General features: G+C 46.1%; 18 protein-coding genes and 2 long non-coding RNA genes across 30 annotated transcripts; 8 read left to right on the top strand and 12 right to left on the bottom strand.

The window, feature by feature from the left end:
• The first annotated feature begins 9,596 nt into the window (after window positions 1-9,596).
• On the top strand, window positions 9,597-18,474 carry LOC140076606 (adenosine deaminase domain-containing protein 2-like). 5 transcript variants are annotated; one of them, XM_072123204.1, is made up of 9 exons: window positions 9,597-9,705; window positions 11,950-12,050; window positions 13,484-13,606; window positions 13,788-13,935; window positions 15,261-15,425; window positions 15,504-15,712; window positions 15,947-16,181; window positions 17,305-17,428; window positions 18,129-18,474. In XM_072123204.1, exons 2-9 carry the CDS (start codon window positions 11,963-11,965, stop codon window positions 18,294-18,296), a joined length of 1,260 nt encoding a protein of 419 aa, XP_071979305.1. In that variant the 5' UTR covers window positions 9,597-9,705; window positions 11,950-11,962; the 3' UTR covers window positions 18,297-18,474. The 5 variants fall into 5 exon arrangements, with proteins under 5 accessions (XP_071979305.1, XP_071979307.1, XP_071979304.1 ...); XM_072123206.1 differs by having other exon boundaries at window positions 9,600-9,705; window positions 11,950-12,029; XM_072123203.1 differs by lacking the exon at window positions 9,597-9,705 and adding an exon at window positions 9,741-9,920.
• Window positions 18,475-20,500: 2,026 nt separating this feature from the next.
• LOC140077211 (uncharacterized) lies at window positions 20,501-34,304 on the bottom strand. The gene is made up of 9 exons (XM_072124192.1): window positions 33,814-34,304; window positions 33,075-33,314; window positions 31,910-31,967; window positions 29,982-30,239; window positions 26,951-27,312; window positions 23,393-23,612; window positions 22,407-23,037; window positions 22,186-22,297; window positions 20,501-21,024 (listed from the first exon to the last, which is right to left on the bottom strand). Exons 1-9 carry the CDS (start codon window positions 33,862-33,864, stop codon window positions 21,019-21,021), a joined length of 1,938 nt encoding a protein of 645 aa, XP_071980293.1. The 5' UTR covers window positions 33,865-34,304; the 3' UTR covers window positions 20,501-21,018.
• A 24,692-nt stretch (window positions 34,305-58,996) lies between these two features.
• On the bottom strand, window positions 58,997-73,050 carry TIMM50 (translocase of inner mitochondrial membrane 50). Its single transcript, XM_072123731.1, has 11 exons — window positions 72,758-73,050; window positions 66,007-66,151; window positions 65,895-65,926; window positions 61,974-61,995; window positions 61,360-61,418; window positions 61,156-61,275; window positions 60,914-61,018; window positions 60,606-60,704; window positions 60,193-60,349; window positions 59,763-59,869; window positions 58,997-59,259 (listed from the first exon to the last, which is right to left on the bottom strand). The coding sequence occupies exons 1-11, from the start codon at window positions 72,908-72,910 to the stop codon at window positions 59,155-59,157; spliced, it is 1,104 nt and encodes a 367-aa protein (XP_071979832.1). The 5' UTR covers window positions 72,911-73,050; the 3' UTR covers window positions 58,997-59,154.
• A 2,555-nt stretch (window positions 73,051-75,605) lies between these two features.
• Window positions 75,606-77,948, bottom strand: LOC140076795 (interferon lambda-3-like). Its single transcript, XM_072123506.1, has 5 exons — window positions 77,762-77,948; window positions 77,115-77,192; window positions 76,858-77,001; window positions 76,671-76,751; window positions 75,606-75,719 (listed from the first exon to the last, which is right to left on the bottom strand). The coding sequence occupies exons 1-5, from the start codon at window positions 77,900-77,902 to the stop codon at window positions 75,630-75,632; spliced, it is 534 nt and encodes a 177-aa protein (XP_071979607.1). The 5' UTR covers window positions 77,903-77,948; the 3' UTR covers window positions 75,606-75,629.
• Window positions 77,949-85,345: 7,397 nt separating this feature from the next.
• Window positions 85,346-88,349, top strand: LOC140076794 (interferon lambda-2-like). Its single transcript, XM_072123505.1, has 6 exons — window positions 85,346-86,805; window positions 86,901-87,090; window positions 87,192-87,269; window positions 87,388-87,531; window positions 87,641-87,724; window positions 87,892-88,349. Exons 2-6 carry the CDS (start codon window positions 86,950-86,952, stop codon window positions 87,979-87,981), a joined length of 537 nt encoding a protein of 178 aa, XP_071979606.1. The 5' UTR covers window positions 85,346-86,805; window positions 86,901-86,949; the 3' UTR covers window positions 87,982-88,349.
• Window positions 88,350-97,328: 8,979 nt separating this feature from the next.
• Window positions 97,329-98,453, bottom strand: LOC140076796 (interferon lambda-3-like). The gene is made up of 5 exons (XM_072123507.1): window positions 98,319-98,453; window positions 98,090-98,167; window positions 97,833-97,976; window positions 97,646-97,726; window positions 97,329-97,425 (listed from the first exon to the last, which is right to left on the bottom strand). Exons 1-5 carry the CDS (start codon window positions 98,451-98,453, stop codon window positions 97,336-97,338), a joined length of 528 nt encoding a protein of 175 aa, XP_071979608.1. The 3' UTR covers window positions 97,329-97,335.
• A 6,111-nt stretch (window positions 98,454-104,564) lies between these two features.
• LOC140077459 (interferon lambda-2-like) lies at window positions 104,565-106,095 on the bottom strand. Its single transcript, XM_072124682.1, has 6 exons — window positions 106,007-106,095; window positions 105,709-105,898; window positions 105,529-105,607; window positions 105,268-105,410; window positions 105,078-105,158; window positions 104,565-104,865 (listed from the first exon to the last, which is right to left on the bottom strand). Exons 2-6 carry the CDS (start codon window positions 105,847-105,849, stop codon window positions 104,776-104,778), a joined length of 534 nt encoding a protein of 177 aa, XP_071980783.1. The 5' UTR covers window positions 105,850-105,898; window positions 106,007-106,095; the 3' UTR covers window positions 104,565-104,775.
• Window positions 106,096-114,514: 8,419 nt separating this feature from the next.
• LOC140077533 (interferon lambda-2-like) lies at window positions 114,515-115,791 on the bottom strand. Its single transcript, XM_072124786.1, has 5 exons — window positions 115,608-115,791; window positions 115,220-115,297; window positions 114,968-115,111; window positions 114,790-114,873; window positions 114,515-114,604 (listed from the first exon to the last, which is right to left on the bottom strand). The coding sequence occupies exons 1-5, from the start codon at window positions 115,746-115,748 to the stop codon at window positions 114,515-114,517; spliced, it is 537 nt and encodes a 178-aa protein (XP_071980887.1). The 5' UTR covers window positions 115,749-115,791.
• A 917-nt stretch (window positions 115,792-116,708) lies between these two features.
• On the top strand, window positions 116,709-117,898 carry LOC140077139 (interferon lambda-3-like). The gene is made up of 5 exons (XM_072124043.1): window positions 116,709-116,892; window positions 117,044-117,121; window positions 117,235-117,378; window positions 117,485-117,565; window positions 117,786-117,898. The coding sequence occupies exons 1-5, from the start codon at window positions 116,752-116,754 to the stop codon at window positions 117,873-117,875; spliced, it is 534 nt and encodes a 177-aa protein (XP_071980144.1). The 5' UTR covers window positions 116,709-116,751; the 3' UTR covers window positions 117,876-117,898.
• Window positions 117,899-125,305: 7,407 nt separating this feature from the next.
• LOC140077840 (interferon lambda-3-like) lies at window positions 125,306-126,692 on the bottom strand. Its single transcript, XM_072125377.1, has 5 exons — window positions 126,509-126,692; window positions 126,122-126,199; window positions 125,870-126,013; window positions 125,692-125,775; window positions 125,306-125,505 (listed from the first exon to the last, which is right to left on the bottom strand). The coding sequence occupies exons 1-5, from the start codon at window positions 126,647-126,649 to the stop codon at window positions 125,416-125,418; spliced, it is 537 nt and encodes a 178-aa protein (XP_071981478.1). The 5' UTR covers window positions 126,650-126,692; the 3' UTR covers window positions 125,306-125,415.
• Window positions 126,693-127,604: 912 nt separating this feature from the next.
• Window positions 127,605-128,899, top strand: LOC140077171 (interferon lambda-3-like). Its single transcript, XM_072124120.1, has 5 exons — window positions 127,605-127,796; window positions 127,948-128,025; window positions 128,139-128,282; window positions 128,389-128,469; window positions 128,690-128,899. The coding sequence occupies exons 1-5, from the start codon at window positions 127,656-127,658 to the stop codon at window positions 128,777-128,779; spliced, it is 534 nt and encodes a 177-aa protein (XP_071980221.1). The 5' UTR covers window positions 127,605-127,655; the 3' UTR covers window positions 128,780-128,899.
• Window positions 128,900-134,673: 5,774 nt separating this feature from the next.
• On the bottom strand, window positions 134,674-158,145 carry SUPT5H (SPT5 homolog, DSIF elongation factor subunit). 2 transcript variants are annotated; one of them, XM_072123301.1, is made up of 30 exons: window positions 158,018-158,145; window positions 153,512-153,608; window positions 153,075-153,240; window positions 152,924-152,989; window positions 150,979-150,993; window positions 149,856-149,925; window positions 149,690-149,758; window positions 149,539-149,604; window positions 149,294-149,324; window positions 148,280-148,348; window positions 147,860-148,111; window positions 147,642-147,731; window positions 147,483-147,553; window positions 147,293-147,398; window positions 147,107-147,200; window positions 143,996-144,132; window positions 141,413-141,568; window positions 140,999-141,145; window positions 140,745-140,891; window positions 140,529-140,654; window positions 140,027-140,111; window positions 139,808-139,930; window positions 139,458-139,560; window positions 138,922-139,049; window positions 138,718-138,823; window positions 138,216-138,374; window positions 137,908-138,076; window positions 137,624-137,827; window positions 136,502-136,597; window positions 134,674-135,163 (listed from the first exon to the last, which is right to left on the bottom strand). In XM_072123301.1, exons 2-30 carry the CDS (start codon window positions 153,590-153,592, stop codon window positions 135,023-135,025), a joined length of 3,273 nt encoding a protein of 1,090 aa, XP_071979402.1. In that variant the 5' UTR covers window positions 153,593-153,608; window positions 158,018-158,145; the 3' UTR covers window positions 134,674-135,022. The 2 variants fall into 2 exon arrangements, with proteins under 2 accessions (XP_071979402.1, XP_071979403.1); XM_072123302.1 differs by lacking the exon at window positions 150,979-150,993.
• A 132-nt stretch (window positions 158,146-158,277) lies between these two features.
• Window positions 158,278-298,707, top strand: LOC140076670 (uncharacterized). 2 transcript variants are annotated; one of them, XR_011849632.1, is made up of 4 exons: window positions 158,278-158,350; window positions 163,081-163,112; window positions 243,708-243,866; window positions 298,446-298,707. It is a non-coding gene; the product is annotated as an uncharacterized lncRNA (long non-coding RNA). The 2 variants fall into 2 exon arrangements; XR_011849633.1 differs by lacking the exon at window positions 158,278-158,350 and adding an exon at window positions 161,519-161,538.
• On the bottom strand, window positions 165,211-237,101 carry PLEKHG2 (pleckstrin homology and RhoGEF domain containing G2). Of its 2 annotated transcripts, XM_072123299.1 has the most exons (20): window positions 236,796-237,101; window positions 223,738-223,822; window positions 208,730-208,804; window positions 207,957-208,393; window positions 189,390-189,490; window positions 187,915-187,981; window positions 186,939-186,985; window positions 184,835-184,985; window positions 183,832-183,963; window positions 180,933-181,115; window positions 179,511-179,603; window positions 179,170-179,256; window positions 179,017-179,050; window positions 178,033-178,122; window positions 175,744-175,845; window positions 175,610-175,648; window positions 175,237-175,253; window positions 174,723-175,013; window positions 172,702-174,178; window positions 165,211-171,535 (listed from the first exon to the last, which is right to left on the bottom strand). In XM_072123299.1, exons 3-20 carry the CDS (start codon window positions 208,776-208,778, stop codon window positions 169,176-169,178), a joined length of 5,757 nt encoding a protein of 1,918 aa, XP_071979400.1. In that variant the 5' UTR covers window positions 208,779-208,804; window positions 223,738-223,822; window positions 236,796-237,101; the 3' UTR covers window positions 165,211-169,175. The 2 variants fall into 2 exon arrangements, with proteins under 2 accessions (XP_071979400.1, XP_071979401.1); XM_072123300.1 differs by lacking the exon at window positions 223,738-223,822.
• A 900-nt stretch (window positions 298,708-299,607) lies between the features above and the next one.
• On the top strand, window positions 299,608-512,607 carry GMFG (glia maturation factor gamma). Its single transcript, XM_072123303.1, has 7 exons — window positions 299,608-299,613; window positions 504,515-504,611; window positions 504,687-504,736; window positions 505,514-505,563; window positions 507,094-507,176; window positions 510,863-510,936; window positions 512,478-512,607. Exons 1-7 carry the CDS (start codon window positions 299,611-299,613, stop codon window positions 512,547-512,549), a joined length of 429 nt encoding a protein of 142 aa, XP_071979404.1. The 5' UTR covers window positions 299,608-299,610; the 3' UTR covers window positions 512,550-512,607.
• LOC140076872 (uncharacterized) lies at window positions 304,885-307,416 on the bottom strand. Its single transcript, XM_072123643.1, has 2 exons — window positions 307,298-307,416; window positions 304,885-306,137 (listed from the first exon to the last, which is right to left on the bottom strand). The coding sequence occupies exons 1-2, from the start codon at window positions 307,370-307,372 to the stop codon at window positions 305,151-305,153; spliced, it is 1,062 nt and encodes a 353-aa protein (XP_071979744.1). The 5' UTR covers window positions 307,373-307,416; the 3' UTR covers window positions 304,885-305,150.
• On the bottom strand, window positions 365,177-455,785 carry MED29 (mediator complex subunit 29). Of its 3 annotated transcripts, none has more exons than XM_072124239.1 (4): window positions 455,534-455,760; window positions 453,814-453,872; window positions 449,513-449,597; window positions 365,177-366,373 (listed from the first exon to the last, which is right to left on the bottom strand). In XM_072124239.1, exons 1-4 carry the CDS (start codon window positions 455,693-455,695, stop codon window positions 365,480-365,482), a joined length of 1,200 nt encoding a protein of 399 aa, XP_071980340.1. In that variant the 5' UTR covers window positions 455,696-455,760; the 3' UTR covers window positions 365,177-365,479. The 3 variants fall into 3 exon arrangements, with proteins under 3 accessions (XP_071980340.1, XP_071980342.1, XP_071980343.1); XM_072124242.1 differs by lacking the exon at window positions 365,177-366,373 and adding an exon at window positions 446,818-448,115 and having other exon boundaries at window positions 455,534-455,785; XM_072124241.1 differs by lacking the exons at window positions 449,513-449,597; window positions 453,814-453,872; window positions 455,534-455,760 and adding an exon at window positions 369,105-369,266.
• On the top strand, window positions 455,868-461,440 carry PAF1 (PAF1 homolog, Paf1/RNA polymerase II complex component). Its single transcript, XM_072124238.1, has 14 exons — window positions 455,868-456,055; window positions 456,855-456,884; window positions 456,993-457,085; window positions 457,165-457,286; window positions 457,370-457,436; window positions 458,135-458,236; window positions 458,334-458,439; window positions 458,524-458,592; window positions 458,674-458,777; window positions 458,860-458,976; window positions 459,192-459,320; window positions 460,419-460,524; window positions 460,663-460,747; window positions 460,972-461,440. Exons 1-14 carry the CDS (start codon window positions 456,009-456,011, stop codon window positions 461,361-461,363), a joined length of 1,569 nt encoding a protein of 522 aa, XP_071980339.1. The 5' UTR covers window positions 455,868-456,008; the 3' UTR covers window positions 461,364-461,440.
• On the top strand, window positions 465,970-472,964 carry LOC140077223 (uncharacterized). Its single transcript, XR_011849732.1, has 2 exons — window positions 465,970-466,095; window positions 472,289-472,964. It is a non-coding gene; the product is annotated as an uncharacterized lncRNA (long non-coding RNA).
• Window positions 476,860-490,970, bottom strand: SAMD4B (sterile alpha motif domain containing 4B). Of its 2 annotated transcripts, none has more exons than XM_072123121.1 (13): window positions 490,815-490,970; window positions 486,182-486,491; window positions 484,390-484,845; window positions 484,071-484,310; window positions 480,447-480,556; window positions 480,196-480,282; window positions 479,792-480,089; window positions 479,029-479,114; window positions 478,803-478,927; window positions 478,274-478,472; window positions 478,066-478,189; window positions 477,674-477,757; window positions 476,860-477,186 (listed from the first exon to the last, which is right to left on the bottom strand). In XM_072123121.1, exons 2-13 carry the CDS (start codon window positions 486,375-486,377, stop codon window positions 477,158-477,160), a joined length of 2,034 nt encoding a protein of 677 aa, XP_071979222.1. In that variant the 5' UTR covers window positions 486,378-486,491; window positions 490,815-490,970; the 3' UTR covers window positions 476,860-477,157. The 2 variants fall into 2 exon arrangements, with proteins under 2 accessions (XP_071979222.1, XP_071979223.1); XM_072123122.1 differs by having other exon boundaries at window positions 478,827-478,927.
• Window positions 512,608-571,822: the final 59,215 nt, after the last annotated feature.

The following is a 571,822-nucleotide window of genomic DNA, read 5'->3' as shown; positions in this document are numbered from 1 at the left end:
TAAAAGTTGATTTTAGAAGGCAGGAGGCCATGCATAACAAATATAAGAAGATACCACAGTCCCGGTGCCTGGATCTATGAGTTTTTCATGATGGACACCCTCCAAAAACACACTGGTAGGATGAGTAGATTGTGAGCCCCTTGGGGACAGGGATTTGGCAAGCTCTGTGCAGCTCTGTTGTCTATGAAAGTGACGGGGTTAATGGAGACATCTATGAGCAGCGTTCAGCTTCCTCTTCCTGTCCAGTATTGATTATAGATTACATACAGATCCGGGAGGGAGGGGGTCGGGGTGTCCCCGAGTTTCACCCCTGGCACCTAGCGTTCCTGTCATCCAGCGCCCTCTAATGGCCGGTCAGGACCCCCTACACGTGTATAAATGAGGGGTGTATTACGCTGTCGTTATATATACAGGATATCAGATGGGTCAGGCTGCCCACACCCTGTGATCCTATCATTCTTATCAGTTCTTCTTCCCCGGGGCGGTGGCTCGTCTGTCACCCTGGGCTCCCTCCATCCCAGGAATGTGCCGGGTGACGCATCTCCGGACGCTGTTCCAAAAAAACGTTTACTTAAAACGGTTCAGTTTACATTCAGCCAGAAACCAGAAAATCCGCTCTGATCTGCGGGATTAAAGGGGGATCTATAATGACACACAATCCGGTACTGACCCACACGGTCACTGGTCTCCCAGGGCTCGGACCACGACCCAGGCTTCAGATTTAGGCTGGATTCACACGACCGGTGCCCACCGTACCGTAGCACGGCGGGCACACAGCAGCGTGCGGGGAGAGGAGGAGGGGGAGAGCGCTGCTCACCCCCGCCCCTCTCCATAGGGATATATGGCACACGGCGCCGTATGCCCTGAAAAAATAGGACATGTCCTATTTTACCGTACCGCTCCCGTAGTGCGCCGCGCGCCCATTGCTGTCTATGGGGGACGTATATTGGCCGTATATACGTCCCCCTTGCGGTAGTGTGAATGCAGCCTTATGGCTCGTTTGTGGCCCCTACATACGGCCCCGAGGTGACACACCTCAAAGGTGTCAGGTATTGGCCATGGGGAGATGTGTAATCAGAGCTCTCTGTGTGTTGTTAGTAGCAGCAGGGCTGTACATCCCAGGATGGTGTTTCCCTAAGTGAAATAAGAGCATTTCACACTGCTGTGCTCTTAGTTCTCTGCACTGATCGACACTACAGCCCCAGTAAAGGTTTTAAGACACGTTCGGTATAATTCTACAAGGAGTGGAGGGTCACTGGTGCAGCACAGTGCACAGAGCACAGCAGTGTGAGGACCCCAGTTTTACCTGGAGGATCTGCAATCTTACTATGAAAATGAATTTGTCCCATTCATAATGCTCCAATATCAGTGCCTGTCACTGTGCCCCCTGCCAATGCCATGCCACAAAGTAATAGTGCCCCATAACAATGCCCGTCACAGTGCCCCATCAACAATGAACCAAACTTCAGGTTACAGTGCCAGTAGAGAGCTCAGCACAGCAGTGAGAGCATGGGGGCAGTATGCCTGGCACCGTTATAGGATAAGTGTGACTGGCACTCTAGGAGGCACTGTGACCAGCACTGTGATAGGGGCATTGTGACTGGTCTTGTTGTGGGGGCATAATGATTGTATGTGGCACTGTAACTGGCATTGTAACAGTGTTACAGTTTTATACTCCAGCGGTCACTTACAGCAGAGGGAATGGGCTCTGAGATCTAAGAGCACTGCAGTGTGAGGACATGCTCCCCGGGCACGTTCCTGGAATACACATGTTTATTCCACAGTGCTGTAAAAATTATGCTGATGAGCCTGAAGTTCTCTGGGAGTTGTTACCAGAGCCCCTTGGTGCTGCAGCTTCCAAGGCTGTTACACTGTCTCCTGCACTTCCCCCTCTCACTGAAACTTCCAGTGCTGCAGTGAGGCAGATGGAGGGGAAAGTGCTGAGCGAGCAGAGGGGGAAACAGTGTAACAGTTTGTGAATCTGCAACATAAGGTAGTCTGGTAAAACCCCCACGAGCACTTCATGTAGTTAGCAAAAATTTTAAAAGTTGATGTTAGAATGAAGGGGGCTATGGGTAATAAATATAAGATGATTACTACAGTCACGGTGCCTGGAGCTATGAGTAATGTCCCTGGTTTATCATGGAGGATGTTGAGGGTAGATTTCATTTAACCCCTTCCCGACATTTGACGTAATAGTACTGCATCGCGGGAGGTGCGTTCCCGCAAAATGCAGTACTATTACGTCAAGCTTATGGCCCCGGCTCCTGAACGGAGCCGGGGCCAGAAGCTGCGGGTGTCGGCTATATGTTATAGCTGACACCTGCCTCTAACACCCGCGATCGGAGATTTCTCCGATCGCGTGTGTTAACCCCTAACACGCCGCGGTCGCGCTGACCGCGGTGTGTTAGAGGCATTTAAAGTTATTTAAATGTGAATCGGACCCCCCCGCGGCGCTTACCGGGGGGGTCCGCTCCTCCGATCGCAGCCCCGGGACTGCCGGTGCCCGGGGCTGCGCGATCCTCCTCTCGGTGCCGGGTCCCTGCCTCCTGGCAGGACCCGGCTGTAAGACACTGGGCATGCGCAGCATGCTCAGTGTCTTACATTACACTGTGCAATACATCTGTATTGCACTGTGTAACCTGTAAAAAAGCTTGAACAAGTGATCAGAAGATCACTTGTTCAAGCTAAGATGTCAGTAAATGTAAAAAAAGTAAAAATAAATAAATAAAGGTTTTTTACAGTCAAAATAAATAATAAAAGAAAGTGAAAGTCCCCCCAAACACCACATTTCCCTTTACACAGGTAATAAAGTATAAAAAACACTAAATCACAAAAAAACCCCACTTATTTGATATCGCCGCGTCCGTAACAATCTGTACAATAAATCCTAATCATAATTGGACCCGCTCGGTGAACGTGGTAAAAAAAAAAAACCAAAAACTTGCCAAAAATTAAAACTTTTTATCAAATTGCTTTACAAAAAATGTTCTAAAAAGTGATCCGAAAAAGTTACAAGCACCAAAATGATACCAATAAAAAGAGCAACTTGTCACGCAAAAAATAAGCTTACAACCAGCTCCGTAAACCAAAAAATACTATAATTATGCTGCTATAAAAATGGCAATACTAAAACAAATGCAATTTTTTCTATTCTAGTTTTCCTTCAATAAAATTGGACAAATAAAAATAAAACTATATAAATGAGGTATCACCGTAATCGTAGTGATCCGTAGAATAAAGATAATATATTATTGTTATGCTACAGTGAACAACCCCCCAAAAAAATGCTAAAAATCCAAAACAAGAATTGATGATTTTATTTTCCTCCACACGTAAAAAGTTAATAAAATTTCTTCAATAAGCTAAAAACCCACTAAAATTAAGTTTTTTTACAGTGCATCTCGTCTCGCAAAAAATAAGCCCTTATTTGTCTAAATTGCTTAAAAAATAAATAAAGATTGTATAGCCTATTCCTAACGAGCGTTGTTATAGAACGGTGCGGCGGGTAGTGACTTTCCAACACCGGTCAGGGTAAGACGGCGGCTGTTCACTGATCGGGGTAAGACGGCGGCTGTTCCTGACAGCCATCCATCCTGCCCCATGGACTAGAAGGGTTACGTCCCCCCCACACACCCCCAGTTTATTATCGCTGCTACTGGCTCATCAATTCAGACGAGCCGATAGCAGCGAATTTACTTATGACGTCAGTAATACCGGTCACCATGTCTATAGACACGGTGATCGGGGCAGGGTGGCGGCTGTTCCTGACAGCCACCAATTTTGCCTTGCGGTCCAGAGGGGTTTTGTTGCCCCCCTCTGTCCATGTTTGCCGCTATTTGCTGGTCGATTTGGTCCAGCCAAAAGCAGCAATATTCGTCACAATGGGCATCGCTAGGGTGAATAAGAGCAACACTTGGTGATAATTTCCCTACTAAAACGAAGATTTGGTACAAAAGTGCGGGCCGTGTACATTGTACAGATTATGGTGTACAACTCTTACGAGCTGTTCCAATGTGCATGTCCTGCCGTATCATTTCTCCGTTTTCAAGAGGAAGATATTAGGAAACTAATATTGGGACAAGAAGGACGGGCCCCAGTACCTCTGGTTTAGATGTTCCTGTGTTTTGCCAGGACAGCATTTTCCCGGTGAATTCTGCTGCTTCTAATGGTAGGACTCAATAAAGAGTCTGTTCCAAAAGAGAAGTTAGGATGGACACTACATACTACTAAGAGACCTGCGACAACTCCAGAGTGACAAAAGTTTAGTTGGTCCCCTGGTATATTCTACCTCCTTATACACTAGACATTCACAATTCACGCCCAACCTATTGTGAATTAATTTCGGTAAAATGAATAATTGTAACAACTGTTATGTCACGTTGCTCCCTATACCCCTCCATTATTTCATAAGGGGCGCCACATAACGGGCACTGAACTTTCCAGAAATAATTGCAATTTCCATCTTGGACTCCGTTGCACATCATATTTGGAAACCACCTATATGTTCAAAATGCTCATTTCACCACCTGTATTACACTACACCACATATTACACCTTGCTATATTCCCCAAGGGGTGTACATTCAACAATTAGGGTCACTTTTCGGGTTTTCCTCTGTTTTGGTACCACTACGGCTCTCCAAATGTATCCTGACACATGTGAAGGATTTCTTACAAATTTGGCCTCTAAAAGACAAACATCCCTCTTTTCCTCTACTGTGCGCCCATAAAGCATTTTATATGCACATGTGGGGTACTTCTACACTCGGGAGAAATAGTTTTACACCTTTTTTGGGGTTATTTAATATATTATCCCTTGTGGCTTACATAAATTAGGGGTAAAATGACATTTATAGGAAAATTTTCACCTTTTTAATGATTCGGGCCTAATTGGATCATTCACCTGTAGGGGCAAATACATATATTACACATTGCAAAATTCTCTAAGGGGTGTGCATTCAAAGATTAGGGTCACTTTTCGGATTCTTATCTGTTTTATACCACTAGGGTTCTCCAAATGCATGTCAAACATTTCTGTCAAATTTGGCTTCTAAAAGGCAAATATTCCCCTTTCCTTTTACTGTGCGCCCATACAACATTTTATATACACATGTGGGGTACTTCTACACTCGAGAGAAATAGGTTTACACATTTTGAGGGGTTATTACATTTTTTTATCCCTTGTGGCTATATAAAATTAGGAGTAAAATGACCTTTATAAGAAAATGTTCACCTTTTATCTATTTAAGTCCTAATTAAATCAAACACCTTTACGGACAAATACACATATTACACCTTGCTAAATTCTATAAGGGGTGTGCTTTCCAAAATGGTGACACTTGTTGGGGTTCCGCTCTGTTTTGGTACCAGTACGGCTCTCTAAATGCATCCTGACACATGTAAAGGATGTCTGTCAAATTTGGCTTCTAAAAGGCCAACGCCCCTCTTTCCCTTCTGAGCTTCACTGCGTACCCATACAACATTTTATTTGCATGTGTGGGGCAATTTTATACTCGGGAGAAATGCTAGTACACATTTTTTGGGGTTGTTTCATCTTTAATGCCTTATGGGATACAAAAATTAGCCGTAAAAGTGACTTTTTTGGGAAAATGTTCACCTTTTTCCTTTTAGGGACCTAATTGAAGCAAACACCTGTAGGGGAAAATACACATATTACACCTTGCTAAATTCTCCAAAGGGTGCACTTTCCAAAATGGTGACACTTGTTGGGGTTCCCCTCTGTTTTGGTACCACTAGGGCTCTCCAAATGCATCCTGACACATGTAAAGGATGATTGTCAAATCTGGCTTCTAAAAGGCCAAAGCCCCACTTTCCCTTCTGAGCCCTACTGTGCACCCATACAACACTTTATATGCAAAAGTGGTGCAGTTCTGTGCTTAGGAGAAATAGTTTTACACATTTATGGGGTTGTTTCATCTTTTATCCCTTGTGGCTTACAAAAATTGGGGGTAAAAGTGACTTTTTTGAGAAAATTTTCACCTTTTTTCCCTTTTGGGGCCTAATTGAATCAAACACCTATTGGGGAAAATACACAAATTACACGTTGCTAAACTCTCCAAGGGGTGTACTTTCCAAAATGGTGTCTCATGTTGGGGCTTTCCTCTGTTTTGGTACCACTATGGCTCTCCAAATGCATCCTGACACATGTAAACTTTTTCAGCCATATTTGCCCTGCAAAAAAGAAAAAACACTCTTTCCATTCCAAGTGCCCCGCTGTGCCCGTACAGCAGGGTACAGTGACAAAATGGGTATTGGCATACTCAAGAGGAATTGCCCTCAACATTGTAAAATGCATTTTCCTTTTTAACCCATTGTGAAGGTGCAAATTTTAGTGTTAAATGAATCTATAGTAAGATAAAATTACATTTCTCTAATTTCACTTTCATTTATCTTTCACGCTCATGAAACGCTCAAAGGGTTAACAAAATTCCCAAAGGTTGTTTTGAATATTTTGAGGGGTGTAGTTTCTAAAATGGTGTCATTTGTGGGGGGTTTCTGTCATGTGGGCCTTATAAAGTCACTTCTAACTAAATTGACCCTCCAAAAGTAGGTTTTGATGATTTTCGTAAAAATCTGAAAAATTGCACCTAAAGTTATAAGCCTCCTAACATCCAAAATAAAGGAAAAGATGTTTGAAAAAAGATGCCAAGTTAAAGCAGACATATGGAAAATGTTATTATCAAGTTATTTTAGTGCTATGACCAACTTTCCAAAAAGTAGAAAATTTTGAATTTGGAAAACATTGTTTTTTTCAAAATTTTTGCCAAATTTCCATTTATTTCATAAATAAATACTAAATATATTTATTAAATTTCTCAACCAGCATGAAGTACAATGTGTCACGAAAAAACAATCTCAAAATCAACTGGATATGTTAAAGCGTTCCAAAGTTATAACCACTTAAATAGACACATGTCAGATTTTAAAAAATGGTCCGTGTCAGGAAGGTGAAAAGTGGCTTCAGCGTTAAGGGGTTAATACTGCATTTTTATATGATAATAAGTTGTGGTTTGTTATGGTGCGGCACCTTCCTTTCCCTGGTGTCCATACAATGCAGACAGATATAATCCGCTCATTCTGATCGGTGAGGGTGCAGCCCAGGGAGATATATTGTGCACGGGACGTCCTGCAGATAGACGTGGCTGCGCCTCGCTCTAGTTTGTCATTCAAGAAATGAGGTTTATTGTAGTGGCTTCTACCCCTCCTTACCCCTGGGCTACTCACCTCCTCACAGTCACACACCTCTGCTGCAGGCACTCGGACAGAGAGCTTCATCACACAGATTTTTCAGCATTTTTAAATATTTGAAATACTTGTTTTGGCAGCAATATTTTTTTTATTTGTCACATATAAATAATAATAAAGATGTAACTATAAGCTGCAGGACCCTGATACAATTGGGCACATTTACTAAGAACAGTGCAGTGTCCTTTGTAGTGTGCAGGGGGCGCCAGATTCATCAAAAGTGGTGTCCGTTCTTCATGAATTCTGGTGCCCCCTGCACTGCTCTGACACTTCTGCAACACACTACTGTCAGACTTTGCATGATAAATCTGGCACACGGGCTGACTGAGCACCGGAATGCCTCCTAATTTGTGCGCATGAAAACTAGTGCAGCCACACAAAAGGGTCACATGTGACACAAAAGTGTCTAGGACACTTCTTTAAGGGAACCTGTCACCAGGGACCTCATTTTCACTAAACTCAGGTTGCAGAAGCCCATCACAGCTGCAGTGCAAATCTGCCTTTCTGCTTTCTCTAAGCATTTGCATTACAATATAATTGTGTGTTATAACTTACCTTGTACCCTGACAGAATCCTCTGTGTAGTCCCAGAGGTTGGGCTTTGGTTTGGATGCATTTCAAAATACAACATGTGGCTGGTCTGTGCTGCAGACTCCTCAGCTCTCAGCCCCCACCTTTGTGCTCCTGTACAGCTCCTCCCTCCCCCACTGATGTCAGCTCACCAGGCTGTGATCTCTCTGATGGAGCAGGAGAGGAGCACAAAGGTGGGGGCTGAGAGCTGAGAAATGAGTAAAACAGACAAGTCACATGTTGTTTTTTGAAATGCATCCAAACCAAAGTCCAACATAATTTTTCCCCAGCTCACACCTGAGACCTGTTTCGTTACACCAGCACGGACCTTAACTCCTCCAGAGTTCGATTATAGTGGGAATTATATTGGGAAATGAATGGTGTACAGTATTTTCCTTTTAACCTAATGAAATAAACAAGATTTTATCGAGACTACAGCCTGTTCCTCATTCAGCTGCATGACTACCCCAGGATTTTGTCAGGCTGCAAGGTGAGTTATAACTCACAATTATATTGTAATGCAAATGCTTAGACAAGGCAGGGAGGCAGATTTGCACTGCTGGTTTGATGGGCTTCTACAACCTGTCTTTAGTGAAAGTGAAAAGTTTCCTTTAAATACCTGTGCAGGGAAAGTCTGACAGAAAACTGTACCAGGCCCTGTGAAACACTATATTATATACTAAGGCTCCTAAACGTGGCCCCTATAGGTAGCCCTCACATAAAATCATGCCTCCTCGCATTAACCCTTCTTATAAATAGTCATGACCCTTTTCTGCCCTACCCATTTAAAATGTCCCCTTCATGTAGACCCCCATATTCTGCGCCTTTCCCTGAAGCCCCCTGAACTTTTGCACTGCTTTCTGTAGCCCCCCCCCCCCCCCCCCAACTTGTGTGCCCTTTTCTGTAATCCCCAAACTTAGGCAACCTCATCCTGTAGCCCCCAATTTATGTGTCCTTTCCTGCAGCCCCCAACTTCTGTAACCCCCCCCCATCCTGCAGCCCCCCAATATGCACCCCTTCCTGTAGCCTTTGTATCTTATTCACCTCTTCCTATAGCCCCCCTAATTATGTGCCCCCTTCCTGTAGCCCAACTTGTGTACCCCCAACTTCCTGTATCCCCTCAATTTATGCCCCTTCCTATACCCCCCCCCCAATTATGCAAATTATGAAAAATTTAATGAAAATTTTGTTTTTTCTTCCTTTATGCAGATGAGCTTCTCTGTGCACCAGGGGCGGGGCCTCACCTGCGGGTGCACTGCTTTTTTTTCTCTCTACACTCTTCAGAGATTTCAAGAATTTCTACTTTCCCATAGTCCCTGACATATCTCATTACAAGAAGAAAAATGGTGCACAAAAAGGAAATAACCGTGAAGAATCTTTTCTGTAACCCAACAGCTAAAAGTGTGCCTGGCCATGAAAGGGTTAACACATTTACCTCTTATTTGTCTAAGTGCTGACTCTGCTTGTTGTCATTGAATGGAAACATTCAGGGCGGAAACCGAAGACTACTGTAGCCCATGGCAACCAATGATTGCTGCTGTTTTCCTTTTTCATTACAGTAAGCAGAGCTATTAAACATGGAGGTTATGTGGCTTATCCCTAAATATTGGGCTGTCTGACTACAAAATATGGTGAGAACCCTAAATTCTAGTGATTTTTGCAATGCAATCAGCCCTAGCAGTTGTGTTGTGTGGTGCTTTCCGGCTGTCGTAAAACTAACTAGTGATATATTGGCGTCAAGTTTCTACGTCACTGTTTGCAGGCTCCGCCTCTCCGCCAATCAAGAAGGGTGACAAGGCAGCTACTTGGAATCTCGGCAGAACTCGCCCCTGATTGGCTGCTGGCCGAGCATACTCACTTGTGATTGGGTAAAGGTAGAACTCGACTGTTGATTTTTGCTGTAGGAGGAACGTGAGCGCTGATTGGCTGCGCGCTGCTGCTGGTCACGTGCGCGAGGAGCGGAGTGAAGACGAGGAACGGCGGCGGAGGCGCCATGTACGTGCGGTGTTCCGGAGCTTCCCTTATACACCACAGCGCAGTGCATTCACATGGTTATAGATGACGTCACGAACGCCTCGTTAAGGTGTATTCACACATGGCGGTTTTTTTTCCCCCTTAACGGACAGGTGCTACTTTTGTAACCCAAAACCTGCAGGTGTGAAACTAGCTACAGAAATTACATTAGTGTGATGTCATTTATCACAACATGTGGACCCCAGATTCTGGGTCCAGCAAAGGTTATCAGGGTCACGTGACCGCTGCAGGATGAAATCATAGTAGCCTGATGAGGTCATCACTGTGATGGGTACAGATACAGAACACGTGAAGAGAGCGGCTTCTTTGCCCCAATAATTGGCAGCGAAATGTGCCCGCAAGTGTCTGCTGGACCTACTGTACCACCTGCAATATAGAAAGACCCCCCTCCAAATAGTACAAGACACATCGTACCCCATCATAGGGTGCACCGCCCCTAAACTGCCCCAGAGGATTAGTACCCCCTAATCACAGCACCCACTTATAGGGGTTTTAACCACAGGATAGGGCCTAACTTGCTGATCAGTGGGGGTCTCAGACCCCCACAGATCAAGAAAACGAGGGGTCCGATGGGGTCTCACGTACCTCCGTAGGACCCCTCATCGCTCCGTCAGACTAATGGAGCAGATGGCCGTGCATGACCATGCTCTCAGCATTACTCTGACGGAGCGATGAGGGGTCCTATGGAGGTACATGGGACCCCTCGTTTTCGTGATCTATGGGGGTCTCAGTGATGATCAGCAGGTTAGGCCGCATCCTGTGAATAGGGCCTAACTTTCCTTAATGGGAAAAACCCTTCCATCCTGATAAACCAGGGACACTTACCCATAGACCAGGCCCCGGGACTGTGGTATCTTCTCATATCTGTTATCCATGGCTTCCTTTCTTTTAATATCAGTTAAAAATTATGGTAATGAGCCACAAGGTCTCCTGGGGGCACTACCAGAGCTCCTCTATGCTGTAGCTTCACAGGCTTTTACACTGCCTCCTCTTCTACTCAGCAGTTCACTTTCCCTTTGCCCTGTCGCGGGGGGAATGTGCGCCTTCACAGTGTAAAAGCCTTTGAAGCTACAGCATGGAGAGGCTCTGGTAACCACCACCACCACCAGAGCCCTTAATCTCATTAGCATAATTGTAACAGTTGATTTTAGAAGGCTGGAGGCCACAGATAACAAATATAAGCATATTATCACAGTCATGGTGCCTGGATCTATGAGGAATGTCCCCTGGTTTATCAGGATGGTAGATTTCCTTTAAGCAGTGTCCGGAAGATAACTCTTAAACAGAGAGCATCCCTTTTTCTCACGAACTAAAGTTAGGCCCTATCCACTAGATAGGCCCTAACTTGTTGATCAGTGGGGGTCCCCGTGAGAACAAGGGGTCCGTCAGACCCCTCGCTGCTCGTCAGACTAATGGAGCCTACGGGCGTGCATGACTGTTGTGCTCCATTAATCTCTATGGAGCTGACGGAAATTGCTGAGCGCAGCGCTCACTGATCTCCAGCAGCTCCATAGAGATTAATGGAGCAGAACGGTCACACGCGGCCGTCTGCTCTATTAGTCTGACGGAGCGACGGACCCCTTGAGCAGTTTGCCTCCTAAATAAGTAGCATCCCTGACCCCAAAGACTTAGTACCACCCTAAACAGCCCCAGACAGATACTTCCCCCTACCCCAAACAGTGGCAGGTAGATAGTATTTCCAGAGAGCACCTCCCCCTCCTTCAAACAATGACCTGAGCAGTGCCCAGCATGTTACCCCCTGCACAGAGAGCGGACCTGACCCAATACACAGAGTGTATCCCATATCCAGTTTGGGAAATCTATGTGCTGCTCCGGTGGATTACCTACATGTGTCTATGATCCACACCGTGTGAACAAGGGCCAAGCAACTCCTCTGCTATTCATTGAGATAAAACAATTGACATATTACACGACATCCATATTCTCCCTCGTTCCACAATGTATCTGTGACTTTTATGACGTGGTTTGTCGAGTTCATCCCGTATCTGTCCATGTAATGTCGCGGTCCTGCCGGGTTGGAGGTATCTATGATCTTTATATCTACTGTTTGTCCACAGCCCATAAGACGCCATGATGGAGAGCCAGCCCCTCCTGCAGTATTACCCACAGGCAGAGGACGTGAAGCGACAAGGCGGCGGTGAGGCTTCTGGCTTTAAAGGTGTCATGTAACCTGTTATTAAAGGGGTTTGCGGTCATATCCATAGTTGACCCCCCACCCCAGGCTGTGTCCAGCGCCGTTCTCTGTGTAGTGGCTGACACCTCTCACTGCAGCTCGGCTTCCGTTATCTTGTATGGTATGGGAGATAAACTGCAGTTACATAGCAAGGCCACTGCACATAGAATGGCGCTATTTTACCGATGCTGGGATCTACTGATCTGCTATTGGTTATCGAGGCGCCGGGAAGATCATTACTATCAATATCGCTTTATGTTTATGTTGCAATTATTCTTTTGTCGTTGTGCGGGTTGCATTGTGTTTTCTTTATTGCTATAGACACTGACCCCCCAAGTTTGTTGATCTGTCATCAGCAATGTTGGTGCGGTTCCACACAGATATCTAATAGCAGGAGCCATGGGAGTATGTAATACACAATGTACAGTAGAGGGCTCCATACGCCATGTAGTGGCCAAACTGGGTTACTGCCGCTCAACTTCCAGTTACTTCAATGAGTACTGATCTACGATAACAAGGTACGACCACTACACGGAACTGTGGACATCCAACAAGTACAGCTCTATATCCAATGCTACTTTTAGATTCTTCACTTTTATTAACAACTAGATTGATAGGGGTCCCGAAATCTAACTTCATGATCATCCATAGCACTTACTCATAGATCCAGGCACCGTGACTGTGGTCATCTTCTTATATTTCAATTTACATTATCCATGGCCTAATTCCTTCTAAAAATCAACTTTTACAATTGTGCTAATGAGCCAGAAGGGCTCTAGGGGTTGTTACCAGAGCCCTTCCGTTCTGCAGCTTCAAGGGCTGTTGTAGTTTGCTGTAATGAGAAGCTGCTCAGGTTGGGAACCTTGCTGAATAGTGAAACAAATCTTATCAATTCTGTTAAAGGGGCTGTCTGAGATTTTAAAGGAACGGGGTTATGGACTGGAAATGGTAGAAAATTAACCATTAAAAGCCTGCTGCTCTGTTGGTCCCTTGTGATTTTGGAGCCACCTTGGGGACCTGGGGCTGGAATGATCTCGTGAATGATATACAGGCAGTCCTCAGGTTACGTACAAGATAGGTTCCATAGGTTTGTACTTAAGTTGAATTTGTACAGTCGAAACTGTATATTTTATAATTGTAGATCCAGTGACAATTGGAGTTTCAAAAAAAGATTATCAATAAAGCTTCATTACAGACACAGACTAAAGTAAAGCATTCAGAGAGGTCATAGAAGGCAGAGGGGTCCGTCTTTAACTAGGGGTCATCTGTAAGTCAAGTGTCCTTAAGTAAGGGACTGCCTGTACATGACGCCAATTCTAAAGGATAAGCGGTGACCACCGGACCGGCCCTGGTCTTTTCATGCACAATCTCTCAGTATAATCAGAAGAATTATAGATAGGATTTCATTATCCCCGCAGAGAACCTTATCACACATGAGCAGAGGTGCGCGGCGGTGGCCAATGACTTCTTCCACCGTCTGGTGGGCGGCACGGACTACTACAAGCACAGGACTAACCTGGCGGCGTTCATCCTGCAGAGAGGTGAGTGTCATTATCCTGTACAGAGAGCTTCACCAGAGGTCACAGGGGGCAGAGGGGTCTGTCTTTAACTATGGGTTGTCTGTAAGTCGGGTGTCCTTAAGTAGGGGACCGCCTGTATAGACTTGTTATCCACTGAGGATCTCCGGACACTAGTGACCATCATTGTCCGTCTCCCCTACAGATGTCCTGGGTAAAGAAGAAGCCGATGATGTCTATGAGGTGGTGGCACTAGGGACTGGCGCAACCTGGTATCAGGGATTGCAGGAGTACCACGGGCTACTGGTCCATGACTGCCATGCCTTGGTTGTGGCAAGACGGGCGCTCCTGAGGTGAGACGACGCGCTGATCACCAAGAACCTCCATCATGGTCAGATTTAATGAGAAGGGTATCACAGCCTGCATTTAGGGAAATTCATTATGACTTCTCTGCCATTTTTTCCCCCCTCCCGCCAGTTTCCTGGCTTCTCTGAATTGCACGCCATTTTGGGTCAGGCAGGGAGGGTCCAGCAAAAACTCTGCAAGTTCAGACCAGGTTTTAGGCCCAAACTGCAGGAGTTTTCACCCAATTTACTGAGAGGACAGAGCCCCAGTGTGCGCACCACACAATGACCAGGTGTGATGGACCACTAGGGGGCGCCATGATCTGTCTGCAATTTGTACATCCAATTCTTGGCCACCAATATGGTCGTGTGTATGGAGCCTAAGGGTGTGGCTGGCATGGGGCAACTGTGGCTTGTGCACAATGATATGGTGCCAGCTGGGACTTGTATATAGTGACTGGCACAGACTCCTTTAGGAGTATATCCCAGCCACAGGTGCCCATCATTCCTGGTACACAATGTTTGAGGGGATCATGTAATGGGGCACTTGTGGAAGCCTGGTATATTTGGGCAACTTGGCAGTATACAGATTAATGGAGAAGTGGGAGAACTTTCCCACTGTTGGACCTGGGCCAAGACCCCTTGGTGAAGGTATGTGGCATCACCCTCCTCTGTTGAAGCTGCAGACTCCCGTTCATTGACCTGCTGCAATGATAAGAAAGACGTAACACATACTACAAAGCCGGGAGGTGCATTACCTGTGTGACACAACATCTGTGTGCAGCCCAGTTGTTGTGACCCCTAAATATTCACTTGGTTCAGATGAGGAAAAAAAAGAACATCAGAGGTTTTCCCTGTAAATGAGCTGTCGTTCAATGGAAAAAAAACCATAAAAATGGAGGATTGAAAGGCTCCCTTAACTCTATAGAGTCAGCGTGTACGCCTTTAACACGTGACCGCACTTGCTCCGTGAATTCTGCGTGGCGACTGAACGGTGTCCTGGGGACTAGAGTCAAAGCATCATAGTTTCATATGATGCTGGGAGTCCCTGCTTTCCTGGAAGCAGTGTCTTGTCCCTGAAAGTGTCGGATCCATGAAATCCAGCCATCACATGGTCCAGCCACCCCTAGTGGAGCGCGGGCCAGGGTGCATTTCAATTTATTGTTCCAACTCCGAGTCCGGCCATGACATCAAGATGTGCTGCGGTTCTGGATAAGTTGCAGGTGTGTCTTACAGAAAGGATCTGCGACCGGGACACACGAGTGGAAATCTGATCTTGCCTTTTAACCCTTTGCATTTATTCGTTAATTGAACCATTTAATTTCTCTTTCTAGATATCTATACAAGGAGGTGGCCCTGTACTACAGTAAGCTTCCCGGGGCCAGCGAGTCGTCTATATTCTGCCCATCCCAGCAGACCCAGTCCCTGGTACTGAAACCAAACATTTTTCTGCATCTCTATTTAAGCTGCTTACCAGAGAGATCCGTGCAGGGCGGTCTGTGAGTATTATATTTCACGGCGCACAGGTATATTTCCACATTACGATGGGGACGCTCATGTCTTATTCTGTCTCCTAGCTCTTGGACAGAACGGAAGAGTTTACAGCTGAGTATTCACGCTAAAGGTGCCACGCTACCCGTGTCCGAGTGCCCCCCCAGTATACTGGCCTCACGCGTCTGCTGTATGTCCACTACTGACAAGCTGCTGAGGTGGAGGGTCCTCGGGGTCCAGGGGGCAGTGCTGAGTCAGTATGTGCAGCCTCTATACCTAACGAGCATCGTCGTAGGTAGGGGAGTTCCTATACAGAAACAGGAGATGGGAGTCTAAGGCTCCTTACACACTAGCCAATGTGATGCGCCCAACTTGCAGTATGTGCTGGCTGGAATGTCTGGCCCGAATGCTAAAGACCGGAACTGGACTCACAAGCAGTTCAGGTCCGGTTTCAGAACTTGGTCCGGACGTTCCACCCGGACGCATCACATTCACTCAAGGGCCTAATGCATCTGTATTGTTATCACAGGGACCACGAAGCAGCAGATGGAAGCGTTCTCTCAGGCTCTGATCGACCGCCTACAGCCTCCCATGGACTTGAAATTATTCCCTACTTATACTGTGCCCAAGCCGTACATGTTTATCGGACCGGAAGCCAATGACAAACTCCCTCCACCTGTTCACCCCTCTCATAGCATCAATTGGACTAAGGGGGACCAGTATGTGGAGATCATAGACGCCAACACTGGTCAAACAGTGGAAAGGTGAGTGGTAACTTGAGTCATGCCGATCCTCCCCAATTACATTACATCTCTACATTCACTCCCTTCTACTCACACTGTAGGGATGGTTTATGCCTACATCGTCTTTACCTCTTCAGCTTATGTTTCATTAACTGATTTAGAGTTTGCTACATAGATTGCATCAGACTAAAAAGGAAATTCTTTCCTTTACTCTATGGCAGTGATGTGAACCTTTTAGACACCGAGTGCCCAAACTACAACCAAAACCAACATATTTTTCGCAAAGTGCCAATGCGACAATTTAAGCAGTAACTTATTACTCCCTGCTCTTTCACAGGTTTAAGTTGTATAGGCACCTGAGGACACCAATACAGTAGAGAGAAGGAGAAGAAGTTTGGATTATCATTGTAGCTTCCTTCTAGGGTCCTGAGCTGCCTGGGACTGCAAGAGGCCTTGAGTCCTGTCTGGCAAACTCTACCCTGGGGTGATGGCAAGAGTGCCCATATAGAGGATAATAGTTCCTTATAATAATTCTTTATTTATATAGTGCACACCAAATATGCAGCGCTGCTCAGAGCTTGTCGGATCAGTCCCTGTCCCCAATGGGGCTCACAATCTAACCAACCTACCAGTATGTTTTGTAGTGTGGGAGGAAAACTGAGGACTCGGAGGAAACCCACGCAAATACAGAGAGAACATGCAAACTCTTTGCAGATGTTGACCTTGAACTAAGGACCCCAGCGCCGCAAGGCTGTAATGCTACCCACTAAGCCACCATGCTGCCAATGTAATCCAAGTGTAACATGTGACTTGGGGAAGGGGGATTTGGAGAGGTAGACACACCTGGCTCACCCTTGTGTGCTGTGTTGGACATATGGGGAAGACTTATGTCAGTTTCCCGCGTAGAAGCACTGAAATTATCAGAATTTTTTGCGCACTGCAAGAAATTGTGATTATTCTTGTGACTACGCAACCTCCAAACCATGTGGGCATGGAAAGGTGTGTGTCCTGATGTATCCACCGCGGGGGGTGTTCAGGGACTTATCGTACGCATGTAGCATCGGCTATGATAATTGTCCTCCTATGTCTTGGTTTGTCTTAAAACTATTTAATTTATATTTTGCTTTAATTTTTCCACTTTCAGCCATTTCAGTCTTCCGGCTTCTTCCTGGAGTCGGCTGTGCAAGGCGGCCATGCTTCTGTATTTCATAAGTGTCCAACGTGTCCTGGGGAAGCCACGGATTGAAGACTCCTATCACCACGCTAAGGTAGGTAGGATCGTGGTCACGGAGCCCTTGTCTGTCTGGATGTATACTGGATCAAAGTTGGGATAAGAAAGTCTAGCAGGGTAATAACAATTCCCTAATGGGGCCCCCCATGTAGCCCTTACTCTGGCAGGTATCTTCTATCATGACCGGACTTCTTCAAAGTCCCCTGGCTTGTTATTTCGCCATCTAGTGGGGAGTTCTTGAATTACACTGAACGGCCACGATTATTGAGAAAGAAATCCCAATGGTGCAAATCATGAGAACAGGGGTCCCAGATGAATAGAGCAGCTGGATGCATAAGGCATTCATCTGTGCCGCTCCATTCATTTGTTGTACAAAAGACCCTGGTGATCCGTTGGGGCCCCACATCTGGGACCCTCATTAATCATCAAGTGCATAGGGGAAAACCGCTGTGGAACTTTATGTGCGATCCTTTCGAGTCCAGTTTCAGGGTCTTCCAGGATGAGAAAAGGAAACCTGTACCTCTAGTGCTATCTTATAGGGGTCTCCCCACAATGGTCCCATATGGGATAAGTGTTTGATAACGGTGGAGGTCAAAGTGCAAATTACCCCACAGATGACCCCAATTTAGTTTTCAGCAGCCCTGTGATGCCGACTTCTTCAAGCTTGTCCTGAGCTATGACACCTATGGCATAGGGGGTCCATGTCATCTAAAGTTATGTGTGTGTTCTCTTGCCAGGCTTCCTCGGACCAGTACCAGCGCGTCAAGAGCCTCCTGTACTCCCAGCTGAACGCATACGGCTACGGGATGTGGCCGCGGAAGCTTTGCGTGGACAGGTTCAAAGCCTCAACATGGCCGGGGGCGGACAGAGAGTCTGCGGTTCGGTTTCATTGGGAGCTTCAATGATTGTTACTGGTTATGGCTGCAGGATTCTGGGTTTGCACTTTCATGTTTGGAAATAATCCCGGTTAAATAACAAGGGGAATGTTTTTTTTCTGTTTTCTGATACTAAATCTTTATTTCTATGGTGCCATCATGTTCCTCAGCGTTTCACGGATCATAATAAACAGTGATGGGCACCGGACCCCTGAGTGTTATTAGAAGCACATGGTTATAATGGTTTAGTCTATTGGCTGGGGGTCCAACCCCTGGAACCTGTCAGCATCTGAGTGATGTGGCCCCCGGGCCCCTTTCGTGGAAGGCTCCAGCTTCATTCACTTCTAGGAAATTTAAAAGGGAACCTGTCATGGCGATTTGGGTAACCAAACCACCCACAGGTCCTTATGATGTCCCAAATTGCCATGTTGTATTTTTATAATATCGTATTGTAAAATACTTTATACTCGCCTTGTTCCCTTTGGTGGCTGCGCGCTGCAGCAAGTGAAGGCGGCATAGTACACCCCGGATCTACTGCGGAAGTACAGCGCATACGCAGTGGAGCTGGGGCACTAACCCGGGTTAACTCGCCGCATTGTGACAGGAGCCGCCGATGCGGGGTCATATCATGTGAGTCTGATGTCCCTCATAGGACTAACATCTACACTCACCGGCCACTTTATTAGGTACACCTGTCGAACTGCTCGTTAACACTTAATTTCTAATCAGCCAATCACATGGCGGCAACTCAGTGCATTTAGGCATGTAGACATGGTCAAGACAATCTCCTGCAGTTCTCCCGAGCATCAGTATGGGGAAGAAAGGAGATTTGGTGCCTTTGAACGTGGCATGGTTGTTGGTGCCAGAAGGGCTGGTCTGAGTATTTCAGAAACTGCTGATCTACTGGGATTTTCACGCACAACCATCTCTAGGGTTTACAGAGAATGGTCAGAAAAAGAAAAAACATCCAGTGAGCGGCAGTTCTGTGGGCGGAAATGCCTTGTTGATGCCAGAGGTCAGAGGAGAATGGGCAGACTGGTTCGAGCTGATAGAAGGTAGGCAGAAGAGCATCTCTGAACGCACAGTACGTCCAACTTTGAGGCAGATGGGCTACAGCAGCAGAAGACCACACCGGGTGCCACTCCTTTCAGCTAAGAACAGGAAACTGAGGCTACAATTTGCACAAGCTCATCGAAATTGGACAGTAGAAGATTGGAAAAACGTTGCCTGGTCTGATGAGTCTCGATTTCTGCTGCGACATTCGGATGGTAGGGTCACAATTTGACGTCAACAACATGAAAGCGCGGATCCATCCTGCCTTGTATCAACGGTTCAGGCTGGTGGTGGTGGTGTCATGGATCCATCCTGCCTTGTATCAGCGGTTCAGGCTGGTGGTGGTGGTGTCATGGATCCATCCTGCCTTGTATCAGCGGCTCAGGCTGGTGGTGGTGGTGTCATGGTGTGGGGAATATTTTCTTGGCACTCTTTGGGCCCCTTGGTACAATGCCACAGCCTACCTGAGTATTGTTGCTGACCATGTCCATCCCTTTATGAGCACAATGTACCCTGTAACATCTGATGGCTACTTTCAGCAGGATAATGCGCCATGTCATAAAGCTGGAATCATCTCAGACTGGTTTCTTGAACATGACAATGAGGTCACTGGACACAAATGGCCTCCACAGTCACCAGATCTCAATCCAATAGAGCATCTTTGGGATGTGGTGGAACGGGAGATTCGCCTCATGGATGTGCAGCCGACAAATCTGCGGCAACTGTGTGATGCCATCATGTCACTATGGAGCAAAATCTCTGAGGAGCTTCCAGCACCTTGTTGTATCTATGCCACGAAGAATTGAGGCAGTTCTGAAGGCAAAAGGGGGTCCAACCCGTTACTAGCATGGTGTACCTAATAAAGTGGCCGGTGAGTGTAGGTGAGGATTTTTTATCTAGGCTTTAGGGTCCCAAATCTACCTGATAAGTCATCTTTAAAGGGGTTTTCCATGATAATGGGGCCTGGGTAACAAAAAAAAGCTATCTTGTCTTGGGTTCCCAAGCCGTACTTGGGTGACTACTTGATCCAATGAGTGGTCACTTCAGTTTTCCAAGGTACTTCACTGCCTCTCCTGTCCCCTGCCCCGAGGTGTGTCCTATCGCCCATCACATAGTGACACCCGCCTCCTCACACTGTATAAAGCAGGCACCAGAATCGGTCGCATTAAATATTTTGTTTATTAGGTAGGAGATAAGAAAGCTATAAACAGGAATATATATAATAATAAACAGTCTATAAATTAAATAAACGCTTTGGGTCGGAAGCGGGTCCAGGATCAGCTCCTGAATAAATAAAAGTCCATCAATGAGGTTTTTCTTCGGAAAAGAGTCACGCGAGGGTCTTGTATTTTTTTCGGTCGCCTCGTCGTGTCCTCTGAGAGACCTTCCCCTCCTCCAATATACTGCCCCCTCCCTGGGACACAACCCAGGTCACTACACAGTCCGGCAGATGGGGAGGGGGGGGGGTCACCAGAACCCGTCGGTTCTGAAGCCTTTGGCAAAGGATTGATAATTTTATTTTTTTTCTGCAGTCTTTTTTTTTTTATTTTTAGCAGCAGCGCAGATAATAAATATAAAAATATATACATCTATATAAATATGTACAAGGGGGAGGGGCGAGAGTTCAATAAATAACGCGAAGAAGGTAAAAGGTAGTATAAATGTTCATAGACGGTCTGAGTCTTGTGTCTGGAGTGGGTTACACCTATGGCAGGAGAACACAGGTTAATGATACAGCAAATACTGGAGACGAGGTGTGAACAGAGTCCTACACATTATACACGTTTAGCAGTTTGCGCTAAGGTCACCTGACTGCAGTCTCACTGTGACCCTAGTCTAAGCCTAACCCCATCCTATTCAGTGGGAAACTGGGCACTTTATGACCGACCCGGTGCAAAGTTAAGGTCTAGTCCTTACAATATCCCTTTAAAGGGACCCAAATTTTATCCCATTAAACTACCAGGCCCCCAGGTAGAGGATGAAACGTCCTTTCTATATTTCCCTCCTTCATGTGAAAACTTCGCCCATTTACCTATTAAAAATCTCATCCAAAGTCATGTGTAAGTAAGCAGAGAAGAGTCACTTTTTGCCTGAGTTGAGTCAAGTTTAGAGGCAGCAGGGAGAAATCTCCCTGTATTCATTCTATAGTCACTAGAAAATTGCTGTAGCTATATTAAAGCTAAAAATCTCTTCTTTTAGGTCGCACCAGGATCGCGGTTCTGTGTGCAACCTAAAAGATGAGATTCTTATGTTTAATGACACCAAAAGCACGTTTCTAGGTGATATATCAAGTCTGAAGTGACTCTCTTTGCAGCCTCTCATTTAACTCTTCTCTGCTCATTGTCACATGACTTTGGAGGAGATATGTTATAGGTAAACGGGTGAGATGTTACATAACAGATCGAATTGGGGTAAAATCTGGTTCCCTTTAAAGGAGGCGTCCTATCAGGAAAGGCCTGCTCTTGGTTCCCCTACTAATATCTATAGTACAAAATTTACATCCATGTCTGACTATGTACTAAGTCTTTACTATAGATATTAGTAGGGGAGCCCATATCAGCAGGGCTTTCTTGATAGGAGGCCTCCTTTAAAGGGAACCTGTCAACAGATTTTCTCCTTAATACCTATAGTAAAGACTTAGAACGACCACGTGTGACTATGTACTATATGGGATGTTCAGGTCAGCAGCTTTGCAGTGACGTCCTCTGGTTAGGTAACCACTAAGGATCGGCTTATCGTCGAGATTAAAGGGATTGCACAGAAGCTTTGTGTCTGTATCACACTGTTTTTTTGACTTCTTAAAGGGGCAGTCACATCTCAGGTGTTTATGGCCTATACATTACATATTATAAGGAAGGATTGTTACCTCGGTGGCGAACACACACTGCTCGGAGGAGCCGGGGAGCAGGTATATGGGATGGAATAGCGCGTCCTGGTGTTGCCCCATGGTATTGCAGTTTCTGAGGTCTGACTTTGCGCTGTAGGGAGAAGATAGGATTATTATAGGAGGTTGTATATATACGTGACCACTGATCGCCCCTTATATAGTCACCAGCCCCATCCATTAGTGGTGGAAGGGTTACTCACCGGCGCCCATCTCTCTCCTCTTCCATGTCCGATGCCGGGAGAAGCTTCTGCTTGCTCCGGGATTTCTCCCTAAGACAGTCCTGATTGGGCATCTTGAAGTGCGGAGGTGAGATAAGGAAGGGCTCCTTCTCCTTCAGGTTGTTCTTGTGCTCCAGGTCGTTGTTGACCATTCCCTTCTGGTTGATCAGTCCTTTCTTGAGACCTCTTACGAGGAGCAGCAGGCCGCACGCCAGCAGGCACAGGGTGATGACCCCCAAGCAGGCGGTCAGGGCCATGCTGGATGGGGGGTCGGCATAGTAAGTGGAAGACGTTGGTTCTTGCACCCTGAACTCGCAGCTGGAGCCCATGAAGCCGGAGGGGCATTGGCAGACGTGGCCGCTGAAGTGGGTGTAACAAGTGCCACCGTTTAGGCAGGGTCGGGAGCTGCAGGCGTCTACCCGCTGTGTACAGTCTTTCCCGCCGTAGCCCAGAGTGCAGGAGCAGGTGTAAGTGTTCAGCCCGTCTACGCAGGTACCGCCATTGGCGCAGGGGTTGCTGGCACAGTCGTCCACGTTGACTTCGCAACGGGGTCCTGAATAGCCCACGCGGCATTTGCAGACTGCGTTACGCCCGATGTCCAAGCAATGGCCGCCTGAGAAGAGAATGTAGAACATTTTCAGGAAGTGATACTTTGTTTTTGGGGAGGGGATAACTTTTTAAATTCTACATTTGCCCAATTCTCCGCTACTGGTGACCCTCTCCCTCGTCACTCTCAAAACTCAGCTTTTTATTGGACAAGGCAGGTCACAAGTGCAACTACGGATTGGCTGAGCAGTCATTTCCTGGGTGTGGTTAGGGGTACAGGAAGTAGAGAGCAGTGCCGGATTGGTAAAGTAACTATTTTGTAATTTTTTTTTTTAAACTATACAGCCCCTTTTTCTCAAAACGTAGCAAATTTTGGGGAAATTAGTGGATAATCGCAGTTGATCTGTAGAGTGGAGACTTACCGTTCAGACACGGGTTGTTGGTGCACCGATCGATCTTCTTCTCACAGTTGGATCCGTGGTAATTGATGGGGCAGCGGCAGATGTAACCACCCACAATGCTCTTCTCCACGCAGGTGCCGCCGTTAAAGCAGGGGCCGTCGGCACACGTCATGGCACTGATGTCACAGTTCTTGCCGTAGAAGCCGCGCGGGCACACGCATTTGTAGTCGTTTTCCAGGTCCTGAGAGGGCAGCGTAGTCAGACGAGGAGGGGAGGGGGGATAATGAGGGGCAGAAAGACATTCGGAGAGAGAGAGAGGTTTAGGTGGCAAAATAAGCAAAAATGGAAGGTTAGAGGAGGATGATGATGATGAAAGGAAAATGATATATGGAAGAGGAAGGAGGAGAGGATGTACAAGAGAAAAAAACGAGCCGTTAATAAGGATGTAGGTGACGATGAATGACTACAAACATTACATGGGGGGCGAATCATAAAACCTAGTGCAATGAGAAACCGGGAGCTGCTTTCTTCCTCCAAACAGTGCCACCCCTGTCCTCAGGCTGGCTGTGGTATTGCAGCTCAGCTCTTTCGCAGTGAATCAAGCTGAGCTGTAATACCGGTCACAACCCGTGGACACCCGTGGCACTGATTTTGGAACAAAGCAGCTACGTTTCCACTCTATTGGTATAAAATATATGGATATGTATAAGATTACATGTGGATTACAGGCAAATCAACCAGATCAGTGTAAAACTAAAATCTGTATCCTCATTGGTCCTAATTAGTTTTTTTGGTTGCACTAGTTTTTTTTCACGTTTCCCCAAAAATGAGTTAAAAGGCTTTTTTTTTTTTTTACTATATTCATTGTAAAATAGAAAGTTCTGCAAGTTTCTAATACACTTTGCTTTTCATTGTCTCCTAATTTTCAAGATCTCTGCTTGCTGTGAATGAATGGAATATCATTTTCTATCTCTCCAGCATGGATACACAGGGACAAGCTCTCCGTCTGTGTGAGCAGAACATTCTTTGGACAGATTTTTCAACCTCACGGAGGTTTCCAATCACTGACAGCAATCAGAGGTCTTTAAGTTTGTTAGAAATTTGCACTTTTTTACTTTACAATAATTAAGCTGATGGAAACCCCCTTTAAGGGCTGTGATGACGATGGGAAAGTATGGGCTGTAGATGATTTGTTAATGTATGGCAGCGTGTGCTCTACATCTATGTTAGGATGCAGGCGTGTCGTACATACGTACCTTACCGTGTGCGTATATTGTGTATATGTCATGTAGCGTTCTGTATGTTCCAGGATCCTAACAAAGTCCTATGGTCGGTTCTTAAAGGGCCCTTTAAAGGTGACATCCTCCACCGCCAACAATTTATTATTCCTTCCATACGTGGAAAATGTAAGCAACTTTGCGATTGGTCTGGATTATACATTTCCTACCGTTTGGCTTATACAGCTACAATGTGGAATGTGCATCTCCATGGTAACAGACTACAAACTCACTCAGTGTAGTCAGATCTTGTAGTCCTTCTCTTTTTTTTGTCTATCTTTCCTACTAAACTACCAGGTGTAGTCCAGTACAAGACAAGGGGCAAAGTATGAGACAACAGTACAGGAAGCCCCCTACTTAAGGACACCCGACTTACAGACGACTCCTAGTTAAAGACGAACCCCTCTGCTCCCTGTAACCTCTGGTGACCTCTCTGGATGTTACTATAGTCCCAGATTGCAATGATCAGCTGTAAGGTGTCTGTAATGAAGCTTTATTGATAATCCTTGGTCACATTACAGCAAAAAAATTTAATTTCCAATTGTCACTGGGGCAAAAAAATTTTTGTTGTCTGGAACTACAATTATAAAATATACAGTTTCGACTTACATACAAATTCAACTTAAGAACAAATCTATGGACCCTATCTAGTACATAACCCGGGGACTTCCTGTACTGGACTACACAGACTTGTAGTCTGTTACCAATGGAGACACATAGATTTGCATAGGAGCTGTAGAAAAGCGAAAATAGGAAATTATTCATCTCAGAAGTCACACAGATTTTGCTTTGTAGGCATCGGAGGAATAATTTCTGAAGGTGGATGTAGGTTTTGAGGGGTTTTCCCCCAAACGACACTGAGCCCCATAGATAGTCAATGGGGATCCCCCACCCCCCTAATCTGATATGTGTCTGATCACCGGGGGTCCATTAGTTTGGACCTTCAGTGATAAGACGCTTGTCCTTAAGGGATCAGTGTTGTTCACGGGACAACCCATCATAAGCCACGAGGGTCTCACTTGACGTGCAACTGCTGCAAAACAATATGGCGGCAAGTGCCAAACCCAATGGGGGACCCTTGATTTGGGCAGAATAAGAGACCACATGGTAGGATACACTATTGTGTGCAACTCTACATAAAGCCTGCTCAGGAGAAGGAAAAAAAAAAAAAGTCTGAAGATGTGAGAACAAAAACTGTACAGGTAGTGTGAACTGCGGCCAAGATTATTCTACAGGGTGTGTGACATGTGCTCTGTATGGCGGCCATATTGTATCACAGTCCTCTACGATGCTAAGAGCCCTGGGCTAGTCATTGTTCCTGGATAGGATGGTCGTCCTATGGGGAGACAGGGACTCCTAGCATCATAGATGAATAGTCCAGAATATTCTGTCGATACAACATGGACTGAATGGGGGAGAATTATCAGAAGTGTTTGAGGTACAAGTGTTCTAGTTGCCCATGGCGACCAATCAGAGCTCAGCTTTCATTTTATATACAGCTGTGGGAAAGTGAAAACTGAGTTCTGATTGGTCGCCATGGGCAACTAGAACAGTTCTGCTCCCAGACGCTTATATATGTTCATGCCTGTAGATCAATAATGATATTGGAGAGACAATACTGAGGGGGTGGTACATGACACAGAGGGTCCGTAGGTGACGATGTGGTGTCACCCTGTGCCCTGTATTAGGACATAACGTCCCTTTAAAAAAATGTTTTCCAATTTTTGGAAAAATACATCACATTTATTCAGGACAGTCATGTGCGGAGTGAATGTGACATTCGGTGCTGGTAAGATGGGGGGGCCTAAGTGTTTATTTATAGCACAATATTCCAAAAATAGGAAAACCCCCTTAAAGGTGCAGCACTAAGACCATAACTTATAGGGGGGTTTCCCACAACAAACAATCCAAAAAAAAGTGCATAGTGTAAAGTGGGTGATCTGAAGACCCCACAGCAGATGTATTTATATGGGGTGGGGTAGTCCGTGGTCTATGGTATGGATGGGGGGGAGATGTAATTAGTTTGTGACCCCTGCTCACTTCAAGTGGTGTAAACAGGGACCCCCATTCCCCTGAATGTGTTGGACCACCACTGATCACACATGTATCCTCTATCCGGGGGTCTAGGTGATGAATTCATGTTATAGGAGAGCCCCTTTAACAATTCAAAACTTTGGGGTGGGGGTGTGTGTTAAGGTTATTGTTACGTTGTAGACTTGGCTGCTGGATTGTATCATCATTGACACGATTCAGGTCAAGGTCATAGGTTATAAAATATAGTACAGTCAGTGATGTGACTTACGTTGCAGCTGCCTCCGTTCTTGCAGGGGTTGCTGGCGCATTCGTTGCTCTCTATCTCGCAGTTGGTTCCGGTGTATCCGGGTCGGCAGTTGCAGGAGTAGCTCCCCTGTCCGGTGTTGGTGCAGCTGGCTCCGTTTTGGCACGGTTTGTGGTTGGTGCAGTAGTTCAGGTCTTGATTGCAGAAGAGGCCACCCCAGCCTTCCTGACAGGTGCACTCGAAGGGCTGCGAGCAAGATCCGTGCAGGCAACCGGGGTATCGCACGCACTCGTCGCAGAGACGACCTTGCCAGCCCATACGACACTTGCATTCGCCGGGCACCTCGCAGAAACCGTGAGACTCGCTGCAGCCGGGCAAACAGATCGCTGCAAGAGAAGGAGCAGATGCTGTGAGCGGGTGTATTCATATATAGAACGCGCTGCCACGTGTTGCGTCAGTAGACCACTGCCGACTAATTTCATTGGTGAAGGTAAGTATCACATAGGACAGTGCCGACTAAGAACAATTGCATTGGTGCAGGTAAGTATCACATAGGACAGTGCAGACCTAGGACCATTGCATTGGTGAAGGTAAGTATCACATAGGACAGTGCCAACTAAGAACAATTGCATTTGTGCAGGTAAGTATCACATAGGAGAGTGCAGACCTAGGACCATTGCATTGGTGTAGGTAAGTATCACATAGGAGAGTGCAGACCTAGGACCATTGCATTGGTGCAGGTAAGTATCACATAGGAGAGTGCAGACCTAGGACCATTTCATTGGTGTAGGTAAGTATCACATAGGAGAGTGCAGACCTAGGACCATTGTATTGGTGCAGGTGAGTATCACATAGGACAGCGCAGACCTAGGACCATTGTATTGGTGCAGGTGAGTATCATCTAGGACAGTGGTGGCGAACCTATGGCACTGGTGCCAGAGGCGGCACTCGGAGCCCTCTCTGTGGGCACCCAGGCCATCACCCCAGCATGAAGTTCACCGGACAGCACTCAAAGAATCTTCCTGCAGAACCTTCCTACAATGATAGGTGAATTTGCCCTCTTCCTTTCAACTGTGTTGGTGTCTTTAGGAGGCTGAACAATTGAAAGTTGTCAAAGAACAAGGAGAAATAAATTACTGCTTAAATTGCTGTGCTGGCACTTTGCAATAAATAAGTGGCTTTTGGTTAAAGTTTGGGCACTCGGGCTCTAAAAGGTTCGCCATCACTGATCTAGGACATTGCAGACCTATGAACATTGTATTCGTGCAAGTAAGTATCACTAGTTAAGTGCAGACCAAGGACAATTTTATTGGTGCAGGTAAGTATCACATAGGACATTGCAGACCTAGGAACATTGCATTGATGCAGGTAAGTATCACGTAGGGCAGTGTGGACCATTATTAGTGTCGCCTAAGACAGTGTTACTCAAATCTTAGCCTTTAGACCCTCATAGTCTAAATTTGTTCAACCATATGATGGGCAGTGTGGTCAGTCCTTTTAGTTGACTGTGGAAAGCAGTCGATCACGGTAAAAGTTTAGCCCGATAATCACCAAGTCCCATACAAGCGGCCATTGTAGACTAAGACTTGTACCAAGAGAAGACTTCCTTCTAATGTGTACGAACGGCTACTGGTAGATGCAGCATTCAGATCCGTGTACTGTAGTATGTTGTTTTTTTGTTATTTTTTTTAATGATTTTCCCAAAATTTTGGATATACAATTTTGGAAACTTCTTTTTTTTTTCAGTGGCTTCTGACTTTATATAAATAATCGAGGACATGACACCAAGAAGTGAACTGGTGTATGTCAGTCCCGGGATTACACATGATTAGCATGTGCTAACAAGCCCTGGTAGCGTCGGTAGCCGCAGCTCTCATCAGTCCCTCATTGTATCGCACCGTCCCTCATCAGTCCCCTGTGTTATTAGATTTTTTTCCCTCTATGGCTGCTGAGTGGCAGACAGATGATATGTTGTAACCGCAGATATCAGCCCCATACACAAACAGCACCTGCCCGAGGGGGGATGGGGGGTGCTTAATGCACGCCGCCTGTCTCCATTGTGCGCAGAACAATTGGGGAGTGGGGATGTGTGAGGAGGGGGGCTATTAATCTGTCTTCGCTACTCACAATGAAATCTGGTTAAAACCACATGTCCCCAACCCCCTACACACTCCTATTTTACCTTGATGACCGTCTGGCAGGGTGCAAGGGGCTAGGCACGGCCCATAACCAGTCACCATATGCTGCTTTTAGGTCTTTGTGCTCAGACCCTGACTCCTTCTCCTTTTATCTACCCTGTCTAATGTGTTTAGCTTAGAAGAATATCATCTTGGAGAGATCGGCAGAAGAAGGAGGGATAAGCAAACTGTCCAGTTAATGGTTATAGGAAGATCTAGTTCCCCCGTATTTGTAGAACCCATCTATTGCGGATGACCACGAGGAGCACCGCAGGGCTTCATGTGATCCCTGTTTGCTTATTCAGGCCCGTAATAAGCCGGGCAGATAATTGGGACTCATTTTGCAGAGAAAAGTCAGTGTGAAAGGAGCAAGCGGGGCTCTAAGCTCAGGGCAATTATCCGAAGACACCATTTACATTCGGAGAAATCCTCCAGGTTCGGGGATGCACAGCTGGCAACGTGTAGGGCCTTTTGTGTCCGCAGCCCCTTGGATGTTATAGGATCTTCATCGTTTAGCTGTTTAGTGTCCGAATCAATCTTTGTAAGGTGATTATGGGGTTGTTTTTTGTGTCCCCTAATAATTTACCTAACACAAAATCCCATATAAAACCATATTCCTACAGCGGCTGTGTGTGTGTGAGAAAAGTGCAGCTATTAGGAACATCCAACAACTTGTACCCTTGACCGATGTCCTACAAGATTGATCTATTCTGTATGTGATTGGGAGCACCACCTTGTGTAGGCCAATACCTTTGGCCCTGGACCGTCTGTGGACTCATCATTGGACTGGAACCATCATGAAGACACCACCATAGTTAGGTGGCACTATTAGGTATGTAGACTATCGGTGTGAGAAGATATTATAAGGAGATACTCACGCTCAGCACAGTATTCTCCCTTCCAGCCGTCCAGACATAAGCGTTTTCCCTCTTGGTCACAGACGTAGTGGCCGAAGGTGTCGTCCCGTGGCCGGCAGTAGTCGGAGCAGCTATCCCCGTAGTAATGGTCATCACAGGTAACGTGGTAGGAGTAACGTAGTTCACTCTGCTGCCCGAGGTGTATGTCCTGAGACCAGTCCTCCCCGACAGACAGGCGTCTACGAGTGGCCAAGCGGCTCAGCATGTTGTTGGGGTTTTCTGCAAGATACAAAGAGAATATAACCTTAAAGTTAAAAGAACGCAGTAAAATATCTCCCTAGCCTCTTACCACTCTAAAGATTGCTTCTCCTAGGTTTCTTCACCCACCCGACAACTCTCATTGTTCTCTAAACCTTCTTGTTTTCCTTTTGTCCACCAGGACTTTTACGATGTTCTCCACTTTGTTCTTTGCTTCCTTCCCCTCCCCTTTTGTTTACTCCCTTTGACCTCCAAGTCTTTCAGTCTCTTATCTACTTGGCCTCCCTTGAAGTTTATAGACACCAACTCACAATCCTTTATCTCGCTTCGACAAGTCTGTAGACCTCAAGGTTCTTGAAGACCAACCTTGAACTAGGCCTTCATGGTCATCATTGAACTTCAGTCAATAAAGCCAATGAATAAAGCCTAAATTCACTGAAACTAACTTTGTGGCAGTGTATAGAAATCATCTAGGGGGGGGGTGAAGAGTTAAAGTAATTGGTCTTAAATTAAGAAAATTGGAGCAAATTTTATCTTTAGGGAATGAAGGTATTTGTGGTTTCCCGTTTTTGCCAATCCCAACTTAGAAGGCTCGATTGCACTGGCAGACAGCGTTGTGTTTGCCTGCAGCGCCTCCACAGGGCAAGATGAGAATTACACTATGTCTATATGATACTGTACAGGACGTGTCCTCCAGAGCAAGAGAAACTAGGGTGAATGCAATAGGGTTTTCTAAACTAGACAGGTGGACATGTGCGTGGGTGATTATTGGAGCCCTGGAAGAGAGAGCAATATCTTGAATGTTTAAGATTGTGCATTTTCTAATCCAACTTTCCTTGCTCCTCCTAATGCTATAAAGCCGGGAGACCCTTTCATATAATAGAGGGTCCCACTCAATAGGTCGCAGGTTAATAGGCCCAGCAGTGTCTGTGTATATGAGCAGATGTAAAGGCTCTGTGTATATAGGCAGAGAGGGAATGTAAACCAATGCTATAACAATGGGGGAGAGTGACGGACTCTTATCAGCAACACGGCAGATGTCTTCCTCGGGTTATAATGAATTTATGTGCTATACAGAAAAGTAAATATGTGACACGTGTACTGGTAACTATAGGAGAATTACAACTGCTATTATGATATATGTTGGAGGAAGGAACTTGTTGTACACCTAATTTGGTGTTAAGGGGAAAGAAGGATGGGGCATGTTGAATAATAACATGTCCGATCTTTTGTTCTCACTAATTGGCATTCCCTTCTTTCCATTGAGAACACATGCACATTTAGCCTGAGTCTGGAGTGAATGTGTATGTGGATATCAGGTTGTATGGACATAAGAAGAAATCTCATTACCCCTCAGTGATGTGAAGATGGCACAACAATGGTTCGGTCTAGATGTCCAAATTTTTTCATTAGTCAACCATACGAATCTCCATTTAAGGAGGCATTTGTTGGGCACTTAGTTGCCATTGCCCCCTACTCTGGCATGACGTGTGATTATAGAGCAACAGTATGTGATGTCCTACTGATCGACTGTGAAAAATGCCTCAAAATTGATGAACCCTAAACACGTCCCTCTGCAAAACGTCCTAAAATCTAAAAACCTCGTCCTTGAATGGTCTACTTCAGTGGCACATGTGGAAGCCATACTTGCACAGGAAGGGCTGGGTATTTATGGTCTATATGGCACTTACCTGTAGACTTTTCTGCCGTGTGAGTGCTCCAGGATTCAATAATAAGTGAGAAAATGCCCTGCAATAAAAGAAGGTTTCAGGTCAGTATAACATGGAGATGAGAGACCTGCAAGACATAAAATGAAGACTGTCCTTGCGAGGCGGCTCGCAAAACTGAGAAGGAGTTAACGCTTTTAATGTGGCTATTGTAATGTAGACCAGATGACATCTGAGCACCTAGTAAGGAGGTCTTCCTCAATAAAATTGGTCACGTTCCACAATCTGTCAATGTGGAGTCTCAAAGAACCACCGTAAAACAAGATAAAGAGGGGCAAAGAGGTCAAGAAGATAGATATGAAACCTGCAGAGCAAAAGATTGGATCAAAAGTTGGACATTTTGGGAAATTTTGAGTGGACTGTGTCCAATATCATAAAATCTGGTTGAACTGATAAATGTTGGCATGACCAAATGATCATCGACCACAAACATGGTCAAGAACTTTGGATTTACTCCAAGATGTCCAAGAACAGTAACAATCTCATGTCTCACCAAAAAGTGGCTTGATTTTTATGTAAGGTTCGAACTGCCAGACCTCAACTCTGGCACATGAGCCTTAACCTACAAAATAATACCCATTTCCAAGAGGTTAGATCCACCATGTGTGGACATAACGGGACAATCTACCATCTACCATCAGTATTCTAGGGTAATGAGGACTATGTGAAGAGCAAGAGCAGAAAATGTATGTTTTCACATGGCCAACTCTAGATTATTATGAATTTTCTTGAGAATTGGATATTTGGCAGATGGTGAAACTTTTGGATGACCCTGATCCACGGGTTAGATCCTAGTTGAGGGTAGATAACTAGAAGGCACTACAATAGAACCACTTTGTCATTTTCTAAAATTTATTTAAAGTTCCCCATTTTTTAAGTGAGTAGCTCATGTCAAATATCACTTTGCAGGCTACAAACTAAATCTATATTACACTTGTCCTTAAAGACTTTCTGTGGGTCAGAGTTCAGCCTTTATTTTGTCAGCAGCTGCCAGTTCTACAACCAGCTGTCAACTAAGGAACAAAACAGTAGAGATACCACCTGGCTGAGTCAATGTCGCTGCCTCCTGGCCTTGAAACGGGACATTACAAGAAGTATCACAATACCCAACAGCTGGACTCTTACTCACCGGCCACTTGAAATGAAAGGGGACTCGAACGGGGATGCTTGCAGCTATGGCTCCCGAATCCACAGCCATCAAGTCGCTCAAGGCTGTCCCGAAGGTGCAAGGGGGATCTGGAGACACCACTGGTTGGGCATGTTTCAGACATACTCGGAAGAAGATGTGGCAGGATCGTCCAGCTACACACATACTTCGAGGGCTGCTGAAGGAGTGGACCTTTAGTTCAAACACTCCGGCTGCCTTCACCTGGAAATATGGAGAGAATAATTGGGATATGAAGCAAATTACAAAAATATTTAAGGGTGGTTCCTTCAGATGAGGAACTTAGAAGATTAAGAGCAAAAGTCCAAAATAGTAGAACATATCCTAGAAATATCAGTAATAATACAATGCAACGATAACATACACCAAACCATAGATGATCCTGACATTGGCACATATAGAGTAGATATAATTAGGTCCATCTAAGACTAGACTTCACCAAAATGGTAAATGTCAACTACAACGGACAATAAATTTAACCATCTTCTGGAACTACGTATAAAATTTGTGTCCGATAGGTGGAAAAAAATTAGGCTCCTACAAAGAATCAATGACACTTCCCAAAATGATTGTTCACCCTTCACTTGGTGGCATTGAACTCTACTGACTACATCTGCAAAAGGATTCGTCCCCGATGGGTTGTTCTTACAAAGATTGCTAAACCATCAACGTATGGCCACCGAAGAAGTTAGTTGGTACTCACCATTGGCACGCACAGGAGCACCACCACAAGAAGTGGAAACGTTGCTGTCATGATCTTGCCTTTCACTTGTAAATCTCGAAAGGTGAAGTCAAACACAGTCTTACTGGAAGAGTCGGATTACAGAATTAGGAACTCAAGGAAGGTATCTCCCCAGATCGAGAAGTGAAGAAGAGATGAAAAAGTTTTTTGAGTAGATGCTTGGTAGGACTAGGTTTTGGAAGTATCCAAGCTGGTGTTTATATACCCAGGCAGGCTTGTAGAGTTTGTTAAAATGTATCAGCTAGGCAGACTTTTCTTGGTAGAGTCAGTAGGATCCCATCAGGCGGCGTTCTTTCAGAAGTGATGAGTCGGGATCAGGCAGGCATCACTGATGGGTGCGCTCTCTATTGAATCCTGTGTGGTCTTTTGTCCTCAGAGCTTGTCTGCCTTGGCTGTGACTAAAGTTCTTCTAAGTCAATCCCGGGCTTTATACAGAGCCTCCTGGTGTTACACAGCCCCCTCCCTCACTCCCCCCCCCACACACACCCTTCCAAATTCAACCCCCCCTTCCCCTCCCTCCTTTCCATCCCTTCCTCCCCACATCACACTTTCTTTGATCAGCTTTCCGAAAACCATGAAGAAAACAAATTAAAGTCTTATCCCAAACAACAGGACCGGACCTCAGGTCCTGAGGATGTTTATTTGATGAAGATCCAAAGTCAAACGTGGACTAAAACTAAAAGTAGATCCTTCAAATCAACCAGATAGCAACACACCTAATACAATATTATAATGATGCTTAGAACATCACAATGACAATCACAATTTGAATTGTTTTTTTTATGCAAATACATGTTCGGAACCCATATTTGTAATCACTGTGGGTTCTTGGAGTCGGACAGGTCCACATGGAACCCCATATTTGTGATCAAACTTGTATCTCCTTACAAGGATAATTCACTTCTTCATGGCACAGGGGTCCTGTAATAGATTTTGATAGGTTCTGCACATTTTGGCTCTGGGCCACATCCTATAATTGAATAATAAAGCAGAATCTGAAGCGTCAGCCATATATACGGCATAGGATGAGGGTATCGGATAATGCGCCCTTCCAGGGTATCACCTAACCCTGTGCCATCCGTTGTGTATTATCTATACGGCGTATGTCAGATACCATCCATAATACATAAGGGGCCGCACCTATCGTGTTACCTACACAATGGGCACACTTCCCCCTGACGTGTGTCGCCCTCACCTCGCCATTATGAAGGTGTGTGTGTTGGTTAATGAGGTGTGTGTATGAAGGGGGGACTCTTTGTAATGGAGAGAACTTGTTATGGTTGGCTGGGGGTCTTTTGTTATGGCCGGTGAATAGGATGAGAGGGGTGGGGGTGGGGGTGTCAGCTGTATGCTAATAGCAGGCACCTGTCCCTCTCACCCCAGCACACTTCTTGTGTCTCACCTCACTTTCTCCAGAATCCTGCTTCCTTCTGTCTCTTTTGTCTTTGTCCCGGCCTCTACAAATCTTGCGGGCCCCTTTTGTTCCCTTATTACAGGGTTCAGGGCCCCCTAGAACTTCGGCTGAACATGAACTTCTAAGCTCTGACCCCAAATACATAAAAAAGCTGGAGCTGCTGCCAGTCCGCAGCAAACATCAGCAACCCCCCACCACCAACGTATCCTAACATCTGCAATAGGATGCAGGGAGCCCCTTATAGTATAAATCACACCCCAATATTACAATTCTCCAAAAATACTAAAAAGAGCTATAATTTCCAGACCAAATCACTAATGATAATTACCCAGACGTGATGGGGGATGGAAAAGTCATATACATACCCCCCCCCCCCCCACCTTAATCATCTATATCTTGAAGATCCCCTTCCCCCCTACGTAATTTATTTGCATATAAATGACATATTATTCCTGCTCTCTATATGACGAGGTCTGGGATTATATTCCACAATGTTGTCTAATTGTGCCAGAAGATCTGATATATTCCACTTATCGTGATGAATTTGTTTGCTCTGAATACCTCAAAATCATGAATATTTCACCCTATAGGGGTGTAAAATGTAAGACTAGAGATACATGGCCTGTATTGTCTTGTACCCAGTGCAATATTGTGGTTTTTTAGCATAGGTTAAAGTTGCATGAGGGCCGTATTGAATATAAAGTTGCATGAGGGCCGTATTGAATATAAAGTTGCATAAGGGTGAATTTTTGAAGGGGATTCCCTTTTTATGAAGTGATGGTACAGCAGTACAGGAAAAAACGTAGCCATAAAGATTAAAGGGATGTTTATACGTGAATTGGCGCCACCAGGGAGATCCTTTTGCTGACTGAATTGCATATTTTGTCCCATTACCAAATATTTGCCCCTGCAGTGTTATACCATGGCAAGTGGGGTGCAGTAAAATGACCCCTTAGTTAAATCAGCCTCTATTATGAAGGAACATAAGCACTTAAAGGGGTTCTCCATTGAAGTAAAGTCTTAAATCTTTTGTAAATGGATATAAGGGGTCCTTTATTTTCATGCGGTAACGTCCCATTAACATTTTGGGGTGATATAGGATCATTTGTTATAGGAATAGCTGTGGATATGATGAATAATCAGTGTAATTGCCCATAAATTGTCACATAATTGCGTGATTGGATTGGATCTGATCGTCCGTGCGCCATAGACGTAAGATGTAAGTAATGGCTGGTTGTGTATGTATCATGTAATAAGCAGTTTTGGGCTTCCTCCCCCCCCCCCCCCCCCTTCCATGTAGCAGGAGGTGAGGGTGCAGGAGGGGGGTGCTGCCAGCTTTTGTCTGTCCCTGTGTGAGGGAGGAGGGGGTTATTGATGTCCCCCTGGGCCACATGGCTGCTGCTATAGCGCTGACACATGGCGGGGAGGGGGCAGATTGACAAACTGTTGTTCTTCTCAAGTCCCCATTGTAATGGTAATGACAGGGACGCGTGTCTCAGCTGCGGCCTCCTCCACCCGCTTCACAACAAAGGCCAGCGGCTCAGGCCGGCATCTGGACCCGGGCAGCAGCAGGCCGCTCAGGTTACCCGGCAACACGTGTCCACCACCAGAGAGGGGGACACTACACAGATCACTGAGGAGATATTATACAGATATTATCACTGAGGAGGATATTGTACAGATATTATCACAGAGGAGAATATTATATAGATATTATCACTGAGGAGGATATTATACAGATATTATCACTGAGGAGGATATTATACAGATATTATCACTGAGGAGGATATTGTACAGATATTATCACAGAGGAGGATATTATACAGATATTATCACTGAGGAGGATATTATACAGATATTATCACTGAGGAGGATATTGTACAGATATTATCACAGAGGAGGATATTATACAGATATTATCACTGAGGAGATATTATACAGATATTATCACTGAGGAGAATATTATATAGATATTATCACTGAGGAGATATTATACAGATATTATCACTGAGGAGGATATTATACAGATATTATCACAGAGGAGGAGATTATACAGATATTATCACAGAGGAGGATATTATACAGATATTATCACTGAGGAGGATATTATACAGATATTATCACAGAGGAGGATATTATACAGATATTATCACTGAGGAGAATATTATACAGATATTATCACTGAGGAGGATATTATATTATCACTGAGGAGGATATTATACAGATATTATCACTGAGGAGGATATTATACAGATATTATCACTAAGGAGGATATTATACAGATATTATCACTGAGGAGATATTATACAGATATTATCACTGAGTGGGATATTATACAGATATTATCACTGAGGAGGATATTATACAGATATTATCACTGAGGAGAATATTATACAGATATTATCACTGAGGAGGATATTATATTATCACTGAGGAGGATATTATACAGATATTATCACTGAGGAGGATATTATACAGATATTATCACTGAGGAGGATATTATACAGATATTATCACTGAGGAGATATTATACAGATATTATCACTGAGTGGGATATTATACAGATATTATCACTGAGGAGGATATTATACAGATATTATCACTGAGGAGAATATTATATAGATATTATCACTGAGGAGATATTATACAGATATTATCACTGAGGAGGATATTATACAGATATTATCACAGAGGAGGATATTATACAGATATTATCACTGAGGAGGATATTATACAGATATTATCACAGAGGAGGATATTATACAGATATTATCACAGAGGAGGATATTATACAGATATTATCACAGAGGGGGATATTATACAGATATTATCACTGAGGGGGATATTATACAGATATTATCACTGAGGAGATATTATACAGTTATTATCACTGAGGGGGATATTATACAGATATTATCACTGAGGAGGATATTATATTATCACAGAGGAGGATATTATACAGATATTATCACTGAGGGGGATATTATACAGATATTATCACTGAGGAGATATTATACAGTTATTATCACTGAGGGGGATATTATACAGATATTATCACTGAGGAGGATATTATATTATCACAGAGGAGGATATTATACAGATATTATCACTGAGGAGGATATTATACAGATATTATCACAGAGGAGGATATTATACAGATATTATCACTGAGGAGGAGATATTATACAGTTATTATCACTGAGGGGGATATTATATTATCACTGAGGAGGATATTATACAGATATTATCACTGAGGAGGATATTATACAGATATTATCACAGAGGAGGATATTATACAGATATTATCACTGAGGAGGAGATATTATACAGTTATTATCACTGAGGGGGATATTATACAGATATTATCACTGAGGGGGATATTATATTATCACTGAGGAGGATATTATACAGATATTATCACTGAGGAGGATATTATACAGATATTATCACTGAGGGGGATATTATACAGATATTATCACTGAGGGGGATATTATACAGATATTATCACTGAGGAGGATATTATACAGATATTATCACTGAGGAGGATATTATACAGATATTATCACAGAGGAGGATATTATACAGATATTATCACTGAGGAGGATATTATACAGATATTATCACTGAGGGGGATATTATACAGATATTATCACTGAGGGGGATATTATACAGATATTATCACAGAGGAGGATATTATACAGATATTATCACAGAGGAGGATATTATACAGATATTATCACTGAGGAGGATATTATACAGATATTATCACTGAGCGGGATATTATACAGATATTATCACTGAGGAGGATATTATACAGATATTATCACTGAGCGGGATATTATACAGATATTATCACTGAGGAGGATATTATACAGATATTATCACTGAGCGGGATATTATACAGATATTATCACTGAGGAGGATATTATACAGATATTATCACTGAGGAGGATATTATACAGATATTATCACTGAGGAGAAGATATTATACAGATATTATCACTGAGGAGAAGATATTATACAGATATTATCACTGAGGGGGATATTATACAGATATTATCACTGAGGAGGATATTATACAGATATTATCACTGAGGAGGATATTATACAGATATTATCACTGAGGAGGATATTATACAGATATTATCACTGAGGAGAAGATATTATACAGATATTATCACTGAGGAGGATATTATACAGATATTATCACTGAGGAGGAGGATATTATACAGATATTATCACTGAGTGGGATATTATACAGATATTATCACAGAGGAGGATATTATACAGATATTATCACAGAGGAGGATATTATACAGATATTATCACTGAGGAGAAGATATTATACAGATATTATCACTGAGGAGGATATTATACAGATATTATCACTGAGGAGGATATTATACAGATATTATCACTGAGGAGAAGATATTATACAGATATTATCACTGAGGAGGATATTATACAGATATTATCACTGAGGAGAATATTATACAGATATTATCACTGAGGAGAAGATATTATACAGATATTATCACTGAGGAGGATATTATACAGATATTATCACTGAGGAGGATATTATACAGATATTATCACAGAGGAGGATATTATACAGATATTATCACTGAGGAGGATATTATACAGATATTATCACTGAGGGGGATATTATACAGATATTATCACAGAGAAGGATATTATACAGATATTATCACTGAGGAGGATATTATACAGATATTATCACAGAGGAGGATATTATACAGATATTATCACAGAGGAGGATATTATATTATCACTGAGCGGGATATTATACAGATATTATCATTGAGGAGGATATTATACAGATATTATCACAGAGGAGGATATTATACAGATATTATCACTGAGGAGGATATTATATTATCACTGAGCGGGATATTATACAGATATTATCACTGAGGGGGATATTATACAGATATTATCACTGAGGAGGATATTATACAGATATTATCATTGAGGAGGATATTATACAGATATTATCACTGAGGAGGATATTATACAGATATTATCATTGAGGAGGATATTATACAGATATTATCACAGAGGAGGATATTATACAGATATTATCACTGAGGAGGATATTATACAGATATTATCACTGAGGAGGATATTATACAGATATTATCACTGAGGAGAATATTATACAGATATTATCTTTGAGGAGGATATTATACAGATATTATCACAGAGGAGGATATTATACAGATATTATCACTGAGGAGGATATTATACAGATATTATCACTGAGGAGAATATTATACAGATATTATCTTTGAGGAGGATATTATACAGATATTATCACTGAGGAGGATATTATACAGATATTATCACAGAGGAGGATATTATACAGATATTATCACTGAGGAGGATATTATACAGATATTATCACTGAGGAGGGTATTATACAGATATTATCACTGAGGGGGATATTATACAGATATTATCACTGAGGAGGATATTATATTATCACTGAGGAGGATATTATACAGATATTATCACTGAGGAGGATATTATACAGATATTATCACTGAGGAGGATATTATATTATCACTGAGGAGGATATTATACAGATATTATCACTGAGGAGGATATTATATTATCACTGAGGGGGATATTATACAGATATTATCACTGAGGAGGATATTATACAGATATTATCACTGAGGAGATATTATACAGATATTATCACTGAGGAGGATATTATACAGATATTATCACTGAGGGGGATATTATACAGATATTATCACTGAGGAGATATTATACAGATATTATCACTGAGGAGGATATTATACAGATATTATCACAGAGGAGGATATTATACAGATATTATCACTGAGGAGGATATTATACAGATATTATCACAGAGGAGGATATTATACAGATATTATCACTGAGGAGAATATTATACAGATATTATCACAGAGGAGGATATTATACAGATATTATCACTGAGGAGAATATTATACAGATATTATCACAGAGGAGGATATTATACAGATATTATCACTGAGGAGAATATTATACAGATATTATCACAGAGGAGGATATTATACAGATATTATCACTGAGGGGGATATTATACAGATATTATCACTGAGGGGGATATTATACAGATATTATCACTGAGGAGGATATTATACAGATATTATCACTGAGGAGAATATTATACAGATATTATCACAGAGGAGGATATTATACAGATATTATCACTGAGGAGAATATTATACAGATATTATCACTGAGGAGAATATTATACAGATATTATCACAGAGGAGGATATTATACAGATATTATCACAGAGGAGGATATTATACAGATATTATCACTGAGGAGAATATTATACAGATATTATCACTGAGGAGGATATTATACAGATATTATCACTGAGGGGGATATTATACAGATATTATCACTGAGGGGAATATTATACAGATATTATCACTGAGGAGGATATTATACAGATATTATCATTGAGGAGGATATTATACAGATATTATCACTGAGGAGGATATTATACAGATATTATCACAGAGGAGGATATTATACAGATATTATCACTGAGGAGGATAATATACAGATATTATCACTGAGGGGGATATTATACAGATATTATCACTGAGGGGAATATTATACAGATATTATCACTGAGGAGGAGATTATACAGATATTATCACTGAGGGGGATATTATACAGATATTATCACTGAGGAGGAGATTATACAGATATTATCACTGAGGAGGATATTATACAGATATTATCACTGAGGAGGATATTATACAGATATTATCACTGAGGAGGATATTATACAGTTATTATCACTGAGGAGGATATTATATTATCACTGAGGAGGATATTATACAGATATTATCACTGAGGATATTATACAGATATTATCACTGAGGAGGATATTATACAGATATTATCACTGAGGATATTATACAGATATTATCACTGAGGAGATATTATACAGATATTATCACTGAGGAGGATATTATACAGATATTATCATTGAGGAGGATATTATACAGATATTATCACAGAGGATATTATACAGATATTATCACTGAGGAGGATATTATACAGATATTATCACTGAGGATATTATACAGATATTATCACTGAGGAGATATTATACAGATATTATCACTGAGGAGGATATTATACAGATATTATCATTGAGGGGGATATTATACAGATATTATCACAGAGGATATTATACAGATATTATCACAGAGGAGGATATTATATTATCACTGAGCGGGATATTATACAGATATTATCATTGAGGAGGATATTATACAGATATTATCACAGAGGAGGATATTATACAGATATTATCACTGAGGAGGATATTATATTATCACTGAGCGGGATATTATACAGATATTATCACTGAGGGGGATATTATACAGATATTATCACTGAGGAGGATATTATACAGATATTATCATTGAGGAGGATATTATACAGATATTATCACTGAGGAGGATATTATACAGATATTATCATTGAGGAGGATATTATACAGATATTATCACAGAGAAGGATATTATACAGATATTATCACTGAGGAGGATATTATACAGATATTATCACTAAGGAGGATATTATACAGATATTATCACTGAGGAGGATATTATACAGATATTATCACTGAGGAGGATATTATATTATCACTGAGCGGGATATTATACAGATATTATTACTGAGGAGGATATTATACAGATATTATCACTGAGGAGGATATTATACAGATATTATCACTGAGGAGGATATTATACAGATATTATCACTGAGGAGGATATTATATTATCACTGAGCGGGATATTATACAGATATTATCACTGAGGAGAATATTATACAGATATTATCACAGAGGAGGATATTATACAGATATTATCACAGAGGAGAATATTATACAGATATTATCACAGAGGAGAATATTATACAGATATTATCACTGAGGAGGATATTATACAGATATTATCACTGAGGAGAATATTATACAGATATTATCACTGAGGGGGATATTATACAGATATTATCACTGAGGGGGATATTATACAGATATTATCACTGAGGAGGATATTATACAGATATTATCACTGAGGAGGATATTATACAGATATTATCACTGAGGAGGATATTATACAGATATTATCACTGAGGAGGATATTATACAGATATTATCACTGAGGAGGATATTATATTATCACTGAGGAGGATATTATACAGATATTATCACTGAGGAGGATATTATATTATCACTGAGCGGGATATTATACAGATATTATCACTGAGGAGGATATTATACAGATATTATCACTGAGGAGGATATTATACAGATATTATCACTGAGGAGGATATTATACAGATATTATCACTGAGGGGGATATTATACAGATATTATAACTGAGGAGGATATTATACAGATATTATCACTGAGGAGGATATTATACAGATATTATCACTGAGGGGGATATTATACAGATATTATCACTGAGGAGGATATTATACAGATATTATCACAGAGGAGGATATTATACAGATATTATCACTGAGGGGGATATTATATTATCACTGAGCGGGATATTATACAGATATTATCACAGAGGAGGATATTATACAGATACTATCACTGAGGGGGATATTATACAGATATTATCACTGAGGAGGATATTATACAGATATTATCACTGAGGAGGATATTATACAGATATTATCATTGAGGAGGATATTATACAGATATTATCACTGAGGAGGATATTATACAGATATTATTACTGAGGAGGATATTATATTATCACTGAGCGGGATATTATACAGATATTATCACTGAGGAGGATATTATACAGATATTATCACTGAGGAGGATATTATATAGATATTATCACAGAGGAGGATATTATACAGATATTATCACTGAGGGGGATATTATACAGATATTATCACTGAGGAGGATATTATACAGATATTATCACAGAGGAGGATATTATACAGATATTATCACTGAGGAGGATATTATACAGATATTATCACTGAAGAGAATATTATACAGATATTATCACTGAGGGGGATATTATATAGATATTATCACTGAGGATATTATACAGATATTATCACAGAGGAGGATATTATACAGATATTATCACTGAGGGGGATATTATACAGATATTATCACTGAGGGGGATATTATACAGATATTATCACTGAGGAGGATATTATACAGATATTATCATTGAGGAGGATATTATACAGATATTATCACTGAGGAGGATATTATACAGATATTATCACTGAGGAGGATATTATACAGATATTATCACTGAGGGGGATATTATACAGATATTATCACTGAGGAGGATATTATACAGATATTATCACTGAGGAGGATATTATACAGATATTATCACTGAGGGGGATATTATACAGATATTATCACTGAGGAGGATATTATACAGATATTATCACTGAGGAGGATAATATACAGATATTATCACTGAGGAGGATATTATACAGATATTATCACAGAGGAGGATATTATACAGATATTATCACAGAGGAGGATATTATACAGATATTATCACTGAGGAGGATAATATACAGATATTATCACTGAGGGGGATATTATACAGATATTATCACTGAGGAGATATTATACAGATATTATCACTGAGGAGGATATTATACAGATATTATCACTGAGGAGAATATTATACAGATATTATCACTGAGCGGGATATTATACAGATATTATCACTGAGGAGGATATTATACAGATATTATCACAGAGGAGGATATTATACAGATATTATCACAGAGGAGGATATTATACAGATATTATCACTGAGGAGGATAATATACAGATATTATCACTGAGGGGGATATTATACAGATATTATCACTGAGGAGATATTATACAGATATTATCACTGAGGAGGATATTATACAGATATTATCACTGAGGAGGATATTATACAGATATTATCACTGAGGGGGATATTATACAGATATTATCACTGAGGAGGATATTATACAGATATTATAACTGAGGAGGATATTATACAGATATTATCACTGAGGATATTATACAGATATTATCACTGAGGAGGATATTATACAGATATTATCACTGAGGATATTATACAGATATTATCACTGAGGAGATATTATACAGATATTATCACTGAGGAGGATCTATCTATTTATCATAGAATAGGATTTGAACCATCTTAGCAAGTACAAACCCCCATGTAATTCAATAAAAAATAACAGATTGGCAGCTCTCCAAAGGGTATGTGAAAAAATGCTTTGGAATAAATCCAATAGATTTTTTCACATATCCTTTGGAGAGCTGCCATATCTATCTATGTATCTATCTATCTATCTATCTCATATCTATCTATCTATCTATCTATCTATCTATCTATCTATCTATCTCCTATCTATCTATCTATCTATCTATCTATCTATCTCATATCTATCTATCTATCTCCTATCTATCTATCTATCTATCTATCTATCTATCTATCTATATCATATCTATCTATCTATCTATCTATCTAACTCCTATCTATCTATCTATCATCTATCTATCTATCTATCTATCTATCTATCTAATATCTATCTATCTATCTATCTATCTATCTATCTATCTATATCATATCTATCTATCTATCTATCTCCTATCTATCTATCATCTATCTATCTATCTATCTATCTATCTATCTATCTATCCCATATCTATCTATCTATCTATCTATCTCATATCTATCTATCTATCTATCTATCTATCTATCTATCTATCTATCTATCATCTATCTCATATCTATCTATCTATCTATCTATCTATCTATCTATCTATCTATCTCCTATCTATCTATCTATCTATCTCATATCTATCTATCTATCTATCTATCTATCTATCTATCTCATATCTATCTATCTATCTATCTATCTATCTATCTATCTATCTATCTCATATCTATCTATCTATCTATCTATCTATCATCTATCTCATATCTATCTATCTATCTATCTATCTATCTATCTATCTATCTATCTATCTATCTATCATCTATCTCATATCTATCTATCTATCTATCTATCTATCTATCTATCTCATATCTATCTATCTCATATCTATCTATCTATCTATCTATCTATCTATCTCCTATCTATCTAATCTATCTATCTATCTCATATCTATCTATCTATCTATCTATCTATCTATCATCTATCTCATATCTATCTATCTCATATCTATCTATCTCATATCTATCTATCTATCTCCTATCTATCTATCTATCTATCTCCTATCTATCTATCTATCTATCTCATATCTATCTAGAAAAAGAAAGTCCAAGAGGCTTGAAAAAGGCTCCTTGGAGCCGAAACGTCGCTGTTTTGTTGCTGAACATGGAATAAAAAATCTACACTTTTTTTATCACTATTTGGAGTGCTGCCCGCTTTCTTGCATATATCTATCTATCTCATATCTATCTATCTATCTCATATCTATCTATCTATCTCATATCTATCTCATATCTATCTATCTCATATCTATCTATCTATCTCATATGTATCTATCTATCTCCTATCTATCTATCTCATATCTATCTATCTATCTATCTATCTCCTATCTATCTATCTATCTATCTATCTATCTATCTATATATCTATCTATCTCCTATCTATCTATCTCATATCTATCTATCTATCTATCTATCTATCTATCTATCTATCTCCTATCTATCTCCTATCTATCTATCTCATATCTATCTATCTATCTATCTATCTATCTATCTACCTATCCATCCAATATCTATCTACACAATGGGGGATATTTATCATACGCTGGCGCTCGTGCGCCAGCGTATGATAGCCCCGCCGCTGCAAATTCGCAGCCCGATACATGAAGAGGCTTCTGCCTCTTGATGTATCGGGCTGCCAGTTGCGCAGAGCTTTTCCTACGCCAGGCAGGGCCTGGCGTAGAAAAACACGCAACCGGGGACTTATCACGTATGAAAAGTCGCCGGCAGCAGCGAGTGCCCACTCGGCCGGCCGCGCCCCCCCTTCACGCCCCTTCACGCCCCACTGGCGTGAAGGTGGCGGATTGTGAAAAATAATAAGCTAGCATTTGCGATTATTTCAGGGCCTCTGCGCCACTGGCGGTGCGCAGAGGTCCTGATAAATATCCCCCAATATCTCTGTATCTATCCTTCCATGTATCTATCCCATTCATTTGCCGCTTGTTCACGTCCCCATTTGCCAGTCCTGCTGGGGTGACACCGCACATCCTGGGAAGTTTGTCACAGCCGGGGCTGAGTGTTGTGGAGGCGTTGGATGTCACGCGCTCCCTTACTGCTGAGTGCACACTTCACACCCCAGCACACACTTCACACCCGGACACACTGTTTCCCACCAGGACACACTGCCGCCTGCACATGAATGGGGGGAATTATGCGCCACCCTTCTAACAGTTTGGTGGTGGTGATGGGGGGCACTGGCCATGGCTATTGATATGCCACGCATACTTCATTATCACTCTTACCATTATAACGCCCTATTAAGGGGGTGAGACAAACCCGGTACGGGAGTTGGTGGGGCCTTTTGGCCTAGATATTGGATTGCGACCAGTCAATCTACCTCGGGCCAAGATGTTTATAAATTATTTGCCCCCCATTATTGGGGTTTATCAGTGATGACATTTATTCTCCATTCACAGGAAAGGGAACAGATGTTTTTATCGGACTCCAACCACAGGGGCCCCATTAAATCATGACAATGGGGGCCCAAAAGTGCAGCAGCGTATGCTCAGCCACCGCTATGTTCCCTTCTATAGGACTGCACAGGACAACAGTCCCTGAGATCCAATACAAGTGAATGAAGCAGCGGCGGAGCATCCACACTTGCGGACCCCTCTTGTCCTCATCGCTGGGGATCTTATCAGCAACGCCACCACGTAAACGTGAAATGGATAGACAGATACATAGACATACAGATAAAAATGTATGAGATAGACCAGGGGTAGGGAACCTATGGCTCGGGAGCCAGATATGGCTCTTTTGTTGGCTGCATCTGGCTCTCAGGCAGATCTTTAATAAATATTGATGGGTGATATGTGTCTCTTAGACTTATTACTGGACACAGGCAGCGATGTTACCGCTGCCTACATCCTTTGTACGGCCCAGGTGCCATTGCCGCTATCGTCTAAGCCTGGGTCAAAGATAAGAGCGTGGGAGCAATGGGGAGCTGGCTGCAGGGAGCGCTGGGAAGTGAATATTCATTTTTTATTACCGTACCTATCTACTGGGGGTATATCCTGGGGCTATCTATCTACTGGGAGGCATGTGCTGTGGCTACCTATTTACTTCGGGGCATGTGCTGTGGGGCTACCTATTTACTGGGGGTATGTGCTGGGGCTACCTATCTACTTGGAGGCAAGTGCTGGGACTACCTATCTACTGCGAGGCATGTGGTGGGTGTCAGGATTTGGAGTAGTGAACCCCCTGGACCCCCATGGACGATGATGTAAGCAGACACCTTGGACCGGAATCTAAGTGGCACCTGGTCTTCACCAGAGCCCGCCGCAAAGTAGGATGGTCTTGCTGCAGTAAGGTACCACCTGGTCGTTCCACAGGCACGACTTGTCTGCGGTGGCAGCCAAGGTTGAGGTACAGGATCACTAGAAAGTCTTGTGTTCAGGAACAGGCAGGCAGTCAAGGCAGGTGGCAATGATGTGAGGTAAGGGACGGAGCAAGAGGTCAGGGCTGGCAGATCAAGAACAGGTCCGGGGTCAACAGAAGCTTCCTCATATCCATGAAGAACTAAGATCCAGCGGGGAACCAAGAAAGTGGGTAGCGCCAATCAGCAGCGCGCTGGCCAGTTAAATCTGTGCACGCGCAGCCAGTACGGGAGCAGTCACATGGAGACGTGAGTGAGCTCTGAAAGGGGCGTCGCCACAGAGAGGGGCACGGGTGTGCCTGCGATCTGAGACGTAGATCGCAGGGGCACCCATGACACTGAGACTACCTATCTCCTCGGGGGCATGTGCATATTGTACGGCTCTTCCGGAATAACATTTTAAAATATGTGGCGTTCATGGCTCTCTCAGCCAAAAAGGTTCCTGACCCCTGAGATAGACTATAGATAGATATACATACAAGATAGGTTCTGTAGGTTTGTTCTTAAGTTGAATTTGTATGTAAGTCGGAACTGTATACTTTATAATTGTAACCCCAGACAAATTTTATTTTTTGGTCTCTATGACTATTGGGTTTCTAAAATGTTGGGTTGTCATAAGAACCAGGATTATCAATAAATCTTAATTCCAGGCACCTGTGATAACTGCTAGAGCTGTTTATTTTAGGCTGGGACTAAAGTACAGTAAATTACCAACATCCAGAGGTCCGTTTGTAACTAGGGGTCGTCTGTAAGTCAGGTGTTCTTAAATAGGGGACCGCCTGTATTGGCAATATAGATACATGAGACATACAGATAGATACTGTAGATATCTCTTATTTATCTACCTATTGATGTAATTATGATAGAGCCATTAGTCGGATGGATATTGGATAGGGAGATAGATAACGAGATCACGTAGATATATGGACAATTATATAGAATAAATAGATAGATGGGAAGTATATGAGATCATTAAATAGAGATAGATATATCAACAGATAAACAGATGTAGGTGCTTAGACCTAATATAAATGAGATGCATATAAAGTAGGGAAATACACGATTCGCAAAAAGTTAGGGACCTTGTACGTGTAATTTGCAATCTAAAGCTTTTACAGTCAACACTTTTGACTACAAATCCAACTGTTCAATGTTTTTTTACTTTTACACAACGAGGAGGTAAACAGCAAAATCCACAAAAGTTGTTTGATCCATTAATTGCCTAATAAATATCATGGTTCAATTAGAATTTATTGTTAGACAGTCCTCCTCATCATGCTGCTCACATCCCGAGACCAAGACAAGACCTAACCATTGATACATAGTATCACAGTATTGCGAGGCTTCAGGCAGATGTTCTAAGACGGACGTGGCCACTGAGCTTAGAGAGTCACAGAGAGTCAGCAGTAGGTTGTAGCAGAGATACAGAGAGACTAGAAGAGTCACAGAGAGACATCAGTAGGTTGTAGCAGAGATACCGAGAGACTAGAAGAGTCACAGAGAGACATCAGTAGGTTGTAGCAGAGATACAGAGAGACTAGAAGAGTCACAGAGAGACATCAGCAGGTTGTACCAGAGATACAGAGAGACTAGAAGAGTCACAGAGAGTCATCAGTAGGTTGTACCAGAGATACAGAGAGACTAGAAGAGTCACAGACTGTGTATATATGTATATACTCTGTATATATGCTTATACTATGTATATACTGTGTATATAGATGCAAATACTGTATTTATACATGCATATATTTATATAAGTATATATATGTGTATATAGATAGATAGATAGAGGGGAAAACCGGTAGAATCCAGGAGGCAGGACCCCCTTTCCGGATGGCGTTCCTGCCCACCACTGGCTTTTTGTCTCATTATTTTGTCCGTTATTTGCTTTTACGTAAATACCCGACTTTCATGATGTAACGTCACTGCAAAATAAACTTTTTACGTTTTGCACAAACTTCACCTAAAACCCAAATTTTGCATATTATGTAGAGAGAAAGGATGGAGACATCAATATGGAAAGATTATACATTTTATCTAGCGTCTGGATCCAGCTCCTATTATAACTGGTGGACGATGTTGTGGCTGGACAATTCTACACCAGGAATAACCTTGTGCCAACAACTGGCACTGGCTATAGTGAATGCACTGGGCACCACTACCCACTCCACGGCCCGGTCCAGCCCACTACACGTCCAGTTGGCACACAGGTGGCAGAGATAGTTGCAATTCCTGGCAATGCGGCAGGAATTGCGATTTTACTAAGGCTTATATGCGAGTACAACCCTTGATAAGTCTACCGATGAATAGATAGATTTATTGGGCAGGTTGGTAGGTAGGTAGGTAGGTAGATAGATAGATAGATAGATAGATAGATAGATAGATAGATAGATAGATAGATAGATAGATAGATAGATAGATAGATAGATAGATAGATAGATAGATAGATAGATAAATAGATAGATAGATAGATAGATAGATAGATAGATAGATAGATAGATAGATAGATAGAAAGATAGATAGAGAGATATGAGATAGATAGATAGATAGATAGATAGATACATAGATAGATACATAGATAGATAGGAGATAGATAGATAGATAGATAGATATGAGATAGATAGATAGATAGATAGATAGATACATAGATAGATAGGAGATAGATAGATATGAGACAGATAGATAGATACATAGATAGATAGGAGATAGATAGATAGATAGATAGATAGGAGATAGATAGATAGATATGAGATAGATAGATAGGAGATAGATAGATAGATAGATAGATAGGAGATAGATAGATAGATAGATAGATAGATAGATAGATAGATAGGAGATAGATAGATAGATATGAGATAGATAGATAGGAGATAGATAGATAGATAGATAGATAGATAGATAGATAGATAGATAGGAGATAGATAGATAGATAGGAGATAGATAGATAGATAGATAGATAGATAGATAGGAGATAGATAGATAGATAGATAGATAGATAGATAGATAGATAGGAGATAGATAGGAGATAGATAGATAGATAGATAGATAGGAGATAGATAGGAGATAGATAGATAGATAGATAGATAGATATGGTAAATAATGAAAGTTATGAGATAGATATATAGATAATGACAGATATGAGATAGACTAAAAGGAGTTTATCCAGAAAACAGGTTAGGCCCGATCCTCATTGATGAGAGCCCCACAGATCATGAGAGCGGTGGTTCCGATGTACCCCCGTCACTCCCAGGGATGAGTCGTGCATGGCCGGGCTGCCCTGTTCATCTTTATGGAGCTGACGAAGATTGCCGAGTGCAGTTCTCCTCCAATTCCACCTGCTGCGCATCTCGGTGGTGCTCCGAGGGGTGCGGCAGGGGTACATCGAAACCCTCGTTCTCATGATCTGTGGGGGTCTCATCACCGAGACCCCCACCGATCACCAAGTTAGCCCCAATCCTTCAGATAGGGTCCAACTTGCTTAGTGGGAAAACTACTTAAATTATAATAAAACAGCAAATCGAGTCTCATCAGTGTAATATCTGTGCGCCGGTCATGGCCAAATTTAGATATTCCTACAGATTCTGGAATATACCTCTGGTTGGGTTGTATCCAGAGCTTATATCATTACATAGGTTGGACCTTTTTCCAAACTTATCTACTACGATTTGTAAAATTTGGTAGATAAGAGTACCCACATCTATTTGGACATGTTTGTGTTTTTTGGGATATTTAGTAGGAGTCTTAGGTAACCAAGATATATAATTGATCCAATGTAGAGCAGATTATTCTGACATATTTTGCATCCCCTCCCATCCACTGGAGGGCGCAGTTACAGGGGGAGGTGTTGGGGTCACGGCCGCCATCAGGGGGTTTTAGTGTGACTGTGTTCAGGGGGCCCCAAGTCCTCTCTTCCCAGGTGCAGGTAACTCACTGTGAACTCTGTGGGAGCCCACAAAATGTGACAGTCAGGGGCCCCAAACTTCTGAGTGGTGGCCCTGGTTGGGGTAGAAATAGGGGCCGCACTGATGCTTCTGCTAGAGAAGGACTTTCGGTTCCTCTTCTGGATTAAAGGACACCAGAAACATAATGGCCACGTCACGTGGTTCCAGGAGTGAGATGTGTTATCTATATACAGGGAGCGGTTATAGATATTGGATGGACGGGCTGATACATAGCAGATAATAGAAAGATCTAGTCCAAGAAACTGCAGCTCACCGGGGGGTGAAATCATTGCAGGTGAAATTTTATTCCATCATCTAAGGCCCTGCGTTGCAGATCACGTCAGAGTCTGATCAGGGAGCGATCAGGGTTTGGTCAGTGAAAAACGCATCATTTTGCATCAGAGTTCAATCAGTTTCCGGTCAGAGTTTCTTCAGTGTCTCAGTTTTTCATGCGCGTTTTCAATGCAATTTCAATGCGTTTTTCACGCGCAGATAATGCGCGTGAAATGGACTCAGGACTGAGCTCTATCTTTACTATGGCAATTGATGTGTGAAAAACGCATTGCACTTGCATGTGTCTCAGAGTGCAATGCGTTTTTGATGCATCTCCATAGACTTATATGGTGCGCTTTTCACGCGCGTGACTTGCAAAAGTAGAGCATGCAGAGATTTACACGCGCGGAAAACGCGCATGAAAAACGCAAGTGTGAAAGGGGCCTAAGGGACGTCTCAGATCAGAGAAATTTATATGAGATGTATAGATGTGAGACAGAACAATAGTTATTGTACAGATAGAGGTCAGAACTATACATTAGACGTATAGACACGAGACAGAATATAGATATTATACAGATGGAGGATATATATGAAATAGATAAAGAGATAGAAGATAGATATATATGACAGAGAGGTATGAGATATGCGATAGATATGAGATAGAGGTCAGAACTATACATGAGACGTATAGACATGAGATAGATAGGAGATAGATAGATAGATACATAGATAGATAGATAGATGAGATAGATAGAAGATAGATAGGAGATAGATAGATAGATACATAGATAGATAGATAGATAGATAGATAGATAGATAGGAGATAGGAGATAGATAGGAGATAGATAGATAGATAGATAGATAGATAGATAGATAGATAGATAGATAGATAGATAGATAGATAGATAGGAGATAGGAGATAGATAGGAGATAGATAGATAGATAGATATGAGATAGATAGATAGATGAGATAGATAGAAGATAGATAGATAGGAGATAGATAGATAGATAGGAGATAGATAGATAGATATGAGATAGATGATAGATATGAGATATATAGATAGATAGATAGATGATAGATAGATATGAGATAGATAGATAGATAGATAGATAGATAGATAGATAGATAGATAGATGATAGATAGATATGAGATAGATAGATAGATAGATAGATATGAGATATATAGATAGATAGATAGATACATAGATAGATAGATATACATAAGATAGAAATATATGATATAGATAGAGGTCAGAGAACTATACATGAGACATATAGATAGTAGATAGATAGATAGATAGATAGATAGAAAGATAGAGGTCAGAGAACTATACATGAGACATATAGATGTGAGAGACAGAATATAGATATTAATAGAGGATACATTTGAGATACTGTAGATAAGAGATAGACATGGGTTAGACAGAGATATAGATATAATTAGACTGATGGATACATATGATGATGGATATGAGCACAATAGATGTATTTGAGCTGGAACAAAAGACTGAAATAAAGATGAGCTCCATGGACAGACAGATACATATGAGGTGATAGATGAGCTCAATAGATAGAAGTGGGATAGATAAGGATAGAGATAGACACCTGTGTAAGACAGATACATATGAAGTGCGATAGATATGGATAGAGATAGACACCTGTGTAAGACAGATACATAGATAGATATGAAAGCTTCTAGATCTCTGTGCAGGATGAGTAGGTAGATCTGTGTAGATAATTGCAGGTGCAGTAGGAGCCCCTCCGGGACCTCTGGGGACGTGGCCCCTCTCCCTATGTCAGGCCTCACACACAGGGAGCCGGCTCCAGCTGTCGGCACACACTGACCCTCAGCCCCGCATCAATAGAGGGACAGCTGTTACCACTGACTCCCAAATTTATTCTGACCACAGAGACCTATAAAGCCAGCGGCTCCTCAGCGCTCACTCACTTTTCTCTTCTTTTCTTTTTGTACCTAATGAAATAAATGAGAGCGTAACAGCTGGATCCAGGGGAGGTCACAGCGAGAAAAACACCGGAAAAATACTGGAAAAACACAGCAATTCTTAGCGCCAATCACATTTTTACATTATTTTTTATTTTAATTCTTTTTTTTCCGTTTTTTTTTTTTTTTTTGCAACTTTAGCAAAGTTTTAGTAAGATTAGAAGTAGTGGATTTTTTTTCTTCCATGACCAAATCATCAGCAGTAAGACTTTTTAGAGGGATAATCCAGGCAAAAAAAAAAATGATAAGGATCTATTGCAAGGATAGACCCTCAATATCAGATTGGTGGTGGTCCAACACCCCAGTGCACTCACAGATCAAGTGATAGAGAAACTGAAATAAAAGACAGCGCCGTTCTCTGTGTAGTGGTCAGAGCAGGGAACTACGGATCAGCCTCCAGTCACGTGAATAGGAGTTCAGCTGCAGTGACTCAGTTCAGCCACTGGACAGAGAACGGCGCCCACAGCAGATGATAAACAGAGAAGCAGACAGCGCCGTTCTCTGTGTAGTGGTCAGAGCAGGGAACTGCGGATCAGCCTCCATTCACTTGAATAGGAGTTCAGCTGCAGTGACTCAGTTCAGCCACTACACTGAGAACGGCGCCAACAGCTGCTGATAGAGAATGCAGCAAGCAGACAGCGCCGTTCTCAGTGTAGTGGCCAAACCGAGTCACTGCAGCTTAGCTCCTGCTAAATGAATGGAATCTGATCTGCCGTAACCTGGTCTGACCACTACACTCAGAATGGCACTGTCTCCCTCCTGTCCCATTCTCTGTTGATGACTTGATCTATAAGGGGGTGCTGGACCCCCAGCAATCTGATATTAGGGAACTATTCTGTGAATAGGGTAAACTCCTATTCACAGATATATGCAATATATCAATATATATATGCAATATATGCAATTTTTAAAAAAACTTTTTCTTTAAATTGTAATTGCTAAAAATTTCGGACTAACGGAATCAAGTTCTGAGAGTTTCCTTTCATCCTGGAGTTCAGTTCCCATAGATTCCCCCAGGGGTCAGGTGGGAAATCAGTCCCCGACTATTGACTCTTCCAGACCCGTGGGTCCCAGGCTCCACACCCCCTCGGATAATCCCAATTTTTTTATTATTTGGAACAAGTCGGGGGGGGGGGGGGGCGATCCCAGGAGAACACATTGTTTCCCACAATCCACTAGAAATCTATAACCGCCTCCCTCTTGTAGCTCCGCCTACTGAAACATTTTGTATTAAACAATGCGAAACAATTGTTTCAAAAACGACCAAAAATTAGCAAATACAAGAGTGAGAAGAGAGGGAGTAATAAAGGTCCGGGGAGGACGACTACAGGGTCACTATGTAAATGGCACAGATGGTTTATAACCCCCGGACATCCAGCAATCAATATGATATTTACATATGATAGGACACAAAACGGAACGTTACCCCCCAAACTGGAGACATGTGCCTGTTCCTTTGTGTGAACACGGGTTATATATACACATAGGAGTATAGATGTATAGATATATGTGAGACAGATAACTAGATAAGATAGATATGAGAGAGATAGATGTGACAGATGAATAAGGGATAGATAGCAGATAGATGATAGATAAATAGAAATATATATACAGGCAGTCCCTGGGTTACATACATGATAGGGTTCATAGGTTTGTTCATAAGTTGAATTTGTATGCAAGTTGAAACTGGGACCAAGGATTATCAAAAAATCTTCATTACATACACATTACAGCTGATCCCTGCAGCCTGGGACTATAGTAACATCCAGAGAGGTCACAGGGGGCAGAGGGGTCCGTCTTTAACTAGGGGTCGTCTGTAAGTCGGTTGTTCTTAAGTAGGGGACCGCCTGTATATATAAAATAATTATACAGGCAGTCCCCGGGTTATGTACAGGATAGGGTCTGTAGGTTTGTTCTTAAGCTGAATTTGTATGTAAGTCGGAACTGTATATTTTATAATTGTAGCTCCAGACAAATTTTTTTTGGTCTCTGTGACACTTGGATTTTAAAAATGTTGGGTTGTCATAAGAATCAGGATTAACGATAAATCTTCATTGCAGACGCCTGTGATAACTGTTACAGCTGATTATTGTAGCCTAACTAGGGGTCGTCTGTAAGTCGAGTGTTCTTAAGCAGGGGACCGCCTGTAATTCCTTTAGTTATATAGCGCACACAGATTACACAGCTCTGCACAAAATTTGCCAAATCAGTCGCTGTCCCCAATCTAATCAATCTACCAGTATGGTTTTGCAGTGTGGGAGGAAAACGGGGGACCCAGAGGAAACCCACACAAACACGGAGAGAACACACAAACTCTTTGCAGATGTTGACCTTGCAGTAGAACCCAGCGCTGCAAGGCTGCAATGCTAACCTCTGAGCCACAGTGAGATATATGAGTTCGATAGATATGATTTCAATCGATAGAAATAAGAGATGAGATGTATATCTATGGATATGGGATAGATATGTAACTAGAACCATAGATGGGAATAGACATGAGCTTTGATAGAGGATAAGTAGATATATAGTAAGATATTAGGTCAAACAATAGAAAAGAGTATGAGATGGATGAATAAATATCGGAGCTTTAGCGCAGTAGATAAATATGAGATCAATGGATACAAATGTGATGTATGATAATGTGATGGAATTATACAGATACACAGTGACAGCGACAGGGGCGTAACTACAGTGGTAGCAGCCATAGCAGCCGCTAAGGGGCCCACAGTGTCAGGGGGCCCAGTCATCCGACCTGACACTAAGCAATGAAGAATGTGCACCATTATATACATATTACACTGCACATTGTGGTATATATATTGTTTAAGTGTGTGTATCTGTGATGTGTATATGCTGTATGGTGTGTATATATACAGTACGTTATGTGTGTATGTAAGCTGTATGTCTGTATATGGCACTGTAGGTGTGTATATGTGAGGTGTATATGCTGTATGTGTATATGGTGTATGGTGTGTATAAATACAGTACCTTATGTGTGTATGTAAGCTGTATGTCTGTATGTGGCACTGCATGTGTGTATATGTGATGTGTATATTCTCTATATGTGTGTAACAGTGTATAAATGTGTATGTATGAGTGATGAACTGTATGTTTATGTATATAGGAATGTAATATGTATATATTTAAGCCGCCAGGGGGTCTCCATCAGAAGTCTGCTATGGGGCCCTGCCTCTTCTAGTTACGCCACTGTGCAGAGGATCCTCAGTCCTGGTGCCGGGTTAGGGGGGTCTCAGAGTTGGGCCTACTATAATCCGGGTTTGCAGCTCAGGTTCCATAGAAGTCTAATGGGTTGTGAAAAAAACGGATTGCACGCGGTTGGTTTTCTGGCTGGTTGCAGGGAAACAATCACATGACCTGATGGGCGGGGCCTAGCTCAATCACGGATTACACAAGAGGCAACTTTGCAAACACAGCTCGGCCTGTCGGGGGTAACGGGAGGATAATATCCAGTACCACCGGAAAATCCCCTTAAATGCACACATGTGCAGGATCTGTGGAGTCCTAGTGGTGGGACTCCTATAAGTAGGGGGATAATACAGATACAGCAAAAAAAAAACAAAAAAAAACACATAACAGGGGGACCGCCAGAGCACGTGGCACCCCAAGGGGATCAGCGGGGACATGACAACACACAACAGGGCACGTGATGCTACTGGGGAACCACCAGGAGACTGGAGGAACACCAGGGGAGGCCTGACATCACTGGTGGCCCAGTAGGGGATGTGACATCAGTGACTTGTAGTAATTAATGCACGTGACAAAATAAGTCTACAAAAAGTTTTATTCATATATCCACACGATGCCGCACACACATGTCCGACCCAAGGACTAGGTCCCCTCTATATGTACACAGGGATGGCGGGGGGGGTCGCCTCGTACTCCTCAGTCTTCGCGTGGCCAGTAGGGGGGGGGGGGGCTGCGGTGGTCACTGCTGTTTAGAGCGAGGCCAGAAGCGTCCGGCGATAGATCCTAATGACATGGGCTGCCTTTTACTGAGCTGCGATAGTTCTGCTAATCTCTGCTGCTCCTCCTGCGGGGGAAGAGGAAAGTGATGACAGTAATACACAGGACACAGAAACCAGGTGATATATATCATATGTGTGTCCTCACACTGCTGTGCTCTATGCCTTTTCAGAGTTGATAGTGGATTATCCGGCTGCAGTCTTCACTCGGAGTCGCGGCGTTGTGCAGCAGCTCAATGCACAGAGCACGGAGCACAGCAATGCTCCGCTGTACCAACCCGTGTAATTCTCGTGACAAACATTGATAAACTATCCACTTACTAAGCTGCTTTACATCTCCTCCTCTCCCTGATTTAGCTGGTTCTGATCAAACACTAAAGCGGCCTCTGAGATGAAGAGGAGGAGTGCAGAGAGCCAAGAGCACAGCAGTGTGAGGACACGGATCACCCCCAGAAATACAAGTCATGCACATAAAACCTTGTTCCCATCACATCCAATCTGTTGTATAATAACCTCTGAGCCTTGGTCAATGTGGGACCCCCCTCCCCAGATATATAACACGACTCTGTACCTGCTCCAGCTGGGTCTGTCTGCGTTTAAAGGCCTCTAATGGGTCCTCCTCCAGGGAGTAGTTCTCAAGGACTGTGCGGACATCGCTGACGCCGCTCGTTGCTATAGCTGTGACGGACGAGAGAAGATTTTAAGAAGTGATAGGATGATCCTTGATACCATAGGACATCAGCAGATGAAATGACACACTGTTCCGTAACCCCAGCTCTGAGCACTAAACCAATCAGGGCTGGGCTACTGCTTGATCATAGGGGGTTAAAGCAGTGGGAACAGGGGTGCCCTTCCTCCCCTATGATAGCATACACCCTTCTCTCCCCATCACTGTCTATGGGACAGTACAAATCCAGTCATCACTAGAGGGAACAGGACCCTCAGTCACGTGAGCACCGGGGGTCTCAGCAGTCGTATCCCCACCGACGCAGCACACTCACTCTTCAGGAAGGTGGTGAGGTCATAGAGCGCCCGGTCTTCGGAGTTCCCGTCCCAAGCTTTTATCGCCAGGCCGTTGTATGGTTGCAGCTTGAACGCTTCTCGGTTACAATCTACGATCACTACCCGCTCCGGGTCCCTGTTCAGACACGAGATATCCTGGAAAAATAAAAACGGAAGAGATGAGCGTGCACGGGATCTGCTTCACCAGAGAGCAGATGAAAGTCGAGCCGGAGGCTGTCCGAGTATCGGGCGAGTACTCTAGATTTTAAAAAATATTTTACTTTGACACTAGGATGTAAAATGGAGTTCCCCTTTAAGACCAGGATGTTGGAGCACATATGGAGGACATAGGGCAAGTCACAGGCAGCAGTATAGGCATGAAACGAAGTCCAATAACCAAGCTGAGGATTACCTTGACGTGGTGTCCATCTGAATAACGCGTGGCGTCTCGGAATAGGCGGTACGATACAAAGCCGTGCGGGTCCAGGCCGTCGATGAGGGGGAATGCGGTCTGCAGAACAAAGCACGTTGTGTTAGATGTGTTGGGTGTCTACACATGTAGGAAGCGGGGTCCCCAATGGCAAAAGAAGGGGCTGACGTGACAGGTGTGGACATGTTAATGAGTTGTTCCATTATAGGCCATCAGTGGGCTCATGTATTATAAAGGAGGCCCCTCCATATGACAAGGGGCAGCCAGTAGGGGGCGCAGCTTGTACCTACCATGCCAGTTTCTGAGGTAAAGATAACGATTTCATACAGAGGTGCCAGCTGCTGGAAGAGGTTGTCGATGCCGGCCCGCTTCTTGAACCTCCATCCTGTTTCTAACTGAGAGCAGAGAACAACATGAGACACAAAGTGCCACCCAAGTCCACAGGCGGCATCTTGTACTGCACCACACACCATCAGAAGTAATAGCAGCTGGCCGACAAAGGACAAACGAGGACGTCGTGACCCCGACTTACCGACCACTCGGGGTGCAGCAGGACGTTCTTCAGCTCCAGGACCAGGGTGTACGGCGGCTGGTAGTACGGCTCCTTCAGGGGATCCGGAAGCAATTTGGGGCTTGTAGGTTCTATGATCATCTAGAGAATGGAAGGATGGGGGAACAGGTGAGCAAGTGCGGCACACCTGAGGGCAGGAGGGGGGTACAGGCAGAGGTAACTCACCTGCCGATAGTCCTTGAAATATTTATACGTCCTTTTAATCTGTTGCGCGACTGGAGGATCTGCAAGAAGGAAGGCGACTGGTTAACAGATTGTAGAAAAATCATGAAGTGTGTAGTGTCCTGCACTTATGGAAGCAGCGCCACGCTCGTGTACTGGCTGCGTGTGGTATTGCAGCTCAGATAAAGCTCGTGCAGAGGAGAAGACAGAGCGATGGAGTCGGCTTATGGTAGATCAGTAACGATCAGGTAGCGACAAGGAAACTGACAATATCAAAGGAAAATATATGTGGGTGCTTATTTCAGTCATTAGGTGCTGCACCCCTAAGTGGCAGCCACTGAAAATGAGGAGCAGGGAGAAGACAAACCCTTTAACCAACATAGCAGCAGCGCCATGGAGGCAACAGGTCACTCTGGAACTGTTGGAAGCCTCCAAAACTCCATCATTGGACTATCCTACAGATCCTTGTAGATTGTAAGCTCCTGGGAACAGGGCCCTCATTACTATTGTTTGATGTAATTACTGTGTTATATCCCCAATGACCTGTACTGCGCTGCAGACTATGATGGCGCCATATAAAGCATTATAATTATTTATAGGACCGTCCTTGCACTCACCATTGTCAAACTCATCAGGGATCTGGAAGAGATGAGAGAAGACATTAAACATCGGACCACAGCAAGCAGAGATCCAAAACGTTTCACATTTAAACGGACTGAAAAATATCCTATAAACGGAGATGAGCAGACCCGATTTTCACGTTCGAGTTTAGGGTTCATGTTTGGGACATATTGCTGGATTGGTGGTGGTGTCGCCCCTGGTCAATCACAGCCGTGGCTAGTAGCATGGATATTATTAGGATCCCATAGGATTCATAGGTAGGGATGAGCGGAACCAATGTTTGGCCCATCTCAAGCGATCCAGACATATTGCCAGATTGGTGGCTGAACAGGTCCGGGTTGCACGGCCTAACCAGAACATTGGGGCCGCTCATCTCTAAACATAAATCCTAATACTATGGGGGCCCACTGTGTGATCCCCAATCCACCATGCTGAATAGTGGGGGGGGTCCAGGCAATGAGGGATCACCCCTATAAAAGAGACTGTGTAGTGCTGCAAGGTTTGGGTCCTCCAGGACATGACTTGTATACAGGTTTGTATATTATATGGGAAGGTAATGTGTGTCCATATGGCCCCCGGATGTGTGCGGAGAGCTCACACTCTATAGGAGCGGCACAATTATGTAAAAGACGTGAGAGTGGGAACACAATGGAGAAGTGTGCTGCTAAACACACAGTAACCATCAAAGCGCGCAGACACCTAGGAGTGTGCCCGGCCGGGGTGACAAGTGTGGCCGTCACAGCAAGGTGATACCCGGCGCATATCAAAGGCCGGGAGAGGAAGCCCAGGCGTCAACAGGAAGCTAAAGATTAAAGGGACGGGACAGACACCACCGCCAATACCTGCCATGTGTCAGGGAATGACAGGGGCTGCTGTTCCCACAGACATTATACCCAGTCATGTGCTGCTTTCTTCATTCTTATCAGGTTCTGGGAAAGCTGGGTGACTACCAAGCTGCTATTACCACCTTGTTAGATTAGTAACCAATGGAAAAGTTGGGTCCTACGGCCTCTAGACACAGATAGGACTTGAATGTTCATAGAAGGTGTCACCTCACTGATATAGAAGGGACCTATGGAGTTTAGGGGAGTCATCGGATCATGGGGGGCTCTACAGCTATTAGTGTAATACAGGCTTCAAAGCGTGGGAAAGATGCTCCGGGCTTCCTCTTCACATACCCCTCCTAATAACAGTAAAAGTGGCTTCATACCTTCTGTCCCACATCAAAGAGGAGCGAGAGGAAGCTGCGGGCCGGCGGGCGGCACAAGTCCCCATCACTTCAGGGAGGGACACACTTGTCACCGGACTGTGAAGTGGGCACCATTATACCCCACGTGTGATATTCCCAGCACATTAAAGCCCAGACCAGGCCGTGGGAACTATTCTCACACAGACCGGGAAATAAAAAGGGGCCTGTATCACTTTAATAAGGTCCTACATGTAATGTATCACATACAATCCCCCCACCATGAGATAATGCGGGAGGAAGACGCAGGACCGGTAACTATTACACTGCAGCAGGGAAATGGAGCGTCGCATTGTGTCCGTGAAGACAATGGGCGATACGGGTCAGGCCACTCCGTGGAAAATGTAATGTGGACAGGCCGGAGGTCAACGGGGCAAAGGCTGGGACTCCGAGCGTCGCAGTTATATAGGATTAGGGTCAGGGATGTTAAGTGGGGAAGCAGGGACCCCTTTCTCTTATCACTATGGATAGTCAGTGACATCTGGCCGGCGCACTACAACTCCCAGCCTGCCATGTCTCCCCTGTAGTTCTGCATGTTTTTGGCTTGTATAAATAATGATACACACAGTCCTTTTTTCCAAGGACCAACCACATTTGTGTGCAGGATGATGGGAGTCATCCATCCACTACACTATATGCAAGGAGACTACAGACCGTCATTGTATCTGACCGAGATTGTGATGATCTCCCAAGGTTTTGCGCTGTTTGAAGAAGGCGACGCATAAATAAATGACCCAAAAACCTACATACATTTACACCACCATAACCTACAGATACATTATAATTCATTACAGGAACTCTACCATTGATATCCATCCTGATAAACCAGGGGCACTTACCCCCTTCCACTTTATGAGTTTACATATGGCAAAGGAAGGGGAAACTGCCAAGGGGAGACCGTGTAACAGCCTCGGAAGCGACAGCATGGAGGGGCTCTGGTAACGTCCTGCAGAGCTCTTCAGATTCATTAGCATACTTTTAAACATTGATTTATGAAGGACTGAGGCCATGGATACCAGATATAAAGAGATCCCATAGCCCTGGTGCCTGGATCTAGGAGTAAATGTCCCTGGTTTATCAGGATGGATTGTGATAGGAGATTTCCTTAGAAAAGCCCTGTGGTCTATTCACAGTGCCATACATTATATAGTGGCTGTTCTTGGTATTGCAGCTTAGCTCTACAGACCCCAAAGCAAAGGAGATATATATCTCTATACAGGCAGTCCCCGGGTTACATACAGGGTTTGTAGGTTTGTTCTTAAATTGAATTTGTATGTAAGTCGGAACTGTATATTTTATCATTGTAATCCCAGCCAGAACTTTTTTGGTCTCTGTGACAATTGGATTTTAAAAATGTTGGGTTGTAATAAGAACCAGGACTAACAATAAAGCTTCATTACAGACGCCTGTGATAACTGTTACAGCTGATTATTGTATCCTAAGGCTAAAATATAGTAAATTACCAACATCCAGAGGTCCGTTTGTAACTAGGGGTCGTATGTAAGTCGAGTGTTCTTAAGTAGGGGACCGCCTGTATGTCCTATACAGACAGTCCCCAGGCGAAGTACAAGATAGGTTCCATAGCCTTGTTCTTAAGTTGAATTTGTATGTAAGTAGAAACTGTATATTTTATAATTGTAGATCCAGACAACATTTTTTTTTGCCCCAATGAGAATTGTAGTTTCAAAATTTTTGCTGTAATGGGACCAAGGATTATCAATAAAGCTTCATTACAGACACCTTACAGCTGATCATTGCAGCCTGAGACTATAGTAACATCCAGAGAGGTCACCAGAGGTCACAGGGGGCAGAGGGGTCCGTCTGTAACTAGGGGTCGTCTGTAAGTCGGGTGTCCTTAAGTAGGGGGCCGCCTGTACATTGCTTCCCGACACGTGAGTATTTGTTCCATATAGAGACGAGACTTCATGTGTAGCTGCTGGAGACACTGAGCCTATACAGTACAATGATGAGAGCAGCACCGCCCCCTAGTGGTGTATTATCAGTACTGAAGTCATTATTTATACAAGCCAAAAACATGCAGAACTACAGGGGAGAAATGGCATGCTGGGAGTTGTAGTGCGCATGCCAGATTTCACGGACCGTCCACAACGCCGGAGATGTTGATAAGAGTTAGGAGTCGCTGCTTCCTCGCTCAAGTGTACATTGCTGTATCAGTGCGGACACTGTAATCATGTATAACCATGATGCTAGGAGTCCCATTCTCTGCCCATTGACTTCACCGATACATTGTGACGCACCATTTCCCTGCTGCAGTGTAATGGGAACCGGCTGCTGTGTTTCTCCTGAATTATCGATCATATTATCATGGGGAGGATTGTGATGGGCACCACTGGTCAACCCCTTAAGGACCCCTATTCATCCTCAGACCCTCTGAGCAGCCAACTTGTATGACTGGGGGGCAGGTAATAGAGCCGGTGACAGGTGGGGTCTTCCTTTGCCTGATCTCTCATAGTGAGAGGGAAAAGTGTAACAGCCTCTGAAGCTGCATAATTTTACAAGTTGATTTTAGAAGGAAGGAGGCCATGAATAACGAATATATAAGAAGATACCACAGTCCCGGTGCCTGGATCTATGGGTAATGTCCCTGGTTTATCAAGATGGGTTTCCGTTAGGTGTATACAGCAGGTTGGGGACCCCCGGAGCCTCTTACCTTATTTCCCTCCTCGTCCAATGCGCTGCTCCCTGCATCCAGAAGAGAGAAGATGTCAGAGGGCAATGAATGAGACGTGTCACCCCCTTCCCCATCCCCCCCGGGCCCTCACCGAATGTATAGACCATAAAGCCGCTCCCCACCAGGCCCAGCACCCCGGCCGTCCGCAGGAGGAACTTCTTAGCCCGGGCTTTGTTTTCCTTCTGCTTCCTCTGCTGTTCCTCGGATTCGGGGTTACCCTGTGCGTCCTCCGAGGTCTGCGGGAGGGAGAGAAAGGAGGAAAAGGGCATCAATTCCAACTACAACCTGCCCCCAGCCGACAAGAGCGACGACTCCGGAAAATATCCAGGATCTCTGTACACGCTGGAGGAAACGCCATTCACTGACAGCAGCAGAGATCCGGATATAGAGAGGAGATCAGAACCGAACCAGAAAGTGAGGGGTAAGCAGGGAGGGGGCTGACAAAGGGGCGCACAGCAGCTTGGGTAGTAGTGAATAATGATGGAGGAGGGGTCACATCACTACAGGGAAAGTACAGGGTACATCATTATGGGGGCAGCTACAGGGAGGGTACAGGGTACATCATTATGGGGGCAGCTACAGGGAGGGTACAGGGTACATCATTATGGGGCAGCTACAGGGAGGATACAGGGTACATCATTATGGGGGCAGCTACAGGGAGGGTACAGGGTACATCATTATGGGGGCAGCTACAGGGAGGGTACACGGTACATCATTGTGGGGGCAGCTACAGGGAGGGTACAGGGTACATCATTGTGGGAGCAGCTACAGGGAGGATACAGGGTACATCATTATGGGGGCAGCTACAGGGAGGGTACAGGGTACATCATTATGGGGGCAGCTACAGGGAGGGTACAGGGTACATCATTATGGGGGCAGCTACAGGGAGGGTACAGGGTACATCATTATGGGGCAGCTACAGGGAGGATACAGGGTACATCATTATGGGGGCAGCTACAGGGAGGGTACAGGGTACATCATTATGGGGGCAGCTACAGGGAGGGTACACGGTACATCATTGTGGGGGCAGCTACAGGGAGGGTACAGGGTACATCATTATGGGAGCAGCTACAGGGAGGATACAGGGTACATCATTATGGGGGCACCTACAGGGAGGGTACAGGGTACATCATTATGGGGGCAGCTACAGGGAGGGTACAGGGTACATCATTATGGGGGCAGCTACAGGGAGAGTACAGGGTACATCATTATGGGGGCAGCTACAGGGAGGATACAGGGTACATCATTATGGGGGCAGCTACAGGGAGGGTACATGGTACATCATTATGGGGGCAGCTACAGGGAGGGTACAGGGTACATCATTATGGGGGCAGCTACAGGGAGGGTACAGGGTACATCATTGTGGGGGCAGCTACAGGGAGGGTACAGGGTACATCATTATGGGGGCAGCTACAGGGAGGGTACAGGATACATCATTATGGGGGCAGCTACAGGGAGGGTACAGGGTACATCATTATGGGGGCAGCTACAGGGAGGGTACAGGGTACATCATTATGGGGGCAGCTACAGGGAGGGTACAGGGTACATCATTATGGGGGCAGCTACAGGGAGGGTACAGGGTACATCATTATGGGGGCAGCTACAGGGAGGATACACGGTACATCATTATGGGGGCAGCTACAGGGAGGGTACAGGGTACATCATTATGGGGGCAGCTACAGGGAGGGTACAGGGTACATCATTATGGGGGCAGCTACAGGGAGGATACAGGGTACATCATTATGGGGGGCAGCTACAGGGAGGGTACAGGGTACATCATTATGGGGGCAGCTACAGGGAGGGTACAGGGTACATCATTATGGGGGCAGCTACAGGGAGGGTACAGGGTACATCACTATGGGGGCAGCTACAGGGAGAGTACAGGGTACATCATTATGGGGGCAGCTACAGGGAGGGTACAGGGTACATCATTATGGGGGCAGCTACAGGGAGGGTACAGGGTACATCATTATGGGGGCAGCTACAGGGAGGGTACAGGGTACATCATTATGGGGGCAGCTACAGGGAGGGTACAGGGTACATCATTATGGGGGCAGCTACAGGGAGAGTACAGGGTACATCATTATGGGGGCAGCTACAGGGAGGGTACAGGGTACATCATTATGGGGGCAGCTACAGGGAGGGTACAGGGTACATCATTATGGGGGCAGCTACAGGGAGGGTACAGGGTACATCATTATGGGGGCAGCTACAGGGAGGGTACAGGGTACATCATTATGGGGGCAGCTACAGGGAGGGTACAGGGTACATCATTATGGGGGCAGCTACAGGGAGGGTACAGGGTACATCATTATGGGGGCAGCTACAGGCAGGGTACAGGGTACATCATTATGGGGGCAGCTACAGGGAGGATACAGGGTACATCATTATGGGGGCAGCTACAGGGAGGGTACAGGGTACATCATTATGGGGGCAGCTACAGGGTGGGTACAGGGTACATCATTATGGGGGCAGCTACAGGGAGGGTACAGGGTACATCATTATGGGGGCAGCTACAGGGAGGATACAGGGTACATCATTATGGGGGCAGCTACAGGGAGGATACAGGGTACATCATTATGGGGGCAGCTACAGGGAGGGTACAGGGTACATCATTATGGGGGCAGCTACAGGGAGGGTACAGGGTACATCATTATGGGGGCAGCTACAGGGAGGGTACAGGGTACATCATTATAGGGGCAGCTACAGGGAGGGTACATGGTACATCATTATGGGGGCAGCTACAGGGAGGATACAGGGTACATCATTATGGGGGCAGCTACAGGGAGGGTACATGGTACATCATTATAGGGGCAGCTACAGGGAGGGTACATGGTACATCATCATGTGGGCAGCTACAGGGAGGGTACAGGGTACATCATTATGGGAGCAGCTACAGGGAGGGTACATCATTATGGGGGCAGCTACAGGGAGGGTACAGGGTACATCATCATGGGGGCAGCTACAGGGAGGGTACAGGGTACATCATCATGGGGGCAGCTACAGGGAGGGTACAGGGTACATCATTATGGGGGCAGCTACAGGGAGGATACAGGGTACATCATTATGGGGGCAGCTACAGGGAGGGTACAGGGTACATCATTATGGGAGCAGCTACAGGGTGGGTACAGGATACATCATTATGGGGGCAGCTACAGGGAGGGTACAGGGTACATCATTATGGGGGCAGCTACAGGGAGGGTACAGGGTACATCATTATGGGAGCAGCTACAGGGTGGGTACAGGGTACATCATTATGGGGGGAGCTACAGGGAGGATACAGGGTACATCATTATGGGGGCAGCTACAGGGAGGATACAGGGTACATCATCGTGGGGGCAGCTACAGGGAGGGTACAGGGTACATCATCGTGGGGGAAGCTACAGGGAGGGTACAGGGTACATCATTATGGGGGGAGCTACAGGGAGGATACAGGGTACATCATTATGGGGGCAGCTACAGGGAGGGTACAGGGTACATCATCATGGGGGCAGCTACAGGGAGGGTACAGGGTACATCATCATGGGGGAAGCTACAGGGAGGGTACAGGGTACATCATTATGGGGGCAGCTACAGGGAGTGTACAGGGTACATCATTATGGGGGCAGCTACAGGGAGGGTACAGGGTACATCATTATGGGGGCAGCTACAGGGAGGGTACAGGGTACATCATTATGGGGGCAGCTACAGGGAGGGTACAGGGTACATCATTATGGGGGCAGCTACAGGGAGGGTACAGGGTACATCATTATGGGGGCAGCTACAGGGAGAGTACAGGGTACATCATTATGGGGGCAGCTACAGGGAGGGTACAGGGTAAATCATTATGGGGGCAGCTACAGGGAGAGTACAGGGTACATCATTATGGGGGCAGCTACAGGGAGGGTACAGGGTACATCATTATGGGGGCAGCTACAGGGAGGGTACAGGGTACATCATTATGGGGGCAGCTACAGGGAGGGTACAGGGTACATCATTATGGGGGCAGCTACAGGGAGGGTACAGGGTACATCATTATGGGGGCAGCTACAGGGAGGGTACAGGGTACATCATTATGGGGGCAGCTACAGGGAGGGTACAGGGTACATCATTATGGGGGCAGCTACAGGGAGGGTACAGGGTACATCATTATGGGGGCAGCTACAGGGAGGATACAGGGTACATCATTATGGGGGCAGCTACAGGGAGGGTACAGGGTACATCATTATGGGGGCAGCTACAGGGAGGGTACAGGGTACATCATTATGGGGGCAGCTACAGGGAGGGTACAGGGTACATCATTATGGGGGCAGCTACAGGGAGGGTACAGGGTACATCATTATGGGGGCAGCTACAGGGAGAGTACAGGGTACATCATTATGGGGGCAGCTACAGGGAGGGTACAGGGTACATCATTATGGGGGCAGCTACAGGGAGGGTACAGGGTACATCATTATGGGGGCAGCTACAGGGAGGATACAGGGTACATCATTATGGGGGCAGCTACAGGGAGGGTACAGGGTACATCATTATGGGGGCAGCTACAGGGAGGGTACAGGGTACATCATTATGGGGGCAGCTACAGGGTGGGTACAGGGTACATCATTATGGGGGCAGCTACAGGGAGGGTACAGGGTACATCATTATGGGGGCAGCTACAGGGAGGGTACAGGGTACATCATTATGGGGGCAGCTACAGGGAGGATACAGGGTACATCATTATGGGGGGCAGCTACAGGGAGGGTACAGGGTACATCATTATGGGGGCAGCTACAGGGAGGGTACAGGGTACATCATTATGGGGGCAGCTACAGGGAGGGTACAGGGTACATCATTATGGGGGCAGCTACTGGGAGGGTACAGGGTACATCATTATGGGGGCAGCTACAGGGAGGGTACAGGGTACATCATTATAGGGGCAGCTACAGGGAGGGTACATGGTACATCATTATGGGGGCAGCTACAGGGAGGGTACAGGGTACATCATTATGGGGGCAGCTACAGGGAGGGTACAGGGTACATCGTTATGGGGGCAGCTACACGGAGGGCACAGGGTACATCATTATGGGGACAGCTACAGGGAGGGTACAGGGTACATCATTATGGGGGCAGCTACAGGGAGGGTACAGGGTACATCGTTATGGGGGCAGCTACAGGGAGGGTACAGGGTACATCGTTATGGGGGCAGCTACAGGGAGTGTACATGGTACATCATTATGGGGGAAGCTACAGGGAGTGTACAGGGTACATCATCATGGGGGCAGCTACAGGGAGGGTACAGGGTACATCATTATGGGAGCAGCTACAGGGAGGGTACATCACTATGGGGGCAGCTACAGGGAGGGTACATCATTATGGGGGCAGCTACAGGGAGGGTACATCATTATGGGGGCAGCTACAGGGAGGGTACATCATTATGGGGGCAGCTACAGGGAGGGTACATCATTATGGGGGCAGCTACAGGGAGGGTACAGGGTACATCATCATGGGGGCAGCTACAGGGAGGGTACAGGGTACATCATTATGGGGGCAGCTACAGGGAGGATACAGGGTACATCATTATGGGGGCAGCTACAGGGAGGGTACAGGGTACATCATTATGGGGGCAGATACAGGGAGGGTACAGGGTACATCATTATGGGAGCAGCTACAGGGTGGGTACAGGGTACATCATCATGGGGGCAGCTACAGGGAGGGTACAGGGTACATCATTATGGGGGCAGCTACAGGGAGGGTACAGGGTACATCATTATGGGGGCAGCTACAGGGAGGGTACAGGGTACATCATTATGGGGGCAGCTACAGGGAGGGTACAGGGTACATCATTATGGGGGCAGCTACAGGGAGGGTACAGGGTACATCATTATGGGGGGAGCTACAGGGAGTGTACAGGGTACATCATTATGGGGGCAGCAACAGGGAGGGTACAGGGTACATCATTATGGGGGGAGCTACAGGGAGGATACAGGGTACATCATTATGGGGGCAGCTACAGGGAGGGTACAGGGTACATCATCATGGGGGAAGCTACAGGGAGGGTACAGGGTACATCATTATGGGGGCAGCTACAGGGAGGGTACAGGGTACATCATTATGGGGGCAGCTACAGGGAGGGTACAGGGTACATCCTTATGGGGGCAGCTACAGGGAGGGTACAGGGTACATCATTATGGGGGCAGCTACAGGGAGGGTACAGGGTACATCATTATGGGGGCAGCTACAGGGAGGGTACAGGGTACATCATTATGGGGGCAGCTACAGGGAGGGTACAGGGTACATCATTATGGGGGGCAGCTACAGGGAGGGTACAGGGTACATCATTATGGGGGCAGCTACAGGGAGGGTACAGGGTACATCATTATGGGGGCAGCTACAGGGAGGGTACAGGGTACATCATTATGGGGGCAGCTACAGGGAGGGTACAGGGTACATCATTATGGGGGCAGCTACAGGGAGGGTACAGGGTACATCATTATGGGGGCAGCTACAGGGAGGATACAGGGTACATCATTATGGGGGCAGCTACAGGGAGGGTACAGGGTACATCATTATGGGGGGCAGCTACAGGGAGGGTACACGGTACATCATTATGGGGGCAGCTACAGGGAGGATACAGGGTACATCATTGTGGGGGGCAGCTACAGGGAGGGTACAGGGTACATCATTATGGGGGCAGCTACAGGGAGGGTACAGGGTACATCATTATGGGGGCAGCTACAGGGAGGATACAGGGTACATCATTGTGGGGGCAGATACATGGGGCAAATCCAGATACACACGTCTGGAGACCTGAGATCACGTGTCACTGTCGCGCAGGTCAGGGGGAGGTCAGGGGGTGACAGGTCAGTGACTCCATGTCTCACCTCCTTCTGCTGGCTCCGCAGCTTGTCGTGCAGCACGGCTCCGGTCAGACTGTCCCCGGGCCCGGAGCTCAGCTGCCGGCACCCCAGCACCCCCCGGCTGGAGAGCAGTAACCGCACCGACCTCCCGCACGCAGGCACCAGCGAGGCCGCCATCTTTCTGGCACTGCAAAAGGACAACCAATCCCAGAGAAACCGGGAGCTGAGGAAACCAATCAGAACCGCGGACGCGATTGTCCAATCAAAAGCCGACAGACAACAGCCAATGGGGGAAGAGAATCCTAGTCAGCGAGCAGAACGCTGTCAATGTCAGGGCGCGGCGGCCATGTTGTGTGTGGCAGAGCGGGGGCTGTCAGAGGCGACTACACGTGCTGGGGGAGGGGCTGATTATCTAATGAGGACGAGCATCTGCCTAATTATAATAAATACTACAGAAGTCTAATGGTTCGGAAATCCTAATAATCCGGAATGTTCTCCCAGCTGAGAAATAGGATTTATTCAGGACACTGACAACAGGGAAAACACAGCAAATAGATATTTTCCCCCAGTTTTTTTCTGCAGATTTATCACATTTTTCTAGTTCGAGAGGAGCTAAAACTTTGTTTATTTTCCCAAAGTAGAAATAAACACGTAAAATAACAAAAAACCTGTGTGTTACCCGGACTGACCCCGATGTGCGTTACCCTGTTTAGACTGCGTTCACACACGGCGTTATCTGCAAAGGCTGTTTTGAGGAGTTAATGTAAACGCCACATGTGAACGCAGCCTTAACGTTGTGTACACAGCTCATAACTCCGCCTTGACCTCTCGGTGTACGGACACAAATCCCAAAGGGCACTTGATGAGTGTCAAAAGTGACCTGGAAAACAACACTACAGATGGGACAAGTTACCAAACCAATTTTATTCTTTCATTTATTCTCACAGCGGTGATCGAAGCATCACAGACCAATGACCGTGAGACCTCGGACCTTGGCCGGAATGTCAGGGAATGGCCTGGGTTCTCATCACTGCGACCTTGTAGTATAATCGATGTAAAAAAAACCCACTGTATCACTGTGCAGCCGAATGACATTCTTTGGGTCAGAACAATGTGTCGTTTCCAGTTTTGTTCTACACGGTCCAACTTTTGCAGGAGAGAAAGAGGGACTAAAGATTGTGCCCCCCCCCCCCAGCAGCTCATCCACGAATTGTGCCCCCATTAATTTTGTTCCCCCCAGACGCTCCCCCTTTATTTTGTTCCCCTTCCCGCAGGAGCTTCCCCTCTTGTTTCGCCCCCTCAGCATTTCCTTTTGTTTTGCCCCCTCAGGTAATCAGCTCTTTTGGTGTCCGGAGGATGCTGATGTCCCGGCACATAATTCCCGCCGAGCGCGGCAGAGCCTTAAAAAGAGGACTGCCCCACTGGATCCGGAACAGATGGGAGGTATGCTTAAAGGAAACCTAACACCATGGATCTACCTTATTAAGATCCAATGGTAGGTCGCTGCTGTAATCCACCCCCCCCCCCCGCCCCCCATGGTCATGTGGTCAGGGCAGGGTCGTATTAAGACCACCATGGGTCCTGGGCTGTATGAATATTATAGCCCCTACAGTTCTGGAATCACCTCCTACATCTGGTGCTACAATCAGCTTCTTGGGAATGGAGGATGTGTCCCTTCTGCTGCTTTCAATCTGCGGTTTCAGGACCTTTGGAGGACCTTGAAAGGCCCTGAAATGGCTCTTGTGTACTTGTGTATTGAGAGCAGGTAGAGATGAGTATTCATGGGTGAAGATCCTTCTCAGTATAAAATTTGGTGGGTGGTTTGGGTGGCCATCGGCCCCCTAGAAGGCTTGAGTCCCGGGCTACTGCCCAAACCACCTATATTAAAATCCACTACTGGGTCAGGGCCATGAGAGTTATTGGGGGTCATTTACTAAGGGCCCGATTCGCGGTTTCCCGACGTGTTACCCGAATATTTCCGATTTGCGCCGATTTTCCCTGTATTGCCCCGGGATTTTGGCGAATGCGATCGGATTGTGGCGCATCGGCGCCGGCATGCATGCGACGGAAATCGGGGAGCGTGGCTGAAGGAAAACCCGACGGATTCGGAAAAACCGCCGCATTTAAAAAAAAAAAAAAGTGTTGCGGGACTCGCGCTTACCTTCACCAGGAATAGGCCGGTGATCTTCAGGGCATTCCAGCGGGCCTCGGGGAACTTCAGCGCAGCAGCGCCACCTGATGGACGTCAGAGGAACTACCGTAGTGAATCCCGGACGGACCCGAATCCACCGCAGAGAATGCGCTGCTGGATCGCGAATGGACCGGGTAAGTAAATCTGCCCCATTGTGTAATCTCAAAACTGTTTACAGCTATGAGGAGCAGGTGTGTGTAGGTGGGTCTGGCTGGGTTCTGAGCTGGCCCAGGATACCTTACACAGGTACACAACAATATGATAATAAATGCAGGTAGATATATACGTAGTTGTAAATGTAATTTTATCTTTTTATTTGTTTCTTTTTATATCAAGGATTCAAATACAAAAAATAATTAACCACCAAGGAGCGACACATAATTAAATAAATTTTAATAAATTATTAAATATTAATAAATAGTACTATTTTAAGATAATCCAAAAAAAGTTTAAACTCGGCCGCAAAGGATCAGAAATCACTGATGACCATGAGGATGTTCTAGAGAAGCTTCTTCCTTCTGCATGGACTGAGGCCGGACATCTGGGAACATTGTGACGGTAATTTCTTGGCGTTTCCATTGTCAGAGATTAAAATATAACCTGGTGATGTCCAGAAGTGCATGTTCTTCAGCTGAGTTTGGAAAGTGAAGATCATCCTTTAGACTTGTGGATCTTCTGTGAATCTTCTGTGAAGCCTCTATGGAGTCACTTCCCGTGAGCCCAACACCCAACATCTTCCACCAGTACCGGGATGAGGCTGAGTAACACCGCGTCCTGGAGACAATCTGGAGATGCCTACAAGGTCATTACATGATGAGAATTTAGTCTATATTTTGAAGGTCAACATCAAGACTAGCGTCCTTTAGATGGGGCCCTGAGATGGCAGAGGCACTTTAAGCCCCTTGGTTTAACTGACCATGTGACTAAGTGGCTTGCCCACAAAAACAACTTTATGCGCAAGACCACGAATCCCGTTGAAACACTAGTGATCAGAAGAAGTTGTGTTCCTTGAACCATTGTCTTCATGGAACCCAATACTCTGATGTCCTAAAACTAGAAAGTTCTTCAACCCAATATGATGAGGTCACAGGAGTCCTCCTGGCAACTCCAACTTTTGTATGACGTATCCCATGATAACAGATAACTAAGCAAGCTACAAATGACTATTGAAGAACATCTCCTCTGGTGTCTGCTATACAATAAATCTTTCTATAGCTTAGCTAAGAATACAGTAGAACAACATGCTCTTCACTGGATGCCGTCTTCTTCAAATGTTGGTCTCCATCTTGCCCCTAGATATTGGTGGTCATTTACTAAGGGCCCGAATCGCTATTTTTCATAGGTTTTCCAGAAAATTACCGGTTTGCGCCGAATTGTCCTGGGTTTGTGGCGCACGCAATCAGATTGTGGCACATCGGCACCGGCATGCATGCAACGGAAATTGGGGGTCGTGGCTGTCGGAAAACCCGACAGATTCGGAAAAACCACGGAATTTAAAAAAAAAATGTGTCACTTGACACGTGCTTACAAGCACCCAGGATAGGATGGTGAACTCCGGCGGACTTCAGCGCAGCAGCGACACCTGGTGGACATCAGGCGCACTACCTTAGTGAATCACCGGAAGACTGAGAACGGGCCGCTGGATCGCGAATGGACCGGGTAAGTAAATCTGCCCCACTGGGTCTGAGTGATAAGATCTTCTATTCATTTCACTAATATTGAGGAGCACTTCCACATTTTACTTACCGTGTCCAAAAAAATCTGGAGATGTTTGAGCCATGGCTTCAGCTGCTCTGAGGGAAATTCGCTTATTCCAGATGACTCTTTCTGTCAGATGTGATATACAGTAATTAATAATAACGACGAGTGATGGACATATAAAATCAAAGAGTGGAACTTACAAAAACTGGATGTAAGGAACATAGAAACTTACACAGGTCAAGAGATCATCTTTTAATTTAAGGAAAATCAGGAGGGACTTAAATCCGGGATCTGAAACATCAGATGTGGAGACGTTCTCCAGAAATTCAACTACTACTGACACTCGCTCCAAAGTCAAGATCAGACGGTCATTGGGCTTTTATAAAGAACAATGGGGAGGAATAAGGATACACGTGGTTAATATGGGGGGAGGTTTAGGTCTGTGATTGCTATAAAAGTTGTCAGTAAGAGAGAACAGTAAGTACTTACCTCTAGATCACATCCCGATGGCTTGTGTCTCACCATTCTCCTGTAGCATTTTATGGCATTGGGCGACATGTTCTTCTCCTGTGAAGGGGGGAAAGATTTATAATTTGTCTAGAATGAATTGAGATAAGTTTAGGTGTCCATGTCTCTTATTTCACCAGAGTCAAAGTTCTGTGACACATCCGGGCAGATTTACTTACCCGGTCCATTCGCGATCCAGCGGCGCATTCTCTGCGGTGGATTTGGGTCCGGCCGGGATTCACTAAGGCAGTTCCACCGGCAGTCCACTGCTGCGCTGAAGTCCGCCGGAGTTCACGATCCATTGCTGAGTGCAGGTAAGCGCGACACTTTCTTTTTTTTCCGAATCCGTTGGGTTTTCTTTCGGCCACGCCCCCCGATTTCCGTCGCGTGCAACCCGGCGTCGATGCGCCACAATCCAAAAAACAGGGCAATTCAGGGAAAATCGGTGCAAAACGGAAAAATTCGGGTAACCCGCCGTAAAGCCGCGATTCGGGCCCTTAGTAAATGACCCCCATCACCTCATCATGTAATGGATGTGGTTGTCTATTGGATTTTGTTTGGTTTTTGAATTTTGGCTCAATTTGCCTCAATTCAAACTCATCTAATTAGAAGACGATTGTCCTCCTTACATGGTCATTCTGCAGTTGTCTGATCACGGTGATGTCCTCGGTAGATAGTGACTTATATCTGGACATCGGGCAGCGTCTCCTGTGTGGATGTCCGCTCACTGCCACCAGCACAATACTGAGGACCACCAGTCTGATGTCCATGGCTGGAGGATCGCTGCCGATCTGGAGACTTTCTTCTCTTCCTATGAACCTGTGGAGAAGATAATAACACATATTCCATGGTGATTGTCCATAAATCCATCATGTAAATGTCCACAGCTCTGATATCCTGGAGAAGATGCTCACCTGCTCAGGTGTCTTGTGAGATTCTGCTGTCTGTCTCAGCAATGTCTCAAGTCTTTCCATGTTTCTCCTTTTATACTTCTATCTCCTGAAGAAAAATCCCTCCATTTTCAGGATGTGGAGAATCTTCTCCCTACGATAAGAATACAAGTGACATTCCTCCTGTCACCTGTAATAATGAAAAAGGTCTCCTCCCATTTACCTGGAGTTACCTACTTAGGTCTCCTCCTAGTTTCCTAACGTCTTCCTCACATCTGTATGCTAAGGAAACTGAAAGTTGTAAGAATCTTCCTAGAGCGCTCGTACTAGAATTATCATCATAGTGAGAAGATATCTACAGATCCTGAAAATAGGGGCATATTTGTACAGGAGACTAAATCATGGAAAGACTTGAGATACAACTGAGACAAGCAGCAGAGAGACACAAGACACCTGAGCAGGTGAGCCTCCTCTCCAGGATATCAGAGCTGTGGACATTTACATGATGGATTTATGGACAATCACCATGGAATATGTGTTATTATCTTCTCCACAGGTTCATAGGAAGAGAAGAAAGTCTCCAGATCGGCAGCGATCCTCCAGCCATGGACATGAGACTGGTGGTCCTCAGTATTGTGCTGGTGGCAGTGAGCGGACATCCACACAGGAGACGCTGCCCGATGTCCAGATATAAGTCACTATCTACCGAGGACATCACCGTGATCAGACAACTGCAGAATCACCATGTAAGGAGGACAATCGTCTCATACCAAGGACTACTGGGACAATATGGCAGGACTAAGCATAAACTAACTTTATAGATACACCCATTGGACTAACACATGATGAGATTTAGCAAATCAATGTATAATACTTGATTTTTTCACTTGTACTATAGGAGACACCCTCTAGTACAGTGATTTTCAACCTGTGTGCCGTGGGGAAAGTTCCCAGAACTACGCTGCCCCTGTGTAGAGCTGCCCCGTATTTCTGCCCCATACTTACCTCCAAGCCCCGCGTTGGCGATCCGCCCATCTTCTGTAGCTCCTGCACCGCGCGGCCCATGTCACGTGACCAGAGGCGCGCGGTGCAGGAGCTACAGAAGGGGGGCGGATCGCCATTAGGAGAGAAGTTACGTGGAAGAAGACATCAAGGGTAAGTATATAGGGTTATTATTTGTATAGGGAAGGCAGCTAGGGTCTTTTTATTTTATTAGTAAAGGTAGGCTGGGGCTTTTTATTTAGAAAAGGGAGGCCTCTGGGGTCTTTTAACTAGAAAAGAGAGGCCGCTACGGGCTCTTAATTTGTAAAGGGGGGCCGCTAGGGGCTCTTAATTAGTAAAGGGAGGCCGCTAGGGTCTTTTTATTAGTAAAGGGAGGCCGCTAGGGGCTTTTTATTAGTAAAGGGAGGCCGCTAGGGGCTTTTTATTAGTAAAGGGAGGCCGCCAGGGGCTTTTTATTAGTAAAGGGAGTCCGCTAGGGGCTTTTTATTAGTAAAGTGAGGCCGCAAGGGGTTTTTTATTAGTAAAGGGAGGCTGCTAGGGTCTTTTTATTAGTAAAGGGAGGCCGCTAGGGGCTTTTTATTAGTAAAGGGAGGCCGCTAGGGGCTTTTTATTAGTAAAGGGAGTCCGCTAGGGGCTTTTTATTAGTAAAGGGAGGCCTCTAGGGGCTTTTTATTAGTAAAGGGAGGCCTCTAGGGCCTTTTTATTAGTAAAGGGGGGCATCTAGGGGCTCTTGATTAGTAAAGGGAGGCCGCCAGGGGCTTTTTATTAGTAAAGGGAGGCAGCTAGGGCCTTTTTATTAGTAAAGGGAGGCTGCTAGGGGCTCTTGATTAGTAAAGGGAGGCCGCCAGGGGCTTTTTATTAGTAAAGGGAGGCAGCTAGGGGCTTTTTATTAGTAAAGGGAGGCAGCTAGGGCCTTTTTATTAGTAAAGAGAGGCCGCTAGGGCCTTTTTATTAGTAAAGGGAGGCAGCTAGGGCCTTTTTATTAGTAAAGGGAGGCCGCTAGGGCCTTTTTATTAGTAAAGGGAGGCAGCTAGGGCCTTTTTATTAGTAAAGGGAGACAGCTAGGGCCTTTTTATTAGTAAAGGGAGGCCTCTAGGGCCTTTTTATTAGTAAAGGGAGGCAGCTAGGGCCTTTTTATTAGTAAAGGGAGGCAGCTAGGGGCTCTTGATTAGTAAAGGGAGGCCTCTAGGGCCTTTTTATTAGTAAAGGGAGGCCGCTAGGGGCTTTTTATTAGTAAAGGGAGGCCGCTAGGGGCTTTTTATTAGTAAAGGGAGGCAGCTAGGGACTTTTTATTAGTAAAGGGAGGTCGCTAGGGGCTTTTTATTAGCAAAGGGAGGCCTCTAGGGCCTTTTTATTAGTAAAGGGAGGCAGCTAGGGGCTTTTTATTAGTAAAGGGAGGCAGCTAGGGGCTTTTTATTAGTAAAGAGAGGCCGCTAGGGGCTTTTTATTAGTAAAGGGAGGCCGCTAGGGGCTTTTTATTAGTAAAGGGAGTCCGTTAGAGATTTTTATTAGTAAAGGGAGGCAGCTAGGGGCTTTTTATTAGTAAAGGGAGGCAGCTAGGGGCTTTTTATTAGTAAAGGGAGGCCGCTAGGGCCTTTTTATTAGTAAAGGGAGGCCGCTAGGGGCTTTTGATTAGTAAAGGGAGGCCTCTAGGGGCTTTTTATTAGTAAAGGGAGGCCTCTAGGGCCTTTTTATTAGTAAAGGGAGGCCGCTAGGGGCTTTTGATTAGTAAAGAGAGGCCGCTAGGGGCTTTTTATTAGTAAAGGGAGGCCGCTAGGGCCTTTTTATTAGTGAAGGGAGGCAGCTAGGGCCTTTTTATTAGTAAAGGGAGGCCGCTAGGGCCTTTTTATTAGTAAAGGGAGGCTGCTAGGGACTTTTTATTAGTAAAGGGAGGCCGCCAGGGGCTTTTTATTAGTAAAGGGAGGCAGCTAGGGGCTTTTTATTAGTAAAGGGAGGCCGCTAGGGCCTTTTTATTAGTAAAGGGAGTCCGTTAGAGATTTTTATTAGTAAAGGGAGGCAGCTAGGGGCTTTTTATTAGTAAAGGGAGGCCGCTAGGGGCTTTTTATTAGTAAAGGGAGGCCGCTAGGGCCTTTTTATTAGTAAAGGGAGGCCGCTAGGGGCTTTTGATTAGTAAAGGGAGGCCTCTAGGGGCTTTTTATTAGTAAAGGGAGGCCTCTAGGGGCTTTTTATTAGTAAAGGGAGGCCGCTAGGGCCTTTTTATTAGTAAAGGGAGGCAGCTAGGGCCTTTTTATTAGTAAAGGGAGGCCGCTAGGGGCTTTTTATTAGTAAATGGAGGCCGCTAGGGGCTTTTGATTAGTAAAGGGAGGCCGCTAGGGGCTTTTTATTAGTAAAGGGAGGCCGCTAGGGCCTTTTTATTAGTAAAGGGAGGCCGCTAGGGCCTTTTTATTAGTAAAGGGAGGCCGCTAGGGCCTTTTTATTAGTAAAGGGAGGCTGCTAGGGACTTTTTATTAGTAAAGGGAGGCCGCCAGGGGCTTTTTATTAGTAAAGGGAGGCCGCTAGGGGCTCTTAATTAGTAAAGGGAGGCTGCTAGGGCTTTTTATTAGTAAAGGGAGGCCGCCAGGGGCTTTTTATTAGTAAAGGGAGGCCGCTAGGGGTTTTTTATTAGTAAAGGGAGGTCGCTAGGGGCTTTTTATTAGTAAAGGGAGGTCGCTAGGGGCTCTTAATTAGTAAAGGGAGGCCGCTAGGGGCTTTTTATTTGTAAAGGGAGGTCGCTAGGGGCTCTTAATTAGTAAAGGGAGGCCGCTAGGGGCTTTTTATTAGTAAAGGGAGGTCGCTAGGGGCTCTTAATTAGTAAAGGGAGGCCGCTAGGGGCTTTTTATTAGTAAAGGGAGGCCGCTAGGGGCTCTTAATTAGTAAAGGGAGGCCGCTAGGGTCTTTTAATTAGTAAAGGGAGGCCGCTAGAGGTTTTTATTAGTAAAGGGAGGCCGCTAGGGGCTTTTTATTAGTAAAGGGAGGCCGCAAGGGGTTTTTTATTAGTAAAGGGAGGCCGCAAGGGGTTTTTTATTAGTAAAGGGAGGCCTTTTATGACTGTTTTAGTGTAATTTTGTGCTATTTTGGTTGGTGGTGTGCCCCAGGATTTTCTAAGTATAAAAAGTGTGCCGCGGCTCAAAAAAGGTTGAAAATCACTGCTCTAGTAGCAGTCACCCTCCCTCTTCTAGAACATATTCTTCATGTAGTTATGTATATAGCATGTATAATGCTCACTATGTGATGTTAAGATCCAATAAATCCTTCTCTATCCACCACAGGCAAAGAACATGTCCTCCAGTGCTGAAGGATGAGCAGATACGGACAGAGTAGAAGACGTTTTACTGAGTACTGGAGGGGTTAACAAAAGAATAAATTGTCAATTATCTTTTTATATATTATTTTGAAAGGCAGCTCCACAATGGGGTTCATTTACTTACCGGGTCCTGTGGCAATCCAGCGGTGCCTTCTCCAACGCGGATTCGGGTCTTCCGGCGATTCACTAAGGTTGTGCGATTCACTGAGGTCCACCGAGGTCCGCCGGAGTTCACCATCCTATTCGTGGTGCATGTAAGTGCGTGTCAAGCAACACTTTTTTTTTTCAATAGCGCGATTTTTCCGAATCCTTCGGGTTTTCCGATGGCCACGCCCCCCCGTTTTTCGTCGCATGCAAGCCTGCGCGATGCGACACAATCCGATTGTGTGCGCTAAAAACATGGAGCAATTCACCACAAAACGGTAAAATACGGAAAACCTGGCGGAAAAACATGATTCGAACCCTTAGTAAATGTGCCCCAATGTCTCCAGGACGCCGTATTACTTAACCTCATCACGTTACTGGTGGAGGATTTTGGGCTCATGGGAAGTTACTACACGGAATATCTTATCTAAAGTCTTGATGTTGCTCTTTAGGAACCTCTTCCATGGACTTCACCAATAAGTCATCTTCTCCTTTTCCTATTACCAACGGTCATTATGGAAAGGATATGAAAAATACATGATTATCCCAATATCTAATTGAGAGAGATGAGAAATGGATCTTCAGTCTCTTAGCATGGAAGATGACATACAAGATGTGGTCTTCAAAAATGTGAAAACTATCCCTCAGTGAAGCTACTGGAAGTTTTAATATTTAGAAATATTTTTTATATTTTTTTTATTATGTATATTTATTCTATACTTTATTCTTCTATTTATAATAAAAAATAAAACTTTTGTACAATTAATAACGTGTTCTCCAACTCTCAACTCCTGGACTGGAGCTTGATCAGAGGTAGCTTTGAGTTAAAGAGACCCTGTCACCCTCAAAAACAGCACCAGGAGCTACTTACTAAAGATACACAGATACAGCAGTGTTACACTGCTAGCGTTATTGGAAACCTCCGATAATGCTAACAAACACTGATGCCCTGTATACTACAAACGACGGACCGCTCTCAAAGCGGTCTGGCGTATTCATGAGGGGTTGGGATTAGGGGCGGTGACTGCCGCCTGACACGTAGCACTGGCCTATTGAGAGGGCGGGGCGGTTTTGGGGAGAGGCGGCACCTTGGACTTGGACTGCCCCCTGATGAATACACCGGACCACTTTGAGAGTGGTCCGGTGTTTCCAGTGTATAGCGCGGCAGTGTTTGTTAGTGTTATCGGAGGTTATCGGAGGTAACACTTCTGCGTTTGTTTTAGCACTAGGAGCTGCTTACTGTAGTAACAGCTCCTAGTGCCATTTTTGAGGGTGACAGGTCCTCTTTAAGGCCACAATCAAAATAGAGGGGAGAGACCACAAAACCGGAGGCCAGGAGTTAGAAACTGATGAGAACCGGGAACATGGTAGCCAGGAAGCAAGTTATAGAAGATTCCTGGAGTAGATTGGTTAGTACCAGGATGAACAGGATCAAATAATCATAATCCAGGAGCAGCCCAGGTCGCTAACAAGAGAATAAAGCACAGGAAAAATTAAGATCAAGGTCAGGAATCAAGGAGCCAGATGTCAAGACAAGAAAGAGATGCAGGCCCTTAACTAACCCACAACCTCGGTCCCTGCCTACTTGCCTGGCTCTGCACTAACCCACAGGCAACAACTGGTTGACGTTTCCTACTCTGAGTGTTTGCTCAGAACAGATAACAAACAAACAAAGAGAGACAGACAGACGCAAGCGTAGACAAGATAACCGGGTCAGAAACAAGATGGCGGCAAAGTACAGAATTGAGAGGCAATAAATAGTCAAGAATGTAACAAGTATGAGATAACATAGCAATAGCAATAGAGAGAACTACAACAAGTATCTGGAGGCCAGTATAACCAGCACTGAAAGAAATCATAGGATAGAAGAGAAACCAATCTTCACCGTTATGAACACTAACACTGGCACCAATGAATGGCAACACCTTTATTTAAACATAGCCATATACGACCAAACACTATACCGCAATTAAACACTTTGTTTGTTACGTAAAAATAATAAACAGGACAATGGGAACACGCACTTGGACCAAGAACTTCGTCAGGTTCTGAGAAAGAAGGGAGGAGTGAGTCTAAATGCAGTTCCAGGAACTGACTGATCCGACTTTCCAGCTCTCCAACAACACCTGAGACACACCCTCAGCCCAGAAACAAAGACGTAATCACCCAGCTTTCCACAGAATATTGACCCAGCTCAGCCAAAGGAACTAAATCTGCCGATCAAGTTGCCAATCATAGCCCCAAGCAGCCCTCGGTGTGGTTCACAAGCCCAGAACGCTGCAGCAAGAACCAGAGTCCAGGAACAAGGAGCTAGAAACAAGGTGCCCACCAAGGATTGGAACAGGAACTGTGTGACGAGGTGCCATGTTGACAAGAAAGAAAAGAGCGTAGCGCCAAAGAAAATCATTATCCGATCAGTAGTAATAACAGACAACGCCATGTTACAATTTACTGAAATGTAAATAACTTTATTAAGAAAATCCCGAACATTCACCCGAGACAAATAAATGAAATATTTGAACAGATAATTTTTCATATTTAGTCAGAACCTTCCTTGTCTTTCCAAAAATGCTCAGACAACATTGTTGCATGTGATGACATTGTCAAGGGGGTCAAGGGTGCTCCTGCGACTCATATCACGGGTTCACCCATACCCCTCCATGTTCGCAGGCATGGCGCTTGCTCTGCTCACCTCTCCCCGCTCCTGATTCCTATCCGTGGTCCATGCGCACGTGTCCCCATTTCCTAGGGCGCACGCACGCCAGCTTCAGGACATATAAAGGGCCAGCGCACCGTTAATTGGCCATTTCCCAGAAATTTATTTAAACCTGCCTCTCCCATCACACCCTGCCGGATATTTGTGCCTTGTGCCTTAGAGAAAGCTTTGTTTGATGCCCTGCGCTGTGATTGTGATTTGTGTGGTGACTCTGGTTCCGTTCCTGACTACGTTCCTCCGCTGCCTGCCTTGACCTATTGCTACGTCCCCGACTCTGATCCGGTGCTGCCCGTCCTGACCTCCTGTCTGTCCCCGACTACGAGATTGCCTGCCGTTCCTGTACCTCGACCTTGGCTGCCACCGCGGACAAGTCACACCTGTGGTACAACCTGGTGGTACCATGTCGCGGCGAGTCCATCCTGCTTTGCAGAGGGCTCTGGTGAAGACCAGGTGCCACTTAGACTCCGGTCCCGGTCTTGGCTTGTGTCATCATCCGCGGTGGTTCAGAGGATCCACTACCTACGATCTTGACAGTCATTTTGTAGGATCTTCTGCTTCTTCTGTGTAGTCTTTATTATTTTGACGTAGAAATAACCATTAGTTATGGAAAACATGGGACTTCTCGGAAGTATATTTGTTCTCGCATTTCCATGAGACCAACACCCAATGTCCTCCAGTCTTATCTATGTGAAGAAGCTGAGTGACGCAGTGTCCTGGAGATGCCTGCGAAATAGGATGTAAAATGTTACAAACTACGTTGTGGACTCCACATTCTGTGAAATCATCTTCATATCTAATGAGGTTCCAGTTCAGAAGAACATCATTTGCTCTACGTAATCTTTGGGCAAGACATGGGGAGAGCTCCAATGTCTCCTGCTCTTCAATTACACGTCGTAAATTAACTACACACCCTAATAACTCATTCAGATAATGAATCCAATGCCCAGATTAGTCTTTAGATTTGTCTATTGCTTTACTAAGACTTCCGACGGGTTCTCCACCGGTCCCTTGCTATCTTCAAGCCAAAATATTTGGACTTCTTCTCTTCTCTTGATGTATCAATGTGTTGGAATTAAAGCATTACCTTAACTTACTGAAATAGTGAAGAGAACTCTACGGGACCCACAGAGCACAGAGAGTATCACATACTCATCCCTATATACACTATTTCCTGATCCTACATGTGCTTTTCCAAAGAGTTGAACATATTCCCACTCCACCTATTCTAAACTATTCTAAACTTGAGACCCCCAAGTAGATTCCTTCTACAGTAATAACTGTGTAGCCTAATAAACTAGTAACTACCTCCTAATATCTCTGTGGATTCCTCATGTTACCTGCAGTAGGGGTGGAGTCTCCTGTCAGTTACTTGCCGTCACCTTCTCACCTGTACAGGTCTCCTCCTTGTTTCCTGACATCTACTCATTACCTGCATAGTAAGGAAACTGAAAACCGTACGGAATTCCTACTCGAATTGTGAACGTAAAAAGAAGATATCTCCACATCATGAAAATGAAGGATTTTTTCTTTTGGAGACTGCACTATATAAAGAGAGACATGGGAGGATATAAGACAGAGTTGAGACAAGCAGCAGAGAGAAACAAGACACCTGCACAGGTGAGCCTCTTCTCCAGGATATCAGAGCTGTGGACATTTACATGATGGATTTATGGACAATCACCATGGAATATGTGTTATTATCTTCTCCACAGGTTCATAGGAAGAGAAGAAAGTCCCCAGATCGGCAGCGATCCTCCAGCCATGGACATCAGACTGGTGGTCCTCAGTATTGTGCTGGTGGCAGTGAGCGGACATCCACACAGGAGACGCTGCCCCATGTCCAGATATAAGTCACTATCTACCGAGGACATCACCGTGATCAGACAACTGCAGAATGACCATGTAAGGAGGACAATCGTCTTCTATTCAGGAGTCTGGATGTTATTCTAGAGTTTTAAAAACTTATTCAAAGATCCAATAAATTCTTCTGTTATCCTCCACAGACACAGAACATGTCCTCCAGTGCACTGAGATGCTACAGAAGGATGATAAGACACAAGCCGTCTGTATGTGACCTTAAGGTAAGGACATACCTGGCTCTGCTCTACTGCTTAGCACTTTCTTCCATTATTGTCTTCTACACAAACTGAAGAACCATCTTACACTCCTGTCGTGTTTCCTACTTCTTCCCTTCTACAGTCCAGTGACCGTCTGATAATGACCTTGAAGAGAATCACAATCACTACAGAAGTTCTGGCTAATCTGTCCACATCTGCTGTGCCCGACCCTGTATCACAGTCTCTCATGATGCTCCTCAAAATCAAAGATGATCTTCTGATCTGTGTAAGTCCATGAGATCCTCCTGATTATTGTTATCATTGTTCAAGGCTTTGCTGAAATATGGAAATATTGAGCCACAACTTATCATCAACTTGTATGTTTTCATCCTCAGAGGGGATCACCAGGACAGGACGGTGGAACAACTTCTGAGCAGCTGAAGCCATGGCTGCACCATCTCCAGCACTTTGTGGAAGAGGTAAGTGTCCTACATTACAGAGTTACAGAACCTCATAGATTCCTGTCCTCCATGGTGGTTCATTTGATATAAGTGGAAAACCATAGATTGAGCGGATGACGTACAAGGTCAGGGAGAACTTATAGTTGTCTCCACAATATCTTACAGTTTACATTTTTCTTCTGCAGGCATCTCCACAATGTCTCCAAGATGCTGTGATACTCGGCCTCATCCCGTTACTAGTGGAAGATGTTGGGTGTTGGGCTCATGGGAAGTAACACAACTACTAGAAGATCCCAGAATCTCAAGCATGATCGACAATTTCCAAGTGAAGGATTTTGGAGCTTTTGGAGCATCTCTGATGGAAATCACAAGTCTGTTATCTTGTTTTCTACAGTCCATATTTAACTTTGATAAAAAACAAAACAAAAGAAAATTACTGTCTATGGAAAGGAATCCTCCATGAAGAAGACAGAGAAAATCCTCAAACTTTTTTATCATAATTATCATGATAATTTCTTTGGCCTTTGAATATGAAGGACATTAACCTTCACATTTCTTACATAAGAGAATATTAATATGTTATATTTATTTATATTTTATGTATTTATATAATTTATTTTCTTATATTTTTGCTGATTAATTTATATATTATTATATTTTGTGTTTTTTTATTGTGTATTGCTCTTTTTGTGACTATTTTTAATAATTTCGGTAAAATGTTAAAATAAAATTTTCCATCATTAAGAGCAGTCATCTCTAAATATTATTACGTTTGCTGTGTTACATTTTCTCCGTTGATGACCTATGAAATGTTCTTTCACAATATTGCTCAACGTATTATAAAATCGGAGCCTCGGTAAGGCCTAAGTAGTCTCTTTTTAGGACCTTGTGAGCATGGTTGAAGTAGATTTTCAGGATGAAGTGCGTGGCCTTAACCCATCCTTCAGAACCCATTGCCCATCCTTACGACCACATCTCTTCCAATAAACAAGACAACGGAGTTTCCCAGAAACTTTTCTGCAGCCCAGGACTTGCTTTGTCCCAAAGACGAGTGGAAGTTTGGGAACAGAGGTGGCGGAGTCTTTAATTTTTGTAGAAAATCTGTTATTGACCAGGTTATACAGGAGGGAAATACTATTGAGCATCAGAAAAGAAGAAGCCAACCTGAGGCAAAATGTAACCATGTACAATGGATTTACAGAAAATGGCCCAACGAGACAAAACTTTTTAACCAATATTTTTGTAAATAACCAAATTCTATCCTCTGGAGCAGTTTTGTGACATGGACTTCAATGTTTGTCTGCAATCATCTTGGCCTATAAATCTTGGTTCAGATACCTTGACCGTATGACAGTAAGGAGTTCATACATGTAGGAATGGGGGACGCTGGTTAAATTGACCTCTGTTATTCTGATGGCCAGTGGCCCCCATTACTACCTGTAACCCTCATCCTTTATGAGTATAAGCTCCTTATTTCCATATTCCTATACCAGCTATCTGATGAAGGTCACAATGTAAAAGATCGAAGCTCGAAAAGTCAAAAGTCATTTAAAGATGATTATAATTTTTGGAAAAGTAAACTGTTGACTAAACATCGTACACACTTCAAGTGCCGGATTCTTGTGTCTATATTGACCATTATGATGATCCTGTCCAACGAAAGGCAGCCAAGATGATATTTCTGAACACATTCAACCCAAAGTAATAGCCAAGTCAACAAAGGACCTGATTGATCAGCCCAACCACTACTCTGAGTCTGGTATCTCTGAATTTATAGGATATCTCCAAACTCTTATACAAAATTGTTCACAACTTGTAAACAGATTCTTTTCCATGGAGGCAATGTGACAAAGGATGCTATGGGGGTGGTGACCACAACCATCAGGATGCAAAACCCTGAGCTGAAAACAATGGGTCAGATTTACTTACCCGGTCCAGTCGCAATCCCGCGGTGCATTGTCCGACGAAGATTCGGGTCTGCCGGGATTCACTAAGGTCGTGCACCCGATATCCACCAGGTGTCGCTGCTGCGCCCAGGTCCGTCGGAGTTCACCTTCTTCTTCCCGGTGCATGTAAGTGCTTGATCTTGCGACACGTTTTTTTATATTTCACGTTTTTTCAGAATCTGTCGGGTTGTCCAACGGCCACGCCCCCGATTTCTGTCGCGTGAAAGCTGGCGCGATTGCCCCGAAATCTGAACACGTGCGCCAAAATCCAGGCGGAATTCGGCGCCAAAATCCAGGCGGAATTCGGCGCAAAACGGAAAAATTCGGGAAACCTGACGAAAGTGCGGCCATGGAGCCCTTCGTAAATGAGCCCCAGTGTTCCTTGGAAGTTCTGAAATATAGCCAGGCAAAAAACATCTCAGTTGAAGTCACTTCTCTCCTAAATAAGTAATTCCACCTGGACTCAAGGCTTAGTAGAATTGCTTGGACAATGTTCAACAAGTAATAAAATCTCAAGGAATCTCCTTCAAATCAGGGAGATGGTGAACAATGAAGCAGAGGGGTCCATGCAGAAGACTCTGAGCTGCTACAGTGGAAGGATACTGTCATAATTGCCATCCAAGAATTTGGGGATTGGTCTAGGTGCTCCTCCAGTTCATGAAAACCTGAAGGCAGATCAATCGTTGAATCCATGGTCTAGTTGTACTATGACGGTCACATAAAGGATTTGTAATTATTAATCTGCCTGTGGTCTGGTACATCCCAGGTCACCCTGACATGAAACTGTAGAGGAAGTATCTATATGTCCAGAAATGGATATCCACCAAATGAATGGGCATCGTACCAATCATCCCCAATCATTGACCTCAATGTTTGTATTAACCAATGACTTCTTACTATACCGATAGCATCAACATATTGTCCTAACTCCTAACCATTCATCCACCTTAGATGCTGCTATAGTAGGAGATAACAAGCAGCGGACAGTTAGTTCCATCAATAATGTATGGGCCAGATGTGAATGAGGTCTGCTACTGCTGTTGCCGCCATCGCTCCCCCACAACTACTAATGACCTGAGCAAAGTTATAGAAGAAAGTCTCTTGAAAACCCCTTCATTCACACTCCGGCCGCTACTCATTAGCTGTGACAGAAGCTTCAGATGCTGAAAACTAGAGGGAGCGAGATGCACAGGGCCACATCCACTCTATTGGTGGCCTGGAATCATCCATAGGACCTGATCAGTGTAGGGTTAGGATGTCGGACACCACCAATCACATACTGATGACCTATCCTGAGGGTAAGTATCAAAAATGTGTAAGTGGCCAGACAACCCCTCTTAGTTTTTGGAAAGGTTGTAGATATTATTTAGTATCTGGTCTCACATATTTCTATTACATTTTAAATGTGTCTTTCTCTAAGATCCTGTATTATGCCCCAATACACATTCACATTCAATGACAAACATGGAGGAGCAGATTTTGATTGGTTTTTGGTTTTTGGGAAATTCTTTCTTTGTAACGTAATATTTCTGTACATAGTCGGGATTCCTCCTGTTACCTGTAGAAGAGGTGGATTCTTCTCTCAGCTCCGTGCTGTCACCGTCTCACCTGTACGAGGCTCCTCCCACTTACCTGACGTCTCCTTCTCACCTGTATAGTGAGGAAACTGAAAGTTGTGTAAAGTTCCCTTGTCTGCTGTCACTTATCTTCTGACACTAGAATTCTGATCGTAGGGAGAAGATTCTCCACATCCAGAAAATGGAGGAATTTTTCTTTTGGAAACTGAAGTATAAAAGGCAAAGAATGGAAAGACTCAAGACATTGCTGAGACAAGAAGAGAGACACAAGACACCTGAGCAGGTCAGCATCTTCTGCTGGGTGTATGTCCAGGATATCAGAGCTGTGGACATTTACATGATGGATTTATGGACAATCACCATGGAATATGTATTAATATCTTCTCCACAGGTTCATAGGAAGAGAAGAAAGTCTCCAGATCGGCAGCGATCCTCCAGCCATGGACATGAGACTGGTGGTCCTCAGTATTGTGCTGGTGGCAGTGAGCGGACATCCACACAGGAGACGCTGCCCGATGTCCAGATATAAGTCACTATCTACCGAGGACATCACCGTGATCAGACAACTGCAGAATGACCATGTAAGGAGGACATAGTCTTCTATTCAGGAGTCTGGATGTTATTCTAGAGTTTTAAAACCTTATTCAAAGATCCAATAAATTCTTCTGTTATCCTCCACAGACACAGAACATGTCCTCCAGTGCATTGAGATGCTACAGAAGGATGATAAGACACAAACCATCTGTATGTGACCTTAAGGTAAGGACACACCTGGCTCTGCTCTACTGCTTAGCACTTTCTTCCATTATTGTCTTCTACACAAACTGAAGAACCATCTTACACTCCTGTGATGTTTCCTACTTCTTCCCTTCTACAGTCCAGTGACCGTCTGACAATGACCTTGAAGAGAATCACAATCACTACAGAAGTTCTGGCTAATCTGTCCACATCCTCTGTGCCCGACCCTGTATCACAGTCACTCATGATGCTCCTCAAAATCAAAGATGATCTTCTGATCTGTGTAAGTCCATGAGATCCTCCTGATTATTGTTATCATTGTTCAAGGCTTTGCTGAAATATGGAAATATTGAGCCACAACTTATCATCAACTTGTATGTTTTCATCCTCAGAGGGGATCACCAGGACAGGACGGTGGAAGACCTTCTGACCAGCTGAAGCCATGGCTGCTCCATCTCCAGCACTTTGTGGATGAGGTAAGTGTCTTACATTACAGAGTTACAGAACCTCATAGATTCCTGTCCTCCATGGTGGTTCATGTCCTACAATCATTTGATATAAGCAGAATACCATAGATTGAGCGGATGACATATAAGATCAGGGAGAACTTATAGTTGTGTCCACAATATCTTACAGTTTACATTTTCCTCTGCAGGCATCTCCACAATGTCTCCAAGATGCTGTGATCCTCAGCCTCATCTTGTTACTAGTGGAAGATGTTGGGTGTTGGGCTCATGGGAAGTAACACAACTACTAGAAGATCCCAGAATCTCAAGAATGATTTACAATTTCCAAGTCAACTGCAGGTTTATAACTTTTGGAGCATATTCAACCTTCATGATGAAAGCAGAAGAAAATCACTGTCTATGGATTTGAATCCTCTATGAAGAAGACGGAGAAGCTCCTCAAGGATTTCATCCCAATTCTCATGATTATATCATTGGCTTTTTTTAATCTTAAGGACATTAACTTTTACATTTCTTTTAAAAAAGAAGATGAATATTTTAGAATTATTTATACTTTATGTATTTATATAATTTGGTTTTGTTATATTTATGCTGATTAATTTATATTATTGTATTATTTATCTTTTAAGAAACATTGTATTTATATTTTTTTATATATTTATAATTTATAAATTGTTTCTTATAAATTTATAAGATAAGATTTCTTTTAAATATTTGTGAGCAAAATGTTAAAATAAAATTGTCTTTAAGTCCAATCTTCTTAAAATGCTGATTATTTTGTGGTTATGGTGTCACGTTTCCATTGTTAATGACCTATGAAAGGTTCTTTCGTAAAGTTTCACTATATCATGCAGCTATTTGTACCTCCATGCAGCAGAACATGCAGTAGGGCATCAGGATTCTCTTCTGAGGATAGCTGGAATGTAATTTCACGATGAGCTACGTAGCCTTAACCTCTCCTTCAGAACTGACTGTCCATGCTTATTACCATGATTCTTCCATAAATAAGGAATGAAAGATTTTTCCATTAACTTTCCTACAGTCCACAACTTGATCAGACTCAAAATTCACTGAAGATTTGGAGAATGAGTTGAGGGTCGAATCAATTTTAAAATGCAGAAGGATGCAGAAGGGATACATGGGAATTTTTGAGGTTCTGGAAAGAAAACGTCAACATCAGACATATTGGGGCACATTTCCTTGCCCGGCTTAGTTGCAATCCTGCGGCGCGTTCTCCGGTGAGGATTCTGGTTCTGCCGGGATTCACTAAGGTCTGTGCGCCTGATATCCACCAGGTGTCGCTGCTGCGCCGAGGTCCGCCGGAGTTCACCTGCTTCTTCCTGGTGCACGTAAGTACTGATCTTGCAGCACAAATTCTTTTTTAAATTCTGCGGTTCTTCCGAATACATCGGGCTGTCCGACGGCCACGCCCCCCGATTTATGTCGCGTGAAAGCCGGCGTCGATGCGCCAAAATCCGATCGCGTGCGCCAAAATCCCGGGGCAATTCGTCGCACATCAGAAATCATCGGGAATCCCGAGGAAGGTCGCGATTTGGACCCTTAGTAAATGAGCCCCAATGAAATGTTACAATTAGTTGGTTGAAATAACAATCAAATTCTTTGCTCTGGAGCAGTTTTGCACTTACCTTCACTCGGAATAGGCCGGTGATCTTGAGTACATTTCGGCGGGCCTCGGGGAACTTCAGCGCAGCAGCGCCACCTGGTGGACAGCGGAGGAACTACCTTAGTGAATCCCGGCCGGACCCGAATCCGCCGCAAATGGACCGGGTAAGTAAATCTGCCCCATTGTGTCGCTCCACCTCATTCCGTTACTGGTGGAAGATGCTCGGTGTTGGGCTTATGGGAAGTAGCGTTATAAGATTCATAGTGAATAGTTATAAGATTCACAATGAAGAAGTTCTCTAGATAAGGATCTGCCCGGCAAAGTTCATGATAAAAAAATACCTGGACCGAATGAAAGACCTTTGAGAAATATACAATATATAGGAAAATTTTTATACTTTTTATTAAGGTTTCTTTCAGAATTCTCTTGTTATCTCCATTGATAAGGCAGGTTTCTGGAAGCCGTGATCAGTCCAAGGGATGTGACCCTTATGTCACCTATATAGACTTGAATGAACACTGTGTCACATTACATCCATCTATAACCATCTATGGTGCTGGGGACTCATGACACAGGACTACAGCTTTTATCTGACGTCATGAGTATAATACAGAACATGATTCGTGTAGCGAGGGCAGTGACTCCGAGCGTCATAGGAGAATATATAAGGACTATATTCCATGGATTTACCCGGGTCATTTAAAATCCTAAGCTTAATAAAACTATCACAATTTGAATTCCCATCCATTCTGTTCCCAACCCAACAAGATCAGAGGATCTATTTCCCCAATTAATGGGTCAGGAGATCCACTTTACATCCTGTCATTAAATTGGAATCCTGGAAAATCGAAGCTTGACACTCGGTTATATGTTGGACCTGGTGCTCTAGGTCAATAGACAAGTCATTATGAGCTCCGGAGGCCAAAATGCCCAATAAAACAATAGTTTTTAATGACCAGAGATTTGCACATTGACCAATAAAATCTTTACTCTACACTGAGCATCTAGTAATAGGTCCCAATACATTGTAAGAGACAATGATCGAAGGATTTCTGATCTTCAGTGACACGTCAGATGGAGACAATCACAAAATGTATCAAAATAAGGGTACATTCACACAGCGGTATGCCCGCTGTGCGGACATACCGCCGTGTGCTGGAGAGGAGGAGGAGGTGACCCCTCCTCCCTCCATAGAGAATAGAGGCGCACGGCCGCACACACGCCAAAAGATAGAGCATGCTCTATCTTTTTGCGGTGTGTGGCCCGGATCCCCGCCGTGCCGCTATTGCCGTCTATGGGGACCTACGTCCCCGCAGACAGCCGTGTGAATGAGCCCTAAAAGCAAAGGGAGAACATCTGGAGGACAATTCATGGGCCATAGGAATTGGAAATGAGCAACTGTCCGTGCCGGCGTGCCTACCGCATGCCCTGACCTGGACTCACCTGTCCACGAGCCCACTTCCCGATCTGCCAGGCCAATCAGGAGGACGCTGGCCCTACAGACCAGGGACGCATATGCCAGCTCTTCAGGATTTTATGGGCCAGCGTCCTCCTGATTGCCGCTGGCATTTCTGGCTCTGCTATGTAATCCGGCGGCTCCCAGCATTCCATGCCGGATCTTCAAGTCATTCCCCCTGAGGTGTAAGCTCCCTGTGTGTCTCCAGTGTGTACCCTGCATTCCAGGTCGTGTATCCTGTGGTCGGTATCCTGTGGCCTGTTCCTGTGTATCCTGTGGTCCGTTCCTGTACTCCTGCCATCCTGTGCTCCTGCTGTGCCTTCCAGGGTTCCAGCCCAGTGGTGACTTCAGTCCGCACCAGCGTTACCAGTGTTCCTCTGTGTTCCTGCTGTCATCCCAGGCTCTCACTGTTTCCTGCATTTGTTACCTTGGCTGCCACTGCGGGTCTCATACCAACCCTGCGGTGGTCCAGCGGGTCCACAGACTCTTCCTAAAGTAACTTTCCACACTCCTGAGTGTGACAGTAAGATCCAGCCATGCACCCCGCCAAGGAACTTTCCGACGTGGTCGCACAGCAGTCTGAGCAGATCGCATCTAGGAAAAGTTGATGCCACTCTTCAACGGATGATTGACGCCCAGCAGCAGGCTTCTGCCACTACTCCTGCTGCTGCTCCAGACACTCTGGTATGTTCCCCGGCAGCCAAATCAAGACTTTCTATGCCTGATAAATTTGATAGCAACCCCAAATTGTGCCAGAGTTTTCTTCGGGGAGCTGTCATATGCTGTCAAGTTCCGCACCATACCTTCTGAGCTCTCCTGGAATGATGCGGCCTTGTCAGCAGCTTTCAAGAAAGGACTCTCTTCCCAGGTTAAAGACGCACTGGCTGCCTATGATCTGCCGGCTACTCTGAGTGGTCTCATCACCCTAGCCTCTCGGATAGACGTGTAGTTTACGGAGCGTGCTGTAGAATTGCTCTGCAAACAACCTCAGGTCAGGCTTCCACGCCTGTCTCGCCTGGCTCCGGTGTTCCAAAAGCCTCTTCAGTCTCTGGGCATGTTTCCGGTCGCTAGGGCGCATTCCCTGCCGGATCTTCAAGTCATTCCCCCTGAAGTGAAAGCCTCCTGTGTGTCTCCAGCGTGTTTCCATATACCCTGCGTTCCAGGTCGTGTATCCTGTGGTCCGTTCCCATGTATCCTGTGGTCTGTATCCTGTGGTCTGTTCCTGTGTATCCTGTGGTCCGTTCCCGTGTTCCTGTACTCCTGCCAGCCTGTGCTCCTGCTGTGCCTTCCAGGGTTCCAGCCCAGCTGACTACCAACGTTACCAGTGTTCCTCTGTGTTCCTGCTATCATCCCAGGCTCTCACTGTTTCCTGCATTTGTTACCATGGCTGCCATTGCGGGTCTCATGCCAACCCCCCCGGTGGTCTAGATGGTCCACAGACTCTTCCCAAAAAGACTTTCCACACTCCTGAGTGTGACAGCAACAAGACGCCAATAATAGTCACCATAACAGAGGATCAGCAGCAATGATGGACAATTTTATTGGAAAATCTTTAAAACTTTTGTAAATCCAAAAATTAAAAAGGAACAATAACTAAAAAAACATAATAAATAAATACAACTGATCAGATAAATTATTAAATAAATTATATAAAATAGAAATAAATACAACAGATTATCAACATTTCTGTAGTGAAGGGAAATTTCCGAAGGGATCCAGTTGGTTCTCCTGTGGAGACGGATGCTGTAGATCCATGGACACTGAGGTTCCTCTTTCTGGTTTTGGATTTCCCCTTAGATTTTTCTTGATGATTGTTTGTAGTTACTTCCCATGAACCCAACATCCAACATCTTCCACCAGTAACGGGATGAGGCTGAGTATCACAGCGTCCTGGAGACATTGTGGAGATGCCTACAACACAGGATGTAACGTGATTAGAAACAACCATCTGCAAGGAAAAAACTGACAAAAATCAGTATGAAGCCTCTGGACTTTAGAAGAGCATCATGTGTGGAGCCTCATGTCCAAATAAAAGAGATTTCTACAAGTGGCATTTAAGGAGAAACCCAAAAAAAGAGGCAAAATGGAGAAATTTGGGGTTGAATGAAGGGAGCCAGTCATGTTACCTTACCAGATCCATAAAATGCTGGAGATGGTGGAGCCACGGCTTTAGCTGCTCAGATGGAGTCTCACTGATTCCTTGTGACTCTTTCTGTTAGATGGAAGAAGATGTTGGAAAAGTGACGGATAAATATCTACATAAATATAATGCAGTCAAAGAGTTGACAAGACAAAAGTGGAGGAACATAGAAACCTACACAGATCATGAGAACATCCCGTAACTGGAGGAAGATCATGAGGGATTTTGATCCAGAGTCTGAAACATCAGACATGGAGATATTCTCCAGAACATCAACTGTGACTGACACTCGCTCCAGGGTAAGGATCAGACGGTCACTGGGCTGTCGAAGGGAACAATGGAGAAGATATGGGTGCACATGATTAATATCTGGGGGTGGTTTAGTTTTCTGGTTGGTGTGAAGGTTGTCAGTAAGAGAGAACAGTAAGTAATTACCTCTAGATCACATCCCGATGGCTTGTGTCTCACCATTCTCCTGTAGCATTTGATGGCACTGGGGGACATGTTCTTCTCCTGTGGAGAGGGTAGAGCTTAATTATATGTATATTATAGACATTTTATGTGATCAGAACAAATTTCTTTATTCAAAGTGGTTCCTGACATGATGCCACCTGCATATCCCAGAACCAAACTCCTCTGAATAGAAGACGATTGTCCTCCTTACATGGTCATTCTGCAGTTGTCTGATCACGGTGATGTCCTCGGTAGATAGTGACTTATATCTGGACATCGGGCAGCGTCTCCTGTGTGGATGTCCGCTCCCTGCCACCAGCACAATACTGAGGACCACCAGTCTCATGTCCATGGCTGGAGGATCGCTGCCGATCTGGAGACTTTCTTCTCTTCCTATGAACCTGTGGAGAAGATAATAACACATATTCCATGGTGATTGTCCATAAATCCATCATGTAAATGTTCACAGCTCTGATATCCTGGACATACACCCAGCAGAAGATGCTGACCTGCTCAGGTGTCTTGTGTCTCTCTTCTTGTCTCAGCAATGTCTTAAGTCTTTCCATTCTTTGCCTTTTATACTTTGGTTTCCAGTAGAAAAATTCCTCCATTTTCTGGATGTGGAGAATCTTCTCCCTACGATCAGAATTCAAGTGACAAGAGATAAGTGACGGCGGCCGAGGGGATATAACTTACCGCAACTTTCAGTTTCCTCACTATACAGGTGAGAAGAAGACGTCAGGTAACTGGGAGGAGCCTCGTACAGGTGAGAAGGTGACAGCAGGTAACTTGGAGGAGACTCCACCTCTACTACAGGTAACAGGAGGAATCACGGCTATATACAGAGATACTACCGGCCACAGGACAATACAGATACACCCACAGTCTGTGGTCTTTGAGGACCCTCCTGTTATTCAGTGACTGCCTCCATATTGTTACATGTAACATACAATCTGTAGCAGGAGTTCCTCCTGTCACCTGTAGCACTAGAGGAGTCTCCTCCCAGTAACCTGGAGGCTGCTTCTTACCTGTACAGTAAGGAAACTGAAAGCCGTGAAAAGTTCCCACGACTTCTGTCACTTGTATTATTATCGTAGGGAGAAGATTCTCCACATCCTGAAAATGAAGGAATTTTTCTGCTGGACCCTGAAATATAAAAGGAGAAACATGGAAAGACTTGAGATACAACTGAGACAAGCAGCAGAGAGACACAAGACACCTGAGCAGGTGAGCATCTTCTACTGGGTGTATGTCCAGGATATCAGAGCTGTGGACATTTACATGATGGATTTATGGACAATCACCATGGAATATGTGTTATTATCTTCTCCACAGGTTCATAGGAAGAGAAGAAAGTCTCCAGATCGGCAGCGATCCTCCAGCCATGGACATGAGACTGGTGGTCCTCAGTATTGTGCTGGTGGCAGTGAGCGGACATCCACACAGGAGACGCTGCCCGATGTCCAGATATAAGTCACTATCTACCGAGGACATCACCGTGATCAGACAACTGCAGAATGACCATGTAAGGAGGACAATCGTCTTATATTTGGAAAGTGTCTGATCCATCGTTATGCGGGTGGTGTCAGGAGTCAGGAACTACCCCAAATCTTTCTGTTATGGTTTATATTATACTGTGGATTTCAGAATGGTCAAATCTTAAAGACAAGTCATCTTTCTACTATCAGTCACTGATCTGATACATGATCAGAACTTTAAAGATCTTTGGTTCCTCTCATGTTCTACAGGAACTTATGGTGAATGCTGAGGTTTCCAGTATTTATTCTGTGTATTATGTGATGTTACGCTTCATCCAATCCTTCTCTAACGTCTACAGGCAAAGAACATGTCCTCCAGTGCAATGAGATGCTACAGAAGGATGATAAGACACAAGCCGTCTGTGTGTGACCTAAAGGTGAGGACATGTCTGTCATCTATCGCTGACCACTTCTTCTACAAAATAATCCACTAAAGTTTATCCCACGCCAATAATTTAGTCTTCTCTACATCTTCCCTTCTACAGTCCAGTGACCGTCTGATAATGATCTCCAAGAGAGTTACAATAACCACAGAAGTTCTGGCAAATCTGTCCACATCCTCTGTGCCCGACCCTGTATCACAGTCTCTCATGATCTTCCTCAAAATCAAAGATGATCTTCTGATCTGTGTAAGTCCTTTGGGTCCTCATGTTCATTGTCATAAGGGTTGAGCTGATTTGGGAAATATTGAACTTGAATTCAACATGAATTTCCTATTTTTAGAGGGGATCACCAGGACAGGACAGTGACACATCTTCTGACCAGCTGAAGCCATGGCTCCACCATCTCCAGCACTTTGTGGAAGAGGTAAGTGTCCTACAATGTCCTAAAAAGAGGAATAGAAGTATCGTCAACGGAGGTCCCAATTATTTAAGGGTCTAAACAATATAAAAAAAGGCAAAAGCAAGAAACAAAACCAACAGTGGTAGAGAGAGGAGATGACACCATGACAAAGGGATCCTATAATAAAAACCTTAAACCTCTTCTTGTAGGCATCTCCACAATGTCTCCAGGACGCTGTGATCCTCAGCCTCGTCCCGTTACTGGTGGAAGATGTTGGATGTTGGGCTCATGGGAAGTAACTACAAAGAAGCCTCACAGAAGGTCCACAAGTCTAGAAGATGGTCTTCAAAGTCTCTAGGAAAAGATCTACATAGTCACCTGATGATTATATGGACATCATCGCTTGTCATCATCGGGTCACATTTCCAAAACAGATGATATTTTTATAGGAATTTTTTTGATATTTTGCAAAAAAAAATATTTATTTTAATTTATTTTATAATTTATTTAAGAATATATTTATTAGTGAATGTGAAGATATTTATTGAAGTCTTCTGAAATCATAAGTTTTTATAAAATAAAATTCTTTTCAGCGCCCATTCTATTGTTACCGATTCCATTCTTTTTCTTCTTTCTTTTATATTTTCTTAAAGGGGTTGAACATTTTAAGCTACTAATTGATATCTTTTGCATAATGAAAAGTTTTACAATTTTCCAATATACTTTCTTTATCAATTCCTTGTGGGTTTTCTAGATCTCTGCTTGCTGTCATTCTATGGGAAGCGTCAATCTTTACTTCCTGTGGATAAACACCAGTCCCTGGTCAGGTGGACAGATCGTTATATATCTCTAGTCATGTGATGTTACACAGGTGCACAGCATGTTATATCACATAGCTTTAAATACTCTCTGTGATACTAACGCGCCGGGCACCTGTGTAACATCACATGACCAAGAATATAACGAGCGGTGCACCTGTGTGATATCACATGACCAGGGTTATAACAGCCGTGCACTTGTGTGACATCACATGGCCAGGGATATAATAAGCATGCACCTGTGTGACATCACATGACCAGGAATATATCGAGCTGTGCTCCTGTGTGACATCACATGACCAGGAATATATCGAGCTGTGCACCTGTGTGACATCACATGAACAGGGATATAACGAGCTATGAACCTGTGTGACATCACATGGCCAGGGATATAACGAGCCGTGCATCTGTGTGACATCACATGAACAGGGATATAATGAGCTGTGCACCTGTGTGACATCACATGACCAGGGATATAACCAGCTATGCACCTGTGTGCCATCACATGGCCAGGGATATAACCAGCTATGCACCTGTGTGCCATCACATGACCAGGAATATATCGAGTTGTGCATTTGTGTGACATCACATGACCAGGGATATAATAAGCCATGTACCTGTGTGACATCACATGACCAGGGATATAATAAGCCATGTACCTGTGTGACATCGCATGACCAGGGATATAATAAGCCATGTACCTGTGTGACATCACATGACCAGGGATATAATAAGCCATGTACCTGTGTGACATCACATGACCAGGGATATAATAAGCCATGTACCTGTGTGACATCACATGACCAGGGATATAATGAGCTGTGCACCTGTGTGACATCACATGACCAGGGATATAATAAGCCATGTACCTGTGTGACATCACATAGCAGAAAGATCCAGCAGGGGTCACAGGAAGAGATTGAGCATTTGAAGGTTGTCAGGTGACCAGCGGCGGCCGGCGCCACTCGCCCTAGGAGGCGGGGAACCGTGCCCTGAAGCGAGGAGACTTTCGCTGGAGCACGGCTAGGTAAGTGAGACTGCCGACGAGAGGGGGCACACGGAAACATGGAAACATGGGTTGCGGGAGCACCGTGACACATGGATTCAACTATTTCTCTTTAGATATTCATGAACTGGATGAGAACCTAGCCCAATCTCCAAAATCTTGGATGCCATTTGGAAATCCAACTGCAGCAGTATCCTTCCACCATAACCACTTGGAGTCTTCTGCTTTGTTGTTCACCATCTCCGTGATCTGAATGACATTCAAAGACCCATTGTGGTTTCATTTTTCATTGAACTTTGTCCTTTGAATTCTTTAAAAGCCTAGGTTAAGGTGGCATTACTTATCTAGGAGAGTTGTGTCTTCTACTTAGGGTTTTCTGCCTGGCTACATTTCAGAGGGTCATCAAGGAAACTTTGCATCTACTAAGGATTTATCATCTTGGCGGTGGTAGGTCATGTTTCAAATATTCCCCATTTTGATGCACTCTATACATTACTCTCTGCTTCTCAGTAGGGTTAGACCTTCATCAATAGAATCTTCTGTCCCTGTAGTGTCCTTGGTCACATTGTCACAACTATTAAGAACAATTTGTTTCTAGGTTCTGCACAGATTTGTGTAAGAGTTTGGAGATATCTGTCAGGCTTCTGGGGAAGTGAACCCCCTGGACCACCACGAGCGATGACGTATGTCGACACCTGGGACAGGAGTCTAAGTGGCACCCAGTTTTCACCAGAGCCCTCCACAAAGCGAGTTGGTCTTGCTGCGGCGTGGTAACACCAGTTCGTTCCACAGGTGTGACTTGTCCGCGGTGGCAGCCTAGGTCGAGGTACAAAGTCTCGTGGTCTGGGACAGGCTGGAGGTCAAGACATGCGGCAAAGGTTCAGGGTCAGAGATGGGGCAAGAGGTCAGGGCTGGCAGCAGAGGGGCGAAATCGGGAACAGGTCCGGGGTCACAATGGGAGGTCAATACATAGGAACAAGTCACAGGTAATAACTTTCTCTGAAGCATAGAGTGCAAAGATCCAGCGAGGGATGCTGGGAGAAGCCGGCTTTTAAGCAATAGCGGGAAGTGGCCAGCGCCAATCAGCGGTGCGCTGGCCCTTTAAATTTACGAGCATCGGTGCTTGTGCGCCCTAAGGTACGGGAACACGTGCTCTGGGAACCCAGGACGGGAGCAGGAGCATGGAGAGGTAAGAGACGTCGGGGAGAGCGGGTGCCGCAGAAGGGGAACGGGTGCGCCTCCGACCTGAGATGTGGGTCGCAGGAGCACCCTTGACAATATCCCTCACATTTTAAGATTTGAGCTCCTCTGGAAAAAAAATTGTGCATTTGTGGAAACCCATCAGGATTATCGGTCTTAGCGTTGGTGTAATTTGTTCAGACAAACTGGGCAAGGTGCTGTTACACTGGTTTTTCATAATATTTAAGACCTTTCATAATAGATTTAGAAACATTTGGAGACGATTTCTGTTAAGGCCAAGAAGAATTCAGAAAGACATTGACGTCCAGGCCACAAAACTGCTCCAGAGGAAAGAATTTGATTGTTTGTTCAACTAACTAATTGTAACATTTCAGATTCTAAATCAGATGTACATGGTTTCATAATGTCTGATGTTGACGTTTTCTTTCCAGAACCTCAAAAGTTTCCATGCATCCCTTCTGCATCCTTTGGCCTTCAACATTTTTTAAAATTGATTCAACCCTTAACTCTTTCTTTAAATCATCAGTGAATTTTGAGACTGATCAAGTTGTGGACTGTAGGAAAGTTAATGGGAAATTCTTTAATTTAATTACTTATTTATGGAAGAATCATGGTAATAAGCATGGACAGTCGGTTCTGAAGGAGAGGTTAAGGCTACGTAGCTCATCGTGAAATTACATTCCGGCTATCCTCAGAAGAGAATCCTGATGCCCTACTGCATGTTCTGCTGCATGGAGGTACAAATAGCTGCATGATATAGTGAAACTTTACGAAAGAACCTTTCATAGGTCATTAACAATGGAAACGTGACACCATAGCCACAAAATAATCAGCATTTTAAGAAGATTGGACTTAAAGACAATTTTATTTTAACATTTTGCTCACAAATATTGAAAAGGAATCTTATCTTATACATTTATAAGATACAATTTATAAATTATAAATATATAAAAAATATAAATACAATGTTTCGTAAGAAATGAATAATACAATAATATAAATTAATCAGCATAAATATATAAAAAACCAAATTATATAAATACATAAAGTATAAATAATTATAAAATATTAATCTTCTTTTTTAAAAGAAATGTAAAAGTTAATGTCCTTAAGATTAAAAAAAGCCAATGATATGATGATGAGAATCGTGATGAAATCCTTGAGGAGCTTCTCCGTCTTCTTCATAGAGGATTCAAATCCATAGACAGTGATTTTCTTCTGCTTTCATCATGAAGGTTGAATATGCTCCAAAAGTTATAAACCTGCAGTTGACTTGGAAATTGTAAATCATTCTTGAGATTCTGGGATCTTCTAGTAGTTGTGTTACTTCCCATGAGCCCAACACCCAACATCTTCCACTAGTAACGGGATGAGGCTGAGGATCACAGCATCTTGGAGACATTGTGGAGATGACTGCAGAAGAAAATGTAAACTGTAAGATATTGTGGAGACAACTATAAGTTCTCCCCGACCTTATATGTCATCCGCTCAATCTATGGTATTCTGCTTATATCAAATGACTGTAAGGCAAGAACTTCTCTCCCAGTAAATGTTTATGTACTGAATTTGACCACCAGGGAGGACTGGAAGCTATGAGATGTTATAACTCAATTTTGGTCTCTTACCTCATCCACAAAGTGCTGGAGATGGAGCAGCCATGGCTTCAGCTGGTCAGAAGGTCCATCGTCCTGTCCTTGTGATCCCCTCTGAGGATGAAAACATACAAGTTGATGATAAGTTGTGGCTCAATTTTCCCATTTTTTAACAATTCCTTGTACTATGATAACAATAATCAGGAGGATCTCATGGACTTACACAGATCAGAAGATCATATTTGATTTTGAGGAGCATCATGAGAGACTGTGATACAGGGTCGGGCACAGCAGATGTGGACAGATTAGCCAGAACTTCTGTAGTGATTGTGATTCGCTTCAAGGTCATTGTCAGGCGGTCACTGGACCGTAGAAGGGAAGAAGTAGGAAACACGACAGGAGTGTAAGATGGTTCTTCAGTTTGTGTAGAAGACAATAATGGAAGAAAGTGCTAAGCAGTAGAGCAGAGCCAGGTATGTCCTTACCTTAAGGTCACATACAGACGGCTTGTGTCTTATCATCCTTCTGTAGCATCTCAATGCACTGGAGGACATGTTCTGTGTCTGTGGAGGATAACAGAAGAATTTATTGGATCTTTGAATAAGGTTTTAAAACTCTAGAATAACATCCAGACTCCTGAATATGAGACGATTGTCCTCCTTACATGGTCATTCTGCAGTTGTCTGATCGCGGTGATGTCCTCGGTAGATAGTGACTTATATCTGGACATCGGGCAGCGTCTCCTGTGTGGATGTCCGCTCACTGCCACCAGCACAATACTGAGGACCACCAGTCTCATGTCCATGGCTGGAGGATCGCTGCCGATCTGGAGACTTTCTTCTCTTCCTATGAACCTGTGGAGAAGATAATAACACATATTCCATGGTGATTGTCCATAAATCCATCATGTAAATGTCCACAGCTCTGATATCCTGGACATACACTCAGCATAAGATGCTGACCTGCTCAGGTGTCTTGTGTCTCTCTGCTGCTTGTCTCAGCAATGTCTTGAGTCTTTCCATTCTTTGCCTTTTATACTTTGGTCTCCAAAAGAAAATTCCCTCCATTTTCTGGATGTGGAGAATCTTCTCCCTGCGATCAGAATTCAAGTGTCAGAAGATAAGTGACAGCAGACAAGGGAACTTTACACAACTTTCAGTTTCCTCACTATACAGGTGAGAAGGAGACGTCAGGTAACTGGGAGGAGCCTCGTACAGGTGAGACGGTGACAGCACGGAGCTGAGAGAAGAATCCACCTCTACTACAGGTAACAGGAGGAATCCCGACTATGTACAGAAATATTACATTACAAAGAAAGAATTTCCCAAAAACCTATCGAAATCTGCTCCTCCATGTTTGTCATTAAATGTGAATGTGTATTGGGGCATAATACAGGATCTTAGAGCAAGACACATTCTACTCAGAGTTTTCTGCCTGGCTACATTTCAGAGGGTCATCAAAGAAACTTTGCATCTACTAAGGATTTAACATCTTGGTGGTGGTAGATCATGCCTCAAAAATTGATCCACTCTATACATTACTCTCTGCTTCTCAGTAGGGTTAGAACTTCATCAATAGAATCTTCTGTCCCTGTAGTGTCCTTGGTCACATTGTCACCATTCAGAACAATTTGTTTCTAAGTTCTGGACAGATTTTTGTAAGAGTTTGGAGAGATCTGTCAGGCTTCTGGGGAAGTGAACCCCCTGGACCACCACGGACGATGACACACACCGACACCTGGGACAGGAATCTATGTGGCACCCGGTTTTCACCAGAGCATGCCGCAAAGCCGGTTGGTCTTGCTGCGGCAGGGTACCACCAGGTCGTTCCACAGGTGTGACTTGTCCGCGGTGGCAGCCTAGGTCGAGGTACAAAGTCTCGTGGTCGGGGACAGGCTGGAGGTCAAGACAGGCGGCGAAGGTTCAGGGTCAGAGATGGGGCAAGAGGTAAGGGCTGGCAGCGGAGGAGCGAAATCGGGAACAGGTCCGGAGTCACAACAGGAGGTCAATACACGGGAACAAGTCACAGGTAATAACTTTCTCTGAGGCATAGAGCGCAAAGATCCAACGGGAGATGCTGGGAGAAGCCGGCTTTTAAGCAATAGCTGGAAGTGGCCAGCGCCAATCAGCGGTGCGCTGGCCCTTTAAATTTACGAGTGCCCTAGGGGACGGGGACACGCGCTCTAGGAACCCAGGACGGGAGCAGCAGCATGGCGAGGGAAGAGATGTCAGGGAGAGCGGGTGCCGCAGAAAGGGGCACGGGTGCGCCTGCGACCTGAGATGTGGGTCGCAGGAGCACCCGTGACAATATCCCTCACATGTTAAGATTTGAGTATCAATCAGCTCCTCTGGCAAAATTTTTGTGCATTTGTGGAAACCCATCAGGATTATCGTTCTTATCTATTAGCTTTGGTGTAATTTGTTCAGACAAACTGGGCAAGGTGCTTCTGTACAGGTTTTTCATAATTTTCAAGGCCTTTCAAAATAGATTTATAAACATTTGGAGACGATTTCTGTTAAGGCCAAGAAGACTTCAGAAAGACATTGACGTCCAGGTCACAAGTCTCGCGACACTTTTTTTTTTTTTTTTTAAATGCGGCGGTTTTTCCTAATTCATCGGGTTTTCGTTCGGGCACGCCCCCCGGTTTCCGTCGCGTGCATGCCAGCGCCGATGCGCCACAATCCGATCATGTGCACCAAAATCCCGGGGCAATCGGAGCAAATCGAAAATATTCGGGTAACACGTCGGGAAAACGCGAATCGGGCCCTTAGTAAATGACCCCAAATGTCCTGGAGATGTTGTGGAGATGTATATTATGTAGATAGTGCAGTCGCAATTATTTGGTCAGAGATCGGAGGAGCCTCCATAAACACCACATGTTCTCCCATCCACCACATTGTGAGAACTTCATTGTTGGAAATCATTCTCTAGATTTGTGATGTCCCAAAGGTGCACGGCCCATTGTATTCCAGGTCATGTGATGTTACACAGGAGAGTATTTAAAGATATATAATATAACGAGCCGTGCACCTGTGTGACATCACATGACCAGGGATCTAACGAGCCATGCACCTGTGTGACATCACATGACCAGTGATATAACGAGCCATGCACCTGTGTGACATCACATGACCAGGTATATAACGAGCCATGCACCTGTGTGACATCACATGACCAGGGATGTAACGAGTCATGCACCTGTGTGACATCACATGACCAGGGATGTAACGAGTTGTGCACCTGTTTGACATCACCTGACCAGGGTTACAACGAGCTGTGCACCTGTGTGACATCACATGACTCTAATGTTTATCCACAGGAAGTATAGAATGAAAGCAAGCAGAGATCTAGTGAACCGCAAGGAATTGATACAGAAAGTATATTGGAAAAATTGTAGAACTTTTCCTTATGCAAAAAATAACAGTCAATCATTTGCTGAAAGTGTGCGGCCCTGTCAGAACTGGGAGTCTGTGGACCCTCTGGACCACCGTGGGAGATGGTACTAGCCGACCTGGGACCGGAGTCTAAATGGAACCCGGTGTTCACCAGAGCCCGCCGCAACGCGGGATGGACTTGCTACGGCGGGTAACCACCATGTCGTTCCACAGGTCCGACTAGCCGGCAGTGGCTGCCAAGGTAGTAATACAGGAGACAGTCTGTACACGGAGTGACGGAAGGGGAATAGCACAGGAAGGCACACAGGACTCACGTCAGGAATTGCAGGAGCTGGCACACAGGAATGCAGGACCACAGAGACGGACTGGCACACAGGAACGCAGGACCACAGGGACGGACTGGCACACAGGAACGCAGGACCACAGGGACGGACTGGCACACAGGAACGCAGGACCACAGGGACGGACTGGCACACAGGAACGCAGGACCACAGGGACGGACTGGCACACAGGAACGCAGGACCACAGGGACGGACTGGCACACAGGAACGCAGGACCACAGGGACGGACTGGCACACAGGAACGGACTGACACACAGGAATCACAGGAACGCAGGAATCACAGGAACGCAGGAATCACAGGAGAGCTTTCTCTTCATGGGAAGACTTGAAGATCTGGCAAGGGTCACAGGAAGAAGCAGAAACTTATAGCAGGCCAGTGTCAATTACTGGCGCGCTGCCCCTTTAAATCTGAGCGAACTGGCGCGCGTGTGTCCTAGGAGACAGGGACGCGTGCGCCGAGCCGCGGGAGCAGGAGAGGACATCGCTGGAGCCAGGGGAGGTGAGCAGAGAGGAGCTCCGGAGAGAAGCTGAGGGGCACAGGTGCGCCCGTGATCGGAAACCACCCGTGACAGAGATCGCGGGAGCACCCGTGATAGTACCCCCCCTTTGGCCTCCCCCTCTTCTTCTTCTTGGTCCCAAGAAACCTCTGTAGGAGAGTCCGATCAAAGATGTTTTCTTCAGGCTCCCAGGATCTCTCCTCAGGCCCGAACCCCTTCCAATCTACAAGAAAGAACCGCTTACCCCTCACGATCTTCATGTCCAGAACCTCCTTAACTTCGTAGACATCTGGGGAATCAGCCACAGGAGCAGGAGGAGGGGATTGCTGGGAAAAGCGGTTCGAGATGACTGGCTTCAGGAGGGAGACATGGAAGGAGTTTGGGATGCGCATAGATGGTGGAAGGTGGAGCTTGTAGGCCTCTTGATAGATGCGCTTGATTACCTCATAGGGAGCGAGAAACCGGGGACCAAGTTTATAACTGGGTATCTTAAGCCGGATGTATTTGGAGGACAACCATACTTTGTCACCAGGAGAGAAGACAGGAGGAGCTCGACGTTTCTTATCAGCCTGGGTTTTGGAACGGTTCGTAGCTCGTAGAAGGGACTGGCGGGTCTGGTCCCAAATAGACTTGAGGTGCTGTACCAAATCCTCTACTGCAGGGACATCAGAGGAAGTAGACAGTGGGAGAGGCGGGAGAGGAATACGCCCATAGACCACAAAGAACGGAGCCGAGCCAGTAGACCCCGAGTCCAGGGAATTGTAGGAGAACTCAGCCCAAGGTAGTAGGTCGCCCAGTTGTCCTGACGGGCTGAGACAAAGTGACGAAGGTAGCAGCCCAAAGTCTGGTTCACCCTCTCCACATGACCATTAGACTGCGGGTGGTATGCAGAGGAAAAGTCTAGGTTGACCCGCAGCTGGTTACACAAAGAACGCAAACTGGACTCCTCGATCGGACACAATGTGAAGCGGAAGACCATACAGCCGGAAGATGTGTCTGAAGAATAGACTGGCAAGCTGTGGGGAAGACGGAAGACCTGGAAGGCAAACAAAATGGGACATTATTGAAAACCAGTCCGTAACCACCCAGATGACAGTACAGCCCGAGGAGACAGGCAGATCGGTGACAAAGTCCATCGCCACGTTGGACAAACTCCCGAACATCTTTGACCAGGTCTGGCCACCAGTAGTAGCGTGAGATGAGGGACACAGAGCGCTGCACCCCAGGATGCCCAGCCACACAAGAAGAATGTCCCCAAGATAATATCCTCTTCCGGAGAGCAGGTCTTACATATGTCTTGCCAGGAGGCAGCTGCCGGAGATCAACTGGAGCTGCAACAACAAGCTAGTCCAGAGAAATGATGTGCCGAGGAACTGGTTCTTCTCCAACCACATCCGAAGCCCGGGACAGGGCATCAGCCTTGACATTCTTGTCAGCTGGACGAAAATGGATAAGCAGATCGAAACGGGAGAAGAACAATGACCACCGGGCTTGCCTGGGGTTCAAACGCTGGGCTGTCTGGAGGTATAACAAGTTTTTGTGGTCAGTATACACACTCACGGGATGGAGAGCACCTTCCAGAAGATACCGCCATTCTTCTAGCACAAGCTTGATGGCCAACAGCTCTCTGTCTCCAATAGAGTAATTTCTCTCAGCTGGGGAAAAGGTCTTGGAAAAGAAGCACATGTGGAAGTTCGACCCTTGGGCCCTCTCTGGGAGAGCACCGCTCCAGCCCCAACAGAGGATGCATCCACCTCAAGATGAAAAGGTTTGTTGGTATCAGGCCTAGAGAGGACTGGTGCCGAGACAAAAGTGGACTTCAACTTGGAGAAGGCCTCTTCAGCTGTGGGAGACCAAGCCCGTGGATTGTAACCCTTCTTAGTGAGTGCCACAGTGGAGAAATGGGGAATAAACTGTCTATAGTAATTCGCAAACCCCAGGAACCTCTGTATGGCTCGGAGACCTTCTGGACGTGGCCTCTGAAGAACAGCAGACAGTTTCGCAGGATCCATCTCAAGGCCTCTGTCGGAAATTATGTACCCGAGGAATGGAAGACTGTGCTGGTGAAACTGGCATTTCTCCAGTTTGGCGTAGAGATGATTGCCACGAAGTCTACCAAGAACTTGACGTACGTGTGTCTGGTGGGATTCAAGGTCTGGAGAGTAAACCAAGATGTCGTCCAGGTAGACCACGACACACGTATAGAGAAGGTCCAGGAAAATGTCATTAACAAATTCCTGAAAGACAGCAGGAGCATTACACAGTCCAAAAGGCATTACTAGATAATCAAAATGCCCGTCATGAGTATTAAATGCCATCTTCCACTCGTCACCTTTGCGGATCCGGATGAGATTATAAGCACCTCGAAGATCCAACTTGGAGAATACCCTGGAAGCGCGTAGGCGATCAAAGAGTTCCGTAATCAACGGTAGAGGGTAGCACTTTTTAACCGTGATCTTGTTCAGCCCTCGATAATCGATACAGGGACGTAAGGAGCCGTCCTTCTTGGTGACAAAGAAGAAACCTGCACCAGCTGGAGAGGAGGACTTGTGTATGAAACCTCTCTGCAGGTTCTCCTTGATGTATTTTGACATGGCAGCCGTCTCTGGAACGGAAAGCGGATAGACCCGACCTCTGGGAGGAGTGGCACCCGGAAGGAGATCCACTGGACAATCATAGGGACGAGGTGGTGGCAAGGTCTCCGCTTGTTTCTTAGAGAACACATCAGCAAAGTCCCGGTAACAAGCTGGAAGACCCTTCAGAGTTGTGGAAGACGCAGAAGAGGTCAGGACCTGGAGTGGTGCCTCCATGCATCGAGATTGGCATTCCGGGCCCCAACGCAGGATCTCACCAGTTTTCCAGTTGAGGACCGGAGCATGGAGTTGAAGCCAAGGAAGACCCAGAAGAATAGCTGATGTGGAGCGAGGAAGGACATAGAAGACCATACTTTCTTGGTGAAGGACTCCAACTTGAAGATGGATGGGTTCTGTGCGGTAGCGGACCGGATCGGAAAGAAACTGTCCGCTTACAGAGGAAATGACTAGCGGAGACCTGAGGGGAACCACCGGAATGTGGTGCCGGGAGACCAGAGCAGCATCCGCAAAGGTCCCCACTGAACCAGAGTCCAGGAATTCTGAGACTTGCACGGGAGGACCGGTACCGACACGGAGCAGCACGGGAACAGTCAGGCGTGGAGAAGATGAATTCACACCTAGGGACGCCTCTCCCAGAAGCCCTAGGTGCTGGCGTTTCTCGGACGTTGGGGACGGACTGGACAAGCCCCGATGTGATGTTTGGGGCTGGCACAGTACAGACAAAGGTTTCTTGTCTGGATCGTTCTGCAGGCGAAAGTCGACCTCTGTCAATCTGCATAGGCTCCCCTGCAGACTGTGCAACCGGAGGCTGGAACGGATTCTGGAAGACCGGGGCCAACCAAGGCAGTAGGGGAAGCCGGACAAGAGATCGCTCGTGCCGCAACTCTTCAGCGCGTTCCAAAAAACCCCACGTCAATCCGGGTGGCCAAGGTGATAAGACCACTCAGTGTTGCTGGCAAGTCACGGGCAGCCAACGCATCTTTTACCCGAGAGGACAGTCCTTTCTTAAAAGTCGCACATAAGGCCACCACGTTCCAACAGAGTTCAGATGCCAAGGTGCGGAACTGAACTGTGTATTCACCCACAATTGAGTCTCCTTGGCGTAGCTTCAGTAGCCCTGTTTCCGCTGAGGAGGCTCGTGCTGGTTCCTCAAACACCGACCGGAACTCTGCCAGGAAGTTGGTATGGGTAACTGTAACTGGATCATTCCTGTCCCACAGAGGAGTAGCCCAGGCCAGAGCCTTCCCGGTGAGGAGGCTGATGATGAACGCCACCTTGGAGCGCTCACTGACCAACTGAGAAGACATTAACTCCATATGCAGCGAACACAGGGTAATGAATCCTCTGCACTGTTTGGGGTCGCCATCGTATTTATTAGGCATAGAGAGTTTCAGCCTAGGCTCTGGTGCCGATGAACTAGCCGGAATGACAGAAGAAACCGCAGAGGTAGTTGCTGGAACTGCCGCAGGAGTGGCCACGGGGACCTGATGCTGAGGTCAAGAGTCAAGCAGCTGTTGGAGAGTAGAAGCAACCTGGCCTAAAAGTTCTCCTTGGGCAGCAATCTGCTGCGACTGCCGAGCGACAACACTGGAAAGTTCAGCCAATATCTGACGTGGCTCCTTGGCGGGGTCCATGGCCGGATCTTACTGTCAGAACTGGGAGTCTGTGGACCCTCTGGACCACCGTGGGAGGTGGTACTAGCCGACCTGGGACCGGAGTCTAAGTGGAGCCCGGTGTTCACCAGAGCAAGCCGCAAAGCGGGATGGACTTGCTGCAACGGGATACCACCAGGTCGTTCCACAGGTGCGACTAGCCCGCAGTGGCTGCCAAGGTAGTAATGCAGGAGACAGTCTGTACCCGGGGTGAAGGCAGGACAATAGCACAGGAAGGCACACCAGGACTCACGTCAGGAATGGCAGGAGCTGGCACACAGGAATGCAGGACCACAGAGACGGACTGGCACACAGGAACGGACTGACACACAGGAATCACAGGAATCACAGGAGAGCTTTCTCTTCATGGGAAGACTTGAAGATCCGGCAAGGGTCACAGGAAGAGGTAGAAACTTATAGCAGGCCATCAGCAATTACCGGCGCGCTGCCCCTTTAAATCTGAGCGAACTGGCGCGCGCGCGCCCTGGGAGACGGGACGCTCGTCCCGAGCCACAGGAGTAGGAGAGGACATCGCTGGAGCCAGGGGAGGTGAGCAGAGCGGAGCTCCAGAGGGACGCTGAAGGGCACGGGTGCGCCCGCGATTGGAGACAGAGATCGCGGGAGCACCCGTGACAGGCCCCTTTAAGAAAATATACAAGAAGGAAGCAAAAGAATAGAATCGGTAACAATCGAATGGGCGCTGAAAACAATTTTATTTTATAAAAACTTATGATACAAGACTTCAATAAAAATCTTCACATTCACTAATAAATATCTTCTTAAATAAATTATAAAATAAATTAAAATAAATATTTGTTGTGCAAAATATAAAAAAAATATTCCTATAAAAATATCTTCTCTTTTAGAAATGTGACCCGATGATGAGAAACGATGATGTCCATATAATCATCAGGTGACTATGTAGATCTTTTCTAGAGACAGTGAAGACCATCTTCTAAACTTGTGGACCTTCTGTGAGGCTTCTTTGTAGTTACTTCCCATGAGCCCAACATCCAACGTCTTCCACCAGTAACGGGACGAGGCTGAGGATCACAGCGTCCTGGAGACATTGTGGAGATGCCTACAAGAAAAGGTTTAAGGTTTTTATTATAAGATCCCTTTGTCATGGTGTCTCTCCTCTCTCTACCACTGTTGGTTTTGTTTCTTGCCTTTTGTCTTTTTTTATGTTGTTTAGACCCTTAAATAATTGGGACCTCCATTGACGACACTTCTACTCCTCTGTGTAGGACATTGTAGGACACTTACCTCTTCCACAAAGTGCTGTAGATGGTGGAGCCATGGCTTCAGCTGCTCAGAAGATGTGTCACTGTCCTGTCCTGGTGATCCCCTCTAAAAATAAGAAATTGAAGTTGAATTCAAGTTGAATATTTCCCAATCCAGCTCAACCCTTATGACAATGAACATGAGGACCCAAAGGACTTACACAGATCAGAAGATCATCTTTGATTTTGAGGAAGATCATGAGAGACTGTGATACAGGGTCGGGCACAGAGGATGTGGACAGATTTGCCAGAACTTCTGTGGTTATTGTAACTCTCTTGGAGATCATTATCAGACGGTCACTGGACTGTAGAAGGGAAGATGTAGAGAAGACTAAATTATTGGCGTGGGATAAACTTTAGTGGATTATTTTGTAGAAGAAGCGGTCAGCGATAGATGACAGACATGTCCTCACCTTTAGGTCACATACAGACGGCTTGTGTCTTATCATCCTTCTGTAGCATCTCATTGCACTGGAGGACATGTTCTGTGCCTGTAGACGTTAGAGAAGGATTGGATGAAGCGTAACATCACATAATACACAGAATAAATACTGGAAACCTCAGCATTCACCATAAGTTCCTGTAGAACATGATAGGAACCAAAGATCATTAAAGTTCTGATCATGTATCAGATCAGTGACTGATAGTAGAAAGTTGACTTCTTTAAGATTTGACCATTCTGAAATCCACAGTATAATATAAACCATAATAGAAAGATTTGGGGTAGTTCCTGACTCCTGACACCACCCGCATAACGATGGATCAGACACTTTCCAAATAAAAGACGATTGTCCTCCTTACATGGTCATTCTGCAGTTGTCTGATCACGGTGATGTCCTCGGTAGATAGTGACTTATATCTGGACATCGGGCAGCGTCTCCTGTGTGGATGTCCGCTCACTGCCACCAGCACAATACTGAGGACCACCAGTCTCATGTCCATGGCTGGAGGATCGCTGCCGATCTGGAGACTTTCTTCTCTTCCTATGAACCTGTGGAGAAGATAATAACACATATTCCATGGTGATTGTCCATAAATCCATCATGTAAATGTCCACAGCTCTGATATCCTGGAGAAGATGCTCACCTGCTCAGGTGTCTTGTGTCTCTCTGCTTGTCTCAGCAATGTCTCAAGTCTTTCCATGTTTCTCCTTTTATATTTCAGGGTCCAGCAGAAAAATTCCTCCATTTTCAGGATGTGGAGAATCTTCTCCCTACGATAAGAATACAAGTGACAGAAGCCGTGGGAACTTTTCACGGCTTTCAGTTTCCTTACTGTACAGGTAAGAAGCAGCCTCCAGGTAACTGGGAGGAGACTCCTCTAGTGCTACAGGTGACAGGAGGAACTCCTGCTACAGATTGTATATTACATGTAACAATATGGAGGCAGTCACTGAATAACAGGAGGGTCCTCAAAGACCACAGACTGTGGGTGTATCTGTATTGTACTGTGGCCTGTAGGATCTCTGTATATAGCCGGGATTCCTCCTGTTACCTGTAGTAGAGGTGGAGTCTCCTCCAAGTTACCTGCTGTCACCTTCTCACCTGTACGAGGCTCCTCCCAGTTACCTGACATCTTCTTTTCACCTGTATAGTAAGGAAACTGAAAGCTGCGGTAAGTTACATCCCCTTGGCCGCTGTCACTTATCTCTTGTCATTTATATTCTGATCGTAGGGAGAAGATTCTCCACATCCAGAAAATGGAGGAATTTTTCTACTGGAGACCAAAGTATAAAAGGCAAAAAATGGAAAGACTTAAGACATTACTGAGACAAGAAGAGAGACACAAGACACCTGAGCAGGTGAGCATCTTCTCCAGGATATCAGAGCTGTGGACATTTACATGATGGATTTATGGACAATCACCATGGAATATGTGTTATTATCTTCTCCACAGGTTCATAGGAAGAGAAGAAAGTCTCCAGATCGGCAGCGATCCTCCAGCCATGGACATGAGACTGGTGGTCCTCAGTATTGTGCTGGTGGCAGTGAGCGGACATCCACACAGGAGACGCTGCCCGATGTCCAGATATAAGTCACTATCTACCGAGGACATCACCGTGATCAGACAGCTGCAGAATGACCATGTAAGGAGGACAATCGTCTTCTATTCAGAGGAGTTTGGGTCAGGGATATGCAGGTGGCATCATGTCGGGAACCACTTTGAATGAAGAAATTTGTTCTGATCACATAAAATGTCTATAATATACATATAATTAAGCTCTACCCTCTCCACAGGAGAAGAACATGTCCCCCAATGCCATCAAATGCTACAGGAGAATGGTGAGACACAAGCCATCGGGATGTGATCTAGAGGTAATTACTTACTGTTCTCTCTTACTGACGACCTTCACACCAACCAGAAAACTAAACCACCCCCAGATATTAATCATGTGCACCCAAACCTTCTCCATTGTTCCCTTCCACAGCCCAGTGACCGTCTGATCCTTACCCTGGAGCGAGTGTCAGTCACAGTTGATGTTCTGGAGAATATCTCCATGTCTGATGTTTCAGACTCTGGATCAAAATCCCTCATGATCTTCCTTCAGTTACGGGATGTTCTCATGATCTGTGTAGGTTTCTATGTTCCTCCACTTTTGTCTTGTCAACTCTTTGACTGCATTATATTTATGTAGATATTTATCCGTCACTTTTCCATCATCTTCTTCCATCAAACAGAAAGAGTCACCAGGAATCAGTGAGACTCCATCTGAGCAGCTAAAGCCGTGGCTCCACCATCTCCAGCATTTTATGGATCTGGTAGGATAACATGACTGGCTCCTTACATTCAGCTCCAGATTTCTCCAATTTGCCTCCTCCTTTGGGTTTCTCCTTAAATGCCACTTGTAGATATCTCTTTAATTTGGACATGAGGCTCAACAAATGATGCTCTTCTGCAGTCCAGAGGCTTCATACTGATTTTTGTTAGTTTTTTCCTTGCAGATGGTTGTTTCTAATCACGTTACATCCTGTGTTGTAGGCATCTCCACAATGTCTCCAGGACGCTGTGATACTCAGCCTCGTCCCGTTACTGGTGGAAGATGTTGGGTGTTGGGTTCATGGGAAGTAACTACAAACAATCGTCAAGGAAAAGGGGAAATCCAAAACCAGAAAGAGGAACCTCAGTGTCCATGGATCTACAGCATCCGTCTCCACAGGAGAACCAACTGGATCCCTTTGGAAATTTCCCTTCACTACAGACATTTTGATCATCTATTGTATTTATTTATATTTTATATAATTTATTTAATAATTTATTTGATCATTTGTATTTATTTATTATGTTTTGTTTAGTTTTTTGCTCCTGTTGGATTTTTGAATTTACAAAAGTTTTAACCCCTAGGGGACACAGCCTATTTTGGCCTTAAGGACGCGGCCCCATTCTTCAAATCTGACCTGTGTCACTATAAGTGGTTATAGTTTTGGAACGCTATGAGATATCCAGGGGATTTTGAGAATGTTTTCTCGTGACACATTGTACTTCAAATTAGTTTAAAAATTTGGATGAAATCTTTTGTGTTTAGTTATGAAAAAAAACTAAATTTGGCAAAAATTTGGAAAAATTCTTTATTTTCAACGTTCTAAATTCTCTACTTTTGATGCAGATAGTCATAGCTCCCAAATAAATTCATAACTTACATTTCCCAAATGTCTGCTTTATGTTGGCATGGTTTTTTAAGATTCCACATATTTTACTAGAATGTTATGAGGCTCAGAATTTAGGTATCATTTTTCACATTTTTTGTAAAATCACCAAAACCTGTATTTAGATGGACCTGCTCAACTTCTAATTGACACTGAGAGGCCTAAATAATAGTGAGACTCGTAAAATACCCCATTGTGGAAACTACACACCTCAACGTATGAAAAACCACTTTTAAGAAGTTTGTTAACGCTTTACGTGTTTTATAGGGGTTAAAACAAAATGGAGGTGCAGTCTGCAAATTGTAATATTTTTTCCCAATACACTCATTTTGGGTGGAAAATTAAACATTTACAATGGATTAAATGAAAAAAGGCTCCACAAAGTTTGTTACCCAATCTCTCCCGAGTACACGGATACCCCATATGTGGTGGTAACCTGCTGTATGGGCGCACGGCCGGGCATAGAAGGGAAGGAGGCGCCATCCAGATCAGATTTTCTATGTCACATTGTACAGGCTATAATTTTTTTCTTTTTTTAATGTGGACCTATAGGGGCTTATTTCTTTTGCCACATGAGATGCACTTTTCTGGTACGTAATTTGGGGGAATCTATAGGCTAATTGGTGAGATTTTATTAACTCTTTGTTGGTGGAGGAAATGAAAATCATCACTTTTCAGGAAGGTTTTTATGGGGTTTTTTTTTTGGCTGTTTACCATACCATAAAAATAGTATATTATTTTTATTCTATGGGTCACCACGATTACAAAAAGACCTCATTTATATAGATTTTTTATTTTTTTCCCATTTTTAGTGCATAAAAAGTAATTTGGCAAAAATGTTGTTACTTTTAGCATCACCGTCTTTCATATGCATAACTTTTTTATTTTTCGCCTCACAAATCTGTTTAAGGGCTTATTTTTTGCGAGAAGGATTGTTCTTTTTAGTGGTCTTAATTTAGAGTGCATAACATTTTTTAAATCCCTTTTTAGAGCATTTTTATAGGGTATTAATTGAAAATGATCTTTTTTCTGGAGCTTTTTTTTGTTTTGTTTTTTACGGGGTTAACTTTGCGGATCTAATAACGATTCTGTTTTATTATGCAGATTGTTACGGACGCAGGGATACCAAATATGTGGGGTTTTGTGTATTTTATTCAATTGTACTGAATAAAAACCAATTTGGAGAAAATCTTGTTCATTTTAGCATCACCATCTTTTCATATGCATAACTTTTTTATTTTTCGGCTGACAAATCTCGTTTTTTGCGAGAAGAGTTGTTCTTTTTAGTGGGCTTATTTTGGAGTGCATAACATTTTTTAAATTACTTTTTAGAGCATTTTTTTATAGGGTATTAATTAAAAATTATCTTTTTTCGGAACGTTTTTGCGTTTTTTTTTCTACGGCGTGTACCGTGCGGGTCCAGTAACGATTCTGTTTTATTATACAGATTGTTACGGATGCGGCAATACCAAATATGCGGGGTTTTTTGTGTTTTTGTGTTTTTTATACTTTATTAAGTGTTTTTATGGGAAAGTGACATTTTAGGGGCTTATATTTTTATGTATTTATTTTTTATTTATTATAATGTGTAGTGTTAAGTGTTTTTGCATATTTTTACTTATATATACTTGAACTTAAACCAGTGATGCTCTGATCACTGGTTTAAGTTCAATACACTGCTCTACAATACTATTTTATTGTAGAGCAGTGTAAACTGTCTGAGCAAGCTTGCGCATGGTCAGACAGTTTACAGCCAGACCCGGAAGGGGTCTGGCTGCCATGGAGACCGGGCAGCTCCGGGGCACATGCCAGTCCTCGGAGCTGCCCAGAAGCGGATCGGATCCCCCGGTAAGCGGCACGGGGGATCCGATCCACAGCGCAAACACCCTTACACGCCACGGTCATGTTTGACCGTGGCGTGTAAGGGGTTAACACCCGCGATCGGAGCCGGCTCCGATCGCGGGTGTTAGCGCAGGCTGTACTAGACAGCTGACAGCCGCTGCTTCTGGTACCGGCTCCGTTCGTGAGCCGGTGCCAGAAGCAGGACGTTATAGAACGTCCCCGTGCGCTAAGCATCTAGCCCCGGGGACGTACTATAACGTCCTGGTGCGCCTAGGGGTTAAAGATTTTCCAATAAATTGTCCATCGTTGATGCTGATCCTCTGTGGTGGTGACTATTATTGTTGCTCATTTCCAATTCCTCCGGCCCATGAATTGTCCTCCGGATGTTCTCCCTTTGCTTTTATTTTGATCCATTTTGTGATTGTCTCCATCTGCCGAGTCACTGAAGATCAGAAATCCTTCCATCAGTGTCTCTTACAATGTATTGGGACTTATTACTAGATGCTCAGTGTAGAGTAAAGTGTTTTGTGATTAATGTGCAAATCTATGGTCATTAAAAACTATTTTTTGGCCTCCGGAGCTCATAATGACTTGTCTATTGACCTAGCGCACCAGGTCCAACATATAGCCAAGGGTTAAGCTTCGATTTTCCCGGATTCCTAAAGACATTTAAAGACAGGATGTAAAGTGAACCTCCTGACCCATTAATTGGGGGAATAGAACCCATAATCTCATTGGGTTTGGAACAATATGGTTGGGAATTAAAATTGGGATAGTTTTGTAAAGCTTTGGTTTGAGATGTCCATGGTAAATCTATGAAATATAGTCCTTATACAGTCTTCGATGAAGCTAGGAGCCACTGCCTCCTCTATGGGACTCATGTTATAATAATAATAATAATAATCTTTATTTATATAACGCCATCATATTCCGTAGCGCTTTACAAATCGTAGGGGACAAGTACAAATATAATAAAACATGACAGAGCACAAACATTCGTATGGAACAACAGGAGTGAGGTCCCTGCTCTCCAGAGCTTACGGTTTATGAAGATGATGGGGTAACAAGAGGTAAAAGAATATATAATGGTCAAGCCATTCTTCTTAGGGAATAGAACAAAATATAATAAATGGAATTGTTGTCGCTTGAACCACTCAGCCGTCATCTTATATACCAGGTCCAGGGTGAATGGGACTGCAGAGAAGTCTGGTGCCTGTTGGTTGCTGGATAACAGATGGGAGGACGACACAGGACGGGTTAGTAGAAGAGTTAAACCTTCATGCAGTTAATGAGTGTTATAGGCTTGCCTAAAGAAATGGGTTTTAAGAGCACGTTTGAAACTTTGGAGGTTAGGTATTAGTCTGATAGTCCGGGGCAGAGCATTCCATAGAATTGGTGCAGCTCTAGAGAAGTCTTGGAGATGCGAGTGGGAGGTCCGCACTAGGGTAGAGGTTAATCTAATGTCACTGGTGGATCTAAGAGCACAAGTTGGGCGATAGACTGAGATAAGAGAGGAGAGGTAGGGGGGTGCAGCATTATGCAGAGGTTTGTGGATGAGGGTTATTATTTTAAACTGTATTCGAAAGGAGACTGGCAGCCAGTGCAGTGACTGGCATGGACTGGAGGCATCTGTGTAGCGTTTACTCTGAAAGACGAGCCTGGCTGCTGCATTAAGAATCGATTGGAGAGGAGAGAGTTTGGTGAGTGGAAGACCGGTTAGTAGAGAGTTACAGTAGTCTAGGCGAGAGTGAATCAGAGCAACAGTTAGCATTTTACAGGTTTCAAATGTGAGAAACGGTCGGATTCTAGAGATGTTTCTGAGATGCATCCGGCAAGAGCGCGCAAGAGATTGAATGTGTGGCTCAAAAGTAGAGGTCAGAGTCAAGCACAACCCCAAGACAGCGGGCCTGCTGCTTTGGGGTTATGGTGACCCCACAGACCGAGATGGAGAGGTTAGGATAGGCTCTGTTAGTGGATGGTGGAAAGACAAGAAGTTCCGTCTTAGAAAGATTAAGTTTCAGAAAGAGAGAGGACATGATGTTAGAGACAGCAGAGAGACAGTCACTAGGGTTCTGGAGTAAGGCAGGGGTGATGTCACGTGCAGAAGTATATAGCTGGGGATCATCAGCATAAAGATGATAATGAAAACCAAATCTGCTGATGGTTTGTCCAATGGGGGCTGAATAGAGAGAGAAGAGAAGAGGACCTAGGACTGAGCCCTGAGGAACACTGAGAGGAAGATGAGAAGAGAAAGATCCAGAAAAGGAGACACTGAAAGTGCGGTCAGAGAGATAGGAAGAAAACCAGGAGAGTGCGGTGTCCTTTAGGCCAATGGAGCAAAGCATCCTGAGGAGGAGCTTGTGGTCCACAGTATCGAACGCTGCCGATAGATCCAGAAGGATGAGGAGAGAATAGTCACCTTTGGATTTAGCAGTGAGGAGATCATTGGAGACTTTAGAAAGAGCAGATTCAGTGGAATACATAGAGCGGAAACCAGATTGTAGGGGGTCAAGGAGGGAGTTAGCTGAGAGATAGCGGGTTAGTCGAGAATAGACCAAGCGTTCCAGGAGTTTGGAGATGAAAGGGAGGTTAGAGACTGGTCGGTAGTTAGTAGCACTGGATGGGTCCAGGGAAGGCTTCTTTAGTAATGGGGTAATAACAGCATGCTTGAAAGAAGAGGGGACAACGCCAGAGAAGAGAGAGAGGATGAAGATGTTAGTGAGGAGAAGTGACCGCTGGGGAGAGAGACTGTACCAGATGTGAGGGGATGGGGTCACTGATGCAGGTAGTGGGGCGAGCAGAGGAGAGGAGCCGGGACACTTCTTCCTCTGTGACTGGCTCAAAGGATGAGAGTGAACAGGGTGCGGTACCGGAGGGAAGGGGATTTATGGAGTTAGTGGACTGAGAAATTATTTCCTGGCGAATGCAGTCGATTTTATCTTTAAAGTAGGTGCCAGATCTTCAGCCCCAAGGTCTGTGACAGGTGGCTGCACCTTTGGTGTTAGTACGGAGTGAAGAGTATTGAAGAACATGATGTTCTATTATAATCATGACGTCAGATAAAAGCTGTAGTCCTGTGTCATGAGTCCCCAGCACCATAGATGGTTATAGATGGATGTAATGTGACACAGTGTTCATTCAAGTCTATATAGGTGACATAAGGGTCATATCCCTTGGACTGATAACGGCTTCCAGAAAACTGCCTTATCAATGGAGATAACAAGAAAATTATGAAAGAAACCTTAATAAAAGTATTAAAAATATTCCTATATATTGTATAATTCTTAAAGGACTTTCATTCGGTTGAGGTATTCTACTATTATAGACTTTGCTGGGCAGATCCTTATCTAGAGAATTTTGAATCTTCTTTGAAGCTTATAACGCTACTTCCAATGATCCCAACACCGAGCGTCTTCCCCCAGTAATGGGATGAGGGGGAGCGACACGACGTCCTGGAGACATTGGGGGTCATGAACTAAGGGCCCGATTTGCGTTTTCCCCGACGTGTTACCCGAATATTTCCGATTTGCGCCGATTTTCCCTGTATTGCCCCGGGTTTTTGGCGAACACGATCGGATTGTGGCGCATCAGCGCCGGCATGCACGCGCCAGAAATCGGGGGGCGTGGCAGAACGAAAACCCGACGAATTCGGAAAAACCACCGCATTTTTTAAAAAAAAAGTGTCGCTGGACACGGGCTTACCTTCACTCGGCCCGGCTTGGTGAACTCCAGTGCATTCAGCGACACCTGGTGGACGTCGGAGGAGCTGCCTTAGTGAATCACCAGAAGACCCAAATCCACCGCAGAGAACGCGCCGCTGGATCGCGAATGGACCGGGTAAGTAAATCTGCCCCATTGTGGAGAATTATATGATCTAGGTAGTGGGTCAAGGACAGGAGGAGGCTCCATTCTCTTCAGAACTTCTTCATTGTTGGAGATCATTCTCTAGATTTGTGGATCTTCTGTAAAGCTTCCAATGAGCCCAACACCCAGCGCCTTCCGCCAGTAATGGGATGAGGTGGAGCGACACGACGTCCTGGAGACATGGCGAGTTGTATATTATGTAGATAGTGGAGTCACAATTATTTGGTCAGAGATAGGAGGAGCCGCCATACCCAATACATGTCCTCCCATCCAGCACATACAAGAAAATGGTCACAGAGATAACTTGAAACTGACAAAAGTAAATTTCTATTAAAATGAACAAATGAAAGGCAGACATTGCTCCCAGCAATACATGTATACAGCCCCCCAGCAATAACTATGTACAGTCCCCAGAAATCACAATATACAGCTCCCAGTAATCACTATGTACAGCCCCTTCAACATTACCTATATACAATCCCACAGCATTAACTATATACAGCCCCCTATAATTGTTATATCCCTGATCATATGATGTCACACAGGTGCACGGCTCGTTATATCCTTGGTCATGTGATGTCACACAGGTGCATGGCTTGTAATATCCCTGGTCATGTGATGTCACACAGGTGCACGTTTCATTGGTGTCACAGAGAGCATTTAAAGCTATGTGATATAACGAGCTGTGCACCCGTTTGACATCACATGACCAGGGATATATTACGATCCGTCCACCTGACCAGGGACTGGTGTTTATCCACAGGAAGTAAAGAATGAAGCTTCCTATAGAATGACAGCAAGCAGAGATCTAGAAAACCACAATGAATTGATACAGAAAGTATATTGCAAAATTTAGAACTTTTCATTATGCAAAAAATATGAATTAGTAGCTTAAAATGTTCAAACCCTTTAAGAAAATATACAAGGAAGAAGAAAAAGAATGGAATCGGTAACAATCGAATGGGCGCTGAAAAGAATTTTATTTTATAAAAACTTATGATACAAGACTTCAATAAATATCTTCACATTCACTCATAAATATATTCTTAAATAAATTATAAAATAAATTAAAATAAATATTTGTTGTGCAAAATAGAAAAAAAATAGTTCTATAGAAATATCTTCTGTTTTAGAAATGTGACCCGATGATGAGAAGGGATGATGTCCATATAATCATCAGGAGACTATGTAGATCTTTTCCTAGAGACAGTGAAGACCATCTTCTAGACTTGTGGACCTTCTGTGAGGCTTCTTTGTAGTTACTTCCCATGAGCCCAACATCCAACATCTTCCACCAGTAACGGGACGAGGCTGAGGATCACAGCGTCCTGGAGACATTGTGGAGATGCCTACAAGAAAAGGTTTAAGGTTTTTATTATAGGATCCCTTTGTCATGGTGGCATCTCCTCTATCTACCACTGTTGGTTTTTTTTCTTGCTTTTTGTCTTTTTTTATGTTGTTTAGACCCTTAAATAATTGGGACCTCCATTGACGATACTTCTACTCCTCTGTTTAGGACATTGTAGGACACTTACCTCTTCCACAAAGTGCTGGAGATGGTGCAGCCATGGCTTCAGCTGCTCAGAAGATGTGTCCCTGTCCTGTCCTGGTGATCCCCTCTAAAAATAAGAAATTGAAGTTGAATTCAAGTTGAATATTTCCCAATCCAGCTCAACCCTTATGACAATGAACATGAGGACCCAAAGGACTTACACAGATCAGAAGATCATCTTTGATTTTGAGGAGCATCATGAGTGACTGTGATACAGGGTCGGGCACAGCGGATGTGGACAGATTAGCCAGAACTTCTGTGGTTATTGTAACTCTCTTGGAGATCATTATCAGACGGTCCCTGGACTGTAGATAGGAAGATGTAGAGAAGACCAAATTATTGGCCTGGGATAAACTTTAGTGGATTATTTTGTAGAAGAAGTGGTCAGCGATAGATGACAGACATGTCCTCACCTTTAGGTCACATACAGACGGCTTGTGTCTTATCATCCTTCTGTAGCATCTCATTGCACTGGAGGACATGTTCTGTGCCTGTAGACGTTAGAGAAGGATTGGATGAAGCGTAACATCACATAATACACAGAATAAATACTGGAAACCACAGCATTCACCATAAGTTCCTGTAGAACATGATAGGAACAAAGATCATTAAAGATCTGATCATGTATCAGATCAGTGACTGATAGTAGAAAGTTGATTTCTTTAAGATTTGACCATTCTGAAATCCACAGTATAATATAAACCATAATAGAAAGATTTGGGGTAGTTCCTGACTCCTGACACCACCCGCATAACGATGGATCAGACACTTTCCAAATAGAAGACGATTGCCCTCCTTACATGGTCATTCTGCAGTTGTCTGATCGCGGTGATGTCCTCGGTAGATAGTGACTTATATCTGGACATCGGGCAGCGTCTCCTGTGTGGATGTCCGCTCACTGCCACCAGCACAATACTGAGGACCACCAGTCTCATGTCCATGGCTGGAGGATCGCTGCCGATCTGGAGACTTTCTTCTCTTCCTATGAACCTGTGGAGAAGATAATAACACATATTCCATGGTGATTGTCCATAAATCCATCATGTAAATGTCCACAGCTCTGATATCCTGGAGAAGATGCTCACCTGCTCAGGTGTCCTGTGACTCTCTGCTGCTTGTCTCAGTTGTATCTCAAGTCTTTCCATGTTTCTCCTTTTATATTTCAGGGTCCAGCAGAAAAATTCCTCCATTTTTAGGATGTGGAGAATCTTCTCACCACGATAAGAATACAAGTGACAGAAGCCGTGGGAACTTTTCACGGCTTTCAGTTTCCTTACTGTACAGGTAAGAAGCAGCCTCCAGGTAACTGGGAGGAGACTCCTCTAGTGCTACAGGTGACAGGAGGAACTCCTGCTACAGATTGTATATTACATGTAACAATATGGAGGCAGTCACTGAATAACAGGAGGGTCCTCAAAGACCACAGACTGTGGGTGTATCTGTATTGTACTGTGGCCTGTAGCATCTCTGTATATAGCCGGGATTCCTCCTGTTACCTGTAGTAGAGGTGGAGTCTCCTCCAAGTTACCTGCTGTCACCTTCTCACCTGTACGAGGCTCCTCCCAGTTACCTGACGTCTTCTTCTCACCTGTATAGTAAGGAAACTGAAAGTTGCGGTAAGTTATATCCCCTTGGACGCTGTCACTTATCTCTTGTCATTTATATTCTGATCGTAGGGAGAAGATTCTCCACATCCAGAAAATGGAGGAATTTTTCTACTGGAGACCAAAGTATAAAAGGCAAAAAATGGAAAGACTCAAGACATTGCTGAGACAACAAGAGAGACACAGGACACCTGAGCAGGTGAACATCTTCTCCAGGATATCAGAGCTGTGGACATTTACATGATGGATTTATGGACAATCACCATGGAATATGTGTTATTATCTTCTCCACAGGTTCATAGGAAGAGAAGAAAGTCTCCAGATCGGCAGCGATCCTCCAGCCATGGACATGAGACTGGTGGTCCTCAGTATTGTGCTGGTGGCAGTGAGCGGACATCCACACAGGAGACGCTGCCCCATGTCCAGATATAAGTCACTATCTACCGAGGACATCACCGCGATCAGACAACTGCAGAATGACCATGTAAGGAGGACAATCGTCTTATATTCAGAGGAGTTTGGGTCAGGGATATGCAGGTGGCATCATGTCAGGAACCACTTTGAATGAAGAAATTTGTTCTGATGACATAAAATGTCTATAATATACATATAATTAGGCTCTACCCTCTCCACAGGAGAAGAACATGTCCCCCAGTGCCATCAAATGCTACAGGAGAATGGTGAGACACAAGCCATCGGGATGTGATCTAGAGGTAATTACTTACTGTTCTCTCTTACTGACAACCTTCACACCAACCAGAAAACTAAACCACCCCCAGATATTAATCATGTGCACCCAAACCTTCTCCATTGTTCCCTTCCACAGCCCAGTGACCGTCTGATCCTTACCCTGGAGCGAGTGTCAGTCACAGTTGATGTTCTGGAGAATATCCCCATGTCTGATGTTTCAGACTCTGGATCAAAATCCCTCATGATCTTCCTCCAGTTACGAGATGTTTTCATGATCTGTGTAGGTTTCTATGTTCCTCCACTTTTGTCTTGTCAACTCTTTGACTGCATTATATTTATGTAGATATTTATCCGTCACTTTTCCATCATCTTCTTCCATCTAACAGAAAGAGTCACCAGGAATCAGTGAGACTCCATCTGAGCAGCTAAAGCCGTGGCTCCACCATCTCCAGTATTTTATGGATCTGGTAAGATAACATGACTGGCTCCTTACATTCAGCTCCAGATTTCTCCATTTTGCCTCCTCCTTTGGGTTTCTCCTTAGATGCCACTTGTAGATATCTCTTTAATTTGGAGATGAGGCTCCACACATGATGCTCTTCTGCAGTCCAGAGGCTTCATACTGATTTTTGTTAGTTCTTTCCTTGCAGATGGTTGTCTCTAATCACGTTACATCCTGTGTTGTAGGCATCTCCACAATGTCTCCAGGACGCTGTGATACTCAGCCTCATCCCGTTACTGGTGGAAGATGTTGGGTGTTGGGTTCATGGGAAGTAACTACAAACAATCGTCAAGGAAAATCCAAGGGGAAATCCAAAACCAGAAAGAGGAACCTCAGTGTCCATGGATCTACAGCATCCGTCTCCACAGGGGAACCAACTGGATCCCTTCAGAAATTTCCCTTCACTACAGACATTTTGATAATTATTGTATTTATTTATAATTTATTTAATAATTTATTTGATCATTTGTATTTATTTATTATGTTTTATTTAGTTTTTGCTCCTGTTGGATTTTTGGATTTACAAAATTTTTAAAGATTTTCCAATAAATTGTCCATCGTTGATGCTGATCCTCTGCGGTGGTGACTATTATTGGCGTCTTGTTGCTCATTTCCAATTCCTCCGGCCCACGAATTATCCTCCGGATGTTCTCCCTTTGCTTTTATTTTGATACATTTTGTGATTGTCTCCATCTGCCGAGTCACTGAAGATCAGAAATCCTTCCATCATTGTCTCTTACAATGTATTGGGACCTATTACTAGATGCTCAGTGTAGAGTAAAGCTTTTTTGTGGTCTATGTGCAAATCTCTGGTCATTAAAAACTATTGTTTTAAGGGCTTTTTGGCCTCCTGAGCTCATAATGACTTGTCTATTGTCCTAGAGCATCAGGTCCAACATAAAGCCAAGTGTTACGCTTCGATTTTCCAGGATTCCGATAGACAGTTAATGACAGGATGTAAAGTGGACCTTGTGACCCATTAATTGATCTTGTTGGGTTGGGAACAGAATGGATGGGAATTAAAATTGGGATAGTTTTATTAAGCTTAGGATGTTAAATGACCAGAGTGAATCCATGGAATATAGTCCTTATATATTCTTCTATGATGCTCGGAGTCACTGCCCTCGCTACACGACTCATGTTCTGTATTATACTCATGACGTCAGATAAAACCTGTAGTCCTGTGTCATGAGTCCCCAGAACCATAGATGGTTATAGATGGATGTGATGATGTGACACAGTGTTCATTCAAGTCTATATAGGTGACATAAGGGTCACATCCCTTGGACTGATCAAGGCTTCCAGAAACCTGCCTTATCAATGGAGGGAACAAGAAAATTATGAAGGAAACCTAATAAAAAGTATTAAAAATATTCCTATATAAATCCTTATCTAGATAATTGTGAATCTTCTATGAAGCTTATAACGCTACTTCCAATGATCCCAACACGGATGGAGCGACACGACGTCCTGGAGACATTGTGGAGAATTATATGATGTATGTAGTGGAGTCACAATTAGTGGGTCAAGGACAGGAGGAGGCTCCATACTCAGCACATCTTCATAAATTCTTCATTTTTGGAGATCATTCTCTAGATTTGTGAATCTTCTTTAAAGCTTCCAACGCTACTTCCCATGAGCCCAACACCCAGCGCCTTCCACCAGTAATGGGATGAGGTGGAGCGACACGACGTCCTGGAGACATGGCGAGTTGTATATTATGTAGATAGTGGAGTCACAATTATTTGGTCAGAGATAGAAGGAGGCTCCATCCCCAACACATGTCCTCCCATCCAGCACATACAAGAAAACCCACAATGGCCACAGAAATAACTTGAAACTGACAAAGTTAAATTAAATTTCAATTAAAATGTGAGTTAAACACCGTGCTGTATATAGGGTACAGCTCCTCATTGTGCTGTACAGTCATGGCGAAAAGTTTTGAGAATGATACAAATGTTAATTGTTACAAAGTCTACTGCATCAGGTTTTATAATGGCAATTTTCATCTACTCCAGAATGTTATAGAGTGATCAGCTTAACAGCAATTAATCGCAAAGTCAATATTTGCCTAGAAAATGAACTTTTCCCCCCCAAAACACATTTCAACTTCATTGCAGGCGCCTTAGGCGGAGCAGCTGCCATGGTGTCAGTGATGTCTCCAGTAACATAGGTGCGGGGGCTGATGGGGACAGGGCTGGAGATCAATCTGTCAGGATTAAGTAACAATCATACCACTGGACACTATAAAAGGAGGCTGGTGCTAGGCATCATTGTTTCTCCTCTGTTAACCATGGTTATCTCTAAAGAAACACGTACAGTCATCATTGCACTGCACAAAACTGGCCGAACAGGGAAGAGTATGTATGTAAAAGGTAAAGTTTATAAGACATCTCCAAGCAGCTTGATGTTCCTGTGACTACAGTTGCACATATTATTCAGAAATGAAAGATCTATAGGACTGTAGCCGACCTACCTGGATATGGCCACAGGTGGAAAAGTGATGACAAATCAAAGAGACAATAATACAAATGGAAACAAAAGAGAAGAAAAATTTTTCAAGATATTAAAAGTGTACTACAAGCTCAATAAACATCATTGTCAGAGCTGTTGTTGTTTGAGCCATAGCGGACTTAATGGGAGACGACCAGGGAGGACACCATTGCTGAAAACAAATCATTCAAAAGCAAGACTGAAATTTGCTAAACTACTTGTTGATAATCCACAAAAGCTTCTGGGAGAATGTCCTATGGACAGATGAGACTGGAATCAAAACTTTTTGACAAGCCACATCAGCTCTATGGTCACGGATGGAAAAATGAATCATATCTTGGAAAGACACTGTCCCTGCTGTGCAGGATGGAGGAGGCCGTTATGTTCTGGCACTGTGTATCTACCCCTTAAGGTAGGTTGCCACCTATATTTTAAACCCTTATCGATCTTTAGATACTAGTCTACTATCCACACTAAACAACAGCTTATCTAAACAATCTGCTCATTTCTGGGACGTGGTGCAGGAGCAAAGGCTTCTCCACGTAGCTTCTCCAGAAATTAACATATTCATAAGTTGTATTACAGCAGATTGTAGTCTTGTATTATCTTAACATAGATTAGGGTTTAGAATGTAGGTGGGAACTGTAAGGCTACATTCACATGACCGTATGGAGGACGTATATACGGCCGATATACATCCTCCATAGACGGCAATGGGCACACGTGCGGCACCATACCCGGGAAAAAAATCTTTAGCCGTAATACGGCGCCGTGCGCCATGTATCCCTATGGAGAGGGGCGGGGGTGAGCTCACCACCTCCTCTTCTCCCCGTGCACTGCCGTTGCCCACTACGGTACGGTACAGGCGGGCAACAGCAGTGTGAATGTAGCCTAATAGATAGATATCTGATGGTAGGTTTCCTTTCAATAATATGGGCCGCTCAGGGACATCAAATGAAAAATTTGGGATGACCATGGAGAGTGGTGGTTGAGTATGACTTCCTGTGACTGGCTGGAAGGACAAGGATTGGTAAGAGATGATCTTGATGTTCTGGTTCTCAACCTTCTCCCCATCGATCTCAGCGTAGGGTGGGTGTTGCTGCACATCTCCGCTCCATTACAGGCGTCCATCTTTCTCCAAGGTAGAAGGGCTCATCCTCCATAATCCCATATCTGAGCTCCTTGCGTTTGTCGGCCTCTTCAAGCTTAAAGTCATTGGTTATCAGATAATGGAGGATCCCAAATACTCACATGTCCACCGCTGAGTCTTCGCAGTCATCCATCATCTCTGGTGCCGTATTGGACAGTGTACACTACCTTATCAAAGCTGTGCCTGAATCACAGATGTGGATGAGTCCCTGGTGGCTAATAAGGTCGTGTCCTATGGATCACCTCCGTCTGTGCAGGTTTCTTAGGCCACATATTATTTCAGAAGAACATAGAACAGTGGTCCTCAGATCCAGGGATCCATCATCTGCCAGCACTTCTTCCAGGTCACCACCAGGGAGATATTCCATGACTAGGGATGCATCCAGAGAAGAGCTGCTTTCCTTTTTTTTATGGCTTTTATAGTCACTTTCATGTTATTTTTTTTGTAGAGGGGGCCGGGAAGACAATTCCAAAACCGCCCAGGCCAGTTCTTGGTGGACGTGGAAGAGGGACTACCCTTGTGTGATAATATAGTGGTCTCCTTACTTTCTTTTTGGCCAGCTCCTGGTTTGTCAGGCCCCTCCATGAGCGCTAGGACGTCGTTCTTCTTCAAGGCTATGGCGATTTTGGGTCTCTGGTTGACTCTTTTCGGAGCTATTGTCTCTATTGCTCCTTTTGTTGCATCTCTTTTTCGGTTTGTCTTCTTCCTATTCGTTTCTCTCTTCCTCTTGACACCATCCCCCTTCTCCCCTAAAGGGGGCAGCATCTCTACTGAGATGTTCCACCACTAACCCCCATCACCCCTTTCCACAAAACCCAAAGTTTCTGTAGTAAATCGCTCTCCTGGGACAATTATCAATGTGGAGTCTGAGAATTCTCTTCTATATTCCATGGTTATACAACCACATGATGTCATAGATCAGTGGTGGCGAACCTTTGGCACGGGTGCCAGAGGCGGCACTCGGAGCCCTTATGGGCCATCGCCCCAGAACACCAGACAAGACTCAAAGAATCTTCCTGCAGTTCAAAGCAACTTAAAAGATGCTGCTTCCAGTCATATCAATAGGCAAATATACGGTACTTGAACTTTGTAGAACAGGGAGCAATAAGTTACTGCTTTAATTTTTGGTTGGCACCTCGTGATAAATAAGCAGGGTTTTGGGTTGTAGTTTGGGCACTCGGCCTCTAAAAGGTTCGCCATCACTGTCATAGATGAAGGTAATGTCATAATTCAGGAGCCAATGAGGAGAGAGCTGGGTGTGTCCCAGGTTTCAGAATCCAGTGATGTCATATTGGCCCTGTCCATCTACTTTGCATATTATTTTAGAAGCCAGACACATCATTCCTTACAGTAGATATCAAATCCCAATTTTTTCCAAACTTTTAATAAAAAAAATTGACATGGAATTTTTTTTTTTAGAGAACCTGCTGCAGTTTCCATCTGGATTTGGTCTAACAGCTGACGAATGGCAGTGGTCAAACTATTCCGTACTCAGCACCTGCATGGCGGGCACGCGGCGACTGGGCGCGGCACCGGGTCGCGTGGCACATGGGACGCATACAGTTCACAAGACATGTATATTAAAAATGCCCGACCCATTGACAGTATGGAGAGACTTGGTGCATGCGCAGGGCTGCGCTCATAGGAGGACTTGAGGTAGTTACAATCTGTGTGCACCAGGGCTTACAGACAGCGATACTATCAATAGTCTGTCTCTAGTCCTAATTGTTAGCGCCCAGGTGGTCTCCATTGCCCCCCGTACCTGAGCTCATGTGTTTGCTCCATTTAGGGTTCATCGAGTGGTGATTATCCAACTCCAGGTGCCAATGCAGACCCTTTCAGGGAGTAGATTCTGGTGCAAATTTGGACCGGCCATATAGAGATCACAACAGTTTCTGCTGCCTGATGCCTCTTTGGAGAAAATATATGATTTAATGCCCCTCCTGAGGAAATTCCTGTAAACGGCTGATGACTGCCCACCGGTGGTTGTGTCTGGTACTGCGAATTACCTTCCACGTGGATAGACCTGATCTATGTGTAGCAGCTGTGAAACCACGTCTAGAGCTGCGCCTTAAGTTCACATGGAGGGTTTGATCCTGCTGGAAAAATACAACCATAATGGCTAGTGAGAAGAAAAAGAAAAAAAAACCCAAAAATTCCATAGGCTTTATCCAGCAATTCCTAGAACTAACATTGTACAGGGAGCAGCAGAGTCGTCTGTAGTGAGAGGAGAAACTACTACCCACAACTCCCAATACAAGAGACTAAGTGTTTGGCCCAGAAAACATGGCCGACACAGAGATCAGAAGTCTCAGTAGTAGAATTGTTCTATTTGCCAGTGACAACCAATCAGAGCTCAGCTTTCATTTCCCCACGGCCGGTTTATAAAACTAAAGCTGAGCGCCGATTGGCTCCCGTGGGCAACTAGAACGGTTTTACCTCAGATAATCGGGGAAGTGTCTCTTCTCTATGAACGAGGCCTTAGACCGTATCACCCCCCCCCCCCCATGGAGACCACGCAGGGAGGTAATTCTCCTGGTTTATTGACTGCACCATATAAATATTACACAGTGGGTTTTCGCACCAGAGAAATGATCACTAACCGACCAGAAGACGACGATAAAAAATAAAAACAATTCCGATGGCGAATCAGCGAAAAATGGAAGCAAATAAAGACACATTCGCTGCAAACCCTCAAAAAATCTAAATGTCACACGGAGCGCAGGGGAGGACGGGCCCCGGATGTAGTTCGTGGTGATAAGAAAAGGTGTGTGTGCGCCGCATTCGATATTCACGTCCGTTCCTAGAAATCCGGCCTTTGCATAAAGGGTTAAATCTTCGTGAGAGGAAATGGCGGCCCCCCGGCGTGTCGGCCTCACGACTCGAGTTTTCCTAAGAAGTGGAGGTTGAGGATCTTAAGTTCGTTGTCCGAATCCATGCGCACGATGCCGTCTTCATTGTCTATGCTGAGGAGGATGCCCATCGCCTCGCGATCCTCTCCCAGGATGACCTTTACCTGTACGGGAAGGAGGAGAGAGGTCAGAGGTCAGACGGGACAGGGCCTCAGAGGAGCGAGATCCTGTCTGCACTCCTACTGTGCCAATCCTGCAGCTTCCCCTTAGTCTCAACATCTTTCGCTATCACGACTATTCATTTTTCACGCCCCCCCTCTGCCTTACCACACGGGCGACCTGCGCCTTCCCGCTACCTAAAACTTAACCGCTTAACGACCAGGCCCTTTTTCGCTTCCGCCATTCAAAATCTAAAAAAAAAAAAATCTATGAATTCGTTCCCCCCTCCCCCATCATTTACATAGCTGTGCGAGGGCTTGTTTTCTGCGTAACAAATTGCACTTTATAGTGCCGGGATTTACTGTTAATATTCCGTGCCCTGAACCGGGAAGTAGGAAATTAAAATTATAAATGCAGTGAGAGAAAAAAAAAAAAAAAAAAATCGTATTTGTACCATTTTCTTGTTTGTTTTTTTTCGGCTTTCACTGCGCGCCGCAAAATGTCACCTCTCCCCTTTACACGGGGACACTAAATTTATACAGGTTTTATTGTGTTTTAATACAACTAAAAAAAAATTCCGTACAGAGAAACGAAAAATTAAATTTCGCCATCTTCTGGCGCTAATAACCATTTCATACTTTGGTTTTTTAGGAGGAGCTGAATTTTAATTTGCTACCATTGTGAGAACTGTATGACATTCTGATCACTTTTCATCGCGTTTTCGGACATGTGGGGCGATGGTTTCTGTTAGGGGGGGGGGTCAAATGCTGGAAATAACCGTTATAATATTTTGAATAGATCAGATATTTTGGGATGCCGGGGACTTGTTTATAATTTTTTACATCCGTTCTAAGGAAAGGGGGGGGGGGGTGTTAGAATTTTACTTTAACCCTAGGTTGTTTGATTGATCCTACAGTATTGGCATTATATGAGGATTCTATTGATCATGTATTACAATGTGCCACTGTAACAGATCTTCAGAAACCATACAGCCTTGGGTGTTATAGAGACCCACGGGTGTCATGGTGAGAGATCATTGCTCTCTGATGACAGGGAGCAATGATCTCACCTAAGACGGCAGCGGCCTTGTTCTGCCACAGCAGGATTAACATATGCGATTGGTAGCAACGATTGCAGATGCTATTGGTGCATGCCCTATATGGTATTGCCATAACCCCAAGGCAGCGGAAGGTCTGTTTACTAGAAGGGCTAGAAGGTAACACTGCCTCATGTCCGGTCATAAGACCCAGAGGTTTAATTTAAATTACAACTGAACGGATTTATAAAATCTGGCAATTTAATTAAAAAAAAAAAATGTAATGTTACTGAATACATCTTCTTACCCGGCTATTTTTGGAAGGGGTGACAGGTTCCAAGTGCTCCCCGGAAAAACTGATCACTTTGTCACTGTCCTGTAACAGCACCGAGCAAAGCCCACCCTGCAAACAAGAACAAATTCTTCATAACAGACCCTTAAGGAGAAAGATTGTGGCCACGACTTCTATAAAGTGACACTACATGTAATCAGCAGAACAAGCCACCAGACGTGGCCACATGGAGTTCAGGGTCAATGTCTGGTACGGTAGTTAAAGGGCACCTACCACCCCGATTCTACCTATAAAGGTAGAAGGGGTGGTAGGTGGATGGATGGGACGTGAGGATAGCCCTTTTTTGGGCTAATCCTCACGTCCTGGGTGTCTTTTACAAAACTTTATTACATGTATAAGCTAATTTTTTTATGCGGCTACTGGGGCGTGGAGTAGCCGGACATCCACGCCCCAGTAGCCGCGTTACTCCGCCTACCAGGTAATCTTTGGCACGCAGCTCCTGGTAGCTGCACGCCCCCGTCCGAGTCCCCTGCGTTCTGCGCATGCGCAGGCCTTCGGCTGCGCGGCCGCGGCTCTGGGGCCGGAACTACTGCGCATGCGCAGTAGCTGGGGGACTCGGACGAGGGCGCGCAGCTACCAGGAGCTGCGTGCCAAAGATTACCTGGTAGGCGGAGTAAAACGGCTACTGGGGCGTGGAGTAGCCGCGACTAGTAGCCTCATGTCCGGCTACTCCACGCCCCAGTAGCCGCATAAAAAAATTAGCATATACATGTAATAAAGTTTTGTAAAAGACACCCGGGACGTGAGGATTAGCCCAAAAAAGGGCTATCCTCACGTCCCATCCATCCACCTACCACCCCTTCTACCTTTATAGGTAGAATCGAGGTGGTAGGTTCCCTTTAAAAGGTTATCCTCAAATCGCTAGGATGTGCCTTCGCGTTACGAGTAGGAGGGTCTGACCTCTAGAGCCGCAGCAGAACAGGAGCGGTTTCGCCGTTCTTATAGTCAGACGCAGTGACAGTTTTATTCTCAAAATTACAGGCGATCCTACAGGTCAGACTCACACGAGACGGGAATAACCCTCTAACCAATTCGGCAATAGTGTTGTATCTTTGCTAGTATTAGTGATGGACTTACAGTAACGCTGCGAATGATTCCCAACTGTCCCACGACCTGACTGTCCTGGAAGGTGTCTCTCACTTTGACCTGAATGTCTGTGGTAACCCAGTCGCTGGAGATCTGATCTATAGAAGAGCCCGGTGTATGAGGATTGTAACCACCCGGAGAGGGCGCCCCAGGAGTCATCGGACTGTATCCTATAGGGCTGGGACTTGGACTGGCCTGGAAGAAAGAAAGTCACAATACGGATTCCTAAGTTCACCCGGCAATGTGCACGCCATCAGACGGAAGCGGGCACTTACCTGGTAAGCCATGGGTGACGGGGTCGGGTGGTAACTGGCTGGTGAGTGTGTATTCTGATAACCCACAGGACTTGGAGCCACCTGATGATAGCCCTGCGGACTTGGGCTTGGCTGGTAGGAGCCCTGCGGAGAAGGTGCAGCGTAGGGAGAGAACTGGTCTGTGTTGTACCTGTAAAGAACCACAGAGAGAAAGTGATAAAAGTTAGAAGAATTGTGTCAGAATCTTCAGTAAGGCACAAGAATCTCCTGAGACAGGGCAGTGACCATGTATACAGGTAACAGATACTGCACTCTTATTAAACACTCACATTGCAGGTGTTCCTGGGGTCTGGGGATGATACGGCGCATTGACCTGCGGAGACGGTACATCGGGGTACCCTGGAGTCTGTGGATTTGGTGTTCCCCCATAGCCTTGGGGTGATGGGGATGGTTCATCGTCATATCGGTAATCGTACTCTTCATCCGCCCTGAAAACATTTATTAAAGGGTTAAAATAGTACTAGAATAATATATATGGGGAGGACTGGGAAGAAAGGGATCCGGAGATTTCTGAAAGGGAAACGGAGAATGGAGCCCCAACAATTCAATCCCAACACAAGGCCTCAGATAACATGCATATCACAGCCAGCCTAATACTCCCCCTGCAGGTGAAATACAGTACTACATGTAGCCTTTTACATGACTCTTCCAGTCCTCCACAAAAGGGACCTGTCCAGAGTCACAATCTCACCTGCATCATAGAACGGGGTACAATTACCCTAATACGGTTGGAGGTCACAGTCATAAGACAATTATTTAAAACACACTCACCTTGAAGGTGTATTTGGGTTGTTGGGATCCCAGGCCCCACTTTGCGCAGGGGTTCGGCTGCCATCGTGGAGAGGGGTCTGAGACCCATAATAAGGTGTTCTGCTCCCTGTAGCACACAATGGGAAAGTTATCAGTATGAGTTAGGATTCATCACATCAAAATATTAGAACAGCTATGTTACCAATGTAGCACACATGCACGTACCATCATGCACCGGCGTCTGGGAGCCATACATTGGAGTCCTGGAGCCAGTAGCGTACATTGGGGTCTGGGAGCCATAAAGGGGCGTCCTGGCGTGAGTGGAGGTCATTCCTCCAGTGCGACGTGCACCACTGTGAAGAAGAGGATGGAAATTAGGGTGTCAATCAACACATTTCAGTCATCAAAGCATTCAAAAGGTCCCTTATGCAGGGAGCCCTAGTTCCAAGACTGTGTAGTTAAAGCCCATTCACTAAACTATTTGTTTGTAAAGTTCAGGAAAATCATCACATGTGTTGCATGCTCTATCTTTTCCTGTATGTTCGGCCGGGCTGCATGGCAGCGCTCACCCCCCCTCTCTTTTTGTCTGTGAAATTAACAAACCCTAAATATTTGTAATACACACAGTATAGGGCGATACTATATAAGCAGACATTAGGGGCGGTGGATGTTGGGTTTCTTGTACCACCATAGAAATGGCTACATGATAGAGAGATAAATCCCTGTTGGAGATGATACAATAAGTGCAGCTGAATACTAACACGGTGGTGAGACGCTGTCTGTCCACAGAGATGGTCTGACAAGTGGAATGAAGTTCAACACGAGCTGTGGACTCTGTGGCATCTTTGACGACGCCAATATAACCTGCAAGACAAGACGTAGTGATCGCAATAAGGAGATTATTTAAATTCTGCCCATACATAACCGATTTCAGCACAGCCGTCTCCCCCATACACTTTCGGCTAAACATGCATGCACGTAGGATGGCGGCTTTGTTCTCAACGCTTATGTCCTTGCTGTTGAAAACAATCTCCAAGCCTCTTTACCATCGCAGTCTGCCATCATGGGTAAGCCGGGTATTCCCAAACCTCACACATTTTGTTTTACTCGCCTTTGTAGGGGCCTTGTGAAATTCGGACTGTCTGACCAATAAGATCATTGTCCCTGCGACCTCGTCCTCTGCCTGCACCACCTCCTCCGCCACCGCCTCCGCCAGCCATATTGCCTCTCTGTGCTGTAAAAATAAAGTGACGACAGTGATGGACCACCATGATATGAATATAGAGATGACTAACACCTGCATTTGAGAAATACTACAACAAATTGCTACCTCCTCCACTGGGATGTGCCGGGCTATTGATTCTCGGGCTCATTGGAGCAAAACCTCCAATTGTGAAGTTTGTCACATCTCTGGGCTGTAGGAGAACAACAGAAAGGAGGTATTAGAGTCTACAAATACTAAAAACCAGTCCTCAATATCTGACCGAAGGGTGAATCTCTCCATACAAGTCCACAGTTCATCTATTCTCAGCATGTGATGCAGCGCTGTTTTCGGTTTAGTGGCTGAACCGATTCACTGCAGCTTGCTTCATATTTATCTGAATGGAAGTTGCAGGAACCTGGTCTGGCCACTACACAGTGAACATTGCTGTCTGCCTCCTGTTCAATTCACTGTATCTGCTGCCGAGAACATCTGAGAGGATGCAGGACCCCCAATCAATCTGATACGGAGAACATATTCTACTGATATGTTATCAATATTTATAACATGCAGAATTCCTATAACAATCAAGCAAGCGTTAAGTTTGAAACACTAAGAGCGACGGCTTTACCTTAGAGCCTCCGGCTAGGACCAGGTAGCGCGTTTTGCAGACAAACATTCCTCCGTTCTCCACCAGCTTCTTACAGTGCAGGAAGGCATAATTCCGAAATAAGTGACGGATTTCACCCTCTCGACCCTAAAATATTCAAGTGAATTGTCGTCGGCTGTGGAAAACACTGAAATAGCATTTTATTATGTTAAGGTACAACAAGACATTCTTCCTCACCGAATGAGGTCCATCGATGACCTTGACTATATCTTTGACGTGAATATTATTCTCTTCCGAGTCCAGAGCGACAGCAAAGCGATTGTCCTTTTTCCTGGTGACAGCTTGGTGCCGGACTGTGACCACTTTACCGTGCATGTTCAAAACCTACAGAAAGGAACATAAGAGGCGTCCAATGAGGGTATATAAGTATGAGGCACAGGAGGTCCTTTTACACTACAGCCAATGGAGATTCTGTAGTCAGGGTCTCTTACCTGGAAGGTCTCCCTCTCCAGACGCACAATAACTCCCACCGTCTGTGGATCCAGCTGCACCAGCTCTCCCCATTCGTGCTGTCCACCAACATCTACTCCTGAAGCCGTTTCTGAACAAAGCTGCAAGTCCCGAGGAAGGACCTTTAACTGGAGTGGAAAATAAACATATTTATTAAAGAGTCAAAATAAGGATAGTAAAAACAGAAGATGAAACTATGTGCAAAAGAACAATAATAATTCCTTTATGTATATAGCGCACACAGATTACGCAGGGCTGCACAGAGCTGTCAAATCAGTCCCTGTCCCCAATGGGGCTCACAATCTAATCAACCTACCAGTATGTTTTGGAGCGCGAGAGGAAACCTACGCAAACACGGAGAGAACATACAAACTCTAAAGAACAAAAACACTGACCTCATGCATGGTGAGATCAGAGAAGAGGATGACAAAGTTTTCTTCGACCCGAACAACCAGACCAGTGTCGCCTTCGTAGCGCCCTGCGATGACCTTGACGTGGTCTCCCATGCGGAAGTACTTCTTCAATTCATTAGCTGGGAACTCTAACATGTCCTATAGGAGAGGAACAAGACAGAAAGTTAGGAGTGTGCCAGAACCTAGTGGACCTTGTAGGTGCTTTAGAATTCTTAAAGTTCATATATATTGTGGTAACGACAGGATGGCATTTTAACAACAGATTGATTGGAATGAGGCAGACGCCGCATTGCATTTACCTATGTAAACAGGGCCGATTCTAGCCATTTTGCTGCCTGAGGCGAAAATTGAAAATGCTGCCCCCCCCCCCCCCCCGACCCCCATTTTAAAAATGTTGGATTGTCATAAGAACCAGGAGTAACACTAAAGCTTCATTACAGACGCCTGTGATAACTGTTATAGCTGATTATTGTAGCCTAGGACTAAAGTACAGTAATTACCAACATCCAGAGGTCCGTTTGTAACTAGGGGTCGTCTGTAAGTCGAGTGTTAAGTAGGGGACCGCCTGTAGTTGATAAGAAGATCTTATGCAGATGAAGCGTACTGCTATACCGATAGAATATACAGTAGACTAGGGGAGTGAAAAAGCGCCATATGTGAAACACGTGTCGGGGCATTGTCTGTGTGTGATCCTCTCCTTGGTATGGTATTACAGCCACTGGTTTACAGCTTTGTGTTGTACACTCTGAGTTTACTTACTTTTGGGCATTGTCCCATCTTACTGTGCACTCATTATTCTTATTAGTGTGTTATAATTTGTACTGGCTAGTTACTACCGTTATGTGGTATACACACAATTTTATATCATTTGGGTCCGTTCATGTATGCTGTATTATGTTTGGTTTTTAACATCTATTTTGATTGAAATAAAGTATATTTATGGTTATTTGTTTCTGTGTTCTTTTGAACCTTTTTTTTGGTAATATAATATACAGTAGACACCAGATTAGTTCAGTCGCTACAAATGGAAAATAATATTCGTAGCTGATAAAGGCTAAGCTTAGTCCATGCAGGTGGAATATACAGTATTTGGTAGAGAATTAGTTCACTTTATGCACAGGGGGCATAATATAGTTGCTATACAGCTGGAATATACAATAGCGGATACCAGATTAGTTCAGTATATGAAGAATACCATTTGCAGCTGAATTATTTCAGTCTGTGCAGGTGACATAAGCAGTAGCGGATGGAGGACTAGGTGATGCAAGTGAAGTATATAGAAGCAGTCCCTGGGTTACGTACAAGATAGGGTCTGTAGGTTTGTTCTTAAGTTGAGTTTGTATGTAAGTCGGAACTGTATACTTTATTATTGTAACCCCAGTCAAACTTTTTTTGGTCTTTGTGACAGTTGGGTTGTCATAAGAACCAGGATTAACAATAAATCTTAATTACAGACACCTCTGATAACTGTTACAGCTGTTTATTGTAGCCTAGGACTAAAGCACAGTAATTACTAATATCCAGAGGTCCGTTTGTAACTAGGGGTTGTATGTAAGTCAGGTGTTCTTAAGTAGGGGGCCACCTGTAGTTGTTACTAGTATCCTAAGCCTATCTATACAAAGCTGAGCAAAAATCAAAAGGGAGGTAAAGAGTTGATAAAATCTTTGGGGAAGTTTTGCCTCCATGCACACACCAAGGGTTAACAACCTGATATTGGAGCACATACAGTTCCAGCCCCTCAGTACCTGAGCTCTGTTCTTTACTGCTCTCTGGCACAGCAGGGGTTACAGCCAGCATTTCAGAGACTTCCCCCTCACTCAGCGGCTCCTGCCGGCAAACCTGTGACACCCGGCCTGCACGTGTGTAGCTGGATCATGTGTCTCTTCAGGTCCTGAGACTCACACACTCCTGGGCTCCTCCACCTGCAGTCTCCTGCTGCTCCTACTGTCCTCCGGTCTCCCTGCACAAGGTCCAGACAGCGGGAGCTTCACTTGTGGCTCCTCACGAATGTTATCTACACGTGGAGGCCGGAAGGACAGGAGAACCTGTCAGCAGGCTGGAGATGCTTGCAGTGTGCGCTGTCAGGTCACAGCGTGTATACACACCACGCCCCCCGTCCCATCTCCGCTCTGTATAGTAATCGCGTCTGTGTTCTTAAAGAAACAGACGCGATTAATTTCATGGTGGGTGATTCGGGCGGCATTGAGCGCCCGAATCACCCACATTACAGACGCCCAGGGTGCCGCTCTAATCAAGGCTCGGGCATCTGCCGCCTGAAGCGAGATTTTCATCTCGCCTCATGGCAGATGCGGCCCTGTATGTAAACATTATCTTTGTTGGGGCAGAAGCTGTTAATGAAGTTAGTCACCCACCAGCAGTAATGGGAAACAGCAGCTTCTGCCTGATACAAGACTCCCCCCGCCCCCCATCGATCTAGTAATAACTGCACATTCTATAAAGCACCAAGACCAATCCATTTCCATATGGAATGGTCCTTTTGTCAATTACCAAGCCGGACTTCGTTCATTCCCGTAAAGCAGTTCAGAGACTAAAAGTAGGACTTACCTTGAGGTCCTCATGCTTGGGCAGGATAGTGATCTTGTTTCCATCTACACTGAGAATTTTACCCTGGAGGTTTATCAACTCTCCTTCACACACTTCCACGTTGTCTCCCGGTTGCAGACTGTGTTCACGTTCCTTCCCTGTAAGAAGATGGGACAGATCAGCATTGAGTGGAGGTTATAGTAGTGTGACCTCCAATACCTTGTTTTGTCCTAGCATCCTGTAAGCGAAGCCGCTGGCCAATAAACTGGTCACTGCCGATGAGGACAGCAGAGAATAAAACCTGGCATAAAGCATCCTTTGGGCTTCATCCACTTGTGGACGTACTTCTGAAGCTAGAGGCTGAAAGATCGTTTGTAAGACCATGATGATGACCTACACACACTGTGTACTGTCACTGACTAGTCCTTAAAGAAATGGCCAGTCACAACAACAAATAAGCCCCTATACACAGATACACAGGATGGGTGGCAGTCTTAGTGATGGGACCTTCACGGATCACAAGAACAGGGATACGATATACCCAAAAAGAATGGAGCCGGTGGTCAGACACGAGCATTGCTGCTCCATTCACTGTCTATGGAACAGATAGAGAAAGCAGAGCACTGTACTCAGCAATCTCTTCAGCGCCATAGAGATGAATAGAGTAGCAGGGCACATGTGCGACTGTCTGCTCTGTTCATTTGGGGTATATGAGAGCTCAGGTCTCCACACCAAGACCCCTACGGATTAGCAAATTAACCCCTATCCCATAGAGAGGGGCTAACTTGTGACTGGACAATCCCTTTAAATGGACTACCCAAGTTACATGTTCATAACCCATCTATAGGATAACCGTATGATCCCATATGTCCTCACTGATGTAGGGTCATTTCAACATGTGCTGCTCCTCTCAAAGTCTATGAGATGGTTAGATCCCCATGTACCAGGGATCCTTAGTCTAGTTAACAAGTGGTGCCAACATAGTCATACATTTATAATATTATAGATAATAATAAAGAATGAAACTTCTTTCACTTTAACCCCTTAGCGCTCTGCGCCGTAGCTGTACTGCGCAGAGACGATGCCGGTTCAGCGCTGTATAGCAGCCGAACCGGCATCGTTAGCCGCGGGATTTCAACGGTAATCTACCGTTGACATCCCCGGCTAACACCCGCGGTCGGAGTGGGCTCCGATCGCGGGTGTTTAACCCGTTAAATGCCGCGGTCAACGCGACCGCGGCATTTAACATGCCTTCTGGGGGTCTTTACATCACAATCGGCCCCCCCGCACAGTTTTCGGGGGGGGCCGATTGCTGTTTTGGCACCTCTGGGGTCCGATCGGGACCCCAGAGAAGCCTGGAGGGTTTACCTTTAAGATGGCGTCTGTGACGTCATCTTAAAGGCAAAGTGTCAGCCTATGCATCTGCATAGGCTGGCACTGATAATACCCTGCAATACATTAGTATTGCAGAGTATTATCAAGAACAAGCAATCAGATGATTGCTTGTTCATATCCCATGGTGGATCATGTAAAAAAATGTAAAAAAAAATGTTTTTCAATAAAAAATTACTTTATAAATCACTAAAAATGCCCATAAGCCCCAAAACATATAAAGAGACATATAACACTCAAAAAAGTCTAAATCATAACACAAACCCCACATATATAGTATCACCGCGTCCGTAACAATCCGTAGAATAAAACTAAATAACTATTGAACCCATATGATGAACGCCGTAAAAAAAAAACGTTAAAAACCCGCCAAAAATTATGATTTTTACCTATTATATCCCACTAAAAATGCAATAAAAAGTGATCAACAAAACATATGTACTCCAGAATGATATTGTTGCAAAGAACAACATGTCCCGCAAAAAACAAGCCATCAACCAGCTCTGTAGCCAAAAACGTAACAATGTTCTGCCACTTGGAAGCCGGCGATGCAAAAATGATAGATTTTTCCCCACATTAGGGTTTTATTTGGCAAATTTAGTAAAACATAAGAAAAAATATTCATGTCTGGTATTCCCGTAATCGTATTGACCCATAGAATAAAGATAACAGGATTATTAGGCTATACGGTGAACACAAAAAAAAAAAAAAGTAAAAAATCCAGTACAGAATTGATGCTTTTCTACTCATGACCTCAAAAAAAAGTTCCAAAATTTTCAACAATAGGTGATACCAACCCCAAAATGGTAACACTGGAAAAAGCATCTCGTCCCGCAAAAAAAATGCCGTCACATGGCCCCAATAACGGAAAAGCGAAAATGTTATAGCCTTCAAAAGGGGGCAACCAGAAAACTAAAATCCTGGCAGCTGCAGGGTGCTCCTTCCCTTCTGCGCCTTGCTGTGCACCCATAACACAAGTAATGTCCACATGTGGGGGGTCGCTGCACTCAGGAGAAATTGTAGAACAAATTTTATGGTGAGTTTTCTCTTTTTATCTTTTGGAAATGTGTAAATTTTAGGGCTAAATGAACGTATAACCGACAAAATTTGACCATTCTAAATTTCACCGCCATTTTGATTCAATTACTATGAAGATCTCAAGGGGTTAACAATCTTTGTAAATGCTGTTTCTGATAGTTTGAGGGGTGCAGATTTGAAAATGGGTTGGTTATATAGGGGGTTTTGTTGCTAAATATGTAAAATTTGATTTCAAACAGTATTTATCCCCAAAATAGTCAATTCCGAAAATACGGAAAATCGCTATTCGATTTGTAGGCCGCGTGACGTCAAAATAAATTATCCAAACATTTCAAAAATTATGAAAATGTAAAGTAGACAAATGGGAAATGTTATTCTGCAAGTTATTTAGGTGTTAAATCTATCTGCCTGAAAACGCGGTGGTTTTGAATTTCGAAAATGGCAAATTTTTCTAAAAATTCATCATTTTTTTCTTTTTTTTGTAAATAAACGCAAAACGTATCAGCCAAAATTTACCACTAAAATGAAGTACAACATGTGGGGAAAAAACAATATCAGAATCGCTTTGATAAGTAACAGTGTTCAAAAGTTATAACCATATAAAGAGACGCAGGTCAAATTTCAAAAAAAAGTTGCGAGCCTTAACCTGCAAACAGGCTGCGTCCTTAAGGGGTTAATATTATTCATATTAATTTTCCTTACCTGTAGATTCTGTCACTACCTCCAGATCCACACCTTCTGGCTGATCCTCAAACTTTTCTAATTCAGACAGAGTCGGCTTCACTCCTTCCGTGATCTGAAAACATGATGCATCCAAGTCAGAAAACACTGAACAATAGTCTTGTGTTTATGCACAAGAAGAGGAGCTTGTCCCCACAGGTGACCTACCACAGCAGACATAGCAAAGCTCTTGAAGAGGAAACCTTTGCGGCTGTATCTGTTACCCTCAAAAATGAGGAAATCTCCATCGGAAGAAACATCTCCCCCAAGTGATCTGAGCGGATGAGAGAATCGTTCAGGAGTACAGGGAAAATATATCCATAATATAGACCAGGACTGTGGCAAAATAAGCTCCTACCTGATCTTTTCTGTATCAAACAGCCTCTGTGGGGGTCTCCGGAACCTCTTCCTCTTGGCAAACCAATCTTTCTACATAGGGAAGACAATATAATTGTGCTAAAGGAAGCGAAACTAAACGCATAGCATATCACGACGACCATCAATACTTTCCACCTACCAGGCTCATTCGGGCCTTGATGCGATCATAGTCGATTCTAGGAATCATTTTCAGAGAAATTGTATTTTGACTGGGCTCTACATAATCCACCTAGACAAAAAACAAATGAGAAATGTAACCAAAAGAAGAATATAAAGTAGGGTAATAGCCAAAAACTCACACTAAGAAGCTTAGTAAGGACTGTCCACCCATAATACTAAGGTGAGGTCTACACGTACCTGAGCAATGTCATCCTTGTAGATACCCCTCTTCAGTCGCACCCATGATTTGGGTTTGAGGTTTGTGACTTCTTTCACCACCTTCAGGACGTCTGTCATTTCTTTGATGGGCACCATCTGCTGGTTCCAGAAGCCCATACGCAGGTTCCCTACCCCCTCAATGGCTTGTTTGACATGGGTCTGTTTGTAGGCCTCAACGTAGATGTAACCCTTGACATGCTCTGGTGCGACCACAGATTTGATCTGCAGTGGCTGCAAGAAAAAGAAGAGGAAGAAGAAATTAATTAGCGGAGACTGAATGGGGAGATAAGAAGGTATGAAAGAAAAGTATAAAGAGATCTGTGAACCAAGAGAGCAGAGGAAGTGAGCAGAACTAGGCCCAACTATATAGGGGTGATAAACTTAGAACGCAACACTTACTGCATCTGTGAACTGGTAAGCAATGAATTTCCGCATAAGAGCGATGGCGGTGGCTCGTTCCTCTCCAATCTGCAAGGAAAAAAAAAAAAACTTAGAACATTGTACATAGTCAAAGAAATGCTATAAGAGAGATCTTACTCCTACTGTAGCATCTGATGGGATATTACTAGGATTTCCATCGACATTTAGATTAAAAGGTGTCATGTCACTATAGTTTTTTCGCATTACTTTTGGTCAAGATGCTCCCAGGGCTAACACTGTGCAGGAGATTTCATCCCAACTTTGATCACTTGTATAAAGTTGTGTGTTACGGTCCAAACTTCAGGAGCCACAAAATTGTCAATTTTGAACTTCCAGCGTTCAGAATGTTATACTCTTTGTGCCATAAGCTTATAAGCTTTATCCAACAAGAAAGCCCAGGAGAACAAAGGACCACAAGTGCCACTGAAGCCTTCTGAAGACGGGTCGTCCCGAGATAAGAAGTTATCCCCCATCTCCACAGGGTGGGGAATAGAAGGTAAATCGGTGAGACTCCGCCGACTGCTGAGACCCTTATGATCTGGAGAACGAGGAGCCCATTCTAATAGGTGTCGTGGCAAGGCCAAGAAAGTGTCCAGGAGCTCTATTTGCTGACTATACGAGTGCTGAAGATCGAGTACAGTGTTTGGCACTCTCACAGAAGTCCTAACAGTCTCCTTTTAGTCAGAATATCAACCCTCGTTCACCAGAATGCGTGGGTCCCAGCAGTCAGTCCCTCCTGATCACCTTACCTCCAATCCTAGGGTAGCGCCTGATTCACAGGAAGCAATCAGGGGGACTTATAGTCCCCCCTTTCTCTTGGTCACTGCTGTCTCAGTGGTCGGACTAAGAGCATTCTGTTATCCTTCTATTGTGTGGATGTAGGTGACAGCAGCAAGCACCACAGTGATCAGAACGAACAAGCTGTGGTTCTCCAAACAGAATGTGGGAATTGGTGCTTCATGCACTTCAGGAGAACAATCTCATGACACTTACCTTACATTTCACTGTCCACAAATTGGGATCTCTAGAAGAAGAAAAGAAATAAGAGAGAACCATAAGGAACTTGAGTAAGTTATCTTCTCCCTGGTACATATCAGTGGTAAGTTGCGAGTTATCAGACATACAGGGAATTGTAGTTTCCCTAAAGATTTGGATGACAGTGTAAATTTATAAAATCGCAAAAGATCAGTATAAAAGCATCCAGGAACAAGAAGCGTTGAGGCCTGAGAGAGACTTACTTGACCCCAGGAAGAAGCTGCTGCTGGGTGATGTCATCAGACAGTTCATCTGAGCCGCCGTATATACTAGAGAGGAATAACCACATTAGACATTCATAGACTATGTACAGATGACCGATGTAGGTGCTCTCATACAACAAAGAATACTCACTGCTCCCCCACTGAGGACTTGGCATATTTCTTCATGTAATATTCGCCCAGCTCCTCTTCTCTCTGGTCTCTGTGGAGAAAGTCATTTGCACGGGTTTACGTAAAAAAAAAAAAAAAAACCCACAAATATAGTTGATGGAGAAATACTGAGCCGATGTGAACCTCACCGCCATAGATTCTGGAGACGCCTGGCACCGGAGCGATCCTCATCGAGGACGACATTGTCGATATTGGACGCTGCAGGGAGACAATACGACGCAAGTGAAAGCTAAGATGTGCTTACCTACATCTCCTGCTGCACAGAGAGGCTACACGGAGTAAACCTACTATATATTATGCCTACCCACCATTAACTCATAACAGAAAGCTGGGGGTCCAAACTTTGTGGACCCCCTTCCCGAAAATAGGATAAGGTACTCCATCCCTCCACACAGAAGATGAATGGGGAATTACCATCAGCCGTCTCCAAGCCAATAAGCCCCATCTAGGTTTCACAGGGGATTAAATGAACAGAAAATCTGCTGAGGATTAGTAGCAGATTTCAGGCACAATTACCTGTGTTCAGGAACTCTTAAAGGGTTCAAGTAATCCCTTATCCAGAGCATAAGGGACAACAAACTAATCAGTGAAGGTCCACCAACTTGGACCCCCAACGATCACTAGAAGGAAATCTCTAGCCATCTGGAAAACCCGGGTTTTGGTTCTCACTAAGTTATGGAGTGGCAGGACTAGCATGAACCCCGAGACTCCATACAGCTGTATGAGAGGGATGGAAAGAACAGAGCAAAACACTCAGCTATCTCCGGTGCTCTCACAGGTAGAGTGAACGCGAGTGCCAGAGGTAGTCAAGTCAGCAGGCAGTTTTGGTCTCATCCTGTTGCTTCCAGAACTGGACTGGTTTCTGCAATTGGCGGGGTCCTTTCTCCTGCCTGGTGGGGTTCCCTGCAGTTAGATCCTCACCAATCAATTTGTTATCCACTATAGCATGATAGGTAAAAACTTGAAAATTTGGGGTTGATTCTCTCAACTATGTACACTTACACCTTACCCAAAGTATAGTGGGTTAAGCCTATAACTGCTGGGGAATAGATACCCGGGACCCAATGCTGTACTGATGGCCCTGTTATAAACGGTGTATACAGCAATCCATGCAAAGGCTTCTGGCGTGGCTTTCCCCAAGTTTATTGGCTTCTACTTTGTTGCAAGCAGCAAATATAAAGCGTCCCATTAAGTGACCCGCCTTTGGTAACTCAACTGATAATGGTTGGTGAACATGGCATGATCGCTTACCTTCAATTTCTTCAGCTGTGACCGATGAAGAAGCCAAGACACAATGGTGCAAAACATAGCGGCAAAATCAACCACGAGGCGGAGATGATGGGACCGGAAATGGGGAAAGGGAAAAATTAAAAATATGTGGCAAAAGCTGGAGCGTGGAAGCGTGTCAGAAGTGGGGCACAATGCAAAAGGGGGAGTGGAAGAAAAACCAATGAAAAACTTTTATAATAATAATAAAAAATACAACATGCAAACAGAAGCAATGGAGCTTATAACAAGGTCAGGGTCTTGCTATGTAGGAGATGGATCAGGCTATCAGCAATCGTCACTATTGTAATGGTGCTTCTAAGTAACTGGAGGAGGAAGTGGGTAGATTACAGGAGCGCACAACACCCACTGACTACACAGGAAACCTCACACGGCTCTGCCACATACAGGAGACACACAGTGACTAGCACAGACCGCGGCCCAGTCACATAGACATCACACAGTAGGAGGAAAAAGACAAAGCAAACGTCTCTAATCTCACATACAGGAACGAGGCTTATTTTAAGGAAAGGGAGAAACCTAATCCAAATCCCGGGTCTCTCTCTGTGCCCACTGGTGGGTGGAAGTAATAGGCTTTTACGAGCCACGCGACATTCACAAGCACAATGAAGGGAGGGGGATGTCACAATGCGCACACCACAAGTGTACAATACAACACACAAGAATAGAGAGAGAATCATTACCAGACACTGAGAGAAGGCATGCAAGGAATTAGAAGATAATCTGAGTGATACAGGTCTAACAGACAGGAAAGAAAAGGTAAAAAAAAGCAACAGAACCATGACCAGAGCCATGATCTAAGAAAGTCATACAGTCCCCAAAGGTTTTCCCCCCAGGAGTCAGAGGCCAACAGAACAAGAAACTGGGGCACCCCTGCACCAATCATGTATCCAGGTATATGATACAATAACCAGGGATAACCTAAACACAGAATCCTGTGGCTGTTGGAAAACTACAACTCCCAGTTTGCTATGAGGGCAGTAGTTTTGTAAACTTAAAGAAATATCCAAAGGGTTAAAGGAAACCTACCATCAAGAATACACTAACTGAGGAATTCCTAAAAGTAGATGGCCCCTGGCACTTACGAAGTAGGGCCACACCACATCCCTGGAGCCTCTGAACTCCTACCTCCAGGAGCCACCTCGCTGCGCTCTTCAGTCTGTGCCCACGCATGTGCAGTAACGCGGCTCACTGCCGAAAAGAGCAAGAAGTCACTGCGCATGGGCACAGGCTGAATAGCCGAAGAGTGCTGCGGGGCATTCCCAATGGTAGTTGCCTTTAAAGATCCAAACTGCAAATCCCTTGGCAATTCTGGCTCCTGGAGGTTTTTTGAAGTCACCAGTCAAAATACAAGCCACCGTAAACCATGCACATAATCCCTCCACAGCCTGTAATTCTGACATATTAGGGAAGTGCTAATCTGCACACTCTCTAATAAAACGATAATAAAATGATAAAGTGGCCAAAAATCTGAGACTGATATTAACAATATTAATGATACTTTCTGAGCAAAAGTTGATAAAATCCATAGAATACGTCAATATCAACCACCAGCACCCCCACAGATCCTCTGTTCTAAGCAAAAAGCATGGAGCGCCATTTTCAGTGTAGTGGTTAGACCAAGTTACTGCAAATCAGCTGAGGCAACAGACACAGAGACCAATGCTCTTGGCCTACAGTCTCCTAGCTTATCTGTGGGGGTCCGGGATTTTAAACTCCGGCCAATCTGATATTAATGACCATCCTCCCAATATATTTAGCACGGAACACTTCTAGGTTTCACATCAGGTGCACACAGATTGGCCGAATTACACACATTCATCATTCATGTGCATGAAAATCTAAAAGTTTACCGCTGCCTTTATACACCCATTCAGCAGACAACTGGAATGAACCTCCTGGAAAGTACCTTTCTCCAAAATGTCTTCTGCTCCATCTTCCCATTGATCTTCATCTTCATACTCATCATCGACATCTGTGGATAAAGAAGCCGGTGTCAAGATCCCTAGATGCACGTCACAAACTTCAAGGACAGGACGGGCGTCTTCAGGCGGCCTTACCGGCTTCATCCAAGATAAAGCCCCCATGTCTTGGTTTCTTTCTTGGACGATCATCATCGTCCTCTTCTTCCTCTTCATCATACTCATCCTCATCTTCTTCAGCCTCTTCTTCCTCTGCTTCTTCACCCTTTTCGCTGCCGGCTGCACTAACCCTCTCATCAGCTTCCTGAAGGCACAGACAGAGGAGAATAAAAGAAACAAGTAACGGGGACAGACAGACGCTTTATATCGGTTGGGAGGTAGTTCAAGGTAAGTGGACAACGTTTCTACATCTCAAAGTGATTGATGCACTCATTCCAGGTCATTATAAGAGGAATTTATGGAGCTCTCATTGCAACAACATGTTACACAGGGATCACATATATAATGTGAATGGAAGATGCCAGACATAGGGTGAATGTCTATAACGGGAGAAAATAACCCTGCTCACAGCTCACCTCATTGTCCTCCACTTCTTCAGCCTCGCTGCTCCTATCACTCTCCTCCTCGGAGAAGTTGCTGTCCTCGCTGTCTGACATTTTATTCTGTTAAATGCTGAGGAGAAAAAAAAAATATCTGCGTGAAGAGACATCACTTGATTTTTAGCTCTGTTCACACCAGCGAAAAGCTCAAAGTGTTCTAGATAAGGTCCTGTTCACACCTGCTGATGGAACTGATATCAAGCACCCAAGGGTCATCAATAAATATTTGGCCTGGAAAACCCCTTGAAGAATATCAATATGGCATATCCTTGAGTATCACACCATAGTACAGTTAATAAAAGCAGTATAGTACATTGCATAACACTGACATTGATGGTGCAGTTACAAAGCATTGGAGTGACACTAGAAATAAAGTATATGGTGGTACAGTGCCTAGTGTTTTGCAGTAGAGTACATGGTAATATAAGGACACAAAGGTTGATGAACAATACATGGCAGCAAAACAATACAAGAATAACACTACAATAAGTAAAAAGTGAAACTGGAAGAGCTGTACTTGGCGGCCTGATGCCTACAGTTTTCAGTGCAGTACACAGCAGTATGACGACCCTTTGAGCATAGTACACGGCAGAACAGGGATATCTTGGGCCCCCTCCACTGTTTTAAGTCAGTGGAAATTGTTATGTGTGCCGGTCATTACAGTGCAGTGGACAGGATTCCTTGCATCATAGGGAAATACAATGCAAGGAGTCCCACTCTGCTGGATGCACAGCAATGTTTACAGCAAAATTTCGGTGTTGCTGTTCTCCGGGAAAAGAGTGACTCGTGTCATATGCAGTTGGGCATAAGGCTACGTTTTCATATGCTTCAGTGTCTCAGTTGTAGACTATGGAAAATGTGGAGAGTATTTTAGAAGGACAAGAGTTTTTTTTGAGAACCGGAGAAGGGATGCCAGAAGTGGCGCCACGGTGACACCAGGGGTATTGGGGTGGCGGACGAGGTGCCACGGTGACACCAGGGGTATTGTGAAAGAGTATGGCAAGAAGGGACAAGGGGAGAGCGCTAATAGTGTTACACCTTTCTTGAGAGGATAGGAGTAAGGGTGAAAGATTGTGCTCACCGTATAGGGTTGTGCTAGGATAGGCACAACGCTATGAGATGTTAGAGGTTTAACTGGCAGATGATCTGGTGCTGCCTCCCGGTGGAGGATCTCCTATGTGGTATGGCTGTGCCACTCAGGAGTTTGTGAATAGCAGAACAAAGTTTGTGATACAACCAGATGGCGCACTCAGAGTGTATTATACAGTTTGGTTTATTTAGGATCTTAAAACACAACGCGTTTCGGGGTTACAGTACCCCTTTATCAAGTGTACAAAGACTATAAAAGATAAGCAGTGGCGATAGGAGCAGGGGGAAAAAAAAGGAGTAAAATTGTCGTTGGTATTTGTTTTGTAACAGGAGTACAATGATGGTGATGGTAATAGTTCATTGTACCCAAGGGGATAAGTTAAAAATATAGATAATTAATTATTAAAAAGTTGATCAACATAAATGATATACTTAATACAATGACATAATGCTTAATAGCTCTAAAAAATAAATAAATGAATAAATAATCAGTTGATACATAATAGGTTAATAGAATGGTTAGACAATGAATTCACTATATAAGACATTGAGGAAAATAATAAGAAACAATGTATAAAATAGGTATGACTATAAATATAAAATTGGTAATGCTGCTACTGATGGAGGATGTTTGTATATGCTTACCAGTGCTAGTGGTGTTGTCGGTATCACTCACAGCATTGAGAGACGTGGCGTGATGTGAGGGTATTTAACTGCTCGTAGTGGGGAGAAGCGCGCGCCATAAAATCTCGGGCGCATGCGCAGTAGCGCAAGAAACCGACAAGATGTCGGCCATGCAGGGAGCGACACAATTTGTGGGGCATTGCGCATGTACTGAGCGCTGCCTCATAGTGGTGATGGAAGACGGGTATTGGGGTGGCGGAGGAGGCGCCACGGTGACACCAGGGGTATTGGGGTGGCGGAGGAGGCGCCACGGTGACACCAGGGGTATTGGGGTGGCGGACGAGGCGCCACGGTGACACCAGGGGTATTGGGGTGGCGGACGAGGCGCCACGGTGACACCAGGGGTATTGGGGTGGCGGACGAGGCGCCACGGTGACACCAGGGGTATTGGGGTGGCGGACGAGGCGCCACGGTGACACCAGGGGTATTGGGGTGGCGGACGAGGCGCCACGGTGACACCAGGGGTATTGGGGTGGCGGACGAGGCGCCACGGTGACACCAGGGGTATTGGGGTGGCGGACGAGGCGCCACGGTGACACCAGGGGTATTGGGGTGGCGGACGAGGCGCCACGGTGACACCAGGGGTATTGGGGTGGCGGACGAGGCGCCACGGTGACACCAGGGGTATTGGGGTGGCGGACGAGGCGCCACGGTGACACCAGGGGTATTGGGGTGGCGGACGAGGCGCCACGGTGACACCAGGGGTATTGGGGTGGCGGACGAGGCGCCACGGTGACACCAGGGGTATTGGGGTGGCGGACGAGGCGCCACGGTGACACCAGGGGTATTGGGGTGGCGGACGAGGCGCCACGGTGACACCAGGGGTATTGGGGTGGCGGACGAGGCGCCACGGTGACACCAGGGGTATTGGGGTGGCGGACGAGGCGCCACGGTGACACCAGGGGTATTGGGGTGGCGGACGAGGCGCCACGGTGACACCAGGGGTATTGGGGTGGCGGACGAGGCGCCACGGTGACACCAGGGGTATTGGGGTGGCGGACGAGGCGCCACGGTGACACCAGGGGTATTGGGGTGGCGGACGAGGCGCCACGGTGACACCAGGGGTATTGGGGTGGCGGACGAGGCGCCACGGTGACACCAGGGGTATTGGGGTGGCGGACGAGGCGCCACGGTGACACCAGGGGTATTGGGGTGGCGGACGAGGCGCCACGGTGACACCAGGGGTATTGGGGTGGCGGACGAGGCGCCACGGTGACACCAGGGGTATTGGGGTGGCGGACGAGGCGCCACGGTGACACCAGGGGTATTGGGGTGGCGGACGAGGCGCCACGGTGACACCAGGGGTATTGGGGTGGCGGACGAGGCGCCACGGTGACACCAGGGGTATTGGGGTGGCGGACGAGGCGCCACGGTGACACCAGGGGTATTGGGGTGGCGGACGAGGCGCCACGGTGACACCAGGGGTATTGGGGTGGCGGACGAGGCGCCACGGTGACACCAGGGGTATTGGGGTGGCGGACGAGGCGCCACGGTGACACCAGGGGTATTGGGGTGGCGGACGAGGCGCCACGGTGACACCAGGGGTATTGGGGTGGCGGACGAGGCGCCACGGTGACACCAGGGGTATTGGGGTGGCGGACGAGGCGCCACGGTGACACCAGGGGTATTGGGGTGGCGGACGAGGCGCCACGGTGACACCAGGGGTATTGGGGTGGCGGACGAGGCGCCACGGTGACACCAGGGGTATTGGGGTGGCGGACGAGGCGCCACGGTGACACCAGGGGTATTGGGGTGGCGGACGAGGCGCCACGGTGACACCAGGGGTATTGGGGTGGCGGACGAGGCGCCACGGTGACACCAGGGGTATTGGGGTGGCGGACGAGGCGCCACGGTGACACCAGGGGTATTGGGGTGGTGGACGAGGCGCCACGGTGACACCAGGGGTATTGGGGTGGCGGACGAGGCTACAGCATTTCACAGAAATAAGTTTAACATGTCTCAATCAGTCCTGTTGTACACAATTAAGGTTGCTCCTAGACACGACCGAGTAACTTCTGACTCAGGGTCGGGAAGCCAGACAAGACAGAAGCCAGATAAGTTCTTTATCAGGGGATAAAGGCTTAGCAGATCTATGAGTTGTGGAACAGCAGAGAAGTAGGAGAGCTGACTGTCAATGTGTGTAATAGGCATCTCAGGGTGTCCATATGTGTCCGGGACTAGTACAATGTTCAGTGGGTAAATGAACGTGTAGATAAACCTGCACCCTGATAATCTAAGCACATTGTCAGCACACAGCATCTCACAGCACTAGAGGGATCATAAAGTGTCTGCTTAGAGAGTCCCCGCTCACACTCTGGAACCTTACACTGACCAACACTGAGTGATAGGAGCTAAACAGCAATACAACTGCGTAACATTGTGAAGTAAGGGGTTAAAAATTATCTTTATTGTGTTAATATCACTAGGGGGTTGAAATTTGAGAATTTTAAGAGTCTCACAGCACGTATAGGCTATGGGTATAGGCAGTGGGTAGAGCACGGCCTGTATACAGTACAGAGGACACGTCACCAGGCCCGCGGTATAGATATAGTGGCAGCTGCTGGCTGTTAGTATCAGGACAGACAGAGGGCCCTATAGACAGGCGGCAGGACACAGCAGTCAGGCTACAGACGCGCACTATAGAGCAGCACACCCGCGGGTGCAGCAGAGCCGGGACACTCCCGGTAAGTCACCGTACAAACAACTCACCGCTGCTAACAGTCCAAAAACAGCTCCGCAAGGATCTCGTAAACCGTAACTCTACATCCGGCAAAGCGCCGACCACAGCGGAAATGACGTTAGAAAACGGGCGCCCCGTAACCGGAAGTGAATCTGTGCGGCGACGCATAGGAAGTGACGTTGCAAAGTCTAGCAGTTACCTCCCTCTGTACCACGTGGGGGGAAGCGGCGAATCAGGGAGCAGGAGATAGATGTCATTGACGAGTGGTCTGTAACATAGACGAGGGCTGCAGGAGGCTGTGGAGTGAACTAGTGGAGCCTGGTGTTAGAGTAACGTGACAGTCACAGCCTCCTATATACAGTGTATGTGCCCCCAATAAGTGACAGTCACAGCCCCCTATATACAGTGTATGTGCCCCCAATAAGTGCCAATCACAGCCTCCTATATACAGTGTATGTGCCCCCAATAAGTGTCAGTCACAGCCCCCTATATACAGTGTATGTGCCCCCAATAAGTGTCAGTCACAGCCTCCTATAGACAGTGTATATGCCCCCAATAAGTGACAGTCACAGCCTATGTACATTGTATGTGCCCCCAATAAGTGTCAGTCACAGCCTCCTATATACAGTGTATGTGCCCCCAATAAGTGTCAGTCACAGCCTCCTATGTACATTGTATGTGCCCCCAATAAGTGTCAGTCACAGCCCCCTATATATAGTGTATGTGCCCCCAATAAGTGTCAGTCACAGCCCCCTATATACAGTGTATGTGCCCCCAATAAGTGTCAGTCACAGCCCCCTATATACAGTGTATGTGCCCCCAATAATTGCCAGTCACAGCCTCCTATATACAGTGTATGTGCCCCCAATAAGTGTCAGTCACAGCCCCCTATATACAGTGTATGTGCCCCCAATAAGTGTCAGTCACAGCCCCCTATATACAGTGTATGTGCCCCCAATAAGTGTCAGTCACAGCCTCCTATATACAGTGTATGTGCCCCCAATAAGCGACAGTCACAGCCCCCTATATACAGTGTATGTGCCCCCAATAAGTGTCAGTCACAGCCCCCTATATACAGTGTATGTGCCCCAATAAGTGCCAGTCACAGCCTCCTATATACAGTGTATGTGCCCCAATAAGTGCCAGTCACAGCCCCCTATATACAGTGTATGTGCCCCAATAAGTGTCAGTCACAGCCCCCTATATACAGCGTATGTGCCCCAATAATTGCCAGTCACAGCCTCCTATATACAGTGTATGTGCCCCCAATAAGTGTCAGTCACAGCCTCCTATGTACAGTGTATGTGCCCCCAATAAGTGTCAGTCACAGCCTCCTATATACAGTGTATGTGCCCCCAATAAGTGTCAGTCACAGCCTCCTATATACAGTGTATGTGCCCCCAATAAGTGTCAGTCACAGTCCCCTATATACAGTGTATGTGCCCCCAATAAGTGTCAGTCACAGCCTCCTATATACAGTGTATGTGCCCCCAATAAGTGTCAGTCACAGCCCCCTATATACAGTGTATGTGCCCCCAATAAGTGTCAGTCACAGCCTCCTATATACAGTGTATGTGCCCCCAATAATTGCCAGTCACAGCCTCCTATATACAGTGTATGTGCCTCCAATAAGTGTCAGTCACAGCCCCCTATATACAGTGTATGTGCCCCCAATAAGTGTCAGTCACAGCCTCCTATATACAGTGTATGTGCCCCCAATAAGTGTCAGTCACAGCCTCCTATATACAGTGTATGTGCCCCCAATAAGTGTCAGTCACAGCCTCCTATATACAGTGTATGTGCCCCCAATAAGTGTCAGTCACAGCCTCCTATATACAGTGTATGTGCCCCCAATAAGTGTCAGTCACAGCCCCCTATATACAGTGTATGTGCCCCCAATAAGTGTCAGTCACAGCCTCCTATATACAGTGTATGTGCCCCCAATAATTGCCAGTCACAGCCTCCTATATACAGTGTATGTGCCCCCAATAAGTGTCAGTCACAGCCTCCTATGTACAGTGTATGTGCCCCCAATAAGTGTCAGTCACAGCCTCCTATATACAGTGTATGTGCCCCCAATAAGTGTCAGTCACAGCCCCCTATATACAGTGTATGTGCCCCCAATAAGTGTCAGTCACAGCCCCCTATATACAGTGTATGTGCCCCCAATAAGTGTCAGTCACAGCCCCCTATATACAGTGTATGTGCCCCCAATAATTGCCAGTCACAGCCTCCTATATACAGTGTATGTGCCCCCAATAAGTGTCAGTCACAGCCTCCTATATACAGTGTATGTGCCCCCAATAAGTGTCAGTCACAGCCTCCTATATACAGTGTATGTGCCTCCAATAAGTGTCAGTCACAGCCCCCTATATACAGTGTATGTGCCCCCAATAAGTGTCAGTCACAGCCTCCTATATACAGTGTATGTGCCCCCAATAAGTGCCAGTCACAGCCTCCTATATACAGTGTATGTGCCCCCAATAAGTGTCAGTCACAGCCTCCTATACACAGTGTATGTGCCCCCAATAAGTGTCAGTCACAGCCTGCTATATACAGTGTATGTGCCCCCAATAAGTGTCAGTCACAGCCTCCTATATACAGTGTATGTGCCCCCAATAAGTGTCAGTCACAGCCTCCTATATACAGTGTATGTGCCCCCAATAAGTGTCAGTCACAGCCTCCTATATACAGTGTATGTGCCCCCAATAATTGCCAGTCACAGCCTCCTATATACAGTGTATGTGCCCCCAATAAGTGTCAGTCACAGCCTCCTATATACAGTGTATGTGCCCCCAATAAGTGTCAGTCACAGCCTCCTATGTACAGTGTATGTGCCCCCAATAAGTGTCAGTCACAGCCTCCTATGTACAGTGTATGTGCCCCCAATAAGTGTCAGTCACAGCCCCCTATATACAGTGTATGTGCCCCCAATAAGTGTCAGTCACAGCCTCCTATATACAGTGTATGTGCCCCCAATAAGTGTCAGTCACAGCCTCCTATATACAGTGTATGTGCCCCCAATAATTGCCAGTCACAGCCTCCTATATACAGTGTATGTGCCCCCAATAAGTGTCAGTCACAGCCTCCTATATACAGTGTATGTGCCCCCAATAAGTGTCAGTCACAGCCTCCTATATACAGTGTATGTGCCCCCAATAATTGCCAGTCACAGCCTCCTATATACAGTGTATGTGCCCCCAATAAGTGTCAGTCACAGCCTCCTATATACAGTGTATGTGCCCCCAATAAGTGCCAGTCACAGCCCCCTATATACAGTGTATGTGCCCCCAATAAGTGTCAGTCACAGCCCCCTATATACAGTGTATGTGCCCCCAATAATTGCCAGTCACAGCCTCCTATATACAGTGTATGTGCCCCCAATAAGTGTCAGTCACAGTCCCCTATATACAGTGTATGTGCCCCCAATAAGTGTCAGTCACAGCCTCCTATATACAGTGTATGTGCCCCCAATAATTGCCAGTCACAGCCTCCTATATACAGTGTATGTGCCCCCAATAAGTGTCAGTCACAGCCTCCTATATACAGTGTATGTGCCCCCAATAATTGCCAGTCACAGCCTCCTATAGACCGTGTACATTCATCCAGCTTCGTTCCTCACGGTTGATATGAGGTGTTTGGCTTTTGTAAATAATTGCTTCTGAAATCTGTTAGTTTGGATGCAGCTTTGTAAATATGTCACCAATTTTTCTTCATTCTAATAAATTAGTTTAATAATGCATATTATTGTAATACCGTATATACCCGAGTATAAGCTGAGGCACCTCATTTTACCACAAAAAAGGGTAAACCTAATGACTCAAGTATAAGCCTAGCGTGGGAAAGACATTGGTCATAGCCTCACAGTATATAGCCAGCCTCCTGTGGTATATAGCCAGCCCCCAGTAGTATATAGCCAGCCAGCCCCCAGTGGAATATAGCCAGCCCCCTGTATTATATAGCCAGCCAGCCCCCAGTGATATATAACCAGCCAGCCCCCAGTAGTATATAGACAGCCAGCCCCCAGTGGAATATAGCCAGCCCCCTTTAGTATATAGCCACCCCCTGTAGAATATAGCCAGTCCCCTGTATTACATAGCCAGCCAGCCCCCAGTGATATATAACCAGCCAGCCCCCATTAGTATATAGCCAGCCCCCTTTAGTATATAGCCAGCCTCCTTTAGTATATAGCCAGCTATTACCCTGTAGTATATAGCCAGCCCCCAGTAGTATATAGCCAGCTCCCTTTAGTATATAGCCAGCCCCCTGTAGTATATAGCCAGCCCCCTGTAGTGTATAGTTAGACATTCCCCTGTAGTATATAGCCAGCCATTCCCCTGTAGTAGATAGCCAGACAGCTCTCTTTAGTATAGAACCAGCCCCCTGTAGTATAGAGCCAGCCATTGTCCTGTAGTATACAGCCAGCCAGCCCCCATTAGTATATAGCCAGCCCCCTTTAGTAAATAGCCAGCCTTCTTTAGTAAATAGCCAGCCTTTTTTAGTATATAGCCAGCCCTCTTTAGTATATAGCCGCCTCCTGTAGTATATAGCCAGCCTCCTGTAGTATATAGCCAGCTGTTCTCCTGTAGTATATAGCCAGCCCCCAGTAGTATATAGCCAGCCACCTGTACTGTATACCCAGCCCCAGTATGCCCAGCAAATAAGTAGTACTCAACTTTCCAACACCTCGGGCAGGTCCCCTTCTTACTTCATGCTCGTCGGCGCCAGCTTCAGGTCAGTGACAGGTCCGTGCACGCAGCCGGCGCACAAACTATGATGTCAGCAAGCGGTGGACATCACAGTGTGTACGACGCCGGCGCGCAGGGACTTGTTGCTGACTTGGAGCGGGCACTGGCACACATGAAGTAAGAAGAGGACCTGCCAGGGGGGGGAGTAAATACTCGGCTTATACTTGAGTGTATACAATATTTATTCTAAATTTGCCCCAATGTAGATTAAACTGCTGCCCGTTCTCTTTATGTTGTATACTTGTTCTCTCTTCTTCTAAGTCTTCTGTCATGAACTTGAAAATGCAACACATTAAGGCCTGTAGCGTCTGACATGCAGCTCTTGTGGATTTTTTGTGTTGCAGCTACTCCAGGCATTGCACAGTCTGACCTTGGTGTAAGTATTTTTGGACATCGACTTCTGGGGAAAGAAGGTAAGGGGCCTTGAATCACTGGTAATGTTTCCTATTGTATAATTTATTCCATCGAATAATTGATATTGTTTGAGCAATGAAAAGTTCTACAATTTCCCAATTTACTTTCTGTATCAATTCCTCAATGTTTTGTAGATCTCTGCTTGCTGTCGTGCTGTGTGACATCACATGACCAGGGATCAGAGTTTATGTAGAGGAAGCAAACAGCAAGCGGAGATCTAGGAAACCATGAGATTACAGAAAGTATATTGGTGAAGAGTATAATTTCTTGTTACACAAACAGTATAAATTATTTGATGAAAGTGGAAGAAGTCCTTTAGTTGTTTGAATATGATTGTATACTCCTTCCCAGATTGATGAGCAGCAACAATTTCTGTCCTACGGTAACTGCTGAAGTCTGCCCCCCCTACGTTGTTATTGTGTAACCAAACTCTTGAATGTTTCAGGGTGCAAAAACTTCTGCTTCTATGGAGGTGGTCACACTTGCTGATGATCATACTCAGCTCTTAATCCCCATCGAAGCCATAATAAGTTAGTACTTCACGGTGAAATGACATTCCTATCATTTGTAGTGGTGAGAGATTGTGCCATGTACAGTTATCGATGGGTGCAGAGAGGAAGCGGGTGTGTAATATGGAACTGCGCGAACACAGCCTTCCTGTGTATATGAGACATTCCTTAACCTTAATCCGTTCACACACACAAATTTGTGATGGTTGCAGGCTGCAAACAGCAGGTCATTGGTCCCTCGGTTGCGGAGAGACTGTAATCGGGATTTAAAGGAAACCTACCATTTGATTTGATGCATTATGAAGCAAAGGGAGAAAGGAATTTTTGTAGATCCAGCACTCGAAGTAGGTATAATTAAAATGGCATATACTTTATTGGGTTCCAGAAAATGCGTAAAAAATTCCTTTACAAAAACATGGAATGCACTGTGCGTGCTAGATAAACATATTGCTGTCAGTTAAAAAGTGCATAGTAGCGGACCTACGCGTTTCGGGCATAACCTTGCATGTTGCCCTTATTCATGACCATGAGACCATGAATAAGGGCAACATGCAAGGTTATGCCCGAAACGCGTAGGTCCGCTACTATGCACTTTTTAACTGACAGCAATATGTTTATCTAGCACGCACAGTGCATTCCATGTTTTTGTAAAGGAATTTTTTACGCATTTTCTGGAACCCAATAAAGTATATGCCATTTTAATTATACCTACTTCGAGTGCTGGATCTACAAAAATTCCTTTCTCCCAGTCTTCTACCTGGAGCGGCACAGGCTTTGCATTTTTTTGTTTCCAAGACCCGGGCACCGTTCATGTTACCTATGTGGATAGAGGATACAGGACTCCTACCCATTGAATACCGGCTGACAAGGTGAGCTGAAAGTTACTATCGTTTTGCAACAACCATAGTTTTCCATGTTTCTATATTATGAAGCAAACATACCATGAGAATGCTGTAGCTACACTGATGCAGGATCATATCTTGGTTAATCCCTGAGCTGAGTGGTTTTGCTGGAAAAATAATTATAACATTCAGGACCTTGGGAAAGCTGGATCAGCACGGCTGCCAAGATAACACATTAGACACTGAGCTTGTAATTATAAATGGAAGTTAGTCAAGCATAATTAATCAACCTGAGCTGGAACACTCATACACAGCAGCTGGGGGATGGTGCAGTAGTTGATTATTATGTCTGACAGGGAGAACAGTGATTGCATCATCCTCTCCTGCAGAGAGAAACTCATGTGCTAGGAGAAGAGCGAAACCAGCCATAGAAGGGACAGAGCTTCATTATCATAATGTTATATCTGTTTTATCAGCAAAACCACTCAGCTCAGGGATTAACCAAGACATGTTCCTGCATCAGTGCAGCTATAGCAGTCTCAAGGTATGTTTGCGTCATACTGCATCAAATCAAATGGTAGGTTTTCCTTAAGGTCGGTTCTTGCACCCGCTCTATAATTTGTGGCCCGGGCAGCGGGCTGTGAGCATGTGCCTCAGCCAATGTTATAGGGAGATTGGTGAAGTAACTGAATACAAAGATGTCACATAATAACGGTAAGAGCTTCTTTTATTAACAATACAAAATGATTACACAAATGTCACATACACTTATAGAAAATGAGCCGCAGGTAATGAGGATTAATAACTGCTCATACTTATTTACACAGGTGAGTTTATATTACTCCACCCCAGGATACATCTCCTGGGGTTCAGTCCTTAGTTCCCCTCTAACCGTAGAGTCCAATACCGCCATGGATGTCAAGAATACACAAATTCACAACAAACTATTGCTACGTACCATGTGGAGGCAGAGTAGTATTGGTCCGCATATTTTCTACTGTACAAAGTCCCTCAACGTAACCCTATTGTAATGTAGTCACATGTCATGTTACAAGCTGTTCCCCCCCCCCACATTACAATTCTGATTTGATGGAAGTTTTAAAGGGAGGCTCCATAGCAGACTCTGACTCTTAAGACAAAATATTATTGGTCAGAAATGGAATTCTGTGGTCCGTGTTGGTCTGACTTTCCTGCAGGCATCACATTTTCTCTATTTGTGGTACCTCATACTGGTGGAGGTGAGCACAAGGATCCTGAACCTGAGATAAACATATGGATAGAGAGGGATAGGTCATAGTTTCAAGACAAATAGGGCTTTGAGTGTTGGAATAACCATCATTTGCCAGAATCGGAGTGCCTGTATCCAATTCCCTGGTCTATGAACCAAAGACAGGAGCCATGGGTTTTACCAATGGTGATAATAGCCAAGCGATGATCCCCACATTCCCCAATCATTAGAACAGTAGGTTAAGGTGCTGTTGGGGTGCAGCTCCTATGCTCCTTACCAAGGACAGTGACAGTGGCTGTGCCTGGCATTGCAGCTCAGCCCTGTTATAAAGGACCTGTCACCAGTTTTGGAACCCCAAACCAACTAGAGTTCCATATTAAACTGTGGTTTAGGGTCCCAAAACAGCCTTCACAGTATGAGCACTCAGGGTGGGGGCAAAAAAATAAATACTTTCCCAGATACAAGTCTGATGAGGCACATCAGACTCACATCTGAAGTTCTTGCTGACACGTGCCTCCACTAGCGATGCGGAATGAAGCTGTGAGCCGGGGTGTACTACTCCGGCTTCATTGCTGGACAGCGCCGGTGTCGAGATCTCCAGAATCCATACAGGTTAAATTGGGACACTAAACCAAAGGTCCGTAAGGTTGTTTTAGTGTCCCATATCACCCTGACAGGTTCCATTTAAGTTGAATAGGACCAAACTGCAAACAGACGTGGCTGTCAAGTGGAAGGAAAGTGGCGCACAATGGAGCACTGCAAAACGTCATTCAGTAGCTACTCCCCTTGGCAATTGGGGGGAAATTTGTATGAGTTTCTGAACCCAAGAAGAGTAAGCTAGTGATTGGCTGCTGACAGATGCTTCAGATAGTGCTGGGATTTATATGCACCGAGAGAGACAGGAAGAGCTGCATCAGTTTGTGTTTGGCAAAAGAACTGTCCATTGGTTAGAATAGAATACTAGTACATAAAAAGTACAATCCGTTGCCTTCCATTGCAGTACATTGTGATTATCACTCGTCTTGATAAGTTGTATTGGATTTTCCAGGTAAGGATGTATTGGATGGGATGCAGTGTATACAGTCAGTACCATCTGGACTAGTGTTGTTTAGTTCTGGTATCATGAATCTAGCTATAATGGCTTCCGGGATGGTCACTGGAATAATTGATGAATAGCGACGGAGTCTCTAGCGCCCTCCATCACCAAAAGGTTTTAGACTGATGTTTTCATGAAGCATGACATGTAACGGATCCTGAAAAGGAGGTGATTGGTCATTGTGAGACACCTACATGTCTGTGGCCACCTACTGTACATAAAAGACACAATGCCCTGGACAGAGAAGTTCCCCTCTAATCACATACTAAAGCCCAATCACTGCACTGCTCACATACTTTGCATCTCACGGTCTAAACTTAAAACCTACTTCTCTTCCCCTTCATATAAAGACGTTCAGTCCTTTAAACATGGACGTGTGCAAGACACATTTCATAGACCAAACACTGCCCTGGGCACTGGAACATCAAGCATCATTTCCACGAGACAACGATGATGCTTGGAGTCTTTGTGAATCTGTGCACAGGACAGTCCATTGCTTAACTCTCATTCATTTCTCCTACTATACACAGCAATGGATTATCCACGGGCAAGTCCACTGTGTGCCCTGTGGGAGCCCAACCTAAAGGGGTTGTCCACTATTCATAAGGATGTACCCACCCCCCTTTATAGGCTGATTGCGCATAGTCCACCAGAAAACGAGCCAGGGATCCCAACCCATTCCCTACTAACGCTCAGGAACATGCAAACATCTAAGTAGTAGCCATTCAGCAGCCATTCGCCCTCATTCATTTATTGCTTTTCATCTGTCCAGCTGTTAAAATGTCCTATTTCTATGCAGAGTGATAGAGTCTGGGTCATGAGGATATAACTTCTCATTGTCAAGTGCTGGAGTTAGTAGACTGTTGATAAACCATCTGTATCATAAGTGCTCAGAAAACAGAGTAACCTGGACCACATTTCATTTTGTTATATGTTCTATATCTAAAAAAAATAGTAGAGATAGGGCACGTCATGTTTTTTTAGGGGGAAAAAGTAGGATTGGGTTGTCATTCCCTAAAATAACATCTACTGGGGAGTAAATTAACCCACACTGACTAAACATATCTTTAAAAAATGCTATTATACATCAGTACAACTATCCCTATATTGTTCCTCCCCATGCCTGTAATGTTCCACAGTCCATTTGTAAAGCTGACTCACCGTCTATGCATATTCATGTTCTCCTAGCTCAGCCGCATCTCCGGCTTCCTGAATGGCAAGGGGTCTGCTTTCTCCTCAGCCGTGTGTGATGCGGCTCAGATACATCATCCTCCCCCAGGAATGAGAGTGACGCTGGCAGTGTGTGACTCACTGAAGGGAAATAAGCTCCTCATTTACCCTTCCCTCAGGAATTCTCTTCGGCGAGTCACATAGCCAGCGTCTCTCCTGATGGAGGGGCGAGTTGGTTGGAGCCACGGCTGAGCTGGAAGAACATGAATATGCAGGACCCTGCTAAGGGAAAGACGATGATCAGACTCACATAGGGTCATGTGTACAGATCCAGATCGTGTGTCAACTTTATGAACGGAATGTTGAAATTATACAGGGACGGCGAGGAAGATTATAGGGATAGTTGTGCTGCTGTATAATAGCAGTTTTCGAAGATATATCTAGTTAGTTATTGGGTTAGTTTAACTGACAGGTTCCCTGTAAGACTAGCACCTAAAATTCACAGTCCCTCTAATTACTAATACGCATTTGAATGTTGCAGGTCTTTGCCTAAAGAGGTTATGGTGTAAACAAGAGAATTACAAAATTCAGATCAGTGTCTCAAGTGTTGAAGGATGTGCATCAGGACCTCCCCTCGGGACCCTGGAACATAGTCTGACATTAATACGATGAACTAAGAACATTTAACATGGACGCATGGATCACAACCAGGGGAAATTTTCCTCCACTTCTGGATAAATTTGTTTTTTTCTTATGGCACATTCCTGTACAGTCAATGTTTTCCACCGCGTGTAGGGTCATCCTTCATACCTCTGTTTTGTACTATGAGACACCATACAATGCAATAAAACGACTCTCCTAAAATACGCCCTCTTGCCCCTAAGGATAGCGTACTGAGGATCAGCTCTTTGGTGTACGTTTGGCAACACACAGACCCTTAAGACGGATCTTTGCGGCAATAAGTTCATTGTTAAGTGCAACATCAATGAACCTTCTACCATGAAGTCCTGCTGACCGCCCGCCGCCTCCGTAATCCGCCATATTGGCGCATGATAACAATGCTCTACATAGAAAGTGCAGACTGCTATATTATTGTGTCTTATCTTTGGTATGTATCATTGTTCTTCCTCTATTTTAGAGGACACGATTCTCATCCTGGAGCCCTCCCCTTCCCCCTTTCTCATTTTTTTCTGTAGTTCACATTTTTATGCTCTAAGGTGCTTCCATTAATGTTTATCTTCCTCGGAGAGAGCGTCCCTGGAGCTTGGTGCAGGGGACGCGTTAGACTCACCTGAGCGTTACTAAAAGATGCAATTCTTCCACTTCCACCAATTTGTATGTTAACAGTGGTGGAATAACTTGCTCTTAAAGTGGCTTTCTCTTTTGCGTCTGAAAAGTCCAACTTCTCTGTGCTTTCATAATGCTCAGCGCTTTCGCAAGGCTCTTCCATTGGGGACTGTGAGGCTGCGAAATGTAGGGAACTTGTATTGTTGAAGAACAAGTCTGATCCTTCATCCAGAGACTTGCATTGCCTGAACGAAGACGGAGACCTCAAATCATTCTTTGTAGACTTTGGCACTTTGAAGGGCACGTATTTCGTGCGTAGTTCACGGACATCAGGCCAATGGATGCTGGTTAACTCGTGAGTACTGATTCCGATGTTATGGGAGTTTGAATCCAAAGCCAAACAAGGAGGTGATCTGCTCGAACACCAAAATTTATTTTCTTCGATTGGTGAATGCAGTGCTCTGGGGCTGATAGGATTGTCCACCGGACTGTATACATTACTCCCACAGGTTCTCCTGGAATGGACAGGGAATCCAGGAGACCAGGGACTAGGTGGCGGACTTGTGCAAGTCGGAGTGGAATTTGCAGATGATGAAGATGAACGCTCCAGATTACTGAAGGAAAGTGGAGTAAAGGAACATGATCTCGTTTTAGAAAAGGAAGGCACACGAGGAGACTTTGGACACACCGGGTTTTGACTTGGGGGAGGAGAAAACATTCTAGAACGCAATGTTAGAGGGGACTGGACTCGTGAATTTGGTTCCGAAACTGTGGAAGATGGACCTTGCCTGACAGATGGAGGACAAGGGACCGCAATGAGGACTGGCGAACCCGGTAACAAACAAACCGGTCTATCAGGATTATTTCCCTTTTGGTAAATAGAAGATAAAGGCTTGTGTGATCCTTCATCGGTTGAAACAGTTTGTGTCAGTTTTGAATCCAGAGGGATTGCCTCACCATCTTTTCGGTTCTCTGCCAAAACTGGATTCTTAAGTAATCTGGGTTTGGTATCACTTAGTAAAAGTCCAGAATAAAGTGAATTTCTGTAGGGTGATGGGCTAGGTGTAGAGGGTTGGGACCTTATGACTGGAGTATGCGCCTCATTGTCTGAACTTCTAGACTTTGTCATGGGACTTCTTCGTGGAAGAGCCGGCTGAGACTCGGGGTTATTTTTGGACAATGCCATAGCTCTAGACAATTTCTTCTGCAAAATAGAAGGTGATAAGAGGCCAGGGTTAGGAACGATGGCCTGCTGCTTTGTCATGTGTGGCTTTGGCTTGATCATGTTTTCAAATTCTCTGTCCGTCAATGTGCTTCCCTTAAAGGACGATGAACGAGTCGCCATGTTAAGTTTCTTTGGGCTGTTTGTATTTTTGGTGGATGGGATAGAAAGCGAGGAGTCGAGTTGAAGACGCTGCATCACATCCATGACCGATGGGGAGAGTCCTCTGTATTTCGGGGCTTTTTGTGATTCCGAAGTGGCACAGGCAAAGTCTGAGCTTAAGTGGTTAACTTTGTCTTGAACTTTGTCGGGAGTTGGGGATGTTGTTCCATCAGAACTAAGAATTGGTGTTAGTGTTTGTTGCTCATTGATATGCAAGTTATCAACGTGATCTTTCATATTTATTATTACTATAGTCTCCTGACCTTCATTGGAAGTTTCCTCTTTATTTATTATATACTGGGTATTAACACCGTTCTTGGATCCCTCGGATGTCGTGAAGTCATGGTCGTCCTGTATTTGGTCGTCCTCATGGAGTTCTGATACAGTTGGCGTTGGCTCGCAAAGTGTATTCGACTCCAATAGGTCGTTGACTTTATCAGGAACGTTGATGTGTAATATACTAATTTCATTTTCTTCAAGATCATCACAAGTCAAAGGAGTCTCTTGGTTTGGTTTAGATGTTAGAGACGTCTCCGATCCATAGTCTTTGAATGTTGGTGTTGATTGAGGAGCAGAGTCAAGATTCACTGGTGATGGATCCTCCTCTTTACACACATGTAGTGAGAGCTCTTCACTTTCTTTTATTCCTGTGCTAGATCTCTCCTGCACTGGTGAAGCGACGTCATCTACCTCCGGCGGCTTTGGTAACGGAAGTTCTTCTTTTGTAGGGTGAGAAGTCATTGGAGGTTCTTTTTTGAGAAGATCAAAAGCGCTCTCCCGAATTGCAGATAGGATGAGACTGTTTTCTTGAACACAATTAATATGGAGCAAATTCTCATGAACCATCAGATGTCCGTACAGCTGGGGCTCTACATGCAGGAAAAAATAAACAAGTATGAACACAAGAATATTAAGATGTAGCTAAAATATTGAGAACATATGACATGGGCCAAAAACCTGGCCATTTATTTAAAGGGGTTGGTCTGTGGGGGTCTATCTTAAAGAGAACCCGTCATGCATAATAACCCCCCTAATCTAAATAGATTTTTATAAACTACCATTAGAGAGCATTGCCTCTATCCCTTCATTGTCCTTCTACATGCCTGTAAACCTAAGCAATGAGGTCCTAAAGCTGTATGCAAATGACCTGTGAAATGTCCAATGAGTCATTAGCATATTCAAGCTGTCCAGCTTATTCATGAGTGGGAGGTACAGCCACACCCCCAGTGCTTGACTGACAGCCTCTACAATGATCTGATGTATGATGGTGTAATGGCTGCTCCATGTGCTTGCTGCTGGCCACGCCCCCTGCAGCCTGTGTGTGTGTATAGGAGAGATACAACAGCTCCAGGCAGCCATGTTATAGCAGAACATGTCAGGTACTTGTGTAGCTGCTGTCTGTGTATTAGGAGGATGCAGCATGTCAGCAGATGCAGCACAGACACTAGCATTGATTTACTATACATTACACACAGACATGAGCAGGGGGAGGAGAGGGGTTACAGGGGTGACATCACTGCCTCTGACCATGTGACCAGCCTCATTTACATGATAAAGAATAGATGATTTTATAATGATTAATGTATGAAATAACTAGATAAAGGCTGGGATGGATCCTTGTGAGCTGCTCCAACAGGTAGAGGTGACAGAAATAGTGGCAGAGACCTGATGACAGGTGCCCTTTAGCTACTTCCATAAGTGTTGGAGGGGTGTGCTATTATCTTTATCCTACCCTGTTACAGTGTGGTATATAAGTGGCACGTGAACTATTTTTGATATTCATTTCTGCATGTTTTATATGGATAGATAAATCTAAAATAAAAAAAAAAAATAAGTAACAAATTGAGTGGAATTCATAAAGCCACTTTGGTCAGACTTCTGTTGTGGTTTGAACCAAAAACTTCCTTCCGACACATTTATCAAGACAGGCAGAACATTTTTTCCCTCTTTTGCAACTTGTCTGACAAAGGAGACGTGGCCTTTTTATAACAATCCAGGTGTCTTAAACATGTTACAACCCTCATATTGTCCTTACCCGTCATATGCCGGTCACCAGTACTTTCCTCGGTGAGCTGCGGGACAATCTTCACGGTCGCCTTCTTCTGAGCCTCTGGTGTCTTGTTGCCCCCATTCTTCTTCTGAGCCTCTGGTGTCTTGTTGCCCCCATTCTTCTTCTGAGCCTCAGGTGTCTTGTTGCCCCCATTCTTCTTCTGAGCCTCTGGTGTCTTGTTGCCCCCATTCCTCTTCTGAGCCTCAGGTGTCTTGTTGCCCCCATTCTTCTTCTGAGTCTTCATCCTGCCAATCTTCTCGCTGTACATCTTTGCCAGCAGTTGCACTTTGTTAATGATTTTCTCAGAGTTCTCTATTAGATATATATCATCATCTTCATAGAGGCCATTGCCGGAAGAACACAAAGTTGCTTTATTAGCGACAGCAGGCAAGCACTCGCTTCCGGTCTTTATGTTGGAGTCCGATTTCTTAGTATTTTCCTCCACGTTCATTTTTGGTTGTTCTTTGACCGATTCTTTCTTGGGTGGACATTCTCTTGCCAACGGACTCCCAATTTCTACATCAGATTCTTCAACAATGACCAATTCACTCCCAGGCTCTTCCATCTCTTTTCTTCTAGATGTCCCTCTTTTTGGCACTCTACCAATCTCTGCGTTGCTTGGCTTCTCCTTTTCTTTCCAGGCCTTTCGTATCTCAGCACACGACTTGTACTCTGTCTCCGACTCCAAGCCAACCTTGTTTGTTTCTGCTTTGATTTTGGCTGGGTCAGCGGCCTGGGCTGGAGGTTTCCTATGGCAATTTGCTTGCTTTAATTCTGTAATACAGCCGTTAGTCTTGCATTTGCTCTTTTCCCGATCTTTCTTGACCTCTTGCTGCAGAATGTAATTAAATCTCAAGATGGAGTCTTTAACCACACCTGTGGGAATGTAGGATATGCTCTCCTCCTTACTTAGATAGGACGCTCCAGCATCCGCAGTCTCGTAGTAATTCTTGATCCTTTCGATCAACAGCCGATCATCTGGGGTCAAGGTGGAATCTCTTTTTACCTTCACGATTTTGTCTTTCTTCTCCAAAGTTGCCTTTTTTGTATCTTGAGGTTCAGCAACATCCTGTCCTTCAAGCTTTCCTTTAAGCCCAGAAGATTCATTTTTATTTAGAGCAGGCGATGCTAACAGCTGAACCTTCTCATGTTTAACATCATCTGTTCTACAAATGTTGGCTTCATCTTCTGCTCGCACTTCCAGCAGAGAAGTCTCCTCTGCAGAACATTCTCCGTTCTCTTTGTTCTGCAAGTCTTCGTCTGAAGATCCAATGCAGAAAGGAACCTCGGTGCCATCTTGACTAGGTTCCAGAATACTCAATTCATCCACAGGGTCAGACGAAGCTAAGTCACCGCTCGGAAACACGCCTGGTATCTTGCCATGTGAAGTGGAACTTGTTGCTTCAGCCTCTTTGAGGTCTTCTGTGGATCCAGATGGTCTCAGCTCACACTTCTCAGGTTCCTAGCGGGAATAAAATCATAAAAATTTATTGGAGATTGTAGAAGAGTGGACCTGTCACATCTGCTACTACTTTAATGAATACTTGTATGCCCTCTAATTTTATTCTTGAGCATGTTTATTAATTTACTAAGTTTATGAATAACCACTACTCATAAATGGCATTGCCCCATTATCGCCAGAGGCACAATGCACCATCACAACTGCATAATTCTTCCGAATTTATGCTGGATATAGATAAGTTATTGCACAAGTAAGTATTTTGTACTGAGTTAGGCTACATGCACACTGCCGTGTGCCCGCTGCACCGTAGCACGGCGGGCACACGGCAGCGCGGGGAGAGGAGGAGGAGGTGAGCGCCGCTCACCCCGCCCCTCTCCATAGGAAGATATGGGCCACAGCGCCGTAATACGGGAAAAGATAAGACATGTCCTATCTTTTCCCGGGCTACGGAGCGGTACGGTGCCGTACATACGTCGGCCGTATATACGTCCCCTATACATGTGTGAAAATTTAGCCTTAGTAGGGATCAGCCACGGGGAGTTACCTGCTCCTTGTTGTCAGGCTTAGCCTGTTCTGACTCCGAAGGCTTGGACTCTCCATTTATCGGCTCCGCTCGGAGTCCCCTCTGGTTCAGCAGCTCCATTATCTCATCTGTAATGGAAAGGCTACCAGACAGAGCATCTTCTGGCAGGCAAAAGGAAGAATCCTCAACATTGTCCTCACAGCCTTCACCTTCACCTGGGGCCTCCAAGATACATGACTCCAGAGTACATATGCTGTCTGCAGACTGTAGGGAGGTAGTGGATGGAAAAAGTTCTCCCTCGCTGCCGGCATGCTAGAGGTTAAAAAGATGGAGACGCTGGATAAACCATCAATGGTTATTAGAATTTTTTGGATAAGCAATCTCTTCTGCAGTTGGATAGGTGATAAGTGGCTGATTGCTAGACAGTCCACCACTGGGGACCTCAACTAATCACGACAACATGGGGAGGGGAGTGTCAAAAAGCTTAGAGCAAAATGTTGCCATATAAAACAACAAGAATTAAACATGAACTTACCTTCATCTGCCCCAGACCTGGAACAAGTAGATAAGAGACTGTTAGAAGAAAGAACTCAATTCTGTAATTTTTATTAGCTCCACATATATTCAGAATCCTTTACACAAGACATTTATAGGGTCTAGAACTCCCCTTTACATAGCATGACAAACAAGAATTCTGACCGCCTTTAGTCACCACTAGAGGGCAGTTACTGTACACAGGTTTTACATTCACTTCCATGGGTTGGTTTGTGCACAAATGGACTATCTCTGGGACTATCACTGGTAGTTTCACAATGAATGGATGGAGCACATGCACATGTGACTAACTCCTCCGCTAACTCTTCATTTGGTTAGAAGGCTACATATAAGATACAATAGATATTACTCACCACTATGTTCAAACGCAGCTTGGATCTCCTTTGCAGGTTCTGTAGAAGGTAAGAAAATAGGACGACTAATAGTAAGAATTTGTTGTACTTCTAAGAAGTAAATTTCCCCCTCCATGATGATGGGATGACCTTACCAGATAGCCTGCGCCCCCGACGGTGCTGAGAGCTGGAGCCTAGACTCTGTAGAGTGAATGACTTCTTAGTTTTTCCTGGGCTGCACATATACTGAGGAGGTTCTGGAAGGAAAAAAATCCAGTATTTATTACCCTGTATGACCCGTCATGTGACTTGTTGTCTCAGAGTGGGCGCTCTTTGAAGGTCAGAGCATGCACAGACCGACCTCAGTGTCCAGGTCTGGACTCATGATTATAGATCGACGCAGTTCAGCTGGTAAGCAGGGACTCCGAATATCATATATCACTCGCCCTGGACATTGTGGTCGGTCCATGAATGATGGAGCGTTCAGCGTTCTGTTTCACTGCCCGACCTCAGTGTCCAGGTCTGGACTTATGATTATAGATCGATGCTGCAGTTCAGCTGGTAAGCAGGGACCCCGATTATAATTTATCACTCACCCTGGACATTGTGGTCGGTCCATGAATGATGGAGTGTTCAGCGTTCTGTTTCACGACCCGACCTCAGTGTCCCGGTCTGGACTCGTGATTATGGATCGACGCTGCAGTTCAGCTGGTAAGCAGGGACTCCAAATATCATATATAACTCGCCCTGGACATTGTGGTCGGTCTATGAATGATGGAGAGTTCAGCGTTCTGTTTCACGACCCGACCTCAGTGCCAAGGTCTGGACTTATGATTATAAATCGACACTGCCGTTCAGCCGGTAAGCAGGGACCCCTAATAAAATATATCACTCGCCCTGGACGTTGTGGTCGGTCCATGAAACACTACATGGTCCTTCTTTCATGGACTTAGCATGGTAAATCTGGTGGAGTGTGTTAATAACTGCTGCTCAGCTTCCATTTACTTGAACGGAGGTGAGCTGCAGTACCAGACACGGCCATTGACAACAGTGGCGCTGTATTCTAATCTCAGTCAACACTTCCGTTTCATCACAGCGTGAGATACCATTCAGAAGCTGCGGGTTGCAAGACAAATTACAATATTTTTTTCACAAGTATTTTTTTTTTCTTGAAAATTTAGAAATTCTTGGCAGGAAATAAAAATTCCTCTGATGCCAGCTCCCATGATATCGTCTTGAACTAGCCCTCTGTGGTTTTGTCTTTCTTAAAAAAAAAATCTCAGCGAAGCTAAAAAGACATTTTTGATGATACAGTAACCATCCGCAGGAATGTGAAAGACCTCACGACTACAGATACGCGTCCAAATATGGAAGGAACATCCAACCTGTCACTTAGGGGGTTACGGCCATAAACAACTGGTCCAAAATTAGAGGGGGTGTCTGGTTCTGCAACCATTTTCTCAGAGCTACTAGGCACCCAAAATAAAAGTATTCCAACAAATAACTTGCAGCTTTGTGTATGCAGCTTCTCTGCCCATCAATGCGTCTCTATGGTTACAGACCACATACAAACTCACCATTACAGGGAATCTGTCAGCAGTCTGGATCATATGAAGCTGCAGACACTGTTAGGTATTGTCCCTGGAGAGCTGTGTAGTCATATCTTTGTGTGTGTGGTTTTAGTAGTTAAAGGACCATAAAAGGGGAAGTTATTCTCCAGCTCTGCAGCTCTTGCAAGGGCTCTGGGCGGGTCTTACAGCCTGAAGAGCTTTTTGTTCTCTGCATTGGAGTAGATCTTGTATCAGGATTGTGGTTAGATACTTGCGGCAATTACTCAGAGCTGAGGGGAAGGGCTTTATCAGCATTTTGGTTGGATACTTACAGCAGCCAATCAGATCAGAGGGGAGGGGCCGTGGAAGAGTTCATTGCAAAGAGCAGAAAGCTCTTCAGGGTGAAAGATCCGCCCAGAGCACTGGCAGGAGCTGCAAACCTCCAGTATGAATTCACTTTTCACAGTCTTTCTGCTACTACATGTACTTACTACACACACAAAGTTGTGGTTACACATTCAGGGCCTCTACCTATCTGCAGTTTATGACAGATTCCCCTTAAAGGGGTTTTCCCGGAATCCTGCCACCAAAAAAATGTTTACTTGTTTCATTGTAGCGTTGGTCTTCCTGTCTCCTGCACCGCTGTCTAGGGCATTAGTGAGGCCACAGATTGGCCATAGCCGGTTCTGGATCTGGGAGCCAGAGCTGGGTCCGTACACTTTTTTTGGTTTCCCCTGCCACCAGTAATCCTAAAACAATCCCTTGAAGAAGAGGTAGCAAACCAGAGCAACCGTAGATTAAAGAATCAGACTACACACAGATTGTAGTCTGTCACTACGGTAACATATTTGTTGATAATGTGTATTGTGACTGATAAACACTACAGATCCTCACCAGATTGTCTCCGGTTACGGGGAAATGTCCACAAATCCTCCATCCAGGGAGATTTGGGGCTGTCACAAGTGATCGGCACATCCGTAGAGTCTGGAGAAAGGAAAATATGGATGAAATTACTGTAGGCACAAACGTTGAAGGAAATCTCCCATCAAAACCCATCCTGATAAACCGGGGACATTACTCATAGATCCAGGCACCGAGACTGTGGTATCTTCTTATATTTGTTATCCATGGCCTCCGTCCTTATAATATCAACTTTTATAATGTTAATGAGCCTGAAAGCCTACTGGGGCAGTTCCCAGAGCCCCTCTGTCCTGCAGATTCTCAGGCTGTTACACTGTGCAAAGAGCACTTCCTCCTCCCACTGTATGCTGGAACGTCCTCTACTGGAGTGCGATTATAACAGGCAGAAGTAGGCTGGAGGTGCTCTGGGAACCAACCAAGTAGGCTTTCAGGCTCATTAGCATAATTGTAAAAGTTTCTTTTAGAATGAAAGGAGACCTTCCCTGATAGGAGCACTTCCCTCTCCCACTGTGTGAAATTGCAGCAAGCTGAGGGAGCAGGAGGAAGGTGAGACAGTGTAACAACCTTTGAAACAACAGCATGTAAGGGTTCTGGTAATGCCCCCAGAGTCCTTCTGGCGCATTAGCATAATTGTAAACATTGATTTTAGAAGGAAGGAGGCCATGGATAACAAATATAAGAAGATACCACAGTCCCGGTGCCTGGATCTATGAGTAATGTCCCTGGATTATCGGGATGGATTTTGATGACGGATGTCACCCCCCCTTAGTGTAGTGGTCAGTAAGTGCCTCAGTGATAGAGAATCTCAGGGATTCGGCCTCCAGACCTCTGCTAGATGTGATAGCAAAGTGAATAGGTTGATCTGCTGCATTCAGATGCTTAGTAAATGATGTGCAGTAACCAGGTCTGACCACTACACAGAGAGCGGCGCTGTCGTTACCCTCCACCAGAACTCACTTTGGAATGTGTTTTCAAGCAGAACTTGTTTGGCCTACAAATAAAAAAACAATAATAATAGTGAGTGCAAGCTCATAGGGACAGCATTTATTAAAGTATCCCCCAATCTTTCCTCCATTATTGTTAGGTTGTCTTTTTCCCCGGTTGCGTTACCTTCTGAGGAATGGACGCCGGGTGGTTTTCCACGATTAGTCGCTTTATGTGATAAATCCACAGTCGTTTTTCTTCCTGATTCCTGGCCTGAAGAAGACAAAGGGGGCACTCACTGATGTGCACAACCAGCAGGGGGCAGTCACATTGCATCAGTCCCCTATATAACCCAACAGTCCCCTATATAATCCAACTACAACAAGTCTAGCCACACTTATACTGGCACAGGGTGCAGGGCCTGACGGGGTGCAGGGAAATGTGTCAGTCCTGGTGCCATTGGGAAGATGTCAAAATCACCTTCTGAGATGGTTCTTATTAGGAAGGATCCGAACCCGGAGTCTTACCTGAATAACCTGCTGGTGCTTGTGGATGGTGAGGTCTGATACTCGGAAGCTCAGGCTGTCCTTAAGATGTTCTGTCAGTGTCAGGTTGCAGCACTAAAGGAGAAAGCAATGATAGATTCTTAACCAGAGTTTGAAATGACCTTCTAGATTCCCCTTTAAAATCTCAGCCATTGATACCTATAAAAAATATCTCCTCCAAAGTCACGTGACAATGAGCAGAGAAGAGTCAGACGAGTCAAGTTTATAGGCTGGAGGGAGTGCATCACTTCACCCCTGTCTTCTGTTCTATACCACCTAGAAACATCCTACTGGTGTCATATTAAAGGAAATCTACCATAAAAATCCATCCTGATAAACCAGGGACATTACTCATAAATCCAGGCACCGGGACTGAGGTAGTCTGAGGTCTCCTTTCATTCTAAAATTTACTTTTACAATTATGCTAATTAGCATGAAAGGCTCCTGGGTTGGTTCCCAGAGCCCTTTCCGTGCTGTAGGCTGTTACACTGTTTTCCTCTCTCCTCTACTTCCCCCTCCTTCTGTCTGATGTAATTGCACTGCAGCAGAGAAAGTTCCAGCATTCAGAGGGAGGAGGAAGTGCTCCTTGCACAGTGTAACAGCTTGGGAAGCTGCAGCACAGAGGGGCTCTGGGATCCACCCAAGTAGCCGCTGCGGCTCATTAGCATAATTATAAAAGTTGATTTTGGAAGGAAGGAGGTGATGGCTAACAAATATAGGAATATTACCACCTCGCTGTGTCTGGATCTATCAGTAGGGGTCACTTTATCCTCTTTGTGATCGCATCAGACTTGTGGATCTACAGAAGCGGAGATACAGGCAGTTAAAAAAGGAGGGGATTTAGATTTTTATCTCGTATATCCAACTATGTTTGTGTAGCTCACAGAACTACAAGCTTGACCCGATCAGAAAGATGAGATTCCGATCTTTAATATGACACCAGCACCATGTTTCTAGGTACAGCGTCTAAACTTGACTCTTCTCAGGCAAAATGTCATCTCTTCTCATGGTCACATGACTTTGGAGGAGATATTTTATAGGTAAGCGCGGGAGATTTCACATAGAAAAGGGAATTCCCTACCTGAGGGGGCTGCGAGTTTAGTGGGGTAAATCCTGGGGATGGGGTCCCAGAAGATCGCAGTAGGATGGATATGGAGTTAAAGTGGCGGAAGAGATACATGTGCATTAAATACACATTGCATTAAAGGGATTGTTCCAAGTTATCTCCTCTCTTATGACTGGGTCATTAGTAATTGGCAGCACCCATTGTGGGGGGCGGTGCGATCAGGTGATTTAGAGAGAACCCTAAGATTTGATTGGTGGGTAGCGTGATGTATCTCCAAAGGCATGCACTGAGATTGTAGATTGGAAAGAGCGCAAGCTCTTGGGGACAGGACGACTTACAAAGATGTGCAATTTGTATATGAACAGATCCATCCTCTTCTTGGTGATGAGCAGCATTTTGCTGAACAGGAAGAAAGCTCGTTCCTTCTTGACGCGTTGCACGCGGAACGTTCCTTCCAAGATGAGCTCCCCGAATCCGCTCAGGTCTGGACCTTGCCAGTTCACCAGCTTGCTTTGGATTTCCTAAAGAACGGAATAATGACCCCCCCAAAAACTAAAGGTTAGAACGTGGAGGAAAAGGAGACAAATGAGATTTTTTTTTTTGTTCGTATGTCCGGATGGTTACAATGTATCCATAAGTAATTCTATGGGGCTCATTTACTAACCCGGCCGCTGGAGTTCACTGAAAGTGCATTGGCTGTGAATCACCAAGATCGTGCGCCCGATATCCTGCATGTGTCGCTTCCCCGCTCAGGTCCCCGGAGTTCACCTTCTTCTTCCTGGTGCATGTAAGTGCATTGTCCGTGTATAATGCGCTGTGCGGGGAGTCACTAAGATCGTGCACCCGATATCCTGCATGTGTCGCTCCCCTGCTCAGGTCCCCGGAGTTCACCTTCTTCTTCCTGGTGCATGTAAGTGCATTGTCCGTGTATAATGCGCTGTGCGGGGAGTCACTAAGATCGTGCACCCGATATCCTGCATGTGTCGCTTCCCCGCTCAGGTCCCTGGAGTTCACCTTCTTCTTCCTGGCGCATGTAAGTGCATTGTCCGTGTATAATGTGCTGTGTGGGGAGTCACTAAGATCCTTCGCCCGATATCCTGCATGTGTCGCTTCCCCGCTCAGGTCCCTGGAGTTCACCTTCTTCTTCCTGGTGCATGTAAGTGCATTGTCCGTGTATAATGTGCTGTGCGGGGAGTCACAAAGATCGTGCGCCCGATATCCTGCATGTGTCACTTCCCCGCTCAGGTCCCTGGAGTTCACCTTCTTCTTCCTGGCGCATGTAAGTGCATTGTCCGTGTATAATGTGCTGTGCGGGGAGTCACTAAGATCCTGCGCCCGATATCCTGCATGTGTCGCTTCCCCGCTCAGGTCCCTGGAGTTCACCTTCTTCTTCCTGGTGCATGTAAGTGCATTGTCCGTGTATAATGCGCTGTGCGGGGAGTCACAAAGATGGTGCGCCCGATATCCTGCATGTGTCGCTTCCCCGCTCAGGTCCCTGGAGTTCACCTTCTTCTTCCTGGCGCATGTAAGTGCATTGTCCGTGTATAATGCGCTGTGCGGGGAGTCACTAAGATCGTGCACCCGATATCCTGCATGTGTCGCTTCCCCGCTCAGGTCCCTGGAGTTCACCTTCTTCTTCCTGGCGCATGTAAGTGCATTGTCCGTGTATAATGTGCTGTGCGGGGAGTCACTAAGATCCTTCGCCCGATATCCTGCATGTGTCGCTTCCCCGCTCAGGTCCCTGGAGTTCACCTTCTTCTTCCTGGTGCATGTAAGTGCATTGTCCGTGTATAATGCGCTGTGCAGGGAGTCACTAAGATCGTGCTCCCGATATCCTGCATGTGTCACTTCCCCGCTCAGGTCCCCGGAGTTCACCTTCTTCTTCCTGGTGCATGTAAGTGCATTGTCCGTGTATAATGTGCTGTGCGGGGAGTCACAAAGATCGTGCGCCCGATATCCTGCATGTGTCACTTCCCCGCTCAGGTCCCTGGAGTTCACCTTCTTCTTCCTGGCGCATGTAAGTGCATTGTCCGTGTATAATGTGCTGTGCGGGGAGTCACTAAGATCCTGCGCCCGATATCCTGCATGTGTCGCTTCCCCGCTCAGGTCCCTGGAGTTCACCTTCTTCTTCCTGGTGCATGTAAGTGCATTGTCCGTGTATAATGCGCTGTGCGGGGAGTCACAAAGATGGTGCGCCCGATATCCTGCATGTGTCGCTTCCCCGCTCAGGTCCCTGGAGTTCACCTTCTTCTTCCTGGCGCATGTAAGTGCATTGTCCGTGTATAATGTGCTGTGCGGGGAGTCACTAAGATCCTGCGCCCGATATCCTGCATGTGTCGCTTCCCCGCTCAGGTCCCTGGAGTTCACCTTCTTCTTCCTGGTGCATGTAAGTGCATTGTCCGTGTATAATGCGCTGTGCGGGGAGTCACAAAGATGGTGCGCCCGATATCCTGCATGTGTCGCTTCCCCGCTCAGGTCCTTGGAGTTCACCTTCTTCTTCCTGGTGCATGTAAGTGCATTGTCCGTGTATAATGCGCTGTGCGGGGAGTCACTAAGATCCTGCGTCCGATATCCTGCATGTGTCGCTTCCCCGCTCAGGTCCCCGGAGTTCACCTTCTTCTTCCTGGTGCATGTAAGTGCATTGTCCGTGTATAATGCGCTGTGCGGGGAGTCACAAAGATCGTGCGCCCGATATCCTGCATGTGTCGCTTCCCCGCTCAGGTCCCCGGAGTTCACCTTCTTCTTCCTGGCGCATGTAAGTGCTTTGTCTTGCAACACAATTTGAAAGTTCAATCCCGCGCTCAGTCCGAATCAGTCGGAGCGTCTGACGGCCCGCCCCCCCCCCCCCCCGATTTGTGGCGCATAGAAGCAGCACGGCCGCGCCAATAAACGATCCGATGAAAGTGCAAGCCGCAACCTTTAGTAAATGAGCCCCAATGTCTTCTAGTTAGAGTTTAGCAAACCCAAACTTTAAGTCATTGGTTCGGGTGCGTCCCACATGACTCGGACATATTGCCAGAATGGTAGACTGACACCCAACATACTAGGCATGGCTGTGATTGGTCAGGAAAGTGACCCTGGCCCAATCACAGCCATGGCTAAGAGGTAATAGTCGTGTGTGACGCACCGATTGGGCAGCCCCTCCAATTCCAAAAAATAACTCGCCTTTTTAGAGGAGGGAAGAAGACCTAGCTATGGGTTGATATCTTTCTTTAGTAGAAGGAGGAGGCAGATTACCTGCAGCCTGACCGCATGCTCCTGCTTCCTCTTCATGTCGTTGATGTACCAGGCCACAGCCGTCATAGTGATAATGGCCTCCTCCATCACCTCGTACCCGGGAACATTTTTATCAAAGTGTTTAGCCAATTCCTGCAATATAACAATGAGCAGACATCAGTATATAGGGCACATATACATAAGATATAAGTAGGGGTGCACCAGCCATAAGGCGAGTTGAGCCTCTTGCCTCAGGCAGCACCACCTGCAGTAAGAAGGGGGGGGGGCAGCACCAAGGGTGCATTAACCTGCTACAAAGCAGGAGATGACACCTAGGAAATAGTGTCTCTTCACACCTGATGTGAGCATGGGCGTGAGATGCATGGAGAACCTACTTGATTAAAAAAAATATAACTAGTGAATGGTGTAGGGGGGTTGTTCAGGCAACAGAGAGTTTAAAGTAAATCTACCACCAGGATGAAGGATTGTAAACCAAGCACACTGACATACTGGTGTCTGCCCCCTCTGCTCCTCTTTTAGCTTCTTCTGCCTTAGTTTTCACCCCCCCAAAAAGCTTAAAAAAATATGCAAATGAGCCTGAGGGGGCACCAGGCTCAATTAACATCTATGGAGCCCAGAGCTCTTCAGCTTCATTTGCATAATTCTGTAAGTCTCTTTTTTGTGCAAGTACATAAGAAGCTAAAATGAGAATGGATCCTGCCAGAGGGGACGCACGCCAGTATGTCAGTGTGCTTGGTTTGCAATCCTTAGTCCTGGTGGTAAATTAATTTTTAAATATGTCACATAGGAGTCCAGTGGTTCGTACATTCAATAGGACCGCCCACTGGACTCCTAATCCTGCAGTTGAGATCAGTAAATTACAGGTTATGATAATTTTTCTTTCCCCACAAATTTACATACCAATTTAGTCAGCTCCTCCTGCTCTATAACATTCTGCCTGCAGATTGCGGACTAGATGATCAACATAACTGGTTCCCTTTAAAGTAATGAGCTCGTGTCTTACCTGAAGCAGTAGGTGGTACTTCATAATGCGCTGGACAGGTTTCAGGAGGTAGGTCTCCAGGGGCAGGGAGTGAGATAGCACAGCCTGACGCTCTCTGAAGAACTGCACAAGCTCCTCGTTTTTCATGCATTCACGGAGGACGGACACCGAGCTGGGGAGGTAGGTTAATAGACATCGTATTTTACTAAAAATATCGTCACGGGGCCCCATAGATATAGATAGACGGGGGCCAGTTATCACTAAAGTCTGTTGGTTTGGCCAATATGCATCTAAGGTATATGATTATCTTTATTAACTTTATTATGATCCTTCCTACTCCAAACGTCATGTAACAATGAGCAGAGAAGAGTCATTGTCAGATGAGTCAAGTTTATAGACTGGAGGGTGAGCGTCACTTCAGACGCCCATATCTTCCGTTATATAGCACCTACAAACATGTTGCTGGTTGCATTTTAAAGATAAGAATTTCACCTGTCAGTCTCTGACCAGCGGATCTACAGAAGCGGAAAAACAGGCTGGAAAAAAAACCCAGAAATTCTAACTATGTTTTAGTAGTTTACAGAACTAAAAGGTTGATTACATCAGGAAGATGAGACTCCAGTCTTCAATATGACACAAACAGCATGTGGCTAGTTACAAACATGACTCGTTTCTGTTCTGCTCTGCTCATTGACATTTCATTAAAAAAAAGAGACCTCTAGAAAGGACATTTCATCCGCTGCCTGAGGGGGTCGGGAGTTTAAAGGGGTTTTCCTGCTAAACAAGTTGGGCCCTATCCACAGGACCCCTTGTTGCTCCACGAGAACAGCGGAGCAGCCGCTTGCGCATGGCCGACCTGCCCCGTTCATCTCTTTGTAGCTCACAAAGATTGTTGAGTGGTATAGAGTCTCAGTCTGCTCAATAGTGCCCATGTGCGCCCAGCTTCTCCGCTCATCTCGGACCCTCTCATCATTGAGACCCCCCACCGATCAGCAAGTTGGGCCCTATCCGGTGGCTAAGGCGTAACTAGTGGGAAAACCTCTTTAATGGGGTAAAATCTAGTGACCAGTTCCCAGGAGATGGCAATAGGATGGATGTGGAGTTATAGCGGTGAAAGGTTACAACAGCTGGAGAGTGACGCTGGCCTGACACATGAGAAAAACACATTGGGGCAGATTTACTTACCCGGTCCATTCGCGATCCAGCGGCGCGTTCTCTGAACAGGATTCGGGGCCGGACGGGATTTATGAAGGTAGTTCCTCCGCCGTCCACCAGGTGGCGCTGCTGCGCTGAAAATCATCTGAACGCACCGGAATACACCGAGCTGGACCAGGTGAAGGTAAGCGCTTCCCAAGCGACACATTTTCGGTTTTTAAATGCGGCGGTTTTTCCGAATACGTCGGGTTTTCGTTCGGCCACGCCCCCCGATTTCCGTCGCGTGCATGCCAGCGCCGATGCGCCACAATCCGATCGCGTGCGCCAAAATCCTGGGGCAATTCAGGTACAATCGGCGCAAATCGGAAATATTCGGGTAACATGTCGGGAAAACGCGAATCGGGCCCTTAGTAAGTGACCCCCATTCTGACTCCCTTATACACCATAGGTGTCATTCCCATCAGGAGATGTTGGTTTGGCCACCCCACATCTAATGTGTAGGGTCATCTTTAGACCATATACATTAGGACACTTGCATTGCTTTCCTGAGCCGAGCATGCGTGTATATGGGGGAGCCGGCTGTGATAGCCCTATACACTCTTAATATGTCGCGCTGTAAAGGCGGTCCCCTACTTAAGGACCTCCAACTTACAGACGACCCTTAGTTACAGACGGACCCCTGTGACCTCTGGTGACCTCTCTGGATGTTACAATAGTCCCAGACTGCAATGATCAGCTGTAAAGTGTCTGTAATGAAGCTTTATTGATCATCCTTCGTCCCATTACAGCAAAAAATTTTGAAAATGCGATTGTCACTGGGGCAAAAACATTTTTTTTTTTTACTGGATCTACAATTATATAATATACAGTTTCGACTTGCGTACAAATTCAACTTAAGAACAAACCTATGGACCCTATCTCGTATGTAACCCGGGGACTGCCTGTATACATGTAATAGTGAGCGGCTCACCTGGGATAGTTCATACAGTACAGGGTGTAGATGTCAAACTCCTCGCTCTGTGGAAGAACAGTGATTATTAGTGATGATACCAGGACACAATATCATCCCTATCTGATGTGATAATGAATGGCGGCCATTGTTCTCAGCTATCAGACACTTGGGAGGAGGCTGCAGGCTCCATGATCACTACTGCATCTCATGTATCTCCAGGTCTAGGGATCGCTGGAGGACATTAGTGCAGATGTCAGCAATAACCCAATGACATATAATACACCCTGTATACATCTCTATACCTTCTAACTCTTACCCCCAAGTATTTGGCATTAAATTAAGCACTAAGCCCCCTCCCGTCTCCTAAGGAATGGTCATTATTACCATCAATAGCCAACCTGATAAACCAGGGACACTTACTCCTAGATCCAGGCAGTGTAACTTATATTTGTTATCCATGGCCTCCTTCCTTCTAAAATCTAATTTTAATGTCAGAAGGTCTTCTGGGGATGTTACTGGAGCCCCTCTATGCTGCAGCTTCACAGGCTGTTACACTGTCTATGCCTCTGCTTCCTCAGTACTTTGCCCATAATTTCTCATAGCGGGAGGGGGAAGTGCTCCTACACAGTGTAGCAGCCTGTGAAGCTATAGCAGGAGGGGCTCTGGAGGTCTGCTTCATTAGCATTATTTCATTGATTTTAGAAGGAAGGAGGCCACGGATAACAAATATAAGGAGATCACCACAGTCACGGTGCCTGGATCTATCAGTAAGTGTCCCAGGTTTATGATGGTAGGTTTTCTTTAATAGATTGCACCTGGAAAACCCTCTTTAATAATGGATCGGGATATTTTGGATTCTTAATTGACAAGGGGGTGTGGCTAAGCAGAAATGGTCACTGTGTAACATGTGACACATTTGCCATATTGTACTATATTACTGTGATAAAAGTTGTGTGCATGTATAACATAACATGGCCAGCAGGGGGCGCCTTACCCTCATGACAAAACACTCGGCGATCATGGGAGCGGACGTACAATTCTCCAACTCTTCAAGCAGCTCGCTGTGGGAGAGAAGGGGATGGAGAGCGACATCTTATCATATCATACATTGTCCTGGACATGTGAAAGCCACTCACTACTAAACCCCCCTACAATATATTTCTGGGTATGTTACCCCTCCAAGCAAGGTGCCGGACTGATGAACCAATCTCCTCCCACTGCTGGGGGTATAAGACCAGCCAGAACAGGCACCCCTCTATCCCAAATACTTATATACACATTTATTAGGAACATCAAGAAAATCTCCTCCAAAGTCAGACAAATATGACTCTTCTCACATGAGATGAGTCATGTTTAGAGGTTTCAGGGGTGATCTCACATGGGGTAGAGTAGCCCCTATCATTGGTTATGTAGCACCTAGAAACATGATATTTGTGTCAAATTAAAGATAAGTATCTCATCTTTCAGATCACATCAGACTTACTGTTTTGAGAGCTACAGAAGTAAAGATACAGGCAGCTAAAAATAGGCAGGAACTGGATCTTTATCAGTAGTTTACATTTATAACGATGTCTTTAGCTGCCGATGTCTCCAGTTCTGTAGCTCATATAGCCTCAAATGCCTGGTGTCATCTGAAAGATGAGATTCTTATCATAATATGACACAAAAAAAGCATTTTTCTAGGGGGCTATAGATCCAAAGATTACTTAAATCTGTGACACTACCCCTACAACCACTAAACTTGACTCATCTCATGTGAAAAGGTGGTGAGAAGAGTCATATTCGTAATCTGAAAGATGAGATCCATATTTTTAATATGACACACAAAGGACGTTTCTAGGTGCTATAGAAACATAGATAGGAGATACTGTAGTGACATTCCCCTTACACTCGCTAAACTTGACTCATCTCATGTGAAAAGATGGTGAGAAGAGTCATATTCGTAATCTGAAAGATGAGATCCGTATTTTTAATATGACACACAAAGCATGTTTCTAGGTGCTTTAGAAACAAAGATAGGAGCTACTGTAGTGACACGCCCCTTACACTCGCTAAACTTGACTCATCTCATGTGAAAATGTGGTGAGAAGAGTCATATTCGTAATCTGAAAGATGAGATCCATATTTTTAATATGGCACACAAAGCACGTTTCTAGGTGCTATAGAAACATAGATAGGAGATACTGTAGTGACATTCCCCTTACACTCGCTAAACTTGACTCATCTCATGTGAAAATGAGGTGAGATGAGTCATATTTGCCTGACTTTGGAGTAGATTTTTTTCATAGGTAAACAGGTGAGATTTCACATAAAAAAGGGAATTCTAGAAAAGACATTTATCCCCTACCTGAAGGGGGCTGCTAGTTTAATGGGGTAAAACCTGATGACAGTCACTTTAAGCAATAATAATAAGTTTTCCGTGTTTATACTGGGAGGGGGAGGGGGGAGGTTACTGCTGATCCCTCTTACCTGTTAAACTCATAAATATCTTCTATGTTGCAGAATAAAGTGCTGACTTGCTCGGGTTTGAGGGGGAGTTGACCACAATCTATGATGCAGCCTAAATAATCCTGTAAGGAGAGATGGGAGAAGACAGAGGATTAGAGTATACAGCTAGTATATCACATCCTGACGTGTCATGTAGTGTATGTGCAGGCTCAGCAATACCGCCAGGGTACTGGAGGAGTAAACATTGCGAGGGGGTGCAGATGTTGTGGTTGCACTCAGGACCTTGGTTGAGAGGTCCTGTACGGGTGCTATGTACATGGGATCACAAGGATGACTGCTCAGCCATGTAGTGATCTCATAGACCTGCCCTGTAATGCTCCCGGGGCTGCTCAGAAAATGTATAAAAAGCAAAAACATAGAGGGTTCAACGAAGAGCCACAAAACTGATAAGGGGTTATGGAGGGTCTGAGTTATGAGGAAAGACTAAAACAACTTCGACTATGAGGGGACACGATCAATTTATATAAATATATGACTGGTGCATACAAAAAATATGGTGGAAAGTTGTTTCAGATTAAATCAAATCAAAAGACGAGGGGGCACTGTCTCCGTCTGGAGGAAACAAGGTTTAATCACCAGAGGCGACACAGAGGCTTTTTTACTATGAGAACTGTCAATCTGTGGAATAGCCGAGCTCAGGCGCTGGTCACAGCAGGGACAGCAGAGAGCTCAGGTGCTGGTCACAGCAGGGACAGCAGAGAGCTCAGGTGCTGGTCACAGCAGGGACAGCAGAGAGCTCAGGCGCTGGTCACAGCAGGGACAGCAGAGAGCTCAGGCACTGGTCACAGCAGGGACAGCAGAGAGCTCAGGCGCTGGTCACAGCAGGGACAGCAGAGAGCTCAGGCGCTGGTCACAGCAGGGACAGCAGAGAGCTCAGGCGCTGGTCACAGCAGGGACAGCAGAGAGCTCAGGCGCTGGTCACAGCAGGGACAGCAGAGAGCTCAGGCGCAGGTCACAGCAGGGACAGCAGAGAGCTCAGGCGGTGGTCACAGCAGGGACAGCAGAGAGCTCAGGTGCTGGGCACAGCAGGGACAGCAGAGAGCTCAGGCACTGGTCACAGCAGGGACAGCGGAGAGCTCAGGCGCTGGTCACAGCAGGGACAGCAGAGAGCTCAGGCGCTGGTCACAGCAGGGACAGCAGAGAGCTCAGGCGCTGGTCACAGCAGGGACAGCAGAGAGCTCAGGCACTGGTCACAGCAGGGACAGCAGAGAGCTCAGGCGCTGGTCACAGCAGGGACAGCAGAGAGCTCAGGCGCTGGTCACAGCAGGGACAGCAGAGAGCTCAGGCGCTGGTCACAGCAGGGACAGCAGAGAGCTCAGGCGCTGGTCACAGCAGGGACAGCAGAGAGCTCAGGCGCAGGTCACAGCAGGGACAGCAGAGAGCTCAGGCGCTGGTCACAGCAGGGACAGCAGAGAGCTCAGGCGGTGGTCACAGCAGGGACAGCAGAGAGCTCAGGTGCTGGGCACAGCAGGGACAGCAGAGAGCTCAGGCGGTGGTCACAGCAGGGACAGCAGAGAGCTCAGGCGCTGGTCACAGCAGGGACAGCAGAGAGCTCAGGCGCAGGTCACAGCAGGGACAGCAGAGAGCTCAGGCGCAGGTCACAGCAGGGACAGCAGAGAGCTCAGGCGCTGGTCACAGCAGGGACAGCAGAGAGCTCAAGCGCTGGTCACAGCAGGGACAGCAGAGAGCTCAGGCGCTGGTCACAGCAGGGACAGCAGAGAGCTCAGGCGCTGGTCACAGCAGGGACAGCAGAGAGCTCAGGCGCTGGTCACAGCAGGGACAGCAGAGAGCTCAGGCGCTGGTCACAGCAGGGACAGCAGAGAGCTCAGGCGCTGGTCACAGCAGGGACAGCAGAGAGCTCAGGTGCTGGGCACAGCAGGGACAGCAGAGAGCTCAGGCACTGGTCACAGCAGGGACAGCGGAGAGCTCAGGCGCTGGTCACAGCAGGGACAGCAGAGAGCTCAGGCGCTGGTCACAGCAGGGACAGCAGAGAGCTTCAAGAAGGGTCTAGATGCCTTTTTACACCTAAATAACATTGATGGTTATATTATATAGAATTGTTTCCCCTAAATCCCTTCCTCATCCAATCCCTTCCCTTCCTTGTTTGAACTTGATGGACCAGTGTCTTTTTTACAACCGTATAAACTATGATACTATGATAAGCAGTTACTTCCCTCTCAGTTCCAGCGCTGCTGCTCTACTGCTCCCTAGTGACAACCTATATCTGAGCCAATCACTGGCCTCACTGCCTAATGATGTCATCACTGCAGGGGCACCAGAGCAGTGGTGCTGGATTATGATTATAAAGACATGGTCCATAGACACTATAGTCTGGTGGAGATGTTAATTTTGGGCATGCTCTGCGACCTGGGCAAAAGTCACCGTTCTGGGAAGGGGAGGGGCTTCCGCTACACTAGAGTTCAAGCTCTAGTAGACTCTGTAGAGTCGATCAGCTGAGACTTATAGTATAAAACCCCCTTTTATATACAGTCAAGGTTTGATGTCTGACCCTACACGTAGCATGAACTTTACTCCAGTACCCCGAGCAGAACCCGCCATTATTATTATCAGACCCAGATGTCTCTGTATTCCTGAGCCGCAGTCTAGCCGACAGCTCATGTATTAGCCGTCATCCTCCTGCATGTAAAGGTCCCGCTCAGCAAACCCAGACTTGGCTTTAGCTGGGGACTGAGCCGATCACATCATTGATAGATCATCAGGGCCTAATCCAGAGCATCGCTGTCACCGCAGACATGGCACCTATGTGCACAGGCTGCTGAATCATCCACTTATCTAGCAAACCCTGACATTACTACAGCCCTGTTCAGACAAGACAGATAAGCCCTGGAGATGACATCACCCCTGTCATATTAGCAATTAATTCATTACTTCTGCCTCATTCCCAAAATCTGTTCCCTGGGATTTGTCCTTCACATGCCGACATATACAAATGGTGGTTCTATAGAATACAGAAGAGGAGGGCTTGACCTCACCGTAGTGGCCTCCTGCTGACCTCTGAACCTCCTCCAGCTTCCCACAATCTAGGAGACACGATGGAGCCCCAAAAATAGATTCCCTCTTCAAAATACAGCTTTGAGAGAGGACTAGTTTTTCCGCAAACATTTTGGGGCACATTTACATTTCTGCCGGGATTTACTAAGGTCGTGCGCCCGATGTCCACCAGGTGTCGCTGCTGCGCCGAGGTCCGCCGGAGTTCACCAACCTATCCCCGGTGCATGTAAGTGATTGATTTTGCAGCACAATTCGTTTTTTAAATTCCGTGGTCTTTCTGTATCCGTCGGGTTTTCCGACGGCCACGCCCCCCAGATTTCTGTCACGTGAAAGCCGGCGTGTTTGCGCCGAAATCCGATCGCGTGCGCCAAAATCCTGGCGGAATTCGCAGCAAAATGGAAAAATTCAGGCAACCCAACGAAAGTGCGGCCGCGGAGCCCTTAGTGAATGAGCCCCTTTATCTTCTTTTGCAGCTGCCGCTTGGCATTGAGCTGTCGTTGTGTTTAGTAATAGCTTATTTTAGGGTCTGTGATAACCACTTTTCTGTCAGTAGATTGGGGGCTTGTGGATACATCTGCACGACCCTCCAACCTCTAACCTGGGGGGTTGTGTATACAGTAATACAGTAATATCTGCATGGCCCCCCCCACCATCCAACGAAAGCCAGTAGGACTTGGGACGTCACAGGTAGAGATGAGCAGAGCCAATGTCATTCGGGTTTGGGAAGCAAATTGACATCACCTAGCAAGTAGCAGTGGCTATGATTGGCCGAGGGGACACTCCTGGCCAATCATAGTCATGGCTTTTTGCTTGGTGTGTCACTTTGTCCTATTGGCTGTTCAGCCGGCAATATGTCCGGGTCAGGCGGCCGAATCAGAATGCCGTACCCAAATCCGAAGTCACAGGAAGTCATTAGTCCTGCCCCGGGGTCACCTAATCCACGGCTCCAGGCTGCGAAAGTACTATGTGGGTGACTCTGTTAGGGTCATATAATTACCCTGTTAAAGTTTGGATATAATGGTCAATCCCTTTTAATCAGGGTTAAGATCAGTGATCAATTGGGGGGGGGGGGGTCCAATACTTGAGCCCCACAAAATCGCTACACAAAAATTTTTTGGAACAGAGTAATTCAACCGATATGTGGCACAGAGTTAGACAAAACTGTTTGTAATGGTAAATCTAAATTTTGTAACTATTGGTTGTATAGAAACATTGTATCGACATTGTATCAACATTTTGATGCATTCTGAACCATTTGATGGTAAGCCCCGCCCCTTTACACTAAGCCCCAGACCCATTCCGCTAAAACCACACTCCAAATTGCAAAAAAATGCTTAAAAAACTAAATAAAATAAAACAAATCTGATGCAAAGTGAATCAACTCTGGTGATATAGAGTTAGACAAAACCTTAGACAATGCAATGTGCACAGACTATTACAAGTAGACACATTCCGGGCATCTTACAGGGAGAACTATTGTATCCCAACAATGCAAAGACATGGAAACATCTGCGACCCTGCCGGCTCAGCACATCTGCTCCACACATGAGGCGTCTGCGAAAGTTAATGATGTTTTACTAATTATGGGAGAAGCGCTGGAAGGGAGTAATGATGAGCCGGCCCTAGGACTGGTACAACAGCGCCACCCTTGTCCATGGACTGTCAGTGGCATTACAGCTTAGTTCTACTTTCTTGATTGGACAAGGACGGTTCTGTTTGATGAAGATTTTTTTGTCTCACCATATAATAACTTTGGTCTATGAATGGGAAAGTGGCAGAACTTTTATTTGGCTTCGAGGGCAACTCCATATGGAGGACTCCGAGTCTGCGTTACTGTCCTGTCCCTGTCTGTATTTTGTATAGTTCTGCAGCACTTCAGAAAGTCCAGGATCTTACAAGATGGACACATTAGTAAAGCTCTTCCCAAACCTCTCGATAAGATGTCGCAATGTTCTGCAGCGCACAATTTCCACTCTTAGGTTTCAGCCCCGATGGTAATTGAGGAGCCGGATCCCTGTGGATTTACACCGGAAACTTTGTATACAAATAGGGTATTTCTCCCGAAGCGGATGAGAGGTCAGGAACTCTGCTCTGGAATCTCATCGGAGGCCTCTCTGGAGAGAGGGAGAAGGAGGGTGATAGCCGGCAAGAAGAATGAAGGAGACACATGGGGGCTTATTTACCAAGGGTCCCGCGGATGGCATTTTCGTCGGCTCTTAGAATTTTTTGGGATTTGTGCGGCTGGGACAGGTATTTAGAAGGAGATCGTGTCGCGCCCTATTGGATTTTGGCGCAATCGTGCCAACAGAAATCAGCGGGCGTGGTGTCGGACGATCCGACGGATTCGGACTGAGCGCAGGATTTAACTTTCAAATTGGGGCACATTTACTTACCCAGTCCCTGCGCGATCCCCGAGCTCCGTTGTTAGTCCGGAATCCACATCTGCCGCGATTCATGAAGATCGTGCGCCCGAGTTCCTGCAATTTGTAATGTTAAATCCCGTGCGTAGTCAGAATCCGTCGGATCGTCCGACGGTCCGCCCCCCCCAATTTGTGTCGCATGCAAGCCAGCGCCGATGCGCCAAAATTTCGATCGTCTGCGACACAATCCCTGGTGCGATGCGGCATGGATCGGAAATCGTCGGAATATCCGACCAAAGCCCGGCCACAGGACCCTTAGTAAATGAGCCCCAATGCACTTACATGCACCAGGAAGAAGAAGGTGAACTCCAGGGACCTGAGCGGGGAAGCGACACATGCAGGATATCAGGCGCACGATCTTAGTGACTCCCCGCACAGCGCATTATACACGGACAATGCACTTACATGCACCAGGAAGAAGAAGGTGAACTCCAGGGACCTGAGCGGGGAAGCGACACATGCAGGATATCGGGCGCAGGATCTTAGGCACAGGGCATTATACACGGACAATGCACAACGGGGATCGCACAGGACAGGTAAGTAAATGTGCCCCATGGAGTATTGGGAGTAAAGGAAGGAGCTCAGGTCCAAATATTATGACACATGTAGCGAATGGACCCCTAATCACGTTATTGTGGGGGGACGGGAGTATTTTTTTTCGGCGGAGCAGTCAGTCCGTTCTCACTGTCTTCACAGATGTGATTTCTTTTGACCGCATTGCAGTGTGTGTGGCTGACATCTCTAGGACCTCCTGGGGGGGGCTTCCTAAAGTAAAACAACATGTAAATCATCCATAGATTTACACCCCCCCCCCCCCCCCTGACTCTGGGATTAGGCAGATATTAGCCATATGAATTCCCCGCTACTTTATGGCTCCGATTCAACAGCGTTGTTATTGTAAAAGGCCTCGTTCACATGAACATGTAGACGACTCCGTCATCCGTAAGACCCCGATGTTCTGTATACAGAGATTTCCTGTGCATCTGCCGTCACTCGCCCGATCGCTTCCTTCTCTAATCCAAATACAGAATTTTTTTTTTGAATGTGTTTTCCTTTTTGACGTGTCCATATGACTTGTGAGGAGCGCGGGCCGGCCATACATTGCCCCCCGGGATCCATAACCTCTGTAATGTGACTGCGGAGAGCAGGAAGACTCCATATTACATGAGTGCGGTCTGCTCTCCCTCACACTGACCTCTGCCCAGCGGGAATGTGTCAGAGAGACGCTGGGGCTCAGCAATCCCTGGAATTCCAGGAATATCATTGGCCACCAGTTTATACAGCGGAATAACTGCACATCCATCACTGGCAGATGTGCAACTGATGTGTGACCCCCAGCAACACAACCCGAGCCCTGGCCCCCCTCTACACTATTAACTATTAATAATGCACACAGTGATGTCACAGTACAGGGGTAATACACACAGTGATGTCACAGTACAGGGGTAATACACACAGTGATGTCACAGTAAAGGGGTAATACACACAGTGATGTCACAGTACAGGGATAATACACACAGTGATGTCACAGTACAGGGGTAATACACACAGTGATGTCACAGTAAAGGGGTAATACACACAGTGATGTCACAGTACAGGGATAATACACACAGTGATGTCACAGTACAGGGATAATACACACAGTGATGTCACAGTACAGGGGATAATACACACAGTGATGTCACAGTACAGGGATAATACACACAGTGATGTCACAGTACAGGGGATAATACACACAGTGATGTCACAGTAAAGGGGTAATACACACAGTGATGTCACAGTACATGGATAATACACACAGTGATGTCACAGTACAGGGATAATACACACAGTGATGTCACAGTACAGAGATAATACACACAGTGATGTCACAGTACAGGTATAATACACACAGTGATGTCACAGTACAGGGATAATACACACAGTGATGTCACAGTACAAGGATAATACACACAGTGATGTCACAGTACAGAGATAATACACACAGTGATGTCACAGTACAGGGGTAATACACACAGTGATGTCACAGTACAAGGATAATACACACAGTGATGTCACAGTACAGAGATACTACACACAGTGATGTCACAGTACAGAGATAATACACACAGTGATGTCACAGTACAAGGATAATACACACAGTGATGTCACAGTACAGAGATAATACACACAGTGATGTCACAGTACAGGGCATAATATACACAGTGATGTCACAGTACAGAGATAATACACACAGTGATGTCACAGTACAGGGATAATACACACAGTGATGTCACAGTACAGGGATCATACACACAGTGATGTCACAGTACAGGAATAATATACACAGTGATGTCACAGTACAGGGATAATACACACAGTGATGTCACAGTACAGAGATAATACACTCAGTGATGTCACAGTACAGGTATGATACACACAGTGATGTCACAGTACAGGGATAATACACACAGTGATGTCACAGTACAGGATAATACACACAGGGATGTCACAGTACAGGGATAATACACACAGTGATGTCACAGTGCAGGGATAATACACACAATTATGTCACAGTACAGATATAATACACACAGTGATGTCACAGTACAGGGATAATACACACAGTGATGTCACAGTACAGGGATAATACACACAGCGATGTCACAGTATAGAGATAATACACACAGTGATGTCACAGTACAGGATAATACACACAGTGATGTCACAGTACAGGATTATACACACAGTGATGTCACAGTACAGAGATAAAACACAGTGATGTCACAGTACAGGGATAATACACACAGTGATGTCACAGTACAGGGGTAATACACACAGTGATGTCACAGTAAAGGGGTAATACACACAGTGATGTCACAGTACAGGGATAATACACACAGTGATGTCACAGTACAGGGGTAATACACACAGTGATGTCACAGTAAAGGGGTAATACACACAGTGATGTCACAGTACAGGGATAATACACACAGTGATGTCACAGTACAGGGATAATACACACAGTGATGTCACAGTACAGGGGATAATACACACAGTGATGTCACAGTACAGGGATAATACACACAGTGATGTCACAGTACAGGGGATAATACACACAGTGATGTCACAGTAAAGGGGTAATACACACAGTGATGTCACAGTACATGGATAATACACACAGTGATGTCACAGTACAGGGATAATACACACAGTGATGTCACAGTACAGAGATAATACACACAGTGATGTCACAGTACAGGTATAATACACACAGTGATGTCACAGTACAGGGATAATACACACAGTGATGTCACAGTACAAGGATAATACACACAGTGATGTCACAGTACAGAGATAATACACACAGTGATGTCACAGTACAGGGGTAATACACACAGTGATGTCACAGTACAAGGATAATACACACAGTGATGTCACAGTACAGAGATACTACACACAGTGATGTCACAGTACAGAGATAATACACACAGTGATGTCACAGTACAAGGATAATACACACAGTGATGTCACAGTACAGAGATAATACACACAGTGATGTCACAGTACAGGGCATAATATACACAGTGATGTCACAGTACAGAGATAATACACACAGTGATGTCACAGTACAGGGATAATACACACAGTGATGTCACAGTACAGGGATCATACACACAGTGATGTCACAGTACAGGAATAATATACACAGTGATGTCACAGTACAGGGATAATACACACAGTGATGTCACAGTACAGAGATAATACACTCAGTGATGTCACAGTACAGGTATGATACACACAGTGATGTCACAGTACAGGGATAATACACACAGTGATGTCACAGTACAGGATAATACACACAGGGGTGTCACAGTACAGGGATAATACACACAGTGATGTCACAGTGCAGGGATAATACACACAATTATGTCACAGTACAGATATAATACACACAGTGATGTCACAGTACAGGGATAATACACACAGTGATGTCACAGTACAGGGATAATACACACAGTGATGTCACAGTACAGGATAATACACACAGTGATGTCACAGTACAGGATTATACACACAGTGATGTCACAGTACAGAGATAAAACACAGTGATGTCACAGTACAGGGATAATACACACAGTGATGTCACAGTACAGGGGTAATACACACAGTGATGTCACAGTAAAGGGGTAATACACACAGTGATGTCACAGTACAGGGATAATACACACAGTGATGTCACAGTACAGGGGTAATACACACAGTGATGTCACAGTAAAGGGGTAATACACACAGTGATGTCACAGTACAGGGATAATACACACAGTGATGTCACAGTACAGGGATAATACACACAGTGATGTCACAGTACAGGGGATAATACACACAGTGATGTCACAGTACAGGGATAATACACACAGTGATGTCACAGTACAGGGGATAATACACACAGTGATGTCACAGTAAAGGGGTAATACACACAGTGATGTCACAGTACATGGATAATACACACAGTGATGTCACAGTACAGGGATAATACACACAGTGATGTCACAGTACAGAGATAATACACACAGTGATGTCACAGTACAGGTATAATACACACAGTGATGTCACAGTACAGGGATAATACACACAGTGATGTCACAGTACAAGGATAATACACACAGTGATGTCACAGTACAGAGATAATACACACAGTGATGTCACAGTACAGGGGTAATACACACAGTGATGTCACAGTACAAGGATAATACACACAGTGATGTCACAGTACAGAGATACTACACACAGTGATGTCACAGTACAGAGATAATACACACAGTGATGTCACAGTACAAGGATAATACACACTGTGATGTCACAGTACAGAGATAATACACACAGTGATGTCACAGTACAGGGCATAATATACACAGTGATGTCACAGTACAGAGATAATACACACAGTGATGTCACAGTACAGGGATAATACACACAGTGATGTCACAGTACAGGGATCATACACACAGTGATGTCACAGTACAGGAATAATATACACAGTGATGTCACAGTACAGGGATAATACACACAGTGATGTCACAGTACAGAGATAATACACTCAGTGATGTCACAGTACAGGTATGATACACACAGTGATGTCACAGTACAGGGATAATACACACAGTGATGTCACAGTACAGGATAATACACACAGGGATGTCACAGTACAGGGATAATACACACAGTGATGTCACAGTGCAGGGATAATACACACAATTATGTCACAGTACAGATATAATACACACAGTGATGTCACAGTACAGGGATAATACACACAGTGATGTCACAGTACAGGGATAATACACACAGCGATGTCACAGTATAGAGATAATACACACAGTGATGTCACAGTACAGGATAATACACACAGTGATGTCACAGTACAGGATTATACACACAGTGATGTCACAGTACAGAGATAAAACACAGTGATGTCACAGTACAGGGATAATACACACAGTGATGTCACAGTACAGAGGTAATACACACAGTGATGTCACAGTACAGGATAATACACAGTGATGTCACAGTACAGGGATAATACACACAGTGATGTCACAGTACAGAGGTAATACACACAGTGATGTCACAGTACAGGGGTAATACACACAGTGATGTCACAGTACAGGGATAATACACACAATTATTTCACAGTACAGGGATAATACACACAGTGATGTCACAGTACAGGGATAATACACACAGTGATGTCACAGTACAGGGATAATACACACAGTGATGTCACAGTACAGGGATAATACACACAGTGATGTCACAGTACAGGGATAATACACACAGTGATGTCACAGTACAGAGATAATACACACAGTGATGTCACAGTACAGAGATAACACACACAGTGATGTCACAGTACAGGGGTAATACACACAGTGATGTCACAGTACAGGGATAATACACACAGTGATGTCACAGTACAGAGATAACACACACAGTGATGTCACAGTACAGGGATAATACACACAGTGATGTCACAGTACAGGGATAATACACACAGTGAGGTCACAGTACAGAGATAATACACACAGTGATGTCACAGTACAGGGATAATACACACAGTGACGTCACAGTACAGGGATAATACACACAGTGATGTCACAGTACAGGGATAATATACACAGTGATGTCACAGTACATGGATAATACACACACCGTGATGTCACAGTACAGGGATAATACACACAGTGATGTCACAGTACAGAGATAATACACACTGTGATGTCACAGTACAGGGATAATACACACAGTGATGTCACAGTACAGAGATAATACACACAGTGATGTCACAGTACAGGGATAATACACACAGTGATGTCACAGTACAGGGATAATACACACAGTGATGTCACAGTACAGAGATAATACACACAGTGATGTCACAGTACAGGGATAATACACACAGCGATGTCACAGTACAGGGATAATACACACAGTGATGTCACAGTACAGGGATAATACACACAGTGATGTCACAGTACAGGGATAATACATACAGTGATGTCACAGTACAGAGATCATACACACAGTGATGTCACAGTACAGAGATCATACACACAGTGATGTCACAGTACAGGGATAATACACACAGTGATGTCACAGTACAGAGATAATACACTCAGTGATGTCACAGTACAGGTATGATACACACAGTGATGTCACAGTACAGGGATAATACACACAGTGATGTCACAGTACAGGATAATACACACAGGGATGTCACAGTACAGGGATAATACACACAATTATGTCACAGTACAGATATAATACACACAGTGATGTCACAGTACAGGGATAATACACACAGTGATGTCACAGTACAGGGATAATACACACAGCGATGTCACAGTATAGAGATAATACACACAGTGATGTCACAGTACAGGATAATACACACAGTGATGTCACAGTACAGGATTATACACACAGTGATGTCACAGTACAGAGATAAAACACAGTGATGTCACAGTACAGGGATAATACACACAGTGATGTCACAGTACAGGGGTAATACACACAGTGATGTCACAGTAAAGGGGTAATACACACAGTGATGTCACAGTACAGGGATAATACACACAGTGATGTCACAGTACAGGGGTAATACACACAGTGATGTCACAGTAAAGGGGTAATACACACAGTGATGTCACAGTACAGGGATAATACACACAGTGATGTCACAGTACAGGGATAATACACACAGTGATGTCACAGTACAGGGGATAATACACACAGTGATGTCACAGTACAGGGATAATACACACAGTGATGTCACAGTACAGGGGATAATACACACAGTGATGTCACAGTAAAGGGGTAATACACACAGTGATGTCACAGTACATGGATAATACACACAGTGATGTCACAGTACAGGGATAATACACACAGTGATGTCACAGTACAGAGATAATACACACAGTGATGTCACAGTACTGGTATAATACACACAGTGATGTCACAGTACAGGGATAATACACACAGTGATGTCACAGTACAAGGATAATACACACAGTGATGTCACAGTACAGAGATAATACACACAGTGATGTCACAGTACAGGGGTAATACACACAGTGATGTCACAGTACAAGGATAATACACACAGTGATGTCACAGTACAGAGATACTACACACAGTGATGTCACAGTACAGAGATAATACACACAGTGATGTCACAGTACAGAGATAATACACACAGTGATGTCACAGTACAGGGCATAATATACACATGAATGTCACAGTACAGAGATAATACACACAGTGATGTCACAGTGCAGGGATAATACACACAATTATGTCACAGTACAGATATAATACACACAGTGATGTCACAGTACAGGGATAATACACACAGTGATGTCACAGTACAGGGATAATACACACAGCGATGTCACAGTATAGAGATAATACACACAGTGATGTCACAGTACAGGATAATACACACAGTGATGTCACAGTACAGGATTATACACACAGTGATGTCACAGTACAGAGATAAAACACAGTGATGTCACAGTACAGGGATAATACACACAGTGATGTCACAGTAAAGGGGTAATACACACAGTGATGTCACAGTACATGGATAATACACACAGTGATGTCACAGTACAGGGATAATACACACAGTGATGTCACAGTACAGAGATAATACACACAGTGATGTCACAGTACTGGTATAATACACACAGTGATGTCACAGTACAGGGATAATACACACAGTGATGTCACAGTACAAGGATAATACACACAGTGATGTCACAGTACAGAGATAATACACACAGTGATGTCACAGTACAGGGGTAATACACACAGTGATGTCACAGTACAAGGATAATACACACAGTGATGTCACAGTACAGAGATACTACACACAGTGATGTCACAGTACAGAGATAATACACACAGTGATGTCACAGTACAAGGATAATACACACAGTGATGTCACAGTACAGAGATAATACACACAGTGATGTCACAGTACAGGGCATAATATACACATGAATGTCACAGTACAGAGATAATACACACAGTGATGTCACAGTGCAGGGATAATACACACAATTATGTCACAGTACAGATATAATACACACAGTGATGTCACAGTACAGGGATAATACACACAGTGATGTCACAGTACAGGGATAATACACACAGCGATGTCACAGTATAGAGATAATACACACAGTGATGTCACAGTACAGGATAATACACACAGTGATGTCACAGTACAGGATTATACACACAGTGATGTCACAGTACAGAGATAAAACACAGTGATGTCACAGTACAGGGATAATACACACAGTGATGTCACAGTACAGGGGTAATACACACAGTGATGTCACAGTAAAGGGGTAATACACACAGTGATGTCACAGTACAGGGATAATACACACAGTGATGTCACAGTACAGGGGTAATACACACAGTGATGTCACAGTAAAGGGGTAATACACACAGTGATGTCACAGTACAGGGATAATACACACAGTGATGTCACAGTAAAGGGGTAATACACACAGTGATGTCACAGTACAGGGATAATACACACAGTGATGTCACAGTACAGGGATAATACACACAGTGATGTCACAGTACAGAGATAATACACACAGTGATGTCACAGTACAAGGATAATACACACTGTGATGTCACAGTACAGAGATAATACACACAGTGATGTCACAGTACAGGGCATAATATACACAGTGATGTCACAGTACAGAGATAATACACACAGTGATGTCACAGTACAGGGATAATACACACAGTGATGTCACAGTACAGGGATCATACACACAGTGATGTCACAGTACAGGAATAATATACACAGTGATGTCACAGTACAGGGATAATACACACAGTGATGTCACAGTACAGAGATAATACACTCAGTGATGTCACAGTACAGGTATGATACACACAGTGATGTCACAGTACAGGGATAATACACACAGTGATGTCACAGTACAGGATAATACACACAGGGATGTCACAGTACAGGGATAATACACACAGTGATGTCACAGTGCAGGGATAATACACACAATTATGTCACAGTACAGATATAATACACACAGTGATGTCACAGTACAGGGATAATACACACAGTGATGTCACAGTACAGGGATAATACACACAGCGATGTCACAGTATAGAGATAATACACACAGTGATGTCACAGTACAGGATAATACACACAGTGATGTCACAGTACAGGATTATACACACAGTGATGTCACAGTACAGAGATAAAACACAGTGATGTCACAGTACAGGGATAATACACACAGTGATGTCACAGTACAGAGGTAATACACACAGTGATGTCACAGTACAGGATAATACACAGTGATGTCACAGTACAGGGATAATACACACAGTGATGTCACAGTACAGAGGTAATACACACAGTGATGTCACAGTACAGGGGTAATACACACAGTGATGTCACAGTACAGGGATAATACACACAATTATTTCACAGTACAGGGATAATACACACAGTGATGTCACAGTACAGGGATAATACACACAGTGATGTCACAGTACAGGGATAATACACACAGTGATGTCACAGTACAGGGATAATACACACAGTGATGTCACAGTACAGGGATAATACACACAGTGATGTCACAGTACAGAGATAATACACACAGTGATGTCACAGTACAGAGATAACACACACAGTGATGTCACAGTACAGGGATAATACACACAGTGATGTCACAGTACAGGGATAATACACACAGTGATGTCACAGTACAGAGATAACACACACAGTGATGTCACAGTACAGGGATAATACACACAGTGATGTCACAGTACAGGGATAATACACACAGTGAGGTCACAGTACAGAGATAATACACACAGTGATGTCACAGTACAGGGATAATATACACAGTGATGTCACAGTACATGGATAATACACACACCGTGATGTCACAGTACAGGGATAATACACACAGTGATGTCACAGTACAGAGATAATACACACTGTGATGTCACAGTACAGGGATAATACACACAGTGATGTCACAGTACAGAGATAATACACACAGTGATGTCACAGTACAGGGATAATACACACAGTGATGTCACAGTACAGGGATAATACACACAGTGATGTCACAGTACAGAGATAATACACACAGTGATGTCACAGTACAGGGATAATACACACAGCGATGTCACAGTACAGGGATAATACACACAGTGATGTCACAGTACAGGGATAATACACACAGTGATGTCACAGTACAGGGATAATACACACAGTGATGTCACAGTACAGAGATCATACACACAGTGATGTCACAGTACAGAGATCATACACACAGTGATGTCACAGTACAGGGATAATACACACAGTGATGTTACAGTACAGGGATAATACACACAGTGATGTCACAGTACAGGGATATTACACACAGTGATGTCACAGTACAGGGATAATACACACAGTGATGTCACAGTACAGGGATAATACACACAGTCATGTCACAGGGATAATACACACAGTGATGTCACAGTACAGGGATAATACACACAGTGATGTCACAGTACAGAGATAATACACACAGTGATGTCACAGTACAGGGATAATACACACAGCGATGTCACAGTACAGGGATAATACACACAGTGATGTCACAGTACAGGGATAATACACACAGTGATGTCACAGTACAGGGATAATACACACAGTGATGTCACAGTACAGAGATCATACACACAGTGATGTCACAGTACAGAGATCATACACACAGTGATGTCACAGTACAGGGATAATACACACAGTGATGTTACAGTACAGGGATAATACACACAGTGATGTCACAGTACAGGGATATTACACACAGTGATGTCACAGTACAGGGATAATACACACAGTGATGTCACAGTACAGGGATAATACACACAGTCATGTCACAGGGATAATACACACAGTGATGTCACAGGGATAATACTGTACACACAGTTGTACATATACATATTTGGTCAGTATTAGCTTCTACTTCTGGTAATAAACCTTTGATGTTAGTCGTGTGCGATCACTGTCAGGGCCCATTTCTACTATCTCGACCCTGAAATGTTTCAGACAAAAGTCCTGTCTGTAGTAAAAAGTGTAATAATAATAATAATGACGCTTATGCTGAGCGATGTTCTTGGTTCTCTTGTTAATGTAAGAACCTGAGTAGAACATATGATCCTCACGTCCGGAGCTTGAAGAATTTTTTCCCTTTAATGAAAAGTCAGCAGATAGTTGGGTGCAGAACATCCCCAAATTCCCAGTATGTAGAGCGGGCAGCCATGTCTACCATAGAAATGCCAGTTATGAAGAACATGAGGGCACAGCTGCCCCGGAGCTAAGAATACAAGTGCACGGCCCAGGCAGCTGCGCCCACATCCGTCATTTACATGTCACATCCCCGGTGGAAATGTAAAAGTTGCTTTCTCCGACCCCCCCCTGTCCACACTTACCACCAGATTGTTGCTTTGATTCACGTGCTGTTAATCGTGGAAGATAATCCCTAAACTAAAATAACGGGGGGCAATAATCATGGCTGCAACATGTAACACGAAACTGGTGGCCCAATATTGAAAGTTATCCCTTATTTTTAGGAGGTCCGACTATTGTGACCTTCATGTTCATGAAAAGTAATCGAGCGGGAGGTTGAGGATGAGCCCCGACACTCCATTAATTAGGGCATTGTTGGAGGTAACTTGGCCATCTCTGAAGACAATAAATGGAGAGACCGAGGCATGCTTGACCTGTGCTCCATAAATTTAGGGGAAAGGTGCCCCATTCTTATGATAATTGGGGTTGAACACTCACTGAACAGCATGTTATTCGCAGGCTCAAACCCTCTCCAACGTTTCGCTCCTATGTAAGGCCTGGAGGTGACCACTCTCTTCATTCACTACAATAAGACATCTAAAAACAGCTCAGTCTACCAACTTTGATATTTTTGGAACCCGCCACTAGTAATTGGAGAGAGTCGTGCCTGCGTGGTCACCTTTACATTCCCTATGGCAGTGGTGGCGAACCTATGGCACGGGTGCCAGAGGTGGCACTCGGAGCCCTCTCTATGGGCACCCGAGCCATAACTCCACCGCAGACTTCGCCAGACAGGACTCAAGGCCTCTTGCAGTCCCAGGCAGCCCAGGACTCTAGAAGGAAGCTACAATAATAACCAAAGCTTTTTCTCCTTCTCTCTACTGTATTGGTGTCCTCAGGTACCTATACAATCTAAACCTGTGACAGAGCAGGGAGTTGTTTAAATTGTCGCATTAGCACGTTGCGAAAAATATGTGGGTTTTGGATGTAGTTTGGGCACTCGGTTTGTCATCACTGCCCTATGGCAACAAGATGGGAATTGGTGGATCACCAATCTCTAGATCGTTGTGCTCCAAGAGGTGGCCCAACATCTACCAGGATTTTGGTATTCCTCTCAAGGTTCCAGATGGAAACCAGAAAAACAAATGGAAAAGAAGTATAATGTTGTCAGCCATACCAAGACGTTAGCAGTGGACCACTTACCTCCACGATGCTCTTTAGATCTCGGACATAGGCCTGCTCAGTTTCCAGGATTTCCAGCACCACTCTGTCCACATGGGAAAGCTTGGCCTTGGGATCCTTTGCTTTGCGCAATATTGGAGACCACGTGCAGCCAAGAAAGGCTCGTTCATTAGCCAGGACCTTGTGTTCAATCTCCAACTGGGCCACAGGCGTAAGGTCCAGGCTGATATCACTGCCATTTTGTTGAGGATAAGAAGGGCCGCAGTATTGGGAGGATCCCAGGGTCCCGCTACTACCAAACGAGCTGTGACTGTCCTGGAGCGAGGCGGAAGAGGTGGACGAGCTGAGACTCACCGGACGGTCGCTGTCCGAACACACAGTATTCACGGAGGTACAGCTGCCAGACATCCCGGCTGCTATTCCACTCAGAGAACTGACAGACGAGGGCCTGGGGGCAGCTAGGAAAGACACAAAAATAAGGGGGAATTTTTTCTTTAGATTTTCGAGTTTGTAGTTCTTATCCACAAGACCAAGATTTCCATATGGATCCCAAAAGGCTATGGGATAAGAGTGAGGGTCCCATTACCCCTTTAAATTATTGCTGAGCCTATGCTGAACTGTATTTGTCATCATGACCCAAGACAGGGGGCGTGTCTTAGACTACTATAGACTTTCTATGGGCCTTGTACACAAGCTGCAGCCATACAACGAGTTCTGAAGAAACCAGGTAACCTCCATAATTCGGAATAAAGCTTCTTCTCCCCCTTAGACCTCGAGGTTCCCTTCTCACTTACCTTGTTCACCTGTTCGCTTTCTGCTTCCTTTCAGGACTCCTTCCGGCATGTTGAAAAGATGGGGGTCTCCCCGTCCTAAAATGAGAAGAATTAATTAATTAAATCATTTTTTAATAATCCTCTATTCATAATAATTGGCAAGCAAAAAAATTCCAAAAATATTCCAGTATTTTCTCTAGTAATGTAATTTTTAGGTCTACCACGGAGCCTCATTCGGGTCTTGTCGGATCTAGGAACATAATTCACGTCCTCGGTCTTCTCGATTACTTTTATACTTAGCGGACGGGGAGTAAAAGCCGCATTTAACGTCTTGTGGTCTAATCCTCCAGCCCCAAATTATTATTATTACTGGTTGTGTAGCCACCAAATCTGCAATTATAGGCAACCCACCGTCCCCACATATGACTGCACTGGGGTGGGGAAAAAAAGCAGGAGAAACCAAAACTATAATTCAATGACCTAATATTAATGGTGACAGGAAGAGTAGCATATAGCCGTGCGGTGTACATGCCGCAAACCAGGAAAAGTTCACTTCACCAAACTACAAAAAGGCGTCCAAGTGTCCTATCAGTCACCGGAATGGGAACCACTTGTGATCCCCCTTCATATTGGGTGAACACTAGATCGTTGTCGGAGCGCGGCGATCACTGGTGACCTGGGGTTAGGGGTTTGCTCATAGGCCTACGACATTTTATTTCTACTATAGCTGCGAGTAGACTGTCGACAGGGCAGAAGATCCTGACGTCCATGAGGTCGGCCAATAACTTTTTATAGCTTTTAGATGACAGTATTTCTTGTTTAAAGGAGAAGACCCTACATAAACAAGGGATGAAGTCTAACATGGCCAATCCTTCTTTGACCCAGGGACATGTTAAGCGAACCCAAGACTTGTTGGATCATTACGTCTCATGCAGAGTTTCAAGGTGTCGTAGCCTTCTCCGGAGCTCAACTACAACAAAACCTCATAGAGGAAGACGACGGATTTCCGCATTGGATAAGAAGAACCATTATCAGCCTCTAACCCAAGATTTTTTGAGGCAGGAATGGCAATAGGGGTTTCTAAGAGTGGATGAGTAGGACCCCTGCCATCAATTCTTGTAGGTGCCTAGGATTACCCCAAATATGGAGCTAACTTTCCCTTACGAATGTCCAAGGCTTGCTGGATGGATAGGTGATTAGTTTTTGATCTCTTAGGGTCCTACTAATGGAGAACCCTCTGAACGTGTCCCATAGCCCTTTATGAATAAGCCCGTAGCGCTTCCTCTATGCTCTATGGGACTGATGGAAATAGCCAAGAACAGACATTGGTTGTTTTTATCCGTCCCATAGACTTTGAGTTAAAAAGTGTTTTTCATACTTGACCCTCACACCATTAGAATGGGGGCATGGGACCCCTGGGGCCCCATCATGAGCAGCTGAAGGTTTTGGCAAGTCCAACCAGGTCAGGGATCTAATAAATAGGAGGTTTACCATAAAGAAGGGGTTTGGACTTGGAACATCCCCTCTTATGGTTCCTCTAATGCTTACGTGTGCACATTTATGCTCCACTGTATAGTTGTATATGTTGTTGCACATGTAACATTTCCTGTATTCCCGCCCCATGTCATGGTTTTCACGCCAGGAATGTCATCTTTAGCTGGTGACAGGTTACAATGGTCTCTGCTATGTCGATTTTTAAAAAACCTTTGTCAGCATTCTAACACTACTTTATAGAACTTTATTTCACATTACCTGGCTCCCTACCAGCAGTGTGTGGTGGATCCCTGGGAAGGAGACAGCTGCCACCTCAGTGGGCTGTGTCAGTCTCCTCTCCTTTACACTCATCCTAGTGATGAGTGAACGACATGAGCCCATGGCTCACTTAACCCCGCCCCTAACTGGATCACTGCGCCCCCTTTAAACCGATACAATCGGGTTAAACATGGAGTGGTGTGGGGTGAGTGACTGGCCTGCAGCTCCCTACTATATATTTATTTCAGGAGCCAGAAGAGCTGGTTCTTCTTAGCGAGCGGAGCCTAATGAGCCAGCTCACTAAGAAGAGCTGTAATTCCCATCACTAACTCATCCAGCTCCCTCCCCACTTCCTGTCATGTGCATTGAGGAGGCAGGGGAGGAGGGGGATGGTGTGGAAGAGATGAAGAATACACGAGGAGACTGAGACACAGGCTGCGGCTTCCCCTCCTCTGGGACTCACCACACACTACTGGCACACTACTGTGAAATAAACTTTTATAACATACTGAAATGATTCAGAATGCTGATTTTTAATTAGCATAGCAGAGCCTAATGGAACCTGTCAGCTGCTTAAAAAGACATTCCTGATGACAGGTGCTCTTTAAGGATAGGAGTCACAGACATGCCCCCTCAATAATCTAAACTGGAACAATAAAGGGGCGTGTCTTTGACTTACCAAAACCGCTGTTTTAAGAGAGGCCTGGTGCAACGGTGAATCAATGGGGTCACCAGGTATAATACTCAATACTGTGGAATCATTTTTGGCTTTTACATAACTCTCCCCCTCTGTCTTTAGTCCACAGAGCTGACAGATCCCGGGCAGTGGTACAGTGGGGCGTGAGCCCATATTCCCTTCCACCAATTTAATTGCTTCCTTCACATGTGATTCTGATATCCTTTGACTCTGATGGAAAGTTCTCATCTGTCCTCAGGTTCGTTTCGGCTGATGTACGAGGCGTTTCCACAATCTGCACAAAGATTCGGGTTTGGACCTACCTTTGGTATTACAGTCCCGCTTACTGAACACAGCGCTCTGGTGTCAATGTGGGCACAGGCTGATATGACCGAGCCAGGAGATTATTATATACAGTACAGGTACTATCCTAATACTACACATATTATACCCCAGAAACATGAAAGCACCGCAGCACAGTCATCCCATAGCTGAGCCACTCGCCTCAGGCGGCGCCACCCGGATGGCTAATAGGGGAGTGGTATCAGTACTGAACCCACCTGGGCCGGGTTCATTTTCACGATGTAGACGTCTACACTATATGGCAGCACACAGACCTGACAGTGCACTATATGGCAGCACACAGTCCTGACAGTGCACTATATGGCAGCACACAGTCCTGACAGCGCACTATATGGCAGCACACAGTCCTGACAGCGCACTATATGGCAGCACACAGCTCTGACAGTGCACTATATGGCAGCACAGAGCCCTTACAGTGAACTATATGGCAGCACAGAGCCCTGACAGTGCACTATATGGCAGCACACAGCCCTGACAGTGCACTATATGTCAGCACACACAGTCCTGACAGTGCACTATATGGCAGTACACACAGTCTTGACATCGCACTATATGGCAGCACACAGCCCTGACAGTGCACTATATGGCAGCACACAGCCCTGACAGTGAACTATATGGCAGTATACAGACCTGACAGTGCACTATATGGCAGCACAAAGACCTGACATCACACTATATGGCAGCCAGACTCCTGACAGTGCACTATATGGCAGCACACAGACCTGACAGTGCACTATATGGCAGCACACAGCCCTGACAGTGCACTATATGGCAGCACACAGCCCTGACAATGCACTATATGGCAGCACACAGACCTGATAGTGCACTATATGGCAGCACACAGACCTGATAGTGCACTATATGGCAGCACACAGTCCTGGCATCACACTATATGGCAGCACACAGTCCTGACAGTGCACTATATGGCAGCACAAAGACCTGACATCACACTATATGGCAGCCAGACTCCTGACAGTGCACTATATGGCAGCACACATGCCTGACAGTGCACTATATGGCAGCACACAGACCTGATAGTGCACTATATGGCAGCACACAGTCCTGGCATCACACTATATGGCAGCACACAGACCTGACAGTGCACTATATGGCAGCACAAAGACCTGACATCACACTATATGGCAGCCAGACTCCTGACAGTGCACTATATGGCAGCACACATCCCTGACAGTGCACTATATGGCAGCACAGAGTCCTGGCATCACACTATATGGCAGCACAGAGTCCTGACAGTGCACTATATGGCAGCACACAGACCTGACATTACACTATATGGCAGAACACAGACCTGAAATCACACTACAGTATATGGCAGCACAGAGTCCTGACAGTGCACTATATGGCAGCACACAGACCTGACAGTGCACTATATGGCAGCACACAGACCTGATAGTGCACTATATGGCAGCACACAGTCTTGGCATCACACTATATGGCAGCACAGAGTCCTGACAGTGCACTATATGGCAGCACACAGACCTGACATCACACTATATGGCAGCACACAGTCCTGACAGTGCACTATATGGCAGCACACAGACCTGACATCACACTATATGGCAGCACACAGACCTGACAGTGCACTATATGGCAGCACACAGACCTGACATCACACTATATGGCAGCACACAGACCTGCCATCACACTATATGGCAGCACACAGTCCTGACAGTGCACTATATGGCAGCACACAGTCCTGACAGTGCACTATATGGAAGCACACAGACCTGACATCACACTATATGGCAGCAGAGAGACCTGACACTGCACTATATGGCAGTACACAGTGTCCTGACAGTGCACTATATGGCAGCACACAGACCTGACAGTGCACTATATGGAAGCACACAGACCTGACAGTGCACTATATGGAAGCACACAGACCTGACATCACACTATATGGCAGCACAGAGACCTGACACTGCACTATATGGCAGCACACATCCCGGACAGTGCACTATATGGCAGCACACAGCCCTGACAGCATACTATATGGCAGCACACAGACCTGACATCACACTATATGGCAGCACACAGACCTGATAGTGCACTATATGGCAGCACAGAGTCCTGTCAGTGCACTATATGGCAGCACACAGACTTGATAGTGCACTATATGGCAGCACACAGACCTGAAATCACACTATATGGCAGCACAGAGTCCTGACAGTGCACTATATGGCAGCACACAGACCTGACAGTGCACTATATGGCAGCACACAGACCTGATAGTGCACTATATGGCAGCACACAGTCTTGGCATCACACTATATGGCAGCACAGAGTCCTGACAGTGCACTATATGGCAGCACACAGACCTGACATCACACTATATGGCAGCACACAGTCCTGACAGTGCACTATATGGCAGCTCACAGACCTGACATCACACTATATGGCAGCACACAGACCTGACATCACACTATATGGCAGCACACAGTCCTGACAGTGCACTATATGGCAGCACACAGTCCTGACAGTGCACTATATGGAAGCACACAGACCTGACATCACACTATATGGCAGCAGAGAGACCTGACACTGCACTATATGGCAGCACACAGACCTGACAGTGCACTATATGGCAGCACACAGACCTGACATCACACTATATGGCAGCACACAGACCTGACAGTGCACTATATGGAAGCACACAGTCCTGACAGTGCACTATATGGCAGCACACAGTCCTGACAGTGCACTATATGGAAGCACACAGACCTGACATCACACTATATGGCAGCAGAGAGACCTGACACTGCACTATATGGCAGTACACAGTGTCCTGACAGTGCACTATATGGCAGCACACAGACCTGACAGTGCACTATATGGAAGCACACAGACCTGACAGTGCACTATATGGAAGCACACAGACCTGACATCACACTATATGGCAGCACAGAGACCTGACACTGCACTATATGGCAGCACACATCCCGGACAGTGCACTATATGGCAGCACACAGCCCTGACAGCATACTATATGGCAGCACACAGACCTGACATCACACTATATGGCAGCACACAGACCTGATAGTGCACTATATGGCAGCACAGAGTCCTGTCAGTGCACTATATGGCAGCACACAGACTTGATAGTGCACTATATGGCAGCACACAGACCTGAAATCACACTATATGGCAGCACAGAGTCCTGACAGTGCACTATATGGCAGCACACAGACCTGACAGTGCACTATATGGCAGCACACAGACCTGATAGTGCACTATATGGCAGCACACAGTCTTGGCATCACACTATATGGCAGCACAGAGTCCTGACAGTGCACTATATGGCAGCACACAGACCTGACATCACACTATATGGCAGCACACAGTCCTGACAGTGCACTATATGGCAGCTCACAGACCTGACATCACACTATATGGCAGCACACAGACCTGACATCACACTATATGGCAGCACACAGTCCTGACAGTGCACTATATGGCAGCACACAGTCCTGACAGTGCACTATATGGAAGCACACAGACCTGACATCACACTATATGGCAGCAGAGAGACCTGACACTGCACTATATGGCAGCACACAGACCTGACAGTGCACTATATGGCAGTACACAGTGTCCTGACAGTGCACTATATGGCAGCACACAGACCTGACAGTGCACTATATGGAAGCACACAGACCTGACATCACACTATATGGCAGCACAGAGACCTGACACTGCACTATATGGCAGCACACATCCCGGACAGTGCACTATATGGCAGCACACAGACCTGACATCACACTATATGGCAGCACACAGACCTGATAGTGCACTATATGGCAGCACAGAGTCCTGGCATCACACTATATGGCAGCACAGAGTCCTGACAGTGCACTATATGGCAGCACACAGACTTGATAGTGCACTATATGGCAGCACACTAAGCTACTGCACATGGATGGCCTTCCATATACTACAGTACAGGATACATTCCCATGGTCCCATATGCACATAACCCAATTATGTGGTCACCCTGGCCGCGCCTGTAGCGTATCACTGGGCTGTGCACCTATAAACAGAGCAGCGATTGTAGCTTTTTACCTCCCTGTAATGAAACCCCAATATCGGAGGTTTGTATTTTGGGCACGATGTCTGGTACATGGCACTACAATGTGTCCTGGCACAAACCATGTGCGCCTCTATGAGGAAAACTCCTTAAAATTTAGCTCCGGAAAAAAAAACTTTAACAAACTTCTCGTATTTTTATAACTATTGGACTTGCCAACCATTGACATTGTCTCCACCAACAATCACCAGTGTAAGTAATATCCCATCCTCAGGGCACACACCCGCCGCCTGTATACACCCCACCACCACCGCTACATGGAAAGATTCCCTGATGTCTGGATAATGCAGGGTCTGTGGCTTGTACTTCTGGGCCGGGGGCCAGGTCTGATCCAATACCAAGTAATGGCAGAACATCATCCACATAAAGGAGACACAACTTGGCCTGAACTATGAGGGGGGCACACAGGTCACATGCCCCAGGGCCCCTTCATTCAGGGGGCCTCAGTTACTCCATTCAGGACTCTTCAGCAATGAGTGTGTGTATGGTGGTATTATTTAGCCACTGTGTTATATATTGTATTATTTAGACTGTGAATTATACTGTTATTTGAACACTGTATGGCACTTTTATTTAGGCACTGGGTAATATATAGTTAGATTGTAATATGGGAAGTGCGTATAATAATCTTGGTCATCAGGGGTTGTGTTACTAAGTCCGAACCCAGGTGTGAACTGGGCCTAACAATGGAGCAAATGTATCTATCATATTATATAAGCCCCGCCCCTCTGCTGCTCTGCGGCCCACTCCACCGCCAGGCACACCCCTTTCACGCCCACTTTGGATGGAGGTTGGGTGAAAGGGGCAATAATCCCAATTCCTGGTGATCTGGAAGAAATTGTGAATATTTCAGGTCCAGATAATAAATTTCCCCCATAGTGTGTGTAGAAGACTTAGAGGTCCTCACATTGGCCACGGGACCAGGGGTTCATCTTCTATAACTCTGTGGTCACATTGTGTGATGTGGGGATCTCTCACAACTACTACTTTTTGGGTGCAACTTTTTGGTCACAGTTTAGTCAATCTCCAGGATTGTGCAGGGGCCGGTGTTGGCCATCTAGATAAGCCGGGTGAGGAGAGGGTTAACCATCCGGAGGGGGATCACTAGGGGGAGAAGAGGAGGGTTGGGATGTTGGCGGCGGGGAGGAGGGGGGCTGTGTACAGGAATGCCGGGAGTAATCTCACAATGTCCCCACAGCTGGAGACAACCGCAGCAAGAAGAGAGAATAGACTGCAAGCTCCTCAGCCCAGGACGCTGGTTACTGCACCGCTTCTGGTTATAGAGACATTTCGTCTCATAATACTTACATCACACAACAGTATATTATACCGCTATTATTGTGCAAATAAATAACACAATCTAAGTGCGAGATACGGTAAGAATGTCAGCAATCACCATGTAATATGTGTATAATACAGTATGTGATACATAATGCGGATATCACCTTAATATGTATATAATATGGTACATATAACCACCATGTAATGTAATACCGTATACAATAAATAATACAGATATCATCATATCATCTGTATATAATACAGTATACAGGAGGTCAACCAACTTACAGACAACCCCTCGTTACAGACGGAAGCTCTCTGACCTCTGGTGACCTCTCTGGATGTTACTATAGTCCCAGGCTGTAATGATCAGCTGTAAGGTGTCTGTAATGAAGCTTTATTCATAATCCTTGGTCCCACGACAACACAAGATTGTGAAAATCCAAATTTTGTTCTGAAAACATAGTTAAAAAATACTAGTTCCAACTTGCATACAATTTCATCTTAAAGGGAACCTGTCAGCAGAAATTGACCTAGTAAACCACTACCAGTATGTTGCTAAGCAGCTGCACACCTTCCAGATGATGTTTCTTTCATGACCCAGCGCGGTGACATCATCCAGAAAATCAACTTTGAAGTGAAATGTAAATTGGTTGTGTAAAGTCAAGGAGGCGGAGATTTTAACACTCAAGTCAAGCTCTCTCTTCCTCAGAAAGTCCCCATCATTGTGATGTTCCTGCATCCAGAGACATCGTATACCAGATCTCCTGAAGTCCGATGATCAATGTCCATCACAGAGAAGGAGGCATTAGATACCCGAAAAAAGGCTGGAACGGCGCTAATCGGATGGGAGTCTTCACAAATGGTTAAAATACTTTATTCCATAGTAAAAGCGTTTCGGGCTTTAAGCCCTTCTTCAAGTACAATTGCAAAGAATCAGAGGTCTGTTTGGAACTAAGGGTCATCTGCAAGCCGGGTGTTCTTAAGTAGGGGACCGCACGTTAAAATTGGCAATAATTCCACTGAAAAATATGATGTCTGTAAATCCGGCAACTCACACAGGATTTCTTTGTTTGTAGGATTTCTCTTTCATCTTTTTCTACCTGGAGAATATGTCAGCTTCTTCCAGACAGAACCCCTAATGATGTTGGCTCACCTCACAAGGCAGAGAAGGAGGCGTTCAGAGCTTCCCACCTTGACTTCAATGTAAAACTCTCCTCCTTGACTTTATACATCCAATTTTCATCTCGCTTATATGCCATCACACTGGGACATGAAAGAAGCAAAAACTAGAAGGTGTTCTGCTACCTGACAATATACTAGTAGTGGCCAATTTCTGATGACAGGTTCCCTTTAAGTACAAATCTAAAGAACCTTGTATGTAACCCGGGGACTGCACGTAGAATAAATAATGGTGGTATCACCATATAATCTAATACTGTATATAAAAAATAATGGGGTCATCAGCATGTAATATGTATATAATACGGTATATACTACTAATATCACCAAGTACATATTACAGAATATAATAACTAATGCTGATGTTGCCACATAATATGTGTGTGATATGATATAAAGTATACGTACCATGGATCATAGCATAGTCATATCCTATATGTGGAATACTCAACATATGTAACTCTGACCTCTCGATATGTGACCGTACATCATGGATAATACTGATATCACCATAAAAGTTATGTATATATATATATATATATATATATATTTATATATACAGTAGAGACCAAAAGTTTGGAGTCACCTACTTATTCAAAGAGTTTTCTGTATTTTCATGACTATAAAAATTGTAGATTCACCCTGAAGGCATCAAAACTATGAATTATCACATGTGGAATTATAGACTTATACTAGGTGTGAAACAACTGAAAATATGTCTTATATTTTAGGTTCCTTTTGCTTTGATCACTGCTTTGCATACTCTTGGCTTCTCTTGATGAGATACAAGAGGTAGTCACCTGAAATGGTCTTCCGACAGTCTTGTAGGAGTTCCCGGAGATGCTCAGCACTTGTTGGCCTTTTTGCCTTCACTCTGCAGTCCAGCTCACCCCAAACCATCTGGATTGGGTTCAGTTCTGGTGACTGTGGAGGCCGGGTGATCCGGCGTAGCATCCCATCACTCTCCTTCTTGGTCAAATAGCCCTTACACAGCCTGGAGGTGTTTGGGGTCATTGTCCTGTTGAAAAATAAATGATGGTCCAACTAAACTGGGACGGTCCTCATTTGAACCAGTTTCTTTGTAGCGCTTGATGGTTTTTGCAACTGCACTTGGGGACACTTTCAAAGTTTTCCCAATTTTTTGGACTGACTGACCTTCATTTCTTAAAGTAATGATGGCCACTCATTTTTCTTAGCTGCTTTTTTTTACTAGCGATAATACAAATTCTACTCGTCTATTCAGTAGGACAATCAGCCGTGTATCCACCTGACTCCTGCACAACACAACTGATGCTCCCAACCCCATTGATAGGGCAAGAAATCCCACTTATTACCCCTGACAGGGCACCTGTGATTTGAGAACCATTTCAGGTGACTACCTCTTGTCTCTCATCAAGAGAAGCCAAGAGTGTGCAAAGCAGTGATGAAAGTAAAAGGAACCTGGAATATAAGACAGATTTTCAGTTGTTTCAGCCTTTTTTGTTAAGTATATACCGTATATACTCGCGTATAAGCCGAGTTTGGGTTTTCAGCACATTTTATTGTGCTGAAAAACTAGGCTTATACTCGAGTATATATGGTAATTCCACATGTGGTAATTCATAGTTTTGATGCCTTTAGTGTCAATCTATAATTTTTATAGTCACAAAAATACAGAAAACTCTTTGAATGAGAAGTTGTGTCCAAACTTTTGGCTTGTACTGTATGTACATATATTTTTAACCAATTTTCTGAGGACTACACTAGATGAGACTTCTAAGTTGACGCGAGTTCCTCAGTTGGTGTGCACAGTTTTGGGAATTATGACGTACACTACACTGTAATTACATATTGTAAGTACTCCATACCAGTGTTAGTAAGTGGCCGCAGTGAACCCAGCACCCTCGGTGTAGTAAAGGAAGGCCTGGGAACATTGGAGGTCAGGGACGGATGGAGGAAAGGCCTGACACGTTCTACTTCTCCTATCTCCTTCCTACACGTTATTCCATTGAGTTCTTTCTCGTCATTGTTCTCGCCCATCAATCCATGCCTTTGGCTTAAAATTGATTTCCATAGAAAACAATGGATTCTGCTTTTAGACATCGGTTTCCTTCTAACTTTCAAGTAGTAGGGAGCCAACAAGTAGGAAAATTATTGGTTGCATTTACCGTAACTATAATTAATGGCTGGAAAGAGCAACATTGTGAAGGGTGACGAGGCATGACCAAGGATGAAAGATGGAGGTCCACCATGGCTACAGCCAGAGAGGATCAACCACGTCTACTGATACAGAAGCCGATTATCTTTGTAAACACGCTTATCAAACATTGACTGATGAAGGGATCTTGGTGCACATTGGTCTAGTCGGAAGCTTTGTAGATACCTCCTGGCCTCACACTAGAGATAAGTTAGGGGGTCGTTTAGAGAGGGAAAGGTCAATCTTTCCTGGGAAAGTAAGAAGGTTGGGAATCGTTGAGCCATGGTTCAGTAAGCGAAGTAATTTGTGTTACTCCTCTCCCCAACATCTGGTCATTAGAGGAGCCTACAAGGCAGCGCTTTTCTGAGCTCTTCTCGTGTGTTTTCTGTAAACATTCCCCTAATCTCCCTCTTCCTCACTTCCTGCTTCTGTAGTGAAGCCCTCTCTCCCGTGATCTCCTCTCTCCTCCTCACACCCTTCGTCTCTGTCAATGCCAGATGATTACATTGAATTTATATAATATCAAGGCTTCTAAAGGAAACATTATAGACTATAACGTTGTAGATGGTTGCACCAGCGGGAATTTGTATCGAGGTGGTGGAGAATGTGGATAGTGGCACCTGAGGAGATGGGGCTTCGGATTCACTTGTAGGCATTGACAATAAGTATGGGTCATCTTCTGAAATCTGATGGTCTTTATAGAATAAAATAGTCCCCTTCATGTTCTACTGCTAAGACTCATTTGTGATCAGATATGATCTGCAAGGAACCACTCAGTAATTATTGTATTGGCTATAGATGAGATGATACGAGAATCAATACATAGATATGTTGGGCCCCTTGTGCAGGGCCCACGAAGAAAGAACCTCTATATCATGGTGGTTCCATCTCATTTTCCTGGGCTCTGTTGGGCATGTTATCTATTATTGAGGATACAGTAGTGTACCGTATATACTCGAGTATAAGCTGACCCAAGTATAAGCCGAGACCCCTAAGTTCAACACAAAAAACTGGGAAAACCTATTGACTCGAGTATAAGCCAAGGGCGGGAAATTCATTGGTCACAGCCTCCCAGTATATAGCCAGCAAGACCCCTGTAGTGCATAGCCTGCCAGCCCCCTGTTGTATACAGCCTGCCCAGCCCATATAGTATGTAGCCTGCCCAGTCTGTCTCTGATACTCTGGTGCTCCTTCGGGTCCTTCAGTCCTCTTGTGATTCTTCCGCTCCTCTTTGGGTCTTCGCGCTCGACCGGGACACAGAATTACGTCAGCTGCTTGCTGACGTCATTGTGAGCTGCCGGCATCGCGAGGGGACCCGAAAGGATCTGAAGGACCCGTGGCGGCACCGGAGCATCGAAACAAGCATAGGACCTACGGATGACGTCGGAAAGGTGAGTTTTGACCATTTCTTTTTCTTGACTCGAGTATAAGCCAAGTTAGGGTTTTTAAGAACAAATTTTGTGCTGAAAAACTAGGCTTATACTCGAGTATATATGGTAATTTGAGGTTCCTAGGACCTAGTACAACATCAGGGCACCTTATTTTTATGTATCTTCTTTAGTGATAGGGGGACCTTTGGGCCTTCACAGCTACGGAGACCCAAATGCAACTCAACTTAGGTCCTTCCTATAACAGAGTTATATGGTATGAAAGGAATCAGATTTTTTGCTATGGGGCCCCTCAACCTTGGTGTTCCCCTGCGGGCATTGTCAAACAATACCCTGATTTATTGCTACGTTACATCTTCATCACATGTTTGTATATTACAGAGTACAGTTTTGTGTTTCTATGATTCACCTTTGAGAATTCTGACCCTATGAAGGAGGAGGAGGCAGCTGTACACAAGGTCCCAAAAATGAACAATACGATTGCCGTTGCCATAAACACTTGACAATAAACAATCTTACAAATGTTGTAGGAGGAACGTGTACATCTGCAGCGCAGGACATCACCGTACAAACCCGACAGGCACCGAGAGGCATCCCTGACATTTATAGCACAATGAGCTCTTTGTCCGGAGGAGATATTAAAAAAGATTTGCTAATTGTGATGGGAGTGATCTAAACAAGGGTGGGCCCGAGTCACCCCTGACCAGGTCCGATTAAAAGAATTTGGGTCAGAAGAGATGATTTAACCTGTTATGGTCGATGAATGCACCAAACAAAGCTACAAGAACGGATCCTGTATGGAGGGTCCTTGTCGGCACCTCACAGGCTTGTGTGACACCATATGGAACCTCCATGAGACACTTATAGACATTATAGTGGTATGTAAGAGATATTAAAAGTCATCTCCATGTGTCGGGTTCTTGAAGGGATAACGAATAACAGGAACTCTTACAAGCAATGGCTTCTTAACTCTTCTTATGCTAACAATGGAGCTTTTCTTGGAAGATCTGGCCCTGCTCCCCTTGGCCATGGCTCTCCTTGCTCTCCACTTCATGAGAACCAGTTACCTTGGATGATTGTCCTATCTAGAGGAAACTCAGGCCTCACAGCCTCAACTGGGTATGTCAAAGGGGGTGGTAGCTAAGGCAGAAAACCCAGTCTAGGTGCGGTAAAGGGTGGTCCATGTGGGAGCCAGGGACACCCTCTGGATTGGTAAGTATTTAGCTTCCTCAAATGCTGCCTTCTGCTAAGGTCGGGAAGTAAGAGATCTCAATTATGGAAACTGCCAATTAAGGCCACCATGTAGGCATGTGGAGTCTTATAGCCATAGATGCTCCACTAGGGGGATTCTGGGAAAACATGCAAAGTTTTCCAGGATGGGACAAGGAAATCCACGCCTCTTTTAGCTTCCTTGTAAGGCAGCTCCCTTGACATCAAGCATGACCTACAAGAGGCCTTATGACATGATGTGGGAGTAAAACCAAACCTGTCTATCTATTCCAGAAGGAACAGACTCCCAACTGTAGCCAGCATTGTTTCCACCTGATTGGGTCTCCTCAGTACAGTGTAGGGAACTGGTTTGGCTCGGTTTTGCTTGCCCCATCCTGGAAAGCTTTGCATATTTTCCCAGAGTCCTCTGCTGAAGCAGAAACCCCTATTAGAGTCCATATTTTGCTCAACACTTATTCTGGATTGTTATTGTGGCCCCATTATATCTGATCTTGACCTTTGTTTGGTTTCTAGATTTCACTTCTGTCTCGCCTTTTGGATTGGTGAACTGATACTCATTTTATTCTTAGTTTCTATCCTTGGGCATTTTTATGCCATCTTATAGTTTTCACTTTCTAAATACCCTACCCCAACTATTTTGGGGGCTGTGACCTTAGAATCTGACCAGGAAAGTGCATTCCTCCATACAAGGTCAAGAACGATAATCGAGAAGCTTCCTTAGACTCCCCACTCCTAGAGACATGATTTTGAGACACGCAACCAAAAAAAGTTGCCTATACATGACTATTCTGTTAGTACGGGGGATAGTATATATATTATAAGGACGTGAGAGGAAATTGGCACTTGACGTTAGAGGAAGAATAATCGGAGACTCACCAAAAATAGCCACTGCCAGATATCTTCATCCCATTGTGAGAGGATGTGAATCCTGATGAGGAGGAAGACCCTGGTAGCTCAACGGCTGGAAAGATAATATTAGATAGTAAGGATTAATTTGTAAGACATGGAAATAGATTCAGGGTTATGTTGTTATAATAGACAATCATTGGAGACCCAGTGGCAGTAAATTAATAGAGCACAAGTGATATGGCTCCCACAAACAATGGCTTCCTTTGGTGGACCAATGCATCAACTTCTTAGTTGGAGAATCTCTCTACCACAGTCAAGTCACTAGTCCGGCCCCCGAGGTTCAGCCCATACTCCACCTTTTCCTACACCGGACTAAATGTGCTCTATTAATCTACTGACAGTAAGTTATTCAAAAGATAACATAGATTTCATAAGTAGGTAGCAAATTGTCTCAGAAAGCCAAGTAAGCAATATTCAGACAGATATAAAAGAGAGGGAAGACTTTGGGGTCAGATTTCAGGAGAGATGCAACCTTAGAAGCTGACAATTTCACGAACATTTTGAATAGAAGAAATGCACAGTAGTCATTCATTATGACTAGTAAACTTGCAGGGTTACCACCGGTGTTGGCCCAAACCTGACTCTAGCTTGGCTGGACTGTCCGCATAGATCTAACCACAGGAATTACAGCCAACACAGTGGGGCACATTTACTAAGGGTCCGAATCGCGTTTTTACGAATTGCCCCGGGATTTTGGCGCATGCGATTGGATTGTGTCGCATCGGCGCCGGCTTGTATGCGGAGAAAACCGGGGGCCTGGCCATGGGAAAACCCGACGGATTCGGTAAAATCGCACTATTTTTTTTTTTTTTAAAAGTGTCGCTTAACACACACTTACATGCACCATGAATAGGTTGGTAAACTCCGGTGGACCTCGGCGCAGCAGTGACACCTGGTGGACATCGGGCGCACGACCTTAGTGAATCACCAGAAGACTCGAATCCTCGTCGGAGAACCCGCCGCTGGATCACGACTGGACCGGATAAGTAAATCTGCCCCATTATTTTTTTCTGCCCCAGTCATGGTCAACATCCTCACGACCCTTAAGAGACCAAGGTTGGCAGAATCTGCCGTGGTGAGCCTTCCTCATGGTCTTATGTGCATTTGATGTTTGTCAAAAGTTTTGGGGCACATGTCAAGACAGAAAAAAGTTGATGATGTAGAATTTAAACAAATCCAATCCTTTGTTCTCAAGGGAACCAGCCACCACTAGAAGAGTTTGGAAGTGGTGAAGGTGAGGGAGCTGGTGGCCCAACTAGTGCGCGTCTCACCAATATTGCATATGAATAGATACGTCAATGGAGCTAATAACGGGGGTTGTCCATCAAATGACCTTTCACTTTAGTCAAGTGCTCTTTGTGCCGTACTTATCAAGGCGTGTGATTGGCTGTCACCTTTGGAAACGGAGAAGCCAAAAATGGTGCCCATTTCTAATTTACTCCATCGCTCAACAGCAGAAAGTAGTTTTTAAAAAATAAGTTGGACAACTCCAACCCTTCACTTATAACTCTACCCTATTATGTATATTTTTTCAGCCCTTCTGTACGATATACGAAGCAACATTGCAAAGATCATAAGTTAGTATTGCTGGTAGACACTAGTATATACTGTCTACCCCACCTTGGTGTGTAATAAGCCATGAGTTGGGCAAGTATTGGAGACAATGGGGGTCATTTACTAAGGGCCCGATTCGCGTTTTCCCGACGTGCTACCCGAATATTTCCGATTTGCGTCGATTTCCCCTGAATTGCCCCGGGATTTTGGCGCACGTGATCGGATTGTGGCGCATCGGCGCTGGCATGCACGCGACGGAAATCTGGGGGTGTGGCCGAACGAAAACCCCACGGATTCGGAAAAAACACTGCATTTTTAAAAAAAATGTGTCGCAAAAATTGCACTTACCTTCACTCAGCCCGGCTCGGTGTATTCCGGTGCGTTCCGATGCTTTTCAGCGCAGCAGCGACATCTGGTGGACGGCGGAGGAACTACCTTAATAAATCCCGGCCGGACCCGAATCCAGCGCAGAGAACGCGACGCTGGATCGCGAATGGGCCGGGTAAGTAAATCTGCGCCAATCAGTATTGGAAATGCTTTTATGGTTGGCAGCCTTCATGGTCTAGTCATTCCCGTAGCAGCTCACCCATGCAAAGCACATGCACATTGTATTTCCTTTACTAAACTTCCAAAGTTAATTAGTCCTAAGTCTTCTTATCAGTAGGGCGACTCCTAGCTCTTCACCATATCGAGCCTACACCCCCCTCCTCCTCCCTCTTCTCTCATCATATCCACATTAAGTACAGGAATCTCACATCAAGCAGCAGCCTGGTGCCAATAAAACCTCGGTTTCCCGGGATTCATTAACACAATTACTTTTCATTTCCTCCTATAGGTAATGGAAGTGTAAGTTTATAACACGCTCACACCCAGAGTCACAATATCAGCCCGGCTTTCGACACTGAAAGTAAGAATGGCCCCGGATCGGCTATTGTGTGCCCCCGCAGAGTCATACTTCTTTCACCGGCATCCTCTCATTTATGGATGTAATTAGGAAAAGAAAATCGAGTATGAGACTTGGCAAACGTGCTGGCGGGGTTATCAAATGAAGCAAATGTTAGTAGGTCACTGGTTCAGTATCACATACCAGTTCTACTTAAGCACCAGCCAGACTAAAGGATCTTGTCATCTTGTGTGGAAGGACTGGGGGTTGTAGAGTAACACCCCACCCCTGGACACCCTTATTGCCTAACTCAATAGTACTATTTAATAATAGAAACTTTGTCGTTTATCGTCTCTGAGCAAAGTTCTTCTTTCTGAACTGACTATTATCGTCCTCCCTACTTTCCTCCTAAGCTTTGAAATGGCTGCTGAATTGTCTTGCATAGAGATTTGGACCGAAACTGACTTTTGTCCAAAAGGTTCTTTGGAGAGGAGAGGGGGAAAAGTGACTCTCAGCAGCTAGGTCTCCACTCACAAGACAGAGAGACCTTAAAATGCAGGGGATCATACACAGATTCAGGAGCACTTTGAATTTTCCTTGTAGCCCCGATGGTTGTGGAGATATCAGTCCCAGTATTTGACCATTGTAATCCTCTCCACTGTCAGAGAGGAGAGCAGGGAGCTGGGGAGGAGCAGCGGACGGGGCGTGTGTTATGATACTATTTTCTGCTTCAGCTCCTCTTCTCTGACAGTGCAGAGGATTGTAATGGTCAGATACTGGGACTGATATCTCCGCTGCAAAGAAAATTTTAAATTCTCCTGAATCTGTGTAAGATATGTTCATCTCCACATGTGTGAGGCGGCAAAGGGTCTTCTTTAAACTAGTGATGAGAACTACTAGTAAATACAACTAATATGATGTCTCAGCACTGAAAGCCAATGATTCAGCAGTAAGCAACAAATTAAAGCTGGCTATCCTTAATCATATATGAGTGCATCATTTTTTAAGTACAGGGGGGGGGGTCTGAGCATCTTCGTGATGATTTTTATGTGGAATCTACTGTGTATACAATGCATCAGTCTGCAATAAGTGCCTCATTAATGGCCTGTGTGGCCACTAGACCCCAATTATGATTATATGGGGGCTGATCTAAACAAAACCGTATACTTTCTGTATGCAGGTATATGGGGAACGACTGATATACAGCAGTGTCACCTCCGCACTCTGTGCTGGGACACCCAGATCTGACAGTGTTAAAAGGTCCCTTTAGGTCTTCCAGGGCTGAATTCCCAGGTTTTTGCTAGTGTATTCTTGTTATCCTTGTAATTTCCAGACGGTTCAGCTCAGGTTTCAGGGCAATACCCAGGGGTATACAGTGAGGAAGGAGAGTCCAAAAACAAAGTCAGAATTATGAAGTTGTACTAGTTAAGATCTTTGGTGGCACAGAATCAGCATCCCATGAGGGCCCTCAAATCTGGCCTGACCTCTTCTCCTAAAATCTCTAATGCTACCATCACTGCTTAATTTAGCTATAGGTATGATGACGAAGGGTAAAGAAGGGGACACTAGTGCGATAGGTGGAGTACCGTGGCCACCACTGAAGAAACCTGGTACCACTGTGTAGCAATTACATCCAGAGGTCGATTTGGCACTTAGGGAGACCCCACTAATGCTAAACTGTATCCCTTGGTGTGATGTGGTCCTGACCGTCACTGCTCTCCTCCTCCCCTCGGACTAGTTTGTTCTCCCTCGGGTACTAACTAGAGATGAAGAAACAAGACCAAGACGAGAAGAGTCACACCCACCAAGGGGTGGACTCAACCCTTCATCTCGCTCCACCCTAGAGCTCCTAGTACGGTCTCGGTTGAACTTGCATGCCCCTGTGTAGGGCCCACCTGATCCCCAGGGTCCACGTTCATCCTCAGTATGTTCTACAAAAGAGACTAAAATGTTGTAAAAGAAAAACTAAACAAAAAGTTTCAAATAGAGGCTTATTTTTTAGTAGTTTTTCTACCTCAATCGGCACGAAATAGGGCGTCACTCCACGCTTCAAATAGTGACGTGACATTGTGCAACGCTAAAAACCAAGCGAGAAGAAGAAGAAAACCCCATGACAATACTAAATGTGTTTACGCCAACGCTCAAAAAAGGGAGGTGCGCCTTCCCCCCGCGCCTGATGCAGTGTGTGTCGGTACATGCTGCGGTGTGCATTACACACTCGCTCTAAAAATCTTGCTCTCTGACCCTTCCAAATATGGAAACAATCAGTTTCCAAAATATCTGACATGTTTCCAAAAATACTTTTGGGATCAGATATCGTAAAAAAAAAACCCGCTTTTTGCTTAATATGAGCTGGTGCGAGAGGCCTCCGAGCTCCCACAAAACAAAACATGTTTTCTCACAGACGATACAATCTGAATTATTCACGCACAAGCGCCGTACAGTCATGTAGCATGCCTAGTCTGTGGGGGTTTCCACTCTAATTTATCTCCCAAACACGGCAGATCCACGGATAATCTGATGATAATCCACAGGGAATGGCCAGCATCCTTGGAAAATGTGATTGTGTGGTTCTGTCGGATCATATGCGCCTCTGGCATGTGCTCCTTCCTTCCTCCAAAAACCTCAGTTGTACCGAATGATCCTGTTACTGGGGGAGTGACAAAAGTTTTAGGAATTTTAATTAACTATTAATTAGTGAAAATGGCTGCCTTTGAGTCTTGGAGTAGTAAGTGGTTTGCGCCGTTGTGCAATATTGTCACTTTTTACATGCTCTTTCATGCTGACATGATACGGGTTGGGTTGTAAAAGATTGCTATTTTTTGCATTACTTATACCCCTTGGCTGAAGCAACCTCGCTGGAATTTATTTATGACATTACAAGAAAAAGGATGTACAGCTGCAATAGCCAGAAAGTTGAATTGTGTACAGTTGAGCGTCACTCTGCAACTTTGCATCGTGCAAACCTTCAGGGGCTGGATCCCAGCAGCGATTGGACCAAGTATGATATCCAAGTATTTGACCAATTTGGGTTCTCATAGACTTCCTGCTGTAGGGGTGTACATTGGTATGTGGCTTGCGCCGTTGTGCAATATTGCACAATATTGAGTCCTGCTGAACATATTCTTGCTTCTTACCACATTGCTTTTAGCTTGCAGCCACATTAAATCATGAAGGACACTAGCAGAAAAAGGATGCACGGTTGCAATAGCCTGCACATTGCATTGTATGGGGCTTTGCGTCGCACTGCAACTTTGCGCTATGCTTCTAACTTCTGGTTCCCAGCATCAATTGGCCAAGAATTCAGCTTATATAGTGACCTGACAATATCTTATATTTAGTTATAGGTAAAGAGTCCCCTATTCAGAGATCCCACAGTAAATATATTTGTGGATGATTTGTCTGTCCTAGACTCATGATGTTGGCCCAACTGGTGTGATATCTTCTGGGAAGAGGTCCACAATGACCCTATCTTGGAAATCTCCTTGAAATCATCTGAAATAATCAAAAATAATCCTAATTGGCAGATCCAGTGTATCGATCAGCAATGGAATTTCCATGGTCCACCAGTGCTGAATCGCCATATTCCTTGGGTATCCCATGGGGGTCAATTACAAGTCTTTCAGAAATGGAGCCTGTTGGTAACTATCTTGGTTCATAGACGTGATGGGTCTTCAGTGGGTTATCCATTTCTATGAGCTTCACAAGACTACCCCTTCCAGGTGATCCTACAGTAGTAACAAGCTTGGCTACCTCTTCTTGGCGCCATCTTCTGGCCTCCTTTGCTGGTGTTACCTTTACCACCCAACTTTTTGGAGGAGCTTATTATAAGATTCTTAAATCCTTGATGGCAGTATGTTTTCCTCCTTGGAGAAGAGTGTTAAGAGTTGGAGATACTTCCACTGGCACTCAGCTCTGTTTGCCCCTTCTGGCTATGCCCTAGCTTCATACCATCTTACAAAATTCTGCTCAACTGAAGAGCGTAGAGTCGTTGGATAGGATACGGCTTTTGGGGTTGACTTAGCATCCACTGCTTTTGTACTCTTCTCTTTGATTTTGCTATAAGATCCTTCCTACCCCCAACTTTGGGCAGGTTGAGGTTCCTTTTCATGATGTCCCAGGCTTTGATGACAACATAGGATAGAGTTGCCGTGTAACTTTGGAGAGAACTTCTCTTAGTTGTATATCTAACCAATATAACATAGGTCCCTCATCCGCCGGGTCGGAGCAGTTTGTAGTTAAATGGTACATTAACTATGCGGTCTGTGAGAGTTCAGCGCTGGAACTATTTATCTACATCCATTTATAGAGCGAGGACGGGGAGGGGGCAGTCTAATTGTTTCCTACGATCCTCTAATTACTGGGCTCATTTTAATCATTAGAGGAATAAGTAACATGATAAAACACATCACAAGGCAGCAGTAATGATGGGGGAATTTCTCAGAAAACCCTTCACATAATTGCTGCCTGTCCGTCTTCTGCTTGATCACGTCGCAGTCTCCCGTTGAGTTGACCCATATCGTTATTAGCAGAGCAGAAGATCAGAGTCTGCGTTGAAGTGACCCTTGACCGTCTCTTAAGAGGAGCCATTCCCAAGGATATTTGGATTTGCAGATGTTTAAGGGGTTGTATGGGATTCGAAAAACATTTTAAAAATTACGTCTACTCTGGTCAATAAATAGCGACACACCTGTCCACTGGTTGGTTGTGGTATTTCAGCCGAGTCTCTGTGTCTCTGTTTCTGTTTCTGTGTCTCTGTTTATGTTTCTCTGTTCTACTTCCCATCAAGTGTTTCCACAAATAGTCAGTGGTGGACATTTGTCATATGCCAGTGTATCGTGTGCCGTTGGATGATGAAACCCACCCCTCCGCCATGCCGGATACACCAGGAGGCTTGAACCTCCTGGTGTATTTGGTAGCTGGCTGCACTGGCTATATTCGGCTATTACCAATGACCTTTCTTCTTGCCCCTCCTTGCCTACTGGCCTTCAATGTGGCGTAAAAGAAGGAAATAATCACAATTATTGGTGGTTCACAATTATTTCAGGGATTGTCTTCAAACCAGAAGCTTCAAAGACACCCACTAAACTTTCCTGAATAAAGACAGTTAAAAGAGGGAGTGTCTGTGACTTTTGGGCGTGTCTGTAACGAGGTCAGCGTTACAGACCAAATGTGAACCCAAGAAATTTTGTATTCTAGGTATAAGACCTTTTTATTCATGAGAGTGGAGACATATCAGGGTTCAACATGGCCATGCACCTAATTGTTCAGCAAACTTTGAAGAAATGTTTTGTCCAATGCATATTCATGAAGAGTAATAGTATAAATGACCATTTGACTATTAATAATCTTCATTTTCTAGCAGTTTTCCCCTGTACAGACATTGGGGCAGATTTACTTACCCGGTCCATTCGCGATCCAGCGGCGCGTTCTCTGCGGTGGATTCGGGTCTTCCGGCGATTCACTAAGGCAGTTCCTCCGAAGTCCACCAGGTGGCGCTGCTGCGCTGAAGTCCGCCGAGGTCCGCCGGAGTTCACTCTCCTATTCCTGGTGACGGTAAGCAAGTGTCCAGCGACACTTTTTTTTCAAAATGCGGCGGTTTCTCCGAATCCGTCGGGTTTTTGTTCGGCCACTCCCCCCGATTTCCATCGCGTGCATGCCAGCGCCGATGCGCCACAATCCGATCGCGTGTGCCAAAAACCCGGGGCAATTCAGGAAAAATTGGCGCAAATCTGAAATATTCGGGTAACATGTCGGGAAAACGCGAATCGGGCTCTTAGTAAATGACCCCCTATATCTGTATTTCATTTTCTTCAGAGGTGGTTGCAGGACACCTAGCTGCTATGACTACTATGGCTTCTCCCTCCCCGCTCTATAGAACATCTTTGTTATCTGACTACTCAATGAATCTAGCTGAGATTTCAGAAAGAAAGTTTATAGTAAGGGAAGGAGGTTCTGCAGTGTTTTGAGGACCCGCTTATGCAGGGATGGACCTGTGTAGGGACTGCCGAGTAAGGCCCGTTCCACACTTGCGAGTGTGATGCGATGAACTCGCATCACACTCGCAATGCAAGCTGCCGGGAACGCATGGCCCGAACGCTGCACCGCGGGAGCGAACTGACATGCTGAGTTCACTCCCACGGTGCAGCGTTCGGGCCGTGCGTTCCCGGCAGCATGCGTTGCGAGTGTGATGCGAGTTCATCGCATCACACTCGCAAGTGTGGAACGGGCCTAAAGGTTCATAACCCTGGATACTAGTAGCTTGTCGGTAACCATTGATGACACCCGAAATGGGAAGGCATAAGTGACGATTTTCCGTTGGGTCAATGGTTAGACTGGCCCAACAGATTACCAGAAGATTCCCTGGTGGGCCCAGATGGCAACTTGAAGGCTGCAGGGATGGGCCTGTGTAGGGATTGCCGACCAAAGGTTCATTACCCTGGATACTAGTAGCTTGTTGGTAACCATTGATGACATCCAATGCACATGCCCCAGTTTTCCCCCCAACCACGACCTGAATCGGCAAATAACTTGAGTTAGGATCAACTTCTGGAATGAATATTATGTGTAAATACACCAACAATGAATCATTTCTGGACATTATCTTCTACCTTTCAAATGTAAAAAATGCATGAGACAGCAAGGCTCACCCAAATCTGTCCTTTGGGACCAGATAGCAACACAGACTACATAGCCTAGTAACAGCACCACATGTGTTCGGTTATACGACCTATTTTGACATAAATATATACAACCCCTCTAATCCCCTAGGAGGTGACTGACCTCTGTAGTAATCTCCAGAACATTGCCCTGTTACACTAAATTACATACAAAAAAAGCACGAGCCGTGGATATACATCAGATCCAGCGAGGTGATTTATTTTTTACACGCTGTGCTCTGAAAACAGATATGAATTCGGTTCATGTCCATAGATCATTACGGAGACTCTGCAGAATGGAGAACTAAGCTTCAAGCCGAGCGACCATAAAGTATATGTCACATGCTGGACCACACTGGTGCAACTAAATTTTGGGTCAATTGTCCCTTATTTAAAACCAAAATCACTCCATGCAAGAGAACAGAGCAGATAAGGGGATAATCTTATGGGATCTGCTGTATGGACTTAGGCCGGGAAGCTCCGGTTGACCTCGTTCTCTGCCAAAGCTGATGTTTGGCCCACTGAGACTGAAACCTTATTAACTTCTAATTGCCTAAACAGTAATACCCTCTGGCCACCACTACCGCCTCACCCCCATGAATGAGTGTTTTGATGTTTCGTGACATCTGAATGTTTGGCCCAATGATGTCACCAGTTCTACTCGTAAGGTTGGAAATGCTCCTCAACCCAAATAAGTATCAAACTTCACTGGACTCCATTGTCTCGGCACGGACAGCCCTATCATGTAATAGAAAGCAGATTTACCCAATGTCAGAAGGGGAAAAGGGTCACTTCATTGAAATTTCACCCACTGGAAAAGTCTGTCATACATAATAAAGTCGTAACGTTCACCGGTATCATTCACTAGAGCAACATCGAACATGTGAAACCAATTTGACCCTGAACACGTAGAGCCTATCAGTGGGCAAAATTATCATATATTTTAGAAGAATGCAGGTCATGTAACACAGGGGCACCTTATATCTCTTTGAAGATGCCATTAGTAGAGTGTATAGTCAATGGAAAGCCAAGGGTATACCACCGGTGGAAGAGGACCAAGAAGGTTTGACCTTTCATCAAGGTCTACTGGAAGATCCACCTTGGCTCTGGGCTCTAATCTGATAACATGTCCTACTAACAATAGGGGTTAGCTAAGAAATAGACCGTATTGGCTTGAAATAGTTTCTGAAGTCAACCCTAAGTTGGGTTGTCTTCTCCAAGACTCATGAGGCCTATTTTTGTACAAGACTCTTAAGCTATCAGAGGATCCTCTGGTTCTGTGGTGAGAAAATCCAAACCCCGGAGATAAAACCCTCAATCCAAACTCTAGTGAGCTGAATGTTGGTAATATTAGGATATATATTTAGAATAGTTGGTGAACCCTGGAATACATACTTAAAGGGGAGGTCAATCTGGCTCAGACTATGTTGGTCTCATATTTCGTTTCATGAAAAAAAAAAAAAACTTCTCCAAATTTGCTCCGTGACTGCTGATCTCATCTGGAAAGGATCCAGGGACTGTTTATATATTAGAGAGATGCTCACGTACAAGTCACAGGTTGGCTGTTAGCACTTCTTCAGATCTCACCAGGGTGAGATGAGTTGTAGGGAAATGTATCACCATATTCTGCTCCCTTAAAACAGCTTCAAAAGTTTCAAACTTTTGTAAGTGAAAAGAGGTGTGGCTTATTCATGGGAGGGGCTCAGCATGGAAAAGGTTTTGTGCCCATTGGCTTACGGCACATCCGAACTTGATAACATTACAGAAATACAATACACAATATGGACACTACGTAAATGTATAGCGGACGGCTGCTCTGGGCATGTGGTACATCACATGTCAGCTGTGCTCTCTAACAGGACATATGACTTCTTAGTGGGAATGCTTGGCATGTCTCGGAGACAGAAAGTACTGTAAGGCGATGTACACATTTGCACCGGATTGTCCGCCCCTAGGTGGGTACCCTGTCCACATTACAGTTTTCCCTTTGGGAAATGTGGAAAGTTGTAACATGGGTCAACATTGAGAAGGCACATGATCTACCAACTCTACGTTTCCATTGTATGAAGTGAGAGTTGTGGGGGGTCCAAGAGGCTTAGAATAAGGCCTATACTTCCTGCTATAGCTCCATAGAGACTGTCCATGCTCGGAGATTCCATCCTGGAATAACAAATGCAACAAAAACCCAACCTTCACTTATGGTAAAGTCTTGGTGACAACGATATGGACCATCCCAGACTACATTGTGTATCTACCGTGTGACACACACCACTGTCAGCTGGACGGGCTACCTGATGCATCACTATATTCTACCACCCCAGTGGAGCTTACTCATACTAAAACAGTCTCGTTTATTAAAGCGTTAGGGTTAGTCTGACTCACAGGTCATGGACTTACTCACTAAATAGACACCTTTAAAGTGTTGATTTATTAGCCTTGGTTGAACTACCATCTGGTCACTCTTCCTACATACTCAAAAAGCTGGGACTTTAAAGTAGGACTGACCCTTCAAAATGGGAAGGTTCTTCTTCCGTTGGGTCAATGCATGGTTCTTCTGACCCAACAGAAGATCCAGTGGTGGGCGCAGATGATAACTCAATGAATGCTCCTACAAATGAAACTGAAATTGAAGGGTCTGTCTCCTATGGATTGAAGGTGGAACCCTAGTCCAACACTAAGTCATTGTGATCTAAAATGTATTTTACGACCCAATGCAACCATTAGCAAGCCTGGGGGGAGTAATGATGTTTGGACTGTGGGTCAAGGATGTTCCATAAATACTTGCATTGGTTGACCAAGCGGTACAAAGGTTATCAGAAGCTTCTGACCATATATATATATATATATATACCGTCTGATCAGTTCCCAAAAGCCTGAAAAAGTATAGGACCTCTCTTAAATTCAAAGTATGCTGAGAACACAAAACCCACATGCAGGTTCTTCTAACAAAGACGTTTCGGCCTTGTACATCTGACTCTGTATTTGAGGAACAGCTGTATTTGCAGAGACATTACTTACAGACCAGAGGAGAAAAGGACAACAATGGGTCGAAACATACTACAAGGCTGAAAACCAGAAACCAGAACTGTGTTGACCAAAGCAAAGATGAAGGTCCTTGTTCCCCAACGTGGTGACACCAAAACAATTGAATGGACTCTATGGACAAGTTTTGTTTCACACTAGGAAGTTATCCAGACATAAGGATGGCGGATGTCACTGATAACAGTGAAGGATCTCAACATACTTCCTAACAGTAAACTTCAGCCATCGTTAACGGATATCTTGATGGTCAATGAAGTGGTATGGAAGCCTCAAAGATCTGTGATTAGTCTTGCTCCATTTCACTATTGTCCCAATGTATATCCATTCAGTTACACCTGTTTCTTCTCAAAGTCACTCGTCCTATAGAGGAACCCACTTGTAAAGGGGGTCAAGACCTTCGCAAAGGTTGAGGAACAGAAGGACAATGGTGCATCCTCTAATTCAGTGGTCAGACCCTTGGCCAAATGAGCTAATAAGATTCGAAGAACATGTTCAATGGGTCCTACGTCAATATATAGGAATACTTGAGGAGTGTGAAATAAATAAGAGCTCACGAAGATGCAAGTGATGGACAAATCAACTTGAACTAACTAGGAGAAGAAGTCACCACTGTATCTTTCAAGTCTCGGAGGATTAGTAAGGAGAACATGATAGAAGACAACGAGGACAATATACAGTGTTAGCAACGCTCTGGTCGGGATGGATAAGGTCACTTTTTTTAAGGACATGTAACCCTATATCCTTTACGGGATAGTCAAGCACGGTTGTAAGAGGAGATCTAAGCAGAAGTAGATCTGTTCTTCAGCCAATTTAAGGGTCTCGAGCCCCCCCCCCCTTTACTAGCTCAACCCCCATAGTCCTATTGTTCTATGCAAGAATGGTCTTACCTGATCAGTGTAACACTCTGCGCTCCCAGTATGAGGTTTACCGGTCAGACAGATGCCATCAGGTACCCCCCCAAAAATCACATCCTTATCCACATGTAGTGATGACAAATAAGAGAAGGTCCCCTCGTCCAAGTTGGAGATCTGGCACTAAATCCTGGGAATGGATCCGGCATCCAAGTTTAAGGGCAAAGTCAGATTCATTGACAGGGTACCCCGGTCTCCCTCGAGCCACAGGGGACCGGTGCAGTCTATGGAGGGAGAAAGAAGCTGGACAATCCAGAGGAAATAAGGGGCCAGGGCTGTGTAATCAGCCAGGGAGGGGAGGGAGAGAGAGAATGAGAGCAGGGGGAGGGAGGCACAGCTGAGAGGGGGGAGACTGGGCTGGAGCAGTAACAAAACTCTCAAAAGTTTCCTGCTTCTCTTAACCTCTAAGTTGCCAGATGAGAAGCCACTTTATGCTGGTACCTCTGCCTACATGTCCAACCTCATTGCAGGTACCTACTGACCGTGCCATAGTTTAGTAAGTGCAGTATGCTTGTTCCGATTCTTAGTTTCAAAATATTTGACACGTTGGTAAAATTTGAGGGCATAAGGCGTAGAAAACTTGTATAATAATAATTCCTTTATATAGCGCACACAGATTATGTAGCGTTGCACAGAGTTTGCCAAATCAGTCCCTGTCCCCAATGGAGCTCACAATCAAATCAATGTTTTTGAGTGTGGGAGGAAACCGGAAGACCCGGAGGAAACCCACGCAAACACAGAGAGAACATACAAACTCTTTGCAGAAGTTGACACTGGGACTTGAACCCAAGTCCCCAGCGCTGCAAGGCTGTAATGCTAATTACTGAGCCACCATGTATAAAGTGTACCCTCAACATCAAACCAACCTAATTTGATCAAAGTATTTGGATACAGAGTAAAGGAAGAAAACCGAATATATATATAACGCAGGGGAAGGACTACCGATTTATGTGACGACCCCTCCTGACCTATGCACAGAACCACAGGAGCAGTCCACGGAACCCATTTAGTACAATACTTTTTAACAGTGCCGCCCCTTTTTTTTTTTTTTTAGAAAGCAGGGTGTATGTCATAGTTATGATTTCGCTATCCAAATTGGCTTCTGGTCTTGGATGAGGAGGAGATCCGATGGGGTTCTAGGTGTCCCAATGCATTCTTCTGATTTAAAAAAAACACCATCAATGGGGCTCATTTACTAAGGGCTCCGCGGCCGCAATTTCGTCAGGTTTCCCGACTTTTTCTGCTTTGCGCCAAATTCCGCCTGGATTTTGGCACACGCGGTCGGATTTCGGCGCACGCCGGCTTTAACGCGACAGAAATCGGGGGCGTGGGCGACGGAAGACCCCACGGATTCGGAAAGACAGTGGAATTTAAAAAACGAAGTGTGTCGCAGAATCAATCACTTACATGCACCGAAAAGAACCATGTGAACTCCGGCGGACCTAGGTGGACCTCGGCGCGGCAGCAACACGTGGTGGACATCGGTCACGCAACCTTAGTGAATCGCCGGGAGACCCGAATCCTTGTCGGAGAACGCGCCGCTGGATCGGGACAGGACCGGGTAAGTAAATGTTCCTTCTGTGAACCTTAGACTGCAGTTCCTCTCTGCTTTGAGTTGCATAGCTGGGGGCTTGTTTTTACAAGGTCTACTAAGTTTAACGACCTTGGAGATCCCAATGACCAGGTCTTCTGTCTAGGAAACCTACTTAAGACTCCCCCAATTCTAACTGCATTATCTTAAACTGCCTTTAGAGATGATATATAGGGGCACATTTACTTACCCGATCCGACGAGGATTCGGGTTCTGCCGGGATTCACTTACCTCGTGCATCCGTCGCTTCCCCCGCTGAGGTCCGCCGGAGTTCACCTGCTTCTTCCCGGTGCATGTGAGTGCATGATCTTGCGACACAAATCCTTTTTTAAATTCTGCGGTTTGTCCGAATCTGATGGCCACGCCCCCCGATTTCTATTGCAAGCCGGCGCCGATGAGCCAAAAATCCGATCGCGTGTGCCAAAATCCCAGGGCAATTCGTCGCAAAACGGAAATCGTCAGGAAACTCGACGAAAATTAGTCTGACGAACCGTTAGTAAATGAGCCCCATTGTATCTTACAAATCTAGATAGGAGTTGATTTCAGTAGGAGCTGTGTAATACCTTGTTTCGCCTGCGGGAGTGCTGTAGGGAAACTGAACACTTCCTGCAAGCTCCACTAGTAAACTACAGCCAATCGCTGGTGGTTCCACAAACAGGACAACCTATGGTCCACTTATTATAGGATTGTCCAAAGCACAAACTCCCTTTAATTAAAAAAAAAAATCCTTCTACTAAATTTACTTGTGTTTTAATTCTTAGCATTCACAATTCAAATTTTTTTTTTTTGGTACAGTACAGATTGCACTTTCTCAAAGCAGAGAGTTTTGCTCCACAGATATGCCAATGTAGATAATCTTTGGTAAGTAGGTTAAAGATATCAGTCAAAATGAATGAATCCTTATCTTAAAGGGGTTCTCCACTTTCTGCTGATAAGGTGATCACAGAGTGGCCTCCGGCTGCGGTGACATCCACAATCAGCTGTGACCAGAAAGAAAACTGGCAGTAAGTGTTTCACTTCCCTACAGCGTCACCGCAGGAGAATTTAAAGGGGTCGACAGATTAAAAAACATGGCTGATTTATACAAGAACAGCGCCACCTCTGGCCATGGGTAGGTATTGCTACCTAAGTTCCATTCATCTCTATACAGCCGAGCTGCAATACCGGCACAAACCATGGTTGGGCGCTGTTTTTGGAAGAAAGGCATGTTTTTCATCCCCTGGACAACCCCTTTAAGTATGACTTGGCGCACATTCAAAGCAGGGGGTGATACAGAAAAAAGTCCTCCAAAGCCAGACACTCTCTTTGTCACCAATTTCTTTGTGTATGAGAATGGATTTTCTTAATTGGACAACCCCTTTAATATGTATGTGACCCGTTTTTGTTTACTATTGTCGCCCTTGGGATACATTGAATTTGTGGAACATTTTGGCTGCACTGCTACATTGTAGCAAACCGCTAGAACAGGCAAGAATCTGACTCTACTGTATTAGCAACTGCATCCCCTTTTATGGGACGGCTACATACAGAGGTCCCATAGAAGTGACCCGCATGGGACATTTCGGGAACCCCGATCATGTGGTCCCAGGGGATCCCAAGGGCCACACAGGATCAGATTTGAGACAACCCTTTTTTAAATATGCAGGTTTTTCAGCAGCTGGATGTAAAAACTAGTGTTTTCATTCACTGACAGCAAGCAGAGATACTGAAAATGGTCAGAAATTGGGATAAAAACTGGAAAATCCCTAGAATATCCCATTAGTATAATCGTCTTAGCATGGCCTCCTATTGGGCGAGCTGTTGGCCCCCGGAGTCGGAGCGGTGACACATCCGCATCGCTGTGTGTTGTCCGTTACAGTGTCGCAGTATGGCGGCGGCGGCTGATAAGTGTGCGCTCCCTCGCCAGGGGCCGCAGCAGCCTGACTTCATCCTCTGCCGTCTGCTCTTCTGCGTCTTTCCTGTCCCTTTGATGGACGCTGTGTAAACCTTCCATTGTTTGGAGAATAATCAGACAAGTAACACAGTAAATAGTTTTCTCTGGGATCCTCCGACATCCCTGGAGGACTCATAGATTATTTAGTTTGTCCTCCCACATGTCCACACACACCGCAGCAGAGTCATGAATAGAATGCGAGGAAAGCAGTGAAGACTAGTATCAGCTCTGCAGGACAATACGACCATTCAGGAAACTGGGAAAGCTGGATGCCGCGTCCTGGGGGAGTCGTATAAGAAGCTATAATGGTTATTACCAGGTTTTCCCGGAAAAAAGATGATGACTCAGCGACTTGTAGTTAGCGGTGACTCATGGCTATAGAATATATATGTATGACTTCTACGCTGGGGACTTGGCTTTGTGGTGAGGGTCCCCGTTTTGGGATTTGGGGGGTAACAAGGCTCCTCCCAAGGATGTTATATGGTGATAATACCCCCATCATCCTCTCAGCTAAGAATCTGGTGCTATTAGGTCAGACATCTTTTATCTAGAGTCATAACTTCATCTTATCAGCAAATCCTGACCCCTCCTACTGATAACCAGGCCACGCCCACTCAAACCCGACATCGATACAATGACTCACTCCACTCCCGATCATCTTCTCCCGAGACCACACAGGTTTATGTCTACAGATAAGATTTCCAGATGAAAGAGAGAGTCCTTTTTCCCTTTTTTTTGGGGAGGAGGGGAAACCATCAAGAAGGAGGCTCATATATCAACACTGGAGATCCGTCAACTGCAGCTTATTGGTGGTTTTTCATGTCAACAAAGCAAGGCTTAGAGGTGTCGATCAAATTTATATAATTATAATTATTAATTTGATTATTAGTTAATATTAAGATCCGTCAACGGCAATATGCTGATGGTTTCCAGATAAAAATGTATTATTTTGCACAGTATTTGTTGTAGATTTTGATCCATGATCATAGCGGAATAAATATCAGATGATTTATAGATCTGAAGGACTGTCAGGCACCAGGGGTAGTGGACCCACTGGACCACTGTGGACCATGACGTAAGCGGAGCAGAGTCGTAAGTGACCCTTTAAGGATCATTGGCCCTTTAAATCTCCGGAAACTGGCGGCGGGGGCACTCCCAACGCTGGATCGGGGGGAGGTCAGACCAGCGGCCAGGGTCCGGGTTAGTGGAGAGGAGCACCCGTGACAAGGACAAGGGGGTTTAAGTTAACCGGCTTTTAGATTTGTATTCAGATCTGTCAACTGCAGCTTGCTGACGGTTTCCAAAGAGAAATGTTGCTTTTGCCCTTCACTCCTTGTGATTTCTAAGCTCCAATTACGATACAAGCTCATAACATGTGAGAATCTGTTTAATAGATCGGAAGGTCAAGGGTTCAAATGCTGAGCCCGGCTTATGGACACTTTTTGGAAACCATCGACAAGGAGGCTAGCTTCAGCTCTTGATGGATCTTGCTCTGGTGACCGTTTTATTCTAAATGATTAAGAGCTCCATATCTAAATATCTTATTTTTATAGATCAGATGGACAAGGTTTTATGTTATTAAGCTTGAATATCAATATTAAGATCCGTCAACTGCAGCTTGTTGGTGGTTTCCAGTTAGGAATTTCATTTTTGGGCTCCGCTTGTTATGGTTTCTTACCTCTGATTATGATCAAAGCTCAAAACACATAAATATCTGATGATTTGAAGATCTGAAGGACAAGGGTTCAAGTTATTCTGCTTGTATAGTAATATTCGGATCAGTCAACTACAGCTTGCTGATGGTTTCCAGGCAGAAATATTATTAGCTTGAGTATGATCCAAGCTGAAAACTGTCAACTGCAGCTCATTGGTGATTTCCAGTTTATTTTTGGACTCCGCTTTTTATGGATTCTTAGCTCTGATTAAGATTAAAGCTCAGAACATACATATCTGATGTTTTTAAAAGGATAGGCTCGGCTCATTAACACCTAACCTTTTGGAAACCATCAACAAGAAGGCTTTTTCTGCTTATGATTCAGAGCTCGTAACACATAAATATCTGATGATTTACCAGTATGGAGGACTAGTGCTTAAAGGAAATCAACGAAGATGAATTCAATGGTTTTAATCAAAGCATACTTACACATTGGCGAGTGCAAATGAGCCTCAGGGGCTCCTGTGTATGTCACAGAAGCCCCTTCTCGCTCCAACTGATGTCACCAGCTCTCTGGCATGGGGAGGGAGGAGGCGGGCAGCAATGCCAAAGAAAGACGTAAATAATTAGCAAACAACAGAGTCAGAAGGGGCTTCTGTGATGTTCACAGGAGCCCCTGAGGCACATTTGCACAATCCTTTTTCTTGAAAAAGAAGCCATTAGCAGCTCCATGGAGAACAGATCCTGTCCTGTAGGCTTGGGTCAAAACCACTTTATCCACCTGGTTGATTTCCTTTAAGTTATTCAACTTGAATTTTATTAAGGTCGGCCCACTATAGCTTGCTGATGGTTTCCAGGTAAGAATTTTTGTTGTTGCGCTGCACTTTATTTTTTTAGGTTTTTTTTTGTTATGATGATTCTTACCAAATCTCAGAACACATTTAGATGTGATGTTCTATAGATTGGAAAATAATAGGGTTCATGGGGTTAAGCTAGGTTCAGGCCAAGCTATATGACGACCTGTGAGCTGCAGCTTACTGATGGTTTCCATATTATTGCATAATAAAAGGAGGTGTGATAGAAGAGGAAATCAGGGTTTCATGTGCAGGCAGTCCCCTACTTAAGGAGAAATGACTTACAGACGACCCCTAGTTACAGACGCACCCCTCTCCCCACTGTGACCTCTGGTGACCTCTCTGGATGTTACTATAGTCCCAGGCTGTAATGATCAACTGTAAGGTGTCTGTAATGAAGCTTTATTGATAATCCTTGGTCCCACTACAGCAAAAAATATTGAAACTCCAAATGTCACTTGGACAAAAAATTTTTTTGCCTGGATCTACAATTATAAAATATACAGTTCCGACTTACATACAATTTCAACTTAAGAACAAACCTATGGAACCTATCTTGTATGTAACCCGGGGACTGCTTGTATTTGCCTTGGCTCTTTATTCCTTTAATATCAATAATCGGATACATTTATTTCAACTTGCTGACGGTTTCCATTAGATAATTATTGAACGGCATATTAGAAATATGTAAATATTTCACATTAGGATCGAGACATCACTTTTTATTAGCGTCATCTGAAGTTACTTATAGAAACATACGGCATATGATATGATATGGTAGCCCAAGCTATTAGCACGTTATTAGTGATTTCACTTTTGCGTTATGTCATATTCCCTGATTTTTCCTCTTCCGCAGATCCGTCTGGCGAGCATGTGTGTATTCGCAGACAGTCTGCGTACATCTTGAGAGCAGCAGGAACAATTATCCATATCCATCCCCGTCTGTGTGTGTGTGTAGACAGCTCCTATGACATCTGCGGCCGTAGAGAGAAACCACCAGTGCATGCTGGGAGAGGTAGGAATAGAAACAAACATCTGCTATTTCTTCTAAATTAACAGTTTTACGTTTCACTCCTCTAGTCACATTCAAAGCTGCACTCAAAATGCTGGCAAACTGTTAATACTATTCTAACGGGTTTGCCCACAAGAGCCCAGACAGTTTAACTCTTGTTATTTTTATGTCAATGTAGCTTTAAATGACATCAACCTAACAGTATGTTTTTGGAGTGTGGGAGGAAACCAGAGGACCCGGAGGAAACCCACGCAAACACGGAGAAAGCATACAAACTCTTTACAGATGTTGACCTGGGTGGGATTTGAACTCAGGACTCCAGCGCTGCAAGGCAGAAGTGCTACCCACGCAGTCACCGTGCCGTCCATATTAAGAGGAACCTGACAGTTAACCTATATTTGAAAACTGTTACAATACAGCAGCACAACTATCCCAATATTGTTCTCCTCCATGCTTGATAAGTTCCACAGTCTGATTGTAAAGTTGACTCACCATATTTGCATATTCATGTTCTAGTAGCACAGATGAAGAAAACTCCTGAAGGAAGGGTGAATGATAGGGTTGAGAGAGACTCTGGCTGTATTTGATTGGCCGAAGAGAAATTAGCTCCTCCTCCTTCAGGAATTCTCTTCCACAAGGGGAACTAGAGGCACGGAGGACATGAATATGCCGGACACAGCTCAGAGGAAACTGCCTAATAATCTTCAAAAAGCTTCGGAAATACCTAATTTTTAAATTTCCATAAGCCACGGCCCCCGAGGAGCTACAGCAAATAAGCAGATTCGCTTAAAACACAGATGATAATCAAGACTCACTAAAATTGGACCAAACTCTCTTTCCTAGGATTTATTATTTATTTTGTTCCATCCCTGCTTTTACTAGAGCTCCTCCATGCTGCCACTTCACATGCTGTTATACTGTCTAACCCTTTACTCTCTCAGCACTTCCCCCTCCCTCTGCCTCTTGTTATCTAACACACTGGGGCACATTTACTTACCCGGCCCATTCGCGATCCAGCGGCGCGTTCTCTGCACAGGATTCGGGTCCGGCTGGGATTTAAGATGGTAGTTCCTCCGCCGTCCACCAGGTGGCGCTGCAGCGCCGAAAATAATCTTAACGCCCCGGAATGCACCATCCCATAGAAGGTGAAGGTGAGCGCTCCCCGAGCGACACATTTTCGGTTTTTAAATGCGGCGGGTTTTCCGAATACGTCGGGTTTTCGTTCGGCCACGCCCCCCGATTTCTGTCGCGCGCATGCCGGCCCCGATGCGCCACAATCCGATCGCGTGCGCCAAAATCCCGGGGCAATTCAGGTACAATCGGCGCAAATCGGAAATATTCGGGTAACACGTCGGGAAAACGCGAATCGGGCCATTAGTAAATGACCCCCACTGGGTGTGTGGGGGGGAAATGCTACAGCCTGTGAAGCTGCACAGAGGGGCTCAAGCATCACACCCCCAAGCATAATTTTAAAAGTTGATTCTAGAAGAAAGGAGGCCATCAATAGCAGTTATAAGAATATTACCTCAGTCACGGTGCCTGGATATATGAGTAAGCGCTCCTGGATTATCATGCTTAATTTTGATGGTAGTTTTACTTTAAGAAATGATTATAAAAAGCATAAGCCACGCCCCTGAGGATCTGAACTAGGTGTACTTGCACTTCAATACCAGACAATACCTGTTTAAGGTGCTGTTTTTAATCCTCTTTCCCTTCCCTCTGCCTCCTGTTATCTAAGACAGTGGGTGGGGGGAATGCTACAACCTGTGAAGCTGCACCGCAGAGGGGTAACGCCCCCAAGCATCCAAGCATAGTTTTAAAAGTTGATTTTAGAAGGAAAGAGGCCATGGATATCAGATATAAGAAGATACCACAGTCCCGGTGCCTGGATCTATGAGTAATGTCCCTGCTTTATCAGGCTTAATTTTGATGGTAGATTTCCTTTAAGAAAAATTTAAAAAAAAAAAGTATAAGCCACGCCCCCGAGGATCTAAACTAGGTTTACTTGCACTTCAATACCAGACAAAACCTGTATAAGGTGCTGTTTCTAATCCTGCACAATCCTATAAGCTTTATTGACATCAAACCGGGAAACTTCCTTTGTTCTGTTCCTGGATCTCCTCAAGGACGGAGCATATTATGGATTTTGTCAGGATGATGGGATTTGCGCTGACACCTCATGCCATACGTATAAATTGGCGAGCCAGGCGCGTCTCGTTGTAAACACCTCATCTGGCCCCCACCGCGCGCCCACTTCTCCGTTTTCCCACCGTGGGATGGATCACCCTCCGGATTTTTGTGATCTAGAAGAGAAGACTTTCTAGAACTTTCCGTTTCTCATAGTTGTCGGAGCTCGGGCTGCAGATGCTGTTGACCGCAGCGTCGGCCGGTGACACGGCTTGTGTTTGAAGTCGTCTCACTCCGGGGCGCAGCTGTTTGTCTTGTCAGCAGAATAAGCTTCATGTTCTCCCAGATGTCGTCACTTGTGCGTCCTGTGTAAAGGATCTGGAGGAACGGATTCCAGATTCTGCCCTAATTTAAACCTGACATCCAGGCAGGGAAGTGATCTGGGGCCAACATGTCATCTACAGAAATCCCACCAAGTCAGTAAAAAAAGAGTTTGGAGCTCATAAACTTTCCTGTCTGCGATGCCAGACTCCAGGCCTGTAAATAGCAGCTCAGACGGGCCAGAAACACGACGTAGCTCTGAACTGTGGGGGTCATTCACTAAGAGGCTGAGATGGATCTATTTCAAACTGCTTGGAAATGAGAATTTTAGCCAACTTATTCAATCAAAAGACGAGGGGCACTGTCTCTGTCTGGAGGAAACAAGGTTTAATCACCAGAGGCGACAGAGGCTTCTTTACTATGAGAACTGTCAATCTGTGAAATAGCTGAGCTCAGGCGCTGGTCACAGCAGGGACAGCGGAGAGCTTCAAGAAGGGTCTAGATGCCTTTTTACACCTAAATAACATTGATGGTTATGTTATATAGAATTGTTTCCCCTAAATCCCTTCCTCATCCAATCCCTTCCATCAAGTGGAACTTGATGGACAATTGTCTTTTTTTCAACCGTATAAACTATGATACTATGAACTTTACTCAAACTCCACAACCTTTTGGGTCTGAATCCACCAATTGTTTCTCACTGTTGACACATTGGGGCAGATTTACTTACCCGGTCCGTTCGCGATCCAGCGGCGCGTTCTCTGCGCTGGATTCGGGTGCGGCCGGGATTCATCAAGGTAGTTCCTCCGCCGTCCACCAGGTGGCGCTGCTGTGCCGAGCCGGACCAAGTGAAGGTAAGCGCGTCCCAAGCGACACATTTCTTTTTTTAAATGCGGCGGTTTTTCCGAATCCGTCGGGTTTTCGCTCGGCCACGCCCCCGATTTCCGTCGCGTGCATGCCGGCGCCGATGCGCCACAATCCGATCACGTGCGCCAAAATCCCGGGGCAATACAGGGGAAATCGGTGCAAATCGGAAATATTCGGGTAACACGTCTGGAAAACGCGAATCGGGCCCTTAGTAAATGACCCCCATTTTGAGAAGGTCCAGGGCCGAGAAATTGGAAGGGACCCCACGATCATCAAGCGATTCTCACTTAAAGGGATGTTCCATCTACAAGTAAAATATGATGTGAGTGCACATAGGGCACCAGAGGGGGTCCCTCCCAGGGAGCTGGCGGAGATGGATATTCTGCCTATAGGTAAATGACCTTTAAGGGTTTTGTCTCTTTTCTCATATTTATCTTGCACAGATCTGTTCTCCAGCTGGATCACATCAGCCGCAGCGCAGGACCCCGCTGCTAGTGACTCCTCCGATAACATTTCCTCATACTGTACTCATTACGGCTACATAGTACGGCCTGTAAGCCCGGGACGTTACTGATTCTTTCCATATATTCTATATATATCACATGTCAGAGACACAACATGCGCGGCAGATATAGTAGTATTAGCATATTAGTACGGACGACTGATAAGGAAGGATTTGTTTGCTTCGAAATTTGTGCTGGTTAATTAGAAAATGGCAAGGAGGGGGGGGGGGGGTTAAAATAATAATCGCGATCCCTGATCCGGACTGTCCGACGAGGATTAAGTCCGGCGCGATTCACCAAGATCCTGCGCCCGATATCCTGCATGTGTCGCTTCCCCGCTCAGGTCTGCCGGAGTTCACCTTCTTCTTCCTGGTGCATGTAAGTGCTTGGCTTGCAACACATGTTAAATCCTGCGCCTTGTCCGAATCCGTCAGATCGTCCGATGGCCGCCCCGCCGCCCCCCCCCCCGATTTGTGTCGCGTGAATGCCGATGCGCCAAAGTCCAATCATGTGCGACAAAAGGCCCTTCTAAATGAGGCGCACATTGGAAATCGTCAGATATCCCGACAATAGTGCGGTCGTGGACCCTTAGTAAATGAGCCCCATAGTGCTGAGGTTCCTCATACGCAGCCGTATAGAGCTGAGGTTCCTCATACTTTATGATATTGTGCTGAGGCTCCTCCTACTCACCCCTAAAGAGCTGAGGCTCCTCCTACTCACCCCTAAAGAGCTGAGGCTCCTCCTTTTTTATGATATTGTGCTGAGGCTCCTCCTACTCACCCCTATAGAGCTGAGGCTCCTCCTACTTAGAGATATAGAGCTGAGGCTCCTCCTACTCAGTAATATAGTGCTAAGATTCCTCCTACTAACTTTTTTAGAGCCGAGGGTTGTCCTAGTTAGTCACATAGAGCTGAGGCTCCTCCTACTCAGCCGTATAGAGTTGAGGCTCCTCCTACTCAGCCGTATAGAGTTGAGGCACCTCCTACTCAGCCGTATAGAGTTGAGGCTGCTCCTATTCAGCTGTATAGTGCTGAGGCTTGTCCTACTAAGCTGTATAGGGCTTAGGTCCCTCCTACTCAGCCATATAGTGCTAAGGTTCCTCCAACTCTGCCAGTTGATGAGGCCAGAGATGGGGCTCCACCTACGCAGCCAGATAGTGCTGAGGCTCCTCCTACTCAGCCGTATAGAAATGATGCTCCTCCTACTCAGCCGTATAGAAATGATGCTCCTCCTACTCAGCCGTATAGAGTTGAGGCTGCTCCTTGATTGGTTTCAGTGGTTATAGAACATTGTTCCACCTCCTGATCACTGGTTGTCCTTGTGGATTGGGTATAAAGTTAAAAGATAAAAGATTTTGGTAGGACCGCCCCTTTAAGACTTAGGGGGTCACAATCCAGGGTCAATATTAAATCAGTATGCATTCCACACTTTAGCTCCCTCTGGTGGTGGCAGAAGTTATACAGAATTATTGGATTTTCACTGCAGTTGTGGATCTTTACATCGGCCCTTACGCTCGAGCTTTGCTAGAAAGATAAATTAAGAAGTTTCTCAGCAGAGAATGTAAGACCTGAGCGTGACCCGGGATTACAAATGGACATTCACTTTCAGGAATCCATGGAATAATAAATAAACAGGATGAAGTCATGTGAGTGGGCTGATACTACCGGCTGCCAGTGAAGGGAACGTGCTGTTATACGGTGCAGGGATAGAATAATAATAATACCGCTTATACCACAATCATCTGATAAAACACATCTTAACTCTGCACCAAAAATTAGGATTTCTATAAAAAAAATGTCTTTAAGGGCCACACTACAACAATACAGATGTGACACATGGCGGTGTGTGATATTATTATTGACGTAGTTACTATATGGCCCTTTTTTTTTACTTACCGTATGACATTACTTTGAGTCACTGTAAGGCTCTATTTGTTTGGTCACTATATTTCATTGTGATTTGGTCGCAGCACGGTGGCTCAGTGGTTAGCACTACAGTCTTGCAGCGCTGGGATCCTGGGTTCAAGTCCCAGGGTCAACATCTGTAAGGAGTTTGTATGTTCTCTCTGTGTTTGCGAGGGTTACCTCCGGGTCCTCCGATTTCCTCCCACACTCCAAGACATACTGGTAGGTTGATGAGATTGTGAGCCCCATTGGGGACAGGGACCGATTTGGAAGCTCTGTGCTGCGCTGCATAATCTGTGTGCGCTATATAAATAATACAGGAAGGGCCTTAGTGAGTAAATGTGCCCCAATATGTAACTGCTATTTAGCGACTGTGGGACACATTTACTTACCCCTCCGCTGGAGTTCATTGTTCGTGCATTGTCCGTGTATAATGCGCTGTGCGGGGAGTCACTAAGATCCTGCACCCGATATCCTGCATGTGTCACTTCCCCGCTCAGGTCCCTGGAGTTCACCTTCTTCTTCCTGGTGCATGTAAGTGCATTGTCCGTGTATAATGCGCTGTGCGGGGAGTCACTAAGATCGTGCGCCCGATATCCTGCATGTGTCGCTTCCCCACTCAGGTCCCTGGAGTTCACCTTCTTCTTCCTGGTGCATGTAAGTGCATTGTCCGTGTATAATGCGCTGTGCGGGGAGTCAGTAAGATCCTGCGCCTGATATCCTGCATGTGTCACTTCCCCACTCAGGTCCCCGGAGTTCACCTTCTTCTTCCTGATGCATGTAAGTGCATTGTCCGTGTATAATGCACTGTGCGGGGAGTCACTAAGATCGTGCACCCAATATCCAGCATGTGTCGCTTCCCCGCTCAGGTCCCCAGAGTTCACCTTCTTCTTCCTGGTGCATGTAAGTGCATTGTCCGTGTATAATGCGCTGTGCGGGTAGTCACTAAGATCGTGCGCCCGATATCCTGCATGTGTCGCTTCCCCGCTCAGGTCCCTGGAGTTCACCTTCTTCTTCCTGGTGCATGTAAGTGCATTGTCCGTGTATAATGCGCTGTGCGGGGAGTCACTAAGATCGTGCGCCCGATATCCTGCATGTATCGCTTCCCCGCTCAGGTCCCCAGAGTTCACCTTCTTCTTCCTGGTGCATGTAAGTGCATTGTCCGTGTATAATGCGCTGTGCGGGGAGTCACTAAGATCCTGCGCCCGATATCTATCCTGCATGTGTCGCTTCCCCGCTCAGGTCCCCAGAGTTCACCTTCTTCTTCCTGGTGCATGTAAGTGCATTTTCCGTGTATAATGCGCTGTGCGGGGAGTCACTAAGATTGTGCGCCCGATATCCTGCATGTGTCACTTCCCCGCTCAGGTCCCTGGAGTTCACCTTCTTCTTCCTGGTGCCGCAGACACTTCTTAAATACCTCTGAAAGCCGATTTCCCCTACAAGAATGTGCAAAGTCTGCAAAAAGTGCAAAGCCCTTAGTAAATGTGCCCCAGTGTGAATGATTTACTACAAGCAGTTAATATTTATTGACTGTATAGCAATATTATTTACTTACTATGTGGCTCAGTTACGCTTACACTATATATAAGTAGTCATTACAAAGTTCTATTATTTTGAAACATTTCATTTACAATGAGACAACGGGGGAAATTTACTTACCCGGTCCTGTCGCGTTCCCAAGATTCGGACGGTCCAACAAAGATGAAGTCCGGCGCGATTCACGTAGCTCGTGCTCCCGAGTTCCTGCATCCGTCGCTTCCCCGCCGAAGTCCCTCGGAGTTCACCTTCTTCTTCCCGGTGCTTGTGACACAAATTGAAATATTAAATCCTGCACCTTGTCCGAATCCGTCAGGTTGTCCGACGGCCCGCCCGCCGATTTGTGTCACGTGCAAGCCGGCGCCGATGCGTCCAAATTCGATCCCATGCAACAAAATCCCCTGTTAAATGTGACGCAAAACGGAAATCGTCGGAAAACCCAATGGAAATGTGCTCCGCGGACCCTCAGTAAATGAGCCCCATTGTTACCTGGTCGCCTCATGGAGTTTTTATTTACTTACTATATATTGTAATGATGTACCGAGTCCATGGCACACAGCAGCACCCTGTGCCCGTGATGTAGTGGCATGGCGGTCCGCGCTTGGCCCCTGTGGCACTGTATGATGCAATGTCCCCTTTGAAGTCGGGCATTGATCTATAGGGAGCTGTCTTCTATAAGATTGCACTAGAGGCACAGTTTTCCCTTTAATTCCAATAAGGAGCTAAATCTGATTAAACCCCATAAGAAAAGGGGTTAAGGCTGCAACACGGAGGAGCGCTGTTACGTCTACCCCGCGTCCAGACTACACAAACACTAGTAATGTATGAGATGAGAGCCGGGGCAGTGTGTACATGAAGCCTATAGGTTATTTATGACAATGGTAACAGGATACAAGCGGCGCTCCTGCGTCTCCTGGCCGGGAACTCCGCTCACATTCTGTGGGGAGACAGACGGGGGTCCCATCGGGGTGAGCTCATCGCCTTGGTATGTCAGACACTGCAAATGAGATTCTCCTGAAATAAAACACGTGTCGTCCCTCAGATCTAAACCCAACCTAAGTGTATATATATATATAACAGCGCCGAGGTGCGAGGCCCCAACAATCCTCCATTTATCTCAGCGTAAACCAAAATTACTACAACATCAGTTTTATGGATCCTATTTATATCTCACCTCGGCTGCACTCTGTCCTCCGGCGCGGAGCGGAGCCCCTGTAAACAGTAGCGCTAATTCCTTAGTGATATCTGTTTCTGATTCGGATCATAGTCACCTTTACAAGGAGTGTAACCCAGCTTTTCTACAGCCCTGAATAGTACGTACTGGATAGTGTATGGGTATAAAACCCTGTCCTCTCCGCTATTGCTTTCTACTCATGAAACAGATGTAGACTTAGAATTTCAACGGCAAAGGTTTTCTTTTCGCCCCAGGAAAAGCATGTTGGGTGTTGTAGTTGTATAAGATCTGAGGTTGGACACCATCTCACCGTGAGCCCCTAATTTCAAGGGTAAAGGGGATGAGGCCAACTACAGCTATGCTTCTTCTCTCTGGGGCCAAGGGTAACTGTCATATAGCAGATTAGACCAGCTCTCGCTGGGCCCCTACTCTTCAGGGGCCCCTAGCTAGCCACAAGGAATAGGGGACTTCTCCACTTTAGGCTTTAAAACTTTCATGACAAAGGCCAGAGAGGCCAAGCAGCTTCTAAGCAGGTACATAAAACAGCTATAGCCACATGGAATTAGGGATGAGGCCAACTAGGTCTGAGCTTCTTGTTTCCACTGCTCCATAAGTGGGTACAATAAATAGCAGATTTGACCAGCCCTTCTCTTCAGAGGCCCCTAATTTTGCCACCAAGATTCCCCCTAATCTTGGTCCCATGAATGGATCCAAAATTGGCTTTACGAGAAAGAGGCCACATGAATAGAGAAGAAGGCCGACTAGGGCTAAGCTCCTTCTTTCCACTGGCCTCTGAGTAGGTGGTACATAAAACAGCTGATGAGGCCAACTTTGGCTTCTTCCCTCAAGGACCTATAAAGTGGACACACAGAATTAGGGATGAGGACAACTAGGTCTTTTTGTTTCCATGGGCTACATTAAATATCAGATTTGAGAATTGAGAGGAGGATTTCTAAGGATTTCATCCTTCTTGGGGCCCATAAGTGGCCACTGCAGATGAGGCCAGCTTTGGCTGGGTCCTTTCTCTTCCCTATGTAGCCACATGAATCGATAATAAGGCCAACAAGGTCTAAGCTAGAGTTCATGAAACAGCAGATTAGGACAACTTTGTCTTTGTCCCTCAAGGGCCACTAAGTGGTCACATGGGAAAGGGGAAGAGGGTGGCCCATAAGGGACTACATTACAGCATATTCAGAGGTCCCTAGTATTAGGTTATGAGGCCAACTAGGGGTAAGTAGCTTCCAGCAGTCCATAAATGGATGGTTCCCTTCTCTATAGGGTTCCGCTAACTAGTCAAGTTCAATGAGGGTAACTAGGGTTCAATGAGGGTAACTAGGGTTCAATGAGGGTAACTAGGGTTCAATGAGGGTAACTAGGGCTCAATGAGGGTAACTAGGGTTCAACTCCTTCTTTTCGGTGGCTTGTAAGTAACTACATGGAAGTATATATGAAACGGGCGAATAGTCCTAGGTCTAACCTCTTTTTTATGGGGCTCCGAGGGGTAGCTTCATAAAATAGAGTAGACCAACTTTGACTTTGTCCCTTGTCTCCAGGGGCCCCTCATTTGCCACGTGGACTAGGGTCTGAGCCCAACTTTTGGGTAAGTTACTTCCTTCTAGAGGCCCACAATGGATGAGAACAACCTTGGCTCTTTCCCTTCTTTCAATTAGCCACAAGTATTAGGTCAAGAGTCCAACTATCGATGATGAACTTTATTTTAGGGGTCCATAAGTGAATGAGGCCAACTTTGGCCGGCTCCTCTAAGTAGCCACAGGGAATACGGGATGAGGTTGCTTGGGCTATGCTACTTTTTGAATGTCACTAGATTACAGATGAGGCCATCTTAGATTGGGTCACTCCTCCCCGAGGGCCACTAAATAGTGCCACGAGGTGCTGCTCAGACATTATATGAGTCCCTCCAGGACCACTACGTACGGCTCAGGTAGAGAACATTGTACACAGTTCATTTCAGTCCATCCTGGAAATATAAGATTGCAGAAAAGAAAAGCCATGAAAATATTATTTCTGTTTCCCTTAACAACACGCTAAATATATGATACCACTAAATACACGGCAGACTAAATCCAGCTTCATCCCAGTCCATAGTAAGCAGCTCCACCCGGGATTCTTCCTTAACTCCGTACATTCTGCGCCATGACTGCAGGCACTTTGTAAGATGTTAGGGTTCAGTACACACAAGGGGAACCAGGGCCATAGAGAACACTACAGAATCTGCTTATTGTATGGATATCAAACTAGCTCAGAAGCATGCAGAATTGTGAGTGCAGCTCCGGAGCACAATACAGACCATAATTTAGGATTCGTATAGGTTTTGTAATCATGAAAGGTGAGGAACCCCCATGATCAACAAGGTATCCCCTATCCTGTGACTAAGACAACATCCCTTTAAGGCAACATTCACACACTCCAGCTACTGCCATATCTAGTCACAGGAGCGTAACTAGTAGATGTAGGACCCCATAGCAGACTTCTGAATGGGTCCCCCTTTAAAAAATCTACATATTTATATACACACACAAGTGAGTTATACGCACACACAGTATATATACAGCACGTACACATATATACAGCATATGCACACATACATACAGTATCATATTCACTCATGTATCATATAAACAGGCATATAGACATCACATATACGCACACACATATAAAGTATATACACATCACATATACACACACACATATAAAGTATATACACATCCCATATTCACTCACACATATAAAGTATATATACATCCCATATTCACTCACACATATAAAGTATATATACATCACATACACACACACATTTAGCAAATACACACATACATATAATACCATATACAGACATACAGCATATACGCACACATGCAGTATATACATATCACACACACATACAGCATATACACACCCAATACCCGAGATGCCGGGGCCCCCTGACACTGCGGGCCCCATAGCAGCTGCTATGGCTGCTACCCCTTTGGTTACACCCCTTTTTGGCCTTTTTGCCACCTTTTAGGGTGTGGAATCAAAGGTAAAAAGTTTTTTCAAGTTTTGGTCACAGCGTCATATAGGTTGACAGACTTGGATTGGAATTTCCTTGTGGTTTCTGAGACTCACGGGAAGAAGTAATAAGAGTTTCTATTGGAAGACTGCAAGCAGAGATCTTGCAAGCTTTAGAAACAGTGGAAGCAATTTTTTTTTTGGGGGGGGACCATGGGAAGGTGCACCTATCCGTTAAGTGCTGTGCACTGGATGACTGCACCGGAAGGCTTTCTCCGCACTGCACTTCCTTCCAATGAGAATCTGATGAGGTTATAGAAGAATCTGCCACTGTGCTATGTAATGGTCTAGTGACACCCATGATGTATAGAGCAGCTGTGAGCAGCGCGACCCTAAAGAAACAGCAGAGGAGAACCACAGAGATGAAATACTACGATATGGAGCCACTGATGTAAGCAGTCCTGACAGAGACAGCACACAGACCGCAGAGCAGAAACATATGTGCAGAGACATGACGACCCACCGGACACCCTCCAGAAATCCCCTGTAACTTTAGTCATTTTTAAAAGGTTTTTATTTAAATGTGACAAATAAAAACTATCTGCTTTTGACATTGAAGAAGCTTGAAGTTTCTGGGACCGAAATTACAGAAGGGGCACCTGGGAAACTGGAGACTGAGGGCTTATGGGACAAAGGCATTGGTTGGAACAGAGACTCTGGCGGAGACATCTGGGACTGAGACAGTGGTGGGGACATGTGGGATAAAGACATTGGTGAAGACATGTGTGACAGAGGGAATGTAAGAAACATCTGGGACAGAGACAGCAGTGAAGACACGTGGGATAGAGGCATTGGTGAGGACACGTAGAGACTCTGGAGGGAACATATGGGACAGAAAGTGGTGAGGACTCGTAGGACAGAGACAGTGATGGAGACGTGTGGGACAGAGACTCTGGAGGAAACATATCATACTATCATAGTAAAAAAGGCAGAACCACCCCTCCATAGGTGTAGATGATGCCCCCTGTCTATAGTAATGATAGAACCTCCTCTCCTCTAGGTGTAGATGATGCCCCCTGTCTATAGTGATGGTAGAGCCTCCTCTCCTCTAGGTGTAGAGGATGCCCCTGTCTATAGTAATGATAGAACCTCCTCTCCTCTAGGTGTAGAGGATGCCCCCTGTCTATAGTAATGATAGAACCTCCTCTCCTCTAGGTGTAGATGATGCCCCCTGTCTATAGAGATGGTAGAGCCTCCTCTCCTCTAGGTGTAGAGGATGCCCCTGTCTATAGTAATGATAGAACCTCCTCTCCTCTAGGTGTAGAGGATGCCCCCTGTCTATGGTGATGATAGACCCTCCTCCCGTCTAGGTGTAGAGGATTCCCCCTGTCTATGGTGATGGTAGAACCTCCTCTCCTCTAGGTGTAGAGGATGCCCCCTGTCTATAGTAATGATAGACCCTCCTCTCCTCTAGGTGTAGAGGATGCCCCCTGTCTATGGTGATGGTAGAACCTCCTCTCCTCTAGGTGTAGAGGATGCCCCCTGAATATGGTGATGGTAGAACCTCCTCTCCTCTAGGTGTAGAGGATGCCCCCTGTCTATGGTGATGATAGACCCTCCTCCCCTCTAGGTGTAGAGGATTCCCCCTGTCTATGGTGATGGTAGAACCTTCTCTCCTCTAGGTGTAGAGGATGCCCCCTGTCTATGGTGATGGTAGAACCTCCTCTCCTCTAGGTGTAGAGGATGCCCCCTGTCTATGGTGATGGTAGAACCTCCTCTCCTCTAGGTCTAGAGGATGCCTCCTGTCTATGGTGATGGTAGAACCTCCTCTCCTCTAGGTCTAGAGGATGCCTCCTGTCTATGGTGATGGTAGAACCTCCTCTCCTCTAGGTCTAGAGGATGCCTCCTGTCTATGGTGATGGTAGAACCTCCTCTCCTCTAGGTGTAGAGGATACCCCCTGTCTATGGTGATGGTAGAACCTCCTCTCCTCTAGGTGTAGAGGATGCCCCCTGTCTATGGTGATGGTAGAACCTCCTCTCCTCTAGGCGTAGAGGATGCCCCCTGTCTATGGTGATGGTAGAACCTCCTCTCCTCTAGGTGTAGAGGATGCCCCTGTCTATGGTGATGGTAGAACCTCCTCTCCTCTAGGTGTAGAGGATGCCCCCTGTCTATGGTGATGGTAGAACCTCCTTTCCTCTAGGTGTAGAGGATGCCCCCTGTCTATGGTGATGGTAGAACCTCCTCTCCTCTAGGTGTAGATGATGTCCCCTGTCTATGGTGATGGTAGAACCGCCTCTCCTCTAGGTTTAGTGGATGCCTCCTGTCTATGGTGATGGTAGAACCTCCTCTCCTCTAGGTGTAGAGGATGCCCCTGTCTATGGTGATGGTAGAACTTCCTCTCCTCTAGATGTAGAGGATGCCCCCTGTCTATGGTGATGGTAGAACCTCCTCTCCTCTAGGTGTAGAGGATGCCCCCTGTCTATGGTGATGGTAGAACCTCCTCTCCTCTAGGTGTAGAGGATGCCCCCTGTCTATGGTGATGGTAGAACCTCCTCTCCTCTAGGTCTAGAGGATGCCTCCTGTCTATGGTGATGGTAGAACCTTCTCTCCTCTAGGTGTAGATGATTCCCCCTGTCTATGGTGATGGTAGAACCTCCTCTCCTCTAGGTGTAGAGGATGCCCCCTGTCTATGGTGATGGTAGAACCTCCTCTCCTCTAGGTGTAGATGATGTCCCCTGTCTATGGTGATGGTAGAACCGCCTCTCCTCTAGGTGTAGAGGATGCCCCCTGTCTATGGTGATGGTAGAACCTCCTCTCCTCTAGGTGTAGAGGATGCCCCCTGTCTATGGTGATGGTAGAGCCTCCTCTCCTCTAGGTGTAGAGGATGCCCCCTGTCTATGGTGATGGTAGAACCTCCTCTCCTCTAGGTGTAGATGATGTCCCCTGTCTATGGTGATGGTAGAACCGCCTCTCCTCTAGGTGTAGATGATGTCCCCTGTCTATGGTGATGGTAGAACCGCCTCTCCTCTAGGTGTAGATGATGTCCCCTGTCTATGGTGATGGTAGAACCTCCTCTCCTCTAGGTGTAGAGGATGCCCCCTGTCTATGGTGATGGTAGAACCTCCTTTCCTCTAGGTGTAGAGGATGCCCCCTGTCTATGGTGATGGTAGAACCTCCTCTCCTCTAGGTGTAGATGATGTCCCCTGTCTATGGTGATGGTAGAACCTCCTCTCCTCTAGGTGTAGAGGATGCCCCTGTCTATGGTGATGGTAGAACTTCCTCTCCTCTAGATGTAGAGGATGCCCCCTGTCTATGGTGATGGTAGAACCTCCTCTCCTCTAGGTGTAGAGGATGCCCCCTGTCTATGGTGATGGTAGAACCTCCTCTCCTCTAGGTGTAGAGGATGCCCCCTGTCTATGGTGATGGTAGAACCTCCTCTCCTCTAGGTGTAGAGGATGTCCCCTGTCTATGGTGATGGTAGAACCTCCTCTCCTCTAGGTGTAGAGGATGCCCCCTGTCTATGGTGATGGTAGAACCTCCTCTCCTCTAGGTGTAGAGGATGCCCCCTGTCTATGGTGATGGTAGAACCTCCTCTACTCTAGGTGTAGAGGATGCCCCTGTCTATGGTGATGGTAGAACCTCCTCTCCTCTAGGTGTAGATGATGTCCCCTGTCTATGGTGATGGTAGAACCTCCTCTCCTCTAGGTGTAGAGGATGCCCCCTGTCTATGGTGATGGTAGAACCTCCTTTCCTCTAGGTGTAGAGGATGCCCCCTGTCTATGGTGATGGTAGAACCTCCTCTCCTCTAGGTGTAGATGATGTCCCCTGTCTATGGTGATGGTAGAACCGCCTCTCCTCTAGGTGTAGTGGATGCCTCCTGTCTATGGTGATGGTAGAACCTCCTCTCCTCTAGGTGTAGAGGATGCCCCTGTCTATGGTGATGGTAGAACTTCCTCTCCTCTAGATGTAGAGGATGCCCCCTGTCTATGGTGATGGTAGAACCTCCTCTCCTCTAGGTGTAGAGGATGCCCCCTGTCTATGGTGATGGTAGAACCTCCTCTCCTCTAGGTGTAGAGGATGCCCCCTGTCTATGGTGATGGTAGAACCTCCTCTCCTCTAGGTGTAGAGGATGTCCCCTGTCTATGGTGATGGTAGAACCTCCTCTCCTCTAGGTGTAGAGGATGCCCCCTGTCTATGGTGATGGTAGAACCTCCTCTCCTCTAGGTGTAGAGGATGCCCCCTGTCTATGGTGATGGTAGAACCTCCTCTACTCTAGGTGTAGAGGATGCCCCTGTCTATGGTGATGGTAGAACCTCCTCTCCTCTAGGTGTAGAGGATGCCCCCTGTCTATGGTGATGGTAGAACCTCCTCTCCTCTAGGTGTAGAGGATGTCCCCTGTCTATGGTGATGGTAGAACCTCCTCTCCTCTAGGTGTAGAGGATGCCCCTGTCTATGGTGATGGTAGAACCTCCTCTCCTCTAGATGTAGAGGATGCCCCCTGTCTATGGTGATGGTAGTACCTCCTCTCCTCTAGATGTAGAGGATGCCCCCTGTCTATGGTGATGGTAGAACCTCCTCTCCTCTAGGTGTAGATGATGTCCCCTGTCTATGGTGATGGTAGAACCTCCTCTCCTCTAGGTGTAGAGGATGCCCCTGTCTATAGTAATGATAGACCCTCCTCTCCTCTAGGTGTAGAGGATGCCCCCTGTCTATGGTGATGGTAGAACCTCCTCTCCTCTAGGTGTAGAGGATGCCCCCTGTCTATGGTGATGGTAGAACCTCCTCTCCTCTAGGTGTAGAGGATGTCCCCTGTCTATGGTGATGGTAGAACCTCCTCTCCTCTAGGTGTAGAGGATGTCCCCTGTCTATGGTGATGGTAGAACCTCCTCTCCTCTAGGTGTAGAGGATGCCCCCTGTCTATGGTGATGGTAGAACCTCCTCTACTCTAGGTGTAGAGGATGCCCCTGTCTATGGTGATGGTAGAACCTCCTCTCCTCTAGGTGTAGAGGATGCCCCCTGTCTATGGTGATGGTAGAACCTCCTCTCCTCTAGGTGTAGAGGATGTCCCCTGTCTATGGTGATGGTAGAACCTCCTCTCCTCTAGGTGTAGAGGATGCCCCCTGTCTATGGTGATGGTAGAACCTCCTCTCCTCTAGGTGTAGAGGATGTCCCCTGTCTATGGTGATGGTAGAACCTCCTCTCCTCTAGGTGTAGAGGATGCCCCCTGTCTATGGTGATGGTAGAACCTCCTCTCCTCTAGGTGTAGAGGATGCCCCTGTCTATGGTGATGGTAGAACTTCCTCTCCTCTAGATGTAGAGGATGCCCCCTGTCTATGGTGATGGTAGAACCTCCTCTCCTCTAGGTGTAGAGGATGCCCCCTGTCTATGGTGATGGTAGAACCTCCTCTCCTCTAGGTGTAGAGGATGCCCCCTGTCTATGGTGATGGTAGAACCTCCTCTCCTCTAGGTGTAGAGGATGTCCCCTGTCTATGGTGATGGTAGAACCTCCTCTCCTCTAGGTGTAGAGGATGCCCCCTGTCTATGGTGATGGTAGAACCTCCTCTCCTCTAGGTGTAGAGGATGCCCCCTGTCTATGGTGATGGTAGAACCTCCTCTACTCTAGGTGTAGAGGATGCCCCTGTCTATGGTGATGGTAGAACCTCCTCTCCTCTAGGTGTAGAGGATGCCCCCTGTCTATGGTGATGGTAGAACCTCCTCTCCTCTAGATGTAGAGGATGCCCCCTGTCTATGGTGATGGTAGTACCTCCTCTCCTCTAGATGTAGAGGATGCCCCCTGTCTATGGTGATGGTAGAACCTCCTCTCCTCTAGGTGTAGATGATGTCCCCTGTCTATGGTGATGGTAGAACCTCCTCTCCTCTAGGTGTAGAGGATGCCCCTGTCTATAGTAATGATAGACCCTCCTCTCCTCTAGGTGTAGAGGATGCCCCCTGTCTATGGTGATGGTAGAACCTCCTCTCCTCTAGGTGTAGAGGATGCCCCCTGTCTATGGTGATGGTAGAACCTCCTCTCCTCTAGGTGTAGAGGATGTCCCCTGTCTATGGTGATGGTAGAACCTCCTCTCCTCTAGGTGTAGAGGATGCCCCCTGTCTATGGTGATGGTAGAACCTCCTCTCCTCTAGGTGTAGAGGATGCCCCCTGTCTATGGTGATGGTAGAACCTCCTCTACTCTAGGTGTAGAGGATGCCCCTGTCTATGGTGATGGTAGAACCTCCTCTCCTCTAGGTGTAGAGGATGTCCCCTGTCTATGGTGATGGTAGAACCTCCTCTCCTCTAGGTGTAGAGGATGCCCCTGTCTATGGTGATGGTAGAACCTCCTCTCCTCTAGATGTAGAGGATGCCCCCTGTCTATGGTGATGGTAGTACCTCCTCTCCTCTAGATGTAGAGGATGCCCCCTGTCTATGGTGATGGTAGAACCTCCTCTCCTCTAGGTGTAGATGATGTCCCCTGTCTATGGTGATGGTAGAACCTCCTCTCCTCTAGGTGTAGAGGATGCCCCTGTCTATAGTAATGATAGACCCTCCTCTCCTCTAGGTGTAGAGGATGCCCCCTGTCTATGGTGATGGTAGAACCTCCTCTCCTCTAGGTGTAGAGGATGCCCCCTGTCTATGGTGATGGTAGAACCTCCTCTCCTCTAGGTGTAGAGGATGTCCCCTGTCTATGGTGATGGTAGAACCTCCTCTCCTCTAGGTGTAGAGGATGTCCCCTGTCTATGGTGATGGTAGAACCTCCTCTCCTCTAGGTGTAGTGGATGCCTCCTGTCTATGGTGATGGTAGAACCTCCTCTCCTCTAGGTGTAGAGGATGCCCCTGTCTATGGTGATGGTAGAACCTCCTCTCCTCTAGGTGTAGAGGATGCCCCTGTCTATGGTGATGGTAGAACCTCCTCTCCTCTAGGTGTAGAGGATGCCCCCTGTCTATGGTGATGGTAGAACCTCCTCTCCTCTAGGTGTAGAGGATGCCCCTGTATATGGTGATGGTAGAACCTCCTCTACTCTAGGTGTAGAGGATGCCCCTGTCTATGGTGATGGTAGAACCTCCTCTCCTCTAGGTGTAGAGGATGCCCCCTGTCTATGGTGATGGTAGAACCTCCTCTCCTCTAGGTGTAGAGGATGCCCCTGTCTATAGTAATGATAGACCCTCCTCTCCTCTAGGTGTAGAGGATGCCCCCTGTCTATGGTGATGGTAGAACCTCCTCTCCTCTAGGTGTAGAGGATGCCCCCTGTCTATGGTGATGGTAGAACCTCCTCTCCTCTAGGTGTAGAGGATGTCCCCTGTCTATGGTGATGGTAGAACCTCCTCTCCTCTAGGTGTAGAGGATGCCCCTGTATATGGTGATGGTAGAACCTCCTCTACTCTAGGTGTAGAGGATGCCCCTGTATATGGTGATGGTAGAACCTCCTCTCCTCTAGGTGTAGAGGATGCCCCTGTCTATGGTGATGGTAGAACCTCCTCTCCTCTAGGTGTAGAGGATGCCCCCTGTCTATAGTGATGGTAGAACTGCCTCTCCTCTAGGTGCAGAGGATGTCCACTGTCTATGGTGATGGTAGAACCTCCTCTCCTCTAGGTGTAGAGGATGCCCCCTGTCTATGGTGATGGTAGAACCTCCTCTCCTCTAGGTGTAGAGGATGCCCCTGTCTATAGTAATGATAGACCCTCCTCTCCTCTAGGTGTAGAGGATGCCCCCTGTCTATGGTGATGGTAGAACCTCCTCTCCTCTAGGTGTAGAGGATGCCCCCTGTCTATGGTGATGGTAGAACCTCCTCTCCTCTAGGTGTAGAGGATGTCCCCTGTCTATGGTGATGGTAGAACCTCCTCTCCTCTAGGTGTAGAGGATGCCCCTGTCTATGGTGATGGTAGAACCTCCTCTCCTCTAGGTGTAGAGGATGCCCCTGTCTATGGTGATGGTAGAACCTCCTCTCCTCTAGGTGCAGAGGATGTCCACTGTCTATGGTGATGGTAGAACCGCCTCTCCTCTAGGTGTAGATGATGTCCCCTGTCTATGGTGATGGTAGAACCTCCTCTCCTCTAGGTGTAGGGGATGCCCCTGTCTATGGTGATGATAGAACCTCCTCTCCACTAAGTGTAGAGGATGTCCTCTGTCTATGGTGATGGTAGAACCTCCTCTCCTCTAGGTGTAGAGGATGCCCCCTGTCTATGGTGATGGTAGAACCTCCTCTCCTCTAGGTGTAGAGGATGCCCCCTGTCTATGGTGATGGTAGAACCTCCTCTCCTCCAGGTGTAGAGGATGTCCCCTGTCTATGGTGATGATAGAACCTCCTCTCCACTAAGTGTAGAGGATGTCCTCTGTCTATGGTGATGGTAGAACCTCCTCTCCTCTAGGTGTAGAGGATGCCCCCTGTCTATGGTGATGGTAGAACCTCCTCTTCTCTAGGTGTAGAGGATGCCCCCTGTCTATGGTGATGGTAGAACCTCCTCTCCTCTAGGTGTAGATGCTCCCTGTCTATGGTGATGGTAGAACCTCCTCTCCTCTAGGTGTAGAGGATGTCCCCTGTCTATGGTGATGATAGAACCTCCTCTCCTCTAGGTGTAGAGGATGCCCCTTGTCTATGGTGATGGTAGAACCACCTCTCCTCTAGGTGTAGAGGATGTCCCCTGTCTACGGTGATGGTAGAACCTCCTCTCCTCTAGGTGTAGAGGATGCCCCCTGTCTATGGTGATGGTAGAACCACCTCTCCTCTAGGTGTAGAGGATGCCCCCTGTCTATGGTGATGGTAGAACCACCTCTCCTCTAGGTGTAGAGGATGCCCCCTGTCTATGGTGATAGTAGAACCTCCTCTCCTCTAGGTGTAGAGGATGCCCCCTGTCTATGGTGATGGTAGAACCTCCTCTCCTCTAGGTGTAGAGGATGCCCCCTGTCTATGGTGATGGTAGAACCTCCTCTCCTCTAGGTGTAGAGGATTCCCCCTGTCTATGGTGATGGTAGAACCTCCTCTCCTCCAGGTGTAGAGGATGTCCCCTGTCTATGGTGATGGTAGAACCTCCTCTCCTCTAGGTGTAGAGGATGCCCCCTGTCTATGGTGATGGTAGAACCTCCTCTCCTCTAGGTGTAGAGGATTCCCCCTGTCTATGGTGATGGTAGAACCTCCTCTGCTCTAGGTGTAGAGGATGCCCCCTGTCTATGGTGATGGTAGAACTTCCTCTCCTCTAGGTGTAGAGGATGCCCCCTGTCTATGGTGATGGTAGAACCTCCTCTCCTCTAGGTGTAGAGGATGCCCCCTGTCTATGGTGATGGTAGAACCTCCTCTTCTCTAGGTGTAGAGGATGTCCCCTGTCTATGGTGATGGTAGAATCTCCTCTCCTCTAGGTGTAGAGGATGCCCCCTGTCTATGGTAATGATAGAACCTCCTCTCCTCTAGGTGTAGAGGATGCCCCTTGTCTATGGTGATGGTAGAACCACCTCTCCTCTAGGTGTAGAGGATGCCCCCTGTCTATGGTGATGGTAGAACCTCCTCTCCTCTAGGTGTAGAGGATGCCCCCTGTCTATGGTGATGGCAGAACCTCCTCTCCTCTAGGTGTAGAGGATGCCCCCTGTCTATGGTGATGGTGGAACCTCCTCTCCTCTAGGTGTAGAGGATTCCCCCTGTCTATGGTGATGGTAGAATCTCCTCTCCTCTAGGTGTAGAGGATGCCCCCTGTCTATGGTGATGGCAGAACCTCCTCTCCTCTAGGTGTAGAGGATGCCCCCTGTCTATGGTGATGGTAGAGGCGCCTCTCCTCTACGTGTAGAAGATGCCCCTGTCTATGGTGATGGTAGAGCTGCCTCTCCTCTAGGTGTAGAGGATGCCCCCTGTCTATGGTGATGGTAGAACCTCCTCTCCTCTAGGTGTAGAGGATTCCCCCTGTCTATGGTGATGGTAGAATCTCCTCTCCTCTAGGTGTAGAGGATGCCCCCTGTCTATGGTGATGGCAGAACCTCCTCTCCTCTAGGTGTAGAGGATGCCCCCTGTCTATGGTGATGGTAGAATCTCCTCTCCTCTAGGTGTAGAGGATGCCCCCTGTCTATGGTGATGGTAGGACCGCCTCTCTCTTTGGAAAGATCCTTGTACTGCCCATTCATGTATTTGTACATTGTAATGAGGTCTGTCAGTGTATTCTAGTTCCCCCATTCCCCTAATAATCCTGGTTGCTCTCCTCTGCACCCGTTCCAGCTCTACTATATCCTTTTTATACACCGGTGCCCAAAACTGTACACAATGTTCCATGTGAGGTCTGACCAGGGACTTGTATAATTGCAATGTTCTTATCATTAGAATCTATACCTCTCTTGATACATCCCATAATTTTATTTGCTTTAGCAGCAGCCGCCTGTATTAACCATCCACCAATATTCACAAGGTTTTTTTCTCCGTCAGTTTAACCAAGGAATGTATCATTTAACACATAATTATAACTTTTATTTCTTTGACCCAAGTGCATAAGCTTACATTTATATACATAAAGGCCTCCAATTTCCACAAATCTCTCTGTCCTATCCCGCTGTACTATACTGCTATACTATCTTCCTCTGTGTTCATTACTTTACAGAGCTTAGTATCATCTGCAAATATTGAAACTCTACTTTGTAAACCCTCTAAGAGGTCATTAATAAAAATATTTTAAAAAAGTGGCCCCAATACTGACCCCTGTGGCCTCCACTGGTAATGGCAACCCAATCTGGAATGTGCCATTAAAGGACACCTACCACCAAGGATCTTCCTTTTAAGGTAGATTCGGGGGTAGGTGCATCTAACGAATGTAAGGATAGCCCTAGTAGCTCCGGCTTTGGAGCCGAGATTGCACAGCCGAGATTGTGGGGACTAAAGAATTAGCCCTAAATAGGGCTATGCTTAACTTAGTTAGAAGCACCTACAATCAAATCTACCTTAATAGGTAGATCCGTGGCGGTAGGTTTTCCTTTAATGACGACCCTCTGTTTCCTATCACCAAGCCATTTTCTTACCCAAATACACAGATTTTCTCCTAGTCCCAGCAGTCTCATTTATATACCAACCTTTTGTGCATCACTGTGTCAAATGCCTTGGAAAAGTCCAAATATACAACATCCACAGCGTCTCCCAGGTCCCCCTCCTGGAAGCTGCTCAGATTAGTCTGACAAGACCAATCCCTCATAAACACATGCTGACGCTGGGCTATAAGGTTATGCACAGTGAGATACTCCAGGATAGCATCTCTAACAAACCCCTCAATATTTTCCCAACAACCAATGTTAGACTCACAGGTCTGTAGTTTCCAGAATCTTTTTTTTACTCTTTATAAATATTGGCACCAGATTTGCTGTGCGCCAGTTCTGTGGAACAGGATCTGTCCTTAATGACCACGTGGAACAGAGACACTGGCGAGGGAATTTGGGACAAAGAAAAAAGTTTGGATTCATGGAATAGAGATACTAGAAAGGGTATTTTCCACAATGACCGTGTAGGGGACAACTGGAGTAGAGACATTGGAAAGGATCCCCTGTGTGAGAGATAATTCAGGCGATCAGCTGAGGTAGAGACAGTGGAGAGGGTCCCCTGGAGGAGATACATGGGGCATAAGCAATAATGGGGCCAACTAATGGGGACAAGATAGACACGGGTACCCTAAGGAACACTCAACCCACTGTATGTTTGGCAAATGCAAATTGACATTAGATTTGGATAGAGGACGGGAGATGAGCGCTGACCATTACTCCCCGTTCTTTGATTAATCTCCCGTCCTCCAGCTGGTGCCAGTGCAGGCGTTGCCTCGATCCGTTCTTGTAACTGTGCCATGAGTATACAGCGAGGGTGCACAGGGGTCGTGAGAGTCACCATCCGAAACCTTGTTTATTTTTACTGTCAGGACGGTTAGTTCTTTATACAATGTGTGACATCCCTCAGAGATCATCTCATCCAGGACATCTACAGGACAGGGGTGACATGGCACCGGGAGGAGGTGGCATGGCACAGGCAGGAGGGGGCATGGTACAGGCAGGAGGTGGCATGGTACAGGCAGGATGTGGCATTGCACAGGCAGGAGGTGGCATGGCACAGGCAGGAGGTGGCATGGCACAGGCAGGAGGTGACATGGCACAGGCAGGAGGTGGCATGGCACAGGCAGGAGGTGACATGGCACAGGCAGGAGGTGGCATGGCACAGGCAGGAGGTGGCATGGCACAGGCAGGAGGTGACATGGCACAGGCAGGAGGTGGCATGGTACAGGCAGGATGTGGCATGGCACAGACAGGAGGTGGCATGGTACAGGCAGGTGGTGGCATGGCACAGGCAGGAGGTGGCATGGTACAGGCAGGAGGTGACATGGCACAGGCAGGAGGTGGCATGGTACAGGCAGGATGTGGCATGGCACAGGCAGGAGGTGGCATGGCACAGGCAGGAGGTGGCATGGCACAGGCAGGAGGTGGCATGGGATGTATAGCATTGCACATAATGGGGTCCATCAGTGGCACTTTCGTCGGATTTCCCGAATATTTCCGTTTTGCGCCAAACTGCGGGATTTTGGTGCACGCAATCGGATTTTGCCTCGGCTTGCACGCAACAGAAATCGGGGTGCGTGGCCGTCGGACAACCCAACAGATTCGGAAAACCCGCGGAATTTAAAAAAGGATTTGTGTCGCAAGATCAAGCACTCACATGCACGAGGAAGAAGAAGGTGACCTCCGGCGGACTTCGGCGCAGAAGCGACACATGCAGGAACTCGGACGAATCCTCGTCGGACAACGCACCATGGCATAGCGACGGGACCGGGTAAGTAAATCTGCCCCAAATATGCCAATATTTCATGTGCCTAGTAGTTTGGTAACTGGGTCCTTCCATAGTTTATACTTAGAGTGGCATATTATAAGAAAATCATGGTTTAATATACAGTGCACTGGGGGTGGGGCCGACCCTGCTGGTGCACTTATTCCCAATTTTGTGTTTCAATCAATGCCCCTCCCCTGGTGCACAGAGAAGCTCATTTGCATAAATGTAAAAGTTGCATCATTGCAGAGAGACAGGAAAGATTATGGGATGCCATACACAAAGCTGGTTTTACTTTTGGGGTGATGTGAGAGCTGGGAGAGTGCATTGTCAGTAACTTGATGACATGTTGGTGGAGCTGCAGTAAGAGTTGTATTTCCCTACAGCGCCTCCGCAGGGGGAATGAAGTATTACACAGTCTTTACTGAATTGGGTGAGCTTTCCACGTACTGCACGGATGTAAGAGGAATTCTTTGTAACGTTTCTCCTCTCTGGCGAGTAGTTGAGGGCCCTGAATAATGGGGGGGGGGGGGCCCTCTAAGAATTCCCTAATAGGGGATGTTAATATAGATTTTGTAAACCAGACGGCCCTTAAATGGGATCCGATAGTGTTCTGCACTTTATTATTTGACACATTTTACTTTTGACTGTAACTTGAAAGCATCTGCTCTCTCCTCTGCTGCCACGGATGGCGAGCGTGGAGCGTCACATGACCCCGTGACATCATGCTTGGCTGACGCTCCTTTCTCTCTAAATTCCCAGGGTCAGAAGAACTTGTCTGGAGGAGGGGAACTGCTGAACCTGCAGGGAAGCGAAGAGCAGGGTAACGGGGATGTTACTGACCTATGAAATTAGGAGACAGTGGTAGATCATCCAGACATCCAACATAGCCAGGGGCCATACCATCCATCTATAGCAACACAATGGGGCAGATTTACTTACCCGGCCCATTCGCGATCCAGCGGTGCGTTCTCTGCACAGGATTCGGATCCGGACGGGATTTATGAAGGTAGTTCCTCCACCGTCCACCAGGTGGCGCTGCTGCGCTGAAAATCATCTGAACGCGCCGGAATACACCGAGCTGGACCAGGTGAAGGTAAGCGCTTCCCAAGCATTTTCGGTTTTTAAATGCGGTGGTTTTTCCGAATACGTCGGGTTTTCATTCAGCCACGCCCCCTGATTTCCATCACGCGCATGCCGGCGCCGATGTGCCACAATCCGATCGTGTGCGCCAAAGTCCCGGGGCAATTCAGGTACAATCGGCGCGAATCGGAAATATTCGGGTAACACGTTGGGAAAACGCGAATCGGGCCCTTAGTAAATGACCCCCAATGAATAGAGTCCACACATATATTCCCTAGGTTATATATGACGCTCAGGCAGCAGGACTGTGAAATTAGCATTTATATTCCAGGATTGTAGCAACACTGAGGGGGAGTCCTCTAAGATCTCTGCATTTATTGCTTTCCAGCCCCTCCCCTTTTTTGTAATATTTAACCACAATCCTGCTACAGCACTTAAGAGAACAGGGACTGCAATGTGTGCAGTGAAATAATCTCACACACCAGAGTGCTACAAGTCCAGCTGCAAGCCTGGAATATAAATCGACTTTTTTTTTCACAGTCCTGCTGCTACTAACAGGATGGGTACACAGATCTCCAGGGACAATACCTAACATTGGCTGTGACTTTTTGTGGTCAAAACTACTGGTAGACTCCCTTTAAGAGTATGAACACATAGGTCGTAGTGTCAGAGGTCTAGTAATATGGTTGTGAGACTTACCTCAATCCTGGGGGTAGGGGATAAATGTCTGTGTCATACGTCTTCAGTCTGACTTGGCTCTGCAGTCGCACTCATACTCAACAGGTCATGTGACAGAGTGGGACCTTCTTGGACATCCCCTTTAATATACAACATCTCACTATGGGGTAAATGTGAGTTTAGAGATGTTGTAGTTAGTTACGTATAATAACAATTCTGTATCTTTTGGAGAACTTCACTCCTGATGGACCTCGTGACCTTGAAAGCATGGGAAAAGCAGCGCTGGCGCGATAGCACCAGGACAGAGGAACGTCACGCATTCATCAAAAATCTGAGCCAGATGAGGAGATGCAAAGTGCAACCATCTCCAGCCTCATGTACAGGACAATGGCCCCCGACGAGAGGAAACCAGACAGAACATAGATGTAGGGGGGGTAAAGGACTCTCTATGGGCTGGAGTAATGTAAGGATAATGTATACTTATTGTTCTTCCACACCTTCTGCTCCAATTTGCTTCTTTGCCGCCAATTCAGTGGGACATCACCAGGACCCGCTGCGGCCACCCATTGGGAACAGTAGTCCCATGACTGCCTACCCACCCACTGGAAGTCACTATGCTTGCAGAGGAGAAGGGTAAGTCAGGAGGATTCCCAACACGCCCTTATGGAGTAGTGATGGGTCTTTTGCGAACGAGCCGGCAGGAAGAGCCGGCTTTCATGTGAACGACAGGAGTCAGCTCCCTTCAGTAAGCCTGTAGCTCACTAGAACCCTCTCCTAAGCGGCTTTCACAAACGAGCCGGCACAAAGAGCCGTCTCTTTCATGTGAAGTATGGGAGTCGGCTCTCTTCAGTAACCCTATAGCCAACTAAAACCCTCCCCTAATCGTCTCACCGCGTCCCATTTAACCCGATAAAATTGGCTTAAAAGTTGAGTGGAGTGGGGTGAGTATATATAAGGAAGCAGAAGAGCCGACTCTTTTTAGTGAGCGGAGCCAGAATTCCCATCACTATTACGGAGGGGTACAATGTATAACAATGTATGCTGATACAATGGGATACGTCCTCTAGTAGAGGCTCCTCCCCCTTCTGAAAGCAGAAGGAGGAGTGATCATCGGCAGCAGCCGGTAATTTGCTGCTCACAATGTTCTGGGTGTCTCCCTAGTGATGTCGCTGTCCTTATTTGGGCATCGTTGAGTAAACACTCAGCGGAGGCCGGAGATGGATGCCTTACAATGGTGTCCGTCCCCTGTAGCCTCTAGGGGCCTCCACTGAGCATATACTTCTCTCTCTAGATAAAGATGGCAAAACACAGGGGCAAATTTACTTACCCGGTCCATTCGCGATCCAGCGGCGCCTTCTCTGCGCTGGATTCGGGTCCGGTCGGATTCACTAAGGCAGTTCCTCCGCCGTCCACCAGGTGGCGCTGCTGCACTGAAGAGCATCGGAACGCGCTGGATTACACCGAGCCGGGCTGAGTGAAGGTAAGTGCAAGCTCCGCAACACATTTTTCATTTTTAAATGCGGCGGTTTTTCCGAATCCGTCGGGTTTTCGTTCGGTTTCCGTCGCGTGCATGCCAGTGCCGATGCGCCACAATCCGATCACGAGCGCCAAAATCCCGGGCAATACAGGGAAAATCGGCGCAAATCGGAAATATTCGGGTAACACGTCGGGAAAACGCGAATCGGGCCCTTAGTAAATGACCCCCATAGACTGCAATGTTATCTGCTGGAGGCAACTTATAATTTGCATTCAGAGGCAAAAAGGAACTTCCGTCTACAAGAAAAAGTGTATGAACACGTCCAGCCGATACGACGGGAGCCTTTCTGCCATGTGCCAGAAACAAATAATCAACCCAGCCTCAGTATGGCACCCGTTTCTTCTGAATGAGCGACCTGCAATACCATACACGGCCTATGACCTAACGTGGCGCTGTTTACAGAAACCGAAGCCGATCATTCCTCTAATCCCAGACGAAATTCATCACATACCCGATCCAGCGGCGCGTTGGATGAAGCGTTGTCACATTTTTGTCGGTGTTTCCAGGCGGCTAACGTTTCAATCAATTTTTCAAGAACGAAAAGAAACTAAATAAGCAAAAACCCGAACACAAGTCTAGCGGAAAAGAATAATAATCCTGGGAACCGTCGCTCCTAAGAGATTTTCCACTGGGAAGTTATAAAAATTCTCGCCGGCATCGCACGGCTACTAATGAGTTTATTTAGGTTTTAGGAAACTGGTGAAGTCCTAGAAGTCATGTTCACATCCTGAGAGATAGCGCCAGGTGTCACAGGGACCTCAGCCGCCCGGGGGCAGGTCTGACAGATGTCCGCATAGCGATAGGGATCAGCAGGACCTGAACAATTCATGGGACGACTGTAATAAGATGTGTGGCCACCTTTACTGACAGATCAGAGATCCTCCGCTCGAACAGAAAGCAGACAGCGCCGTTCTCTGTGTTGTGGCCAGACTGTGGTACTGCAGATCATCTCTCGATCTGTGGTGGTGCCCAGTGTCAAACGCCAACCAATCTTCTACTGATAACCTGTGTCACTTATAGGTCATCAATATCTTTACAGTGGAAAACCCCCTTTAAGCAGCGTCATCCTGCCATAAGTTGGTTTTCGATTGTGGTTCCTACTTTCTCTTTTCTCCTGCTCCTTGTCCTGTTGTTCCTGGTTTGACTCCTGACTGACCCTGATCCTGACCTCTGCCCCTGCTCCTTAACATTGTCGCTGCCTCATTCCTTGGATTGTTTCAGTCTCGCCCTCTGACCCGTCTCATCCTGACTGCTGTCCTTTTGGAAGCCCTTGGCTCCAGCTCTTGTTATAAGGCTTATTTACTAAGGGCGCTGGATTTAACTTTCAAATTGCGTCACAAGACCAAGCACTTACATGCACCGGGAAGAAGAAGGTGAACTCCGGAGACCTGAGCGGGGAAGGGACACATGCAGGATATTGGGAGCAGAGGGCATTTGGTTGGACAATGCACTTTCGGGGAATGCGTCAGGATGGGTAAGTTAATGAGCCCCAATGTCTTTTATTGTAGGTTTGTTACTACTTTGATTTGGATCTTCTAGTAACTTAGTGGGGAGGTGGCTGCACATTTATGACTCTCGATAAACCTCTCGATAGATGGGAGTCGAAAGACTTGTCACCCCCTGCCCCCATATAAGTCAATGGAGAGACCCCGGACCACGACTGATGTTGATAGTTAAAACATTGGACAAACACAATGGATTTACTGTGGGAATGTTATCCTGAAATTTGCTCAGAGTAGTAATCCCACTCTGATATTGGGAAACTTGCGTACAACCGAGTCCGAGGAGCAGATGGTGGGAAACTAGTGTCGTCAATTTCGGGGAAAGTCACTTAATAGTGGGCACAGCAAGGAATGTCGGGGAAATTGCTCAACATTTAGGTAGAACGGTCATTTATGTCTTTGCATATATGAAGACGGGATAGTGGGTTGTGGGAAAACTACTTGAAATTGGGGGGCGTTGATGCGGCTGGCATCTCGAGAAGGACGTCCAATAATAAACCTGTCTCGTGTATTTTTATCCACTTTTTCTATTCTCAGATCTTAAATAAAACAAATCATGATGAAAATATTCCAGCAGTAGGAAAATTCCCACAGTCCGGAGAAACTGTGGCCATCGTTACCGAATGATAAGCAAAGCTGACCTGATGGGGGCGTATTTACAGGAATCTGCATTCTGTTTTACCTTGGCTCTAATACAAATTACTAGAAATTAGGATATTGAAAGGGGTTTTCCCATCTTTTACACATATAATAATAATTCTTTATTTATACAGCGCACACAGATTACGCAGCGCTGCACAAAGCATGACAAATTGGTCCCTGTCCCCGTGGGGCTCACAATCTAAACAACTTACCAGTATGTATTTTGGAGTGTGGGAGGAAACCGGAGGACCCAGAGGAAACTCATGCAAACACGGAGAGAACATACAAACTCTTTGCAGATGTTGACCTGGGTGGGACTTGAACTCAGGACTCCAGCGCTGCAAGGCATAAGTGCTGCCCACTCAGCCACTGTGCTGCCCTATGTCGTGAATGACCAATAGATGTGGGTCCCACCTATAGGACCTTTATCTAGCTATAGAAAACAGGGAGGAATCAATTGTAGCAGGACAGAAAACTGGCATGATAGTGGGGAAATCCGGTGTAGCTCCATGGCTCCGCCTTTTCCTTCCCTTTTTGGACAGAGCAGAAGATGGCAAAAAAACTCTACGATTTCTCCGAATCCATCGGGTTTTCGTTTGGCCACGCCCCCCAATTTCCATCACGTGCATGCCAGCGCCGATGCGCCACAATCCGATTGCGTGTGCCAAAATCCCGGGGCAATTCAGGGAAAATCGGCGCAAATCGGAAATATTCGGGTAACACGTCGGGAAAACTGTCTATAAACTGTCCGTCACACTCAGTTTTGTAATGGCGGGTGAGAGCGGGACCTCCAGACTCTTTTACAATATTAGATACAAGCTATTGTCATGATTAGAACTATCTACTAGATTTTGACCCAAAAATGTGATCCACAGACGCCCCATCTATTCCAACAAGTCATATGTAGAGATGAGTGGTCCCAACATTTCCGCTCGGGTTTGGCGTTCAGGTTTGGCCTCTCATATTCGAACAGGTAATCGGACAAATTGACACCCCTAGCAACTAGCCATGACTATGATTGGTCAGGGTTGATATCCTGGCCAATCATAAGCCATGGTTAGTATCTAGGGGGCATCAATTTGCCGGATTGGCTGTTCGTCCACCAGTCCAGCAATATGGCTGCTCCGCGGGGCCGAATTCCAAACCCAAAGGTTGGTCAGCTCATCTCTAGTCATATATACATGTTATCCATTATTTCTTCTGGAAGTAGCTTATCTAAGGATAAAGGATTGGGGCGAGTTGACCCTCAACATGCCCGATCCTACTTTTTCTTGACAGATGTCCTCACCATACCCTAAATCGGATTCAACAAATCCCAACGAAAGAAGTAATTCCGGCCAATATTCTTACTTTCTCGAGTCGCCACAAGTACTACCCACCCCCCTTCCTATTACTCCCCGAGGACCACACACAGGTCCCTTCCTCGTTTCTCTCGTATCTTGACCTATTGCAAATGACATCTTTCCTGGAGCAAATTCCTCATCCCTCTCGGGAGCCCAGATTCATCCCTCTCGGATTTACATTTCCCTCCTTGGGTTGTACAATCCTTTTCTTTGCTCCAGGCCTTCTGTCCTCCTCAGAACTTCACGTCAGTTGGACCACACATCCCTCCCCTCACTTCCTCCTCATGGTCCATTTTTGGTCTCTATGGCTACGGGTCTGTGTTCCTCCCCAGGACCACACATCCCTCTCCCTTCCTTTTATAGTCAGGCTCTGGGGCTGTTACAGATCTGGATTACTCACTCTAGACCTTAATGTCATGGGAATCCTCCGTCAGACAAGACCTCCATCCCCTCCTCCACGCCGGCCACAAGTACAACTGCTTCTAATTACGTTGATCCCGCTCCGGCTACAACAGAGTTTATCTTGGTGGTTAACACAAACCCCTATAGATCAGAGATTTCCTTAGCAAGGGAACCCTACGGGTCATACACACAACACCATGAGGCCTACGTCTTCTCACTCCGTCCATACATCTGGGGAGAAGTCTTCTTAGATGCCTTCACCACACATGGACCCGAATTCCCCATAACTACCACTAGACATTTGGGTTTTCTATGGCACCAGGGCCCATTTGTGAATGTATCCTCCACACCTCCTATAGCTACCCCTACCCTGGACTCAAATGAGACACTCAATCTATGGAATACAGACAGTATCACCCCCATATTTTCCCAAAAATTTCCCCAGGAAACTCACTAGATCACAGTCATCCATGATGCTCCCTGTATTATGATCATACTTTCCTTATGATACAGTAGTCCCATGAGAAGGTGGAGACCCCCAAGCATCATAGATGGTTATTATGCTGAGAGTCTGGGTCCTAGGTCATTAAATATACCCAGCATATGGTCCGTATTTCAGTTTCTGAATGTGCTTGTGTGAGACTGCCTTACAGGGAAAGCTGGGTAAAAAGCTCATTGGCAGCCTTGTTTGTTTTCTTAAAGCCTAATCTTACCATCAGAGCACATCAACAGTTTTACCAAATCAAATCTACATGACTTAACATCGCAGGACAGCAACAGTTTTACCAAATCAACTCTACATGACTTAACATCGCAGGACAGCAACAGTTTTACCAAATCAACTCTACATGACTTACCATCGCAGCACAGCCACAGTTTTACCAAATCAACTCTACATGACTTACCATCACAGCACAGCCACAGTTTTACATAATTTAAAACTACATGACTTAACATGGCAGCACAGCCACAGTTTTATCAAATCTACGTGACTTACCATCGCAGCACAGCCACAGTTTTACCAAATCAAATCTACATGATAGCACAACCACAGCTTTACCAAATCAAATCTATATAAATATAGGCTTTATGCCAATCTACGTTCAGAAGAGCCATAGCACATTAATATCTGACATTGGCATCAATGTCTAACCTCATAGATGAGGCCATAATTCTCCCTCATAGAGCTCTGTCACCAGATTTTACTGCATTAAACTACCAGCCCCCTTAGACAGGGCATGAAATGTCCTTTCCGTCTATGTGAAGTCTCTCCCATTTACCTATAAGAAATTTCCTCCAAAGTCATGTAAAAAGGAGCAGAGAAGAGTCATATTTTACCCGATAGTCAAGTTTACTGTGTCAATTTAGACCCCCGGATTTGGTTCTATAGCACCTAGAAACATACTGCTGGTGTCATATTAGAGGAAAGAATCTCATCTTCCAGATTGCACCAGGCTTGTGAGAGAACCGGAGATACAGGCAGTTAAAACTCACAAATCATAAGCCTTAATGCAATCTGAAAGACGACTTTCTTAACTTTAATATGACATCACCCACTTGTTTCTAGGTTCTTTAGAACCGAAGATAGAAGCATCTGAAGTGACACCCCCCCCCCCCCCTGTAGCCTCTAAGCCTTTCTTATCTCAGGTAAAATGTGACTCATCTCTGCTCTTTGTCTCATGGCTGTGGAGGTGCTACCTTCAGAAAGACCTATTTTTATAAAATTTAGTATGTCACATATTCACTACAGATGAATTTTTTTGGGGGGGTGGGGGAGGTCATGATCATCCCCTTTAAAGAGACTTCTTGAAAATCCAAGTCAATAGAAACAGCTTTCTGTCTGGTACTGTAGTCATATGAACATAACTGCAATACCAGTCACAGCCAATGGACAAGGGTGGCGCTGTTTGTGTGAAGTGAAAATGACTTTCTAAAGAGGAACATTCAAATATCAACTATGTAAGATTTATCGTCTCATCTACAATCCGTCCAGACTCCAGACTCATCTTCTACACTTATTACGGGACAGATTTTTCAGTTATAGTTTTTTTTATTTTTTAAGTTTCAGTAAGAGAACAAATAATATACCATAGACAAAGGAAATGAGAGGGCAGATAGGGGTTAAAGTAGGAGGGGAGATCTCAGTGATTAGTGCACCTCCATGGGTGCAGGGGATGCAATCTGATCTGTCCAATGTCTGCAGGGAGATTGTATGAACTCAGTGTCAGCTTCTCATTCACTTCAATGAGAAATCCTTGTTGTCATTCAGGAACTAATGGGTCTAATCCATAAGAAGAACTTAGCCCTGGATCCTGCAGCAGGAGCGTATATGTATACATAGGTTTTATTCCCCTATATACATACATACAGCCCTATACATATGTATGGACTGCTCTCTGCGAATCAGGTGGGCAATAGCGCACTCTACAGGCAAAACCTAAAGCTGCGGGTGGATTTCCAAAGTTTACTTTTTGCACCTCCCAACCATCCGGGATGCAGCAGGACAGTCCTGGATTTTGTCTCTGTCCCGGGAGGTGGTTGCTATATCCCAGGACATCAACGCTATTGGTGTCCTCCAGAAGCTGACAGAGATGAATACAGTGATAATGCAGCTCTCTGCACTACCTCTGTGCCTCAGCTGTGTGTAGTAGAGCTGGCGGGTGCCAGGTGATGATGTCATGCTGCCTGGTGCGGCTTCAGAGTGTTACACTACAGAAGGAGAGAAGAGCTGCTGCTGAGGAACGGGGAGAGGTGAGTAATATCTGTGTTTATTATTCCTTTTATAAAGCTACAATAAGGGGGGGGCTGGGGTATAATATGCGAGGGAACTGTTGTAAAGGGGTATAATATGAGAGGAAGCTGCTGGGGGCATAATATGAGGCAGAACTGCTGGGGTATAATATGATGGGGGAGCTACTGGGGGGAATAATATGAGGGGGAGCTGCTGGGGGGCATAATATAAGGGGAGTTGCTGGGGTATAATATGAGGGGGAGCTATTGTGAAGGGTTATAATATTAGAGGAAGCTGAGGGGGCATAATATGTATCTGCTGGGGGGTGCAATATGAGGGGGAACTGCTTTGAAGGAATAATACGAGACGGAGCTGGGGGTACAATATCAGGAGGGCAAGAATATAAGGGTGTCATGGTGTGAGAGGGCGCTGAAGGAGGCACAATGGGGTTCATGTACTTACCCGGTCCAGTCGCGATCCAGCGGCGCGTTCTCCGCCGAGGATTCAGGTCTTCCAGCGATTCACTAAGGTCATGCGCCCGATGGCCACCAGGTGACGCTGCTGCGCCAAGGTCCGCCGGAGTTCACCTGGTTCTTCTCTGTGCGTGTAAGTGCTTGATTTTGCGGCACATTTCGTTTTTTAAATTCCGCGTTTTTTCCGAATCCGTTCGGTTTTTCCGCAATCCAATCGCGCGCGCCAAAATCCCAGCAGAATTCGGCGTAAAACGGAAAAAGTCGGGAAACCCAACGAAAATGCGGCCTCGGAGCCCTTAGTAAATGAGCTCCAATGTGACAAGGAGCTGGAGGGACACAATGTGAGGGGGAGATGTGGGGCACTAAGGTTGAGAGGTATATAAAGACCCCGGGGGCACAGGAGGGTTAGGATTCTTATGACTCCTATTGCACAGGAGATGTGACGCCCCCTGGAGGCAGTGATGAGGACTGAACAGATGACAGAAAGGCAAGTTCTTCCCCTTCCTGTTCCCTGAGTGACCCCAATGCAAGGAACACGGAACTCGGGTCAGATGTTGCCAATATTGTTTATGGCGGAGGCGCTGCATGTTTGAGTGGATGGTCAGATATGGATCCTAGATCTGTCTCCAGACAGGGGTGACTTTGGCATTCATGGGGCCCCCAGCATTCACAGCTCGGCTCAGAGGAGGTTGTATATTTCTTCCTGCTGTACCGTAGCTATAAATCGTATTGGCATCCTACAGAAGCTAATACAGTCCGCTATTGCATCCCACCACTGTGTGTATTTTAACAACCAATCCAGGAGAAGTGTCTATATCCAAGCTCTATCCTTTGGGTAAACCCTCCTCCATATGCAAGTCCACCCCCTAATTCCCTGGTCTTAGATTTTAGTTGCACCTTTGCATTATGGGTCACTATGAGCCTTCCTTAGAACAGTACTTCCTAATATAAAGCCCAGTAATAAACCAGGTAAAGGAAATGATAGAAATGAGAATTTTTTCTAGACACAGCGCCACCCCTGTCCTCAGGTTCTGAGAGGTATTACAGCTCTCTCACCTCCATATCCCATAGCCATGTGAAAGTGTTGTGTTTTTGTAACCCCGGATGACCCCTTTAACAGGGGATGTCCTGCAGAACACAGCGCGCTCTTGTTTCTGATGATTAATTTGATCTCACGGATCACATGGCGGAGAAGTAAAGCTGAAGGAGTGAGATAAAAGCAGCATCTTCTGGGTGGGGTCCCCGGGAATAACGCTGCACACAGGGAGGTGCAGAGCGAATGTCATGACGCCGAAAGACCAAGCACGGGAGGACATCGGGATCTTCCAGGTAATCCGAAACATCAGTGAAATATATTACTAGAGGGAAGAGGGGGCTGCACAGAGGGAAGCCCAATGGATGATCAATGGATAAGAAATTCTACCATGTAATTCCCCTATTTCTCCATTGGTGGCGCTATAGTGCCTTGAACAATTGCTGAAAGGTTATAACGGTTTTCTTGAGGTTTCAGATAAAGGACGCCCTGTAATAAGTTTGTCACGGTCACTACTAACTACAAAAGATGTCTCAAGTGGACAATCCCTTGAAATAGGGACTCTATCTTCTGTTAGAAAGGGTCTATCAAATCATTGAAAACCTAATTGTTTATTGCACTTTATACTACAGAGATCAGTCATTTCAGCCAAACTTTTATTTTGAACTTTATGCAAATTATGTTTTTGGTGCACTGGGGGCGGAGTTGTGTCTTCTGCTGCACCCCCTTTCTTCTGTCTCTATCTATCAGTCGTCTATAATTGCGTAACGGGCTATACTCGGTAGCAATGGGCAGTATAGAAGGAAGAAATCAAGTTTACTGTTAGGTTTGGCTCCGCCTTTAGTGCACTAGGGGCATGGCCGGTTCTTCTGTTGCACCCACTTTCTTCTGTCCGTACCTGAATTCTATGGGAGTTGTCTATAATTGTTTAAAGGGCTGTACTCGGTAGCAATGGGCAGTATAGGAGGAAGAAATCAAGTGCACTATTAGGTTTGGCTCCGCCCTAATGCACTAGAGACAGGGCCATGTCTTCTGTTGCACCCGCTTTCTTCTGTCTGTCTGCCTGAATTCTAAGGGAGTCGTCTATAATTGTGTAAAGGGCTGTGCTCAATATCAATGGGTAGTATAGAAGGAATAGATCCAGTGCACCATTAGGTTTAGCTCCGCCCTTAGTGCACTTAGAAACTAATTTGAACAAAATTGTTTCCAGAGACTGGGAAACGGAAAAGGTATTTCTAGAAAGCTTATAGAGTGCTCTATAAGATGCTGTAGGGTGATCGAGGATCTGGAAGACCCCTTTAAGTCTTTTTCCCCCGATTATATGCATAGAAGTTATTAGAAAATTTTCAATTTTTTGAACGGCCAACGTCAACACAAATGTAACAATCTGATGGAATGTGAAAAGATTCCTTTGTTCTTATCACCTTTCATGAGCCCAAGCTAAATAAATAGGAGATAATCAGGTAATGCGGGAGGATTTGTCAGTCATTCCCGGGACAATGAGCCACAAACCACATGAGGAGACGTGAGAGCGGAGAGAGACAACCATCACTCTCACTCTGGGGCTCATTTACTTACCCGGTCCTGTCGCGATCCAGCGGCGCGTTGTCCGACGAGGATTGGGGTCTGCCGGGAGTCACTAAGGTCGTGCGCCCGATATCCACTAGGTGTGGCTGCTGCGCTGAGGTCCGCCGGAGTTCACCTTCTCCGTCCCGGTGCATGTAAGTGCTGATCTTGCGACACAAATTCTTTTTTAAATTCTGCGGTTTTTCAGAATCCGTTGGGTTGTCCGATGGCCACGCCCCCGACTTGTGTCACGTGTAAGCCGGCGCCGATGCGATACAATCTGATCGCGTGTGCCAAATTCCCAGGGCAATTTGCCGCAAATCGGAAATTGTCGGGAAACCCGGCGAAAGTGCGCGATTCGGACCCTTAGTAAATGAGTCCCTATCTCTCCATACAGGCCCCACTTTGTTGTCAGCCCCTTAAAGGGATTGTACCTTGTAAATGGAGATCTGAATATCCAAGGGTCCTCAACCTGATTTATTTGACCTTTTTTATCCAGTAGCATTTTACGACTCGTCTTATCTCACTTGTGGTATTTTTTTGGTGTGCAGTCAGACGCTCTCGTGCACCAGGCTATAAAACGGCAACTACCTGGAGACGCAACAAACCTAATAAAGTACAGAATACTTCTCTACAGTAGTAGTAAATTATTATGTATATGAAGGATAAATCCTGTTCCTGACCATCATGCAGCCATGAGGCGAATTGAGCCTCTTGCCTCAGGCAGCAGCAAGATGGGGGCGGCATCAGGGGCGCAGTTATTTGCTACAAAGCAGGACTTACACTTTAAAAAATTAGCGCTTCTTCACATCTGGGTGTGAGACATGGAGAAACCACTTACCAAAAAAAGTAACCAAATATATTACTACTTGATGGGGCGGGGAAGGGGGTTGTGGTCTCCCATGTAGAACCTATGGGGAATTCATTCTCACTTGCACATGAATGTGTGATGTTCTCATGCCGCAACAACGCATATTGTATATGTATTATACAGGCAGTCCCCGGGTTACGTACAAGGTTCTGTAGATTTGTTCTTAAGTTGAATTTGTATGTAAGTTGGTACTGTATATTTTATAATTGTAGACCCAGACAAATTTTTTTTGGTCTCTGTGACAATTGGATTTTAAAAATGTTGGGTTGTCATTAGAACCACAATTAAAAATAAAGCTTCATTACAGACACCTGTGATAACTGTTATAGCTGATTATTGTAGCCTAAGGATAAAGTACAGGAAATTACCAACATCCAGAGGTCCGTTTGTAACTAGGGGTCGTATGTAAGTCGGGTGTTCTTAAGTAGGGGACTGCCTGTATATGTATTTACGTGTAACCTATTACCCGCTGAATGACTCGAAAGACCAAGCCTATCACACTTGTTAACTGCATGAAATTTCAACTCTCTCTTCACTAACCCATCCTGTGTCCTCCTCCTGCCTGTTATCCGGCAAACACCAGATATATACCAAACTCCAGTCCCATTCACCTTGGACTTCGTAAATGGCGGCTGATGGCTGGTTACAGCAGCAAAAGGCTTTAAAAATTATGCAAGAGTGCTATGGAGCCAGGAGCCCCTCAGGCTCATTTACATAATGTTTAAAACCTTTTCTTAAAAAAAGGGAATAAGAAGCTAAAATAAGAGCGGGTCCTTTAAAGGGGTTGTCTGTAGGTTGAAAACCACAGCGGCTTTCTTCCAGAAAACAGCACCACATCTGACCATTGTTTGTGTTGTTGTATAGAGAAAATTAGAGCTTGATTGCAATACCACACACTACCTATGGTGCTGTTTTTGGAAGAAAGCCGCTGTTTTTGGAAGAAAGCAGCCATATATTTCAAACCTCTGGACAACCCCTTTAAGTTTGCCCAACATGAACACTCATTTAAGGGAGCAATGAGGGTCTGACAGAGATACATTGGACCCCATAGGACTCCCCCCCCCCCCCCGGTCTCGTGATCTGTGGGGGACTCATCACGGAGACCCCCACCAATCAGCAAATCAGGTCCTTTTCTGTGGATAGGGCCTACGTGTTTCGTTGGAAGACCCCTTTAAGCCCCCCTTGGCACTAAAACTACTCTGTTTGCTTGGGGGAGGGCAGTGGACTGAATCACTCCCCTTCTTCCTCTGGCAGCTAATAATATAGTCCCAAAGCAGACAGTGTCTTCTCAGCTCAATCACCATGTACAGCAGAGTCTCTGCTCCTGTCCTGACAAGCAGGGCAAAAAGCTTTTTTTTATCGACTAGGCTGCAGTGTATAGAGGACCAGTATACATAGACGTGGCTATAGAGGTAGTTACTGAGCATGTGCGGCCACCTTCTCAGGAGCTGGAGCTGCACTTTGCTTTACATTCTGAGCACTAGGTGGCACCATATTATATAAGTAAAGGGTATCATTTTTCACTGGATCAGTAAGTTGATTGGCATGTATACAGCAGACATTCCTAAGTTATTATCATCATTATAATGAATATGGGACATTATTTCTGTATCAATCACTTAATCATCCATAATTGCTCAGTAGAGGGGAACCTATCATCAGGTCCCATCATCTTTATCTTACGGTGGCCATAAACAATATAGATCCACTGGAAGATCCGGTAAATTTTTCTCTGTTTTTGAGAAATCAGTTCTGTTTAGTTTAGCTCTTCTAATGAGCTAATTAGGGTCTTTAATGTCAGGTGGGTGGTGCCATGCTGACCCTTCTAGCTCTGGACCACCCATATGACATATTGGGTGCCCAAACTATCAGCAGTGATTACTCAGGAATGGTTGGGGCTAGAGAAGAATTTTCAACTAAATGTGTCTAGGCACAAACCCACATACAGTTGCGCCCAGCTTGTGGCTCACAAGTGGATACACAGTGGTGCCACAAGTGGAGCCGGTGACAAAAGCAGCGAGTGTCAGCTGTATTTAACAGCCGACACCCTGCTGTAACACCCACCATCAGAGATAACTCGTGGGTGTGGTCATGCATGAAGAAGCATATGAAAAACCATACGACCATAAAGCAGATATTCAGGAAATGTTAGTTATGAAGTTATTTAGGTGGCATGGCTAGCTGTCCGAAAGACATAGAATTTAGAACTTTTCAAACTTTTTGTCAAATTTCATTTTTTTGTAAACGAGGAAGATATCCAATTTTGTCAAGTAATTTAAAGTAAAATGTGTACAACGAGAAAACAATCTCAAAATCTTCTGTTAATGTTAAAGTGCACCTGTCACCAGGAATGTCATTCATAGCTGCTGACAGGTTCTAATAGCCTCTGCTGTGGTGATTTTAAAATGATTTTGTTATCTTTCTGAATAATTTCAGAATTTTATATGGCTACCTGCCAGCAGTGTGTGGTGAGTCCCAGGATGCATAGTCAGCTGCAACCTGTGTGTGCCTGTGTTCGTCTCCTCTCCTCCACTCTCATCCAGCTCCTTCCTCCCTCCCCAACTTCCTGTCATGTGCATTGAGCAGACAGAGGAAGGAGGGGGGTGATGTGTAGGAGAGGATGCATGAGGAGACACTGGCACATACAGGGTGCAGCTTCCCCTCCCCCAGGACTAACCACACGCTGCTGGTAGGGAGTCAGGTAATGTGAAATAAACTTTTATTAACTACTGAAATAATTCAGAATGTTGACCAAGGCATTTTAAAATCAGCATAGCAGACAGTGGCGTAATTAGAAGCTGATGGGCCCCAGTGCAAAGTCTGTGCCAGGCCCCCGACTATAATGTATGGCTTATAGTACTAGTCTTCTCATATGGGAAAGTGACACCATAAGGGCCCCCTAAACCTCTTGAGCCCGGGTGCGATTTCAACCTCTGTACCCCCTCAAGTTACGACCCTAATAGCAGAGGTTATAGGAGCGTGTCACCAGCTAAAAAATTACATTCGTCTGAAGTGTTCCAAAGTTATTACCACATAAAGAGAATTGAAAAATGAGTCCTGTTCTTCAAGGCCAAAACTGGTTGCGGAGGCAATAGGTCAAAGGGGTCTTCCCATCTGGGCATTCACATTTAAATAAATTAATTTGCCGTATGTAAACATTTCTTCAATTGGATGTGAAGATAATATCTCATAAATGTAGCCATGTTGTCTCTTAGAAACAAGATGGCTTCCTTGGATACGACCACCTAACATTTTGGCAGCAGCGGCCAGATATGCGCTATTGAGTCCCGCCTGACCCCGTGGATTCAGCTAACATCATCACAGGACGGCTGCGGGACTTGCAGTAACTCCCGGACATTTCATATCCAAAAAACTTTTGTTTCTTTGTGCAATCCCTCCAGCAGAGGTGGTCGTATCCAAGGTCTTGTTTCTAAGGGACGATGTTTTAAAAGGGATTAGATGTTTTAAAAACATCTAATTGAAGAAATGTTTATAAATGACAGGTAAATGAAATTGAATGCGATCTTGGCTGGTGTCCATTGACATGACAGGTGTGCCCGAGGACGTACAGCTTCATCTCCAAGTCATAGGAAGGCGTTTTCCTTGCACAATATTAGACTAGTCACTGACTATTGGTGGAGGGACCTGTACGACAGACACGTGCAGACAGACAAATCATCATCACAGATCTGGTAATGACCTCCTTATAGTCCTCTCCCGGCTGCCCGGCCGCATTCCTTCATGTGATGACTGCACTTAATGAGATGACAATGTACAAAAACTTCTGCCCCTTTAAGAAGGAAGAGATGACAAGAGGTAACGTCAGGTCAGGACAGAGGATAGAACTCCCAGAAACAGGACTGCATTATAATGGGAGGGGGGACCTGTACAATAGACAATACTTATCCATCCATCAAGTTTTGGGTAATTAGAAGTCTATGATTTATGGGCGAGTCCCCAAATATGGAGGAACACATTCTGAACGCATAATAGAAGCAAAGCAGAAAGGGAATAGTGACCAGGAGGACAATGGTGGTCTACACAGAGCAGGTGGTGTCGGAGGGAGGGGGTGTCCCATAGCTGATGGCTGCAAATGAGACAACTACACTGATGCTGGAGAAGTCCCAAGTCCAACTCTTCTCCTGTATCAGGGTTGGTCCCATTGGCACAAATCAGTTGTCCCTGCCATATTATGAGGAGGGGCTTCCCCACCCCCCATCTGTTACAATGTTCATATAATGTGTCCATCTATGGAGTGACAATGTATATGTACAGTTTCAGTTTTGTTGCCAAAAAATAATTCTGTCACTTCCATTACAGATGAAGAAGGCAGGACTCACAGGCTTTATTTATGAGTGGGTGGGGGAAGCTGGACTCACAGGCTTTCTCTATGAGTGGGTGGGGGAAGCAGGACTCACAGGCTTTCTCTATGAGTAGTTGGGAAGCAGGACTCACAGGCTTTCTCTATGAGTGGGTGGAGTAGCAGGACTCACAGCTTTCTCTATGAGTGGATGGGAGAAGAAGGACTCACAGGCTTTCTCTATGAGTGGGTGGAGCAGCAGGACTCATAGGCTTTCTCTATGAGTGGATGGGAGAAGAAGGACTCACAGGCTTTCTCTATGAGTGGGTGATGGAAGCAGGACTCACAGGCTTTCTCTATGAGTGGGTGGAGTAGCAGGACTCACAGGATTTCTCTATGAGTGGATGGGAGAAGAAGGACTCACAAGCTTTCTCTATGAGTGGGTGATGGAAGCAGGACTCACAGGCTTTCTCTATGAGTGGATGGGAGAAGAAGGACTCACAGGCTTTCTCTATGAGTGGGTGATGGAAGCAGGACTCACAGGCTTTCTCTATGAGTGGGTGGAGTAGCAGGACTCACAGGCTTTCTGTATGAGAGGGTGGGGGAAGCAGGACTCACAGGCTTTCTCTATGAGTGGGTGGAGTAGCAGGACTCACAGGCTTTCTGTATGAGTGGGAGGGGCAAGCAGGACTCACAGGCTTTCTCTATGAGTGGGAGGAGGAAGCAGGACTCACGGGCTTTCTCTATGAGAGGGAGGATGAAGCAGGACTCCCAGGCTTTCTCTATGAGTGGATGGGAGAAGAAGGACTCACAGGCTTTCTCTATGAGTGGGTGGAGTAGCAGGACTCATAGGCTTTCTCTATGAGTGGATGGGAGAAGAAGGACTCACAGGCTTTCTCTATGAGTGGGTGATGGAAGCAGGACTCACAGGCTTTCTCTATGAGTGGGTGGAGTAGCAGGACTCACAGGCTTTCTCTATGAGTGGATGGGAGAAGAAGGACTCACAGGCTTTCTCTATGAGTGGGTGATGGAAGCAGGACTCACAGACTTTCTCTATGAGTAGATGGGAGAAGAAGGACTCACAGGCTTTCTCTATGAGTGGGTGATGGAAGCAGGACTCACAGGCTTTCTCTATGAGTGGGTGGAGTAGCAGGACTCACAGGCTTTCTGTATGAGAGGGTGGGGGAAGCAGGACTCACAGGCTTTCTCTATGAGTGGGTGGAGTAGCAGGACTCACAGGCTTTCTGTATGAGTGGGAGGGGCAAGCAGGACTCACAGGCTTTCTCTATGAGTGGGAGGAGGAAGCAGGACTCACGGGCTTTCTCTATGAGAGGGAGGATGAAGCAAGACTCCCAGGCTTTCTCTATGAGTGGATGGGAGAAGAAGGACTCACAGGCTTTCTCTATGAGTGGGTGGAGTAGCAGGACTCACAGGCTTTGTCTATGAGTGGTTGGGGGAAGCAGGACTCACAAATTTTCCCTATAAGTAGATGGGGGAAGCAGGACTCACAGGCTTTCTCTATGTGTGGGAGGGGAAGCAGGACTCACAGGTTTTCCCTATAAGTAGATGGGGGAAGTAGGACTCACAGGCTTTCTCTATGTGTGGGTGGGGGAAGCAGGACTCACAGGCTTTCTCTATGAGTGGGTGGAGTAGCAGGACTCACGGGCTTTCTGTATGAGTGGGAGGGGGAAGCAGGACTCACGGGCTTTCTCTATGAGAGGGAGGATGAAGCAGGACTCCCAGGCTTTCTCTATGAGTGGGTGGGAGAAGAAGGACTCACAGGCTTTCTCTATGAGTGGGTGGAGTAGCAGGACTCACAGGCTTTGTCTATGAGTGGTTGGGGGAAGCAGGACTCACAGGCTTTCTCTATGAGTGGGAGGAGGAAGCAGGACTCACGGGCTTTCTCTATGAGAGGGAGGATGAAGCAGGACTCCAGGACTCACAGGCTTTCTCTATGTGTGGGTGGGGGAAGCAGGACTCCCAGGCTTTCTCTATGAGTGGATGGGAGAAGAAGGACTCACAGGCTTTCACTATGAGTGGTTGGGGGAAGCAGGACTCACAGGTTTTCCCTATAAGTAGATGGGGGAAGCAGGACTCACAGGCTTTCTCTATGAGTGAAGGAAGCAGGACTCACAGGCTTTCTCTATGAGTGGGTGGGGGAAGCAGGACTCACAGGCTTTCTCTATGAGTGGGTGGGGGAAGCAGGACTTACAGGTTTCTCTATGAGTGGATGGGGAAAGCAGGACTCACAGGCTTTCTCTATGAGTGGATGGGGGAAGCAGGACTCACAGGCTTTCTCTATGAGTGGATGGGGGAAGCAGGACTCACAGGCTTTCTCTATGAGTGGAGGAAGCAGGACTCACAGGCTTTCTCTATGAGTGGGTGGGGGAAGCAGGACTCACAGGCTTTCTCTATGAGTGGATGGGGGAAGCAGGACTCACAGGCTTTCTCTATGAGTGGTTGGGGGAAGTAGGACTCACAGGCTTTCTCTATGAGTTGGGGGGGAGTAATAGTTGTCCCATGTTCCATAAGCCCCCACGTTCTTTATCCTTATAAAGTTGTGTATATTATAGTGGAAACAACACTGCCTGGTATCACGGTGTTCACACGGGACACATAGATGTATCCGGGGCAGGGAGTCATTTTGTGGAGTTTTGCTGTGGGCAAATATTCTCAGACATGTTACTGATTGATAGAAGAGATAAGATTCCCTCAGCATCCAGGAGACAATTGTGACTGCCTCCTGCTCTCACCTATAAGAAAAATCTGGAACAAATGGGGGAAAAATCACTAAAAAAGTCAAGTTCTATCATGGGGGAAACCTGGTTTGGTGATGCCGAGCCCCTGCCCCTTGTTACACCTTTAAAACAAACCTCAATACAATCTTTTTATTTTTATTTTTTGTGACACTATTGTATAGTACATATAACGTGTTACATGAATCTAGGCAGAAAATATCAGTAGAAGAACAGCGCTGTCTCCTGTGTAGTGGTTGAGATGTGTTACTGCAGGTCGGCAATATGATGGAAAATCCCCGCGGTTTAGTTCATGTATTAGAGAAAGCAAGAAATTAAACCATTTCAACACAAGACGACCCACATAGATCTCAAATTAGGTATCAAAGAGACGACTGACCAGCTAAAAACCTCTTGATTTTACTGCCGTGACCTCTCTTCTTAGTAATACTGGGTAACCTGTTCATCATACTGTAAACTTGGCTCTGGCGATGCAAGTGTTAATCACAAATCACGCCCTGCGCCCGCTCCTGGGTGATAATTATGAAATGATTTCGTTTTTCTTAAAGGGGTGTTCCAACACCTTATATTTCAGCAGAGTATAGGTGATGAATGAATGTTCAGCACTGTTAGGGGGGGTCCTAAACCATCTTTTCCTGAGGTTTGAGGTGAGGATGTGGCAGTGGTGACACTCAAAGTCTGTGGGACTAAGAAGAATGCGGTGCCATGCTTGTGCCCAGACCACTTGGATCTGGGACCCCCATTTTAATGATCTGTAGGGTCCCCAATGATCATGGTAGGGAGCCTTATTCAGTTTTCAACTGTATTTGAGGGCAGTCCTTGTCTGGTGATTGGTGGGATCTCGGAATTCAGTTTTCACCAATGCAACCACTTGGGACCCCCCTTGGCAATTATGAAAATGGGGGTCTCTGGGAATGAGACATTAGAGCACACGTGTGCCCATCTATAAAAGAGAGTATGGAGTGGTGGTCACCCATTCACACAATAAATCAGAGACCCCCATTTTCATGAGTTGTAGTGGTCTCAGTGTAGACCCCACAGTAGACTATGGGGCACATTTACTTACCCGTCCCATTGACGCCGGCGTTCCGGACTGTCCGACGAGGACACGTAGCTCTGCGATTCACGTATCTCGTGCGCCCGATTTCCTGCATCCATCTCTTCCCTGCTTAGGTCCGCTGGAGTTCACCTTCTTCTTCCCGGTGCATGTAAGTGCTGATCTTGCGACACAATTTGCTTTTTAAATTCCGCGGTTTGTCCGAATCAGTCAGGTTGTCCGACGGCCACACCCCCGATTTGTGTCGCATGAATCCGATCGCATGCGCCAAAATCCCCTGTGCAATTCAGCGCAAAACGGAAAAATTTGGGAAACCCGACGGAAATGCGTCTGACGGACCCTTAGTAAATGTGCCCCAAAGTGTTGCTTGTGGAAAACCCTTTAGACTTGGACTTTGGGTACTTGTATTATATATTGTCTGGTAATTAGGATCAGCTTCCAATGTTGACGCGTTCAGCCCCCCGCAGAACGGGTAGAATGTAAATTATAGGTGGTTTAGGAGCAACAAACCCGAGGGGATATTACAAAACCTGAGAGCGCAGTATTATTTGATGCAGTTGTTTGTATGCTTTTTGTGTACATACTGTACATCCTGGCTGTGCCACCTCTTCTGGCAGATTCACCGAGGGGTGTGGGTACGTAGAGAAGGGAGGGGTGAGGTGTGGGTACATAAGACGAGTCCTGAGATGGGACAAATACTGGAGGCAGAAGACACCGGCTGTGAAAGAGCGCAGACGCTGACATAACTGAGGAGAGCGGTCACCTGCCAGACTCCGGGACATCTCAGGTAACACAACAAGAACACGTCGCCTCCTCCTCCAGGTGACAGATCACACACAGCATGGAGGCTCGTTACCTGTATGTCACAGATGTGCTGGGTCACAACGTGGTGGGAGAACATGGGAGGTCCCGGAGATGGAACGTAAGGGAATGTTCACAAGGAAAAGGCTGACGTGGAACCCGCAGCCGAAATCAGCCGCGGGGTTCATAGCACAAGGTCTACATGGGGATTAACCCCGTTAGTGTTACGCCAAGAGTAGTGTAAGAGTAGTGTGAGAGGAATAACCTCAAAGCTAAACCAATCACACATCATGTCATTAGGCTTCCTGAAAGTCATGCTTGATGGTAAGGGGGGCTGCCTTACGAGGTAGCAAAAAAAGGCATTGTTTTCCTTGTCCCATCCTGAAAAAAAATTGCATATTTCCCAGTATCCCTCTAGTGGGGCATCAATGGCTATAAGTCTCCACACGCCTGCAAGGCGGCCTTAATTGGCAAAGTATCTTAATTTCTGACTAAAGTTAGACCTGACACTTTTCTACTGCTCCAGATTTATCACCGTGTAAAAACCAAATCTAGTGCAGTTTAACCCTCTCCGCTTAATTTTACACCTCCTATTAGTTTGCTCTGTTTTTACCCTTAGAAATGCTCCACAACGTAGACCATGCTGACTTCTATCAAGGTCACGTCCCTTATGTGTCCCAATCATAAATGCCTCTAAAAATGAAGAAATTGTGGCATTCACCTATTGGGCCAAAGTTTGCGAATTTTTTCTATCATGAAAACAGCGCTGGATAGAATTCATGGGCCGACCGAGGAAATCAATGAGATGCAGATCTAGGCCAGATTTAAGCTTTGCAGACTGTAAAAGACCACAAAATAATGATATATATATATTGGTTTACAGTTCTATAGTTTAGTATTAGTTTAGTATTAGGGGAGGATGTATACATCATGTTGGATCCACTTTGTGTCTTGAGTTGAAGGTTCTTCATAGTTGGGTAAGGGTCCTATGGCTAGAGATTATCTCCATGCCCCCTACACATTTGGTATGAGATGTCCTATGAGGCAATGCCACGTGGTGGTCCTGAAGGCTTCGTTTTGGTGACCGTTGATGGAGAGAGGTTCTGTGGTTCTCTTTATGGGTCATATGAGCCGGGGTTGTCTCTGTGGAGATCATTTACTAAGAGTTCGAATCGCGCACTTTCGTCGGGTTTCCCAACGATTTCTGATTTGCGCCGAATTGCCCCGGGATTTTGGCGCGCGTGATTGGATTTTGGCCCATCCACCTCGGCTTTCACAAGACAGAAATCGGGGGCGTGGCCGTCGGAAAAACTGCGGAATTTAAAAAAGAATTTGTGTCGCAAGATCAGCACTCACATGCACCGGGAAGAAGATGGTGAACTCCGGCACACCTCGGCGCAGCAGCGACACCTGCAGGAACTCGGGCGCACGGACCTTCGTGAATCCCGACAGAACCCGAATCCTCGTTGGAGAACGCGTCGCTTTATCGTGACTGGACCGGGTAAGTAAATGAGCCCCTGTGTATTGAACTTGACAGCCTTTCCACTTCACCTCAGGGGACATGTCTACAGGTGATCGCTGCTTCTTGTTGTGGATTAGAAAAGCCAAACTAGTTGTCATCAGGTGTCAATAAAGACCCCTTCAAGCACCGGACCCTGGCTGTACCCCTTCCGTTAGACCCCCCATAATGCTTTTTCAGCACTCTTCTGTCTTCTTTCACAGAAACCTCCTCATGATGGACTCTGCGGAGCCCCTGAGCCTTCTCTGTCGCCTCTACATCTATGCCATCCATGGCTACGTGTGTGAGATCCTCTTCACCGCAGTCTTTGACTTTGTTTCAAGAAACCGGGACTGGAGGCTCCGAGGGGTGTCGAGTGTTTGGGCGCTCTTCATCTATGGGGTGGCCATGCTGGGGGTCGAGTACATGTACCTGGTGTTGAGGTTCCAGTGTGGCTTCATTGTCCGCTCCATTGTGTACACTGCCTGGGTCTACTTGTGTGAGTTCAGCTCCGGATGGATCCTTAGGTGTTTTCGGGCTTGTCCATGGGACTACAGTCACTATAGATATAACTACAAGGGACTGGTGACCCTGGAGTACGCCCCCTTCTGGTTTATCGGTTGCGTTCTGCTTGAAAAAATGCTGATCTGGCACACGTTACGCTTGCGTCTTGAAGACACTTGGGAGAACCTCTGAAGATGGTCTTCTCCATCTCGGTCAAAAGGAGAAGATGAGAAGAGAGAAGTCTCCTAAAGGGACCAGAACTGAGCGGGCAGCAAGAACTGATGGATGGTCCATCCTACAAATGTGACCCGTTACTATGTAGACTGGGGGGGGGGGGTCAATGACCCAAAACTGTGAAATCTACTTGCAATCAGTATCTCAGAGCACTTTATAATTTAGGACATTAGTAATTTATATGTATATTATTTTGAAAGCAATTTTTTTTTCTGTAAAAACAGCGCCACTTTTCTTCATTGGCTGCCTGTGGTACTGCAGCTCAGTGACAGTTTAGAGAGTAGGTTTGAGCTGCTCCCAGATGTGGGTGTGGGGTAAGTACTATGGATTTATTAATGGGCCTTTCCAAGAGTCAACCAATGACAAAAACAAGTTCATTGAGTAGAATGACCCGGTTCTGGTGTTGTGGTGCTCATTAGTTCGCTGGCCCCAGCCCGATGTGTCGGTAGTCGCCCGATGTGTCGGTAGTCAGGGGCCTCAGCAGGATTCAGTGATGTGAAACAAGTGAGGTCCCCGGGTCCATTGATTGGCTACAGCAGGACCCATGACCTTAGCACTTCCAGCCCCAGTTATGAGTGTCACCAAACAGATAATAGAGTTAGTATATTTATAGTTTTTTTTGTTACCCCTTCTTTAAAATCAAGTTTTAAAATTATACTAATGGGGAGTGTTACCAGGTCCCTCTGTGCTGTTGCTTCACAGGCTGTTATAATGCCCAGTGAACATTTCCTGCTGCCAATGAGTGAGATTACAGCAGGCAGGGGGAGGGGGGAGCACCAAGCATGGAGGGGGAGACAGTGTAAAAGCTTGTGAAACTACAGCACAGAGGGTCTCTGATAATGTCCCCAGAACCCTTCTGGCTCATTAGCATAATTTTAAATCTTTATTTTAGAAATAAGGAGGCTGCTATATTGTCGTAGCCACCCGCCACCCCCCCCCCCCCCCACACACACACACACACTTCTCCCTCCCTCTCCCTGTTGTAATTTCACACAGTGGGAGGGAGGAAGTGCTCCTTGCACAGTATAACAGCCTCTGAAGCTACAGCATGGAGAGGATATGGTAACACAGGAGCCCTTCTGGCTCATTAGCATCATGTTAAAAGTTGACTTTAGAAGGAAGGAGGTCATGGATAACAAATATAAGAAGATACCACAGTCCCGGTGCCTGGATCTATGAGTAATGTCCCTGGTTTATCATGCTTGAGTTTGATGGTAGATTTCCTTTAAAGTTATTAGGACCAGGCTGCCACGCCACATACCGTCAGATGGCAGGTGTGACAATTTCTTTCCTTAACATTTGCAACCAACCAGAGAGTCACCTACAACCTGTGCAACCACTTACCTCCTCTTCATGCAGGTCAGGGCCGGCATTAGGCAGCGACAAACAGGGCATTTGCCCAGGGCCCTCTGTCCTAAAACGGCCCACGGCATTTGGACTTTTGTGGGCAGAGGATGTATTGCTCCTTTAATACCCCTTGGTTGAATGCTCCTATCTATCTATCTATCTATCTATCTATCTAAACAAAGAGAAGCAAGGCAGCACAACCTGTAATGGTTTTGGGTGCAGGATCTGTATACTCTGTGGCAAAGGATCCAAATGTAGTCTCAGGAAAGGCAGCAGCACTCCAAAGTGAAGTCAAAGCAGGGTGATCTTTTGAAATAAAGATCACCCTGCTTTGACTTCACTTTGGAGTGCTGCTGCCTTTCCTGAGACTATCTATCTATCTATCTCATATCTATCTCATATCTATCTATCTCATATCCATCTCCTATCTAGCTCTCTATCTATCTCATATCTATCTATCTATCTATCTATCTCCTATCTATCTATCTACCTCCTATCTATCTATCTACCTATTTCATATCTATCTATCTATCTATCTCCTATCATTTATCTCATATCTATCTATCTATCTTCTATCTCTCATAGCTTTCTATATATAATCTACTTTATATTTCTACATCTATAAATCTCTATCATCTTTTATATTTATCTTCTATCATCCATCTCCCTCTCATTTGTCAGTTTCTCCTACAGTCCCATATTACAGACACTTACCTACTACAGTGTGCAGCTACAAAGTGTTAGGACAGGACTAAAGGAGCCTCTGACTGACTGTGACTGCTCATAAAATAGTTGTATTTTGGGGCCCCACTTTGTCTTAAACCGTCCCTGATGCCGATGCTGCACGTAATGATGTCAGAAGGCGACCGCTTCCATCACTGAGATCTCCCGGGATCAGAGATCAGAACCAGGGACGCGGATCGGTCAGGTCAGTTCTGTAGCAGGGACTATGTAGTAAGGACCAATATCCTCACTAGTAAAACCCTCCTTGTATCCTTTGGTTATTAACATCTTTTCCTTTTCTTAATTGTTTATTTATGTGGATGGAGCTGTAATAAATTATTATTTTTGTTGGCAACGTTGTTACTTTGTTGTAACCCTTTCCCTGCTGCAACACACGAGGCAGGATCTGGTTGCAGGGGGGAGAGATGACTTCTACAAGACGTTAATAGAAGTATTCTTGTATCTGGAGCCACCACTAGGGGGAGCCTAAGAGCTTAATGCATACAGGGTGGGGTAAATTTATTAAAAATGGTCCTACTCTGTCCTCTACAAACATTTTATCAATTATGAAGCAGCAGATCTCGGGCCGTTTGTCCATCAGATGAATGTCGGAGGAGATTTGTTACTTTGTGTAAGTGATAGTAAATGTGTTGACCAAATTATCAGCCAAAAAATGCTGATGTGGGCAAGACGAAAAGAGCAGGGTGAGTAACCACTTGCCTATTCCTCACGTGGCGGAGGTGAATAAACATCGCTGTTTGCATAACCTGCCTGAAGGAATCTTCCCAATCTTTTCTCTAGAATCATAATCATGTGCTGAGGATCTGCTACAATGTGTCATCACCCCTATAAAGGAATATAATATACAGGTGTAAAATATTACCTTCTCCCTTTATATGCTTTCTACCACAAACAGCGCCACACTTCTCTGTAGGTTGTGTGTGGTACTGCAGCATTCAACTGAGCTGTAATATAATGCACAGCCTGCAGAGCGGCGCTCTAAAAAGGGCAGCCAAACTGCCCCACAACGGTGATAAGTAACCCCAGAACCCTGACAACCATAATGCCCAATAGAATTGACAGCTATGCAGACAATATTTCACTCCCAGGCATTGAACCCTGCCAGAGTACCCCCATAACTCCCCAATTATAGTGCCCAATAAAGGGGATTATGTAATGTTGCTCCTCGGGGGCGGGGAGTAACCTGTGATTGTCCAATCAGCAAAGTCACTTCCTGTGCTGGTCTCCAGAGATCACTGATGATGATGATGATTACTGGCTCCTATGGATGACATGCTGACCATCTTAAAAAATTGGGGGCACTTACTCATAGATCCAGGCACTGTGACTGTGCTATTCTACTTATTTTGGTTATCCCTGGCTCCTGCACCTCCCCGGTGCTATAGCTTCACAGGCTGCTACACTGTGCAGGAGCACCTCCCCTCTGCTCCATCAGCACACCGCCCTCCTGTACCTGCAGGGAGTTTTAGCTTACAGTTGGAGGCGGAAGTGTAAAAGCTTGTGATGCTACAGCACGGAGGGACTGTGGTAACACCCCTTCGGGCTCTTTAACATCATTTTAAAAGTTGATTTTCGGAGGCCATGGATAACAAATATAAGGTCATGGTGCATGGATCTATGAGTAAGTGCCCCTGGTCATGATGGTAGTGAATATACGAGCAGCTCTATAGCTTCGGGTAGTGCCGCAGTCCCTGCGCTGGAGACGGCAGGATGAGCTGAACTTCCTGATTATCATAAATCTATGAGTCATAAATTCTTCCTTCATTGTCTGGAACAACAGATCGTCTTCTGCCAATCTATCCCGACCATCAGATAGAACCAAACCCTCCTGAAATCAGCCCCGGGGCATAACCTGGCCTAGATCTGACAGCTGACTCACTGCCTACAGCCGGGCGACAACTATTACACTGATAATTACCAAAACCTGCAATTACATCTACATCCTAATGTGCCCTGTATATATCATTAGCAGATCATATAGATTATACACATACTGCCGGGAATGTGGTCAGACACACAGGGAAGCGTATGGATTTCTTCATATTTACCTATAAATATTCTTCTTTGTAAGTCATGTAACTATAAGCAGAGGAGTCATATTTTGCCTGAGATGAGTCAAGTTTAAAGGTCAATATACAAACATCTGTCTTCATTTCTATAGAACCTAGAAACATGTTGTGTCAAAATGAGCAGAGACGAGTCATATTTTACTTGAGATGAAAGGCTGCAGAGGGAGGGTAGTTTCAGTATCTTTTGTTCTGTAGCACCTAGAAACATACTGCTGGTGTCATATTAAAGATATGAATCTCTTTTTTGCAGGATTGTGGTTGTGACCTCCACAACCAGGAATACAGTAGATACAGGCATTCTTGCAGTACCACAAGATATACCCCCGCCCCCCCCCCCAATACATCTGAATTCGGCCTCCCACGGACCACCATGGCTAACAGCACCAGCCCCCTGTGTAGCACTCGTGACCCGGCAATCTGATTCCCTCCGCCCAACACCTTTGTGACACGTGATTTCTGTACAATGGTGGTTCTGCTCCGATGAACATCTCACCAACAAGAACAAAGTTTCTATTTTGTATGAAGGGCGACGCCGGAATGAGACCAAATGCGCTGCCACAAATACCGCAGCATAGTCCTAGGATGAGGATAAAACCGTCTTATGTGCTATATACATTTGTCTTAAATATAGGGTTAGTACAGAGCAAGTGCATCCAAACAGTCAGGGGGTAATGACAGGGGTAGCAGCCAGAGCAACTGCTATGGGGCCCCAGAATTTAGGGGTAATGGATGTGTATCGGGTGTGTATATGCAGTAAGCAGTGTTCTGTATATATACTCTATTTGTATGTGTGAATATGCTGTATATCTATATATGGTATTTGTATGTATGCATTTATTTGCTGTATGTGTGTACATGTGATGTGTATTTGCTGTATGTCTGTATATGATGCATGGGTGTATATGGTACTGTGTGTATATGTGATGTGTATATGATGGATGGGTGTATATGGTACAGTCTGTATGTGTGTATTTGCTGTATGTGTGTATATGTGATGTGTATATGATGCATGGGATTGTATGGTACTGTTTGTATGTGTGTGTGTGTGTATATGTGATGTGTATATGATGCATGGGTGTATATGGTATTGTTTGTATGTGTGTATTTGCTGTATGTGTGTATTTGCTGTATGGATGTATATATGTTGTTTATATTGTAAACAACGTTTGTGATTGTAACTCAGTGTACAAATATGTATATTTTTTTTAAGGTGAAGAGGAAGGGCCCCATTCAGAAGTCTGCCCTGACTCCCCTGCAAATAATGACAACCCCAGCCTCTAAATACGTAGAACATGAGGGATCATGGATACCACAAATTAAAGGGATACTCCAGAATGGAAGCTGCTAACACTTGTGACATTCAATGTAAGAAATAACAGGAATATCACACACTCTATGGTCCCTGCCGCCACATTCTCAACACTGAATATTAGGTCGCCACCTAGTGGTGAAATCTTTGTAGAACTCGATTCCTAATACAGGCGGTCCCCTACTTAAGGACACCCGACTTACAGACAACCCATAGTTACAGACGGACCCCTCTGCCCACTGTGACCTCTGGTGAAGCTCTCTGGATGCTTTACTATAGTCCCAGACTGCAATGATCAGCTGTAAGATGCCTGTAATGAAGCTTTATTGATAATTCTTGGTCCAATTACACCAAAAATTTTGAAACTCCAATTGTCACTGGGGCAAAAGAAAAAAAAATGTCTAGAACTTCCATTATAAAATATACAGTTTCGACTTACATACAAATTCAACTTAAGAACAAACCTCCAGACCCTATCTTGTATGTAACCCGGGGACTGCCTGTACATAATACTACTACACAATCCTCAACAACTGTCCAGGATAGTCCCATAACAGACAAGATCAGCAGAGAATTAGGCTCCGTCTACAATGTCTGTGTCAGTGGGAACATGCTATAACATTACAGGCGGTCCTCCAAAATCTGACTTTGCAGAACACTGCAAAATGTTCTTGTAACCTGCTGTTTAATTATCCGGCTGTTCTATACACAAATTCAAAATCTTAGCATTCCTATTGGTTGTTCCCTGTTTCATTTACCCATATACTCAAATTTTTTTGGTTTTGAAATGAGTTTTTTTAAACGCTTTTTGCCTTTTATACCTTTTTATTATGGCATGAAACGAGGACTAAAGATGGACGTCAATGTCCGGGGCCATACAACCCCTTTCATTAAAGAATGTGAAAATCAAATTAAAATATTGTACATTATAAAAAATTATAGACATGGAATATTGCCATTATCCAACTGAGTAGTGTTAATATACAGGCGGTCCCCTACTTAAGGACACCCGACTTACAGACAACCCAGGGTCTCTCTGTAGAGAAAGAATGGTGGGTCCAGCAGGATGAGCTTCAAAGATAATGGGGCACATTTACTAAGGGTCCGCAGAGCGCATTTTAGTCGGTTTTCCCATCGATTTCAGTTTTGTGCCGAATTGCCCCGGAATTTTGGCGCGCACAGATTTTGGCGCATCGCCCCCGGAATGCAAGCAACATAAATCGGGGGACGGGCCGTCGGATTTAACATTTAGAATTGTGCTGCAAGACACGCTCTGACAAGCACCGAAGAAGAAGGTGAACTCTGGCGGATGCAGGAAATTGGACGCACGACCTTAGTGAATCACGCAGGACCCGAATTCTCGTCGGACGACACACCGGTGGATTGCGAAAGGACCGGGTAAGTAAATCTGCCCCAATGTGGTTCTGTCAACCCCTTCTCACTTTTCCCACAGTTCCAAACAGCCAATGAATTGTCGTTTAAGTTGCCTGGGACTGCAGGAAGGTTTGGTCCCATTTGGGGAACTCTATCCTGGGGTGATGGACTGAGTGCCCACAGAAATGGCTCTGAGTGCCACCTCTGGCGCCCGTGCCATAGGTTCGCCACCACTAGAATATACAATGCGTTTATATTATGAACATACTGCGTAACAGCTTGTGCGTACCAACCGGCCTGGGTGCGCCCCCACGATGATGTCACAGGAAGCGCCAATTTGGACCACCACAGCATAGGGGCCAGTACCAATCCCGGCACTGAACATCGGGAACATACACAAGCAGACACCTGCCCTGGATGGCTGCTGTGCATGAGAGAAATGCAGAACACTGGTGTGAAATTGGCCTTACACATCTGTTTTAAGATGATGCGGTTTTGAATTTTAGTTGATCTTTCAAATGACAAAAACTGAACATGCGGAAAAACAGTTTAAATAACTGTATGAAAATGTCGCATTAGACAAAATCCTGCCCGTCCTCGTACATTTCCCATTTAGCAGCCCCTTGTAATATGTCACACAGACTTTTTAGGCCTCAACCTGATGTGCATATGCAGGACACAACACAGAAAAGGACAATGTTTGCCGAGTCTTGTGACTTCTATCAATGCAAATCATCATCTCGTGCAAATTTGCCTATTTAACATGAAACTTCAAATGTGTGCGGACAACCCTCTTTCTTTATAAGGTTACTAGTGGGCCGGACCCTCTCCAAAAGTCAATCACAAAGCCCCCCCCCCAGCCACCGCCATGACGCAATGCACATACACAGGGATTAAATGCTCCCATTCTAATGAGGACTAGGATAATACAAAGTGCGTGTTTGTGGGTGACGGGGGTCCTGTGTATGTTTATCCCCCTCCCCTCCAATCCACAATGCCTCTCATTTCCATAAGACTGTAGTAAATGGAGAGAAAACACTGCAGGAGTTGGGGAAACAATGGGATTAAATTTGTGTATCTCCCTTGACAGTAAAGGGTAAAGTGTGATAAACAGGCCCCAGGCCGGGGAGGGGGTGGTGGTGCCCACTGTGCACACCCATCAGGCCGGGGAGGGGGTGGTGGTGCCCACTGTGCACACCCATCAGGCCAGGCCAGGGAGGGGGTGGTGGTGCCCACTGTGCACACCCATCAGGCCGGGGAGGGGGTGGTGGTGCCCACTGTGCACACCCATCAAGCCAGGCCAGGGAGGGGGTAGTGGTGCCCCCTGTGCACACCCATCAAGCCAGGCCAGGGAGGGGGTAGTGGTGCCCGCAGTGCATACCCATCAAGCCTGGCCCCGATTTTGGCAATATGTTAAACGAAGAGTTTTCTCCAAATGTAGAAAACAAAGTTCTGAAAATTATCTTTTTTTTGGGGGGAGGGGTGTTAGTAAGGCATAAGGGGGCACTGGCTCAGACTACAGGGAAACAGATGTTTACTGCCTGTTCTGGGCACAAGTTGTAAGTGTAGACAATAGCCTGGGTAATGTGTAAACCACCAGAAGACCATAGTCACCCTCCCCCCCTCTTACTAAATAACCACCTCACTTCTGGCCATGAGGAGCAGCAGACCCCCATCACGTGTACATCTGGATCAGCTTTATGGATGTGTTCCTGTGCTCTCCGAAGCAGTGTGGTAGTTTATGACAGATAAATTTACCCCCCAAAAAAACATTCCTGAATCATCAGGGTCCATGTACTGATGTGGGGTCCAGCTCAACTCAGGAGTCAATTATTGCAGCCACCACTACCTAGTCCTACAGCCACCGATGGGTCGATACTAAACTTTGAGGCCTCGTCAGAACCCGCTACTTGGCACATTGCCGCACACTAGGTTTTTATTCCATCCCATACAGGATTAGATCTTTTTGGAGCCAAATACATCTTTGTAGCATAATTAAGGCTTCACAGACTAACACTTCACAGGTGACACACAACGGATCCGAGAGTCACATGTTATTGGGGTGCGAGTTCCGCTCTCGCAACGGTGACTGAAAAGCCGCAAACTCTGCCAGGAATAGGATCTGCTCCGAGTGGTGCGGCTTAGGCAGTCGTCTCAATAGGAGCCCATAAAAATTTTAAAGTTGTCTGTGTGCTAGTCATCAAATCGGCAGATTGCACACAGATAAAAACCACGTTGGGATGGCTGAAACCTGCGGAAATGGATTTGTAAGTTGATCAAATCCAACAGACTGGACAGAACTGATGTTCTTGCATCATACAGAAATAGGATGCAAGGAATCCCTGGCTGCTGCCTAAAGTACAGCAGCAGCACCAAGACCGTTCCAACACTGCGGTACTTGTAGTTGGAGGGTCATCTTAGAAATAACTCCGCCTACCCAAAAATATGTCATAAAAGCAAACTATTTAAACTCCATTTGGCAATGACATTGAGTTTTTATTTATAGCATTGTGTGTTTTTTGTATCAGACAATTATATTACTGGAATATCCCTTTAAGTGGTGGTCCCACTGCCTGTTCTCATCAGCTTTGCACAACATGGTGGCCATCTCAATGCTAGAGGACTTGGGACTTTTTGGTTTCTAATGGAAGCCATAAGTGGGGTAATAGTATACTGTAATAGGCTTCCTTTACACTTTAGGCCTCAGTTGTCTCTGCCTCCCATAGCAACCAACCAGAGCTCAGCTTTCATCTACTATCCAGCTGCAGCAAAATGAAAGCTGCACTGCGATTGGTTGCAATGGAAAAAATAAAGATTAGTTTCAGTTTAGAGATCTGTACAATTGTTTCTTTGCAGATTTGTCACGAAATGACGACTGCCACAGAAACATACCGATTTCTCCCAAAGTCCCCTATGACGAGATGACTATTAGAGTATATAAAAGCATTCATTTTAATCCTATTGACCAATAGTAAGAGAGCCAATGATCAAGACAGTGGGGCATGTGTGTGACTGTCCCCAGCCCAGTGGTGATATTCTGGCACCAACAGACTCCATAGCGCTGTACAAAAACATATAAATTCCATCAAGTACCACAAGACACACAATGTACATAATAAACACTCTTGGTTTATTTTTAACATGTCAAAATTAGTAATAACCGAAATTAATAAAGAAGAAATAAATTATCAAATGATATCAAAAAGGGCAAAAATGGAATAAATTAAAAGAAAAATATTTAAAAATTGCATCACTGCCAAAACAGAACATCTCGGGAATGACATTTTCTAAAGCTTATTATAAATATTGTTGCGTTTTTTTAGGTTTACGAGTAACAAAAAAAACTTTACAAATAAATTAGAATAAGATTAATATTTGGTCTCGTTCTTAAACTGGGGAATAAAGTTAAAGGATATAAGGCTTCTCGGAAGCCCTGGGTTGGTGGTCACCATGGCCCCATATAGACACATTGGGCTAAAAGCCCTTAAATTAGACACTGAACTGAATAAGTTAAGGTTTTTATCTACTGGAACACTGCCCAATATTGAGGACATACATATCTACAATGGTGTCAGCTCATGTTCAAGGGGTTCCACGTCAGAACAAGGACTGGGGTCCAGAAACAACAGAGGACATTGGTGGAGATCCATGAGCAAGGACTGGAATGGAACCGAGCTGCAATACCAAGTACAGCCAGTATAGAGCGCTGTGATTAGTATGGAGTAAGACCAAAGATAAATGCTACACACTTAAAAACTGCTCATCTTGGGGGTACAGGGCGTATACTACCCCCCTTTCCCCATAACAATAGACGCATGAATATATTTGATTGTTCATAGTTCCGCTATCAAAATCGGACAATTTTGAGGCACCAGATTTTTGGACAAGGTCTTTACAACCACAGAGTTTAGGAAGCTCCAGTAGGGTTACGTTTACACAGTCAATATTAAAGTTTGGATTTACTGAAAGCATGAGAACCCCCTTAAACTCGAATACACCATTAGTAGAGGGATCAATAATCCCTACACGCACGTCAGACCCCTGATGTAGACATGAGGGATGTGTAGATTCATACTGACAGATTGATGCCTAAAACAAGTGGATGATTAACTTATAAATACAAAACTACATTTAGGGGAAAAAAAAATAAATAAAAAAACAAGGCTAGACAATGCAAAAAAAACCATGGTTAAAAAAAAACAAAAAAAAAAAACAGTTTTTTGGTTTACTGCTACTGAATTTCAGCTTTTTCTTACAAAAAGAAGGACAATAACCACCCAGGACTGATAACAGCACCGGAGGATATACGGGAGCACTAGAAGCAAGGACTATTGCTAGAGGATACGTAACCTACACTAGGTGTTCTCATAGAAAACACTACTAATCTGCCCGAGGCAAACATAGAAGGCCTACAGATCAGAAGATCACCCTCTCTCTTTCAAAATACAAAGGGGGAAAAAAAAAAAAAAAACGTTTAAAAATGGAAATGCTGGATCACAGTCCATCATGAAACAGATCTAAGGAACCAGATCTACGCAAATGAACTAGTGTATGTTACACATCGGAGATCCTAGGGGACCACATTCTACAGATAAGAATATGACCATGAAAAAAATATATATATATATATCACCAAGTTGACCAAGGGGCAAACTGGCGGTGTCTTTGTGTTGGTCATGCCAACCAGTGTTGAAATATTGAAAGCTAGGTCAGTGTAATTCTTGGAAAAATATCCCTAACAAACCCACCAAGGTTCTACTGGAATCAAATCAATTCTTCGTCTTGGCCAAACATGAGGGAACTGGATAAGACATTAGTGATCAGCGTTTGAAAACATTTAAAAAAAAAAAAAAAATATGAGAGATAGATATTATCTCAAAAGGCAGTTAAAAGTTGGGGACCCCACCCACCCATAAAAACACCCGGAATGTACAAGTAATACCATCAGTGAGACAAGTCATCTGGACTATAGAGCTTTCATCTCATGAGATTGCCCAGAAATCCCCCAATTTTTTTTTTTTTTTTTTTATAGCGAGCCGGTTGTAGGACCCAAATTCCTAGTTGGACAAGGTGATAGACCTCTTGTGCAAAGTCCCCATTCCCCCCTTAGAATCTAAGTCACTTTGATCAAACAAATAAGATTCTGTACTACCACCCCTCTCAGCGCTCAATACCAGTAGGCAGTCAAGAAGGTGGTGGAGTCCAAGATTCCCATAAGCAAAAGAAGGGCTTTTAGTCAGAGAGAAAGCTGAAAATCGGAAGGCGCTTTGCTTCCTGCGAGTTACCACAAATAGTTATTGGCTCTTCTGTCTCCTCGGGCGATGGCAAGTCTTCCCACCTCTCAACCATCGGGGGCAAGTCTTCCCACTTATCAACGATCGGTAGTTCTCCTGGTTGTCCCCAGGGAGAAAGCTGCAGCGTAAGACCACCCACTACAGGGTTCTGCACAGTAGACTGAGGTGGAGACACCGAGCCAAATAATGGTAGACCTACTGCAACAGGAGATGAGGAGGAAGAGGAACCAGAACCAATGCTGGCAAATGGATTGGAGGTTGGGGTCACTGGGCTAGAGGGAGAGAAGGTGGATAAGGAAGTGAGTGAAGAAGCGAGAGAAGAGGAGAAAAGTGAGAGAGAAGAGGACGATGAGGAAGGGGATGACAGCGATGAAGATGGTATTCCAGAGCAGCTGACACTTTGTCTCAGCAGAGGAGGACGTTGTCCTTTGCTACTGCTGAACCTTTGTTCTTCAGCATTGTGGATAAAGTGGCAACGGGATCCGTATGGACAGAAGCCAATGGTGTGATAAGTCCTGCAAAGCTCCGTCTTGTACTTGGGATGTCTGTGCAGCCCCCGAAGCTCTGCCGCCCCATGAGCGAACTGACACTTCACGCCGTATTTACAAGAGCCGCTCTCCTGGAACGTGCGACAAAGCTCAGTCTTGTAACGAGATGTAGAGGATCTCGAATCAACCGGAGACTTTTTACTTTCCTCGATCATGCTGACGGAGCGGTCCGCTTGGAAAGGGATCCTTAGAGCGCTTGATGCTGGCAGCTCCGAATCCCGGCTCCATGGTGTTTGCAGAGGCCATGCTGTGGAATCCGCCAAGGGTTCCTCGCTCTTTGTCTCTTCATTGAGGTTGACCGGACAAGAGGAGTGCGCACCTTGTTGCTCTTTTTTAGGACTTTTCAAGCTTACACCTGCCAGCAGGGAGGCAAAATCCTATAAAATGAAAAAAAAAAATAGAGGAGAGTTACAATCACATTTTAGCATCTTAAACTTTTTAGGATTCCTTAAACTTCTCAGCAACATGGTTACATAATGTGACGCTCCTACAGCATGGCTGGCCCCGTTCAGGGAGAGTTGTGATCTAGTCCTATGACGAATGTTTGATTTCTTCTGACATCACCACCATCAGGGCGATGCGACACATTAGTGTTTTGATTCCGTTTTTAAACATGCATTTTCATTCTTAAAAAAAAACGCATGCGTTTTTGAAAAAACATCAATGTTTGACAGTTTTTCCCCAATTATCTTTAAATGGACTGAAAACGCATGCTTAAAAAACTGAACCAAAAATGCCATGTGTGGCATCACCCTCAGGTGGCTATAGGTCTACTCTTAACTGCACATGGTGAACCAGGACAATCAAAAAGGGCAAGTATACAGAAAACCATCTAGTGGAACGTTCACACAGGGCAGATTTGTTGGAACTGGTTATATTTATTTGTTTTGGTAGCAAATGCATGGGGCAGATCATAAGGTCTGTATCGAGAAGTAGTGGCAATGATACATTTCCCCTCATGGATTTTTGCAAGCTTTATATAGGAAACTTTTGTAACAAATCTGCTGCATGTGAATTCCCCCCCAATCACATCCACAGTCCTGATGATACTTGCACCAAAACACCATCATCTCCAGGCACAAACCATAAAACAAAAGGTGGCAACTTGGGGCAATATTGCAGGTTGGTGCAGTCAAAAAATGTTTAAAAACTTCATAAACAGCAACTTGAGAGAATGCAAAATAGTTTGGTAACAAATGCAACAATATAAATACAGAAGAAGAAAACATGAAAAAGTCCTCCATTCACACCCAAAGCAGCAACAAATTCACAACACCGTCTCCAATCACTAATGAATCAATTAGGTGAACATTCACATTCTAGAATGTTCCTCCTCAGTCTGTGAAAAGACCAGAAGATTTTAGGAGTCAGAATGAAGCTTTCATCAAGAGGCTAGGAAAGTGCTGCAGTGTGATGGAGTCAATCTGATCAGTACAATCACATTGCAGCAATCAGGTCTGCTCCAGGATTATTAGCAGATACCAAGTTTGGGCCTGACTCCTCTCCCCATCCCCCATACACATGGCTGCTGCTTTACCTTGGACAGGTCAGTGTCCAGCTCAGGGAAGGGGCTCAGCAGGCTGGAGGGCATGTTGTGGGGTCCTGCCGGCATGGGTGTTCAGGAGGTCCCTGCTACCACTTCCACCTCGTGTTGTGCAAAACTTAAATGTTTGTAAGCAGGGCAGATGGAGGGACCCTCATAGCACCCGCCTCTGACAGTCCCACCCACCCACACTGGTCCCACATTATCGATGATCACTACACAAAAAAAAGTTCCATCCCATCCCAAAACTTTCCCTCCTCCCCCTGTGAGGGGATGTCTCTGCATTACTCTCCTGATTCTGGGTCCTACAACATCATCTCATACATTTGCCTTCTCTCCATCTTTATTTGTACTCATGAATATAATTCCAGAGCAGCAGTGACCACTGACACCAGCAAGAGACGAGTCACTAGTTCTGTATGATATGTATATATATTTCTATAGTATGGACTATTTATATATTACCGCAGTTTTATAGTTTACATTTATGGTCAATGTTTCATTTCATTGTGAAAAATCAATCTTTCCCTAATGCAATTCTTCCTATTGTTCTCTACATCTTATCGCAAGCACATGTCATTATGTACCCCTCACCTCCTACCCAGGAATTATCACCCAACTTTTCTAGACGAAAAAATCTCTTAGGGCGCATTCACACGTTGCGCTTTAGTTGCGTTTTCATTGCATTTGAAACACATTACAACAGCTGAGGAGAGGAGATTTGCCTAATTACATTACTGTTTATGTTTGTTAACGTAATGTTAACATATGAGTTTTGTAAACTGAAATGTTAACCGTAATGTAATTAGGCAGATCACCTCTCCTCAGCTGTTGTAATGCGTTTCAAACGCAATGAAAACGCAGGTCAAACCGCGTCGTGTGAATGCGCCCTAACTAGTCATTTTTGATTGCATGCAAATTGCCATTCAGGAAACTGGGAAAGCTGGGTGCATAATTCTAAAATCCTACAACGACACCAAGGGTGATCTAGAGACTGCAGGGAAATAAATGCAATGTGACGCAAGACAAACGCAGCACAAAAGCCACGTATGACGCATATTGATGCATTTCAAGGGCCGCGGTCACACTTTACACTAGCAGTCCGTTTATAACGCGACGCTAGCGCACAGTGGGCGGTCCTCGGCCCCAACGCACATGTGGCCTCGCATTTTCGGCGCATTGCAAAGGCTTTAGCCCAGATCACATGCTACATTGCGTTTCCACTGCATCTGCTAAAACACAATGTAACCTCCGCATGTGATCCGGGCTGAAGCCTTTGGAATGCGTCATCTTCAGTGACATCATAATGTTCGCGTTCGCCCCCTTCTCTCTCAAAACCTAAAACCTGCAATTTTTTTTTTACGTTTCAATTCATTAAAGATTTAGTTCCTGTGACATAAAGTCCCCCCCCCCCCCCAAAAAAAAAAATCTCAATTTTTTTCTATTCTTGGTCACATGACTAATCTGACACTTGATGTCGCTAGGTTAAATTCGCCATGTAAGCCCCCAAGCGGGGGTCTTAGTATTGTATGACCAGGAGGGGCGGAGGAGTGGGGGTGCTCCTATTTACCATTGTAGTCTTAGAAGTTTACCAGCAAGACCTTAGTACTTCCTCATCCTGCATGAAGAGCCCCCTCCTGCCCTCCACCCCCACCCCCCAGGGCTGCAGGACAAAGGAGATCTTCTTTGTAGAGGTAGCAGAGCTGATGTGTGTGTGTGTTCAGTGATCCCAAGAAGATCTCCTCATAATAAGATGAATGGCAGGACACCCCCTCCCCCACTACCGGAGAAACTTATCCCCCCCCCGCACCCCCTTCTTTCATGTCGCTGCTATGCACACACTTTACACTATGTGTGTTTGGAAGATTTGGCTTAGGGTGAAGGTATTATGCTAATTTTGGTTTAAAAAGATTCAATAGAAGTTGAACGTATGAAATTTGGAGGCTTCTTTGCTGATCGCTGCAATAAAAAGCATCGACTCTTCGCAAATACGGACAAAATAAACAAAAAGGAGTCCCAAAAAAAAGCCAAAAGTCACCTATCTATCCTAATAATGTGTCATGTGACCAGAGGTAAAGCATCCATTGCTTCAGGCATGACTCCTCCCTGCCTGCAGGGGCAGCATTCCAGTAGATATTGGGGCACATTTACTTAGCCGGTCCTGCGGTGCGTTGTTCGGATTCAGGTCTGGCGCGATTGACTAAGATCGTGCGTCCAAATTCCTTCCTGTGACGCTGTTGCGATCCGCCGGACATCACCTTCTTCTTCCTGGTGCATGTGAGTGCTTGATCTTGCGACACAATTCCATTTTTAAATTCCGCGGTTTGTCCAAATCCGTCTGGTTCTTCGACGGCCAAACCCCCCGATTTCTGTTGCCTGCAGGCCGGCGCCGATGAGCCATAATCCGATCGCGTGCACCAAAATCCCGGGGCAATTCGGCGCAAAACGGGAATATTCGGGAAAGCCGACGAAAGTGCGCCATTTGGACCCTTAGTAAATGAGCCCCATTGTCTACAAATATGTTCATGTATTTGTATGCAGGGGTGTAACTACAAGGGTAGCAGCAAGGGATGAGCGGATCAGAACTTCAAGTTCAGGGCCAGGGTCCAGGTGCATCCTGCGAAACCGGACATATTGGCAGCCATGCCGCCAATCCATCATATTGACACCCTTAGTACTAGCCATAGTCGTGATTGGTCAGGGGGACACCCATAGGCAATCACAGCCATGGCTAGTTGCTTGGCGCATCAATATACTGTATTGACTGCATGGCCGACTATATGCCTGGGTATAGTCCTGGGTCGTGCTGGATGACTTGAAGTTCGGATCCAATCTAGTAGCATCCGTAGAAGCTGCTATGGGGCCCACACTGTTAGGGGGGCCTAACCATCTAACCTGCCACACTGAAGAATGGAGGATGCGCACTATTATATACATAGACTGTACAGCACAATATGGTGTGTCAATACTGTATACATGTGTATATATGGTGCACGTAAGATGTGTGTAAACTGTATGTATAAGTGTATCAATGTGTGTATATAAGTGTGTATATGTAAGTATATGATGTGTCCGTGAAGCACATGTGTATGTAACATTGTATGGAATATAGGAATGTGTATATACGTATAAATGTGCATTTATTGCATGTATGTGTGTCATCGTGACTGTACATTGGTAGAAGTATGAACATTATTCAATGTATAAATGAATCTGTATATGTGTATGAATACTGTGTTTGTATGAATGTGTGTACATATATATGTTTGGCAATATATTCATACCTGCTTTTGTTTATGAATATAAATATGTTTGGGATGGTAAATGTGTGAGTATATATGTATGAATATGTGTGCGTATGGGAGAAGATGTACAAATCTGTTTATATGTATATATGTGCACCTGTATAAGTACCAGTATATCTATCTACATGTTATGAATGTGTGTGTATGTATGAGGATCTGTGTATGTGTACATGTATGAATATGTATAAGTATCTGTGTGATGGTGTATATGTATATCTCTGTATTCAGGTCTTTGTGCAGTGCCGCCCATACATGCGGGCGCTCATACCCTGCCCCTGTGTGACTGAGCCCCATCACACCTGATGTCTTTGTAATGTGCTGGGGTCAGAGGTTAATGATTGTCTCCAGGATCATTAGGGGTCAGTATTAGCCGGGGATGTGTCGTGTCTCACTGTTTTGTACACTCATTACAGGACAAGACAAACAGGACAAAGGTCCCCGGTCACATTGTCCTTTCTCCATCATCTTCATACCCGGCCACCGTGTCACCATGTGGACGTGCCCCCTACATGGCGCCCTCTCCATCACATACCGCACTATGATATTACCGCCTACATGTAACACATCGGGGGGATTTACTAATTCGGCATCGGAGATCAGTCTCCGGAAAGCACAGCCCGATGTATTAAAGTGGCGCATGGCTGTAAGTAAATAATGGGTAGACGGTAATAATCAGTTGTGCGCCATAAAAATGCCGACATCAATGAGGTGTGCGCCAAAATCTAACATGGACTGCACCTTAATTTTGCTCTTTGATCAATTTTTTTCCTGGTCTATTGTGCGGCACAAATTGCGCCTAAAATTGCCGACAAAATAGACATAAATGTGACGGATAATTTGGAAATTCTGGGGGCAAACTCATTATAAATGATCCGCAACAATTCTGCGCCCAAAAAAACGAAAGATCCCGGCATTTTTTAGGTGCAGATACGATAATATATGTCCCCCATCATGGGTGATAAAACATGACAATTACTTCGGTCCTTGTCGCACAGCTGGGAAGTTGGGGTGACGATAACTCCGTCCAGCAGTTGTGCCCGCGGGTGATGACTGAGTTATAGGGTTTGGATGGTTGGCAGGTCCTGTACTTGTCATTTTGGGGGCCCTCTGACTGAGGACCTGTGTCTTGTACTCATATTGAGGTCCTGTCGTTGGCACTGTCATGTGGATTCTGACACTGCTATGGGGATCCTGTACTGGAGGCCCTGTGGCTGGCACTGCTATGGGGATCCTGTACTGGAGGCCCTGTGGCTGGCACTGCTATGGGGATCCTGTACTGGAGGCCCTGTGGTTGGCACTGCTATGGAGATCCTGTACCTGCTTCTTTTATGAGGGTTCTCTGTCTAGTACTGTAATTCGGATTTTGTGGCTCTCACTGTTCTGGAGATCCTATACCCAGCACTCTTATGAGGGTACTCTGGCTGGCACTATAAATTGGATTCTGTGGCTGGCACAGTTATGGATGCCCTGCGGCTAGCACTCTTATGTGGGTACTCTAGCTTGCACAGTAATGGAGATCTGGCGGCTGACACTGATAAGAGGATCCTGTTCTTGCCTCTTTTATGAGGATTCTGCGGCTGGATCCTCTACCTGGTGCTCTTATATGGGGTACTATAGCTGGCACTGTATTCTAGGTCCCGACAAATGTCATCTTTAGGCTGGCACTGTGGTTGGCACTGTCATGCAGGTCCGGCAGCTGGCACTTTTATGGAGATCCTCTACCTGGCGCTCTTATACGGGGTACTATAGCTGGCACTGTTATGGAGATCCTTTGGCTGGCACTGTATTCTAGCTCCCTCCTGATGTCACCTTTGGGCTGGCACTATGGTTGGCACTATCATGCAGGCCCTGCAGCTGGCACTTTTATGGAGATCCTCCCTGGAGCCCTTATACGGGGTACTATAGCTGGCACTGTTATGGAGATCCTTTGGCTGGCACTGTATTCTAGCTCCCTCCTGATGTCACCTTTGTGCTGGCACTATGGTTGGCACTGTCATGCAGGCCCTGAAGCTGGCACTGTACTGGAGATCCTCCCTGGAGCTCTTATATGGGGTACTATAGCTGGCACTGTTATGGAGATCCTCCCTGGAGCTCTTATATGGGGTATTATAGCTGGCACTGTTATGGAGATCCTTTGGCTCCTTCCTGATGTCACCTTTAGGCTGGCACAGTGGTTGGCACTGTCATGTGGATTCTATCACTGGCATGGTAAGGGTGCAGGGGATCTTTTTCGTACATAGAATTTAATTTTTTATTAATGTAATAAACCTCATTGGACGGTTCCCATGTGTGTAGATCCACTTCTGCTCTGGACCGCCGTGCAGCGGGCAGTACCACCTGTGCGTCCATTCCTGCCCCAGTGATAAGCGGCGCCTGCCTCTGGCCATGGAGTGATGCTCTGCACAGGCAATGAGGAGGAATGCTCTGCGGAGGATATGAGGGGCAGCAGCTGCCTGTCACTTGCTGTGCAGTAATGTACAGGGGGTAGGTACAGGGGCAGCTGGCTGTCATTAAGAGCAGGAATTTGTTCAGTGGGTTGGGGAGGTCACCGGGGTCTTAACCCTTCCATTCCACTACTCTGCAGCCAGATGTCTACAACCTATAAGACCCCCTCCCCTCCCCACCCGCTGTTTATTTCCAGTGACTCAGTGTTGTCTGCACAATATCTGCACAATCCCATCTGATGCATCACTGTCCAAATCCCAACAATACAAAGGGTTAGGGTGACAAAAGACTTGTTAAAATTAGGTTAGTTGTATCTGTCTCTAGGAAAGCTGGGTGATGGCCAGTGAGGACACTTCCTATGTTCCTGCACACAGCTGTCCGTGATCTGTCAATGTTCTATTTTCGGGGCACTTGTCCTGTTTGTATGGACCCAGACCTGGTTCTTGTCCTGGTTATCGGCAGGTTCGATCATACACTGCTCCAAACTCCAAAATAAGACATGGTGGGAGGTAGGTCCATAGGTAAGAGATGGCGGGAGGTAGGTCCATAGGTAAGAGATGGTGGGAGGTAGGTCCATAGGTAAGAGATGTTGGGAGGTAGGTCCATAGGTAAAAGATGGCGGGAGGTAGCTCCATAGGTAAGAGATGGCGGGAGGTAGCTCCATAGGTAAGAGATGGTGGGAGGTAGGTCCATCGGTAAGAGATGGCAGGAGGTAGGTCCATGGGTAAGAGATGGCGGGAGGTAGGTCCATAGGTAAGAGATGGTGGGAGGTAGGTCCATAGGTAAGAGATGGTGGGAGGTAGGTCCATAGGTAAGAGATGGCGGGAGGTAGGTCCATCGGTAAGAGATGGTGGGAGATAGGTCCATGGGTAAGAGATGGCGGGAGGTAGGTCCATAGGTAAGAGATGGTGGGAGGTAGGTCCATGGGTAAGAGATGGTGGGAGGTAGGTCCATAGGTAAGAGATGGTGGGAGGTAGCTCCATAGGTAAGAGATGGTGGGAGGTAGGTCCATAGGTAAGAGATGTTGGGAGGTAGGTCCATAGGTAAGAGATGGTGGGAGGTAGGTCCATAGGTAAGAGATGGTGGGAGGTAGGTCCATAGGTAAGAGATGGCGGGAGGTAGGTCCATAGGTAAGAGATGGCGGGAGGTAGGTCCATAGGTAAGAGATGTTGGGAGGTAGGTCCATAGGTAAGAGATGGTGGGAGGTAGGTCCATAGGTAAGAGATGTTGGGAGGTAGGTCCATAGGTAAGAGATGGTGGGAGGTAGCTCCATAGGTAAGAGATGGTGGGAGGTAGGTCCATAGGTAAGAGATGGCGGGAGGTAGGTCCATGGGTAAGAGATGGTGGGAGGTAGGTCCATAGGTAAGAGATGTTGGGAGGTAGGTCCATAGGTAAGAGATGGTGGGAGGTAGGTCCATAGGTAAGAGATGTTGGGAGGTAGGTCCATAGGTAAGAGATGGTGGGAGGTAGCTCCATAGGTAAGAGATGGTGGGAGGTAGGTCCATAGGTAAGAGATGGCGGGAGGTAGGTCCATGGGTAAGAGATGGCGGGAGGTAGGTCCATGGGTAAGAGATGGCGGGAGGTAGGTCCATGGGTAAGAGATGGTGGGAGATAGGTCCATGGGTAAGAGATGGCGGGAGGTAGGTCCATAGGTAAGAGATGGTGGGAGGTAGGTCCATGGGTAAGAGATGGTGGGAGGTAGGTCCATAGGTAAGAGATGGTGGGAGGTAGCTCCATAGGTAAGAGATGGCGGGAGGTAGGTCCATAGGTAAGAGATGGTGGGAGGTAGGTCCATAGGTAAGAGATGTTGGGAGGTAGGTCCATAGGTAAGAGATGGTGGGAGGTAGGTCCATAGGTAAGAGATGTTGGGAGGTAGGTCCATAGGTAAGAGATGGTGGGAGGTAGGTCCATAGGTAAGAGATGGTGGGAGGTAGCTCCATAGGTAAGAGATGTTGGGAGGTAGGTCCGTAGGTAAGAGATGGTGGTAGGTAGGTCCATGGGTAAGAGATGGTGGGAGGTAGGTCCATAGGTAAGAGATGGCGGGAGGTAGGTCCATAGGTAAGAGATGGCGGGAGGTAGGTCCATAGGTAAGAGATGGTGGGAGGTAGGTCCATAGGTAAGAGATGGTGGGAGGTAGGTCCATAGGTAAGAGATGGTGGGAGGTAGCTCCATAGGTAAGAGATGGTGGGAGGTAGGTCCATGGGTAAGAGATGGCGGGAGGTAGGTCCATGGGTAAGAGATGGCGGGAGGTAGGTCCATGGGTAAGAGATGGCGGGAGGTAGGTCCATGGGTAAGAGATGGCGGGAGGTAGGTCCATGGGTAAGAGATGGCGGGAGGTAGGTCCATGGGTAAGAGATGGTGGGAGGTAGGTCCATGGGTAAGAGATGGTGGGAGGTAGGTCCATGGGTAAGAGATGGCGGGAGGTAGGTCCATGGGTAAGAGATGGCGGGAGGTAGGTCCATGGGTAAGAGATGGCGGGAGGTAGGTCCATGGGTAAGAGATGGCGGGAGGTAGGTCCATGGGTAAGAGATGGCGGGAGGTAGGTCCATGGGTAAGAGATGGCGGGAGGTAGGTCCATAGGTAAGAGATGGCGGGAGGTAGGTCCATAGGTAAGAGATGGCGGGAGGTAGGTCCATGGGTAAGAGATGGTGGGAGGTAGGTCCATCGGTAAGAGATGGTGGGAGGTAGGTCCATGGGTAAGAGATGGCGGGAGGTAGGTCCATGGGTAAGAGATGGTGGGAGGTAGGTCCATCGGTAAGAGATGGCGGGAGGTAGGTCCATGGGTAAGTGATGGTGGGAGATAGGTCCATAGGTAAGAGATGGTGGGAGGTAGGTCCATCGGTAAGAGAAGGTGGGAGATAGGTCCATGGGTAAGAGATGGCGGGAGGTAGGTCCATAGGTAAGAGATGACGGTAGGTAGGTCCATGGGTAAGAGATGGTGGGAGGTAGGTCCATGGGTAAGAGATGACGGTAGGTAGGTCCATGGGTAAGAGATGGTGGGAGGTAGGTCCATGGGTAAGAGATGGTGGGAGGTAGGTCCATGGGTAAGAGATGGTGGGAGGTAGGTCCATAGGTAAGAGATGACGGTAGGTAGGTACATGGGTAAGAGATAACGGTAGGTAGGTCCATGGGTAAGAGATGACGGTAGGTAGGTCCATGGGTAAGAGATGGTGGGAGGTAGGTCCATGGGTAAGAGATGACGGTAGGTAGGTAGGTAGGTATATACAATGAAGGGAGATATATGTCGGGTATAAATCCATATCCGTGTGATGCATCTGGTTCCATCTTATCCGCCAGTTCTTGCCGCCCCCTGATATAAAGTTGATGCTTTGCCGCTCCCATCATGCCGTGCGCCGGGGGGGCTCCAGGGTTATGGTGGTCAGACCCCCCCATGCCCTCGACCTTCCACACCGATGGCAATGACTCTGGGACATGGGTCTCCACCTCGCTCATAAATTAGGAGTCCGCACACTACAAAGAGTTTATTGAGGTCTTTATGGGACGTCCCTCCATAGAGGACACAATGGCCGCCGCTCCCGGATGTATTGTCCGCGCTTTATGAGGAGCCGCCATCTTTTATTTATATGGAGGAGAATACAATTTATTGTCTTGTTGTTTGTTCTGAAAAGTGTGAAATCTGCTGTGAAATATTGTAACAGGTCAGCGGTCGATATTGGGAACGGGGTAAAAAGGAGACTAGGTCAACGGGGAGGGGGAAGGGGTTAATATTTAAAGGGGACTCATCACATGTGAAAACAAAGGGGACAATTGGGGACGGACTATCAAAGAGGAAGATATCTGGGAACTAAGCGGGTATATGGTTCCCTGTGTATTAGCTACATCCTATCCCCATATGTCTAAATGGACTCTCTATGGACCATATAATAGAGGGTCTCTATGGACCGTATACAAGGTACACAAGTCTCTATGGGCCATACACAGGGTAGACAAGTCTCTATAGACCATCGCTAAATCACTATTATCCATAAAGGGAGTAAACAAGTCTCTATGGATCATATAGAAAGTGCACATGTTTCTATGGACCATACAGTGGTTACACAAGTCTCTTTGAACCATATAGGTGGTATACAAGCCTCTATGGACCATATAGTGGATATACAGGTCTTTATGAACCATATAGATTGTACACATCTCTCTATAGATCATATAACGGGTACACAAGACTCTATGGACCATATAGAGCAGTGATGGCGAACCTATGGCACGGGTGCCAGAAGTGGCACTCCAAGTCCTCTCTATGGGCACCCAGGTTCATCCAAGTGCTGAGTTTGCCAAACAAGACTCAAGGCCTCTTGCACTCCCAGGACACTGGAAGGAAGCTACAATGATATTCCAAACTTCTCCTTCTTTCTACTGTATTGGTGTCCTCAGGTGCCTATACAATTTAAACCTGTGACAGAGCAGGGAGTAATAAATTACTGCCTAAATTGTCGCATTGGCACTTTGCAATATGTGGGTTTTGGTTGTAGTTTGGGCACTTGCTGTCTAAAAGGTTTGCCATCACTGATATAGAGGATGTACAAGTCTCTTTGAACAATATAGAAGGTACACAATACAGAAGGTGCACACATCTCTATGAAACATATAGAGGGTACACAATACAGAAGGTGCACACATCTCTATGAAACATATAGAGGGTACACAATACAGAAGGTGCACACATCTCTATGAAACATATAGAGGGTACACAATACAGAAGGTGCACACATCTCTATGAAACATATAGAGGGTACACAATACAGAAGGTGCACACATCTCTATGAAACATATAGAGGGTACACAAGTCCCTATGGACCATGTGGAAAGTACACAAGTTTCATATGGACCATTTTCTACTATATAATTGGACATCTCCTCATTACCAAGCCATGACCATGCAGGAGCCTGTGAGGTGGAGGAGGATCATGTATTCTATGCCGGTCTCCATCCCATAGAAGTAATGGCTGGAATGAGAAAAGAGTGGGATAGGATGGAGAGCACAATGCCGGAGGGTGGGAGGGGGTGATGGAATGGGGATGGCGGGGGCTTCAATCCCCATCTGCTTCTCCACATTCCTGTGATTCAGGCTCCAGGGAGGGATGGAGATGTATTGTCATGTAGAGCAGGAGCATCAATAACACATCCACCATCCATCCACCTATCTATATCTATCTATCTATCTATCTATCTATCTATCTATCTATCTATCTATCTATCTATCTCATATCTATCTATCTATCTCATATCTATCTATCTATCTATCTATCTATCTATCTCCTATCTATCTATCTATCTATCTATCTCCTATCTATCTATCTATCTATCTATCTCCTATCTATCTATCTATCTATCTATCTATCTATCTATCTCCTATCTATCTATCTATCTATCTATCTATCTATCTATCTCCTATCTATCTATCTATCTATCTATCTCCTATCTATCTATCTATCTATCTATCTATCTATCTATCTATCTATCTCCTATCTATCTATCTCATATCTATCTATCTATCTATCTATCTCCTATCTATCTATCTATCTCCTATCTATCTATCTATCTATCTATCTATCTCCTATCTATCTATCTCATATCTATCTATCTATCTATCTATCTATCTATCTCATATCTATCTATCTCATATCTATCTATCTATCTATCTATCTCCTATCTATCTATCTATCTATCTATCTATCTATCTATCTATCTCATATCTATCTATCTCATATCTATCTATCTATCTATCTATCTCCTATCTATCTATCTATCTATCTATCTATCTCCTATCTATCTATCTATCTATCTATCTATCTATCTATCTCCTATCTATCTATCTATCTATCTATCTATCTCCTATCTATCTATCTATCTATCTATCTCCTATCTATCTATCTATCTATCTCCTATCTATCTATCTATCTATCTATCTATCTATCTATCTCCTATCTATCTATCTATCTCATATCTATCTATCTATCTATCTATCTCCTATCTATCTATCTATCTCCTATCTATCTATCTATCTATCTATCTATCTATCTATCTCATATCTATCTATCTCCTATCTATCTATCTCCTATCTATCTATCTCATATCTATCTATCTATCTATCTATCTATCTATCTATCTATCTATCTATCTAAAGTTAGGAAGAGGCAGCACTCCAAAAATAGTTTCAAAAAGGTGGGGTGTCTTTATTCCATAAGCGACGTTTCAGCTCCTTATGAGCCTTTTTCAAGCATGGTCTTGCTTGAAAAAGGCTCATAAGGAGCTGAAACGTCGCTTATGGAATAAAGACACCCCACCTTTTTGAAACTATTTTTGGAGTGCTGCCTCTTCCTAACTTTATATTACAGTCCCCCTGCCTGGGGACTTACGGACTGTGCACCCACCAGAGTTGCTGTGCTGCTCTAAATTTTCCTTTTATCTATCTATCTATCTATCTATCTATCTATCTATCTATCTATCTCATATCTATCTATCTCCTATCTATCTATCTATCTATCTATCTATCTCCTATCTATCTATCTATCTATCTCATATCTATCTATCTATCTCATATCTATCTATCTATCTATCTCATATCTATCTCCTATCTATCTATCTATCTATCTATCTATCTATCTATCTATCTATCTCCTATCTATCTCCTATCTATCTCCTATCTATCTATCTATCTATCTATCTATCTATCTATCTATCTATCTATCTATCTATCTCATATCTATCTATCTCATATCTATCTATCTATCTATCTATCTATCTCATATCTATCTCCTATCTATCTATCTATCTATCTATCTATCTATCTATCTATCTATCTATCTATCTATCTATCTATCTCCTATCTATCTCCTATCTATCTCCTATCTATCTATCTATCTATCTATCTATCTATCTATCTCCTATCTATCTATCTATCTATCTATCTATCTATCTATCTATCTATCTATCTATCTCCTATCTATCTATCTATCTATCTATCTATCTCCTATCTATCTATCTATCTATCTATCTATCTCATATCTATCTATCTATCTATCTATCTATCTCCTATCTATCTCCTATCTATCTCCTATCTATCTATCTATCTATCTATCTATCTATATTCAAGGAAAACAGCAGCACTCCAGTTGGTAGATTCAATCAGGGTGATGTTTATTTCGGATGCATCCGAAATAAACATCACCCTGATTGAATCTACCAACTGGAGTGCTGCTGTTTTCCTTGAATATACTTAATTGGTCCGCGCCACGGATATCCAGATTTTGCACCCAGAACATTGGGGTTGTGCTGCCTTGGACTTCTTTTTGTTTTCTATCTATCTATCTATCTATCTATCTATCTATCTATCTATCTCATATCTATCTATCATCTATCTATCTATCTATCTATCTATCTATCTATCTATCTCCTATCTATCTATCTATCTATCTATCTATCTATCTATCTATCTATCTATCTCATATCTATCTCCTATCTATCTATCTATCTATCTATCTATCTATCTATCTATCTCCTATCTATCTATCTATCTATCTATCTATCTATCTCATATCTATCTATCTATCTATCTATCTATCTATCTCATATCTATCTATCTATCTATCTATCTATCTATCTATCTATTATCTATCTCATATCTATCTATCTATCTATCTATCTATCTATCTATCTATCTATCTATCTCCTATCTATCTATCTATCTCCTATCTATCTATCTATCTATCTATCTCATATCTATCTATCTATCTATCTATCTCCTATCTATCTATCTATCTATCTATCTATCTATCTATCTATCTCATATCTATCTATCTATCTATCTCATATCTATCTATCTATCTATCTATCTATCTATCTCATATCTATCTATCTCCTATCTATCTATCTATCTCCTATCTATCTCCTATCTATCTATCTATCTATCTATCTATCTATCTATCTCATATCTATCTATCTCCTATCTATCTATCTATCTATCTATCTATCTATCTCCTATCTATCTATCAATCTATCTATCTCATATCTATCTCCTATCTATCTATCTATCTATCTATCTATCTATCTATCTATCTCATATCTATCTATCTATCTATCTCATATCTATCTATCTATCTATCTATCTATCTATCTCATATCTATCTATCTCCTATCTATCTATCTATCTATCTATCTCCTATCTATCTCCTATCTATCTATCTATCTATCTATCTATCTATCTATCTATCTATCTCATATCTATCTATCTCCTATCTATCTATCTGTCTATCTATCTCCTATCTATCTATCTATCTATCTATCTATCTCATATCTATCTCCTATCTATCTATCTATCTATCTATCTATCTATCTATCTCATATCTATCTATCTATCTATCTCATATCTATCTATCTATCTATCTATCTATCTCCTATCTATCTATCTATCTATCTATCTATCTATCTATCTATCTATCTCCTATCTATCTATCTATCTCCTATCTATCTATCTATCTATCTAATATCTATCTATCTATCTATCTATCTATCTATCTATCTCCTATCTATCTATCTATCTCCTATCTATCTATCTCCTATCTATCTATCTATCTATCTCCTATCTATCTATCTATCTATCTATCTATCTCATATCTATCTATCTATCTATCTATCTATCTATCTCCTATCTATCTATCTATCTATCTATCTCCTATCTATCTATCTCCTATCTATCTATCTATCTATCTATCTATCTATCTATCTCCTATCTATCTATCTATCTATCTCCTATCTATCTATCTCATATCTATCTATCTATCTATCTATCTCATATCTATAGATAGAGTCTTGTGGCCCATGCTTGCTCCACTATGAATTATGGGAAGGGAAGTGTGTGATTACATTTTCCCTATTTTAGGCGCAGTCATCCGGGCCCATTAGACGCACATTTTATGCCACTTTGAAAGGTAAAGTCACAAACCGTGTCACTAATCCAAGTTCTGGATACTGTGCGACACTTTTGTGACAAATACCGCTACATCTTGTATTGCAGTGACGTGTCTCATCCATTAGGTGGCGCTCTAACACTGAAGTTACCCTCGAGGCCTCCAGAGACACCAAATACCTCGGCCTCCACATATTTGTCTTCTTCTTCAGCTTCCGGGACAGTAAATCTCTCTAGTATTTGCTAAAATTATAAGCAGTTCTTGCTGCTGGATGTCACTTCTCCGAAACTGGGAGCCTCTAACGTTATAATCATCTTTACTTATATGGTGCCAACTTATGTCATAGTCCAAAACAGACCGGACCCAAGAGCTGACAATCTGCACCTCATGTATTATACCGGTTCTTACTGCTGGAGTTGGAGGTTACTCTGATTCCATTAGCAGGTGAGGGGCTTCATAGGGTTGAGCCCCTTCTCTGACAACCTACCCCCTCAATGCTGCGATTCTGAGGCCTTGGTAGCCAGGATGCTCAGTGATGGTCTCTGGGATACCATGTATTCGGTGATGCACAGTTTTCAACTAATCCCACCCCCCAAAAAAGGACTAAAATTTGATTAAGAAGCAGCCCTATGTAACACAGACTTCTGCCATTAGAAACTGAAGCCCAACCCACAAAACACAATGGGGGTCATTTACTAAGGGCCATGATTTGCGTTTTCCCGACGTGTTACCCGAATATTTCCGATTTGCGCCGATTTCCCCTGTATTGGTCTGGCTCGGTGAACTCCAGGGCATTCAGATGCTTTTCAGATGCAGCGCCACCTGGTGGACGGCGGAGGAACTACCTTGATGAATCACGGCCGGACCCAAATCCACCGCAGAGAACGCGCCGCTGGATCGCGAACGGACCGGGTAAGTAAATCTGCCCCAATCCCTCAATAGAAAACTGTTTGATAACGATTGTAAAGGAAATCTAGCACATGGGTGCAGTATTTCACACTAAGGGTGCATTCACACTTTCCATTTTTCTGATGCAGTTTCCAATGTCCAAACCAGGAGTGGAGTGAAAAAAAAAATAAAACAGGAGTAGCACCTCTCTATGGTGTCACCCATTATGATCCACACCCGATTTTGGCATCTGAGAAACTGAACATGTGAGCGCACCCTCACACGTTGTGGTGTGTCCCCTGAAACGGGATCCGTTCTTACATTATCTCATATTGGCCTATTTTTGGAGAACATTGGGGCAGAATTACTTACCCGGTCTATTCGCGATCCAGCGGCGCGTTCTGTGCGGTGGATTTGGGTCTTCCGGCGATTCACGAAGGCAGTTCCTCCGACGTCCACCAGGTGTCGCTGCTGCGCTGAGGTCTGCCGGAGTTCACGATCCTATACTTGGTGGAGGTAAGCACGTGTCCCGCGTCACTTTTTTTTTTTTTTAAATGCAGCAGTGTCTCCGAATCCGTCGGGTTTTCGTTCGGCCACTCCCCCCGATTTCCGTCGCGTGCATGCCGGCGCCGATGCGCCACAATCCGATCGCATGCGCCCAAATCCCAGGGCAATACAGGGAAAATCGTTGCAAAACTGAAAAACCCGCCGGTAAAACGCGATTCCGACCCTTAGTAGATGACCCCCATTGTCTTTTAAAGGTATGCAAATGAGCCTCAGGGGCTCCTGTCAGCATCACAGAAGCCCCTTCTCACTCCCTCTTCTGCTAATTTTGCAAGTCTCTGTTTGGCTTTACTGCCCGAGTCCTATCATCCGTCTAAAGCCAGAGACCCACTCAAGTCAGATGGAACAAAGGGCTTTTGTGATGTAGATAGGAGCCCATGAGGCTCATTTGCTGAATTTTTAAACATGATTTTCTTCAAAACGAGGCTATTGGAAGATAAAGGAAGAGCAGAACTTGTATCAGGGGATAGATGCATGTGAGCTCGGTGTGCAATACTGCATCCATGTAGAATATTTCCGTTAAGGATGGAAATATTAAAGGACATCTACCACCAGGATGAAGGGTTGTAAACCCAGCACACTGACATACTGGTGTGTGCCCTCTCTGGCAGGATCTGCTCTTCCTTTACCTTCTAATGCCCTTGTTTGTACAAAAAAAAAAAGGCTTTGAAAATTGTGCAAATGAGTCTGAGGGGCTCCAGACTGAATTAAAAGCTGTTGAACCCGGAGCCCCGGTGCTCATTTGCATAATTTTCAAAGCCTATTTTTTGTAAAAACAAGGGCATAAGAAGCTAAAAGAAGAGCAGATCCTGCCAGAGGAGGCACACACCAGTATGTCAGTGTGCTTGGTTTACAATCCTTCATCCTGGTGGTAGATTTCCTTTAATATGTTACTCCACTTTCTACATGGAAAACTTTCATCCAGCATTCTGGGAACTTCAGGATTAAGAGGTGAAATTGCAGTTATACCTACGCGTTTCGACATTTGGTCTTCGGGGTGGTCTGGGGCTTATGAATGTGGTGAGATATACCAGGCGGATCATGAATGTTTTTGGAAAGAGACCCTTATATTCTATGGATCAGTGGTGGTTCCTGTACTTGGATCTCCATTCTCCACCAATGGTTGAGGTGACCCAAGTTCAGTTACATAAAAGTTCCGGAAATCCGGGTATTACAGCCTCAGCCCAATGATCCGGAAGCCTGAAACGCGATATTTATGGTCCCGTGTAATCTCTGAACTATGGTAACCTCTTACACCTGAACATCAGTCAAGGCCAAGTCTCCCGCGCGTTACGAAATCTTCTGCTATGAGACAGACGTGCGCGCGATCCTTCCCTTTTTATGTTTGTGTGTTTATGTCTTTGTTTCCTTCTTTTTTTGTTTTGCAATTTTTGCAACATTTGTTCCTGCTGAAGATGGTGGAAATTTCCATGGTAGAAAATTTCACAACTCGGGTATCGTAGCTGTTACCTAATAGGCCCCGGACGCCCCATCCCAGCATGCACCAGGTCATCCCAGCATGCACCAGGTCATCCCAGCATGCACTAGGAAGTCATCACACATTGTATAAGGAAGATACCAGCGCCCCCGCGCTCCAAGGACCAGGCGCTGCACTGTCTCTACCCCCTGAAGTTACACCCATATCTGCATAAATATACCTCTACATGTATCTCTGTACTGTGACATCACTGTGTGTATTATCTCTGTACTGTGACATCACTGTGTGTATTATCCCTGTACTGTGACATCACTGTGTGTATTATCCCTGTACTGTGACATCACTGTGTGTATTATCCTTGTACTGTGACATCACTGTGTGTATTATCTCTGTACTGTGACATCACTGTGTGTATTACCTCTGTACTGTGACATCACTGTGTGTATTATCCCTGTACTGTGTCATCACTGTGTGTATTATCCTTGTACTGTGACATCACTGTGTGTATTATCTCTGTACTGTGACATCACTGTGTGTATAACCCCTGTACTGTGACATCACTGTGTGTATTACCCCTGCTCTGTGACATCACTGTGTATTATCCCTGTACTGTGACATCACTGTGTGTATTATCCCTGTACTGTGACATCACTGTGTGTATTATCCCTGTACTGTGACATCACTGTGTGTATTATCCCTGTACTGTGACATCACTGTGTGTATTATCCCTGTACTGTGACAGCACTGTGTGTATTATCCATGTACTGTGACATCACTGTGTGTATTATCCCTGTACTGTGACATCACTGTGTGTATTATCCCTGTACTGTGACATCACTGTGTGTATATCCCTGTACTGTGACATCATTGTGTGTATTATCTCTGTACTGTGACATCACTGTGTGTATTATCCCTGTACTGTGACATCACTGTGTGTATTATCCCTGTACTGTGACATCACTGTGTGTATTATCTCTGTAATGTGACATCACTGTGTGTATTATCTCTGTACTGTGACATCACTGTGTGTATTATCCCTGTACTGTGACATCACTGTGTGTATATCCCTGTACTGTGACATCACTGTGTGTATTATCCCTGTACTGTGACATCACTGTGTGTATTATCTCTATACTGTGACATCACTGTGTGTATTATCTCTATACTGTGACATCACTGTGTGTATTATCCCTGTACTGTGACATCACTGTGTGTATTATCACTGTACTGTGACATCACTGTGTGTATTATCCCTGTACTGTGACATCACTGTGTGTATTATCTCTATACTGTGACATCACTGTGTGTATTATCTCTATACTGTGACATCACTGTGTGTATTATCCCTGTACTGTGACATCACTGTGTGTATTATCCCTGTACTGTGACATCACTGTGTGTATTATCTCTGTACTGTGACATCACTGTGTGTATAACCCCTGTACTGTGACATCACTGTGTGTATTACCCCTGCTCTGTGACATCACTGTGTATTATCCCTGTACTGTGACATCACTGTGTGTATTATCCCTGTACTGTGACATCACTGTGTGTATTATCCCTGTACTGTGACATCACTGTGTGTATTATCCCTGTACTGTGACAGCACTGTGTGTATTATCCCTGTACTGTGACATCACTGTGTGTATTATCCCTGTACTGTGACATCACTGTGTGTATTATCCATGTACTGTGACATCACTGTGTGTATTATCTCTGTACTGTGACATCACTGTGTATTATCCCTGTACTGTGACATCACTGTGTGTATTATCCCTGTACTGTGACATCACTGTGTGTATTATCTCTGTACTGTGACATCACTGTGTGTATTATCCCTGTACTGTGACATCACTGTGTGTATTATCCCTGTACTGTGACATTACTGTGTGTATTATCCCTGTACTGTGACATTACTGTGTGTATTATCCCTGTACTGTGACATCACTGTGTGTATTATCCCTGTGCTGTGACATCACTGTGTGTATTATCCCTGTACTGTGACATCACTGTGTGTATTATCCCTGTACTGTGACATCACTGTGTGTATTATCCCTGTACTGTGACATCACTGTGTGTATTATCTCTGTACTGTGACATCACTGTGTGTATTATCCATGTACTGTGACATCACTGTGTATTATCCCCTGTACTGTGACATCACTGTGTGTGTTATCCCTGTACTGTGACATCACTGTGTGTATTATCCCTGTACTGTGACATCACTGTGTGCATTATCCCTGTACTGTGACATCACTGTGTGTATTATCCCTGTACTGTGACATCACTGTGTGTATAGTAGTAGTGTAAACTAGTGAAGGTGTGTGGTGGATGGGGTTCTGTTTCCTTGGCCATGATGGTGCCGGGTGGCTGGTGGACGCTGGTGTCGGGCACTTCTGCTCCTGGTTGCGCTGGTTCCTATATACCACGTTGGGCGCTTTCTCTTCCAGCTTTTCCCTCCTCCTGCACGTGATCCCATTGTCTTTTTTGTAGTTTTCTTGTGCGTCAATCACTCGGGGACATTGTAACTTTCCAGATGAAAAATGATAAATTCTCCCCGTAGTCTGAGGCTGATGACAATCCCTGACACCGGACTCAGCAGATTTCACCCAAGGACACGGATCCTTTCCGCACCAGGACATAACAATAGAATCCCTGAGGATGTGGTGGGAGTCGGATCCGTCTGTACTTTCCTGTTCATCGTTTTTCATGTGAAAAAAAGGAAGTTCTGCTATCCCCTTGTTTGGGGCCCTGAAGCTTCTTATAATGTGACTATCCTGGGTTATGTTAGTAATCCTTGACCTTTGGGTCCCTCACGATTCCTCCTGGACCTTCTCTTCCCTTTGTTGTTCTGTATCTAGGTCATGTCTGGACCCGGATCTAGATCCATGTTCCCAAGTTTTCCCAGTTACTCAAGGACCAGGTCTTCATGATGGACATTTCTGCTCCCTTACTTTAGGACTATCTATGGGGCTTCTATGTGCCTTAGGACCTTCTATGGAGAAGCCTTGGCTATAGTATAGGATGGAGCGTACGTGCCTGGGAGATCGTACACCGAGTGTCCAAAGGTTGTGACGGATATTGATCTCCATATCCTGATTACTTTCCTATAGGTCTTAAGGATATCTCATGAAGCCCTTGGTGGACAGTCTTCGCATTGATGTGTCGTTGTTAGGGTCACGGGTTCTCCGCGTGGTTGGTTGAGGTTGAGCCGTCGATCACGTTTCGGGGGTTTGTTTACATAAATTGTAGTGAGTCAATTATTCGGTGGAATGAGGTAATGAGTAAACTCGTACAGACATTACCACCTTATCCAGTGAGTCAACATCAGCAGGTCTCCTGAGCTGTTACACATCTACAGTCACTGGAGGAGACACCTGCGGAATAGTTGGTCTTTCTACTGCTAGATAGCATCATGTCCTTATATTGTGACAAAGTCTCACCTCAACTGCCCAGAAATATGAAGTTTTCACATAATGTGGCCAGAATTATAGGAAATACTTAGTGAGGAACTTCTTCTTCCCTATTTCGAGAGCCTAACCCAGTGATGGCGAACCTATGGCACGGGTGCTAGAGGTGGCACTCAGAGCCCTTTCTGTGGGCACCGGGGCCATCACCAGACACAGACGGGACTCGAAGAATCTTCCTGCAGTTCCAAGTGCAACATCCCCCACCGGAGCCTAGCCCTTGAGGTGAGGCCTGGAGTCAGCCGGGGCCCGCGGTACCGGAGTGGCTGGCGGTTGCGGCCTAAGCACGCTATTGTCACGGTGCTTGGTACGGGGGAACCGGAGGGCTGTCCTACAGCCTGGCAGGTCTCCAGCAGGGTGGTGTTGGCAAGAAATGATGAGGGAGCGGCTGTTATAGCGGATCTCCCTGGGGCAACCCCTTAATGTCCCGAGTGTGAGTCTCTGGGTGATGGGCAGGGTGCCGGTGATGAAGGCAGCCGTATTAGCAGGGACCAGACGGAGACAGAAGTTGAAGAAAACAACTTACAGTTCTTTATTTGAACCGACAGGAACCGCAGCAACGTGCCTTTAACAGGTAGATGGAGTGCTGAGATGTGAGTTGGAGGGAGCCTCAGGAGATAGTTCACCAGCCTGGAAGTAGAGGGCAGGCTGGGAGGCAGCTGTGTCCTGGTAGGAAGCTTCAGCTTGTCCTGTAGGGCTTCAGGTATCACCTTCAAAGGTAAGATGATACCCCTTTTCCTCACTACACTAACTCTAGTCTAATGCTCCACTCTTCAGAGGCAGGGGCTAGGCTCTTCCTGCTCTGGTATGGGCTAGACAGAGATTTCTCACTCACTCACTGATTCTACTAGGATTCCACACTAGAATAATCCAGTCTCCAGAACATTCCTGGCCAGAGGTTTTATTACCTTCCTTTGGTCAGGTGGTGGCTGCTCCTCCAATCACATCTCAGCTTACAGAGCACAGGATGTAACACATATCATTGGACAACAGCATCTTGCATCATACAAAATACTTAACCTCTGCCTTGCCAGGCAGGATTCACCACTGCAATATCCCTATGTCCTGTCAGGACCATGTAATGTAATGGGATTACATGCAGGTGGGACGTATTCGCAAACCCTACCTCGCCATTGCATCGGCGAGGGTGTTGCATACCCCGGGGGCAATTGAAAGAGCCGCCCTCGGCTCGACTACAGATGTTTTGGGGCACAGAGGGGGCTAAGGGCACTTCTAGGAAGTGCAGGCTATGTGAGGTGTAGGGACAAACCGCCCATGGTCCTAGAGACAGGCACCTGGGTTGGTGTCGGACTAAGACAAAACATGTAGCTGTATAACAGTTGGTCGCTGACGCCATTAAACCGAACTGTACAGTAGGAAAGGTGTGGTGTCATGTCCTGTAATCCACTCCTTGCACCAAGGCCTGTATATTTGTTGTATCAACGCTTCTTCCCTGGCGGCAATTATATGGTGTCTATATGCATACATTGGCATATGTGACACAATAAAACATTGTACTACATAGAGACGGTCCGACACAGCCACTCTACAACCTGAAAAGCCTATGAAAGGGTTAATGCAGACTACTGGCATATATGACAGTGTGCAAACAGTTTAATTCACATTGGCTTAGGAGCCCAATGGGTACACATCTTGAACGTTACAAACGTTACAGAGGTGGATAGGCTACTCAGGGTAGCACGGTAGTAAATGTCTCTTTTCCTGCAAAGGAAAGGCATAAAAAGTGCAAACAGAATGTCCGTACCTAAAAGGAAGGCATTAAGTGCAAAATAGTAGTCAATGGCCACTTTTCCCTTGTAGTATCTGGCAAAAGTCTCTCAGAAGGTCTCTAGTGACAAAGTCCATCTTCTGGGTACAGCCCTTGATGTGGGGAAAAGTGCACTGAGAAGCAAAGGGTCTCCTCTATGAGTAGAGGGACAGGGTCCTTTGAAGAAATCTCTGCTGTGGCAGAGGAAGGGTGCTATCATAGCACAGGCCAATAATCAGTTCAAGGTATGTCTCTTGACTGAGATAAATATGGGTGAGAGTCTCAGGAAAGTCTCTGGCTCTTTGGGGTAAGGACAGAAATATACAATATGTACATAGTACAGTACCTGAAGCGGGCTACAGCCCTTCAGGGGTTAGTCTGCATCTTCTTCGGTGGTAAGTACTTCGGTGTCAGAAAAACGTACCTGCCTCCTGCTTCTGCGGGTCACCAGCTGGTACTCCTGCAGGTACGCAGGAGCTTTACCTTTTGTCTCCCTTTGAGACCTTCGAAGTTCCGGCCTGGAGAAGATAACAATCTCCTCATCGTCCTCCTCTGATTCAGGCGCTGGAGTCGGAGTCTCAGCTGGCTCTGATGTTTCAGGGGTTGCAGACAGTGGAGCCGGATCATCCTCCACAGGCAGCAGTATTGGAGACTGCGGTGGGGATGATGGTCTCTGCGAGGTACCTCTTACTGGAGTGGAAACAAAACAGAATTGAGGCACAGTCACAAGTTCCAAGAAACTGGGGGTAGGCGAACACAAGGAGGTCTGTAAGTTGGGGGTCGAGGTGAGAGGTGTAGACATAGGGGCAAAAGGACGAAGACATCTCTTCAGCCGGTTCCTATGTACCCGGAGTGGTGGACGGTCTCCTCTTGAAATCTCGTAGACTTCAGGGGAGAGACTGTCCCTAACTAGGTATGGCTCACGCTCCCAACGCCCATCTAGCTTACTTGTAGGATGGTTGTTGCGCAGCCACACTCGATCTGCTGGGGCAAGAGGCTCAGCACAGGCATTACGATCGAAGTCCCTTTTTTGTTTCTCTCGGGCCTCTTCCAACCGCAGATCCACAACTTCTCTGGCATCCGCCAGGCGCCTCTGGTGTTCGTGAACCCAGTCAGTCTGAGGGAGTAAAGACTGGGAATCAGGGGACTCCATGTCCCAGGTCATATCAGCAGGGAGATGGCCGTGTCTCCCGAACATCAGATAATACGGGGTGTATCCTGTGGAGCAATGAGTGGTATTGTTGTACAGGTACACTAATTCGGGCAATAGTTTTGGCCAGTCAGCCCTTTTTGCAGGGGTCAGAGTCCTCAGCATATTGATTAGAGTCTGATTCATCTTTTCACAAAGCCCGTTGCCTTGGGGATGATAGGCTGTGGTCCTCAGCTTCTTGCAGCCATATAGAGTGCACAGCTCCTGGAAGACTTGGGACTCAAATGCTGTTCCTTGGTCTGTAAGGATCTGGTCCGGACAGCCATAGGGGAGGATGAAGCTCTTCCACAGGGCCGCTGCGGTAGTCCTTGCAGACAGATCTCTGACAGGTACTGCAACCACAAATTTGGTATAGTGGTCGATGATAGTAAGGGCATAACTGTGACCGGATCTGCTGGGCTCCAACTTCACGTGGTCCAATGCCAGGATCTCCAAAGGCCGTTGGCTCACAATGGGACGTAGAGGGGCCCTTTGATTGTGTCGCTCTCCTCGAGCGATGGCGCAGGCTGGGCATTCTCGACACCAGGCTTCAATGTCGGACTTCATGTTGACCCAGAAGAATCGCCTTCGGAGGGTGGCTTCAGTCTTCTGAGCGCCAAAGTGTCCGGACTGGTCATGGTACATTTCCAGTACTATCTTGGCGTCCCTCCTGGGAATCACAATCTGGTATAGCCGGTCATAAGTGATCGGGTCCAGAGTTCTTCTCTTTAGCAGACCCTGGTGCATGCTCAGAGTCTTCCTCTGGCGCCACAATTGAGACAGTTCTCCATCAGCTCTTCTGCGCCGGATTCTTTCAGGCACTCGCCCACTAGAGAGATAGTCCATTACTTCTCCTATGGCACGGCTATCAGCCTGAAGACTCATCCAGAGGTCCTTTTCCGCAGGGGGCTCTGACTCTTCTTGAGGAGTAGCTGGCGCTGCCTCTGTCGGTAGGGAGTAAACTCTCTGGGCATCTTGACGCACAAACCGGGCATAGAATGCTGGCATCTCGACATCTTCCCACTGAGCATCCGTGGAGGGTCCCTCCCACTGGTCAGGGAGACGGGACAGAGCGTCGGCGTTGTCATTGGTCTTACCAGCCCGGTACTTGATGGTAAAGCTGAAATTGGCAAGTCTGGAGGCCCACCGTTGTTCCAGTGCTCCAAGACGTGCGGTGTTCAGATGCGCCAAAGGATTATTGTCTGTGAAGACAGTGAAAGATGATGCAGCTAGATAGTCCTTGAACTTTTCGGTCACAGCCCAGACTAACGCCAGAAACTCCAACTTGAAGGAACTATAGTTCTGGTCGTTTTGCTCCGGTTCTCGGAGGGAACGGCTGGCGTAGGCTATGACCCTTTCAGTTCCGTTTTGGAGCTGGGATAATACCGCCCCTAGACCTTGCTTGCTGGCATCAGTGTATAGGGTGAAAGGCAGACTATAGTCTGGATATCCCAACACCGGAGGTTCAGTCAGCCGTTGCTTGAGCATCTGGAAGGCAGCTTCTCGTTCGGCCGTCCACTCAATGGATACTCGGGAACGTTGGCTCTCTTTTGGCAGGCCCCTTAGAAGCTCTTGCAGGGGAGCCGCCAGCTGGGCAAACTTCGGGATGAAACGCCTGTAGTAACTGGCAAATCCCAGGAAGCTTTTGATGTCCCGTACGGTTGATGGGGTAGGCCAGTCGTAGACAGCTGCAATCTTCTCTGGATCTGGCTCAATTCCATGAGCGCTCACCACATGTCCCAGGTACTTGACGCTAGGTTGTAGCAGGTGGCACTTGGATGGCTTGACCTTCAACCCATGTTGGGTCAGGATTTGGAAGACTTCAGCCAGATGTTGGAGGTGGTCTTCATAAGTCTTGGAGTAGATGATGATGTCGTCCAAATATAGCAGGACGGTCTCGAAGTTGCGATGACCCAAACATCTCTCCATCAGCCTTTGAAATGTGCCTGGGGCGTTGCATAGCCCAAACGGCATGTTGTTGAACTCGAACAGGCCCATTGGGGTGGTGAAAGCCGTCTTCTCTCTGTCTTCTGGCGCCATGGCCACTTGCCAGTAGCCACTGGTCAGGTCCAGGGTAGAGAAGTAGGCAGCTGACCCTAGGGCTGCGAGGGATTCCTCGATTCGAGGCAGAGGATAGGCGTCCTTGTGGGTGATATTGTTGATTTTCCTATAGTCAACACAGAATCGAAGGGTTCCATCCTTCTTCTTCACAAGGACCAGCGGGGCAGCCCATGGGCTGTGACTCTCCCGGATAACGTTGGCTGTCTTCATCTCTTGTACCAGCTTTTTCACCTCTTGGTAGCGGGCTGGAGGTATGGGCCGGTATCGTTCCTTGATAGGAGGATGAGAGCCAGTAGGGATGGTGTGTTGGATCAGAGTAGTCTGCCCAAAATCCAGTGGGTGTTTGCTGAAGGCCTGGTGGTGCTTCATAACGACATCCAGGACACCTTGTACTTGGTCTGCAGGAGTAAAATCGTCATCTCCAATATTGAGCTCAAGCCACCAGGATTGCTCGGCAGGCTCATCTTCAGCACCTTGCTTCACTTCCAACTGTTGGGAGGCAGACAGAGAGGTTTCCACCAAGTCTTCAGGATGGACACTGAAGAGAGTGGCTACGGCTTGGTACTTTCTCAGATCCACTGGGGAGTCTCCCACATTTAGTAATCGAATGGGTACTTGTCCTCGGGATACAGTGACTAGGCTCCTGGCGGCTAGAATGGGCAGGTCTTCATCAGCTGGTAGAGGTTCTACTATCGCCTGGTAGTCTTGACCTTGGACGCCCATGCAGGCTCGACACCATACTAACGTCTCAGTCCCAGGTTGAAGGCGGACAGGTTGGGGATCCTTGATCCGGGCTCTGCAGATTTCACCATTAGGGCCAGCAAACTTCTGTTGCGCCGCTAGAACCTGCATAGTCTCCTGAATTACCTTCCGGGAACCGTTGGGCACTGTTGGCAGGGAGTCGTGGAGAGCCTTCAGCACTTCAGGGTAGCAGTTGCGGAGGACATTGGTACCCAGTACCAGGGAGAAGTTACCGTTTTCGGGCACACGGGTCACCACTACGCCCTGTCTGGATAACTCAGTGTCTCCAATGGTTAGCGTGGGCTCCCAGTAGCCGCGGATGGGTACGGGTTTTCCGTTCGTAGCAATAATGTTCAAGTAAGCCTTTGGAGGCTGGACTAAGGATGCTCTTCCTCGGCATTTCTCGAAGGCAGCACTCCGGAGGGTGGTCACTTGAGAGCCGGTATCAATTAAGGCCGGTAGGGTAACTCCGTTGATGGTCACATGAACCATGGGGCGAGTCCCCACGAACCTGGGCATCCAGTTAGCATCTCGGGGACTTACAAGTTCTTCCCTTGGAGGTCGTCCCTTAGCTCCAAGGGTTTGTCGTTTAACTGACGACAGTCATTCTCTTCATGCCCATATTTATGGCAGTAGCTGCACCGCTGACGGGGTTTCTTCTGACTCCAGGTGCTTAACGACTTCGCTTCTTTTGGGCGCTGTTTAGTCGGAGATTCACGAGGAGTAGCTGACCGTACCGGGTTCTCTGGAGGTTTCCTCCTCATAGCGGAGATAGTCACTTCCACCTGGGTCAACCGATCGAGGATTTTATGCAGGGTGTCCGCCAGATTAGAGACCTGTCCTGCTAAGTCAGCAACTTCCGTAGCCGCAGGAGTAGGTGATGTCGACTGCGTTGGATAGCAAGCTAGAGCAGATTCCTCCATTTCCACGGACTCAGGCTCTTTCTGCGGTCCAGTAGGCGGTCGGTCCCCTAATATGTCAATGGCAGTTTCCTTAAACTCAAGGAAGGAGGCCTGGGCATGTTGAGAAGAGATGATCTTTAGTTGACACCTTTGATTTCTATCAACAAGTCCATTAATAAATTGTTCCCTTAAGGTTTGATCAGAGGTTTCAGCGTCTTTGGGCTCCAGGCAGGTGATGGCCTTCCATGTCTCCTGTAGGGAGAGGGCAAAGTCTCGGAGGGACTCTTGGGGCTTCTGTCTTTTCCCGAAGAATTTCTGCTTCAACTCGGAGACAGTACACTTGTCAAAGGTGTTACGTAGCCTATCAAGAATCTGGACCACATTCTGACACTGTTCTCGGGGCCAAGACTTGACTTCCCGGAGAGCGGGTCCTTTCAACTGCCCGATGAGGATGCCCACTTTCTGTTCCTCTGTAAACGGACACAGGGCGAAGGTGGCTAACAATTTGTCTCTGAATTCAGAGAGAGTGTGTGATTCTCCCTCGTAGTGGGGTAACCAGGGGGCCCCCGGATAGTAGGGCATAGTCAGAGGCATCATGGTGGGAGTCCCAGGGGCACTAGCTGTAGCAGGGCTGAAGGGACTCTCTGGAGGACTTAACATGCTCCGGTACCCTGAGGAGGGACCAGGGGACGGGACTTGCGCCAGTCCCATATCTTCGTCCTGGGCGGACATGACTGGCCTAGCTGAGGGAAGTCTGTAGGGTTACACAATGTCCGTTGCTATGGGCGATGGCTAGAATGGGACGTGGGCACTTTAAGACACAGTCACTATTCCCTGGGAGGTGAGCCAATAACCTAGCATCGGAAACAATCTCTACCCCCCTTTAACTTCCCCAGCGGTACTCACTCAGGATCAGCCGCGGTGACAGGACAGCTCCGGTACACGAAGGTCTCCGTTCCCGATGTCCGGCAGGCAGCAGGGGCTCGGTGATGCTCAGCGGTGTTCCCCTCCAGTCGCAGGACACGTGCGCCGGACCTCCGGATGAGGCGCACGCTGTTGGCAGGCTTCAGGCGCGGCCTGCGCCGAAATCCAAGATGGCCGATTAACCCTCTTCGTTGCCGGCCACACTCGCTCCAGCTCCTCCTCCACGGTGCTTCGCGCCACTCGCGCAGGGGGCGGGGCCTAATGACGCCTCTGGAGTTCCCGCCAGTGAAGATTTGGCGGGCTTGAAATACTTGCTGCGCCACACGCCTCTGAGGTAAATGCTTCAGGCGCAGCAGCGCCGGATGTAGCAGAGCTGACACAGTTCTTGCAGGAATTAACCTCTTGAGTGCTGCAGCGGCGCTCGACAGCACGTGGCAGCAGTATAAAGTTCAATGTAAAACACACAAATACTTGGGCCTAAACCCGGATGGCAGCAGGGTTAGGCAGCACAGTCTTTTTCTTAATAAAGTACAGTCTTTAGTGCCAGGATAAGGCACAGAAGTATATATCCTGTGATTCGTGACGCCACTTGCAACATCCCCCACCGGAGCCTAGCCCTTGAGGTGAGGCCTGGAGTCAGCCGGGGCCCGCGGTACCGGAGTGGCTGGCGGTTGCGGCCTAAGCACGCTATTGTCACGGTGCTTGGTACGGGGGAACCGGAGGGCTGTCCTACAGCCTGGCAGGTCTCCAGCAGGGTGGTGTTGGCAAGAAATGATGAGGGAGCGGCTGCTATAGCGGATCTCCCTGGGGCAACCCCTTAATGTCCCGAGTGTGAGTCTCTGGGTGATGGGCAGGGTGCCGGTGATGAAGGCAGCCGTATTAGCAGGGACCAGACGGAGACAGAAGTTGAAGAAAACAACTTACAGTTCTTTATTTGAACCGACAGGAACCGCAGCAACGTGCCTTTAACAGGTAGATGGAGTGCTGAGATGTGAGTTGGAGGGAGCCTCAGGAGATAGTTCACCAGCCTGGAAGTAGAGGGCAGGCTGGGAGGCAGCTGTGTCCTGGTAGGAAGCTTCAGCTTGTCCTGTAGGGCTTCAGGTATCACCTTCAAAGGTAAGATGATACCCCTTTTCCTCACTACACTAACTCTAGTCTAATGCTCCACTCTTCAGAGGCAGGGGCTAGGCTCTTCCTGCTCTGGTATGGGCTAGACAGAGATTTCTCACTCACTCACTGATTCTACTAGGATTCCACACTAGAATAATCCAGTCTCCAGAACATTCCTGGCCAGAGGTTTTATTACCTTCCTTTGGTCAGGTGGTGGCTGCTCCTCCAATCACATCTCAGCTTACAGAGCACAGGATGTAACACATATCATTGGACAACAGCATCTTGCATCATACAAAATACTTAACCTCTGCCTTGCCAGGCAGGATTCACCACTGCAATATCCCTATGTCCTGTCAGGACCATGTAATGTAATGGGATTACATGCAGGTGGGACGTATTCGCAAACCCTACCTCGCCATTGCATCGGCGAGGGTGTTGCACAAGCAACTTAAAAGATGCTGCTTTCAGTCATATTTTGATACTTACTTTGCTACTTGGGACTGTAGGAAGAGGGAGAATGAATAGACAGGGCCGAATTATCTTTGGAGGACCTCCTGCTGGACCCTACAGGGTTACAGAGGGACACTGGAAAGAAGCTAAAATCATGCAAATTTTCCATCTTTCTACTGTGTTGCTGTCCTCAGGAGGCCAATATGATTGTTGAAGAACAGGGAGCAGTAAGTTACGCTTTAATTTTTGGTTGGCACCTCGCAATAAAAAAGGGGGGTATTGGGTGTCTTTTTAAGCACTCGGCAGCTAAAATGTTCGCCATCACTGGCCTAACCCATTGACACAACCCCCAATGATGTTCCGTTTCTTCCCTAAGGGCAAAGATGACCATTTTATTTTACTCTTTTACGTTAACATTACTCCACACAACAGCCGCATTATTAGCTGCCGTCTAGTCGCACTTCTGGAGGTGGGGAACTCCTTTATAACAATGGCCATCTGTCTTCTCTATGGGATTGGAAGAGGTCTGGAGGATCTCGGAAGGATCACACAAGATGAAGTTTGAACCTAGTCTTGTAGGTGGCCATGTACGTTAGATGGAAATTTGCTCATCCAGATAATTTTGATAGGAATGGCTAAATATCTAATATACAGGTTATAGGGTTGTCCCGACTCTCCTCCACCAGAAGATGTTGGGAGAAGGAACATCTTGGATTTCAGGTGGAATAACTGTTGGCCGGATGGGTATCTGACAGATATCTACATATTTGGCCTGGCTGCCTGGTGGAGGTCAGGTGACCCCATTTAATAGATCAGTGGGCCCCCCAAGACATATCATATGGATACCATCAACCCTCACCTTGGCAAGAAAGCCAACCTACCCAAACCTCCCTTCCCCAAGTATAAGCTGCCGGTAGACCACATATAGTCTTCCATAGATATCAGATACCGGTCAGTCCCAACAAAAATCACTAGGTTCTGCTTTCTTCTTCCATCTAGTACATTTGGTCAGGTCTACAGGTATCAGCATCTTGGCATGAGGACCTTCAGTAAAGAGTATTCACGTACAGGCATAGACCAGGTTTAAGGGGACGTGTAACTCTGAGCCAGGGTTTGTCTATTAGAAGAATAGGAGGCTGTGACTTCCTTACTGACTTCTCCATACACTTGTGTCCAGGAAACGTACACAGGTTATTTTGAGCGATTAGAATACCAGCGGCATGCGTCATACAACAATCCGTGTAGGACATAAAAGGAGTTTCTAATTTGTATTTTTATGTATGTTATTAGTCATCGAGCACAGATTTGGTACAACGTCCACTATAACTCATATGGCATCAATAAAGCTTAGATTTGTGTGAAAACCTCTATATTAGGACACGTATCATACATGTGCACCATCCTGGAGTTCTCTTCACGACCTGCAGCCAACAAAATGGTTACTGGTCACATGTCCATTTATATATCCATATCTAGAGTAACTGGGGGGGGGGGTCACATTCTGAGATGTGATTGTCCATTGTGGAGAACATGTCTTGAATATTTTGCGTTAACTGGTCTAGTACTAAAGACCAGACTTAAAGGGATTTCCAAGATGGTGATATTAATGATACATCCCTAGGACTGGTCTTCAATATCAGAATTATGGGTTAACATAATGTCAATTCTTCTTGCTGGATGTTAAGTCTTCTTGATGCTTTCATGATTTCTTTGATTTTATCCAGTTCATTGTCATCATCTTTTTCCTTCAACTGTTCTGAGAGTAAGCGTCTTCTCCAATAAGTTGAGTCTTCATCTTCCCATTCGTCCTACAGGTTTGAAGGGTGGCTTGATTTAGTTCAGTCTTAACATGTCTTGTCTTGGTGACCTTATGACATAGCGAAAGCCCCATAGCTTCCAAAAATATCTTATATCTCCTGCTACTTTTTGAATCTGGCTCCAAGAAGACACCTACCGGATGTATCGTCCATTAGATGTTATAGATTGTAAATCAATCAATAAGAAATAGACGCTAAAGACAAACGATTGGCTCCAAAGTCACCACCAAACAAGACCACATCCAGATGTGGCAATTAAACCACGAAGATGTGTATATTCCCCTGAGGCCGTCTTTCCCCATCCGTCATGACCTCCATTCACACTAAGCTGGTGGAGACTTCTTCACTACACCCGCGCTTGCATGTCCTGGAGACCTTCCCCACATCTAGTGTCTCTGATGGAGTTCCCCTCACCACGTAGCTAATAGTTCTCTCACCCTGGTCGTTCACCAAACCTCTCTTCACGGGAGTGTAGCATCGCAAGCCGGTTACACAAAACACAACATCACCAATAGCATATAAACTTGGGTAGTTCTTGCCTTACCGAAGTTAAGAAGGAACCTCCAACTTTGCCAAATACTTCAAGCTTTACCAAACCTTATTGCCCATCGGCCTGCTTCATACCTTCCCCCAATAACCTCATTATTATTATTATGACCCTGCACTTTCTGCCGTGTTATATAGGCCAGCCTTGTCCTTCTGGCTTGCACTGAGCCCCCAACCATCAGCACTAAATAACACACATCTGGCACAGGAGGACTGTGAGCTCTTGTGCTCACTTTCACCTGCCGTAGGCGTCCACTTCCTGTGTCAACCATGCGATCTCTGTAGCCTCGGCTGTTTTGAGTCACATGCGGTGTGTAGGTTTTGTTTATTCTGTGGGTTCTGCCTCATTTCGAGTTCCTTTCCATTTTTTTTTTTTTTTTTTTTAGCAGAGACAGGTCTGTTGATTGATATCACTTTGCACTTTGAGTTATTTGTGTGCACCTTACACTCGGATAGTTGTGTGCCAAGATATGAACGAGATGGAAAACATGAGTATTTCTCTTCCAGGATGACAAGTGTGACCACATGTAACTGTAATCCTGTGACCAGCAGCTGTGCGAGACATCATGCATGAAGAGGCCGTGCCGGAGGAAGGTAAACACGTCCTACACCGGGCTCTAGACACTGGAGGGGCCTAAATAAAGACTCGCAGGCCCCGGGGCAAAAGTTTAGCTTGGGGCTCGTACACAACTTTTCCTCATGCCCATCAGTACCTTTCAGCAGATCATTTATGGACCATTTATGGAGGACCACCAGCAGGTTCATTGTCGTGGTCTCTTGAAAAATTAATTCCATAGGTCCAAAGATTTTCTCACTAACCCTAAAATATCTTTATGTTTTATTGGAATAAAATAAGACTATTTGGCCGATGGCTGGTAGTTCTTGGACATGTATGAACGTCGTTGTGGTGGACATCAGGTCATTACTTTCTCCAACGTTCCACCAGTTCCCCGGCCTCTGACGCTCACAGCAGGTGGGGCCTGAGCACCCAAAGTTAGTGTCTCCAGTCAATCCCATTCCACTCCTGGCTGGTCCTTGACCTTGATTCTGAGTCCCCTTCCTTGACCTTCCAGCTGATGCTCCCCTATGCCATGACTTTGGCTTGTTACTGATCATTCTCTGCCGGGCCTCCAGGTACATTGCACTGGCACGTACTGACCCACAAGTGTCAGCTGCCACCGATGGAAGACTACTCTGAGATGTAGACACCCGGTGACCCTGTAAAGAGATTCCTGTATAGGTGGTTAAAGAGTAAAAACCAAAGGGGAACCTTAGATACCATCCTTATGAAGGAACCCAAAGTCAAACTGGATAGATGGCATATAAATCCATAACCGCTCTTGTAAGTGTCATAATATTTCCTTTATAGTTCGCTTTAATCTGCTGGGTCTGTGTAGGTCCAGAACACAACCTTCAAGAGGTAATGGAATATTACATGTTATTGCATCAACTGCATATCTTTTCTCTAATAACCACCCTAAAGTGAATCCTCATCTTTCAGCACCACATGATTTGTACTTCTATCTTGACAGGACTCCTAAGAGAGCCATTAAGAGTCCTGATAACCCCACCCAAACACAGTGATTGGCAGTGAGAGTTCTAATGACTCCGCCCACACACAGTGATTGACAGTCTTTTGAAATATGGACAGCTTTCGATCACTGGGTGTGGGCGAGGTAATCGGGACCCTCTCTGTCAATCACTGGGTGTGGGCCGAGTAATCAGGACTCTTTCTGTCATTAATGTGTGTGGGTGGGGTAATTAGGACTCTCCCTGTCAATCACCGTGTGTGGGTGGAGTAATCAGGACTCTCCCTGTCAATCATTATGTGTGGGTGGAGTAATCAGGACTCTCCCTGTCAATCATTACGTGTGGGTGGAGTAATCAGGACTCTCCCTGTCAATCATTATGTGTGGGTGGAGTAATCAGGACTCTCCCTGTCAATCATTGTGGGGGTGGAGTAATCAGGACTCTCCCTGTCAATCATTACATGTGGGTGGAGTAATCAGGATGCTCCCTGTCAATCATTATGTGTGGGTGGAGTAATCAGGATGCTCCCTGTCAATCATTATGTGTGGGTGGAGTAATCAGGACTCTCCCTGTCAATCATTACGTGTGGGTGGAGTAATCAGGATTCCCCCTGTCGATCACTGTATGTGGGTGGAGTAATCAGGACTCTCCCTGTCAATCATTACGTGTGGGTGGAGTAATCAGGACTCTCCCTGTCAATCATTACGTGTGGGTGGAGTAATCAGGACTCTCCCTGTCAATCATTATGTATGGGTGGAGTAATCAGGACTCTCCCTGTCAATCATTGTGGGGGTGGAGTAATCAGGACTCTCCCTGTCAATCATTGTGGGGGTGGAGTAATCAGGACTCTCCCTGTCAATCATTACATGTGGGTGGAGTAATCAGGATTCTCCCTGTCAATCATTATGTGTGGGTGGAGTAATCAGGACTCTCCCTGTCAATCATTACGTGTGGGTGGAGTAATCAGGATTCCCCCTGTCGATCACTGTGTGTGGGTGGAGTAATCAGGACTCTCCCTGTCAATCATTACGTGTGGGTGCAATAATCAGGACTCTCCCTGTCAATCATTACGTGTGGGTGGAGTAATCAGGACTCTCCCTGTCAATCATTACGTGTGGGTGGAGTAATCAGGACTCTCCCTGTCAATCATTATGTGTGGGTGGAGTAATCAGGACTCTCCCTGTCAATCATTGTGGGGGTGGAGTAATCAGGACTCTCCCTGTCAATCATTACATGTGGGTGGAGTAATCAGGATTCTCCCTGTCAATCATTATGTGTGGGTGGAGTAATCAGGACTCTCCCTGTCAATCATTACGTGTGGGTGCAATAATCAGGATTCTCCCTGTCAATCATTATGTGTAGGTGGAGTAATCAGGACTCTCCCTGTCAATCATTATGTGTGGGTGGAGTAATCAGGACTCTCCCTGTCAATCATTACGTGTGGGTGCAGTAATCAGGACTCTCCCTGTCAATCATTACGTGTGGGTGCAGTAATCAGGATTCTCCCTGTCAATCATTATGTGTAGGTGGAGTAATCAGGACTCTCCCTGTCGATCACTGTGTGTGGGTGGAGTAATCAGGATTCTCCCTGTCAATCATTATGTGTGGGTGGAGTAATCAGGACTCTCCCTGTCAATCATTACGTGTGGGTGGAGTAATCAGGATTCCCCCTGTCGATCACTGTGTGTGGGTGGAGTAATCAGGACTCTCCCTGTCAATCATTACGTGTGGGTGCAATAATCAGGACTCTCCCTGTCAATCATTACGTGTGGGTGGAGTAATCAGGACTCTCCCTGTCAATCATTACGTGTGGGTGGAGTAATCAGGACTCTCCCTGTCAATCATTATGTGTGGGTGGAGTAATCAGGACTCTCCCTGTCAATCATTGTGGGGGTGGAGTAATCAGGACTCTCCCTGTCAATCATTACATGTGGGTGGAGTAATCAGGATTCTCCCTGTCAATCATTATGTGTGGGTGGAGTAATCAGGACTCTCCCTGTCAATCATTACGTGTGGGTGCAATAATCAGGATTCTCCCTGTCAATCATTATGTGTAGGTGGAGTAATCAGGACTCTCCCTGTCAATCATTATGTGTGGGTGGAGTAATCAGGACTCTCCCTGTCAATCATTACGTGTGGGTGCAGTAATCAGGACTCTCCCTGTCAATCATTACGTGTGGGTGCAGTAATCAGGATTCTCCCTGTCAATCATTATGTGTAGGTGGAGTAATCAGGACTCTCCCTGTCGATCACTGTGTGTGGGTGGAGTAATCAGGACTCTCCCTGTCGATCACTGTGTGTGGGTGGAGTAATCAGGACTCTCCCTGTCGATCACTGTGTGTGGGTGGAGTAATCAGGACCCCCCCTGTCGATCACTGTGTGTGGGTGGAGTAATCAGGACTCTCCCTGTCAATCATTATGTGTGGGTGGAGTAATCATTGCATCAATCATTATGTCCTTTCATTTTTACTCAGAGATCCTGTTAATAATAATAATAATGATAATAATCCTGTTCTCCAAACAACCGAAATCACAGAATTGGGGGGACCCTTACATATAATTTATCCTCCTCTCATCCCTGCAGCCGTTCTGTCAGATGTTTTCATTACAAGTCATTGGGGCACATTTGGCATCAGGGGAATTTTTATTTTATTATTTTGTCTATGATTTATAATTTTATTATGTGACATTTCTACACATTATTTTGTTGTACATGTGTGAAATTTGCAGGAAAACCAAGTTTGATGTTTCCATTTTCTTTGGCTTTGTGACAGATTATTTCTCATGACTCCACTCATTGCGTTGTGAATGTGTTCATTCAGATGTTGGTTGTGGGTCTGTGAAAAAACAACACAGAGGCCGCGCTATTTTCTATTTTGGTTCTGAGGTTAATCCTGTATGGAGAGGGCTTCAAGGCTGGGCTCCCTCCATATAAAGTGGGTGTCTGCTGTATTATACAGCAAACACCTGCCATATGGTGCCAGCACTGATACTGAATGTTAACCTCTTAAAGGGGTTTTCCCATGAACAAAAGTTAGGCCCTATCCAGGGGCCTGCCCCCTTCTACTGGAAAGTAATATATGAGCAATCAGACCCCCCTAAGGTTCACCAACCTAGGGGGCCTGAAAAATTGCAAAGAAGAAAATGTAAAAAGCAAAAAAAAAAAAAAACCAAAAATATATAAAAATTCAAATCACCTTCTTTTCCTAAAACCTATTTTTAAGTAAATGAACAATCAGTGTCACAAACCTAAAACCAGTCCAGTTTGTCAAAATATAAAAAGAATTATCCCCTACATTTAACACTGTAGTGAAAAAACACAAACTCCCAAATGTCTGAATCAACGCTTTACCATATGTAAAACAGAAAACGATGAAAAGGTTGTACAGTTCTCACAAGGAAAACTTTAGCCCATCCCACAAAAATGACACCTTACACCGACCCATACACCAAAGTATAACATTTCTTTATTGGAAACTTTTTTTTTTTTTAACCTTAACAAAAACCATATACATTTCCCTGATTGTACTGACCCCAAAGAATGCTGAACCCTCGAGGCTTTTGTTTTTGTTTTCTAGTCTAGTAAGTGAATTTTATAAGAGTGGGCAAACTTGACCTACCTGTCGTGGAGCTGCGTCCTGTCTGGAGGGCAGGTCATGCCTGGGTCTTAGTGGGCACATTGATCAACCTGAGCAGGGGAGAGGTCACCATTGAGGGCAGTGATTGGTCTCCTGGTGAAGTGGTGCCACATGGCTGCACCATCCATGAGGCGAGTTGAGCCACTTGCCTCAGGTAGCACCTCGTTCATCAAGACAAGGAGCAGCATCAGGATCTACAAAGCAGGACCTGCCTAAAAATAGTTTCTCTTCACACTTGATTTCTGCATGGAGAACCCACTTACCTGATGCATTACTATTGGATGGGGTGGAGGAGGCACCATTGTATAGTGCGCCTCAGGCGGCGGAGAGTTTCGGTTCAGGGGAACAGACAGGTAGATAATGTCATTTACTCACATTGCTGCATTGAAGAACCTCTCTAAATGACTCCACCACTTACCCACGGCTCAGCAGTGACATTCTGCAGGGGGTGAGGTGCGGTCTGGACGGCGATTGTTTACACCTCTTCATGACCGGAGGACATTTGCCACAGATACGTGACCTTTTGCTAAATGTCAAAAAGTGATAAATTGAACTAATCTCCCTGCTCCTCCCGAGCCGCATGTGTCGAGAAGCAGATCAATGAGAAAAAGGGCACAAATCGATCATAAATGCATCAAAACAGGAACAGACAAAACTGAAAAAAAAACAAAAAAAAGAAGTGAAAATAGACAAATCTAATAATAATGAATGCGCCTCGATGTCTCTGTCCACCTGCGGAGAACTTCCGCCCCCACACAAGAAGAAAACTTTCCACCGGTGATCTGAACAAGAAAGTATTGTGGTTGCCGCTGCTCTCCAGTACATGGGGGGGGGGGGGGGTCAGGTATTTTTAGCAATTTTCTACTTATTGGTCTATTACTAGTGGAGAAAGAAGTTATATATGACCTGTTGTGTCACAACCGGTGGTCACCCACTTCACCAGAATATCCATTGTCCGGTCATATACAATAGCCCGATCGGTATGGATGGATCAGCGGCAGGGCCGGATTAAAGGAGGGGCTCATGGGGCTCGAGCCCCTGGGCCCCAACCACTTTCGCTTTTTAAGGGGCCCCCACCAGTTGCTGACTGTCTCCATGTGCAATGCGCAGCGGCCCGTGGCCGCCCGCAATGCACATAGGGGAATAGGATGACAGCTGTGTCAGTGAGACACAGCTGCCTTCACTGGGGGAGATTGCCGAGATCGCCATTTTCTACAGGGGTCTGGCGGCTAAAGTATACAGGGGGCTGGTGGCTGTATACTACAGGGGGCTGGTGGCTGTATACTACAGGGGGCTAGCAGGCTATATACTACAGGCGGCTGGCTATATACTACTGAGGTCTGGCGGGCTATGTACTACAGGGGTCTGGCGGGCTATATACTACAGAGGCTGGCAGGCTACATACTACAGGGGGCTGGCAGGCTACATACTGCAGGGGGCTGGCAGGCTATATACTACAGGGGGCTGCCAGGCTATGTACCTCCAAAAACATTGTTTGAACAGCCCCGACCAGTTTGCGCCCAGGGGCCCCCACCACCCTTAGTCCAGCCCTGATCAGCGGCGCAACATAGGCGCTGCTTATCCTTTGTGCTAACCACTGTTGTCATGTTACTGCGATGTAGTATGCTATATGGTTCTGTGCTTCAGGATTTTGATGTATCTTCTACTGAAATTTAAAACAATCCACCAGTGCAAAGCCAAAAATACATAAGTACATAGCCAATGTACAGGAAATATATATATATATATATATATATATATATATATATATATATATATACGCTGCCTCCATCTGCCTGTTGTCCTGTCACAAAATGGCTGCAGCAGATTCAGAATAGGCCTCCCCTCTCTGTCGGATCTCGATGATGTCATGTGATCAGCCACAGGTTTTGGAGGTGGTCATGCCCATGTCTCCATGGAGACATGCTGTGATTTCATGTGATCAGATACATACACGGGGTACACGTTGCAAATGTAAAAGGACCTTAGATGACATCACCCTGGTCACATGACATAGAGTGGCCACTGATGTAACAGAGCTCTCAGTGTTCCATACAGCAGCATGTCCTAGCAGTGAGACCTGTCAATCAGAAACAAGGAGGCGGAGCAGTGCAGTGAACACTGCATGTACCGGACCCCATGACTGTCATTGGACTCACATTAGGTAAGTTGCCTATAAGTTTACAAACTGATTTTTTTTTAACGTTGCAGCCATGGAATGGAACCACTGGGGGCAAGGGCAATGCTTTTTCATCATAGTTTTAAATAAAGTTTTTATTTTGGGTGAGGAAACACGCTTGGTATAATTGGAGAAGCTACAATCCTAGAATATTAATGATCATTTAAAGGTACTGTTGCTACTAATAACACAGAAATGTATGATTACACAGCTACAATCCTGGAGTATAAATCCAAATATCACAGTCCTGCTGCTGCTAACAACACAGAAATGTATGATTACACAGCTACAATCCTGGACTATAAATTCACATATCACCACAGCCCTGCTGCTACTAACAACACAGAAATGTATGAGTACACAGCTACAATCCTGGAGTATAAATCTATATATCAGAGTCCTGCTGCTACTAACAACACAGAAATGTATGAGTACACAGCTACAATCCTGGAGTATAAATCTATATATCAGAGTCCTGCTGCTACTAACAACACAGAAATGTATGAGTACACAGCTACAATCCTGGAGTATAAATCCATACATCACAGTCCTGCTGCTGCTAACAACACACACAAATGTCTGATTACACAGATCTCCAGGGACAATACCTAACACTGTCTGCAGATTCCCTATAAAGTGACTAAGCTCTTGGGTATGCTGTATGCTGGCCCTGGCGTCTGACTCTGAGCGTTACTTTCATGCACTTGTTTGCAGTAGATGTGGCAGAAACACCTGGACTCGATCATCTGGAGACGCATCTCGGATACATTTGGCCCGATGTAACGTTGTAACGTTTCCACAGAATTCTACGCCTTTTGCCCTTTAATTAAAAATCCCCTGTGATCCCTCCTTCCCCGTTTTGTGGGGTGATATTTCATCAATCGGTCTGGGACGTATTAATAGCTTTGTTCTGCGATGCAGAAATGAAACAGTTGTGAAAGAGGAAGAATACAATCTACAGCTGGGGCACATTCTCTCTGCAGACTTTGCAAATACTTTGCCCATAAAAGCAGAAACTGGAAAGAGGAAGTGGATGGGGGAGGGGTGACGATGACGACGACATGGGGGGAGGGGGGGGACAAAACATCTCCCCGAACAGGGCAGGTTACTGCCAAAATAGATTGGATGAAAGGCTCTATTGTATAAGAGGACACAACCTGATGACATTATGTATTAACCCTGCAGGGCATCTAGAGAGACCTCCAGAGAATGTGTAAAGTTCTGTGGTTGTTCCAGACAGGGGGTCACCTGTAATGCAGGGGCCCAGGTGTATGTGTGAACAGCGCCTGCTAGAACTAGCCAAGACCCGGCCTAGCCAAGAGGCGCAGAGCAGTGACCCCAGCCAGCCAAGAGGCGTAGAGCAGTGACCTGGCCTAGCCAAGAGGCGTAGAGCAGTGACCTGGCCTAGCGAAAAGGTGTAGAGCAATGACCTAACCTAGCCAAGAGGCGCAGAGCTGTGGCCCGGCCTAGCCAAGAGGCGTAGAGCAGTGACCCCACCCAGCCAAGAGGCGTAGAGCAGTGACCCCACCCAGCCAAGAGGCGTAGAGCAGTGACCCCACCCAGCCAAGAGGCGCAGAGCAGTGATCCCACGCAGCCAAGAGGCGCAGAGCTGTGGCCCGGCCTAGCCAAGAGGCGTAGAGCAGTGACCCGGCCTAGCCAAGAGACGTAGAGCAGTGACCCCACCCAGCCAAGAGGCGCAGAGCTGTGGCCCGGCCTAGCCAAGAGGCGCAGAGCAGTGACCTGGCCTAGCGAAAAGGTGTAGAGCAATGACCTAACCTAGCCAAGAGGCGCAGAGCTGTGGCCCGGCCTAGCCAAGAGGCGTAGAGCAGTGACCCCACCCAGCCAAGAGGCGTAGAGCAGTGACCCCACCCAGCCAAGAGGCGTAGAGCAGTGACCCCACCCAGCCAAGAGGCGCAGAGCAGTGATCCCACGCAGCCAAGAGGCGCAGAGCTGTGGCCCGGCCTAGCCAAGAGGCGTAGAGCAGTGACCCGGCCTAGCCAAGAGACGTAGAGCAGTGACCCCACCCAGCCAAGAGGCGCAGAGCTGTGGCCCGGCCTAGCCAAGAGGCGCAGAGCTGTGGCCTGGCCTAGCCAAGAGGCGTAGAGCAGTGACCCCACCCAGCCAAGAGGCGCAGAGCTGTGGCCCGGCCTAGCCAAGAGGCGTAGAGCAGTGACCCCACCCAGCCAAGTTGCGTAGAGCAGTGACCCCACCCAGCCAAGAGGCGTAGAGCAGTGACCCCACCCAGCCAAGAGGCGCAGAGCAGTGACCCCACGCAGCCAAGAGGCGCAGAGCTGTGGCACGGCCTAGCCAAGAGGCGTAGAGCAGTGACCCCACCCAGCCAAAAGGCGCAGAGCTGTGGCCCGGCCTAGCCAAGAGGCGTAGAGCAGTGACCCCACCCAGCCAAGAGGCATAGAGCAGTGACCCCACCCAGCCAAGAGGCGCAGAGCAGTGACCCCACGCAGCCAAGAGGCGCAGAGCTGTGGCCCGGCCTAGCCAAGAGGCTTAGAGCAGTGACCCGGCCTAGCCAAGAGGCGTAGAGCAGTGACCCGGCCTAGCCAAGAGGCGTAGAGCAGTGACCCGGCCTAGCCAAGAGGCGTAGAGCAGTGACCCGGCCTAGCCAAGAGGCGTAGAGCAGTGACCCGGCCCAGCCAAGAGGCGCAGAGCAGTGACCCCACCCAGCCAAGAGGCGCAGAGCTGTGGCCTGGCCTAGCCAAGAGGCACAGAGCAGTGGCCCGGTCTAGCCAAGAGGCGCAGAGCAGTGGCCCGGTCTAGCCAAGAGGCGCAGAGCAGTGGCCCGGTCTAGCCAGGAGGCGCAGAGCAGTGGCCCGGTCTAGCCAGGAGGCGCAGAGCAGTGACCCGGCCTAGCCAAGAGGCGCAGAGCAGTGACCCGGCCTGGCCAAGAGGCGCAGAGCAGTGACCCGGCCTGGCCAAGAGGCGCAGAGCAGTGACCCGGCCTGGCCAAGAGGCGCAGAGCTGTGGCCCGGCCTAGCCAAGAGGCGCAGAGCAGTGACCCGGCCTAGCCAGGAGGCGCAGAGCAGTGACCCGGCCTAGCCAAGAGGCGCAGAGCAGTGACCCGGCCTAGCCAAGAGGCGCAGAGCAGTGACCTGGCCTAGCCAAGAGGCGCAGAGCAGTGACCCGGCCTAGCCAAGAGGCGTAGAGCAGTGACCCGGCCTAGCCAAGAGGCGTAGAGCAGTGACCCGGCCTAGCCAAGAGGCGTAGAGCAGTGACCCGGCCTAGCCAAGAGGCGTAGAGCAGTGACCCGGCCTAGCCAAGAGGCGTAGAGCAGTGACCCGGCCTAGCCAAGAGGCGTAGAGCAGTGACCCGGCCCAGCCAAGAGGCGCAGAGCAGTGACCCCACCCAGCCAAGAGGCGCAGAGCTGTGGCCTGGCCTAGCCAAGAGGCACAGAGCAGTGGCCCGGTCTAGCCAAGAGGCGCAGAGCAGTGGCCCGGTCTAGCCAAGAGGCGCAGAGCAGTGGCCCGGTCTAGCCAGGAGGCGCAGAGCAGTGGCCCGGTCTAGCCAGGAGGCGCAGAGCAGTGACCCGGCCTAGCCAAGAGGCGCAGAGCAGTGACCCGGCCTGGCCAAGAGGCGCAGAGCAGTGACCCGGCCTGGCCAAGAGGCGCAGAGCAGTGACCCGGCCTGGCCAAGAGGCGCAGAGCTGTGGCCCGGCCTAGCCAAGAGGCGCAGAGCAGTGACCCCAGCCAGCCAAGAGGCGTAGAGCAGTGACCTGGCCTAGCCAAGAGGCGTAGAGCAGTGACCTGGCCTAGCGAAAAGGTGTAGAGCAATGACCTAACCTAGCCAAGAGGCGCAGAGCTGTGGCCCGGCCTAGCCAAGAGGCGTAGAGCAGTGACCCCACCCAGCCAAGAGGCGTAGAGCAGTGACCCCACCCAGCCAAGAGGCGTAGAGCAGTGACCCCACCCAGCCAAGAGGCGCAGAGCAGTGATCCCACGCAGCCAAGAGGCGCAGAGCTGTGGCCCGGCCTAGCCAAGAGGCGTAGAGCAGTGACCCGGCCTAGCCAAGAGACGTAGAGCAGTGACCCCACCCAGCCAAGAGGCGCAGAGCTGTGGCCCGGCCTAGCCAAGAGGCGCAGAGCAGTGACCTGGCCTAGCGAAAAGGTGTAGAGCAATGACCTAACCTAGCCAAGAGGCGCAGAGCTGTGGCCCGGCCTAGCCAAGAGGCGTAGAGCAGTGACCCCACCCAGCCAAGAGGCGTAGAGCAGTGACCCCACCCAGCCAAGAGGCGTAGAGCAGTGACCCCACCCAGCCAAGAGGCGCAGAGCAGTGATCCCACGCAGCCAAGAGGCGCAGAGCTGTGGCCCGGCCTAGCCAAGAGGCGTAGAGCAGTGACCCGGCCTAGCCAAGAGACGTAGAGCAGTGACCCCACCCAGCCAAGAGGCGCAGAGCTGTGGCCCGGCCTAGCCAAGAGGCGCAGAGCTGTGGCCTGGCCTAGCCAAGAGGCGTAGAGCAGTGACCCCACCCAGCCAAGAGGCGCAGAGCTGTGGCCCGGCCTAGCCAAGAGGCGTAGAGCAGTGACCCCACCCAGCCAAGTTGCGTAGAGCAGTGACCCCACCCAGCCAAGAGGCGTAGAGCAGTGACCCCACCCAGCCAAGAGGCGCAGAGCAGTGACCCCACGCAGCCAAGAGGCGCAGAGCTGTGGCACGGCCTAGCCAAGAGGCGTAGAGCAGTGACCCCACCCAGCCAAAAGGCGCAGAGCTGTGGCCCGGCCTAGCCAAGAGGCGTAGAGCAGTGACCCCACCCAGCCAAGAGGCATAGAGCAGTGACCCCACCCAGCCAAGAGGCGCAGAGCAGTGACCCCACGCAGCCAAGAGGCGCAGAGCTGTGGCCCGGCCTAGCCAAGAGGCTTAGAGCAGTGACCCGGCCTAGCCAAGAGGCGTAGAGCAGTGACCCGGCCTAGCCAAGAGGCGTAGAGCAGTGACCCGGCCTAGCCAAGAGGCGTAGAGCAGTGACCCGGCCTAGCCAAGAGGCGTAGAGCAGTGACCCGGCCCAGCCAAGAGGCGCAGAGCAGTGACCCCACCCAGCCAAGAGGCGCAGAGCTGTGGCCTGGCCTAGCCAAGAGGCACAGAGCAGTGGCCCGGTCTAGCCAAGAGGCGCAGAGCAGTGGCCCGGTCTAGCCAAGAGGCGCAGAGCAGTGGCCCGGTCTAGCCAGGAGGCGCAGAGCAGTGGCCCGGTCTAGCCAGGAGGCGCAGAGCAGTGACCCGGCCTAGCCAAGAGGCGCAGAGCAGTGACCCGGCCTGGCCAAGAGGCGCAGAGCAGTGACCCGGCCTGGCCAAGAGGCGCAGAGCAGTGACCCGGCCTGGCCAAGAGGCGCAGAGCTGTGGCCCGGCCTAGCCAAGAGGCGCAGAGCAGTGACCCGGCCTAGCCAGGAGGCGCAGAGCAGTGACCCGGCCTAGCCAAGAGGCGCAGAGCAGTGACCCGGCCTAGCCAAGAGGCGCAGAGCAGTGACCCGGCCTAGCCAAGAGGCGCAGAGCAGTGACCTGGCCTAGCCAAGAGGCGCAGAGCAGTGACCCGGCCTAGCCAAGAGGCGTAGAGCAGTGACCCGGCCTAGCCAAGAGGCGTAGAGCAGTGACCCGGCCTAGCCAAGAGGCGTAGAGCAGTGACCCGGCCTAGCCAAGAGGCGTAGAGCAGTGACCCGGCCTAGCCAAGAGGCGTAGAGCAGTGACCCGGCCTAGCCAAGAGGCGTAGAGCAGTGACCCGGCCTAGCCAAGAGGCGTAGAGCAGTGACCCGGCCCAGCCAAGAGGCGCAGAGCAGTGACCCCACCCAGCCAAGAGGCGCAGAGCTGTGGCCTGGCCTAGCCAAGAGGCACAGAGCAGTGGCCCGGTCTAGCCAAGAGGCGCAGAGCAGTGGCCCGGTCTAGCCAAGAGGCGCAGAGCAGTGGCCCGGTCTAGCCAGGAGGCGCAGAGCAGTGGCCCGGTCTAGCCAGGAGGCGCAGAGCAGTGACCCGGCCTAGCCAAGAGGCGCAGAGCAGTGACCCGGCCTGGCCAAGAGGCGCAGAGCAGTGACCCGGCCTGGCCAAGAGGCGCAGAGCAGTGACCCGGCCTGGCCAAGAGGCGCAGAGCTGTGGCCCGGCCTAGCCAAGAGGCGCAGAGCAGTGACCCGGCCTAGCCAGGAGGCGCAGAGCAGTGACCCGGCCTAGCCAAGAGGCGCAGAGCAGTGACCCGGCCTAGCAAAGAGGCGCAGAGCAGTGACCCCAGCCAAGAGGCGCAGAGCAGTGACCGGCTTAGTTAAGAGGCGCAGAGCAGAAGGGCTGTGAGGTGAGGCACTAGTTGAGCTCTTAGCAGCCAGTGGAGACTGTTGAGACGGACCAAACCGCCATCACTGTGAGTTGTATCCCATAAACTCTCCTGTGGACCAGGCAGCTGACCATCGTGTTGTCGCTGTGGCCATGGAGACAAGCGGCCTACCATGTTTCTCCTGTGTCATTCCCCAATTTACATACAGAAGATACAAGACAAGATGTTCCTAGGTGGCCCCTGAAAAGAAGGGGCCAATTATAGACTGGACTATTTAAATAATTGGAGCTTCTAGAGGGTGGCAGCCTTTCTGGTTCATCAGATAAACATCCAACGCCTCGGGCTCTCAGGGGGGTCCAGCCGCTGCGTCTTACTGAAGTGCGATGATTATCAGGAAGTCTTAGTGGAGTAAAACATCATTGTCAAAACTCAATGTAGAGTTTTGGGCAGAGATCCCCCTTCTCCTAGATGATAAATGTACAGGGGTTCTCGGTCTATCTGTAAGGGTAAAGAGGGGCTACAACAGTCTTATTTCCATCATCATCCCCCCATCCAAGATGGAGATCTCATGGTTCTAGAGTTGGCCTGACCTAGGATATTCTGGTGGGCCCCAAGACTGTGCCACAAAGGTCCAGTTCAAGGCAACCTACCTAATGTGGCCTATTAATTTTATCTGGTGGGTCCAAGGAACCGTAGAGCCACACTGCGTAGGTCATGTTCTACCTTTACTCTGGTCAATAGGTCCAAAAACCCCGTCCTCTAAGGAGCTGAGCCCAATCTGGAAGAGTACTGTGTATGTGGACACGCCATAGCTTCAATGGACAACATATGGACGGTATCATATGCCGCTACACTGACCATTATATTAGTCTACAGTGGCCCTTATGGGCACTATAGGGTTCTTTGGTGGCACTTATGGGCACTAGATGCTGCTATGGTAAGACTTATGGGCACTATATGCTGCTGCGGTGACACTTATAGTCACTATATGGTGATACGGTGACATTTATGGGCACTATATGCTGCGGTGACACTTATAGGACCTATATGGTGATACAGTGACACTTATAGGCACTATATGCTGCTCCGGTGCACCTACATAAAACTGTAGGATGAAGGATTGTACACCCAACACACTGACATACTGGTGTGCGCCCCCTCTGGTAGAATCCGCTCTTCTATTGTACACCCAGCACACTGACATACTGGTGTGCGCCCCCTCTGGTAGAATCCGCTCTTCTATTACCTTCTTACTATCCTGTTTTTTTTTTTAATTATGCAAATGAGCCTCGGGAGCTCCTTTCTCAATCAACACCTATGGAGCCCGGAGCCCCTCAGGCTCATTTGCATACATTTTAAAGCCTTTTTTTGGTAAAAACAAGGGCATAAGAAGCTAAAAGAAGAGCAGATCCCGCCAGAGGGGGCGCACACCAGTATGTCAGTGTGCTTGGTTTACAATCCTTCATCCTGGTGGTAGGTTACCTTTAAAGGTGCTCCTGATACTATATGGCTGACATCTGGCACTGTTTATGCGGACACTGGATACTGTGCGGCACTATTTATATAAGGACATTACTCATAGGATATTTCTTGGCGCTCTACACCCCTGTTTATCTGGGTATTGGGCAATACTGCCCGGGCACTGCACTATATCTCTATATGTAGAGGATTTCCTCATCCAAAAACACCCCCACTAAAAATCCTATCTGAGTCTTCTCTGGATACTCAGGTGTAACCCCGAGGTGAAGTTAGGATCAGGGTTATCTGGGCTGACAGCAGGACTTGTACCATCCTGATAAACCAGGGACATTACTCATAGATCCAGGCACCGGGACTGTGGTATCTTCTTATATTTGTTATACATGACCTCTTTCTTTCCACAATCAACTTTTAAAATTGTGCTAATGAGCCAAAAGGGCTGCTCGGGGTGTTACCAGAGCCCCTCTGTGCTGTAGCATCACAGGCTGTTACACTGTGCAGAATCACTTCTCCCTTAGTGTAACAGCCTGTGAAGCTACAGCACGGAGGGGCTCTGGTAACACCCCCAGGAGCCCTTTTGCCTCATTAGCATAATTTTAAAAGTCCATTTTAGGAGGTTAGAGGTCATGGATAAGAAATATAAGAAGATACCACAGTCACGGTGCCTGGATCTATGAGTAATGTCCCTGTTTTTTCTTTAAAGGGATGTTAATGTGACCATCTACAGCTGATCCAGGATACAGCAGACCGGACCCACCTGAGCCTGAACGTGAACCCGTCCTGCTGGGTCCAGCAATATGTTCTCCATCTGTCAGTCTCTTTTTGTCTTCGGGGTCTCTGGAGGACTGGAGACTTCTGTGTATTTTATGGTTCCCATCATTGAGAAGAAATGACTCAACTGAGTTTTCTAAGAATCCGGGGACCACAAAAATGTGATTTTAGGATGACTTGGACTTTCCATATGTCCCTGAATACTACACAGGACCCTCATCTATGAGACAGGGCTGAGAGCGTCTCCCCTCCTGGAGGACCTGGGGCGTCATTCATTCTAATGGACAGTGTGTAGTACCCTATGTCACCTGTGATTGCGCTGCAGGGAGATGGAGCACCTGCTGCAGGGCTGAACCAGATGATCGCTGGGATTTATGTGATTCTAGTCACATGGTATAAAGCTGGGAAGGGTTTATGGGGGAACTCTGTCTTTTGTCTCATTGTAGCAAACTCTTGATCCTGGATCGGTTCTGGAAGGAAAGTAAGTGGTAACATTTATGGGGGAACTCCGGCTTAAGGAGTGTTATAGCAGAACTAATAAGGGCCAGGTTATGGGGGAACTCTGTCTATAGGCTCATGTTAACAAACCTTGTCTGGTGGAACAGTTATGGGAGCCCCCCGATTACTGGCAGAGTTTAAGGGGGATCTCTGGCTAGTGGAACTATTATTATTACTGAGCTATCTGGTGACTGTTTAAGGGGGAACCCTGTCATCGTAGTAAACTCTGGCTGGTGGAAAAGGTATGAAAACACAATGACAAGTATAAGCATTTATGGGGGAACCCTAGCAGAATTGTTCAGCAGCTGGAGACAGGTGATGGAGAATCTCTGTAGCGTGGCTCTCGCTGGTGGAACAGTTATGGGAGCACTCCGGCTAGTGGGGAACTCTTAAGTCTACTATGTGATAGTTTGTGGGGGGACTCTGACTTGTGGCTCATAACAACAAACGCTTGTTGGTGGAACAGTTATGGGAGCACTCCGACTAGTAGCAGAGGTTATGGGGGAACTCTAGCTCTACTATTTTGGAGAACACTGATTTATGGGAGAACCCTGACTTGGTGCTCATAATAACAACGCTGGTGGAACAGTTATGGGAGCACCCTGACTAGTGGGGAACCCAGTGATAGTTTGTGACTCTGACTTGTGGCTCATAACAACCAATGCTCATTGGTGGAACAGTTATGGGAGCACTCCGGCTAGTGGCAGAATTTAGGGGGGACTCTAACTTATTAAACTATTATATTGCAGTCTATGAGAGAACTCTGCCTCGTGGCTCCTCGTAGCAACCTCTGACTTGCGGCAGAGATTATGGGGAACTCTGATTTGATGGAACTGGTTACAGGTTATGGGAGATGAGTGGGGGCAGAATCTAAATAGTAACAATGTGACAGAGGAGGACACACAGTAGTGGAAGGCTCGGAGCAGCGTTATGGCGGGAGGCACTATAGCCGTGCAGCACGGTGGCTCAGTGGTTAGCATTGCAGCCTTGCAGCGCTGGGGTCCTGGGTTCAAGTCCAACATCTGCAAAGAGTTTGTATTTTCTCTCTGTGTTTGTGTGGGTTTCCTCTGGATCCTCCGGTTTCCTCCCACACTCCAAAACATACTGGTACGTTGATTAGAGCCCCATTGGGGACAGGGACTGATTTGGTAAGTTCTGTGCAGCGCTGCGTCATCTGTGTGCACTATATAAATAAAGGGATTATTATTATGATATGAAAAGTCAGATTTGATTTCTAGAGATAGCGCCTCCAGGGGTGGTGTCTGGTGTTGCACCTCCTTTTTATTGAATTAAATTGCAACACCCAACACTTGGTGACCGCTCATTGCCAATCGTGTGGAGTTCCCCTCTAAGTATTAGGGCAGATGTGTTCGGAGCAGGATATTTAGGTGTATATTTCGGGCCCCTCCTCGGTGCTTTCCCTGCTCCTGCTGTGTCCTTGTACTGATGACTAATAGTCATGGATGAGGCTTGTGGCAGCGGCTCAGCTGAGGAGCTGCTCTCACGTGACCACCGCTGCCTGTTTTTCTGCCTTGTCACTGGCCGTGACTCACTGCTGACACATACACAATGGAAGGTGTCCACTCCTAGCACCCGGGGTGGGGGATGGGGCTAAGCACAATCAGGTGAAACCATAAAGCAATAGCTCGACAGGTTCACATAAAGGAGAACACACACAATTACATCTACTAGATCTACTTTATAATGTTTCCTTATTGTATGGGGATAATTATACTAGAGGCTGGAGGTTCCCCCATTCTTCTCTGTACATCTAGAGGCTGGAGGTTCCCCCATTCTTCTCTGTACATCTAGAGGCTGGAGGTTCCCCCATTCTTCTCTGTACATCTAGAGGCTGGAGGTTCCTCCATTCTCCTCTGTACATCTAGAGGCTGGAGGTTCCCCCATTGTTCTGTGTACATCTAGAGGCAGAAGGTTCCTCCATTGTTCTGTGTACATCTAGAGGCTGGAGGTTCCCCCATTCTTCTCTGTACATCTAGAGGCTGGAGGATCCCCATTCTTCTTTGTACATCTAGAGGCTGGAGGTTCCCCCATTCTTCTTTGTACATCTAGAGGCTGGAGGTTCCCCCATTCTTCTTTGTACATCTAGAGGCTGGAGGTTCCCCCATTCTTCTTTGTACATCTAGAGGCTGGAGGTTCCCCCATTCTTCTTTGTACATCTAGAGGCTGGAGGTTCCCCCATTCTTCTTTGTACATCTAGAGGCTGGAGGTTCCCCCATTCTTCTTTGTACATCTAGAGGCTGGAGGTTCCCCCATTCTTCTTAGTACATCTAGAGGCTGGAGGTTCCCCCATTCTTCTTTGTACATCTAGAGGCTGGAGGTTCCCCCATTCTTCTTAGTACATCTAGAGGCTGGAGGTTCCCCCATTCTTCTTAGTACATCTAGAGGCTGGAGGTTCCTCCATTCTTCTTAGTACATCTAGAGGCTGGAGGTTCCCCCATTCTTCTTAGTACATCTAGAGGCTGGAGGTTCCCCCATTCTTCTTAGTACATCTAGAGGCTGGAGGTTCCCCCATTCTTCTTAGTACATCTAGAGGCTGGAGGTTCCCCCATTCTTCTTTGTACATCTAGAGGCTGGAGGTTCCCCCATTCTTCTTTGTACATCTAGAGGCTGGAGGTTCCCCCATTCTTCTCTGTACATCTAGAGGCTGGAGGTTCCTCCATTCATCTCTGTACATCTAGAGGCTGGAGGTTCCCCCCATTCTTCTCTGTACATCTAGAGGCTGGAGGTTCCCCCATTCTTCTTTGTACATCTAGAGGCTGGAGGTTCCCCCATTCTTCTTTGTACATCTAGAGGCTGGAGGTTCCCCCATTCTTCTTTGTACATCTAGAGGCTGGAGGTTCCTCTATTCTTCTCTGTACATCTAGAGGCTGGAGGTTCCCCCATTCTTCTTTGTACATCTAGAGGCTGGAGGTTCCTCCATTCTTCTTTGTACATCTAGAGGCTGGAGGTTCCCTCATTCTTCTTTGTACATCTAGAGGCTGGAGGTTCCCCCATTCTTCTTTGTACATCTAGAGGCTGGAGGTTCCTCCCATTCTTCTTTGTACATCTAGAGGCTGGAGGTTCCCCCATTCTTCTCTGTACATCTAGAGGCTGGAGGTTCCCCCGTTCTTCTCTGTACATCTAGAGGCTGGAGGTTCCTCCATTGTTCTTTGTACATCTAGAGGCTGGAGGTTCCCCCCCATTCTTCTTTGTACATCTAGAGGCTGGAGGTCCCCCCATTCTTCTTTGTACATCTAGAGGCTGGAGGTTCCTCCATTCTTCTTTGTACATCTAGAGACTGGAGGTTCCCCCATTCTTCTTTGTACATCTAGAGGCTGGAGGTTCCCCCCATTCTTCTCTGTACATCTAGAGGCTGGAGGTTCCCCCATTCTTCTTTGTACATCTAGAGGCTGGAGGTTCCCCCCATTCTTCTTTGTACATCTAGAGGCTGGAGGTTCCCCCCATTCTTCTTTGTACATCTAGAGGCTGGAGGTTCCCCCCATTCTTCTTTGTACATCTAGAGGCTGGAGGTTCCCCCCATTCTTCTTTGTACATCTAGAGGCTGGAGGTTCCTCCCATTCTTCTTTGTACATCTAGAGGCTGGAGGTTCCTCCATTCTTCTTTGTACATCTAGAGGCTGGAGGTTCCCCCATTCTTCTTTATACATCTAGAGGCTGGAGGTTCCCCCATTCTTCTTTGCACATCTAGAGGCTGGAGGATCCCCCCTTTCAGTAATTGCTTCTTCTTGATACTATTGTATATGGGGCAGATTTGTGGAGAACACGGCTGATAGAACTAATATTAGATGGATTGAATAGTGTCCGTGAGATGTTCACAGCCTGCATGCGGGAAATCTGCATGAAAACCCCAATAAAAAACGCACGTATTGGATGAAGATTTTGCGCATGACAATCCAAAACTTGTGCAGAGCCAAACACACTGGCAGTTTTTTTTACCTATATTTTATAACCAAAAAACAAGAAAGTTGATTTTTTTTTTCTCTGGTTATCTATGCTTTCTCTGTAAAGAAGAAGTTTTGAGACTTTTTTGAGACCTGTTAAAAAAGTTGCATATCATAAATTATGGGAAAACATCTGGAATCTTGAGTTAAATAAGGTGAAATAGAGACACTGCTGCTTTTGCAGATTGTTTGTAAATAGAAGGTGATGAACTGTAAACAGAGGCTGCATGTAGTGTCTGCAGTGTGTGTGTAGCGTCTGCTGAGCTCTGCTGCTGGGGATAAGCTGCTATGCACAGGGGGTCAGTGCTGCCTCTCAGTCTACGCCACCTTCAGGCTGGAGGGTTCTTGCGCCTAAATGAACAAGTTGCTAATGGTGAATGATTATTAGGCGAAGTAAAACATCTGGATTGGTAGGATATAAAGACCTAAAATAACCTGGTTATTTTTGCTGTGCGGCTAGTTGGCTGTTTAGTCGCTAAAACTCGCGCAAAAACAGTGCGACAGTATAAAAAGGCACAAAAACAACAGAAATACGGTGATGCATCTGCCCCATTGTATAGTATTTATTCTCGGTATAAATAAATCGGTTTCATAAAGGCCTTAAAAGTTTGTTAGAGAAAATTAGTGAACAAACAGCATCAAGAAAATCAAGGAACATTGGAGTTGAGAAGTAGTTTTTCGCCTAATAAATGGTGGCCGTCCTATAGTGGTTTTTGCACTGTAGATTGTAGGAAAAATATATGTTGGTATGAGATAGATAGATAGATATGAGGTAGGTAGGTAGATGGATACAAATGAGATGAATGGATATGAGATACAGACAGATTCATAGATAGATAGGATATAGATAGATATGAGATAGGAGATAGATATAGACATACAGATAGAGATACATAGAGACGCTGCTGTTTGGCCCCATGTGGTGGTGTTGCCTGGGTGGGCCTCGCATCCCCCTGTGACAGTGATGTGAGAGCTGGTGAGATTGTGTACACAGGTGCTGATGTGGCTGATGTCATCTTCCATGGACATCTGAAGAGAAGGAAGTGTCTCATGGCTCCGGCGTCTCCCTGGAAACATCTCACATGTCACATAAACACGGCTCATGTCACCCGGGCCTGTAGCCGCGCGTCCTCCACCTGTCCTCACTGTATATCACCACACAGAGACTTCTAGGAAGAGGTCCTCCCAATATGTCACCCTGGCAGAAGTCACCAGCCGCTATAAATGGTGCGCTCGTAAAAATTCCCAAAAGATCCTTTTATCTGCGACCACTTATACGGTCACACGAGACGGCCGGGGCCCTCCTTATCTGACCAGGAAGAAAACGCTGGAAGCAAAGGTCATGGTCGGGCCTAGTAGATCCGGTCTATTCCATGACGAGGGCAAAGTTCTGGTGTTTAGATTCAGGAAGCAAAGTAAATGTTCTGCCCAAAGTGCTCGGCTCTGACCACCATAACGAGACTTTACCCCAGAGGGCCCTGATCTTCACTAGCGGGTAGGTCTCGCTCCAGCTGAAGGTCACTGGATGGGAGTTGGTCAGACATGTTACATCATTGTTGGGTGAACCTGACAATTTCGGTTGGATCGGCCAAGAATTTATCACGTTAAGGGGGTCTCCCGACTCTATGGTAGATGTCAATCATCAGGTCGCACTACTACAGGAACGATCCTTCTGTTCTCAGGGTAGATGAGCCATCGCCAAAGCGCGTTTCATTCTCCCCATCCGAAAAAATGTGCATTATCCATGACCTCCTTCCTTCTAAAATCAACTTATTATGATTATCTTAATGAGCCATAAATGCCATGGAGGGGTGCGTTACCAGAGCCCCTCTGTGCTGTAGCTTTATAAGCTGTTATACTGCACAGGGGCACTTTCCCCACCCACTGTGTGAGGTTATAGCAGAGGGAAGGAGGAAGTGTCAAGGTAGCAGGGGGAAGACAGTGCAACAGCCTGTGAAGTTTCAGTATGTAGGGTCTCCCCCCCCCCCTTCTGGCTCATTAGCATAATTCTAAAAGTTGATTTAAGAAAAAAGGAGATAACAATTCTAAGAAGATACCACAGTGATGGTCCCTGGATCTATGAGTAAGTGTCTTTGGTTTTGATGGTAGATTTCCTTGAAATCTTGGTCTAAAAAACTTACCCGTGATACAGTAAAAGGGACTCTACTGCCAAATTGGACACCTCTGTGGGGGCGGAGCATGACAAAGAAATGCCCCAAACCCCGTTGGTCCTCAGCTTCACCTGGAGTGATCCTTTTAAGATTTCAAAGACTTGTTAATTTCTGACTCACGTCCATGAGTCAGCTGGTTTAATGCTGTCAGATCAGAGATTAATGAACCTGTTGATCCAGCTTTATGTTTATTCATCCTTACATAAGCTCCGACTAGACTTCTGGATCCTTCCTTGTTCTTTCTTTAAAGGTTCTAATTGTACAATCCTGATAACTAGGTATACAAAGTGTGTAGTCTCCTCCATTTATTAGTCCTTCCTTTCTGGTCCTTTCTGTTTCCATAAATACTTTAAACTACAAACGTTGTGGGACTGGCCCACCAGAGAATCAGAGGATCCTCCGGTGGGCCCAAGCGCTAACTCATTACTAGGGTAAAGTAGAAGGCTAGCAAATTTGGAAACAAGTAGAATCTATTTTCTCTGGGATGATAGAGGGAAACCCAACGATTATAAAGCCCGTTCCTCTCCGTAATGGAGAACTGAAGGCCACCACACATTCATCCGCCATGACAGATCACCATCAGTCAACCCAATAAGTAGAGTATATATAAATCTATCATACAGAGTATAAAGCAGACACTACAGCATTATAACAAAGCAATATACACAATCATATGAGCTTTTCATTGTAGTGTAATCAGATGATCGATGCCGGCCCCGGTGTTGGACCTCCACAGATCTCAAATTAATCACTGATCCCCAATTCTCAGTCCGGGGGAGCCCCTTGTTAAGGAAAAATTTGCTGATGATGGGGGTCGTCTTCACAGGGAGGTGTCCCAGTGGGGCCCAACAATCACAAATCAAACGTGCCATTGGTGACTGGGTCAGACCAGTACGGGGCAGAACTTTCTCTTCTGTTTTTCCATGACATATATTATTGTAAGTCAATGGGGCACATTGATCATAGGCTGGAACTTGCTGCCTTCACCGGATCTATCGAGAGGCTTTGGCCTTCAAGCTGTGATAAGTGTGCCCCATCATGTAAGGTAAGTGATAGTTTACAGGAAAATCATCTACCATCAAAATCCATCCTGATAAACCAGGGACACTTACCCACTGATCCAGGAACCAAGACTGTGGTATCTTCTTATATTTGTTATCCATGGCCTCCTTCCTTCTAAAAACAACAGAAGGGCTCCTTGGGGGGGGGGGGGGGGCATATTAGAGCCCCTCCATGCTGTGCATAGCTTCATAGGCTGTTACACTATGCAGGAGGAAGGAAGTTCTGAGGGATCAGGTGGGTGGGGACAGTGTAACAGCCTGTGAATGTACAGTACAAAGGGGCTCTGATTACGTACCATGGCTCATTAGCATTATTTTGATAGTTGATTTTAGAAGGGAGACAACCATGGATAAGAAATATAAGAAGATACCACAGTCCCGGTGCCTGGATCTATGAGTAATGTCCCTGGTTTATCAGGATGGATATGGATGGAAGATTTCCTTTAAGGCATCATATATAATTACAGATGCTCTAAAGGGGGTGTGATATCAATATTTGTGTCCCTCCTAGTTGGCTTTGTCATCCTTCCTCAGCAGCAGAACACTGGACGCTATGGCGAGCCCCTAGTGGTGACTTTCTGTCATGACGGTCACTTGTTGTAAAACGTGTTAGTGCATAAAATATGAAGACGACTTCCACTATAGACATATTGGAGAGGAAGAGCAGAACCCATTGTATGGGCGGCCATTGTGTCTATTCCAACGACAGCTCCAGGACCCCCGGGCACTTCTGTTAAAGGGCCCGATCTACCATGTCGACCTTATAATACTGGTAGAAGAGGAGATTTTGAGTATCCATGGGCAGAACTGCTAACTCTAATTCTGCACCCCCACATATCTAAGCCCCATAGCACCCATTTGGCAGTGCCCCCTATGTAATAACCATTACCCACATTGCCCAAACAAGAGAGAGAGAAGACTTGAATTATGCAAATTTAATTTTTTATTAGCTTCATTTTATTCACTGAAGTGATTACAAACTTATCTCTTGACAAATATATATTATTCTCAAAATAATACAAAAAGATAAATAGATATAAAATTTATTTCGGTAATAAATAGCACATAAATAGATACATATGTGTTAGAAGATACACACGTTTTGGATTACTATGATCAAGGTATTAATTACTACCGGATTTTGCTGATATTTCCCATAAAGCACCTGATTTTGACTCCTGTATCAGCCATCCTGTGAGGTATAAGGCACACTGTAAAGATCCTAGAGGTGGGAGTACTAGAATGCATTGCGTAGGGGGGGGGGTCGTCATAATACCGGGGGGGGGGGGGCGTCACATGGGATCATGGGAGTTCACAGAATTGGCGTAAGTTGTTCAATTATAGGAATTATGGATCATCTCTATCACTACAGACCCTGACGTCTCCCCGAGTAGCAAATTATGGGCAGCAAAGGATTGTGGGAAGAGAGGGGAACCTGAATGTCAGGGATGAGTAGTGTATCTGTAGAATACACAAGGATATTGTAATATTATTGTATTATAACATTGCAATGCATCGTAGAACTTCCGGGGGAAAAAAAGTGATTTTTTTTTTTCGTTTCTATATGGAGTTCACAGGAGTAAAAAGTCAGGATTTTTTTCACAATTGGGATACTGGTCCACTCTGGGTCCCGTTCTTCCAAAGTTTAAGGTCCAGCCCAAACCATGGGAGACGAGACTAGGGGCAGTAAACATGCGTTACACCTTGTTTTGCTACATGAATTCAGAGCTTAATCCCAATCTACAGTACACAGCAAGTAGTAGGGTACGGCCCTTACACAAAAAGATGCACCTGGCGACTCGGGAACCTGACGGAACTCCACATTCACCAAGGTTAGTAATAGAATTTTTTTTTTTTTTTTGGAAAAAGGGGTTTCCATATGTGCAAAAAGTCTTGTCTATCGAGGCTACTTAAAAGCCTTAACCCCCAAGCTGCGTAAAGCCCTGAGAATCAACGAAAGGCACTTGATTAAGATTCTTCCTCTGCCGGTAGCTGCAACTTCACAGAACGTTTCTTCTTAAGGTCAACAACTGGTCAGACAGCAGGGCCGAAAATTAAAAATTTGTTCTGATGCTTTTTCTCTGCTTTCTATTCCTCAATCGGAGACGGATAGCCTGTGGAAGATAGGCAACCGCTTGTTGGCCACCATTTGGCTTGGCACCTCAAACACCGGAGACTCCGAGCCGCTGCTGTAACACTCAGTCTCGGTCAAGGAACTGGAAGATGGTGAACGTAGGAGTTGATAGTTGGAGAAAGGGTCCTGAACAAGATTTCCAGCCCTGGAGCATCGACATGAACAACGACTGCAGGACTCCATTCCTTTGAGGGAAGACACATGGCTTCTGGTCTCGGAAGGAGCAGGAGAGAAGATTGAATCACTGGGAGGAGGAGAAACGGATGGAGCTCTGGAGAATGAAGCAGGATCCGGGAAGCCCGGTGGTGGTGGAGAGGATCTTCTGATGGGTACACCGCTGTAGCTGAGGCTTTGACGTAGGACGTGTTGAGAGCTACTACCTTGCTCAGCCGGGTGGTGGATAAAATTGCATCGAGACCCATATGGGCACTCTCCATAGAGGTGAAACTTGTGGCAATACTCTGTCTTGTATTTTGGATGACGGTTTGGTTCTCTCAGCTCGCCTTGCCCATGAGCAAACTGACATTTGGAGCCATATTTGCAGGTACCCGTTTCAGAGAAGGTACGGCACAGCTCTGTCTTGTAACGAGGTGATGGAGCAGGTAGAGCAGGCAAGGGATTTTTCAAAGGAGGGAACCCCGGTGGTGGTGGAGGTAGTGCTGTTCGGGGCCCTTCGGTAAGGCTGATAGACCGATCTGCTCTGAAAGGAGCACGGGAAGGCTCAAATGTCCAGCGAGTTGGCCACTTAGTTTCGTCATAGACTTCGGGGGCGCAAGAATGTCTTCTCTTTGGGTTGGTGAATATGTGGTCATTGTTGCTTTCTGTTTCTTCTGATAAATTTAAGTTGCGAAGGTTCTAGGGGATGACAAAATGCATACGAATTAGGATGATACTTAGGCCCAACCCTGCAATTTCCAATGCAAGCAGTCATAAGTACAGTGCACATATCTCTGTGTCATTACTACATCTCGACAACACGGCCAACTAGAAAAACAAGTTCTCTTGTACACACATGAGCAGGTGGATCGGTGTGAATGTGTCCTACATAGACATGAGCTGTGAAATATGTGGTCTTGTGGGACAAGGGCATCGAAAGAGAAGTCTGAAAGTCAAGAAGAAATTTCAGCTGCGCACTCAAACAGGAAGTAAAGTCCTCATATATATATATATATATATATATATATATGGCAGAGATACAAGCAGGAGCTTGTCAACTGTTGCTTACTGTGAAGGGCCTGAAGCAAAAACATGACCTACTCGTGAAATAGAAAAGCAAGCAGCAGGAAAATGGTGGGTAGAACATTGTGATGCCTTGTAATACAGAGGGGTAATAAGGTTCAAGGAATAGTAGGACAGAGAGGTAGTAAAGTATGAGGACTGGCAGAATGGAGGGTTAGTAAAGTAGTATAGAAGGATAGTAAAGTAGGACCACTAGCAGGACAGAGGGGTACTAAATTATGACCAGTTGTAGGACAGAGGGGTAGTAAAGTATGACCACTTGTATGACCAAGGGCTAGTAAAGTATGACTACTCGTAGGACAGAGGGGTAGTAAAGTATTACCACTTGTATGACCACTTGTATGACCACTTGTAGGACAGAGGGGTAGTAAAGTATGACCACTTGTAGGACAGAGGGGTAGTAAAGTATGACCAGTTGTAGGACAGAGGGGTAGTAAAGTATGACCAGTTGTAGGGCAGAGGGGTAGTAAAGTTTGACCAGTTGTAGGGCAGAGGGGTAATAAAGTTTGACCAGTTGTAGGGCAGAGGGGTAATAAAGGTTGACCAGTTGTAGGACAGAGGGATAGTAAAGTATTACCGCTTGTAGGACAGAGGGGTAATATAGTTTGACCAGTTGTAGGACAGAGGGGTAATAAAGTATGACCAGTTGTAGGACAGAGGGGTAGTAAAGTATGACCAGTTGTAGGACAGAGGGGTAGTAAAGTATGACCACTTGTAGGACAGAGGGGTAGTAAAGTATGACCACTTGTAGGACAGAGGGGTAGTAAAGTATGACCAGTTGTAGGGCAGAGGGGTAGTAAAGTATGACCACATGTAGGACAGAGGGGTAGTAAAGTATGACCACTTGTAGGACAGAGGGGTAGTAAAGTTTGACCAGTTGTAGGGCAGAGGGGTAATAAAGGTTGACCAGTTGTAGGACAGAGGGATAGTAAAGTATTACCGCTTGTAGGACAGAGGGGTAATATAGTTTGACCAGTTGTAGGACAGAGGGGTAGTAAAGTATGACCAGTTGTAGGACAGAGGGGTAGTAAAGTATGACCAGTTGTAGGACAGAGGGGTAGTAAAGTTCAACCAGTTGTAGGACAGAGGGGTAGTAAAGTATGACCAGTTGTAGGACAGAGGGGTAGTAAAGTTCAACCAGTTGTAGGACAGAGGGGTAGTAAAGTATGACCAGTTGTAGGACAGAGGGGTAGTAAAGTATGACCAGTTGTAGGACAGAGGGGTAGTAAAGTTCAACCAGTTGTAGGACAGAGGGGTAGTAAAGTATGACCAGTTGTAGGACAGAGGGGTAGTAAAGTATGACCAGTTGTAGGACAGAGGGGTAGTAAAGTTCAACCAGTTGTAGGACAGAGGGGTAGTAAAGTTCAACCAGTTGTAGGACAGAGGGGTAGTAAAGTTCAACCAGTTGTAGGACAGAGGGGTAGTAAAGTATGACCACTTGTATGACGGTACAAGGGCTGAAGGGTGCTAGTGCTGTGGGAGACAGAAGGTTAATCTGTAGTAGGGGTGAGTCAGAGGAGTTATGAGGACTGACAGTACTAATGACAGGGAGGCTGGAGGACTGACAGCAGATAACACTTTATATGATAGGAAGGTCCAAGGTCTAAGAGGAATCAGGCGACAAAAGTGACAAAGTTCAAAAGACAAAAAGGGAACGAGAACTACACGACAGAGACGAGGGTGGGGGCGGCAGAGATAGAAAGATTAGCCAACAAAGCTGCAAGTTCTGCTCAGACCTTGAGGAATGAGGCAGGACTGAGAGGAATGCAAAGGTCCTGGAGCTATGGAGGGCTCCCCGCTGACAGGGGGATTGAGTAACACCAGCAACAGCGTGACAGGACAACAGGGTGTAGTCATAAACAGGTCCCTGCTTACATAAGACACCAGATATCCCGTGGTATCAGTACCTTTGGGTCACTCCTCCGCAAAGCCACAAAGGACTATTGTACTAAATGAGTGGGAGCAGATTATCATCAGCCGTGGACCTGAATAGTCCATATTGTGCGAAGAACCAGCGTCACCCTAAGCTGAAAACCGACTCCTTAGAACTTCTCGGAGACATCTTGACTGTGCCAGAACCCACCAAAAACCTGTTCCACATCTGTTTTTACCAACGAAATAAAAACTACAGTCCCTTGACCTTCACGTCACCTCTGAATCTGGTCCCAACCTCTACGAAGCCCCCCATATCCTATGTAGGGTCCCACCCATCTAGCATAAACATAATACTATAGAAAAGATACAATAATAGCAAATGTAACAACGTAACACAAGAACACAACCTCTGCCGTGAAATATTAGTGAAGAAGCCCCCCCAGTGCCTGGTGGTAGCCCCCCGGGGTCTCACCTCGTAGATTGTTTGTATATCCAACATCGTGGACATAATGATCCAGAAATAAGTAAGTGCTGGCTCCTTCCGCCCAGTGATTCTATAGAGCAGTCAGTGCAGTACTGATCCGCCAGCACAAGCCGCTTATATACCAGAGTCCTGCACCACCTACTGCTCGCTATGATGTCACCCTCTAAGGGCTGGGGTGGGGGAGGCGTTTGCTGAGCTCTTTCCTCAGTTAGGAAAACAAGTCAGCCTCAAGCCAAGATCACATTATGAGGAGGAGGAGGAGGGAGGGGGGAGAAAAGCAAATGAAGGAGAAGGAATGCAAAAAAGGGGGCAGAAGAGAGACCGGAGAAAGAAACCGGGAGAAGGAAAGCGGCGAGGCCGGTGCCGAATAACAAGAGATTAGGGAAGAACGTGACCCGATCGCTTTCCTACGTTGTCTATTGGGTTCATATTGAGCGTGAGACACTATATGTGACGGATTCTGCTACGTGGCTCCTTTAAGTGAAACTATGTCAGCGCCGCTGGTTTGCACAACCCCTGAAATGCAGGTTGATATAATAGAGACTCTCGGGCCGCGTTCACATCTGCCTCCTTCTCGGAGCGCATTATAGTCAATAGGATGGTCAGAACCTCCAACGCAGACGTGAACCCGACCCGCAGACTTCCTCCTATCAGTTCTTCTAAACGGCACGTGACTTCCGTTAGCGCGTTGTTACCCGTGGGTTCCCCTTTTATTCTTACGTAGGTGGCGCGATGCGCAACGCTTCACTAGAACTTAAAGGGGTCGGTAGATGCATTTGTGCCGAAAACTAAAAATGTCTGACCAGTAGCGACGTAGTTACAGTAACGGACATAATAGTCACACACCGGATCTATCAGAACACATGCACACACCATCTACTGAGCCGAGGATGCATGTGTTTGGGAAGTAAGAGGATGTAGCAGCTATAATTGTGCCAAGAGGCCTTGACATTAGTCATCCATTATTTTATATTACTGGATAGATCATCAATATATAGTCATGGGGTACCGGCATCTGTGCCCAAGTGCAGAGCCATACCAGATATCTCCACGCTCTGTGTAGTGGTGGAACGCCGTTACTGCAGACTCAATCCCCCTAACGTGAATGGAAGCCGAGCCTGCAGTTACATGGCCTGGCCACTACACAAAGCATGGAGCTGAGCAGATAATGATGGTGTATCTTGAGCAAAATAATGAAAAATACTGGACAGCCCCTTTAAGTCAATGGAGTATCAAGCATTATTTAAAAATACTCTTCATGCAATACTTTGTTTGTCCTGTGGGGGAGCTGCAGGGAATTTATACACAGGATGCCCGGTTCCCAACAGATCCCGATACCCTGAGATCTCTCTTTTTCTGAAAATAAGATGAATATTCAAAGCAGAAAACCCCTTTAAGAACCTTAAGTGTTTTTTAAATATTTATATTACAGACTTCCTGCCATTATAGACACCTGGAAATCCCCTTTAAGAAATAGATCTCCAGCTTATCAGCTATTGCACGGTGTGCAGACCGCAAGCCTTGGTTTTTCCTTTTCTTAAACATTAACCTTAATGGATACTGGAGGTTTCGATGATAACATAATCGGAGCACAAGTGTTTCCAGCTTCTCGTAACTCCTAATAAAGTGGCAGGCGGCTACTGGCAGCGAGGACGCAGCGGCCTGCCAGGCGGCTAAGAAATGAAACGCTTCCTCCATAGATTTCCTCCCTTCCATGGAATCATTTATTATGTTGGGCAGGAGTCCTAAACAGTTTCTGCTGCTCCTTAAAGTCCGACTCCAGTCCACAGCCGGCACATGGATCGTGTAGTCTCGGAGGAAGAAGTCGGATAGATTCCGCATTCTGAGGCTGGTGGTTGCCCGGTACCCGCTCATCGTCTTCTAGGAGTGACCACTAATTTGGCACAAAGGCTGAGGCAGCCATATAGAAGATATAGAAGATTCAGCTCCATCTTAAAGGGAACCTCACATAAGGTTTGAGACCCAATGCAGCTGAGGTTTAGGGTTCCAAACCTTTTTTTTACCTTTCCTGAGTTTGAGACCGTTTTCCGAAAACTATAGGTGGGAAAGGTAATGGCATAATCCACTCGAACCCCAGGCGCATGCACACTACGCATGAAGCCGAGGTCAGACTGCGGCTTTGCTATGAGCGGGGGTCCCAGCCAACTCAAGTTACTGAACCCCCTACAACTTTTACCACCTGGAATCCCCAGAACACCAATCTACCGATTCCCACTGGTTACCCTTCAAATGGGGTTTCTGGATTCCTCATGACCTTATCCATTGGATAGGTAATGAGTAGTGGTACAAAACCCAGCTCCACCCCTGCTTATCAGCTGAATGCCCCAATAATAACATTGCAGTGTGTAATGGATCTGACTACTGATCTGTAACAGTATGCCTCAGGCACACTGTTACAGATCGCACCAAATGACAGGCCTGGGGTCTCAAGGCTTTCATGGGAACGGGTCGTCACTCTCCAAAGACATCATGAGGAATGACGATCCCAGGCAAAATGGCGGTGTGCATGCTGTGCTACCGTCAGGGGTCCTTAAGGTGCTCCGCAGCCAATAAACAAGGTTTGGATGAAGTCCGGGTTTTGGGACCTGAACATTGTTCGGCATGGATCTATACTTTGTGGTTTGGGTCTGCTCATCCCTTCTCCCCACTATACTACTAATGGAGCAGGAAGGAGACCAGAGGGTATCTAGTGAAGGAAAGCTCCAGCTGTAGTTCGCCCAATACCCTACAGAGAGCACAGGTCATGAGTAGTAAAGAAGCCGAAACCCCCCTCAAAGAAAATTGGGGTCATTTACTAAGGGCCCGATTCGCGTTTTTGCAACGGGTTAACCAAATTTTTCCATTTTGCGCCGATTTTCCCTGTATTGTCCCGGGATTTCGGCGCATCGGCGCTGGCAAGCACGCGACGGAAATCGGGGGCCGTGGCCGAATAAAAACCCGACGGATTCGGAAAAAAACGACGCATTTTTAAAAAAAAATTGTCCCGAGACTTGCACTTACCTTCACCAGGTATAGGCCGGTGAACTTCAGGGCATTCCAGCGGGCCTCGGGGAACTTCAGTGCAGCAGCGCCACCTGGGGGACGTCGGAGGAACTACCTTAGTGAATCGCCGGAAGACCCGAATCCACCGCAGAGAACGTGCCGCTGGATCTCGAGTGGACCGGGTAAGTAAATCTGCCCCATAGTGTTTATCCTGGATGAGAAAATGCACTCTAACTAGAACTAGAAACAGCGCCACCACCGTCCACAGGTTATGTCTGGTATTGCAGTTCATTTTAATGAAATGAAAGATGAATTATAAGCCTTGGTCAGGGGCTTTGCCATTTTTGGAAGAAAACAGTCAGGTTTTTCTAATCTTGTTCAACACCTACTATTTTACTTATCGTGAACCAATGTTCTTATCGCTGTCCATGCCTAAAGGGACATGCAGTATTTTACGGATTTCCTGTTACTATCAAGAGGCGCATTGTTAGAGCTGAACTATTCCATCACATGTCTGACTGTTGAATTTTGAACGCAGCTTTGGCAGGGATTGGAGAACACTCTAAAACTGGTAAATCAGGTGTTTTCAAAAGATGTAGAAACCAACACATGTCTCGGAAATGCTCAAGTTGGGTGCGACTCCTGCTCATGTACCCCCTATGGCTATACCCATGGTCACCACCCCCACACCATCTAAGGGAAAGTAGACGTGAAGCGTGAGAGGAACTGATCCCACAGCGATGTTTACCAACATGGTTATGTAACATTTGAGGTTCTTCTTTCACATGTAGATTTGACATCATATTTCTGGAATTTTTAGTGTCCACCATGGTAACACATTAAGCTGGCATCATAATATTTCGCTTACAGTACAACTGCCCAGGGTCACCCAGCAACAAATCATCTGGTAAATGATTAAAATATTAACAGAGGATATGTTGTGGTGGAACACGTTCACTTATTAATAAAGTATTGACCACCCTGAATTCTCTATAGTGCATGGAGTCTGCCCCCAAACCAAAACCAGTCAATGCGCCCAAGAAGAGTGCCAGACACCGTGCCCCCAGACCAAAACCAGTCACTGTGCCCAAGAAGAGTGTGAGACACCGTGCCCCCAAACCAAAACCAGTCACTGTGCCCAAGAAGAGTGCCAGACACCGTGCCCCCAGACCAAAACCAGTCACTGCGCCCAAGAAGAGTGCCAGACACCGTGCCCCCAGACCAAAACCAGTCACTGTGCCCAAGAAGAGGGACAGACACAGTGCCCCCACACCAAATCCAGTCACTGTGCCCAAGAAGAGTGTGAGACACCGTGCCCCCAAACCAAAACCAGTCACTGTGCCCAAGAAGAGTGCCAGACACCGTGCCCCCAGACCAAAACCAGTCACTGTGCCCAAGAAGAGTGCCAGATACAGTGCCCCCAAACCAAAGCCAGTCACTGTGCCCAAGAAGAGTGCCAGACACCGTGCCCCCAGACCAAAACCAGGCACTGCGCCCAAGAAGAGTATGAGACACAGTGCCCCCAAACCAAAACCAGTCACTGTGCCCAAGAAGAGTGTGAGACACAGTGCCTCCAAACCAAAACCAGTCACTGTGCCCAAGAAGAGTGCCAGACACCGTGCCCCCAGACCAAAACCAGTCACTGTGCCCAAGAAGAGTGCCAGACACAGTGCCCCCAAACCAAAGCCAGTCACTGTGCCCAAGAAGAGTGCCAGACACCGTGCCCCCAGACCAAAACCAGTCACTGTGCCCAAGAAGAGTGTGAGACACCGTGCCCCCAAACCAAAACCAGTCACTGTGCCCAAGAAGAGTGCCACACACCGTGCCCCCAGACCAAAACCAGTCACTGTGCCCAAGAAGAGTGCCAGACACCGTGCCCCCAGACCAAAACCAGTCACTGTGCCCAAGAAGAGTGCCAGACACAGTGCCCCCAAACCAAAACCAGTCAATGCGCCCAAGAAGAGTGCCAGACACCGTGCCCCCAAACCAAAACCAGTCACTGTGCCCAAGAAGAGTGCCAGACACCGTGCCCCCAGACCAAAACCAGTCACTGCGCCCAAGAAGAGTGCCAGACACCGTGCCCCCAGACCAAAACCAGTCACTGTGCCCAAGAAGAGGGACAGACACAGTGCCCCCACACCAAATCCAGTCACTGTGCCCAAGAAGAGTGTGAGACACCGTGCCCCCAAACCAAAACCAGTCACTGTGCAAAAGAAGAGTATGAGACAGTGTCCCAGACCAAAACCATTTACTGTGCCCACGAAGACTGTGAGACAGAGCTCCCAGACCAAAACCAGTCACTGTGCAAAAGAAGAGTATGAGACACAGTGCCCCAGACCAAAACCAGTCACTGCGCCCAAGAAGAGCTTGAGACACCGTACCCCAAACCAAAACCAGTCACTGTGCCCAAGAAGAGTATGAGACACCGTGCCCCCAGACCAAAACCAGTCACTGCACCCAAGAAGTGTGAGACACAGTGCCCCCAGACCAAAACCAGTCAGTGTGCCCAAGAAGAGTGTGAGACACAGTGCCCCCAGACCAAAACCAGTCACTGTGCCCAAGAAGAGTGCGAGACACAGTGCCCCCATACCAAAACTAGTCACTGTGCCCAAGAAGAGTATGAGACACAGTGCCCCCAGACCAAAACCAGTCACTGCGCCCAAGAAGAGTGTGAGACAGTGCCCCCAGACCAAAACCAGTCACTGTGCCCAAGAAGAGTGCCAGACACCGTGCCCCCAGACCAAAACCAGTCACTGTGCCCAAGAAGAGTGCCAGACACAGTGCCCCCAAACCAAAGCCAGTCACTGTGCCCAAGAAGAGTGCCAGACACCGTGCCCCCAGACCAAAACCAGTCACTGTGCCCAAGAAGAGTGTGAGACACCGTGCCCCCAAACCAAAACCAGTCACTGTGCCCAAGAAGAGTGCCACACACCGTGCCCCCAGACCAAAACCAGTCACTGTGCCCAAGAAGAGTGCCAGACACCGTGCCCCCAGACCAAAACCAGTCACTGTGCCCAAGAAGAGTGCCAGACACAGTGCCCCCAAACCAAAACCAGTCAATGCGCCCAAGAAGAGTGCCAGACACCGTGCCCCCAGACCAAAACCAGTCACTGTGCCCAAGAAGAGTGTGAGACACCGTGCCCCCAAACCAAAACCAGTCACTGTGCCCAAGAAGAGTGCCAGACACCGTGCCCCCAGACCAAAACCAGTCACTGCGCCCAAGAAGAGTGCCAGACACCGTGCCCCCAGACCAAAACCAGTCACTGTGCCCAAGAAGAGGGACAGACACAGTGCCCCCACACCAAATCCAGTCACTGTGCCCAAGAAGAGTGTGAGACACCGTGCCCCCAAACCAAAACCAGTCACTGTGCAAAAGAAGAGTATGAGACAGTGTCCCAGACCAAAACCATTTACTGTGCCCACGAAGACTGTGAGACAGAGCTCCCAGACCAAAACCAGTCACTGTGCAAAAGAAGAGTATGAGACACAGTGCCCCAGACCAAAACCAGTCACTGCGCCCAAGAAGAGCTTGAGACACCGTACCCCAAACCAAAACCAGTCACTGTGCCCAAGAAGAGTATGAGACACCGTGCCCCCAGACCAAAACCAGTCACTGCACCCAAGAAGTGTGAGACACAGTGCCCCCAGACCAAAACCAGTCAGTGTGCCCAAGAAGAGTGTGAGACACAGTGCCCCCAGACCAAAACCAGTCACTGTGCCCAAGAAGAGTGCGAGACACAGTGCCCCAAAACCAAAACCAGTCACTGCGCCCAAGAAGAGTGTGAGACAAAGCATCTCCAAACCAAAACCAGTCACTGTGCCCAAGAATAGTGTGAGACACAGTACCCCCAGACCAAAACCAGTCACAGTGCCCAAGAAGAATGTGAGACACAGTGCCCCCAGACCAAAACCAGTCACTGCGCCCAAGAAGAGTGTGAGACACAGTGCCCCCAGACCAAAACCAGTCACTGCACTCAAGAAGAGTATGAGACACAGTTCCCCCAAACCAAAGCCAATCACTGCGCCCAAGAAGAGTGACAGACACAGTGCTCTAAACCAAAGCAAGTCCCTGCGCCCAAGAAGAGTGATAGACACAGTGCCCCCAAACCAAAGCCAGTCATTGCGCCCAAGAAGAGTGTAAAGACACACTGCCCCCAGACCAAAGCTAGTCACTGCGCTCAAGAATAGTGACAGACACAGTGCCCCCAAACCAAAGCCAGTCATTGCGCCCAAGAAGAGTGTGCGACACGGTCCCCCCAAACCATCCACAGTACCTAAGACTAACTAGTCGTTTTTAGAACAATGGGAGACACAGTGCCCCCAGATCAAGAACATTCACTGTGCCCAAGCAGAGTGTGATAAAATACCCCAAGAGCAAAACCAGTCACTATGCCCTATAAGTTTCGGCCACAGTGCCCCCAGACTACAACCAGTCACATAGCCAGCATTGTGCCTTTTTGTGCCTAGGGCCAGTACCCCCATACTTAATGCTGTCACTGTGCCCATAAAAATTGCCAGCCTCAGTACCCAAGCAGAATGTCTGCAACGTGCCTCTGGTACATAGCTTGTTCCAAAAGAGTACTAGCCAGAATGTCCTTGGAGCAAAACCAGCCAGTTTGCCCCAGAAGAGTGCCAGACACTATGGCTATAGTTCTCAGCCGGAGTGTTCCAGAGTAGTGTCAGTACCTGTGTACCAGAACATTGTCATTCATTGCGACCCAGAACAAAAGCAGTTACTGTTCTCCAGAAGATTGCCAACCTCTGTGCTCTAGTAAAGTGCCAACAACGTGCTTCTAGTACATAGCTTGTCACAGTGCCTCAAAAGTGTGCCAGCTGCTGTATCCCCAGAAAAGTCATTTACCTGTTGTAAGATCACAGAAAGACATAGTGCTCCAAAACTGTATCAGTGGTAGTACCCAAGATACCATAGCTCAAAGTACCCCTGGAAAGACAGGATCACATAACCCAGAACAAAAGCCAGCCGTAGCAGCTCTACTAAAGAGCCAACCACAGTGCCCCTAGAAGAGATGTAGACACAATGCTCACAGCTATAGTACCTGCAGAACAGAGCTATCCAGTATGCTCCCAAAGTGTACAAGCCACAGTGCCTCAAGAACTAATCCAACCACTGTGCTCCCAAAGAGTACAAGCCACAGTGCCTCAAGAACTAATCCAACCACTGTGCTCCCAAAGAGTACAAGCCACAGTGACCCAAGAACTAATCCATCCACTATGCTCCCAAAGAGTACAAGTCACAGTGCCACAAGAACTGAGCCAACCATTATGCTCCCAAAGAGTACAAGCCACAGTGCCCCAAGAACTGAGCCATTCACTATTCTCCCAAAGAGTACAAGTCACAGTGCCCCAAGAACTGAGCCAACCACTATGCTCCCAAAGAGTACAAGCCACAGTTCTCCAAGAACTGAGCCAACCACTGTGCTCCCAAAGAGTACAAGTCACAGTGCCCCAAGAACTGAGCCAACCACTATGCTCCCAAAGAGTACAAGCCACAGTACCCCAAGAACTGAGCCATTCACTATTCTCCCAAAGAGTACATGTCACAGTGCCCCAAGAACTGAGCCAACCACTATGCTCCCAAAGAGTACAAGCCACAGTGCCCCAAGAACTAATCCAGCCACTATGCTCCCAAAGAGTACAAGCCACAGTGCCACAATAACTAATCCAACCACTAAACTCCCAAAGAGTACAAGCCACAGTGCTCCAAGAACTGCGCCAACCACTGTGCTTCCAAATCGTACAAGCCACAGTGCCCCAAGAACTGAGCCAACCACCGTGCTCTCAAAGAGTACAAGCCACAGTGTCCTAAAATCTGAGCTATACACTATGCTCCCAAAGAGTACAAGCCACAGTGCCCCAAGAACTTAGCCAACCACTATGCTCCCAAAGAGTACAAGCCACAGTGCTCCAAGAACTGAGCCAACCACTGTGCTCCCAAAGAGTACAAGTCACAGTGCCCCAAGAACTGAGCCAACCACTATGCTCCCAAAGAGTACAAGCCACAGTGCCCCAAGAACTGAGCCATTCACTATTCTCCCAAAGAGTACATGTCACAGTGCCCCAAGAAGTGAGCCAACCACTATGCTCCCAAAGAGTACAAGCCACAGTGCCCCAAGAACTAATCCAGCCACTATGCTCCCAAAGAGTACAAGCCACAGTGCCCCAAGAACTGAGCCATTCACTATTCTCCCAAAGAGTACAAGCCAAAGTGCTCCAAGAACTGCGCCAACCACTGTGCTTCCAAATCGTACAAGCCACAGTGCCCCAAGAACTGAGCCAACCACCGTGCTCCCAAAGAGTACAAGCCACAGTGCTCTAAGAACTGAGCTATACACTATGCTCCCAAAGAGTACAAGCCACAGTGCCCCAAGAACTTAGCCAACCACTATGCTCCCAAAGAGTACAAGCCACAGTGCTCCAAGAACTGAGCCAACCACTGTGCTCCCAAAGAGTACAAGCCACAGTGCCCCAAAAACTGAGCCAACCACTATGCTCCCAAAGAGTACAAGCCACAGTGCCACAATAACTAATCCAACCACTATGCTCCCAAAGAGTACAAGCCACAGTGCCGCAAGAACTAATACAGCCACTATGCTCCCAAAGAGTACAAGCCAAAGTGCCCCAAGAACTAATACAACCACTATGCTCCCAAAGAGTACAAACCACAGTGCCCCAAGAACTGAGCCAACCACTATGCTCCCAAAGAGTACAAGCCACAGTGCCCCAAGAACTGAGCCAACCACTATGCTCCCAAGGAGTACAAGCCACAGTGCCCCAAGAACTAATACAACCACTATGCTCCCAAAGAGTACAAGTCACAGTGCCCCAAGAACTAATCCAACCACTATGCTCCCAAAGAGTACAAGCCAAAGTGCCCCAAGAACTAAGCCAACCACTATGCTCCCAAAGAGTACAAGCCAAAGTGCCCCAAGAACTGAGCCAACCACTGTGCTGCAGAACAGTCATAGCATCTCCAGGACATTATCAGCCTGATGCCGGTAGATCTTACTCATGGAGTTGGGTGGAATGATAGAGATACGAACAACATTGGAGCTCGGGTTTGGTTTTTTACTTCCCGAGTGCAGATGCCCTGTAGACTGTGTGCGGGGTCTTTATACCATCTGGCAAATGCATAAGAGGCCCCTAAGTTTATAAACATCAATGCTACAAGCATCTTCTCAAAGGCTACTGTATGTTCAACCTTCAGGCCACATCATTACAGTGAGAACATAAGTCCACTGTAAAAAGACAGACCTACAATTACTTTCCAGAACATTCTGCCCCAGTTATGTATGACATGTATGCAGCTTTTATTAATAGTCCCTATCCCCTGACATATGTTATCTGGGGCAGGCTATAACGTAGCAGATCCCTATAAACCTATGTAGTGACGAGAGCTGTTTCGCTGCAGTCGGAAGTCCTTTCAGTAGAAGGCCCGGCCCCCGTGCACACATGGGAGGACGTTTTCCATGTTTGGTTTGGCAAAGCAACACTGCCGAGTTGTGTAACAGACTCATGTGTCTCAATACTTTGATTTCCAGGAAGTTCACGCCCCGCACTGAAGAACTCACCAGAACTTGTAGTACTTTAGAAAGGAATTTGCCTGAAAAAATCTGCTTTCTTTATAGAACTTAGGGTGGGATTTACCCAACACGTGAATGATATATGAGCCATAGGAAATAGCTGATTGTTACTGTTACATAAGAACGTGTGTCCGGCGTCCAACTGCAGAGATTAGAAAAATATGTACTGACCACTGATCGCTCTGAGTTTATGTATGTACACACCATCAAAATAATGAACTTCGGGTATTACACATTCAAAGTCAGCATATACAGTGTTCAGCTATGACCTCCGAAGGTCCCCTGTGACACGTGGACACAGGATTCTAGCAGCAGATGCAAGTTGCAACGAGAGGACTCCATACTTCAGAACGTCTTCTGTAGGGTCCATCTCGTTGGGCTCGTGTTCTCTTTCTAAGTGAATTGACAAGATTTTCCTTCCTAGAACCAAGGTACTTACTACTGCATGCTAGGAAAACCCAAGAACTTCTTTTTTGGAGATCAACAATTGGTCCATTGAGATGCCCATCAGATCCTTTGCTCATTTTTCCTGCTTCCAACACATCAACTTGAAGAATTGTCTGTCTTTTTCACCTAATGTCAGTGGATTTGATGTTATGGTGTCACGAGGGTAAACTCACTACTTGAAAACAGCTTTGCCAATCTTGTTGACATCTACTTTTGCACCTTCTTTGGAACACTGCTGGTCCTGGGTTCTCCTATATCATCAGTAAGCCCTAGGACTCCAGTAAATGATCAGGCATAGGGTACAGGGCAGAGAGAGAATGAAAGAGGGAAATCAGGTGAAATGAGGGCTCTCATGCAAAATATGGGGGTCACTATGGGACTGTACTGACTGTCCCTATTAACCCCGGTGTAGAAAGAAGACATCATATCACATTCTGATATGAGTAACTTCAGAGCCGCCTTCATAAAAAAGATGCCACCCAGATTGGAACCTGTCCCTGTTATGAATGGCCCTATCATGGACCTATCAACAGAAACGTGTCCCGGAAAGATTATCCAATAGGTATAGGACGGAAAGCATGTCCCAGCAAAACATGTTTTGCCTGTTTAGGCTCCTCAGGGGATGTGAAGCACCAAACCAATCTCCTATAACCAGCCTGGCTAGTAAAAGGCCTGATGGTTACAGCTCTGGAGTAAGGGTGTGATATGATAGTCCGGGGAGCTACTAGGTTCACAGCATCCCGGTACTGCTGAACCAGTGGGTCAGGAAGTGATAGGTGTATTTCCCAATATTCATGACAAGTACTCACCTACTACTATTAGGATATAAACACTGCACTATGTCTAGTTCCTGTAATCATTGCATTGTAGGACAACATTTGGTCTTCGAAAAAAGTCCTAGTTGGTTGGTAGTGTCCTATGTTGTCATGAAGACTTGGTGCAGCATCATTAGCAAGTCCCTATACACAAATTTTCCCCCTTGTAAGAAGACATGGTTCATCATATGCCAGGACGAGGACCTTCCCTGGATTTCAATCCACTTGGTTGACTGGCAGAAGTTGAATGGATCACCACTAGAGATGAGCGAGTATACTCGTCCGAGCTTGATGCTCATTCGAGTATTAAGGTACTTGAAACGGCTCGTTGCTCGGACGAGTATTTCCCCTGCTCGAGATCGAGCATTTAATTAAAAATACACAGAGAAGAACAATGAAGAATAGAATAAAAACAGTGAACACTGTGACCACAGGATCATTTAAGTGAAAAACACAGTAAAGAACACAGTGAAAAACACAGTGAAGAATAGATTACAGATGTTCGGCACATCAGCTTACTTGTCAGAAGATACGCGCGGAACGGTGCGTACAAAATAGCATGTGAAGAACAATATATATGTGTGAAGAACACATTGAAGAACACGGTGAGCAGCACAGAGACACCGGGGAGCAGCACAGAGACACCGGGGAGCAGCACAGAGACACCGGGGAGCAGCACGGAGACATGGGGCAGTGGCACGGAGACATCGGGCAGCGGCACGGAGACATAGGGGCACGGAGACATAGGGGCACGGAGACATCGGGCCACGGAGACATAGGGGCACGGAGACATAGGGGCACGGAGACATAGGGGCACGGAGACATAGGGGCACGGTGACATCGGGGCACGGAGACATCGGGGCACGGTGACATCGGGGCACGGTGACATCGGGGCACGGTGACATCGGGCAGCGGCACGGAGACATCGGGGAGACTTCGGTGGAAGAAGAGCAGCGGATCCCGGGACAGCGTATCTCCCGACAAGTAAGCAGATGTGCCGAACATCTGCAATCTATTCTTCACTGTGTTTTTCACTTAAATGATCCTGTGTTCACTGTTTTTATTCTATTCTTCACTGTTCTTCACATCTAATAACTTGTCGGGAGATAATATACGCGTGGAACAGTGAAGAATAGATTGCAGATGTTTGCATACATCTGCTAACTTATCAGAAGACATTCTTTTTCAATTAATTAACACATTTTATTCCCGAACCTTGGTCCCTTTGAAAAATGCTGGAGTCTCCCATTGACTTCAATGGGGCTCGTTATTCGAGACGAGCACTCGAGCATCAGGAAAAGTTCGTCTCGAATAACGAGCACTCGAGCATTTTAGTGCTCGCTCATCTCTAATCACCACCAATTCAGTAAGACCAATCCTAAAATGTGCAACCATACTAGAGGATCCAATGGATCTTCTTAACCACAATATATTTTGTGTTGAGGATACACAATACACAGAAGTGTGCACTGGCTCAGCACTAGATCTTTTGCACCAATGGATCATTAGGTTGTTAGATGGCAAGTTGCTACCAGCCCCGATTTAAACACTTTCCATAACAGGTAGTATTGGAAAACAAGTTGGTTCTTGACTATTCATAAGAATTCATATACAGTTTTCTGTGTTTCGTTCATTATGCAATTTCCCCCGTAAGAACAACAATTCAGAATCTGCCCCGCTGCACCTTTGCGGAAACCCTGTAGACGCCTTCTCACTCTCATGTCATGCACACCTTGGAGTAGAAAATGTTTTTTTTCTTTTAGTTGAGATATGCTAAGCATGACCCGATTGAGTGCTTGCCCGTGGGCTCAAACTGAAGCCAACATAAAATTAGGACTCACAGGCGAAATGTTTTGAGATGCCTGACATTCTTGAGAGCCATCAATAGGGGACAGATCTAGTTGGTGGAATATACAGCTGTTACCACTGCTCTTCCTCCAAACTTGTTCTTCATAAGTTTCGGTGATCAGACCAGATAAGAATAAACCAAAAGTTTCCCCTGCTAACCCTTTCTAAGGAACCAGATTAGGATAGCTCAAGCCTTGAGAGGTCTTCTGCTCTGTGCAAGGTATGGATTGTCTTCAGTCAAGCACCAACACTAAACTAAACCTATCTAGAGCTAGATCACATCTTTGGGGACAAACCAAGTCTTGACGAAATATGTAAAGGTCAACTTTACTATCGTGATTGAGGTCAATCTACTAGGAAATACTCTTCATGTTGATGGACTTCATACAACAAACCAAATTTGTGTGATTATCTAGTTTAGAAAACCTATTTTTATTGACTTTATTGAGTGAATTTGGCTTTTATGGTTGATCATCTCTTGTTTTGAAGGAAGCGTCCCATCCTGATTACACCAACAATCTTTTCCTTTGAATGGACACTATGGGGCTCATTTACTAAGGGTTTGCCCGATTTGCCCTGAATTGCCGCGGGATTTTGGCGCACGCGATTGGATTTTGGCGCATCGGCGCTGGCTTTCAAGCAACAAATCGGGGGGGGGGGGGGCGTGGCCTTCGGACAACACGACGGATTCAGAAAAAATGCGCACGACCTTAGTGAATCCAGGCAGACCCGTCGGAGAACACGTCGCTGGATCGCGACTGGACTGGGTAAGTAAATGTGCCCCTATGTAATACCTTATTGCTCCCGTGGACTATCTAACGGATACCAATCAGAGCAGGAGGACTTTTTGTGATCTGACCTTCATCGTATGGACCATCTTAAATGGCCAATAGGCTATAGCGTCTATTTCACCCACCGGCCCACATTCATTCACATGTAAGTTTGGGAAATCTAAAAAATCAGCACATCTAAGTCCATTAATGTCTATAGTTAGGTCAAAATTGAAACTTCTTCAGAAAAGATAAGCTAGAGATGTGTAGCAGAGGCAACCCAACTAGTAATGACTAAGCCCTAGTAATATTTGTGGTTTGTCATAAGAATACCATCTTCTACTAGCTTTCACACTTGTGCCCTTTGTGTACGGGATGTAAGGAACCATATGGACCATCCATGATTAAAGGAAAGTCTCCTAGTGAGCTTAGTCCCCAAGACCTCTTATATGGTGGTGGGCATCTCTCTACTGGTTTGTCTTTTTTGATCCCATCATAAGGTAATAGTCATTGGTCAAATATGCAGATGTGACGATCGGGCTGTTACTAGATTTCATGGGAATTTTTAAAAGGCAAGATTCTGATTCTGTTGAAAAACCGACATCTGGGATTTCACAACCCTTATTGTAAAATGTCTTCGTCATTCACGTTTTTACAGATATGTAGAGTTGCTGGGGGTCCAGTGAGTCACATTTAATCTTACGCATGACACAAGAAGTCTATAGGCGTAAAACAACCAACAATCTGATGTTTTAAGTGAATTCTTCAGAAAATAATCAGAGAAACGATCATTTGCTACATTTCTAGTTGTCTTTCTGAGTCGTCTTGTGTATATGTAACACCATCAACCAGAATGGAGGCCTAAAGAATGTCTGGCTTGTACTAGTGATGGACCAAAATCATGAGACCACTAACTCCTTGTTCCTCTGCATCTACTTGGAGAACCCTTCAGACTTTTTGGTTGGAGGCCGGTTTTCCAGAAGACTGACCACCAATCAATAGGACTTGGATGCATGTTAATTGTTGGACTTTCTGATTGTGGAGGAGGTTTATCAAAAAGAATAGTCAAAATCAGAGGCCGATGAGAGACGTACTACCTATTTATTGGGCGAGACTGTTAACATCTAGAACAGTGATGGCAAACCTTTTAGACAGAGTGCCCAAACTACATCCAAATCCCACATATTTTTCGCAAAGTGCCGATGCGACAATTTAAACAGTTACTTATTACTCCCTGCTCTGTCACAGGTTTAAATTGTATAGGCACCTGAGGACACCAATACAGTAGAAAGAAGGAGAAGAAGTTTGGAATATCATTGTAGCTTCCTTCTAGGGTCCTGGGCTGCCTGTGACTGCAAGAGGCCTTGAGTCCTGTCTGGCGAACTCTGCAGTGGGTTGATGGCGCGGGTAGAGAGGGCTTCGAGTGCCACCTCTGGCACCCGTGCCATAGGTTCGCCACCACTGATCTAGAAGAAGAAACTGCTTGAAATGGAGAATCTACATTTGTAAAGAACTAGAAAACTAGGAATGTTCTACCAAGTTATGGTCTCCAAAAGGACATTTTAACAACCTTCATATCCACATTCCGACCACCTCCTGCGATTTCCAACTCAACAACACTGTTGTGTCTACAAGAAGAGGGTCTGGTAGCAACAGTTTGTGCTGACATGTTACTTAGTGGGAAAGAAAGCCTCTTCGTGATGAAGCTTTGTGCAATCCAACCCTTTGTCAGCAGCCCTGATTTATTTCTGCAGTTGTAAGGGTTTGTGGTGAGATCTGCGGTGACTCGGTTCTTTCCTATAATAACACTATTCCAAATAATGAACTGCGAGACGTAAACGATCTTGACTTATTTAAGACGTATGGTCCAAACGTTGCTAAGGCGCTTCTATAGTTGTGTATTTCTTACATGGAACAAATAGTCAGAGCTACACTACGAGGCAAGTTGAAGACAAATCAGCTTAGATGTACCAGTTGTGGTATTTGTTGGGTTCCCGGTTCTAAGACCGCTCTCTAGTATTATGCTCTGCCATGTGTTGGTCCAACCAATATCCCTGGAGATCACCTTTAAGAAGCACAATGTAGGTAGCCCTCTCATCTTGAAAAGAAAACCCCCAAAGAAATGTGCCCCATAGTTGACACGGGAATTGCAGTATACGGTGGCCCCGGATGTTGTCCATCTGACTCAGGTTATAGACTTCCAATGTGAGCCACGTCTAGTGGTTTCATGGGGAATCTGACTTGTAATGTAGGCCGATTCTTTCTTATGCATTGATAATCTTGCTTGAAAATTGAGTATATTGTAACCTCCAAGGACCTCGTGGGTCAACTAGAAAGGAAAGCCAGGAGAGCAGTCTTAGATCTTCTTGCTCATACTGAATGTACTGCAGTTGGATCTGGAATCCAGTTTTGGGCTTACACCCAGTGATAACTGGCAGCAGCCAATATGATAAAACCTTTCTTGGGCCAAAGTAGATCCAAGTGCTGCCTGATCATGAAAAGGAAATCCTGGCTGACAACCATAAAATCAGAAGCCAAGTCCATGTTGTGTTTCTGCAGGCAAGATCTAAGGCACCTTCTTGTGTAACCTCAGGCTTGACCCTCACATTTGATATCCACATTCTTACCAACTCCCACTGAAACACAATGGGGCTCATTTACTTACCCGGTCCAGTCGCGATCCAGCGGTGCGTTCTCCGACGCTGATTCGGGTTCTGCCGAGATTCACTAAGGTCGTGCGCCCGATGTCCACTAGGTGTCGCTGCTGCGCTTAAGTGCGCCGGAGTTCACCTGCTTCGTCCCGGTGCATGTGAGTGCTATTCTTGCAACACAAATCCGTCGGGTTGTCTGACAGCCATGCCCCCCAATTTCTGTCGAGTGTAAGCCAACGCTGATGTGCCACAATCCGATCGCGTGCACCAAAATCCCGGGGCAATTCGGCACAAATCGGAAAACTTCTGGAAACCCGACGAAAATGCGCGATTCGTACCCTTAGTAAAAGTGCCCCATTGTTGTGCCTACAAAATGAGGTTGTGGGATCAGTGATTTATGCTGATGTGGTGTTTAGTGGTCATGAAACATTGTCAGCTCTTTATCAGCAATCCTGATGTATTTGTACAGAGTTTGTGGTGAGATCCGTGGTGACTCAAGTCCTTAGTTCAAAACTTGACCGTGGGTTACATCTGTGTGGAATCTGCATGTTCTTCCTTTATCTTTCTCCGACAAACTAAAACACATAGGGGCACATATACTTACCCGCCCCGTCCCGTTGAATCCTTCTTTCAACTTTTATTAGCTAAATAATGTGCCCATCCTTTGCCCACCCGTGTAAAGTCATGGTTGGCCCTTTGGTAGCTGAAGGCCACTCTGAACTCTTTACAAAAAGTCCAGCAGGACACCACCACCTTCTAACACAATGGTCTACAGTCCATAGCTCCAACAAATTGGTTCCCTGAAACGCACCTAACAGTATGGGGCACATTTACTTAGGGTCCACGGACCGCATTTTCGTCGGGTTTCCCGACTTTTTCCATTTTGGGCCACATTTAACTGGGGTTTTTGTTGCAAGCAATCGGATTTTGGCGCAATCCCGCCGACTTTCATGCGACATTGTCGCGACACAAATCGGGGGGCAGGCCATCGGACAACCTGACTGATTCGTACAGAGCACGGGATTTAACATCCAAAATTGTGTCGCATACAATGCACTTACATGCATCGGGAAGAAGAAGGTGAACTCCGGTGGACCTGAACTGGGAAGCGACATATGCAGGAAATTGTCCGAATCCTCGTCGGACAACACACCTGACGGATCGCGACGGGATGGGTAAGTAAATGTGCCCCTAAGTGTTCAGTTTTGCTGCAGCGCCTCCACAGGGGAAATAAAGCATTACATAATTCCTTCATATCAAAGGGCCGGTCCTCCAGGACGAGATTGTTGTCACTTTCTACGAGACCATAAGCCACAATCTGATGACTCAGGTCTCCTTATTAGGGCATAAAGAAATGGAAACTACTCAACCCTGAGATCTGATTGGTTTCTAGGGGTAACTCGGCCAGTTTTGCTGTCAGACATGGTTAATGAATAGCTCGATAGGTTGAAAAACGGGTCTATCAATATATCAGTAAACAGAGACATATTTGTGCCATAAATCACCTCACGTTGCGATACGTTACTCAGACTCGGGATTTCAGAAATATCTTTTCAGGGCCACATCACGGAAAAAAAGCAAAGACGTCTTGTAACGCGAGACAAATGGGTCACAGATGTGCCTGTCAGCAGAAAACGATAACCTAAAAAGCGTATGAGCGCTATCTGGGTTACATTGCAGTGAGTTCATCTCTTACGACCGCCTCGGGGACGACAAATGTTTCTACTTTTAGCTTTTTACTTTTTTTTTTTTCGTGGCAGATTTTCCAACATTCCCCCCTGTTTGCGTTTAGCAAAGGAAACTGAATACATTCCTCGCCAAAATCCCCGCGGAGAAGCCGGGACTGCGGGTTTGGCGTCTTCTAATTAGCTGAAGGCATCTGGCATGGCCGTAGATCCATGTGATAGGTGTGGATGTAGGAGGGTGATGGCAAGCGGCAGTGGGTCCTCGGCCATGGCCGGCACAGCGGAGCGGGCGCTGGACACAGTATTAGATAATTATCTGCAGCTGACTGATTATACGCGCCGGTGACTCAGACGCTGACCCATTTCTCCAACAAAACAAGAAGAGGGAAACTGCAGGTTTCCATCTGCTTGGACACGGCCCTCACTGTCCTCAAGAGGGACCAGATCTGGACCCTTAATTATACAATTTGAGATTCATCTTCTAATATTTAGCTGTTTGTTTTTATAGTTTTTTAGGCGCATTTCTTTAAAGGAAACCTACCACTTCTGAAGGTAGGTATGAGATGCAAACACCGGGCACCAGCTCAGGGTGAGCTGGTGCCGGTGCTTAGTCTCGTTAGTGTTAAAACCGCGGTATTGCGGTTTTAACACTTTTTAAACTTTCTAGCAGAAACTGCTTCGGCGCTGCGTGCGCACGATCGTGCGCGCGCCTACATTGGAAATGCCGCAGGCGTTGCGCGCGCACGGTCGCGCGCAGCGCCGAAGCAGTTTCTACTATAAAGTTTAAAAAGTGTTAAAACCGCGATACCGCGGTTTTAACACTAACGAGACTAAGCACCGGCACCAGCTCACCCTGAGCTGGTGCCCGGTGTTTGCATCTCATACCTACCTTCAGAAGTGGTAGGTTTCCTTTAAGTCTTCCCTTTTTTACAATACACAAACCGCTGAACCTCAGAGATCCGGGTCATATCCACGAGTCCACCAGAAAGTAACGTTCTGCCATAGGTCTAAATAACCAAACTTCAGGGTTTTTTTTGGAAGTGACCTGTGGAAGCCTAAACATTGTAGTCCGATGAGATGTATTCCACCTACTTGTCTTTATATTCATTTGGCTACATTGTTTACTTATCTATATGTGCTCCCACCGTAATGAATGGGAGCCCATCTAGATAGTTATACTATATACTGTGCCCCCTCTATTATATACTGTGCCCCCTCTATTATATACTGTGCCCCCTCTATTATATACTGTGCCCCCTCTATTATATACTGTGTCCCCCTCTATTATATACTGTGTCCCCTCTATTATATACTGTGTCTCCTCTATTATATACTGTGTCCCCTCTATTATATACTGTGTCTCCTCTATTATATACTGTGCCCCCTCTATTATATACTGTGCCCCCTCTATTATATACTGTGTCCCCCTCTATTATATACTGTGCCCCCTCTATTATATACTGTGCCCCCTCTATTATATACGGTGTCCCCCTCTATTATATACTGTGTCCCCCTCTATTATATACTGTGTCCCCCTGTATTATATACTGTGTCCCCCTCTATTATATACTGTGTCCCCCTCTATTATATACTGTGTCCCCCTCTATTATATACTGTGTCCCCCTCTATTATATACTGTGTCCCCCTCTATTATATACTGTGCCCCCTCTATTATATACTGTGTCCCCCTCTATTATATACTGTGTCCCCCTCTATTATATACTGTGTCCCCCTCTATTATATACTGTGCCCCCTCTATTATATACGGTGTCCCCTCTATTATATACTGTGCCCCCTCTATTATATACTGTGTCCCCCTCTATTATATACTGTGCCCCCTCTATTATATACTGTGCCCCCTGTATTATATACTTTGTCCCCCTGTATTATATACTGTGTCCCCCTCTATTATATACTGTCCCCCTCTATTATATACTGTGCCCCCTCTATTATATACTGTGCCCCCTCTATTATATACGGTGTCCCCCTCTATTATATACGGTGTCCCCCTCTATTATATACGGTGCCCCCCTCTATTATATACGGTGTCCCCCTCTATTACACACTGTGTCCTCTTCTCTTACATACTGGGGCACATTTACTTACCCGGTCCCTGCGTGTTCCCCGATCCGGAGTGTCCAACCGGAATGCACATCTGCCGTGATTCAAGAAGATGGTGCGCCCGATATCCTGCATGTGTCGCTTCCCCGCTCAGGTCCCTGGAGTTCACCTTCTTCTTCCTGGTGCATGTGAGTGCATTGTCTTGCGACACAAATTGTAAGTTAAATCCCGCAGTCCGAATCCGTAGGATTGTCCGACGGCCCGCCTCCCAATATCTGTCACATGAAAGCCGGCCCCGATGCGCCAAAATCTGATCGCGTGCGACATAATCCACTTTCAATCCCTGTCCCAGCGCCGCGATCCCCGAAAAGTCGGGAAACCTGACGAAAATGCGTCCGTGTACCCTTAGTAAATAAGCCCCAGTGTGTCCTCTTTTATTAGATCAATGCTGTGCCCCATCTATTACATACTGTGCCCTCTTCTATTACATACTATCTACATAAAATCACTTACCTCTCCCACGTTCCCATGAGTCCTTGTCCTCCACCAGTTGCAGCTGACTTCCATCATCGTCCCGGGTGCCAAGGATGTGTCACTTGCCTATAGCACGGAGGTCTGCAGGGACTGCAGTAGGATACCTTGAATCCTTTGTGGCAAAATCTGTCCCGGGGTGTCACCTGGGTGTCCACAGCATGGTCTCAGAGTACCACCTCTGGCACATGTGCCATAGGTTTGCCACCACGGGCTATGACATAATCTGTTGGGTTACACTCAAACGGCTTGTCTTGACTCCCATTGATGAGATGGTGGTGCCATCCACAATGCCTTCACAACGTCCTGGTGCCAACTATCAAATGGGGCACAAAATCTCCTCGAGTACATGACTTAGACCCCCCTAATGGATAACCCAGCTCTGAATTGCACAACATGGAGTGTATTGCTCTATTTCCTGCCATTGTCATACACTGTATTGGCATCCTGGGGACGTAAGTTTGGGGCCCCCCATTTGCTTGGTTTGCCATATGGTTAAATCTGACCCGTTATTCATGAGGCCAGTGGCACATGACTGAGGTCTGCCCATAAACCACAGAACATGGACCATACACAGTCCAGGGAGTGATATATATGAGGAAGGAGTCCCTGCTTCCCAGCAAAACAAAAGTGCCGAACCGTCATCAAGACATATGACTATTGTGCTCGTCCTCGGCTCCATGGTCGGTCTGCGAAATCCGGCAAAAGTGATTCAAGGACCGACCACGGCCTTACAGTCCGAGATCATGTTATACCCTAATCCTGGCAGGTCTCTGCCCAGGGCCCACACTGAGCTGCAGAACATTACACTCAGCCTCTCCCTTGGCTGATAACAGGGAACAATATTGCATCAGCCCATGGAGATAACATAGACCTACTCTGTTCTGTCCTTTTAAAGTTGTGCGCAGCGGAGACACACGTCTCGGCCATTTGTATATCTGTGTTTACGTACGGCGGTGCGGCCAGGACACTGTACAGGGAGTGCTGGTTATATGGACCATCCATCATGTTCAGCGCTGGAGGTGTTTATAAGCAGCTTTGCTGCACTGTATACATTGCCCTGCGCCCGGGGAGGGGGGGATTTGTGAGTGTGCGTTCAGAGATAAGAACTGACGTCAACTCACCTGACACTCAGCCAGGAACGACAAAGACGGGGCGAGGAGGGGGGGCCGGTGGTTAGAGCGCACAAGGCGAAAAGTCAGCAGATGAGAGGAAGGTGAGCACTAAAAATATGGTGGGGGAGACAAACCAAAATCACAAGGGAACTCCCACCTCAAAGGCTTCAAATGTAGGAAAAAAGTTAAGCAAGTTAAGGGGGCACACCGGACCCCCTGTTAGCCCCATAGAGCCCCTGTGCCTGGTCAGGGAACTGAATAGATTGACAAACCCAAAAAACAAGTATAATATGGACCTACGTATACTGCCCACTGACTCTGATACTGTCCTGTATATAGATAGCAGCCTGTGCTGTAAGGTTCTGGTGCTGTATCTATATACGAAGGTTGGTTTTAATATTGTGTCTATGGAATAGACCTGGTTCTGGTGCTGTAGGCTTGGTACGTAGCCCATATATTACATTTTTCACATTGTGCTTGGTTATGTCACACTGTCCATGGTTTTTTCATGTTTTTATATTATGTTATTAATTTAGTGTATTTTATGCTATTTGGTGTCTGGAATTAATTACAAACAAGAAATAGGTAGCCACAGCACATGGCTCCCAATAACTAGGTAGCCATAGGACATGCCCCCCAGTAGATAGGTAGCCACATCACATGGTCCCCAGTAGATTGGTAGCCACAGCACATGCCCCCAGTAGATAGGTAGCCACATCACATGCCCCCAGTATATAGGTAGCCCCAGCAAATGCACCCAAATAGACATGTGGCCCCAGCACATGCCCCCTAGTAGATAGGTAGCTCCAGCACATGCCCCCAGTAAATGGGTAGCTCCAGCACATGCACCCAGTAAATGGGTAGCCACAGCACATGCCCCCAGTAGATGGGTAGCCACAGCACATGCCCCCAGTAGATGGGTAGCCACAGCACATGCCCCCAGTAGATGGGTAGCCACAGCACATGCCCCCAGTAGATGGGTAGCCACAGCACATGCCTCCAGTAGATGGGTAGCCACAGCACATGCCCCCAGTAGATGGGTAGCCACAGCACATGCCCCCAGTAGATGGGTAGCCACAGCACATGCCCCCAGTAGATAGGTAGCTTCAGCACATGCCCCCCAGTAGATAGGTAGCACCATCACATGCCCCCAGTAGATAGGTAGCCACAGCACATGCCTGCTGGTAAATAGGTAGCCACAGCACGTGCCCCCTATTAGATAGGTAGTCATAGCACATTTCCCCAGTAGATAGTTAGCCACAGCACATGCCCCCAAGTAGATAGGTAGCCACAGCACATGCCCCCAAGTAGATAGGTAGCCACAGCACATGCCCCCAAGTAGATGGGTAGTCAAACCAAAAAAAGGGAATACTCACCTACCCTGGTCTTCAGCAGTTTCTCGTCACTGCCATTGTTGGTTAGGCAATGGCGCCTGGGCCATAGAGAGGAATGGATGCCGCTCTACTTTATGACACAGGCGCTGTCATCTAAGCAACGGTCCAGCGATGGCACCTTGGTCACACAATGGACGCAGGCAGTGGTAACATCCCGGGCTGCATCCAGTGGTCATCGCTGTGTGCGTCTTACATGTACTCACTGCCCATCGCTATTAATCAATGATTTGTCTACGAGCCAAATGTAGATATTAATATTACAATATGTTCCTGAATTTACATTGATTTTACATTTTAGGAGCAACTTTAGGGAAGTTTTAGCTCTACAGATGGAGGAGTTGCTAGTTTTGCCATTCCCTCTGTCCACTTCAATCTATTGCAGAGGTGACAGACACACAGGTCCTCCTCTTCATGGAAAAAGTTTGGGCTGTGTAATATTTACAGGGCGAGAGGACATCATCCGAAACGTGGAGTAAACAGTGTCCCAATGATGTGACGTGAGGGCAGCGGGGGGGGGGGGAGGCTACTCGCCCAAAAACAGGTCCCATCAGATAACTGTGCCAATGATTTACCAAAAACTTCCACAAAATGTTCTGCCAGGAAGATAAATTTAGGAAATCTAAAATAGGACTTAAAACAAAATTAAGAAAAATCTTAACATTTTAACTGTGCTCTTAAAGGGGATCTCCATCCAGATGTATTCAGTGCAGTGGGTATAGGAATGCAAAGTTTAATGGTATTTATCATTTTGACGCCCCCTTTCCATGTGCCATATTAGGTCTTGAACCCTATAACCCTGCATGACCTCCTCCTCATCAGTCTTCTTCATGATGCTGACTCTTAGAAGTCATGATTCACTCTATACACCGGTCTACACATCATAACTTCTAATATTTTACATTGTTAGTCAGCACAAAAGAGGAAAACAGATGACAGCTGCAAGAGCATCTTCATGCCTGGAGGACCTGACATGTCCATACGTTACATGGACACCCTATAGTTTCAATGGACACCATGTAATGCCTAATGTCTCCTGCGGAGGCACTGCAGGGGGCTGGAAAGACCTTGTGGTTAGGTTATGTTTACGGAGGGTGGGTTTTGCTAATAAAGAATGGATTGTCAGAAGCATCGAAGATGCCACCAAGTTCCAGCTGTGGTTTTTATGTACTTATGTAGGAACAGCTGCCAATTGTCCTGGATCCAGCAGGACAGTCCCGGTTTTCAGGCTCTGCCGTGCTGTACTGTCCCGCTGTTCGACACAGCATCAATTCAACATCAACATCGGCATCCTCCAGATACTGACAAAGCTGATTACAGTGATAATATAGAGAGCCTGCAGCTCCCTGCACTATCACTGTGCCTCCTCTCCTACTAATGAATGTAGCAGAGCAGGCAGCTCCCTACACTATCACTGTGCCTCCTCTCCTACTAATGAATGTAGCAGAGCAGGCAGCTCCCTACACTTTCACTGTGCCTCCTCTCCTACTAATGAATGTAGCAGAGCCGGCAGCTCCCTGCACTATCACTGTGCCTCCTCTCCGACTACTGAATGCAGCAGAGTCGGCAGCTCCCTGCACTATCGCTGTGCCTCCTCTCCTACTACTGAATGCAGCAGAGTCGGCAGGCGCCATATGATGATGTCATCCTGCCGGCTTCACTTCTACAAACACTAAAAGGAGGGGAGAGAGGAGCTGCTGCAAGGGAACAGGGAAAAGTGAGTATCTGTGTTTATTATTTTACTGTAGGAGCACGATAAGAGTAGGGGCTGCTGGGGGGGTGTCATAAGGGATGAAACTATTGGGGGGGGAATAAGAGGAGGAGCTGCTGGGGGGGCCATAATAAGAGTAGGAGTTTCTGGGGGTCACAACAAAAGGGGGAGCTGCTATGGGGCACAAAATAAGAGGAGTTGATTGGGGGGGGGGGTCACAATAACATATGGAACTGCTGGGGTCAAAATAAGAGGGGGAGCTGATGGGGTGCACAATAAAAGGGAGAGCTTCTGGGAGGGTCACAATAAGAGGGGAGCTACTGAGGGGGCACAATAAGAAGAGGAGATGGTGGGGGGTCACAATAAGAGGGGGAGCTGCTGGGAGGGACAATAAGAGGGAGCTTTAATATGGGGGGGGATAGAACAATATCAGAGGGGTTACAATGTGGCACAGAGCTGGGGGAACACAATGTGAGGGGGACTAAGGAGGACATTATATGGTGTGGAGGCGGAGTAAGGGGTGGAGCAATAGCGCGCCACATCTTTTGTCTCTATTTCTCTGCTACAAAAGTTGGGGGTATGTCGGGTGCCCCCGGTAATAAAATTAAGAAACCTTGCTGACATAAGAAATATGTGGTGGTGGTGGGGGGGTGTACTGGGGATACATCATGGGATTATCCCACTTTCTGTTGATAAAAAATAAGTGTTTTTTGCAGTCGTAAGATTGGAAAGTTTTTACAGGGGTCCGATACTGAGATTGAAGGTTGGGTGGGTCGGAGTTGTTTTCCGAGAATTCGCTCGCTTTCAAAGAGCTCTCCAAAGCGAAAGAATGCGGAGGAATGTCTGATGTAACATCGCCGAGGCATCTCTGACTCCTGTGCTCAAGTAGGAACGTGCTCAAGTATGAGACCAGGACATTGTCTGAGCAAGATAGTCAGGCCGAGAGCCGGACAACCAAGGCCCACTACTCCCCACAGCACCGGGCGCCATTTACAGTAAATCTCCCATCAGAATCCATCCTGATAAAGCAGGGGCACTACTCATAGATCCCGGCACCGGAACTGTGGTATCTTCTTATAATTGATGTCCATGTTCTCCTTTCTTCTAAAACCACCTTTAAAAAATAATTTTAATGAGCCAGAAGGGCTCTGGGGGTGTTACCAGAGCCCCTCTGTGCTGCAGCTTCCCAGACTGTTACACTGTGCAGGAGAACTTTCCCCCTCCCACTGTGTGATATCAGATCAGCTAGATGGAGAGGGGAAGTGCTCCTGCACAGTGTAACAGCTTGTAAAGCTGCAGCAAGGAGATTTTACAGTTTTAAACATAGGGGGTATCCTGCTTCACTCTGGTTCCCCGAACCCCGTTTTTTTAGCAATCAATCTGAGAGAATCGGCTGCACCCTATCACCTTGTGGTGTCACACTGTCCTCCGGCGTCCCAAACAATTGCATGGATGTTAAGGGTAAAGTGTACCATACCTTAAAAGTAGTCCCACTTTATTTATTACTGGTCTTCCATCTCCAGAGGAAATGTAATAGTTACAAGTGGGTCACAAATTGGCCCAAGGGTCTTAGAAAGAACATGTGTGTGTGTGTGGGGGGGGGGGGGGGGGGGGGGTACATACACCAGGGATTTTATTTTAGGGTGTAATAAAACAAAAATGGTATCTTATTTAGATTTTCCTTTATTCTAAACACTGTTAGATAGCTTAGATAGAGCCCAATGATTCTCTGCTGCTTTCTTTCAGTCTGGCCCCGCCCCTGAGGAGCCTGCAGCTGAATATTTTACGATATTTGCACAATATCTATTTGCAATTGCAAGAATAAGTTGGAGACCACTGGTCTATTGTGCTAAAGGGCAGAGGAATTATGGGCTAGTTGTCCTCTTGCGACATTTCCTACTTCTAAAAGGGTCCATTGCATGTAAGCAAATACAATGGTCACCCCAAAGGGAGCACCAGCGATCAGCTGCAATCATAGGGGGTCCTAGCTCAAGTTCCCTGCAGCGCCACCTCTGGTGAAATGAGGCATGACAAAACGACCATTCAAATCAATGACTCCTCTATATAATGCCGGACAGAACTGGTCCTCCAGAGCGAGGGACCCTCTTTGAAATTGGTCAAAGGTTAAGGACTCCCCTAAGTTGGGTTTGTGAAGAAGATAACGCTGTCAGGGAGTAATGATGAGTAACACCTTTACATTATGTATTCGTGGGAGCGGGAAAGATACATGTCGTATAATGAATGAGCTGCACTCCTTCCGGCGTAGTCATGTTTCCACCTGACTCTGCAATAATTCCAGGATATCAGGGACAGGGTGTGGGAAATAAGGAGGAGGAACGTTGTCCCGGCTGGTGAGACTTCCTATGGCTCAGTGTGTGCAGTAAAGAGGTCACAGTAGAATATATTAGGGCTCGCCCCCGGCGCTGGGTGGGTGGTGGTTACCTGGCGCTTGTTTATTACCTTCCCATTCCTTGGGGTTGGTTCTTCTCCTCAATTTTGTAACATTACTCGTAAAGTGGGGGCAGGTCCATACTAGTGAGGGTTATCAAAAACACCCCTAAATATAAGTGTCTCTGCCACGATATTGGTGGTTTTTCCGACACAATTTTTTTCTTTTGTGGTGCACAATTTGTTTGCCTCTTGGGAATACGACACTTTTCGTGCGCTTTTATTTTTCCATGTTTTTTGCCGCACACTTAGAGCTACAATAAGCTGGTTTACAGAGTTCTATTTCGCCGTCATGAATGGGGAGGTAGGTTAACGCATTTTCATTTGTGTGCCAATTCATTAACCCCACGTACCACAATCTAACATCCAAGTCAAATTTATATCAACTTTCGTGCGACTAAAAAAACAGACCCCCCCCCCCTGTGCCACAATAGATAAATGCCTGCCCTTGTCTCAGAAATAGCAGTAGCTTAGTATACAGTCAAGTAACTGAGACTAATGAGAAATATGCAGCTGCAGGGGTAACAGTGTTCTCAGTTTCACTACATTCAGAGAAGACATCACTGGATATACCTTATATACTCGAGTATAAGCCTAATTTTTCAGCACAAAAAATATATACATATATATATACACTGGGGCAGGGTCTGGCAGGCTATATACACTGGGGCAGGGGCTGGCAGGCTATATACTCTGGGGCAGGGGCTGGCAGGCTATATACACTGGGGCAGGGGCTGGCAGGCTATATACACTGGGGCAGGGGCTGGCAGGCTATATACACTGGGGCAGGGGCTGGCAGGCTATATACACTGGGGCAGGGGCTGGCAGGCTATATACACTGGGGCAGGGGCTGGCTGGCTATATACACTGGGGCAGGGGCTGGCTGGCTATATACACTGGGGCAGGGGCTGGCTGGCTATATACACTGGGGCAGGGGCTGACTGGCTATATACACTGGGGCAGGGGCTGGCTGGCTATATACACTGGGGCAGGGGCTGGCTGGCTATATACACTGGGGCAGGGGCTGGCTGGCTATATACACTGGGGCAGGGTCTGGCAGGCTATATACACTGGGACAGGGGCTGGCTGGCTATATACACTGGGGCAGGGGCTGGCTATATACACTGGGGCAGGGGCTGGCTGGCTATATACACTGGGGCAGGGGCTGGCTGGCTATATACACTGGGGCAGGGTCTGGCAGGCTATATAAACTGGGGCAGGGTCTGGCAGGCTATATACACTGGGGCAGGGTCTGGCAGGCTATATACACTGGGGCAGGGGCTGACTGGCTATATACACTGGGGCAGGGGCTGGCTGGTTATATACACTGGGGCAGGGGCTGGCTATATACACTGGGGCAGGGGCTGACTGGCTATATACACTGGGGCAGGGGCTGGCTGGCTATATACACTGGGGCAGGGGCTGGCAGGCTATATACACTGGGGCAGGGGCTGGCAGGCTATATACACTGGGGCAGGGGCTGGCAGGCTATATACACTGGGGCAGGGGCTGACTGGCTATATACACTGGGGCAGGGGCTGACTGGCTATATACACTGGGGCAGGGGCTGGCTGGCTATATACACTGGGGCAGGGGCTGGCAGGCTATATACACTGGGGCAGGGGCTGGCTGGCTATATACACTGGGGCAGGGGCTGGCTGGCTATATACACTGGAGCAGGGGCTGGCTGGCTATATACACTGGGGAGGCTGTGACCAATGCATTTCCCACCCTCGGCTTATACTCGAGTCAATAGGTTTTCCCAGTATTTTGTGGTAAAATTAGGGGCCTCGGCTTCTACTCGGGTCGGCTTATACTCGAGTATATATGGTATATAAGTGTGATAACTTATCACTATGTACAGCGATATTATAGAGTTATTTCCCATACATTTCTTAGTGCCAGTATATAGGCATCACCCTATTGTAGATCCATTTGCGGGCAGATATCAGTCCCCATTGATGAACGTGACCATGCGCAGCGAAATATAGGACATGTGCTGTTATGGTGTAGGCCCTGCGCTGCTCCATGTAAAGGGGCAGTGTGAGCAGAGGTCATCCCTTCTCTCCAGCGCGCGGACGTGTGCTCGCCCAGCCTAGGGCATGTAAATGTACAATTACCCTGAGCTAAGCTGCTATATCTTTCACATTACATATGCTGCAGCGGGCATAATGTACGTTCGTCTGGAGAAGCAGCGCTCGCCCCTCCCCTCTCCATAGGGACACATGCAGCTGTACATACGGAAAAATGTTCGTGTGAAAGAGGCCTTACAGTGAGCGGAGCTGCTGTATCTAAGCTGCCATTATACGTGCATCTATCTTAGGCTACATTCACACTGCCGTTGCCCGCTGTACCGTTGCACGGCGGGCAACAGCAGCACGCGGGGAGAGGAGGAGGAGGTGAGCGCAGCTCACCCCCGCCCCTCTCCATAGGATCATATGGCGCACGGAGGCGTACTACGGAGAAAGATCGACACCATACAACTCCTGTTGGGCGCCGTGCGCCCATTGCCATCTATGGGGGACGTGTATCGTCCATATATATCTCCCCCATACGGCAGTGTGAATGTAGCCTTACACAGAGCAGAGCTGTTGTATCTAAGCTGCCATTATACGTGCATCTATCTTACACTGAGCGGAGCGGCTGTATCTAAGCTGCCATTATACGTGCATCTATCTTACACTGAGCGGAGCTGCTGTATCTAAGCTGCCATTATACGTGCATCTATCTTACACAGAGCGGAGCTGCTGTATATAAGCTGCCATTATACGTGCATCTATCTTACACTGAGCGGAGCTGCTGTATCTAAGCTGCCATTATACGTGCATCTATCTTACACTGAGCGGAGCTGCTGTATCTAAGCTGCCATTATACGTGCATCTATCTTACACTGAGCGGAGCGGCTGTATCTAAGCTGCCATTATTCGTGTATCTATCTTACACTGAGCGTAGCGGCTGTATCTAAGCTGCCATTATACGTTCATCTATCTTACACTGAGCGGAGCTGCTGTATCTAAGCTGCCATTATACGTGCATCTATCTTACACTGAGCGGAGCTGCTGTATCTAAGCTGCCATTATACGTGTATCTATCTTACACAGAGTGGAGCTGCTGTATCTAAGCTGCCATTATACATGTATCTATCTTACACTGAGCGGAGCGGCTGTATCTAAGCTGCCATTATACGTGTATCTATCTTACACTGAGCGGAGCTGCTGTATCTAAGCTGCCATTATACATGTATCTATCTTACACTGAGCGGAGCTGCTGTATCTAAGCTGCCATTATACATGTATCTATCTTACACAGAGCGGAGCTGCTGTATCTAAGCTGCCATTATACATGTATCTATCTTACACTGAGCGGAGCTGCTGTATCTAAGCTGCCATTATACATGTATCTATCTTACACAGAGCGGAGCTGCTGTATCTAAGCTGCCATTATACATGTATCTATCTTACACTGAGCGGAGCTGCTGTATCTAAGCTGCCATTATACGTGCATCTATCTTACACTGAGCGGAGCGGCTGTATCTAAGCTGCCATTATACATTCATCTATCTTACACTGAGCGGAGCAGCTGTATCTAAGCTGCCATTGTACATGCATCTATCTTACACTGAGCGGAGCTGCTGTATCTAAGTTGCCATTATACGTGCATCTATCTTACACAGAGCGGAGCTGCTGTATCTAAGCTGCCATTATACGGGCATCTATCTTACACAGAGCGGAGCTGCTGTATCTAAGCTGCCATTATACGTGCATCTATCTTACACAGAGCAGAGCTGTTGTATCTAAGCTGCCATTATACATGTATCTATCTTACACAGAGCAGAGCTGCTGTATCTAAGCTGCCATTATACATGTATCTATCTTACACAGAGCAGAGCTGTTGTATCTAAGCTGCCATTATACATGTATCTATCTTACACTGAGCGGAGCTGCTGTATCTAAGCTGCCATTATACGTGTATCTATCTTACACTGAGCGGAGCGGCTGTATCTAAGCTGCCATTATACGTGTATCTATCTTACACTGAGCGGAGCTGCTGTATCTAAGCTGCCATTATACATGTATCTATCTTACACTGAGCGGAGCTGCTGTATCTAAGCTGCCATTATACATGTATCTATCTTACACTGAGCGGAGCGGCTGTATCTAAGCTGCCATTATACGTTCATCTATCTTACACTGAGCGGAGCTGCTGTATCTAAGCTGCCATTATACGTGCATCTATCTTACACAGAGCAGAGCTGTTGTATCTAAGCTGCCATTATACATGTATCTATCTTACACAGAGCAGAGCTGCTGTATCTAAGCTGCCATTATACATGTATCTATCTTACACAGAGCAGAGCTGTTGTATCTAAGCTGCCATTATACATGTATCTATCTTACACTGAGCGGAGCTGCTGTATCTAAGCTGCCATTATACGTGTATCTATCTTACACTGAGCGGAGCGGCTGTATCTAAGCTGCCATTATACGTGTATCTATCTTACACTGAGCGGAGCTGCTGTATCTAAGCTGCCATTATACATGTATCTATCTTACACTGAGCGGAGCTGCTGTATCTAAGCTGCCATTATACATGTATCTATCTTACACAGAGCGGAGCTGCTGTATCTAAGCTGCCATTATACATGTATCTATCTTACACAGAGCAGAGCTGTTGTATCTAAGCTGCCATTATACATGTATCTATCTTACACTGAGCGGAGCTGCTGTATCTAAGCTGCCATTATACGTGCATCTATCTTACACTGAGCGGAGCAGCTGTATCTAAGCTGCCATTATACGTGCATCTATCTTACACTGAGCGGAGCTGCTGTATCTAAGCTGCCATTATACGTGTATCTATCTTACACTGAGCGGAGCTGCTGTATCTAAGCTGCCATTATACATGTATCTATCTTACACTGAGCGGAGCTGCTGTATCTAAGCTGCCATTATACATGTATCTATCTTACACTGAGCGGAGCTGCTGTATCTAAGCTGCCATTATACATGTATCTATCTTACACAGAGCGGAGCTGCTGTATCTAAGCTGCCATTATACATGTATCTATCTTACACAGAGCAGAGCTGTTGTATCTAAGCTGCCATTATACATGTATCTATCTTACACTGAGCGGAGCTGCTGTATCTAAGCTGCCATTATACGTGCATCTATCTTACACTGAGCGGAGCAGCTGTATCTAAGCTGCCATTATACGTGCATCTATCTTACACTGAGCGGAGCTGCTGTATCTAAGCTGCCATTATACGTGTATCTATCTTACACTGAGCGGAGCAGCTGTATCTAAGCTGCCATTATACGTGTATCTATCTTACACAGAACGTAGCTGCTGTATCTAAGCTGCCATTATACGTGCATCTATCTTACACTGAGCGGAGCTGCTGTATCTAAGCTGCCATTATACGTGCATCTATCTTACACTGAGCGGAGCTGCTGTATCTAAGCTGCCATTATACGTGCATCTATCTTACACTGAGCGGAGCAGCTGTATCTAAGCTGCCATTATACGTGTATCTATCTTACACAGAGCGGAGCTGTTGTATCTAAGCTGCCATTATATGTGCATCTATCTTACACTGAGCGGAGCGGCTGTATCTAAGCTGCCATTATACGTGCATCTATCTTACACAGAGCGGAGCTGTTGTATCTAAGCTGCCATTATACATGTATCCATCTTACACTGAGCGGAGCTGCTGTATCTAAGCTGCCATTATACATGTATCTATCTTACACAGAGCAGAGCTGTTGTATCTAAGCTGCCATTATACATGTATCTATCTTACACTGAGCGGAGCTGCTGTATCTAAGCTGCCATTATACATGTATCTATCTTACACTGAGCGGAGCTGCTGTATCTAAGCTGCCATTATACATGTATCTATCTTACACAGAGCAGAGCTGTTGTATCTAAGCTGCCATTATACATGTATCTATCTTACACTGAGCGGAGCTGCTGTATCTAAGCTGCCATTATACGTGTATCTATCTTACACTGAGCGGAGCTGCTGTATCTAAGCTGTCATATTAGACAGACATATTATTAATATGCTGATTTTAAAAGATTATTTGGGAGAAAACATCTTTTGGTCTGTGCCCCTAATTTTTAAGACCCCCGGCAACAAATCTGGATGCTACTTGTCCTGCATCATCTGGGCTGCTTAAAAATACTAACTGACATGAGGATTTGCACAGTGTCTTAGTTATACCCCTGAATGGAGCTTTATTAGTTACCCCCGAATGGTGCAATGTATGGGTAATGGATTCATGGGGCAAGATATTTCGGAGACCTTCATCTGGGAACCCCCCATGTCTCTTATCATGTCACACAGTGTCTGGTCTTATCTGCTGGGCTTCTTCTGTGTTCTGGACAGGATGTTCTCCCAGTGTTCGCTATAGTTATCTCATCATTCATAGAACACGTACAATGGATTTCGGCAAACTTTTAGAATTCACTATGCAAATTACTATACCTTAAAGGTGATTTGGTGTTGGCTCTGGCCACCTCCTGGGACCAGGTTCCTGCACATACGTTTGTGGTTGTATGTATGTCCCAGAGTTGAATACAGAGATAATGCAGAAAACTGTCAGCTCTCTGCACTATCCCTGTGCTTCTGCAGTGAAGCAGATACGGTGGGTGTGATGTGATGTCATCATCCTGCCTCCTGTCCCTAGTACCATGCACAGCAGCAGAGGAGAGAAGAACTGCTGCAGAGGAACGGGGACAGGTAAGTACCCTGTTGTTTATGCTTAGTAAGAAAATAATAAACAAGTGGTGGAGCTGGGGGCCCAATATGAATGGGAGATGCTGGGGGGTGTAATATAAAGGGAGATGTTTGATAATATGTGGGGGTCAGCTGGGGAAGGGGTAATATAAAGGGGAGCTACCTGGTTGTAATTTGAGGGGGGACAGCTGGGGGAGGGGTAATATGAGGGGGGACGGCTGGGGGAGTGGTAATATGATGGGGGGCAGTCTGGGTGTAACATGAGGAGGGGCATCTAGGGGGGGGTAATATGAGGGGGAGCAGCCTGGGTGTAACATGATGAGAGGCAGCTGGGGAGGGGTAATATGAGGGGGGGCAGCTAGGGTAGGGGAATATGAGGGGGGGCAGCTGGGGCAGGGGAATATGAAGAGGGGCAGCTGGGGTAGGGGTAATATAAAGGGGAGCTGCCTAGTTGTAATTCAAGGGGGGACAGAGGGCAAAAAATGTCAAGGGGCCCCTTTAAAGTCGGCAGATTAGACTGGAGAAGCTCGGTGACTACTTTGTGGAAGCGTAAAGTGGAGCACAATAGTTGTCAACCACCAGAACTGGCTAAAACTAGGAATAAATGCACAACAGAACAATGTCAGCCATAACGTCACCATCATGTGACAAATATATGACTAGCCCGCTCTCGGTGTCATGCAGGTTGTTTTGTAGAAATCTTTACCTGTGTTTGCATTTTGTATATTTAGAAACTGAGAAATCTGCAAAAAAAAACAACAGCCTGATGTAATCTAAGCTCAAAGTCAAGAAACACAGAGATCACATGATGTGTGCAAACTCAATGACGCTTCCCTCCCCCCTCCCCCAGCACAGCACTCCCTGCACACACACCCAGCCACAGGAAGAGATACGTCGTGAGCGAAACCTTCAAGAGACACATCCACGTCCACACACCCAGGAGACAAAACACAAACACACATGTAAACACACACCAAGGAGATGTCATATCATACACACACATCAGGCCTCTGCGGATAGGGAACAGAGAGGATCAGACTACAAGGGGTCTCTTTGTAGTCTGTAACCGTGGAGACACAGGTTTGCATTGAAGTTGAAGACTCAATTTTGCTTTTCTTAAAAACTGTGTTCCTGGTAATATAAAATCCCCCTATAATAAATAAATCTTCATTTTCAGTGCTCCAACATGTTCGGCGCTTCATTACACGCCATGAGGTACGTATACAGATATAATGGGGCACATTCACTTACCCGTCCGCAGGAGTTCACGAAGTACAGAATGTACGACGATAATGCCCTGTGCCGCGATTCGCTAAGATCGTGCACCCTATTTCCTGCAGGTGTCGCTTCCCCGCTCAGGTCCCCGGAGTTCATCTTCTTCCTGGTGCATGTAAGTGCATTGTCTTGCGACACAATTTGAATCTTAAATCCCGCGCTCAGTGCGAATCAGTCGCATCGTCCGACGGCCGCCTCCCGATTTCTGTTGCATGAAATCAGCGCAGCTGCGCCACAATCCGATCTCGTGCGACGCGATCCCCATTTAAATACCTGTCCCAGCGGCGCAAATCCCGAAAATTTCTAAAATACGACGAAGGTGCGATCCACGGACCCTTAGTAAATAAGCCCCAATAAGACCTTACAGAGCAATAACATGAATAGGAATGAGTGCAAGAGCTCACAATCTATGAGCCAGAATAGCTAGATATGGGATTATTACTAAAGTCACTACTATCAGTGGGGTCTTGGCTGCTGGGACCCATAAAGATCGGGGTTCCCACAGTCTATCCCCTGTATAAGTGGTGCATATATAGCTCAGGATACAATGGGGCAGATTTACTTACCCGGTCCATTCGCGATCCAGCGGCGCGTTCTCTGCGGTGGATTCGGGTCCGGCCGGGATTCACTAAGGTAGTTCCTCCCACGTCCACCGGGTCGCGCTGCTGCGCTGAAGTCCGCCGAGGCCCGCTGGAATGCACTCAGGTTCACCGGCCTATTCCTAGTGAAGGTAAGTGCAAGTCCCTTTTTGTTTTTTAAATGCGGCGGTTTTTCCGAATCCGTCGGGTTTTCCTTCGGCCACGCCCCCGATTTCCGTCGCATGCATGCCGGCGCCGATGCGCCACAATCTGATCACATGCGCCAAAATCCCAGGGCAATACAGGGAAAATCGGCGCAAATCGGAAATATTCGGGTAACACGTCGGGAAACCGCGAATCGGGCCCTTAGTAAATGACCCCCAATATATTTCTTATATAACAGGACTATCAACCCAACCAATGGACAGGAGGTGCTGTTTTTAGAAGACAACCCCTTTAAGGAATGATAAGAAGACATATCTAACCCTGCCTCCTTGCTTCTGTGCTCTATTGTGTTTGTTTTCTGGCTTTTCTAGGACTATGCAGTATGACCTCTGCTTCCTTTAACCTGTACATGTTGCACATATCCCTGGGTCCTGACCTTCTGTATGACTGTGTTTCTTTCTATTTCCGTGTATAGTACTTGTATTTCCAGTCAGTGTTTCCTTGCGGAGAATACACAAGAATTATAACATGGGGATTCCACATCTCCAAAAAAAGAGTATGAATGCATAATACCTCCAACTTCACTCAATGGAAAATAGTGGTTTATATTACAGGTGGTTTGGGGCGGTTGCCCGAGGCCCAAGCCTTTCAGGGGGGCCATGGCCATGAAACCACCCCCCAAATTTTATACGGAGAAGCACCTTCACCCATGAAATCCATGCACATCTGTTCCGGTTTTCAATACGCATGTACACAAGAGCCATTTCAGGACCTTTGAAGGTCCAACAAAAGTCCTGAAACCACAAAGCAGCAGAAGGGACACTTCCTCCATTCCCCAAGAAGGATCTGAAGGATGAGGATGAAGGATGAGATTTGAAGGATGAGGTTCTTATCATTGACATTACGCTATCAGTATGCTTCTATCTCCTATAGAACTGAAGGTAGAGGCATCTGAATTGGCGCTTCATCCGCAGCCTCCAAACTTGACTCATCTCATGCTAAATATGACTCTTCTCTGTTCATTTTCACACGACTTTGAAGAAGATCTTTGTTCAGACCCCTTCCATCCAGATGTCATGATTACACAACTGAACAGAAGTAAAATGTTAAATTCTCTTCTATGTTCTGATTTACTTTCCATTACATTTAAATGTTAACTAGATGCAAGATCTGTGTTTGCTGTCATCGAATGGAAATTGCAGTCTGTCTCTACAGATCGTCATGCTCCTAAGAGATGGATATACGTGTATATAGTCTGCACAGCCACCTCTGTGACCTGACAGCAGGGCTATGACGCAGGCTAACATTGCCTCACCGGGCCCCGTAACCTTCTGCCCCCTTGGCAGCCGCCCACCTGTGCCCAGTACAGGCCCTTTCCCTCTTTTGGCTGCTTCATCTCAATAGATCTAGGGCCAAACGTGTCATGTGAGACTTCTGGCGTTGGATGTTTCATATACACCAGTATCAGCAGCTTTGAGAGATTGGATCTTTCGGGAGAACCGTACAATTCTTGGTGCTGGAGTAAAAAATGTGGATTTAATTTACACTGTAAGACTGGTGTTTAAAATGACAGTTTTAATGAATTCACCCTAGAGTGTAAAAAACACATAAAAAACTTCCTGTTTTCAAGGCCTTTTTTGAGGCCTACATAAGAAGCAGGGTAAACACACTCCATTACTATTGTTGTTGCTCACAACCAATCAGGGAGTAGCTTTCATTTTACGAGACCAGATTTGGAAATGAAAGCTGTGTGCTGATTGGTTGCTATGGGCTACTTTAGATAGGTCAGGCCTGGTGTTCCTGTACTAAGAGTAGAATTATATCTTATAAAGATTTGTAAGGATTGGATGTAAATAAGAGATCCAGAAATTTGGGAGGAATTGAAACACAAGATGTACGGGAAAGTTGCACAATTTCACATGATCAGAATTGAATTAAAAACTGAAATGTTTGGCACCAGGAGATGTGGAGGTTGTATGTGTCACAGATACGTCGTCTCTGCAGAAAGACGAATAAATTGTAATGTGGATAATTCAGACCATATGCTTCTAAAAATGGACATTATGCGGTTTTTGACAGCAGATGGCGACTTCCGCCAATAACCTAATCGGTATAAAGGGGATTTCCCGGACCTAGATACTAATAACCTATCCTATCCGATGAATGTGTGGTGGGGGGTCCCAACACAATCGGCTCTTTGAAGAGAAGCCAGGACTGTGGCCTCTGCACTACTGACCAAGAACAGCGCCACATATTGTTTAGTGGCTGTGCTTGGTATTGTAGCTCAACGTAATTCAATTCAATGGGAATGACCTACAAATAGGTCATGTGACCAACAGAAGCATGGGAGGGTGCCAGATGTCGGACCGCTACTATCCTCAACCTGGGCAACCTCTTTTCCACAGGGACGACCATGCTCTCACTCGAGTATTTTGGACTTTAACCTGTGTGATGCAAACAATAGCCTTTAAGATAAGAGCCACCAGAGATTTCTTGCCAATAAACTAGTCATGTAGATTAGATAAAATCTCGACCAATTATATTATATTATGGGGGCCACTGATATCTACCCCATGGAAAATGTTTAACTCACTGGACTTGTTGGATTTTTCAACAGGTCAGTCTTAGGGGCAGATTAAGACCACCATGGGCCCTGGGTTGCATGCAAATTGTGAGCCCTCCACAAGTCAAATTTTGTTCAGTGGTTTAACATTTACTGCCTTCCTATGGTACCAGAGCCAAGCTTCTTGGGAAAGTAGAAGGGTCCTCCCTGTTGGCTTTCAGTTCTATCGTTGACCTTCAGAAGGCCTATAATTGCTCTAGAATACATGTGTGACCAGGGTTGCAATAGTCCACCAGAGTTCCAGTGGATACTCTTGTGGGCCCAGGCTCTAACATAATACCGGCCTTAAGAGGTCCAGAAATAAGCAACTTAATTTAAAGGGAACCTGTCAGCAGATATTGACCTGATAAACCACTACCACTATGTCATCAATCAGCTGAACACCTTCTAGATCATGGCCCAGCGCGGTGGCATCATCCAGAAAATCAACTTTGAAGTGACATGTAATTTAGTTGTATAAAGTCAAGGAGGCGGAGAGTTTAACATTGATGTCAGGATTTGCTCAATTCAGAACGCCCTCTCTTCACTGTAATTGATGGTCCTACATCCAGACACTCAATGGAGGAAGCCATAGTACCCGTGGAGTTAGATTCCAGAAATCTGGATTTTCATCCAGACTCCAGGCATAAAAAAACATGACGTTTCAATTTATCGCAAATCTTTATCAAACTTCAAGCTACATCCAGACACATCACTAACCAGATCTCCTTCATCCTGAAGGGGGAGAGCTTGACTTCAATGCTAAACTCTCCGCCTCCATGACTTTACACAACCAATTTACATTTCACTGCATAGTACATTTTCTGGATGATGGCACCACACTAGGCCATGAAGGAAACATGATCGGGAAGGTGTTAATCTGCTTCACAACATACTGATAACAGTTAATTAGGTCAATTTGTGATGACAGGTTCCCTTTAAAAGATGCAAGGAGTTTCTGGTGGGGCCAAAGAACCTGGTGGGGCCAAAGAACCTCCAGTCTTAGGCTACATTCACACTACCGTATGGAGGACGTATATACGTCCTCCATAGACGGCAATGGGCGCACGGCGCCCTACGGGAGCGGTACGGTGCCGTACACGTGCGGCACCGTACCGCGCCGTACCCGGGAAAAAGATAGGACCTGTCCTATCTTTTCCCGTAATACGGCGCTGTGCGCCATGTATCTCTAAGGGGAGGGGCGGGGGTGAGCTGCGTTCACCTCCTCTTCCTCTCCCCGTGCACTGCCGTTGCTCGCTACAGTACGGTACGGGCGGGCAACGGCAGTGTAAATGTAGGTAGGTTTGTTTTTAAATTGAATTTGTATGTAAGTCGGAACTGTATATTTTATCATTGTAACCCCAGCCAGAACTTTTTTGGTCTCTGTGACAATTGGATTTAAAAAATGTTGGATTGTCATAAGAACCAGGATTAATAATAAATCTTCATTACAGACACCTGTGATATCTGTTACAGCTGATCATTGTAGCCTAAGGCTAAAGTACAGTAAATTACCAATATTCAGTGGTCCGTTTGTAACTAGGGGTCGTATGTAAGGCGAGTGTTCTTAAGTAGGGGACCGTCTGTATGAAGAACTCACAGATGGAAGTCACTCTCTTTATTGTCTTGGTGGATGCTTTGGGTGGTCATGAGCCCCAGCAGATTCCTAAAGGGTTGATTCTTTGTCTGTGGTTATACGTGGCTTCTAGAGGTGTTCGACATGTTCCGCGTACATGTTTTGCACCGAAAGAGTTTCAAACTGTACTCAAAAAGGCTGATTTTGAGAATTAGCAGAATACTGCTTCTTGTAAAACAAAAGGCAATCATGGCTTGTCCACATATACATGTGCTCTTCATACATTGAGGGGATTAGGTCCATGCCTGATTTGTAGGATTATGACATATCACCCTTGAGTACAAAAGGATAGGACATATTGAACCCTAAGTCAGGACATCATCACAAGGGAACCACAAAAATTTACCTCCAACTTACTGGTCCAACAATGTCCCGGAGAAACTTTTAGAGAGCACAATGGACCGCTACGTATCGGAGCCCTATGTTATGTAAATACATTCTGCAAACTCTGAACCGTTTCCCGCTTATCTGATGGTGAGTAGATATGCGGGAACATAAGTCATGTGACGTGATAGTGCATAGTGCAGTTTGGGGAACTTGTGTAGAGAAAGTCACCGTATGTTCTCCAATCGTATAAGTTACGGGACATAACTTAGTCACTTTCCCCAATGTTTGTGTAACTTTACGGAGGAAGTAAATGTTGTGTGACACAAATATGAACGTAAGACGTCAGTCGTGGGTTCCAGTAATGAAAAGGAAAACTGGTCATAGGGAATGATACTATTGGTCGTAACGGGAAATCAGCTTATCTTTATTACCACTCATGGCCTCATCCTATGGTAGACGTTGATTGATCCTATCAACAATATAAAGGATGTGTATAGGACAGCAGAATTGTTAAATTGTTGGAAACTTGAAAGTTGATCATGTGAATGATATTGATCACATCAACGAGGCTTCAGAATCGTCATCCAGACCATCAAGGGTCATTTCAAGAGGTTGTCCTATTTGGACAGTCCCTTTTTGTTTAATGGGTTCCTTGATTGACAGATATTCTGCCGCTGAAGCAGGTGTTACATTTTCCTACAGCACTCCCACAGGAGAGACAAAGTATTACACTATAATTATTGGAATGAATCAACTTTTCAAGTCATGGATGGATATGATGAGGAATAGTGACTCTTTGTAGCTACTACAAGCTCAAGTTACTAGATAACGCTCCAGAATTCAACAACGTATAGGATAAGGGTGTCTGAAATTAGACAATCCATTCAAAGAACAATAGCACAAGGAACTCCACAAAGTAAGTGAACATTGTGCCCTCCTCTGAAGTTTCTCTGTCGTCTTACGAAGAGAGGCCCAAAAATATTTTGGACACGTCCAAAACTATTCAGGTCTTCCATATTTGAGTTCTAACTGGGCAGACGATCCGTAGGACTGTATAAAATCATGGTTCCAAAATAATTTCATACCAGTTCCAGATCTGAAGGACCCATGGTGGTGTTACGGTAATACATATGTAAGTATTGCACGCTATTGCTCAGTTTTCGTAAGTATAGTGACCCCTTTAATTATTAACTGTGTGAATCTGCCCCCCTCGCCGTCCTGTGCAGCTGCTAACAGACCTTATTTGTAGACAGCTCTGCACATCTCAAGGTGTGGCAGCCAAGATATGTGTGGTTGAAATGTTTACAGGGAGTGGATGGTTCTGTTCTCGAGTAGAGAGGAAGTGCACGGACCACAAACACATCATGAAGAGCTCAGCAGGACGACAGCACTGATGCGAGCTGCTATTTTAAGCTCTGTTTGCCTCTAGCGACTAACTGTTGAGGTGTGCCTGGGCTAAAATGTAACACTGCCTTCTATGTTTCCATAAGGCCATTCCATTTTCGGCCTATTTGGCCCATTGGTATCCTTCCCACCTAACAGTAAACTTACTGACAATCATAAAAACAGATGTTGCACCCGTCAGTGGAGGTGCACCCACCTTGCGTCTGGAGACACCCTTAATCATCATTAGTCTACCCCCTTAAATTGGTTATAAGCCAATCCTACATCCTGATATTCACCCTACAGTCATATTTCTCAATCGGAATGGGGATTATAAATGTGTTAGTAACTATGCACTACTTAGGTTAGTCACACAGTCACCCAGGCTTCATAGTCATGTATCAGGTCCATTGTCTCCTCCCCTTCTCCTTGTCCACTCTCCAAAACTCTGCTATATTTAGGATTTTCACTCAATTGAATGCAATTTTGTTCCAGTCCATGGGAACTGTGAAATAAAAGATACCAACATTTAGCCACTGAGCCATAAAGAACTATGACCAGCTCCAACAACATCTACTTGACTTGACTTCTGTGGATAGTGAAATCTAACATGACCACAGCTGACCATGTTGTGATGTTGATTGGTCCGTAACAACCTTGAGGGTGCGGTCACACGTTGCGTTTACTGCATGCGTTTAAAAACGCATTGCTATAACTGAAGGGAGATTTGCCTAATTAAACAGTTGTTAACACTTGCGTTTACTAAACGCATGTGTTAACCGCAATGTTAATGCATGCGTTAACAATACGTTAACTGCATGCGTTAACCGTGATGTTAACGCACGCGTTAACGATGCGTTAACACTTGCGTTTTGTAAACGCAAGCGTTAACAGCTGTTTAATTAGGCAAATCTCCCTTCAGCTGTAGCAATGCGTTTTTAAACGCATGCAGTAAACGTGACGTGTGACAGCACCCTGAGGTTCAACCAACTATCTACTCATTTATGTCCAATTACAAGCACGTTCACCCAAACCACTAAGGACCATGTTAGCTTAGGGGGACACAGTAGCAATCCAAATTCGCCAAGTATAAACATCTGTCAAGCTTGGTATGCTACTTAGTTCATGTTCAAAGCCTATAGTTGATAGGAATGTCCAAGATCCACTCTAGGTTGACTAGGAGCCTTCCTTAATTTCCAGACAAGCCACAATTTAGTTCACAACTTCTAGGTTGACGAGGAGCCTTCCTTCATCTCTTGACAAGCCACGTCTTAGTTCACAACTCCTAGGTTGACAAAGAGTCTTCTTTAATTTTACGAAAAGCCACGTCTTAGTTCACCACCTCTTCTGTGGTTGACCAATATTCTTTACAACCTCCCTTCCACCCATATGCTCAGGTGCTTGATTTTTCCTTTAGCCCACGATTACTGACTATTCAAATAGTGGATATATAAAAATACACAAAGATAGAAACAAGCGGTCCTCTACATTTTTCTTGGAGCCAACCATTTATCTTCGTAGTAAAGTAAGGCCATCAGAATCTCTACTTACCTATTGTATATACTCGTTCTATGTAAATCACTGTGTAAACACTATGGTCCTCTCTTGAACCTTCCCCCACCTTACAATCCCTTGTTTTTCTTGGCTAAAAATTTCAATGAACACCTTTTGGAAGGGATTTATGGCTTTTACTGTATGTTATGTTCTGTGAAGAAGCAATCAGACAATAAAGTTTCATTGTTCTGTGTGTTGCAATGCTGTGTGTAATGTATTATTAAGCTGAGCGTCACACTGATGCCTCTATACTGGGAAGTTACTGCTACGCTCCAGGGCCTACTCCTCCATGCGTCTTTATATAGAAGACAGTCAATAGGTTCACTGTCTATGTTTTGCAATGAGTAGGCAAATTGTGAATTGTTACACAACTAATAACCACTGAGCCATTTATTAATGAAAGCTGCCTGCAAAACTTACCCTGTAGGTAGCACAAGGCTATGAATAGTAAAGAGAAGAGCTGGCTCAGTGGTTAGCAGCACTGTTCTCTGGTGTCATTGGGATCATTGCTAATTGTGTGCATAGTATTCAGTGTCTGACCAGGGTTTCTTGGGTTCATCATAAGAGATGATTCTGAGGTCCACCCTCCGTTCCCACACATAACACACATGGGGGCAGATTTACTTACCCGGTCCATTCGCGATCCAGCGGCGCGTTCTCTGCGCTGGATTCGGGTCCGGCCGGGATTCATTAAGGTAGTTCCTCCGCCGTCCACCAGGTGGCGCTGCTGCGCTGAAGAGCATCGGAACGCACTGGAGTTCACCGAGTCGGGCTGAGTGAAGGTAAGTGCAAGCTCCGCGACAGATTTTTTGTTTTAAATGCAGCGGTTTTTCCGAATCCGTCGGGTTTTCATTCAGCCACGACCCTCCGATTTCCGTCGCGTGCATGCCAGCGCCGATGCGCCACAATCCGATCGCATGCGCCAAAATCCCGGGGCAATTCAGGGGAAATCGGCGCAAATCGGAAATATTCGGGTAACACGTTGGGAAAACGCGAATCAGGCCCTTAGTAAATGACCCCCTCATGATCTATAAGGTCTAATCCAAGTAGACACTGATGGCATTGGCTCCGAAGTCCTGTCTAGTAGTCTTCTGTTGGACCTTAAGGTTATATTCTTGTTTTGCCGAAAGGGCACACCAAAGGATGCTCTGGGTTCCTTTTGTGTCACCTTGAGTAGGGAGAAAGATGGCAGATTTCCACTATTGGTGGCTACTCGTATAGTGTTCTGGTGTTACAGTCAGGTGTAATAGGTGGTTTGTGTGATGCATCGGCAGGCCAAGTCTTCCAAAGGAGGACTACTAGAAGCCATCACAATCAGGGCTCCAAATACCCCAACAAAGTGATTTATATGGCACTCCCATCATAAAAATTGGGGTTGCTCAACCGGTCTCACTGCTACAGTAAGAGAAGTAGCAAAGCTTTCTGCATGCACTTCCATAGGAAGGCAATTCAAGACTGCTTGGCCTCGGAGGCCTAGGCGTAAATGGGTAGAGGTGCACGGCCATATGACAGGTTTCATGGGACCCCCATTCTTGAGGTAGATACAGACACCGGTCTCACATTTGTAAGACACGTATGTCTCTGGAAATGGAGTTCTTCAGTAAATATCCAACCTTGGAGAGGAGGCCACATCAACGTGTCCTCACTATACCGGCCAGTGCACCATTAAGCCACCAGTTCAGCTTTGTACTGGATGGGGTAACCAGATGCCCACATCTGTCAGTTTGTTCGTGTGCACTCCAAAAGACCATGGTGGTGCTCTTATCCCCTGAGTACATGCATGAATTGTGTGGACTACCCCAAATACTTGGTAATATTCCAATAGTAACATGAGTTTATGTTCTCACGTGTAGCGGTGGAGATATATCGCTCATAAATGATGCTTTTCATAAAACTGAAACTAACACGTCAGGAGCACAACCGCACCGTCAATGTTATCTAACCAAAATCAGCCACAAAGTACAACGATAGCACAAAAACATCAACAACAACAACATCGTCATCAGGAAGTCACAGCGTATCTGACCACATCACACCATGTAGTGGATAAAACGGCTGGCACGTGCCTCATACAATACTGCACAATACATGACAATACTGGCATCACATTAGATGGTAGGGAAAAGTCTGGGGCAACGGGAAATCTTAGGCTCAGATAAAATGGGCACCTTAGGGTTAAATGAGTCCCTCAAATATCATTTTATAACATGACATCACTTTTCTGGGATCACCAGCGATCCGCGTAATCTGGCATCAAGTGTTCACCACTGTAGGGAAAATGAGGCGTTGCATGGACCTCATCTAAGTTGATGTTCTGTCTAAATAATGGTTGGACATGTTAGACCCTCCAGAACTCAAGAAACGTAGACCATGATGTGTCCACCACTAATTTTGTCCTCTTTCCCTATGAAAAATGTGCATATACACTCACCGGCCACTTTATTAGGTACACCATGCTAGTAACGGGTTGGACCCCCCTTTGCCTTCAGAACTGCCTCAATTCTTCGTGGCATAGATACAACAAGGTGCTGGAAGCTCCTCAGAGATTTTGGTCCATATTGACATGATGGCATCACACAGTTGCCGCAGATTTGTCGGCTGCACATCCATGATGCGAATCTCCCGTTCCACCACATCCCAAAGATGCTCTATTGGATTGAGATCTGGTGACTGTGGAGCCATTTGTGTCCAGTGACCTCATTTTCATGTTCAAGAAACCAGTCTGAGATGATTCCAGCTTTATGACCTGGCGCATTATCCTGCTGAAAGTAGCCATCAGATGTTACAGGGTACATTGTGCTCATAAAGGGATGGACATGGTCAGCAACAATACTCAGGTAGGCTGTGGCGTTGTACCAAGGGGCCCAAAGACACCATGACACCACCACCACCAGCCTGAGCCGCTGATACAAGGCAGGATGGATCCATGACACCACCACCACCAGCCTGAGCCGCTGATACAAGGCAGGATGGATCCATGACACCACCACCACCAGCCTGAGCCGCTGATACAAGGCAGGATGGATCCATGACACCACCACCACCAGCCTGAGCCGCTGATACAAGGCAGGATGGATCCATGACACCCCCACCACCAGCCTGACCCGCTGATACAAGGCAGGATGGATCCATGACACCACCACCAGCCTGAGCCGCTGATACAAGGCAGGATGGATCCATGACACCAGCACCACCAGCCTGACCCGCTGATACAAGGCAGGATGGATCCATGACACCACCACCACCAGCCTGAGCCGCTGATACAAGGCAGGATGCATCCATGACACCACCACCACCAGCCTGACCCGCTGATACAAGGCAGGATGGATCCATGACACCACCACCACCAGCCTGACCCGCTGATACAAGGCAGGATGGATCCATGACACCAGCACCACCAGCCTGAGCCGCTGATACAAGGCAGGATGGATCCATGACACCACCACCACCAGCCTGAGCCGCTGATACAAGGCAGGATGGATCCATGACACCACCACCACCAGCCTGACCCGCTGATACAAGGTAGGATGGATCCATGCTTTCATGTTGTTGACGCCAAATTCTGATCCTACCATCCGAATGTCGCAGCAGAAATCGAGACTCATCAGACCAGGCAACGTTTTTCCAATCTTCTACTGTCCAATTTCGATGAGCTTGTGCAAATTGTAGCCTCAGTTTCCTGTTCTTAGCTGAAAGGAGTGGCACCCGGTGTGGTCTTCTGCTGCTGTAGCCCATCTGCCTCAAAGTTGGACGTACTGTGCGTTCAGAGATGCTCTTCTGCCTACCTTGGTTGTAACGGGTGGCGATTTGAGTCACTGTTGCCTTTCTATCAGCTCGAACCAGTCTGCCCATTCTCCTCTGACCTCTGGCATCAACAAGGCATTTCCGCCCACAGAACTGCCGCTCACTGGATGTTTTTTCTTTTTCCGACCATTCTCTGTAAACCCTAGAGATGGTTGTGCGTGAAAATCCCAGTAGATCAGCAGTTTCTGAAATACTCAGACCAGCCCTTCTGGCACCAACAACCATGCCACGTTCAAAGGCATCAAATCACCTTTCTTCCCCATACTGATGCTCGGTTTGAACTGCAGGAGATTGTCTTGACCATGTCTACATGCCTAAATGCACTGAGATGCCGCCATGTGATTGGCTGATTAGAAATTAAGTGTTAACGAGCAGTTGGACAGGTGTACCTAATAAAGTGGCCGGTGAGTGTATGTGTTTGGGGGTTTGGGGGTATCTGAAGTGCTTGAGCTCTGCACCAACTTCTTAGCTGAGGTAAAATGCTAGGAAGTAGATGGCTAAGTAGGTTCTTTTAGGTTAATATTGGTCATTAGGAGCCACAACATGGACTTCTCTTTACTACTCCAATTAGCACTTCAGGGGGCACTACATGTGCTCCCAGTTATGTCCTTCAGATTTTTTGTGCTGTATCTGCTTTTCATTCATGGAATTCCATCTTGCTAGCAAGAAGGACAGAAACTCAATAACGCAAACTATATAGCAATTCTATGCTGAGGGGAGGGGGAGCTGTGATTGTTAGCAGTAAGGTCTCCACCCAACAGCTTAGACACCACTAGAAATAACAGATAGAAGCTGCTGGGATGAGAATTCCAGTACCTTATATACTCGAGTATAAGCCTAGTTTTTCAGCACAAAAATATGTGCTGAAAACCCAAACTCGGCTTATACTCGAGTAAACAAAATATAGGTTTTACCAGGTTTTTGTGGTAAAATTAGGGGCCTCGGCTTATACTTGGGTCGGCTTATACTCGCGTATATACGGTAAGTAGAAGTTTACAAGTTGCAAAATGTCCAGGGTTGGATCACGACCACCATGTGTCCTGGGCTGTATGGATATTACAGCCCCTACGAGTCTTGGGATCACTTCCTACATCTGGTACTAGAATCGGCTTCTTAGGGAATGGAAGATGTGTCCTATCTTCCGGCTTTCAATTTTTCGGTTTCAAGACCTTTGTCCTGAAAGGCTCTTGTGCACATGTGTATTGAGAGCATGAACAGATGTGTGAGGTCCTTCTCCGTATACAATTTGGTTGGTGGTTTGGGAGGCTTTGGGCTCTCTGTAAATCATGGGCCCTGGGCTACAACCTGGGGCACACTTTAATTTCCTTTTTTATCCGACCCCCTTAAATATTGAGCATCACCTTTCCTTCTTACATGTAATAGACAGACATGGGGATCATGTAATATTTATGATGTGTCATATAATGTACATATAATGTGTCATATAATGTATCATTGTTTCCCACCTACACGGCCATCTCCGGGGACGTAATTTCAGGCCTCCAACATCCAACTCATGACTCCTGAAATGACGCTCTTTATTCGAAACGATTATTAGTCAAGGCAATTACGAGAGAGGCAGAAAATTATTAGTGACACAAAGCGCTTGTGGTCTCTCATCAGCAATTGTCATAACGGAAAATGTACGGCGGCGAAGTGTCACCTCCGACATGAAGAAACACGCAGAGATTTCAGTTTCAGAATCAGACGAAGGCGAAGGCCTACAGGAAAGCGGCTGGAGATGAGTTCCCAGAAGTCACAGATGAAGCAGCAGCTGCAGGAACGTGCAGAGTCATTGTAAAGTTACAGTAACAAGGCTACAGATTCCATAGATTCACAGTCACATGGTCTACGTCTATGACGAGAACTGTCCTTTCCGACGAGGAAAGAAAAGTGTTCTAGAGCAGAAGAACCCAAAACATCTGACTCATATCTGAGAAAGAAAACTCACAGCACATACAAGAGGGTGCAAGCCTCGCACTGTGACTGAAGGGGGAATCTTACTGGAAGAAGATAGAAAGGAAAGTGGAAGCCACACGAGAAATGAGAGTATCGTTTTCAGAATTTAGAGACAATTCCTTGATGTGAGACAGACGAGGAAGGAAATACCTTATGAGGAACATCTATTACCAACAGTCCAGCAGAACCAAAAACTGAAGGAAACTTCCTTGACAAACAGTATACATCCTTCTACACTAGGTGGTATCATCCCAATTACTGCTGTCTGGTAAGGTCCATACACAAGCAACCTTGTCTTCTCTGTCCCGCAGACGCTTAATGATGACTCCGCCCTGACCCGTTCCCCTGTATCCGGACCCTGTCCTGCCCTGACCTTCAATCCTCCTTCTGACTTCTTGGTCTTCTACACCAACATCTCTGGTCTCATCCGGGGCCCCGCGCCACCTTCCGAACCACCAATAATATCATCCATAATGCACTATTGGCTCCAGGTGAGACCAGAGATGTTGGTGTAGAAGAGGTTTTGAGGGGGCCCATGACCAAGACATAATAATGAGAAGGACCTCCAGCCATGAAATTATCAATCTCTCAACACATTTTCATACAAGGGTTCTTCCAGGATCTTTGAAGGTCCTCAGAACTAAAAGTGGACAGAAGAGAGCCCTAGCTTGATTCTACTACCATATAAAGAAGTAAATTCCATTAGATCAGTGATGGCGAACCTTTTAGAGGCCGAGTGCCCAAACTGCAACCCAAAACCCTGCTTATTTATCGTGAGGTGCCAACCAGGTGGCCTCCTGAGGACAGCAACACAGTAGAAAGTTGGAAAATTTTCATCATTTTAGCTTCCTTCCAATTTCCCTCTGTACACAGAGAATCATGGGGGCAGCAGGAGGTCCTCCAAAAATAATTCGACCCGGTCCAATTCTCCCTCTTCCTACAGTCCCAAGTAGCGAAGTCAGTATCAAAATATGACTGGAAGCAGCATCTTTTAAGTTGCTTGGAACTGCAGGAAGATTCTTTGAGTTCTGTCTGGTGTGCTGGGGTGATGGCCCGGGTGCCCACAGAAAGGGCTCTGAGTGCCGCCTCTGGCACCCCTGCCATAGGTTCGCCACCACTGCATTAGATAATTAGAATTGTAAAATTTTATACATCTTAAGCTGCCACCAGGACCACTCAAAGACATCATGGCCCCATGATCCTATCACGTAACAGTATAGATACCAGTACAGGGTTAAATGGGTTCTCCAAATAAACAGGCACATGTCTTCTGGGTGGGGTGTTTCACAGATACTACCGAACCCCCTTGCCTTACTCACGGCATATAAATACAAGGCCTATCAACCTACAACTCCATCCATATCCTATATTACGGTAACTGTGACCCTCAAAACCTCAGGTTTCTCCTCCAATGATCAAATGGGGTACACAGGACCCTGTTTTTCTAATGGTAGGGGATAACAAGCAGTGTTGGACTGGGTTTCCTTAGGTCCACCATAGAAAATCAATCTGGGGGCCCAATCTTCATTATCCCCCAGGGAATATACTCTAGCAGCCTTCAAATTGTGTTGCTTTTTGACGGACCTCTGCGGTTCAGTATTGGTTTGAGCAAGGGCCCACCGGAGGATCCTCTGCTACTCTGGTCGGACAGTCCGGCACTGATAATAAGTGATGGTTCCCCTAGTGATAAGACAATGTCACTGGGTTTCAATTATGAAAACACAGATATTAGTAACATATTAACAGCCTGATCTGACCACGGAACGTTGTCTGTTTCCGATGACAACCAGTAGAACTTTGAAAGGAGATTAGAGATACAGATAACACACACACACACGTCTCTAAGTCACAACAACAGCCACTCAACTTTCCCACAACCTCATTATGTGGACATATATAAAAGGGGAAATGCACTGTAAAAATTCTTCCCGGGTCACGTGAGAAGATCAGATGTACGAGATGAGGAACCTTCTCAGAAACAATGAGATATTGTATTGTCCTTTGCATGTTGTGTAAGCTTTCCAGTAATTCTGTGCTGAAGGGCTCTGTTCTCTCGATGGAGCCCTTTACTTCTGGGAACTAGCCCCATCAGATGTACCAGTCTTCTAGCTTGTACCTATGACATAGCTGAAGATTATTTTGACACGACTTCCTCTTGTATTTGTGTGAATAATACTGAAATGTCTTCTCTACTCTGCAGGTATCACATACAGATGATACAATAGTTACTCCCACTTGCAGGACTTCTCCAGCGCTGCCCCCGTTTAGTGGAATTCACTGCCTCAGATCATAAGGCTTGTAGTGAACGGTCCTAATTTTAAGGACTGATATCAGTTATCAACATTTGGTGGGTGTCACAGTACAGGGATCATACACACAGTGATGTCACAGTACAGGGATCATACACACAGTGATGTCACAGTACAGGGATAATACACACAGTGATGTCACAGTACAGGGATAATACACACAGTGATGTCACAGTACAAGGATAATACACACAGTGAAGTCACAGTACAGGGATAATACACACAGTGATGTCACAGTACAGGGATAATACACACAGTGATGTCACAGTACAGGGATCATACACACAGTGATGTCACAGTACAGAGATAATACACACAGTGATGTCACAGTACAGGGATAATACACACAGTGATGTCACAGTACAGAGATAATACACACAGTGATGTCACAGTACAGGGATAATACACACAGTGATGTCACAGTACAGAGATAATACACACAGTGATGTCACAGTACAGGGATAATACACACAGTGATGTCACAGTACAGGGATAATACACACAGTGATGTCACAGTACAGGGATAATACACACAGTGATGTCACAGTACAGGGATAATACACACAGTGATGTCACAGTACAGAGATAATACACACAGTGATGTCACAGCACAGGGATAATACACACAGTGATGTCACAGTACAGGATAATACACACAGTGATGTCACAGTACAGGGATAATACACACAGTGATGTCACAGTACAGGGATAATACACACAGTGATGTCACAGTACAGAGAAAATACACACAGTGATGTCACAGTACAGAGAAAATACACACAGTGATGTCACAGTGCAGGGATAATACACACAGTGATAATAATAATAATAATAATTCTTTATTTATATAGCGCACACAGATTACGCAGCGCTGCACAGGCATGTCAAATTGGTCCCTGTCCCCATGGGGCTCACAATCTAAACAACCTAACAGTATGTTTTGAAGTGTGGGAGGAAACCGGAGTACCCGGAGGAAACCCACGCAAACACGGAGAGAACATACAAACTCTTTGCAGATGTTGACCTGGGTGGGATTCGAACCCAGGACCCCAGTGCTGCAAGGCAGATGTGCTACTCACTCAGCCACCGTGCCGCCCACAGTACAGGGATAATACACACAGTGATATCACAGTACAGAGAAAATACACACAGTGATGTCACAGTACAGAGAAAATACACACAGTGATGTCACAGTGCAGGGATAATACACACAGTGATGTCACAGTACAGGGATAATACACACAGTGATGTCACAGTACAGAGATAATACACACAGCAATGTCACAGTACAGAGATAATACACACAGTGATGTCACAGTACAGGGATAATACACACAGTGATGTCACAGTACAGGGATAATACACACAGTGATGTCACAGTACAGAGATAATACACACAGTGATGTCACAGTACAGGGATAATACACACAGTGATGTCACAGTACAGGGATAATACACAAAGTGATGTCACAGTACAGGGATAATACACACAGTGATGTCACAGTACAGGGATAATACACACAGTGATGTCACAGTACAGGGATAATACACACAGTGATGTCACAGTACAGAGATAATACACACAGTGATGTCACAGTACAGGGATAATACACACAGTGATGTCACAGTACAGGCATAATACACACAGTGATATCACAGTACAGAGAAAATACACACAGTGATGTCACAGTACAGAGAAAATACACACAGTGATGTCACAGTGCAGGGATAATACACACAGTGATGTCACAGTACAGGGATAATACACACAGTGATGTCACAGTACAGAGATAATACACACAGCAATGTCACAGTACAGAGATAATACACACAGTGATGTCACAGTACAGGGATAATACACACAGTGATGTCACAGTACAGGGATAATACACACAGTGATGTCACAGTACAGAGATAATACACACAGTGATGTCACAGTACAGGGATAATACACACAGTGATGTCACAGTACAGGGATAATACACAAAGTGATGTCACAGTACAGGGATAATACACACAGTGATGTCACAGTACAGAGATAATACACACAGTGATGTCACAGTACAGGGATAATACACAAAGTGATGTCACAGTACAGGGATAATACACACAGCTATGTCACAGTACAGGGATAATACACACAGTGATGTCACAGTACAGCGATGGTACACACAGTGATATCACAGTACAGGGATAATACACACAGTGATGTCACAGTACAGAGATAATACACACAGTGATGTCACAGTACAGGGATAATACACACAGCGATGTCACAGCACAGGGATAATACACACAGTGATATCACAGTACAGAGATAATACACACAGTGATGTCACAGTACAGGGATAATACACACAGCGATGTCACAGTACAGGGATAATACACACAGTGATGTCACAGTACAGAGATAATACACACAGTGATGTCACAGTACAGGGATAATACACACAGTGATGTCACAGTACAGGGATAATACACACAGTGATGTCAGAGTACAAGGATAATACACACAGTGATGTCACAGTACAAATATAATACACACAGTGATGTCACAGTACAGAGATAATACACACAGTGATGTCACAGTACAGGGATAATACACACAGTGATGTCACAGTACAGGGATAATACACACAGTGATGTCACTGTACAGAGATAATACACAGTGATGTCACAGTACAGGGATAATACACACAGTGATGTCACAGCACAGAGATAATACACACAGTGATGTCACAGTACAGGGATAATACACACAGTGATGTCACAGTACAGGGATAATACACACAGTGATGCCACAGTACAAGGATAATACACACAGCGATGTCACAGTACAGGGATAATACACAGCGATGTCACAGTACAGGGATAATACACAGTGATGTCACAGTACAGGGATAATACACACAGCGATGTCACAGTACAGGGACAATACACACAGTGATGTCACAGTACAGAGATAATACACACAGTGATGTCACAGCACAGGGATAATACACACAGTGATGTCACAGTACAGGGATCATACACACAGTGATGTCACAGTACAGGGATCATACACACAGTGATGTCACAGTACAGGGATAATACACACAGTGATGTCACAGTACAGGGATAATACACACAGTGATGTCACAGTACAAGGATAATACACACAGTGAAGTCACAGTACAGGGATAATACACACAGTGATGTCACAGTACAGGGATAATACACACAGTGATGTCACAGTACAGGGATCATACACACAGTGATGTCACAGTACAGAGATAATACACACAGTGATGTCACAGTACAGGGATAATACACAGCGATGTCACAGTACAGGGATAATACACAGTGATGTCACAGTACAGGGATAATACACACAGCGATGTCACAGTACAGGGACAATACACACAGTGATGTCACAGTACAGAGATAATACACACAGTGATGTCACAGCACAGGGATAATACACACAGTGATGTCACAGTACAGGGATCATACACACAGTGATGTCACAGTACAGGGATCATACACACAGTGATGTCACAGTACAGGGATAATACACACAGTGATGTCACAGTACAGGGATAATACACACAGTGATGTCACAGTACAAGGATAATACACACAGTGAAGTCACAGTACAGGGATAATACACACAGTGATGTCACAGTACAGGGATAATACACACAGTGATGTCACAGTACAGGGATCATACACACAGTGATGTCACAGTACAGAGATAATACACACAGTGATGTCACAGTACAGGGATAATACACACAGTGATGTCACAGTACAGAGATAATACACACAGTGATGTCACAGTACAGGGATAATACACACAGTGATGTCACAGTACAGAGATAATACACACAGTGATGTCACAGTACAGGGATAATACACACAGTGATGTCACAGTACAGGGATAATACACACAGTGATGTCACAGTACAGGGATAATACACACAGTGATGTCACAGTACAGGGATAATACACACAGTGATGTCACAGTACAGGGATAATACACACAGTGATGTCACAGTACAGAGATAATACACACAGTGATGTCACAGCACAGGGATAATACACACAGTGATGTCACAGTACAGGGATCATACACACAGTGATGTCACAGTACAGGGATAATACACACAGTGATGTCACAGTACAGGGATAATACACACAGTGATGTCACAGTACAAGGATAATACACACAGTGAAGTCACAGTACAGGGATAATACACACAGTGATGTCACAGTACAGGGATAATACACACAGTGATGTCACAGTACAGGGATCATACACACAGTGATGTCACAGTACAGAGATAATACACACAGTGATGTCACAGTACAGGGATAATACACACAGTGATGTCACAGTACAGGGATAATACACACAGTGATGTCACAGTACAGGGATAATACACACAGTGATGTCACAGTACAGAGATAATACACACAGTGATGTCACAGCACAGGGATAATACACACAGTGATGTCACAGTACAGGATAATACACACAGTGATGTCACAGTACAGGGATAATACACACAGTGATGTCACAGTACAGGGATAATACACACAGTGATGTCACAGTACAGAGAAAATACACACAGTGATGTCACAGTACAGAGAAAATACACACAGTGATGTCACAGTGCAGGGATAATACACACAGTGATAATAATAATAATAATAATTCTTTATTTATATAGCGCACACAGATTACGCAGCGCTGCACAGGCATGTCAAATTGGTCCCTGTCCCCATGGGGCTCACAATCTAAACAACCTAACAGTATGTTTTGAAGTGTGGGAGGAAACCGGAGTACCCGGAGGAAACCCACGCAAACACGGAGAGAACATACAAACTCTTTGCAGATGTTGACCTGGGTGGGATTCGAACCCAGGACCCCAGTGCTGCAAGGCAGATGTGCTACTCACTCAGCCACCGTGCCGCCCACAGTACAGGGATAATACACACAGTGATATCACAGTACAGAGAAAATACACACAGTGATGTCACAGTACAGAGAAAATACACACAGTGATGTCACAGTGCAGGGATAATACACACAGTGATGTCACAGTACAGGGATAATACACACAGTGATGTCACAGTACAGAGATAATACACACAGCAATGTCACAGTACAGAGATAATACACACAGTGATGTCACAGTACAGGGATAATACACACAGTGATGTCACAGTACAGGGATAATACACACAGTGATGTCACAGTACAGAGATAATACACACAGTGATGTCACAGTACAGGGATAATACACACAGTGATGTCACAGTACAGGGATAATACACAAAGTGATGTCACAGTACAGGGATAATACACACAGTGATGTCACAGTACAGGGATAATACACACAGTGATGTCACAGTACAGAGATAATACACACAGTGATGTCACAGTACAGGGATAATACACACAGTGATGTCACAGTACAGGCATAATACACACAGTGATATCACAGTACAGAGAAAATACACACAGTGATGTCACAGTACAGAGAAAATACACACAGTGATGTCACAGTGCAGGGATAATACACACAGTGATGTCACAGTACAGGGATAATACACACAGTGATGTCACAGTACAGAGATAATACACACAGCAATGTCACAGTACAGAGATAATACACACAGTGATGTCACAGTACAGGGATAATACACACAGTGATGTCACAGTACAGGGATAATACACACAGTGATGTCACAGTACAGAGATAATACACACAGTGATGTCACAGTACAGGGATAATACACACAGTGATGTCACAGTACAGGGATAATACACAAAGTGATGTCACAGTACAGGGATAATACACACAGTGATGTCACAGTACAGAGATAATACACACAGTGATGTCACAGTACAGGGATAATACACACAGTGATGTCACAGTACAGGGATAATACACAAAGTGATGTCACAGTACAGGGATAATACACACAGTGATGTCACAGCACAGGGATAATACACACAGCTATGTCACAGTACAGGGATAATACACACAGTGATGTCACAGTACAGCGATGGTACACACAGTGATATCACAGTACAGGGATAATACACACAGTGATGTCACAGTACAGAGATAATACACACAGTGATGTCACAGTACAGGGATAATACACACAGCGATGTCACAGCACAGGGATAATACACACAGTGATATCACAGTACAGAGATAATACACACAGTGATGTCACAGTACAGGGATAATACACACAGCGATGTCACAGTACAGGGATAATACACACAGTGATGTCACAGTACAGAGATAATACACACAGTGATGTCACAGTACAGGGATAATACACACAGTGATGTCACAGTACAGGGATAATACACACAGTGATGTCACAGTACAAATATAATACACACAGTGATGTCACAGTACAGAGATAATACACACAGTGATGTCACAGTACAGGGATAATACACACAGTGATGTCACAGTACAGGGATAATACACACAGTGATGTCACTGTACAGAGATAATACACAGTGATGTCACAGCACAGAGATAATACACACAGTGATGTCACAGTACAGAGATAATACACACAGTGATGTCACAGTACAGAGATAATACATACAGTGATGTCACAGTACAGGGATAATACACACAGTGATGTCACAGCACAGGGCTAATACACACAGTGATGTCACAGTACAGGGGTAAAACACACAGTGATGTCACAGTACAGAGATAATACACAGAGTGACGTCACAGTACAGGGATAATACACACAGTGATGTCACAGTACAGGGATAATACACACAGTGATGTCACAGTACAGAGATAATACACACAGTGATGTCACAGTACAGGGATAATACACACAATGATGTCACAGCATAGGAATAATACACACAGTGATGTCACAGTACAGGGATAATACACACAGTGATGTCACAGTACAGGGATAATACACACAGTGATGTCACAGTACAGAGATAATAAACACAGTGATGTCACAGTACAGGGATAATACACACAGTAATGTCACAGCACAGGGATAATACACACAGTGATGTCACTGTACAGGGATAATACACACAGTGATGTCACAGTACAGAGATAATACACACAGTGATGTCACAGTACAGGGATAATACACACAATGATGTCACAGCATAGGAATAATACACACAGTGATGTCACAGTACAGGGATAATACACACAGTGATGTCACAGTACAGGGATAATACACACAGTGATGTCACAGTACAGAGATAATACACACAGTGATGTCATAGTACAGTGATAATACACACAGTGATGTCACAGTACAGGGATAATACACACAGTGATGTCACAGCACAGGGATAATACACACAGTGATGTCACAGTACAGGGATAATACACAGTGAAGTCACAGTACAGGGATAATACACACAGTGATGTCACAGAACAGAGATAATACACACAGTGATGTCACAGTACAGAGATAATACACACAGTGATGTCACAGTACAGGGATAATACACACAGTGATGTCACAGTACAGATATAATACACACAGTGATGTCACAGTACAGATATAATACACACAGTGATGTCACAGTACAGAGATAATACACACAGTGATGTCACAGTACAGGGATAATACACACAGTGATGTCACAGTACAGGGATAATACACACAGTGATGCCACAGTACAAGGATAATACACACAGCGATGTCACAGTACAGGGATAATACACAGCGATGTCACAGTATAGGGATAATACACAGTGATGTCACAGTACAGGGATAATACACACAGCGATGTCACAGTACAGGGACAATACACACAGTGATGTCACAGTACAGAGATAATACACACAGTGATGTCACAGCACAGGGATAATACACACAGTGATGTCACAGTACAGGGATAATACACACAGTGATGTCACAGCACAGGGATAATACACACAGTGATGTCACAGTACAGGGATAATACACACAGTGATGTCACAGCACAGAGATAATACACACAGTGATGTCACAGTACAGGGATAATACACATAGTGATGTCACAGTACAGGGATAATACACACAGTGATGTCACAGTACAGGGATAATACACAGTGATGTCACAGTACAGAGATAATACACACAGTGATGTCACAGTACAGGGATAATACACACAGCGATGTCACAGTACAGGGATAATACACTCAGTGATGTCACAGTACAGAGATAATACACACAGTGATGTCACAGTACAGGGATAATACACACAGTGATGTCACAGTACAGAGATAATACACACAGTGATGTCACAGTACAGAGATAATACACACAGTGATGTCACAGTACAGGGATAATACACACAGTGATGTCACAGTACAGGGATAATACACACAGTGATGTCACAGTACAGGGATAATACACACAGTGATGTCACAGTACAGAGATAATACACACAGTGATGTCACAGTACAGAGATAATACACACAGTGATGTCACAGTACAGGGATAATACACACAGTGATGTCACAGTACAGGGATAATACACACAGTGATGTCACAGCACAGAGATAATACACACAGTGATGTCACAGTACAGGGATAATACACACAGTGATGTCACAGTACAGGGATAATACACACAGTGATGCCACAGTACAAGGATAATACACACAGAGATGTCACAGTACAGGGATAATACACACAGTGATGTCACAGCACAGAGATAATACACACAGTGATGTCACAGTACAGGGATAATACACACAGCGATGTCACAGTACAGGTATAATACACACAGTGATGTCACAGTACAGAGATAATACACTCAGTGATGTCACAGTACAGAGATAATACACACAGTGATGTCACAGTACAGGGATAATACACACAGCGATGTCACAGTACAGGGATAATACACACAGCGATGTCACAGTACAGGGATAATACACACAGTGATGTCACAGGACAGGGATAATACACACAGTGATGTCACAGTACAGGGATAATACACACAGTGATGTCACAGTACAGGGATAATACACACAGTGATGTAACAGTACAGGGATAATACACACAGTGATGTCACAGTACAGAGATAATACACACAGTGATGTCACAGTACAGGGATAATACACACAGTGATGTCACAGTACAGGGATAATACACACAGTGATGTCACAGTACAGAGATAATACACACAGTGATGTCACAGTACAGGGATAATACACACAGTGATGTCACAGTACAGGGATAATACACACAGTGATGTCACAGCACAGAGATAATACACACAGTGATGTCACAGTACAGGGATAATACACACAGTGATGTCACAGTACAGGGATAATACACACAGTGATGCCACAGTACAAGGATAATACACACAGCGATGTCACAGTACAGGGATAATACACACAGTGATATCACAGTACAGAGATAATACACTCAGTGATGTCACAGTACAGAGATAATACACACAGTGATGTCACAGTACAGGGATAATACACAGTGATGTCACAGTACAGGGATAATACACACAGCGATGTCACAGTATAGGGATAATACACACAGCGATGTCACAGTACAGGGATAATACACACAGTGATGTCACAGTACAGAGATAATACACTCAGTGATGTCACAGTACAGGGATAATACACACAGTGATGTCACAGTACAGGGATAATACACACAGTGATGTCACAGTACAGGGATAATACACACAGTGATGTCACAGTACATGGATAATACACACAGTGATGTCACAGTACAGGGATAATACACACAGCGATGTCACAGTACAGGGATAATACACACAGTGATGTCACAGTACAGGATAATACACACAGTAATGTCACAGTACAGGGATAATACACACAGTGATGTCACAGTACAGAGATAATACACACAGTGATGTCACAGTACAGGGATAATACACACAGTGATGTCACAGTACAGGGATAATACACACAGTGATGTCACAGTACAGGATAACTTATATATACATTAGCTGTCATGTCTGATCTTGCTGATGTGACAGGCTCGGCTTGTGTAATGTGTCAGATTTATGGGATCTCTCTCCGTACTATGTTATTACCCAGTTGGACAGTGCTGTTGTATATGTTGCCGCTATATAAGGATTACTATTTATACGGGGAAACCCTCCGGGGCTGTGGCCATGCTGGTGCCTTAAGCCCTAAGGAGATAAACAGGCCCCAAATATTCTGCCTGAATTTACTGAATGACTCATTTGAATCGGATGGGGAATTTTTGAAGAGGCAAAAAAATGCAAAAAAAATAAAGAGATGAAAACATTCTTTAGTAGAATAAGGAGGCGGCTCCGGCGAAAAGGAAGAGACAGAAACGAATAATATAAGCGGGATGTTATGAGGAGGGGAAACAAAAACATGTGAAGATCTACAGAAAGATAGGGAAACCCAAGAGCGCGGCGCATCCTGTCCGGGCGGCCGCTGCGGAACCTCATGGCAGGAGCGGATATCTCCGCAGAGATCTACGTGCTGCAGCAGACCCTCCCCGCATGTACAGTATCAGATGATACAACTTATCAGATGAACAAACAAGACGAGCACAAAGATTTCGGAAGGTACATCGTGATTTCGAACCATTTGGAGACAGAGTCCCCAAAATACAACCAAAATCCACTAGTGGTTGTGAAGTGCCAACATGGCATTTTAAGCAGTAACATATTGCTACTTGTTCTTCCACATCTTTCAATCGTATGGGCCCCCTGAGGCCACCAATACAGTTTTTTAGAAGGAGGGCAAGTCAGACTCTCGTTGTAGCTTCTCTCCGGGGTCTTTCTGTAGAGAAAGAATGGTGGGTCCAGTAGGATGAGCTTCAAAGATTATGGGGCACATTTACTAAGGGTCCGAATCGCGTTTTTCCACCGGCTTTTCCGAATTTTACCGTTTTTGCGCCGAATTGCCCCGGGTTTTTGGAGTACACAATCGGATTGTGTCACATCGGCGCCGGCTTGCATACGGCGAAAACCGGGGGGGGGGCGTGGCCTTTGTAAAACCCAACGGATTCGGAAAAATCGCGCTATTTAAAAAAAAAAAAGTGTCGCTTGACACACACTTACATGCACCAGGAATAGGATGGTGAACTCCGGCGGACCTCGGCGCAGCAGCGACACCTGGTGGACATCGGGCGCACGACCTCAGTGAATCGCCGGAAGACCCGATTCCTCGTCGGAGAACGCGCCGCTGGATCGCGACAGGCCCGGGTAAGTAAATGTGCCCCAATGTGGTTCTGTTAACACCTTCTCACTTTTCCCACAGTTCCAAACAGCCAATGAAGTGTTGCTTAAGTTGCCTGGGACTGCAGGAAGGTTTGGTCCTATTTGGGGAACTCTATCCTGGGGCGATGTACTGAGTGCCCACAGAAATGGCTCTGAGTGCCACCTCTGGCACCCGTGCCATAGGTTCGCCACCACTGTCCTAGATGGACCACCAGTAGAGAGTAGAGAAGATTATTTGACCCAATGTCTAATACAAGCAGTTTCGACAAATTCATTGGCCAACAGCCAGCCACCGATACAGCGTCATAACTGATGTGTGATGATCTACGAAACCACATTACATTGAGCGTAGCGGGGCCCCTGGTACTGCTGTGCTGTTAGCAGGGAGAGAGGGGGGAGAACGGCACTAATGAATTTAGGTTCCGACGTCCATCCCGGGCCCCCCTGTAGCACGGGCCCCGTAGCAGCCGCTACAGCCGTTGTTACGCCCCTGAACCTGAATACAACATTCCCAACCGTATCTCATAAAGTATCCGGTTTTTCCAAATCCTTCGGTTTTTCTGATGGCTCCGTCCCCCGATTTCCATCACGTGCATGCCGGTGCCGATGCGCCACAATCCAATCACGTGCGCCAAAAACCCAGGGCAATTCAGGGAAAATCAGCGTAAATTGGTAATATTCAGGTAGCCTGACGGAATTTGGGCCCTTAGTAAATTCGGGCCCTTAGTAAATGACCCCCATTGTGTATAAGCATACATAATCTACCTATGTTTGCCCCCTTTCTACAGGCGAAACTCTTTATCATGTCACCATCTTCTACCTCTCACATCTGTCTTGACCTAAATGATTCAAACCCAAAAGTCATGTATTGCTACAAGGTTTTCCTACAATCCTCGGAAGGGACAAGTCGTGACGACATTGACACTGACATGATGGGGAATTACGACGTCTACGCTCGTATGGAATTGGTATTGGATGGTTGCTGGAGAAAAGCTCCTTCTGGAGGTTTGCCAATCACTGGTGCCACACACAATGAATCATTGCAATTACACATGAGACATCGGTGGTGATGCTACCATGACTAAGGCCGTGCAGGTAGGGCATGACGCCTATGATGAAATCTATACACTTTTCTCAGGCGGTTTTCCCAAGTAGTAAAATAAATTGCAATATACCCAATTAGACTTGTGGTTGGTTTGACCTAGTTTAACTGCGAGCTTCTCCGCATTGTTGGTCTCACCCTAATCAACCCCATATCGTCTTCTGTACTCAAGAACGCACTTTACGGTCAAAATATAGTGTTAATGGGGGTCATTTACTAAGGGCCCGATTCGCGTTTTCCCGACGTGTTACCCGAATATTTCCGATTTGCGGCAATTTTCCCCGAATTGCCCCGGGATTTTGGCGCACGCGATCGGATTGTGGCGCATCGGCGCCGGCATGCATGTGATGGAAATCGGGGGGCGTGGCCGAACGAAAACCCGACGGATTCGGAAAAACCGCCACATTTAAAAAAAAAAAAAAAATGTGCCGCGAAAATTGCACTTACCTTCACTCGGCCCAGCTCGGTGTATTCCAGTGCATTCCGACGGGAGGCCAAAAATCCAAAAGTGTTCCATAAGGAGCACAGGTGACATCCTGAACACCATCCAGAAGATCCCACAGAAGTGTAAGGAAAGAAGTTTGAGCATGAGGACCTGCACTGCACTCACCTGGAGCAGTACTTTTGGCCTTCAGTAGAGATGAGCGAACATGCTCGTCCGAGCTTGATGCTCGTTCGAGTATTAAGGTACTCGAGACGGCTCGTTGCTCGGACGAGTATTTCCCCTGCTCGAGATCGAGCATTTAATTAAAAAAACACAGTGAAGAACAATGAAGAATAGAATAAAAACAGTGAACACAGTGACCACAGGATCATTTAAGTGAAAAACACAGTGCAGAACACAGTGAAGAATAGATTACAGATGTTCGGCACATCTGCTTACTTGTCGGAAGATACGCGCGGAACGGTGCGAACAAAATAGTATGTGAAGAACAATATATATGTGTGAAGAACACATTGAAGAACACGGTGAGCAGGACAGAGACAACGGGGAGCAGCACAGAGACACCGGGGAGCAGCACAGAGACACCGGGGAGCAGCACGGAGACATCGGGCAGCGGCAGCACAGAGACATGGGGCAGCGGCAGCACGGAGACATGGGGCACGGAGACATGGGGCACGGAGACATGGGCACGGAGAGCAGCGGGGCACGGAGACATGGGGCACGGAGACAGCGGGGCACGGAGAGCAGCGGGGCACGGAGACATGGGGCACGGAGACATGGGCACGGAGAGCAGCGGGGCACGGAGACATGGGGCACGGAGACATGGGCACGGAGAGCAGCGGGGCACGGAGACATGGGGCACGGAGACATGGGCACGGAGAGCAGCGGGGCACGGAGAGCAGCGGGGCACGGAGACATGGGGCACGGAGACATGGGGCACGGAGACATGGGCACGGAGAGCAGCGGGGCACGGAGACATGGGGCACGGAGACATGGGCACGGAGAGCAGCGGGGCACGGAGAGCAGCGGGGCACGGAGAGCAGCGGGGCACGGAGAGCAGCGGGGCACGGAGACATGGGGCACGGAGACATGGGCACGGAGAGCAGCGGGGCACGGAGAGCAGCGGGGCACGGAGAGCAGCGGGGCACGGAGAGCAGCGGGGCACGGAGAGCAGCGGGGCACGGGACAGCGTATCTCCCGACAAGTAAGCAGATGTGCAGAACATCTGTAATCTATTCTTCACTGTGTTTTTCACTTAAATGATCTTGTGTTCACTGTTTTTATTCTATTCCTCACTGTTCTTCACATCTGCTAACTTGTCGGGAGATAATATACGCGCGGAACAGTGAAGAATAGATTGCAGATGTTTGCATACATCTGCTAACTTATCAGAAGACATTCTTTTTCAATTAATTAACACATTTTATTCCCGAACCATGGTCCCTTTGAAAAATGCTCGAGTCTCCCATTGACTTCAATGGGGCTCGTTATTCGAGACGAGCACTCGAGCATCTGGAAAAGTTCGTCTCGAATAACGAGCACTCGAGCATTTTAGTGCTCGCTCATCTCTAGCCTTCAGCTCTCATGACTGTTAGAGCTAAACTAATAGGCCACTTATAATTTCTGTAAGGGCACAAACGAATGCGGGTTTTCAAAGGCTCCTAAGAGCTTACAATCTATGATTACATGAAGCAGGCCTGAAACGCGTAGGCCAAGTGCTTCCACCTATTCTTGGGTCGATGTACATACGATGTGTGTTTATGACGGAAACGTCTGAATAAAGTTGGAGCCAAGTTTTAACCTGCACTTGGCGCGGAAACCATTTTTCATAGTGTCTCACGTAGAGGATAGTTCCTGTCCACCTGCAGATCCTTGAGCTGATTCTTTTTTTTAAATTTTCCCAAAGGAATCAGCTTCAAACAAGAGATTGCAGTAGTAACGAGTTATGAAACATGTGAAAACAGTGAATATTGGAAACAAATCTGATTGCCCGGCATAGGACATTCCAGAAAACAGGTGCAGCGTGAGAAAAGTCTGGAAAATCTTGAATATTGGAAACAAATCTGATTGCCCGGCATAGGGCATTCCAGAAAACAGGTGCAGCGTAAGAAAAGTCTGGAAAATCTTGAATATTAGAAACGAATTTGATTGCCCGGCATAGGGCATTCCAGAAAACGGGTGCAGCATGAGAAGAGTCTGGAAAATCCTGAAGAGGGGATTTATGAACTTACGTAAAACCTAGATCATGGGCAAAACATAGAGCGCAAAGGGAGGTAGATGTGGATGGGGGCAGATACTGTGGAGAGATTTGCTGAGGGAGGTTGATAGATGTAAAGTATTTTTCGGTTTCGGTTTCGAGGGGGATTTAGAAGTGATGATCCTACCCCCTTACTCATTGCCGACATAACATCCTATTTTTTTTAATTAAAAACTTCTCCAACACATTTTCCATTTTCGGCATTGAAGACAAAGGCCAAACAAACATGTCCCCCCCCTCCTCCCCCCAATCCCCAGTACAATCCTGTATGAGTCCGTAATTTGGGACATAACATCCTATTGACGTGGAAATGTTCCTGTTTTAGGGGTGAAGGGCCCGGATACCTGGATGTATGTGTTGATATGGCGCTGATTGAGATCCCATACTGCTTAGAAATACTCAAAGGGTCCGTCATGGGATATCCCCAGGATTAGGAGGGAAAGCCCCTCTCTCTGTATTCCGAGTCCCTTCCTTCTGTAACATGTAATTAGGAGGGTTGAGTGTCTCCCGAGCCTGCAGCAGCAGCGCCTCCGCCCTCTCCTCATATCCATCCAGGAAATCGCTAACTTACAGGAAATGCTTGGGCTTTCCCTGTGACCATCCATGAAATTAGACGCTAGAAGCCAATTATACGAGCAGCTGCAATGTGGGAACCATCCGGCACCGTGTACACAAGGAATCCATTCTCCGGGTCCGCACAGCCGGGAGATTCCACAGATCCAGAGTTTGTTTTCTATTTCTGGTATATGGGACGTCTTCTGGGAAACGAGAGTTACTAGAGGTCAGAGCCGCGGGCTCCAACCTGCCGCTCCCCATGTGCTCGGATCCAACTGAAGAGCAATGCACTCTGGGAAGTCAGGGCTAAAAAAATATTATATACATCTGCTCAGCATGACATCGTATATTTATCAAATTTATAGTATCAAGTGATCGAATTGGCAATTTCTTAAAGGGGTGGTCTGGCCTGTATAGAGTTTTTGAAATTGTTGACCCATGTTCAGGATAGGGCATCAGTATCCGATCAGTGGCCACTGAAAGGGCTCTGAAAACACCCCCAGTAGCCCTTCTGGTTCATTAGCATAATTCTAAAAGTTGATTTTAGAAGAAAGGAGACCATGCATAATACATATAAAAAGATTATCACATATTATCATCAGTGGACACTGAAAGGGCTCTGAAAACACCCCCAGGAGCCCTTCTGCCTCATTAGCATAATTCTAAAAGTTGATTTTAGAAGAAAGGAGACCATGGATGATAAATATAAGAAGATTATCACAGATTATCCTCAGTGGACACTGAAAGGGCTCTGAAAACACCCCCAGTAGCCAGTCTGCTTCATTAGCATAATTCTAAAAGTTGATTTTAGAAGGAAGGAGACCATGGATAACAAATATAAGCATATTATCACAGTCCCGGTGCCAGGATCTATGAGTAATGTCCCTGGCTTATCAGGATGGATTTTGAGGGTAGATTTCCTACCATCACTGCAGAAGTGAAGCTCAATTACTATTCAACAGAACAAGAACTAAGCCGCAGTGCCACCACTAGTCTTCTGGTTCTGTCCAGTGCATAGGTTCTGGCATTCAGAAGGTACTAGGTCCAGAGCCAGAACCCCATAAATCAAATTCTATGTATAGATCATCAGTATCAAAAATAGATAAAGGGCCCGACCCCCCCTTCCGGTAGTAAGAACCATTTTGTTATATTACTATTTCCCCTTTAACCATAACTTTAGTGCTTTATTATATGACGTCTTTACTAATCAGATTTTTCCAAAGAATAAATTTATCTCTGAAACAAAACTCTTTAAATTTCTGAATAAAATGTTACCATTTTTTAAAAAAATCAAAATTTTAAATTAAAATTGTTATTTTACTGAATATTCTCATCGGAACAAGTGACATCAGATATAGAAAAGGACAAAAGTGGTGACATTTCATAACAATCTCATACTCAGACGTACCGCCTTATGCTAATGACCATGTTGTGGTTTATATGAACTTATGTTCTAAATATCAAAAATAAAAACGTAAAGAAAAAAAACAAAAAATGTTCCACTTTCACCTTAATTGACTCGACCTGTGACTCAGACTGGTTATCTGGTGGGCTGGTGTCCTCCATACACAGGGACTCTGTGGTGGTATACAGAAAATCTGATTAATACTGAAAAACGGATAGACATCAAAGAGCGCTGTGAGAAAATAGGGGGGCGTAGGCCTTCACAGAACATGAGGTTAACACGGTGGTTTAGTGGTTAGCACTACAGCCTTGCAGCGCTGGGGTCCTCTGCTCAAGTCCCATCCAGGTCAACATCTGCAAAGAGTTTGTATGTTCTCTCCGTGTTTGCGTGGGTTTTCTCCGGGTCCTCCGGTTTCCTCCCACACTCCAAACCATACTGGTAGGCTGATTAGATTGAGAGCCCCATTGGGGACAGGGACCGATTTGGCAAACTCTGTGCAGCGCTGTGTAATCTGTGTGCACTATATATAAATAAAGGAACTATTATTATTTCCTGTAAGACCGGCCACCAAAACAATGGATACCACCACCAACAGACCAACTCCATTTCATGACCTCACTGGAGGGTGGAGAAGGGAGGTGGATTAAGCACCCCTCACCCCTCCCCTCTACATTGAAAGACGAGCAGTCGCACTGCAAATCTGCCCAAATATAGGACATGTGTTCTCACAACACCACAGCCAGGCGCTATAGACCTCATTGGGGGCCGTGATCTGGCCGCAAATTATGCAACCAGATCATGGCCCCCATTACGGTCATATAAATGAATCCTTAGCCTTATCGAGAAGACAAGCTGGGAACAAGAATTTCCTCCAGACCTTCTAAAGGGTATACGGCCAATAACTTCATGTGGCGGTTATAGGATTACGGACCACCTCAGCCAGATATCAGATACATTTCTGGGATTGCGGTAGCCCGGTGAACACGCACATGGATCTCAGTCTTTTCTGGAGGCCTCGGATGAGGAGATATGCAGATCTCTCAATGGGAACATGTTAAATAGGTCATGTTAGGTCTCAAAAGATACTGGAGACCTAGACTGGTCTCATGGCTCTGGAACCATGGTTCCCATTTAGAAGGCATTCTAGGTTCTGGATCTGAGCCAGGCAAGTACGCATTCTTGCACCCACCTAGAGGCAGGGGTGTGTGTCTATACAACTCTTAAAATCAAATTAGCCCATTGGCCATTGTTCCCCTCCTGGGGGATGTATTTCAACATGAAATCACACAATAAAGCAGGAAGAATCTAGTAGTATTGGCCATCCCTCCCATTGGTGCAGCAATTTGACTATTAGGCCCGTTCCACACTTGCGTGTGTGATGCGATGAACTCGCATCACACTCGCAACGCATGCTGCCGGGATCGCACGGCCCGAACGCTGCACCGCGGGAGTGAACTGACATGCTGAGTTCACTCCCACGGTGCAGCGTTCGGGCCGTGCGATCCCGGCAGCATGCGTTGCGAGCCTTATTGATAGCTACTACTGGTTGTACTCCACTTGTAACTTTTACTCTGTCTACAGTACATATATTCTCTTGTGTGCATTGTATTGTCTACTTAAAGGCAATTAAATATATAAATTTACCCTGTGTCCTTTTATCTTTGATCCACGTATCCCCCCGTCCCTGTCTCGATCATATATACACTACCTGGGTTGATTTCTGGCCCTATATAATCCTGTTATGTACTGGGCTTATAGGTGGTATAAACTACCATGTTGGAGGGCTCTGTTTCACTAAGGCTAGTGAAAGGGCACTTTCAGACATTGAGGGTTGTTGGCGAGTGTTGCACCTCCCAGAATTGATGTGTTGAGGGTTTATTTGTGAAAATTAATAGCTAATTGACTTTGCATACACTTAATGGGTCCGTAACGTCAAAGACCCTTGAAAGTCATTTTTCTTAGCTATAACGCACCTTTAAGGCAACATGTGGCTTTCCGGTAGGTGGATGGCCAAACTACCTGGGGTCATATTGTCTGTGAAAAACAAAAACCTGAACACCTGAATAAACTGAGATAAGAATGACTCAAGGGGTATTTCTCGTATTTTTCATTAGTCACCCAAAAAATATTCTCACAGTCCTCACCTTTAACTTCACTGTCCCATTCTGAAACATATATAGTGTTTTGTGTTGTTATGTTGTCACCATATCAGCACGTAGTGACTGACCCCCTGCAAAAGGACCCCCTGGGACCAACACTTGTGGAAAAAATAAGTATATCACTGAAGTATTCCAGTATGAGCCAGCATGAAACAGCACAATGAAATCAATGGACAAAAAAGTCTCAAAAAGCGAGTAAGAAAAATAACAAGGTGCAAGCTGCTGAAGACTAAACTGGAAGGTGTGCAGTTACCCAAATGTAGGAGGTCCAAGGAGGGTCCAGAACAGTGCCCCACGGCGATACGCGTGGGGCACTGTTCTGGACCCTCCTTGGACCTCCTACATTTGGGTAACTGCACACCTTCCAGTTTAGTCTTCAGCAGCTTGCACCTTGTTATTTTTCTTACTCGCTTTTTGAGACTTTTTTGTCCATTGATTTCATTGTGCTGTTTCATGCTGGCTCATACTGGAATACTTCAGTGATATACTTATTTTTTCCACAAGTGTTGGTCCCAGGGGGTCCTTTTGCAGGGGGTCAGTCACTATTGTATGACTGCACCTGCTACGTTTTATCACGGAAGCAGTTCTTCTGCTTCTGTTGTGTTTTAATTGTTTTTATTGTTTGTCCAAGTGATTTGTCTAGATATATATTTGTAATAAAGGATTAATTTTCTTAGCTACTTGACACATGTGTTCTTTTTCTATTTTCATGTGCTACCTTGTTCATGTGTGTAGCATTATTTCTGTGGCTATTGCATCAGGATTTGATTCTGTTCTGAACCAACCATATCAGCACGTAGACTACTGCACAGTGACAGCTTTGCGCCTCCAGGTGGCCAAAATATCAAAATGAAAAGATTACGGAGCAGATTTATGAACTTAAAATAAGAATTGCCCAGGATTTGATGCAGAGTTATCCCATCACCAACTGGGCCAAAAATCAATGTATATCTCTGATGACCAGAATTTCCCAGAGCTGTGTTCTGATTGGTTGCTCTGACCGATAAAAATGGCTTTAATTTTTGACAGCCACCACACTGGTTGAGCATACACAATGGGGCACATTTACTTACTCGCGATTCCTGAAGATCGTGCACCCGATATCCTGCATGTGTCGCTTCCCCGCTCAGGTCCCAGGAGTTCACCTTCTTCCTGGTGCATGTAAGGCCCCTTCTACACTAGCGAGTGTGATGTGCTGAACTTGCATCACACTCGCAACGCATGTTGCCCGGATCACTGGCCCGACCGCTTAAACCGGGACTGAACTGACATGCTGAGTTCAATCCCGGTTTGCAGCATTTAAGCCGTGTGATCCGGGCAGCATGCGTTACGAGTGTGATGCGAGTTCATCACATAACACTCGCTAGTGTAGAAGGGGCCTAAGTGCTTGATCTTGCGACACAATTTGAAAGTTAAATCACGTGCTCAGTTCGAATCAGTGGTCCACTTGTCTTGCATGGAAGCCAGCGCAGTTGCACCACAAAAGGGTCGCGTGCGCCAAAATCCCAGCGCAGACAATTCTTAAATACCTGTGCAAGCCATTTCAGCCCACAAAAAAGGGGGCAACGCAACCCTTAGTAAATGAGTCCCAATATATTCTACTGAGGTGAAATGAGCGGACCCACAGTTTCGGGTTTGGCCGCATGATGTGGACATACTTCTTTATTTCCATGCCCTTGGCTACTAGCACGGAGCATCAATTTGCTAAATTGCCTGTTTGGCCTACAACATGACTGGGTCGTGCACCCGAACTGAAACTACAGGTCCGTTCATCTCTAACACTGAGCACAACATATACGGTTCCACACAGTGACATTACGTCATTTTCACTAAATTTATCAGAAGTCACATGACAAATTTGGCCCGTTGTTAGGTCTAACACTTCTGAGGCAAAATGTTCCTCCTGTACTAAAGTACTAAAGTGAGATGTATTTGATAAATCTGGCGCAGATTAGGGTCAGGGTAACCATGGAAACCTTACCATCTGCTTCTTAGAAGGTAAATCAGAATCCCTTTACGGTGTTTTAATCCGCACCTTCCAAAAGCCAAAATGGACTGAACCTGGTTTTGTAAAAAGACTTTAAAAGGGGTTGAACACTTTACCTCATGTTTCTGTGAGGTGTGTGTAAGTTCGGGGGGCAAAATATTAGGCATAAAACCAACCCGGGTCACATCCCTCCTTCCACTACTCGTGTTGGTGAATGAGCACCTATCCCAGCGTTCTACAAATTGGGTGATCTGTTACCGCCCCATGCGGGAAGCCTTGTGCCGAATTCAGTAGGAAAATATGAGAAAGTTTTTGGGTGAATTTAAGGCAGCCTCCCCTTTAAGAGTTCAGGATCTGTGCCAAGCAGTAAGACACCAGGCCGCAGCCGCCAATTGTTCCCACTATCTGGTAACACGTTGACCCCCAGGGGGGGGATGTTACAGATCTCGTGTTTACTTTTTTTTTTGTGTTGTGGTTCTTGAAGGAACATATTATTTAGCAACCCGTCTCTTCCTTCCCTCAGTTCTGTACTAGGAACTGAGTGTCCTAGGACTGAATCACCGCAGCTGGAACAGAGAAGTGTAAGACAATCTGTGAGGGGTGGAAAATCCCACAGAAGCCTTCAACACGGAGAAGATCGACAACACCGCACCATCATACAGGGGGGTGACACAGGGTCATTCCCTTATATAACAAGTAGCAAGTGCAGACCCCCAACGCAGCAGGAGAAGCTACTTAAAGGGGTTTTACCATTTGTGACATTTAAAGGGAAAAAAAATGGGGCACTCGTAGATCCAGGCATTATGACTGAGGTAATCTTCTTAGGCCTCATGCACATAATCGTACTTTTTTTCCCCTGTTCTGTGTATATAGCTGTATTTTGTCTGTAAACACAGGGGAAGATTTATCACAAGTGTCTGAGGTAAAACTTTTCTAGTTTCCCACAGCAACCAATCAGAGCTCAGCTCTCATTTTCTCACAGCTGTTTATAAAATTAAAGCTGAGCTCTGATTGGTTTCCATGGGCAACTAGAACAGTTTTACCTCAGACACTCGTGATAAATCTCCCCCAGGATGTTTTTTTTTACACGTACGAGCATGTATAACCCCGTATCCTTAGAAAATACAGTGATGGGTGGCTGACAGCATGCACTTCCCACTAGTTCTGGTCTCTCTGGATACTGCACGGATATACGGCAGTATATAGGTCACAAGCGTATGCAACCCGTATTTTATACGATCCCACACACTTCTATGGGGCCTACGGAAGGGAAATACATGAAAAAAATAGGACATGCTCTATATTTTTTGTCTCGCTGCCGGGATGGTAGACAATGCCATGTAAATGGATGTATGTATTACCCATAGTAATGAATGGGGTCATATGCTACACGTATACACAGCCATTTTCATACGCTCGGGTGCGTGAGGCTTTATATTTGTTATCCATGGCCTCCTGCTTTCTAACATCTACGTTTAAAATAAAGCTAATGAGCGAGAAAGGCTCTGGAGGTGCTACCAGAGCCCCTCCATGCTGTTACTTCACAGGCTGTTACACGGTCTACCCTCCCATAGCGCTCCCCCAACCCCTTTTCCTTGTGTAATCCACCGCGCTGGGAAAACACGGCAGACGATAATATTTGCCTACGTGATGATCAACCCATCGTGTTTGGTTACAGTAAACTAGACTCTGTCCCGGGGCTAGTATCCGTGACAAATGTTTACAAGATCTAGACATCTTGAAGTAAATTCCAGATGGAGGACATAAAACTAAACAGAACATATTAACTCCACAAGAGGACGGCCCCTATTGGGTCAAAACTTTCACCGTGGATGAAAGGTTCTTTGAATGGAGACCAATGCAACAGCGCCCCCATCAGCTGGTGGAAATCTCAGTCATCACACTGGAAACGGACGCACAAAAAATTGACTTTTTTTTTACCATTTACATCATAATTCAGGGGATTTTTGTTTTCAGACTTTTGTATAATTTCCCTTTTAACCCCCCCCCCCCCCCCCAGTTCTCCTTTTCACCAAACTGCAGCGTAACTTCTTATTCCTTCCCTTTTCACAAGTAGAACCGCTACAGACTTGAGATATATATATATTTTTTTTTTTGGTGCTTATATAGGTGGAAGTCTAGCAGACAAAAAGTATTATTACTCTGATACCAACCGAGAAGCTTAGCCTTTGTTCATCCTGCTCTCCCTGGTTCACGAGCAGATATTAAAAAACGGATAGGAGCGGAAAGTCAAATCCATGTCAACCTACCATTAGCAGAATCGCATCTTTCAGGTCTTCTGGTTCAATGAGTTACAGTAATGGAGATACAGGAAGTTTAAAATAATAATAATTAGATTTTACCTGCATATTGCATTTTAATCAAGATGTTTATCCGCCTGTATCTCCGGTTCTGTAGAACACGGACCCACAAACCTGATGGGATCTTAAAGATGGGTTTCTTTTCATTAATATAAGGGCATCTAAAGTGACTCTCCCTTGCAGCCTCCAAACCTGACTCATCTCAGGTAAAATATGGCTTTTCTCTGCTCATTCTCACAAGACTTTGTAGAATATTTTTTTTTAAATGGGTAAATATGTGAGATTTTACATAAAATTGGGAATTTTAGAAAGGACATTTCATCCCCTACCTGAGGGGTCTACTAATTAGAGGGGGGTAAAAATCTGACAGGTTTCTTTTAAATATGCTCTATTATGTTAGAAGGCAGAACCTTATTTTGGACCTCCTTCTAGGTACCAGAATAGGGTCCTGAAAAACCCCTTTAAACAGGTAGGACTGTACGGCCCATTGCCCAGGAACCCCCAATATCAGAATATCAGACTCCGGTCCATATGTGGATTAATGCCAGATTTTCCAATTTTATTCAAGGTGGAAAAGTGAAGGGTTAAGTCCGTCAGGAGCGATGGATGTTTGCGCTTATTTTAGTTACATAAACAAATCTGAGGTTGGTGGTTTGAATAATCCCTCCGAATATTATCATACATGTGTAACTGGTCCTACGTGTCTAGACACAGTGATAGGTAATACAGCCGCTGCCCTGACCATACACACACCTTCCAAAAACCCTATTGGAGGTTCCGACAAAGGAGCCACTCCCTTTAAGAGAGACGGATTTACCAGCCGATTTCCAGTCTTTTAGCTTCTTCAATTTGTCACCCACCAGATGATAACATATTGTAGCAGGTTAGCCAAAAAGTAGAGGACACAAACTACAAGATCTGACAACGTAATGTTTGTTTGTAGTCTGTTGCTATGGAGATGACATGGCTGTAAAGTAACTGCAGTTATTAATGGTAACCAATTGCTTCATTTCTCACTTACCTGCCTATGTTCACAGCCCCACACACTGACAGGACTATAGCATATATAGAATTATTTACACTTTGTAGAAAATTTTTTAAAAAGCTTCAGCACAATCGTCTGCATGACAAAAAAAAAAAAAAACTCCCCGGGCGAGTTATTTCCTTGTCTACCGTTACCCAGGCAGGAATGGGGTCAAGACCCTTATATGACTAGTGGTTACACTTCTACCTTATAACAGCTTGTGTTAGGCCGGGTTCACACATTGTGGTCATTTACATGGTGACAAAAACCACATGATGACCACAACCCGTGAACACGTGGAAAACGGCGAGGAATGAGAATTGGCCGCAGCGCTGTAGGGATATTACTGGGTCCTACCCGACGGCAAAGGAAGCGGAGCCGAAAGCAACCCCAGGGAATGTATCCTGGATAAAAAATAAAAAAAAACTAGGGAAAAAAAAATATATATAAAAATACCCAAGAGTCGAAACACTGAGTTTTATTAAACACAGCAAGAGCATAGAGCTTCAAAAAGGTCAGACACCATTAAATAAAGTGACAAATGTAATAAATCTGCAGCAAATTACCCGGGTCACCCTTACACGCGTGTAACATGTAGGTTATCCAGAATAGCCGTCCTGGCTTCTACATCAAAACAATATTAGAAAATTTGGCCAATTTCTTCCAAAATATTGCGCCACACCTGCTTACAGGTGGCATTTAGTATTTCAGTTGTGCATGTAAAGAGGACCTCTCACCACCTCACACATGTGGAGATGAAGATACAATAATGTAAGGGCTTTTACACAGATTCAGGGGCACTTTGAATTTTATTTTCTCGCCCCCACGGTTGCGGAGATATCAGTCCCAGCATCTGACCATTATAATCCTCTCCACTGTCAGAGAGGGGGAGACGTGTGTTATGATAGTCTTCGCAGTGTCAGAGAAGCTGCTGTGTATTTGCACATCTATCACACTGTCCACCGCTGATTGGACAGCGTCAAGGAAGATCCACATAATACACAACTATGTCTCCTCCTCCTGCTGTTCCAGCTCCTCCTCTCTGACAGCAGAGAGGATTACAATGGTCAGATACCAGGACTGATATTTCAGCAACCGTTGGGGCTAGAAAAACAATTCGAAGTGCCCTCAAACCTGTGTAACCACCCCTACATTAAGGTATGTTCCTCTCCACATATTTGAGGTGGCAAAAGATCCTCTTCAAGTGAATAGAGCCAAGAACATTAACTTCATTTACTACGATAGGGCCGAGCTGCAGTACTAGACTTAACCCATGGACAAAAGTGGCGCTATTCTCAAGCAAAATTACATTTTATTTTCTATTCTGAGATGCAATACCAGATACATCCTAGGGACAAGGGTGGCACAATTTCTGGATAAATAACTGGATTCATCATCCCACAAATAAGAATCATTCAATCTGAAACCTTCCGAATCCATGCTGGTCTCTGGGGTCCTTGTAAGGTCTTTCCAATAGCTATGTTAGCCCACCTCGTACACCGATGGATAGACAGAGAAGGGCACTAGGTAAGTGACAGCATAGAGGCAACGAGCCACCCACGTAAGAGAGATCCGCAGGGGGTAGAGGGTGCCCTTTGTCATACACAGCGGGTTGTAGTGCAATTTTGGGTCCTCACCCATTAGGATTCCCTCTCATTCACTTGGAGGGCATCTAAAATGACATAGGTGGGTCCATCTCCGGAGGTGGGCACCCTATGGAGGGAGAACTAGAAAGATACTCAAATATAAACAAGCCATCAGTAATGTCTATAAAAATGGGAGCGAGCCTCGTCACCAGCCACACCTCACGATCCGTCACCAGCCCACAGATCCCAGCGGTTCATACTGGGCGCGGGTCACAAGACGCCCTGCGTGGTTGGCGTCTTGCCCATGATCTTTTTGGAGCACTCCAGCAGAGCGTTGTGTATGTCCTTGGCGCAAGAGATTTGAGACTTGATCATGCTCAGATACTGGGAGTAGGGCAGGCTCTCGGTCTGCACGGCATCGGGTTTGGTGGCGGTGGGCACCAGCGTGGGGGAGTGCTTGGCGCTGTCGTAGCTCTGAGAGAGGCACTCGTAGGCGAGCCGCTGCGAGAGGGTAAAAGAGACAAGAGAGGTCAACACACAGCAAAAGTGCTTCCCAAAATTCCTGTAATCCTAATCTGCCGATCCTTCTCACACCCCCCAACTTCCGGAGCTCACAGCCCACTCCTATGACTCCGCTACCACAGCGGCACCTCCCTTCCCCACCGAATGTCAGCAATTAGGAATCCGAAGCGCGTCCCACCGAGCCCAGCGCACAATATTAACTCCAGCTGGAAGGAGAGGCAACCGATCCAGTGTACACGGAGCCGGAGCGCAGGATCCGATTACATCCATTTACATTCCTGGGATTCCTCAAGAAATGAAGGAAAGAAAATTCTGACTTTAAAAAGGATTTTCTGAGTTTCCATAGAGAAATCTTTAATAGAATGATAAACTATACACACGGAGTTGTCAGTTTTAAATCGCAAGATCTCCGCTTGCTGGTGCAGAATTCGTTACAGTGTATCAGATTTCCCAGCTGGGCTCCAGAATGACTATTTACTGATAGAAGCAGAGATTTTGTAAGTGGTGCGCAAATTGTCTAAAATGTAGCAAATTTCAAAAAGGTGCTTAATCCACTATAGGTCTTTATTAGGGATTTCTGATCAGAGGCCATCAAGGCGGATTGACGGCACTTAACCATTTAGGAAGAAACTACCGACTTAAAGGGAACCAATCTTCAAGTTTTTACCCCACTTAAACTACTAGTTCCCTCAGGGGATGAAATGTCCTTTTTAAGATTCCCTCTTATGTGAAATCTTATCAGTTGCCTGTTAAAAAAATAATAATAATAATCTCTTCCAAAATCAGGGAAATATGACTTCTCATAACCTTTTCACATGAGAGGAGTCAAATTTAGTGGTCACAGAACCATAAACTACATCTAAAAGAAGAGATTCTTATCTTTAATAGGAAACCAAAAGCACGTTTCTAGGTGCTACAGAACCAAAGATGGAGGCGTCTTAAGTGACACTCTCCCTGCAACCTCAAAACTGGACTCATCTCATGTCAAAATGAAATGAGAAGAGTCAGATTTTCCTAATTTGGGGGGGGGGGGTTGGGGAGTATTCACGTAAAAAAGGGGAATTCTATAAAGGACATGTCATACCATTCCTGAGGGGACTAGTAGCTTAGTGGGCCAAAACCTGGTGACAGGTGCGGTTTAAAACGTAGACTCCTACAAGTCATCATGTGACCACACACCAATACACTGTTCCAAGACTACAGAGGTGTATGTACTTGTAAAGCAATTCTGTGAAGACGTGGTATTTCTTGTGCGTATAGCCACCAACTATGATCCTGCAAAGAATGGGAGCCACAGTAGCCGCTATGTGGGCATGGCTACACCCACTAGCTGGGCATCGGTAGCACCCATGCGAGGGTGCGAGCGCGTTACGTACCAGACACAGCTCCAGTTGGTCGCACAGGGCATAGAATTCCTCCAGGCTCTTATCAAACCTCTGAACGCCGCCGTCACTGATCTTCCTACATGGGACACAAGAGGACGGTAGTGAGAAGAACATCAAATACACACAGAACAAAGAATAGCAATGAGATTGTCAGCTCTGCAGCCTAACCGACCCGGCCTGACCTCTTTACATCTGCTCCATACGAGCGTGGGACCTTTGTCAGGCAGCGGAGGAGAGACGCCTGCTGTTGTAGAATGAGTCAATAATTGGTCAGACGTGTTATCTGCTTACAGAATAATAATGAAACCACCGCTGAGTCACCCCCAGCCCACACAACGACCTCCGCAGCGTTACCTGAGCCCAGTCACCAGTGAGATCACCTGTGCTCAATGCTGCACTATACAGAGTCTCCATGATCCACAAGGCCATTGTTACAGCCAAATCACAGATTGTCACCTACATCTGGATCCACGTAATGTATCCCTGTGCAGGAAGGGAGATTCTGGTGTCAGTAAAATCCCAATGGCCGTTACCCAATTCACCCCAAAAGCTGAAAGCGGTGGCAGAAAGTGCCTGTGCCCTACAGTATTTTACCCCCTTGGCTTAGAGGAGGATCATTCATCGCCTCTGCAACAACGATTCAGGCGCAGTTGTAATTTTCTCTCTAGCTCTCACCATTCCCGAGCAATCAATAGCATTACTTCCCGATTTCTAGGGTCAGATGGGTGGAGCCAGACTCAGGATCACAGTACAGAGCCTAATTAGCATATCCAGTACAGACAGTCCCGGGTTACGTACAAGATAGGTTCCATAGGTTTGTTCTTAAGTGGAGTTTGTATGCAAGTCGAAACTGTATATTTTATAATTGTATAAAAAAAAATTTTTTGCCCCAGTGACAATTGGAGTTTCAACTTTTTTGCTGTAATGGGACCAAGGATTATCAACAAAGCTTCATTACAGACACCTTACAGCTGATCATCGCAGCCTGGGACTATAGTAACATCCAGAGAGGTCACCAGAGGTCACAGTGGGCAGAGGGGTCTGTCTGTAACTAGGGGTCGCCTGTAAGTCAGGCGTTCTTAAGTAGGGCACTGCCTGTACTGCAATGATTCTAAAGCTAAGGTAATTAGGTCCTCTGCTATCAGATGGGTGGTCCGCGGTCTGGCTCTACCAATCTGACAGTAGAAAGCCCAATACTGTGACAATGGTTGCTTGGGAATAGTGGGGGCTCTGGAGAAAATTCCAACTATGCCAAAAATTGAAAAAAAAAAAGCCTATTAAAAGGGCATCTACCACCAGAATGAAGTACCATATGCTAATGAGCCTAAGGGGCTCCTGTCTCCATAGGTGTTAATGGATGTCATTTGCATACAGTCTTTCATCCTGGTGTCCTTTAAAGGATGCGAATAACTGAGGTTGGTTGAAAAGATGAAACGTCCCCTTTAAGTACAAGTCCTATGGACTTCAATGAAAATCGTACAGAGAGAGGTCACTGATGTAATACAAAGAGCAATGAGGCCAAATCCTTTCTATTAATGTTAAGACATTGGTGACCCGTTTTGTAATGTCATAATAGACTGTCACTTCCTGCTCTGCAGAGATCACTTCTCTACAATCACCTTATCATCATCACAAACTAGACTCCTCCCCCTCCTTGTACAATGACCTCTGCACAGGTCACAGAGCACGCCCACAACACTTTCCCATAGAAGTCAATGGGGGACATTTATCGGAATTATTCTACTTGCTCACGGCAACCAATCAGAGCGCAGCTTTCAATTATCCCACAGCAGATTATAAAACAGAAGCTGAACTCTTCAGCTATTCAGTTATTCCCCCTCCAAAACTTTAGATAAAATCTGGGGTCATCTCCAATTTAGATCCTATGCGACTGCTGTAAAGTAAAAAACTTTGAATGCTGTGAACCAGCAAGATGGCCGCCCCAATACATAAATTGTATAAAAACCGCCACGTATGATCAATTTTATCCACGAAAACATAGAAAAATACACTCAGTACGTTAAGTGGCGCCCAGGCTTTAAGGGGTTACACAGAAGAGATTTCCCACACAGAGAGATATCCCGGTCCAGTAAAGGGTTAAACGATGACCATATTTCGTCACCACGTTATAGAAGATCCAGTTACATCGATTGCGTCAGAAATCTGCAGCCTCCATAAATCCGACCCGTGTTACACAAGAAGCCCAGGTACAAAGGTTGTGCACCCGGGGAAGTGCAGTCATCGCTGCCCCTCCTCCTGACTGAGGCTTATTTCAAGGAAATGCAATTTAGTCACTGACCGAGAGACCCTCAAATGATCCCATCACCCGCAAAGCGGAAACACGCAGGAATCTGCAGAAATTATCAGGAATTTCATGATGAAAACAACTAAACTCTAAACTCAAACACACGGTTGGGGGGGAGAGAGGAGTATGGTCTAAAAGATAGACAGTCCAGAGAGAAGCGAGACAGTCTAATACTAATCACAGATGTCTGAGGAGACTGCAGCGCTGGGGTGTGCTCTGTAGGCTCTTTATTACAGGACACAGTGCCACACATGTAGTAGTGGCCGGGTCTGGTATTACACACAGCTTAGCTGCCAATGGCCACATTTAATAAGAACAGTGCAGTCTGTACTATGTGCAGTGTGCACTATGTGCAGTTAGCCATGCATAGTGCAGGGGGCGCCAGATTTAGGATTTTTGGTGCACGTTCTCCATGAATAGGGCATCCCCCTGCACAACCCCGACAGAGGGCACCACTTTTTTTTTTGGAGCACCTTTAACATAGGGTGTGCAAAACATTTCTGTCGGACTTTGCATGATAAATATGGCGCACTGTCCAAAGGAGCACCTGAGCGCCCCCTACAGTGCAGAAATTTGTGTCATGAAGAATAGTGCAGCCGCAGCACAAATGTGGCGCAGACCCTTCCGAAATACCTGTGCAAGTAGCGTGAACGTGAAAAAACAGGCAAAGTCCAACAGAAAACTGGTGCAAGGCCCAATATGTACCCCAAACGTTGCAGAGGAAGCCCCACTTGCCAGATGTACCATTTGAATATAAAACTGGTTGGGGAGACTGGTCAGACCCCCCCCCCCCCCTGCCCTTTACATAGCCGTCCACTTGTCCCAGTAATAATGGATTGCGGTTAGAGGACTTCAAAAATTGTCATCATGAGGCTTTGCAGAATCCGCCTTTCAGAAACAGCGCCCCTCTCATATATATAGTCTGCAATACCAGACACTGCCTGTAGCCAAGAGAGGCGCCATTTCTGATACAAAACAGCCAGGCTATACAAGTAGTGAATGGCAATAAAGCTGTTAGATTAGATGTAGCCATATTGGACCGTGAGTCATGTAGCCGGAGGTGAAGGGATGTAGTCACGGTGGTGTCACATCTGGCCACTATTAGACAATGAGATGCTGAATACATCGCTCTCATGTGTCGGGCCGGCATTAGTAAACCTTAGCCATTAGTGTTCCTGTACATGTCCTGCGCTGCTCCGCGTTGTCCTGGTGCTGTTTACACAGCCGACTGCTCCCGGATCAGGTTACTATTTCCAATGAACGGCTTCTTTAGCCTGCAGCGCCATCTCATGGCAGAGATTATAATTACATATTAAGGGGATCCTACCAAATGTGCACGGTTCTCCTCTATTCTGATCGGCATTCTGATCGGTGAGTGTCCTACTGATCGGGGGGAAAAAAAGGGGGGGGGCACCCATTCTCACTAATGGGCGGATGTGCAGTTTGAGCATGCATCCTAACGCTCCATTCAATTGTAGGGGAGTGTGGAGAATTGCTGAGCACAGCATTGAATGGAGTGGGAGGATCCCAGTTTACTGTCTGGAGGCACCTGAGCACTGTGCTCTGCAATATCCAATGTATTGAATGGAGTGGCAGTAGGCACACTCAATCCGCCCTTAGACCCATTAGTGAGAAAGGGACACCTAAAAAGATGGGGTTGAATGCACCCTCTTAAGTGCTGATGCTCTGCTCCTGCTCCCATCAACATCTATGGTGCTGTTATGCAAGTCCCATAAAAGTGAGATGACCAAGTGCACCCCATATTGAAAACAGGATTCTGTGGACATAATCACTGGACCTCCCCCCAGTATTCACAAACATATCCCCAATCCTATGGACAGAGAATACGTCTACATTACAGCAAAACCCCTGAAATCTGCTTATAGTCCAGAACCATTTCTGCTATAGCCATAGATAGTAAGGAGTAAGGAGCAGTCACGTGTCTTGTAAGTGGAGTTTAGGTTCCCCCCCTGAATATAATACTTACTGTCCATTATCGATATTGGTGTTCTGGGTCAGATTCATAGCTGCGATCTTCATGAGATTCTAGAAAAAAAAATAGAAGATAATTGTAAAGGAGAACTTTCAATTCAAATTCCATAGGATAGGCCAAATATGTTATCCATGCAGCTAAAATATATCTTGTACCCCTATAATGCAGGGGGGGGGTCACAACACTTCAAGCAGACATGGGGCCACTCCCCTGATTGCATAGAGCACATGGAAAAGGGGTTGACATCACAAGCCTTAAAGGAATTTTCCACATTACTTATGGATAGCTTGTCTACAGGATAGGTCATCAATATCAAGCTCACTCCCAGCAGCCTCTGCCTAGATTACGGCCAACAGTCCGGCTCCCTGTGTAGTCATCATAGCCAGATACTGCAACTCAGCTCCTGGATACCATACAGAGAACCGAGCAGGTCCTTTAACTCCATTATTCAGCTGAAGAGTGTGCGGTCCCAAGTGTCGGATTACCCATCCAATAGAAAACCCCTATAAATGGGTTGTCCCTACTCTGTTATCCCCCATCCATAAAATACGGGATAACAATCTAATTGTGGGGGTCCAACTGCTGAGACAAGAAAAGCAATCCTGTTCTCAAAGGGCAGTGGGTTGAGTATGCCTACTGCAACTCCATTCAGTATTATGGGAGCGTCTGAAATTACTGAGCACTACGCTGAGGTATCTCCAACACTCCCATTCACTGTCTACAGGAACACCAGAAATACCTGAGCAATTAATCTCGCTCCTGTAGTAGTAAGCAAAGAGGCAGAAGGTGCACTCGACCTACCACTCCATTAATTAGCCAGAACGGATCCCTATTCTTGTGATTGGTGGGGGTCACAGCATTCGGACCCCTCACAGATCACCTCGTTATTGACTATCCTGTGGATGTACTGATCACACAGGCGCCAGGCTTGTGACACTAAATATATCAGACCATCCACATGATCACTGAACTACTGCAAGCGGAGATTGTACAAGTCGTAACTACAGATGAGCAGAACTGATGCCCCAGTTCGGGTTGGGCCGTACGACCCGGTCTTATTGGCCAAACAGCAAATCCGGTAAATAAACACCCCAAACTAATAGTCATGGACTGGCCAGGGGGAGCTCCATGGCTAGTGGCTAAAGACGTTCATTGGCTGTTCGGCCACAAACCGGCAACGCGTCCAAGTCAGACGGCAGAACCCAACAGCGGAACCGGGACGTCGGGTCCACTCATCTTTAGTTGCAACATAACCCAGAGGGCGCCTTCCCATGTAGCTTTTTTCTCGTGTTTTTAAACGCAACCAAAACGAAAGTGCATGCATTTCAGGCAGACACCCCCCCCCCCCTTGTGCCCGGAATTTGACATTATTGTACAAAATTTGCATCCTGGGCTAAAAGAAGAGAGATTTGTGTAGTCCTCTGCCTTTATGTCAACATTTTTAATCAACATTTTTTACAAAAGTAATAGGAAACAGTTGCCCATAGCAACGAACAAGCCCACGTGATCCAGCTTCCATTCCTCCTATCAGATTACTACTTTCACTTTGAAAACTAAAGAGCTACAATGCGATTGGTGGGTTGTTGCTGTTGACGTCACCATAACGTTGATCTTAAGCAATGTTTTCTTGAGAAGCCAATCAGAGTGAAGCTCTCAAATCCTCTACTGGTTTGTAAGTGAAAGCAGTGAGCTGATTGGCTGCCGGGGCTCGTACCTGCAGGCTTTCCTTCAGCTGCGGGATCAGCATCCGGTATCTCTGCACCGGGTCGAAATCCTGTTGCTGCTGTTGATTCCCCCCGGGTCCCAGCTGGGGTCCTGGAACCCCACTAGCCCCTGGATTCTGGGGTCCCAGGGGCTGATTCATGAGCGCCGCCATCTCTGCACCTCCGCTCCGTACACTCACAATGCTGCCTACTGATAGGCCATTCCCTCTGCCAATCACACAGCTGCGAGCGTCACCGCCTTATTTGCATAGCCCCTCCCTTCCGCTAACACCTCGTGCATTCTCTACACTTCAATAGACTTCGCGCGTCTGGCGGAACTACATATCCCGTCATGCCTCTGCTGTTAGGGGCCTTCAGTGGCTGTCCATGGTGTTTGCCTGATCTAAAAATAGGCAAGGGCGGAGCTACTGAGGACCCCAAATCCGGGAGTTGTGCACTGTTGGTGGCTCCGTGCGGTAACGTACCATGGCGCCTACTATACAGACGCAGGCCCAGCGGGAGGAGGGCCACCGGTGAGTAATGACGTCAGAGCATGACATCATATGCTTGATCGGGTTCAGGGGTGTGCAGGGGAGCTGTCTCGGTGTACACATTGGATCAGTAAGTCCCAAGACACTGGTAATAGACTGGATGTGTCTGACTATCAACTTCGCATACGTTTTGTCTTCGTTCCTCAGACATACAGGAAGGTTTCCTTAAAGGGGGTGTCCACTCAGTACAGGATAGGGGGATAAGTTACTTATTATGGAGGGTCTCATTGGTGGGATCCTCATGGATGCTGTGAACAAGGTCTGTTGTACCCCAAAACAATGGAGTAGCCGGTCGCACATGCGCCCTATTCATCTTAATGGAGCTGACGAAGATAGAGCGCAGTACACATGCTATAGGACCACATTCTCGTAATCAGAGCGCAAATCCTCACTGATCAGCTTCTTATACACAGGAGTGATCACCCCGGGCCCCTATAATCGTGATCGCTTGGGGTCCCAGCAGTCAGAACTCCATTGATCAGATGCTTATCCCCTAACCTGTTATAGGGAAAACCCAAGATTCCTAAAATTTTGATACTAATGACCAGTCTTGTATTAGCTAGGGGTGGGGGGGTGCCCTGACATCTCAGCACCCTAGGGTGCAGGGGACAGGCCCATAAAATGTACCAGTTTATGCTGCTTGAGATTGATCTAAAGCTCAGAGTTTTCCTGTGGTTGTCCCCCCCCCCCCCCCAGTTTAGTGACCACAGCTTCTTGCAGACCCCCTATGAGACCTCGCTGCATTCTTATCCATCACCTCTTGTCTTTTTGTCTTTTCCAGGTCGAATTCCCATCGCACGGTTCCGGAGCGGTGAGTTACACATAAAAAAAACCGCAACGATGACGATCCCGAACGCAGCTTTAGATGTGACTAGAGAAGAGCATTTCCTTTCCTGAATCTTGCGTCTTTGTCCTGCAGGTCTGGAGTGGTTTGTAGAGTGAAGTATTGTAACAGTCTCCCAGATATTCCCTTTGATCCCAAGTTCATCACTTACCCCTTTGACCAGAACAGGTAAGTATCAGTGGTAGAAAGTTGAATACTTGGGGGGTCGTCTTCTCTCCTCTCACCGGGGGCCACTTCTTCCCTTTAGGTTTGTGCAGTATAAAGCCACCTCCTTGGAGAAGCAGCATAAACATGACCTCCTGACGGAGCCGGACCTGGGGGTCACCATCGACCTCATCAACCCTGATACTTACCGTATTGACTCCAATGGTGAGGCCGCTGGCGGAGGAGCGATGAGGTCACGGGAGCGGCTGGACGCGTGGGCTCACACCTTGTCCTCTTTCTCGTTTCAGTTCTTCTGGATATCGCTGATGAGAAACTTCTCGAGGAGGAAATTCAGGCTCCCAGCAGCTCCAAGAGGTAATGACTGCAACCGGAAGGGGGTAATGCAACCCTAAATGAGCAATGAGGGAACCCAACCTGTGCAGGAAAAACTGCAGACTCTTGGGCAGTTGTTACAGGGGTTGTCCCAAGGTTAAAGGTTCCCCCCCACCACCACCACCACAGAGGATAACGTGCTGATTTGTGGTGGGACCCCATAGTTTACAAGAACGGTGGTCCTTCTTCCCTTTCTGAATGGAGCGGCAGGTTGTGAATGTGTTTATGGCGCTGCGGGAGATTTCATCCGTCTCCGTCAGCCTCATAGACAGTAAATGGAGCCTCGTGGATCCTGCTGCCGTCAATTCAGGGGAACAGGACCCCCATTTGCATTATAGGTGGACAATCAGTGAATCGATCAACATGCCCCATATAAAACAATGAGGCCGCCTTCACAGATGGATTTTGCTTTGCGTTTCAAAACGCCTCGCACAGAGACTCCTCCTCGAAAGGCTTTCTGAGTAACATTGCTTTAATATCGTGTGAACGCGGCTTTAGTCTTAATGGGTTTGGCCAGGACTTTATATTGTTCAAGTTAATGAGAGATGCAGTACTTCAGCGCCACCACTGCGTCGTGTGCGGAGCCGCCAACGTCGTACACGCTGTTGTGATCTACATCCCTAAATTTAGAGGCTTTTCGAGCCTGTTCTCCGTGTTAACCCTTTGTTGTGTTCCTGCAGATCCCAGCAGCATGCTAAAGTGGTCCCCTGGATGAGGAAGACTGAGTATATCTCCACAGAGTTCAACAGATACGGGGTCTCCAATGAGAAGCCTGAGGTCAAGTAAGTGACGAGGCTGACCTTTCCCATAACACTTGCCCCCATGACCTTCCTCCTGAGCTCCCTTCACCCTTAACCTAATGCCTCTTCTCCTGCTCAGGATCGGAGTGTCCGTCAAGCAGCAGTTCACAGAGGAGGACATCTACAAGGACAGGGACAGCCAGATCTCTGCTATCGAGAAAACCTTTGAAGATGCTCAGAAATCTGTAAGTGCAGAAGAGACGTCTTAGCTCGCCCCCCTCCCCCTCGCATTGCTGTGACCGTATTAACCCTATATCCTCTTCCTTCAGATTACTCAACATTACAGCAAGCCGCGGGTCACCCCTGTGGAGGTCATGCCCGTCTTCCCTGACTTCAAGGTATGGAGATGTTGGGTCAGGCTGTGCACAGCGCCTCTCCATGGCTGAATGTTACTCATTTTTCTCGTCTTCTGTCTCCAGATGTGGATCAACCCGTGCGCTCAGGTCATCTTTGACTCTGATCCTGCTCCTAAGGAGACACCCGGGTCAGCGGCGCTGGAGATGATGTCACAAGCCATGATCAGGTGAGGACCCCGCACCGTGTGATCCAGTCTGTGACCTGCTGCCAGAGGGAAAGGTCATTCATATGTGTGTCTGTATCCACAGGGGAATGATGGACGAAGAAGGGAACCAGTTTGTGGCCTACTTCCTTCCCGGAGAAGACACCATGCGTAAGAGGAAGAGGGACCAGGAGGAGGGGCTGGACTACATGGCGGAGGACATGTAAGTGACGGACTGGTCTGTATTGGGAGGGGTGGTCTAGGTGTACCGGGCCTATCTCTATGTAACTAACATGGAGAGAGAAAAAGAACCATCACACAATGGTCTAATGCCGCTAGGCTACATTATATAACCAACTCGAGGTTCTTAGTTACATTTTGATCAAATTGTATAAGCCCATTAACCCCTATCTCTATGTAACATTGTCCCCTATACAGATACGACTACAAGATCGCCCGGGAGTACAACTGGAACGTCAAAAACAAGGCCAGCAAGGGCTACGAGGAGAACTACTTCTTCATCTTCCGTGAAGGTGACGGCGTCTACTACAATGAGCTGGAGACCAGGTGCGGACAACTACAGGGTTTATATTGTTTCCTTCTTACCATGTGGATCGTCACGTGGGGAAACTACATGAAGATCCACACATAGTGGTGCAGATTTCCCATGCGGAAGTCTATGAAGATTTTATTGAGTTGATAAAATCGGCATCCTCTCCTGATAAAACATTGGGTGCGGATAATAAACCTTCACCAAATGTCTGCACTTGAAGGGAACCTGTCACCGGATTTTACCCCACTAAGCTACAATTCCCCTCAGGTAGCGGATGAAATGTCCTTTCTAAAATTTTTTTTTTTTTATGTGAAATTACATATTTAAAAAAAAAAAAAAATCTTCAAAGTCACTTGAGTAGAGTCACATTTTACCTGAGATGAGTCAAGATTAGTTGTTGCACTTCAGATGCTCCTATCTTCTGTTCTATAGTACCTAGAAATGTTATTGCAGTGTCATATTAAAGATAAGAATCTCATCTTTTAGATTGCACCAGACTTGTGGTTCTCTGATCTACAGAACCAAAAACCATAAAAAAAAATAAAAAAAAAAGACATGAACCGGATCTTTATCTGTATTCCGCATTTCCACCAATATATTGAACTGTCTGTATTCCTGGTTCTGTAGCTCACAGAACCACAAGTGACTGATTTGATCTAAAAGATGCGATTCTTATCTTCAGTAAGATGTAGCAGGTTTCTAGCTTTTATAGAAAGGAGGATTAGGGGTGTTTGGAGTGACCCTCCTTCTACAGTCATGTACAGTACAATGACTTTTCTCTGCTCATTGTCACATGATTTTGGAGTAGGACTTTTTATATGTAAACAGGACATTTCATCCCTTACCTGAGGGGAGGTCTTGATAAATCGGGCAAAATCTGATGACCCTTTCAAATAAATCTGGACCGTGTGACTGAATTATTTTGGGTTCTGGTTGGACTTTGTGTTCATGAAGTGCTGGCACCTCCTAATGATGTGGCATCACTTTACCCAGTGACAAAATCAAGTATAAATTCTATAGGAACTTCTTTTTTTAATTTTTTTTTATTTATATTTTTGTGGCTTTTGTATTTTCAATGTGGATTAATCCGGAGGCTTCTTTCAAATTGACAGAGTGCGTCTCAGCAAGAGGAGGGTGAAGGCCGGAGTCCAGTCTGGAACCAACGCTGTGCTGGTGGTGAAACACAGAGACATGAATGAGAAGGAGCTGGAGGCTCAGGTACTTGGTACAACCTACAGGTCCTTAGAGGGCACGCTGGGAGTTGTAGTTTCACCACAGTTCTGTAGCGAATACGAAATGGGTCCTGTGATTACAGTATACATTATCAGGTTCTGATTATCTTCTTTGGACTTGCAGGAGGCCCGTAGAGCTCAGCTGGAGAACCATGAGCCCGAGGAGGAGGAAGAGGAGATTGAGGTGGATCATGAAACTCAAGGATCAGGTAAAGGATGACAGTAGCAGCGATTTAAGAGGTGTCAGGGGAACATTACCCAGTTCCCACTTTTAAGGGGATCATTAATATCCTAGAGAGCTTTGCCGTTATACGTAGCTGCCACAAGGGGGCGATATAAGTCCATACGTGGTCGTAGATCTTGATGATGATGATCTTGATGATGATGATCTTGATGATGATGATCTTGATGATGATGCTTTGTCTTCTCGCAGACGCAGAAGATGGAGACAAGGGCAGTGATAGTGAGAAGGAGGGAAGCGCCGGCGAGGCCTCGGGCAGTGAAAGCGAACGGGAAGACACCCAAGAGGAGAAAGACGAGGAAGAGGATAAGGAGAGCAGTGAGGAGGACAGAGCCGCCCGTGACAAGGAGGAGATCTTCGGAAGTGACGACGATGACAGCGATGACGATGCACAGAACGAGAGCGGAGGCGAGGACAGCGGCAGCGAGGAGGAGGAAGAGGAGGACAAACGCAGGAGAAGCCGGAGCCGCAGTCGTAGCGCCAGCAGCAGCCCCTTCGGGAGCGACCGATCTCAGCAGGACAACGAGGAGCAGAGCGGCAGCGAGCAGGGGTCCGCGTCTAGTGACGGCAGTGACAGTGACTGACCCCACCCGGCCGATGCCTCCTGATTTGTACATATTTGTTTGTATTATACTTTTAGTTGAATAAAAAATTTTCATGATTTGGTGTGAGCTCCGTTGTGTGACTTCATGTCCTATCGGTGAAATTATATAATATCCAAACTTTCCACAGGAGAACTTTCATCGTCCTCACAACTTTTATCTTTGATAAGGATCTTTCTCTGAATCTTATAGTCATGTAGGTGATTCTACACTGCAGCAGCAGAAAGGCTGGAGACTGCGGCCCGTGCATCAGCGGGTATGTTATGGGCAGTGCAACTAAAACTACAGATTTAGGTCATATTCACACATGCGTATGGGGGACGTATAAACGGTCGATGTATATACGTCCCCCATAAACAGCAATGGGCTTACAGCGCCCTACGGGAGTGGTATGGTGCTGCAGCTCGTGCGGCTCTGTAGCCAGGAGAAAGGTAGGACATGTCTTATATTTCCCCGAAATACGGCGCTGCGGCCATATATCCCCCTCCTCCTCTCCCTGGTGACGGTGTATGCCTGACGTGTTACATGCATGCATCATGTGAATTTAGCCTTACTGTCATCCTTCATCTTAGGCCTCATGCAAACAAATGGCAGCTCACCAGATAGCAGATACCAGATCAGCACTCGTCACCCCTCCCCTCTCCATTAAAAACCGAGTGGTGGTCGCCATAATAAGGCAAAATATAGGACATGTCCTACGGTTTTCTGTGGTCAGTCGCGGTGTGGTGACGGGTGCCATAGACTTTCAGCCGGATCATGGTTCCCCTTATCTGCATGTGCATTAGGCCTTATACTAATAGTCATGTGCCAAACAGGGTCCACTCACAAAAAGCAGTAAGGGATCCATGTGATTGACATGTGTTTGGACATTATTTTAAATCATTGAATGACTTTGCATAACTTTTTTAGGTGAAACTTTTAATAAAGTAGCTTTCCGGGTGCCAGGTGTAAGGAAAAGAAATGGAATAATACTCGTCATCTTCAGTTCTTCCTCCTGCGTTTCTGCAACAATATTTTCTTTTACTTCAGTAACCGGTCGTAGACAATGGACTCCTTCTCATCCAACAGGTTGTGTCATTATTTTTTTTTTCTAAGATTTTGGGGTTAACCACAAATCTGATTCATACGGAAGGCAGCGAGTAGGATTCCCATAGGACGGTCTGACATCTTACAAACCAAACAGGGGAGGTGCAGGAGAAATACAATTCCGAATCAAAGAGACGGCGTCATTAATGTGGAGGTCACTTCCCGCTTGACTACTAGATCATAATACAGTCGCTGTAGTCTGGCGTGTGATATCCAGAAATCTAATGAACCTTACAATACATCGGGGGGGGGGAATTATACGCACTTGCACCACAATTCTGGTGGTTTTGTGCCAAATACAGTCTAAAATACCTTGCACCACAGTTATCAAGGCTTTAAGACTTTTTTTTGACACTTTCCCGTCCGATTAAGGGGCGTGGCTTGTGGGAAATCGTCCACCCGCCCAAAATTATGGCGAACAGTTTAGATCAACTAAAAGTAGGTCTAAAGTAGGAACCGACAGTCTAATGCTGCACCGGAATTCATCACAGTGATAAATCTGGCACAGCAAAAGACCAGTGGTTTCCAGCTAGAAACTGGCGGAACATGAAACACATCGTTAAATCCCTCCCATCATGTCGGAAGATTTTATGGAAAGCCCATGAGGCCAAGACCAGCCCGATCACTTGATTTATGTGAATGATTTGAGGGACAATAGTCCTTGGTCCAGGATGGCTTTACACAATATAAATGCAGACCAAATATCCGCCATATCTTCTGGACTGGGAAACGACAGCTCCTTATTGTAGTCATGATGACCACACGACTGTCGTTCTGGGTCCCTTTACAGTGTCCAGTCTGTGAAATACAGTCCAATATATACAATCCATATTGAATACTAAGGTTTTAGGTTGTAGGCCCCCACCAAACACATTATGACACATCGATCCATATGATCCACATTTCCCCTAAGGTCTGATATGGAGGGAGAGTCAGGAGAACCTCAACACATTAGATGTTTGGCCGTTCTCACCAAAATTGAAGGGTTTGCCCAATACATGTCCAATGTCTATGATCAGTTTAATGGTTTTCCCCAGTGGAAACCTGAACCACAATCAGTTTAGTGTGGGGTCTAAGTTAATAAAATGTTCTTTACCCCTAAATCCTGTGGTCAAAGTCCACAGAGTATTCTCAGATTAATGACTTCTAGAAATATCTAATTGTGCAGCAAAGTCTGGATCATCACTAGACAGTGGGCTAGGATTGGATGAGTCAGAAGATGGCTTGAAACCAGAAGGAGATCTCCTCATCATTGTACTTGACCACTGCGGATGTTCTCACTAATCCACTCATAGATCACCACTCGTCAAATATCATGACCAAGTTCAAGGGCTTCTCTTATTCTTGGGTGGGGCTTCTTTCGGACCACTCTTTGTCTTCCCCCAGGAAATAGACCCAAACAGCCTCCAAATTAGGTTGTTTTATGCTGTCCCTTTACGGTCTAGAATTAGGTTAGAGGATCAGCGCTGCTGTGGTGGACCAGTCTGACGCTGCTTCTACTCGGGGCTTCTTCTATCTCAGACATAGAAATAAAGTAGCTTTGTAGAGGTAAGTACTGGCTGTGGTGGCAGAAGGGACCTCACAGGGGTCTGCAGTTGTCCCTGTCCACTCTGAGCCGCCATGTTTCAGTGTATAATTGTATCATGTAGGCAGCAATACTTCAGTATCTGCTGATGATGGATCCTGGCCGGAGATGTTGGAGTTGTCATCCCTGTGGCAAGTGATGAGATAAAAATTTTTATAGATCGAGAACATGTGTTTAGGTGGATTTATTTTGGTTGTGACTGTCATGTAAAGATTCCTGTGTGTGAATCATTGGTAGGATAAGGGAGGAGGTACGAGTGATGAGCAGGACTTACATCATCAGAAGAAGATCAAAGACACTTACAATAATTCCTGTGGTTGAGGCCTAAGTACATGACATAACATTGCGATGCCATCTTAAACTTATGGCATATCCAGAGAACATGTTATAAATGTCTTCTTCTGTATGTAACTCCAGAATCATCTGATCTGGTGGGACATCAAACCCGTGTGGAGGATCTATTAAACGTTTATGGTATCTGCGATAGTCCTGCACATTTCCCACCAAGACCACGGCTCAAAATCTGTCACCAATCTCATTCACATTCTGGAGTATTTAGACGATTCTAGAGTCTCTAGAACATGTTGGACCTTCTTTGACCTTCAAAATTACAGCAATTTGTTGCTTTAGATTCTGACCAGGCCTTACACAAACTCAGATCACTTGATTTTCCTGTTCTACGCTAAAACTCATCCATGGAAAAACCTGTTAGACTCATTTCATGCCGCACTCCAGGGGTCAAAGGTCTAATTTCTATAGTATAGAGCAGAGATGGCAAAACCTTTAAAGATCAAGTGCCCAAAATGAGACCCAAAACACAATAGCTTTTCCCAAAGTGCCATCATGGAAATTTAGGCAGTAACAAACTTTTTGCTACCAGAATCTTTGAGCTCCAATCTGACCCTGTCCCTTCTCACTCTTTGGACAGGACCAGGCAGCACAGGATGGGTCACTTTAAAATAGCAGGGCACTAGCTGAGACTGTAAGTAGATGCCATGCCTGGCAACCTCTGTGCCTGGTAGACAGCCAGCATGCCCACAGAGAGGTCTCTGAGTGCCATCTCTGGCACCAGTGCCATGGGTTCACCTCCACTGGTATAGAGCATTTCCTATTGTGAAAGGACAGTTGTTACCAATAAAGCGTAGCCATCAGCGTGAGTCAAGTCTAATCTGGGGAAGTAAACCGATGTATGTACCTGAAAATTTGGGGGGATAAAACACGCCCCCGTTGTGGACGCCAGTCATGTTGTCCAAAAGGATGGTAACCAGCAAGTACAGTGCCTGCATCCCATGTGAAATGTCATGAGATTTCTGCTGCCCCAAAATGTACCGTTTTTTAGGTTTCAGCCTGACAATTAAGGGTAAGAGCACCCATATTCTGGCATTTGGGTGCTTTCAGGCATCTTGACCCAGGGTGGACTGTGATAACCATATATAATGCCCTTCTGGATTGATAAAAGAGAGAATTTGATTTTCACGGAAAGAACCACAAGTTATTGCAGTCACAACTGGATGTTATGTTGCTCCGGTATATGGCATCGGGGACCGTATTTTCCTGATAGATGATGGTCCCTTAGACTTAGACGTTGGTCCTCCTATTACCTCATCCAGGGTGCAGAGGGCTTGGCTCTAAGGGTGAGATTACATCTACCAGTTAACCTGTTCAGTGCTGAAATGATACAAGATGGGACATGAAGACGGTCCCCAAGGCAAGACCTGTCAGGACACAGTGGTGTTATAGTACATCGCTATATAAAAACTTTTATTATACTGTACTCCACGTGTAGTAGAATAACTTCCATGAATAAACAGCACAGGTGACAGCGGATTCTCCCTCCTTCCAGGAGTGGAAGAGACACGGAGTCCTGTTCCAGGTACACGTTGCAGCTCCGCCGCTTGCTCACGCCCTCTGTATATTTTTATCACTACACAGACAGTTTAGTCATCATAATAATAATTACTACACCACACGCCGAGCTGCAGCCGCTCATTGCTGGGCAGGATAGTCAGCAGCTCGGATGCGTCCTCTGCTCCATGGCGGATGGTAAGTACCGGGGGTCCCACAACCTTCACCTGACCTTGAGGGGCCGGGATTCACCAGTGCGGCAGAGCTGGGTTTGTTACCTGATTGTGTGTTGTTTTTTAGTACAGTACTAGCAGTTTACAATGGATTGTAGTAGTTTATACCTCTGCTACATGTGCACAGCAGCCCCTGCGCCCGTCTATAATGTAGCGCAGCACCCGCAGTTGCTGATGGCCTAACGCCTGGGCTATTCTCTGCAAACGACCCAAACACATAGATGCTCGGCTCGGCCAGGTGTGCATGTTCTCTTAGTCGGTGGAGAGTAATTACCGTAGCTGCTTCAAGACTCCTTTTTTACATCCATTTATCTGTACAAAAAAATCACGGTGGATTCCGCTTTTTGCTCCCTCTAAGGCCGTGTTCACATTTGTGTCAGAGATTAGAAGGTGACAGAAACAAATCAAGGTCATCATGGAGACCCGGGCAATAAAAACCTAAATCCCAAAGTTTCCTAGACTAGTATTAGACTGTAGACGACCCTAAGCTGGCGTGTTAGACCCCAGTGTCCCCCTGTACAGGCAGTCCCCGGGTTACGTATAAGATAGGGTCTGTAGGTTTGTTCTTAAGTTGAATTTGTATGTAAGTGGGAACTGTATAGTTTATAATTGTAGCTCCAGACAAATTTTTTTTGGTCTCTGTGACAATTGGATTTTTAAAAATGTTGGGTTGTCATAAGAACCAGGATTAATAATAAATCTTCATTACAGACGCCTGTGATAACTGTTACAGCTGATTATTGTAACCTAGGGCTAAAGTACAGTAACTTACCAACACCCAGAGGTCCGTTTGTAACTAGGGGTCGTCTGTAAGTCGGGTGTTCTTAAGTAGGGGACTGCCTGTACTGTATTATGTCACAGTTATGTACTGTAGGAACAGCAATAAATACATCAGGGGGCAGAGGTCACAGCGTTCAGTCTCTGGAGACTGTTCATAGGTCGCTGCCTGATCCGGCTGCGGTAGAACTATAACTCCCAACATGTTAGAAGAACAAAGTCTCATAGAAGCATTAGATCCCCTTGCAGATCTTAAATGATATAGGAAAAGAAATTAGTGAGGAAGTTTTATCAGTTTTATTTTGTAGAAATTGCTGTAAATCTTTCAAAATGGCCTCCTGTGATATGTGAAAACACTCAGTTGCCCAGAGCAGCCAATCACAGCGCCCCTTTCATGTCGTATCCTGCTGTTGAAAAATGAAAGCTGTGCTGTGATTGGCTGCTCTGGGCAACAAAGACAAAGATGGCTCTCTTTGAGATGTTTTTTCCACAATCTACCCCAATAATTTATTACAATGACAGAATGGCCTAAAAGAAACACAGGCCTCATTTATCAAAACTGTTCTAGTTGCCCATGGTAACCAGTCAGAGCTCAGCTTTCATGTTATAAGCTGCTGTGGGAATATGAAAGCTGAGCTCTGATTGGACGCCATGAGCTACTAGAACAGTTCTGATAAATCCCCCCCAGTTCTTTGTTGCTTATAGCAACCAATCATATGGGAGCTATCATGTAGTCAAATGCCCTAGTAAAATGAAAGCTGATCTGTGATTGGGGCAACAGACTGTTTGTCTTTTAGGCTGTTTTCATTTGTCTGCCATAGTGGATTAGTCTCATAAAATTATTAAAACCATCTAAAATCTATAATGGCCTTGTTGCCCATATTGGCCAATCAGGGTGCAGCTTTCATGTCAACTGCTATGAAAAATTGAAAGCTTCACTGTGATTGGTGAATATGGGCAGAAAGGCCAGTTATCATAAATAAGCTAAATATATAAAGTGCACAAAGCTCTCAGCTTGTTTGTTACAGTGTATCAGTCTAGAAAACCTGGTGTCCCCATCTGTGTATTCATGACATAGCCACAGGACTGTCATAAACATGTGATAGGTGCAGGTCCGAACTATGGGACCCGCATTTGTCTCAAAATCCAAATTCTTGCTTCTGACCCCCTTCCCGCAGCCTGGGCTATTTGGTCTATTGTCTCACTGAGGCTATATACTTGGCCTGCCCATAGACATGAAAGGAGAGTAGCTACACTGGAATACCCCTTTAAGTCTACTTACCTCGTTGCGGCTCCTGGTACCAGCATCACTTCTGCCCATTGTTCCCAACTGGGTTGCAAGTGACCGGCTGCAGCCAATCAGTTCCCCCTGATGATGTAGGACAAATTATGTCACAAGGGTCTGCTGAGACCAATGATTGGTCCCGTCAATGTAAACACTTCCAACCCATTCAGCAGCAGTGATGCTGGACCCAGGACCAGGGCCGGATTATGGGGAGGGTTCCCGAAGCACGAGCCCCGGGGCCTCCACCACTCTCCATTTCAAGGGACCCAGAACAATCAATGATGGATGATATAGTGTAGGAGCCCACTATATGTGTGGAGATTGAAGTGACACAAATCCCCCCCCCCTCCCCCACATACAGGTTTCTATCCACAGAGAGGGAACAATACGCTCCCTGCCATAGACCGAGGAGCGCAAGGGACACTGGCATCCTGGCACAGGTGCCGCATGTACCAGACGTCTCACTGCTGGTAGGAGGAGGAGGTTGCGCCATGCATTGGGGGCGCAGTAGAAGGTAAGTAAAGCTTTATTATTTCATTATTTTATGGAGAGGAGGGGGGGGGGGGCTTGTATATATTTACTACTGACATTTACTTTAATGAAAAAAAGTGTGGGGAGGCCTCCCACCAGTTTGCGACCAGATGCCTTCACCACCCTTAGGCTAGTTTCAAACTAAAATGTGCTACGGCCGGGCCGGGACCAGCACATGTTCACAATGAAGCATCCAAAATTAGGCAGAAATGTGGGGCTAACGTCTACATGGAAAATGGAGTGTCTACATCAAGAATCTTGACTCAACTCCACTACTCCATTTATTTATAGGCTAATCGTCTGGTCCTTGTTAACGTGTTCCGGGGTAGTCCCCATTTCTCAAAAGCTTAGGAAAAATTTGGACTCATTTGTACTAAGGTTTTGAGAAAGGGGTACGACCCCAAAACGTGTTAACAAGGACTTCACCATCAGTCTATTGATTTTATATGTCAATTTTATTATGTTTTATAAATCAATTTTATATATTTTTTATGTGGAGTTGAGTCAAGATTCTCGATGTAGACGTTAGCCCCACATTTCGGCCTAACTTTGGATGCTCTTATGTTATTGTTCAAGGAGCCTTTGTTTTTTTGGACTATGGACCTTAGGGGAGTGGCAGCTTTACAAAACTTCTTCTGCCTGCAAGTTTTGGATCAACAGATTTCCCTGTCACCCCGTTTGGGGTATTTGGCTTATTTGGCTCAAGTGGCAGCCAGGTGAGCCCCCCCTAGGGCTTTGGTTTTCTATACCACTTTTCCTGGAGGTATCACCTGAGGCGCCGTCCTCCGTTTGTTGGTTTTTGCTTTCTTTGTGCATAGCACACGTTCAGCTGGAGAGGCGGGGGGATGAGCCCTGCTAACCCCTCCCCTCTCCATAGCAAGGTATGGTCCTCCGGTTTCCTCCCACGCTCCAAAACATACTGGTAGGTGATTAGATTGTGAGTCCCATTGGGGACAGGGACTGATTTGGCAGCTCTGTGCAGCGCTGCCTAATATGTGTGCGCTATATAAAGAAAGGATTATTATTATTAGGCTCCGTGTAATGTGTTTTTGTAGGCAGCCAGCATGCAACCCAGCTTTTCCAAGGTCATATATTTTCTAATTGTTTTTTTTTTGTTGAGAAAAACACTTGGTTCAGGGATTAAACAAGATATGTTTCTGCACCAGTGTAGCTACAGCACTCTCAAGGTATGTTTGATTCACAATGCATAAAAAAATGGCAGATTTCCTTTAAGCTTTAATTCTACAAAGTCAGAAAACTTAGTATGTTACAAAAAAGTAGGAAACACTCTGCGCTTCATTCGCTGCCACTTTGAAGGACTCTGCTTGCTGTCAGTGAATGTGATCATTCATATTTAGATACAGAGGTAGAAAACCAGACCTACTGCTACCACTTCCTCTTGGACTCCACTGTCACAAATTATTGGAGCACAAGAGTGATTTGTTTTGTTCTTATGCAAGTCTAGATAATCCTCTGCAAGGAACTGCAACTGTAGCAAAACTTCAGCTGCGAGCAGTGTCAGGTTTGTGTCGACATTCAGCCTATATCAGTAGAACTTTTCATTATACATTGATGTAGTAAGATGTATATGAATATTATAGACTGATGGGTGAATTGTGGGCACAGTGATGCCCATGGTGGCCATAGCCAACAAGGTCTTTTTATTAAGACATCAAGATTGTGCTCTATTTTAAAATATGGGATACAAGGGGCCCCTATACTGTTCCTGGACAGGGGCCCTATATTGTCTGTATCCATCAGTGTGCGTCTCCGTCTGGAGGAAACAAGGTTTAATCGCCAGAGGCGACAGGGATTTTTTACTGTCAATCTGTGAAATAGCCGAGCTCAGGCGCTGGTCACAGCAGGAACAGTAGAGAGCTCAGGCGCTGGTCACAGCAGGGACAGCAGAGAGCTCAGGCGCTGGTCACAGCAGGAACAGCAGAGAGCTCAGGCGCTGGTCACAGCAGGAACAGCAGAGAGCTCAGGCGCTGGTCACAGCAGGAACAGCAGAGAGCTCAGGCGCTGGTCACAGCAGGGACAGCAGAGAGCTCAGGCGCTGGTCACAGCAGGGACAGCAGAGAGCTCAGGCGCTGGTCACAGCAGGGACAGCAGAGAGCTCAGGCGCTGGTCACAGCAGGGACAGCAGAGAGCTCAGGCGCTGGTCACAGCAGGGACAGCAGAGAGCTCAGGCGCTGGTCACAGCAGGAACAGCAGAGAGCTCAGGCGCTGGTCACAGCAGGGACAGCAGAGAGCTCAGGCGCTGGTCACAGCAGGGACAGCAGAGAGCTCAGGCGCTGGTCACAGCAGGGACAGCAGAGAGCTCAGGCGCTGGTCACAGCAGGGACAGCAGAGAGCTCAGGCGCTGGTCACAGCAGAGAGCTCAGGCGCTTCAAGAAGGGTCTAGATGCCTTTTTACACCTAAATAACATTGATGGTTATGTTATATAGAATTGTTTCCCCTAAATCCCTTCCTCATCCAATCCCTTCCCTTCCTTGGTTGAACTTGATGGAGAAGTGTCTTTTTTCAACCGTATAAACTATGATACTATAAGTGCGTATCTACTGCTAGCAAGTAGCTCTTAATAGGGATTTCACCATCTCCCAAAAACACAATAGTGATGTAGAGAAATGGATTATGATTCCCATCATGCCTTTATTATTTCTGTCCATTATGTCCTTTCTGAGAAATTCCCACACTAATCTGTATGCTAATGAGGCAGTGTGTGGATCGGGGTCATATCCTCAGCAACCATTCCTACCTAGTGACACTCCACGCTTCTCCTCTTCTTATCTGATGGGGAGGGGAGTAGTCCAGACAGGAATAGCAGTTTTCCAAGTGCTGAGGACATCCCCCTGAATGCATCAACTACCTCATTAGCATATGGATTACACTAGGAGTAACTTGGAAGTGTCATAATTGTAAGAAATAACAAAGTTATGTTGTAAAACAGTATTTCCCTATCCTTTCTGAGAAATTCCCACACTAATCTGTATGCTAATGAGGCAGTGTGTGTGAATCAGAGTCATATCCTCAGCAACCATTCCTACCTAGTAACACTCCATACTTCTCATCTGCTTATATGATGGGGAGGGGAGTAGTCCAAACAGGAATAGCAGTTTTCCATCCCATGGATGCATCAACTGCCTCATTAGCATATGGATTACACAAGGAGTAACTTGGAAGTGTCCTAATTGTAAGAAATAAAGTAATGTTGTAAAACAGTGCATTTCCTTATAACATGGTTATGACTTGATGGAGGTGGTAGACTCCCTATAACATGGGGGGGGGCGTATGATGCACACTACAAACACATTGATGGACTTTTGCCAGACTGAACTGTGGATCAGGAGCGAATTAGGCATTTAGGGGGAACCTTTGGCATGTTGTGGCGAGAGAGTAACTGGGCTACAAGTCTCAACAAGGGGTTGACATGTAGGATAGGGGTCTTCATCCTGCTCCTCCATATTCTCCGGCCGAGTTAAAATGTAGTTGCATGAGATGTGTTATGGGGTCACCCATTATTGCAGGTACAATGTATCTAACATACAATCTGATTGGCTGCAGGTCAAACAAAGCATGAAGAATCGGCCTTCAAATCAACTTGACGTCAACTAAGAACCTTTCCAAGATGTCTCCACCAGCAGCAATCCAACACGGAGAGAAGGATGGAGGAGAAGAAGACGACTTCTACACGAGTGTTGAGATTTATGTCAAGTGCCCGACCATCCCTGAACTCTTGAACGCCACCGGGTTGCCCTATTACTGGGGGGCTCTGAATAAGCACCAGGCTGATATTCTATTACTCGGCCGCCCCGATGGGACATTCCTCCTCCGAAACTCCTCCCAGGAAGGTTGTGCTTTTGCGGTCACCTTCCGCCGGCGAGGGCGCACCCGCCACGCCCGGGTCCAGTACCGGGGTCAACATTTCAGCTTTCACTGGGGCAGTTTTCAATCTCCTTCCGTCCACCACCTGCTGGAGCATTACAACGACCCCAGATCCTGCACATTTTTCGAGCCCCTCTTGTCCATTCCATTGAATCGTAACAGTCCCATAAGTCTCCAAGAACTGTGCCGGGCATCCATCAATTCCGTCATCCCTTATGAAAGAATTGGCCAACTTCCCATGCCCAGGGCTATAAAGGAATACCTGTGGGAGTACCACTACACAGAGACCGTTCCGGCAGCGGAAGAGGAACGCTGGTGATACTACAAAGGCTTCCACAATGGCCAATAATATAGGATCAACAAAGTAACAAGTAGTTGTTACTACAGACAAAGCTTGGATGTAAAAGCTGTGGCTAAAAATCACCAAAAAGGCAGTGATCTCCAACCGCTACATGTCCAGCATCTCCCCAACTACAACTCCCAGCGTGGCCATAGTCTCTTAAGATCCTAGGAGTTGCTCTTTTATGGATTGAAGACCTTTGTTCTATGGTCAGACATGTTTTTTAAGATCCCAGTTTAAGGAGAATCTGCCCCGCCCTCTCCACGTGATCATGAGCTTCCAACCATTTTGCTTGTAGACATAACATTTTTGTTCCTGTTTTATGTGACCAAATTTTTAAGGGGGACTCCATTTCTCCCTCTGTATCCATTACAAGGCGCCGCTCCACTGATTCCGGCGCAGTTGGAATTTTTTCTCTATCCCGCAGCATTCCGGATCAATCAGGGTCTTAATTTTGATATGCCGATTAGACACTCTACTGTCAGGTGGGCGGTCCTGAACACCACCCACTTGACAGAAGAAACCATAATTAGCATATAAGGTGCCAAAACTAGCGACACTCATAACTTCGGAATAGTTTGGGCTAGGAAAAAAATTCCAACTGCGCCGGAATCAGTGGATAGTCGCCTATTTAAAGGATGGAAAGAGTTATAGGTGGTGACAAATGTTTTTTGATTTCTCTGCCTGCCGCCAGTGTCTGTAATTTCGATCACCTGCAGTTATCCCCCCCCCAGTTACATCACAGTTGCAGGACTCGTTACAATGTCACAATAAGGATAGGTTTTTATTTTCACAGACAGCAAGCGGAGAGTTTAAAAATGGTAAATATTTGAAGTTTTTTTTTTTTTTTTTCAACAATTGATCTTTATTAGCATAAACCAGGATATAAAAATATATATATATTATTGAAATCTCTGGGAAATATGTACTGAAGGACTAGACTCCGGCTATTCTTGAACGTGTCATGATCTCTGCTGAACGGGATACAGACATGACAGACACCAATAAAATGTTTGCCTTAATGAGCAATGTCGTTATACCGGTTCCTTAATTAGCTAACGCAACGTGACGGGTCAGAACATTTTGATCCCCTGTATTAGGCTGATTGATGGCTGATCCTGATCATATTACATAACAGTGGAGGAGCCGGCAGCACCCTGCACGCCCACAATATGAGGAGCCGGCAGCACCCTGCACGCCCACAATATGTGGAGCCCTGGAATAGTGGGCGTGCTCCGGTACACGTCTCATAGTGTCACGGCTTTGGCTTACCTCCCATGTGTTTTGCCTCGCAGCAATGATAGAACATCCCTCCCAGCCGCACAGTGGAACATTTACAACCTGTTCTCCTCGGGTACATGAACAATGAAGTAAACAGAAGTAACAATAAGCGACTTGTTCCGGGAATAAATTATAACCTTGTCTTCATGGATGGGAAACAATAGCTGTAGCTAAAGCCTGACCTGTCATGTAAAAGGGGTTGGTCACTTTACCTGATGATTTCTGTAATGTGTGTGGTGGTGGTGGGGGGGGAGGGAGCAGGATATTAGGACATTCACCAATATACATCTAGTAATAGTTCTTTTCCGTTTTCTTGATATGTAAAGAGAAGCCTCCTGTCTTTTACCTCATCAGTCAGAGATTCCTGATCACAAAATGGCGGCAGATGGAGTCATGTGATCTCTGTCCATGAACAATCGCCCTGCCAGGACCTTGGTCTTATATGGAAGGGTGATTATTCATGGAAAGAGATCACATGACCCTCCATCTGCAGCCATTTTATGGTCAGGAATCTCTGGCTGATGAGGTAAAAGAGAGGAGACGTCAATTTATATATCAAGAAAGTGGAATAGTGCTAGTTATAGATGTATATTGGTAAGTTACCGAATATCCTGCCCCCCAGGATATAAAATAATGCAGAGGCTTTGCTAACACCTCGTGGAGCCCTTCAGGTTCATAAGCATAATTATAAAAGTAGATATTAGAAGGCAGGAGGCCATGGATAAGAAATATAAGAAGATCCCACAGTCCCGGTGCCTGGATCTAGGAGTAATGTCCCTGGGTTATCAGGATGGATTGCGATAGTAGATTTCCTATCTGCCTATTTAGCTATATCTGGTGGCTTGTAACATGCTAAGCCCTAAACGATTTTTACCTAATCCTGAAATACCTTCTAAATTAAACCTATACTTTATCTAACTAATATGCTAATTATCAGCAGAGGATACTGGGGATTGGAGGAGCCTCTCCAGGCAGTGGGAGTAAGAGCTACTAATTTAGGATTAGGTTAAAATAGTTTAGGACTTAGAATGTTACTAGTCACCGACCATCAGATCTTACCTTAACAGCTAATGTACTCAGCCTTTATGCAGCACGTCTAGTAGCCCCCCCCCCCCACCAGCCTCTGCGCAGTAGCCCCCCCCCACACCAGCCTCTGTGCAGTAGCCCCCCCCCCCACACCAGCCTCTGTGCAGTAGCCCCCCCCCCACACCAGCCTCTGTGCAGTAGCCCCCCCCCCCCACACCAGCCTCTGCGCAGTAGCCCCCCCCCCACACCAGCCTCTGCGCAGTAGCCCCCCCCCCACACCAGCCTCTGCGCAGTAGCCCCCCCCCCCACACCAGCCTCTGCGCAGTAGCCCCCCCCCCCACACCAGCCTCTGTGCAGTAGCCCCCCCCCCCACACCAGCCTCTGTGCAGTAGCCCCCCCCCCACACCAGCCTCTGTGCAGTAGCCCCCCCCCACACCAGCCTCTGCGCAGTAGCCCCCCCCCCACACCAGCCTCTGCGCAGTAGCCCCCCCCCCCACACCAGCCTCTGCGCAGTAGCCCCCCCCCCACACCAGCCTCTGCGCAGTAGCCCCCCCCCCACACCAGCCTCTGCGCAGTAGCCCCCCCCCCACACCAGCCTCTGCGCAGTAGCCCCCCCCCCACACCAGCCTCTGCGCAGTAGCCCCCCCCCACACCAGCCTCTGCGCAGTAGCCCCCCCCCCACACCAGCCTCTGCGCAGTAGCCCCCCCCCCCACACCAGCCTCTGCGCAGTAGCCCCCCCCCCCACACCAGCCTCTGCGCAGTAGCCCCCCCCCACACCAGCCTCTGCGCAGTAGCCCCCCCCCCCACACCAGCCTCTGCGCAGTAGCCGCCCCCCCCACACCAGCCTCTGCGCAGTAGCCCCCCCCCCCACCAGCCTCTGCGCAGTAGCCCCCCCCCCCCACCAGCCTCTGTGCAGCACATGAAGCAGTCGGGGTAATGGCAGTCTCAGTCCTCCCAGGAGTCACCATTCCCGCAGAGCGTCCGAGAGACACAGAACACGCGGCAGCCAGATACAATTTTTTTTAGATTTTCTTTTAATAATCTGTACTCATGGTTACCAGCCATAGTCATAACAAAAGTTATTCATAATAAAATGTATCTAAAATAACAATTTTTCGTCTTCTATCAGAAAAAGGAGCCGTGTTTTCTATGTTAGAAATAAATAGTTAGCGCTATTCTGAAAATACTTTGGAGAAGGTGGCCGCGGGCAGTCCTGGCAGCGGGCAGCCCGGGCACTGGACCTCCACGCTCCGCGTGTGGCACAGGGGGCGCCGCTGCGAGGGGAGGGAGTGGACGCGTCCACGAGGATATAGAGAGGAGATAGAGGGTAGCGTCACACCGGGGACTCAGCTGTCAGTGTCCCTCCCTCCTGCCCAATTGGCAGCAGACAAGTGACTGGCGCCCTGTCTGACAGGTGCCAGTCCTTGTAGTGGGGACACTCACAGTCCCGTAGCTTAGTGTGTCTGCCTGGCAGAGGTCCCTTCCCTGGAGCTCCTGGCCCCACCATCTTTATAGCATAACCTCGCCCGAGTGTCTCGACAAACCTGCCCTCCTTTCTGCTCACCACAAACCGGGGGCTTCTCTGCCACCGTGACCCTTGGCGGGTTCTTCATTAAGCTCCCCCTCCCCCATGCCTCCACGCCGTGGCGAGCACGTATAGACAGAACAGAGCTCCTTCCTTAGCGGTGCCGCGTGTACTTGGATATTAAACCAAAGTTAAAAAAGTTATGATAGCTGAAACGAGTATTAGAACGCAGTGGGTGGATGATGTAGTGACGGCCTCAGGGGGGGGGGGGGGGGGGGGGTAACGTGGGAAAGCTTCGGCACTTCCCTGGCCGAGGTCATGGGAAGGTATAGGATCCGTAAGTCTCTGGTGGAGAAGGGTTCAGCCAGGGTCTGGTCAGATCGTCGAGGTCTTGTCTGTGCCCTCTGCCAGGAGAGACGAGTGATTATTACAAAGGATGTTATCCTCATAAAAGCCCTAGCCCCCTCCCCCAGGAAACCTCCATGTAGAGAGGACACTAGACTAGACTCTCGGAAATGGGAAAATGAGGTGAGAAGAGTCATATTTGCCAGACTTTGGGGAGAATTTTATAGGTAAACGGGTGAGATTTCACATAAAAGAGAGAAATCTAGAAAGGACTTTTCATACCCGACTTAAGGGGGCTGATAGTGTAATGGAGTCCCTTTAACTTTCCAGACACTGATAAACTTAGAGGTTTATTTTAAAAGGGCTTGTCCAGGGATTATAATCGACGGCCTATCCGCAGGACACACTGCCTGATAAAACGAATAGAGCTCTCTTAGTGCACGGGCAGGGTCTCAGCTTCCTACGATCTGGCACTGATCACTTCTGTACATTAGAGTATGAGCGCCCCCATGTGGAAAGTATCAGACAGCTGTAATGTGGCCTTACCCTCCAGCGCATGTTCTGTCATACTCAGACACAAGGACTCCAGCCGGGGGTTAATCTCCAGATCTGCCACAGGAACCTGGCAATCTAGGAAGAAAAACAAACACCTTAAAAAAAAAAATCACCAGGGCTTCAGGCAGGAGAGAAGGATCTCTTTATGTGTTACGTTATTGATGTACAGGAATATGTCAGCAGTGATGGGACCCGCTGAGACCACTGCTTGGCCCTGGAGGGTCCTGTGACTAGTGAGACTTCCAGACTCGCTACATTGCTGGAAGCAGACTTGTAGAGTCTGAGGTTTCTGCAATGGCAGCCACTGGGGCCCGGCGGAGCAATGACTACAATGTGCAGGGGTCCGGTGTAGGATATGGGGGTATCCCATACCAGTCACTTACCAGGAGGGAACTTGAGGATGCTCTGTGGAGACGTGTGTACGGGTAGCGAGTGGGTGCGCTGCACGGAGCTGTGGCTCTGGCATGGCATACTGTTACTTCCTCCAGGATTGGCAAACCACAGGTTCTACAAGAAACACAAAAGTGACAGGTTCTGCACTATTCTTCCACCATCTCTCCGGCTGTTCACACGCACACCGTGGCTACTCACCTGTCGGCCCTGGCTCCCAGTGCTTTGGCTGGTAAGTGCGTGTCGGGGAGAGACGCCCCCAATCGATCCTGGGCTCATTACACCGATCCGAGAAGGTGGCACAGCCCTCGGGGGCATCTGAAATGGGCGCTGCCCTCTTCGTGCCAAGGATGGCCCCACAGATCCAGCTATGGGGAGGGAATTTGATGCAAATGCCCAGCTGCAAAGACAAGAGCAGCGCTTAGAGGATGTAATATAGAACTCTGCGTTATCCTACACTTCAGCGCTATTCACACCTTGTGTCTGCTCCACTGGGAACATTACAGTAGAGGTTTTATATTTTGGGGTTGAATGGGGATCGAATCTGCTATTGAACATCTGTGTCGAGGCAGAGAATGGATTTGCAAGTACAGCTTCATTCTGTGTAGCGGACAAACCTGGTAACTGCAGTTCAGCTCCTAATAAAACTGCTGCCCCCTAGTGTTCGAATCTCTTCACTTTTCTCCAAGTGCCCCTTTCCTGCACCCTACAGCTCCCATATACAGCCCACCTGCACCCCTTCTGTTGTCTGTACCCCTGCATTTCCAGTAATGCCTTGCGGGGAAATGTCCGCAGCAACTTCAGGACCTGCTGTTTCCAGGAGAGGATTCTCTTTTTCTGCGTCTCGGTAAATGCCTGTGGGTGGAGAGGACACAGGAATCATGGGTAAGGGGCTGATCATAAAGGATCATCATGTAGAAGGCTCCAGTCCGCCATAGCGGTAATCTGATACTCACCTCATGCGTCAGGCACTTCTCTAGTAGCTGCAGGTAACAGGTTATATTCTCCTCATCCGGCCGGGAGACCAGCAACTGTGTGCAGACTGTACAAAGAGACAGGTGTCAGCTCATATGCCCAGTGCTCAGTATACTGTCATGGCCATAAGTTTTGAGAATGATACAAATGTTAATTTTTACAAAGTCCACTGTATCAGGTTTTATAATAGCAATTTGCATATACTCCAGAATGTTCTAAAGAGGGATCAGCTTAACAGCAATTAATTGCAAAGTCAATATTTGCCAAGAAAATGAACTTCTTCCCCCAAAACACATTTCACCTTCATTGCAGGCGCCTTAAAAGGAGAAGCTGTCATGGTGTCAGTGATGTCTCCAGTAACACAGGTGCGGGGGCTGATGGGGACAGGGCTGGAGATGACACCACTGGATACTTTACAAGGAGGCTGGTGCTTGGCATCATTGTTTCTCTTCTGGTAACCTTGGTTATCTCTAAAGAAACACGTGCAGTCATCATTGCACTGCACAAAACTGGCCGAACAGGGAAGAGTATCGCAGCTAGAAAGATTGGTGACTGAGGTGCAATCTATCGCATCATCAAGGAGAGAGGTTCCATTGTTACCAAAAAGGCTCCAGGCGCCAAGAAGGACCAGAAACCACCAGGACCTTCTCTTACAAGTGTTTCAGCTTGGGGATGGGGCTCCCAGCAGTGCAGAGTTTGCTCAGGAATGGATGATAAATGTCCCCAATGTTCTGTCACACTCACCTTTACCCAGAACCCTTGTAAGTTGTCCAGGGATATCTCCATCTGCTATGGGTGGCACAGAAGTCTCCAAGTCACTAGTTGGGGTACTCTGCTGCTGAAAGCCGTCAGCCGTCAGACCCGTGGGGGGCTCATTCTCATCGGAGCCTTTGCTGGCAGGATCTTGGTTGGGCCGGTGTTGGGAAGTCTGATCATTGCTTATGGATTCTGTCTGATTGGGGCGGTAGTATTTGATAGGCGTAATGATAATCTGCTGAAGCTCCTGCAGAGCATTGCGGACGTTCCCCCCCTCGAGAATATCCTATAGAACACAAGTCAGGAAAAAGAAATATATATAAAACTTAACATTTCCAATGGTGCGATGTCAGCATCCGACTCCGGAGATTTGCCACCTGAAAGCAACTTACCTTCTCCAGCGAACGAAGCACGCTCTGCCTCTCCCGTAACTTCTGGATGCTCAGCGCAATCTTGTGCCGCGCCCCTTTAGTAACATTCTAGTACAAAGAAAAGGGACATTCGTTGAAGGTGCAAAAATCATTCAAAGAGGCATCTGTGAAAATTTTCAAATTTGCCAATAAATTTGCACATCTTTGATAACCCCAGTCACCGCCTGAGCCCAAGAGTCAGAATTTGCAGAGAGGAAGCTTTGTTGTCTTACTTGTGATTCGAGGTGCTGCTCCGTCAGCATCATCATCTCCTCGTAGCTCATCTGAGAGAACAGAGAGGCGTACTTGTGCAGCCGTAAACTTTTCAGCCACGTGGGAACGTCTACAGAGGATACAAACGTTCCATGATCAGCAAAAATGTAGGTATGTATAACCAGAAAATAATTATAATGCATGGTCATAGACATGAGGGGGTCAGACCTGCAGTGATTGCCGTATTATAAGGATGGGAATTCAACACACAAAATATTACACTAAATATCCAGTTTCTGCAGGTAAGATGATGAGCTGAGGGTGAATTCTGCAGGTCCTCTCACATTAAAGGGAACCTTTAATCTTTCGCACCACCCAGTCCCGACAGAATTGAAATCTCGGAGTTTGTACAATACTTTCAAAGTCAGAACGGTTCAATACCAGGTTTCTGTTATGTGCGGTACTGAATGATTTCCCCATTGGGCTGGGAACCCTTTTGAGGGATGTGTCGGGTTAGCGGCAGAGCAGGGACCACCTCATGAGGGAGATATCACCATCTGTCCATATATGGTCTCGACATCTCCCAGGGCTTCCCCAGACAAAATGGGGGAGATTTATCATTAGTCCTATGTAGCTTCTTGGCATATAATTGTCGCAAATTTTTGCGCAAACATGAAAAAAAAAACCTGCAACTCTAAAGTCATGAAATGGCGGAAAAAATCCAATAATTGCAAAACTACACCACATAGCAGGGGTTGTATGTGGGTCCATTGCTACTACAGGGGTTGAAGATTGTGCTCAATTTTATGTTTGAGGTATCTGAGAATTTCCTGTGCAAAAACATCTTAAAAAAGGCAGAAATTAAGCAGATGTTAAACATCCGTGCGACTGGTGCAGACACACAGCTGGCATTTAACACTGCACATACAGCGCACTATAAATCCGCAAGTCCAACACAGACAACTGCTCAGAATCCTGCCTAATGATAAATCTCCCTCAAGTTTTACAGAAAGAAAATATAGTACCTTTCAATGCCACATACTCTGACTAGGGCATCCGTCCCCTGGAAGTGGCTTGGCAACGGCCCCTCCTCCTATATAGCCACTCCCAGGGGACAAATGTCTCGTCACAGAGCACATGGCATTGAAAGTTACTATATGACATATCTTTTTTTTTCTGTAAAACACACACATATAATAAATTATATATACACACACACACACACACACACACACACACACACACACACAGGTCACACTAACTTTTTTTTGGCAGAGTAAAAATACTCCTCTTAGCATTTCTGAGGAGTATTTTTAGTCAAGGAAGAGTATGGAATTTGTAGTAATATTGGGACTGCACTGGACTCCTATTGTAACAGTGGCGTTGCTGTTTGGCTGGCAGACAGGGAGTCCTAGCATCATATTTCTCTATGATGCAAAGACTACTGTCCAGTGCACTTTGCTCATTCCATCCACCTTGCTGCCACTGGAAGTCGCTGTAGATTAGACAATTACTATGCGACTATGCTGCGGTCAAGCCGCCCCATGTGTCTCCTGACCTAGAGCTGCTTTTACATGGGGTGGTTAGCTTCCATTTGGTAATATATTGCAAACACATCGTGCCTAAAGGATGACAAAACGCTTGTGAATTCTCATAATATGCATGTGCTTAGTAAAAAAAAAAAAAAAAAAAAAAAACTTTAAAAGGGTTGTCTGAGTTTATTAAAAAAATCTTCTGGTAGCCTGCGGGGTGCTGTAAAAAAAATAAACTTCCTGCAGACCAGTTGTCCTACGCCGCTGTCCGTCAGTGCTGTGCTGTTTATTTACAGAGGCAGGCACGCTGTGATCGGGCAACTTTCACCTGCCTAGCATGCCCACCTGTCCCCAGTAGCTGATGCACATTGAAGTTAATGCTGTATCAGGGATGGGTGGACATTCCAGGCGGGCGGAAGATGCCGGATTGGAGCGTGCCTGCCTCTGTAAACAAACGGGCACGGCACTGATGGACGGACGGCAGTGGCGGAACGGTAGTGCAGGAAAAGGTATGTTTTTAAATAAACTCGGACAACCCCTTTAAGTCAATGATAATCCTTACCATATAAAAATGTGGTCACTCTTGTAACAATGCACATGTGTTCTGCTTGAAGCATTTGCGATTCATTTTCAAGTGCAACGCACCATGTAAATACAACTTAAGGCTACTTTCACATAAATTTGTGTTACCCCATGTCAGAACCAGCATATGTTCTGCTGGAGAAGCGTAGTGATGCGAGGTGCTCACCCATCCCCTGTCCATAGGGATGCCGGGCTGTAATTATCTTTCCCATGCACACTGTGGTCAAGTGGCACATATGCGCCATTGGAGTCTGTGGGGACAGATATCCAACCCACAAATTTTGCAACTGGATATATGTCCCCACAATGTTCGTGTTCAAGGGGCCTAAAATTTAAAAATGGCACTACTCAAGATTCAAGGTCTATGAGCAGCTGAAAAGCTACACATGGGAATAAAAGTACTTAATTTTTTCACCCTGAATCTTGGAGTGCTGCCATTTTTTTTAACTTTTACCTTGTCAAGGTTCTGGAATTTGCACCAAAGTCCTCCTGCTACAAGTGTTGCTCTTTTCTGTACTTTATATACAGGATATAACACTTCCATATATAACCTGGGCAGCAGGCTGTTACAGATCTTGCACTGATGTGACTACTCACTCACTCACATTTCAGCCCATGGTCACAAGCCTCCAGTTCCCTGGTTGACCTGTGGCCACATTTTCCTCTGGGTCAGCTCCAGCCTTTGATATGTGCAACACCTATGGTGCAGTGACATCGGCACGTAGGGTGGGCGTGGCTTCTGGTAGCCCCGCCCACTTTGACCCGGCCAAAGAGAAACAGCATCAGGTTAGGGAGGGGGTGTGTCCAGGTGCTGCACGGTTCAGGCTCACACACATACAACAGCTCATCCATCTCCTTTCAGCGGCGGCTGTGTAAGTCAGGGGCTGCAGCAGCCGTTCTGCTATGCCCTGCCGTCCTCACTCGTCCCAAGTAAGGTGAAATGTCAGTGCGTGTTTAGACGCATTGGGCAGTTTTCAAGGAGTAATACTGCATTTAGGAGCGTCTATGACGCTTCTAGAGGGGTTAATGCGACGTGTGTGTGTGTGTGTGTGTGTGTGTGTGTGTGTGTGTGTGTGTGTGTGTGTGTGTGTGTGTGTATATATATATAATCTCTATGACAGTGCATGTACTATGGTCTGTGGGGACTGGCTGGATCTACAGGTGGCAGGTTCTCTTTACAGGATTATCTGTAATAAAACACCCCTTAGAGGGGTAGTCTAGTGACAGAAAGTAACTTGCTGATCATTTGGGGTCTCAATGATGGGGCCCCAAGTGATCATGAGAACTGGGGTCCGTTGGACGTCAAAAGAATGGAGCGGCCGGTAGCACAAGTGTTCATTGTACAGAGCACTTGGCTCATATCTCAATCAGTGATATAGAGAAGTATACAGCAGCCGGGTGCATGAATAAGACTCGTGCTCCATGGGGTCCCATCAGTGAGGCCTCCACCGATCAGCAAGTCCATCCCTATCCTAACATGACAACCCCTTCAAGACCACTATAGCTCACTGGAGGAGCAGTATTTCATACCTTTCATCCCACTCCCATCCTCTTGAAATGTGTTGCGTCCAGAGCTAAACTCCTCCGTCTGCTCACTGCCCGAGGATGCCACGCTGCTCTGCGGGGAGAGGGGAGCATGGTCTGTGGTGAGGAAGACGGAACGTCCCGCCGCCTCCTCCGTCCCTCCCCAGTCGTTAGACGTCTGCGGGGAGGTGGGAATCAAAGACATGGAGCGTTTCAGGGGACTCGGGTGCATTTGGCAGGAGAGCACTGCAAAACAGAAGGGAATATGTCACTACTAGAACCTACCATCTGTTAATAATACAACACTCCATTGCACATCTCCTACCTGTGCTTCCACCCACAGTCTGTATGGCGGAGGGCACAGAACTAGAAGAAGGGAAGGGCATAAGTCCATTTTCCCGCATTGGCTTTTCATGCCAGCTATGCCCAGACTCTCCCATGCCGGGTTCCCCTGGGGCCTGCCACTCATCGGAGCCCTGCCGCAGATGTGTGCCATGCCGGCTGTAGCCTGTGGAGAGTCGCTCTTCCAAATGGTTCAGCCACAGCGCCAAAGAGTTGCGATCGTCCAGCGTGGTGGCGGGATGGATGAGTGCATAGGACAGGAGCTGCCGGCTCTCCTCGATGTACAGGTTGCTCTCGGTGGTGTACGCCAGCACTTTTTGCAGAAGTTTCATGTACTCGCATTTCGCTTCTGTGTTACGGGGCTGCAGAAGGGGCAGATGGGACAAGAGCAGAGAAATCACCTTCTCCTTAGGCTCCTGGTGCCACTGACTGATGAGACCTGGACACAAGGATAGTCAGAATATTACACTACACATAATCATAACTGAGACTCCACACATCTACATCTCTACAACAAAGCCAAACTGTAACATTACTTATGACCCAATAACAAAGAGGGTCAGATGATTGCAAGTTTGGTGTATAGGGCCCGGCACAGAGGTCATAGTAATACCCATAGGAAGGGACACATTAAAGAGCAAGTCCAGTATACAGTGCATGATGGATGCTGTAATAGATTTTATATATTGTACGTTTAAGACCTTATACAATGCACTGTGCATGAAAGCCGTTGGTTTTGGTGAGGTGGACCCGGTGACAGGTTACTAGGTTTTAACCTTATCCCTGTCCTCAGGAATAATCACTTCTCTACTCATAGTTCATACTATATTTGTATTCACTGACAAAGGAAATGGAACAAAATAAGGAACTTCACAGGAGAAGGAAACTGAATGAGAATATTTTATTATCACTTTCTACAGCTCTTATGCAGATCCATGCGTCACCATAGAAAGAGAATACGTCCGGTGTAGTCTAACGCTGCAGTCAACCCTCCTCCTGTCCTCTGCTTTATAGGAAATCTACCATCAAAATCCATCATAATAAACCATAATTTTGAAGGAAGAAGGTAATGGATAACAAATATATGAAGATACCACAGTGGATCTATGAGTAATGTCCCTGGTTTATCAGGATGGATTCTGATGGTAGATTTCCTTGAAAGGGGTTATACCAAGCCAAGTTATCCCCAATCCACAGGATAGGGGAGAACATGCAAGCTTGGTACAACTCCTTCAGGAGAACATGCATTGTGTAGAGAGAGGAGAGCATGACTACAGGACATGTATACGAGCGGTATTCAAGAAAACACTAATGCAATTTGTTTACAGATAAGGATGCATTCACACAGCCATGTGCTAACCCGGAACAGCTCCCAGGCAACCACAGGGCTTGGTGGTGAAGGAAAGGGAGTGAGCGCTGTTCACCCATCTCCCCTACAATGAAAGCTGAGCGGCTGTGTCACCTCGTCACCAGCTGGGTCAGGCCGCAAACCGTGTGGCCAGAGCGCGGCCTGCATTACGGCCGTGGAGCAGGGAAGAGTGACTGCTACTCACAACTCTCCCCTCTGCATAGGAAGCAGAGCAGCCATGCCGCAAAACAGAGCAAGAATAGGTCCTGCTCTATCTTTTGTGGCCTGACCTCCCGTGCAGTAAGACACAATGGGCTAACCGCACCGTATTTGGCAGTGTGCACGTAACATTAAGGTTTACATATGTGTCTATGGTCGGGCACTGGCTCGCTATAGTGAAAGTAGCTTGCTGTCCTGTGTCACTCACCGGCGCTGTTGGCCTCGGTCTCAAGGATGTGGATTTCCGAGCAGTCCGACAGCGAGTGCTCCAAGCATAGCTGTAAGAATCGCGCCTGGGTTCTGGTTATCCTCTTCAGAAGAGATAAAAGGGCCACCGTCTGCTCACACTCGTTCCAGCCCTTAAACCACTCGGAGAGCGTGCTCACCTGGTCTCGGAATTTCATTGTGCAAGTGGGAAAGTTAACAACTAAAGGGGTGAGGGCGCTCCTAGGACATGGCGTACCGGCATCAGTGCAGGAGGGCGCATGGGAAAGAACGTCCGCTGTGCGATGTATAACCTGGAAAATTAAGAATAAGGAGTTTAAGGCCTCATGTAGTAAGTGGTTGGGTGAATTTCTGAACTTGTCACGGGAAGGGGATATAGAGATATACACACACACACAGAGTATATATTACTTAGAAGCTTTGGTGAGCCAGGCCCTCACTCCCTTCATTTCTACGACATATGATGGTGTACAGTGATAGCTAGAGACATTATGGGGGGAAGCGGGATGTATTATTGTGCTCAAAACGTCTCAATTGCAGCCAAATCTGCCGATTTGCAGTTTCACTTTCGAAAAACTTCAGACACCCGATTTATCACATATATAGAAAGATTTAGGATTTGCGGCTTTTCAAAAAGTAGCAAATTTAGAAGCAAATCCACTCCGGTCCCTCATTGACGCAAGAAATACTTAGGAAATATTTATGACTTTATAACCAAATATCCCCTGCATAAAAAGCACGCGCACACGCACAGCCCCTGCATAAAAAGCACGCGCACACGCACAGCCCCTGCCTAAAAAGCACGCGCACACGCACAGCCCCTGCCTAAAAAGCACGCGCACACGCACAGCCCCTGCCTAAAAAGCACGCGCACACGCACAGCCCCTGCCCCTGCATAAAAAGCACGCGCACACGCATAGCCCCTGCCCCTGCATAAAAAGCACGCGCACACGCACAGCCCCTGCATAAAAAGCACGCGCACACGCACAGCCCCTGCCCCTGCATAAAAAGCACGCGCACACGCACAGCCCCTGCCCCTGCATAAAAAGCACGCGCACACGCACAGCCCCTGCATAAAAAGCACGCGCACACGCACAGCCCCTGCCCCTGCATAAAAAGCACGCGCACACGCACAGCCCCTGCATAAAAAGCACGCGCACACGCACAGCCCCTGCATAAAAAGCACGCGCACACGCACAGCCCCTGCCCCTGCATAAAAAGCACGCGCACACGCACAGCCCCTGCATAAGGGCGCTGTCACACGTTGCGTTTGCAAACGCAGACGCAGACCAAACCGCGCCCACCGGGGCGGTCCGCGGTCCAATCGCATCGGCGTTTCTCTATGTTTCTATGGAAAACGCCGATGCGATTGGACCGCGGACCGCCCCGGTGGGCGTGGTTTGGTCTGCGTCTGCGAACGCACCGTGGGACCGCGCCCTAAAAAGCACGCGCACACGCACAGCCCCTGCATAAAAAGCACGCGCACAGCCCCTGCCCCTCTATAGCACGCACGCACACACAGCCCCTGCCCCTCTATAGCACGCACGCACACACAGCCCCTGCCCCTCTATAGCACGCACGCACACACAGCCCCTGCCCCTCTATAGCACGCACGCACACACAGCCCCTGCCCCTCTATAGCACGCACGCACACACAGCCCCTGCCCCTCTATAGCACGCACGCACACACAGCCCCTGCCCCTCTATAGCACGCACGCACACACAGCCCCTGCCCCTCTATAGCACGCACGCACACACAGCCCCTGCCCCTCTATAGCACGCACGCACACACAGCCCCTGCCCCTCTATAGCACGCACGCACACACAGCCCCTGCCCCTCTATAGCACGCACGCACACACAGCCCCTGCCCCTCTATAGCACGCACGCACACACAGCCCCTGCCCCTCTATAGCACGCACGCACACACAGCCCCTGCCCCTCTATAGCACGCACGCACACACAGCCCCTGCCCCTCTATAGCACGCACGCACACACAGCCCCTGCCCCTCTATAGCACGCACGCACACACAGCCCCTGCCCCTCTATAGCACGCACGCACACACAGCCCCTGCCCCTCTATAGCACGCACGCACACACAGCCCCTGCCCCTCTATAGCACGCACGCACACACAGCCCCTGCCCCTCTATAGCACGCACGCACACACAGCCCCTGCCCCTCTATAGCACGCACGCACACACAGCCCCTGCCCCTCTATAGCACGCACGCACACACAGCCCCTGCCCCTCTATAGCACGCACGCACACACAGCCCCTGCCCCTCTATAGCACGCACGCACACACAGCCCCTGCCCCTCTATAGCACGCACGCACACACAGCCCCTGCCCCTCTATAGCACGCACGCACACACAGCCCCTGCCCCTCTATAGCACGCACGCACACACAGCCCCTGCCCCTCTATAGCACGCACGCACACACAGCCCCTGCCCCTCTATAGCACGCACGCACACACAGCCCCTGCCCCTCTATAGCACGCACGCACACACAGCCCCTGCCCCTCTATAGCACGCACGCACACACAGCCCCTGCCCCTCTATAGCACGCACGCACACACAGCCCCTGCCCCTCTATAGCACGCACGCACACACAGCCCCTGCCCCTCTATAGCACGCACGCACACACAGCCCCTGCCCCTCTATAGCACGCACGCACACACAGCCCCTGCCCCTCTATAGCACGCACGCACACACAGCCCCTGCCCCTCTATAGCACGCACGCACACACAGCCCCTGCCCCTCTATAGCACGCACGCACACACAGCCCCTGCCCCTCTATAGCACGCACGCACACACAGCCCCTGCCCCTCTATAGCACGCACGCACACACAGCCCCTGCCCCTCTATAGCACGCACGCACACACAGCCCCTGCCCCTCTATAGCACGCACGCACACACAGCCCCTGCCCCTCTATAGCACGCACGCACACACAGCCCCTGCCCCTCTATAGCACGCACGCACACACAGCCCCTGCCCCTCTATAGCACGCACGCACACACAGCCCCTGCCCCTCTATAGCACGCACGCACACACAGCCCCTGCCCCTCTATAGCACGCACGCACACACAGCCCCTGCCCCTCTATAGCACGCACGCACACACAGCCCCTGCCCCTCTATAGCACGCACGCACACACAGCCCCTGCCCCTCTATAGCACGCACGCACACACAGCCCCTGCCCCTCTATAGCACGCACGCACACACAGCCCCTGCCCCTCTATAGCACGCACGCACACACAGCCCCTGCCCCTCTATAGCACGCACGCACACACAGCCCCTGCCCCTCTATAGCACGCACGCACACACAGCCCCTGCCCCTCTATAGCACGCACGCACACACAGCCCCTGCCCCTCTATAACACACACAGCCCCTGCCCCTCTATAACACACACAGCCCCTGCCCCTCTATAACACACACAGCCCCTGCCCCTCTATAACACACACACACACACACAGCCCCTGCCCCTCTATAACACACACACACACACACAGCCCCTGCCCCTCTATAACACACACACACAGCCCCTGCCCCTCTATAACACACACAGCCCCTGCCCCTCTATAGCACGCACGCACACACAGCCCCTGCCCCTCTATAACACACACAGCCCCTGCCCCTCTATAACACACACACACACACAGCCCCTGCCCCTCTATAACACACACACACACACACAGCCCCTGCCCCTCTATAACACACACACACAGCCCCTGCCCCTCTATAACACACACAGCCCCTGCCCCTCTATAACACACACAGCCCCTGCCCCTCTATAACACACACACACACACACAGCCCCTGCCCCTCTATAACACACACACACACACACAGCCCCTGCCCCTCTATAACACACACACACACACAGCCCCTGCCCCTCTATAACACAGACACACACACAGCCCCTGCCCCTCTATAACACACACACACACACAGCCCCTGCCCCTCTATAACACAGACACACACAGCCCCTGCCCCTCTATAACACACACACACACAGCCCCTGCCCCTCTATAACACACACACACACAGCCCCTGCCCCTCTATAACACACACACACACACACACAGCCCCTGCCCCTCTATAACACACACACACACACACACACAGCCCCTGCCCCTCTATAACACACACACACACACACAGCCCCTGCCCCTCTATAACACACACACACACACACAGCCCCTGCCCCTCTATAACACACACACACACACACAGCCCCTGCCCCTCTATAACACACACACACACACACAGCCCCTGCCCCTCTATAACACACACACACACACACAGCCCCTGCCCCTCTATAACACACACACACACACACACAGCCCCTGCCCCTCTATAACACACACACACAGCCCCTGCCCCTCTATAACACAGACACACACACAGCCCCTGCCCCTCTATAACACAGACATCCTGGTACTTGTAGTCCGGCACCCCCCCTCCCGGAGCAGCCCCCAGCCCGTTGCTATGGAGATGAGTGAGGGCACAGGGGACGGTCCCGCCGCCTCCTGCTGCTGTAGCTGAGCGCTGCCCCCGCCGTGTAACGTCCCCTCAGCCGCTCCCCTGACCACCGCCCTGCTCCGAGCCCTCACTCACCGCCCGGTCAGGCCTCCGCACTCCCCCGGGGAGCCACACAGGCAGCCACAGCCGCCAGCACGTCGCACGTTACGCTCTGCGTGGGTACTGACGTCAACACGCACGCATTGCCGCACAGAGTACGCCCGCCAACACGGATTGGCTTACGAATCGGGGTGATTGACAGCTGGACCTGTAGTCCCTCCCATGCGACCCGCCCCTTAATGCAGTGCTTACATCTTATTGGTTGATACAATTTTGACTGACGGGAGAAGAACAATGCAGGAGGGCGTGGCCTGAAAGTGACTGCAGAGAGAGAAATGTCACCGGGGCCGCGTCCTGTCCTCAGCCCGGGAGTAACGTGCACTACACACTGTGACATCATACTGCCCGCACTGTGACGTCATACACCGACACCTCATGTTACTGACGCAATGATGTCATAAATACACAATAACCCTTTGCAGTGTGGATTTTTGCTATTGTCACAGAAATGTCAATATCTCTGGACTGTGACATCACTGTGTGTATTATCCCTGTACTGTGACATCACTGTGTGTGTTATCCCTGTACTGTGACATCACTGTGTGTATTATCCCTGTACTGTGACATCACTGTGTGTATTATCCCTGTACTGTGACATCACTGTGTGTGTTATCCCTGTACTGTGACATCACTGTGTGTATTATCCCTGTACTGTGAGATCACTGTGTATTATCCCTGTACTGTGACATCACTGTGTGTATTATCCCTGTACTGTGACATCACTGTGTGTATTATCCCTGTACTGTGACATCACTGTGTGTATTACCCCTGTACTGTGACATCACTGTGTGTATTATCTCTGTACTGTGACATCACTGTGTGTATTATCCCTGTACTGTGACATCACTGTGTGTATTACCCCTGTACTGTGACATCACTGTGTGTATTATCTCTGTACTGTGACATCACTGTGTGTATTATCCCTGTACTGTGACATCACTGTGTGTATTATCTCTGTACTGTGACATCGCTGTGTGTATTATTTCTGTACTGTGACATCACTGTGTGTATTATCCCTGTATAGTGACATCACTGTGTGTATTATCTCTGTACTGTGACATCACTGTGTGTATTATCCCTGCACTGTGACATCACTGTGTGTAATATCTCTGTACTGTGACATCACTGTGTGTGTTATCCCTGCACTGTGACATCACTGTGTGTATTATCCCTGTACTGTGACATCACTGTGTGTATTATCCATGTACTGTGACATCACAGTGTGTATTATCCCTGTACTGTGACATCACTGTGTGTATTATCCCTGTACTGTGACATCACTGTGTGTATTATCCCTGTACTGTGACATCCCTGTACTGTGACATCACTGTGTGTATTATCCCTGTACTGTGACATCACTGTGTGTATTATCCCTGTACTGTGACATCTCTGTGTGTATTATCCCTGTATTGTGACATCACTGTGTGTATTATCCCTGTACTGTGACATCACTGTGTGTATTATCCCTGTATGGTGACATCACTGTGTGTATTATCCCTGTACTGTGACATCACTGTGTGTATTATCCCTGTACTGTGACATCACTGTGTATAATATCCCTGTACTGTGACATCACTGTGTGTATTATCCCTGTACTGTGACATCACTGTGTGTATTATCCCTGTACTGTGACATCACTGTGTATATTATCCCTGTACTGTGACATCACTGTGTGTATTATCCCTGTACTGTGACATCACTGTGTATAATATCCCTGTACTGTGACATCACTGTGTGTATTATCCCTGTACTGTGACATCACTGTGTGTATTATCCCTGTACTGTGACATCACGGTGTGTATTATCCCTGTACTGTGACATCACGGTGTGTATTATCCCTGTACTGTGACATCACTGTGTGTATTATCTCTGTACTGTGACATCACTGTGTGTATTATCCTGTACTGTCACATCACTGTGTGTATTATCCCCTGTACTGTGACATCACTGTGTGTATTATCCCCTGTACTGTGACATCACTGTGTGTATTATCCCTGTACTGTGGCATCACTGTGTGTATTATCCCTGTACTGTGACATCACTGTGTGTATTATCCCTGTACTGTGACATCACTGTGTGTATTATCCCTGTACTGTGACATCACTGTGTGTATTATCTCTGTACTGTGACATCACTGTGTGTATTATCCTGTACTGTCACATCACTGTGTGTATTATCCCCTGTACTGTGACATCACTGTGTGTATTATCCCCTGTACTGTGACATCACTGTGTGTATTATCCCCTGTACTGTGACATCACTGTGTGTATTATTCTGCTCTAACTAGGAGTAACCATTTCCTGCTCTTACTTACTAATGGAGTTCTGGACAAACATGTCTACTGCTACTCCATTTACTAATATGGAAGTATTGGAAATTGCTGAGCACAGCGCTCCAGTATCTCCAGCATTCTCATTCCAGAGCCGCTTCCATTGATAACCAAGTGCTGTGCTCAACCTGCCACTCCGTTAGTTATACAGAACCCCCTCCCCTCTTAGCCCAAGTGATCATCATTCATGGCGGCTGGTGGGCTCTGCACCTATGCCCCCTCTACTCTGCACCCTGTAGTGAGCTGGAACGTCAGTTGTGGTCTTATATGGAGAGGCAGTCAGGTCAGAGGGAAGGAGGGTATGCAGCTGCAGGTGTTATGATGATTGGGGGACAGAGCTGTAGAATCCTAGGACGCTACTTAAGAACACCTGACTTACATACGACCCCTAGTTACAAACGGACCTCCGGATGTTGGTAATTTACTGTACTTTAGCCTTCGGCTACAATAATCAGCTGTAACAGTTATCACAGGCGTCTGTAATGAAGCTTTATTATTAATCCTGGTTCTTATGACAACCCAACATTTTTAAAATCAAATTGTCACAGAGACCAAAAAAAAATCTGGCTGGGGTTACAATTATAAAATATACAGTTCCGACTTACATACAAACTCAACTTAAGAACAAACCTACAGGCCCTATCTTGTATGTAACCCGGGGACTGCCTGTATATACTGTAAATGTGTGGAGATATATATTGCATGTGTGTATTTGTACATGTGTGTATGTATGCACGTGTCATGGAGATAAGCTTGTTTCTGATTCTGTATATTTGTAGTAAGCTTTGTTCTGGTACCATATCTATGCAGTAATCTTGGTTCTAGTACCATATCTATGCAGTAATATTGTTTCTGGTACCAAATCTATGTAGTAATATTGGTTCTGGTACCAAATCTATGTAGTCATATTGATTCTAATAACAAATCTATGTAGTAATTTCGGTTCTGGTACCATATCTATGTAGTAATCTTGGTTCTGGTACTATATCAATGTACTAATCTTGGTTCTGGTACTATATCAATGTAGTATTCTTGGTTCTGGTACCATATCTATGTAGTTATCTTGGTTCTGGTTCCGTATCTAGGTAGTAAACTTGGTTCTGGTTCCGTATCTATGTAGTAATCTTGGTTCTGGTTCCTTATCTATGTAGTAATCTTGGTTCTGGTTCCGTATCTATGTAGTAAACTTGGTTCTGGTTCCGTATCTATGCAGTAATCTTGGTTCTGGTTCCCTATCTATGTAGTAATCTTGGTTCTGGTTCCGTATCTATGTAGTAAACTTGGTTATGGTTCCCTATCTATGTATTAATCTTGGTTCTGGTTCCGTATCTATGTAGTAAACTTGGTTCTGGTTCTGTATCTATGCAGTAATCTTGGTTCTGGTTCCCTATCTATGTAGTAATCTTGGTTCTGGTTCCGTATCTATGTAGTAATCTTGGTTTTGGTTCCATATCTATGTAGTAATCTTGGTTCTGGTTCCCTATCTGTGTAGTAATCTTGGTTTTGGTTCCGTATCTATGTAGTAATCTTGGTTCTGGTTCCCTATCTGTGTAGTAATCTTGGTTTTGGTTCCGTATCTATGCAGTAATCTTGGTTCTGGTTCCTTATCTATGTAGTAATCTTGGTTCTGGTACCATCTATGTAGTAAACCTGGTTAATGGTAGAAAAACCCACAATGGTCACAGAAATAACTTGAATCTGACAAAAGTAAAAATAAATTAGGTTTCTGTGAAAATGAACAAATGAAAGGCAGTCGTTGCTCGTCAACCAGGGTTCAATAGAAGCTTAAAAAATAAAACCTTTACAACAGGCCTGGACTAACATGATGTTTCTTTTAGCGTAGGTTTGTGGCACCACCTGCAATCACACGATTCCTGTAATGTCAATGAGACCTCTTCCAGACCCCCAGTACCAGATGCAGCAAAGCCCCGGAACATAACAGCCTCCTCCATGTTGCACAGCAGGGACAGTGTCTTTCCAAGATATGATTCATTTTTCCATCTGTGACCATAGAGCTGATGTACCTTGTCAAAAAGTTTTGATTCCAGTCTCATCCGTCCATAGGACATTCTCCCAGAAGCTTTGTGGCTTATCAACATCTAGTTTAGCAAATTTCAGTCTTACTTTTGTATGATGTTTTCGGCAATGGTGTCCTCCCTGGTCGTCTCCCATTAAATCCACTTTGGCTCAAACAACAACGGATGGTGAGATCTGACACTCATGTTCCTTGTGCTTGAAGTTCACCTTTAATCTCTATAGAAGTTTTTCTTCTCTTTTGTTGCCATTTGTATTATTCGTCATCACTTTTCCACCTGCGGCCGTATCCAGGTAGGTCGGCTACAGTCCTTATAGATCTTACATTTCTGAATAATATGTGCAACTGTAGTCACAGGAACATCAAGCTGCTTGGCGATGTCTTATGCACTTTACCTTTTACATGCTTGTCTATAGTTTATTTTCTAAGCTCCTGATACATCCCTTTCCTTCCCTCCTTTTGGTCCATGTTGGGTGCGGTTCGCGCCATGTCACCGCGCAGTGAGACACCCGTGATGCTGAGTAGTGGGCACCGCGATTTATCTTGGACCTTTCCTCACAGTTTTTCAGGGGAACCATCATTTCTGTCCAGGTCTTTTTCATGTGTTTTATTTTTTTGCTGCATAGTTGAAAAGCAATGTCTGCCTTTCATATGTATTTACGCAAGTGTGATGGTAAGCTTGGTTCTGATCCTGTATATATGTAGTAATCTTGGTTCTGGTACCATATCTATGTAGTAATCTTAGTTTTGGTAACATCTATGTAGTAATCTTTGTACTGGTACCATGTTTATTTAGTAATCTTGGTTCTAGTAACATATCTATATAGTAATCTTGGTTCTGGTACTATATCTATGTAGTAATCCTGGTTCTGGTACTATATTTATGCAGTAATCTTGGTACTGGTACCATTTTTATGTTGTAATCTTGGTTATAGTAATGTATCTATGTAGTAATCTTGGCTCCGTTGCTTTATCTAGATAATAATCTTGGTTCCGGTGCTGTATCTATGTAGTATTTGTGGTTCTAGTAATGTATATATGTAGTAATATTGGTTCTGGTACTATATTTATGTAGTAATCTTGGTAGTATCTGTGTAGTAACCTTAGTAGTAATCTTGGTAGTATTTGTGTAGTAACCTTAGTACCGGTGCTGTATCTATGTCGTAATCTGGATTCCAGTGCTGTGTGTATGTAGTAATCTTGGTTCTGGTACTATATTTATGTAGTAATCTTGGTACTGTTACCATGTTTATGTAGTAATCTTGGTTCTAGTAACATATCTATATAGTAATCTTGGTTCTGGTACTATATCTATATAGTAATCTTGGTTCTGGTACTATATCCATGTAGTAATCTTGGTTCTAGTAACATATCTATATAGTAATCTTGGTTCTGGTACTATATCTATGTAGTAATCTTGGTTCTGGTACTATATTTATGCAGTAATCGTGGTACTGGTACCATTTTTATGTTGTAATCTTGGTTATAGTAATGTATCTATGTAGTAATCTTGGCTCCGTTGCTGTATCTATATGATAATCTTGGTTCCGGTGCTGTATCTATGTAGTATTTGTGGTTCTAGTAATGTATATATGTAGTAATATTGGTTCTGGTACTATATTTATGTACTAATCTTGGTAGTATCTGTGTGGTAACTTTAGTACCTTAGTAGTAATCTTGGTAGTATTTGTGTAGTAACCTTAGTACCGGTGCTGTATCTATGTCGTAATCTGGATTCCAGTGCTGTGTGTATGTAGTAATCTTGGTTCTGGTACTATATTTATGCAGCAATCTTGGTACTTGTACCATGTTTATGTTGTAATCTTGGTTATAGTAATGTATCTATGAAGTAATCTTGGTTCCATTGCTGTATCTATACAATAATCTTGGTTCCGGTGCTGTGTCTATGTAGTATTCGTGGTTCTAGTAATGTATATATGTAGTAATCTTGATTCTGGTACTATATTCATGTAGTAATCTTGGTTTCACAGCTGTCTCTATATAATAATCTTGGTTCCGGTGCTGTGTCTATGTAGTAATCATGGCTCTAGTAATGTATATATGTAGTAATCTTGGTTTTGGTACTATATTTATGTAGTAATCTTGGTTCCGGTACCATATCTATCTAGTAATCTTGGTTCGGTTCCGATGCTGTATCTGTGTAGTAACCTTAGTACTGGTGCTGTATCTATGTAGTAATCTTGGTTCTTGTAATGTATAAATGTAGTAATCTTGGTTCTGTTACTATATTTATGTAGTAATCTTGGTTCCGGTACCATATCTATGTAGTAATCTTGGATCCGGTGCTGTATCTATATAATAATCTTGGTTCCTGTGCTGTGTCTATGTAGTAATCTTGGTTCTAGTAATGTATATATGTAGTAATCTTGGTTCCGGTACCATATCTATGTAGTAATCTTGGATCCGGTGCTGTATCTATATAATAATCTTGGTTCCTGTGCTGTGTCTATGTAGTATTCGTGGTTCTAGTAATGTATATATGTAGTAATCTTGGTTCTGGTACTATATTTATGTAGTAATCTTGGTTCCGTTGTTGTATCTGTGTTGTAGCTTTAGTACCGGTGCTGTATCTGTGTAGTAACCTTGCTTCTGGTGCTGTATCTATGTAGTAATCTGGGTTCCAGTGCTGTGTGTATTTAGTAATCTTGACTATGTTGGTTCTTTAGCCAAGAGGATAAAACCTTCTGGTTGTGCTCAGTAACAGACTACGGTTTGTCTCCTCCCAGTTGTCAGACATTCCGGTGATGTTCTGTATTAAGCTTTGGATGTGAAGAGAGGAAATTGGACTTTTCCTTTAAGTTTTTCTGTCTGTATTAGCAAAATGTCAGAGCTGGTGTTATGTGTGATAACAGGATGTGGTGAGGAGACATGCGCTGCGCCGGGCCCCCCGCCTCCTGCCCCCCACATCCTGCTGTCATCCAGGTCAGGGGTACAAAACCAGCAGACAGGAACCTGCTCACACCGGAGACGCCCAGCAGAATGGTGAGTAGCCTCTGCTTCTGCTCACTCCTCATTGTCAGAGCTGCGCTCTATGCTCTCTGCAGACAGAACTAGGCATCGTCCCTAGAGATCTGTGTAACAATACCTTTGTATGTGTTGTTAGTAGCAGCAGGACTGTGAGAATGGATTGATATTCCAGGATTGTAGCTTCATTAAGTGCTCCAGGGGAGTGTCCTCACACTGATGTGATCTCATAGACAATGTTAGGTTTCGGTGTTGGAAAAATTTGTAATCATATATATATGTATGCGGGTGGTAGTAGCAGCAGGGCTGTGAAATATGGAATTTATATTCCAGGATTCTAAATATTCCATGTGTTTTGGTGGGTGTATCCTCACACCACTGCACAATTAATGGCCCCCTCGGCCCCCGTCTTCTATAGCAGTCTCTCAGAATAGAGGAGAGGGGATGAGGGACAATTCTATGCAAGAGCACAGCAGTGTGAGGACTAGTTCCAGTGCAGACTGAGAAGCTATTCTCGGAACATAAATTTATATTTCACAGTCCTGCTGCTACTAACAACACAACCAAAGGTATGCTTACCCATATTTTCAATATCTAACACCTTTTGCAGAGAGCACAGAGCACAGCAATGTGAGGGCACATCCTTAGTGAACTGTAAAAAGCTACAATCCTGGAATATAAATGCATTTTTCTAAGTCCTGCTGCTACTGACAACACCCACAAAGGTCTGATTACACAGATCTCCAGGGACAATACACAACACGGGCTGCAGTTTTTCATGGTGAACATTGCTGCACGGTCACAGTTGGGCTTTGATATTTTGTGTGGGTTGTGCAACGCAGTGTTATGTAATTTCCTCATGTGACAAGTGTAGTAGTAAGACATTCCCGGAGCAGAGGTTATGGGTGATCCCTATGTTATAGGCGTTGAAGTCATCCCTATATTATATGTATTATTCGAGTATCCCTATTTTACAGGTGTATTGATGATCCCTGCATCATGTATTACACAGTGATCCCTATGTTATAGGTATAATGCTGATCCCTACATTATATGTATTATTCAAGGATCCCTATGTTATAGGTAATACTGATCCCTACAGTTTATGTATTACACAGTGATCCATATGTTATAGGTATTATTCAATTATCTCTATTTTACAGGTGTATTGATGATCCCTACATTATATGTATTACACAGCGATCCCTATGTTATAGGTCTAATATTAATCCCTACATTATATGTATTTTTTAATGATCCCTATGTTTTAGGTGTAATACTGAACCCTTCTTTATATGTATTACACAATGATCCCTATGTCATAGGTATAATGCTGATCCCTACATTATATGTATTATTCAAGGATCTCTATGTTATAGGTATAATACTGATCCCTACAGTTTATGTATTACACAGTGATCCCTATGTTATAGGTATAACATAGCTGATACATTATACAGTATGTATAACACAATGATCCCTATCTCATCCCCTTATTGGCCATAGCAATAAATCTGTGACAGGTAAAGTGATGAGCAGTCGGATTCCCACTATCAGAGATCAGACCCCATGATCAGCAGTCGGACCCCATGATCAACAGCTATTCGCCCACATTCGGAAGCTGGATCCTCCAATATCAGTCATCAGCCCCTATAATCATTACTATGAAATAAACAATCAGAAGGTGGACCCCCACAATCATCATTCGGACGCCCACAGTCAGCAGTCGGATTCCCACTATCAGAGATCAGACCCCATGATAAGTAGTCGAACATCCTTGATCAGCAATCAGTCGCCCCACAATCAGCAGTTGGATGCCCACTACCAGAAGGCGGATGCCCACTATCAGCAGTCGGATGCTCACGATCAGCAGTCGGATGCCCACTATCAGAAGGCGGATGCTCACGATCAGCAGTCGGATGCTCACGATCAGCAGTCGGATGCCCACGATCAGAAGGCGGATGCTCACGATCAGCAGTCGGATGCCCACGATCAGCAGTCGGATGCCCACGATCAGTAGTTGGACGCCAGCAATCAGAAGGCGGATGCCCACTATGAGAAGGCGGATGCTCACGATCAGTAGTTGGACGCCAGCAATCAGCAGTCGGATGCCCACTATCAGAAGGCGGATGCTCACGATCAGCAGTCGGATGCCCACTATCAGAAGGCGGATGCCCACAATCAGCAGTCGGATGCCCACTATCAGAAGGCGGATGCTCACGATCAGCAGTCGGATGCCCACTATCAGAAGGCGGATGCTCACGATCAGTAGTTGGCCGCCAGCAATGAGTAGTCGGATGCCCACTATCAGAAGGCGGATGCCCACAATCAGCAGTCGGATGCCCACTATCAGAAGGCGGATGCTCACGATCAGCAGTCGGATGCTCACGATCAGCAGTCGGATGCCCACTATCAGAAGGCGGATGCTCACGATCAGCAGTCGGATGCCCACGATCAGCAGTCGGATGCCCACGATCAGTAGTTGGACGCCAGCAATCAGAAGGCGGATGCCCACTATGAGAAGGCGGATGCTCACGATCAGTAGTTGGACGCCAGCAATCAGCAGTCGGATGCCCACTATCAGAAGGCGGATGCTCACGATCAGCAGTCGGATGCCCACTATCAGAAGGCGGATGCCCACAATCAGCAGTCGGATGCCCACTATCAGAAGGCGGATGCTCACGATCAGCAGTCGGATGCCCACTATCAGAAGGCGGATGCTCACGATCAGTAGTTGGCCGCCAGCAATGAGTAGTCGGATGCCCACTATCAGAAGGCGGATGCCCACAATCAGCAGTCGGATGCCCACTATCAGAAGGCGGATGCTCACGATCAGTAGTTGGATGCCCACTATCAGAAGGCGGATGCTCACGATCAGCAGTCGGATGCCCACTATCAGAAGACGGATGCTCACGATCAGCAGTCGGATGCCCACTATCAGAAGGCGGATTCTCACGATCAGCAGTTAGACTCCTAATGGTGGGCACCGGGGGTCTCACACTTTGTCGCTGATGTACAACCCTGATGTGAATCCCCCTCCTTCCCCGCCGCATCTGTGTGATACGTCCCGCCATTGGCTTGTAATCTGATAATGACACATAACGATATATTTACTGTAAGCACTTGGCGCCTAACCAGATACAAATTAACAAAGCTGATTGCGATATGCAAATGAGGGCCGCGGCACCAGGTATGGCGTTGCATGTTAAGCCGGGGCTTTGCACACGGCTACGTTTATTATAGCGGACATGATATATGGATCTGGATGGCACACAACATATTGGACGTGTCACCGCCGATCCCTGCGCTGCCATCATTATGTATGGTGTCTTTGATGTATTTTAGCCGCGGTGGTGCATTATGGGTATAATTTCAGCTTTAAAACAACCTATAGACAAGTGCACGGTCATAGGGAACGCGAGAAAATCGGGAGAATCCATGAAATTTAAGGACGCCCACGTACGGTTTTCTGTAGTGAGCCACACTGCCACCTAGAGGCGATATACCGGTACAGCAAGTGGTTATATTGCTGCCCATCACATTACATGTCCATGTACAGGACAGTGCGGTCCCCCTATGCATTGGGTGTAAATGGTCATACAGACATGCCACTGCTTCATTCATGTCTACAGGAGTCCTGGATATAGTGGAGGACAGACGGAGGAAGTCAAACCCCACACGAAGGGGCCAGAGCTCCTCCGTGCGTTACCAGATCCCCTCCACGTTGTAGCTTCACAGGCTGTTACACTGTCTCCCCCTTCTCCCTCAGCCTGGTGTAATCTCCCACAGTGAGAGAAGGAAGTGCTCCTGTACAGTGAAACCTGTGACAATACAGCACAGAGGGGCTCTGGTAACGCCCCCAGAGTCCTTCGGGCTCGTTAACATAATTCTAAAAGTTGATGTTAGAAGGAAGGAGGCCATGGATAACCGATTATTATAGTCACAGTGCCTGGATCTATGAGTAAGTGTCCTACCAGGTAGATTTCCTTTAAGAATTCTGTTCCATATTATTCACATTCCGAATGTGTTGGTAAAGAAAAGTGTTAGGAGGGGATGTGAACGCGTTGGCGCCTCGCCTCCCCCCCTTCAGTTCTGCAGCGCCTGCATACAGATGTGTTAGACAGCGTGTACCAGCACTCCCACGAGTCATCAGCCACAGTAACACCAAGAAGAGGAACATCTGTCGTAGTGTAAGAACCGAGCGCTTATCCCAGCACACACAGTGAAGGGCCATACAGACAGGATGTCATCCATGTTGTGATTGGAAATGGATCGGGTTACCCTGCTCCAAATACGGCAGTCTCAATGGGCTCTCATTCTGGGTTCACATGTTTCAGTTTGAATTGCGTTTAGAAGCGCAGTGGGGAGGAGCTACTCCCAATGGAAGATGCGTTTAGACCTAAACACTTGCATTCAGGAACGATCACAATCAGAGTATTTTGCATTTTTCACCAACAAAACACATTGGGGGTCATTTACTAAGGGCCCGATTTGCGTTTTCCCGACGTGTTACCCGAATATTTCCGATTTGCGCCGATTTCCCCTGTATTGCCCCAGGATTTTGGCACACGCGATCGGATTGTGGCGCATCGGCGCTGGCATGCACGTGACGGAAATCGGGGGGCGTGGCCGAGCGAAAACCCGGCGGATTCGGAAAAACCGCCGCATTTAAAAAAAGAAATGTGTCGCTTGGGACGCGCTCACCTTCACTTGGTCCGGGTCGGTGAACTCCAGTGCGTTCAGATGCTTTTCAGTGCAGCAGCGCCACCTGGTGGACGGCGGAGGAACTACCTTGATGAATCCCGGCTTGACCCGAATCCAGGGCAGAGAACGCGCCGCTGGATCGCGAACGGACCGGGTAAGTAAATCTGCCCCATTCTACTCGTTCCCGATCACAATAGTTTAGGGGTAAACACCTCTGCGCTCAGGAGGAGCTCCTCCCCACCGCGCTTCTAAATGAAATTCAAAGTGGGAATGCGGCCTTAATCTTGAGATCCGAGATTTGACAGACGTATGATATTTCATTAAGTGTGAAAGAAGACCCCTCTCCATGTTAGAAACCCCCCGGGTGAGGATAGGTTTACCTAATTAGGAGACAACTGGTGCCGAAACCTGGCAGTAAGTATTCACTTTTCCTACAGCGCTCCCACAGGGGTAATGAGGAATTACACTGTGTCTATTCCAATTAGTGGTTTGTCTTATTCATGCAGGGCAGGTGAGCTGTGTAATCTTACCTTTGTGTGTGTTGTTAGTAGCAGCAGGACTGTGATACATGGCTTTATATTCCAGGATTGTAGTACACTGGGGGAGTGTCATAGTATTCCTGTGCTCTGTGCTCTCTGCGGCCAGTGTTATGTATTGTCCCTGGAGAGCTGTGTAATCTAACCTTTGTGTATGTTGTTAGTAGCAGCAGGACTGTGATATAATTATTATTCCAGGATTGTAGTACATTGGGGGCATGTCCTCACACTTCTGTGCTCTCTGCAGCTAGTGTTAGGTATTGTCCCTGAAGAGCTGTGTAATCTTACTTAATTTATGTTGATAGTAGCAGCAGGACTGTGATAAATGCATTTATGTTCCAGGATTGTAGTACACTGGGATAGTGTCATCATATTGCTCTGCTCTGTGCAGCCAGTGTTTGGTATTGTCCCTGGAGAGCTGTGTAATCTTACCTTAGTGTATGTTGTTACTAGCAGCAGGACTGTGATAAATACATTTATATTCCAGGATTGTAGCATACTGGACGAGTGTCCTCATATTGCTCTGCTCTCTGCAGCAGTGTTGAGTATTGTCCCTGGAGAACTGTGTAATCTTACCTTAGTGTATGTTGTTAGTAGCAGCAGGACTGTGATAAATGCATTTATATTCCAGGATTGTAGTACACTGGATGAGTGTCCTCATATTGCTCTGCTCTCTTCAGCCAGTGTTAAGTATTGTTCATGGTGAACTGTGTAATCTTCCCTTAGTGTATGTTGTTAGTAGCAGCAGGACTGTGATAAATGCATATATAATTCAGGATTGTAGTACACTGGAGCATGTTCTCACACTGCTGTGCTTTTAGCTGTATTGAACTGCTCCATATCCGAGCCGAGGGGAGGGGCTATGGAGCAGTTGAATGCAGGGAGCTCAGAGCACAGCAGTGTGAGGATACGTCTTCACTTCACTGGAATATCAATGCAGTTTTTTACAGTCCTGTGGCTACTAACATACACAAAGCATAACACAGATCTCCAGGGATAATTCTGAAGTATTGCATTAGGGTAGAAAACTTTAACTCATCGACCCCCAGGTATCAGTCTATCTGACACGATTCTCCTCTTTCGGCAGTCAGACTCCTTGGTGGTTTGTGATGTGGATCCGGATCTCCGGGAGAGGCTCAAAAAGTTTCGTTTCAGGAAGGAGACCAACAATGCCGCCATCCTGAGTGAGTGAGCGGACGTATGGGGCTCCGTATACCGTGGTGCAGTACAAGATCTCATCATTCTTGTCTCTTCCATAGTGAAAATTGACAAAGAGAAGCAGTTGGTGGTCCTGGAGGAAGAGTTTGAGGTAAGTTATCCAAAAACGTTATCCCCAGCTGACAACATACAACACTTGGGGGAGCACAGGTTTCCCCGGTGACCATCTTCTGGTGGCTGCCCCTTCCAGCTCTCAGGGGCCCACAGCCTCACATTCATTGGTTACAGGGCCCTGGATGGGGCTGAGCTGTAATACCAATGCACAGCCACTATACAATGGATGGTGCTGTGATTGGTAAGCCCTGAACTGGCCAAATGCTGTGGTCAAATGTCGAGGTGCCCGACCCCATGAATCTAAATTTGCGTGTAATCATACATTTGTGTATAACATTAGTAGCAGCAGGACTTTTACAAGATTTTTTTTTTATGTTCCAGGATTGTTGCTGGACAACAGATCCTCTCATTTCTGTGCTGTTAGATGTTTACATTACATTTCTCCTTCCCCCGGATTACTTTTGTATTAGCCAACCAGGAGTCAGTTACAGCTCCAACTTAGAGCAGAAGGGACGGACGAAACGCAGACATCTCACAGCACAGAAGTGTGTCAAGTCCAGCTACAATCCTGGAATATACATTTTTCACAGTCCTACTGCTACTAAAAACATAAAACGTACAATCACACAGCTCTCCTGGATCAATACCTAAGACTGTCTGTGGATTTGTACATTGAAAAATGCTGGTAAATGGGTTAAAAGGGAATCTGGGGCAGGTACTTCCCGGGACACATAGACAAACAGGAATAGGTCCTGCCCGATCTTCTGCTGTGTCGTGGTGCTTGAAGCTTGACACTAATTGGTTTGTTTTTCAGGATGTTTCTCCCGATGATCTACAGAATGAGCTCCCGGAGCGTCAGCCGCGATATCCTTACACCCGATTTTCAGTTCAGAACCTCAGAACCGCCAGGTCATACACATCAGGACTAGTGATCAGTGGGCCGGAACAATCCTCAACTGTGCGGGTTCAGATTCCCCAAAACCGATCCCAAACTTAATTAGTTTGACCCAGCACCGATTGCGGTTGTTAGCAGAAATGGCTAAACCAAGAGCATCGGCGCCAGGATGATGTCATCAGGAGCGACGATCCAACCCAAAATGGTTTGGCTGAAAATTTTACTGGGTCATTACTATTCAGGACCTCTGGGGTCATGAATGAAACAATGGGGCAGATTTACTTACCCGGTCCATTTGCGATCCAGCGGCGCGTTCTCTGCGGTGGATTCGGGTCCGGTCGGGATTTATTAAGGCAGCTCCTCCGCCGTCCACCAGGTGGCGCTGCTGCGCTGAAGTCCGCTGGAATGCCCTGAAGTTCACCGGCCTATTCCTAGTGAAGGTAAGTGAAATTTTCGCTTTTTTTAAAAAAAATGCGGTGGTTTTTCCGAATCCGTCGGGTTTTCGTTCGGCCACGCCCCCCCATTTCCGTCGTGTGCATGCCGGCGCTAATGCGCCAGAATCCGATCGCGTGCACCAAAATCCTGGGGCAATTCAGGGAAAATAGGCGCAAATCAGAAATATTCGGGTAACACGTCGGGAAAACGCGAATCGGGCCCTTAGTAAATGACCCCCAATATGTCTGTAAAGGGTTGTCTGCAAGTGCCAGGGCCCAGGGCTGCTGGGGGGCCCTCATAAGGTTGTACATAAGGAATCCATAGGGGTGAGGGGGCTGTATGTAATGAATCCATAGGGAATGAGGGGGGCTTTATATAAAATAACCATAAGGGGGCTGTTTGGGATGATAAACTAGGGAATATTTTAGGGAACGGGAGACTATTTTAGCTCTGTCACCCAGGGGCCTACTGATACCTGGAGCCGACCCTGTCTGTAGTCCTTGTAGTACAATATATATATATATTTACAGGGGTGTAACTATAGCCATAGCAGCCGGGGGCCCTTGTCATAGGCAAATCATGCCCACGTCACGCGCTGCGGCGCAACTTCATTACAGGGGTCCTGCCGGAGAAGAGGGAGGGAGTGTTGTTATTAATTTTATGCCGCCACGGCAGCCAATCAAATCTTAACTCTAGTTTTAAAAATGGCTGTGGGAAAATGAAAGCTGAGCTGGGATTGGTTGCTATGGGGAACTAGAGCAGACACTGCTGACAAATCTCATCTACTCATCTAAATTACTAGGGGTCGCGCTGCGCACTTTCGTTGAACCGTGCACCTTTTTTCTGGGCTAAAACGGCAGGTATTTAAGAAGTGTGTGCCCGGAAATCATAGCAGTAATCTGCGACGGAGCCCTTCTAGTTACGCCCAGTCTAGGCCCGTATTATTGTATTATTTATTACGTATTATTGTATTATTTATTACGTATTATTGTATTATTTATTACGTATTGTTGTGACCCCCTCGATCTACGGCTTTGCCAGTGATTTCCTTAGCACGAGGCCACCTTCCTGGTGTACAGTTATAGGTACCAGCACGAGGACGGACGGGTCTCCTACCCCCTGTGTATGATATTCTCCAGCCCTGTAGGTAAGTGCACATAGAACTAACCTTTCTTCTTACAAGGTTATACATTTTTACCTCTTTTATACTATACTACAAGCCTGTGAATTCCTGATTTAAGAATTCTGCTCTGAAGGACTTAATGCGACCATGCACCATATTCATGCGATGGAAATCTATCAGCAGTTTTGACTGTGCAAATCTGAAGCCAGGGTTGGTTATTGTCCGTGGAGATCTGTGTAATCATACCGTGGTGTTGTTAGTAGCAGCAGGACTGTGATATATATGCATTAATATTCTAGTGCAGCGTTGAGGTATCCTCACACTGCTGTGCTCTGAGCCTTATACTGCTCTGCACCATGACCCCTCCTCTTGGCTCTCATTGATTACTGTACTATCCAGTCAGAACAAAGGGAGCGGCTGCGAAGCAGTTCAATGCAGAGAGCTAAGAGAACAGCAGTGTGAGGACTCCCTGCAACTAACACAGAACGTGCTCTGCAACCCCTGAAGTTTACTTTCCATTGTGACACAATGGGGGTCATTTACTAAGGGCCCGATTCCGTTTTCCCGGTGTGTTACCTGAATATTTCCGATTTGCGCCGGTTTTCCCTGAATTGCGCGCGACGGAAATCGGGGGCGTGGCCGAACGAAAACCCGACGTATTCGGAAAAAGCGCCGCATTTAAAAACGGAAAATGTGTCGCGGAGCTTGCACTTACCATCACTCAGCCGGCCTCGGTGTATTCCAGTGCGTTCCGATGCCTGGTGGACGGCGGAGGAACTACCTTAGTGAATCCCGGCCGGACCCGAATCCACCGCAGAGAACGCACCGCTGGATCGCGAATGGACCGGGTAAGTAAATCTGCCCCAATAAGAGAGAGGCTGAGACTTTGAGGATCACATTTATGGAAGGAGAGAGAGTTAATTCTGATGGAAATGGCTGAAGAGGATGATGGGTATAAATTCTTGCACCGCATTCTGAGAGCACAAATATTGTCGCAGCCGCCATTAGAGGTTTCCTAAAGTGGGAAATGTGACATATTTATGGAGGCTTTTGCAATTTATCCCGTGTACATGTGTAATAACTCAGCGCCGGGTGTCAGTAGCCGCGAGACGCAGGAGGGATTGGAAACGTTCAACATTAAACTTGTTTCCATTGAAAAATGTGGGGTGGATGAAAAACGCTCTACAGAGAAATGCAACAGTGAATTTAAAGGGGCGCTCCTAAAATTAAAGGGATATCGGTAAGGTATGAATATAGGGTTATACTAGTGGCTAAAAAACACACATTGGCTGAGAAACACAAAGGGGCTTATTTACTAAGGGTCACGCACTTTCGTCGGACTGTTCACGGTTTTCGGGATTTGCGCAGCTTTGAAAGGCATTTAACAGGGGTTTGCGCTGGGAATGTATCGCATCGGATTGTGACGCGGCTGCGCTGCTTCCGTGCGACAGAAATCAGGGCCGTCGCACGATCTGAGTGATTCGGACTGACGATCCGGCAAAATTGGATTTAACTTGAAAATTGTGTCGCAAGCCAAGCACTTACATGCACCGAGAGGAAGAAGGTGAACTCCGGGGACCTGAGCGGGGAAGCGACACATGCAGGATATCGGGCGCAGGATCTTAGTGAACTGCGGCAGACTTCATCCTCCGGATCGGGGATCACGCAGCAACCGGGTAAGTAAATGTGACCCATTACCTTTAAGCTGCTTGCATATAGTCAGTGGTTTAAAAGAATAAGAGGACAGGAGGGCGGGTCAGACTACGAAAGTTTTGTTTGTAGTCTGTTACTGGGAAGACATAACACAAAACATAAAACATTGCAACATAGTAACATTTGTAAGCAATGTTATCTATACCGGCCATTATTACTCAGAATTAAAGGGATATCTGTCACTGTACTTGTATTTTGCTCTCGGACCTGGTTGTCAGTGATTATATGATTATATCTGGAGACGACTTTGCTGCAGTAATTTGCATCCATAAACCCCTTCAGCTTTCACAGTCACAATAATACAAATAATAACATTTAATAGCAAAGCGGGAAAACAATTCCGTTTTACCGCTGAGCAGCTCGGCGCAATGTGGCTGTTCCTTTATTTGTGAGTGATTTATCTGGAGCTGAAAATCTCCCGTAGTGTCGCAACAAAACCATCAATATTACACACAGGATAATTATAACAATTACTTAATTAAAACATGTCGACAAACAAGACACAATAGGATCAGGAAGCTTCTGCAGATAGTAATAGTAATGACTGGAGGATGATAGCGACGCGACACATACAGGAGAGGATCAGAGCGGAGACACCTGTAACAGGGGCAGCTATAGGGGGCGCACTTAGGCCTGGAAGTCTTAAAGGGGTTTTCCAGGTATTCTTGCCTAAGAGAAACAAAGTTTTGTAACAACCGGTTCCCTCATTGTTCCATTTTGGTGGTGTCGGTGGCTGAGTGGGTAGCCTTTCTGCTTTGCAGCATTGGGGTTCGATTCCCACCCAGGTCAACATCTGCAAAGAGTTTGTATGTTCTCTCTGTGTTTGCATGGGTTTCCTCCGGGTCCTCCGGTTTCCTCCCACACTCCAAAAACATACTGGTAGGTTGTTTAGATTGTGAGCCCCATGGGTACAGGGAGCAATTTGACATGTATTAGTATTATTATCTGCACCCAGCCACAAGTTCCAGGGGGTTACGGGAAGAGGTTGCTCTTGTCGGATCTACTTTCTGCATATTCCGGTGCTGCAGACATGTACATATGTACTCGGAGAATGGCAGCTGCAGTATCTGATGCACCGTCAGCCTATAAAAAGGCCCTAACACAATGAGGCCCATCTACTAAGGGTCCGTTGGACGCATTTTCGTCGGTTTTCCCGATGATTTCCGTTTTGCAACGAATTGCCCCGGGATTTTGTCACACGCGATCAGATTTTGGCGCCTCGGTGCTGGCTTGCACGCAACAGAAATGGGGGGGGGGGGGCGTGGCCGTCAGACAACCTGACGGATTCGGACAACGTGCAGGATTTAACATTTAGAATTGTGTAGCAAGATCAAGCACTTACAAACACCGGGAAGAAGCAGGAGAACTCCGGCGGACCTCGGCGCAGAAGCGACGGATGCAGGAACTCGGGCGCACGATCTTAGTGAATCGCGGCAGGCCCGGATCCTCGTCGGACAACGCATTGCGGGATCGCAACAGGACCGGGTAAGTAAATCTGCCCCATTGTTTAACATCAATAATGTGTAAGGAACTTTGTTCTCCCGCTGAGTGCTGCCAGCGATGATCCTGCACAGGAAAGTATCATGCGTATTCATACTCATGATACTTTTTTTGAGGAGTAAAACCATCTGCACAAGCATCTTTGAGGCGTGTACAGGCGTTAATGCTACCTCCTGTCACCGGAACGTTTCGGTCAATCAGTGGTCAAAGATATGACTACACAAATCTCCAGGGCTGTTACCTAACACTGTCTGCAGCCTTATATGGTCAAAAGGTCAAAACTGCTGACAGATTCCCTTTAAGAAATTATAGCTCGAGATGCGTCAAGAGAGTTAACCAGAAAATTATATGGATAACCTATCCTTTGGACAGGTGATCAATTATAGATTAGTGGGGGTCTGACTTTTGTCACGTAAACCGGTCAGCTGATGTAGGATTGCATTCACTGTGCCCCCTTGTTCTCCACGTCCCTTTAATAAGTTGTGAATTACACCCAGGCTGTAAACCGGAGCAGCAAATGATGTACGCTGGAAGCAAGAACAGGCTGGTCCAGATTGCCGAGCTCACCAAGGTACGGGGGTGCGAGGGATGGGCGTATTCTCACTGCCGAATCCATCTACACGTAAACCCTGGTCTATAGATGGTGGTGGGCACTACACGTAAACCATGGTCTATAGATGGAGGTGGGCACTACACGTAAACCATGGTCTATAGATGGAGGTGGGCACTACACATAAACCATGGTCTATAGATGGCGGTGGGCACTACACATAAACCATGGTCTATAGATGGTGGTGGGCACTACACGTAAACCATGGTCTATAGATGGTGGTGGGCACTACACGTAAACCATGGTCTATAGATGGTGGTGGGCACTACACGTAAACCATGGTCTATAGATGGTAGTGGGCACTACACGTAAACCATGGTCTATAGATGGTGGTGGGCACTACATGTAAACCATAGTCTATAGATGGTGGTGGGCACTACATGTACACCATAGTCTATAGATGGTGGTGGGCACTACATGTACACCATGGTCTATAGATGGTGGTGGGCACTACATGTACACCATGGTCTATAGATGGTGGTGGGCACTACATGTAAACCATGGTCTATAGATGGTGGTGGGCACTACATGTACACCATGGTCTATAGATGGTGGTGGGCACTACATGTACACCATGGCCTATAGATGGTGGTGGGCACTACACGTAAACCCTGGACTATAGATGGTGGTGGGCACTACACGTAAACCATGGTCTATAGATGGAGGTGGGCACTACATGTACACCATGGTCTATAGATGGTGGTGGGCACTACACGTAAACCATGGTCTATAGATGGAGGTGGGCACTACATGTACACCATGGTCTATAGATGGTGGTGGGCACTACATGTAAACCATAGTCTATAGATGGTGGTGGGCACTACATGTACACCATGGTCTATAGATGGTGGTGGGCACTACATGTACACCATGGTCTATAGATGGTGGTGGGCACTACATGTACACCATGGTCTATAGATGGTGGTGGGCAATACATGTACACCATGGTCTATAGATGGTGGTGGGCACTACACGTAAACCATAGTCTATAGATCAGTGATGGCAAACCTTTTAGAGGTCGAGTGCCCAAACTACAACAAAGACCTGCTTATTTATCACAAAGTGATTTATACTCCCTTCTCTGTCACAGTTTTCATTGATAGCAGCCCCCTGAGGACCCCAATAAAGCAGAAAATAGTCCCAGGTTGAGCTGTCACTTTAAAATAGCGCTGTCCACAGCAAGTCCTGGGCTGTCTGGGACTGCAGGAAGATACCTGGAGTCATCTCTGGTGATGGCCTGCGTGCCCACAGAAAGGGCTTCGAGTGCCACCTCTGCCGCTAGTGCCATAGGTTAGCCGTCACTGCTATAGATGGTGGTGGGCACTACATGTAAACCCTGGTCTATAGATGGTGGTGGACACTACATGGACTACTTCACATGTTGGGTCCAGTGATCAGGTCTTAATGGTTAGGTCCTGATGATCCAAATCCCACTCATCCTTTACATGTTTAATCTCTGGTGTGACCCCCCATGAGGTTCTGACGTCTTCTCTCTTCTGCAGGTGTTTGAGATCAGGACCACCAGTGACCTGACAGAGGATTGGCTGAAGGAGCGTCTGGCGTTCTTCCGCTGAGAGGGACATTCATCGAGTTGGATGGTTTTTGCCTAATAAACACGACCTGTCTCCTCTGTCCGTGTACTGACCTGTCTCCTCTGTCCGTGCGCTGACCCGTCTTCTCTGTCCGTGCGCTGACCCGTCTCCTCTGTCCGTGTGCTGACCCGTCTCCTCTGTCCGTGTGCTGACCTGTCTTCTCTGTCCGTGCGCTGACCCGTCTCCTCTGTCCGTGCGCTGACCCGTCTCCTCTGTCCGTGCGCTGACCCGTCTCCTCTGTCCGTGCGCTGACCCGTCTCCTCTGTCCGTGCGCTGACCCGTCTCCTCTGTCCGTGCGCTGACCCGTCTCCTCTGTCCGTGCGCTGACCCGTCTCCTCTGTCCGTGCGCTGACCCGTCTCCTCTGTCCGTGCGCTGACCCGTCTCCTCTGTCCGTGCGCTGACCCGTCTCCTCTGTCCGTGCGCTGACCCGTCTCCTCTGTCCGTGCGCTGACCCGTCTCCTCTGTCCGTGCGCTGACCCGTCTCCTCTGTCCGTGCGCTGACCCGTCTCCTCTGTCCGTGCGCTGACCCGTCTCCTCCGTCCGTGCGCTGACCCGTCTCCTCCGTCCGTGTGCTGACCTGTTCCCCCTCAGAACGGAGAAAATTCAGGAAACATTCCAGACACAAACATGAAAGACCAAACATGAAAGGCCGCATCATAGGGGGAGATACTGGATTGTCTGAGGGGACAAGGGCGGCTGCACCTGACTCTCCACCATAACACCACGGCCCATTGTCATCAGGACCAGAGTTATTGGATCCTGCAAATCTATTCAGAATGATGTTTTAATGTGGAGACAAGTGCAGCCGAATGTCATCATCTAGAAATACTCTAGAGAACCGACAACTAAAACTAAAGTACAAAGGGCCACATTTATCACTTTTGTGCGCCTAAGTGTAGTAGTTGCGCCTAAATTCGGGCGCACTGTTTTGCCAGAATTATCACAAGCTACAACCATCTGTGATAAGGTAATTTCCTGCCTCTTATTAATCACTTTACTTTAACACAGTTTAGGCGCAATTTAGGCGTAATGTTAGATTCAGGCACTTACATGTCATCCTGCTACAAGCTCCTCTCTGCTTTTCCCACAGCCCAGCATGAGAATGACCCCCACAGCAGCACCCAGGTGTGTGACACCCTGCACCCAGTGATCTCCTCAGCAGGGGCTTCTCCTGGAGGGGATCCTCCAGTGCTGGTCTCCTGCTGCACTCACATTTCCCTGTTCCTCCTCCGCAGCTCCTCTCCTTCTGCTGTATGAACCAGTGAGGCTGACAGAAAGGGATGACATCATCACATGGCGCCAGCCGGCTCTGCTACACACACAGCTCTGCTACACACACAGCTCTGCTACACACACAGCTCTGCACATTGTCACTATGATCAACCATGTCCGTGTCCGGAGGATGATGTCACAGCACAAGTGTCTGATAGAAAACTCTGTCGTACTTTATAACTGTCTAAACTAGTTTTGCCCCTCCTAACGCCCATTTAGCAATGACACTCCCCCTTCACCAAGCCACACCCCTTTCCCATACCAGTAGTAAAGTCAGACAGCTTTTTCGGCACAACTATAGTACATTTTTTCCCATTTTTTTTTAGATCTAAGTAAAGATGTTATTTCATGGGTTATACATGTAGCTTCTAAATCAGATCTGTTATGGGAGGGTAGAGTTCCCCTTTAAGAACACTTCGTTATGAGAAGACATCGTCCTGGATAAGGAAAGTGAAAAGATCCTCCTCCTCCATGAGGAAGAAACCGCAGCGGCTCGATATAGAATCCCCTAAGTATTGGAGGACGGGATGAGATCTCCGCATACAGTGATATGTATGTTACAATTACGTGCGCGTCCCCCTGGAAATAAAACCAACAAGACGCCGACGCCGCTGCCGAAGACTGCGAGGCCTTTTATTGAAATTTGTTTGGTGTTCTTGTTGCCTAATTACGATCATTAGAACATGAATCAGTAAAACACACAAAGATCTGAAGCAAAAGCAAAGACGCTCCAAGACACAAAGATCTCCATGATATCCACGAGTATCCGGCTGGAGTATGGTGGGGAGTGGTTACCCCATCATATAGGGGCTCATTTACTAAGGGTCCGCGGACCGTACTATTGTTGGAATACCCGACGATTTCCAATGTGCGCCTCATTTAGAAGGGGTTTTTGGTGTACGTGATTGTATTTTGGTGCATCGGCGCGGCTTTCACGCAACACAAATCGGGGGGCTTACCGCCAGACGATCCGGCAGATTCGGACAACACGTGAGATTTAACATTGAAATTGTGTCACAAGACAATGCACTTACATGCACCAGGAAGAAGAAGGTGAACTCCTGCGGACCTGAGCGGGGATGCGACACATGCAGGATATCGGGTGCATGATCTTAGTGACTCCCCGCACAGCGCATTATACACAGACAATGCACTTACATGCACCGGGAAGAAGAAGGTGAACTCCGGGGACCTGAGCGGGGAAGCGACACATGCAGGAAATCGGGTGCACGAGCTACGTGAATCGCGCAACAACGCAGGATCGTCGGACAGTCCGGATCGGGGTTAGCGCGCAGGACGGGTGTGTAAATGTGCCCCATAAGGGTGTAATACAGGGAACGTATCGGTTACTGTCACCCCACCCATTTCCTTAAAAATAACGAGGGGGAGACAATACACCAGTACAAACCCTATGGCAACTGGAAAGTTTCAGATGAGGAGAACTTGATAGCAAGGACCAGGTACTTTAGGCCAGCCTTGTTCAAACCCAATCCTTAAAGGGGTTGTCCAAAGTTAATGGGGGCAATGTTGTGGATAGGGAGGCTTATTGTAGGGTCAAAGAAGTTTGAAAAAAATACCCACGAAGGTGAAGAAAATTTGCATCGGTAGGGTCCCATACATCTCCAGGAGCAGCTCTATGGTCTCCAGTGCTTTGAGTATTGTATGACCTGAAGTGGTGACGTCTTGTACATTGTGCATGTGATTGCTATACTGTGGTCCCCCAAAAAGAGATCAGAGGATAAGACTAATCATACTTTGTGTTTCAGTTCCCCACCAATTTACCAGATCTCTGCTTGCTGTCAGTGTGACCCTTCCCTGTATACAAGAAGGACTCAACACAATCATAATGATATGGCAATGTATACCATGTAATACCACCTTTCTCCTGTAGAGGCCACTGCAGGAAATATGTGCTCGATCATCTGATCGACAGATTCTCTATGGTTGGGTGGGTACCAATCTAAATCGGTCCTCATCTCCAAAAATCCCAAGGTGTATCTGAACCCCCCTCTAAACACGCCATTTGTATGATCCAACAGGGGGGCGCTTGTTCTGCACCTTCATGTCCGTGTTCTGTGCCTTGTTCTTACTTCCTAAGCTGCAGCACGAGTCCTGGAAGAGTTAGGATATAAACCGCTCACATTAGAAAGGACATTAAACTCGGGAATAAAAGCTTGAAAAATAAATTCCCAGTTGAGGTCTTTAAGAATTGAGAGGCGCGGACAAAGCAGCCCGGGATAAGCCTTTCAAGAAGATGGATTACAGAGGCGCCGGCCTTATGGGATCGCTGCTACAGAGCAGACAATTTTATCTGCAGTGTGGAGCGGTGATAAGAAGCAACGTCCCTCTACTCAGCCTTGTCCTGCTTCATCTCTAATCCTGATCCATCCCATCCCTGACCGGCCCCATTCCTTCATTTCCCCCTTCACTGCACTGATAAGCAGAGGCGGCAATCACAGCCGGGCCCCGGGACTGCACGATTATAGGAAGATGGCGCCGGGACGTCTTATATGGAGATAAACAAGGAGCAAGATTCCATAGGAAAAATCTTTCGGATCATCGCTCCAGATATCTTACATGCTGACTGCCCGCATCCCATAACCCCACTCCATCATACACTTACCCAAACCGCTTACCCAGTTACCCTTATGTAACCAAATAATACTCAGACACAAATTAAGTTAATTCTAATATACAGCATGGGCACCTGTGTGCCGGCCGGGTTAAAGGTCACTTAGGTCGCAAGCCCAATATAAAGACTGCCATGGAGGATGACATGTATACCGACCTACATGGCACTCCGACCCCCAGCCAAAAGTGGTAAAGCTCGTTCAATACCATCCTGAATCCCGGACAGGAAAATATCCAGGCCAATGTCTGTGAGATGGACCCAACAAACCCCTATTGTCACCCTCCAACTCCCTGTGCCAGATAACCACCCCTCCTCTTTTGCGCACGTCTCGGGAGACCCGGGTGTTTAATAGCCGCCTATCCCTCTCGATAGCCACATTGGGGCACATTTACTTACCCGGTCCATTCGCGTTCCAGCGGCGGCTTCTCTGACAAGCGTTCGGGTCTTCCGGCGATTCATGAAGGTCCTGCGCCCGATGTCCACCAGGTGTCGCTGCTGCGCCGAAGTCCGCCGAGGTGCCCCGTAGTTCATCGTCTTCATCGTGGTGTATGTGAGTATGGCCCGTGTGACCAATTTTTTTTTTAAACGCGGCGGTTTTTCAGAATCCGTTGGGTTTTCGTTCGGCCACGCCCCCCGATTTCCGTCGCGTGCATGCCAGCGCCAATGCGCCACAATCCGATCGCGTGCGCCAAAATCCCAGGGCAATTCAGGGGAAATCGGCGAAAATCGGAAATATTCGGGTAACACGTCGGGGAAACCGCGAATTGGGCCCTTAGTAAATTACCCCCATTGTCTCTGACCCCGTGCCAGACTACCAGAGGGTTAATCTCTGGTTACCCCCATGGCTATGCGCCTACAGGCTATCAAAATGGATGCTATATACAGCCTGCACACATATGGGGTAAATTAACCCATGTTTGGACAGCTTTAGTATGCAATAAGTTCTATTCAGCTCACTGGTGGTGCAGATGTGCCATTAAGAGCGTGACAAACGCTGGAAACACGCAGGGCGGCCTCCGTTGGCCATTTTTCATATAGTATGTAATTTTAATACAATGAAGCAATAAAGATGAAGAAAATATTTTTTTAGTGCATTTGGTGCGGAAAATCGTAATTTTCTACTTCCAAAGTCTTGGACAGCTTTACTCTACTCTTAGCAATTATTTGACGTGTAGCAGATTTGTCTGAAATTTGAAAGGATTTGGAACATTTTCAATAACAATCACAGAAAATGGAACAGACTCAGTGGGAACAGAGCGGCTGGGGGCATCACAGGGCTCATAGAGGTTTGCTACTCTACACACTTACCTACCAGTAGGGTTGTACACATCTCCAGGAGCAGCTACCTTCTGCCATCCGATGCTTATCCAAACTTTTATCTGACCTGACCTGCTATATACAGTATACGGTATGTGTATATGTGTTGTCATTGCTTCTGATCCAACAGTCCCAGGGAGCCGATACTGAAGTTGTGTGTCAAAAATTACCTGCAGTCGATTTTTCCAAAACCCATCTAAGAAAATTGCTTTAAATTGCCCAAATTCTTGCACTTAAAAGTTGGTAACCCTGATGTTCATGTCAATATCCTTCATCCTGGAGCTAAAGCAATAGCAACACAGTTTCAACAGAAACTCTGAGAATAAGGGGCTCTAAAAGTATTATAAATCACAAAATTGGGGGCCCTGGTAAGCAGGGGGGTAACTACATGGGTAGCAACCATAGCAGCTGATATGAGGCCCACAGTGTCGGGGGGAGGCATCTGGGGTATTGGTTGTGAATAGGAGGAGAGCGCGCATAAGGAGGAGAGCACACATAAGGAGGAGAGCACACAGAAGGAGGAGAGCACACATAAGGAGGAGAGCACACATAAGAAGGAGAGCACACATAAGGAGGAGAGCACACAGAAGGAGGAGAGCACACATAAGAAAGAGAGAGCACACAGAAGGAGGAGAGCACCCATAGGGAGAAGAGCACACATAGCGAGGAGAGCACACAGAAGGAGGAGAGCATACATAAGGAGGAGAGCACACAGAAGGAGGAGAGCACACATAAGGAGGAGGGCACACATAAGGAGGAGGGCACACAAAAGGAGGAGAGCACACAGAAGGAGGAGAGCACACATAGGGAGGAGAGCATGCATAAGAAGGAGAGCACACGTAAGGAGGAGAGCACACAGAAGGAGGAGAGCACACTAAAGGAGGAGAGCACACAGAAGGAGGAGAGCACACAGAAGGAGGAGAGCACACATAGGGAGGAGAGCACGCATAAGGAGGAGAGCACACAGAAGGAGAGCACACATAAGGAGGAGAGCACACAGGAGGAGAGCACACAGGAGGAGAGCACACATAAGGAGGAGAGCACACAGAAGGAGGAGAGCACACAGAAGGAGGAGAGCACACAGAAGGAGGAGAGCACACAGAAGGAGGAGAGCACACATAGGGAGGAGAGCACACATAAGGAGGAGAGCACACATAGGGAGTAGAGCATACATAAGGAGGAGAGCACACAGAAGGAGGAGAGCACACATAGGGAGGAGAGCACACAGAAGGAGGTTAGCACACAGAAGGAGGAAAGCACACAGAAGGAGGAGAGCACACATAGGGAGGAGAGCACACATAAGGAGGAGAGCACACATAGGGAGGAGAGCATGCATAAGGAGGAGAGCACACATAAGGAGGAGGGCACACAAAAGGAGGAGAGCACACATAGGGAGGAGAGCATGCATAAGGAGGAGAGCACACATAAGGAGGAGGGCACACAAAAGGAGGAGAGCACACATAGGGAGGAGAGCATGCATAAGGAGGAGAGCACACATAAGGAGGAGGGCACACAAAAGGAGGAGAGCACACATAGGGAGGAGAGCATGCATAAGAAGGAGAGCACACTTAAGGAGGAGAGCACACAGAAGGAGGAGAGCACACTGAAGGAGGAGAGCACACAGAAGGAGGAGAGCACACAGAAGGAGGAGAGCACACATAGGGAGGAGAGCACGCATAAGGAGGAGAGCACACAGAAGGAGAGCACACATAAGGAGGAGAGCACACATAAGGAGGAGAGCACACAGGAGGAGAGCACACATAAGGAGGAGAGCACACAGGAGGAGAGCACACATAAGGAGGAGAGCACACAGGAGGAGAGCACACATAAGGAGGAGAGCACACAGAAGGAGGAGAGCACACATAAGAAAGAGAGAGCACACAGAAGGAGGAGAGCATACATAAGGAGGAGAGCACACAGAAGGAGGAGAACACACAGAAGGAGAAGAGCACCCATAGGGAGGAGAACACACATAGCGAGGAGAGCACACAGAAGGAGGAGAGCATACATAAGGAGGAGAGCACACAGAAGGAGGAGAACACACAGAAGGAGGAGAGCACACAAAGGGAGGAGAGCACACATAGGGAGGAAAGCACACAGAAGGAGGAGAGCACACATAGGGAGGAGAGCACACATAGTGAGGAAAGCACACAGAAAGAGGAGAGCACACAGAAGGAGGAGAGCACACATAGGGAGGAGAGCACACAGAAGGAGGAGAGCATACATAATGAGGAGAGCACACAGAAGGAGGAGAACACACAGAAGGAGGAGAGCACACAGAAGGAGGAGAGCACACCTAGTGAGGAGAGCACACAGAAGGAGGAGAGCACACAGAAGGAGGAGAGCACACATAGGGAGGAGAGCGCACATAAGGAGGAGAGCACACAGAAGGAGGAGAGCACACATAGGGAGTAGAGCACACAGAAGGAGGTTAGCACACAGAAGGAGGAGAGCACACATAGGGAGGAGAGCACACATAAGGAGGAGAGCACACATAGTTAGGAGAGCACACATAGGGAGGAGAGCATGCATAAGGAGGAGAGCACACAAAAGGAGGAGAGCACACATAGGGAGGAGAGCATGCATAAGGAGGAGAGCACACATAAGGAGGAGAGCACACAGAAGGAGGAGAGCACACATAAGGAGGAGAGCACACAGAAGGAGGAGAGCACACATAAGGAGGAGAGCACACAGAAGGAGCAGAGCACACATAAGGAGGAGAGCACACATAAGGAGGAGAGCACACATAGGGAGGAGAGCACACATAAGGAGAAGAGCACACATAAGGAGAAGAGCACACATAGGAAGGAGAGCACACAGAAGGAGGAGAGCACACATAGTGAGGAGAGCACACAGAAGGAGGAGAGCACACAGAAGGAGGAGAGCACACATAGGGAGGAGAGCGCACATAAGGAGGAGAGCACACAGAAGGAGGAGAGCACACATAGGGAGTAGAGCACACAGAAGGAGGTTAGCACACACAAGGAGGAGAGCACACATAGGGAGTAGAGCACACAGAAGGAGGTTAGCACACACAAGGAGGAGAGCACACAGAAGGAGGAGAGCACACATAGGGAGGAGAGCACAGATAAGGAGGAGAGCACACATAAGGAGGAGAGCACACATAGGGAGGAGAGCATGCATAAGGAGGAGAGCACACATAAGGAGGAGAGCACACAAAAGGAGGAGAGCACACAGAAGGAGGAGAGCACACATAAGGAGGAGAGCACACATAGGGAGGAGAGCACGCATAAGAAGGAGAGCACACTTAAGGAGGAGAGCACACATAGGGAGGAGAGCATACATAAGGAGGAGAGCACACATAGGGAGGAGAGCATACATAAGGAGGAGAGCACACATAGGGAGGAGAGCATACATAAGGAGGAGAGCATACATAAGGAGGAGAGCACACATAGGGAGGTGAGCACACATAGCGAGGAGAGCATACATAAGGAGGAGAGCACACAGAAGTAGGAGAACATACATAAGGAGGAGAGCACACATAGGGAGGAGAGCACACATAAGGAGGAGAGCACCCATAGGGAGGAGAGCGCACATAATGTAGTTTGGAAGAAGAGGAATGTGAATCCTATTGTACAAGAGTAGAGGGTATACTACCTACTGCAGTATTACAAATCCATCCATTAAAGGGATGAGAATGTCCTTTAAAGGCATTCATTTTAAAGGGAGTCTTCCAGTACCCCAATAACCCCTCAAGTGCAACCAGCATTGTGTGGGGCACTTCCTAAGCTTCTCATCCACACCTTTCCCATATCCCAGCTATTTATCCTTTTAGAAAAAATGTATTTTTTGTGCAACTAAACCTGAGGGTGCACTGGGGGTGGGGCTATATTTGTTGGTGCACTATAATAATAATTCTTTATTTATATAGCGCCCCACAGATTATGCAGCACTGCACAGAACTTGCCAAATCGATCCCTGTCCCCATGGGGCTCACAATCTAAACAACCGACCAGTATGTTATGGAGTGTGGGAGGAAACCGGAGGACCCGGAGGAAACCCACGCAAACACGGAGAGAACACACAAACTCTTTGCAGATGTTGTCCTGGGTAGGACTTGAATCCAGGACTCCAGCGCTGCAAGGTTGTAGTGCTAACCACTGAGCCACCGTGCCGCCTAGATTTTTCTTCTTTTTACACCTTGTCTCTATGGTCACAGAAATGTAACTATGGCTAGATGAACGTCTAGAAACCAATAAATTAGCTCATATTCTATGCCCGTTACTTATAGTAATGAAACAACTAGCTGATCACATAGGTGTCTGCCTATTCTCCATATGACCAGCAGAGGGAGTCCTGATATTCCCCATCATATACAATGGCCTGAAGTTCTTCTCTGTGGTCACTAGATGGCAGTGCCGCCTGATCTGTGGGATTTTATTTTGCAGCGTTTATCGCTTTATGTGCTGTCCATACACCCGCTTGTTATACGCCTCTCTGTCGAGTCTGTTGTTTGATTAGATGTTAATGACCGCACAAACTCCTTCGCGATTCCTGCAGAATAAGAAAACTGTCGGAGCAGGTTTTTTAAAAATTTTTTAAAAAGAAATTTATTTTTTTTGTTTTTATGCCCATTAATTTGGAAAAGCAATTTTCATAAGGGAAATGTGTCAGTTTCTAGACGGTGTTCCTCCAGCAGACTGTAAATTGTGGTAACACGTTCAGCTCATTACTATACATATTCACTGAGTCACCCTCTCCTGGTCACCCCCTTCAAGTATTCCCACCCAGTCAGTGTCATGCCGAGGACTACGCTTATTCCTTATCTGCGATTTGACCAGTTTTGGATATTCAGAAGCAGATAATCAATATAATTATATAGTGACTGCAGCATCAGACTACACAGGGTTTGTTTGTAGTCTGTAACCATGGAGACATATGCAAAGTGTAAATACAAAATGTTACATATTGTATTTATGAATTTGCAGGTAGAAATGTTTATAGTTTATATAAATTGTAACATTTGTGCAAAAGGCCAATACCAGCTATAGGAGAAACTACCCTAATCTGCCGTTTGCCAAATTAGAATATAAAATGCATCTGTGGAATAAAAAGTGCATCTGTGGAATATAAAATGCATCTGTGGAATATAAAGTGCATCTGTGGAATATAAAGTGCATCTGTGGAATATAAAGTGCATCTGTGGAACATAAAGTGCACCTGTGGAATGTAAAATGCATTTGTGCAATATAAGGTGCATCTGTGGAATATAAAATGTATCTGTGGAACATAAAGTGCATCTGTAGAATATAAAATGCATCTGTGCAATATAAAGTGCATCTGTGGAGATAAAATGCATCTGTGCAATATAAAGTGCATATGTGGAGTATACAATGCATCTGTGAAGATAAAGTGCATCTGTGGAATATAAAGTGCATCTGTGGAATATAAAATGCATCTGTGGAGATAAAATGCATCTGTGCAATATAAAGTGCATCTGTGGAGTATAAAGTGCATCTGTGGAGTATAAAATGCATCTGCAATATAAAGTGCATCTGTGTAATATAACGTGCATCTGTGGAATATAACGTGCATCTGTGCAATATAATGTGCATCTGTGGAATATAAAATGCACCTGTGCAATATAATGTGCATCTGTGGAATATAAAATGCATCTGTGGAATATAAAATGCATCTGTGGAATATAAAGTGCATCTGTGGGATATAAAGTGCATCTGTGCAATATAAAATGCACCTATGGAATATAAAGTGCATCTCTGGAATATAAAGTGCATCTGTGGAATATAAAATGCACCTGTGCAATATAACGTGCATCTGTGCAATATAACGTGCATCTGTGCAATATAAAGTGCATCTGTGGGATATAAAGTGCATCTGTGCAATATAAAATGCACCTATGGAATATAAAGTGCATCTGTGGAATATAAAGTGCATCCATGGTCTGACAAAGTTTGTAGCAATCTATGAAGACATAGTAATGTGTCTGATGTATTTAGTTGACAGACAATTGCCCAGACTGGATACAACTGGGTCAGACTCTCGGCGCTGATGACCGTCAGACCCGTCCTGTGGCCACTTTCTCAATTAGCAGCAGCTGACAAACCTTTCACACCGTCATCCACTGCACATACGAAGCTGCAGCGAGAGGGTGTTAGGGCGTGAAGATGATGATTCCTGACATCAGGGAGGACGACACATCAGTCTGGAGACAAGTCCCTGCTCCTGTCATCACATTAGATGTGCAGAGTGGAGGGACACTGCACCGCCGAGGACCCGCAAAGATGGAGTCATGTCACAGAGGATGAGCGATACATCACAAATGTCATTCCTGCAATGAGCGCTACAATATGTAACATGTCCGGACATGAACTCCTTAAGGGGATCTGTAAAGCCTCCAGAACCCATAACAGGGCTACGTAGGGGAGTGTAATGGTTGGGATAATGCAGTGCGGTAGAGGACGGTGCAGGAAGATTTCCATGTGAGAGAACGTCCCTTCAAAGATCGGAGTGATAATCACTGTGGTTATGGAGATGTGGAGAGTGGTCGTTGGTTAAGCGGGGACAGGGACTCTCAGGGTGAGGGATGGAACAGTGGATGGAGAGACAGAGGTGGAGAACTCATAGATCACGGAGAAAACAGAAAGGAGGTGGTTGAGATAAATGGGAGAACAGAAGGAACGTGCGGGAAGATATTGGAAAGAGATCAAGTTGGTGGCTTCTAAGAGTGGTGGTTGGTGGTTGAGGTGGGAACAGGGACTCTGAAGGCGAGGGATTGGGAGAAACAGAGATGGAGAACTCAGAAAAAAGAAAGGTAAAGGCAAAGGAAATTTTAGGGGATACAGAAGGTGGTGTGAGGGTGGAAGGTGTGGGAAGATGTTGGGGAGTACAGAAGGTGATGTGATGCTGGAAGGTGTAGGGCAGTGGTGGCGAACCTATGGCACTGGTGCCAGAGATGGCACTCAGAGGCATCTCTGTGGGCACACGAGTTTGCCAGACATGGCATCTTCCTGCAGTCTCAGGCAGTCCAAGTAGTGCCCTGCTATTTTAAAGTGACCCATCCAGTGCTGCTTGGTGTAAAAAGGTGTGGACAGGGATGGATTGGAGCTCAAAGATTCTGCTAGCAATAAGTTTGTTTCTGCCTAAATTGCCGTGTTGGCACTTGGGGAAAAGCTGATGGTTTTCGGGTCTCATTTTGGGCACTCGATCTCTGAAAGGTTCGCCATCACTGGTGTAGGAGATGATAGCGATGGCCACTCAGATACAGAGAGTGGTTGGGTTAGGAGGAAGAGCGACTGATGGGTAAAGGACGGAGATGGAAAACTTATAGATGATGGAAAAAGAACCAAAAAGTTAAAGGCATCTGGTGGGGGTGAGGTGGCTGGAGTTTTAGAAGGACTGACGGAGACGTCGGGGATCAGACAGATTGTGATGTTGGCATTTCCATAAGTTTTGCAGAGGAGGGGGCCGGTGGTTGGAGAGCGGTATAGGACACTTGTCCAGCTGGCTGGGCCTGTGCGTGGTGACAGTAGCTCGGGGCTCGTGGATGAATGACACATGAACAAGTTATTCCGGTCCGGCCGCCGCTGGGGCTCTTTATATTGAATATGGGAAAAGGTCAGTAGAACTGGGAGACGTGAATTTCCTTTGTAGATGTCACAATTTTCCCCCTGATTTGGGGACCACATACCAGATGGTCTACACCCCCATATCCTGGAGATCCCACATCATGTGGAGCTCTTCTCCTGTCCCTCCAGGGTGGATGTAAGTGGAGGGACAGATGTCTCGGAGGATCAGCGTGACCGCAGCCCATTAACTAACTTCCAGGCTGACATTTCAGTGGCGCTCAGACTGGCAGCAGCACAGCCCCCTCCCCCTCCAAATACCAGGAAAGCTTCCGAAATGTCACCAGCACTCAAGTCACGGAAAGAATCCAAATCTCACAAACCTGGAAATGGAAAGAGGCGCCGGGAAAAGCCTGACAGGGAGGAGGGGAGGGGGACGGGTGCTTCCAAATGTGAAAATCTAAACCACAAACTTGTATTATACTAATATATATATATAAAGGGCGGCTCGGTGGCTGAGTGGGTAACACTTCTGCCTTGCAGCGCTGGGGTCCTGGGTTCAAATCCCACCCAGGTCAACATCTGCAAAGAGTTTGTATGTTCTCTCCGTGTTTGCGTGGGTTTCCTCCAGGTCCTCCGGTTTCCTCCCACACTCCAAAACATACTGTTAGGTTGTTTAGATTGTAAGCCCCATGGGGACAGGGACCAATTTGACATGCTTTGTGCAGCGTGTGCTATATAAATAAAGAATTATTATTATATAAATATATCTCACACAGAGCTCCTCACACCGTGGCTCCAAGGCCCAGATCTATCTATCTATGAAGAGGAATTTCTCCCATTTCTTCCTTAAAGCAACCACCACGCCACATGGACATGGAGGAGTATGGAGGGGGCACGGAGGGCGTCTTAGCGAGCTGGCGCAGGGTATTCATGCCCCCATATCTATGTCAGGTCATAGCTGGTGTAGAAATGCCCTGCATACAGAAGGAGCATCACTCCAAGAAGAAACTGAAAATTGGTGACGTTTATAACAGCGGGATGCATCTGATATCTATCTATATCTATCCATCTATCTCTTATATATCTATCTCATATCTATCTATCTATCTATCTATCTATCTCTTATATATCTATCTCATATCTATCTATCTATCTAGAAAAATGCAAAGTCCAAAGCAGCACAAGCCAGTAAACGATAATCGGTGCAATAGCCGTTGATCCCTTGGCACGGGTCCTTAATATACGTAGTGAAGAGGCAGCACTCAGTAAGTTGTGGAAAGATGGTGAACTTTTATTCCATCACACGGCCGTGTGATGGAATAAAAGTTCACCGGGGGACATTAATCATAGTGGGTCTCAGGTTCGCCTGTTTTAGCGCCTGGTTTGCTCTTCTTTTTGGCTCCTGATCTATGATGGATCTGGTTCTGCCTTAGTAAATGCACTTTGGATTTGTCACATGTCCCATTCATTTGCGCCTAAATTAGCACCAAATTTGGCGCAATTGTTAGATCTCATTTGTGAGCAATAATGAAAGGAGACTGAGAAAATGTGACAGAACGTTCAGGGCTTCATCTCTGCACAAAAAAAATATCATTATGATGCAAATGCAGGGACTAAAAGTGACAGAGATGTTAAAAAAAAAAAAAAAAATATTCTTGCTTCAATGAGTCTTTTCCTTTTTTATTGTAATTTACAGTAAATGGAGACTGATAATATTCTCAGATCTGTACAATAAGACAATAAATCACTCCCAGAGATGATCCCATAGACAATGATGGAGTCGTTACTGGATAAATTTTACATTTTAAAACTGCTCCGAAGTATTTTCCATGTTGCATAGAGGTTATTCTTCATTTGGGAACCTAAAATGTCTGTTTTTAGTAATGAAAAGGGAAGTTTTTTGGAAGTGCACCTGCTCAGAGCAGGTGCATTTTCTGCGCCTATTTTGTGCCTTTTTAGGCGCACTTTTGTGATAGATCCCGTGCAAACATCTGTATAGGATGCACTCACTATGTCAGATAAGGCGCAGAGACTCAAAACCAATACGTGCCGAACTTTGCCGTGCGCCAGAAATGGCGCATAAATGCGCCTAATTAACGAGATGCGCCAGATTTTAGCGTTAAAAGACGCTCAAAACAGTCTAACTGACTATGATTAATGTCCCCCACCATCTTTCCACAACTTACTGAGTGCTGCCTCTTCACTACGTATATCTATCTATCTATCTATCTCTTATATATCTATCTCATATCTATCTATCTCCTATCTATCTATCTATCTCCTATCTATCTATCTATCTCTTATATATATATCTATCTATCTCCTATCTATCTATCTATCTATCTATCTATCTATCTATCTCCTATCTATCTGCAACGTCCCCCACCGGGGCCTAGCCCTTGAGGTGAGGCCTGGAGACAGCCGGGGCCCGCGGTACCGGAGTGGCTGGCGGTTGCGGCCTAAGCACGCTATTGTCACGGTGCTTGGTACGGGGGGAACCGGAGGGCTGTCCTACAGCCTGGCAGGTCTCCAGCAGGGTGGTGTTGGCAAGAAATGATGAGGGAGAGGCTGCTATAGCGGATCTCCCTGGGGCAACCCCTTAATGTCCCGAGTGTGAGTCTCTGGGTGATGGACAGGGTGCCGGTGATGAAGGCAGCCGTATTAGCAGGGACCAGACGGAGACAGAAGTTGAAGAAAACAACTTACAGTTCTTTATTTGAACCGCAGGAACCGCAGTAAACGTGCCTTTAACAAGTAGATGGAGTGCTGAGATGTGAGTTGGAGGGAGCCTCAGGAGATAGTTCACCAGCCTGGATGTAGAGCGCAGGCTGGGAGGCAGCTGTGTCCTGGTAGGAAGCTTCAGCTTGTCCTGTAGGGCTTCAGGTATCACCTTTAAAGGTAAGATGATACCCCTTTTCCTCACTACACTAACTCTAGTCTTATTCTCCACTTCAGGCAGGGGCTAGGCTCTTCCTGCACTGCTCCGGTGTGCTAGAGACTCTGAGCTACTGCTCAGCTAACTACTCTCTGCTTGCGTCCTGCAGACCCAGAGGGCCTGACTAGGACCGGTCTCTTCTCCCTTCTGGGAGAGACTGCTCTCCTCTCTCTCCTGAGAGAGACTCCTCTCTTCTCCTCTAGAACATTCCTGGCCAGGGGGTTTTATTACCTCCCTTTGGTCAGGTGGTGGCTGCTCCTCCAATTACCTCTCAGTTCACAGAGACAGGATGTAACACAGATCATTGGATACTGGACTTTTACATCATATACAGATTTAACTTCTGCCTTGCCAGGCAGGATTAACCACTGCAATTTCCCCTTTGTGATGTGGTGACATGTTATGGGGCTTATTCGCAAGCACCCACTCGCCATTGCATCGGCGAGGGTGTTGCATACCCCGGGGGCAATTGAAAGAGACGCCCTCGGCTCGACTACAGATGGTTTGGGGCACAGAGGGGGCTAAGGGCACTTCTAGGAAGTGCAGGCTATGTGAGGTGTAGGGACAAACCGCCCATGGTCCTGGAGACAGGCACCTGGGTTGGTGTCGGACTAAGACAAACATGTAGCTGTATGACAGTTGGTCGCTGACGCCATTAAACCGAACTGTACAGTAGGAAAGGTGTGGTGTCATGTCCTGTAATCCACTCCTTGCACCAAGGCCTGTATATTTGTTTTATCAACGCTTCTTCCCTGGCGGCAATTATATAAGGTGTCTACCTGCATTGCGTTAGCATATGCGACACGAGTACCTCCTGACTGGTATCCTTACCCATGTATGAGTGGCATCCAGGTGCTAACTCTGTAACACCCCCGGTCCCCTTAGGACCCGCAGTTTACGGACTACCCCCATGTGCAAACCTCAGTTTGAGGGATCAGGTAGCGGTCAGTGTTTTACATAAAAGACGGTCCGACACAGCCACACTACAACCTGAAAAGCCTATGAAAGGGTTAATGCAGACTACTGGTATATCTTCTGACAGTGTGCAAACAGGTTAAGATCACATTGGCTTAGGAGCCCAATGGGTACACATCTTATAACATAACGTTACAGATAGATAGGCTACTCAGAGTAGCACGATAGCAAATGTCTCTTTTCCTGCAAAGAAAAGGCATAACAAGTGCAAGCAGAATGTCCATACCTAAAAAGGAAGGCATTAAGTGCAATATAGTAGTCAATAGTAATAGCAACTTTTCCCTGGAGTATCTGGCAAAAGTCTCTCAGAAGGTCTCTACTGACAAAGTCCATCTTCTGGGTACAGCCCTTGATGTGGGGGAAAAGTGCAATGAAGAAGCAAAGGGTCTCTTCTATTTGGAGAGGGACAGAGTCCTTTGAAGAAATCTCTGCTGTGGCAGAGGAAGGGTGCTATCATAGCACAAGACAATGTATAATCTCTGGACTGAGATAAATAAGGGTAAGAGTCTCAGGAAAGTCTCTGGCTCTTTGGGGTAAGGACAGAAATATACACAATATGTACAATGGACATAGTACCTGGAGAGGGCTACAGCCCTTCAGGGGTTAGTCAGATGCACCTTCGCTGGGTTCAGCAGGGACAGGATCCAAAGTCAGCAGGGAATCCTGTGCATCCTCAGCGGGAGTAGGTGCCGGCTGGGGACACCCGGTGGCAGTAACGGGTACTGCAGGTGCAGCAACATCCTCCGGACCTTCAGGGGGAGGAGCGCTGTCGCCCGGGATGTCGGCTGTTCCAGCCGGGGGCTCAACTGAGCCAGGGACCACGGAGGGGTCCAGGAAGAAATAGACAGAGCCCGGCGGCCGCGCCGCAGCTCCTTCCAGCTCCGGTTCTTCCGGGGCCGGGTCATCACCCCATTGGTAACCGGCAAGGGGAGATGTGGGCCTAGAGGGAACCTCCGGACAAGGTTCGCTAGCCGAGATGTCTTCTCCCACAGAAGAGCCACGGGACCTGGCAATGCTCCCGGCAGGGGAGACGGTGGGGGTGGCACCCTGGATCATGCCCGGCCCATGGATGGCAATGGGACCCGTACTCACGATTACCGTGGATGGGGCATTCACGTGGGTCACCGCCCGGGGACTCGCAGCCGAGGAAGAAGAGGTGTTTGGAGATTCCGGCCACTCGTCGTCCTCATACCAGTCATCGTGCGGGAAGTAGCGGTCCTCATCGGAGTCGGGGATCCGGATCACACCAGCCGCCCAAGGTCCTCGGGGCCCCTCTTGCAGGGAGAATTCAATGCACTCGCCTGGCTTCAGGTTGTGCTGGCTCTCCGGCAGATCAGGCCTCTTGACTGACCGGCGGGGTATAAATACTTCCCGTCCGGTGTAGTCCTGGGTGGCGAAGCCATAGCCACGCTGCTTGTCGAAGAACCGGACCATGCCGGTGGTGCGGTTCTTTTCCACCCAGGCTCCAGCTGTAGACCAGCCGGCCATGTAGCGCTGGGCCTCCTTCTCGCGGCGTCGCTGCTCCGAGACAGCGTCCCGGAGTCGCTGGCGGTTGGCCTCACCTCGAGGCTGCGGAGGTGCCGGTGCTGGGGCTCGGGGCTCCGGTGCAGGCTCGGATCTCCGTGATGATCGGGCAGGTGCCGGAACAGGAGCAGGAGCAGCCGGAGGATCAGGAACCGTCACAGCAGGGCTAGCAGGCCGAACAGCAGGAATGGTAGGCCTCGGAGCAGGTGGCACAGCCGCAGTAGGCCCAGGCGTTGGCTCGACCGGAGTCGGGGCCTCCCCACGTGGCGCCTCCACGTGGGCCTGCGGTACCGGGATGGTAACCGGGATGGGTATGAGGAACCGCCCGGGTGGGACTTGGTACTGCGTCACCGTTTGATAACACGTCCTGGTGACGAAGGCCCGAGTCAGTCCTCGGTGCAGCCGATGTCCAGCGGAGGGTCTCCGGACCGGCTGCGCAGAGACCACCACCATAGTCTCTAGTACCTCATAGAATTCAGGACGCTCCACAGGAGGGAAGGGCGGAGGACCCCACATGGTGTTGTCCTCACTGTCCAAAATCCACTCAAGTTCTGGCGCTTCTCTGAGGCGGGGCAGGAAGTCCGCCTCTAGCCAGTGGGAGGAGTCCAAGTCCTTCCCGCCAAGAGCTGTGGCGGGCTCTAATTTTTCCTGCGCCACAGGAGGCGGGGTTCGCGCCATTCGCGCGTGGGTGGAGCTTGATGCGTCATCTGGGTTTCCCGCCAGTGAAGGTTTTGACGGGCTTGAATTATTTGCTGCGCCACAGTTTCTGAGGTAAAAATCTTCAGGCGCGGCAGCGCCGGATGTAGCAGAGCTGGTACAGTTCTTGCCAGGATTAACCTCTGGAGTGCGGGAGCAGCGCTCGACAGCACGTGGCAGCAGTATAACACAGTTCATTCCAAAAACACACAAGCACTTTGGGCCTAAACCCGGATGGCAGCAGGGTTAGGCAGCACAGTCTTTTTAATAAAGGAAAGTCTTTAATGCCGTAATAAGGCACAGAAGTATCAATCCTGTTCGTGACGCCACTTGCAACGTCCCCCACCGGGGCCTAGCCCTTGAGGTGAGGCCTGGAGACAGCCGGGGCCCGCGGTACCGGAGTGGCTGGCGGTTGCGGCCTAAGCACGCTATTGTCACGGTGCTTGGTACGGGGGAACCGGAGGGCTGTCCTACAGCCTGGCAGGTCTCCAGCAGGGTGGTGTTGGCAAGAAAAGATGAGGGAGAGGCTGCTATAGCGGATCTCCCTGGGGCAACCCCTTAATGTCCCGAGTGTGAGTCTCTGGGTGATGGACAGGGTGCCGGTGATGAAGGCAGCCGTATTAGCAGGGACCAGACGGAGACAGAAGTTGAAGAAAACAACTTACAGTTCTTTATTTGAACCGCAGGAACCGCAGTAAACGTGCCTTTAACAAGTAGATGGAGTGCTGAGATGTGAGTTGGAGGGAGCCTCAGGAGATAGTTCACCAGCCTGGATGTAGAGGGCAGGCTGGGAGGCAGCTGTGTCCTGGTAGGAAGCTTCAGCTTGTCCTGTAGGGCTTCAGGTATCACCTTTAAAGGTAGGATGATACCCCTTTCCTCACTACACTAACTCTAGTCTTATTCTCCACTTCAGGCAGGGGCTAGGCTCTTCCTGCACTGGTCTGGTGTGCTAGAGACTCTGAGCTACTGCTCAGCTAACTACTCTCTGCTTGCGTCCTGCAGACCCAGAGGGCCTGACTAGGACCGGTCTCTTCTCCCTTCTGGGAGAGACTGCTCTCCTCTCTCTCCTGAGAGAGACTCCTCTCTTCTCCTCTAGAACATTCCTGGCAAGGGGGTTTTATTACCTCCCTTTGGTCAGGTGGTGGCTGCTCCTCCAATTACCTCTCAGTTCACAGAGACAGGATGTAACACAGATCATTGGATACTGGACTTTTACATCATATACAGATTTAACTTCTGCCTTGCCAGGCAGGATTAACCACTGCAATTTCCCCTTTGTGATGTGGTGACATGTTATGGGGCTTATTCGCAAGCACCCACTCGCCATTGCATCGGCGAGGGTGTTGCATATCTATCTATCTATCTATCTATCTATCTATCTATCTATCTATCTCCTATCTATCTATCTATCTATCTATCTATCTATCCACCTATCTCATATCTATCTATCTATCTCCTATCTATCTATCTATCTATCTATCTATCTAATATCTATCTATCTATCTATCTATCTCCTATCTATCTCCTATCTATCTATCTATCTCATATCTATCTATCTCATATCTATCTATCTATCTATCTATCTATCTCATATCTATCTATTTATCTATCTATCTATCTATCTATCTATCTATCTATCTATCTATCTATCTCTATCGCATGTCTATTGTTCACATGTTAAATAACAATTACCAGAGAAGGTTTCTCAATAAAATAAGCCATTTGAATCAGGGAAAAGAAAATTACCGCCGTGCTAAAAAACTTGTGTTGTTGAAGATCCTGCGGTGACTGAAATTGTCCATGTAAATAGCAATCAGCTGCTTGATGACATGATTCCTTCACCGCGCCGACATCTGCAAATAAACACACGGTAAACACCGGCGCGAGAGACAAAGAAGACATCTCTGTGCCTGGGAACGTGCCATCACCTGGAAGATGGCCAGAGGTCTCATCTGTCTTCATACACAGTGCGGACAATAATCAAGAGACTTGTTAGGGGATCCACAACAAGTGGGATCCATTGTCTTCTATAAGATCCCAAGACTCTGGATAGATTCTACTGGTGCTGACAGAACAGAAGGCAGTGGAGATGCGGAAATTCTGACCTCATAAATTCACCACTAGGGGGAGCTCCCTTCATATAGTGTATACATTATACTCTATAATAGAGCAGTGTATAGGCAGCTCCTTAGCTCCCCCTAGGGGAGATTAAAAAAGGTCAAATTCTAAAATGCCCCTTGGATTTGGGTTAAGATAGAATATCAAAGCTGTCATCATTGCAAAAAATTCTCAAAAAGTGGTCTTTCTTTAGATAAGGGGGGTCTTCCCCAATGTGTCGCCTTCTAGGACCGATGTCCAAGGAAGGGAAGGGATTGGATGAGGAAGGGATTTAGGGGAAACAATTCTATATAACATAACCATCAATGTTATTCAGGTGTAAAAAGGCATCTAGACCCTTCTTGAAGCTCTCTGCTGTCCATGCTGTGACCTGCGCCTGAGCTCTCTGCTGTCCCTGCTGTGACCAGCGCCTGAGCTCTCTGCTGTCCCTGCTGTGACCAGCGCCTGAGCTCTCTGCTGTCCCTGCTGTGACCAGCGCCTGAGCTCTCTGCTGTCCCTGCTGTGACCAGCGCCTGAGCTCTCTGCTGTCCCTGCTGTGACCAGCGCCTGAGCTCTCTGCTGTCCCTGCTGTGACCAGCGCCTGAGCTCTCTGCTGTCCCTGCTGTGACCTGCGCCTGAGCTCTCTGCTGTCCCTGCTGTGACCAGCGCCTGAGCTCTCTGCTGTCCCTGCTGTGACCAGCGCCTGAGCTCTCTGCTGTCCCTGCTGTGACCAGCGCCTGAGCTCTCTGCTGTCCCTGCTGTGACCAGCGCCTGAGCTCTCTGCTGTCCCTGCTGTGACCAGCGCCTGAGCTCTCTGCTGTCCCTGCTGTGATCTGCGCCTGAGCTCTCTGCTGTCCCTGCTGTGACCAGCGCCTGAGCTCTCTGCTGTCCCTGCTGTGACCAGCGCCTGAGCTCTCTGCTGTCCCTGCTGTGACCAGCGCCTGAGCTCCGCTATTCCACAGATTGACAGTTCTCATAGTAAAGAAGCCCTGTCGCCTCTGGTGATTAAACCTTGTTTTCGCCAGACAGAGACAGTGCCCCCTCGTCGTTTGATTTGATATGTGCCCCCTCGTCCTTCTAGATATGGTTCATTCTTGTTAGGGTAAAAAAATCCATAGAGATGTAACTTCAAGAAATGAAATATTACTACTGGGATGAGGCTGTGCGAATCCATGAAAAAGTTTGATCCCGGAGATGAGTGGAGATGATGATAACCCAGCTTTTAAAGGCACTCAATAACAAACCTGCAGATATTATCTACTTGTTGGGTATGGTACTGCAACCTACTCACTGCTGTGATGTGGGGTGGTGCAGCCATGCTTTTCAATCCTGGACATCCCCTTTAAGCCAAAAGCTGGAAAGTTCTGCATTGGTTTAGTCATTACTGTTATAGTAGTAATGTGTGCACCTTATTTTTAGGATTTTATGGGGTTTGAGCTGTAGTAACACAGTACAGCCTCTAGGCAGAGAAGGGAGCAGTACTGTGAGTATGGTTCTGTGGGGCCCAGATCAGCCGATCAGTGGGGGTGTATAATGTCATAGTGTCAGACCCCCATTGATCTCATATAAATCTAATGATATACATATGCCAGTAATATCACGAACATGCAAAGCCCTGTTAAAGGCGATGTTCCAAAATCAAAAGGGTCCAACTACTGAGAACCCTACTAATTTATAGAACAGGGGTACTATGGTTATACGTTTGGCCAAACGCAACCAAGACTCGGACTTGGCTATGTCTGTTATTCCCATAGAGGCCGAAGGGGTCGGCATCCCACAAGCAGTTTTGGTAATATAGGAACGATATCATTGGTGAAACAATTAACACAGCAATTAGAAAACATTACAATTTCTGACCACAAGATGGCGGTACAGCCCACTAAAGCCATTTTAGGCTTAGGTCTACTTGAGGCCTAGTATTCTGGATGAGACCAGAACCTGCTTAATTTACCCAAATATGGCACTTGAATGTTAAAGGAAATCTACCACCAGGATAAAGAATTGTAAACCAAGCACACTGACATACTGCTGTGCGCCCCTCTCGCAGGTTCTTCTTTTCTTTTAGTTTGTTAGGACCTTGTTTTTACAATAAAAAAAGGTTTTACGAATTATGCAAATGAGCCTCAGGGGCTCCATGCTCTGTAGCTGTCAATAGAGCTTGGAGCCCCGAAGGCTCATCTGCATAATTTTTAAACCTCTTTTTCTTAAAAACAAAGGCATACAAAGCTACAAGAAGAGCAGCTTCTGCCAGTGGGGGCACACACCAGTAAATCAGTGTGCTTGGTATACAATCCTTCATCCTGGTGGTAGATTTCCTTTAACCTGCTGCAAGGTGAAATACAGGGGGTCATTTACTAAGGGCCCGATTCGTGTTTTCCCGACGTGTTACCCGAATATTTCTGATTTGCGCCGATTGTCCCTGTATTGCCCCGGGATTTTGGCGCACGCGATCGGATTGTGGCGCATCTGCGCTGGCATGCACGCGACGGAAATGGGGGGCGTGGCCAAACGATAACCTGACGGATTCGGAAAAACTGCCGCATTTTTTTAAAAAAAAGTGTTGCGGAGCTTGCACTTACCTTCATCCAGGATAGGATTGTGAACTCCAGTGCGTTCCGATGCTTTTCAGCGCAGCAGCGCCACCTGGTGGACGTTGGAGGAACTGCCTTAGTGAATCCCGGCCGGACCCGAATCCACCGCAGAGAACGCGTGGCTGGATCGCAAATGGACCGGGTAAGTAAATCTGCCTCACAGTGTCAGATGCCTGATTCTGGGATATTGCACTTCATATCTTGTTGCATTCTGCTGGAGACTGGGTGCGCATGCGCTGGACCTCTAGCACATTTGGTGAAGCCCTGGTGTAGATCCAATTCTTCACTTCACCACCAGACATAGCACACCATAGATAGTCTCTAGGTGACTAGTGTCGGTTTTTCAACAGCCCCTACTTTATATTATTGGGTGACGCAAAATCAAAGGTCAATAGGGATCATGCGGGGAGTGTAACATCCACCATCTCTCTGTCAGGGTCTCTTTACAATGTCTTTCCTATCAGATACAACTTAATCCCTACTATGACATCGGATAAACTGTTGATCGGCGAAAGTGTGACCATTAGGAGATCAGGAAAAAGTGGGTCCCAACGTTATGCCTGAAGTCTCTAGCATTCCCATAGAGTTGTATGGAGTAGCAGCGCGCCTGCGCCATCATCGTATTGTTCAGACCGGGGGAACTAGGGACCCTCTGTCTTTGGCTCTTAGGGTCCCAGTGGTCAGACCTTCAGATAAGGAAGCCCCTTTAAGAACTGCTAATGATTCGGGATAAGCCATACACCCCAGAGGTTCCCCCTGGATGGATATGAATATCCTGTGTCAGTGGAATAGGAGGATCTGCAGAGATATAAGAGGACTGAGATGTCCCGGTGTCTGCGGTGATGTATGAACCTGCATTTCCATAGCTTGTCATGGCAGCACAGAGGTCCCTAACAATGATTAATGGCGGGAGGAGAGGCGAGCCTCCGGCACGGGAGGAGCTGATTTATCTGCTCCATTTATTTATTTATTTCTATTTTTTGCAAAGTGGAGGATGACAGGCGCTCAATAACGCGCAGGTATCTCTCTGTTACGCGCCGGATCGCCGCTGCATGGCCTAATTTAATCAGCAGCTGCACGCGGCAGACACCAAGCACCGGGAGAGGGACGCCATATGTCGCACTGGACCCAATGAACGGGATGGAGAGAGAGAGAGAGAGGTACCTATTAAATTGGCTGCTGGAATCGGGGCTCCCTTAGGAGGCGCAGATGTGTGCGGGATAGGGGGTAAAATAGAATCTGGCTGCGGAGATCATCGAGCTGGAGGAGACGTATGAAATGATTGGGATGTCTCAATATGTTGGAAAAAAAGGAAGGTGCGTTAACTAGGAAAAATAGAGAATCAACGTGAAAAATATTGTTGAATTTTCATGTATCAAACGCTGGTGCTTAGTGCTAAGGTATGATGCGGCCTCCACCCCCTGGAGCTGGACGGATTTATATGGGGGCTCCGGTGGAGCACTTCCACTCCAGCGCAGGCTATAAGCAGTCAGCAGGCCTGGGGCAGTAGCTCCCCCACTGAGCGGCTGTCCAAGCCCCTCTTCAAACATATCCACAATCACTTAGCGTGTTGGTAGTATAACGGGGGAATAGGCTGCACACCAGGAAAGTTAGAGGGTGTTGGGCGCTTGCAGGTGAAGAATGAATTTGTAAAAGGTAAGTAGAATTTGGATTATTTATTAGTTAAAATTGTTTGACAACACACTTCAATACTGTATTGGTGTCTTCATCAGGTCAAAGTACTACAAAGATATAAATAATTATAATTCCTTTATTTATATAGCGCACACAGATTCCGCAGCGCTGCACAAAGCATGACAAATCAGTCCCTGTCCCCAATGGGGCTCACAATCTAATCAACCTACCAGTATGTTTTGGACTGTGGGAGGAAACCGGAGGACCCGGAAGAAACCAACGCAAACACGGAGAGAACATACAAACTCTTTGCAGATGTTGACCCTGGGACTTAACAATAATGATAATAATAATAATAATAATAATTACTCTATGTATAATAAGAACTAAAAACGAATTCATGAATAATGATTTATTGCGGAGATATAATTATTTTATGAAATATTTAATAACATATTGATGAATTATTATAGACAGTTATGATTATTATTATGTTTATGTAACTGTTGTGAATGTACACTTAGTTATTTTCATTTATCATTTGTTTCTGTTGTTATTTTAATTCAATTTTATCTATTTTTGTCATTCTTCCTATTACTGTTACGTCTAGAAGATTAGCTTGATTTTTACTTTTACTTTTATTTATATCTTTGTAGTACTTTAATATGATGAAGACGCCGGTACTAAGAGGGAGATTTATCAGGACTTGTGTACAATTCCCTCATTACGCCGCCACCACACCAAAGGGTTGTGAAGGGGGCGTGTCCAGGGGGGTGGAGTGAGCTGGTATGGGGTAGGCCTGCCCCGCTCCTATGCACTCCCTGTGCTAGTGATGAGAATTCCCGCTCTTCTTATTAGCTGGCTCATTAGGCTCCGCTCACTAAGAAGAGCCGGCTCTTCTGGCTCCTGAAAGGCTCCCTATTAAATATATAATAAATCTATAATAGGGAGCCGGAGGCTAGTCAGTCACTGGACACCACTCCACTTTTAACCTGATTTTATCGGGTTAAAGGGGGCGTGGTAAGCCGTTTAGGGGTGGGGTTTAGTGAGCCATCAGCTCACTGAGGTGAGTCGGCTCACTTCGTTCATGCTAATGAGCCGGCTCTTTGTGTCGGCTTGTTCGTGAACAACCCATTACTACCCTGTGCCGATTCAGGGCTAAATGGGAGCAGGTAATAGCACAATTCTACTCTACATAGGGTCTACCACAGAATTAGGAGACCGGAGCCTCCTGATGTATCCGGTGTGGTGAAGGGAAGGGGCTGCTGATGTATGATAAATGCCCCCCAATACTTAAAAGAATTTTTCCTCAGAAAAACAACTATCATCTCACCATTATGGGTCCCCTGCCAAAATCTCCACCTCGGGAGTAGATCAATTTTATTTCTAGTGGATTTCCACCCAAAAATGAAACATATCAATAGTTAGAAAAGTTGCCAAGGCTTCATCATTGTATTCTACTTACAGAGACATTGACAGTTTTGCTCTTGGCAGCCATTTTGAACAAAAGGACAACAGGAAGTGCAGCCATACTGGTTGTCACATTAAAAAATAGCTATATAGCAGTTGTCACGTTAAAATTTAGCTTTGTAGCAGCTAATGGTAAAACTGTGAATTTGTTCGAACTAGAAACGTGAAGTTTTGAGAATATTATTTACAGGTGACAACCAATATGGCTGCACTATTGTAAAACAAAATGGCCACCACAGAAATACAAATCGTCATACAATATCTCAGTAGGTATAAAAAATGTAAGGACGAACCTTAACCATCTGCTCTACATTGGAACTTACGTAAAAATGGACTGTTTTAATAAAAATGGTCTTCACCCTCGCAGTCCTGGCACCTTTGTCTTCCCGCTGAAGCTTTCGTTGATTGCAATAAGAAATCACCGGTAAACATCTAATAAAGGCGGCAAAAGCTAATTGTCTAGTCAAAGCATCGATAACGTAAAGTCGTAGGTTCTTAAAGTTAATGAATGTGTGAAGATGGAAGGTGGAATGTGAGGCGCCCTGGGTACACAACCTCTCTGCTCCATCACCTTCCTATGTGATTGTAATGCCAAGTAGTATTGTCATTACCGGACTCAGTCTCCCAGGCTCATCTTATCCCCCACAGATATGTCCGTAGCCTGCAGCAACTAATAGAGGGAATTTATCGCTTAGATGTTCTTACAGTTTCCATTAAAGGAGTTTAAGGACACAATATAGGAGATAAGTGACCACTAGGACTTCCAGAGACATAGAAATGGAACACAAGCAAATATGTGAGGCAGATCTCCATTTATATGTGTTATTTTAGGTAACCTACAGGCCTCTGGATGGACCCCCAGTTATTATTCCATATCCCATATATGTGGCAAGACCTCCTTTAAGTTTAATTATATCTGTCTTCATCTGTATACAATTTGCTCCCCCTGGTGGTGACTGCAGGTATCCAGAATTCAGTTATCTAAAGGGGTTGCTTCAGCTAATAGAGAGATACGAACCCTTGCCTTCGCTTACTGGTTAATCATACTGGTTGTAGTATACAAAATGGCTCCCTTGCTTAAAGGGAACCTGCCATCAGTAATTGGCCTAATAAATCAGTTTATTGTCAGGTAGCTTAACACCTTCTAGTTTTTGTATCTTTCATGGCCCAGTGTGGTGACATCATTCAGAAAATCAACTTTGAGCTGAGATGTAAATTGGTTGTATAAAGTCAGGGAGGTGGATATTTTAAACACTGAAGTCAAGCTCTCTCTTCCTCAGAAAGCCTTTAAGACTGAAATCAAGTTGGTGAGCTCTCAATTCTGACTCTTACAGTGGTCCATCTCAAAGACCACTCCTGGGGGACTATACTCCTTAATGCATGGTTCATATCCTGCTACTGCATAGTATATATCTGAAAAATATATGAAAAATGCCAAAATTGCTGTTTTGTAGTTCATCTTACCTCTCCTAAACCGGTATGAAATGTGATCACAGTTTTTGAAGCAAAATTGTACCATTGAAAATATAACCTCATCTGGCAAAAAACAAGCCCCTTCAACAAATACTGTAGTTATGGCTCTTACAATACAGTGACTCATATATACAAGCATTTTGGCGCCCCCTTGTGTTCTTTTGACCTCCTCTCTGAACGTCCCCCTGGGTTGTCTCAATGATTGTGGTCACACATGCTCAGTTGCTACCAGACGATAAGAAGCAAAGCAGCTTCTTGTAACCGCCCTTAGATGGCTGATACCAGAATATAATGGATTGCTTTAATCATTCATTCATACATCATGCAAGATATTTAGGTTAGGTCCCTTAGAGTTGTCCCCAATTAATACTAGTATGAATAGTTTATGTATGATAATGTATGTGGATGATGCGGCTTATAAATGGAGTTCTCCTTTAAGACCGGTTAAGCAATCTTCTGTTGGTTTAGTAAAATTATGTAAGATTTATGGCAGAAAAGCTGATTTTATACTAGTACTTTCCTGACGTCTGGGGAAAAGCGAAGCAGCGATGATATAGAATACATTTCCATAGGACGAGAGAGAAGGCTCCATGTCGATGCCTCCAGCTCTGCATTAATGTGGCGCCAATTATAATGAAACGGAGCAACTTCTAAAGGTAAAAAAAGCGTAAAAAACCTTCATGAGCCGAACTGCCGGGGAAGGGGAGGCCGAGTGGACAATTAAAAAGCCATTAACAAGTCCAATTCATCTCACATTGCAGGGTCCAACATAGGTGACCACAAATGGTGGACACTGCTTACTTTTGGCAAATGTATTGAAAGAAAGATCATGGGGGGTGCCCCAATTTTTCAGAACTAGGCCAGCCACCTAATACAAAGCCCAATGTCAAGCATCTTCAAGGCACCTTAACCATATTGATAGTTATGTCATTGTACGGTATTAGGCTCCAGAACTGTAGACACAACATTTCTAGAGGTTAACAAGAACTGAAGATCTAGAACATCACCGAAAATCAAGACTGTACCCACATTTCATAATTTACCAGAAACCAAGACTCCACCAGCACCATAGTCTATTAGAAACTAAGAATGAGCCAGTGTCTGAGATTATTTTAGAAACCAAGACTGCACCAGGGCCTGAGAGTACTCTAGAAACCTACACTGTCCTAGTCAGCACCTGAGACTGTTCTGAAACCAAAACTGCACCGGTGCCTGAGACTATTATAAAAACCAAGATTGTATCCGCATCTGAGACTACAAGAATCCGATACTATCCAATACTTGTCAATAAGATGTTGACAGTAACAAAGACAGCAAAAACATCAAGACTCTACCACCATCACAATATAACCTTAGGTACCAAGGATGTACAATCACCTTGCACTACTTAGAAGTTGAGTTTGCACCATCAACTCGGACTACCAGGTACCAAGACTATACAACCACCCAAGACTAATAAGAACCAAGACCATACCAGCACCTCAGGCTACCAAAAGCTGAGACTGTAAAAGCACCATAGACTACCAAGAGCCAAGACTGTACCAGCAGCTCAGACTACCAAGAACCAAGACTGTACCAGCAGCTTACAACTATCAAGAACCAAGACTGTACCAATACCTCAGGCTACCAAGAACCAAGAGTATACAGCCACCTAAGACTATACTAGGACTTTAGACTATCATAAACCAAGACTGTACAGACACCTCTGACTACTATGATTCAAAATACACCAGCACCAAAAGCTATTCAGAACCAAGTATATACCAGCAAGTCAGACTACCAGGAACCAGGACTATGCAAGCACCTCAGACTACCGAGAACCAAGACTGCACCAGCACCTCAGACTACCAAGAACCAAGACTGTACCAGCACCTCAGACTACCAAGAACCAAGACTGTATCAGTACCTCAGACTACCAAGAACCAAGACTATACCAGCACCTCAGACTACCAAGAACCAAGACTGTACCAGTACCTCAGACTACCAAGAACCAAGACTGAACCAGCACCTCAGACTACCAAGAACCAAGACTGTACCAGTACCTCAGACTACCAAGAACCAAGACTGTACCAGTACCTCAGACTACCAAGAACCAAGACTGTACCAGTACCTCAGACTACCAAGACTGTACCAGTACCTCAGACTACCAAGACTGTACCAGTAAATACCAAAAAGAACACCCAATATAAATATAAAGATTCCTAATACCACTCAAAATATCAATACCAAATAAAGTATATAGGACCAAAAATTGTAATAGATAATAAACCATACACTGTAACACCAGCTTAAATAGGACAATCGTTCAAACTTGATTAACACAAGATATGGCCATCAAAAATATTTAGTTAAAAACATACACTAAAAGGTGTGGTGGTCTACAGTATTCAAATACATATGCAAACATTTTGCACTAGACAAGTAGACAGGATCAAAGTAAACAATTTTGGAAACGAGCAGTCACATTACCCACCCGGGCGTTGCATAATACCAAAATTCCAAAGGCAATAATGGACCACCACCACAGCACCCCGACGTAGGTTTTGCCGTCGCTTCCTACAGGTGGTGTGATTGTACCAGCACCTCAGACTACCAAGAACCAGGACTGTACCAGCACCTCAGACTACCAAGAATTAAGACTATACCAGCAACTCAGACTACCAAGAACCAAGACTATACCAGCACCTCAGACTACCAAGAACCAAGACTGTACCAGCACCTCAGACTACCAAGAACTAAGACTGTACCAGCACCTCAGACTACCAAGGACCAAGACTATACCAGCACCTCAGACTACTAAGCTCCAAGACTATACCACCACTTCAGACCACTAAGATTCAAGACTATACCACCACCTCAGACCACTAAGATCCAAGACTATACCACCACCTCAGACCACTAAGATCCAAGACTATACCACCACCTCCGACTTCTAAGATTCAAGACTACACCACCACCTCAGACTACCAAGAACGAAGACTGTACCAGCACCTCAGACTACCAAGAACTAAGACTGTACCAGCACCTCAGACTACCAAGGACCAAGACTATACCACCACCTTAGACTATCAAGAACCAAGACTATACCAGCACCTCAGACTACTAAGCTCCAAGACTATACCACCACTTCAGACCACTAAGATTCAAGACTATACCACCACCTCAGACCACTAAGATCCAAGACTATACCACCACCTCAGACTACTAAGATCTTAGACTATACCACCACCTCAGACCACTAAGATCCAAGACTATACCACCACCTCAGACCACTAAGTTCCAAGATTATACCACCACCTCCGACTTCTAAGATTCAAGACTATACCACCACCTCAGACCACTAAGATCCTAGACTATACCACCACCTCAGACCACTAAGATCCAAGACTATACCAGCACCTCAGACCACTAAGATCCTAGACTATACCACCACCTCAGACCACTAAGATCCTAGACTATACCACCACCTCAGACTACTAAGATCCAAGACTATACCACCACCTCAGACCACTAAGATCCAAGACTATACCACCACCTCAGACCACTAAGATCCAAGACTATACCACCACCTCAGACCACTAAGATCCAAGACTATACCACCACCTCAGACCACTAAGATCCAAGACTATACCACCACCTCAGACCACTAAGATCCAAGACTATACCACCACCTCAGACCACTAAGATCCTAGACTATACCAGCACCTCAGACCACTAAGATCCAAGACTATACCACCACCTCAGACCACTAAGATCCAAGACTATACCACCACCTCAGACCACTAAGATCCAAGACTATACCACCACCTCAGACCACTAAGAACCCACCAGCGCTCTAAAAACCAAGATTGTACCAGTGGCTTAGAATTAACTTGAACCTAAGAATTTATCAGCAACTCAAACTTTCCACAATCCAACACCACAGACTAAGGAATGGGAAGATGATGAGAATCAGATGATGGAAGGTTTGCAGATGATGTCCAACCACTCACCACCGCGTAGCAGCACCACGTCTCAGGTGGCCTCCTCGTTGCCCACTCTACAGACTCTTGTTGATCCTTTAATATAGACTTGGCAGTGAAGATCCTCCACATGGGAAATAAAAGAGGCATATTAAGCTCTTTCATTATGCAGAGTTTCATAGTACGGCAGTTCTGCCTCTATATTCATGAACCAGAGAGCTCAGGATGATCATAAGCTCGCTCTCTAAAGCCTCTAAAGATTCATAAATGGGTCATGAGAAGTGAGTAATAAGCTGTGACACGCGGCAGCCATATTTCCTCATTCTTAGCTCATAGCGCCAGTATCTACTGGTAAGAGGCTCGGAGAGTGTTGCATGCTGGGGGATTTCCGTGCCGCACTCTGAATCTCTGGCATATTATGCTCCATAATAGAATAACTTGTGTTTTCCTGGGAACAATGGAACGCTTACATCTGTATCTATTACAGAATTAATTTTTAAATGCCGGTAAAAGCTGAATTTCCCTTGGGCGGCAGAACACATTATTTGTGGAGGAGAGAGATGGGGCGAGGACTGGTTACAGTGGAGCGTTATGCCATGCTGTCAGGCCCAATCACTGGAAACAGACCGGTTCTGCCGCTGGTTACTGAGGTCTTGCATTTAGAGGCCACGCTGAGTGCTGTAGTTTTTCCACTTACTGCTCATGTAACAATCTCCGAACATCTCCAGCCTCATTGAACAATTGCGGTTCTAAAATCTGGAACGAGGAGACCTAGAAAGAAACATATATCAGGAAGGGTAAATCAATGTAAACCTGATCTACAATAAAAAGAAAACTTATTTTGACATAAAAAAAAAATCTCCTTCCGTTTTGTGTTTACAGCTCCTATGCAGGGCTATGTATCTGCATGGTTACAGACTACAAACTTAGCCTAGTGTTCCGCTTTCCACCTGTCACTTTATCATCGTACACTAAGTAGAAAGAGAAGACCGATGACGATGACTACGGCTCAGACTACACAGGGTTTGTCTGTAGTCTGTTACCATGGCTACAATTATAGGAGCTAAAGAGGAGCTACAGAGACAAAACGGTAGGATAATTTTAGGATAGGATATTTTTATGAGTGTCTTGTTGTTTTGGTTCATAGAGGGCAGTTTTTGATGGAGAACATCCCTATATTATATTCATATACCCCAATAAGTTATATAGATTTAGGTTGGTTGGTGCTATATACTAGGGGCGTGGGCAATATATCACAGCTTGTATACTAAAAAATGATCGTACAAATCTAGATTTAGTTTAGTGCCAGGGGGTGGAAGCGGGAAGCACATATAGCCAGACCCCTTACTCAGGGACGTAACTGGAGGGGGTCCAGAGGTTGCGGTCGCAACCGGGCCCAGGAGGTTTAGGGGGCCGATAAGGTGTCACTTTCCAATATGAGAAGACTAGAACTGTGCACCATACATTATAGTCAGGGGCCTGGCACAGACTTTGCACTGGGGCCCATCAGCTTCTAGTTACGCCACTGCCCTTACTGTCCCTTCATCAGTTACAATGACTTAGGTGGAATCATTGCCCCAAAATAAGGGCACCTAAAAATGTTCTTAGTGAGATGAACGACTCAAGACCTTCCCATAATGCAACAGCTTATGTCGTCTTGTATCCTGGTGGTAAAGACTAATAGAGGGAACTTGTTTTGGACACTGAACAAGAAGGGGGTGCAGGAAGTTTTCATTAAAATGTAAAAAAGTGACTTCTGTAATCCACGAGGAGACTTTGTGGAAACTTCTCGAAGACTTCATATATTGAGTCATTGGTCCCTTGTGAGGCATTATACCCCGGCGCCTATTACATCACTTAGTCCTTTAATGGCGGAGTTTATTGGCTTTCTACTGTTTGTATTAGAGGAAACCAGACGCTCGGTGTGTACTGTATGTCTTCTATATGTCACGTCTCGGGACGCAACTCTTTTCAAACTCTACAAAATGTCCATAATCCATGTTATCTAGCACAGGAATGCACACTATAGCGTCTAACGTGTCACATTATTGACTATACAAGAGATTGTACAAGGGAAAAAAAAACATATCTGATCAGGGTCGGCTCCAGGTGTCAGTAGGCCCCATGGCGACAGAGCCTCAGTGGGCCCCTTTGCAGTAATCTCATGTGGTGGCATTAAAAATTCATAAACTAAAACAGTCTCCTGTTCAATAATATATTCCCTAGTTTATCATCCCATACAGCCCCCTCATGGTTATTTTATATAAAGCCCCCCTCACACCCATGGATTTTTTAGATACAGCCCCTCTCACCGCCAAGGATTACTTATGTACAGCCTTATGTGGGCCTCCCCCCCCAGGAGCCCTGGGCCCCGACTCTTGCCTGAATTTGCCCAGTGCTGACTCCTTCCCTGTATCTGATCCCCCAGCAAGTAATGATCCCCCAGCAAGCCTATCTTTTAAGCTATGTTAAGAACATGGCTGCCATCTTGAAAGCCACCATATTGGAACAAGGGCAAGTGGATTGAGTTTGTGTATCAGATCAAAAAAGATCAGAATTGTCTCAGATATCGATCGTCACAATCGGATCTGTAGGATTTCTTTTGGTTCAAAAATGATTAACGTAGACATTCTTTAGAGATTCTCATGGTGGTTCATAACTATTGGATGAACACTCTAGTTGCGCCCCTGACTGTAGTCACAGGGTGCCGATGGGTGGCATAGTGGGCGATCTCCCTCTCCACCCGCTCAGACAATGGGGCAGATTTACTTACCCAGTCCTGTCGCGATCCTGCGGTGCGTTGTCACGTGACGTGGATTCGGGTCCGGCGCGATTCACTAACATCGTGCGTCCGAGTTCCTCCCTGTGTCGCTGTTGCGCCAAGGTCCGCTGGAGTTCACCTTCTTCTTCCCGGTGCATGCGAATTCTTGATCTTGCGACACAAACCTTTTTTAAATTCCGCGGTTTGTCCGAATCCGTCGGGTTGTCCGACGGCCATGCCCCCCCCATTTCTGTCTCGTGCAAGCCGGTGCCGATGCACCAAAATCCGATCGCATGCGCCAAAATCCCGGGGCAATTCGGCGCAAAATGAAAATATTCAGGAACCCCGACGAAAGTGTGGCGTTCGGACCCTCAGTAAATGAGCCCCAATGTGGTCCATGTTTGACCGCGTTGTCTAAGGGGATTAACACTCCGGATCAGAGCTTTTCCGATCCTCTGTGTAAGTGCTAGGGCTGGACTGTGATAACAAAGCCGAGCCCCGGCACCAGCAGGACCCGGTGTCCTGCAAACTTCTACTGAAGCCGGGCCATAGAAAGACGTTTGCGTCAGAAGAAGAACCACCGAATCAAGATTAAGGAGTTTAACTTCTGTCTTCCCCAGGGACAACACGTGGCATAGCAGTGCGTCACAGGGATCCAATAGTTATGAATCCACATGGGAATCCATGAAGACCCTATGGTTTTGATAACTTGGCACCAGTGGCGTAACTAGAAGCTGATGGGCCCCAGTGCAAAGTCTGTGCCGGGTCCCGACTATAATGTATGGCTTATAGTATTAGTCTTCTCATATGGGAAACTGACACCATAAGGGCCCCATATACCTCTTGGGCCCAGGTTCGATCGCAACCTCTGCACCCCCTCAAGTTATGCCCCTGCTTGGCCCTGCTGCTGATATTGAACCCTTGGCACTAACCAGCTTCCTCTCTCGTGTTTTTATAATTCAGATTCTCCGGCAAATGTAACTTTCCTCGATTTTGGATTATACATGAACCTTTTCTGAAAGAGATCAGATCAGACTACACGTAGATGAAATTGTAGTCTGGTACCTTGAACACAAAGACCTACGCAGGAGCTGCAGACACAAAAACTGAATTTTTGTCAAAAATAATTCCACGTTTCCCTTTCTACATTTAAAAAAAAAGCTCAATAATAAACATCTACTTCTCCCGACGAGCCCTAGAACATTCTGTTTGTATAACTTGGTAAAACCAGAAATTCCCCCCCCAATGATTAGAATCCGATTTCCAATTGACTTGCGTTGGCTCGGAGGTTCGCAGGGTTAATGTTCTCTCGTCTTATGAGGACTTGTCGACTCCTTGCATTCGCTTTCTCTCGGCTCTTTCTGTTCTCCGGCATTTCTCAAACTGCAAATAAATCAAGTCGAAGAAAACATTGACTAAGTCAGAGCAATTCATCTGCTCATGTGTGTAGACTGGAAACAAATAGAAAAAGCGCTAAAAAAAAAAACAACAGCAGCAGAAGCGGTGACAACTTCAAATGGAAAATAATCCCCCGTTTCCTGGAAAATCCTAAATTAACATTTTTCACAACTTTCTCCAAGACAGAAAATTTTCGCAGCTCCCCCTCCTCCGCTTCAGGCACCTCACCTCCCCCCACCCCCAACTTATCAAGCATCTGGCTATGAATAGGTTATCTGTGTGTGGCGGTATGAAGACTCCAGATCAAGAGGGAGACAGGGACAATCTTCCCAAATGTTACATTGGGGCTCATTTACTTACCCGGTCCTGCTGCGATCCAGCGGTGCGTTGTCCGATGTTGATTCGGAGCTTGCCGGGATTCACTAAGGTCCGTGCGCCCGATGTCCACCAGTTGTCGCTGCTGCGCCGAGGTCTGCTGGAGTTCACCTTCTTCTTCCCGGTGCATGTAAGTGCTTGGGCTTGCGACAAAATTTGTTTTTTAAAATACCACGGTTCTTCCAAATCCGTCGGGTTGTCCGACGGCCACGGCCCCCGATTTCTGTCGCGTGAAAGCCAAAATCCGAACGCGTGCGCCAAAATCCAGGGCGGAATTCGGCGCAAAATGGAAAAATTCAGGAAAACCGACGAAAGTGCGGCCGCAGAGCCCTTAGTAAATGAGTCGCATGGTCTTCTACTCCCCCTCCTCCTCATCTATTAGCCAGTAGGACCCAGCACATTTGTTCATCACACGTGTAGCCCATTGATTTTAATGAAATGGTGTAATACTTGATTTTGCCTGCGGGGGCAGTGTAGGGAGATAGGGGACTGATCAGTAATAGATCCGGCAGCATTACTTATAGTAAATGGGTCTTTTGTAGTAATTTGTTTGGATTGGGTACATTTCCCTACTGGGGGTTGAAATTCTAGGAAACCTGAATTCCTGCTGAAGCCCCCATAGGTCACTAAAAAAAATGGCGGACTCTTTTTATAAAGGGGAGTGAGCGGCTTTAGAGGTCATTGGAAGTCTATGATATTTTTTGAATAGGTTATTGGGGTCTAAGCTATAGCTTAGCTCCAACTCCTAGGGGGAGTAAGTTCTACCTAGTATTCGGTATGAGGTAGGTGCACCTCAAAGGGCTTGTTCCCTGGTTCCTGCGTAGCTCCGGTGCTTTTTGGTTCTCTGGCCTTGCGTCTGACTGGAAGATCTGGAGGAGCATGGAACCTGGTTCTTGAGAGAGAGAGAAACCTCCTCAGATATGGGATGTCCATTCCATTTCCTGGGGACTTCACTTCCTCTGTTGTCCCTAGGCCCGTGGAGACTCCTCATTGGATGAAGTGGGTCCCGTGACCCTGGAAACTTCCAGTCGAGTCCTAAAGGAGCATCATGGTATCTTTGGTTGTGTAAGTTGTGTACCATATTTTTCCATATTCACGAAAAACCCCAAGAGTTGGCCACTTTACCTCATGTTTTTGTAACATGTGTGTAAGTGTGTGTGGTGGGGGCAGGATATGAGGTAATTACTAATATACATCTATTACTAGTTCTATTCCGCTTTCTGTCTTTTACCTCATCAGCCAGAGATTCCTGACCGGAAAATGGCGGCAGATGGAAGGTCATGTGATCTCTAACTGTCCATGAGCAATCGCCCTGCCAGGACCTTATGAAAGTATTCATGAATATATACGATCAAAGCCCTGGCAGGGCGATTGCTCATGGACAGTTAGAGATCACATGACCCTCCATTTTATGCTGATGAGGTAAAAGACAGGAGGCTTCACTTTACATATCAAGAAAGCAGAGCAGAACTATAAGGCCGGTTCCACACTTGTGAGTGTGATGCGCTGAATTCACATCACACTCGCAATGCATGCTGCCCGGTTCGCATGGCCCGAACGCTGCGAACCGGAACCAAACTCAGCATGTCAGTTCACTCCCGGTTCGCAGCGTTCGGGCCGTGCGATCTAAGCAGCATGCGTTGCGAGTTTGATGCGCGTTCATCGCATCACACTCGCAAGTGTAGAAGGGGCCTTAATAGATGTATATTGGTAAATTACCTCATATCCTGCTCCCTTCTTCCCTCACACTTACACAAATTACAAAAACGTGAGGTAAAGTAGGTAACTGCTGTGAATATGGAAGTGGTGAGACAAAAAAAAAGGTACACTTACACGTGAGGTAAAGTGGTCAACCCCTTTAAGTGTTTGAACTGGGTTACATGAGCTAAGCTGCAGTACCAGGCACAGCCAGACTTATATGGTTGTCACTGTATGGTCCTTACTCACTGGGTCCGCAATGCTCCGGCTCCTAAGCGTAGGCCGTCGATGGCGCACCCCTTTAAGATAAATTCCTCCCCGTGACAGGTTCTCTGTAAATATACGAGGACAAATATCCTTTGTGTCCTGAAGGCCTGGAGCTATTTATCATAAAAGGCGCACAGGTCCCTCATTAATTATGGCGTTATGTCCGTATCTTTTATCAATACTGCAAAATGCGGGGCAGTAAATCTGCGGGTAGCGTCCGGGCCTCCATCTATGGCGTCTTCTTAGCGGGAGCAGGTAATAATGAAGAAATCCCCGCTGTATTCCTCTAATATGTATCAGGAGCCGCTCTCCATCAGTTTTATGGGGTTCTGTCATATACACAGATCTCCTCTTAATGTACACTATCTCCCGCCGCTATATGGCGGCACATAAAACTTCCCATAAAACCCGCAGTCACAGCCGCCTTCCTATCCCCGTTCCTGGAAGTCGCCAGTCTTGGAGGTTGGCACGGCTGCCATCTACTGAATTAGCTTCAGATTAATCAGACGTTTCCTCGTCTACCCCTCCGGGAGGGACGAGGCACAGAGATCCTTCCTTAAACATAAAATCTTAAGCAGCGTACTGTACTGTGATCCGAGAATCACTTACTTCCGTCTTAAAACAGCGCCACCCTTGTCTACAGGTCGTATTTGGTATTGCAGTTTAGTTTTATTCATTGAAATGAACTGAAATGCACTACCAGGCACCACCTGAATAGTGGGGTGGCGCTGTTACAGCTGTAAAGCTTTTACAGACACAATGGGGGTCATTTACTAAGGGCCCGATTCGCGTTTTCTCGATTTGCGCCGATTTTCCCTGAAATGACCTGGGATTTTGGCGCACGCGATCGGATTTTGCCGCATCGGCGCCAATGAGGCAGATTTACTTATCCAGTCCATTCGCGATCCAGCGGCGCGTTCTCTGCGGAGGATTCGGGTCCGTCCTACGCTGGGTGCAGCATCGGCGCCAATGAGGCAGATTTACTTACCCAGTCCATTCGCGATCCAGCGGCGCGTTCTCTGCAGAGGATTCGGGTCCGTCCTACGCTGGGTGCAGCATCGGCGCCAATGAGGCAGATTTACTTACCCAGTCCATTCGCGATCCAGCGGCGCGTTCTCTGCGGAGGATTCGGGTCCGTCCTACGCTGGGTGCAGGTAAGCGCCTGTCAAGCAACACTTTTTTAAAAAAAAAATGCACGGTTTTTCCAAATCCGTCGGGTTTTTTACGGCCACGCCCCCCGATTTCCGTCGCGTGCATGCCGGCGCCGATGCGCCACAATCCGATCGTGTGCGCTAAAATCCCAGGGCAATTCAGGGAAAATCGGTGCAAATCGGAAATATTCGGATAACCCGTCGGAAAAACGCGATTCGGGCCCTTAGTAAATGACCCCCCTAGGGGCAGATCTACAAATATAGAAACCCAAGTGATTGCGTTGGGTATTAGAGATCAAGGTGGGCCCCGTTCCGACAATCTCACGATTTTGGGCTATGCCAGTCAAAGTGAAGATACTTATTACAGGGTCCACATTGTTTAGGGCCCCAAATAAACCAAATATTTTTCATGCACCAGAAAAACCAATCTCTCCGTGTTTGCGTGGGTTTCCTCTGGGTCCTCCGGTTTCCTCCGACACTCCAAAAAACATACTGGTAGGTTGATTAGATTGTGAGCCCCATTGGGCACAGGGACCAATTTGCCATGCTTTGTGCAGCGCCGCATAATCTGTGTGCACCATATATAAATAAAGAATTATTATTAATTTAATCCCTTAGAGATGAAAGCTGTGATTTTTCAGATGCTTTTTTTTTTCTTTTTTTACAGAAACAGCGCCACCTCTGTCTACAGGTTGTGTCCGGAATTGCAGCTCAGCTGAATTAAAATGAATGGAGCTGAACTGCAATACCATGCACAGCCATGCAAGAATGTGGCACTGTTTCTACTATGTTTTCCTTGTTCTTGACCACTTCTACGTAACGCCCAGCGCTGTGGTCGGCTGCCCGCTCTGCCGTCCATATACATAAGTGTGCCGCGTCTGATTTTCCTTCCAGAATCTTCTGTTTTTCCGACTTTCTCATCTCTTTTTTTTCCCCTGATTACATTCCTGGGAATTGAAATATGCATGAGCGAGCGCCGGAGCTGTGCGGAGACTGTGTGCACATTTATTAGGGGAATCACAGACCCTCCTGTACAGATTTTACTGGCTGAGGACGGGTATCCGGGCTCCGATGTGACCATGTGACAGACGCCGGCCGGGGGGGGGGGGGGGCTGTGACATTTTCTAATTTCAATGCAAACCGAGAAACCGAGTCACATAAAATCCTCGGCCACGGAACATGAGATCTGCATTTCTGTAGCAAAGACGGCAACATCACGACTCATAGGAGAGATTATATACCTATAGATTACTAGCCCCTATAGGGTTAAGTCCTAGATGATAATGTATTGTTATGATATGCGGCTGGCAGTATACACCCCCATTGTCACATATAGTCTCCCCATAAGTGACAGCCATAGTGCCCCAATAGGCGACCACCATAGTGTCCCCCAACGACAATATTCCCATAAGTAACAGCCACACTGCCCCCGTAAATATCCACAGTATCCCCATAGGTAACAGCAATGGTTTACTGCCATAGTATTACCATATGTACATTACCTGTATAGGAGACCACCACAGTGCCTCAATGGGTGCTAGCAATAGTGCCCCCATGGGTGACAGCTGCACTACAGAGCAACTTGAGGGTCTTTCAGTGTCCCGTTCTGCCGTTCTCAACCCCAGTTGCCATAAATATCTATTGACACCCTAAAATTGCATGGGTGATAGCAATAGTGCCCTTATAGATAATACCAGTAGTGCCCACATAGATGACCGCCGCATTTTTACTATAGGTGATAACCATAGTGCCCCCATAGATAACAGCCACAGTATCCCCATAGTTAACAGCCACAGTATCCCCATGGGTAACTGAAATAGTGCCCCCATAGGTGATAGCCATAGCGCCCCATAGGTGGCAACCACAGTGTCCCCATAGGTAACTGAAATAGTGCCCCCATAGGTGACAACCATAGTGCCCCATAGGTGACAGCCACAATATCCCCATAGGTAACTGAAATAGTGCCCCCATAGGTGGTAACCATAGTGCCCCATAGGTGACAGCCACAATATCCCCATTTGTAACTGAAATAGTGCCCCCATAGTTGATAGCCATAGTGACCCCTAGGCGGCAGCCACAGTGTCCCCATAGGTAATTGAAACAGTGTCCCCATAGTTAACAGCCACAGTATCACCATAGGTAACTGAAAAAGTGCCCCCTTGGGTGGTAACCATAGTGCCCCATAGGTTACAGCCACAGTGCCTCCATGGGTAATAGCAAAAGCTAAGTGGACCTTTCATTGTCTAGCTCTGCCGATCTCACCCCCTCTTAGATGTTGCAGTTGCTATAGACCGAAGCATCTAAGTGGTTTACACTGTGAATCATAATCTTCTCTCTGCTCAATTCCTGACAACTGGGTCCAGAAAACTGGTTGATTTTTTGGGCGTGGAACCATTAGCCCCTCTCCTTATCATGAGAACATGGGACTTGTGTAGTCCTCAATGGAATGCTGATCGCACATGCGCTGGACTTGTCATCTCTGCTTGGTATCTCTAGTAGTCCCATAGAAGGGAATAGAATGCTCCATTTATTCAGAGGTAGAAGGGACCCCCCATTCTTGTGGACAACTTGAAATAACCAAAATTATGGGCATACTTTTTAACGTAAAAAATACGTTCTGAAGAATATTTTTAGTAACTTTTTGAATGAAAGTCAGGAAGAAAGCAGGAGCAAAGGATCCTGCTAAGTATCCTATAGGTAGCCCCCTAGTTCCCAAATTCATCAAAGGTAGAGGTGGCTTTGTGCAAAGACCTTCTTTCTATTTTTCCACGGGTGCAGCTTGTGCCGAAAATAGAGCGACAAAACCGACTTCGGAATTGGCCCGGAGACCTTCTAAAAGGGGTTTCTTTCCTGGAGACATTTTTTTGAACGGAAAGGTGTGCAAAGGCTACCCCATGATCCTCCAACATGCCGGTACGCCTCCGTCGGTGGTGGGGGCGACGATCATGACCCACTCTACGTGCTTCAAAAGCAGCTGACATCCTAAAGCTTTTAGCCGCTCCGTCTCGATGATCTCTCTTGAAAGCTTCAGTCTAGAGCGCGCACATCTAAGCCGAGCCTTATAAAATATAAATGGAGAAAGCCGCGATTCACCCTGACAGAGATGGCTCCTCCGAAAAAACACACACAGAAGATGTTTGTGTGGGCAAAAACGACATCCTCGTCTCATCCACCTTTGTAGCCTTCACCTCCACCAACATCGCACATCACAACGAGACCGAGGTCACCGAAGAGGACGGGGAAACGACTTCACACTCAATTAGGAAGGGGTCAAAGTAATGTACCAGGACTCCATAAAACAGGATCAACCCCCCCCCCCCAGAAATCTGTCACTCAGCGAAATACTGAAATATCCGCTGGTTTTATGAGGATCAATATTTCCTGAAGATCATAGCTGCCGTCCCGAAAGAGCTATTGACAATGCAATAAGGGGAGTCATGTGGTCGCGTAATCTCATTTACAAGGTTTCTGAGAATGTAGTTCATAATGTAATATATATTTAACAGCCGCACCGTCCGTAGCCTGGAGTCTTCTCATATCTTAGGAGCGGAGTTGGCAGCCATTGTAAATATCCTTTATCGACTCCAGAGATAGAAACAAGGACGTGCGCCAACATCAACCACCATGGATCCTTCCCTAAAAGTGAATTTCCACTTTTGTTGTTGTGGTGATTCATTTCTTTAATATAGTTACATAGAGTTTATATTCCTGTTTTTTTTTTTCCTACTCCTCAGCTAAAACAGCTAAAATTAAATTCTGACTACATGAAGCCACCACCTCCTCATCTTGATACCGTTTCTGCGTTGAATTCTTGGAATAAGGAGACTGTAAGTTTGATGTTCTACATCTTGTCTCCACGTGTGATTCCTGGCTGCCGCTAACATCATGGGCCTCCCCTCTACTATCTATCATGGAATCCCTATCACACGCATACACCGGGAGTGCCCCAGGGGAAAACCTTCTTTTATATTGCGGCCTTCCTCTCTTTTTGAACCCCCTTTCTGGCCCTGACCTGTTCCACCAGGCGACCGCGACCAGTGTAGTGCTAGGCCGTTCCCAAGCCATTAAGGCAGGCGCCGGTGGGAGAACGTTGCATATACAGGCGGTCCCCTACTTAAGAACACCCGACTTACAGACAACCCCTAGTTACAAACGGACCTCTGGATGTTGGTAATTTCCTGTACTTTAGCCCTAGGTTACAATAATCAGCTATAACAGTTATCACAGGCGTCTGTAAGGAAGATTTATTGTTACTCCTGGTTCTTATGACAACCCAACATTTTTAATATCCAATTGTCAGAGAGACCAAAAAAAAAATTGTCATGGGTTACTATAATAAACTATACAGTTCCGACTTACACAAAAATTCAACTTAAGAACAAACCAACTGCCTGTATACCTCTATTAAAAGTTCTGCTCCACTTTCTTGATGTCATGCGAAACCTCCTAACCTCATCAGCAAGACCTGTTCATAAAATGGTTGCAAATGGAGGGTCATGTGATCTCTATCTGTCGTTGAACAACCACAAATACTTTCATAAGGTCACAGATCACATGACCCTCTATCTGCGGCCATTTTATGGTCAGGAATCTCTGGCTGATGAGGTAAAAGACCGGAGGCTTCTCTTTACATATCAGGAAAGCGGAGCAGAACTAGTAATAGATGTATATTGGTAACTTACCTCATATCCTGCCCCCTGTACTCACTCACACTCATTACGAAAAAGATGAGGTAAAGTGGCCAACCCCTTTAAGCAGTATTAATAGTAGCCTTAGGAAGGGAAAGAGGTAAAAGGCTAAAGCCACTCTGTCAAAAGAAGATTGTATAAGATGACATCTGCTCTGAGGCCGCGTTCGCTTCCCCGCGGCGGGGATCTTAGCTTTGTATAGCGCTGATCCCGATAGATGCGTAAATCACAGCAGCACTTAAATACCTAAAAGGCAATTCACCTTGTATAAACTCCACAGCAGCAAGTAACTCGCAACATCCGTCATACGATAAAGACGATCCGTGCTTTAGCTACGTCCACGTGACACATCTCGCAACGTCTGTATAGTTGTATGTCGGAGGGAAGGAGGCCGGGGTCAGGTGACACCGCGGATAAAATGCCATTTTATCACATCGGCTTTGGATCTCTCTGTCTCCTTCGCTGGAGATGTCTTGGGTCGGGCCAATCGTGCGTCGGCGCCGCGTTGTTTCAGGACGGTTCCCTGTCATTTTTCACTTGAAATCTAATCACAGACAGTCTGGAGAGATGCATCATCAAGAGCGGCTATTATAGGACTCTGTGTCACCGGCGGCCTCTATACTCATTACTTGTGTTGGCGGCCGGCGAGGGTTTTTAGAGCTTTACAGCGGTTTGAAGATGCTTTATGGTTATTTTGTGGCGGCGAGATAAATATCATTTTCTGCAAAACAAAAACACACAGAGGTCGTGATTAAATATGGAGGGAGATGGCGCCGGCCGAGCCCTTAACAAAGATCATTTCACGGGCAATTATGGGGGCGGTCATTTTCCCCCCTCGTTGCGTAGATATTAACTCCTGCGGTCTTTACTGCGGTAGACGGGTGAGACATTTTCACCCCTCCCCGTCCGTTATCAAGTCATTCCTGTACATGCGGGCGCTGTTATGGCTCAGTGATGGTGCAGGTTGGGTCCAAACCATGACAAGGGGCTGCCATCTTTATTATGTAACTGACATCCCGATCCATGACACGGTCAAGGTCGATGTGTGACTCACAACCCTGTCCTGTAACCAGTTAAAGGGGTTCATTATTGAATTAAAGGGCTCAATCTGATCTTAGAGGGTCCATATACAAGGATCCCCTGCAATCGTCAGCAGGGTCGGCTCCAGGTTTCAGTAGGCCACTGGGCGACAGAGCCTCAGTGGGCCCTTTTGCAGTGAACTCACATAGCGGCATTAAAAATTCAGAAAACAGTCTCCTGTTCCCTAAAATATTCCCTAGTTTATCATCCCAAACAGCCCCCTCATGGTTATTTTATATAAAGTCCCACTCACACCCTATGGATTTATTGGATACAGCCCCCTTATCTCCTGTGGATTCATTGGATTCAGCCTCCCTCACCCTCATGGATTTTTTTTATGTACAGTCTTATGTGGGCCCCCCAGCAGCACTGGGCCCCGGCACTTGCCCAGGTATGCCCAGTGCTGGCACCGGGCTTGATCGTCAGAATGGAGAAGTGTAAGTCCCCCTCGGCTGCCTTAAGTTATCCTCGATGTCTGATCCTTGGCGTCTTGGAGCCTATGAATCTATTGAGAGAATGACCACCCATTGGATAGGGAATAAATGTTGTTTATGGTAAAACCCCTTTAAAGAGGACTAATTTACATTCATGAATAGGTCTTGTCCCACTGATTCTGGTATAACCCACATCTGTTCTGTTTCCCCCACAATTCCAGAGCAATCAATGTCAAAATGTTCAACTCTCGACAGATAGATGGTGCCAAGCTAAGGACCACCTGCCTGACAGAAGAGAGCCTATTTGCATAGTTTCAGGAGCTGATACAGTAATTAGACTACTAGAGATGATCTGACCTGAACCACAGTGTTCGGGTCCATGCCAAACATTGCGGGTTCGGGTCCTCAAAACTTTCAAGTTTTGACTTCTGAGGAAACCCCCAGCCGGTAACTGTCATTAGTGGTTGGTTCAGGATCAGGTGCCCGAACCAAACCCTAACCCTGTTAGGTCCCTACTCTCTACTGTCAGGTGGGTGGCCCTGGACTGGAACAGACATCTTAGCTCCACCCTTCTGACTCGAGATTGTTGAAACTAATAACATGAAATATTATGGAATGCCGGCGGTTCGAGAGACAATTCTGACTATTCCGGAATCACGGAATCAGGGATGTTGCAGATTGTAGTCTGTTCAAGTGCACTGGGGGCGTGTCCTCACACTGCTGTGCCCTTAGCTCCCTGTATGAAACTGCTCCAAAATGTTTTTAACCCTTTGATAAATGGCAAACCAGCACCAGGGCTGCTCATGATCTATGTATATTTCAAGGCCCTGTCAAGTTTCTTGATGAAATGCTGTATTTTTGGGTGTTTTTTTTTTTTCTGGATATTTTCCATTTACTCAGCTGAATTGCAATCTTGGCGCGTCCACCTACATAGCGAGCGACTAAAACTCGTGTTTTTCAAGGCACTTAAGAAGAAGTGGAAACTGTGTGGCTGGGGGGGCTTAAGCTGGTACAGGCCACTTCATGCTGAATAAATGAGGGTCTGAGCCAGATCCTGGCGCTCGTGAAATTCTTAATGGTAGATGGTGGAGGGAAGGAAGAAAAGAGCGAGGCGTCCGCTGCCGAGAAGCCGTTCATACTGACTATTAGGATTTAGCGGCTTATACCGGGATACCGCTTCTCACTGCCGCCTCAAATATGTTATTTGCGCAGAAGGGTATAAAGGGCGAGCGTCTTAGATTTAACCTGGGATTACATTATCATAGCCGGGAGACTAAGGCCCCATCCCCATATTTATGGAACATATCCAAGACTACTATAGGCTTTTTTCGAGCTCTATACAGGCTGCCCCCTACTTAAAGGGAACCTACAACCACGATTCTACCTATAAAGGTAGATTGGGTGGTAGGTGGATGTATGGGATATGAGGATAGACCTTTTTAGAGCTAATCCTCACGTCCCTGCTATCTTTTAGAAATCTTTATTACCCTAACATGTAAATTCTGTTAAGCGGCTACTGGGGCGTGGAGTAGCCGGACGTGAGGCTACATGTCGTGGCTACTCCACGCCCCAGAAACCTCTTTACTCCTCCTGAGATCTTTGGTGCGCAGCTCCTCGTAGCTGCACGCCCATGTGCGAGATGCCGGCGTTCTGCGCATGCACGGCCACTGCTCCGAAGCCAGAGCTACTGCACGTGCGCAGAACTCCGGCTTCTTGGACGAGGGCGTAACTGCGCGCCGAAGATCTCAGGGTAGGAGTAGTAAGGAGGCTTGTGTCCGGCTACTCCACGTCCACTGGACGTACAGCAATGTAAGTCCAGCTACAATGGAATATAAATCCATTAATCACAGTCCTGCTGCTACTAACAGCACACACAAAGTTATGCTTACCCATATCTCCAGGTACAATACCTAACACTACCAGCAGTCCAAATAGTTAAATCTGCTAAGTGGATGTCTTACTATTTCCTAGTGGGAGAGTTGGAAGGAATACACGTCTGCCCGCTCAGACTACAAAGACTACAGACTGTTTGTAGTCTGTAGCCATGGAGACATATAACTGTGCATAGGAACTGCAAACACAAAACAGTAGATCCAGTGATCATATTCATCCAGATAGAGTCCATGATCCTTTGGTTTTCGGGATGTCACACTTTGGTTTTCGGCAGCTGTGAGCTTTACCTCTGGGGATGGTTTTTCTCACCGATCTCTCCATCAGTGATTTTGGTCCATCCAATTAGTAGACATATACAGAATCTACAGTCTAGAACAATTTAGGTAAAAAAATGGTACAAAACTACGCCCCCTTGTGTCTACAGGGTCCACGGCTGCATTTCCACGCGGTTTGGCGAATTTTTCCGTTTTGTGCTGAATTGCATTGGGTTTTTGGCACACGCGATCGGATTGTGGCGCATCGGCGCAGGCTTCCATGCGAATTGGGGGCCGTGGCCGTCGGACAACCTGACTGATTCGGACTGAGCGTGGGATTTAACTTTCAAATTGTGTTGCAAGATCAGCACTCACATGCACCGGGATGAAAAAGGTGAACTCCTGTGGACCTGAGCGGGGGAAGCGACACATGCAGGAAATTGGACGCATTATCTTAGTGAATCGGGGCACCTCCGAATCCTCGCCGGACATTCTGGATCGGCGGCGTCAACGGGACGGCTAAGTAAATGTACCCCCATGTGTTTATAGAAAAAAAATCACTAATGTTTTCTTAATTTATATGACCCCTTTAAGTTCCTTGTGGTCAACGAGAAGGACCTTTGGAGAATCCCAAGGAGAGGATGTCATTTTTCCAATCACACAGTCCTGGAAATGACTTTGAGAAACGTATACAGTAAAAGCTAATAGCCCCTGACCCGGGTCATACCGATACTGGGTGCGAGACGAGAAAAAAAAACGCCACGGATCTCCCGGTTCAGTATGTTCAGCTTTAAGTGACCTTTAGTGGAGATGAAGGAGTCTTGGAGATAACGGTCTGTGACACGACCATCAATTGTGTTAATATCTCCTTCTCTCCATCCACTTGCTGGAGGCCGGCCGGCAGCTGAGGTCTCTACAGATTAGAGGTCCCCCCGCCGCCCGATCCGGCATCGTTAACCTTTTGTCCTTTGTCTTCTACTACGGAACGTTCCTGGAAAAAGACAAATGAGGCCTATTAATATCCCTGCAAAAAATACCACTCACCTCAGCCGGAATTCAATCTCCACTCCGATATCGGGAGCCACGTCTCCCCAATTCTCATAACTCACTCTTCTCTATAAATCACCACACACACAAAACTCATCATCAGGGATTTTTTATTGGATTGAAAAATAAATTCACCTTGGAAAAGTCGGGACACGGGAACGTTAATGGAGGAGATCTCATAACCAGGGCGGCCCCACCCCCATATATGAGGATAATAGTGATATAGGGGAGATTTATCGTAAGTATCTTAGAGCAGAACTGTTCTAGTTGCCCATGAAAACCAATCAGAGCTCAGTTTTCATCTCCCCACAGCTGTTTATAAAATGAAAGCTGAGCTCTGATTGGTTTCCATGGGCAACGAGAACAGTTTAACCTCAGAAACTTGAAGATAAATCTCCCCCATAGAGTGCATCAGCTGAGGAACTTCATCCACCTCCTCTTCTAGGGTTCTAAGAACCTGCAAAACCCAAATCCTGTTAGGACCCTTCTCTCTACTGTCAGGTGGGTGGTCCTGGACTGGAACAGACAGCTTAGCTCCACCCTTCTGACAAGAGATTTTTGAACATAAGATATTATGGAATGTTGGCGATTCAAGGGACAATTCTGACTATTCGGGAATCAAGGAGCTGGAGTTGTTGCAGTTGCCACAACCCCCACCAGGACCTAGCATTTTCTTGGGGCCTGGAAGCAGCCGGGGCCCAGAATACCGGAGTGGCTGGTGATTGTGGCCTAGGCTAGTTGTGGTCACGGTGCTTGGTATGGGGACCGTAGGGCTGTCCTACAGCCTGGCAGCTCTCCAGCAGGTGGTGTTGGCAAGAAATATGGAGGGAGAGGCTGATGTACTGGTTCTCCCTGGGGCATCCCCTTACTGTCTGTAAGATATGTCCCTGGGTGATAGATGGGAAGCCCGTGGTGGTAACAGCCGTATCCAGGGATCAGACAGAGGCAATGTTGTGCAAATTAACTCACGGTTCTTTATTGAACAACAGCAGGCAACAGGCCTAAACGTTCTCACAGCATATTCGGATTACTGGAGTGGTCATGGAGAGTGGTCCTAAGGAAGCACCAGCCTGGTAGTAGACGCAGCCTGGGATAATGGAGATAGAGCTGTGTCCAAACTGTGGAAGCTGCAGCTCTGAGTCTCCTGACTCTGGTCCTGGGATTAGCTGTGTGTCAGCCCTGATAGTGGACTGACACTGGATCTCTCTTCACTCTGTATGCTGGCAAAAGGATCTGCTCTCTAGGGAGAGCTGGTGGTAAAGTCCTGAGGCCCCTCCCTGTCCAGGGGTTTTATTATCCTGGTCAGGTGGTGGCCACCTCTCCAATCACATTCCAGTGCACATTGTAGAAACATGATTGGTTGACAAGATCACATCCAATTAACCATTGCCTGTTCAGGTAGAATCTACAGCTGCTAATTACCTCAGACTTACTGCACTACCCCTTAGGCGAGTTGCGCAGGCTCGACTGCTGGGGAGAGACAGATAGTGGGCCCTATTCGCAACTACCCCTTTGCCTATACATTGGCAGGGGTGTTGCACAGTATTGTAGTCTGTTCAAGTACAGGCAGTCCCCGGGTTACGTACAAGATAGGTTCTGTAGGTTTGTTCTTAAGTTGAATTTGTATGTAAATCGAAACTGTATATTTTATTATTGTAACCCCAGTCAAATCTTTTTTGGCCTCTGTAACAATTGGATTTTAAAAATGTTGTGTTGTCATAAGAACCAGGATTACCAAAAAATCTTAATTACAGACGCCTGTGATAACTGTTATAGCTGTTATTGTATCCTAAGGCTAAAGTGCAGTAAATTACCAACATCCAGAGGTCCGTTTGTAACTAGGGGTCGTCTGTAAGTCGCGTGTTCTTAAAGGGAACCTGTCACCAGAAGCCCATGACACCTGCAGTGCACATCTGCCTCTCTGCCTTTTCTAAGCATTTGTATTACAATATAATTGTGTGTTACCTTACATCCTGACAGAATCCTCTGTGTAGTTACAGGGGTTGGGCTTTGGTTTGGATGCATTTCAAAGAGCAACATGTGACTTGTCTGTGTGACTCACTCCTCAGCTCTCAGCCCCCACCTTTGTGCTCCTGTACTAATTAGTTTAGACGGTATAGTTCCATTTATGGCAAATTATCTTGACACAGGTACATTTTGGAATAACAACGAAAACCAGTGCAATGCTATATATACATTCCTGCACTGGGTTCAGATGGCCGGCTGACTATATCAGTGTACTTTATAGAATAATACAGTACATATAAAAAGAAATGGCCAACCCCTTTTAGGAGGTATCTTAAAGAGGTTTTCCCACCAAGCAAGTTAGGCCCCATCCACAGGATAGGGCCTAATTTGCTTATTGGTTGGGGGTCTCACAGGAGAAGGGGGGTCCAATGTACACCGTCTCACCCCTCATCAGCTCCCCGAGATGAGCGGAGCAGCCCGTTCACTGAGACTCATGGTAGGGCCCAACTTGCTTCGTAGGAAAACCCCTTTAATGAGTAAAGACTTTTAGCCATGCCCCTTTATGTAAGTGTTGTATCTGCTTTATACTATAAAAAAAAATATAAAAATGTTTTCAGACAATTAAACACCCTCGCTATAAGGCTCACCCCAGATTTAGTAAAAAAAAAGGAAAAATACACCAATAGTAAATTGCCTGGTGGTCACACACACACACACACACACAGCTCTGCTACATCCATCCATCCATCCACTCACAAACATGCACACAGCACTGCTACATCCATCGATCCACTTACACAAACACACAGCACTGCTACATCCATCCACTCACACACACACAGCCCTGCTACATCCATCCATCCACACACACACAGCTCTGCTACATCCATCCACTCACACATACACACAGCCCTGCTACATCCATCCACACACACACAGCTCTGCTACATCCGTCCACCCTCTCACACAAACACACAGCACTGCTACATCCATCCACTCACACACACACAGCTCTGCTCCATACACTCACACACACACACAGTCCTGCTACAACCATCCACACACACACAGCCCTGCTGCATCTGTCCATCCACTCACACAAACACACAGCACTGCTACATCCACTCACACACACACAGCCCTGCTACAACCGTCCACACACACACAGCGCTGCTGCATCTGTCCATCCACTCACATACACACACAGCCTTGCTACATCCATCCACTCACATACACATACAGCCCTGCTACATCCATCCACTCACATACACACACAGCCCTGCTACATCCATCCACTCACATACACACACAGCCCTGCTACATCCATACACACACACACACACACAGCCCTGCTACATCCATCCACACACACACAGCTCTGCTACATCCGTCCACCCTCTCACACAAACACACAGCACTGCTACATCCATCCACTCACACACACACAGCTCTGCTCCATACACTCACACACACACACAGTCCTGCTACAACCATCCACACACACACAGCCCTGCTGCATCTGTCCATCCACTCACACAAACACACAGCACTGCTACATCCACTCACACACACACAGCCCTGCTACAACCGTCCACACACACACAGCGCTGCTGCATCTGTCCATCCACTCACATACACACACAGCCCTGCTACATCCATCCACTCACATACACATACAGTCCTGCTACATCCATCCACTCACATACACACACAGCCCTGCTACATCCATCCACTCACATACACACACAGCCCTGCTACATCCATACACACACACACACACACACACACAGCCCTGCTACATCCATCCACTCACATACACACACAGCCCTGCTACATCCATCCACTCACATACACATAGCTCTGCTACATCCATCTATTCGTCCACTCACACACACCGCTCTGCTGCATTATAGTTCAGACAATACAGTATTTTAGTCACACTTTTGTTTAAAAAATACTTAATAAAATATATATCAACATATCATATAAAGCTACTTGCACCTATTTTATCCCCTGATACACAAAAATGTTAAAATTTAAAAATGATACAAAAAGAAAGTAAAATCTTTATTAAAAGAAAATTTGAAGGTGATCCGGTCACCTAGTGGTTAAGGAGGGCGATAGATGAAGCCGGAACGTGTGTGACTCCCCTGTCGGCCTCTTAATAATAAATCACAATGAATCCGGACTCTTCAGCCTTGGAACCAAAAGCAAAGCGTAAATCCTGGGAGCGGGACGCGGGAAAAAGGATTAATAACGCTTTGTAAAATGAAGTGTCGCTGATGAGACGTCGCCATGGTAACTCCATGCCGGCACTAAACAAGTCGCCCATATTAAATAACACGGGATTTACCGTCCACTACCTGCGCTAATTCAATTTGCCATCCAGGAGCGCAGAGCGCCGGAGACGCAGAGCCGGATCTCATCCTGTTTAAGGTGTTATTTAATATAGCGGTTCGGGAGCATTAGTCAGAATTAAAGGCGAGGTGACGGAAAGGTCGGGATTAGGATTATCAGGCGTGGGAATGAAATGACTTGTTTCTAAAGATGGAGCCGAACGTGTAATTGGCGAGCTGAGAGATCGCTGCTCCGCCATAATGTCCGGCTCAGCACTTTCCGAAATGATCCTGCGCCGCCGGGTGCTCTTTACACTGGACCGTGTCTGAGGGACCGGCGCCATTTTACTCAAAAATACGGCACTTTTAGGTCTATTATAGTCAGCGGTGTCTTTATAACATGATGGGGTTGTACTAAACAAGCAACCACAAGCTCCATATTGTAAATCATCAGAATGTGAGAAGTCATCGAGGGCTGTATCCAAATAAAAGCGCAAGGTCAGAGCCGGATCTCATCTGTACAGAGGAGGATTGTAATAACCTTATATTTTATAGCAAGAGAACAAGGGCTGCTGCTCATGAGCTGATTATACAAACCTCAGCTGCTGCAGAACCTCATTATACAAACCTAAGCTGCTGCAGAACCTCATACTACACACCTCAGCTGCTGCAGAACCTTGTAATACACACCTGAGCTGCTGCAGAAACTCATACTACAAACATCAGCTGCTGCAGAACCTCATGCAACACTACTCTGCTGCTGCAGAACCTTATACTACACACCTCAGCTGCTGCATAACCTCATTATACAAGCCTAAGCTGCTGCAGAACCTCATAATACAATCTTAAGCTGCTGCAGAACCTCATACTACACACCTCAGCTGCTGCAGAACCTCATACTACACACCTCAGCTGCTGCAGAACCTCATACTACACACCTCAGCTGCTGCAGAACCTCATACTACACACCTCAGCTGCTGCAGAACCTCATACTACACACCTCAGCTGCTGCAGAACCTCATACTACACACCTCAGCTGCTGCAGAACCTCATACTACACACCTCAGCTGCTGCAGAACCTCATACTACACACCTCAGCTGCTGCAGAACCTCATACTACACACCTCAGCTGCTGCAGAACCTCATACTACACACCTCAGTTGTGCAGAACCTCATACTACACACCTCAGCTTCTGCAGAACCTCATACTACACACCTCAGCTGCTGCAGAACCTCATACTACACTCCTCAGCGTCTGCAGGACATTATATTACACACCTCAGCTGCTGCAGAACCTCATACTAAACATCTCAGCTGCTGCAGAACCTCATGATACACCTCTCAGCTGTGGCACAGAATTATAATTTACACCACAGCTGCTGCAGAACCTCATACTACATACCTCAGCAGCTGCAGAGAAAATACTCAGCTGCTGCAGAACCTCATAATACACACCACAGCTGCTGCAGAACCTCATAATAAACACCTCAGTTGCTGCAGAACCTAATAATACACCCCTCATCTGCTGCAGCACCTCATAATAAACACCTCGGCTGCTGCAGCACCTCATAATAAACACTACACTGTGTCCGCTGTGCCACATAATCCTGCACCTTTTAGTGACATCACTGTGTGTATTATCCCTGTACTGTGACATCACTGTGTGTATTACCCCTGTACTGTGACATCACTGTGTGTATTATCCCTGTACTGTGACATCACTGTGTGTATTACCCCTGTACTGTGACATCGCTGTGTGTATTATCCCTGTACAGTGACATCACTGTGTGTATTATCCCTGTACTGTGACATCACTGTGTGTATTATCTCTGTACTGTGACATCACTGTGTGTATTATCTCTGTACTGTGACATCACTGTGTGTATTATCCCTGTACAGTGACATCACTGTGTGTATTATCCCTGTACTGTGACATCACTGTGTGTATTATCCCTGTACAGTGACATCACTGTGTGTATTATCCCTGTACTGTGACATCACTGTGTGTATTACCCCTGTACTGTGACATCGCTGTGTGTATTATCCCTGTACAGTGACATCACTGTGTGTATTATCCCTGTACTGTGACATCACTGTGTGTAATATCTCTGTACTGTGACATCACTGTGTGTATTATCCCTGCACTGTGACATCACTGTGTGTATTATCCCTGTACTGTGACATCACTGTGTGTATTATCCCTGTACTGTGACATCGCTGTGTGTATTATCTCTGTACTGTGATATCACTGTGTGTATTATCCCTGTACTGTGACATCACTGTGTGTATTATCCCTGTACTGTGACATCGCTGTGTGTATTATCTCTGTACTGTGACATCACTGTGTGTATTATCCATGTACTGTGACATCACTGTGTGTATTATCTCTGTACTGTGACATCACTGTGTGTATTATCCCTGTACTGTGACATCACTGTGTGTATTATCCCTGTACTGTGACATCACTGTGTGTATTATCCCTGTACAGTGACATCACTGTGTGTATTATCCCTGTACTGTGACATCGCTGTGTGTATTACCCCTGTACTGTGACATCGCTGTGTGTATTATCCCTGTACAGTGACATCACTGTGTGTATTATCCCTGTACTGTGACATCACTGTGTGTAATATCTCTGTACTGTGACATCACTGTGTGTATTATCCCTGCACTGTGACATCACTGTGTGTATTATCCCTGTACAGTGACATCACTGTGTGTATTATCCCTGTACTGTGACATCGCTGTGTGTATTATCTCTGTACTGTGACATCACTGTGTGTATTATCCCTGTACTGTAACATCACTGTGTGTATTATCCTGTACTGTGACATCACTGTGTGTATTATCCCTGTACTGTGACATCACTGTGTGTATTATCTCTGTACTGTGACATCACTGTGTGTAATATCTCTGTGCTATGACATCACTGTGTGTATTATCTCTGTACTGTGACATCACTGTGTGTATTATCTCTGTACTGTGACATCACTGTGTGTAATATCTCTGTGCTATGACATCACTGTGTGTATTATCTCTGTACTGTGACATCACTGTGTGTATTATTCCTGTACTGTGACATCACTGTGTGTCTTATACCTGTACTGTGACATCGCTGTGTATATTATCTCTGTACTGTGACATCACTGTGTGTATTATCCCTGTTCTGTGACATCACTGTGTGTATTATCTCTGTACTGTGATATCACTGTGTGTATTATCCCTGTACTGTGACATCACTGTGTGTATTATCCCTGTACTGTGACATCACTGTGTGTATTATCCCTGTACTGTGACATCACTGTGTGTATTATCCCTGTACTGTGATATCACTGTGTGTATTATCCCTGTACTGTGACATCACTGTGTGTATTATCCCTGTACTGTGACATCACTGTGTGTATTATCTCTGTACTGTGACATCACTGTGTGTATTATCCCTGTACTGTGACATCTCTGTGTGTATAATCTCTGTACTGTGACATCACTGTGTGTATTATCCCTGTACTGTGACATCACTGTGTGTATTATCCCTGTACTGTGACATCACTGTGTGTATTATCCCTGTACTGTGACATCACTGTGTGTATTATCCCTGTACTGTGACATCACTGTGTGTATTATCCCTGTACTGAGACATCACTGTGTGTATTATCCCTGTACTGTGACATCGCTGTGTGTATTATCCCTGTACTGTGACATCGCTGTGTGTATTATCCCTGTACTGTGACATCGCTGTGTGTATTATCCCTGTACTGTGACATCACTGTGTGTATTATCCCTGTACTGAGACATCACTGTGTGTATTATCCCTTGTACTGTGACATCGCTGTGTGTATTATCCCTGTACTGTGACATCGCTGTGTGTATTATCCCTGTACTGTGACATTACTGTGTGTAATATCCCTGTACTGTGACATCACTGTGTGTATTATCCTGTACTGTGACATCACTGTGTGTATTATCCCTGTACTGTGACATCACTGTGTGTATTATCCCTGTACTGTGACATCACTGTGTGTATTATCCCTGTACTGTGACTTCACTGTGTATATTATCTCTGTACTGTGACATCACTGTGTGTATTATCCCTGTACTGTGACATCACTGTGTGTATTGTCCCTGTACTGTGACTTCACTGTGTGTATTATACTGTACTGTGACATCACTGTGTGTATTATCCCTATACTGTGACATCACTGTGTGTATTACCCCTGTACTGTGACATCACTGTGTGTATTATCCCTGTACTGTGACATCACTGTGTGTATTATCCCTGTACTGTGACATCACTGTGTGTATTACCCCTGTACGGTGACATCACTGTGTGTATTACGCCTGTACTGTGACATCACTGTGTGTATTATCTCTGTACTGTGACATCACTGTGTGTATTATCCCTGTACTGTGACATCACTGTTTGTATTATACCTGTACTGTTACATCACTGTGTGTATTATCTCTGTACTGTGACATCACTGTGTGTATTATCCCTGTACTGTGACATCACTGTGTGTATTATCCCTGTACTGTGACATCACTGTGTGTATTATCTCTGTTCTGTGACATCACTGTGTGTATTATCCCTGTACTGTGACATCACTGTGTGTATTACCCCTGTACTGTGACATCTCTGTGTGTATTATCCCTGTACTGTGACATTACGGTGTGTATTATCTCTGTACTGTGACATCACTGTGTGTATTATCCCTGTACTGAGACATCACTGTGTGTATTATCCCTTGTACTGTGACATCACTGTGTGTATTATCCCTGTGATGTGACAGCACTGTGTGTATTATCCCTGTACTGTGACATCACTGTGTGTATTATCCCTGTACTGTGACATCACTGTGTGTATTATCTCTGTACTGTGACATCACTGTGTGTATTATCCCTGTACTGTGACATCACTGTGTGTATTACCCCTGTACTGTGACATCACTGTGTGTATTACCACTGTACTGTGACATCGCTGTGTGTATTATCCCTGTACTGTGACATCACTGTGTGTATTACCCCTGTACTGTGACATCACTGTGTGTATTATCCCTGTACTGTGACATCACTGTATGTATTATCCCTGTACTGTTACATCACTGTGTGTATTATCCCTGTACTGTGACATCACTGTGTGTATTATCTCTGTACTGTGACATCACTGTGTGTATTATCCCTGTACTGTGACATCACTGTGTGTATTATCTCTGTACTGTGACATCACTGTGTGTATTATCCCTGTACTGTGACATCACTGTGTGTATTATCTCTGTTCTGTGACATCACTGTGTGTATTACCCCTGTACTGTGACATCACTGTGTGTATTATCCCTGTACTGTGACATCACTGTGTGTATTACCCCTGTACTGTGACATCTCTGTGTGTATTATCCCTGTACTGTGACATTACGGTGTGCATTATCTCTGTACTGTGACATCACTGTGTGTATTATCCCTGTACTGAGACATCACTGTGTGTATTATCCCTTGTACTGTGACATCACTGTGTGTATTATCCCTGTGATGTGACATCACTGTGTGTATTATCCCTGTACTGTGACATCACTGTGTGTATTATCCCTGTACTGTGACATCACTGTGTGTATTATCTCTGTACTGTGACATCACTGTGTGTATTATCCCTGTACTGTGACATCACTGTGTATATTATCCCTGTACTGTGACATCACTGTGTGTATTATATCTTTACTGTGACATCACTGTGTGTATTATCCCTGTACTGTGACATCACTGTGTGTATTATCTCTGTACTGTGAC

This window comes from Engystomops pustulosus, chromosome 9, assembly GCF_040894005.1.
Source record: "Engystomops pustulosus chromosome 9, aEngPut4.maternal, whole genome shotgun sequence".
NCBI classification, from domain to species: domain Eukaryota; kingdom Metazoa; phylum Chordata; class Amphibia; order Anura; family Leptodactylidae; genus Engystomops; species Engystomops pustulosus.
This window is presented reverse-complemented; position numbering and strand designations above follow the sequence as displayed.

Coding starts and splice junctions, on each gene's coding strand:
- LOC140076606 (XM_072123204.1), top strand. CDS start 11,963: ATGATGGAGAGCCAGCCCCTCCTGCAGTATTACCCACAGGCAGAGGAC. Junction 13,936..15,260: donor GCAAGACGGGCGCTCCTGAG/GTGAGACGACGC, acceptor TTCTCTTTCTAG/ATATCTATACAAGGAGGTGG. Junction 17,429..18,128: donor ACTCCTATCACCACGCTAAG/GTAGGTAGGATC, acceptor TTCTCTTGCCAG/GCTTCCTCGGACCAGTACCA.
- LOC140077211 (XM_072124192.1), bottom strand. CDS start 33,864: ATGACAGCAACGTTTCCACTTCTTGTGGTGGTGCTCCTGTGCGTGCCA. Junction 30,240..31,909: donor CACGGCAGAAAAGTCTACAG/GTAAGTGCCATA, acceptor TGTATCTTGCAG/AAAACCCCAACAACATGCTG. Junction 23,613..26,950: donor AGAACGGAGGCAGCTGCAAC/GTAAGTCACATC, acceptor CTGCCCTCTCAG/GACCTGGAAAACGACTACAA.
- TIMM50 (XM_072123731.1), bottom strand. CDS start 72,910: ATGGCGGCCTCGCTGGTGCCTGCGTGCGGGAGGTCGGTGCGGTTACTG. Junction 66,152..72,757: donor TGCGGAGCCAGCAGAAGGAG/GTGAGACATGGA, acceptor TCCCTCCCGCAG/ACCTCGGAGGACGCACAGGG. Junction 61,996..65,894: donor TGGACGAGGAGGGAAATAAG/GTAAGAGGCTCC, acceptor CATCTCTTCCAG/ATCCCTGATGAGTTTGACAA.
- LOC140076795 (XM_072123506.1), bottom strand. CDS start 77,902: ATGGACATCAGACTGGTGGTCCTCAGTATTGTGCTGGTGGCAGTGAGC. Junction 77,002..77,114: donor CATCGGGATGTGATCTAGAG/GTAAGTACTTAC, acceptor TCTTTATAAAAG/CCCAATGACCGTCTGATCTT. Junction 75,720..76,670: donor TCCAGATTTTTTTGGACACG/GTAAGTAAAATG, acceptor ATGACCTTGTAG/GCATCTCCAGATTGTCTCCA.
- LOC140076794 (XM_072123505.1), top strand. CDS start 86,950: ATGGACATCAGACTGGTGGTCCTCAGTATTGTGCTGGTGGCAGTGAGC. Junction 87,091..87,191: donor GACAACTGCAGAATGACCAT/GTAAGGAGGACA, acceptor TATCCTCCACAG/ACACAGAACATGTCCTCCAG. Junction 87,532..87,640: donor AAGATGATCTTCTGATCTGT/GTAAGTCCATGA, acceptor TTTCATCCTCAG/AGGGGATCACCAGGACAGGA.
- LOC140076796 (XM_072123507.1), bottom strand. CDS start 98,453: ATGAGACTGGTGGTCCTCAGTATTGTGCTGGTGGCAGGGAGCGGACAT. Junction 97,727..97,832: donor GGGATGTTCTCATGATCTGT/GTAGGTTTCTAT, acceptor TCCATCTAACAG/AAAGAGTCACAAGGAATCAG. Junction 97,426..97,645: donor TCCAGCATTTTATGGATCTG/GTAAGGTAACAT, acceptor CCTGTGTTGTAG/GCATCTCCACAATGTCTCCA.
- LOC140077459 (XM_072124682.1), bottom strand. CDS start 105,849: ATGGACATGAGACTGGTGGTCCTCAGTATTGTGCTGGTGGCAGTGAGC. Junction 105,411..105,528: donor GTCTGTATGTGACCTTAAGG/TAAGGACATACC, acceptor CCCTTCTACGGT/CCAGTGACCGCCTGACAATG. Junction 104,866..105,077: donor TCCAGCACTTTGTGGATGAG/GTAAGAGACCAA, acceptor TTTCTTCTGCAG/TCATCTCCACAATGTCTCCA.
- LOC140077533 (XM_072124786.1), bottom strand. CDS start 115,748: ATGGACATGAGACTGGTGGTCCTCAGTATTGTGCTGGTGGCAGTGAGC. Junction 115,298..115,607: donor GACAACTGCAGAATGACCAT/GTAAGGAGGACA, acceptor TAACGTCTACAG/GCACAGAACATGTCCTCCAG. Junction 114,605..114,789: donor TACAGCACTTTGTGGAAGAG/GTAAGTGTCCTA, acceptor CTTTTCTTGTAG/GCATCTCCACAATGTCTCCA.
- LOC140077139 (XM_072124043.1), top strand. CDS start 116,752: ATGGACATGAGACTGGTGGTCCTCAGTATTGTGCTGGTGGCAGTGAGC. Junction 116,893..117,043: donor GACAGCTGCAGAATGACCAT/GTAAGGAGGACA, acceptor CCCTCTCCACAG/GAGAAGAACATGTCCCCCAA. Junction 117,122..117,234: donor CATCGGGATGTGATCTAGAG/GTAATTACTTAC, acceptor TCCCTTCCACAG/CCCAGTGACCGTCTGATCCT.
- LOC140077840 (XM_072125377.1), bottom strand. CDS start 126,649: ATGGACATGAGACTGGTGGTCCTCAGTATTGTGCTGGTGGCAGTGAGC. Junction 126,200..126,508: donor GACAACTGCAGAATGACCAT/GTAAGGAGGGCA, acceptor TAACGTCTACAG/GCACAGAACATGTCCTCCAG. Junction 125,506..125,691: donor TCCAGCACTTTGTGGAAGAG/GTAAGTGTCCTA, acceptor CTTTTCTTGTAG/GCATCTCCACAATGTCTCCA.
- LOC140077171 (XM_072124120.1), top strand. CDS start 127,656: ATGGACATGAGACTGGTGGTCCTCAGTATTGTGCTGGTGGCAGTGAGC. Junction 128,026..128,138: donor CATCGGGATGTGATCTAGAG/GTAATTACTTAC, acceptor TCCCTTCCACAG/CCCAGTGACCGTCTGATCCT. Junction 128,470..128,689: donor TCCAGTATTTTATGGATCTG/GTAAGATAACAT, acceptor CCTGTGTTGTAG/GCATCTCCACAATGTCTCCA.
- SUPT5H (XM_072123301.1), bottom strand. CDS start 153,592: ATGTCAGACAGCGAGGACAGCAACTTCTCCGAGGAGGAGAGTGATAGG. Junction 152,990..153,074: donor CTTTATCTTGGATGAAGCCG/GTAAGGCCGCCT, acceptor CTTTATCCACAG/ATGTCGATGATGAGTATGAA. Junction 149,605..149,689: donor AAGTCCTCAGTGGGGGAGCA/GTGAGTATTCTT, acceptor ATTCCTCTCTAG/TATATACGGCGGCTCAGATG.
- PLEKHG2 (XM_072123299.1), bottom strand. CDS start 208,778: ATGCCGGAAGGAGTCCTGAAAGGAAGCAGAAAGCGAACAGGTGAACAA. Junction 181,116..183,831: donor AGCATGCGGTCAGGCTGCAG/GTAATCTGCCTC, acceptor TCCGTTCTTTAG/GAAATCCAAAGCAAGCTGGT. Junction 179,051..179,169: donor CGGCGTCCATTCCTCAGAAG/GTAACGCAACCG, acceptor TTTTATTTGTAG/GCCAAACAAGTTCTGCTTGA.
- GMFG (XM_072123303.1), top strand. Junction 504,612..504,686: donor CAACAATGCCGCCATCCTGA/GTGAGTGAGCGG, acceptor TCTCTTCCATAG/TGAAAATTGACAAAGAGAAG. Junction 507,177..510,862: donor GATATTCTCCAGCCCTGTAG/GTAAGTGCACAT, acceptor AATTACACCCAG/GCTGTAAACCGGAGCAGCAA.
- LOC140076872 (XM_072123643.1), bottom strand. CDS start 307,372: ATGCCGGCAGGACCCCACAACATGCCCTCCAGCCTGCTGAGCCCCTTC. Junction 306,138..307,297: donor TGGACACTGACCTGTCCAAG/GTAAAGCAGCAG, acceptor TTCATTTTATAG/GATTTTGCCTCCCTGCTGGC.
- MED29 (XM_072124239.1), bottom strand. CDS start 455,695: ATGGCGGCGCTCATGAATCAGCCCCTGGGACCCCAGAATCCAGGGGCT. Junction 449,598..453,813: donor ACCAATATCGATAATGGACA/GTAAGTATTATA, acceptor TGTCCCATGTAG/GAAGATCAGTGACGGCGGCG. Junction 366,374..449,512: donor ACCAACTGGAGCTGTGTCTG/GTACGTAACGCG, acceptor GTCATCCCCTAG/AACCTTCGCAACTTAAATTT.
- PAF1 (XM_072124238.1), top strand. CDS start 456,009: ATGGCGCCTACTATACAGACGCAGGCCCAGCGGGAGGAGGGCCACCG. Junction 458,778..458,859: donor ATGTCACAAGCCATGATCAG/GTGAGGACCCCG, acceptor CTGTATCCACAG/GGGAATGATGGACGAAGAAG. Junction 460,525..460,662: donor AGAAGGAGCTGGAGGCTCAG/GTACTTGGTACA, acceptor TTGGACTTGCAG/GAGGCCCGTAGAGCTCAGCT.
- SAMD4B (XM_072123121.1), bottom strand. CDS start 486,377: ATGAAATTCCGAGACCAGGTGAGCACGCTCTCCGAGTGGTTTAAGGGC. Junction 480,557..484,070: donor GGATGGGAGTGGGATGAAAG/GTATGAAATACT, acceptor TATCCTCTGTAG/ACGTTCCCACGTGGCTGAAA. Junction 480,283..480,446: donor AGCAGCACCTCGAATCACAA/GTAAGACAACAA, acceptor TCTTTGTACTAG/AATGTTACTAAAGGGGCGCG.